General features: G+C 38.2%; 99 protein-coding genes, 5 long non-coding RNA genes, 6 other non-coding genes and 12 pseudogenes across 172 annotated transcripts in view; 69 read left to right on the top strand and 53 right to left on the bottom strand.

Annotated features, from left to right (window-relative positions):
* The window catches only part of LOC111796847 (putative inactive heme oxygenase 2, chloroplastic), a 7108-nt gene extending 202 nt beyond the window's left edge, over positions 1 to 6906 (top strand). Inside the window, exons 1-6 of one of the 6 annotated variants that reach the window (XR_002815432.2) lie at positions 1 to 511; positions 2816 to 3039; positions 3427 to 3534; positions 3638 to 3756; positions 5513 to 5723; positions 6542 to 6906. The exon at positions 1 to 511 is cut by the window's left edge and continues 185 nt beyond it. Coding sequence is in view for 2 of the 6 variants with exons in the window: in XM_023679631.2 (XP_023535399.2) it covers positions 1 to 511; positions 2816 to 3039; positions 3427 to 3534; positions 3638 to 3730 (936 nt within the window). In the remaining 4 variants the exon portion in view is untranslated. Of the gene's footprint in view, positions 512 to 1252; positions 2038 to 2815; positions 3040 to 3426; positions 3535 to 3637; positions 3757 to 5512; positions 5839 to 5858; positions 6465 to 6541 lie in introns of those variants that run through there. The other 5 variants (XR_002815433.2, XM_023679631.2, XM_023679630.2 and 2 more) reach the window with 5 other exon arrangements.
* Positions 6907 to 9421: 2515 nt separating this feature from the next.
* LOC111796846 (polyadenylate-binding protein RBP47C) lies at positions 9422 to 13042 on the top strand. The gene is made up of 6 exons (XM_023679629.2): positions 9422 to 10039; positions 10964 to 11444; positions 11801 to 11868; positions 11951 to 12081; positions 12216 to 12312; positions 12615 to 13042. Exons 1-6 carry the CDS (start codon positions 9716 to 9718, stop codon positions 12768 to 12770), a joined length of 1257 nt encoding a protein of 418 aa, XP_023535397.1. The 5' UTR covers positions 9422 to 9715; the 3' UTR covers positions 12771 to 13042.
* A 1875-nt stretch (positions 13043 to 14917) lies between these two features.
* On the top strand, positions 14918 to 16056 carry LOC147792127 (uncharacterized). Its single transcript, XR_015421523.1, has 2 exons — positions 14918 to 15461; positions 15878 to 16056. It is a non-coding gene; the product is annotated as an uncharacterized LOC147792127 (long non-coding RNA).
* Positions 16057 to 16077: 21 nt separating this feature from the next.
* LOC111796844 (uncharacterized) lies at positions 16078 to 19682 on the top strand. 4 transcript variants are annotated; one of them, XM_023679623.2, is made up of 12 exons: positions 16078 to 16368; positions 16490 to 16559; positions 16860 to 16961; positions 17050 to 17166; positions 17358 to 17547; positions 17680 to 17834; positions 17921 to 18279; positions 18376 to 18475; positions 18603 to 18662; positions 18763 to 18846; positions 18938 to 19054; positions 19352 to 19682. In XM_023679623.2, the coding sequence occupies exons 2-12, from the start codon at positions 16500 to 16502 to the stop codon at positions 19649 to 19651; spliced, it is 1644 nt and encodes a 547-aa protein (XP_023535391.2). In that variant the 5' UTR covers positions 16078 to 16368; positions 16490 to 16499; the 3' UTR covers positions 19652 to 19682. The 4 variants fall into 4 exon arrangements, with proteins under 4 accessions (XP_023535391.2, XP_086981138.1, XP_086981139.1 ...); XM_087125012.1 differs by having other exon boundaries at positions 17358 to 17834; XM_087125013.1 differs by lacking the exon at positions 16078 to 16368 and having other exon boundaries at positions 16490 to 16600; positions 17358 to 17834.
* A 145-nt stretch (positions 19683 to 19827) lies between these two features.
* On the bottom strand, positions 19828 to 27748 carry LOC111796842 (peptidase uncH). 8 transcript variants are annotated; one of them, XR_015421520.1, is made up of 21 exons: positions 27320 to 27748; positions 26985 to 27169; positions 26726 to 26830; positions 26532 to 26603; positions 26250 to 26397; positions 25844 to 25926; positions 25519 to 25574; positions 24944 to 25080; positions 24754 to 24844; positions 24578 to 24643; positions 24199 to 24421; positions 23810 to 23911; positions 23550 to 23635; positions 23319 to 23441; positions 22689 to 22758; positions 22506 to 22597; positions 22277 to 22381; positions 22065 to 22193; positions 21416 to 21498; positions 20886 to 20977; positions 19828 to 20665 (listed from the first exon to the last, which is right to left on the bottom strand). XR_015421520.1 is itself a non-coding variant. In XM_023679621.2 (19 exons), exons 1-18 carry the CDS (start codon positions 27697 to 27699, stop codon positions 22080 to 22082), a joined length of 2238 nt encoding a protein of 745 aa, XP_023535389.2. In that variant the 5' UTR covers positions 27700 to 27748; the 3' UTR covers positions 19828 to 20977; positions 22065 to 22079. The 8 variants fall into 8 exon arrangements, 4 of the variants coding, with proteins under 4 accessions (XP_023535389.2, XP_023535388.2, XP_023535390.2 ...); XR_015421521.1 differs by having other exon boundaries at positions 19828 to 19859; XR_002815430.2 differs by lacking the exon at positions 21416 to 21498.
* A 1220-nt stretch (positions 27749 to 28968) lies between these two features.
* Positions 28969 to 37565, bottom strand: LOC111797161 (peptidase uncH). Its single transcript, XM_023680091.2, is given in 22 exon segments — positions 28969 to 29151; positions 29154 to 29234; positions 29317 to 29421; positions 29491 to 29582; positions 29679 to 29748; positions 30572 to 30694; positions 30794 to 30879; positions 31291 to 31392; positions 31838 to 32060; positions 32138 to 32203; positions 32302 to 32392; positions 32492 to 32628; positions 32943 to 32998; positions 33325 to 33407; positions 33551 to 33698; positions 33848 to 33919; positions 34074 to 34178; positions 34283 to 34476; positions 34741 to 35144; positions 35856 to 36154; positions 37220 to 37291; positions 37491 to 37565. Coding segments are annotated over 19 exon segments (2070 nt in total). The 5' UTR covers positions 34944 to 35144; positions 35856 to 36154; positions 37220 to 37291; positions 37491 to 37565; the 3' UTR covers positions 28969 to 29118.
* Positions 37566 to 40590: 3025 nt separating this feature from the next.
* On the top strand, positions 40591 to 41840 carry LOC111797327 (MIZU-KUSSEI-like protein (Protein of unknown function, DUF617)). The gene has a single exon (XM_023680306.2). It carries the CDS (start codon positions 40827 to 40829, stop codon positions 41595 to 41597), a length of 771 nt encoding a protein of 256 aa, XP_023536074.2. The 5' UTR covers positions 40591 to 40826; the 3' UTR covers positions 41598 to 41840.
* A 2815-nt stretch (positions 41841 to 44655) lies between these two features.
* On the top strand, positions 44656 to 45416 carry LOC111797571 (transcription factor MYB73). Its single transcript, XM_023680617.2, has one exon. It carries the CDS (start codon positions 44656 to 44658, stop codon positions 45319 to 45321), a length of 666 nt encoding a protein of 221 aa, XP_023536385.2. The 3' UTR covers positions 45322 to 45416.
* A 2072-nt stretch (positions 45417 to 47488) lies between these two features.
* On the bottom strand, positions 47489 to 56449 carry CTC1 (conserved telomere maintenance component 1). Of its 5 annotated transcripts, none has more exons than XM_087125056.1 (18): positions 55244 to 56449; positions 55041 to 55159; positions 54652 to 54726; positions 54488 to 54566; positions 54316 to 54378; positions 54144 to 54221; positions 53841 to 54047; positions 53388 to 53492; positions 53012 to 53281; positions 52225 to 52707; positions 51504 to 52118; positions 51314 to 51405; positions 50330 to 50513; positions 50035 to 50149; positions 49462 to 49793; positions 49147 to 49348; positions 48615 to 48709; positions 47489 to 48131 (listed from the first exon to the last, which is right to left on the bottom strand). In XM_087125056.1, exons 1-16 carry the CDS (start codon positions 56381 to 56383, stop codon positions 49178 to 49180), a joined length of 4128 nt encoding a protein of 1375 aa, XP_086981182.1. In that variant the 5' UTR covers positions 56384 to 56449; the 3' UTR covers positions 47489 to 48131; positions 48615 to 48709; positions 49147 to 49177. The 5 variants fall into 5 exon arrangements, with proteins under 5 accessions (XP_086981182.1, XP_086981181.1, XP_086981183.1 ...); XM_087125055.1 differs by having other exon boundaries at positions 47489 to 48117; XM_087125057.1 differs by having other exon boundaries at positions 47489 to 48117; positions 48646 to 48709.
* A 371-nt stretch (positions 56450 to 56820) lies between these two features.
* Positions 56821 to 63267, bottom strand: LOC111797175 (uncharacterized). Its single transcript, XM_023680110.2, has 17 exons — positions 63042 to 63267; positions 62652 to 62762; positions 62291 to 62554; positions 62052 to 62149; positions 61757 to 61919; positions 61542 to 61652; positions 60329 to 61294; positions 60085 to 60237; positions 59895 to 59994; positions 59715 to 59809; positions 59211 to 59402; positions 59062 to 59118; positions 58899 to 58970; positions 58640 to 58738; positions 58189 to 58320; positions 57923 to 58096; positions 56821 to 57683 (listed from the first exon to the last, which is right to left on the bottom strand). The coding sequence occupies exons 2-17, from the start codon at positions 62760 to 62762 to the stop codon at positions 57513 to 57515; spliced, it is 2958 nt and encodes a 985-aa protein (XP_023535878.2). The 5' UTR covers positions 63042 to 63267; the 3' UTR covers positions 56821 to 57512.
* Positions 63268 to 63700: 433 nt separating this feature from the next.
* Positions 63701 to 67143, top strand: LOC111797573 (putative disease resistance protein At4g33300). The gene is made up of 5 exons (XM_023680620.2): positions 63701 to 64573; positions 64930 to 65306; positions 65400 to 65755; positions 65844 to 66049; positions 66211 to 67143. The coding sequence occupies exons 1-5, from the start codon at positions 63880 to 63882 to the stop codon at positions 67041 to 67043; spliced, it is 2466 nt and encodes an 821-aa protein (XP_023536388.2). The 5' UTR covers positions 63701 to 63879; the 3' UTR covers positions 67044 to 67143.
* Positions 67144 to 68338: 1195 nt separating this feature from the next.
* Positions 68339 to 72537, bottom strand: LOC111797292 (nucleobase-ascorbate transporter 3). Its single transcript, XM_023680268.2, has 14 exons — positions 72138 to 72537; positions 71599 to 71696; positions 71317 to 71493; positions 70478 to 70578; positions 70311 to 70386; positions 70174 to 70233; positions 69915 to 70099; positions 69714 to 69810; positions 69547 to 69633; positions 69403 to 69461; positions 69217 to 69308; positions 69054 to 69131; positions 68786 to 68946; positions 68339 to 68700 (listed from the first exon to the last, which is right to left on the bottom strand). Exons 1-14 carry the CDS (start codon positions 72292 to 72294, stop codon positions 68482 to 68484), a joined length of 1647 nt encoding a protein of 548 aa, XP_023536036.1. The 5' UTR covers positions 72295 to 72537; the 3' UTR covers positions 68339 to 68481.
* A 2029-nt stretch (positions 72538 to 74566) lies between these two features.
* Positions 74567 to 77299, bottom strand: LOC111797612 (thylakoidal processing peptidase 1, chloroplastic). The gene is made up of 6 exons (XM_023680666.2): positions 76254 to 77299; positions 75682 to 75750; positions 75538 to 75606; positions 75319 to 75405; positions 75161 to 75228; positions 74567 to 74956 (listed from the first exon to the last, which is right to left on the bottom strand). Exons 1-6 carry the CDS (start codon positions 76956 to 76958, stop codon positions 74839 to 74841), a joined length of 1116 nt encoding a protein of 371 aa, XP_023536434.1. The 5' UTR covers positions 76959 to 77299; the 3' UTR covers positions 74567 to 74838.
* Positions 77300 to 78944: 1645 nt separating this feature from the next.
* Positions 78945 to 82962, top strand: LOC111797493 (lysine histidine transporter-like 8). The gene is made up of 5 exons (XM_023680502.2): positions 78945 to 79757; positions 81152 to 81285; positions 81615 to 82042; positions 82137 to 82268; positions 82335 to 82962. Exons 1-5 carry the CDS (start codon positions 79375 to 79377, stop codon positions 82818 to 82820), a joined length of 1563 nt encoding a protein of 520 aa, XP_023536270.1. The 5' UTR covers positions 78945 to 79374; the 3' UTR covers positions 82821 to 82962.
* Positions 82963 to 83014: 52 nt separating this feature from the next.
* Positions 83015 to 85595, bottom strand: LOC111797494 (ent-kaurene oxidase). Its single transcript, XM_023680503.2, has 8 exons — positions 85185 to 85595; positions 84930 to 85090; positions 84688 to 84849; positions 84480 to 84620; positions 84157 to 84411; positions 83918 to 84079; positions 83635 to 83829; positions 83015 to 83557 (listed from the first exon to the last, which is right to left on the bottom strand). Exons 1-8 carry the CDS (start codon positions 85351 to 85353, stop codon positions 83243 to 83245), a joined length of 1560 nt encoding a protein of 519 aa, XP_023536271.2. The 5' UTR covers positions 85354 to 85595; the 3' UTR covers positions 83015 to 83242.
* Positions 85596 to 85882: 287 nt separating this feature from the next.
* On the bottom strand, positions 85883 to 90718 carry LOC111797371 (uncharacterized). The gene has a single exon (XM_087125048.1). It carries the CDS (start codon positions 90602 to 90604, stop codon positions 86117 to 86119), a length of 4488 nt encoding a protein of 1495 aa, XP_086981174.1. The 5' UTR covers positions 90605 to 90718; the 3' UTR covers positions 85883 to 86116.
* Positions 90719 to 91151: 433 nt separating this feature from the next.
* On the top strand, positions 91152 to 94968 carry LOC111797046 (uncharacterized). Its single transcript, XM_087125049.1, has one exon. It carries the CDS (start codon positions 91801 to 91803, stop codon positions 94519 to 94521), a length of 2721 nt encoding a protein of 906 aa, XP_086981175.1. The 5' UTR covers positions 91152 to 91800; the 3' UTR covers positions 94522 to 94968.
* A 691-nt stretch (positions 94969 to 95659) lies between these two features.
* LOC111797048 (B3 domain-containing protein Os01g0723500) lies at positions 95660 to 99297 on the top strand. Its single transcript, XM_087125050.1, has 6 exons — positions 95660 to 95999; positions 96438 to 96840; positions 97073 to 97275; positions 97435 to 97963; positions 98234 to 98400; positions 98519 to 99297. The coding sequence occupies exons 1-6, from the start codon at positions 95907 to 95909 to the stop codon at positions 98846 to 98848; spliced, it is 1725 nt and encodes a 574-aa protein (XP_086981176.1). The 5' UTR covers positions 95660 to 95906; the 3' UTR covers positions 98849 to 99297.
* An 818-nt stretch (positions 99298 to 100115) lies between these two features.
* LOC111796896 (uncharacterized) lies at positions 100116 to 103860 on the bottom strand. The gene is made up of 7 exons (XM_023679692.2): positions 103701 to 103860; positions 102699 to 102768; positions 102501 to 102560; positions 101446 to 101560; positions 101177 to 101292; positions 100865 to 100989; positions 100116 to 100553 (listed from the first exon to the last, which is right to left on the bottom strand). Exons 1-7 carry the CDS (start codon positions 103775 to 103777, stop codon positions 100430 to 100432), a joined length of 687 nt encoding a protein of 228 aa, XP_023535460.2. The 5' UTR covers positions 103778 to 103860; the 3' UTR covers positions 100116 to 100429.
* Positions 103861 to 106364: 2504 nt separating this feature from the next.
* Positions 106365 to 108518, top strand: LOC111796895 (putative transcription factor KAN4). Its single transcript, XM_023679691.2, has 6 exons — positions 106365 to 106922; positions 106995 to 107071; positions 107176 to 107212; positions 107473 to 107596; positions 107777 to 107861; positions 107978 to 108518. Exons 1-6 carry the CDS (start codon positions 106574 to 106576, stop codon positions 108107 to 108109), a joined length of 804 nt encoding a protein of 267 aa, XP_023535459.2. The 5' UTR covers positions 106365 to 106573; the 3' UTR covers positions 108110 to 108518.
* On the top strand, positions 108514 to 110323 carry LOC111796894 (cytochrome P450 CYP82D47). The gene is made up of 2 exons (XM_023679690.2): positions 108514 to 109494; positions 109576 to 110323. Exons 1-2 carry the CDS (start codon positions 108547 to 108549, stop codon positions 110197 to 110199), a joined length of 1572 nt encoding a protein of 523 aa, XP_023535458.1. The 5' UTR covers positions 108514 to 108546; the 3' UTR covers positions 110200 to 110323.
* Positions 110324 to 110500: 177 nt separating this feature from the next.
* On the top strand, positions 110501 to 112889 carry LOC111796889 (strychnine-10-hydroxylase). Its single transcript, XM_023679684.2, has 2 exons — positions 110501 to 111506; positions 112125 to 112889. Exons 1-2 carry the CDS (start codon positions 110511 to 110513, stop codon positions 112746 to 112748), a joined length of 1620 nt encoding a protein of 539 aa, XP_023535452.1. The 5' UTR covers positions 110501 to 110510; the 3' UTR covers positions 112749 to 112889.
* Positions 112890 to 113093: 204 nt separating this feature from the next.
* LOC111796890 (cytochrome P450 CYP82D47) lies at positions 113094 to 115071 on the top strand. Its single transcript, XM_023679685.2, has 2 exons — positions 113094 to 114185; positions 114274 to 115071. Exons 1-2 carry the CDS (start codon positions 113229 to 113231, stop codon positions 114910 to 114912), a joined length of 1596 nt encoding a protein of 531 aa, XP_023535453.1. The 5' UTR covers positions 113094 to 113228; the 3' UTR covers positions 114913 to 115071.
* A 1757-nt stretch (positions 115072 to 116828) lies between these two features.
* On the top strand, positions 116829 to 118771 carry LOC111796892 (cytochrome P450 82A3-like). Its single transcript, XM_023679687.2, has 3 exons — positions 116829 to 117317; positions 117392 to 117889; positions 118042 to 118771. The coding sequence occupies exons 1-3, from the start codon at positions 116862 to 116864 to the stop codon at positions 118672 to 118674; spliced, it is 1587 nt and encodes a 528-aa protein (XP_023535455.1). The 5' UTR covers positions 116829 to 116861; the 3' UTR covers positions 118675 to 118771.
* Positions 118772 to 119665: 894 nt separating this feature from the next.
* On the top strand, positions 119666 to 122166 carry LOC111796891 (strychnine-10-hydroxylase). The gene is made up of 3 exons (XM_023679686.2): positions 119666 to 120271; positions 120700 to 121203; positions 121412 to 122166. The coding sequence occupies exons 1-3, from the start codon at positions 119816 to 119818 to the stop codon at positions 122042 to 122044; spliced, it is 1593 nt and encodes a 530-aa protein (XP_023535454.1). The 5' UTR covers positions 119666 to 119815; the 3' UTR covers positions 122045 to 122166.
* Positions 122167 to 122721: 555 nt separating this feature from the next.
* On the bottom strand, positions 122722 to 125828 carry LOC111796897 (uncharacterized). The gene is made up of 4 exons (XR_002815439.2): positions 124994 to 125828; positions 124826 to 124903; positions 124189 to 124268; positions 122722 to 122985 (listed from the first exon to the last, which is right to left on the bottom strand). It is a non-coding gene; the product is annotated as an uncharacterized LOC111796897 (long non-coding RNA).
* A 1065-nt stretch (positions 125829 to 126893) lies between these two features.
* LOC111796893 (cytochrome P450 CYP82D47-like) lies at positions 126894 to 129552 on the top strand. 2 transcript variants are annotated; one of them, XM_087124689.1, is made up of 3 exons: positions 126894 to 128057; positions 128134 to 128567; positions 129259 to 129552. In XM_087124689.1, the coding sequence occupies exons 1-3, from the start codon at positions 127095 to 127097 to the stop codon at positions 129458 to 129460; spliced, it is 1599 nt and encodes a 532-aa protein (XP_086980815.1). In that variant the 5' UTR covers positions 126894 to 127094; the 3' UTR covers positions 129461 to 129552. The 2 variants fall into 2 exon arrangements, with proteins under 2 accessions (XP_086980815.1, XP_023535456.1); XM_023679688.2 differs by lacking the exon at positions 129259 to 129552 and having other exon boundaries at positions 126963 to 128057; positions 128134 to 129052.
* A 2368-nt stretch (positions 129553 to 131920) lies between these two features.
* LOC111796885 (cytochrome P450 CYP82D47-like) lies at positions 131921 to 133723 on the top strand. Its single transcript, XM_023679680.2, has 2 exons — positions 131921 to 132895; positions 132976 to 133723. The coding sequence occupies exons 1-2, from the start codon at positions 131954 to 131956 to the stop codon at positions 133597 to 133599; spliced, it is 1566 nt and encodes a 521-aa protein (XP_023535448.2). The 5' UTR covers positions 131921 to 131953; the 3' UTR covers positions 133600 to 133723.
* A 1459-nt stretch (positions 133724 to 135182) lies between these two features.
* Positions 135183 to 137064, top strand: LOC111796887 (flavonoid-6-hydroxylase-like). Its single transcript, XM_023679683.2, has 2 exons — positions 135183 to 136289; positions 136361 to 137064. Exons 1-2 carry the CDS (start codon positions 135357 to 135359, stop codon positions 136982 to 136984), a joined length of 1557 nt encoding a protein of 518 aa, XP_023535451.2. The 5' UTR covers positions 135183 to 135356; the 3' UTR covers positions 136985 to 137064.
* A 1025-nt stretch (positions 137065 to 138089) lies between these two features.
* On the top strand, positions 138090 to 139850 carry LOC111796880 (cytochrome P450 CYP82D47). Its single transcript, XM_023679677.2, has 2 exons — positions 138090 to 139034; positions 139125 to 139850. The coding sequence occupies exons 1-2, from the start codon at positions 138090 to 138092 to the stop codon at positions 139746 to 139748; spliced, it is 1569 nt and encodes a 522-aa protein (XP_023535445.2). The 3' UTR covers positions 139749 to 139850.
* A 1290-nt stretch (positions 139851 to 141140) lies between these two features.
* LOC111808362 (uncharacterized) lies at positions 141141 to 142440 on the top strand. Its single transcript, XR_015421326.1, has 3 exons — positions 141141 to 141362; positions 141468 to 141548; positions 141767 to 142440. It is a non-coding gene; the product is annotated as an uncharacterized LOC111808362 (long non-coding RNA).
* A 1942-nt stretch (positions 142441 to 144382) lies between these two features.
* Positions 144383 to 146420, top strand: LOC111796881 (cytochrome P450 CYP82D47). Its single transcript, XM_023679678.2, has 2 exons — positions 144383 to 145517; positions 145614 to 146420. The coding sequence occupies exons 1-2, from the start codon at positions 144558 to 144560 to the stop codon at positions 146235 to 146237; spliced, it is 1584 nt and encodes a 527-aa protein (XP_023535446.1). The 5' UTR covers positions 144383 to 144557; the 3' UTR covers positions 146238 to 146420.
* A 1202-nt stretch (positions 146421 to 147622) lies between these two features.
* LOC147792126 (cytochrome P450 CYP82D47-like) lies at positions 147623 to 149416 on the top strand. The gene is made up of 2 exons (XM_087124590.1): positions 147623 to 148660; positions 148742 to 149416. The coding sequence occupies exons 1-2, from the start codon at positions 147698 to 147700 to the stop codon at positions 149369 to 149371; spliced, it is 1593 nt and encodes a 530-aa protein (XP_086980716.1). The 5' UTR covers positions 147623 to 147697; the 3' UTR covers positions 149372 to 149416.
* Positions 149417 to 152619: 3203 nt separating this feature from the next.
* LOC111796884 (cytochrome P450 CYP82D47-like) lies at positions 152620 to 154348 on the top strand (annotated as a pseudogene). The gene is made up of 2 exons (XR_015421504.1): positions 152620 to 153587; positions 153668 to 154348. The product of XR_015421504.1 is annotated as a cytochrome P450 CYP82D47-like (transcript).
* A 410-nt stretch (positions 154349 to 154758) lies between these two features.
* Positions 154759 to 156423, top strand: LOC111796886 (flavonoid-6-hydroxylase). The gene is made up of 2 exons (XM_023679681.2): positions 154759 to 155647; positions 155719 to 156423. Exons 1-2 carry the CDS (start codon positions 154907 to 154909, stop codon positions 156340 to 156342), a joined length of 1365 nt encoding a protein of 454 aa, XP_023535449.2. The 5' UTR covers positions 154759 to 154906; the 3' UTR covers positions 156343 to 156423.
* A 397-nt stretch (positions 156424 to 156820) lies between these two features.
* On the top strand, positions 156821 to 158713 carry LOC111797370 (cytochrome P450 CYP82D47 pseudogene; annotated as a pseudogene). The gene is made up of 2 exons (XR_015421440.1): positions 156821 to 157999; positions 158081 to 158713. The product of XR_015421440.1 is annotated as a cytochrome P450 CYP82D47 pseudogene (transcript).
* A 1434-nt stretch (positions 158714 to 160147) lies between these two features.
* LOC111797196 (cytochrome P450 CYP82D47) lies at positions 160148 to 161929 on the top strand. The gene is made up of 2 exons (XM_023680143.2): positions 160148 to 161132; positions 161213 to 161929. The coding sequence occupies exons 1-2, from the start codon at positions 160170 to 160172 to the stop codon at positions 161831 to 161833; spliced, it is 1584 nt and encodes a 527-aa protein (XP_023535911.2). The 5' UTR covers positions 160148 to 160169; the 3' UTR covers positions 161834 to 161929.
* Positions 161930 to 164367: 2438 nt separating this feature from the next.
* LOC111797460 (inactive protein kinase SELMODRAFT_444075) lies at positions 164368 to 169337 on the top strand. Of its 5 annotated transcripts, none has more exons than XM_023680459.2 (10): positions 164368 to 164690; positions 165030 to 165368; positions 165474 to 165607; positions 166271 to 166365; positions 166773 to 167032; positions 167147 to 167812; positions 167934 to 168091; positions 168200 to 168276; positions 168460 to 168784; positions 168866 to 169337. In XM_023680459.2, exons 2-10 carry the CDS (start codon positions 165125 to 165127, stop codon positions 169013 to 169015), a joined length of 2109 nt encoding a protein of 702 aa, XP_023536227.2. In that variant the 5' UTR covers positions 164368 to 164690; positions 165030 to 165124; the 3' UTR covers positions 169016 to 169337. The 5 variants fall into 5 exon arrangements, with proteins under 5 accessions (XP_023536227.2, XP_086981116.1, XP_023536225.2 ...); XM_087124990.1 differs by adding an exon at positions 164905 to 164941 and having other exon boundaries at positions 166773 to 167812; XM_023680457.2 differs by adding an exon at positions 164900 to 164941 and having other exon boundaries at positions 166773 to 167812.
* A 232-nt stretch (positions 169338 to 169569) lies between these two features.
* On the bottom strand, positions 169570 to 171248 carry LOC111797487 (protein JINGUBANG pseudogene; annotated as a pseudogene).
* Positions 171249 to 171618: 370 nt separating this feature from the next.
* LOC111796863 (tRNA-processing ribonuclease BN) lies at positions 171619 to 173289 on the top strand. Its single transcript, XM_023679652.2, has 5 exons — positions 171619 to 171818; positions 171906 to 171978; positions 172057 to 172392; positions 172518 to 172858; positions 172949 to 173289. The coding sequence occupies exons 1-5, from the start codon at positions 171738 to 171740 to the stop codon at positions 173165 to 173167; spliced, it is 1050 nt and encodes a 349-aa protein (XP_023535420.2). The 5' UTR covers positions 171619 to 171737; the 3' UTR covers positions 173168 to 173289.
* A 1551-nt stretch (positions 173290 to 174840) lies between these two features.
* Positions 174841 to 179390, top strand: 5PTASE11 (inositol polyphosphate 5-phosphatase 11). Of its 6 annotated transcripts, none has more exons than XM_087124991.1 (7): positions 174841 to 174922; positions 175211 to 177167; positions 177254 to 177330; positions 177401 to 177526; positions 177640 to 177827; positions 178358 to 178495; positions 178575 to 179390. In XM_087124991.1, exons 2-7 carry the CDS (start codon positions 176800 to 176802, stop codon positions 178725 to 178727), a joined length of 1050 nt encoding a protein of 349 aa, XP_086981117.1. In that variant the 5' UTR covers positions 174841 to 174922; positions 175211 to 176799; the 3' UTR covers positions 178728 to 179390. The 6 variants fall into 6 exon arrangements, with proteins under 6 accessions (XP_086981117.1, XP_086981119.1, XP_086981120.1 ...); XM_087124993.1 differs by having other exon boundaries at positions 174859 to 174922; positions 175381 to 177167; XM_087124994.1 differs by having other exon boundaries at positions 174860 to 174922; positions 175843 to 177167.
* LOC111797799 (small nucleolar RNA SNOR75) lies at positions 175059 to 175142 on the top strand. The gene has a single exon (XR_002815623.1). It is a non-coding gene; the product is annotated as a small nucleolar RNA SNOR75 (small nucleolar RNA).
* On the top strand, positions 175385 to 175468 carry LOC111797798 (small nucleolar RNA SNOR75). Its single transcript, XR_002815622.1, has one exon. It is a non-coding gene; the product is annotated as a small nucleolar RNA SNOR75 (small nucleolar RNA).
* A 3-nt stretch (positions 179391 to 179393) lies between the features above and the next one.
* Positions 179394 to 180007, bottom strand: CML41 (calmodulin-like 41). The gene has a single exon (XM_023679651.2). It carries the CDS (start codon positions 179990 to 179992, stop codon positions 179438 to 179440), a length of 555 nt encoding a protein of 184 aa, XP_023535419.2. The 5' UTR covers positions 179993 to 180007; the 3' UTR covers positions 179394 to 179437.
* Positions 180008 to 181526: 1519 nt separating this feature from the next.
* Positions 181527 to 182682, bottom strand: LOC111796858 (putative galacturonosyltransferase-like 1 pseudogene; annotated as a pseudogene).
* A 995-nt stretch (positions 182683 to 183677) lies between these two features.
* On the bottom strand, positions 183678 to 185127 carry LOC111796859 (calcium uniporter protein 5, mitochondrial). Its single transcript, XM_023679646.2, has 2 exons — positions 184479 to 185127; positions 183678 to 184244 (listed from the first exon to the last, which is right to left on the bottom strand). Exons 1-2 carry the CDS (start codon positions 185031 to 185033, stop codon positions 183813 to 183815), a joined length of 987 nt encoding a protein of 328 aa, XP_023535414.1. The 5' UTR covers positions 185034 to 185127; the 3' UTR covers positions 183678 to 183812.
* A 1976-nt stretch (positions 185128 to 187103) lies between these two features.
* On the bottom strand, positions 187104 to 189595 carry LOC111796860 (uncharacterized). Its single transcript, XM_023679648.2, has 6 exons — positions 189136 to 189595; positions 188437 to 188563; positions 187893 to 188032; positions 187742 to 187804; positions 187581 to 187649; positions 187104 to 187498 (listed from the first exon to the last, which is right to left on the bottom strand). Exons 1-6 carry the CDS (start codon positions 189334 to 189336, stop codon positions 187427 to 187429), a joined length of 672 nt encoding a protein of 223 aa, XP_023535416.1. The 5' UTR covers positions 189337 to 189595; the 3' UTR covers positions 187104 to 187426.
* A 1845-nt stretch (positions 189596 to 191440) lies between these two features.
* On the bottom strand, positions 191441 to 193737 carry LOC111796735 (uncharacterized). Of its 3 annotated transcripts, none has more exons than XM_087124995.1 (5): positions 192877 to 193737; positions 192373 to 192514; positions 192141 to 192282; positions 191648 to 191986; positions 191441 to 191533 (listed from the first exon to the last, which is right to left on the bottom strand). In XM_087124995.1, the coding sequence occupies exons 1-4, from the start codon at positions 193256 to 193258 to the stop codon at positions 191672 to 191674; spliced, it is 981 nt and encodes a 326-aa protein (XP_086981121.1). In that variant the 5' UTR covers positions 193259 to 193737; the 3' UTR covers positions 191441 to 191533; positions 191648 to 191671. The 3 variants fall into 3 exon arrangements, with proteins under 3 accessions (XP_086981121.1, XP_023535246.1, XP_086981122.1); XM_023679478.2 differs by having other exon boundaries at positions 191441 to 191986; positions 192877 to 193368; positions 193453 to 193735; XM_087124996.1 differs by having other exon boundaries at positions 191441 to 191986; positions 192877 to 193306; positions 193453 to 193735.
* A 1149-nt stretch (positions 193738 to 194886) lies between these two features.
* Positions 194887 to 198343, bottom strand: LOC111797224 (J domain-containing protein required for chloroplast accumulation response 1). The gene is made up of 8 exons (XM_023680173.2): positions 197559 to 198343; positions 196541 to 197453; positions 196378 to 196459; positions 196221 to 196288; positions 195853 to 195918; positions 195691 to 195768; positions 195415 to 195591; positions 194887 to 195148 (listed from the first exon to the last, which is right to left on the bottom strand). Exons 1-8 carry the CDS (start codon positions 197951 to 197953, stop codon positions 195110 to 195112), a joined length of 1818 nt encoding a protein of 605 aa, XP_023535941.1. The 5' UTR covers positions 197954 to 198343; the 3' UTR covers positions 194887 to 195109.
* A 141-nt stretch (positions 198344 to 198484) lies between these two features.
* LOC111797225 (arabinosyltransferase RRA3) lies at positions 198485 to 201088 on the bottom strand. Its single transcript, XM_023680174.2, has 2 exons — positions 200574 to 201088; positions 198485 to 199824 (listed from the first exon to the last, which is right to left on the bottom strand). Exons 1-2 carry the CDS (start codon positions 200739 to 200741, stop codon positions 198709 to 198711), a joined length of 1284 nt encoding a protein of 427 aa, XP_023535942.1. The 5' UTR covers positions 200742 to 201088; the 3' UTR covers positions 198485 to 198708.
* A 323-nt stretch (positions 201089 to 201411) lies between these two features.
* LOC111797475 (putative protein phosphatase 2C 55) lies at positions 201412 to 205814 on the bottom strand. Its single transcript, XM_023680481.2, has 5 exons — positions 205657 to 205814; positions 204158 to 205069; positions 203327 to 203651; positions 202805 to 202954; positions 201412 to 201996 (listed from the first exon to the last, which is right to left on the bottom strand). The coding sequence occupies exons 2-5, from the start codon at positions 204895 to 204897 to the stop codon at positions 201700 to 201702; spliced, it is 1512 nt and encodes a 503-aa protein (XP_023536249.1). The 5' UTR covers positions 204898 to 205069; positions 205657 to 205814; the 3' UTR covers positions 201412 to 201699.
* A 419-nt stretch (positions 205815 to 206233) lies between these two features.
* Positions 206234 to 209012, bottom strand: CYP721A1 (cytochrome P450, family 721, subfamily A, polypeptide 1). The gene is made up of 4 exons (XM_023680098.2): positions 208356 to 209012; positions 208040 to 208284; positions 207565 to 207928; positions 206234 to 206785 (listed from the first exon to the last, which is right to left on the bottom strand). The coding sequence occupies exons 1-4, from the start codon at positions 208848 to 208850 to the stop codon at positions 206366 to 206368; spliced, it is 1524 nt and encodes a 507-aa protein (XP_023535866.1). The 5' UTR covers positions 208851 to 209012; the 3' UTR covers positions 206234 to 206365.
* Positions 209013 to 209237: 225 nt separating this feature from the next.
* LOC111797166 (zinc finger protein GAI-ASSOCIATED FACTOR 1-like) lies at positions 209238 to 211897 on the bottom strand. Its single transcript, XM_023680099.2, has 4 exons — positions 211495 to 211897; positions 210992 to 211388; positions 210710 to 210891; positions 209238 to 210152 (listed from the first exon to the last, which is right to left on the bottom strand). The coding sequence occupies exons 1-4, from the start codon at positions 211622 to 211624 to the stop codon at positions 209422 to 209424; spliced, it is 1440 nt and encodes a 479-aa protein (XP_023535867.1). The 5' UTR covers positions 211625 to 211897; the 3' UTR covers positions 209238 to 209421.
* Positions 211898 to 214769: 2872 nt separating this feature from the next.
* Positions 214770 to 221915, bottom strand: LOC111797121 (alpha-1,6-mannosyl-glycoprotein 2-beta-N-acetylglucosaminyltransferase). 2 transcript variants are annotated; one of them, XM_023680025.2, is made up of 16 exons: positions 221721 to 221915; positions 220847 to 221058; positions 220035 to 220171; positions 219846 to 219956; positions 219641 to 219742; positions 219405 to 219513; positions 219102 to 219302; positions 218738 to 218906; positions 218500 to 218578; positions 218318 to 218411; positions 217483 to 217579; positions 217088 to 217181; positions 216695 to 216767; positions 216010 to 216183; positions 215797 to 215919; positions 214770 to 215433 (listed from the first exon to the last, which is right to left on the bottom strand). In XM_023680025.2, exons 1-16 carry the CDS (start codon positions 221731 to 221733, stop codon positions 215272 to 215274), a joined length of 1950 nt encoding a protein of 649 aa, XP_023535793.1. In that variant the 5' UTR covers positions 221734 to 221915; the 3' UTR covers positions 214770 to 215271. The 2 variants fall into 2 exon arrangements, with proteins under 2 accessions (XP_023535793.1, XP_086981035.1); XM_087124909.1 differs by lacking the exon at positions 221721 to 221915 and having other exon boundaries at positions 220847 to 221077.
* An 809-nt stretch (positions 221916 to 222724) lies between these two features.
* LOC111797234 (COP9 signalosome complex subunit 4) lies at positions 222725 to 229120 on the top strand. Its single transcript, XM_023680185.2, has 14 exons — positions 222725 to 222952; positions 223055 to 223206; positions 223812 to 223915; positions 224012 to 224072; positions 224431 to 224523; positions 224663 to 224763; positions 226139 to 226247; positions 226345 to 226389; positions 226476 to 226544; positions 226628 to 226719; positions 226804 to 226846; positions 228229 to 228288; positions 228415 to 228474; positions 228723 to 229120. The coding sequence occupies exons 1-14, from the start codon at positions 222823 to 222825 to the stop codon at positions 228795 to 228797; spliced, it is 1194 nt and encodes a 397-aa protein (XP_023535953.1). The 5' UTR covers positions 222725 to 222822; the 3' UTR covers positions 228798 to 229120.
* A 956-nt stretch (positions 229121 to 230076) lies between these two features.
* LOC111797624 (uncharacterized) lies at positions 230077 to 234438 on the bottom strand. Its single transcript, XM_023680682.2, has 11 exons — positions 233663 to 234438; positions 233515 to 233569; positions 233283 to 233382; positions 232988 to 233213; positions 232552 to 232602; positions 232235 to 232467; positions 231464 to 232025; positions 231252 to 231366; positions 231115 to 231164; positions 230860 to 231006; positions 230077 to 230685 (listed from the first exon to the last, which is right to left on the bottom strand). Exons 1-11 carry the CDS (start codon positions 234278 to 234280, stop codon positions 230428 to 230430), a joined length of 2415 nt encoding a protein of 804 aa, XP_023536450.1. The 5' UTR covers positions 234281 to 234438; the 3' UTR covers positions 230077 to 230427.
* A 1176-nt stretch (positions 234439 to 235614) lies between these two features.
* Positions 235615 to 239121, bottom strand: LOC111796559 (outer envelope pore protein 24B, chloroplastic). The gene is made up of 3 exons (XM_023679232.2): positions 238890 to 239121; positions 238189 to 238548; positions 235615 to 235843 (listed from the first exon to the last, which is right to left on the bottom strand). The coding sequence occupies exons 1-3, from the start codon at positions 239085 to 239087 to the stop codon at positions 235763 to 235765; spliced, it is 639 nt and encodes a 212-aa protein (XP_023535000.2). The 5' UTR covers positions 239088 to 239121; the 3' UTR covers positions 235615 to 235762.
* A 798-nt stretch (positions 239122 to 239919) lies between these two features.
* LOC147792125 (uncharacterized) lies at positions 239920 to 241697 on the top strand. Its single transcript, XR_015421433.1, has 2 exons — positions 239920 to 240188; positions 241320 to 241697. It is a non-coding gene; the product is annotated as an uncharacterized LOC147792125 (long non-coding RNA).
* LOC111797779 (small nucleolar RNA R16) lies at positions 240559 to 240647 on the top strand. The gene has a single exon (XR_002815605.2). It is a non-coding gene; the product is annotated as a small nucleolar RNA R16 (small nucleolar RNA).
* Positions 240707 to 240789, top strand: LOC111797778 (small nucleolar RNA R16). The gene has a single exon (XR_002815604.1). It is a non-coding gene; the product is annotated as a small nucleolar RNA R16 (small nucleolar RNA).
* A 652-nt stretch (positions 241698 to 242349) lies between the features above and the next one.
* TRNAE-UUC (transfer RNA glutamic acid (anticodon UUC)) lies at positions 242350 to 242421 on the bottom strand. Its single transcript has one exon. It is a non-coding gene; the product is annotated as a tRNA-Glu (tRNA).
* Positions 242422 to 242680: 259 nt separating this feature from the next.
* LOC111797141 (protein LIKE COV 1) lies at positions 242681 to 244430 on the bottom strand. 2 transcript variants are annotated; one of them, XM_023680061.2, is made up of 6 exons: positions 244185 to 244430; positions 243962 to 244014; positions 243776 to 243885; positions 243534 to 243701; positions 243229 to 243453; positions 242681 to 242966 (listed from the first exon to the last, which is right to left on the bottom strand). In XM_023680061.2, the coding sequence occupies exons 1-6, from the start codon at positions 244428 to 244430 to the stop codon at positions 242854 to 242856; spliced, it is 915 nt and encodes a 304-aa protein (XP_023535829.2). In that variant the 3' UTR covers positions 242681 to 242853. The 2 variants fall into 2 exon arrangements, with proteins under 2 accessions (XP_023535829.2, XP_086980883.1); XM_087124757.1 differs by having other exon boundaries at positions 243534 to 243713; positions 244185 to 244343.
* A 182-nt stretch (positions 244431 to 244612) lies between these two features.
* On the bottom strand, positions 244613 to 246723 carry LOC111797140 (glucan endo-1,3-beta-glucosidase 7). Of its 3 annotated transcripts, none has more exons than XR_015421431.1 (4): positions 246393 to 246723; positions 244921 to 246225; positions 244710 to 244837; positions 244613 to 244649 (listed from the first exon to the last, which is right to left on the bottom strand). XR_015421431.1 is itself a non-coding variant. In XM_023680060.2 (3 exons), exons 1-3 carry the CDS (start codon positions 246487 to 246489, stop codon positions 244797 to 244799), a joined length of 1443 nt encoding a protein of 480 aa, XP_023535828.2. In that variant the 5' UTR covers positions 246490 to 246723; the 3' UTR covers positions 244613 to 244796. The 3 variants fall into 3 exon arrangements, 1 of the variants encoding a protein (XP_023535828.2); XR_015421432.1 differs by having other exon boundaries at positions 244613 to 244643; XM_023680060.2 differs by having other exon boundaries at positions 244613 to 244837.
* A 2167-nt stretch (positions 246724 to 248890) lies between these two features.
* On the top strand, positions 248891 to 250449 carry LOC111797248 (putative ribosome biogenesis protein RLP24). The gene is made up of 4 exons (XM_023680203.2): positions 248891 to 249137; positions 249536 to 249651; positions 249790 to 250040; positions 250135 to 250449. Exons 2-4 carry the CDS (start codon positions 249571 to 249573, stop codon positions 250304 to 250306), a joined length of 504 nt encoding a protein of 167 aa, XP_023535971.1. The 5' UTR covers positions 248891 to 249137; positions 249536 to 249570; the 3' UTR covers positions 250307 to 250449.
* A 264-nt stretch (positions 250450 to 250713) lies between these two features.
* Positions 250714 to 255248, bottom strand: LOC111797014 (putative LRR receptor-like serine/threonine-protein kinase At2g16250). Of its 2 annotated transcripts, XM_023679861.2 has the most exons (5): positions 255021 to 255248; positions 252491 to 254658; positions 252003 to 252131; positions 251885 to 251907; positions 250714 to 251741 (listed from the first exon to the last, which is right to left on the bottom strand). In XM_023679861.2, the coding sequence occupies exons 2-5, from the start codon at positions 254419 to 254421 to the stop codon at positions 251164 to 251166; spliced, it is 2661 nt and encodes an 886-aa protein (XP_023535629.2). In that variant the 5' UTR covers positions 254422 to 254658; positions 255021 to 255248; the 3' UTR covers positions 250714 to 251163. The 2 variants fall into 2 exon arrangements, with proteins under 2 accessions (XP_023535629.2, XP_023535628.2); XM_023679860.2 differs by having other exon boundaries at positions 252491 to 255248.
* Positions 255249 to 259487: 4239 nt separating this feature from the next.
* On the top strand, positions 259488 to 260128 carry LOC147792124 (protein RADIALIS-like 1; annotated as a pseudogene). The gene is made up of 2 exons (XR_015421365.1): positions 259488 to 259814; positions 259964 to 260128. The product of XR_015421365.1 is annotated as a protein RADIALIS-like 1 (transcript).
* Positions 260129 to 260353: 225 nt separating this feature from the next.
* On the top strand, positions 260354 to 264701 carry LOC111797607 (uncharacterized). Its single transcript, XM_023680663.2, has 9 exons — positions 260354 to 260500; positions 261358 to 261429; positions 261515 to 261589; positions 262106 to 262189; positions 263149 to 263218; positions 263306 to 263397; positions 263768 to 263809; positions 263916 to 263996; positions 264357 to 264701. The coding sequence occupies exons 1-9, from the start codon at positions 260474 to 260476 to the stop codon at positions 264426 to 264428; spliced, it is 615 nt and encodes a 204-aa protein (XP_023536431.2). The 5' UTR covers positions 260354 to 260473; the 3' UTR covers positions 264429 to 264701.
* Positions 264702 to 264819: 118 nt separating this feature from the next.
* Positions 264820 to 268889, bottom strand: LOC111797606 (sugar transporter ERD6-like 6). Of its 2 annotated transcripts, XM_023680661.2 has the most exons (18): positions 268453 to 268889; positions 268169 to 268231; positions 267992 to 268081; positions 267836 to 267895; positions 267663 to 267728; positions 267517 to 267582; positions 267348 to 267423; positions 267024 to 267088; positions 266845 to 266937; positions 266638 to 266718; positions 266465 to 266549; positions 266238 to 266284; positions 266086 to 266148; positions 265797 to 265856; positions 265645 to 265710; positions 265494 to 265553; positions 265138 to 265252; positions 264820 to 265047 (listed from the first exon to the last, which is right to left on the bottom strand). In XM_023680661.2, the coding sequence occupies exons 1-18, from the start codon at positions 268642 to 268644 to the stop codon at positions 264935 to 264937; spliced, it is 1461 nt and encodes a 486-aa protein (XP_023536429.2). In that variant the 5' UTR covers positions 268645 to 268889; the 3' UTR covers positions 264820 to 264934. The 2 variants fall into 2 exon arrangements, with proteins under 2 accessions (XP_023536429.2, XP_086980736.1); XM_087124610.1 differs by having other exon boundaries at positions 264820 to 265252.
* Positions 268890 to 269322: 433 nt separating this feature from the next.
* LOC111797615 (alkylbase DNA glycosidase-like protein mag2) lies at positions 269323 to 273383 on the top strand. 2 transcript variants are annotated; one of them, XM_087124611.1, is made up of 2 exons: positions 269323 to 270820; positions 271448 to 271909. In XM_087124611.1, exons 1-2 carry the CDS (start codon positions 269712 to 269714, stop codon positions 271488 to 271490), a joined length of 1152 nt encoding a protein of 383 aa, XP_086980737.1. In that variant the 5' UTR covers positions 269323 to 269711; the 3' UTR covers positions 271491 to 271909. The 2 variants fall into 2 exon arrangements, with proteins under 2 accessions (XP_086980737.1, XP_023536439.1); XM_023680671.2 differs by lacking the exon at positions 271448 to 271909 and adding an exon at positions 272827 to 273383 and having other exon boundaries at positions 269324 to 270820.
* Positions 273384 to 274364: 981 nt separating this feature from the next.
* Positions 274365 to 281847, top strand: LOC111797614 (uncharacterized). 3 transcript variants are annotated; one of them, XM_087124750.1, is made up of 5 exons: positions 274365 to 274539; positions 278370 to 278619; positions 278730 to 278994; positions 279462 to 281596; positions 281708 to 281847. In XM_087124750.1, the coding sequence occupies exons 3-4, from the start codon at positions 278959 to 278961 to the stop codon at positions 281514 to 281516; spliced, it is 2091 nt and encodes a 696-aa protein (XP_086980876.1). In that variant the 5' UTR covers positions 274365 to 274539; positions 278370 to 278619; positions 278730 to 278958; the 3' UTR covers positions 281517 to 281596; positions 281708 to 281847. The 3 variants fall into 3 exon arrangements, with proteins under 3 accessions (XP_086980876.1, XP_023536436.2, XP_023536438.2); XM_023680668.2 differs by having other exon boundaries at positions 278721 to 278994; XM_023680670.2 differs by having other exon boundaries at positions 278351 to 278619; positions 278721 to 278994.
* Positions 275752 to 276393, bottom strand: LOC147792123 (protein RADIALIS-like 3 pseudogene; annotated as a pseudogene).
* On the top strand, positions 281816 to 284668 carry LOC111797369 (jacalin-related lectin 3). The gene is made up of 7 exons (XM_023680355.2): positions 281816 to 281969; positions 282043 to 282258; positions 282344 to 282597; positions 282680 to 282881; positions 282963 to 283216; positions 283908 to 284148; positions 284248 to 284668. The coding sequence occupies exons 1-7, from the start codon at positions 281967 to 281969 to the stop codon at positions 284503 to 284505; spliced, it is 1428 nt and encodes a 475-aa protein (XP_023536123.2). The 5' UTR covers positions 281816 to 281966; the 3' UTR covers positions 284506 to 284668.
* Positions 284669 to 284791: 123 nt separating this feature from the next.
* LOC111797309 (uncharacterized) lies at positions 284792 to 292648 on the top strand. Its single transcript, XM_087124782.1, has 13 exons — positions 284792 to 285260; positions 285335 to 285517; positions 285605 to 285858; positions 285975 to 286191; positions 286288 to 286544; positions 286622 to 286826; positions 286988 to 287247; positions 287677 to 287687; positions 287878 to 287942; positions 288641 to 288809; positions 288889 to 290938; positions 291796 to 291991; positions 292161 to 292648. Exons 1-13 carry the CDS (start codon positions 285258 to 285260, stop codon positions 292410 to 292412), a joined length of 4122 nt encoding a protein of 1373 aa, XP_086980908.1. The 5' UTR covers positions 284792 to 285257; the 3' UTR covers positions 292413 to 292648.
* Positions 292649 to 293186: 538 nt separating this feature from the next.
* Positions 293187 to 295817, bottom strand: LOC111797529 (tubby-like F-box protein 5). The gene is made up of 5 exons (XM_023680552.2): positions 295422 to 295817; positions 294762 to 295143; positions 294562 to 294649; positions 294087 to 294219; positions 293187 to 294015 (listed from the first exon to the last, which is right to left on the bottom strand). Exons 2-5 carry the CDS (start codon positions 295119 to 295121, stop codon positions 293373 to 293375), a joined length of 1224 nt encoding a protein of 407 aa, XP_023536320.2. The 5' UTR covers positions 295122 to 295143; positions 295422 to 295817; the 3' UTR covers positions 293187 to 293372.
* Positions 295818 to 301087: 5270 nt separating this feature from the next.
* On the bottom strand, positions 301088 to 304406 carry LOC111797474 (ornithine carbamoyltransferase, chloroplastic). The gene is made up of 5 exons (XM_023680480.2): positions 304067 to 304406; positions 303261 to 303595; positions 302859 to 302990; positions 302486 to 302761; positions 301088 to 301541 (listed from the first exon to the last, which is right to left on the bottom strand). The coding sequence occupies exons 1-5, from the start codon at positions 304275 to 304277 to the stop codon at positions 301359 to 301361; spliced, it is 1137 nt and encodes a 378-aa protein (XP_023536248.2). The 5' UTR covers positions 304278 to 304406; the 3' UTR covers positions 301088 to 301358.
* Positions 304407 to 305583: 1177 nt separating this feature from the next.
* On the top strand, positions 305584 to 307812 carry LOC111796691 (mannan endo-1,4-beta-mannosidase 7). Its single transcript, XM_087124781.1, has 5 exons — positions 305584 to 305969; positions 306054 to 306248; positions 306362 to 306484; positions 307138 to 307331; positions 307419 to 307812. The coding sequence occupies exons 1-5, from the start codon at positions 305664 to 305666 to the stop codon at positions 307810 to 307812; spliced, it is 1212 nt and encodes a 403-aa protein (XP_086980907.1). The 5' UTR covers positions 305584 to 305663.
* A 136-nt stretch (positions 307813 to 307948) lies between these two features.
* Positions 307949 to 312025, bottom strand: LOC111796690 (glucose-1-phosphate adenylyltransferase large subunit 1). Of its 2 annotated transcripts, none has more exons than XM_023679428.2 (14): positions 311286 to 312025; positions 311086 to 311199; positions 310737 to 310910; positions 310529 to 310621; positions 310354 to 310437; positions 310201 to 310256; positions 310022 to 310115; positions 309747 to 309932; positions 309549 to 309629; positions 309244 to 309330; positions 309063 to 309167; positions 308738 to 308844; positions 308527 to 308587; positions 307949 to 308230 (listed from the first exon to the last, which is right to left on the bottom strand). In XM_023679428.2, exons 1-14 carry the CDS (start codon positions 311532 to 311534, stop codon positions 308129 to 308131), a joined length of 1593 nt encoding a protein of 530 aa, XP_023535196.2. In that variant the 5' UTR covers positions 311535 to 312025; the 3' UTR covers positions 307949 to 308128. The 2 variants fall into 2 exon arrangements, with proteins under 2 accessions (XP_023535196.2, XP_023535195.2); XM_023679427.2 differs by having other exon boundaries at positions 311086 to 311208; positions 311286 to 312024.
* A 2693-nt stretch (positions 312026 to 314718) lies between these two features.
* Positions 314719 to 315445, top strand: LOC111796692 (large ribosomal subunit protein bL31c). Its single transcript, XM_023679430.2, has 2 exons — positions 314719 to 314876; positions 314963 to 315445. Exons 1-2 carry the CDS (start codon positions 314805 to 314807, stop codon positions 315290 to 315292), a joined length of 402 nt encoding a protein of 133 aa, XP_023535198.1. The 5' UTR covers positions 314719 to 314804; the 3' UTR covers positions 315293 to 315445.
* A 763-nt stretch (positions 315446 to 316208) lies between these two features.
* Positions 316209 to 320967, top strand: LOC147792122 (inositol-pentakisphosphate 2-kinase-like). Its single transcript, XM_087124837.1, has 8 exons — positions 316209 to 316554; positions 316636 to 316756; positions 317399 to 317597; positions 317839 to 317964; positions 318882 to 318992; positions 319233 to 319280; positions 319755 to 319881; positions 320630 to 320967. Exons 3-8 carry the CDS (start codon positions 317559 to 317561, stop codon positions 320689 to 320691), a joined length of 513 nt encoding a protein of 170 aa, XP_086980963.1. The 5' UTR covers positions 316209 to 316554; positions 316636 to 316756; positions 317399 to 317558; the 3' UTR covers positions 320692 to 320967.
* Positions 320696 to 325014, top strand: LOC111796693 (uncharacterized; annotated as a pseudogene). Its single transcript, XR_015421460.1, has 3 exons — positions 320696 to 320712; positions 320780 to 320889; positions 324629 to 325014. The product of XR_015421460.1 is annotated as an uncharacterized LOC111796693 (transcript).
* A 601-nt stretch (positions 325015 to 325615) lies between these two features.
* Positions 325616 to 327591, top strand: LOC111797368 (AAA-ATPase At3g50940 pseudogene; annotated as a pseudogene).
* Positions 327592 to 328562: 971 nt separating this feature from the next.
* LOC111797393 (bifunctional nuclease 1) lies at positions 328563 to 331917 on the bottom strand. Of its 2 annotated transcripts, none has more exons than XM_023680381.2 (11): positions 331564 to 331917; positions 330941 to 331306; positions 330673 to 330843; positions 330533 to 330582; positions 330372 to 330428; positions 330188 to 330253; positions 330034 to 330108; positions 329744 to 329862; positions 329569 to 329660; positions 328987 to 329042; positions 328563 to 328839 (listed from the first exon to the last, which is right to left on the bottom strand). In XM_023680381.2, the coding sequence occupies exons 2-10, from the start codon at positions 331239 to 331241 to the stop codon at positions 328990 to 328992; spliced, it is 984 nt and encodes a 327-aa protein (XP_023536149.2). In that variant the 5' UTR covers positions 331242 to 331306; positions 331564 to 331917; the 3' UTR covers positions 328563 to 328839; positions 328987 to 328989. The 2 variants fall into 2 exon arrangements, with proteins under 2 accessions (XP_023536149.2, XP_023536150.2); XM_023680382.2 differs by having other exon boundaries at positions 330941 to 331249.
* A 1844-nt stretch (positions 331918 to 333761) lies between these two features.
* On the bottom strand, positions 333762 to 336394 carry LOC111796528 (basic helix-loop-helix (bHLH) DNA-binding superfamily protein). 2 transcript variants are annotated; one of them, XM_023679186.2, is made up of 6 exons: positions 335850 to 336394; positions 335095 to 335740; positions 334678 to 334875; positions 334375 to 334434; positions 334225 to 334284; positions 333762 to 334138 (listed from the first exon to the last, which is right to left on the bottom strand). In XM_023679186.2, the coding sequence occupies exons 1-6, from the start codon at positions 335987 to 335989 to the stop codon at positions 333977 to 333979; spliced, it is 1266 nt and encodes a 421-aa protein (XP_023534954.2). In that variant the 5' UTR covers positions 335990 to 336394; the 3' UTR covers positions 333762 to 333976. The 2 variants fall into 2 exon arrangements, with proteins under 2 accessions (XP_023534954.2, XP_023534953.2); XM_023679185.2 differs by having other exon boundaries at positions 334369 to 334434; positions 335850 to 336390.
* A 5370-nt stretch (positions 336395 to 341764) lies between these two features.
* Positions 341765 to 343551, bottom strand: LOC111797301 (alcohol acyltransferase 9). The gene is made up of 2 exons (XM_023680280.2): positions 342987 to 343551; positions 341765 to 342869 (listed from the first exon to the last, which is right to left on the bottom strand). Exons 1-2 carry the CDS (start codon positions 343434 to 343436, stop codon positions 341985 to 341987), a joined length of 1335 nt encoding a protein of 444 aa, XP_023536048.2. The 5' UTR covers positions 343437 to 343551; the 3' UTR covers positions 341765 to 341984.
* A 1881-nt stretch (positions 343552 to 345432) lies between these two features.
* LOC111797552 (AP-4 complex subunit mu) lies at positions 345433 to 350669 on the bottom strand. The gene is made up of 13 exons (XM_023680595.2): positions 350481 to 350669; positions 350063 to 350157; positions 349225 to 349428; positions 348884 to 349000; positions 348668 to 348796; positions 348052 to 348178; positions 347152 to 347255; positions 346967 to 347071; positions 346798 to 346892; positions 346559 to 346646; positions 346179 to 346239; positions 346024 to 346097; positions 345433 to 345942 (listed from the first exon to the last, which is right to left on the bottom strand). The coding sequence occupies exons 1-13, from the start codon at positions 350536 to 350538 to the stop codon at positions 345844 to 345846; spliced, it is 1356 nt and encodes a 451-aa protein (XP_023536363.2). The 5' UTR covers positions 350539 to 350669; the 3' UTR covers positions 345433 to 345843.
* LOC147792121 (U6atac minor spliceosomal RNA) lies at positions 347341 to 347446 on the bottom strand. Its single transcript, XR_015421565.1, has one exon. It is a non-coding gene; the product is annotated as a U6atac minor spliceosomal RNA (small nuclear RNA).
* A 1811-nt stretch (positions 350670 to 352480) lies between the features above and the next one.
* Positions 352481 to 353883, top strand: LOC111796966 (bZIP transcription factor 44). The gene has a single exon (XM_023679796.2). It carries the CDS (start codon positions 353166 to 353168, stop codon positions 353670 to 353672), a length of 507 nt encoding a protein of 168 aa, XP_023535564.2. The 5' UTR covers positions 352481 to 353165; the 3' UTR covers positions 353673 to 353883.
* Positions 353884 to 354706: 823 nt separating this feature from the next.
* On the bottom strand, positions 354707 to 361555 carry LOC111796964 (GTP-binding protein, HflX). Its single transcript, XM_023679794.2, has 13 exons — positions 361139 to 361555; positions 360298 to 360440; positions 359161 to 359277; positions 358737 to 358851; positions 358409 to 358546; positions 357714 to 357809; positions 357493 to 357606; positions 356683 to 356751; positions 356507 to 356577; positions 356341 to 356434; positions 355604 to 355732; positions 355414 to 355503; positions 354707 to 355035 (listed from the first exon to the last, which is right to left on the bottom strand). Exons 1-13 carry the CDS (start codon positions 361514 to 361516, stop codon positions 354943 to 354945), a joined length of 1647 nt encoding a protein of 548 aa, XP_023535562.2. The 5' UTR covers positions 361517 to 361555; the 3' UTR covers positions 354707 to 354942.
* A 1311-nt stretch (positions 361556 to 362866) lies between these two features.
* Positions 362867 to 368479, top strand: LOC111797312 (beta-galactosidase 5-like). The gene is made up of 19 exons (XM_023680291.2): positions 362867 to 363187; positions 363281 to 363376; positions 363455 to 363567; positions 363727 to 363793; positions 363879 to 363971; positions 364303 to 364446; positions 364544 to 364632; positions 364720 to 364825; positions 364917 to 365004; positions 365642 to 365760; positions 365838 to 366002; positions 366092 to 366267; positions 366636 to 366742; positions 366816 to 366925; positions 367039 to 367149; positions 367235 to 367348; positions 367413 to 367615; positions 367696 to 368017; positions 368097 to 368479. Exons 1-19 carry the CDS (start codon positions 363017 to 363019, stop codon positions 368232 to 368234), a joined length of 2532 nt encoding a protein of 843 aa, XP_023536059.2. The 5' UTR covers positions 362867 to 363016; the 3' UTR covers positions 368235 to 368479.
* A 304-nt stretch (positions 368480 to 368783) lies between these two features.
* LOC111797602 (thioredoxin H1-like) lies at positions 368784 to 369808 on the bottom strand. Its single transcript, XM_087124640.1, has 4 exons — positions 369572 to 369808; positions 369388 to 369481; positions 369193 to 369315; positions 368784 to 369115 (listed from the first exon to the last, which is right to left on the bottom strand). Exons 2-4 carry the CDS (start codon positions 369472 to 369474, stop codon positions 369044 to 369046), a joined length of 282 nt encoding a protein of 93 aa, XP_086980766.1. The 5' UTR covers positions 369475 to 369481; positions 369572 to 369808; the 3' UTR covers positions 368784 to 369043.
* Positions 369809 to 372711: 2903 nt separating this feature from the next.
* LOC111796562 (uncharacterized) lies at positions 372712 to 375890 on the top strand. The gene is made up of 7 exons (XM_023679235.2): positions 372712 to 372960; positions 373642 to 373783; positions 374186 to 374333; positions 374460 to 374535; positions 374689 to 374800; positions 374937 to 375028; positions 375428 to 375890. The coding sequence occupies exons 1-7, from the start codon at positions 372928 to 372930 to the stop codon at positions 375470 to 375472; spliced, it is 648 nt and encodes a 215-aa protein (XP_023535003.2). The 5' UTR covers positions 372712 to 372927; the 3' UTR covers positions 375473 to 375890.
* Positions 375891 to 376476: 586 nt separating this feature from the next.
* Positions 376477 to 380038, top strand: LOC111797687 (putative GTP-binding protein OBGC2). 2 transcript variants are annotated; one of them, XM_023680784.2, is made up of 10 exons: positions 376477 to 376637; positions 376833 to 377308; positions 377535 to 377626; positions 377718 to 377801; positions 377980 to 378057; positions 378294 to 378494; positions 378582 to 378689; positions 378899 to 378973; positions 379105 to 379316; positions 379636 to 380038. In XM_023680784.2, exons 1-10 carry the CDS (start codon positions 376555 to 376557, stop codon positions 379730 to 379732), a joined length of 1506 nt encoding a protein of 501 aa, XP_023536552.2. In that variant the 5' UTR covers positions 376477 to 376554; the 3' UTR covers positions 379733 to 380038. The 2 variants fall into 2 exon arrangements, with proteins under 2 accessions (XP_023536552.2, XP_086980765.1); XM_087124639.1 differs by lacking the exon at positions 377980 to 378057.
* Positions 380039 to 381346: 1308 nt separating this feature from the next.
* LOC111796689 (protein WALLS ARE THIN 1) lies at positions 381347 to 383365 on the bottom strand. The gene is made up of 6 exons (XM_023679426.2): positions 383081 to 383365; positions 382941 to 383003; positions 382704 to 382820; positions 382197 to 382608; positions 381880 to 382031; positions 381347 to 381796 (listed from the first exon to the last, which is right to left on the bottom strand). The coding sequence occupies exons 1-6, from the start codon at positions 383302 to 383304 to the stop codon at positions 381604 to 381606; spliced, it is 1161 nt and encodes a 386-aa protein (XP_023535194.2). The 5' UTR covers positions 383305 to 383365; the 3' UTR covers positions 381347 to 381603.
* A 7074-nt stretch (positions 383366 to 390439) lies between these two features.
* LOC111797367 (agamous-like MADS-box protein AP3) lies at positions 390440 to 392287 on the top strand. Of its 2 annotated transcripts, XM_023680354.2 has the most exons (7): positions 390451 to 390847; positions 390926 to 390992; positions 391065 to 391126; positions 391212 to 391311; positions 391605 to 391646; positions 391733 to 391777; positions 391868 to 392287. In XM_023680354.2, the coding sequence occupies exons 1-7, from the start codon at positions 390660 to 390662 to the stop codon at positions 392087 to 392089; spliced, it is 726 nt and encodes a 241-aa protein (XP_023536122.2). In that variant the 5' UTR covers positions 390451 to 390659; the 3' UTR covers positions 392090 to 392287. The 2 variants fall into 2 exon arrangements, with proteins under 2 accessions (XP_086981006.1, XP_023536122.2); XM_087124880.1 differs by having other exon boundaries at positions 390440 to 390847; positions 390926 to 391126.
* Positions 392288 to 393742: 1455 nt separating this feature from the next.
* LOC111796489 (putative TPR repeat-containing protein At1g05150 pseudogene) lies at positions 393743 to 396719 on the bottom strand (annotated as a pseudogene).
* Positions 396720 to 399652: 2933 nt separating this feature from the next.
* Positions 399653 to 401372, top strand: LOC111797365 (aldehyde oxidase GLOX pseudogene; annotated as a pseudogene).
* A 2655-nt stretch (positions 401373 to 404027) lies between these two features.
* Positions 404028 to 406422, top strand: LOC111797318 (uncharacterized; annotated as a pseudogene). The gene is made up of 2 exons (XR_015421393.1): positions 404028 to 404466; positions 406284 to 406422. The product of XR_015421393.1 is annotated as an uncharacterized LOC111797318 (transcript).
* LOC147792120 (uncharacterized) lies at positions 404824 to 406414 on the bottom strand. Of its 2 annotated transcripts, none has more exons than XR_015421394.1 (3): positions 406274 to 406414; positions 405918 to 406151; positions 404824 to 405654 (listed from the first exon to the last, which is right to left on the bottom strand). It is a non-coding gene; the product is annotated as an uncharacterized LOC147792120 (long non-coding RNA). The 2 variants fall into 2 exon arrangements; XR_015421395.1 differs by lacking the exon at positions 406274 to 406414 and having other exon boundaries at positions 404824 to 405309; positions 405468 to 405654; positions 405918 to 406176.
* LOC111797320 (uncharacterized) lies at positions 406302 to 407794 on the top strand. The gene is made up of 3 exons (XM_023680298.2): positions 406302 to 406483; positions 406788 to 406853; positions 407424 to 407794. Exons 1-3 carry the CDS (start codon positions 406436 to 406438, stop codon positions 407469 to 407471), a joined length of 162 nt encoding a protein of 53 aa, XP_023536066.1. The 5' UTR covers positions 406302 to 406435; the 3' UTR covers positions 407472 to 407794.
* A 100-nt stretch (positions 407795 to 407894) lies between these two features.
* On the bottom strand, positions 407895 to 412636 carry LOC111797317 (auxin response factor 5). 3 transcript variants are annotated; one of them, XM_023680295.2, is made up of 14 exons: positions 412386 to 412636; positions 412000 to 412174; positions 411807 to 411919; positions 411624 to 411722; positions 411473 to 411529; positions 411244 to 411396; positions 411084 to 411168; positions 410920 to 411010; positions 410675 to 410839; positions 410482 to 410604; positions 410185 to 410396; positions 408924 to 410113; positions 408563 to 408753; positions 407895 to 408412 (listed from the first exon to the last, which is right to left on the bottom strand). In XM_023680295.2, exons 2-14 carry the CDS (start codon positions 412109 to 412111, stop codon positions 408271 to 408273), a joined length of 2733 nt encoding a protein of 910 aa, XP_023536063.2. In that variant the 5' UTR covers positions 412112 to 412174; positions 412386 to 412636; the 3' UTR covers positions 407895 to 408270. The 3 variants fall into 3 exon arrangements, with proteins under 3 accessions (XP_023536063.2, XP_086980796.1, XP_023536064.2); XM_087124670.1 differs by having other exon boundaries at positions 412000 to 412635; XM_023680296.2 differs by having other exon boundaries at positions 408924 to 410110; positions 412000 to 412635.
* Positions 412637 to 414891: 2255 nt separating this feature from the next.
* LOC111796686 (DNA-directed RNA polymerase I subunit rpa43) lies at positions 414892 to 417678 on the top strand. 4 transcript variants are annotated; one of them, XR_002815395.2, is made up of 8 exons: positions 414892 to 415084; positions 415586 to 415737; positions 415838 to 415947; positions 416060 to 416145; positions 416341 to 416445; positions 416527 to 416677; positions 416880 to 416950; positions 417338 to 417678. XR_002815395.2 is itself a non-coding variant. In XM_087124580.1 (7 exons), exons 1-6 carry the CDS (start codon positions 414975 to 414977, stop codon positions 416633 to 416635), a joined length of 672 nt encoding a protein of 223 aa, XP_086980706.1. In that variant the 5' UTR covers positions 414892 to 414974; the 3' UTR covers positions 416636 to 416677; positions 417338 to 417678. The 4 variants fall into 4 exon arrangements, 3 of the variants coding, with proteins under 3 accessions (XP_086980706.1, XP_023535184.2, XP_086980705.1); XM_087124580.1 differs by lacking the exon at positions 416880 to 416950; XM_023679416.2 differs by having other exon boundaries at positions 416880 to 417678.
* Positions 417679 to 422135: 4457 nt separating this feature from the next.
* LOC111797187 (SAUR-like auxin-responsive protein family) lies at positions 422136 to 423138 on the top strand. The gene has a single exon (XM_023680130.2). The coding sequence runs from the start codon at positions 422211 to 422213 to the stop codon at positions 422661 to 422663; it is 453 nt and encodes a 150-aa protein (XP_023535898.1). The 5' UTR covers positions 422136 to 422210; the 3' UTR covers positions 422664 to 423138.
* Positions 423139 to 428647: 5509 nt separating this feature from the next.
* Positions 428648 to 434453, top strand: LOC111797185 (filament-like plant protein 4). 2 transcript variants are annotated; one of them, XM_023680129.2, is made up of 6 exons: positions 428648 to 428939; positions 430204 to 430305; positions 430520 to 430739; positions 430857 to 433278; positions 433467 to 433524; positions 433785 to 434453. In XM_023680129.2, exons 2-6 carry the CDS (start codon positions 430210 to 430212, stop codon positions 434214 to 434216), a joined length of 3228 nt encoding a protein of 1075 aa, XP_023535897.2. In that variant the 5' UTR covers positions 428648 to 428939; positions 430204 to 430209; the 3' UTR covers positions 434217 to 434453. The 2 variants fall into 2 exon arrangements, with proteins under 2 accessions (XP_023535897.2, XP_023535896.2); XM_023680128.2 differs by lacking the exon at positions 428648 to 428939 and adding an exon at positions 428960 to 430112.
* A 3986-nt stretch (positions 434454 to 438439) lies between these two features.
* Positions 438440 to 439092, bottom strand: LOC111797184 (auxin-responsive protein SAUR50). The gene has a single exon (XM_023680127.2). It carries the CDS (start codon positions 438961 to 438963, stop codon positions 438649 to 438651), a length of 315 nt encoding a protein of 104 aa, XP_023535895.1. The 5' UTR covers positions 438964 to 439092; the 3' UTR covers positions 438440 to 438648.
* A 4946-nt stretch (positions 439093 to 444038) lies between these two features.
* LQY1 (DnaJ/Hsp40 cysteine-rich domain superfamily protein) lies at positions 444039 to 446203 on the bottom strand. The gene is made up of 5 exons (XM_023680126.2): positions 445915 to 446203; positions 445724 to 445807; positions 445581 to 445632; positions 444412 to 444568; positions 444039 to 444286 (listed from the first exon to the last, which is right to left on the bottom strand). Exons 1-5 carry the CDS (start codon positions 446071 to 446073, stop codon positions 444265 to 444267), a joined length of 474 nt encoding a protein of 157 aa, XP_023535894.1. The 5' UTR covers positions 446074 to 446203; the 3' UTR covers positions 444039 to 444264.
* Positions 446204 to 447469: 1266 nt separating this feature from the next.
* Positions 447470 to 451278, top strand: LOC111797182 (uncharacterized). Its single transcript, XM_023680124.2, has 7 exons — positions 447470 to 447917; positions 448783 to 448823; positions 448914 to 449012; positions 449097 to 449153; positions 449300 to 449363; positions 449474 to 449683; positions 450483 to 451278. Exons 2-7 carry the CDS (start codon positions 448792 to 448794, stop codon positions 451005 to 451007), a joined length of 987 nt encoding a protein of 328 aa, XP_023535892.2. The 5' UTR covers positions 447470 to 447917; positions 448783 to 448791; the 3' UTR covers positions 451008 to 451278.
* A 3291-nt stretch (positions 451279 to 454569) lies between these two features.
* LOC111796515 (uncharacterized) lies at positions 454570 to 456612 on the top strand. Its single transcript, XM_023679166.2, has 4 exons — positions 454570 to 454790; positions 454864 to 455204; positions 455390 to 455490; positions 455822 to 456612. Exons 1-4 carry the CDS (start codon positions 454653 to 454655, stop codon positions 456472 to 456474), a joined length of 1233 nt encoding a protein of 410 aa, XP_023534934.2. The 5' UTR covers positions 454570 to 454652; the 3' UTR covers positions 456475 to 456612.
* A 2730-nt stretch (positions 456613 to 459342) lies between these two features.
* On the bottom strand, positions 459343 to 460419 carry LOC111797361 (WEB family protein (DUF827)). Its single transcript, XM_023680350.2, has 2 exons — positions 459998 to 460419; positions 459343 to 459864 (listed from the first exon to the last, which is right to left on the bottom strand). The coding sequence occupies exons 1-2, from the start codon at positions 460130 to 460132 to the stop codon at positions 459424 to 459426; spliced, it is 576 nt and encodes a 191-aa protein (XP_023536118.2). The 5' UTR covers positions 460133 to 460419; the 3' UTR covers positions 459343 to 459423.
* A 664-nt stretch (positions 460420 to 461083) lies between these two features.
* HXK3 (hexokinase 3) lies at positions 461084 to 463629 on the top strand. Its single transcript, XM_023680040.2, has 9 exons — positions 461084 to 461563; positions 461632 to 461782; positions 461872 to 462054; positions 462129 to 462203; positions 462283 to 462438; positions 462522 to 462617; positions 462707 to 462837; positions 462906 to 462987; positions 463140 to 463629. Exons 1-9 carry the CDS (start codon positions 461301 to 461303, stop codon positions 463467 to 463469), a joined length of 1467 nt encoding a protein of 488 aa, XP_023535808.2. The 5' UTR covers positions 461084 to 461300; the 3' UTR covers positions 463470 to 463629.
* Positions 463630 to 464101: 472 nt separating this feature from the next.
* LOC111796809 (SNARE-like superfamily protein) lies at positions 464102 to 466324 on the top strand. Its single transcript, XM_023679574.2, has 6 exons — positions 464102 to 464262; positions 464345 to 464443; positions 464546 to 464596; positions 465087 to 465260; positions 465760 to 465819; positions 466063 to 466324. The coding sequence occupies exons 1-6, from the start codon at positions 464260 to 464262 to the stop codon at positions 466102 to 466104; spliced, it is 429 nt and encodes a 142-aa protein (XP_023535342.1). The 5' UTR covers positions 464102 to 464259; the 3' UTR covers positions 466105 to 466324.
* On the bottom strand, positions 466258 to 466947 carry LOC111796810 (cypmaclein). The gene is made up of 3 exons (XM_023679575.2): positions 466816 to 466947; positions 466685 to 466727; positions 466258 to 466597 (listed from the first exon to the last, which is right to left on the bottom strand). Exons 1-3 carry the CDS (start codon positions 466894 to 466896, stop codon positions 466416 to 466418), a joined length of 306 nt encoding a protein of 101 aa, XP_023535343.1. The 5' UTR covers positions 466897 to 466947; the 3' UTR covers positions 466258 to 466415.
* Positions 466948 to 468785: 1838 nt separating this feature from the next.
* On the bottom strand, positions 468786 to 474034 carry LOC111796807 (uncharacterized). Of its 2 annotated transcripts, XM_023679571.2 has the most exons (13): positions 473736 to 474034; positions 473397 to 473487; positions 473084 to 473276; positions 472901 to 472991; positions 472467 to 472502; positions 472242 to 472340; positions 472030 to 472160; positions 471880 to 471928; positions 471680 to 471769; positions 471444 to 471497; positions 470022 to 470087; positions 469251 to 469348; positions 468786 to 469152 (listed from the first exon to the last, which is right to left on the bottom strand). In XM_023679571.2, the coding sequence occupies exons 1-13, from the start codon at positions 473811 to 473813 to the stop codon at positions 469089 to 469091; spliced, it is 1140 nt and encodes a 379-aa protein (XP_023535339.2). In that variant the 5' UTR covers positions 473814 to 474034; the 3' UTR covers positions 468786 to 469088. The 2 variants fall into 2 exon arrangements, with proteins under 2 accessions (XP_023535339.2, XP_086980803.1); XM_087124677.1 differs by lacking the exon at positions 473736 to 474034 and having other exon boundaries at positions 473084 to 473292.
* A 64-nt stretch (positions 474035 to 474098) lies between these two features.
* On the top strand, positions 474099 to 476166 carry LOC111797364 (AP-2 complex subunit sigma-like; annotated as a pseudogene). The gene is made up of 8 exons (XR_015421439.1): positions 474099 to 474151; positions 474272 to 474317; positions 474398 to 474496; positions 474599 to 474649; positions 474819 to 474983; positions 475078 to 475137; positions 475214 to 475279; positions 475365 to 476166. The product of XR_015421439.1 is annotated as an AP-2 complex subunit sigma-like (transcript).
* Positions 476167 to 476426: 260 nt separating this feature from the next.
* On the bottom strand, positions 476427 to 484022 carry LOC111797458 (putative E3 ubiquitin-protein ligase LIN-1). 2 transcript variants are annotated; one of them, XM_023680452.2, is made up of 18 exons: positions 483758 to 484022; positions 483484 to 483590; positions 482230 to 483327; positions 482091 to 482151; positions 481570 to 481953; positions 481345 to 481424; positions 479990 to 481258; positions 479386 to 479530; positions 479049 to 479306; positions 478655 to 478961; positions 478452 to 478576; positions 478247 to 478366; positions 478009 to 478140; positions 477622 to 477744; positions 477414 to 477524; positions 477062 to 477205; positions 476697 to 476957; positions 476427 to 476611 (listed from the first exon to the last, which is right to left on the bottom strand). In XM_023680452.2, exons 3-18 carry the CDS (start codon positions 483168 to 483170, stop codon positions 476591 to 476593), a joined length of 4482 nt encoding a protein of 1493 aa, XP_023536220.2. In that variant the 5' UTR covers positions 483171 to 483327; positions 483484 to 483590; positions 483758 to 484022; the 3' UTR covers positions 476427 to 476590. The 2 variants fall into 2 exon arrangements, with proteins under 2 accessions (XP_023536220.2, XP_086980527.1); XM_087124401.1 differs by lacking the exons at positions 476427 to 476611; positions 476697 to 476957; positions 477062 to 477205; ... (1 more) ...; positions 477622 to 477744; positions 478009 to 478140 and having other exon boundaries at positions 478293 to 478362.
* Positions 484023 to 484583: 561 nt separating this feature from the next.
* LOC111796585 (kinesin-like protein) lies at positions 484584 to 487909 on the top strand. Its single transcript, XM_023679273.2, has 6 exons — positions 484584 to 484959; positions 485111 to 485159; positions 485263 to 485314; positions 486424 to 486578; positions 487006 to 487113; positions 487639 to 487909. The coding sequence occupies exons 1-6, from the start codon at positions 484607 to 484609 to the stop codon at positions 487798 to 487800; spliced, it is 879 nt and encodes a 292-aa protein (XP_023535041.2). The 5' UTR covers positions 484584 to 484606; the 3' UTR covers positions 487801 to 487909.
* Positions 487910 to 489186: 1277 nt separating this feature from the next.
* On the top strand, positions 489187 to 491258 carry LOC111797323 (thaumatin-like protein 1b). Its single transcript, XM_023680302.2, has 3 exons — positions 489187 to 489332; positions 489415 to 490108; positions 490620 to 491258. Exons 1-3 carry the CDS (start codon positions 489275 to 489277, stop codon positions 490795 to 490797), a joined length of 930 nt encoding a protein of 309 aa, XP_023536070.2. The 5' UTR covers positions 489187 to 489274; the 3' UTR covers positions 490798 to 491258.
* A 99-nt stretch (positions 491259 to 491357) lies between these two features.
* On the bottom strand, positions 491358 to 497277 carry LOC111797017 (uncharacterized). Of its 2 annotated transcripts, none has more exons than XM_023679865.2 (2): positions 497008 to 497277; positions 491358 to 495011 (listed from the first exon to the last, which is right to left on the bottom strand). In XM_023679865.2, exon 2 carries the CDS (start codon positions 494927 to 494929, stop codon positions 491816 to 491818), a length of 3114 nt encoding a protein of 1037 aa, XP_023535633.2. In that variant the 5' UTR covers positions 494930 to 495011; positions 497008 to 497277; the 3' UTR covers positions 491358 to 491815. The 2 variants fall into 2 exon arrangements, with proteins under 2 accessions (XP_023535633.2, XP_086980831.1); XM_087124705.1 differs by having other exon boundaries at positions 491358 to 494980.
* A 1241-nt stretch (positions 497278 to 498518) lies between these two features.
* On the bottom strand, positions 498519 to 502088 carry LOC111796906 (receptor protein kinase CLAVATA1). Its single transcript, XM_023679704.2, has 2 exons — positions 499091 to 502088; positions 498519 to 499023 (listed from the first exon to the last, which is right to left on the bottom strand). Exons 1-2 carry the CDS (start codon positions 501651 to 501653, stop codon positions 498671 to 498673), a joined length of 2916 nt encoding a protein of 971 aa, XP_023535472.2. The 5' UTR covers positions 501654 to 502088; the 3' UTR covers positions 498519 to 498670.
* A 1816-nt stretch (positions 502089 to 503904) lies between these two features.
* On the top strand, positions 503905 to 509225 carry LOC111796905 (ABC transporter B family member 13). Its single transcript, XM_023679703.2, has 10 exons — positions 503905 to 504493; positions 504572 to 504626; positions 504737 to 504912; positions 504987 to 505187; positions 505269 to 505528; positions 505722 to 506035; positions 506115 to 506338; positions 506418 to 507201; positions 507312 to 507553; positions 507829 to 509225. The coding sequence occupies exons 1-10, from the start codon at positions 504221 to 504223 to the stop codon at positions 509050 to 509052; spliced, it is 3753 nt and encodes a 1250-aa protein (XP_023535471.2). The 5' UTR covers positions 503905 to 504220; the 3' UTR covers positions 509053 to 509225.
* A 1047-nt stretch (positions 509226 to 510272) lies between these two features.
* LOC111796907 (vacuolar protein sorting-associated protein 35B) lies at positions 510273 to 518972 on the top strand. Of its 2 annotated transcripts, none has more exons than XM_023679706.2 (22): positions 510273 to 510626; positions 510708 to 510826; positions 510935 to 511058; positions 511284 to 511469; positions 511867 to 511954; positions 512153 to 512209; positions 512287 to 512376; positions 512500 to 512622; positions 513313 to 513387; positions 513458 to 513517; positions 513849 to 513965; positions 514180 to 514419; positions 514495 to 514560; positions 514848 to 514937; positions 515289 to 515378; positions 515665 to 515751; positions 516281 to 516349; positions 516967 to 517047; positions 517257 to 517364; positions 517450 to 517553; positions 517658 to 517771; positions 518575 to 518972. In XM_023679706.2, exons 2-22 carry the CDS (start codon positions 510772 to 510774, stop codon positions 518783 to 518785), a joined length of 2235 nt encoding a protein of 744 aa, XP_023535474.2. In that variant the 5' UTR covers positions 510273 to 510626; positions 510708 to 510771; the 3' UTR covers positions 518786 to 518972. The 2 variants fall into 2 exon arrangements, with proteins under 2 accessions (XP_023535474.2, XP_023535473.2); XM_023679705.2 differs by having other exon boundaries at positions 510274 to 510626; positions 510730 to 510826.
* A 1349-nt stretch (positions 518973 to 520321) lies between these two features.
* Positions 520322 to 524979, top strand: LOC111796908 (protein FREE1). The gene is made up of 10 exons (XM_023679707.2): positions 520322 to 521406; positions 521772 to 521858; positions 521952 to 522083; positions 523138 to 523269; positions 523367 to 523432; positions 523521 to 523631; positions 523932 to 524024; positions 524156 to 524186; positions 524347 to 524417; positions 524675 to 524979. The coding sequence occupies exons 1-10, from the start codon at positions 520438 to 520440 to the stop codon at positions 524750 to 524752; spliced, it is 1770 nt and encodes a 589-aa protein (XP_023535475.1). The 5' UTR covers positions 520322 to 520437; the 3' UTR covers positions 524753 to 524979.
* Positions 524980 to 526216: 1237 nt separating this feature from the next.
* ATSBT5.2 (Subtilisin-like serine endopeptidase family protein) lies at positions 526217 to 529557 on the bottom strand. Its single transcript, XM_023679702.2, has 9 exons — positions 529223 to 529557; positions 528873 to 529135; positions 528666 to 528777; positions 528036 to 528552; positions 527869 to 527969; positions 527524 to 527769; positions 527313 to 527427; positions 526996 to 527206; positions 526217 to 526915 (listed from the first exon to the last, which is right to left on the bottom strand). Exons 1-9 carry the CDS (start codon positions 529399 to 529401, stop codon positions 526335 to 526337), a joined length of 2325 nt encoding a protein of 774 aa, XP_023535470.2. The 5' UTR covers positions 529402 to 529557; the 3' UTR covers positions 526217 to 526334.
* Between the last annotated feature and the right edge of the window lie 1830 nt (positions 529558 to 531387).

The following is a 531387-nucleotide window of genomic DNA, read 5'->3' as shown; positions in this document are numbered from 1 at the left end:
CCAACTTATGCTTCTGTTTCTTCCTCCTTCTTAGGTTCTTCGAGACCTTTGAGGAGTTGTACAAGTGTAGTGACTCGGACGATGAAGTTCAGAAATGGAGGTGCTCTGAGGTTGTGCTGCTCGGATTCAAATCATTCTGCTCCTCTGCCTTCCACGACTGCGACAAGCACGGGCTCTGCTCCGCCGGTTCTGAAGAAGAAAAAGAGATACAGGAGAGAGTATCCTGGAGAGAGCAAAGGCATTACTGAGGAGTTAAGGTTCGTCGCCATGAGGCTTCATAATGTTAGTGGTAAAAAGTTATCTGGTGACGCTGTGGATTCATCCAGCGAAGTTGAAGTAGAGGAGAAAGACGACGGAAATTTGGTGTTGAGTGACGATGATAATGATGAGGACGGGGATGGTACACAGACTTGGCAACCGAGCTTGGAAGGGTTCCTTAAATATTTGGTCGATAGTAAGCTCGTCTTCAGCACTGTGGAGCTAATCGTTGATGAATCCAGCGACGTTGCTTGTAAGATTCCTCCCAGCATTTTCTCTTCCAGATTGTTTATATTTCGTATAACCAAGACAAGAGGATGCATGATAATGTTGCCGACTAATATAGGTTTCTGTGACTGTAGAGATTTGTGTTGTCGGGACTTAGATAAATGGTTACACTAGGTTATTAGGATTTCGTGTGTAGAAGTTGGTACTATTTTTGTTCTGTTTTAAAATTTCGGGTTCTGAGTTAAGTTCTTATTTATAGATTTTTAGATACTCACTGCTCCTTAGCCTCTGGTTGCTTGTTATTCCTTTTGAATCTTTTCAGTATCTTCTGATGCTGGCTGCAGGATATCTCTCTGATGCTCCCTAGATAACTTTCAGGGTCTTGGTTCTTTGTTAAGGCCATAATTTAGTGGAGACATTCCTCTGTGGTTCTTCGACACCTTTTGATGGAAAGAAACCATCGACTTTTTCAAGATACTTAGATGCCAATATTTCTTTTTGTAAATTTTAGAGATATCGCTATCGGTCTAAAATTTGTGCATTAAGCTAGGAGTTTGTTACTTTTCAACTTTCCTCATTGATCTGACGGCATTCTTCTAATCCCCACTCTGCATTGGGTTGGTTCTCGTTCACCAATGTTTCCTTCAATATTTTCCTTATCGAGATACATTTCTAAAATTCTTATTTTATTATTCGTCCTTGTTACGAGTTCTCACCAAAGTATCAACGATAATAGATAAGCTTATCTGTGATTTCTTCTGAGAAGGTTCTCGAGGGGATGGGGGTATGCGTAACATGAATTGGGAGACTACTCAGCTTCCTAAATTGACGGGTGGTCTTGGAATTGGAAATTTTCAGCACCAAAATTTAGCTCTATTGGCCAAATGGATTTGGCGTGTTCTTAATGAAAATAATGCTTATGGTGGAAACTTATTGATGCTATGTACCATGCGACTGCAATTGGGAACAGGTGGCCTCGATCCATTCTATATGGTTCTTGTAAGTCCTTTCCAAGATTTATTTGTCAAACAGTGGACTTAATTGCTGGTCGTGTTCAACATTGTCTTAGAGATGGAAGCTCTACCTTTTTCTCGAAGGACTCTTGGTTAAGTTGTGGAATTTTTTTACTGTTTTCCTGTGCTTGTACCGGCTTACTTCTAATCCTGATGCTAATGTGGCAGATGTGTCGGTTCCGGCAACTGATACATAGAACTTGCGCCTTCATCGTAATCTTAATGATTTGGAAACAATTGAGTGGACTCATCTTTCACACCTCTTGTCTTCAGTTAGATTACAGACTTTTTCATGACACTTGGACTTGTCCTCTTCTTAGAGGTTACTGTTAAATCTCTTATGGAAGATCTGGTCGGTATTGTTGATTCACTTTTAAGGGACCTTTATGCAGTGACTTGAAAGGATACTTATCCTAAGAAAATCAAAATATTCTCTCGGGAGCTTAGTCTTGGAGTTAATAATACGGCTGATCGATTACAACAACGAATGCCTTATATCAACCTATCTCCTTCCTGGTGCATCACATGCAAATCTAATGTTGAGTACCAAGCCATTTATTTATACATTCTCCATTTGCTTCCCTGTTTTGGTTTAGTATTTTGGAAGCTGTTGGTTTGTCTTTACCGTTATCCAATAACATCTTTTATCTCCTTGCATCTATCTTGGTGGGCCATCCTTTTCGTGGTTCTTAGAAGGTCCTTTGGCTTGCCCACAGTTCTCTTTTGGTCTTTTTGAGGTGGAAGGAATGATCGTATTTTTAGGAATTTCTTCTTCTCTTTCGATCATTTTATGGAAATTGTTCTTTCTTATGCTTTCTTTTGGTGCAAACTAAGTACCCTTTTGCTCATTTAGCTTATCTTATTTAATCTCCAATTGGTAGGCCTTTATGTAATTCACCTCTAGGTGTTTGGAGTTTTTGTTGTGTTTCAACGATCTAATGAAATTGTTTCTCTTTTTAAAAAATAGAAGTTATACAAATTTGTGAGTGCACAGATGCTAGGGTTATGGTTTCTACTATAGCTGCTGGACATTTGGTACTTTTATGATTCTCTACGTTATTCGAATGGTTCTCTTGAGAATTAGTAGTAATTGGATGATATGCACTCTTGACTAGTATTTTCGAAAGTAAATCAACTTAGTATGAGTATTAAGTTTTTGATATATTGAAAAATGTACTCAAAAGACATGTACAACCAATAGAACAGATCCTGTTCGAGTGAGGTTAGAACTCACAAGGTCATTTATTGTTAAGTGACAGATGGTGTTCCTTTTGTTTTTATTTGCAAAAGACTGAAATCCAGTATTTTGATTGCAGATAGTTACTTCAGAAAATCAGGGTTGGAACGTTCAGAATGTCTTGAAAAGGATCTAGAATGGTTCAGTGCACAGGGTATTGTGATACCTGATCCGACCAGTTCAGGAATTTCTTATGCTAAGTATCTGGAGGAACTTGCTGAGAGGAGTGCCCCTTTGTTCCTTTCCCATTATTATAATATCAACTTTTCACATATAGCAGGTGGGCAAGTGATAGCGAAACAGGTATATGAAGCCTTCTGATGTTTTTGATTTCACAAGTTGATGCTACTGGGATCTGAGATTAAAAAAAAAAAAAAGAGAAACGTATTGCATAACCTCTTCTCTTAGAACGTATTATACAAAGATGATTAGGTAGCCTCTCCCCATGAAGGAGGTGTCTCTGATGTGATTTTATATTTGAGTCACGAGTTATAAACTAACCATCAGGCGTTGTTAATATCATAAATAGTGTTCGATGACTTGTGGCTTCCTTCATGCATGAGACGCTGCACAAGAAATAATTTTTATCCTAAAAAATATTATAACTTGAGATTTACATATATGCATGGTGTTATTGCCTGTTAGCTGATAAAAAAATTATTATGATTTTTTTTTAATCTTTTTCCAAAGGTTTCTGAGAGACTCCTTGAAGGAAGAAAGCTTGAATTTTATACATGGGAAGAGGATGCAGAAGAATTACTGAAAAACGTTCGTGAGAAGCTTAACATGCTTGGAGAGGTTGATTTCGTAGAATATTCAGTAAAATTCTATTAGTGAATGCTGTTTTTAGCTTCTGCTTTACTATTTGATAACCTATGCTGCTATGTTGGCACTAATGCAGCACTGGTCTCGGGATGAGAAAAATAAATGTTTGAGAGAAGCAGTCAAGTCATTCCGCTTTTTGGGAGAGATAGTTCGACTGATCATCTTATAAATGCTATGACTTTGAAGCTGTTCCCGGTATGCAGTAATATTGTTTATGCTTCTCTCTATTCCTTTGGTTCATTCATAAGTTAATATGCTTTGTCTTACATTCTCAAAGGGCACAAAACTAGAAAACCTAGGGGCCGACAATTTGGTTAAGGCACGCATTTATTCACACTAGAAGAACATATAATAACTTAACATCCTTCAGAAAATACATTAATGTTTGATGTATTTCAAAACATTAATCATTAGTTGTTTTCCAATGTTTTTTTTTTTTTTGGTACTTGTATGATATCCATCTACTTCTCCTTCCTCTTTCCATTGCTGCTGCAAAATATCATCCTTTCTATTCATTGTTCCTCTTCCTCATCATTGCCGACCTGCAGCCATCCTCTATCCATCATTAGATTCATTACCATCGGCTGTTTAGATAGATACCTGCCAACATACAGACACACGCAGAGAAGTACAAAATTTTAGATGGTCGAATATATGAAAAGGGTAATTGAAATAGTGGTTCTTCCTTAATCATTTAGAACTTAGTTCCAGGTAAGTGAAAAGATGTGTATTTTTTATTCTTGAATTTTGTTTTAAACAAGAAAGAGGAAAAATAGTCCAAGGGCTTGGGTAAAGGAAACCCCCTCCCCTCCAAAAATAACATGAATACAGCTTTTGGATAGTTGATAATAGGAGCTAAACTTTAGATTTTGGATGACATGATTTCTATCAAAAAGAAAAGAAAGAGAGGGAGTGGAACACTAGATGTTATTGTGTTGCATGTTGTTTGCTTAGGTGGGGGTTGTTTACTGCATCTATAAGAAAGATATTGATGATTAGTTGGGTAATTGTAAACACCGGAAAATATTGAGAACAGAACTAAATCCTATGGAAAAACTAAGTACAACAGGTCTTTAGGAGACGGTTCCTGTACATCATTTAACATGAAAATTGTTTCATTCTTTTCCGTTGACCTGAGCTGCAGGGTTCCTCTTTGTACGTTGACATTAGTCTACCAGATCTTTTCCAAGTGTTGATAACCAGTACCTAGAAATCTAATGGTAGTAAAGTAGCTCTTTCCAGACAAGTATAGCACGGGAACCAGCATTGTCGTTTTGATGTTCTGTAGCACAGCGTGTATTGCCTTGATAATTTTATGATTGTAGGGAGGTTAGGGTAATTTTATGATGGTAGTGAGGTTAGGGTGTGAGGGGTCCTATTTACATGTTCCATCTTTGTGAAGCTGCCCACTTCTCCGATTAACATGTCTATTAAGATAAAATGCAACTTTCGCTGCAAAGCAGTCTCCACGTATTTTTCATAGCCTTGTGTTTTTATTGTTACTTTCAATTGTATTACTAGGTCCTTTCATCCTTCGTCCTACCTTTAGTGTTCGATGCCTTTCAACACCATTGGTTTAGGTTAGCTGATAGCTTCACTATTTCGTTCGAACTACAACTTGCAATATACTGTCGTCCATTTAACATCAATTTAGATGGTGCTCTAGTTCTTTGTCAAGATTCTTGTCATATCATCTTAATTTTTTAATTCAATAAGCTTTCCTTTGATTAATCTTCAAGTGTTATTAAATTACTGACTATATATGTAACCGTATGGTTATTGTCGAAACAATTAATTGTGTTGTAGAAACTGGTATATGAAGATGAATATGAAAGTTAAACCATTCAATAGTAATCTAGGCACATGGTCTACAATCAGAATTTGAATTCCACAAGATAAGGATGCTTTTATTTGAACACTTCCAATCGATAATGGAGCCTTTTCTCCACAGGTAGGAGTTGACAATGCACAGAAAATGGCTCTCTTATTCAATCAATCAAACTTGCAATGAATCGACAGAGTTGCCCCCATTCAAGGGCTTCGATACTCTGATTGGTAATCAGTGATTTTGGCCAGTGGTGGCTGAAGACATGGAGCCAGTGACCTTCCCCAACTTGAGGAGCTAACTCTATTATTTTCAACATTCCATCAAATGCCATCAGGTACACGTCCCAAGTACTTTTAGAGAACCATTGGATTCATTTGACTTGCCTTTGGTGGGGTTTAAAGCTTTCTGCACCTTTCTTTTTCTCATATATATACACTTTTTTTTTTTAATATTTCAAAACCATCACCAGTAATGCGCACTTGGTCAATTATCACTTTCACTTTGCCTAGTGGCTCAACATCGTTCAAGACAGTGACACTCAGCACAAAATCAAATTGGCACTTTCATTCTTGATATAGTTAAGAATCTATTGAAAATACTAAATATTAGGTTCTATATTTCGTTTATGTTCTGAGTTATTATATTAAATTATTTAGTCTTTAAATTTTAAAAAACTTCAATTACATGTTTGAAATCTATAATGTGCTTCTGCTTAATATTTCTTATTAATTCTATTCATAGAATATTGAGATGACATGTTCATTAACTTATATAGCCATTTGCTTCATATTATATTCTTCGATATAAATAAATCCTTGAATTGAACCATTAGCGTTCAATCGACCTGAAAGGCCATAAAAAGGCACTTCAAAGCTTTAGGAACTCATCTAATTTTAATTGAAGTTTTCTAGAACAATATTATGCACTTTAAAGCATATCAGGGAAAATATATGGCAATTCTTTTGTGGGAAAAAAAAAGAGTAGAAAATACCTTTCATGATCAATATGTTGTGCTTTTGTTTTTTTTCCTTTCTGGTGAGAAATTTTGCCAAAAACATATGTTCGAGAGATATTTTGCTGATATTAATTTGTTTAAGTTATGTTTCGAAACTATTAATAGAACTCCATTCTGATCATATTTAAAAATTGTAGAGGGTGGAAGTTGTTGTATAGCTTGTTGGTATGGTATGGTTATTTGAGGAGATTGGAGAACAGCTCAAAATGCTGTTCTATTTAAGATCCAAAGTCACAGCAAACACAAAGGGAAGAAGAAAAGTAAAAGAAACAGAGCCATTGGAGGGCAAATTTTTCACTGTTGGGCTTGGGAGAGGCATTTGCCGTTAGAAGTGCTTGCTTTTCAGCACACTATTTTTCAATCTAATGAGATCCCCCCACGAATCTCACCCATTTCATTCTCTACCATCATTATAACTCCCACAATATCAAGAATCTTGATCATTCTATTCGCATCTTTTTTTCCCATTCAAATGGATGTGATATTGTACTTACCTTTTTAATTATCTTCGTCTTAAGTTAGCGCCACCTTCTCATTTCTAGGCTGAAGAAGATGAATGTCTTGGTATGGCCTCGATAATCATAGGTATCACAACATGTTTCTATTGAGTTCAAACACAAAAGAGTAAATGTTCTTAATCAATTAAATTATATGTTATATGTTTAGATCGACAAGTTGTCGAATTTTGACTTGTAAGTATAAACAAAATGGAGGAGGAGAAAGGAAGCATTAATGGAGGTAGCAATGGGGGAAGTTTAGTCAAACATGGGTTCGGTAGTAGAAAGAAAGGTTGGTAGTGGGTTTGGCACTTCGGGTTGGTTTCTTTATTCATTCCAAAATAGCAAGGGATTCCATTTGGATGAAACTGAATATTCCTTAGAAATGAGCCATTCCAAAATGAAACTTCCTTTTTCTGCATGGAACATGCAGAATTGGTAATGGAGCAACAACAATTTTTTGCCATTTCACAAGAAATCCCATCTTCTCTCTCCCCCCCTTCACACTTTTTCTCTCTCTACGAGAATCTTTGGGCCACATAATCATTCCCTCCTCTCCCCTAAAATTCCAATTTTAATTTACTTTTTATTTTCCAAATTCAAATTCCATGAATCTAAATTTTTTATTTTCCCATTATTGTTATTGGTATTATTTTGGCTAATTTTAATTCTCGATTACTGTTTTTATTTCGAACCCTTCATTCAATTTCATATTTGATTCTTATTGTAAATTTGATGATGATTCATTTTTCGATTTTATATTTTTTAAAATTAAACATATGAGTTATACTCTCATGCATATATATTTATACGATACCAAAAATATTGTAAGCAAGCATAATATGTAAAACTAAAGATTAAGATTCTGATCAAATAAGTTCTATAAAATAATAAATTAAAAAAGTGTTTAATATCTAACTTAAAAATTAAATGTTGAGCGGTTATAAATAGTTTTAGAGCCGGACACCAAGTGGTGTGTATTGGCCCTCAAGAGGGTGAATTGTAAGATCCTACATAGATTTAGAAGGAACGTAATATTTCTTACAAGAGCGTGAAAAATATTTGCTAGCAATTGATTAAGATTATTATAATTTAATAATTTCAAGAAAATAAGATAGAGTTGTATTTACATTGATAGATTTTTAGTTAGCGAGAAACTGAAATAAGCACTTCCATAAAAAAAAACATAGTATCTCCTTGTACCAAAATCATGCTTATAAATACTCCTCTTTACTCAAAGCTTGGAACCATCCCATACTTACCTTTCTCTTATCTCCCATCCCTTCATATTTCTCTCTCTACACAAATGACTGTAATCAATTCCATCTGTATCGCCTTCCTCATTTTATCTTCCATTTGCAATATATCACACACCCATGGAAGGCTGCTGCCGGTGGAGCATCCCATCGTCGGAAATCTTCACCGCAAAATCGTTGAAACTGCCGGTGTTGCTCCTCTCGGGTCGAGGCCACCGGCATTTCAACACACTACCTCCTCTCCTGGCGACGGCGACGCCGAGGTGCTAGGCGGCGACTTCCGTCCGACCACCCCGGGCCACAGTCCTGGAGTCGGCCACTCTCTTGCACCAGCAAGCCACGTGGAGTCGAAAATCCATTAGAATTTATGATCATTTATATAGTTATATGTTATATTAATCATGATATTCGTAGTGACTTAGTTTAGTTGTATATTCATATTACCAACTGCATGTTCTATTATTATGTATGATTATCTGTTAATTAATGAAGCTTGATTTTATTATTATTTTCTTTTATTTATTTATTTTTTAAGCTATTTCCATAATTAATAAAAATAAATTAGTGTCCTTTGGTAAAGAGACAAAAGTAAGATATTACTTTTTGAAACAAATCATAGTTTTTTTTATATTTAATTTATGAATTTATGAATTTATTTATAGGTAGATTGGAGGAATAAAATTACACTAAAATATGTATTAGTCTAATTATTGACTCTAACTTATCCAAACCAATTATTTTGTTTAAAACTTAAAATGCTAAATTACATTTATTAATGGATTTCTTTTTATACAAAACAAAAATTGCTTAATTATTTAATATTTATTTCTGGGACATACTCGACTTAATACAAATTTAGTAATTTAATATTTTGTGTAATGTATATAATTGTTATATGAATATAGTTTAATTTATATTAATACAAACTTATATTTTAGTTTAATTCATTGAACAAAATTTATATTAATGATCTTAATTTTATATTTTTTTATCAAATAACTTTTATATTATAGAGCTTTAAAAAATTATGAGATAATCTAATAAATTATGGTAGTATTAAGCTTTAATCCAACAAAAAATTGGGTTAATTGTATAAAAAGTTAAAACATGATTAAATTATTTGGAAATAAAAAAAAATAAAAGTAAAAAAATTGAAATTAATTTGATAAATTTATACAAAATTAATTTTTCTAAAATTAAAAATAAATAGAAAAACTTTTTAGTAATTTAAGAGTTGATGGTTACAGGATAATTGGCGGCGGATGGAGGCAAAGGCCGGGGAGAGGAAACTGAAATGAACAGCTGAGATTAAGTGTGTTCCTTAATCGTAGGGTGTATATAGACAGCCCAAAAACCTTCCGGTTGTATTTTCGTCATCCTCATCCTCAGGCTTAGACCCTAATCCAGTCCTCCTCTTTCGGCTTCTTTGGGTTTCCCTTTTTTGCTCTCAGATTCGGATTCTTTTTCCTCTCATTCCATTCAGATTCTTTTACCCTTTTCAGTAAGGGTGTACATTAAAATCTGCTCCATTCTCCTTGTTAAGACGGAGGAAGATAAGATGCAAAGCAACGGTTCTGATTCGCAGCCGCAAGAACCAAATCAGCGCCACCAGCAGCCGCAGTCGTGGATGTCAATGCAGTACCCGCCGCCGGCTATGGTAATGCCGCACCATATGATGACGCCTCCGCATTACATGGCGCCGCCCCTTCCGCCGCCGCCGTATATGCATTATCACCCCCAATATCAGCATCACCATCTCCCTATTCAGCATTCGCAGCCGCTACAGGGATCTGGTGGCGAAAACAAAACGATTTGGGTGGGTGACTTGCATCATTGGATGGACGAGAGTTACCTCCATACCTGCTTTGCTTCCATTGGCGAGGTTCAATTTTCTCTCTTCTTTTTCACTCATCTTTACGTTTATTATCGATTATGATTATTTGCTGATTTTCTGGAATCGTTAAAGTTCTCATATAAATCAATCTTTTCTTATTTTTTTATGAAATGATTCATTCTCTTCCTGAACATAAGGCTAGAAATATTGAATAATTCCCTTTTCCGATTCATCCAAACAGTTGTAAACGTCTACTAGTTTCTAGTTCTGATGATTTTTCTTTTTGGAGGTTTGCGTACTTCATTGTCGTTGTGCAATTTGAACACAGAAGTGCAGAACCAAATGACAATTATAAGTTTGATCAAACATTTGGTTTTTTTTTTTTTTTTGGGAAAAAAAGGTTTCTGCTACTTTTGAGAAAGTGAGAATTTATTGGAGTTTTTTGTTGCGATTGGTTTACATTTTCTGATATTAGTAGGGTAGAGTATAGAATCTGCGTAAAAATGCAGCCGTATATTTTGCAAAAATGTTGTTTTGGCATTTGACAAATTTTAATGAGAGCGAATTGGCAACTGGTAAATGGTAAAGCAACATAGAAGCATGTTATAAAACTTTTTAGTCCTGTCTAGAATGGCTTAATCTTCTAGCCTCTTAAATTTACCACCTGTTGAATATTGTGAAAAGGGTATGAAGAAGTAATGGAAGATCACATTCTCTAGCAATTGACATTGACATTTTGTTTCTGAAGGAGCTTTCTTTTACTGCTTTTTATATTTATTGCTCTGTATTCAGCTATGTACATGGATTTTCTAGCTACTCTATCTCGTTCTTTTCCCTACTTTTTCGAACCAAATAATAAAAACATTATCCTAACTGTTTCCAAACAATCTTTTTTGTTGAAGAATCTTGAATTGTTCTTAGTTTGGCATGATCATGTTGAACATTGATTGTTTTATTTCCTGTATAACGCAGATTTCATCAATCAAGATCATTCGTAATAAGCAAAGTGGTTTGTCTGAGGGGTATGGATTTGTAGAATTTTTTGCTCATGCAACAGCTGAAAAAGCTCTTCAGAACTATGCTGGAGTGCTCATGCCAAGTACAGAGCAGCCTTTCCGCTTGAATTGGGCGACATTTAGCACCGGTGACAAGCGATCAGATAATGATCCTGATCTCTCTATTTTTGTTGGCGACTTAGCTGCGGATGTTACTGATGCTCTGTTGTACGATACATTTTCTAGTAAATTTCCTTCTGTTAAAGCAGCAAAAGTTGTCATTGATGCCAATACTGGTCGTTCCAAGGGTTATGGTTTTGTGCGGTTTGGAGATGACAATGAAAGGTCTCAGGCCATGTCTGAAATGAATGGTGTATATTGTTCGAGCAGACCTATGCGCATTGGTGCAGCAACGCCTAGAAAGTCTTCTGGATATCAGCAACAGAATTCTTCACAAGGTATATTTAAATTGTATGGTTACAATGTAGTGTGCATAGCCTAAAACCACTTCCAAGAGGGATTAGGGTTAGTCTTTGGGGAGGACATGCAATTCTGGAATAAGTAAAGATATGGAAGCTTTCTACTTTTTCCGGGGCGTTTGGTTCAAGACTGGGGGTTATGAATCAAAAAGGATTGTGAAAATGAAAACTATAATGCTAACAAAGAAATATGTGTTGTGTCTTCCTGTCTATCAATCAAAAAGGGTTTGGATTTAATTCTTTGAATGCATGTGTTCTGAGGGTTTACTCATGGTTGTACACTTCCCTACCCCTTTTGGACTGCTTATGCATATGTTGTCCTCTGTTTATTATAGGAGGATATTCAACAAATGGTCCCTTAAGCCAAGGACTCCAATCTGAAGGAGATTCTGCAAATACAACTGTAAGTTGCTTTGTTTACTTTTATCTGCACAGCTAGCAATTCCACCTCGTATTCTTGGGTTTAACCTGAGCTTTCCTTTTAGATATTTGTTGGAGGGCTTGATCCTAATGTCACCGATGAAGATCTGAGGCAACCTTTCTCACAGTATGGTGAGATAGTCTCTGTTAAAATACCAGTTGGTAAAGGATGTGGGTTTGTTCAATTTGCCAATAGGTAAAAAGTTCGTGATCTGGTTTTCCTATCATATAAACCATGAATTAATAGTGTATCTATCTGGTTATTTGTTTTGTCAACTTGTTGATTTTTACTAATTTCTGCCACATATTCTTCTCAATTTTCCTTTGCAGAAATGATGCTGAAGAGGCCTTGCAGAAACTAAATGCAACTGTAATTGGCAAGCAAACTATTCGTCTTTCTTGGGGCCGAAATCCAGCAAATAAGCAGGCAAATTATCCTTTTCTCCTAGTGTGAAAATAATAACAAAAAACTTATGCATTACTCTCTCAATTTCCATGCTTTTCCTGAATGAATAGGAAAACAAATAAAATGAGCTGTTTTAAGAACTTCAATTAAGTATGATCCTTTTATTTGAACCTTGTCTCAGTTATGGAATTGAATTTGGAAACACGTAGCCGGGGAAATGTTTCGTTTACATTCCTTCTTAATTCTTACCATCTGTAGCGGCCGATTTAGGTTGATAAATAGTCTTAACAGCATTTTTTCTTGCATTTGTTGAGGTGTGGCAGTTCAGAGATTTTGGTAACCAGTGGAATGGAGCTTACTACGGGGGGCACATATATGATGGCTATGGATATGGTCTGCCGCCTCACGATCCAAGTATGTATCACGCAGCTTATGGAGCTTACACTGTATACGGAAGCCATCAACAACAAGTAATCTGAACACAGAAAAGCTCATATTAATCCTTGGGCGCTTTTCAAGTAGAACAGCTGAAGTTGCTTCAGCTTCTGGAATTCACTTGGTTTTAGATTTTTTCTTTTTTCCATATTAATCATCCTTCCATCAGCCTAGAGGAACTGAATTTTGATGACCTGAGCTAGTTCTCTCATCTTGTAGGGAATATTATATATTTATTTCATTCAGATTGATAACAAACTTATTTATTAGAATATATATATAATGTTGCAATAGTGCATGCATGTTACATACACAATGTCTCGGTTATACCTATTCTTTGGTCAATCTTTCTGTTCATCTTTTTCAACTAGTTTAAGAGTTTCAGCCTTTCGAAATGCAGGATCGATTATTACTTCAGTAAGATTATGTTCATTTGGTGAGAATTTTGGATGTTTTTTTTGGCATCTGAATCTTATGTTCTCTCTGTTAGAATGGATTTGTGGGTAGGTTGGTATCCTACATTAGGTATGAGTACACTACATATTGACTTTGTTGGACAAAGCAGTACAGCAGTACACTTCTGAATCATCACCTTTTCCTTTAATATTCTTTACTGTTCAATTGCAAGTCTGCAACTTCCTTTCGATCCATGGAGATGATTCAGAAGCATGATTGAAAATTGAGTGTCCTTTGGGGAAAGAAGAAGAAGAAGAAGGGACCCCTCAAATCAAAACCGTGTAAACGGTGTTGCACTGCGATTGGGAATTGTAAAAGAGGCTTTTTAGATGGAAGGTGGGTGTGCCATGTCAATGTCACAGCACCGCCGTTGCCCTACGGCTACGGCAAAAGTGCAGCAGCCTGCTAAGAAAAGCATAAAGGCGTTTTAGCACGGCAGGTCCCCACCCCCCACGGCTGTAATTGGCAGCGCCATAGCACTTTCTTTTACATTGTTATGCTCAGGTTTCAAGATTATAACTGGATTTGTCGCTGATTTACTCAATAAACTCCTCTTCATTATTGCTGCTGCTGCTGCTGCTGACACCGACAAAGGAAGGAGGATGAGGTTGCTCCCTTAGAATTATTTTATTTTCTTTTCTTTTCTATTAGCAAAAGGACAATATATTTTTATTATTTGGGCTAACAAAATTACTTGTCTTCACATTTCTTAATGGGTTCCATTTGTTTTTTTTTTTTTGCTTGTCTTTTTTCATTGAAATGTTGAGAGTTATTTGTAGGGGAAATTTAAATTTTACGTCATTATTTGAGTTATTGAATATTTAGTATTTATTTAGTTGAACTATAGTTTTTTTTAGTTTGGTATTTACTAAATCTTTCATCTTTTTAAAATTTTGAAATTTTTTGTTTAACTGTTCATTGAACAGAGTGTACCAAAATTTTAAATTTTTTATAATTGTGTCAGATAGATTTTTGACATAATTCTTTTTTCTTTAATTAAATATATATTAAAATAGAATTGGATTTTATGTTGAGTTTGCTTTTGTTTGTTTATATTCATTTTTTAAAATTATTAATTGTCTACAGAAATTGCAGATACAGTCAAATTTGTTTTCGAACAAACAAATAAAGAGCAACAAAATTCGAAGTTCCGCGGGAAAACAATAATCGGAATCGTTGAGTGTGCAATTACGCCTCTGATTCGGCTCTCCAACAATAATATTCTTCAATGAATTTGCATTAATTGCAAAAGGATGATCGATCAAGGGACTACAAAATTTGTTAGGTCGTGCATCTGTCATTTTCCTCTTGAATCAGACTTTTCCGCTTTCAAGATTGCTTCAGTTAACACCAATTTCCCGATTGATCGACTCTATGAAGAACAAGCAGGTATAATAATAACCCTCTTTTACTCATCTGCCCTGCAAAATCGTTTGTCTGCCATCGATTATGACACGCCTTAACTCTCCAACTGCAATTTGATTCTAATTATTTTTGTTTGGAATTTAGAACAAGAAGTTGCCAATTGTTGGATGTGTTCGATGGGCCGTCGCGCGAGTGCGCATGAACTGTTTGTCAAAATGCGAATCCGTTTTGGCATTGGAATTGCTGCTGAGTTTACTATTGAAACACTTACTGGCTACTTACTTTCTTCGTTAATTCAAGTACACAACATATTTAAAACCTCTTGAAGAACTCAGCAGCCCGATCCTTTCGGAATTCAAGTAAGCACTAGTCTCATCCCAACTGCCTTTAGAACAGGGTCCCCCAATAATTAAATGGCTCCATACATGGAAAGATTAGTGCTTTATTACTTTTGTTAATCATGGAGCATTAAGATATTTCTGCTTTGATGTCTCTGTCACGTGGATGTGAGTGCCTACTTTGATTTTTTTTTAATTTATTTTACATTTTTCTTTATTTCCCACAAGCCTTTTTTAAGTCGATAAGTGACCATTTCTATCATCAAAGCATCCATTCCATGTGTAAGTGACAAAATAGCCAAATTTGCTTTTCCAAAAAACAGAGATTTCATTATTAAATACGCTACTTTTCCAGCTTGAAGCTTGTTTCTAAAGAAATCAGCTGTGTTTTGACATATGCATTGAGGAGGTTGAAGGGACATCAGACATTTTATGAGCAGTGGGGTTTAGTTTGAACGCATTCATTGGTTGATTTCTTAGAGATAAGAGGCTTCATTTCTGATCAATTATCTTTTCTTGATGGATAAGGAAGAAAGTAGGTGGGGAGCATTTTCGAGCGGCATAAATTGGTGCTAGGTGAATTTCTTTCCCTCTTTTCAAGTCAGGTCTGAAAATGCAAATCTGTTATATTCATATCAAGAACAGAGCAGAAATGGGTTATACATTTCTTGAAATGAAAGGGGGGATTATTATAATAAGCGTTGGTATTAGGTAGTTAATTAAGAACGAATACCAATGTTATTACGTATGATCAAACCAGGCAATTCTAGAGCTCTTCTGCTTTGGATCTTCCGAAAGAAGTAAAAATGTATTAATTAGTTGGCAAGCATGTGACTGTGGCAGTCTTTGCCCTCAAATTCATTCCTTATTAATATTTTATGCAATCGCCTCTCAGTGTGCTTCCAAAGTCACTAACAATCACAACCCACATGGGATTTGATTTATATTTAACCAATGAAATCTTAATTACTCTGGTTGTACTCTGTTTTCAGGATTCATTGTATTCTGAAAGTCCATTCCAAAAAGAAAGTAAAAGAAAAAAAAAAGGGATATAAAGGAGATGGGGTTCGAAAGAGAAGGCACACGTTGTTCCATGATGACGCTGGCATGTTGTGGACCATAGAGCGGGATATGCAAGAGATGCACATAAACTTTCTGCAAAGCCATTCGTTTTACCTTTCACTCAGTGAGTAAATCTCTCTCTTTCTCTCACAGATAAGCTTTTGAAGCGGTGGAAGATATGGTAAATTACTCCCGAGTCGGTAGACCCGGTTGTCTGTGGCTGTCATATACAGTATCTTAAATAGACTTCCATGTCTCCGAGACATCCAGTATCTGCTATTCGGAAAATAAAGTCCCAATTCTTGTTTCTTTGCATTGATCGAGGAATGTCGAAATTGGGAGGTAAATCGTTGGAGTGGTCTTTCGCCAATGAATTTCTTAGACGTCTATGAAAAAATGAGCCTCTTTTCCTCTCAGAAAGGTTTGATCTCCATTTAAGGCACGCTTTGATCCCTTGTTTTGTCTGATTCGATGGAATTGTTTTGTTAGATATTTTGACGTTGAGAAGGAAAATTGAGTAATAAATTTGGTTTGGATTGCAGTTTCGAAGAGATGGATCGCAAAGGGAGGACAAGGGTGCAGTCAATGAGAGCATCTGCGAATCATGAAAAAGTAATCCCAGCCTTAGTTCCAAGTCTTGTGCATAGTTCTAAGTAGGTTGCTGTAGTTTCTCATCTTATTTATTGCATGCTTCGAAAAACGGTTTGTTCTGTTTATGAGCGAAAGCCATGAAAAATATGAAGAAATCTTCTTATCTCTTTTATTCTGCATCTGATGAAGTTCTAAATTTATATGAAGTCTTCTGCTTTCCTTCATACAAATTTTGTCGCCCATCCTCTTACTTCTGGGCTAGAATCACTGGTGCGATACTACTGTAAAAGCTAAAAGGTTGAATTCCGAATTGCCTTGAAGGGAAGCGTGGATATGCCGGCGGCGAACTTGCCTGATGCTGCAAAAGCAACCACGAGCAGACGGGTTGCAAGCAGAGAGAGAAAAGTGGCTTTACAACAAGACGTATGAACGTTTCATCCCGATCAAAATGGCTAATTACTTGTTTTCTTCTTCATAATTTTATATTGGATTTGGCATTCTGAATCATCAGGTTGACAAGCTGAAGAAGAAGCTCAGACATGAAGAAAATGTGGGTCGTGCTTTGAAGAGAGCTTTCACCAGACCTCTGGGAGCTTTACCCCGCCTCCCTCCTTTTCTTCCTCCCAATGTACGTATTTCAAATCCTCAATTCCTTCCTTATTGATAGCTTTGGATTTTCCTTAAACATTGAAAACAATGATATTCATAATTCATGCTAGCAGTCGGGAATATTGTTTTTTTTTAAAAAAAAATTATAAACAGAGGCTTGGTTGGTGAAACGAAGCCAGAATTGTAATGCCAGATCTTTCACGCCTGCAGATGCTAGAACTTCTTGCCGAAGTAGCTGTTCTTGAAGAGGAGGTGGTGCGGCTTGAAGAGCAGGTTGTGCATTTCAGGCAGGACTTATATCAGGAAGCTGTCAACATTTCCTCCTCCAAGAAGAACATGGAGCTTTCCCTCAAAAACAATTCCAAGCAAGTTCAATCCGAACTTTCAGTTCAGAAAACTGGTAATTCTTTGGCAACCATGAACGATAAAGCCAAAACTTTTTTTATGAGTTTGAAGTTATTAAATGAAAAATGTGAATCAGGTTTGGAATTACCTTTTGACCCCTTTTTCCTTTGCCTATTTTCTGTTTCAGATAATGGTCTGGGAAAGGAAAATGAATCGCGTATGAATTCGACAAGTAACCACAAGGTGTCTTCTCTCCAGAAAACCCATACGATAAAGACTCCAGTCAAGAAATCTCAAGCTCGTTACAAATCATCAGCGAAACCAAATTCTCCAAAACTGAATGTGAGTATGAAATTTCCATATTATTCATTTTTGGTATTGTTATAAACACACACACATATATATACATATACTTTTCTCATATTCAGTTCGAAAACCGAGAGACGAGTCCAGAAAATGCTGAAGCGAGACAACTACGTGCTCCAGATAACAAAGTATCTGGCGATGATAGTCCGAACAATATCTCTGAAAATATTTTGAAATGCTTATCGAGCATTCTATTGAGAATGAGCTCAATCAAGAACAGAGGTGCCACTGAAAGTTTACATCTATTCTCAATGCTAACTACGATGCAAACTGAAGAAACGGATCATCAGGACCCTTATAATATATGTTCAGAATTTGGAATGCGAGATATTGGTCCATACAAGAACGTACGTATAGTTGAAGCCAGTTCAATTAATACAAAGCGGACGACAAACTCATTGTTTCTATTCCAAAGATTGAAGTAAGTTTTGCGCTACTGATAATAATATTACATCGCTTCATGCTGTTGTTTTGGAAATTAAATATTAAATCTAGCCTCAATTTTTCTAAATTTCAGACTCCTCTTGGGGAAACTTGCTTCTGTCAACTTGCAACGTCTTACACATCAGGAGAAACTTGCCTTTTGGATCAACGTCTATAACTCCTGCATGATAAATGTATGCCATTTTTCTGGGAATTTTTTGCTTAAGGGACCCTTCTAGTTAGTCATTTCTTTCTTTTTATTTCTTGGCATTCTTTCCTCTGCTTTCTTCAGCACACGCTTATGTGATCGAATTCCTGTAGGCATTTCTACAACTTGGAATACCAGAGAGTCCCGAGATGGTTGCTGGTTTGATGCAGAAGGTACAGATTATTATTGATTATCCTTGTGCTCTACTCTATATAGCTTTGTTGTTTCTTCGTATTTTGGCAAACTAACTCATAATAATAATGCGTCCACCAGGCAACAATTAATGTGAGCGGACACTTGCTAAATGCTATAACCATTGAGCATTTCATTTTGAGACTTCCTTACCATTCGCAATATGTAAGCTGCTGATTTCAATAATGGATTGTGATGTTTAATTTTGAAGTTAAAGTTGGGAAGTTCACAACTTTGTAATTTAATTTGACCACAGGCTTTCTCAAAGAGTGCCAAGTACGATGAGAAGACATTTAGAAGTATTTTTGGGTTGGAGTTATCAGAACCATTGGTTACTTTCGCATTATCATGTGGAAGCTGGTCGTCCCCAGCTGTAAGTTCTTAAACACATCAGCAGATTTCCGATCTTTACACCTACTTTTTATTAAAACCTTTATACCATTTTTTCTTCGCATCAGAAGAAGCCAGTACTGGTTCTGGATTATTACATTACTCTTCAATTATTCTGCAATTCTCTTTCTAAAGATAGTTCCTAATAAATGAAAATCTGTTCATTAATTATCTAGGCAATTATTTTCAAGTTATTCATCCATATTAGATTTAAGAGACCCTGATGTTTTTCCATCCTCTGATTCCACTTTTAATTTTCATGAACTTTTGGTTAATGAAGGTGAGAGTGTACACAGCATCCCAGGTTGAGAACCAGCTAGAATTAGCAAAAAGAGAATATTTACAAGCTGCAGTAGGAATTGCATCAGAGAAGTTTGGAATCCCAAAGCTGCTGGATTGGTATTTGCTGGACTTTGGTAAAGACTTGGACTCCTTGGTTGACTGGGTCTGCCTTCAACTACCAAGTGAATTAGGAAAAGAAGCAATTAAGTTGATAGAGAGGAGACGAAACCAACCTCTTTCTCAGTTTGTTAAAGTAATACCTTATGAATTTAGCTTTAGATACCTTCTCTGCACATAATAATTCATAATCCAGTTGATTTTTCTGTGGATGTTTTCTTTTCCTTTTTTGGCAGCAATGGTTCAGATTTAGTAGTAGCAGTAGTACACCGTATGATAGGTATTATAAAGAATATAGACTTGTACATTGTTTGGTAACAGTACAGGGTGAAAAATTTAAGCACCTCGTGGCTAATGTGAACAACAGATGATTCTTGATCTTGGGTGTACTGAGAATTAATGAAAGAACCAAATTAACTATGAACAGAAGAAGAGAGCATGAGGCTAAGGTGTGTGTGTGATTGATGTTGACTTGTGCCGGATGGCATTGATTTGATGGGTTAAGCATTAAAAAAAGAAGTGCCAACTGTATTTGGCTGTAACGCAAAAAAGGATTTGGTGAAAAGATGGAATGAAGACAATAACATAATATTACTCAATTTAATCAGCCTGCCAACTCAGTGCACAGGTCATCTCTCCACAGTCCAAGAGGAAATCACATGTGGCCTTCTTCAGACTACGACATTATGTTGTTGTCAAGGACTTTACCATAGACGGATGCTTAAACTCCAAACTTCGTGGGGCACAGTTTTACTACTATTCTTATTATTATTTTCCCTACATAGTGCCTTAACCCATTGAACTATGAACTAATTAGAAAAACGGTATCATTTAAAGCAGGAATTCCATACTTTTTTTAAAAAAATGTCATTGTAGCTATTTTCAAGTTCACGTGAAACATAATATCAAAAAAGGTTCAATTGCAACAAAAATGATACATAATTCTATGAAAAAATCATGGAAGGAATCTAAACCAGCCATCCCCCACAAAAGAGATACTGAGTAAACATCCAATCACCAGTTGATTTGCAAAGTGAAAGCTGGAAGATTCTAAGTTTTGGCATGTTGAAAGGAATGGTAGGTGAGTAAGAGGTTTCAAATTTGTCTTAATCTGAAGGAATTTGATTCTAATCAAGAAGAGTGGTCCTTGCAATCTCTTCCACCTAAAACGGGAAAACCTCACCCACCTATATACCTATATTGAAGGGCAACAACAAACTGCTTAGTGTGATCACTACTACACAATACAAATAAAAGTTAAAAGCTTGAGAGTGACCACTCATGTTCTTTCTAACTCCATTTCTTCCCCACCTCTACCACCCGTGAGTTGGTTAAACAACGATGGTTTGAGGAAAGTATTAACAATTTAGACGTCCCATTTGAAACCCCCTTTAGAATTAAACTTGTCTACTAACCTTTTTCGAAAAGGCTCGAATCATCATGATGCCCATCTTGAAATTTTCTTCAGGAGTCTTCTTGTCGTTGTCTTTCCATCTCTTTGAATTTTCTGAAATTATTAGGTTCATAACGATTTAACAAAATGGTAAAATAATTTATGAGTCGAGGACCCAGAGTTTGATTTGGTTGTGTCTTGAGATTTGGTGGGCATCATATCCCTCAGAAATCAAGCTATCAAACGACGACATGTGATTGGTCTGTCGTGAAAAATTACCACCATTCCATTGGAATAACAGGAGAGTGGATGAAAATCTAAGCGACAAACTGAGAAGTGACTTAGTTCATGAAGGTAGTAAAATAAGAACTATCGTTAAGGAAGAAAGCCTAGCAGTAGTGACAAAGAAGAAGAATTATTCCTCTATAATAAGATTACTAACAGATAGTCGAGAGAAAGTAATGCAGATTTTTTTTTTCTGAAGGGCCACATGAAAGGGCCACATGGAGATGAAATTCCCAGCTAAGAACAGCCAACAAAGGAATTAGGTACCTGAAAAGGACTGAAATCGGCCCACAAAATTCCAAGGTTCAGAGTCAGACTTCAGGCTGCGGGCAACAAGGTCCAGTTTGACCCTACTTGACCCAACAAGGCCCAGTTAGCTGAAGCTTGAAGACTTATTTTTAATACTTTACACTAAGGAGCCGTTTGAAGATGGAAGGAATTTGAAGTACTTGAATTTAAAAGACAATTATATGATTGATAATATTTGTTTGAGAGAAATGATATCAATTTTTTAGTATTTTTTATAAATAAAAAACAATAAACAAATAAATAAATGGATGATCACGGTTGAAAAATTAAGATAAATCCAAATTTTCACTTATGGATTGGGCTATATTTAAATAGAGTTTACTTAATATGTAAATGAAATATATAAATGTAGTTAAAAACTCATGATCTTAATAAAGGACATAAAGAAAGCTAGGGAGATGGGGCTCCTGAATAGTTAACGATACTAGGAAGGTGATGTTGTAAAAGCCAGGAAGACCTTTAAAATCATGTAACATACATGTGACATGAAGCTACATGCAGAAATTATAATAGTTCGTCCAAGTGCTGAGTTGAAGTTATTGAAAGAAGATCTCCAAAAACTTATTTCATGTAATTCACGAAGTATAAGGTTCCCAAACATACATACCAGCACATTAGATCCTTAGTCAAAGTTATCGATTTTGATGGGGTTAATATCGTCTGCAACTTGAAAGCGTCCTACTGATCGAGCAAAGAACATCATTTGCTGTTCCAGGGTAAATTTAATATTTTCTGCCTGCATTAAAAACACAAAGTTTAGCATTCTATACCCCAATGCCAAAACTCAGAAGTACCACTCAAAAGTTGCAGTAGCGGGACCTTGCGGAAACCATGTTGTTCTCCTTCATACTCGACTAGAGCAACAGGCAAACCCTTATCCTTCAATGCATGATAAATCTTACGAGCTTGATTAGGTAGTACGACCTGGAAATTCAATACAAAGTGTTTACCCAACAAATAAGTGGCCTTCATTACCATGAAGAGATGCATAATGTTTCATGTTTTACATCATCATTATTAGGAGAAAAAGAAAGATAGATGGGCATACTTTGTCCTCCAATCCCTGGAATAGGATTATAGGGCAAGAAAATTTGTCAACAAAATTGATTGGTGACCTTTCAAAGTAATCTTTTTCGTTCCCTGCAGCCCATTATAATTCGCATCAGAATTCAAACTCTTAAAATGAGAAGGAAATCAAATATGAGATTCCTTATTTGTTTCTTCAACTCACCAACGAGATTGTCAATATAATGAGATTCAAACTTGTGTGTATCTGCTCTCAACAAGCTTAAGTCAGCTATCTATTCAAAGATCATGAGAACTACAATCAGTCAACTGTTGCATGGTTTCTAGTTTCAAAAGTTAGTAAGAAAGACAAATATATACATATGTGTGCGTGTGTTGTGTATTAACAGAAAGCAGAAGGGAGTTATGATCAAAGGGAAAGGGCTATATGAACAAGTAATACATACAATGCTTAGAAAAAAAAAATGTATAACATCAACACCATTAGAGATGATACTGGGTCGTGCACTTAGACAGCCGACTGTAGAAGAAAACGAGCAGTAATCTCCCTTTGTAGACAATAAAATCACCAACAAGCGTTGTAGGCTTGTAGCTGAACTTCAATTTAATACCATGCTTTCATTACTTAGTTTCGGTAATAAGTGATTAAAAGTAAAATTTAAAATCATACCATACCATCGAACATTCATTTTTGTTTCAATGCAAGCAGTATAACAGAACACAGTTTAACAGCAAATAAAATGAGAAAAATTATAACATAAATTTTGGTTTGAGAGCTACGCTTATCACTGTAATTATTCTGAGAGACCAGATTAGCATAAGACAAGACGCTCACCCCATACAAGGAAGCTCCTGCCTTAAAAGTATCTCTAAAAGCAAGAGCAGCTAAGGTGGTATATCCCCCAGCAGAGCCACCAGTGATGCATAATCGTTCTCCATCAACCTTTCCAGAGTCCACCTGGAGAAAACAATATGGTTTGATATTGCTCAAGGTTAGATAGGTGTATCACTAATTAATCATGAAAATATTAGTTCTAGTGAAAGCAAGATCGTAGGAGGGTGCCACCAAAAATCTTGCACAACTGCAGCAGTCATTGACATCAACAATTCCCCATTGCCTCAAAAGCCTTTCTCGGTACTCTCTCCCATAACCTTTATAGCCAAATCATAAATACCTGAGTAAATAACTATGATAACTATGAAAAACATTCCTAAACTAGAGAATCTAAATTGGCAAGTATGAGGCAATTCAGCATTGCAGGGGACATAGAAAGAATTTTTTTGTTCTTTAAATATATTTAAAACTAGTAATGGTTGCAATCATACCAGTGCTACCACCATAATTGACATCAACATAACCCCAGCCTCGACTAGTCCAGTATTGAATGCTAGGATTTAAATTTCCACGTGTTTCAGCAGTTGGTCCTCCTGTAGGGTAATATCTATAAAATATCTACTTTTGCAGAAGGAGCTATGCCATAACTAGAAATAAAAGCCAGTAAGAATCATTCCAACAACACTTCATTTAAGGTAAAGTACGAAACATACTTTTCCTGTCTCTTATGAAATAATGACAAATTTTTAAACAATGTTCCATTAAAATAAACGGCAAATATTCCAACACCCTACTTGATAGGCAAAAAGATTGCAGGATACTGGTTTCAGTTATTTCCCCCAAACTTCGGAAGTTTAATGACAGCGTAGTTGCAACATACCATGGCTTTTCAACAACAACGGAGGCTTTTCATCCTGACTAGCCTGGTAAATAGGATTGGACGGTGGATAAAAGTAGGCATAAGCATTTTGGCCAGGAACTTCAGTAGGAAATTCAATGAACTCAGGAAGGCTGAAATACGACTTAAATTTCAAAATATCCGGAGAAGAAGACCAGATAATAGTGAAACCTTCTACTCCCAAGGTTCTTTCATTTAAGGTCACCTGCATGGGAAAAGTGGCATTGTCAAAGACAGGCAGAAACAATTTCATCCGATGTTTTATAACCAGAAGCTTTTGAAATTTAGCAATGTTGAAAGCAGAAATCAGTGGAAACTACAAAGAAAATGGAAGACAGATAATGGCAGAAAAAAATAAGACCTTGGCAATAGATGGTGGATGAAGTGCCGATGATCCTTCCACATATATACAATGATTTCCCAGAGCCTGCAAACATAAACATGTTTATCTAATATAAGAAAATATTACTAACAAAAAAACATGTCCTCTGTGAAACTGAAAATAAAAAATCTCAAAGTTTAATAGATCAAGTATACAATATTATCAATATCAGTGAAAGGGATATCAAGCAAGGATAGTGAGCTTTGCGCCTCATCCAAAACTCCAAGATATGATTGCCCACGCTGTCTGCAGGATCCAATGCAGGAAAAGCAGTTGAGTGTCTACAAAAATCTGGGAGGCAAAAATGCAGCATGAAGCATAGAAAATAGAAACTTTTTCAATCACCTGTAGCTGCAGAGTATGACGTTTCTCCCAGCACCAATCCTTAAGAATTCGTAAGAGTTTGTGCCAAAAACCCATAAGGGTCGGGAAAACTCGGCGTTTAAAGAGTATACTGGAGCCACCTCATTGTTACCCTCAAACTGTTTCCATGATAAGCAAGAGTTACAAGTGCCATTATTTCAATTGGCAACGTTATATCATAGAACCAGGTAGGTAGTTAAATGTAATGGAGGCCCATATCAAATGATCTGATTATAGAACGGTTGCCTAAGGTGTTTATTTCCGTTATTTTTTGCCTGACCAATTTCAAAATAAATTCGTATGCAATTTCCTTCTACACTTACTGCAATCCATGATTCAATAACCGATAAGCAGAATCTCTAGGAAATTCAATGCAAGTAGTGAAGAGTTCATTTATTAATGCATACGCGATTATTCAACATTAAGCAATCAGAAAAATAAAATAAAAAAGAAACATCTTTTACATACTTGATTTCAAAAACAAATTACAGTATGCATTGTCTAAAGTTCTGCAATGAAAACAAATACAGGTAATAGAAAATAAAAGGAAAACTCACCCATTTAAAAAGATTCCAAAACCCACTCTGTCTATCAGTAATAAAGTATAGTTCTCCTGCACATTCTCAAAATAAATAAATAAATAAACACCATAATAACCCCAAGCATTACGTTCAGCCATGATAGTCAGTTTAAGAAATCCAGTCACAGCCCTATAAAATTGAACCATTCAAGTAGAAGATTAACAGCCCTTCCGAGGCAGGAAAAAATCTATGCAGAAGACAATGGCATCATCAGCCATGCATGGCGTTAATTTGGCCTCACATAGAAGTTTAACACATTGACTACAAGTTCTTTAATAATTTCAAAAGCTAATGTACATACCCTGAGCAGACCACTTCGGTTCAGTGGGAGATTCCACAAGCTTTGGATCACCACCAGCAACACAGACTCGTTTGTAGACCTCTCTGCAAGATGATCAATAGCATCAAGATCACAATCCAGAACTTTAGTTTTAAACCATTTTAGATATAAAAACAATATACGATTCTAAGTGGCAGAGATAACTATCACCTATAAAGTATACAAGCAGATCTGATCTATTTTCAAGCGAAATTTTAATGCATTCTAACATAGATTAGAATTAAAAAACAAAATTAATACGAGAAAGAGAATAAAGAAGCATGATAAAACACCATATATGACGGGAAACAGTAACATTTAACACCTAAAACAAATAGCCGGTTTAGAATAGTAAGATCAACCAACTGGGGAGAATGGTTCAACTAACCCATTCTCAGAAAGGTAGCCAACCCAGAGCTCAGATTTATCCCATGGCATGTTAGGATGACCCCACTCTATCCATGCAATCCGTTCCCCTTTGGGGTCCACTCGTGGGAAGGCATAGAAATCATTTCCTCCAACTAAAACCTTTGGATCTGAAAGTCATGCCCAAAATTAGAACAAATGGCGGTACTAATTATGTGGTCAACAATTCAAATTCCTCAGTAACTAAACGCATTAGGTATGAACTTTCAACAAATTTTGTACACACCAGAGAAAATATGCATACCATTAATATCCTTTCCGTCAAGTTCTACTGACACGATTGTGGTGATTGTATTCAAGCTACTTTGACGTCCATCTACCAAAACAAAATAATTTAAGCATACGACTATACATACAAGTGGTCTAAAAATAAGTTCAACGATAAAGATGTTGATAGCACAAAATCCTGGATTCTTAACACTAAATGAAAAAATGTACCTTCCTGGATGGTAATAAAACGATTAAAACGAGAATCAAACACCCCATCTGCATAACTGACTGATCTTCCACCGTAATCGGGAGTTAGTGCCTGCGGAGGCGAATCTGCTTGTGTGAAACCTTAACTTATCAGTAATTGAAAGTTCCAAGTCCTTCACATTCTTATTTACAGGCAGTGAGCAATCAAGTAGACTAAGTCTACGACATCCACTCCATCAATTAACATATAAAAGTCTAGATTAATCGATTGTTGGTTCACCTGAAATTAAAGATTGCTTGTAAAGTCTTTGGTCCTTGTAATTCGAAAAGACAACGATGTCTCCGGCCACGGTGAATGCACCACCGCCGTATTCCTGCGTCGTGTTCCGAACTGAAAACTCCTTCGGAGTAATATCACTGGGCTCATCCCCTGGATTATTCGACTCCTTAACAAGCACACCTCGCCTAAACCAGTTTAAACGGAATTACACGAAGCGGCATTTCTGAACTTAATTGCAACAAATTGTTTCGAGCTAAATCCGAACTAGAAAACAACCAGCGAACTTAGATTTATTCATTTTAATCGCTATAGTTGGAAGGAATCGATATCGGTACCCGGATTCGGTGGGGCGTGATTCGAGCCAGATAAGGCGCCCATTGCCGTCGACAGCAGTACCACCAAGGCGCTTGGAGGCACCAGTAACAACTTCGGCAGTAATTGGCGACTTCCAGGAGCCGTACGGCGCAGTGATTTTGGCGAGCTGCTCGGCTACTTCTGGGACGTCTTTGTTGGTACTAGATGAAGAAGACATGGATGAAGCCATAGGGTTGTAGCTCCGAAAATGCCTTCCAGCGGAGACTCGGTTGATGAATGCTCTATTTAAGGCGTTAAAATTGGAAATAAGAGAAGACGATGGAGCAAAAAAGCGAACAGGTCCTAATAGAGCACAGACACTCATTGAAACGAGCTCGTCTCCGGCTGCGCATACACGCATGCATAAGGTTTACGCGGGACCTTCGGAAAGATTATTTCAGGAGTCCATCAATTTTCGAAATTTGGGAAATTTAAATTAATAAAAATGCATTTCTCTAAAAAAAAAAATACTTTTAAACTCTCAACTTTTTAAAAAATTAAAAAATACCCTAATTTTGTGTTGAAACAGTTAATTCTTTATTCTAAAAATCTCTTTCAATATTGAGTTTCAACAATATATTTGAATTTTTTTATCCAGTGGGAAGAACTCAAATTGTGATCTCACTTTTTGTTCTCGAAGCTCAACAACAAGATTGAGAATTGAATTAGTTGAAAATTATGAGTTTTTCATTCATTGTCTAAAGAGCAGTAAGCAAATAAGTGAACTAAGATCAGGACATTCATGCCATCAGTTGGCATATAAGAGTGCAGACTGATTAACAATATGTTCACCATCTGAATTTAAGGCTTTTCTAATTATTTTACAAAGGCTCTCATGTTTGAACCATCTTAAACAGAATTGCAGTACGCAGCATTTTAAACTTATAATCACTACAAATTGTTTACCTAAAAACCTGAATTAGGGAACAACAATCAATTTTAACAATTCAATCATAGGATGTAGTCCAAGAGCCAAGGAAAGGACATCCTCATCCGAATAAGAATCGAGGGATCATTGTCAACGACAGCAATACCAGGAAGTCGCTTGGGTGAACCATGGAATGAAAAGTAGTCCAGAGGAACAGGCAAGAATAAAACCCTATCGGAAACCCTGGGGAAAAAGTAAAAGCCAGCCAACAAGATTGGCGGACTCTCTACGATTCAATAGTCTGGGCCGTACCTAGTGGGCCTTGAGACCCATTTACAATTTGTTATCAATATTCCTATGAAATTTGAGTGTGAGATTTTTAATTTGAAACTTTGAAACGTAGAGTGGTGAGATATCAAGGGATGAACTAATTCACAATCGTTAACTAAATGGAAACTTAAGTTTTGTTTTTTCAAAATTACAAAAAAAAAAAATAGTAATTTTAAAAATCTGTGAATTAAAATGTTTATTTAGAAATTTGAATACTATAGTAAAAAGTTGAGGAAACAAACGATTATCTATATTGACGGAATGCAGTTTAAAATGAAGTACCAGTGACCAAAGGACCATTTGATATCGGTTGGAGAAGTGATGGCATGATCAAATCATTTGGGGACATTGAGCACTCAAAACTCACACTGCCATGAAATCGCCTGGGATGTCCTGGCATTAAGCAAGGGTAAAAAGATAATGGCAGCCATATATTTGCAGAAGTTAAAAAGGATGTTTCTGCAGCAACTTGTACTTTTATTTAATAAAGCGCATTACGTAGCACAACACTGAAGTTAAAACCGATCCAGGAGGCTTGTAAGGAAGAGGTGACTATAAGAGTCATATGCACTTTTATTTATACTAACCAAAGTTGTCAAATTCGATTGGACTGATCTATAATCAGCAACTTCAAAGCGTCCGAACAATCGTGCAAAGAACAGCATTTGTTGTTCCAACGTAAATTTTATGTTCTCCGCCTGTGCAAGAGCTCAGATTTAGCGTGTAATTTCCTTGATGAAATAAATATTCCAAACTGACTTCCAAGATGGATAAATGTACCTTGCGAAAGCCGTGTTGTTCTCCTTCGTATTCAATTAAAGCAACAGGCATGCCCTTCTCTTTCAATGCTTCGTAGATCTTACGAGCTTGAATAGGAGGCACAACCTGAACACTATTTGAGTTAGAGAAGGGAAAGCAAAATATTCCAAACTTACTTACTTCTAGTAGGCTTACTTTGTCATCCAATCCCTGGAATAAAATTATTGGACAATAGAATTTTTCCACAAAATTAATTGGCGACCTTTCATAATAATCTCTTTCACCTCCTGCAATCCAGAAAGTTGAATCATCAGACACTAAAATGTAGTTATGGGGTCTAAAGAACTCAAATTCAGATCCTACTCTATGTTTTCCAAACTCACCGACAAGATTATCAATATAATGAGATTCAAATTTGTGCATGTCTGCACTCAACATGCGCAAGTCAGCTATCTGTTCCAAACAACAAAAATAAATGGTTACGTATCAACGATCATCATATTAGACATAGACATCAAATTTTCAACTGTCATGTTTCATTTGAACAAAGAGCTGCTGGTGTAGCCTAATCACTACATTAAGTGCCTTAGGGTCTTGAACTAGAAAAGGATGGTACTTAATATTTAAAAAAGAAGGAAACTATGAGTGGCTGAAAGGAGAATCAATAGCCTGATTTAAAGTAGTCCTTTTTAGTTGCAAAAAGAAAGATGGTCAGCTTCGTAAGCAAAACCTAAACAATGGAAATAGATTGAAAATTAATAGCCGCGCATAATAAAACTTAAGAGCATATAATGCATCCATCGCAATTAGTTTTCAACTTCAGTGAAATGAATGTAATGAATCCATTATATCTTGTCTATGGCTTTTAAAAAGTGATAATTACAAATTATACCGAGTAGGCACAACGATCTAAGGGGCAAGTTTGAAAACCCAAATGTCTTTTAAGTAATAGTTTAAACTACAATGGTCACCTACTTAAGATGTCCCATGGCTGACAAGTGTGCATAAATTGGCTAGGCTAGGACACTAGCAATAGTTTAAAAAAATTGTAAAATTATTCCAATTTAAATACAACGTCATACATAACTATGATCTTTTCTTCTTCATGTCGAGCATTCAAAAGAAAAGGGTATTACATATAGTAAAATGAATCCAGTTCCTTCACAAAGAGATGCACTATTTGTGACACAATAAGAACATCAATTAAAAGCAGCTATGCTTCGAGACAATTTATAATGGTAATGCTTTAGAATCAAGAAAATGATTGAACACTCACACCATACAAGGAAGCTCCTGCCTTGAATGTATCTCTGAAAGCAAGAGCAGCTAGGGTAGTGTATCCCCCAGCAGATTCCCCAGCAATGCATAATCGTTCTGCATCAACTGCTCCTGAATCAACCTACACAAATAAGTAGCCAGTATAATACTTTAAACATGTTATTAAGAATTGATCAGAACCTCCAAAATCCGAAGAAAATAGATGTCGAAAGATAGTCACCAAATATTTTGCACAGCTGCAACAGTCATTGACATCAACAATTCCCCACTTCCTCAAAAGCCTTTCCCGATAGTCCCTCCCGTAACCTTTGGTAAAGAAATAAAACCTCAGGAAACAGTAAGCTTAAATAAAAAAAAGCACCTTCATTCTTCAATAAACCAAACAAGCCACAAGATAGAACATAGGACAAATAGCACCCCAAATTGATGATTAACGCAGATAAAATGAAAACAAGAGGTACGATGCTCACCATATAATTCATAGAAAACAAATGCACAACTGCTTCAAGATTATCTAAATGAAAACTTTAGTGAGACTAACAAACAATCCAAAATCACTTCATATCATGCATGTATAGTAAATAGGCCAAAAGCTGAAAAGTGACATTAAAGACACGTAATTAAGGCATTGCAATGAGAAAATTCTACTATTGTATCAACACTATTAGACTTTATCCATTAAAACTCAAAAAACTTCTGTGAAATGATAATGCATACCAGAGCTTCCTCCATAGTTAACGTTGACAAAAGCCCATCCTCGACTAGTCCAATACTGGATTCTTAGATTTAATATTCCACGTGATTCATCTGTCGGGCCTCCTGTAATAACACATACATAAACTACATAAACAAGGAGATAATAACTATGAAAATTAAAAAGCGCTGGCAACCAAAGTACAAATCTAGGACAGAAAAAGAGAAATCTTATAGGGCATTAGTTATGCTGCTTCTAATTTATACACTCCTTTGTCAAGATATCAATGGCCAATATTTTTCCGCAGAACCTAGAACTAAATACATTTCTTCAGAAATAATTTAAAAAGAAAAACAAAGAAAAAAAAAAGGAACTAATCCAATGTTCTTTGTATTGTTGGAATAATTCTCACACAATTGTTTTGATGATGACTGCATCATCTAGAACGATCCTGAATACATTGTGATATGCACCTATTGAGAAAAGTTCTGTTTTTTTATTATAATGACAAGAACAAATTCACATCATTATTTTGCTAACAAGGTTAAGTTTAGGCTGTACGGAACATACCATGGCTTTCCAGCAACAATGGAGGCTTCTCGTCCTCACAAGAATGGTAAAGGGGATTGAATGGTGGATAAAAATAGGCATAAGCCTTTTCACCAGGCACTTCTGTTGCAAATTCAATTAACCTAGGAGTGCTGAAGTATGACTTATACGTCAAAATATCAGGCGATGATGACCAAATAATGGTGAACTCAACTACTTTCAAGTTTTTCTCTTCTAGAGTAACCTAAACAAGGAAAAACAGTTGACAAGATACGCAAAATCATAGGATAAAAAAGAAAAAAGAAATACTAGCAAGATTACCCTAGCAATTGATGGTGGATGAAAGGCTGACGCTCCCTCCACATAAAAACAATGTTTCCCAATTGTCTGCAAAGGTAAAAGATGCTCCTCGTATAAACTAATGGCATACAACTCACAAGCAAAATGGATTTTCATGAGAACTGAAGAGCTGATTGTGTTAGTACAATATTATCAATATCTGAAAAGGGAATATCAAGCAGAGATGGCGAGCTTTGTGTATCACCCACGAGTCCAAGATATGACCTCCCATGCTGCCTAAATGCAATGGAAAAACATGACCTTGGTGAGAAAAATTATTACTTCATGCGCACAGAACATGAAAAATACAAGGTAGTCACCGAAGTTTTTGGTTACCTATAGCTGCAGAGAATATAGTTTTCTCCTTGATGGCCAGGTAAGAAACCATAAGAGTTTATGCCAAAAACCCATAGTGGACGTGAAAACTCCGCATTCAAAGAATAAACTGGAGACACCTCATTATCTGCCTCGAACTAGTTCCCATAACAAGACAAGGGAAAAAAAAGCTGAGTTACAAAGATCACTATGACCTTATATAATTAATGTGTGTTAGAATCTCGCTTATTAGCAAAATATAATCAACAAAATTATGAATAATTAATTGTCATTATGCTGACACAATGGCACCAAGTTTGTTGAATACGAGTACATAGTAATTCTTGGGTCCTTGTGGCAAGATTGTAGAGAATCATGTTCAAAACGTATTTTAAAGAAACAGAGAATTAGTGGTAAAAAAAAAAAAAAAAAAAGCATATCACTGAAGCAAGAACTAAAAAAGAAAGCCTACCCATTTGTATAGATTCCAGAACCCACTTTTCCTATCGGTAACAAAAAAAAGTTCTCCTGCACGTTCGAATCAGATGAAGTAAGTGTTACCTGTCTCTAAAGATGCAGCAAATTGAGTTTTGTCAATATAGAAAGTTTATAAACAGCAAAGTAGAAAACATGCCCAGTAGAGGCTGATAACGAAATAAACTACATGTAACACCATGATAAACGAGAGAGCATCCTTTTGAAAACAAAAATAGCCAAGCGAGGAGAAGCCCCATCTCAGTGCAATGAAACAAAAAGAACAAATTGATGTTCAGACATTCGTGTTATAACTTTGAGCATGTGATGGAAACTGGGTGATGAAACAGTTCATTAATTGAATGGCATAAAAAAAGCACCCTCAGAGGACCACTTAGGCTCAGTAGGTGACTCCACTAGCTCTGGATCACAACCAGCAACACAGACACGTTTGTTGATTTTGCTGCAGAGTAGAATAAAAAGTAGGTCATGTACAACAGTTGTACCATGACATTGGAATGAAGAAAACTTTCATACTTGAAGCAAAGACGTCAAGAGAGTAAGAAACGAATACTTGTAGGGAGTTACTTACAAACATGAACTCACCCATTCTCAGAAAGGTAACCAACCCAGAGCTCTGATTTATCCCATGGCATGTTAGGGTGATACCATTGGATCCATGCAATCCGTTTCCCTTTGGGATCCACTCGAGGAAAAGCATAAAAGTCACTTCCCTCTACAAGTACCTCCGGATCTGAGAATTATGTTCAAACAAGATGCAAAATTCATGAGCAAAAAACCCACCTCAGAAAACACCTACATTTAAGTGTCCTTTTCTCATAGTAACAAACATAATTAGCAGCTAGCTTTATTTTATATTACACGGTATGGATCCTCTTTTACCTTCTATAGCCTTCTCTTCGAGTCCTATAGATACAATTGTCGTGGTTGGACTTGAGCTGTTATTGCGCCGATCTACCCAGATTGAAGTAAATTTTTAACATATAAATAAATCTTCCAAAAATGGTAAGGAGTAATTCTTATCAAAGGAAAGAACGAAAAGACAGATATGTAATATAATCTATCACACAGGCCCCAATTGTTAACATAAGCACACACTAATACCTACCTTCCCGTACGGCAATATAACGATTGAAACGTAAATCAAATACTCCATCAGCATAACTGACTAACGGTTCACCATAATCTGGAGTGAGAGGTCGAGGAGAAGAGTCTGGCATCAGAGTAAACGCTAACTATGAGAAATAAGAAACTGGAAATTTTCAGTTTTCAAGGTTCCAAAATTCATCAATGAATTTTAAGAAATGGTAACATTACGGCTACTACTGGGGTTAATGGATTGCTTATATAGTCTCTGATCCTCGAAATTGGAGAAGACTATAGTATCCCCAGATATCATGAAAGCACCACCGCCGTACTCCTGTGCAGTGGTCCGAACTGAAAACTCCTTTGGAGTAATATCAATAGGCTCATCACCCAGCTTCTCCGGCTCCTTGACGAGAACTTCACGCCTAAACCAATTTAACACGTCCGATTGAAAATTAATTTTCACTTAAAACTAATTGTCGAGTAACTAGAACAAATAGAACCAGGCCATTGGAATTTGAAAGCGAAGCTGATTTTATAACCAGTTAGAAACACACACACACACACACACACACACACACACAAAAAAAAAAAAAAAAAAAAAAAAAAGGAGGAAGAAGAAGAAGAAGAAACAACGTAAGGTCTTATTAGAAACAAAACATAGGTAAAGCAACAGGCAAAGTTCATACCCAGATTCAGAGGGCCGTGATTCAAGCCAGATAAGGCGACCAGAGTCATCAACAGCAGTACCTCCGATTCGCTTGGAGGCGCCGGACACAACATCAGCGGTGATTGGGGACTTCCATGAGCCATAGGGTGCAGTGATTTTTTCCAGTTGGTCAACTACTTCTGGGACTTCCTTGCTAACTGAAGATGAGACAGAGGAAGCCATTGTCCTTAGCTCTTCAGAGTGAACGCTTATGATTCCCGAGACCGACGATACAGTCAGTATCGGTGCGATGAGGAGCTAGATGAGAGTAGCTACCGACCTCCGTTTCACTTTACCTTAAACATCGTTGTTTGGCGCCTCGATTTTATGGGAAGTTAAAATTTCGGGTCCCTTTTTTTTGTCCTCGAATTACATGCTTCAAAGCTGGAAAAGAAATAGTATTATTCCTACGCAGAAGGTAACAACACTTCCGACTGCGGACTACGAAATCTTTTTTTTTTTTTTATACATTTTTCTAATAAAGGACAATTGTCTTTCTCCCCTCTCTTTCCGAGCTGTCAAAAGTTAATTAAGTGGACACTGGGAAGATTGTTAGCACTATAGTCTGCTTGGAAAATTTTCTCTTTCTGTCTTAATTCTTAACATTATTTAAAAATAGTTTAAAGATCATAAAAAAGAAATAAGATATTATTTGATGATGCATTAAATCATAAAGGGGAGAAATGGGTATTTAATGTTAAAAAATTTCCCCTGGCAACGAAACCACCTCACAGCAGCTACAAAAGAAATTTGGACTTTTATACTGGCAACCAGCCAAATTGGCATGCTTGGCTCAAAACAAGTTTTGCACGTGACCACTTGCCGCCACTTGCCACCACACTAGAGATAAGACCGAAACCAAAACACTTGTATAAAAAATATAGAGTTGTATTTTATGTTTAAAGTAGTAGCAAATTTAGAAGTTAGATTTCAATATAAACAATTGGCCAAAATATGTTTGATAGTATAGTTACAAATCATTAAAAAAGTTCTAATTGCCAACTAAGTTTCAAATTAATTTCAACTACTATTATTTAATTTACATGTTTTATGTTAAAAGATTAGTAAACTAAAACATTTCAGCATGAAACGCACCTGCCAAATCCAAGCAAGGGACTCCCACCTCCGTCGTTGAACTGATAATGATGCATATTAAATAATGAAAATGACATGCAAGCTTAGGAAACTTACCAAACATTGTTGAATTGAATACCCAAAAGCACTTCCGCCGGAAGGATGATTATTGACCAATTGAACAGAAATTAAAATTTGAACACGCAAATCTGCTGGCCTTTAAAGGGTAATCACGTCACGACCCGTAACACATATTATTGGCTTCCCATCTTGGAGCTCAGCACTGATACGGCCAAGTGACTCAAGTCACACACCCCAAGCTGAATGGGGAAACCCATTATCCAAAGCTTAAACAAATATCAAATTTACCAAACAATTTAAGTAAGAGATAAGAGGGCAAGAAACTATAATCCAAACGACATACTCCACACAGTTGACACATCAGCCTTTCAAACTTCTAATCGGAGTTACTAGGGCATTGCGTTTACATTTAAATACAATTGAAGTAAGAAAGAAAAGAGTTCTCAAAACCCACCGGTGTTTACGTTTAATTACCTTAAAAGATAAATAGCCTTTAAAAATTTAATGGATGTCTCCAAGACTTTTCAGTAGGCATATAAGAGATTCTACACTGTCACACATAAATAGGCCTACAAATTGATCAAAGAGGGGGAAAAGAGACGACAAAGAGAAAAAAAATACAGAAAAAGTTAGTTGGGAATGGATAACATGTATCACTACTCGATTGGCAAAGTAATTTCAGTGCCATACTAGAAGCATGCATTGTGCCATTTAATTAACCAAGCAATTTTACACAATACACTTCATTCAGAAGCACCTCTTGTCCATGACTTTTAGAATCTAAAATCACACAGATTTCTTATCACATACCACGCCGAGAGCACCACAATTTTATTAAAGCACGTATAGTTATGACCAATCCTAGTTGGTAAGTGAAAGAGCAGAATTCGGACACCATACATGTATCTCGGCGTTAGTAGAACTGTTCTAATGATCATATAAAATTCAAGAAAAAAACTAAAAAACACATAAAGAAGTTGGCATTTCTGAACTGTTGTACGAAATGTAAGCAATGTAAAGACTGTCTTCAGTTTCCGAAGATAATGATTGACTTCTCATCTTTTCTGATTAGTAGCGCGTATGGTTAAAACAATCAAGGATTTTAGCCTAATACCTCTGTTGCGAATGCATATGATTCAAAAATACCAAGTCAGTCTTATCAGCGAAGATGTCGAAACAATATGAAAATCTTATACTCCGATACTCCTCTGATCTCAAATCATCAGTAAATAAATAATATAAATACCATCAGTTCAAGATATACGACATCGAGTAACAGTAAATTGACGGGAAGAAAACCGTACCACTCGAATGGTGAGTATCACATTGAGTCATGATAGCAACGATGAAATCCTACTCCAAACCCTAGAGAAATGCTGAGAAATAAAAATGGCGCGAACGAGCGTATAAGTAAATCGAAAATCAAAACACAAAGCAGAAGATTCAACACGCAGTCACGCACCATTGCCTCAGAATGCCATAAAACGCGAAGAACCAGACAATAGCAAAACCCTAGTAGAAAAAGAACAGTAGGGCAAAAGAATAGAAACTGAGAAAGTGGAAAAGAACTCTAACCAGGAGACGATGCAACCATGAACGAAGGGTAAACCAGCAAACCGAGCAGGCGGGAATGAATTTATACGTAATATTTTAATATTTATTAAATTTGTTAAATTATTAAATTACTCTAAATTGTAAATGCTGCTCCATAATTACACATTATTGACTAAAAATCAATCGTTTTTATGTTGGACTATTTCTCAGCTTCGATTTTGGATACGCATGAATTTTTAGAGCGAATCGCTTGCGAAATACGCTTCTCAGATTAACTTGTGGGCTTTGAGGCCCATTTTCATTTTATTTCTTCGAAGCCCAATAGTATTACCTCCGGCCCACTGAAATAAATGACCTAAATATCAAATGGAATATTTTGAAAGCTTCATAATAAAAATAAAAAATAATAATAAATAAATAAACATAGAAAATTACCTATAAACCTAGATGTCCACGTGTAGTCGAGATTGTAATCCTCGTCACTTATTTCATTCTCTAATTTCACGAAAATTTTCCATTTATTATTCTTTTAACGGTATATTATTCTTTAAAATATATATATATATATTAAAACTTTTATTTTTCAATAGAATTTTTATTAAAAAAATGTAAAAAAAAAAAAAACAATCTAATAGACCAATATAATTTCCAAGAAGACATATATATTAGAAAATTCAATTTTTAATACAACATGACCTTTAATAATTAAAAAATTGTATTTGGTTGAAATATTAAAATTTGTTTCAAAATTAATTAATTAATTCTTTTAATATAGTAAAAAATATATATGCATATAATTTTAATGTGTTAGAAATATATTTATATTAAGCAAGGTATGATAGGAAATTGGGCGGGATAAAAGACGGGGAATATAATTCCATCTCTGACCCCATTTATCTAACGGGGAATAGATGTTCCTTACTACCTCCCTCATATCTCATCTAAAAGGGAAATTTTAAATATCTTGTAATATTAATAAGTATAAAGTTGCAAGAAAATAATTAAGAAGGTAAATATGAAGGATAAGGAGCCACGTCAACAAAAGAAGAGATGAAAAGTGGAACATAATTTTGGAAATAAAATAATGAGTTGCCTTTTTTATGTAGCCATTTGCGAATGTTCCAATATCTATAGCCTAATCATATGCAACAGAACCCACCCCCATCCCCAATTATCAAATCATAACCCCATTATTTCCCTTCTTTTATTTATTTTATTTTTTATATTATATGCTTTTGAATTTATGATAACTAAGGTTTAAATATCAAATAAGGATTAGGATTATTAAATTAAGTATTAATGTAAACATGTTCTGGAACCTACCACGTTCTCTTAATGGAATTGTAAAAGGAGTACAATAAATTTCAAATCTAAAATAAAAATCCCAACTTTGCTGTCATCTCATCAGTTTCTTCAATTATTGGACTTGTTTGTACTATAGAAATGCATAGCCAAACAAAAAGATTTGTTAGGCATAGCAAATAAACCCATTTGATTCAGTGGTTGGATGGTGTAATTTGTACCCATAAATTTGGTAACTTAATTAGCCTTCAAGAAACTATATATATATTTTGTAATTATTATTATTATTAGGAGATCCGCTTTCAATTTTATCGGACATCTTTAGACATATGGCACCTGGAACATGATACCACGAGCTTTTTCTATCATATTAAACACACATGTCGATAGAATTGGAATATTCATCTTTTTTCTTGTCGAGAATTTATATATTTCTCCCCTATCCTAAACTTCCGACACTAAAATAAATACGTAGAGATTGATTTACACAAACACGTAGGCCCTAACTTGTTAGATTGAAAATTCAGATGAACTTAGTAGATAAAATGAATAGGGTGTTGAGCATTAAAGAAGTTTGGTGGTAGAAGACAAGGATAGGACCTCCACTTAGTTTCACCCAAGTTTCATTATGATCATAGATAGATCACCCAAGTTCGAGTCCATAAACAGTGACAATTGCTCTATGAAGACTCACTGGATTTCCTTAACCAAGCTACTGCCTATGAGTCGTCGGCTCATTCTTGAACAGGAAGCAATGAAAGGCAGAGAAATAGAGAATTACAACGAAAGAGTCAAGAGTCACATCACAAATCTACAATAATTTAACCATAAATTTACTTTACATGAAAACTCCTTTCTCTTGTCTCAGGCACTCAAATAGTCCCTCCAAGTCGACATGGTCAACCCTTATGAAAGCGATTCTAAAACCAAAACCATTCACATTATCATAATAACAATAATATGAAGAAAAAAATAAACCGACCCCAAAATGGAAAATTTTAGTTTGATTCGATTTGGTTTGGGTTCAAATTAGCGAACAGTATATCCAATCCATCGGACTAAATAAAGAAGATTAAGTAAGATGTCAGTGTTGGTGAGTAGACCAACAATTTATTACAAGACCTGGGTTGCACCACAAAGGGGGGGAGAAGGGAGGCCCATTATTATTTATTATAAATATTCTTGTTAGATTTTTGTACATTAATTATAAGGAAAAGATAATTGTAATTCACTTCCAATTTTGTTGAAAAATATTTATTTATTTTTTTTGTTACGTGCCTAAAGTAGCTTTTTTTAGTTTGGGATAAGACTACGATCTGACAGAGGAAAAGGAAGAAAAGGAAGAAAAGGAAGAAAAGGAAGAAAGGAAGAGAAATTTGCATGGGAAAATCGGGAGGTAAGGGTGGGAATATGAGCTGCACCTCAATTATTATCACTATTTTCTTTCCCCCAAAAAGCATAAAAGCAATTCATGATGTTCATTCAAAACCTAATCATCAGAGAAGCACATGCCCAACATTTCCCACTGCCCCCATTTTTCTTCTTTTAATCAATTTACTTTTCCCTTAATAATATATATCCCAAAAAATCCTATCAAACTAATAAATAAATAAATATATTAGTTCGTCTCTTGCTATATATGAAGATTACAAACAACTCTTGCACTCGTGTCAAAGGGCAACCTCTATTGAGTTTATAGGCTACCTCTCCTAGCCGTTTCTCTACAAAGTCGACTTTTTTCTTCTTTCAAATCGTGTCAAGTTTTTAAGTTGTTTGAGTAGGTTGGGTTAGATTAGGTTTGGACCACCTCTTATGCTATCGAGCATTGAATTCCACTCTTTTTTAGTCGCCAAAGTCGGTCAACATCAACCCTTTAGGCGTTATAAAATATATGTATTTTATTACACAAACTCTATCATATCTGTTTAGTTGAGTGAGTCCGTTGTTTGAATTCCCCTTTTTCCCTTTCCCACTCGCAAGATTCCAAATGACACACAGAAGCCCAACCAAAATGACCAACAGCCAACTTCCCCATACCCCAACCGCCCCCTATTTATGCCTTCCCCCATTTCCCCTCTCTTAATAATAAAAAAAACCCCAAATTCAATACAAATAACCCATTTAATTATGCCATCTCTTCACTCCAGCCCATTCATGGACAAGTCTGTCTTCCTCTCCCTCCTCCGCCACACCTCCAAACGCCCCAAATCCTCCTCTTCCGGCGGCGGAGGAGGAGGAGGACTTCTCAAAATGTTCAAGTTGTTCCCGATGTTGAGCTCCGGCTGCAAAATGGTAGCTCTCCTGGGCCGACCCAGAAAGCCCCTTTTGAAAGACCACGCCACGACGGGCACAATCTTCGGGTACCGTAAGGGCAGAGTGAGCTTGGCGATTCAAGAGGACCCTCATTGCCTTCCCATATTCATAATCGAATTGCCGATGCACACGGCGGCGCTGAACAAGGAAATGGCGTCGGACATTCTGAGGATTGCGCTGGAGAGCGAGACGAAGACCCACAAGAAGAAGCTAATGGAGGAATTCGTGTGGGCGGTTTATTGCAACGGAAGGAAAATTGGATACTCCATTAGACGGAAACAAATATCCGATGATGAGCTTCATGTCATGCAGCACTTGAGAGGGGTTTCCATGGGCGCCGGAGTTCTGCCGTCTCCGGCGTCGGAGAAGGATAATTTAGACGGGGAATTGACGTACATGAGGGCCAGATTTGAGAGGGTTGTCGGATCCAAAGATTCGGAAGCTTTGTATATGATCAATCCCGATGGGGCGCCCGGCCCCGAGTTGAGTATTTTCTTCGTCAGATCTCAATAGAATACATTTTTTTTCTTCCCTCTCTATAAATATAAATATTTTTACAGCCATTTCTAAAGAAAGGCTTCATTTTTTTTTCCCCCTTCTCTTGTTGAAGGATCTCTAAGGATCTGTATAATTGGAATTCTTTCCACATGTAAGGGTTTTTCTTTTTCTTTTTCTTTTTCTTTTTCTTTTTCTTTTTTTGGGAAATAAATTTGCTATAAGGGTTATTTCAAATGAATATTACAAATTTGAGTTGAATGTTTGAAGCTCGATGCAACTGAAATCTTCAGCAGTTATATGTATATTCAAATTGGCATCAAACAGAATATTTTATGTTTTTTAATCCTTCCAATCATGATATAATGATGAGATTATTTATACAATACTCATCAGGTTATGAAGTCAATAATTGGTCAAATAATTTTATATGCCTAAATTCCTTTTCAAGTTTCTATATTTATATTTTAATTTTTTTTTAATTCAACGTTAAGATCTTTAAATCTTTATCGATAATATAATATCTTCATCAATTTAATAGGAAATTAATAAAGTTTATAATTTAACAATAAAAAAAAAAAAAATGAAAGGTGAGAAAATGAAGCTATAATTTAAACCTGTATACGTGGCCCCTAAAGTACGTAAAATGGTGTCACCCTTCAATTACTTTGTCTCCCTTCTTGTCCTATTCTCACCCCCACATTTTTTCTTTACTATTCTATTTATTTATTCGGTCCTTTTGTTATTTTTAAAATCTCTGATTAAAAAAAAAATGAAACAAAAATGTTTTTCCTTCCAAAACCAAAATATCAAGCTAGCGTGGACGAATATGGGCCCAAATTTGCATGGCCCATTACAATTGGGCTTCTCGGCTCGTTGGAGCAGCCCGTGCGAGCCCATCTTCATCAAGTAAATGAAACATCGTCTGGAGCCCACAGGAGTGGGACAAATCACCAACTTGGACGCGGTATGATGCGAGCTAGTGGGACCGGCTCGAACAATGGAGGGGAACGCAGTGGGCCCAATGGATCCAACGGCTCAATGATTCCAATCATGGAAAGACATCAAAGTGGTGTACGCACGAAACGGTCCAAGAGTCTACACAGAATAAAAAATTAAACACTGTCTGAGGACAAACAGACCATTCAGCGGATTCGGTCACAGCTGGGTTTGAAAATCGCCGCTCATCCCCGAGTCGGTGAAACCTTCTGTTCTCATCCGTTTGGAGCCAGCTGTATCTGTAACTGCCCAACCGATTCCCGCTAAAGGTTGCTCACAGTCACGCCATAAATATTGCCACCTGGCACCCTCCAATACAATCATGGCTCCCCTTTGTGCATGACGCCAATAGATAAATACTCCCCTAGGTGCGTTACATTTACATTTCATTCGTAGTTTTGGTCGTTGTTTGTCACTCTCTACACCCTTCTACCAAATAAGGGCAGCTCGAATCACGTGAGATTCTTACAGGCTGTAGGAGGGCCCTCTTATCCAGTAACTTATTTATCACAAAATTAAAAATGACGAAAACAAACAAATAGTCGTATTAGCTTTTCACCCCATAGTTTTACATTTAGTCTTTAATTATTTTCTTTAATTTTTAAAAATTTTATTTTTCGATGATTTAAATGAAATAAAAATTTAAAAACATTATGAAACTTGCATGGTTAATAATTTCCCCCTAAACTTATTGATGGCAATGCAATAATCATTAAACCAAATAAATAAAAATTGAAATCAACAAAAATTAAAAGTGCAATTTAATATTTAATTTAATGTAATCTAGATGTGATGTGATATGATATTTTAACGTTGAAAGCAAGGTAAATCTCAGCCGTTGATTAAACATAGTGACGCTCCTTGATTGGCTGCATTGAGCCAAATCAGTCAAAAAGGCACGGACCCACTTTGCCGTTTGAATTTATTTATTTAAAAATTTTGGTTAAACGAGTTTGGCCTCACTGTCATGTGCTTAATTCCTCCACATGAAATGGAACACACTTAATAATAACTTATGATCATAGTCTATTTTATATTTCGCCGATTTCTTGTCCAATAAAGTTAATTAGAAGCTTTAATTAAGGTGCAACATGTTGTTTAATAATCTAATAATTATTCTCCCTTCTACTGCTACTAATATATCTCTACTGCTTATTTATGAGTTTCTTTCTAACATTATTTAATTAATAATTTGTAAGCAAGAAAAAATATTTATTATATTACAACATGTATACATAATAAACTATTAATTGTAATGCAATAATCCAAAATTCTAAAAATAATTGAATCCATGAAACCGGCATTCATGGGACATCCACCTAGTCTTTGACCCATTGTCGTCTACAAGACATAGGTTGCTACATGTACTTTAAATTTCAATTAAAAATTTGTAAACATTAAACCGAAGACATGGATTTAATATTTTATATGTATATAATGACGTGGCAAATATTTGCTTTCTTTTTATTCATTTCACACAAGACCTCTGCTAGATTGTGACGATATGAAGAAATCATGTTGACCCGACCCGTAAAATCTAATATAATTTTATATTATATTTTTAATTATTATATGATGGAAGAGTATAATTCACTCTCTTCTAGACAAACATATAATCATATCATATTTATTTGGTAATAAATGAATTTAATTTGGGAATCTATTATTTAAAATAAGGTTTAGGAGCAAACTTATAATTTAAGTTTGTAGAATTTGATTGAGGAGTAAAGAAAAGGCTATATTCTAAAATTAAAACGCGTCTCCTTTCTATTTATCTCTTTAAATCCTTGATTGAGAAGAATGAATGAAGTGGAGATTAAAGAGGAATCTAGAAAATTAATTTTGTGTTAAAAAAAGAAAAAGAAAAAGAAAAAGAAAAAGAAAAAGAAAAGAAAAAAACCCGAAACAGTGACGGGTCGGGTCAATTTGGTTGCCCGCCCACCAACCTTACAAAAAGCCACTTTCCGAGAAGTAACCTTCTGATTGTTGTTGGTATATAAATCCCCAACACATTGCATTGCTTCTCTCTGTGCTCTCCCTTTGCCATATTTCCGTACTCGTTTTCCTCACTCCGCCGATGGACATTCAAAATTCCTCTTATTCCTCTTCCACCTCCGACTCCTCTTCCTCCGATTCCTCTAAGCCCTCGCCGGTTAACTCCGCCGTCCCTGATAAAATCAAAGGCCCATGGAGCGCCGAAGAGGATCGGGTCCTGACCCGACTCGTCGAGCGCTATGGCCCTAGAAATTGGTCTTTAATTAGTAGATACGTAAAGGGCCGCTCTGGAAAATCCTGCCGGCTCCGTTGGTGTAACCAGCTCTGTCCGGGCGTCGAGCACCACCCTTTCTCCCAGGCGGAGGATGACGCCATCATCGCTGCCCATGCCCGCTACGGCAACCGGTGGGCCACCATTGCTCGCCTCCTCCCTGGGCGAACCGATAATGCCGTAAAAAACCACTGGAATTCCACTCTCAAACGCCGAGTCAGAAACGACAGAAAATCCGCCGGTAATCGCACTTCGGACGTGGGTGGGGGTTCGTTGGTGGGCGTCAATGACGACCCATTGACCGAGCTAACTCTGGCCACTCCGGGAATGGATGCGGGAGGTGACGTGGCGGTGGAGTCCGACAGCAGGAGGGAGAGTATGCCGGCGGGATTCTGGGAAGCGATGAGGGGCGTTGTAGCGAGGGAGGTGAGAGAGTACATGACGACGACGTTTTCGGAAAATCCGGGATTTCATTAAAAATGAAAGGGGCTAATATGTAAATGTGGAATTTATGGATTTAATAATGTTTGGTTAAATTCTAAATTTATTTGAAATTAGAAATGAAGAAAAAGGGGGAGGGATTAGGGATTAGGGATTAGGGATTAGGGATTAGGGATTAGGGAATGGGGATCAAAATTCCCGGCGGCTCTTTTGGAAAAGCCGAGCCGTGTGCTCCACAGCCTGTCATCAACGCAAATGGTCACTATTTATTCTTCGCTCATTAGGCTTAGAATAGGAAAAATCTTTTTTTTTTTTTTTTTTCTTTTTTCTTTTTGAATTTGCAACTTGGTGAAACACAGGTGACCAACCACTAAATGGCACGTGGACATGCACTTGCAAGTGCGCAGTATTGCTTTTTGTGTACTCTCTTTTGGTTGTCATTGGCTCATGCAAACCATGCAAAAATTATGTTGAAATAAAATAAAGCCTTAGCCTTTTTTTTTAAATTTTTTATTATTATTATTTTTATTTTATTTTTTTGTACTTCGATTTTTTAGCCTCGTGGGGATGCAACTTTGTACTTCAAAAAGAAGTTTCAAATTAAATCCATGTTCTTATATGAAGTAGATTAAGATTTTTTTTTTCTTTTTCTACCACTAACAGATATTGTTCTTTTTAGACGGACTTCCCCTCAAGGATTTAAAATGTGTTTATTAGAGAGAAGTTTCCACACTCTTATAATGATGTTTTGTTTCCCTCTCCAATCGATGTGAGATCTCATAATCTAACTCCCTTCGGGGCCTAGCGTTCTCGTTGACACTTGTTCCTCTCTCCAATTGATATGAGATCTCATAATCCACCCATTTCGGGACCTAACATTCTCGTTGGCACTTGTTTCTCTCTCCAATCGATGTGAGATCTCACAATCTACCCCCAATCGGAGCCTAGTGTCCTTGCTAGCACACCGTCTTATGTCCACCTCTTTTGGGACTGAGTGTCCTTGATGGCACACCACTTGGTGTCTGGCTTTGATGCCATACACCCGATTTGGGTCTAACACCTTGTTAGTAGTATAGTAATAACTTTAATTTTCTTTAAATTTGTCTTAGTCATCTTGTACCCAAGATCGCTTTTATTTAGATTATAATTATTCACGTCTATTTGGGTTATCCACCTCTATGATAAAATAATAATAATAATAATATAAAAAAAAGGTAAAATGGGTGCATTTCACCTAATTGTTATTTACTTTCCCCCACAATGGTTGTTTGGTATATTAATTTTGGTTAATATTCCAAGTTAAGTAACTCGTGATGGAAAACAACAATAAAAAAAATAAAGACTTCATAGGCTGTTACTTTTTTTTTTTTTTTATTTTCTTTCTTTTTAGTACTTTAAGATAAAAGACCAAATCAAGAAGGAGAAAGTGAGGGTGATATAAATACATGTTTAAAAAAGATTAGTTAAGGAAGGGGCGGTTGGCATAGGAATAGTGAGGGTGAAAGTGGAAATGGTGGAACAATGATTCCCACTCATATAAAGTAATGCGGCGCCGCTTTATTTGCCTTTTTCTATCTCTTTTTATTACTACCCAATATTAACGAAGTGATGAATAAGCTTGTTTTTGCTTTGTTTGGACCTGCCTCTCTAGGATTTTTCTTTCTTCTTCTTCTTTTTTAAACAAATATTGCGTTTTTACAAAGGAATGGAAAAAGAAAGGGATACATTTTTACCATGCATTAACAATAATTGAACTTTTCTAGTAACCAAGATGTTTGTTAAAAAAAAAAATGAAGGGCAACCATAGAACATTCTTTGACAAGTGTAACATTTATTACGAAAAAACCACATAAGCAATCATTTTCAGGACCTAAGTTAGTTAAAGTAATTTAAATATTCTTTTAGAATATAATTCAAATATTCACATACAGAACGTTAAAAATGTATTTGAGAATGTGGTCTTGGTCTCAACTCCATGTTATGCTTGGTTAGAGAAAACTATATATATATATATATATATATAATTTATTTTAAAAAGTAAAGGAGGAAAAGAAGTTATTTTCCCTCTATCTTCCCAACATTCAAAAGAAAAGGAACAGAATAAGAGACAGAAAATAGAACAAAATCGTGAAGATATATGGTATTAGTTACCTTCTACATAATTTAGGCAGAGGGACAGATTCTAAATAATACTATTTTCACATTTCTAGACCAATTCCATAGTCCAAAGGACATCTTAGACGTTCTTTTATTCCCACCAAAATTGATGGGTTTTCTTCAATTCAAATTTACATATATTTTGACTAATTTACCCTTCAATTTAATTTACATTACATTTAATACTAATTTAATATGTATTTAATTAGGAAAATATACTTTATTTCATCTAAATAAACATAAACTCATACAAACCTCAATTGTGGAGGTAGCTCGCTCCTTGTCCTGTGCAGGCTCATCAACCTCAAATTTTTGTTGGTGGGAGCTCTTATTGTTTCAAACTCAACACAAGGACAGACGATCCGTCCTTTTCAAGACAGTATGGCTGGTCGGTCATCACAGTTCTAAATACAGCGACACTCCAATTATTAATACCCATACATTAATTCAGTATTCTGGTTATGGCCATAGCGATGTTCCTCTCAAAATTGCAGGCATTGCCATTGGCCTAAGAGCAAGGCCTACATGGACTTGACTGCAAGAACAACAAGTGGCCTTCGCTATTTTATTCGCGTGCTGCACTTGACAACTCAAGTGTGTTATTTGAACTCAATTTTGAGCCACTAACTCGGCTAACGGCCGGTCATAGCGGAAATGGCTTACAGGAGCAATTCCCTGCAATATGCAAACTGAAACTCATTATATTTACTGCTCTACATTTTCCAATCCAACCAAAAGAGTGCAGAAGCATATGTAAGGCATTGCACAGACTGATAGGTTATACACATGGTAAAATTACTAAAATATTTTATCTCTAAACTATAAGAACAGAAACTGCTTGGGGCTTCATCTTAAGTGAACTCTAATTCCTAGGCCATTTGAAGTTCATTACTTTTATATCACTTAGAAGTCAGAAAAATATTAAGATCTACAGACTTGGAAACGAAAAGCATGTTTAGTAATATCAAAATATGTAACTTGATAAAATAAAAAATAAAAAAAATGACAATTACGAACAGGGAATGCAATGTCCTAACAACTAATGTATGGTCAAGAACTTATAAAATATGAGGGGATTGATTATTTGGCCATCGGTTAGTTGTTAGTGTTTTACTAATCAGTAGCAAGGAAAAAAACGAACAAGGTCATTAAGTTATAAGATGGACACTGACCGACAGGCACCAAGGTCCTTGGTACCAATACCATGAGGGAATTATTCGGTTTTGCAGAGATGACTCCGCATTCTTCATTTTAAGTATTGGAAATCCTGGAAAAAGCATATTAAGAGAGTACATTATGGTCAGTATTAATGGCCTATGCAGAATAAATAAACCCGTGGTCAGAAAACCCCATCCACAAGAATTTCATGAACAAAATCTTGAAAGAAACAAATATTAGACTAGTGAGCACATAAAGCAGGATGACTGAACAAAATATCGTCTTAACCGACCAACAGATTAGAGTAATAAAAGAAATATCGATCGACAAACGGCTACATATATATGAAATAAAAAGGTACAAGAAATAAAAATATATGTAATGTCTTGTAATGAGACGGAAATAAAATCATATTACAATGTGAAAGGCATTGCATGTAAGGAAATATTTGGAGATAATCATATAGGGAATGAAATAAAGTAAAAAAATGTATGGATATAATGATATGGAAAAAAATGGCGGGGAAAGAATAAAGTCATGCTATACCTGCTGTTCTGGTTGCAGACAAATAAGACCATCAACTGTTCGCCAGTTCAAGGAGAGCATTCCTGGCCTCATTAAGAGCATCATTTGTACAATAAACATCCGTCACCCATATATTTTGTGACTGCATCAACCCTGGTTCCATCATGTATTCCTTTAACAGACTTCCAACAGCATCTGAATCCAACTGATTCCCAATGAGAGTCTACAAAAGTGCAAAACATATTATACAAACACTGGCCAAGTAAAGAAGACGCTTTACCACGTCAAGGCAATTGATAATTTTTGAGTTCATGGAGCAATGGGATATAAACTCACCCAAATGGCACCAAGGCATGAATTCACTAATATGAACTTGAGAAGACTCTCATCTGCACTGCTGAGAGTATCATCCGAAGCAAGAGAAATATCAAGGTCTTGATAAGAATCGAGGATTGACCCGCAACTTCTCACAATAATTCTACCATGGTTCTTCAGAACCCTGCCCAGATGATAGCTTGCAGTGGCGCGGGAGTTACGATTCATCCCAGTCCATTTTAATGTCCAGTCAATGTTCTTAAAAGCTAAATGTGGAAGTGGATCGTGCAGCCGCAACAAGGCTGCTGCTCTTTCACCACTGGTCCAGCAGTTGCATCTGGATGAACCATCATCTGTGCATGAAAATTTCAGCAGATAGAATAATTATTAAAAGAATTAGCAAGATTTCTCCAGAGATAAAAATCAGAATGGAAGGTAAAACTATGTGACCCAAACATTGTTAAATTATACCAATTTCCAATTGCAAAGGTCTGTGAAATATAAGTTTGATCAGTGAATAGCTTCACCAGAATGAGACCTACTAAATTTCAGAGTTGCATGATATTGATATTTCCTATAAGATATGGAACTGACCCAATATGAATCCAGCAAGAGGAATCTTTACAAGAGGTTGCCTTTGAGACATTTCATCTTGCAAATTGACGTGATCAATGTTCTTCTCCAGGACTAGAAAATTGACAGCAACAACCTGTTCAAAGATTAAAAAATTAAAAAAAACTACAATGAAGCTGTGATCATACATTCTTCATAGGATAAGCTGAGACAATGATTTACATAATTGATCTGGAACATTATGATATTAGTGGAAAATGCAAAGAGGCGGTTCTAAAGCAACAAATCTCATGAGAAATAGTGCTGCCGAGCTTACTCTGCAACGGAACTTTGTTAACTCGCAATGGGAGGAGTGAATCAATTCAGAAAATAGTTGCAAAGAAATAGTGTCTGAATATGAGATAGAGTCGGGATTCTTCTCAATAAATGAATGATCAAGTACACTGAAAGAAATGATATCTATGAAAGATAGCGGAGTCAACATCAATCTCCGTAGATCCCTGCAAAACCAAGAATAACTATCACGTTTGAGAAACGGTATTCCAATAACTCAGTAATCAGAAAGAAGAAAAGGACTATATTATGACAAGATGCAAGCAAGATATAGAGATCATAACACAAGTCGAGATAGACAGTATATTGAAAATTGAGAACATGTAGCTACAGAATATTTTTCAATTATTTCAACATCCACACTGCACCCCCTCCGAAAAAAGCTAGAAAGTTGACAAATCACAATGACCAAACAACTAAAGGGTGGAAAAATGGTACGAAAGAGAGAAAGAAACGATAATGCTTTGTGCATCAAGAACTTATAGTAAATTAGTGATGTAGAGAACAAACTCCAAATACAACAACGTTAATGGTCAGTTCAGTAGAAACCCTGATACATCAAGATGTGAAGCAAAGGTGGTTTATGAATCTAGATCGCGACCCTTATAATGCAGTCCTTCAATTTAACCATAATGGTGTATCTGTTAGAAAACAATCTTTTATCATGTAGCAATGGAAGATTTTATCACGTCATACCAGAAGACACTTTTTGATGGCGTAGTCAGAAGATAGACAAAATAAGGGGGATATGGTTCACTTCTCACAAAATACCCACTCCCATTGTTAGAAAGTACCAGAAGTAAAAAAAAAAAAAAAAAAAAAAGGTCAACGAAGAGGACTAACATGCAGGAGATTTATTCATGAACACATGCAGTGTCAGAGGCATTTTCACAGAATGAAGAATAATGTTAACGGGGAGAATTAAGCATCACCAGTGGAGGAACATGAATATAAATTTGTACAATACCCAAGTTCTAGAACTCGATGGAAGGTTGCTCTCACACCAGGTCCAAATCCAACAGGTAAAGCATGATTCTTCAGATAACCAAAAATTTTCACCTAGAAAATCAAAACCCAAAAAACATTTGGCATTGAAGTGTAGATTGTACATAATATAGGAAAACAAAGTGCAGAGAGCATGATACAGCGAGACATACAATTTGGTCCTCCACCAGAAGATGAATACAAGTGCTTTTGGAACGCACAAAGAATCTGCACTGGCTACCTTCTTTAATACTTTGACATTTTAAATCAGAATCAATGCAACTTTGATGAAGATCATGCACTGCAACAACATGACCTTCCGCAGAGGATAAGTTTCCTTCAGGAAACAGACAGTCAGATCCATGGATAACAGAGGCATGCATGTCCGACGATGTCACATCTCTATAGCAGGGAGAAATTTTGCCGATCTCTTCAGGTCTTAAAATTGGTTGGTTTGAATTTTCTTCCTGTTTTTCAAGATCAAACACCAGAATATCTTTTGCATTTGAAGGAATATGAAGATGGATATCCGAAAAGGATCCATTATGCAAATCAATTTGATCTTCTGAAATCACTCCACCATCACAGATGGGAAAGTCATTGAACTGAGTGTCGTTCGATTCAATGCTATGGAGGATATCATTATCAAAAGTGAATGAGATGCTCCATAAATGAGTACTGGAGGTTATAACAAAGTTTTGGCTGTTGACATAATTGCATTCCTCTATGTTGAATAAAGAATGATCTTTATTACGTTTTGTGATGTAGTAATTGCCAATCTGCAGGAACTGAAATGTTGATGAAAGCATATTATTGCCTTTATACTAATAGAAAAGGTAAAGAAAAAGTAATCTGTATGCGAGAAGGTAATAATTGTGCAATGATAATACACACCTGATATTTCAAAAGACTATCAGGTTGAATCTCTAACAAAATCTGTTGAGCACCTACTCTGGAACCATCATTGCTACTTGATTTGCTTTTTGTGTTGTATAAGAAACCTAACATGTATTGGCTACTATGATCTGAACTCCTAACCGTAGCTGCACAAGAAATTCTGTGATGGCTCAAGTTGCAGCATTTCTGTTCCTCATTAGATCCTTTGTAACAAGTGCAACGACCATTAAGCCTACAGCTAGACTCATCAAAGTCACACACCATATCTGGGCCTTCAAGCCTGCCAGATGGATGGCCAATTTTAAGTCTCTTATCAACATATTTCTGATCATTTGCAGTTCCAGTATCTTCCCTCAGCTGCTTCATTGAAGCCTTTGTTGAATATTTTTTATCTCTCTCAGTAAGAAATAAATTCCAAGGATGGAGGACAGCCTCAACGAACATGCTTGGTGTGTTTGGTGCCAAATGTTTGCCTGGAAACTAGGAAGATGCGCATAAAAACATTTACCAAGACAAATTGAGGGATATAACTTTTTAATGGAACAACTAATGCCACAACTAAATCTTCTCTTTTCTTCTGTCCATAGTCTTATTAACATTGTCAACACCATATGAGCTATAAATTATAGAAACAATGATAGAGGAGAAAAGATAAATTTTTTAAAGAAAAACTTTTCAATTGGATATTTGAGAAGTAAAGCAGTGTCCTTCTGAGTGACAGAACAGAAGCCTTAATTAGAAGTATAAAAAAGCCTCAAATGAAAAAAAAGGTATTGGACTCTACCTTTCGTAACATAGGAAACTTGTGTGTTACTTCTAGAAGGTGATAAGTTCCACCTTCGAATATCTCAATATCAGACCCATTTTCAACGCAAGAATATGAGGGAAGGTTTTTGCAGGTTGCATTTCTGTATTGAAAATAAACATAAATTGCTATGCCAAGATCTCTTTCCAACGAGATGCTCTGAAAAAAACTGCGGCATGAGAATGACTGATTGGTCAAATACTTATCCATTTGTGGAATGCCTTCAATGACCACAATATATTTTGTTACCTGAAAGACCAAAATGGACAGAGGTCACTGCAAGAAATCTAAAATCATCATAGGCACAAACGACAATCACCAACCATAAGCAGCTAAAACCGACCACAAAACTTACCTCATATATGCCATTGACATTCCAAGTTGACGGAAGATCAGGTACCGTAGCATCAATACCTCCAGTTGCATCAACCAACTGCAATCTTCCAGAATACGTGGAAATCTGCATAATTACTGCTTAATTAGATAGGCGGAAGTGCATAGTTTCACCAAAACTATATTTAACAACATATTTTGCATTAATGTACATTTCAAAAAAGAAAAACCTATCTGAACGTGGAAAAAATTATCACAATAAGAACATAACACCCAAAAAAAAAAAAAAAAAAAAAAACGGTTACTTTACTGCAGAAACGGAATGAACACTGATATATGCAAAATCAATTTCATATTTGCATACGGAGCCTTCATTTCATCCTAGTTAAGAATCTAAAACCTCGTTTATGACACTGTAGGTACTCAGCTTTGAAATTTACATTTGAGATGAAAAGAATCAAGACAATTTACCAACCTTCAGACTGCCAACCAGAACAAAGCCAATGTCTTCACTACGATAAATTTTCCTAGTTGTCTGATGAGAAGATCTACCTCCACATGATAGAAGTCTGAAGTGATCAAGCTGGTTGTATTCGTACATAATAACTCTTTTGTTTTTCAACATTATCGCCCTCAAACACGTAAAATTACAATAGAAACTTAAAAGAGAGAGAGGTACCACCTGAAACCAAGAAGCAGGAAATCGTATGTGATGTGACCCTAAAGACAAACTAATTCAGACAACGAACAAAGAAAGACACATTGAACCTAAACTTACAGTTTCAAGGCTAATGTTCCACGGTTCACTACCACAGCCACATGAATCATGCTCGTACAGCTTCATCATTGATCCATGCTGCCAGTAGAAACAAAGAATAGCGAATGGTATCAAAGAGTTACAAAGACAAAGAGATCATTCATTCATCATGGAACAAAAATAATTTGCTTACCTGATATCGGGAAATAGATGAAGGTAAATGCGATTTAGCATACATTTGAACCAGTCCTTCTTTCTGATAAACACCTTGCACCAACAAAATGAGCTCACGAGGGAAGTTCGTTTTAACATAAAAGGGCAACAGTCTGGGAGCAAAGTGCGTGAATTCAGTGAAAGAATATTACATGTTTTGATCCCAAAATTTCTTTTTCTGATAAAACACCAGCAAACATTTTCCGGAAAGACGAAATAAGAAGCAATACCCTGAAACAAATCATCCAGTCGAATAAGTCACCTAGATAGAAATCAACGTGCTTCTAGGCTATATAGAACAGAAAGAACTGAATACCATAGTCTAGCCGAAAAAGGTAAGGTGTCGATAAACTTCCCCAGCATAGACCTTGACTGTGAAAGGACGTGACACCTGCAGAAGTTTCACGTATCCAGTGCAAATTTGGTGATCCAAAGGGAATGCGTTGCAAACAAATATTTTAAAGTAGCATTTCCATTGTGAATAAATGAACCTTGGAGGGTGGAAATAATGAGAAGGCAAACCGTGGTTGCAAAATAATCAATATTACGAATAAAAGCAGAGGGTATAAACGAAAAACCAAAGGTAAATAGGACACTAAAAAACCGAATTACAGACATTAATTTCCATGATTCGGCACAAAACGCAATCCGTAACAGATCAGACAAACAGAAATGATGAAGATAAAAATAGATAAAGCTACTCACTTGGTTTCCAATGGAGAAAATTGCTGCACGAAGATGCTAGTTTTGACACAAGCACCAAGTATAAGCAATTTCGACCAAGGAAATTTAGGATTCACAAAGTGGACATTCCGCACAGATATCTACAGAAAAGCAAAAATTGAATAGCATTACGAAAAGCATGCCTGCAACCAATTGCCTTAAATTGAACGTTAGGAATGACTTACAATGGCGCCCGCCCTAAGACTATGAGGTGGAGAAAGGAAATGATCGGTCAACAAAAGCCAGACTCCGTTCTCAAGCTCAAGAAGCATTCCTTGCATATATACTCCATTAATTATACCCGTGTATGATCCACATTCTCCCTTCCCTTTGATGGCATTTGTCTTACATGGAAGCCTTATTCGAGATAACCTAGATAGATGGAGAGAAGAGTTCTCCGTGCTGATATACATCAAACAGGACTCGGCCTTACCGATGGAGACCTTCTTCTTTTTCAAACCCCCAAAAGTTAAGGCTCTTCCCACAAATTTCGTTAGAACAGGGTGCCAAGATGACGCTGAGCCGCAAAGATACACAACCGTCGGTTTGACAAATGAATGAGTATTAAGTACTCGAACTGAATCGTCAGGTAAACTCATCGGCTCCCTAGAAGTACATGACCGACACTCACAGATCATGATTTGAGCCATAAATCCTCGAATATTTTTCAAGCCCGCGGTTGAATCGGACTCCCTGCAGCTCTGCAAATTTCTCAGGCCTACTGTACACGGAACAATAGTAACTGGACCAACTGACTCTAATACACCACAAAGGCAGTGCCGAAGCTTTAACTTATTGTTAGAAGTAGGGTAAGCACCTATATCCAAGAGAACTGGATCGACGTCGGGGCATTGAGGAAGTGCCCTGCCCGGGGAAAGAAAGTCCCATTTTATAATTTCCAAGAAACCGCCGGCTCTTCTCAACGGTATGAAATTCCAAGATAAGACCCGAATTTCATTTCCGATCACTCGAATGTCGATATCAAGTATATCACAGCAAATAGTACCCGAACCATCAGTGAACTGAAAGCAATTGTTGCTGGGACATCGACAGGAAGACTTTAAGTTGGACGGCCCGCAAGCATCGGTAGGAAGATTCAGGGTTCCAATGATGATTGCTGGATGTTTCAGAGAAGCAAGAACTTTAGGGCTAGGATTCGATTCCGCAGGAGATGAGAAGGTTGATGGAACAGGCCTTGGATTTGATTGAAACAATTCTATCGGGAGTGAATTGCAGGAAGAAGATTGATGAATATTGGAAGTTCCAGAGAGAGGAAGACCGCGTTGGATTAGCTCAGCAATGGTTTGAATCGTGACATCCTCCATCTCAAAGGCTGTTCCTCTTCCTTCCGTGCATTCACGATAGGGGAAAGCGGGAGAAGAAGAAAGCGTGGGAACTGGGAATATAGCGGGAAAATATGAAGGGAAGCGCTTTTAAAGGAATTCCAAACAAGACGTCCAATCCTAGGCCGGCCCAGGTCCAGCAAGATCGGTACCTCGGCCCATTTAGGTTCATGTGTACAAGCCCAATGGTGGTCCAAATAAATCTTGAGCCCAACCTAATGTGTTTTCCTTTGAAAAACTAATGATAAAATAAAATAACTTTGCCTGTGCTCAATTTCCATTCAATTCTCTTGATTTTTTTCTAGACATATTGTTAGGATTATTATTATTATTATTTGGGGCTTTATGTATTTTTAAATATATATATATATATATATATATATATATTTTTTTTTTTTTAATTTACAAAAAGAAAAAAGGAACGAACGAAAACTACTGTAAATAGCAGAAATTTCCAAGACTCGTTTGCTTTACAGAATTACAAGAGTGGGGCCAAAAGCCCAAAAAAATCCCAAAACTATTTGGATTAGCAAAGGCACTCACTTAGAGAACACATATTTCACACGGCAAACACTACAAGAAAAGCAAAAGGTTAAGTTGAAGGAAGCATGTTCCCAGGTTTCCAGCCCCATGATTCATTCTTCCATGAACATGATAGATAGAACACTGCAGAATTAACCATGAAAATTTGGGGCTTTCAAGGAAGATACATTCAGCCCATTCTTAGATTCTTGAAGATGAGATGTACTGCACTTACTTCTGTTGGATCATGGCATCGCCAAGTCATTTAGACTGAAACACTTCTTAAAATCTGAGTTAAATTTCAACCCTAGATTTCATGGAAAAGTGATCTGCCCACGTTTGCGGTCCCAAAGGAGCCAGCCTATGCTGAACAAAACCACAGTACAACGTGGTGACTGCAAAGAAATCCGCCACGTTGAAGAGCTGTACCATATAACAATGTGCAGTAAAGGCACCAAGTGTTGACAAATAATCTCCAAACAGAAGGTTCTGCGGCACTAGTAACATCACTGAAACTAATTCCAGAAAATGAAGGCAAAGCACCTGGATTAACCAGCCTTGGAGGAAATATCAGAAAAGATGTTAAAAATTAATCCGTTCTCCCCATAAATGTCTTCCCGAGTCTGGAAGATACGGTTTCAGAGCTGGGGGCAGTTCTCAAGTTTCCGCTATCAGACATGTAGAAGTAGCTATAGTTTATTCTCGTAACCAAATCTGCTAAGTGAGGGAAGTGTCCCACATTTAGATTGAACGACAAGACCTGCATCGAGCATTACGCTAGCATATTAAATATGACCACCTACAATATTTATGTGTATAACGTAAACATATTATCTACTGTATTGATATGTAATAGGGAAGTTCACCATAATCCATCGATTAAAGTTTGGCTTATCAAATAATGGGGTTTTACATAAAGACACCTAGCTTTCTCGTTTTCATCAACTTTTTTAACATTTCAATTGTAAGGGGAGAAAATAAAGGAGGGTATAAACTCACTCTGAGGAGGAAAGCGATGCAATCATCAAATTGTTTCTCAATACGGTCGACCTCCATTTCACACCGAGCCTTAATTGCGGAAACAGCTCCACCACTACTCAAAGTTTGCTGCACTGAGTAAAAATCTAGGGCCAACCCAAGGATAACATTGATTCGGCTAGCAATTAGAGCCCACTGTTTCAAATGAGAGAATTAAAACCATTTCAACGATTAATTATAACGAGGCAGCACAGCACATAAGAAGAAATGTAGAGTAAAATACCGACCAGCTTATCTGGAACCACAAAGCACTGTCTATGAATCGACAGCAAGTATGCCTCATGCACCTCTATAACCCCATCCAAAGATTGTGCAGCTGCCATACCTTCACAGAGTTCTCGCCATGCACTATGATAGACCTGCAAAAAGAACCTTGGTTAAAAATTCACAACCTGGTATCGTTTGATCAATCATAAGGTTTACAACAAACATGTATAATAAGAATGTTAAGCATAGATTTTTTTAATTATTCAGCTTCAATTAGAAAAAAGAAAAAGAAGGATAAATTGAAATATGATTATAAAGTAAATAAATAAATAGAACTGTGGTTCAATGGACAAATTTTTGGTTTGAAATCCCTGAGTGCATCACAGTGCAACGTGCTAAGCTAATGCCCAAAAGATTCCAAGGCTTAAAGGAGTGCCAAATAGGTAATTTCAATCAAGGTGAAATCCTTACTCTGTCCATTACATATTGGTGAAAGGCATCCACAAAATGGAGGAGTTTCTGTTCTACCAGCCAGTGGCGCTTACAATTGTTTACAACAGTGCCTTTGCCCTGAAGAGAGAATAGCCATTAAAGTTAAACACACTTGAAATGTACTCATCATGATTGATCATACAAATTGCGATTGATTTATTTGCACTGTAAGCAAGAAACAACCCCAGAAAAGAAAAATAATGTGGATCAAACATAAAGTAGAAATATAGGAAAGAACCTTCCACATCCAACGCCTAGTTTTGTCGAGAACAAACTTTGCTCGCTTAACCTTTAACAAGAACCCTGTCACCTATATAAATGAAACATACAATTGACAACATAAAGAAACTTGAACAAAAACAAAATTACACGTGGATTAAACAAAAGTTGAGAAGAATGACCTGATTATACTTTTTAATTGCCTCTGTGTTGGCAATAAGTTCAAGTGGCCAAGATACCTGAACAGTCAAATTAAATTTGAACACATTAGATGCAATTCAGAGTAAGAGACGAGGCATAAAAATAAATTGAAAACCCTTTGTGGGAAAACCTTGTATGTAAATTTAAGTGAATCAAGCCCATCCATTCCAAAGCCATGTGCAGAGCTTTTATGTGGGGTCGACGGTGGTTTCACTAAATTAGAATGCTCGTCACCATCCAAAGAATTAGTTTTGACAATTGACACCACCAAAGAATCTGGTGCACTTAGTAGCATACCATCAGAGGAGTTTCTTACAGATTCCTGAAACAACATACAGACTAATCTTCAACTTGCACAACCCTCTGGCATGTACAGTAAACATTACACTCAGAAGAAAAGAACTAAGATTGGGAATTTGGGACTCAACATCGTTAAGAAAAGGGTTTCATTGTTCTGGTCCATAACATACCTCAGAAACGTTAGGTTGCATTTTTGCTATCACTTATCAAAACCATGAGAGACTATTCAGTAAATTTAGATTATGCAAACAAGATGGCCCAATTGGGGGAGTGACACTTTTGGGAAGAATAAATAATGATATACATGGAAAAATAAAGATAAAAAAAACTGCACCTGTAATATAGTATTCAACTCAAAATCATCATCCCACGTTTCTCCCTTGTCCAGTTTATTAAAAATTACAGTAAAAAAATGCTGCAGCAGATCGCCTGAAAACATGTGTTATTACCAACAGAATGCAAACAAACTGACAAGAAGAAATCATGATCGCATAATAGTATGCTTAACAAATACCTGATCCTAATAAATAAATAGCACGTAAGACAGCTAGTTCATCCATCAATCTCCATTCGTTCATCAACTTTGACAAAACACGCTTGCCAATGTAGTCCACCTACAGTACTTATGTTCAATTGATAATATCTAAATATCAACCACAGACAGTATAAATCTTAAGCCCGGTTTAAGAGATTCAAAGATCTACCTGCTGTCTTAGATATACAACAAGGCATTCTTCCATAATGACCATCATAAGTGGCATTGTCCTTGGCACAGTATTTGACATCCAGCTTAGAACCCTTGATGGAAGAGTGCTATTCTTCTGGAAGGGTAAGAGATCTGAAATATGGAGATCATCCTGTGCCAATAATGAAATTAATATTGAAAGAAACCCAAGTTGTAACAGCTACAAGCTCCAGCGCATAATTAAATCACAAAAGGAGAAATACCCGGAACTCGGGGAGAATTGTGGGAAAAGGAAACAATGTCTCGATCAGTTTTGCTTCCTTTTGAAAATGAACGTGTTCGTATTTATCAAACTGGAAACCAAAAGTAAAATCTGTCCCCTTTGTTTCAGAACAGGATGCGTCCTCATCACCAAATATTGCCTTCAATAAACTCTCATCATTTAAAGGGGGCAAGTTGAAACATCTAGACAGGTTCAATCTTTTCCAAACATTTGTGTTATCTTTCAGGATTGTTGTACACACAGTCATAACTGGATTTTCAGGGTGGAACGATTCCAAGGAGCATAAACAATTTTTCATATCAAATGTAATATTCTTTTCTCTTTCACCAATGAGCTTATTCGCATCCTTGTGTCCAGACTTCAAACAGACACTTCTTTTCAGCGCCAATGCATCGACCAATAAACTATACCAATGTTTTTCTTTACATGCTGAATCACCAATGCCATTTGTTACTTCAAATTTGTTTGTGTGGGACTTGAATAAGGAATCCGTCTCAAGTTTATAGTGGTCATGTTTCCAGAAGTATCTAGATATGCGATCACCATCACCAATTAGAGCTGCCAATGACAAACAAAAGATTTCTGACAAGGATAGCCTTGCCAAACTTCCTCCATAATCAGCACTACCATTAAACTCATCACCATATTGTTTTTCTGATGCAGGAGACAATGTTTCATAAACATGACGGATGAGCTGCAAAGACTTTCCAGCAGCAACTATTGACTTAGCTATGTCCTTCATAAACAGGGGACATGCTATAGAGCCTCCAGTGTACTGGTCTTTTCCCTTCAGCAAATGAGATAGAGAAATAGATTCTCTTTCATTTGCTTCCTTTTTAATTGATGAAGAGAGCTCATCTTCCAACTTCAGTGATCTTAAAGAGTAACTCTTCTCCCAAAAATCATGTTCATCAACTGAGACTGCTTCATTAGCATAGAAGAACAACTGCAAAAAACAGAATTTAGACAATTATTTACAAGGCTGAAAAGGAAAACAAAAACCATAAGATTGCCATGCACTTGGTCTCAAAGAACATATGCACCATACACTAACTAAAAAACCTAAGATTGCCATGCAGATGAACCGGCATGGAAAATTCCATAACAGAGAATTTGTACGTCCGAGTGGAGGATGTAGCAATTAAGATACAAAAGTATAAACAAGCATAAAAAGAAATCACGAGAAAGTTTACCTCCTCAAAAGGATCGTCAAGTATTCCTTCAAAAACCCAGGAATCAAGCTCCTCAATATACGGCAATAAACTTCCAACAAATATATGAAGCAGCATTTGGTAAGTTTCTTCCTGTATGAATAAAAAATTCTTAACCCAGACTGTACGAGTAAGAACAAGTTAAAAAATAAAAAATAAAAACTCAAAGTAATGAATTCAACAATAGTTCTCTCAACCTGACCATTTTGTATCAGGCACACTTCATCAAGCTTCTTGTAAAGGCTGTCAAGGACATGAACGGCCAAATCAGCAGTGGTAAGTGCACCACTAGATTCAAAGAATACTTTGGGAATGGCTTTGTGGACTATTTGTAATAAATATTCAGCACCTGAACAAAGACTGATATCAAATAAGTCATCGTTAGGAAGTGCTGATGCAAGTGCATAAAAGATTGGGTGAAGTTGGGTGAAGTAGGGTGAAAGAAAGTATCGCCAAAGAGTGTATGACCAAGAAAAGAAAACGAAGTAAAACCTCGATAAAGAGCCAGCTAAACCCATTAAAGTAGGAGTGGTTCCAGAGCCAGCATCATGAATTTTAATCTCCTCCTTCAATACTGAATCTCGCAGCCTCTGCCCAAAAGAAAAAAATAATAATAATAATTATTCTTAGTTCCATGTCTATACTACGCCAAAATTTAAATCAATAAGGTTTCTAGGTCGAGGAGCGGAGGGAACAATAACAATGACAAATTAACAGCACCGAATACATACCTTCAGCCAACCAGAAACAGATGTAACAAACGCCCTTAAAGTAGGAGGAACGGACTTTGCGGTTGTATTAATTTCTTGTAATACGAGTTGTGTCAACTGAAGACATGTCGCTGCGTACATAAATTGGTTGAGAATGGCAAGAAGGCTAGATCGGGAGAGGTGAGAAACATATATCCCACTTTTAGCACAAAATTTCTTCCCACTACAATCCCAGCTAAAAAGGGAACCGGAGAATCCTTGCAACATTTGCAATACACCACGCACCTACATGAAAAGAAATACGTAGCTAAACTAAAACCCGCGTTTGAAAATCAGTTTACGATAACGTATGCCATTGCTGAATATCGATAAGCCAACACACCAGATCAAGCTCACTCGTCCTCAAGGAGGAAATTGGCGCTGCAAAATGTATGCCATTGCTGAATATGTCACTGATGCTATCGATCAAACTTTTACTCTTCCTTTGTTCCATCTGTCAGAACACGAGTTATAGAAACAGAAAGCACCCAGCGAGCATATCACTCTCAAAGTGCAACAGGATTACAAAATGTGTACAGACAGCTGCTACAATTTCCTCGAAAAGCTTCTAGCATTATCAGGAAGGATGAGGACCAGGCAAGAGCTTTAAACATGAAGAGAATAGTGTTTTTTCCTCAAAGGAGGCATAAAAAATGTAGAAATTCGAACTAAATTTTATAGCAACATCCTCGTGGAGAAAATTCAATACATTCACATCAAAATTAGGGTTTACCTAATTCCATGGGAGTTCGACCTCTAGTGTAATTGGTCGAAACTGGAAACTGGAAACTGCTGTCTGATTCTTCTCTTTCGTATGCTTGCCAGAGACTGTTGGCTCACACTCTCAACGGAGCCTCTACTCAGTGGAGCTTGCTGTGGTGTGATTGAATTTTGGCTCCAAATATTCTTCAAACGCCGCCAAACAGTTTTCATACAGATTTTGCACGGAGTGGAAAAATGGGATCGACGCCTGGAATTGGTCTTTCTGTTGGGCCACTTATGGGCCTCCAAACTTTCAAGCCCACTCATCTTATGGCCCACGAGTGGACTCTTGCCACGTAGACGGAATTTCGACAACTACATTGTAAAAAATAGTGTTTAGATTAAATTAAATTTAATCTCTCATGTTTTGTTTTTTAGTTTTAGAAAATAAAAATGAATAAAAACAGAGACAAATTTGAGAGCAAATTCGTATTAATTTTTTTTTTCTTTCAAATTTGTTCATATAGTTTTCACAAAAAAGTAATATTTAAAAAAAGGGGGAAAAATCGGTCAAGGTCTTCTAAAAAAGTAATATTTTAAAAAATAAAAAACTATATACATATATATATATATATATATATTTCTTTTTCTTTGACTAAAGATGATACGTCCACTCTGATATTGATGGCCGCCATTCTCATTGTCACAATTACAAATTAAGACCCAAAAAATGAACGCAAAACGCTCAAACACAGTAATCGTTGGAAGGATTTCGTAATTTCGATTAATACTGGTCGGAACCGGAGTTTAAATAACGAAGAGCTTCAGTTCCCTCCCCCGCCATAACTTTTTCTCCAAAAGCTGCAACAATGGCGGTTACAGATTTCTTCGTTGGAGAGATAGTCACCGAGCTTCTCAAAATGATGGTACAACTTTCGTCAAAATCATGCCACTGTAAAGCGATGGCAGCTCAGATCGCCAATTCGCTTCAGCAAATTTTGCCGATCATCGAAGAGATTAAGTACTCGGGGGTTGAATTGCCCGCTCATCGCCAATCTCAGTTAGATCGCTTCAGCGAGACTCTCAGGAAAGGCATTGAGATTACCGAGAAGGCTCTTCAATGCAGCCGATTGAACATTTACAGAAACTTGCGGCTTGCGAGGAAGTTGGAGAAGCTCGAAAAGGATATATGTCGCTTCATTAACAGCACCTTGCCGGTGCATATACTGGCCGATGTGCACCACATGAGATTCGAGACCACCGAGCGGTTCGACCGGCTTGAAGGAGTTTGGCTGGAAAGGCGGCTCGAGTCGATGAAGATTAGGGCAGACGGTCCCGTAGAGGGAAGGTGGTGGGCTGAGGAGGCGTTTATGAGGGCTCGGGAGGAGGAAAGGTTTGAGACTAATTCGGTGAATATAGGAATTGGGTTGCGTGTGGGCATGAGAAAATTGAAGGAGCTGGTGATTGGAAGGGACGATTTGACGGCGGTTGGGATTAGTGGACTTGGGGGTTCGGGGAAGACAACTTTAGCCACAGAATTCTGCAATGATCCTGAAGTTCGAAGTGAGTTGCTTTTGTTTTGTTCGCCCTTTTCTCTCGTTTTATGTAAATGTTACTTCGATTTTCGTTTCAATTCCAGTAGTTTATACCATATCTGTTTGGTTTTCTGACTTTCAAAGTGAGATGTTTTTTGTTTTTTCTTGCCCCTTTTTCTCTCCATTTTCGTTTCAAAACTAGTATTTAGAAGTTTCTTGTCAATGAAGTGAATATCCGTTGAGTCTCCCTTGGATACAGTAGATTTAAAAGGGCCGATAGGTACTTCCTTTTGGTGTGAATTTCTGTGGAAAGTGTTGGCTTCTTTTTGTAGGAACTGTCGGATTCTAACTGCTGTTGCCTGTTGCTTGTTGCCACCTTTCCAGGACACTTCAAGGAGAAAATTTTGGTCTTGACGGTGTCACAGTCCCCTGATGTGGAGCAACTGAGGAGAACTATCTGGGGATATGTAATGGGTAGCGACAGTGTCTATTCTTACGATCGGATTGTACATGGGAGGCCTGCAAATTCAGCTCTTTTGGTTCTGGATGATGTGTGGTCAATCTCAGTTCTTGAGAAGCTCATTCCAAACATATCTGCCTGCAAAACTCTAGTGGTTTCACGATTCAAATTCACTGAAGTTCTTAGAGCTACTTATGAAGTAGAGTTATTGAGGGAAAGTGAAGCGATTGCTCTGTTTTGCCATTATGCTTTCGGACAACAGTCAATTCCCCTGGCTGCTAACCATAACTTGGTTAAACAGGTAAGGAACAAAACATTCCTTCGTTCAAGTCATTTGTTGCCAAACAGATTGGTTGTTTTATTTCACTCATTTGTTGGCAAATTTTCTTACAAGGTTGTGAATGAATGCAAATGCCTGCCTCTAGCTCTTAAAGTCATAGGAGCGTCTCTCAGAGAACAGAGTGAGATGTTCTGGAATAATGCAAAGACAAGGTTGTCACGAGGCGAGCCTATTTGCGAGTCCCACGAGAACAAATTGCTTCGAAGAATGGCTATTAGTATGGAACATCTCTCAAGTAAAGTGAGAGAATGTTTCCTCGATTTGGGATGCTTTCCTGAAGACAAAAAGATTCCTCTTGATATTCTCATCAATGTTTGGAAGGAGTTGCATGATCTTGACGATGAAGAAGCTCTTGCTGTCCTTTTCGAGTTGTCTCAGAAGAATCTCCTTACCCTGGTTAAAGATGCACGGTATCGACCTAACTACGTTACGTCACTTATTTAAGTAATCGTTACAGACATCACGACGATATGTCCACTAAATGCTTGATTGGTGCAGCGGTGGTGACATCTACAGCAGTTATTTCGAGATGTATGTCACTCAACACGATGTCTTAAGGGACCTTGCTCTTCATTTCAGTAGCCAGGAGAATGTAAATGACCGCAAGCGATTACTGATGTCAAAAAGTGAAATGCAACTTCCAAAAGAATGGTCAAGGAAATCAGATCAGCCGTTCAATGCTCGACTGGTTTCAATTCACACAGGTAACTCATTGTTTTCTGTCAAAGAAAGATAGACTTGTAAATATAAGCATCCAAAAATATTTTTTAGGCAAAGAAATACAATGTCAAATTTTATGGTTATAAACTTTTTAGGCTGCGTTCTTGAAGTTTAAGCTCATTTTCATTACGCATTCATGCCATAGGTGAGATGAAAGAAATGGATTGGACGCAGATGATATTTCCTGAGGCTGAAGTGCTGATTCTAAATTTCTCTTCGAGTGGATACTTCTTGCCACCGTTTCTTTGCAACATGCCGAAGCTGAGAGCACTAGTTATGCTAAATAACAATGCAACACATGCAACTATCAGCAATTTCTCAGTTTTTTCTAGTTTGATCAACCTGAGAAGCATCTGGCTGGAAAAGGTTTCCATTGCGCAACTATTCGATGCTTGCGCCCCGTTTAAAAATTTGAGGAAGATATCTCTCGTCTTCTGCAAGATTAAGAACAGCTTCGACGAGTCAGCTGCAAACGTATCTCAGATCTTCCCGTTCCTTTTGGAACTCAAAATCGATCACTGCAACGATTTGGTTAAGCTACCTTCAAGCATTTGCGAGATGCAAAGTCTCAAGTGTCTCAGTGTCACCAATTGTCATAGTCTAAGTCAACTGCCTACCAACTTGTGGAAGCTGAAAAATCTACAAATCTTGAGACTTTCTGCTTGCCCACTTCTCACAACTCTACCCCCAGGCATTTGTGGACTTTCTTGTCTAAAGTACATTGACCTCTCTCAATGTGTTAACTTGATCAGCCTTCCTGAAGAAATTGGTAAGCTGGCAAACCTTGACAAAATTGACATGAGAGAATGCTCACTGATCAGGACGCTACCCAGATCAGTTGTGTGCTTGCAATCTCTCTGTCACGTTATCTGTGAGGAAGACGTCTCGTGGCTGTGGGAGGATTTGAAGAGTCATATGCCTAATCTGTACATTCAAGTCGCCGAGAAATGCTTCGACTTAGACTGGCTCAACGATTAATAGTCAGCTTGGTTGCTGATGTTTTTTCTTTTTATGTACATAACCTTTTCTATTCTCAAAAGTAATTAATGATGGAAGCCTTTAGAGTTTGAACGCTTTATGATCCACTCATCAAATCTCTTGGCAAATTCCAGAATTGCTTTATCAGATCCATCCAATGAGCAGAACTTGAAAAATCAAGGTTATGGATGTATTTTAGTCCAAATGAAAGTAGATGTGAACAAGAAAAAGGTGTTCCCTTCATTAGCAGTTGCTAGGAAACTCCAAGTAGACAAATAGAAAAATTGTTTGCTCCATGGCAGCTTCCAGGAAACTCCCAAGTATAAGACTTTTGAAGGTATTACAGATATTGACGAATTGGAGGTGTTATAGGGGTCTTCTTCAACCAGTTTCCATCAGGGAACAAACAGAGCCCCACCCTCATCATTTCGTCATTTCCCACTCACTGGTTTACAGGCAGGGCTGTCCCACGATTTGTCTTCATCTGTTTGTTGTTCTTGGAGAGATAGGAATCTTTGAAACCTCAGAAAGCGACTTAGGACCCTCACCCATCTTTTACTATTTTGGACTGAAAAGGACTCTTACCTGAAAATCAATCCTTTTAGGTAGAGAATCATCTTTTCAAGTTAAAACTTTTTGTAACGGTCTAAATTCACTATTAGTGAGAGGTTTTTACACTCTCGTAGTGGCGAACGTCCTCGCTGACTCCACATCTTACAAGGAATGTTTCGTTCCCCTCCTAATCAATGTAGAATCTCACAATCCTCCAACTATGGTATCTCACAATCCACCCACTTGGGGGTCCAACGTCTTTGTAGCACACCGCTCTACGCCTGATTTAGATATCATTTGTAACGGTCCAACTCCACCGCCCATTACGTGTCGTCGCCAACCTCGCAGTTTTTAAAATGTGTCTGCGAAGGAGGGCATAGCTCATTCCCTCGTTACATTGACTTATTAATTAAAACTGTGGATATGTTAGATTCAAAGGCAGCCCTCTCCCTTTTGTATTTTGTAAGTGGGTCTCTTCCTCTTTGCTTCTCTTCTTATTGACGAACAGATAAAGTCATCCTCAATGATGGGAAGTTTCCTTTCACATTCGCTTCCCCCAAATTGCTTCTTAAAAAAAGAGAAGAAAAAATGGGTTTTTGCTTCATCTCATAATCCCCATTACCCCAAGACTTCTCTGACGCTTTCACATTTCCCTGCAAATTCGAGCCTTTTCCCAAAATACCCACGTTTGAAATTTGTTCATTTCATTGGATTCATGACAAGAAAAAAAGAAGTGGAATCAGTAAGAAAAATCTCTACATGTTGTTTGGAACATATCTGATTTCTCAAATTCACTTCTATCAGATACAGAAAAAGAACCACTGGTTAAGCTGTATAATTCGTTCATCACAGTACTATAAACAAACATGAAGCAAAGTAATCATTTTCAGTGGAATCTGGTTGGTATATACTCGTTTATCCTCAGAGGAAGGCCGTAAAATTCGTCGTTTCTAACATCCCCTTTCTTGTGCTGGAATGGTTTCCACCACGAGACTCCTCGGTCGTTGCTCGATGGCTTTGCATCGAGCGTTTGGTCAAGCAGTGTTCCGATAATTATGGCGACTGTCGGGGCAGATGAGAAAATGGTGTTTAGGATATCATTGAACTGCATAAGAAATGAAGTGTTAGAGGATAGACAACAGTAACAGAACAGAGAGAGTAGTTAGTGAGGGGTCTTTTTTGTGACTGACCCATCCACCCGCTGTTTGAACTGGCCCACTACCGTCTCGTGAACTGCTCGTAACGAAATACTGAGGTATCGAGATGCTGAGGAACAGGGAGAGGCCAATGATGTAAAGGTTTCTCATGGAATTGTTGTTGGTGAATTGCATGAATGAGATCCCTGTAGCAGCTGCAGTTAAGAAATGCACAGAATCAGCAAAATTTCGATCGATACGATGAGAACCGAAAACTGCGGAGATGTGTTTTGTTAAGCAATTACAGAGAGAAAGGACTCACCAACAATGCCGAATAAAACACAGTATATGGCGCCAAATATCGGTAAAGGAATGGATGCAAAGAATGCACCAAACTTTCCTGAAAGATGAGGGAAATATGACGATAAGCGAAGGATAATATGTCGGGACGATTACCGCAATTGATAAAAGAAAATCAAACGAACCAAATATGGAGAAGAAGATCATGAATGCAGTCGATATCTGCACAACCCTCCTGCTTCCTATGTGTGTGAGTCCAAGAAGGCCAACATTTTCACTGCAACATCATAACCAGCCAAGTTAGTAGAAGCATATTCTAATATTTGATTTTCAATGGAGAAGAAAATTTTGTAATGAGAAAAGCTCCTTACACAGATGCAGAGTTACCAGCTATGCAACCGAAAATTCCCTCGACCAACAGGCCAATGCCCTGCACGACACGGAGACTCGATGGATGGCACAAGTTCGTGTAAATAAATATGAGATAGAAAAACCATGGTGTTTTACAATTATACCTGCAAGCCGATACTCCGGTTAAAAATGTATGCTGGAGGTGGTGTAGCGCCTGAAAGCCGTGCTGCTGCAAAAAATGTCCCAGTTGACTGCACTAAAACAGAATTTAAACATCAAAGACTTCGAAAGCTACTCCAGAATTTAGCTTTTGATCGACTTGAAAGTTGACCTCAGCAGACGTAACGAGTGTAGCCCCCATCATGCCGAAGACATGGCTTGCACGAAATATCGGAGTACCCCACTGAAATGGATAAGGGACTCTAATCCTACACATAGCACCAGTAGAGATTGTTTCATTAAAAGAGTAGGAAGACAAGTTCCTAGGACAATATAAACACTACAAAAGCAATTCAATGATACCCGGACATACCAAGGGGCAGATGACATAAGGAACGCGCGATCTGTACGGCAGCTCTGTTTAGTCACCTCCCGGACATGGTTGTAAGCCCCAGCTACAGTGAGAATAGCAGCAAAAGCCCAAACAAGAGTAATGCAGATAAGCAGACCAAACCTCTCAAGTATGACATCAACCCGCGGATGGATACGCCTCAAATACTGAAAAACCGTACACATTGAATGAATTAAAAGAAACAAAGCACTGATACGAAAGTCTAAGAGAATGCAAATACCTGCTGGCCGACGACAAGGAGAATCAACATGGGCAAGCCAATCTCCACACAATTAGCAAGCTGCACATAGAACAAACCGCATATTCATACTTCTCGCTTGATCACTTACATGCATATCAAAGGGTTCGGAACCTTACCATTGGGAAGCCTCTCATAAACAGACCAAGACCAACCACAGTAACCAGAGGGACAATAACTACAGGAGTAAAAAGTCTGACAAAAAAGAGGAAATCCATGATGAGAACAAAAGAATTTCCAGCGTTCCATGATTATCGTTGAAAATAGTCGTTAGAAGAATTAATACCTTGTGAGATGCCCCCATGCCCTACTAAATCCAAGTATAATATTTATTATTGAAGCAACGATCAACGACCCTTGGATGGTACGGACAGTGTAGGTAAATCTCTGTGAAACACATCACATACAAAGGGATTACATTCATAAAATCTAAAACAACTTGATACCACAGAGTATAAGTTAACCCAAAGTCAAAAAAAATTCAACAACAAATAAGACATGGCTTAGATGGAGAATTGATGGCGACCAGTCGTTACCATAAGAAATGGGTTATGATATGAGCTTAAAAGGGGCATCACTTTAGAATTCAAGGGATCCTTTTTCACATAATTCTATCGCCACTCTGTAACAGCTCAAGCCCACCGCTAGCGGATATTGTCCTCTTTGGGCTTTCCCTTCTAGGCTCCCCCTCAAAGTTTTAATACGCATCTGCTAGAGAGAGGTTTCCACACCCTTATAAAGAATGCTTCATTCTCCTCTCCAACATCACTGATGTGGGATCTCATGTGGACGTGCCAAAGCGGACAATATTTGCTAGTGGTGGCTCTCTCTTCGTTAAGTACTATACACAGAATTGTTTGAACAGTGTGAAAGAATCTGAAAGTGCTTTTCGAGAGTAGCACTTCCGAAGAAAACACTCATCCAACCAGCATTCTTCAATGAAAACAATAACTAAGTACTTCTTCCAAAAGGATCCTATGGAAGTTAATCAATCAGGAGTATGCAAGGTTTGGGTTTGACCATAGAAGAGTAGTATGAATTGTTAAGTCATTCTTCAAACCACTGAAGACATGACAGTGGAACAGGTAAACAATGCCACTCAAGAAACAGGTAAACATCATATACCTCATGTTCACTCGAAAAGGTCCTATCAGAGAAATCATTGATGATTGAAAGCACAGGTAAAATGAAAACCAACGACGACCGCATCACTGTCGGAAGTCTTGATCCGAGAGCTGTCTGAAGTAAAGTGTTCAACCCCGCAGTAAAGAGCAAAGTTTGAATCACTCGAGCTTTATCACCCTGTCAACATTTACAACTTATCAGCACTAATCAGATTCGAAACATGACAAAATGGTCTGTAAAGCTTTGGTTTTGACAAAGAATACTAATTCATAGCTCACTCACAGGGGTGCCGCCCATTCTAGGCACGAGGGTAGTGGCAATAAGAACTATAGTCCCAAGCACCACAATATAGTGCTGAAAAGCCAGCAAAATAGCTTCAGCTGCAAAATCCAATCGGTCCAAAGCCCTTTAGAATTGGAAAAAGTAAGAACTACCACATAGATGAGTCGAGAAATTTGGATTAAAGCTGAATAAGATCGGATGAGATTTTAGAACTGAACTCAGAACCTCAGAAGAAAAATAACACAAATCAGAACACTTTAAGCTGAGTAGAAACAAGTGACCAAGGTGAATCGGAATAAAGATCAACAAAAAAGAACCCATATGGAAATAATATTAAAAAAAAAAAAAAAAAAAAAAAAAGGAATAACCAAATCCTGCCTTGAGCTTAATCTGATATTTGATAGAAAAAAAGGAACCCCCAGACATAAAGATTCAAACTTTTTCAGATTTCCAATCAAATTACAAAAAGAAAAGGTTACACAAGAGGAAAAGAACATGACCCATAAACCAATCAAAGAGAGAGAGATAGAGAAACTGACGCCAAGAAGGATTGGAGTGGATGCAGTAGTGCAGCTGTTGAAGTTGCTCTGCCGGAGTCCAAGTGGGTCCTCGAGACAATGCTAAATTCGGCGGCGGTGGGGGCGGAGTCACCGTCGCCGGCGAAGTATGCTGGTGGGTGGTGGCGGATTCCCCCATAAACTAATCTTTCAGCAGCTTCTCTGTTTGGGGTTCTTCACAAGTAGCAAAAAACTGCAACTCTTTTAGCAGATCGCCGACGCTGGGGGGAAACAGAGAGAACAAAACAAAAACAAAACAAAACAAGAAGAAAAGAAGAAGAAGAAGAAGAAGAAGAAGAAGAAAGGAAATTGGAAGGCAAATTTTCTTATTTTAATTAAGTCATTAATTAAACATTATAAAGTCCACTAAGAAAATTAATGAGTAAGGCGTTTTTAGTGATGAGAGCTGATAGAAGAAGGAAGTTCGGGATTACATTAAACTTGTCGTATTTACGTATAAAGCCGTCGGGTTTGCCCTCCATTTTGTATTTATTTACCACTGTACCATCTCCTTTTTTCCCTTATTTTCAAGTTTATTCTTTTTAACTTGTAATCTTGTAGCTAAAATATTAATATTCTTGACAAATTTAAAATTTACAAAATTAATTAATTAATCATTTTATGTCCTCTTTTTGGGCTTAGACATGGCTTTATGACTAGATTACTTCCACAAAAAGCAGATAGGATAATAACGAGGGTAATTAAATTGCAAGTTGGTGAATATTTTAATTTTCTAATACTTGAATTTTATTTTAATTTTTTCAACTTTTCGAAAGATAAATTTTGTTAATAGAATATGATGTAGATGATTTCAAGTATGGTCAATTTTTTACGGAGATGAATTATTTTATTAAAATTAGAAAAGAAGGGTTTGGTGGCACATTTGTAATAGTGTAGAAAAAGTAGGGAGACATGCGGGAATATGGCGTAAAAGATAAGGCGAGGGAGGGTTGGGAGGATTTCAAATTTCGCGCCAGCCACGTGAGGGCCACGCGGGGAGTTACGGGCGATCCGCCATTCCCATAAGATATAAACATGGGAGTGCAATAAATATAAGCAGTGAAGTATTTAATTTTTTTTTTTTAATTTAATTTTTAAAATTGGGTTAATAATTTGAAGGGAAAAAAAAATAGAATAATGGCACCGACCGCAGTGGCCCATCTGGAAATCTGGCGAAATAGGGAGCTTTTTTAGGGAATTAAATATAAGTTTGTGCGTTGAGTCACATGGGTCAGACCACTGAAATCAGAGCTGAGTGGGAATTTGACGTGGCGGAATCCTGTACCTGCCGATCTCTCCATATTAATGTGTATAACGGTAATATCTGCTACAAATTTTGGTTTCATTTGTTTCAATAATTGTACCCGGTTTTGTAATTATTACTGCTCTTTACCATTAATAATGCAATCAATTAAGCTTCGTAAAGACTCATACGGCATGTTTTGGTTTTAATTACTCCCACACTTTTTTCTTTTTCTTTTTCTTTTTTTTTAGTTCTCCAATTCTCGACCCTAGAGAAATCAAGTATTCACAGAGCTTTCAGAATGTGAGTCATTGATGAGTTTGAAAAGTTGACATCTAAACTTGAGATTAGACCGCTAGCTTTTTAGGCTTTTTCTTCCCAAGTTTTCCCTCAATATTTTAAAATTGTAAAACGTGTCTACTAGGGAGAGATCTTCAGACTCTTCTAAGGAATATTTTGTTCTTCCCTTCAACTGATGTAAGATCTCACAATCTCACAATCTACCACCTTGAGGGCCACCGATGTAAGATCTCACAATCTCACAATCTACCACCTTGAGGGCCACCGATGTAAGATCTCACAATCTCACAATCTACCACCTTGAGGGCCACCGATGTAAGATCTCACAATCTCACAATCTACCACCTTGAGGGCCATCGTCCTTGCTAGCACATGCCCTGTGCTTTGACTCTGATACTATTTGTAATAATCCAAGCTAATAAATATTGTATTATTTGAGATTTTACTTTCGAGCTTTCCCTCAATATTTTTAACACGTCTATTACATAAAGATTTACACGTATTTGTGGAATTTCACGTTAGAGGAGACAATAGATGTTGCGTTGATTTGGAAAGAAACCAAATGAATATAATGAAGCTTTGGTTGCTGAAGTGTCCATATTGCTGAACATCCCCATCTCGTGGGCTTTCATAGTTAACCCTATCCTCACCAAAAGCTGCTGCCACGACATTTTTTTTGTTTGAGGAATTCGAGGATTTTAGAGTTTTAAGATAAAGTCTGCCAAAAATAGAAAGAAGAAATGGGCCTTGCTTTGGGTTTTGGGCTCCAATAAAACATATATGAAAACACATTTTCAATACATACACGAATCCATCTACTTCACAATTATATATACAAAGTGGGCAAATGAATCTCAAGGAAACAATATAAATAAACGCTCTCATCTTCATATCAATTCTTTACCCACACCAATGTGGATCTGTCATCAACTGAAATCTAAACACAAAGGCGGCTACGGTTTTCAACCAAAGATAATTTACAGATGAATGTAGTTCCCATCCAAAGTTATAATTTGGCTCTCAGCACTTGGCCAAACAAAAAACAATAGAAGAAAAAAAAAATGGACGGGTAATTTGAGAATCAATATCAAAATGTTATAAAGATTCTATCTCTGCAAAAAGATAGCAGATGGTGAAGCGTCACGAAACTACCACATCTTTCCCTGAATTTTGCTCACTCGCAGTATCAGAAACTTTCGACGGTGGCCAGTATCGGAATACTGATCTACCAACAATGTTTTCGACAGGAAGTGGACCCCTGGAAAAGCCAAATGAACACTTCAGAACCATTTCGATGATTCGTTAACGTTGAACTATTATCTAAAGACTTGGATGCAATATCTAAAAGAAATTCGACAACAGACCCAATGAGAACAAATAAGGAGCTGGCTTGCCAGATTATACGGATAACATGCCCTGTTGAGAAAAGTGTAGCAAATCGAATCCGAGATAGTCAAATTACCAGTTATGAGAATCAAAACTGTTGTTGCGATTGTCTCCCATGACGAAAACATAGCCTTCAGGTACAAGCTGCAAGACAACATATGACATTCAATAATTTGAGTGAACATGCTCTACCAAATATAAATGTGTTTAATCAGCAAGGGTGGGATGTAATACCACTGGATCCATGTTATAAGAAAGTGGCTCCAAGATAAACTTCTCATTTTGAGCAACACCATTTACCAAAAGTTTTCCATCCCGAACCTGTAGCCATAAAACAAAATGAGCATAGGGAGTCGGAAACTTCCATTATAAATTGAGTTATGTTCAACAGGGTCAGTAAGAACGAAGAATCGAGACTCGGTGAAATCATTCAAACTGATGAAAACAGCTAACCTCAACACAATCACCAGCCTTTGCCACAATTCTCTTGATGAATACATCACTTGACTTATAACCAATTTCCTGCAAGTATACCAGAATTTTCAACAAGAGATCATCGACATACATTTCATAAAAATAGAGATCGTAGACGCTTACCTGCAAAATTGGAGGTGCCTTAAATATGACAACATCGGAAACACTCGGCTTTCTGAAAAAATATGACACCTGAAAAGCAAAAGAGGACTGACTAAGTTAACGAAGAAAAAAGTGATCAACAATTTCAAACAAGTTATTTATCATATTACTCTTCCTTCTTCAACAACCATCAAACACTTGCTTCAGTTATCCTCTCTATATGTCATTTGACAACTGAAACGGGAAATTCAAGCCTTTAAGGAAGCAGGGTTTATACAAGAGAGATAAAAGAAAGTAAAGTCCGTCGCATAATGTACACCATCATCCTAAAAACTGTCCAGCAGAACTCCAGCCACATTCCTCCATGGTCACTCAGCATATGACAATTAAAACAAGCTGACCCTTCTAGGCAAATAATGGGTAAAATTCATGGCTCTTGAAACATTTGATAAATGAATCAAATTTTGCGTAGTACTTTGAACATTTCATATCAATTCAAACATATAATTACCAACCAACAGTCATAACGAACATTCTTTTGTAATTCTCCAGATATTTAAAACTAAAATTTCAGTAGAAGAGCATTGTCTGACCTTTTCAGCCAAGATACGATCGCCCACATCAAGGGTGGGATACATTGATGAAGAAGGTATAGACCTTGGCTCAGCCAAGAAGGAGCGGAAAAGCACACTAACAGTAAACGCTGTAGCGATGGCCTTCGCATCCTCCGAACAGTTATTCAAGAAGCGCGATATCCAGCTGCTCTTCTCTAACCGCGGAGGATTGGGGGGCTGGCTAATGCCCTCGTCCATGACGCTGTCAAAAACTCCATAACTTTCTAATTCACCGCTTGCTAAGGCTGGAATCGATTCATTACATGGTAGCCACTTCGACCCCTGTAAAAATGGGATAATCGAAGCGGCTCTAAAGGAAGAAACGCCAAATACGCCCATGGCCATTGGCGAGGAAGCGGAAGTACCTACAGTTGACTTCATAATCGAGATCAAACCTAGAACAATGGGGCTTTTGCAGCTTTCACCAACAATTTCTCCGGCGATAGTGCCAAACGCCGATGCCGAATTCTTAACCCAACATTTCGAATTAGACGGAGGAACGTCGGAGCGGTAATTGCGCACCGAACCGGAAGGGTCAAATTCCGGCTTCTGATTCGAGCCAAAAATTCGAGATCGGAGCCAGCATTCGTGAACGGCGCGACAATTACCGACACGTATTGAGGCAGATGTTGCAAGGTTTTGAGCGACATAACTCGAGAAGGAGACGGTAACCCTGATAGCCATATCTGTAATATAGAAAACCTCAATAAAATTCTAAAGCAGAGAGCCCTCACTGACTAGAAATGTATTAGAACAAAACCCTATAAGCCGACGACCGTCATTCTGTCGGAGAAACAAGTGAGCCAACGACAGAGAGGAAGAATCGACAATAGCCGCTAAGTTGGGAGACAAAATCCAAAGCGATTAGGGGCTTGAAAAAGCAGAAACTAGGTTTTCAGTGAGAAAAAACGGGGAGCTAATCGTCGGCACGGACGGAGGAATTTCTCCCGGCGCTCTCCTTCGGAGAGAGCGCGAAGATTCTACAAAGGGATTGTGTGAGCAGGAAAAAAACACCACGCATTAGCGCGTATGGAGTAATAAAGAAGAAGGTCGTTGATGAATTTGGCCTTCTCTGCAGTCTTTATTTACGATTTTGCCACTCCACATATATTCTCTTTTTTTTTTCCTTGAAATATTTGTTCATTAATGTTTATTTCGCCTCCCGCTTTTAATAGCTCATATTAAACTAATATCAAATTTTTGTATTGAAAATTTGTCAAATTTGTACCGTTAAAAAGAAAATATTGTACAACGGTGGCATGGCAGTAAATATTGATCTAAGGGATGGCCATTTTAGCCTTTTTGATATGAAAATATTTGGTATGGACAACTTTTTTTTACTGATTAAAATATAGCCAGCAGCTCCGAGGCTGGATGCTTCGTGCGAACTTCTTGGACACCCAAAAAAATTGGACAACTCACTTGGTGAAATGACAAAAATGTCCCTCGTTCACACATCTAGCCGTTATTTTCATTTTGTTGGTCAGAAATAAAAGTTTTGGAGCATATAAAGTAAAGATATATTAATTCGAGTCAATCATATAGATAACGTAAATGTTGTTGGCTGTTTGATATCCATAAAGTGACATACCTGCTTACGTCACAATTTATTCTTGGTGGAACAAATTTGTTTGAAGGTCTCTGTCCAAATAATAATAATAATAAATACTAATAATTTATGTGAAGGTCAACCTTTATTTCCCCATCTTTTTAAGTTTAATTTTTCGAATTTTTTGATTTACTTTATTTTATGGATACATTTATTATTGAAAAAGTTTTTACTATATTATTAAATTTTTTAATTTTCGTTTAAAATGAGTGAATTTACTAGTTATAAATTTAAATTTGATATAATGTAATCTAAATTAATAAAAATATCCATAAATTTTATATTTTTTCTTGAAAAATACCTATTAACTTTTAAAAGTTTTAATAATACCTTAAAACTTAAAAAAAAGATTACAAAAGTTTTATTAATATCCTTTCTTAAATAAAATAAAAAAATTATAATACATTTATCATTAGTATTATATTTAAAAAAATACCTATAAAATTTTAGAAGTATCCTTGATACTATACATTTATAAAAAAAGGTTAAAAAAAAATTATTACTGTCAATTTATCAACGAAAAACGTCTAACAACATCTCATTGATTATCTACAAATATTTTAGTGTTACTTTAGAAGGTTAAATGTTTTTTTTTTTAAACGCGGTATCATCGGTAAATATATATTTCAATTTTTTTAAAAAATTTAAACGTATTTTTATTTTTAATTTTTTATTTTAATTAGAAGGTATTAGTGAAACTTTTAAAAATTAAAAAATATAATTAAAAAACTTTTAAAATAAAAGATAATTTTGAAACCATTTTAAAATAGGATATTTTTGAAACAAATGGTTTTCATTTAAAATTAAAATTAATAGTAAAAATTTTTATTTGGTTGAAAGGATATTTTTTAAATATTGTTTTTTAAAGTAGAGAAAGTATAAAGTTGAAATTATTTGTATTAATTTAACGTAAAACATATATAAGCTCATGTTTATATTATATCAAATAAAATGTATCCTAAAAAGTTAGAATGGTGTCTTTGTTATCATTACTTATCTGTGGCGGTGGTGCGTGACAGTGGATGACAGAAATGGCGGGTTCTGTGTCTTGACTCGAAACCCGACTTGGGTCCGCACGCTCATGTCGGGGTCTCACTCAAACTTGACCCTCCCAACTCTCCCCACGTATACTTTCCTTGTCGGGGTCTCACTCAAATGGCGGGTTTTGCTTTCCTTGTCGAATGAGCGTTAATTATGTCGGAGATAGTGAAAGAATCAATGGCCGGCAGCTTATTTCTGGTCCAAAAAGATGAAGCCAATCTTACAAATTTAGGCATCCCTTCATCATCCACTGACCCCAGCTCTTCTTCAATCAACCATTTTGTAATTCCATTTTCATCCACTTTCACTTTCACTTTACTCTCACTTCTGATTCTCTATATCAACGCCCTCAAAATCACTGCCTCCTTCACTTCCACGCGCCTCTGCTTCAGCTGCTGAGCCCCCAACTCAATTACCTACTACCGGAGACTGAAGAAAGCAGCGTTTGCCATGGAGGAGAGGCCGGAGACGGAGCTCATTTCCATTCCGGCGACCCCACGAGTGTCTACGCCGGAGATTCTGACGCCGACCGGACAGCGGTCGCCTAGGCCGCCTTCTAAAGAGGCTAAGTCGTCCACGGCGTGGACTCCGACGTCGTTTATATCGCCGAGGTTTTTGAGCCCCATTGGGACTCCCATGAAAAGGGTGCTGATTAATATGAAGGGTTACTTAGAGGAGGTGGGCCATCTCACCAAGCTTAACCCTCAGGATGCTTGGCTTCCCATTACTGAGTCCCGCAATGGCAACGCTCACTACGCTGCCTTTCATAACCTCAATGCAGGTATCGGCTTCCAGGCTCTCGTGTTGCCCGTAGCCTTTGCCTTCCTCGGCTGGTACCTTCTCTAACCTCATCTTTTGAGCTAATTAATAGAGTCATCACTAGTTGTGCCTTGTGTCAATTTTCAAACGAAAAACACTCTGCTTTGCATTTCGAGAAGAGGTATATACACCGCCACAACATGACTGATTATTGATAATACACAAGATCATCTAATCTTATTATATCAAGAGTTTAGTCTTCCATTTGAGAAGCCTGCTTCTACATGTAGATTTAGAGAACTCTCTGATATTCCATAGTTACCTAAAGTAGGCTTCATTTTAGATGAACTATGTCTTTTTTCTTGCAACATGGTGCTCCTTCCCCCACCACTACAAATAAAGTTGATAGTAAATTTTGCAAGGATAATGGGCTGTGGGGGTGTGAGATCCACTCGTTCGGGGAAGGAGAATGAACCATTTCTTATAAAGATGTGGAAATCTAGCCCTAAAAAGATACGTTTTAAAATCGTGAGGTTGAGAGCGATATGTAATAAGCTAAAACGGACAATATTTGTCAACATGATGCCAGAGCCAAACACCGATCGGTGTGCTAGTGAGGATGTGGGCCCCTAAGGAGGTGGATTGTGAGATCCCACCTCGATTAGAGAGGGGAACAAAACATTCCTTATAAGGTGTGAAACCTTCTCCCTAATAGACGCGTTTTAAAATCTTGAGTAGAAACTCAAAAGAGAAAGCCCAGAAATATATCAGGCAAGTCCAAAGAGGACAATAACGATTAGGGTGAACTTGGAATGTAACGAATAACAACACGGGTGAAAATGGTCCCATAAAAATGGAATGTGAAATCCTGTCAACTTAGTCAAAGCTTTCAATTCACAAAAGTTCTTTTATGCATTCTTAGATTGGAAGAGGGACAACACTTGATGACCTTTCGCTTTTGCTCCCAAAATGCGACACCTTTGTTTTTGGTGGGTCATCTTATCTTTGGATACTTTTTAATGGATTAAGACAGAAATGTATGATCTTTGTTGGGTCCTACTCGAAATATCTCCACTTTTTCTGGTTTACATGATGCCCACCTGCCATAATTTCAGCCTCTAAATCATTATTAGGTCAAACGAAAGCAAAATCAAATTTTTGCAAAGTTTTTATTGTATTACAAAAGTTAAATTACTATTTAAGCCCCGCTATCAATTTCAATCGGGTCTTGGTAATTTTCATAACATATTTTAGGAAGGAAGCTTCAAAACATATGAAGCAATAAATGGTAATTTAACATGTTACATGTCATGGTCCCCAAATCAAATGCTTTCTTGAGTTTCTGGGTGTAGTGAAAGAGAGAGACAGAGATAGAGACAAAGACAAAGACAAAGATTTCAATTTCATAGAAGATCTGACGTAACCATCTCTGACTTGGTTTTATCTGTTTTTTGTGGTAATTTTGTAGGAGCTGGGGAATACTATCACTAACCATAGCCTATTGCTGGCAACTTTATACCCTGTGGATTCTGGTTCAGCTTCACGAAGCAGTGCCAGGCAAAAGGTACAACAGATATGTGGAGCTTGCTGAAGCAGCATTTGGTAAGATCTCCTTGCACTTCACAAATCCAATACCAACTTTTATAGACCTGTATGTCATCTTCTTTAAGAAATTATTAGAGGTTTGTGATCCCACCTCGATTGGAGAGGGGAACGAAGCATTTCTTATAAGAGTGTGGAAACCTCTCCCTTGCATACGTGTTTTAATACTGTGAGACTGACGACGATACGTAATGGGCAAAAGCGAACAAGAGGCAATTTCCATTAGAAACATGTTAAACAGCATCCTTCAATCTCGGAACCGTGCCATCCAATCATCACTGAAGCGTATTCAACACATTGGTTAAAGGATTTTGTTGTATAATTTTCAGGGGAAAGATTGGGTGTATGGCTTGCTGTATTTCCAACTGCCTACTTATCAGCAGGAACTGCAACCGCATTGATCATTGTTGGAGGAGAGACAATGAAGCTCTTTTTCCAAGTAGTGTGTGGGCCGCTGTGTTCATCAAATCCTTTAACAACTGTAGAGTGGTACCTTGTATTTACATCTCTCTGCATTGTTCTTTCTCAATTGCCAAACCTCAATTCAATTGCTGGACTTTCTCTTATTGGAGCTGTGACTGCCATCACTTACTCCACCATGGTTTGGGTCCTCTCTGTTAGCCAGCAAAGGCCTCTCACGATCTCTTACGAACCCCTTTCAATGCCATCGCCTTCTTCTTCTGTTTTCTCTGTCATGAATGCACTTGGAATCATAGCCTTTGCTTTCAGAGGTCATAACTTGGTTTTGGAAATTCAGGTGTGCCTTTTGCATCACTTTCTAAACCCCTTACCGTCAATCGAGTTGCTCTCTTTGGTTGAATCTGAATTATGTTTGTTTTGGTGTCTCTCAGGCAACAATGCCATCAACATTTAAGCACCCTGCTCATGTTCCCATGTGGAGAGGAGCCAAAGTTGCGTATTTTTTCATTGCAGCATGCTTGTTTCCAGTTGCTATTGGTGGATATTGGGCTTATGGAAATCTTGTGAGTATCTATCTTTGTTCATTTCGAGTGAGCTTGGATGGTTAACGATTGACTATTGTTTCGCAGATGCCTTCAGGAGGGATGCTTAATGCTATATATGCATTTCACGGCCATGATATTCCCAGAGGGCTTCTTGCCATCACTTTCCTTCTAGTTGTGTTCAATTGTTTGAGCAGTTTCCAAATTTACTCGATGCCCGTTTTCGACAACTTTGAAGCTAGCTACACAAGTCGTACCAACCGCCCTTGCTCGATCTGGGTCCGTTCTGGTTTCCGTGTCTTCTATGGATTTGTCAACTTCTTCATAGGAGTAGCACTTCCTTTCCTCTCCAGTTTGGCTGGTCTGCTAGGAGGACTCACTCTTCCAGTCACATTTGCTTACCCTTGCTTCATGTGGGTTCTCGTGAAAAAACCTACTAAATTCAGCTTCAATTGGTACTTCCACTGGACATTGGGCTGGCTAGGCATTGCTTTTAGCTTGGCTTTCTCAATCGGAGGAATCTGGAGTTTGGTTACCAGTGGACTAAAGTTGAAGTTCTTCAAACCCAGTTGATCAAAGAATCATCATCAGAGCAGAGCAGCAGTTCTAAACAAATGAGATCTACCTAGAAGTGTGTCATATATCGATATTTTCGTGGATATAGTTAAAAAGTTCGTAAAATTCTCTATCGAAACATGGAAAATCTGGTTTGTTACTTTGTCGATCTATGTTTTATGGTTTCGTTTCTGATATCAAAATCTCAGCAGTTGGAAAATGCATTCGATTACCGGGCAATATGCAACACATCACTCGAGTATCATTCAGCTAAATTTCCAACTTATTACGAGCTAAAACTCTTTATCTGTGCACACCTTCTATTATAAACTGATCTAAAACACTCTAACTTCTCTTCAGCCTCTGATGACGTCCAAAAGAGTCTCATGATAGTTAATTATTCGAGATTCGACAGTCTAAAGACGGCGGAGGACGTTTCATTAGCTGATTCTTGGCTTTACGATTGCGTGCAGCGGTTGGAGCTTGCGAGCAGTGAGGCCAAGAGTGTCCACCTTGTCCTCTTCCCCTTCCCCCAGCTTCCACTCAAACTCTTGAACAAGCCTTCCAATGGATGTGCAAGCTATCAGCATTGCCTTGAGAGCACCTGCGCACACCCTCTTCCCTCCTCCAAAGGCCATGGTTTTGTGCAGATCCATTGGATCATATTTGTCATCCAGAAACCTCTCTGGCTTCCATTCCTCGGGGCTTTCCCAACGATCCTTGTCCATGTTGCAGGCGTAAATATTCACGGCAATCTGCGAACGAAACATCATCACACATTGTCAAATCAAATTACACTGGAGGGTTCATCAAAGGCTCCAGGATGGCTCACCTCACTCCCTGCAGGAACAAAGAACCCGCCTAACTGGGCATCTTCATGCACATATCGCAACGGGACGATCGGTACTGGACTATGCTTTCGAAGAGTTTCATGAAACACAGCAGTCAGATACGGTAGCTTCGACAGGTCATCTTCAGTAAGCTTTTCAGAGCCACAGACATTCTGTATATGCTGATATAGATAGTCCTGCAATGTCAAAAGGTTTCATAGAATGACTTTAAGAATTGGACAGACAAGCAAAACAACAGAAATGGTAGTGTTCTTAGGAAGTTGCCTGTCGTTTAGGATTTTTGGCAAGTTCATACATAGCCCATTCTGTTACAACTAAGGTAGTGTCCGAGGTTTCAATGATTGTCTCCCAAAGCAACATAGCTATCTGATGTTCTGTCAGTGTTTTTGCTTCAGACAACAAGAAGTCAGCATAGCAATTCGTTTCCTGTTAAAGATTCAAGCCAAGACATTAAAGAACTCTCTGCAGCAGAGCAGATTCAGTTCAAGACAACAAAGAACTACCTCCCCTGCAGCAATTCGTTTCTTCTGCTCCTCAATTAGGCTCATCATCGTCACTCGCCTGCGAAAATCCATCTGCCTGATCTTATTCTCCACACTCTTGTTGGGAATCCATTTCAGATATGGGAAGAAATCCCTCCAATCAACCTCGATAGCACCCTCCATCGGATCGATCACGAGAACCCTGAACAGATCTTCCCTTGGCAACGTCGTACTGAGCCCATCGACATATATCGACTCGATATCTTTCCCAACTGTCTGCCAGTGAAATCATGGAAGTTAGATATCTATCCTCCTCTCTAAACAGAAGAACAGAATCAACTCACTTCTTTAAGCGCCAGTCGAAAGAGTTCCGATTCGAATATCTTTCGAAAATTGACAGATTCTGATGGAGAATCCTTCACATGAGCAAACAACTGGCTGGAAATATTGTCTATCATGCTGTCTCTTCTTTGTCTGTGTCTCTTCTGAAAATGAAACAGATCAAACTATTAGATTTAACCCAAATCAAGAGAAGAAGAAGGGAGAGACAACCTGTGCATTAGCTCCCAACACATTGGCCAATATGTACTTCTTGACCATCTTGTGAAAGTCATTGTAATCGCTCATAGCAACCATGCATTTATCAGAAGTCAAGATGGTGAGTGCTTTGCTTAGCTTTCTACTGGACATGGAAGCGTGCCTCGTTACCATAGCCTTAAAAGAATCAAGACAAGAACAGAGCAGAGTTAGAATCAGAAGACAAAAGTTGGCCGGAAAGCAGCCGTAATTCATACCTCTTTGGCGACCTCGGCGGTGTTCAGAACAATCACAGTGGAGGCGCCGGTTCTTATAGAGTAAATCGGACCGTACCTCTCGGCCCACCGTGCAAACGTCTTGTGAGGCTTCTTCTCCTTCAACTGCAGCAAATTCCCCAGCAGCGGAACCCCGGGAATCGCTACAAAACCAAACCACCGTTCCAAAATTCATTAGATCATCAATTTCACATCATTACCACTAAAACCCCTATAATCAGATCGAGAATCAGTTACCCGGCACCGGAGGGAGAAAATTCCGGCGACTCTTTCTCCAATCGGCGACGAAAAAACCCGCAAGTAAGAAAGAGATGACACCCAGAATGGCGGCTGCCGCATACGTCGGAGCCTGAAGGGTGTCAAGGAGATGCTGCAAGGAGCCGAGAGGATCATTAAAAATCGCCATTTTCTGGAAACAGAGAAACTCGCAGTGGCAGTGGCTAAGAGCGAGGAGGGGATTCTTATAAAGGGGAGTGGCAGAGAATCGAGAGACCAATTGATATGGGGAACACAAAAGCTAAGAAAAGAACAGCGGTGGCATTGTGCAGTACGAACATGCAAAGCCAGCAAAAACGCCAACTAAAAGCAAACTCTATGATTCTTAATTATTTTTTCCAATTTCAGAAAAACAGAATTTAAAAATCAAAACTTCGGGTTCCGTTATTTTATTGTTGTTGGGTAGCGCTTTTGCTGTGATTCCTTTTCCGCGTCTGTTTCCATTTGGGAAGGAAGTGATGAACGATGATGATCATCCCTTTGGAATTTGAAATATGTTCATGCACTAAGAGTACAAGCAGGGTATCTGGACATCCCTCGAATGAATGAAATTACTATGTTGGCCCTTTTATCTACAAATTATATTTTGTCTTCTCCACAGTAGTTGCATGGTCTTCTATCATCTTAAATAATTTAATTTAAATCGTGACAAGAATATGTTTATCATGGAACATAAATCATGTATATATATGTTTTGCAATCATTCCAAGCAATACATGAATCCTATTTGAAATTCCAATGGCCTTGATGCACACAGAAAGAGATCGTTACAATTCGTGGGGATCAAGGGTCCATAGAGTTATTAATGACGCTACCAACTAACAAAGAAACAAAACTTGAAAGAATGAAAATAAAAATGTTTAAATAGAGAGGAGAGTCGGATGATCAGCCACTTAGTAGCCTGGGAACATTGGTGGAGGCGGTGATGAGTACACGAAGCCCAAGTTTGGAGGAAGAATGATGTCTTCGACCGGTGCCTCGGGTGTTGGGGTCGCTGGGGGGCTTTCAGACTCGACTGGTGCCTCGGGTGTTGGGGTCGCTGGGGGGCTTTCAGACTCGACTGGTGCCTCGGGTGTTGGGGTCGCTGGGGGGCCTTCAGACTCGACTGGTGCCTCGGGTGTTGGGGTCGCTGGGGGGCCTTCAGACTCGACCGGTGCCTCGGGTGTTGGGGTCGCTGGGGGGCCTTCAGACTCGACCGGTGCCTCGGGTGTTGGGGTCGCTGGGGGGCCTTCAGACTCGACCGGTGCCTCGGGTGTTGGGGTCGCTGGGGGGCCTTCAGACTCGACCGGTGCCTCGGGTGTTGGGGTCGCTGGGGGGCCTTCAGACTCGACCGGTGCCTCGGGTGTTGGGGTCGCTGGGGGGCCTTCAGACTCGACCGGTGCCTCGGGTGTTGGGGCCGCTGGGGGGCCTTCAGACTCGACCGGTGCCTCGGGTGTTGGGGCCGCTGGGGGGCCTTCAGACTCGACTGGTGCTTCGGGTGATGGGGCCGCCGGGGTCTCAGACTCGACTGGTGCTTCGGGTGATGGGGCCGCCGGGGTCTCAGACTCGACTGGTGCCTCGGGTGATGGGGCCGCCGGGGTCTCAGACTCGACTGGTGCCTCGGGTGATGGGGCCGCCGGGGTCTCAGACTCTACTGGTGCCTCGGGTGATGGGGCCGCCGGGGTCTCAGACTCTACTGGTGCCTCGGGTGATGGGGCCGCCGGGGTCTCAGACTCTACTGGTGCCTCGGGTGATGGGGCCGCCGGGGTCTCAGACTCTACTGGTGCCTCGGGTGATGGGGCCGCCGGGGTCTCAGACTCTACTGGTGCCTCGGGTGATGGGGCCGCCGGGGTCTCAGACTCTACTGGTGCCTCGGGTGATGGGGCCGCCGGGGTCTCAGACTCTACTGGTGCCTCGGGTGAAGAGGCCGCCGGGGTCTCAGACTCTACTGGTGCCTCGGGTGAAGAGGCCGCCGGGGTCTCAGACTCTACTGGTGCCTCGGGTGAAGAGGCCGCCGGGGTCTCAGACTCTACTGGTGCCTCGGGTGAAGAGGCCGCCGGGGTCTCAGACTCTACTGGTGCCTCGGGTGAAGAGGCCGCCGGGGTCTCAGACTCTACTGGTGCCTCGGGTGAAGAGGCCGCCGGGGTCTCAGACTCTACTGGTGCCTCGGGTGAAGAGGCCGCCGGGGTCTCAGACTCTACTGGTGCCTCGGGTGAAGAGGCCGCCGGGGTCTCAGACTCTACTGGTGCCTCGGGTGAAGAGGCCGTCGGGGTCTCAGACTCTACTGGTGCCTCGGGTGAAGAGGCCGTCGGGGTCTCAGACTCTACTGGTGCCTCGGGTGAAGAGGCCACTGGAGCTTCGGGTGAAGAGGCCACTGGAGCTTCGGGTGACGAGGCCACTGGAGCTTCGGGTGACGAGGCCACTGGAGCTTCGGGTGACGAGGCCACTGGAGCCTCGGGTGACGAGGCCACTGGAGCCTCGGGTGACGAGGCCACTGGAGCCTCGGGTGACGAGGCCACTGGAGCCTCGGGTGACGAGGCCACTGGAGCCTCGGGTGACGAGGCCACTGGAGCCTCGGGTGACGAGGCCACTGGAGCTTCGGGTGACGAGGCCACTGGAGCTTCGGGTGACGAGGCCACTGGCGCTTCGGGTGACGAGGCCGCCGGGGTCTCAGACTCTACTGGTGCCTCGGGTGAAGAGGCCACTGGAGCTTCGGGTGAAGAGGCCACTGGAGCTTCGGGTGACGAGGCCACTGGCGCTTCGGGTGACGAGGCCACTGGAGCTTCGGGTGACGAGGCCACTGGAGCTTCGGGTGACGAGGCCACTGGAGCTTCGGGTGAAGAGGCCACTGGAGCCTCGGGTGAAGAGGCCACTGGAGCCTCGGGTGAAGAGGCCACTGGAGCCTCGGGTGAAGAGGCCACTGGAGCCTCGGGTGAAGAGGCCACTGGAGCCTCGGGTGAAGAGGCCACTGGAGCCTCGGGTGAAGAGGCCACTGGAGCCTCGGGTGAAGCGGCCACTGGAGCCTCGGGTGAAGCGGCCACTGGAGCCTCGGGTGAAGCGGCCACTGGAGCCTCGGGTGAAGCGGCCACTGGAGCCTCGGGTGAAGCGGCCACTGGAGCTTCAGAGTCGATTGGTGCTTCGGGTGATGGGGCCGCGGGTGCTTCGGGTGATGGGGCCGCGGGTGCTTCGGGTGATGGGGCCGCGGGTGCTTCGGGTGATGGGGCCACCGGTGCTTCGGGTGATGGGGCCACCGGTGCTTCAGGTGATGGGGCAGCCGGGGTTTCAGATTCGACTGTTGCCTCGGGTGATGGGGCAGCCGGGGTTTCAGATTCGACTGTTGCCTCGGGTGATGGGGCAGCCGGGGTTTCAGATTCGACTGTTGCCTCGGGTGATGGGGCCGCCGGGGTTTCAGATTCGACTGTTGCCTCGGGTGATGGGGCCGCCGGGGTTTCAGATTCGATTGTTGCCTCGGGTGATGGGGCCGCCGGGGTTTCAGATTCGACTGTTGCCTCGGGTGATGGGGCCGCCGGGGTTTCAGATTCGACTGTTGCCTCGGGTGATGGGGCAGCCGGGGTTTCAGATTCGACTGTTGCCTCGGGTGATGGGGCCGCCGGGGTTTCAGATTCGACTGTTGCCCCGGGTGATGGGGCAGCCGGGGTTTCAGATTCGACTGTTGCCCCGGGTGATGGGGCAGCCGGGGTTTCAGATTCCACTGTTGCCCCGGGTGATGGGGCAGCCGGGGTTTCAGATTCCACTGTTGCCCCGGGTGATGGGGCAGCCGGGGTTTCAGATTCCACTGTTGCCCCGGGTGATGGGGCAGCCGGGGTTTCAGATTCCACTGTTGCCCCGGGTGATGGGGCAGATTCGACTGTTGCCCCGGGTGATGGGGCCGCCGGGGTGTGAGATTCGACTGTTGCCTCGGGTGATGGGGCCGCCGGGGTGTGAGATTCGACTGTTGCCTCGGGTGATTGGGCCGCCGGGGTGTGAGAGTCGACGGGTGCTTCGGGTGACGAGGCCGATGGTGTGTGAGAGTGAACCGGTGGTTGGGGTGATGAGGCCGATGGTGTGTGAGAGTGAACTGGTGGTTGGGGTGACGAGGGCGTTGGTGGTTGAGAATGTAATGAAGGTGGAGAAAGAGGATGATGAACACGTCCTGGTGTTTGTGGTGTGTGTGGTGAGTGTGACTTCCATGGCCACGGCATCGACGACGGCGATGGCGCTCCTCCGCCGCACATAGCCTTACTGCAATCAACACTCTTGCTGGTCACCGGAGTACAAGCCTCAGCCGCCTTCTGCTTGGGCCTCTCGGGCAAGCAATTTGCAGTATCATCGAACACAACATCCTTTCTACTCTGCGGCACGCACTTCTCCGCCTCGCCATTGAAGAAATTGTGAGAGAAGGTGAATTCAGCCAATTTGGGCAAGTTGCACAAGCCTTCCTCCACAACCCCAGTCAAGGAATTGTTAGAAATATCCAAAATCTCGAGCTTCTTTAGGCCATCGAAGCTCTTGGACAAGATCCCACTAAACATGTTGGCGGAAATATCGAAAACCACGACATTCCCAAGCATCCCAACTTCAGGGGGCAAACAACCAGCGAAATCATTGTTCAACATTACCAACTGGTTCAGTGTGTTCGCCATTTTTCCAATGCAGCTCGGAATGCATCCCGTGAAATGGTTGTAGGCAAACACAATCACCGACGCCGGCGAATCCCCAAAAGTATCGGGAATGTTGGAGGTGAATCTGTTGTTGTTAAGGAAAATGGCATCGAGTGTCTTGTTGAAAAGTTGAGGAGGCAATGGGCCTTCGAAATTATTGAACCTGAGGTCAAGAAATTTCAGATTAGGAATCCTCACAACCACCTCAGGAAAATAGCCAACAAATCGGTTGTTGCTAAGGTCGAGCTCGTGAAGCAGAGTCATCCTCGAGAAGCTCGTTGGGATGATTCCGCAGAATCGGTTGGTGTTGATGTGGAATAAGGCTATGTCAGCAAGCAGACCGAGCTCGACCGGCAGGTAACCAGCAATGTCGGCGTGGTTAAGGTCAATGCCGGCGACGACTTCGACGGTGGAGTCGTCGAGAGCAGTAGCGCAGTAAACTCCAGTGTAGTGGCAGACATCAGCGCCGACCCAATTGGCGGTGGTGTTTAAAGGGTCTGAATAAATAGCCACCTTCCAGGCTTGAAGCGCAACGTATGCGAATCGGAGCCTTGGATTGGCAAAGGTCTCATTGATCTCGACCTTGGGATCGTAATTTTCGGGCAAATCTTCGTTCATATGCAGGGCTAGAAGTTGGCGGCCGGCAATGAAAGAAGCTTCCGCATCAGTAAGCGCCGAAGACAAAATTGAAAATGTTGACAGAAGCACACAGATAAACAAACAACAGCCCAAGCCCTTCATCTTTTACTTTTTTTACTTTTACTCCTCAAACTACTGCTGCCTCCTCGGATAGGCCTACAAAGGAATGTTTTGGAATGGGATGAAGATTAATGGGGACTCCGGCGGGGTTTTATACTGGAGGGGAGTGGGTGGGTTCGGCGGTCCAGATGCTTTTCCGCCGTGCCCAACAGTCATTTTCCGAATATAGCCGATTCCCATTGAAATCCTCCCGAGTTTGTTGAGTTCGTTTTTTGGAGGTCTTTTCAATGATCGGCTCGCCGTGATTTTCTCGGTGTTTATTTCATTTCTTTGTTGGGCCAATGGGCTGCTGTCTCTTTAAGCAGAAGAAGATGCCGAATTTGGCCCATTATGAAAATACTGTTTTAATGTTGGCCCAGGCCCATTCTCTTCAAGCGGCGCAGCCCAAATAGGGCTTCTTTTTGCTTGGGGCCCATTATGACAGTATTTTGAATATTTTAATTTCTTCTAATATTATTAACCCAAAAAAATTTCATTTTTCTTTTTCATTTCATTACTCTGTTTTGTTTTGGGGGCTGCATTTACTTCCAGCTGAGAGAATGTATGAAGAAAGTGGCGGGGTGGTTGGTCGAGTTGCCGACACTGGTTGGAGGAGTTGGTGTCGGATGCTGTTTTATGCAGTTATGTTTCGTCCTATGCCTCAATCCAACAATGTTCTTTTGTTTTTATGCTCCATCTCTCCCATTCTCTTGTCAACTTTCGTTTTTGATGGTTTTGTTCTTGGGATTTTCTTTTTGGGCTTGTCTGTGGACATTGTAGTGGTATGTTCTTCGTAATGCTTCCTAGGTTCTATTAAAGCTATGTGAAAATGGGCATTTGGGATTTTCTGGAATCTTTGGGATTCTCAGTTCAAAAAAGCGAAAGGCATCTTGGGACTTTTGATTTTGATGGCTTTGAATCTGGGTTTTGCATCTTTTTGCAATAGATATCTTATTTTTTTGAATTTTTGAATGAGTTGCTGATGTAGCTCAAGTTTGAAACCAAAACATTTCCAGTCATGGGCCCTTGCCATTTGAATTGAAAACCCAAAAGAGAGAGAAAAGAGAATCAGAGACCCTTCTTTTGTTTTCAGTTTGTTGGGTTTGAATTTCGAATTTGGGAGCTTCTTCTGCTTAAAGCCTGAGTTTCTTGAACTAGAGCTGTACAATTTTTGCTCTCTTTGGCTTTATGTAGAATTCATGCATCTTTCACTATGGAAACCGTTGTCACATTACGCCGCTTTAATCATGGACAAGAAAACCAGAAGGCGACACGGTTCTGGTCTAACGGATAGGCGCAAATCTTCCATTCTCAGGCAGTTGCAAGAAAACAGGCTCAGAGAGGCTCTGGAGGAAGCTTCTGAAGATGGGTCTCTCGCAAAATCCAGAGACATTGACTATGAATCGCCAAATCAGGACAGAAATGTTCGACGGTCGAGATCTCTCGCTCGACTTCATGTCGAAAAGGAGTTTCTACGCGCCACTGCACTCGCCGCCGACCGGACCTATTGCACCGGGGATTTGATTCCAAATCTCTTTGATGCCTTCACCAAGTTCCTCACTATGTACCCAGAATTCCAGTCGTCGGAAAAAATCGACCAGTTGAGATCAGAAGAGTACGAGCATCTCTCAGAGTCGTTCTCGAAGGTATGTCTTGATTACTGTGGTTTTGGTTTATTTTCCCATGTTCAAACGCAGCAATTTTGGGAGTCTTCTGCGTTTACTCTCTCTGAAATCACTGCCAATTTGAGCAACCACGCACTTTACAGTGGCGCCGAGAAGGGCACGATTGAACACGATATCAAGACTAGGATTATGGATTATCTGAACACTTCTGAGAATGAATATGGGCTTGTTTTTACAGCCAGTAGGGGATCGGCCTTTAAGCTCTTGTCCGAGTCTTACCCTTTTCATACAAACAAGAAATTGTTGACTATGTTTGATCATGAGAGTCAATCTGTGAGTTGGATGGCTCAGAGTGCTAAACAAAGAGGTGCAAAGGTTTACAGTGCATCGTTTAAATGGCCAACATTGAGACTCAGCTCAAGGGAGCTGAGGAAACAGATTACAAACAAGAGGAAAAGGAAGAGGAAGAAGGATTCTGTTGGTGGCCTTTTTGTGTTTCCTGTTCAATCAAGAGTGACAGGGGCGAAGTATTCTTACCAGTGGATGGCACTTGCCCAGCAGAACAATTGGCATGTATTGCTCGATGCTGGCTCGCTCGGTCCTAAGGACATGGATTCCTTGGGGCTCTCCCTCTTCAGGCCAGATTTTATCATCACGTCATTTTATCGTGTTTTCGGGTCTGATCCAACTGGGTTTGGCTGCCTGTTGATTAAGAAATCTGTTATAGGGAGCTTGCAAAACCAATCTGGGCGGACTGGTACAGGAATGGTGAGGATACTCCCCATTTTTCCGCAGTATATTGGCGATTCTTTTGGTGGTTTGGATGTCTTATCTGGGATTGAAGATGATGCAATCAATGATCAGGAGGATTCCGAAACTGAGAAGCATCAGGAACCACGCATGCCTGCTTTTTCAGGCGTGTTTACGTCGAACCAGGTGAGGGATGTGGTCCAGACTGAAATGGAGCAAGATTATAATAGCTCAGACAGGGATGGGGCAAGTACCATTTTTGAGGAAGCTGAGAGTATCTCAGTTGGCGAGGTTATGAAGAGTCCAATCTTCAGTGATAACGAGTCGCCAGACGATTCATATTGGATTGATTTGGGTCGGAGTCCATTCGGTTCTGATAATTCAGACCATTTGATCAAGCAAAAAACATGGTCGCCCTTACCACCATCTTGGTTTGCTGGAAAGAGGAGCAGTAGCCATCTTTCACCAAAACCAGCATCTAGGTTGATGAAAAGTCCTATGTATGGTGATGATAAGCAGGCGAAGGATTCTTGTGTTGTTAGTGAAATTCGGGAGGATTCAGAAATTGGAGAAGAATCGATTTTGACGAGGTTGAGTTTTGCCTCAAACGGAACCCGACCTGCGAATCAAACATCTGAGTTTCAGGATCTGAAGCTCTCAAATTCCACTACATCAGGAGCCTTCAAAGACCTGAAGGAAAGTGCTATAAGAAGGGAGTCAGAGGGGGAGTTCAGACTCTTGGGTAGGAGGGAAAGGAGTAGATTTTCTGAACTTGGGTTCTTTGGCGTAGAAGAGGGAGATAGCGCGATTAGCACGGATCATCGGGTAACATTTAGCGTAAAATATAATGAAAAGCAAAGGTTACATGAGATGGTCGAGCTTGGAGAAGCATCTAATGCAGCCTTTGGCGATGAGGAATCGACCAGTGATGGAGATTATGACGATGAGCAAGAATGGGGAAGGAGGGAGCCTGAAATGATCTGTCGTCATCTCGATCATACTGATATGTTGGGCCTCAACAAGACTACCCTCCGACTAAGGTATCTCATTAACTGGCTTGTCACTTCGTTGCTTCAACTCCGGTTACCCGGTCGAGATAGTGTAGGGGTTCACCTTGTACAACTGTATGGACCAAAGATCAAATATGAAAGAGGTGCTGCAATTGCTTTCAATGTAAAAGATAGCAATGGAAGAGGGCTAATACATCCGGAAGTTGTACAAAAACTGGCTGAAAATAATGGAATATCTCTTGGAGTTGGCATTCTTAGCCATGTGCAGGCGAAGGACGTTCCGAAGCAGAATTCGGGACAGTGCGAACTCGAAGACATGGCGTTGTGCAAACCCATGGCTAATGGACATAACAAGAAGAAACCATATTTCCGAGTCGAGGTCGTCACAGCTTCCCTTGGATTCCTCACCAACTTTGAAGATGTTTATAAAATGTGGGCTTTCATAGCCAAGTTTCTAAATCCATCATTTCTTGAAAACGAAACTTTGTCTTCCATCCCTGAGAGTTTGGAATCCTATCACAGGAGCCTGTTTTAGAACGTGCTTCTCCATGTTAAACATCAACGCGAAACTGTGAAAGTCTAACGCTGCCTGCTAAGCTGGTGAGAATTCAGTCATACTGACTGAGACGACGAACACACGGCTCGTGCTCGTTGTGGCTGGCTACCTTCAGTGAAACTCGTACCGGTTTGGCTGGCCTCCGCCATTGATTGATCTTCTTATATAGAATATACAAGATTGCAAGCTACGTAGGTTGTTGGTGCTTTGAACTCTCTGCTCACAGCTAATTTACAAACTTATTTGAGATTGTAAATCTTTTGTGCATTTCCTGACAGATATAGAATCTCTAGTCTTTGTTTTTGCGTTGATCTTCTGTTTTGATTGTATTTGTTTGTATAAGGATGTAAACTGGTCGTTACTTAATGGATTTCTCTTCCATTTTCTGATAAAAAAACACTTCCAGATTTGGTATGTTGCATTTGACATTTATTCTAAATGTCTCTGTTTGTCTGTTTGTCTGAAAGGCTTGTGCTTTCCCTTCTTCCATCACAACAGCCAGTACCGACCATCGTGGTCCCATAAATTTTGGTACATTTTTTTGTTGCAGTGATTGTGAGTGCATTATGCTTTTAAGGATTTTATTGATATGATTAAGTTAAGATAAGTGCGATACACACTAAAAAGCCACAACACTCCCATTTGCTCCCGCTTAGAATTGCATAAAGATATGGGAGGTTGATACATTCTCAAATCTGGATTGTATGCCCAACTCTCTGAGGGTTCCATATGGTTAAAAGAGAGTCGATGAACAAGAAAAGAAGATTAAAAAAAAAGGTTAAGCTTCCAGACAATGGTGCTGAGTGGTCGGTGTCGTGCTAGCTAGGCTCTACCCAGATCTAAAGAATTTGTTAATAGAATTAGAAGAAAAATAAAAGAAAAAGAAATTTAAAAAATGATATTTTAGTTAAAAGAAAAATAAGACTAATAAAACCTGTGAGTAATAAACAACAATAAATAAATAAATAAATAAATAAAGCCTAAGTGAAATTAAATTCAAAATTATGAATATATTTAAAAATCCATGTAAACTTAAAAACTTTTGGTAAAAGTATATATTTCTTTTATTTTCTTAAAGAAAAGTCACAGCCAAAATGACCGTACGGTTAACTGACACACTCCACACGTGCGATCGTGGCACCCGCGAACTTGCCAGAATCCCTCGAAACTCAAATCTCTCCAGCAAGCGACCGGAACTTCCATTATTTCTCCATTAATTTTTGGTTCTCCGTAGGGTTTTCAATACCTTTTCTTCTCTTTTACCTCTCAATGTTTTGCTTTGTGGCGAAAATTTCTTCGTTTTCGTTTGTATCAGCAAAATATTTCTCTAATCCCTGTTGCCTGGAGTCTGTTCATGCGGTTTGATGATGGGGACGGAGTCTCGCCGGGAGATGGTGACCGCCAGGCGGCCTTGCTTCTATGCTTTCTATTCCTCCACACTTTCTTCAGAACGACTGGTAATTTCTTCGGATTTCGCCTTCTCCTGATTGTGCTTACTGTCATTATCTATGAAATTAGGTTTATACTAGCATGCATTTGTCAGTTCACATCATGTGTGGCCAGATTGGACTCGTTTCTGAAATTCGTTTCTCTTCTCTCTTTCAGAAAAAAAAAAAAAATCTAATTTAAGAAGCTATAGTTTGCTTTGCCTTCGTTTGTCTCTGTTTTCTGGGGAGGTCTATAGTTCAGTACTTCGAGGAAACTAACATATCTTTGAAATCATTCCACGCGAGTTTCACGTTGTCTTTCCATCATTTAGCTTCTAGATGTTTCTTATGAGGAGTAGCTGCTCTATGCCCATCCGTTTTGCTTCAGGTCAAAGATGAATCTGTAGCGCCATTTGTGTTTTGTGGCATTGTATTGTCTTGTGCTAATTGATTTTCATATTATTGCAGAAACTTCCTTCGAAATTTATCGGATACTTGGAAGAAATCATAGTTCGATCAGTTACATTAATTGGTCCTAGCGGCCAAACTTGGCTTGTTAACTTGATCCAGCAGAATGATGACTTGTTCTTCTGTGACGGATGGCCAACTTTTGCACGAGATCATGCCCTAGATTGCGGTGATTTTTTGGTTTTTAGATATGATGGCGAGTTGCATTTCACTGTGCAAATTTTTGATGAGAGTACATGTGAGAAAGAAGGTGCATTTCATTCTCAATGCAGTCAAGATAACACAGGTCATAAAAGAGACAGGGAGGAGGACAATTCATCCCCACAAACATGCGCGGAAGCTGTGGCGAAGAAAATGAGGAGCATTTTTTATGTTCATTCAGAATGCAGGGAGAACCTAGCGGGTAAGCTGAGTTCTAGTTTTCTGGGCTTTCAGTTAAAGGTAGAGGAAAGTGGATTTCTATGGACATAGTATTTTTCAGCTCTTTGTCTCTCCATAATTAATCTGAAATTTATGTGCAAAAAATACTTGGATAAAATAATTATTTGTAGTTATTTATCAATAGTTGTGCAGAATGTCAGCTACATATTAGCATGTGGTTAGAAATTAATTGGATCATTCCTTCTTGTTTCCAGCCATAAGAACTGTGGAGGTTCATAAAAATGGAACTGGTCAGAATGGGATCAGTAAAGTTGATGACGTAACTACGCAAGATAAAATTCTGGCCTTATCACTATCATTTCAGGATGAGAAGAAAGTTTCCCAGTCCTTTAGCTCCAATTTTCCATATTTTGTGAGAATCATGAAAAGCTTCAACGTTCGTGGTTCATACACATTGGTGAGTCATCCCCCAACAAAAAAAAAAAAAAAAAAAATACAACGTTTGTGGTAACAAAGACAAAAATAATTCATTTTCTTTTATGATGATTGTAAAGCAGCCTGCCTCCATTTAAATGTCAGTTGGTTTAGCTTGATGCTGTCCTCTCCTGTGATGCAGAATATCCCTTATCAATTTTCTATGGCACATCTTCCTAGCTGCAAACTGAAGTTGGTCCTTCACAATTTGAAAGGGGAATCCTGGACAGTGAATTCTGTTCCTACAACAAGAGTGAATACAAGTCATACTCTTTGTGGAGGATGGATGGCCTTTGTGCGTGGGAATGATGTGAACATGGGAGATATATGTGTTTTTGAACTTGTTCGGCACTGTGAATTGCGTGTTCACATTTTCAGGGTTGGAAAGGAAATCTCTGAGGATCAAAGTGGTAAAGGAACTTTGAATAGGCTAGGTGCTGGCCATGCAGTAATTCCTCGTAAAGCACTCAAAGGTTTGCCAAAGAAAATGAATGGCAACTCTCTTAAAGTTCATTCAAAACGCTCCAAAAGGATTGAAATACATGATAAAAAATGTTTGAACTCTTGGCAAGAACCCTTCTGCAATGATGCTAGGAAACATTCTAGTGCAAAAAAGGTATCCACTAAAGTCATGGTTTGTTCTCAATCAAAAAAGCCGTCTAAGCGTTTGGGTAAGGTTTCTCTACATCAGCATGCAGTTGTGTTTTAAATGTATGCAAAATAGGTTTCTCTATAGTCTCCTTTTATGTCACAATACCTATGATCTGTTGTTTCAAAAATGAAGTTTATTGCTTTTCTATTTATCTATGTAGTTTGATTGCAATGGATCAGGGTATCCATTATGCTTTCATATTTTTTTTTTCAAAGCTGGTCTTAATTGGTTATAATATGCAAGAATATGAACAACTTAGTTTTATGGCTCTTGAAATTTTAATGGCTAGTTAATCGGAGAACCAGTGTCAAAGGCGATCTTGTATTACCAGCTAGACTTGGTTTGCGAGCAATGGTAGCACGTGACGAAGAAAGGGCAGCTAAATCATTTGTTTCTGTTTTTCCAAGTTTTGTCAGAATCATGAAAAAGTTCAACACAAGTGGTTCATATACTTTGGTAAGTCAGTTATCATGGATCCAAATATTGTTATGTTGATGTACTCCGTTAAGTTTTAGGTTTTAGATCTAAATACTCGTTGTGAGTGTAGTTCTTTTTGAAACGCTCTATGTTGCAGAAAATTCCGCATCAGTTTTCTTCAGCACATTTCCCTAACAGCAGAACTGAGATTATACTTCATGGTCCAAATGGGGGACGTTGGATTGTGAACTCAGTACCAGACTCAATGGGGCGAATGATGCATACCTTTTGCGGTGGTTGGATGTCGTTTGTTCGTGACAACGGTATCCAGATGGAGGATATCTGTATATTTGAACTTATTGGCAAGTGTGAATTGCTGGTTCATATAACCGGAGTTGGGAAGAAAGGGTTTGACCTCAGCAGTGAAGTCACAACTTGCAGTGAATTAGCTATTGTACCGACGACAAGCAATGATCCATCTCGGTAAGGTTGGTACTCTTGTTCATTTCTTCTATATGGAAAATTTATTTGCCTATATTAGAAATTGCTAGATTTTCCATTGCTATTATATAAGGTTCATCAGTCGTCTTTTTTCCCCTAAATTCTCATCGTGGCCGACTCTGGATCATAACCCGACTCAGAACCGAGCTTTGTAAACTCTAAAACTTTTGCAAGATGGTAGGCCCTAGGTTGGGCTGTGGTTGAACCCATGGCAAGGTATGAGTAGTTCAATCGGATTTGCCCCACTCGTACGTACTTCGCTTGATTTTCTGTCCCTTGTGCTATTTCTTGAAATGAAACTAGTGAATATGTTCTCTTATTTTGATATTCATGTTCAGCTGCATGTCAGTCAGAGGCGCCCTTGTAGGCGGCTCCAAAAGCGAAAGAAATTTCGAGGGGTGTGCAAATGAAAAATAAATTTCAAGTTATTTTCTATTTTGCGATTTTTATATTTCATGAAAGTTATTTATTAGATTACTATATCAATTTGAAAATATTGTTTTTTTTTTTTGTTATGAGTTACATGAACAAATATTACTTTATGATAAATACCCTTCAAAACGCATCTTCAATAAACTTTTGGGTCTCATCGATAGGCATGGGTTGTTGCAAAAAATCATCCAAAGCACCGAGCTTTCACACTTGTGTTTTGGCCTATCTGTTATCCAACCAGGGAAATGGTATCCATATTATCTCATAGGAAGAGGTTTTTGCACTTATGTTTTGTACCCTTCTACAATTGATGTGGGTTCTAACAATCCATACCTTCGGAGTTAGCATCTTCACTAGCACACTGCAAGCCTATCGCTAACAAATATTGTCGGCTTTGGCCCGTTCTGCATCTCACAGTTTGAACATCATGAGAATGTTTCCATTCTCTGCTCTCACATATCTAACAATATTTTGATTTTAATATAAACTTATATCAAAATAATGATGAATTTACGGGATATTATTTTATATGATTTGATACAACATTTCATATTAGTTCAATTTACCAACGTTAAGCATATTGATGTTTTAAACAAATTAGTATGTTAAATATTCTCAACACTTCTCAACCCTCATCTTGAAAATTAAATCATCTCTATTCATATTAAATAGAAATCAGGAAATGAACATAATATCACAAGGCATTTAAATGAAAAAAAAAATTACTTAAATTGATATCTGGACGTAAAATCTGAAGAACTAATCGAGACTAGATGTGAGGCAACCATTGCCTTCAGTAGAAGAATTGAAAAAGGAAAGACTAACCAAACATTATTTTCTACTTTCGTTCCAAATCTGGAGGGGAAAAAGAGTAAGGATTACGTAGTCTCCACAAGCTAACCTTTTAGTTCCATTCAAAATCAACTCTCCTTTTTACCTGAGATTAAACACTACAAAGCTGACAATCTCTAAATCTGAAACTAAACGACACATTATGATTTTGCAATGGCAATAAAATTAGGCGGAAAACTGCGCGCAACAGCAAGCTTAGGTAGACGGGTCCACACCTCCAAAATTCACGTCCACCCTCGATAAATTGGCCCCCTTAGTCGAGTCAACCCAATGTGCCGTACCCTTAAGCAGAGGGTTTCTGACAAGCAGAAAAAAGCTGCCAACTAGTAAAAGCCATAACCATGGAGGTGAAGAGTTCAAATCCCACCACCTTTGGGAAGTGCCAATCCATGCCTCGCCTTAAGTAGCTGGAAGAAACAATTTGCAAGAGTATTATTAAAATTAAGCAATCTCCATATCTGAATTGTGAATTGAACTTAGGAGCTTGAAACCCTGCAAATTGCTGAAAGCCAGCCAATTTGCAAGGGGAAAGATTCAACATCAATTTTGAAAATTAGCATAACAGATTGCGCAAGCAAAAGGCAAATCTCTAAATAGGTAAGCTTGTCGTAAGTTTTGAATCTAGAACTGTATTATTTTACTTGCCTATTGATGCTCGGATAGTTAAAAGCAGGTAAATAAGATGAAATGGAAAATCATTTAATTTTGATGTGCATACCTTGTGATGGATGGCATGGTAGCCACGATCAGTGCACAGATATAAATTATGGGAATTAAAGTCTTGGGCTTGTTTTTCCGAAGCCACATCAAAGACCCTAATGCGGCAAGAGATATACTCAACACCTGAATTGAAGTGGGGGACAGAAATTAGAGAAGCAACAGTCCAGTTGAGGAATTCTTCACTCACATTGCAAGATAAAGAACACAAGAATTTCTTGTAAATAAAATAGGATCATATCGACGGTTGAATGCCTCCTTAAAGTAACCAAATAAAGAATATTTAAAAGTAAAGAAGAAGAAAGATCGAAACCAGATTTGCATTAGATTCAAGGCCCTGCAAAATGTAATCCCAAGTAAACTCCAGTCCCCTGGCGCCGACCCAAAGTGGTGCCAATCTGTGTAAAACAGAATCAGCAAATGCCCAACCTGCAGGCAAAAAGAATAGAGTAACAAGACCATCCGATGATTAAATGTTAGGGGAGATATTAAAAGATGGAAATAAACAAGCAGAAACCGATCTGCAGCCTGCATTTACATTCAAACTAAAAGAACCTTAATTAATTAACTCTATAAACTCACCCAGTCCAACTGCCTGAAATTTATGGTTCTGAGATATGTTCCGATATGTCAACTGGGTCAAAGCAAAGTAAAGTCCGGCGACATCAATAAAACCAATAAGCGCTTTCAACAGTTCCTGAAGTAAAAGAATTCTACCTTGTTAACAATTGCTAAGCTACAGGCACGTGTAAAGACTTTTTAATGAAATTTCCTACAAATAGGAAGGTTTCAGTTGAAAGTATTAGTACATTTGATAAGAGAATCTAATAAAAGAACCATAACATTTAGCTCTGCTATATGACCATTTGATAGAAGAAAGAGGAAAAGAGGAAAAGAGGAAGCAAACAAGGCTAGTTCACCAAATAGTGCCTTGCAACTACATCACAAGTAATCCCTTTTCAATGCAACACTAAGAACAGTTCTGTAATACTATTCTGATTCAAGTTGTAAAATTCTGAATCCAAGGGATGCATTAATCTTTTCATTGCAAACCATTTAATGGCATAGCATTGACTCCTCATGTTCTATACAAACAGGATTTCCATAATCGTGATAGTAAATAACAATTTCCAACAGTCGACTAAATCAACACCAACCAATAAAGCGGAGTGCAATGTGGAGTATGACAATTCAAGTAAATTCGAAAAAAGGAGGGCCAGTATTACATAATGGAAGTTAGGTTTCCCAGTTGAGGAATATACTCGAGCAACCAAATTTTTTCCCCCTAATTCCAAGGTAAATAAATGCATTTAACCTTCCAAGTCGAAGATTTGAACGAACTAAAGGGGACAAAATGCATATCTTGGAGATATGAAAATTTAAATCATTTATGCCTAGTGATGTGGTAGTAGCCATTACCAAAATACGCTGAAAAAGAAATAATAATAATAAAAAAAAAAGATGAAAGCTTCTAATAATTTTATGATCATGCATAGTTAATTTTATAGGAATGAAGGTACATAGTTGAAGAGCATAATTGCAATGATAGGAATAGGCATTACAAATGATTGAATCAAAATGTAACAAAATATATTACTGATATCTTCACCAAGTATAGATGAAAAGATTGTGAATACCTGATATAGGTCAAAGGAGTCATTCTCTGACACGTTCAGAAAGGTTGCAAGGCATACAAGCTGATGAGAATGCAGAAAAAGAAATCAGTTAGATTCCTGAAGAAGTGTCTTTAATAAGACCAATATACCAAAAATATAAGTAAAGAAATTCAAGGTCTCAATCCATTGCGGAGTTTGGCATGTTCAGAAATCATCAACCTTTACTAAGGCAGTTCCAAGATAAACAAATGCCGCTTTAACTGATGTTCCGAGCGTATCATACTCAGACCTGCAAAGCTTGAGTTCTTAGTGAAAATGAAACTGACTTTTAGGTAAATATAAAATATAAAATTATGACAGAATCAGATACTTGCATAAGTATCGTCGATTCCATGAGCAAGATAATATGCAATTGTATCTCAGATTTACTTCATCTAAAAGTCTTTAAAGAATCCAACTGGCCAATATCTTTATTGTTATTATTATCATTACCATTATTACTATATTATTATTTTTTAGGGACAAAAATGGTCGGCTCTATTGAATTCTGAATGAATTAGTAGAAACTAATACAAAAGTAAAAATAAAAATATAAAACTGGCTGGCCTTCCAGCAATTTGCATTGAATTGTGTGAATATCCTAAGAGCTATCATTGAATTCCACGAAACAACATCTCTTTGTGGCATATAATCAAACAACTCTCGAGCTAATGACAACTTTCCTACCCTTGTATATGATGACTGCTGAGATCATGATATTCGAAGTAACAGCATCCACTAACCTCCTAATTAGTCAAAAAATCTGTAGCAATTTCAAGGTTACCTAATCAAAATAAGAGATTTGGCCGTCTGGATCAAATCTCGAAGCATTTCGGTAGTTAACAGACTGCTTTTTAAACTGTTTCTCCAATCTGATTCTAATATCCAATTCCATACGAATAAGAAATAAAAATTTGAACAGCTCAAACAAAATATCAAAAAATCATTTAAAACAAAGCAAAGAGAACGGAATTTCAACAGAAGGAATCACTGCGGCAAAGAGGAGACTCTGATATATAGTTCCATGCGAATTCCGATTCAAACAAAGAAAATAGAGCAGAATATAAAGAGAAGGAATCAGTGTGAACCTAAAGAGGCAGTAATCGGAAGAGGAGATCTAAAAAGTAGAGGAAGATAGGAGAAAAATTAAACGATAGGAGAAGAGAAGACGGAGATCCTTACAATGGCGTTGCAGAGTAGTAGACTGCATGAGGACCGAAAGTGAGAATCGCACAGTTGAAGAAATGAAACACCGTCATCGTTACTCTCTTCCGCAGTTGCTTTGCTCTCGAAGTTTAGCGCGATCCGGCGATGGGCTCCTCAGTCCGAAACACCGCGCCCAAAATGTCTATTATATACATAAATATCGGTAGTAATTTTCTTTTTCTTTTTCTTTTTCTTTTTCTTTTTAAAAAAACATTGATATAAAACCAAACTAAGTTAAAATATTATTCATACAAAAAATGGTCTCTATTAACATTCCTTTTATAAGTCTTATGAAAATGATTTATTGTAAGTACATTAATTAAGCTTAAAATTTGATTAAAAATATATAAAGTAAATATTACATAATATTTAACGAAGTCCAGAAATCTGCGTGGACTCAGAACAGGCTGTTAACAAAAAGTCCACAGATTGTAAGAGAACAAACTGAGGTTGGGCTCCATGATGGCCCAACTACGTGTAATTGAAAAAAATATATACCTACACTAATTTTTGTAGTACGTATGTAAATACGTCGAGGAATTAGGCTTTGGATATCAACATTTTAACATCTATTTCTATTATTAGATTTATAATTAGATTACGTGCTAGGGGTGTGCATTCAACCTAAGAACAACTTAAGAAAGCAACTGGAATAATAAGGATTGGATTGGATAAGGTTGAATTTTTTTTTGGACCCGATCTAGATTAGGTTGAGTTCAAATTTAATGTGCAAAAGCTTGAGTCAACTCGACCCAACTTGATTACCTAATACCAAATCATTCCGCTCTATTTTTTTCTTTCTCCACTAGACCTAAGCCCAACACATTTACATGAAAAATGAATTTCAAATTACAACCACCACTAGCCATCATGATTCATATGACACATTTTCCTTTCTTTCTCGATTCTCAATTTTTTTCTTCTTGTTCGTGTGACATTCATGTTTTATCGAAGGTTCTTTGTAACTCGTCAAGGGCCCGATGCCACCTCCATTCATGTGTTTGACGTGTACCATCACCTTCTCCATGATGAGGTTCAAGTTTTTCATTCGTGGGTTCAACATCGCAGCATTGCCTTCTCCCGTCGATTATCGTCAAATGTTGTTTTGAGTTCAATAGGATATGAAATAGAGAGTTTGAACCTTTAATCTTTTGGTCGACGTATATATTTTATATAAGTCAACCAAGCACAATACTTTACAATGGTGAGATCTCACATTAGTTATAAAAAAAAACTAAACATTTTTTTTATAGATATGAGAAAATTTCGAAAGCATTTTAAAATCTTGAAAAGAAACTAGAAAATAAAAACTCAAAGAAAAAAATATAGGTAGGTTACAACAAGAAAGCATATATTTTAATTGTGTTTGAATTGTGTTGTTGTGGGTTTGTCTGCATGTCCGCGTTTTAATGCAATATCGTGTTTAAACTATGAGTTTATGATCATGTAACGTCGCAGTTGCACAGAAGCCTAAACGGCGTGGGCTTCGGCGATTCTTTTCTGTCGTTAATAGCGATGGATACAAACAACCTCTCTTTGCTTTGGGAGGAGAGCTCCATAATAGAGAGTCTAATAGATGAATAATAATAATAATAATAATAATAATAATAATGTAGGAGGAAGATTGCAAGATAGAAGATGTTGACCGGAGAAAGAATCTAGAGCGCATGAGGCGCTGACCGAGCATATGGAGGGGCAGGTCTTCCAAATCTCAAAAACAAATATATAAATATAAATATAAATCTAAATATAAAATAATAATTAAGATTAATGATAAATCATGAATAAAAAGGTTTGAAATTTGGAGCCGAGAAAGGCGCATAGAGTGTCGAGCCCCTAATACGCTTCTCAAAACACAATTAAAAAAAGAAATTATAAATTATTGAAGAATTTTATAGGATAAAAAATATAAAAATAAATGGTGAAAAAGGGAATAGAGATAGAGACAATGTGAGGTCCTTAGGGTCACGTGAGCCCATGTTGCCGCCGATGAATATGGCGCTATTCAACGTCAACCGGTCGCTTGGGTGGGGCTCAACTCTTCTCGACAGGACAACCCACAGGGAATATTGTGCATTCTGAGTACCTTACGACGCCGTTTCTATGCAAACAGTTTTGTAAATTAAATTGGTTATTTGTTGTGTCATCAGATGAGTCTTATGATCTTTTCCTGAATATATTCTCTGGCGAGAGGAGTTCGCACGTGTACAGCGAGCATTTGGATAGTTCCACTCCACTTCCACACGATTATTCTCCTGGAAATTCTGCAAATCCTGTACTGCAAAGGGTTCTCAATTGTGTTTATTGAGAGTGACTAATTATTATATGTTCTTATTTTTATTTTTATATTACAATTTGAAATTAGACAATCCAACCTGCTATTTTGGTCGGTTGATTAAAATTAATATCATCGTGTGTATTTCAAATTATTCTTTTATGATCATATATTATCTATGATTTTTATTCCTTATATTAACCTCATCCATCAAATTAATTTAATACAATTAAAAAGAAATATTGTATGCTAGATAGCAATTATGGTGAAGGGTATTAACCCTAAGTAGAAAGGGTATTAACCCTATGTGGAAAGGGTATTAACCCTATGTAGAGTGAGACCCAATTAAGTCCTCCGATATTCCATGGAACAGTCCCCTTTTTGTTTTCTCGATTTCCCACCATTCCCTTTCCTCCTTTCTCTCTCCTTATTCATCAGGATAAGAACTCCCTCTTCATTCAAAACCTTTCTTACACTGCCTCTTCTTAAAATCATAACCTACTCATTTCCAATCATTCATTACCCTTTCCCCCCCTCTTCTTTTAGAACTTTGTGATCCCCACCAGCGGCTCCTATGATGAACACGCCACCTTCCTTGCCGGACCTCTCCTTGCAGATCAGCCTTCCAATGTCAACGAAGCCCAACCCACCAAGCTCAACCACCACGCATTCTGGTTGCAGTGCAAAAAGTGATTTGAGCCATAAAAATAATCTGTTCCGCTTAGGGTTTGAAGTGGGAGATATGGGTCTTCTACAGCGTCATCATCAAGCATGTAATGTCCGTTGCCGCCGCGACTTCAAAAGAAGTGTCGGTGATGTTGCGTACGGAGTAAAAAGAAGCCCCCGCGCTCCCAGAATGAGATGGACTACAACTTTACACGCTCATTTTATACACGCCGTCGAGCTTCTTGGTGGCCATGAAAGTAAATACACCAAACCATCATTCACCTTTAATTCTTACAACAAATTGGAGCTTATTTTTATCTCTCTCTCAGGAGCTACACCAAAATCTGTATTGGAGCTTATGAATGTCAAGGATCTAACCCTCGCTCATGTCAAAAGCCATTTGCAGGTTGGTGGGTTTCAATTTCTTCCAATAATCCAATTGGAAATTTAAAAAAAAAAAAGCAAGGGAACTTTAAATCTAAACACATTATTATGGTTTTGTTCGTGCAGATGTACAGAACAGTGAAGAACACTATCAAGGGAACAGGTAATGAATACAACATTTTGATATGGGTTAGGAATCACGACTCTCCACGGTATGATATTTGTTCATTTTGAGCATAAGTTCTAGTGGGTTTGTTTTTGGCTTTCTAAAAAGTCTCAGTGGAGATAGTATTCCTCACTTATACACTCGTGATCTTCCACTAAATTAACCGACTCACTCCCAGTAATCCTCATCAATATGATCATTCAAATTCTTCATATGAATGATTGAGAACTTAAGATGGTGACCTGTGAATGTTGCAGATGATTCTGGAAGGCCTGAGCTTGAACCAGATGCTGTTGTTTTATCTTCTTCTTCTTCATCTTCGTCGTCGGCTTCTGCTCAAAACTCGAACTTTCAATGGCGTCGTCTGCAGAGAATCCAAAGGTGAGATCATCTCTGTGCTCTTTTTCTACCCCCATGGAGTGATTTGATTTTCTGGTTCAAATCTTAAATTTTTTTTTTTATTATTGTAAAACTTTTTCAAAATATTTAAATTTTGTATTTTTAAATGATGAATTAAAAATTTTAATTATCGTATATATTTTATTTTTCTCTTGCTTGCAGAAGTAGTTTGGTAACGTCAATGCACAAGAGTTGTGACAGGACCAAGTCAAACGGCGACGTTTTCGCTAAATCCAGAGGAATTAAGGTAATAAATTTGTTATTAGGCAAAAAAAAAAAAAAAAACAGCCCTAAAATTATTATCTTTAAAATTCGGTGATATTATAAAGGTAATTTGTTTTTTTATTTAAAAAAATAATATAGGTGGAAGGAAGCAACGGAGATTATGAGAAGGCAATTGCCATGCAGCGGATTAATTTAGAGTTCACTCTTGGAAGCCCAAGTTGGCAATTGGATTATGGCGATGCAAATGAGCTTGCTCTTCTCAATTGCTAATTTTCTAATTTTCCAACCAAATAAATAAATAAAAAAAATAAAATCTCGAGTTTAGTCTATTTTATTCTTGCTTTTAGTTATATTACACGACCAACTTTCGTAGTTTTACTTTTAGTTTTCCATCTGCTATGGAGCAGAGTGGCAAATCCCATGATAGTTAGTTTAAAAATCAAAGCCCAAAAAAACACCTATGGACCCATGGGCCCATTGATTAAGTGTAATGGGCTCAGCCCTAAATGGACAAGCATGAATTGGTAGCAATGAAATTTTATTTCATTTAAATGTGTGGTGAAGAAAAGGTTTAAATGTAACGTTCATAGCCTTATTTTCTAATGGGAGGGGGGATCGCCTACACGCGTATCCTTTAAATGGCGACTACGTAGCTTATCATCATCCATCCATCCCTATCCCTCAGGTCGCCGATCTCTGAAATTGATATGGAACTTCCCGGAATATCCATCGGAATCATTCCCCCATATCTCAACACCTTTGTAGCTGCTCTCTTCCTCTTCCTTCTCTCCTCATTCTTTGTTTTCAAGAAGGCTACAGCCCCTAAACGCAGAGAACCCCCTGAAGTAGCCGGTGGATGGCCGATAATCGGCCATCTGCCACTTCTCAAAGCCGATTCCCAACTCCCTCATCAAACCTTGGGAGCCCTGGCTGACAAATATGGACCTGTATTCCGCATCCGAGTGGGTGCCCAACCAACTCTCATTATTAGCAGTTCGGAATTAGCCAGAGAGTGCCACTCCACCCTTGATTCAATCGTCTGCTCCCGCCCCAAAAGTGTGGGAGGAAAGCTGTTGGGCTACAACTACGCGGCTTTTGGGGCCAGGCCGTACGATTCCTTTTATCGCAGTATGCGTAAAATCGTCGTCTCCGAGGTGCTTTCGAATCGTTGTCTGGGCTTACGGAGGGATATTAGAGTGTCAGAGGTGAATAAATCGCTGAAGGAGCTTTACAATCAGTGGACAAAGAGAGAGGAAGGCTCAGACCACATACTCGTTGATATTGAACAATGGATTGGGAATGTTAACTTGAGAGTGGTTCTGATGATGGTTTGTGGGAAGCGGTTCCTTGGCGATTCTGCTGACGATGAGGAGATGAAACGGTGTCGTAAAGTCATGAGAGAGTTCTTGGATTTGATGGGGAAATTTCTGGTGGGAGATAGCATTCCTTTTCTGAGATGGCTGGATTTGGGTGGATATGAAAAGGCCATGAAGATAACTTCAAAGCAATTGGACTCTCTTTTGGAGGAATGGCTTGAAGAACACCGTCGGAAGCGAACCGATCACAATGACTTGATGGATGTGATGCTTTCTAATCTTGAAGGGATGGATCTTGCAGGCTACGACGCCGACACAGTCAACAAAGCCACTTGTTTGGTAATGAAATTCATATATAAAATTCCCACTTCGTATTCCATATGGTTACCATTTCATTTAAGATGATTTGAATCAAAACAGAGCATTATCACTGGGGGGTCCGACACTGTAACGGTGACTTTGGCATGGGCCATCTCGTTGCTGCTGAACAATAGAGAGGCGTTGAGAAAGACCCAAGAAGAGCTGGACATCCATGTCGGAAAGGACCGGCTAGTGGATGAATCGGACATAAGCAAGCTGGTGTATCTCCAAGCCGTGGTGAATGAGACATTAAGGTTGTACCCACCGGGACCGCTGTCGGGTGTTCGAGTGTTCAGTGAGGACTGCACGGTGGGAGGCTACGACGTAGTGGCCGGCACGCACCTCATTACGAATCTTTGGAAGATACAGACGAACCCTCAGGTGTGGGCAGAGCCGTTGGAGTTCAAGCCTGAGAGGTTTGTTAGCGGAGAGAAGCAATTGGATGTGAAGGGGCAGAACTTCGAATTTGCCCCGTTTGGCTTAGGAAGAAGAGCCTGCCCTGGAATGAGCCTTGGGATTCAGATGACGCAGTTGGTGTTGGCTAGCCTGATTCATTCCCTGGAACTTGGAACTGGGTCCGATGAACCAGTGGACATGGCTGCTGGGTTTGGACTCACAATGTACAGAGCTAACCCTCTCCAACTTCTCGTCAAACCGCGTCTCCTTGCTTGTGCTTATACATGAGGAGGATATTATTCCATTGGTACGAGATCTTTTTCAAAAATCAAAAGCAAAACTAGTAGAATTTATGCCGCATAAATTTTATTTTTGTAGAAGTATATCATAAGGGTTGTATTTTTATTCTTCATTGTGGGTCCTAAAAATGATTAAATAACTTATCAGAATTGCCAAACAATTATTAACACAATAAAGTCAATAAATTGGTGTAAAATTAAATCTAATAAAGGCGTTTTTCCTTTGACAAAAATCAAAGAAAATAGAATTGTTTTGTCAAGCATAAGTTGTGGTTGTGTATAGATGACCAATTCAGTGGCATGGAGCTTCCCACTATGACATCCATGGCAGATCAGATTTCCCCATATCTCAACAGCACTGTAGCTGGACTACTCTTCCTCTTGCTTCTCTTCTCATATTTTGTTCTCAAGAAGGCTACATCCCGTAACCGCCGATCACAACCTCCTGAAGTAGCCGGCGGATGGCCCATAATCGGCCATCTACGACTGCTCAGTACTAATTCGCAGCTCCTCCATGAAACGTTAGGAGGAGTGGCCGACAAATATGGCCCAATATTTGGCATCCGAATCGGTGTCCGCCAAGCCCTCGTTATTAGCAGTTGGGAAGTAGCTACAGAGTGCTACACCACCCTCGATTCAATCGTGTCTTCGCGACCCAAAATTATATTACAAAAGAAACTGGGATACAACTTCGCCGGTTTTGGGTTCAGGCCCCACTGCGATTCCTTTTACCGGAACATGCGTAAGATCGTAGCCTCCGAGGCGCTTTCCAACCGCCGTCTGGAGTTACAGAGAGATATTAGAGTTTCTGAGGTGAAAAGATCGGTGAAGGAGGTTTACAATTTATGGGCGAAAACAGGGGAAGCCTCATCAGACTCCTATTTAGTTCTTGATTTGGACGAGTGGATTGGGAATATCGCTTTGAATGTGATTCTGATGATGGTTTGTGGAAAGCGATTCGTTGGCGGTTCTTGCGGCGACGAGAGGGAGATGGAACGATGTCGTAAAGCGATGAGGGGTTTTTTTGATTTGGGGGGGAAGTTTATAGTGGGAGATGCGATTCCTTTTTTGAAATGGCTGGATTTGGGTGGATATCAAAAGGCGACGAACAAAGTATGGAAAGAATTGGACTGTCTTATGGAGGAATGGCTGGAAGAACATCGCCGGAAGAAGAGAGACTGTAGCGACGCCGACGCCGACGGGGAACACGACCTCATGGCTGCGATGCCATCTCTTCTTGAAGGCTTGGACCTTGCTGGATATGATGCTGATACTGTCAACAAAGCTACTTGCTTGGTATGCTCTTTTTTTAGCTTTTATATATTAAAAAGTTCTTAATCTTCACTTCCCTTACTTCTAACTCTACTAAATTGTGACTGCAAGTTGGTTGCAGTGGAGAGTGTTTTAAAACCATGGTGGTAGTAGTAGAGAGTGTTTTAAAATCATGAGGTTGACGACTATACCTAATCTGGCCGTGTGTTAGCGAAGAAACAGGATGAATTGTGAAATTTTGTTGGAGAGGGAACGAAGGGTGTGGAAACCTCTTCAATAAGGAACTGTGTGCCAGCAAAGATGCTGGCTATCTCGCAACCAACGAAGGGTGTGAAAACCCGTCCAGTAACTGGGACGGTGTGCTAGCGAGTTTCTCTAGTAATTGGGACGGTGTGCCAGCGAGTACTTCCTCGTAAGAAGGTAGGTTGTGAGATCCCACATAGGGAGAGGGGAACTAAGGGGTAGAAACCTCTCTGGTAACGAGATGATGTATCAGTGAGGATGCAGACTCTCTCTATAATCGAACCATGCGCCAGTAGGACTTCCCTTCTCCAGGGTGGGATTGTGCTTAAGTTGTTTTAAAACCATGATATGTTTTAGTTTTGAAATTTTTTTTGACTAGTGTCTGAGATGTTATTGCAGACGCTTATTTCTGGGGGAACTGATACGATGGCGGTAACTCTAACATGGGCGATCTCGTTATTACTGAACAACCAAGAGGCATTGAGAAAAGTAGAGGAGGAGCTAGACATCCACGTTGGGAAGGAAAGGGTAGTGGATGAATCAGACATAAGCAAGCTGGTGTATCTCCAAGCCGTAATCAAAGAGACATTAAGGCTGTACCCAGCAGGCCCACTGTCGGGGGCGCGAGAGGTAACCCAGGACTGCACAATTGGAGGCTACAACGTCGCGGCAGGCACGTACCTCATCACAAACATTTGGAAGATACAGAGGGACCCTCGAATTTGGCAAGAGCCTTCGGAGTTCAAGCCTGAGAGGTTTCTAAGCAGCCACAAGCACATGGATGTGAAGGGCCAGCACTTCGAACTGTCTCCCTTTGGGTATGGAAGAAGGGCCTGTCCTGGGCAGGGGATTAGCCTTTTAATGACGCCCTTGGTGCTAGCCAGTTTGATTCATTCATTCCAACTTAGAACTCGTTGTGATGAAGCGGTGGACATGACTGCCAACCTTGGGCTCACCATGCACAGAGTCAACCCTCTTCAAGTTCTCGTCAAGCCACGTCTCCTACCTACTGCTTACGCGTGATCTCAGCAAACTCTGTTTTGGGTTGTCACAATATCTCACGTTCAAAGGTGTGAATAAATATGAAAATATTATTACTCGAAGAAGGTAATACAAGGACAACTGAAATAATGAACGGTTTACTGTGTGTTTGTGTTTTATCAAGCAGAGGGCTCCTATTTAAATAAAAATATAAATAGCTCCTACAAAAAGTCTACTGAAATAAACTATTACTCTGATTTGATAAGGATGAATGGCATAATTTTGACGTGGGTTCGGAGTTATTATGGATATGTTTTAAAATTGTAAAATCTTTCGATGTTTTTAATGAGGTATCCTTGGCACATGTTACAATGGCGGCAGAGTGCTGCAGCATAAATGTCATGTTGTGTGGTAGTGGTCGGAGATGGTGGAAATTTATCCTTCGACACGTTTTAGTATCTTGGATAAGGATTGACAGACTTGCATAGATACATAGGGTTTGGAGTGAGTGACACAATTGACATGCAATTTCCCGAAACAACATCCATGGAAATCATTTCACCGTTCCTCAACATAGTAGGACTCTGCCTCTTGCTTCTCTTCTCTGTTTTTATTTTGAAGAAGCAGGGCAGGGCTTGCAAAGGCAGACACCCTCCTGAGGCAGACGGCGGATGGCCGATTATAGGCCACCTGCGACTGCTGGTAGGTCCAAAGCTCCCCTACGAAACACTGGGAGACATGGCCGACAAATACGGACCAATATTCACCATTCGAGTTGGTGTCCGGAAAGGCCTGGTTATAAGCAATTGGGAAGTGGCAAAAGAGTGCTACACAACTCTTGATTCAGTCGTTTCTTCGCGTCCCAAAAGTGTGGTAGGCGAATTGTTGAGCTACAACTTTGCCGGTTTTGGGTTCAGGCCATATTATGATTCCTTTTACCGCAGCGTGCGCAAAATCATAATCTCCAAACTGCTGTCGAACCGCCGTTTGGCGTTGAACAGAGACGTTAGAGTTTCTGAGGTGAAGAGAGCGATGAAGGAGCTTTACGATTTGTGGATCACAAATAGAGACTTGGTTGTTGATATGGATGAGTGGATTGGGAATATTAATTTGAATGTGAGTTTGATGATGGTTTGCGGGAAGAGATTCGTTGGCGATGATGCGGTTGTGAGACGGTGCCGCAAAGCCATGAGGGAATTCTTTGATTTGGGTGGTCAGTTTATGGTGGGAGATGCCATTCCCTTTCTTAGATGGCTGGATTTGGGCGGCTATGAGAAGGCCATGAAGACAACTTCAAGGGAATTGGACTGTCTTATTACGGAATGGCTGGAAGAACACCGCCGAAAGAGACACTCCTCCACCGCCGCAGCCGCCGATAGTGAACATGACTTCATGGATGTGATGCTTTCGATTCTTGAAGAAGGAACGATGGACCTTGCTGGGTATGATGCTGATACAGTCATCAAAGCCACTTGCATGGTATATTACATAAGACATTCATCGTTCCATTTAGTTTTAACATTTTTTTTTTATGTCGGAGGAGGACTTATTAGAGTGTGTATGACAGACCCTTATTGCCGGGGGAACTGACACCATGACAGTCACTGTGACATGGGCGATCTCATCGTTATTGAACAACCGAGAGATACTAAGAAAGGCACAAGAGGAGCTAGACATGCATGTCGGAAAGGAAAGGGTAGTGGATGAATCAGACATAAGCAAGCTGGTGTATCTCCAAGCCATTGTGAAAGAGACATTTAGGTTGTACCCACCAGGCCCACTGGGGGGTGTGCGAGAGTTCAGCCAGGACTGCACGGTGGGAGGCTATAACGTGGCCGCCGGCACACGCCTCATCACTAACCTTTGGAAGATACAGACGGACCCTCGAGTTTGGGCAGAGCCTTTGGAATTCAAGCCCGAGAGGTTTCTGGGTAGGCAGAAGCAGTTGGATGTGAGTGGCAAGAATTTTGAACTGGGCCCGTTTGGGTATGGAAGAAGGGCTTGTCCTGGGCTGGGCATTGGAGTTCAAATGACGCAGCTGCTGCTGGCAACTCTGATTCATTCATTTGAAATTGGAACTCGTTTTGATGAACCGGTTGACATGGCTGCTGTTAACTCTGGACTCACCGCCCGTAGAGTCAGCTCTCTTAAACTTCTAGTCAAGCCTCGCCTCCTACCCAGTGCTTATGCGGTTGATTCTGCCTAATCAATTTGCTATAATGTTTTCTAAGTCTATTTACAGTGTCTTTATGTTTATCAACTCTGTTATGTTGCGCCGTTTCATGTGGATATTTTTCTTGTCATCTACTCCTTGCAATTCTCAAGTGAAAATGTTTCATAAGGGCGTTTGTAACCTCCTACAAAATGCACATATTTTGGTGGCTACTTTAGAGCAATTATTTATGTATTTTTACTTTTTATTAACTTAATTCTGAGATCATACAACAAACCCACATTATTGCACCTCAATCCTAAAATTTCCAAGGAAGAAGAAGAATATGGACACCGACCATCAGAGAGTCGGACATCGGGCGGTAGATGTCGGCCTCTAAAAGGGTGGATTATGAGACACTACATCAACTCCCTTGTAGAAGCATTTTAAAATTGTACATCAACTCCCTTGTAGAAGTATTTTAAAATTGTGAAACTGACGACTATATGTAAAAGGCTAAAGTAAATAATATTTGTTACCGATAGACATGGGCTATTACACAAAGAATATGGACACGGACTTGGGGATGTGGCATCCATGAACAAGGTGTAATAATTAATAGAAAAAAATATATTAAAAAATTATTATTATTATTCAAGATGGTAAAAAATTAATTTTAAATAGGAGAGTATGAAGGGATAAAAATTGAAAATAAAATGAAAGTAAAGTAGATGAAAATTGATATTCTAACCTTATTTAAATTCAACATTGAAGATTAATTCGTTCGGTGTCAATTGGGCAAATGCGTCCATAATGACTAAGATGATAACTAATATTGAAAATAGGTGTATAGATATAAATTGACGGCATCCTTACATGAATGAGAAAGGTTAGGTACATATGAACATTATACCTAACATATCTACATTTTCTATTTCTAGATTTATTTCCCTCCTCATATTTATAATAAAAGAAAAAAAAAATAAAAAGCTTGAAATAATGTTCGGGCAGCAACACGTTTTTGTTTAATAAATAAAAAAATAGTATTTAAAATGTTTGTTTTAAAATTTATTGTAAGCTGATATACACGAGAGAGAGAGAGAGAGAGAGAGGGAAGAAGAAGATTATGTGGTGGTGGTTGGCTCAACTGAAAATATTGCCCAAATTTTGTTTTTTTTTTGAAAAGGTGGCTCTCCTCTCTCCTCGCCACTAAATTACACTCTTATTTTCATTTAAACGTGAAAAAGAAAATAATAATAAATTTTAAAGATCTTGTGTAGTAAGTATCTTTTGTCACGGTCATGCTTGTCCAAAATTATAAAAATTATTTTTATTTTTTTTTATTGGAAAGAGAACCTACCAAGAACAAAAATAAAATTTTAAAAGAGTACATTTTTTCTAAAAGCTAAAAAATAATATAATTCCAAAGCTTAAACTCAAATAAATAATATAATGATTAAAAAAATTCTAACTCATCTAATAATAAATTATTTGATGAAAATGTTACAATATGATTGAGATTTATTTATTTATTTATTTATTTTTGGAGGTATTCAGAGAATTCTGGAGAATTTATATTTGTAATTATTACCAGAAGCAACCACAATAAATACCTTCTTTATTTGACTTAATAATTAAAAACGATGGGTTAAATTTACACTCTTAATATTTTTCAAACAAAATTAGTAGCACTATTATTAGGTAATTAATTACTCAATAATATTTTAACAATTTACTTGTTAAAAAAGAAACGAAATAAATAAAATGAGTAAATCAACCAACATATTATTGAAAAATTAAATACATTGTAATCAAAAGTCATGAAGATCGGACTCAAAAAACATTAATGAGTATCAGCCTCGCGTTCGTAGCCAAGAACGCAAGTTCATACCTTGTGTTACCTAACTCTTCTTAATATGTGGTTCAAATCAAATTCTCCACGTGCTTGTTCATCCATTATAAAATCTTTTAAGGAATCCTTTAATTTCTAACCTCCAACAATCATGGACTTCCAATTACCCTCCTCCATCACCGTGCTTCTTCATTTGTTTTTCATTACTTCCTGTTATTATCTGTGGCGAAAGTGGCAGCACCACAAAGTGGCAGAGCGCAAGCAGGCGCCTTCACCGCCGGGAGCCTGGCCCATCATCGGCCACCTCCATCTTCTCCACAATGCAAAGCTCCCCCATCATGCTCTTGGAGCCATGGCCGACAAATATGGGCCCATCTTCCGTCTCCAGCTCGGCTCCCGCTCGGCTCTAGTGGTCAGCAGCTGGGAAATGGCCAAGGAAAGCATGTGCGTTAACGACGCCGCCGCCGCCTCCCGCCCTGGTGTCTCCGGCACAAAATATTTCTCTTACGACTTTGCTGCCTTCGGCTTGGCTCCTTACAGTCCTTACTGGCGCGAGATCCGTAAAGTCACTCACATGGAGCTCCTCTCTAATCCACGCGTTCATCAGGTTTTAAATATATTCCTTACTTATAAATTCATGATCAGTCACGCTCGTGGCCCTACTAATATTGTTTCACGCAGGTTAAGAGCCCTATGCTCGCTCAGATCAACACATCGCTGACAGAGCTGCACGAAACATGGGGTGCCCAGAAGGATGAATCGGGGCAGGTTGCTGTAGAAATGAAGCGTTGGTTTGGGGATGTGATAATGAATATGCTTCTTAAGATCATCATAGGAAAACGGTGTGTGGGTCCGAACGCCGAGGGCGGTGAAAAGGAAGCCAAAGATATCCAATTGGCAATTAGGGACTCTTTCCATTTGATGGGTCAAGGGTTGTTGCAAGACTATATTCCACTGATCGGACGGCTGGGATTTAATGGGCAGGTGCCAGTGATGGAGAATATAGCGAAACGATTCGACATGGTTCTAAGCCAATGGCTGGAAGAGCACAAGCGTAGAAGATCAGCTTCTTCTGGTGAAAAAGACAGAGATTTTATGGACGCTCTCATTTCTTTATATAATGGGAAGGAGATTGAAGGTTACTACGATGGTGATATCATTACCAAGGCCACAACCCTGGTGGGTACCTACTAAATTTTAATTTATGATGTATCCTTAGAAATCACGATTCTCTCAAATTGTCCTTTTTTTTTTTTTTTTTTTTTAATTTTGGATTTATTTATAAATTCATGATCTTTCCTTAAATTGATATGATAAATTTGTATATGCAGAATATGATTGCAGGTGGAACTGAAAGCACGACGGTGACTCTAACATGGGCGATGTCGTTGCTACTAAACAATCCACATGTTCTGGAAAAGGCGTGGCAGGAGCTGGACGCGGTGGTCGGGAGAGAGAGGAGGGTGACGGAGGACGACATAAGCAAGCTTGTTTATTTACAAGCCATAATTAAGGAGACGATGCGATTGTACCCTGCAGGGCCTCTGTTGGGGCCTCGTGAGTTCCACAAGGACTGCGTTGTGGGAGGCTACTTTGTTCCCAAAGGCACCCAGTTGATCCCAAACATTTGGAAGATCCAAACCGACCCACGGGTTTGGTGTGAGCCGTTTGAGTTCAAGCCGGAGCGGTTTATGAGGACCCATAAGGATGTGGATTTGAAGGGGAATCATTTTGAGTTGATTCCGTTTGGGAGTGGGCGGAGAGGGTGCCCGGGAGTGGCGTTTGGGCTTCAAATGATGCATTTCACTTTGGCTGGGTTTTTACAGTGCTTTGATGTCAAAAACCCCACTAAGGACCCTATTGATATGTCGGAGAATTTCGGAATGGCCAATGAGAAGGTGCTTCCTCTCCATGTTTTGGTCACCTCACGGTTACCCTCTCATCTTCACGCTTTCAATTCATGAATCAATCATTGTCAACTTTTATTTCCAAGCTAAGCTGAAATCAAATATGTGCTAAACTTAGTTTTCAATATTACAATAAATGTGCATTAGATGGGCATGTTAAAAGCTAAAAGATAAACACAATGCATAATCTATCGCACTAAGAAAATAGAAAAAATTGTTAAGCTAATCGTGTAAACACTAATTGAAGTGATAATGATAGCTAAGCTTAACAGGGACAACGGGGTCCTGGGCTATGTAACAACTCAAGTCGACGGCTAACCGATATTGTCCGCTTTGGCCCCGTGAGCCTCGTAGTTTTAAAACACATCTACTAAGAAAAGATTTCTACACTCTTAAAAGAAAAAAAAAAAAAAAAAAAAGTTTCGTACTTCTTTTCAACTAATATGAGATTTCACAAGCTATAACCTCAAAAAGTTAGGGTTCCATTGTGGGACTCAGAAGGGCTTTAGAGTTGAGTCCATGTAAGCAAAATTATATGTTTGTAAAATTTTGTGGCTGATGTATGGCTCCACCAACCCTACGCTTAGGCCTTAGTGAGCTACCCCATAATAGATGAGTGTGTTATGGTATGGGTGAGTATTGTAAGTCGAATGTTTTAGGCGTCTTTCTTTATAAATGGGTTTCCACGAACAGTTTCAAGTGATATTGGTTATCAATATTGTGACCATTCCATTGAGTCGAAGGTTGCAATATAGGGTTAGACTTCCATAACGTTATGCCCTTCCATTGATCAGCTATCGTTGTCTAACTAACCTATGTAGAAACTCGTTAATTTTCATCCAATCACCCACTAACTAGAGTTAAATCTGTTTAAAGATCAAAATTAAACTCATTAATGGGAGAATCAATAGTCTAAGATATGGTAGGGACGATGTGTGGTCTATGATTGTGAAGTGTGTGTAGCAGATAAAAACCTAATTTTAGAACTCGTGAAACTCATCCATATTCACGCCTAACTCATTACAATATGTATTCACCTCGTGGTTCATTTGTATTTGATAGTGAAGCCACGCCAGATACTCTCCTTCTGTGGTCTATATTTAATTGTCACTGTTGTGGCGGAGCAGCTTAAAACCCCCAAACCTGATTCAACTATGATCATCCTTCCACACCAATTCAATTCCAAACACTAAAAGTAATGGAGTTTCCCCTTCCTTACCTAAACCCATTGTCCATCATTCTTCTCTTCATTATTTCTTCTTGTTATTTGTCACGAAAGTGGGTGAAGAGGGGAGTGTGTGAGCCAAAGAAGGCCCCTTCGCCGCCGGGTGCTTGGCCCATAATTGGCCACCTCCATCTGCTCAACAATGGGAAGCTCCCCCACCATGTTCTTGGAGCCATGGCCGACAAATATGGCCCGATCTTTCACCTGCAGCTCGGCTCTCGCCCTGCTCTGGTCGTCAGCAATTGGGAAATGGCGAAAGAAAGCATGTGCATTAACGACGGCGCCGCTGCATCTCGCCCAGAACTCTCGGTCTCCAGGAACTTCTCTTACCACTTCGCCATGTTTGGGTTGGCTTCTTACAGCTCTTACTGGCGCGATATGCGTAAAATAACCCACTTGCACCTCCTCTCCAACCCATGTGTGGATCAGGTTATAACTCACATATTGTTTGTTTTTAGTTTTGTTTTAAAGTTTTTAAATTGTGTCTATCATGAAAAAGATTCCAAAAGGAATGAATTCTTCAATTTTCTGAAATCATGTGTTATTGTAGTCTAAATCCACTATATTGTCTGCTTTAGCCAGTTTCTTATAGCATCCAGCCTCACAGTTTTAAAATGCTTTTGTTAGGGAGATGTTTCAACACCTTAATGTTTTGTTCTCCTCTCCAACCGATATAGAATCTCACAATCCCACCTCCTTCAAGGTTAATGTCCCTACTGGCACACCGCCTAGTGTCCACCCCTTCGGGACTCAGCCTCCTCACTGGCACATCGTTCGGTGTCTGACTTTGATAAACGTGATCGAGTATGGTAATTGTGGGGTTCTACTAAATTCCGTTGTTTATATTGTGAACACAGGTTAAGAGCATGATGCTTAGTGAGATGGCCACATCAGTTACAGAGTTGCACGCAAGATGGGCTTCTGAGAAGAACCAATTGGGACACATTAAGGTGGAGATGAAGCGTTGGTTTGGCGATGTGACATTGAATATGCTTCTTAAGGTCATCATAGGTAAGCGATGCGTAGGTCCAAACGCCAAGGGAGATGAAAAAGAAGCAATAGATTTGCAAATGGCAATTAGGAAGTCTTTTCATTTGATGGGTGAAGGGATGCTGAGAGACTACATTCCTATTCTTGCAAATCTGGGATTTGATAGACATGGTAAGGCAATGGAGAAAATAGCCATACGAATCGACTCCATTCTTCAGAGTTGGCTCCAAGAACACCGCCGGAATACAGATAAAAACCAGAGTTTGGATACTAAAGATGGAGACTTTATGGATTCTTTGCTTTCGTTATGTCGCTCCAACGAGCTTCCGAGTCACTTCGACCACGATACAATTGTCAAAGCCACAACACTGGTACTCTCTCCTTAAACTAATTATATTATTTGAGAATTGTTGGTAGAGAGTCCTACTAACTGATCGTGTGTTTATAATTAAGGAATAAATCTCTATTGGTACGAAAGTGTTTTAGAAAATCAAAAGCAAAGCTACAAAAAATTTATGCCAAAGTGGACAATAGAATGAGATTGGTGATTTCTAATAGTCCATCCAACGGCCTATGCAGAACATGATTGCAGGTGGAACTGAAAGCAGCTCTGTGACTCTAACATGGGCGCTGTCATTACTGGTAAACAACCCGCGAGCGCTGGAGAAGGCTTATGAAGAGCTTGACCAAGTGGTGGGAAGAGACAGGCGAGTGAAGGAGAGCGACATAACCAAGTTGGTTTATTTACAAGCCGTAGTGAAAGAGACAATGCGACTGTACCCAGCAGGGCCTCTGTTGGGTCCTCGTGAGTTCTACAAGGACTGCTTTGTGGCTGGCTATTTTGTTCCCAAAGGCACCCAATTGATCCCGAACATTTGGAAGATCCAAACCGACCCACGCGTGTGGCCAGACCCATTTGAGTTCAAGCCGGAGAGGTTTTTGACGACCCATTGCGATGTGGATTTGAAAGGGAATAATTTCGAGTTGATTCCGTTTGGGAGTGGGCGAAGAGGGTGCCCCGCAGTTGCGTTTGGGCTTCAAATGGTGCATTTCGCTTTGGCTGGCTTTTTACATTCCTTTACCGTCAAAACCCCGACGCCCCAACCTGTTGATATGGCGGAGAATTTCGGTATGGCCAATGAGAAAGTGGTTCCTCTTGATGTTTTGGTCACCCCGCGTTTACCTTCGCATCTTCACGGCCCAATAATGTAGTCGCTTCCAGGCTTGTATTTTGGGTGTTTATGGGGAAGTTATTTGTTTTATGTCTGTCATGTATGTGTTCCTGTTATGTTTTAATCAAAAGTCTTTGTAATATTATTAATCAAATCATTTCACAGCGACCAACAATTACCAAAAACAGTATGGAACTTCCCAACGCTGCTCTACCTGGAATCTTCATCCTTCTTTATGCTTTCTTCACTATATTTGGCGCTCACCGCAAGAGGCTACCGCCCCAGCCAGGTCCATCTCTAATATAATTTATAATAACCCAAGCGAGAGGCCACCACTATTGTTCTCATTTAGAAAAAGAAAAAAAAAATGTTAAAAAGTAATATCTAACAAATTAAATTATGCTAAAATTGGAAATAATGATTGAGGGTAGAGTATTTGCCTTAGTCATATTTTTAAAATAATTGTTGCCTCTTGCATTTAAAGAGCATCCAATGCAGATATGATGTTGGAATGGAACCAAACAAGTATTAATCTGACCAAAATCAAGTCCTTTAAAGTGCCGGTCGTACTTTTTTTAGCTGTCATCTTATAAAAAATGTAACTCTTGTTTACATTTGTCACGACCCGATTTTCGAGGCTTCGAAGAATCGAACTCGTGACTAAAAGGACGAAATCGAAAACAAACAAAAAGAAAATAAAAGAAAAGAAAAGCAAAGTAAAAGGATACCATTCAATTAAAACAAAAGAGAAAGAAGATTTGTTTCGAAAATATTACAAAGGAAATTGCAAATGTAAAAATGAAATACAAAATTAAAATCAAATATTTCAAATGAAAAATACAATTATGAAGGAAAATACAAAAGATTCTAAATATGAAAACGAACAAAGGACTCTAAAAGACCGACCAAGGACTGACGCTCCGGAACGACACCCCTCTGTGACCGCACAGCTCTCGAACACCTCCCCGTATCGATTGGTACCTGAAAAAAAAGGGGAGAAAGGGGTGAGTATAAAAATATACTCAGTAAGCAGCCTACTTGTAGGCTCTTTTCGCATCCTTATCTTGGTAGGTAACCACGATCTTTCTCGGGTTTCTAAGGAGAGTGATCTAAGCTACAACTCTCCTTTCTGTATCATAAAAGGCTTGCCCATCTTATGCAGTGAAATGATCAGTGTCCTGAGGTGAGGCGCGACCTCATAAGCAAATCTGAGGGGATCGTATGGCTGGATCTGAATACGTGACTCTCTCTTTGAACATCATTCGTGGAGGTTAACTGACGACCCTCACACGGGACCATACATCCACAAAACGGGGTGCGACCCCCTATGTGCCGATCAGCTACTGAGTCATCCTAAGTGGCTCCACGTCCCCCGCTCAGGGACGGGTTTCTACGGCCCAGTAGTCCTGTTCAGAAGACCCCTTAGCTATCACCACTAGGTCTGGGCACCTGTCACACTTCCCTATCCGGATCTGCAAAGCTCAACGATCACCGTACCGGAGCTCTGTCTCGACGGTATGGTATCGGAGGAGAGAGGGAAGTGGAGGTTCTGATGACACTATCTTCACTGCTCAACTCTAACGGGCTACCTACAGTTCCGTGGTGACCTATTATTCTTTCTAGGGTGGAACTTGGTGCCTTAGACTTAGATTCGTGTTTCTCTAGGATTCTCGTGCCTGATGTCACAAACCTATCAGTTTTGGAATTCTGGGTTCTGATTCCACCGGTAATCATTTCGCGGGTCTAATTGCACGGTATTCTAGAGGTCCCCCAATCTAGGGTCTCGTCTAGCCTACTTAGCCATAAGCGTCCTAATCTAAGCTCATAATTTCTTCCTATTCATCAAGAAAGATAATATAAGCAATCATCATACAATAGAGTTTACACGCAGCAGTTCATGCAAAATTATCAAACATGTTCAACGGGAAGATAACGTCCATCTTTACCCGGAGCGCAGATTTCACAAGTTTCCCCAACCTCCTCATGCATACATACATTATCAGAGTCTCAACCAAAACAGATTTAATACACATTTTGTATCTAGCTTTCCATAATCATCTTATATTCGCAGTTTCTATAATAACACGCTAAGTCCGGCTAGCTAATTTCATAGGTGGTAGCATGCATGCTTGTTCCTAGCGGTTCCTACAAGTACTGCTCGTGGAAATCCAAATGGCTACTTACTTGGTCGACGCGTGCCTTCCCGAGTTCGACTTTTCTTGACTGAATGGATTCCAACAATTCTGGAATTTTCTTCACAGGTCCTAATTCACATAATAATAGGGTCAGCATCAAAATCGGGCCGGAAAACAAGCAAACAGAGACCGGACGGGAAGAAAAACGGTGCCTCACGCGCCCCCACGCGCGACGCACGCGCCCTGGAAGGTTACTACGCGCGCGTGCCCTACGCGCTTCTCCCCCGCGCAGGCGCGGGTCAGAGGCGCCGGGTCGGGCGCTTCGCGTGCGGCGCGGGTCGGGCCGGCCGGGTCCGCGCGCCTGACGCGTGCCCGGTGCCGGGTGAGGACGCGCCTCATCAGCCGGTGATCGACACGTGTCGATCACCGGTTCCGCCGCACGCCGACCGACGCGTGGCGGCCTCCACCCTCTCTCCTGCCTTCATTTTTCCAGGTCTCTTTCCTGTTTCGATCTATTTTCTTCCGATTTTTTTATCTCCCAATCCTTAATCCGATTCGTTAAATTTTCTTCACGAAACTTGTAGACCTCATATTCTACTCCTTGGAAAGAATTTTCTTAAACTTTTTCTGATGATCACAGATCTTATTATTTGAGTTCAAATTCGGAGAAAAACACGAGTTCTTACCGAAAATCAAGTTATCTTTAAACTCCGATTCGAATGCCGATCTTGGCCGCCTTCACTCCAGAACCTAACCAGATAGCGCTGTTGAGGGAGAGTCCAAGGATCAACACAAAACGTTGCTAGCACATGAAAATCTTGATGACTTCTCAATGTAGATACTCGTGGACTAACCTGAAGTTCTTGAACGTTTTGTCGAAATAGGAAGGTGCGATTCGTGAGAGCACCTTGCCTCGAGCTATTTGACGGTTTAGATTGGGGACTCGGTTCTCTGGCGTCGGTTCTGATCCGATCTCCTATGGCGATTTGTCATCTCTGTTCTTCCTCTCTCCCAAACCCTAACTTCTTCTCCTTTCTCTATTCTCTCTCTTTTTCTTTTCTTTTCTCTCTTTCTTTCTTCTTCAAGAAGAGTAGGGGCAAAATGACCATTTTGCCCCTATGTTGTTATTCTTATTTTATTTATTTATTCATCTAAAAATTCGGGTATTACAGCATTTTTGGCCCGATTTTGTGGTTATTAGATCTAAGGCTATGTTTGCTTTCATCAACCGAAAACAATTTATTGTTCAGCCACATACACCGCTCATATATGCATGTTTAATCGTAACTTAATTCGCTCGAGGCAACTTGGTCATCTTGACTTGCTCAGACATATTTCTCTGAACCGACCCATGTGCTATTCATCTCATTAGAACATCTAGAGTATGCCTCCATTTAAATTCTCATCTAGGCATTTTTAAGACTCGAGCTTCGACGAAAAATGAAAAATCTAATTACCTTTAAAGTCGAACTCTTAAGATTTTATTGGAAAATTTAGAAACCAAAGTTTGAGAAGAAAAATGGTTAGAAATTAAAAGAATAACTTGAGGAAAATATAAAAGTAAAATGATGGAAAATTATAAATATGATGAAAGTCAACTCGGAGGTGTAAATCGGTCATTCTGCTCTCCCTTCCGCCCCTGAAATTGAGGACAGTGAGAAAAATAAAGGGAAAAAAGAAAAAAAAAAAAGTAAACGAGGGGAAAAGAAAAGAGGGAGAGAAAGACGGTTCTAGAGAGAGAAAGAAAATTCTGGAGAGAGGTGATCGTAGCTCCACAAGAGTTCGATTACCGTCCAGCCTTCTTCACGAAATCTTCATAGAACCTAGAGGAGAACATTCTTGATTCTTAAATCATTTGAAACTGTCAAAAAAAAAAAAAAAAATTATAAATTAATGTTCTTGAATCTAAATTTTAGGATTTCCTTGAGATTGGTGAGATATAATAAGAGTTAGAATCTGAAATTTAAATAGGTTAACTCAATCTGTAAAGAAAGTTGTAGAAGATTCCAATCCAAAACAGAAGTTTCTGCTTTTGTCACACGAGATATGTATTGCTATAGAAGTTTCTGCTTTTGTCACACGAGATATGTATTGCTATAGAAGTTTCTGCTTTTGTCACACGAGATATGTATTGCTGTTTGTTGCTATCTTTAGACTAAGATAATTATCTCGACCATTAAAAATAAATTGTAGAAAAAATATTTACTTAAATATGGATATAAACTCTATAAATCTCGGGAAGAAATGGTGTTAGTCCCAGTTATGTAGAAAGAAATATGAAAATGCAAACAAAATGGAAAAAATAATTGGAAATTGCAGAAGGAAGGAGAACCAAACGGCAGCCGAGACACGTGTCAGGCGGCGAAGGAGACGCGCATCGCCGGAGAAGAGAGGGACACGTGTCAATCATCCAATGGCGGAGTAATTCTATGAAATACTGCGCGACGGGCAGGAATCGAAGGCCGGCGGCCCGCTAACCGAGTCCGCGACCCGAAGACCCGCGTGAAACCCAGGACACCGACCCGGCTTCTCGTTGCCACGCGTCAGCATAAAAGAATTCGGATTTCCAGCGCGTCCTTCCGGTTTCGAACCAAGGACCTCGATCTCGGCTGACCGTGCAGCGGGCGCCACGTGGCAATGCATCAGCGCGCGTCTTCCCTCCCTCCCTCATGCGCGTCCGTACGCGCACGTGGCCGCGCGTGCATATGCGTGAGGTGCTCTTTTCATCCTGTTGGACGTCTGTTTCCCCGATTTTGCCGCCCCTGGAGTGGGTTGCCATCACTGCTTATGTCACGACAATCTAATACATAAAATATGTAAGACATTCAACAAAATTGACTTCTTATCTGTCGGATTTCGTGTCTCATTTGGCTTCGTCATCTTCAAACCAATGCCTACATTTAATATTTACCCATTACAGCCCAATTCCAAATTATCAACATCTTCGTAGCCAAAATGGAATTATCTTGCTTCTCCTCATCGGACGTCTTTGCTGGAATCTTCGCCCTCATCATCTTTCTTTATGCTCTCTCCAAGATATATGGAGGAACATTCGGTGCTCATCGGAAGCGACTGCCACCTGAAGCCGGCGGAGCCTTGCCGCTGATCGGCCACCTCCATCGTCTAGCCGGAAATGAACCAGCACACATAGCATTTGCCAAAATGGCCGATGCCTACGGCCCAATTTTCACCGTTAGATTGGGTGTGTACACAAACTTGATCGTGAGCAATTGGGAAATAGCGAGAGAGTGTTTTAGTACAAACGACAGAATCTTCGCCTCTCGTCCAAAGCTTGTGGCCTCAAAGCTGTTGGGGTATGACTATGCCATGATGGGGTTGAGCCCTTATGGTCCACACTGGCGCCATGTCCGCAAACTAGCCACGCTCGAGCTCTTAACGAACCAACGCCTCGAGCAGCTCCAACACATTCGAGTGTTCGAGGTTCGGAGTTCGATTAAGAAACTATATGAGGTGTGTGTGAAGGGTAGAAGTAATGGATCAAATGAGGGAGTGTTGGTGGAGATGAAGACGTGGTTTGGTGATATAACTCTCAACACAATATTCAGGATAGTGGTTGGCAAGCGATTCTCCACGGCGGTGGAAGGAAGTGGCAATGAAGAATATCGGACGGCGTTGAGGGATTTCTTTGAATGGTTTGGAGTATTTGTTCCCTCGGATTCGTTTCCATTTCTAAAATGGTTGGACTTGGGAGGACATGAGAAGGCCATGAAGAACACGGCCAAGGTGCTTGACGAGGTGTTTGATAAATGGCTTCAAGAGCATCGACAAAACAAGAATGTTAGTGAAGGGAAGATGGAGGAGCCTCATCACTTCATGGATGTCATGCTTTCTAATGTTAAAGATGATGGACAACTCTCTAACTATGATGCTCATACTGTCACCAAGGCTACATGTTTGGTACGCATAATTAGCTTTATATTTCATACATACTTATATGTTTTTTACGTCTCTAAACTAGTCGATGCTTGTGTAGGCTCTTATATTGGCCGGGTCCGACACTACAACAATAACGATGGTATGGGCTCTTTCTTTACTTCTTAATCATCCAGAAGTCATTGAGAGAGCTCAACTTGAATTAGACGAACACGTTGGGAGACAAAGGCAAGTGAGAGAGTCTGATGTAAAGAATTTGTTGTATCTTCAAGCTATTGTGAAGGAAACATTGCGTTTATATCCAGCAGCACCGATCCTAATCCCTCATGAATCCATAGAGGATTGTACGGTTGTTGGTTACCATATCCCAGCAGGAACACGTCTTATCGTGAATGTTCAAAAGCTTCAAAGAGACCCACAAATATGGAAAGATCCGTGTGAATTTCGACCAGAGAGATTTCTAACTGATAATAAAGATTTTGATGTTAGAGGACAGAGTCCCCAGTTAATACCATTTGGAAGTGGTAGAAGAATGTGTCCTGGAATCTCGTTTGCCCTCCAAGTTTTGCATTTAACACTTGCAAATCTGCTTCATGGGTTCGAAATAAGAAGGCCATCTAAAGAGCTCCTCGACATGGAGGAGAGTGCTGGAATGACGAGCATTAGAAAGAATCTACTTGAGGCTGTAATAACTCCTCGCCTTCCTGCTCAAGTTTATGAGTGACTTGGCTCGGTCTTGTATTGGCAAGATTTGACCGTTCATCTGTTTGAATCTAATAAATCTAGTAATATTTTATAAAGAAAAAAAAATATATAATATAATATTTTATCCACATAATATTTTAAAAAAATTAAATTTCAATATTTTAACATAGTCTTTTTAATACATTTACCCAAACAAAACAAATAGAAGCATAGAATGAACGAGACATAAATTTTAGCTAGAAGAGAGAATGGTGTCCGACTCCCTTTAATTGCGTTGTGAAGGAAACATTGCGTTTGTATCCTGCAGTGCATTATTAGTCCCTCATGAATCTATGGTAGATTGTATGGTTTCAGGTTATCATATCCCTGCAAAGACACGTCTTATAGTGAATGTTCAAAAACTGCAAAAAGACCCACTTGTATGGGAGGATCCTTGTGAATTTCGTCCAGAAAGATTTTTGACAAGCAACACAAAGTTTGACATGAGAGGACAAAATCAACAACTAATGCCATTTGGAAGTGGTCGAAGGATGTGTCCGGGAATCTCATTTGCCCTTCAACTTATGCATCTTACTCTTGCAAGCCTACTTCATAAATTTGAAATTGGTAGGCCATCGGAAGAATTACTAAATATGGATGAGGGTTTTGGAATCACCGTTCTTAAAAAAACTCCACTTGAAGTAGTTTTAAGTCCACGCCTACCAATCCAAGTTTATGAATAAGTTTGAAACGAAGTCGAGGAAAATAAATGAAATTATTTGTAAAAGTATTGTATAATGTAATTATTGATGTGACAGGTATGAAGAAAAAAAAAAAAAAAGCTTATTAAGTTCAATAAGATAAAAATTTAGTATAATTATAATATAATTTTTGTTTCTTCCTTATGCTAATATTTCCCATCTATACGCAAACTGTAATGTTCATAGAAAGTATGAGTAAACCATAGGACCATTGTTATCAACACACAAACTTGCAAGTGCCCGAGCTTGTTCTTCTTTGCACACAGTAAAAAACACAATTGAAGTCAAAGTCAACCTTGCCTCAAGCCGGTGAATCTATACCGAATTATGTAAATTTTTGTTCTTTTTGTTTAATTTTCGTTCGTGAGTGTGTTAGTACATTTAATCTTGCTTCCGCTATTAATACAACAATATCTAAAGGGACATGCTTCATAGTTAATATTATAAAGCTTATAAAAAAAAAAAAAAAAAAAAAAAACCCACTTATTTGGAAGGGACCTTGCGAATTTCTTCTAGATAAACTTCTAATAAGCCAAAAGAAATTTGTTGCTAGAGGACAAATTCTACAAATGATATAATTTTGAAATGGTTGAAAGATGTGCCCTTCAATCTCGTTTGGGATGCTTCTCACACTTGCAAACTTGCTAGATCGGTTTGAAATTGAGAGTTTGCTTCTAACGGTAAAAACCAAATACCAGCAAATATTGTCATTTTTGGGCCTTCCCTAAATTTGTTACATGAGTTTGAAAGCGTGAGACCACTTGTAACAACCTAAACCCACCGCCAGCAGATATTGTCCTCTTTGAAAGTTCTAAAACATATCTACTATAGAGAAGTTTCCACATACCACTGCTCGACATGGAAGAGAGTATGAAATTGACTAATCATAGAAAAGCTCCACTCGAAGTTGTTTTAACTTCATGTCTACCTACCCATGTTTCCATGCTTATAAGTAATTTCGCTATCATGTTCGGTAACAATAGTAAATCAGATTTGTTACTATTCATGCTTACTAAAAGCGTACGAACTATCCTATGAACTGAAATTCATGACTAGGTATCCATATTTAGGTCGCTATACTACGTCTCTATTTCATATGTTTGTGATGTTAGTAGTTATATAGGGACGATTAGGGTTCGCCAACTAACCCTTAATTGTGAATATGACTCGATTGTCAGAGGTCAAGATAACTATAGAATTGATATTTTATGACTTATGATTGTACCCTGTGGGTACCACCGGGAAGTTTGCCTGTAGAGGCCCATTGATGTACCTTAGAATTAGTTGTCCTTGAGACTTATGATTACTATTCATGCTTGTGACATTAGCGGTTACATGGAGACGATTAGGGGTTCACCAACTAGCTCCTAATCATAAATCTGACTCGATTGTCAGGAGTCCAAATAACTATAGAATTGATGTATGATTTTTGTGGGGATTATTTGGAAGTTTGTCAGTTAGCTTTCCTTCAGCGAACCTGTTACAAGCGGCAGGGCTCCATAGTTGTACCTTAGAGTTGGTTGAGCCTTAGCATGCATGAACCAATACTGATACAGAGATTACGCCTCGAGGGCCTAGAGCTATGATGATGAAAGAGGCTAGCATAAATGACAAATCAAGAGATCTTAAGTAATCCTAGGATGTAGCCTACGAAAGGCCTATACTTGGGAACAAACCCTAAATTGAGAATAAGACATTGAATGAATGAACTAAGATCAATATTTCGGTGTCATTTGTTTCAATTTAATAAATCTAATAATATTTCATAAAAATATATATATAATGTAATATTTTACCAACCTAACATCGAAAAAAAAATCAAATTTCAATATTACAACGTAGTCTTCAATTTACTTACTCAAACAACAAAAATAAATAGAAGCATAAAAATGAGGGAGACAGATTTTCGTGTTCAACTCTTAGTAGCTTCTTCAAATCTGTACTTGGACTAAGATGAATTTCACTCATTGAATGAACATCTTAAAAATGAGAATAAAGTTTTGTATAATTAAAGTCCCTAACTATATTAGGATGAGTCCAAACTATTGGAGGCTGTTGGAGATAAGGTTGGAATAAAAAATTCTCTTGACCTTATCTTAATTTTTGGTTTGGACTCCACACGTTTTTGGGTGCCAACCAAACCCACAAATTTTGAAATATCCAACGTTGTAGGTTAAAAACACATTTTTTTCAAAAGAAAAAATTAAACTTTATAAATACATCTTCTAATTACTTTTCTCAACTCTTTAAAAATATATGTTTATAGTTTCCAAAGTTCTGTGTTCATATTAATGTAATCAATCTTATTTTTTCTTTTTATTTTACAATTGAAAGCCAATAAAATTAATGAATAAACACACAGTTTCATCTAAAAAGTAAGAAGAGAAATGGCCATCTTCCACACAATCACTTAACCCAATAAATCTTATATAAATCCTTCCCATTCCTACCTTCCTAAACACTAAAGCTCACCCAATGGAACTTACTCACAGCTCAGCTGCAACCTTCGCCCTTCTCCTTTTTCTCTATGCTCTCTTTCGTATTGCATTTCGGAGACCCCGCGCTCATTCTAGAAACAACACACTTCCACCTGAAGCCGGTGGTGCTTTGCCACTGATCGGCCACCTCCATAAACTAGGTGCAACAAAGCCAACTCACTTAACCTTGGCCAAAATGGCCGACGCCTACGGACCTATTTTTACCTTAAGATTGGGCATGAACACAGCCCTTGTCGTCAGCAGTTGGGAAATAGCGCGAGAGTGCTTCACCACAAACGACACAATCTTCGCCTCCCGCCCAAAGGGTTTAGCCTCAGAGCTGCTCGGCTACAACTACACAGTGTTGTCGATTAGCCCCTACGGTCCATACTGGCGCCGTGTCCGCAAAATAGCCACGCTTGAACTCCTCACCAATCACCGCCTCCACCAGCTCCAGCACATTAGAATATCCGAGGTTCGAAGTTCGATCAAGAAACTGTATGAATTAAATAAGCGATCAGGTGGGAGAGTGAGGGTTGAGATGAGGGCGTGGTTTGGGGATGTAAGTTTGAATACAATATTTAGGATGGTGGTGGGAAAGCGATTCAGCACTGTTTTCGAAGGCAGTGGTGCGGAGCAGTACCGAGAGGCGTTCAGGGATCTTTCTGAACTGTTTGGAGCATTTGTTCCTTCAGATTCGTTTCCGTTTCTAAGTTGGTTGGATTTGGGAGGTTATAAGAAAGCCATGAACAAGACCGCCAAGGTGGTTGACCAGATGGTTACTAAATGGATCAAAGAGCATCGAGAGAAGAAAAAGAGTCCGGGTGAAGGTGGAGTGGAGACAAAGGAACAAGACTTCATGGATGTCATGCTTTCAACCGTCGACGATCAAGAGTTCTGTGGTTTTGATGCGGACATGGTCACCAAAGCTACTTGTTTGGTAAGCAATTGTATTCAAAACTCATTCCTTACATGAACGAATTCTTACCAAATAACAAATTAAATTATGATATTGTGTAGATGATGATATTGGGTGCATCCGACACTACAACCGTTACTATGACATGGGCTCTTTCTCTACTCCTCAACAACCAACCAGCACTCAACAAGGCCCAACTTGAATTAGATGAAAAAGTTGGAAGATCAAGACAAGTAAAAGAGTCTGATGTCAAAAATCTACCATATCTCCAAGCCATTGTGAAGGAGACGATGCGTTTGTATCCTGCAGCGCCGTTATTAATCCCTCATGAATCTGCAGAAGATTGTACAATTTCAGGCTATCATATCCCTGCAAGGACACGCCTCATAGTGAATGTTCAAAAACTACAAAAAGACCCACGTGTATGGGAGGCTCCTTGTGAATTTCGTCCGGAAAGATTCTTAACCAGCGACACAAAGTTTGACATGAGAGGGCAAAATCAACAACTAATGCCTTTTGGGTGTGGTCGAAGGATTTGTCCGGGAATCTCATTTGCTCTTCAACTTATGCATCTTACTCTTGCAAACCTACTTCATGAATTTGAAATTGGTAGGCCATCGGAAGAGTTACTCAATATGGATGAGAGTTTTGGAATAACTATTCTTAAAAAAACACCACTTGAAGTTGTTTTAAGTCCACGCTTACCGAACCAAGTTTACGAATAATTTTGAAATGAAGTCGAAAAAAATAAATGAAATTATTTATAAAAGTATTACATGATGTGATTATTGATGTGACATGTATGAAAAATAAGTTGATTAAGTTTAATAAGATGCAAATTTAGTATAATTATAACATAATTTTTTTTTTCTTCCTTGTGCTAATATATCGCATCTATACGCAAACGGTCACGTTATAGAAAGTATGAGTGATGATAGGAAAATTGTTATCAATACGCAAACTTGCCTTGTTCTTCTTTAGATAGGAGCTCATAAACTTTCTGCACACATTAGAAACAAATGAAGTCAAAGTCAACCTTGCCTCGTGAGTAGAAGATTGCACAGATTTTGGCTGCCACACATTTAAAGGAAGAGTGACATCCCAATGTTCAAAAGCTTAAAAAAGACTCACTTTTTTGAAAGACTTCACTTTTTTGAAAGGGACCGTGTGACTACAATATACACAATTTTGAAATGGTCCAAAGATGTGACCTTCAAATAATGCATTTCCCGCTTGCAAACTTTCTATATGGGTTTGAAATCAAGAGGCCACTTGTAACCGCACAAATCGAACCACTAGCAAATATTGTCTTCTTTAGGATTTTCCTAAACTTGCTACATGAGTTTGAAATTGAGAGGTCACTTCTAACAGTCCAAACCCACCGCTAGTAGATATTGTTCTTTTTTTACTTTCTCCCAAAGTTTTAAAACGTATATGTTAGAGAGAAGTTTCCAAACAATATCTCTAAAAAGACATTTTCTGGCTATCTCATCTTTGCAAACATACGTCTAATGGTGAACGCTCAAAAGATGTATGCATTAGAACTTGTCAAAAGATGTGTCATCTCAGCACACTGTTTTCTTTGGACTTTCATACCATTTATAACAACCCAAGTCCATTTTGTCCTCTTAATCCATATTGAGCTTTCCATCAAAGTTTTTTAAACTTTTGTGAGATCCCACATCCATTGGAAAGGAGAACCAAACATTCCTTATAAAGATATAGAAACCTCTTCCTAACAGACGCGTTTTAAAATCGTGAGACTAACAACGATACATAACGAGCTAAAATGGAAAATATCTATTAGCAGTGGGCTTAGACGTTACAAATAGTATCAGAGCCAGACATTGAGCGGCTAGCGAGGACACTAGTCCCCAAAGGGTAGATTGTGAGACCTCATGTCGATTGGAAAGAAGAACAAAACATTTTATACAAAGACGTGAAAATCTCTCCTAGACGCATTTTAAAACCGTGATCGGGTGAAAGCAGATAAAGAGTTTTGTTCCAAAAAGAGAATTTTATTAATATATATATATAAGTGTCATTTAACTTCTCTATCGTTAGACAAAAAAGAAATAAATTTAAATAACTTTTTATGTGGTTGATATTTAAAAACAGAATAAAAAAAAAAAATAGTATTGAATGGTTGTACTAGGCGATGGGTAGGATGTTTGAATGTTTGAAACCTTAAAATATTATAAAATCAATTTGTATGTTTGAAACCTTAAAATATTATAGGAAACAAACTAAGAAATGTATACAAAAATGAATTCTCAGCCGTGGATTTCCAAATCTTATCTCCAAGCTTCTCCATCGTGATCATAGTTCTGCATTCATACAATAATTCACCGCCTTTAGCTCATATATGGACATCCACAATCAATAATATTACAACATTCCTCCATTTAATTTGTTTTTGGAGTCCGGAGTGGCATCGCCTCATATACTCACTCCTCAACTCTCCAAATCCTGACCACCACAAATGGAACACCTTTACGCCCTCGCCGGAATAATCTTCCCCTTTCTTTTCTTTCTCTATGTTCTCTTCACTTCGTCCCGGAGATCTGTCGCTCATCGGAAGAGGATCCCACCGGAGGCCGGTGGCGCTTGGCCGCTCATTGGCCACCTCCATCTGCTCCATGCTGGAGACCCAACTCACATAGCGTTGGCCAAAATGGCAGATGCCTATGGGCCCATGTTTACGTTAAGGTTCGGTTTGAAAAAGGCCTTGGTTGTGAGCAGTTGGGAAATAGCAAAGGAGTTTCTTACTACAAACGACAGAATCTTCGCCTCTCGTCCAAAGCTTGTGGCCTCAAAGCTTCTTGCCTATGATTATGCAATGATGGGGTTCAGCCCATACACTCCACACTGGCGCCAAGTGCGCAAAATAGCCACGCTCGAGCTCCTCACTAACCACCGCCTCGAGCAGCTCCAACACATCAGAGCATTTGAGGTACAGCGTTGGATGAATGAGCTACACAAAATGAGTATTAAAAGCAATGAAAGAGGTGAGAAAGTGGCGGTGGAAATGAAGAAGTGGTTGGCAGACATAACCCTGAATACCATATTCAAGATGGTGATTGGAAAGCGATTCTCCGCCATCCAACATGGTACTGAAAACTTCCCCAAGGCGTTGATAGATTTCTTTGGATTGTTCCATATATTCGTTCCTTCGGATTCGTTTCCGTTTCTGAGTTGGTTGGACTTGGGAGGACATGAGAAGACAATGAAGAAGACAGCCAAAGTAATCGATGAGGCGTTTCATAAATTCCTCCAACAACATCGGGAGAGAAGAAACGACGCCGAAGCGGAGACGGCGGAGAAGGACTTCATGGATGTGATGATTGCTAGAGTTGAAGAAGATGGACAACATTTCAGCTACGATGCTGATACAGTCATTAAAGCTACATGCTTGGTAAGTTCTGTCTTTTCATGTTCTTCTCAAATTTGGTATGGATTAATAACCTTTTGTTCAAATTGGTGTAGAATATGATAGTAGGTGGATTTGACACAACCGCGGTTACCATGACATGGGCTCTTTGTTTACTCCTCAATAATGAAGAAGCGCTCAACAAGGTCCAACTTGAATTAGACGAAAATGTTGGAAGATCAAGACAAGTAGAAGAGTCTGATATAAAAAATCTACCATATCTTCGAGCTATTGTTAAGGAAACTCTACGGTTGTATCCTGCTGTACCATTAATGGCCCCTCATGAATCATCAGAGGATTGCATAGTTGCTGGCTACCACATCTATAAAGGGACACGTCTCATAGTTAATCTTCAAAAGCTCCAAAAAGACCCACGTGTTTGGGAAGAGCCTAGTGAATTTCGTCCAGAAAGATTTCTAACTAGCCAAAAGAACTTTGATGTTAGAGGAGTAAGTCCACAATTCATACCATTTGGAAATGGTCGAAGGATGTGCCCGGCAATCTCCTTTGCTCTTCAAGTAATGCATATCACACTTGCAAACTTTCTACATGGGTTTGAAATTGATAGGCCATCAGAAGAACTCCTCGACATGGAAGAGGGTATGGGATTGACCAGTCTTAGAAAAGCTCCACTTGAAGTTGTCTTAACTCCACGCTTACCTGCCCATATTTATGAGTAATCTCGCAATCGTATTCTGTAATGATATTAAACCGGACATGTTAATGTTTTAATGCTTTATCATATTTCTTTGCCACCGTCCATCTCTAGACCAATAATCAAAATTCCCACTTCACAAACAATCCATTAATGGAATCATCTTTTAATCCCAACTACTAGAATTAGAGACAAACTAATGTTGAATGAATGTTGGGTTGGTTGATACATAGATAGATTGTTTGGCTCATTTATGCTCTTGTTAAACATGAGCTAACACTCTTCTTAGCTAAATGGTTTGACACGTTGCAGCAACATATTATGCTTCTGAAGTTGACAACGTCACTGTGCTTATAGAAATAGATTTTTTGTTTGCTCCATAATGAACCTTTGAAGGTTATTGCATAAGCATAGAAATAATACCAACCGAAAATGCAATGTTAGGTCGACCATACGTTAAGTAAATCAATTCACCAACCAAGCTTCTGAATCCATATAATCTTCTAATCTTTCACTAATATTCATGGGTGTGGCTGAAAGCTCACAATTGAGCATACTGAATTTACTCTTAATATCTTTAGTTATTTCCTTTATGAAATAAAAATCTCATCTTCAACCGGATATACTTACTCATTTATCCAAAGAGATATTATGAATGATATCATCTACGTAAAGGCAGAAATGATGAAAATCACTCTTACCTTCTTTTTTGTACAAATTTTACTTATTCTCACGTATTATGTATCTTTATTCTTGAAAATACCCATGAATCTTGGTGCATAATATATCGGGACATTAACTAAACTAAAATAATGTTGATGTATTATTAATTATTAATATCATAGAAAGATTAGTATCAATAATGATCCATAATGTAAAGTTTTCAAACCAACTCTCATTATTACAATGACATTAGAAAAAAAAGAAGATTGTTGGGCTAAGAACAACCATAAAAGTTTCACATAAAATCAATTGAAAACCAATAATTGTTAAAATTATTGTTGATGTATGAATGCAATTTGATAAGGACCACACTACTTTTGATGGTCCATGTCGATTCAGCCTCTGCTCTAATGTGAATAAATCTGATACAAAACCCTTCCAAACTGCAAACCTCACGCCCACCACAAATGGAACTTACTCACATCATACCTGCAACCTTCGCCCTTCTCCTCTTTCTCTATGCTCTCCTTCGTATAACTTCTCGGAGATCCGCCGCTCATCGCACCAACAACACACTTCCACCTGAACCCGCCGGTCGTTTGCCACTGATCGGCCACCTCCATAAACTAAGTGCAACAGAGCCAACTCACATAACCTTGGCCAAAATGGCCGACGCCTACGGACCTATCTTTACCTTAAAATTGGGAATGAACACAGCGCTTGTCGTGAGCAGTTGGGAAATAGCGCGAGAGTGCTTCACCACAAACGACACAATCTTCGCCTCCCGCTCAAAAGGTTTAGCCTCAGAGCTGCTCGGCTACAACTACACAATGTTGTCGATTAGCCCCTACGGTCCATACTGGCGCCGTGTCCGCAAAATAGTCACGCTTGAACTCCTCACCAATCACCGCCTCCACCAGCTCCAACACATCAGAATATGTGAGGTTCAAAATTCGATGAAGAAACTGTATGAATTAAATAAGGGATCAGGTGGGAAAGTGAGGGTTGAGATGGGGACGTGGTTTGGGGATGTAAGTTTGAATACAATACTTAGGATGGTGGTGGGAAAGCGACTGAGCTCTGTTTTGGAAGGCAGTGGTGCGGAGCAGTACAAAGAGGCGTTGAGGGATGTTTTTGAACTGTTTGGGGCATTTGTTCCTTCAGATTCGTTCCCTTGTCTTGGTTGGTTGGATTTGGGAGGGTATAAGAAGGCCATGAACAAGACCGCCAAGGTGCTTGACCAAATGCTTACTAAATGGATCGAAGAACATCGAGAGAAGAACAAGAATTGGGGTGAAGGTGGAGTGGAAACAGAGGACCAAGACTTCATGGATGTCATGCTTTCTGCTGTCAGCGACCAGGGAGGGTTAGGTGGTTTTGATGCCGACACAGTCACCAAAGCCACTTGTTTCGTAAGCATATATATGTATTTCAATCTTATTCGGATTTTTAAAAGCCTTTCCTTCCATGATTGAATTTTGAGATGGAATAATATTGTATAGGCTATGGTATTCGGCGCATATGACACTACAATGATTACTATGACATGGGCTCTTTCTCTACTCCTCAACAACCAACAAGCACTCAACAAGGCCCAACTTGAATTAGATGAAAAAGTTGGAACATCAAGACGAGTAAAAGAGTCGGATGTCAAAAATCTACCGTATCTCCAAGCCATTTTGAAGGAGACATTGCGTTTATATCCTGCCGTACCGTTACTAATCCCTCATGAATCTGTAGAAGATTGTATAGTTTCAGGCTATCATATCCCTGCAGGGACACGCCTTTTAGTGAATGTTCAAAAACTGCAAAAAAACCCACTTGTATGGGAGGATCCTTGTGAATTTCGTCCAGAAAGGTTCTTAACAAGCGACACAAAGTTTGACATGAGAGGACAAAATATGCAACTAATGCCATTTGGGTCTGGTCGAAGGATGTGTCCTGGAATCTCATTTGCCCTTCAACTTATGCATCTTACTCTTGCAAGCTTACTTCATGAATTTGAAATCGATAGGCCATCTAAAGAGTTACTGAATATGGATGAGGGTTTTGGAATAACAGTTCTAAAAAAAACTCCACTTGAAGTTGTTTTACATCCACGCCTACCAAGCCAAGTCTACGAATAGCTTTGAAATGAAATCTAGGACAATAAATGAAACTACTTGTAAACACGTATTGTATAGTGTGTGATTGCCTGATTGATGCTTGTTCTTGGTTTAGTGCTTCTACATCGATAGCGTGTCTACAAATACTAATTTTCTCTATTCAAGTCTTATTTCATATAAAAATATGGTTAGAGTTGGAATCGGGAGGATATTCCGGAAAACAGAAGTCGAACCGGCTGAAAACAGCACCTCACACGCGCATGGGAAAGTATAAACGCGCACGGCCACGCGCGCGTGGACCCGCAGGGAAGGAAAACGCGCGCTGAAATATTGCCACGTGGCTCCCGCAGAACGGCCAACTGAGGTCGAGGTTGTCGGTTCGGAACCGGAACCGGAAGGACGCGCTGGAAATCCGAATTCTTTCATGCTGACGTGTGGCAACGAGAAGCCGGGTCGGTGTTCCGGGTTGTGAGCGGGTCATCGGGTCGCGGGCTCGGATAGCGAGCCACCGGCCTTCGAATCCTGTCCGATGCGAAGTATTTCTTTGATTTTATTCGCCAATGGACGCTCGACACGTGGCCCTCCTTCTCCGATGAAGTGCAGCCTCCTTACACGTGGCCTTCCTTCGACGAAGTGCAGCCTCCTTCTCCGCCTGACACGTGTCCGTCGTGTAAGAAAAATATATTTTAGTTGAAATAAAAATATATAAAGATATAGTAAAATATATATATATATAAATAGTTTGTCGATCGCTAAATGCTAACTTGGTTAGAGTAAGAAAAATACAAGAAACATTTTTGAAAATTAGTTAAAATAAGAAAAAATATATAAAAATAAGAAAAATAATATTAATATATATATAAATAAATAAATAGTTTAAACGTCACAAAATTATTGAAAATTGGTTAAAGTAAAAAACAATATAAGAAAAGAAAAAATATGAGAAAAAAAATATTAATATATATATATATATATAGTTTAAACGTCATAAAATTATTGAAAATTGGTTAAAAGTAAGAAAAAAAAGTAAGAAAAATATAAGAAAATAAGAAAATATGTAAGAATATATATATATATATATATATATATATATATATATATATATATATAAATATAAATAGTTTAACCGTCATAAAATTATTGAAAATTGGTATATGGTAAACCCAGATTCAAACTTGGCGTGAGTCTACTAGACTGAACAAAGTACCACTCTGTTAAACTCTAATAAAAATTCTTAATATATTTTATATATTTAAGTTTGGTTCGGGTCAACTTTTGCCCACAAACCCGAAAACCGAACCGATTCAGTTCGGGTTCAGAAAAATAAACATGTAATACCCGAATTTTTAGATGAATAGATAAATAAAATAAAAATAATCCTACTCTTGCCCAAGGGGTCTCGTTGTTTGGGCTCCAAGAAGAAAGAGAAAGAGAAAAGAAAAGAAAAAGAGAGAGAGAATGGAGAAAGGAGAAGAAGTTAGGGTTTGGGAGAGAGTAAGAAGAGAGATGACAAATCGCCATTGGAGATCGAATCCAAGGCAAGAAACTTCGAAGCAATACTTCTCTCAGTGCTGGAAAAGGAGTTCGGGTGGTGGAATCCACTCATTCCGGCAAGAAAATCCGAGAACGGACAAAGTAAGGTTCCGAACTTCTTGTTTCGATTTTATCTAGATCTGAGGAGTTTCTTGGGCGTTAGATATGGAGTTTTTGAGGTATGTGACTAAATTAAGATTCACACAGGTTTCCTGAAGTTCCTGGACGGGAATCGGACGAAAATCGGAGTTTAATCGGACTTGGGTAAACGGATCGAAAACAGAAAATGTGAGTTGTTCCATATCTTTGGACGGCCTTAACTCGTCCTGTATTCAAGGAAAAAAAATAAAGGAAAAATATATTGTAGAAGTAGAATATGAGATCTACAACTTTCGTGAAGAAACTTTGTTGATATGGATTACGGATGGAAAGATAAAGAAAATCGGAAGAAAATGGATCGAAAACGCAAAACTCACGGTTTCTGGAAAATTTGGAAAAAAATGCAGGAGAGAGAAGGCATCGCCGCCACGCGTCGGCCGCCGTTCGGAGGAGAGCGGTAGGACCGACGACCGACACGTGGCGACCGCGGGCTGGAGAAACGCATCAGGCGTGCGCAACCGGGTCGGCCCGAGTCCGAACCGGCGCTCCGCACGCGAACCGAACCGCCCGAGACCGCTCCGACCTGTCCGAACCGACCCGTCTCGACCCGCGACTGCACAGAAAGAAGCGCATGGGTACGCGCGCGTAAAATCCGCGCGTAGTACACCCTCCAGAGCGCGTCAGTCGTGCGTGTAGGCGCGTGAGTGACTGTTTTCCCTCCGTTCGACCTCCGTTTGCTTGTTTTTTCGCCTCGATTTCAACTCTGATCCTATTTTTATGTGAATTAGGACCTATCAAGGAAATTCCAGAATTTTTGGAACCTTTTCTAGCAAATAATTCGAGCTTGGGAAGGCACGCGTCAACCAACTAAGTAGCCATTTGGATTTCCACGAACAGTACTTATAGGAACCGCTAGGAACAAGCATGCATGCTACCACCTATGAAATTAGCTAGCCTGACTTAGAAACTGCGAATATAAGATGATTATGGAAAGCTAGATACAAAATGTGTATTAAATCTGTTTTGGTTGAGACTCTGATAATGTATGTATGCATGAGGAGGTTGGGAAACTTGTGAAATCTGCGCTCCGGGTAAAGATGGACGTTATCTTCCCGTTGAGCATGTTTGATAATTTTGCATGAGCTGCTGCGTGTAAACTCTATTGTATGATGGTTGCTTGTATTATCTTTCTTGATGAATAGGAAGAAATTATGAGCTTAGATTAGGATGCTTATGGCTAAATAAGCTAGACGAGACCCTAGATTGGGGGACCTCTAGAATACCGTGCAATTAGACCCACGAAATGATTACCGGCGGAACCAGAACCCAGAATTCCAAACCCGATAGGTTGTGACACCAGGCACGAGAATCCTAGAGAAATACGAATCTAAGTCTAAGCCATCAAGCTCCACCCTAGAAAGAATAATAAGTCACCACGGTAACTGTAGGTAGCCCGCTAGAGTTGAGTAGTGTAGATAGTGTCATCAGAACCTCCACTTCCCTCTCTCCTCCGATACCATACCGTCGAGACAGAGCTCCGGTACAGTGATCGTTGAGCTTTGCAGATCCGGATAGGGAAGTGTGACAGGTGCCCAGACCTAGTGGTGATAGCTAAGGGGTCTTCTGAACAGGACTCCTGGGCCGTAGAACCCGTCCCTGAGCGGGGGACGTGGAGCCACTTAGGATGTCTCAATAGCTGACCGGCACACAGGGGGTTGCACCCCGTTTTGTGGATGTATGGTCCCGTGTGAGGGTCGTCAGTTAACCTCCACGGATGATGTTTAGAGAGAGAGTCACGTATTCAGATCCAGCCATACGATCCCCTCAGATTTGCTTATGAGGTCGTGCCTCACCTCAGGACACTCACTGATCATTTCACTGCATAAGATGGGCAAGCCTTTTATGATATAGAAAAGAGAGTTGTAGCTTAGATTACTCTCCTTAGGAACCCGAGAAAGACTGTGGTTACCTACCAAGCTAAGGATGCGAAAAGAGCCTACAAGTAGGCTGCTTACTGAGTGTATTTTTATACTCACCCCTTTCTACCCCTTTTTTTTTTTTGTACCAGTCGATACGGGGAGGTGTTCGAGAGTTGTGCGGTCACAGAGGGGTGTCGTTCCGGAGCGTCAGTCCCTTGTCGGTCTTTTAGAGTCCTTTGTCCGTTTTCATATTTAGAGTCTTTTGTATTTCATTTTTAAATTTGCAATTTCCTTTGTAATATTTTCGAAACAAATCTTCTTATTCTTTTGTTTTAATTGAATGGTATTTTTATCCTTTTACTTTGCTTTTCTTTTTTTATTTTCTTTTTGTTTGTTTTCGATTTCGTCCTTTTAGTCACGATTTCGATTCTTCGAAGGCTCGAAAATCGGGTCGTGACAAAATCCAACCCTACCCGAAATGCTAATCCAACCCAACTCAACCCTTATAGTTTGGGTTGGGTTGGTCCGGGTTGTCGGGTTGAATGTACACTCCTACTTCTAATTTTCTATCCTTTTTCTTTTATATTCTTTTAAGTTCTTCTTTTATTTCTAATCATTTTTCTCTTCGGCCTCATCTCGGATTTTGGTCTCTAAGACCCTCAATAAAATCTCGAGAGTTTGACTTTAAAAGTAAAATTAGATTTTAAATTTTCCATTGAGACTTGGGTCTTACTTAGATGGATATGTAATCTACAAATATCGTGAAGGAATTGTGTTAATCCGATTTACGTAGAAAGAAATATGGAAATGCAAAAAAAATGGAAAAAGTAATCATATTCTAAAAATCACAGTAGGAAGACGGCGACTCGGACACGTGCCAAGCGTCCATTGGCAACTCTACCTTTATAAAAACCTAGGTCGTAAAGAGTGTGGTCACTTTTGCATTGTTACATGAACAATAATGTTAGCAATTATTGTTATATATATTAATCACAAATTATTACTTTTAATTGATTTTATGGGAAACTTTTATGGTTGTTAATAGCCCCACAATCTTCTTTTTTCTTTTTCTATTGGGTGGCTATTCAAGTTTCCATAAAATCAATTAAAAGTAATAATTTGTGATTAATATATATAACAATAATTGCTAACATTATTGTTGATGTAACAATGCAATAGTGACCACACTACTAGTCAAACTAACTGTCCATTGAGGCTGCCCAAATAACAATAAATCTGATATCCATCCTACAAACTGGACAACCCACGCCCACCACAAATGGAACTTACTCACATCTTACCTGCAACCTTCGCCCTTCTCCTCTTTCTCTATGCGCTCTTTGCTATTACTTCTCGGAGATCCGCTGCTCACCGCACCAACAACACACTTCCACCTGAACCCGCCGGTCGTTTGCCACTGATCGGCCACCTCCATAAACTCAGTGCCACAGAGCCAACTCACATAACCTTGGCCAAAATGGCCGACGCCTACGGACCTATCTTTACCTTAAGATTGGGAGTGAACACAGCCCTTGTCGTGAGCAGTTGGGAAATAGCGCGAGAGTGCTTCACCACAAACGACACAATCTTCGCATCCCGCCCAAAGGGTTTAGCCCCGGAGCTGCTCGGCTACAACAGCGCAATGATGGCGATTAGCCCATACGGTCCATACTGGCGCCATGTGCGCAAAATAGCCACGCTTGAACTCTTGACAAACCATCGACTCGAGCAGCTCCAACACATTAGAATATCCGAGGTTCAAAGTTCGATCAAGAAACTGTATGAGTTATGCGCCGACAGCACAAGTAAAGGGTCCGGTGGGAAAGTGAGGGTTGAGATGGAGACGTGGTTTGGGGATGTAAGTCTGAACACAATATTTAGGATGATGGTGGGAAAGCGATTCAGCACTGATTCTGAAGGCAGTGGTGGGGAGAAGTACCGACAAGCGTTGAGGGATGTTTTTGAACTGTTTGGGGCATTTGTTCCTTCAGATTCGTTCCCTTGTCTTGGTTGGTTGGATTTGGGAGGGTATAAGAAGGCCATGAACAAGACCGCCAAGGTGCTTGACCAAATGCTTACTAAATGGATCGAAGAACATCGAGAGAAGAAGAAGAATTTGGGTGAAGGTGGAGTGGAGACAAAGGAGCAAGACTTCATGGATGTCATGCTTTCTGCTGTCCACGACGACGGAGGGTTATGTGGTTTTGACGCGGATACGGTCACCAAAGCTACTTGTTTGGTAAGCATATATTTACATTTCAATTTTATTCGGATTCAATTCTTATTTTCTCCTTAGTTGAGATGGAATAATAAAATAAATTACGATATTACGTAGGCCATCGTATTGGGTGCATCCGACACTACAATGATTACTATGACGTGGGCTCTTTCTCTACTCCTCAACAACCAACAAGCACTCAAGAAGGCGCAACTTGAATTAGATGAAAAAGTTGGAATATCAAGACACGTCAAAGAGTCTGATGTCAAAAATCTAACATATCTCCAAGCCATTGTGAAGGAGACATTGCGTTTACATCCTGCCGCACCGTTACTAATCCCTCATGAATTTGTAGAAGATTGTACAGTTTCAGGTTATCATATCCCTGCAAGGACACGCCTTTTAGTGAATGTTCAAAAACTGCAAAAGGATCCACTTGTTTGGGAGGATCCTTGTGAATTTCGTCCAGAAAGATTCTTAACCAGCGATACAAAGTTCGACATGAGAGGACAAAATCAGCAACTAATGCCATTTGGAAGTGGTCGAAGAATGTGTCCTGGAATTTCATTTGCCCTTCAATTGATGCATCTTACCCTTGCAAATCTACTTCAGAAATTTGAAATTGAGAGGCCATCCCAAGAATTACTTGACATGGAAGAGGGTTTTGGATCAACTGTTCCAAGAAGAACTCCCCTTGAAGTTGTTTTAAGTCCACGCCTATCGAATCAATTTTATGAATGATTTTGAAATCGGTCTGGTGGACAATTCATGAAACTAGAAGTAAAAGTATAGTATAGTGTGGCTATTGTTGTGATATAAACTTAGTATGATTATAATTAATTACTTTATTTTATGTTTTTGCAGTGAAAAATTACAAAAATCAAATCAATTTGTATGTATGCAGGAGACCCAACTTGTTCTTTCTTTCCACCTATCTTTTTGCCATTTTTGTTATGCATGGAACTCCACCTTTAAGTGCAAAGTAGTGTCCCTCACTAAAATTCAAACCATGACATGACAACAAAGCAAACTTGGTGGGTGGATTTGAAATCGAGAGATCATTACTCGAAATGTAAGAGATCGAGTATGGAATTGAATAATTATAGAAAAGCTCCATTCGAAGTTGTTTAAATTTCATGCCTACCTGCCTATGTTTCCATGTTTATGAGTAATTTCGCTATCATATTTTATAATAGTAGTAAATCGGATTTGCTAATCTATCGTATTTGTCTGTACCCACCACAAATAAAAACAACACATAAATCGAATAACCATTTTCTATCCGTACAGCCGGAATAGGTTCATTCCTCTTAAAAACAATTCTTTCAACACTTGCATAACTTACAGACATATATATACTTTCATATTCAAGACTTTCACATAGCTGAGGAGATCAACAACATTATATCTATGACTAGAACTATCGAATGTCGAAACACCAATCTTGGTATCCACTCAATAAACCAAAGTCAACCCATTATAGGGATCAACATCAACTCTCACGATTAACTAGAAGAGAAGGAATGCCACAAGCCAAACTTTTTGGGGAGAATTTAGAGGTTTGGCTTTTTGCGACGAAAGATGAGAAAGATCTCCCTCTAAACCATACACACGATTTTCATTGAATACGATTTTCTACAAAATTCTATATCCTTCCATAGTCTCAATCATTCAACAGGACAAGGTTGCTTGAAAAATCAAAGAAATCACTATCCAAACAAGAAATAAAAAAAAAACAAACAAACAAATAGGGAAGGGGCCAAGTTAACATTGCTTATTGTACTATAATTCTGGGCGAAATTATGAATGACAACAAATTTTTGGGTACCTAAAATATCTATGAACGATCTTGATTTTATGAAAATTTGTGTGTTGAGGACGGTATCAAAGTATTAATTAAACTTAATACACACCATTTCGTCTGGATATTGCATTTTTTAATTTAAGAAAAGATTAAAGCATTAATTAAAGTTTGAAAGATGAAACATATTTTTGAAGTATGAGTATTAATAAAAAAGAGTTGAAGTTGAAGTTTTTGAAATTTCTAAAAATATGAATACTAATAACAAATAATTTTCATAAAACTAAGATCTTTATTATTCATTTAGGCCCACCAGTGTACGAACACTTCAATCCAATAAATCTGATATAAATCCTTCCCAGACTTACCTTCCAAACTGCAAAAATCACTCCCTCCACAAATGGAACTTACTCGCACCTTACCTACAACCTTCGCCCTTCTCCTTTTTCTCTATGCTCTATTTCGTATTGCAACTCGGAGATCTTCCGCTGCCCATCGCACGAACAAAAGACTCCCACCTGAAGCCGCCGGTGCTTTGCCACTGATCGGCCACCTCCATAAACTAAGTGCAACAGAGCCAACTCACTTAACCTTGGCCAAAATGGCCGACGCCTACGGACCTATTTTTACCTTAAGATTGGGCATGAACACAGCCCTTGTCGTCAGCAGTTGGGAAATAGCGCGAGAGTGCTTCACCACAAACGACAGAATTTTCGCTTCCCGCTCAAAAGCTGTAGCCTCAGAACTACTCGGCTACAACTACGCAGCCTTGGGAATTAGCCCCTATGGTCCATACTGGCGCCATGCGCGCAAACTAGCCACGCTTGAACTCTTGACGAACCACCGCCTCGAGCAGCTCCAACACATTAGAATATCCGAGGTTCAAAGTTCAATCAAGAAATTGTATGAGTTATGCGCCGACAGCACAAGTAATGGGTCCGGTGGGAAAGTGAGGGTTGAGATGGAGACGTGGTTTGGGGATACTACTCTTAATACAATATTTAGGATGGTGGTGGGAAAGCGATTCAGCACTGATTTTGAAGGCAGCGGTGGGGAGCAGTACCGACAAGCGTTGAGGGATCTTTTTGAACTGTTTGGAGCATTTGTTCCTTCAGATTCATTTCCGTGTCTAAGTTGGTTGGATTTGGGAGGGTATAAGAAGGCCATGAACAAGACCGCCAAGGTGCTTGACCAAATGCTTACTAAATGGATCGAAGAACATCGAGAGAAGAACAAGAATTGGGGTGAAGGTGGAGTGGAGACAAAGGAGCAAGACTTCATGGATGTCATGCTTTCTGCTGTCCACGACGACGGAGGGTTATGTGGTATTGATGGCGATACAGTCACCAAAGCTACTTGTTTGGTAAGCATATGTATTTCAACTTTATTCCCAACCCACTCCTTACATGAACCAACTCTTATTGAATAACATGATATTATGTAGACGATGATATTAGGTGGATTTGACACCACCACAATTACTATGACATGGGCTCTTTCTCTACTCCTCAACCACCAACCAGCACTCAACAAGGCCCAACTTGAATTAGATGAAAAAGTTGGAAGATCAAGACAAGTAAAAGAGTCGGATGTCAAAAATCTACCATATCTTCAAGCCATTGTGAAGGAGACGATGCGTTTGTATCCTGCAGCGCCGTTATTAATCCCTCATGAATCTGTAGAAGATTGTATAGTTTCAGGCTATCATATTCCTGCAAGGACACGCCTTTTAGTGAATGTTCAAAAACTGCAAAAAGACCCACGTGTATGGGAGGATCCTTGTGAATTTCGTCCAGAAAGATTCTTAACAAGCCACACAAAGTTTGAAATGAGAGGAAAAAATCATCAACTAATGCCATTTGGAAGTGGTCGAAGAATGTGTCCTGGAATCTCATTTGCCCTTCAACTTATGCATCTTACAATTGCAAATCTACTTCATGAATTTGAAATTGGTAGGCCATCCGAAGAATTACTCGACATGGAAGAGGGTTTTGGGCTAACGGTTGTTAGAAAAACTCCCCTTGAAGTTGTTTTAAGTCCTCGTCTGTCGAGGCAAGTTCAGGATTGTTTTTAAAATTATGTGGAGGACAATAAATAAAAAGGTTGTATATTGTAGTAATTATTGTGGCAATTATTAATATAAATTTAGCGTTAATTAAGGAAAGAAGACAGTTTTAGTACTGTAATCTCAATTATTGTTGAAGTAGTGGACAAATTCCACTAAAATATAATCCTTAAAATTAGATATCATTAGGGGTGTACATTTAATCCACAATCCGGACCAACGCAATTCGAATTATAAGGGTTGGGTTAGATTAGCAATTCGAATTATAAGGGTTGGGTTAGATTAGCATTTTGGGTAGAGTTGGGTTCATTTTTCTAAACCCGAACTGAATCGGTTCGGTTTCGGGTTTGTGGGCAAAACCCTCGAGTTGATCCAAAATATATAATATATATTAAAAACTAGTTTTTATAATGAGTTTGCCAGAGTAGTACTTTGGCTAGTCTAAAAAGACTCACCCCGAGTTCGAATCCATTTAAAAAAAAAATTCTTCTATATATATGTTTCTCTTTCTTTTATATATATATTTATTAAATATGATTTATATATAATTTCAAATGTTAGTTCAATGCATATTATTTTGAATTATTTTACAGAATATAAGTTTAAATGTTTTGACGGTTTTAATATACACTTAAATAGTTGATACAAAATTAATTCTAAATTATAATGTATTTATTTCCTATTTATTGTAACATTATTATATCATAATTTATTTTTATATATATATATATTTCCTAATAGTCTACACTCTCTATTCTCAACGGGTCAAGTATATATCAATTAAAATATATATATATATATATTTGGTTATATACCATATCTTTAAACTAATTATTTTTATTGTTTATTTAATTTCATGATATATTCGTATGTTTTTTTTTTTACTTTAATCAATTTTCAAGAATGGTATTGTTCTTTATTGAATTTGTTTTTTTTTTCTCTTTTGTGAATAATTATGAATTGTGCTGTGTTTGTTTGTGAACGTTTAATATATTTTATTAAAATAATTATAAATTGTGGATAAATAAATAAAGACCCACTTGTATGGGAGGATCCTTATGAATTTCGTCCAGAAAGAATCTTAACAAGTGAAACAAAGTTTGACATGAGAGGACAAAATCAACAACTAATGCCATTTGGAAGTGGTCGAAGAATGTGTCCTAGAATTTCATTTACCCTTCGATTAATGCATCTTTTCCTTGCAAATCTACTTCAAAAATTTAAAATTGGGAGGCCATCAGAAGAGTTACTTGACATGGAAGAGGGTTTTGGATCAAGTGCTCCAAGAAAAACATCACTTGAAGTTTAAGTAAATAGGGTTAGAGTTGAAAACGGGAGGAAATTGGGGAAAACAGAAGTCGAACGGGCTGACAACAGCAGCCTCACGCAGCGCATTCACGCGCCTAGAAAAGTATTATACGCGCAAGGCCACGCGCGAGTACGGACGCGCATGAGTGAAGGAAGACGCGCGCTGAGATATCGCCACGTGGCGCCCGCTGAAACCGTCAACGGAGGTCGAGGTCCTCGGTTCGGAACCGGAAGGACGCGCTGGAAATCCGAATTCTTTTATGCTGACGCGTGGCAACTAGAAGCCGGGTCGGTGTTCCGGGTTGCGGACTCGGATAGCGGGCCACCGGCCTTCGAATCCTGCCAGACGTGAAGTATTTCTTTGATTTTCTTCGCCAATGGACGATCGACACGTGGCGATCCTTCTCCGACGAAGCGCAGCCTCCTTCTCCTCCTGACACGTGTTCCATCGTCGTCTGCGTTCTCCCTTCTCCTGAGATTTACCGGATACGTTATTTTTTTTTTATTTTCTTTGGATTTTCATATTTCTTCCTACTTAACTCGGATCAACATGGTTACTTCACGAGATTTGTAGAGTGTATATCCATCTTCAGGCCGGTCTTTTTCTTATAATTTATTTCTAATTCCCGTGATAATTATCTTAGTCCAAAAATCGCATTAAACATCAATACCTACCTCTTTGATGAACGCTGGAACTCCCATTTTCGATCTGAATTGATAACAATGTCGTTTGTTTTGAGCGTATTCCTGCCTAGATTAACATACTCAAATTTTCAGTTATAACTCTTACTATGCCTCACAGATCGGAAGGAAATCCGAGAATCTATATTCAAGAACTTCACCTTTAGATTTTCCTCATTTTTTTTTGACGGTTTTGGACGATTTAAGAGTCAACAATGTTCTCCTATGTTGTATTAAGATTTCTTGAAGAAGGCTCGGCCGGAACCGGACTCCTCGTGGCCGTAGCAGCAGTTACCTCCCATTCTCTCTCTAGAACTTTCTTCCTCTCTCTCTTTCCTTTTCTATTCTTTTCTTTTTCCCTTTTTTTTCCTTCTTTTCCTTTCCCCCTTTAATTTTCTCTCTTCTTTTAAATGATATGTTACTAACGAGATGGGAGGGTAGAATGACCAAGTTACCCTCGGGGTTATCTTTTATATTTTCCTTTTAAGTTCTTTTATACCTAATCATTTTTCTCTTCACCCTCACGTTGGATTTTGGTCTCTAACACCTTCAATAAAATCTCGAGAATTCGATCTTAAAAGTAAAATTAGATTTTAAACTTTTCATTGAGGCTCGGGTCTTACATGGATAGATATGTAATCTACAAATATCGTGAAGGAACCGTGTTAATCTGATTTACGTAGAAAGAAATATGGAAATGCAAAGAAAATGAAAAAAGTAATCGTATTCTAGAAATCACAGGAGAAAGACGACGACTCGGACACGTGTCAAGCGTCCATTGGCAACTCTACCTTTATAGAAACTTAGCTTGTAAGGAGGTAGAAACCTTAGTTGGCAACACTCTTTCCTTCTTCGTACAAATTTTAGTCACTCTTATATATTATGTATCATTGTTCTTGAAAATACCCATGAATCTTGCTTTAGAATACGTCCCGAAATAACTAAAAATGGTACATTAACTAAACTAACTAATGTTTATGTATTATTAATTATTAATATCATAGAAAAAGACTGAATAGAAAGATTACCATCAATAATGATCCATAATGCAAAGTTTTCAAACCAACTCTCATTATTATAATGACAATAGAAAAAGAAAAAAGAAAATCAATTAAAAGTAATAATCTGTGATTAATATATATAACAATAATTGGTAACATTATTGTTGATGTAACAATCAATAGTGACCACACTACTAGTCAAACTAACTGTCCATTGAGGCTGCCCAAATAACAATAAATCTGATATACATCCTACAAACTGGACAACCCACGCCCACCACAAATGGAACTTACTCACATCTTACCTGCAACCTTCGCCCTTCTCCTCTTTCTCTATGCTCTCTTTGCTATTACATCTCGGAGATCCGCCGCTCACCGCACCAACAACACACTTCCACCTGAACCCGCCGGTGCTTTGCCAGTGATCGGCCACCTCCATAAACTAAGTGCAACAGAGCCAACTCACATAACCTTGGCCAAAATGGCCGACGCCTACGGACCTATCTTTACCTTAAGATTGGGAGTGAACACAGCCCTTGTCGTGAGCAGTTGGGAAATAGCGCGAGAGTGCTTCACCACAAACGACACAATCTTCGCATCCCGCTTTAGCCCCGGAGCTGCTCGGCTACAACAGCGCAATGATGGCGATTAGCCCATACGGTCCATACTGGCGCCATGTGCGCAAAATAGCCACGCTTGAACTCTTGACAAACCATCGACTCGAGCAGCTCCAACACATTAGAATATCCGAGGTTCAAAGTTCAATCAAGAAATTGTATGAGTTATGGGCCGACAGCACAAGTAAAGGGTCCGGTGGGAAAGTGAGGGTTGAGATGGAGACGTGGTTTGGGGATACTACTCTTAATACAATATTCAGGATGGTGGTGGGAAAGCGATTCAGCACTGATTTTGAAGGCAGCGGTGGGGAGCAGTACCGACAAGCGTTGAGGGATGTTTTTGAACTGTTTGGGGCATTTGTTCCTTCAGATTCGTTCCCTTGTCTTGGTTGGTTGGATTTGGGAGGGTATAAGAAGGCCATGAACAAGACCGCCAAGGTGCTTGACCAAATGCTTACTAAATGGATCGAAGAACATCGAGAGAAGAACAAGAATTGGGGTGAACGCGGAGTGGAGACAAGGGAGCAAGACTTCATGGATGTCATGCTTTCTGCTGTCCACGACGACGGAGGGTTATGTGGTTTCGATGCGGATACAGTCACCAAAGCTACTTGTTTGGTAAGCAATTGTATTCAAAACTCATTCCTTACATCAACCAACTCTTACCGAATAACAAATTAAATTATGATATTGTGTAGACGATGATATTGGGTGGATCGGACACTTCAACGATTACTATGACATGGGCTCTTTCTCTGCTCCTCAACAACGAACAAGCACTCAAGAAGGCACAACTTGAATTAGATGAAAAAGTTGGAAGATCAAAACATGTGAAAGAGTGTGATGTCAAAAATCTACCCTATCTCCAAGCCATTGTGAAGGAGACATTGCGTTTGTATCCTCCAGTGCCATTATTAGTCCCTCATGAATCTGTGGTAGATTGTACAGTTTCAGGTTATCGTATCCCGGCAAAGACACGCCTTATAGTGAATGTTCAAAAACTGCAAAAAGACCCACTTGTTTGGGAGGATCCTTATGAATTTCGTCCAGAAAGATTTTTGACAAGCGACACAAAGTTTGACATGATAGGACAAAATCAACAACTAATGCCATTTGGAAGTGGTCGAAGGATATGTCCTGGAATCTCAGTTGCCCTTCAACTTATGCATCTTACTCTTGCGAACCTACTTCATGAATTTGAAATTGGTAGGCCATCGGAAGAAGTACTGAATATGGATGAGGGTTTTGGAATAACCGTTCATAAAAAAACTCCACTTGAAGTTGTCTTGCGTCCACGCCTACCAAGCCAAGTCTACGAATAACTTTGAAATGAAGTCGAGGGTATTAAATAAAACTACTTGTAAACACGTATTATATATATAGGGTGTGATTAAAGTTGTGACATGTATGGAAAATAAGTTGAATAATTATAATAATTCGTATAATTATAATATAGTTAGTTTTGATTTTTTTACAGTAAGAAATTTAAAAAGAAAAAAAAAAAATCAAATCAATGAAAGCTATAAAAATATTACAGTAAAATAAAGCTGTTTGAGGACAAACAAGGAAATCGATCTAGAATAATCCACCGCCTTTATATCATATATGGACATCCACAATCAATAATATCACGACAATAATACAATGCCATTCTTCCACATAATGTCAAGATTCCCAGGAGCCATCGCCTCTTATAGTGCCTTCACTCTCCAAATCCTGCAACTAAAAGCTATAGAGCACCACAAATGGAACACCTTCGCCCCCTCGCCGGAATAATCTTCCCCTTTCTTCTCTTTCTCTATGTTCTCTTCACTTGGTCCCGGAGATCTGCCTCTCATCGGAAGAGGATCCCACCGGAGGCCGGTGGCGCTTGGCCGGTGATTGGCCACCTCCATCTGCTACATGCAGGAGAGCCAACTCACATAACGTTGGCCAAGATGGCAGATGCCTATGGACCCATATTTACGTTTAGGTTCGGTATGAAAAAGGCCTTGATTGTGAGCAGTTGGGAAATAGCAAAGGAGTTTTTCACTACAAACGACCGAATATTCGCCTCTCGTCCAAAGCTTGTGGCCTCAAAGCTTCTTGCCTATGATTATGCGATGATAGGGTTCAGCCCATACACTCCACACTGGCGCCAAGTGCGCAAAATAGCCACGCTCGAGCTCCTCACTAACCACCGCCTCGAGCAGCTCCAACACATCAGAGCATTTGAGGTACAGCGTTGGATGAATGAGCTACACAAAATGAGTATTAAAAGCAATGAAAGAGGTGAGAAAGTGGCGGTGGAAATGAAGAAGTGGTTGGCAGACATAACCCTGAATACCATATTCAAGATGGTGATTGGAAAGCGATTCTCCGCCATCCAACATGGTACTGAAAACTTCCCCAAGGCGTTGATAGATTTCTTTGGATTGTTCCATATATTCGTTCCTTCGGATTCGTTTCCGTTTCTGAGTTGGTTGGACCTGGGAGGACATGAGAAGACAATGAAGAAGACAGCCAAAGTAATCGATGAGGCGTTTCATAAATTCCTCCAACAACATCGGGAGAGAAGAAACGACGCCGAAGCGGAGACGGCGGAGAAGGACTTCATGGATGTGATGATTTCTAGAGTTGAAGAAGATGGACAACATTTCAGCTACGACGCCGATACGGTCATTAAAGCTACAAGCTTGGTAAGTTCTATCTTTTCATGTTCTAATCAAATTTGGTATGGATTAATGACCTTTTGTTCAAATTGGTGTAGAATATGGTATTAGCTGGATTTGACACTACCACGATTACTATCGTCTGGGCTCTTTCTCTGCTCCTCAACAATGAAGGAGTACTCAAGAACGCCCAACTTGAATTAGATGAAAAAGTTGGAAGATCAAGACAAGTAAAAGAGTCTGATGTCAAAAATTTACCATATCTCCGAGCTATTGTCAAGGAAACTCTTCGATTGTATCCTGCTGCACCACTGTTAGTCCCTCACGAATCTATAGAAGATTGCACAGCGGCTGGCTACCACATCTCCAAGGGGACACGCCTCATAGTTAATGTTCAAAAGCTTCAAAAAGACCCACTTGTTTGGGAGGGGCCGTGTGAATTCCGTCCAGAAAGATTTCTAACAAGCCAGAAGGATTTTGATGTTAGAGGACAAAGTCCACAATTCATACCATTTGGAAATGGTCGAAGGATGTGCCCTGCAATCTCGTTTGCCCTTCAAATGATACATCTCACACTTGCAAACTTTCTCCATGGGTTTAAAATTGAGAGATCATCCGATGAACCGCTCGACATGGAAGAGAGTGTAGGATTGACCAGTCTTAGAAAAGCTCCACTCGAAGTTGTTTTAACTCCACGCCTACCTGCCCATATTTATGAGTAATTTCATGCTTAAATTATGTAAAAATACTAGTAAGTCAGTTTGTTAATCTTCTAATGGTTTATTATATATATTTTGTCACTATCCATCCCTAGACAAATAATCCAAATTCTCACTTCTAGAAATCATAAATACAAGCAACCCAACAATTAAAAAGTTAAATGACAGAGATATCTATTATGTCTATGGATTGTTTGGTAAGGTTAGATCTTTGAAAAAAAAGTCATTATCAAAAATTTAAATTAATAATAATATAAGTGTTAGACTATGGAGTCCGCTACTTACTTAATGGCATGTAAATGACATTTATCGGTAGGGTAAATGACATTTATCATATGTAATAAATTGTTATTAAATGGTCATATATAATAAATCATAATAAAGGGCTATATATATAGAGAGAGTAAATGGTTATTAGATATAAGTAAGTAGTTGTGTGATCTAGAGATTGACACGTCAACAAAGAACGGAGGCAAGACAATCTGCGGTCCTTTTATTTTATGATACGCATAACAATCAACAAAATTCCAATCTGAAGGATAAGTCTGCTTCAAAAATCAAAGAAAAATACAAACACGCAGGCGGCCAAGAAATTTCGAAAGTCTCAATTTTAGAGAATGTTCAAAAAATATATACCTAAATATTAAATCCAATATAAATAAATCCTTCAAAACTGTAAAATTCACGCCCACAACAAATGGAACTTACTCACAGCTTACCTGCAACCTTCGCCCTTCTCCTCTTTCTCTATACTCTCTTTCGTATTGCATCTCGGAGATCCTCCGCCGCCCATCGCTCGAACAAAAGACTCCCACCTGAAGCCGCCGGTGCTTTGCCACTGATCGGCCACCTCCATAAACTAAGTGCAACAGAGCCAACTCACTTAACCTTGGCCAAAATGGCTGACGCCTACGGACCTATCTTTACCTTAAGATTGGGCATGAACACAGCCCTTGTCGTCAGCAGTTGGGAAATAGCGCGCGAGTGCTTCACCACAAACGACAGAGTCTTCGCTTCCCGCTCAAAAGTTGTTGCCTCAGAGCTGCTCGGCTACAACTACGCAGCCTTGGGAATTAGCCCCTACGGTCCATACTGGCGCCACGTGCGCAAACTAGCCACGCTTGAACTCTTGACGAACCATCGCCTCGAGCAGCTCCAACGCATTAGAATATGTGAGGTTCAAAATTCGATCAAGAAACTGTATGAGTTATGTGCGGACAGCAGAAATAAGGGGTCAGGTGGGAAAGTGAGGGTTGAGATGAGGACGTGGTTTGAGGATGTAAGTTTGAATACAATATTTAGGATGGTGGTTGGAAAGCGATTCAGCGCTGTTTTCGAAGGCAGTGGTGCGGAGCAGTACAGAGAGGCGTTGAGTGCTTTTTTTGAACTGTTTGCGGCATTTGTTCCTTCAGATTCGTTTCCGTTTCTAAGTTGGTTGGACTTGGGAGGGTATAAGAAGGCCATGAACAAGACCGCCAAGGTGCTTGACCAAATGCTTAGCAAATGGATCGAAGAACATCGAGAGAAGAACAAGAATTGGGGTGAACGTGGAGTGGAGACAAAGGAGCAAGACTTCATGGATGTCATGCTTTCTGCTGTCCACGACGACGAAGGGTTATGTGGTATTGATGGAGATACAGTCACCAAAGCTACTTGTTTGGTAAGCATATGTATTTCAACTTTATTCCCAACCCACTCCTTACATGAACCAACTCTTATTGAATAACATGATATTATGTAGACGATGATATTAGGTGGATTTGACACCACGACAATTACTTTGACATGGGCTCTTTCTCTACTCCTCAACAACCAACAAGCACTCAACAAGGCCCAACTTGAATTAGATGAAAAAGTTGGAAGATCAAGACAAGTAAAAGAGTCTGATGTCAAAAATCTACCATATCTTCAAGCCATTGTGAAGGAGACGATGCGTTTGTATCCTGCAGCGCCGTTATTAATCCCTCATGAATCTGTAGAAGATTGTATAGTTTCAGGTTATCATGTTCCTGCAAGGACACGCCTTTTAGTGAATATTCAAAAACTACAAAAAGACCCACTTATATGGGAGGATCCTTGTGAATTTCGTCCAGAAAGATTCTTAATAAGCCACACAAAATTTGATTTAAGAGGACAAAATCATCAACTAATGCCATTTGGAAGTGGTCGAAGAAAATGTCCTGGAATCTCATTTGCCCTTCAACTTATGCATCTTACCCTCGCAAATCTACTTCATGAATTTGAAATTGGTAGGCCATCTGAAAAATTATTTGACAGGGAAGAAGAGGGTTTTGGGTTGACTGGTGTTAAGAAAACTCCTCTTGAAGTTGTTTTAAGTCCTCGTCTATCGAGTCAAATTCATGATTGTTTTTAAAATTATGTCCGAGGACAATAAATAAAAAGGTGGTATACTGTAGTTGTTATTAATTATTAATATAAATTTAGCGTTAATTAAGGAAAGAAGACAGTTTTAGATTATTGTTGAAGTAGTGGACAAATTCCACTAAAATATAATCCTTTAAATTAACAATTATCTAAGCCTAATAAAGTTATCTTCATATTATAAGCTTTATAAAAGTAAGGATTATATTACTGTAACGATTATATATTATTGGTAAGAAGTTTGTACATTTGCGAAATCACTCCACAAACTTTATGGAAAAACACTAAAGAACAAATAAAAGTAAGTAACATAATTCAACTACATTTCCCTCCCTTTCTAGATCCCAAATTTCCACCTTTTTCGGCCACGGGAGATGGTGGAAAGACGGCTGAACCAACTTGCACATGACGTAAGCCAAAACGACAGGTGGAAAGACCGCTGAACCAACTTGCACATGATATTAGCCAAAACGACTCATGAAGAGACTTAGAGAACCGAAGAATACTTCGAGGGATAGAGGTCTAGACAGGACCAAAAACCAAGAAAACTAGAATAATTAACCATAGGGTGTAGCGTAGGAAGAACGTAAACTTGAGAACAAACCCCCAAATGAGAATAAGACATCGAACAAATGAACTAAAATCAATAAAACTTAATAACGAACTATGAACTACTAGGAAGCTGGTTATTGTGCATATTTTTTATACTCATCCTTGCTACTTTAAAATTTTCAAATAAGGTACAATGGAGCGGTTGAGGTGGAGACGCACACGAGCTAAGAGCTATTGAGTTTTGGGCTAGATCGGTGTCTTGAACCCCCTTTAACATGTTTCTCTTACGAACCCTTGATTTTTGTATTTCGAGATTTTAAGAACTACCTATATCATGTTTTGTGTGTGAGTTGTTGCAATTTGTCATTTTGTAATGTATTTTTTAAACAATGTTGTATTAAATTAAATTTCTTTATGTGGGTACATATTTAAAAAATTTAAATTAAATACGTATTTTTAAATATTCCATGTCAATAATGATCAGCAGCTCGAGATCTCGAAAGGCAGGTCATTATGATCAATTTCTTTATTTTATATATTACCAAACGTTTATTTTATGTATTATTAATTATTAATATCATACTAAAAAACAAAATAGAATGAAAAAGATTACCATCAATAATGATCCATGATGTAAAGTTTTCCAACTAACTCTCATTATTGTAACGACAACAGAAAAAAAAAAAAAAAAAAAAAAGATTGTCGGGCTATTAAACAACCATAAAAAATTTCCCATAAAATAAAATAAAATTAACAATTTGTGATTAATATATATAACAATAATTTGTAACATTATTGTTGATGTAACAATGTAATAGGATCAAAATGACCACACTACTATTAATATCCCATGTCCATTCAGCCACTCCAAACTGGAAAACTCACGCCTATCACAAATGGAACTTACTCACATCTTACCTGCAACCTTCGCCCTTCTCCTATTTCTCTATGCTCTCTTTCGTATAACTTCTCGGAGATCCGCCGCTCATCGCACCAACAACACACTTCCACCGGAAGCCGCCGGTCGTTTGCCAGTGATTGGCCATCTCCATAAACTAAGTGCAACAGAGCCAACTCACATAACCTTGGCCAAAATGGCCGACGCCTACGGACCTATCTTTACCTTAAGATTGGGCATGAACACAACCCTTGTCGTGAGCAGTTGGGAAATAGCGCGAGAGTGCTTCACCACAAACGACAGAGTCTTCGCTTCCCGCTCAAAAGTTGTTGCCTCAGAACTGCTCGGCTACAACTACGCAGCCTTGGGAATTAGCCCCTACGGTCCATACTGGCGCCACGTGCGCAAACTAGCCACAGTTGAACTCTTGACGAACCATCGCCTCGAGCAGCTCCAACACATTAGGATATGTGAGGTTCAAAATTCGATCGAGAAACTGTATGAGTTATGTGCGGACAGCAGAAATAAGGGATCAGGTGGGAAAGTGAGGGTTGAGATGAGGACGTGGTTTGGGGATGTAAGTTTGAATACAATATTTAGGATGGTGGTTGGAAAGCGATTCAGCGCTGTTTTCGAAGGCAATGGTGCGGAGCAGTACAGAGAGGCGTTGAGTGCTTTTTTTGAACTGTTTGCGGCATTTGTTCCTTCAGACTCGTTTTCGTGTCTAAGTTGGTTGGATTTGGGAGGGCATAAGAAGGCCATGAATAAGACGACTAAGGTGCTTGACGAAATGCTTAGTAAATGGATCAAAGAGCATCGAGAGAAGAAGAAGAAGAATTGGGGTGAAGGTGGAGTGGAAACAGAGGAGCAAGACTTCATGGATGTCATGCTTTCTGCTGTCCACGACGACGGAGGGTTATGTGGTTATGATGCGGATACAGTCACCAAAGCTACTTGTTTGGTAAGCATATGTATTCGAACCTCATTCCTTACATGAACTAACTCTTAATGAATAACAAATTTAATTATGATATTCTGTAGTCGATGATGTTGGGTGGATACACTACCATGATTGCTACCACATGGGCTCTTTCCCTACTCCTCAACCATCAAGAAACACTTAAGAAGGCACAACTTGAACTAGATGAAAAAGTTGGTAGATCAAGACAAGTAAAAGAGTCCGACGTTAAAAATCTGATATATCTCGAAGCCATTGTGAAGGAGACATTGCGTTTATATCCTGCAGCGCCGTTTTTAATCCCTCATGAATCTGTAGAAGATTGTACAGTTTCAGGCTATCATATCTCTGCAAAGACACGTCTTTTAGTGAATGTTCAAAAACTGCAGAAAGACCCATTTGTTTGGGAGGATCCTTGTGAATTTCGTCCGGAAAGATTCTTAACAAACGACACAAAGTTTGATATGAAAGGACAAAATATGCAACTAATGCCATTTGGAAGGGGTCGGCGGATGTGTCCTGGAATGTCATTTGCTCTTCAACTTGTGCATCTTACTCTTGCAAGCCTACTTCATGAATTTGAAATTGGTAGGCCATCCGAAGAATTACTCGACATGGAAGAGGGTTTTGGATTTATTATTTTTAGAAAAACTCCGCTTGAAATTGTTTTAAGTCCTCGTCTGTCGAATAAAGTTCATGGTTGATTTTAAAATTAAGTCGAGGACCATAAATAAAAATATTGTATAGTGCTGTTGTTGGTGTGACGATTATTAATATAAGTTTAGTGTTAATCAATAAAATTTACTTTTTGTAAGAAGCAATTTTAGTATTATGATCTCAATTATTGTCAAAGTAGGTGACGAATTCCACTAAAATATAATCCTTTAAATAAATAATTATCTAAGCCTAATAAAGTAGATATCACTCTCCTTTTAACGTTTCTTCATGTTACAAGCTTTATAAAAGTAAGGATTATATTATTGTAACGATTATATATTATTGGTAAGAGTTTGTACCTTTACGAAATCACTCCATAAACTTTATGGAAAAATATTATAAAATAAATAAAAATAAGTAACTATTAAAGATATTTATTATTAAACTATAGTTTTACATATATATTATATTTGATATTTTATTATAGGTAAATATCTAGACATTTACCTTCTTACCATATGTATATTTCCATTTATTATTCTCTCCATATCCTTGTAATTTGTTTAATTATAAATAGGATAATTTTTACACCGTCTCATTCTCAAACATTTACATGTGGTGATATTTAGTACTAAATTAAGACGGTGGAAAGACGGCTGAACCCCGCACCGAGTGGTTTGACCCCAAAAGGACGACTAACGTGTTTGCCTGTTCAAATTTGTTGAGATTTTCGTTGAAATTTGATCGGCTTTATTTTAAATTTTTCTCTCCCACTTTGGATGCATATCTTATAAAATACCAAGTTATTTTCTATTTCATTTAAAAAAAATTAAAAAACAAAAACAAAGTTTAAAAATACTTTTATTTTATTTTATTTTTAGAACATCCTTCAATTTTCAAAAATTCATTAATAACTCTCAAACCTTTTTCAAAACTTAAAAGACATTAATAATGGTTTAAAAATTTAAGAATATTTTTGAAATAAAATTTTGATTCTTCCTAACTAAAATTAATGGTAATATTATTATTATTTTTTTTTGAAAAATTAAGAATATTATTAAAACTTGTGAACATGTAAAGATATTTTGGAAAGAAAGTAGCCAAATACTAAAATAATATTAATGTTCTACTCTGCACAATAAATTGAGAAATTCCATGTTAATCCAATTTCAAAATATTTGAACCCAGCTCACAAAAGGAAGAAAAGTCAACGAGATGCTCTTGGTTAATATTTCATCTTAAAGAAAATAAAAATATTATTTAAAAAAAAAAAATTGTTTATAAAACCTTATCTCTAATTTTGAAAATTGCAACAAAAGGCGTGATGAAAATTTGCTACAATAAAAAATGTTGTCATCTTTAACTTTTTTTTTTTCTTTTTCCCTTTACATTCAATTCATTTTCCCTCCCTCCTCCCAAAATTCACGATGTTAATCAGTTTGAGCTTATGAGAATAATAACAACCATATTTGAACGTTTGATATTTTAGCTAATATCGCGCAAACTTTGTCTATGTCCATTTCTGGGTGGAGAGGCCCATTGAATTGGCTCATTACTGCTTGTCACATGATCCTTCTTTTTACTACTAATAACACAGCCAATGATATCTCCCAAATCCCAATTTTTGTGGACAAGACTTCGTGTCGCTTTTTTTATATATAATATTTTGTGGGGTTTGAACTTTGAAGCTATGAAATGAATCCTTCAATGGACAGCAACGATGGGGCATTGAGTTTCGATTCCCGATAAAGTTCAATGCTTGGGGAACTCTTTAATTCATTTGGCAATTATGGCATGAATTGGTTCCCAAAGTCCAAAGCAAAATGCAGAAAAGAAGAAAAAAAAAAAAAAAAGAAAATTTGGTATGTTTTAATTTTGGATTGAATGAAGAAGCATCGGAGACGGTGAAAAAGAAGGCTGAATCCGCTGGCACCAAAGGCGAAGGCGGTCCCCATGGACCCATTGTCATGGGCTATATGGGCCAACGTCGAAGGCCGACCAGCAGAGCATCTCAGTCTCTCTCGCCTCGCCAGCGGCGCCAGACAAGGCCACATCTTTGACAATTTGCCTCACTTTTCACTCCCTCTTCAAGTTTTCAAATTCACCTCCAAATTTGTCCAACACTTTTCTTTATCCCTTCAACTCTTTTCATATTTTGATTCCATTTCCTTTTTCTCTTTTTCTTTCTCCTTTAATTTCAAATTCATTGACTATTTTAATTATTTTCTCATTTTTATTATTTCAAGCTAATTTATAATATAAAATAAAAGCAGAGAAAATAATAAAATTGTTATAGGTGTATTCGTCAATTTCTACTCTAAACTTTCAATTTTATCAAATTAATTCTCACGTTATAATTTGTTCTAAAGATGGCTAGAAAACATTATAAAACGGTATAAATTCCAAAAAAAAATAAAGTTTTGCACTTACCAAACTTAATTTTGCTTAAAAGTTGATTTTATTAAAATTAGTGAGTTTGTGGATTTAATTAACAAAAATTAATTAACGTGTTACATTTTTGGAGTAATAATTGATGCGGTATATAATTTTAAATCCCTATTTAAAGAGATTCAACGGCTGCAGAGCAGGATCGCCAAAACGTCCAAAAGCCCGCGAGTCAATTTTTTTTACTGTTCTTCGCCAATCGCTACCGCGCACACATCCAAAACTCTTCATCTCTCTCTGTCTCTCTTCTTTCTCTACTGATTAATCAACGGCGGCGATCAATTTTCCGATCAGCTACTCCGTCCTCTGCTTCGCGCTGGCATCTGCAAACAATACGACGCCGTCTCCTCCATAATTCCGCATCAATGCGTTTCCACTCTTTCACTTGATCGCACTGGTTTTGAAGTTAGCCGCGTGGAGCAACTGCAGCCAATTGTTCCAGCACTTTCTCTCACGTAGGTATACACCTTTTTTTTCCATCTCTCTCGTCGTTCTTTTCTCATTCCCGAGATTCTTATGTTTAGTACTCCATTACTTGTTTTCTCATTGCGTTGACGGAATCAAATGATCATATAAACAAATTAATATAGAAATAGTTTGACGGAAGAGTTCATCTAGTGCTTTCGTACATATTTGAGTTTTGAATTGACGACAGAATTGTATTTCAGCACAGATAGAATTTATCAGTGTGGAGTTCATCCGTAATTTAGGTACCAAAATGAGAAAATATCAGAAGTTTCCATTTGATTGATTAATTTTCGCGTAGTGTTGAATTGCCGAATTTGCCCTTACTTGTAGTCGGTTGAGGATCATCGTCACAACCACCGCATGACGTTGCTGTTTGTCGACATATCTAAACACAAATCCATTTTCATACGCTCGTTCGGCTCCTCATGTTCTCAAAAGCCTTCACGTTTAGTAAGGACATTCGGAACTTGGCGTCTGAAATGTTCCCGGGCCAAGTCGAAGCCGCTTTGAAGGAGGCTCCCGGTGCCAAAACGGCGCCGGATAAGGTTATCGTCGCCATCAAGGCTGAGAGAGTGATTTCCAAAACTGCACTGGCTTGGGCTCTTACCCATGTGGTCCGTCCCGGTGACTGTATAACCCTGCTCGCTGTCTTCTCCGTCGAGAAAACTGGTAATTCTGTAATTCCTTGCAATTAGTTTTTATCTTGGTTGAGTACAAAATTGCCGTGTTGGATTGAATTTAAGTTGATTAAGGCATGTGTGATTGTATGTTCAGGCAGAAGGTTCTGGAATTTTCACAGATGGAGTGGGGATTGTGCGAATGCTGTTCAGGAGAATCTGCCGGATCGGGTACATGAGATCTCCGAGTCATGTTCACAGATGGTGCTTCATTTCCACAATCAAGTTGAGGTATTCTGTCTTTTCAAGAAAAACTTTTTTACTGTCATTGACTCTTTGCGCCCTTTAAACGTCGTCGTTTTAAGTACATTTTTCACGCTGTCACTTCTTAGCTAGTTGTCATTGTCTGGGTAGCTAACAAAAAAGAAGAAACTTTTCTGATTTACCTTGCGGCTTTATGATTGTTCCATTGAATTTAGAAGATTCCAGGAGGTGGAAGCGAGTCTGCATTTGTTTTAAGGGAAACACTAATTAGGTTCATGATTGAAGGGCCAGGTTGGAAAGACATGTGTTTTTGGGACCATTGGACCTCTTGAAGAAGACAGTGGGGAGAAAGGTTTCTTTTACCTTTTCCCATTGCTTTGCAGCTTCTTCAATGGGGTTAAATTTTTGTTACTTGTTTTAGTAACGTGGACCAAAGCTTAAAATAAGCCAGTATGTTCCCTTGCTGTCTTACAGAGTTTGGTAATATCACTGAGCTTCGGATCTGTGTAATTGAGCGTCCCTCGATGACTACATTGTATAGGGTAGGATGATGATTATGATGAATTATGATGAATGCCAATAGGAAGACTAATCATCCATCAGTGTTTTATACCAAGCACGCCCGTGTAATAATTGTCCACTAAAACAAGTGATCGTGGTACTTACTATGTGTCCCCCATTGGTTTTCAGGTTAAAGTGAGAGTTAAGGTGGTCACAGGAACACAGGGAGGAGCTGTCGCTGCTGAAGCAAAGTTAAAAGGAGTTAACTGGGTCGTACTAGACAGGTAATTTACCATCAGAATGTACGATGTTCTTATGTTTCTTACTGATTCTATGATTAATAATCTTTTCACTTGAGCGGACCACTTGGTTGTGCTTTGAACATAATTATTTAGAACTTCAGGTAAATCACAAGTTGTCTATGAAAGTTTGTTCTGCAGCTCTTATAAACAGAATTTTTAAACTAATTCTATACTTTTATGCAATATTTGCATTCGTACCCAGTGATCTATTACTTATGGACCTTATCCATATATTTTGGATTGAAACTTCCCATAATATTTATTTATCGCCAGTTATATTCCTAAATGCTGTTACGTCTTTGATTTTTATTTGCTCTACTTTTGTACCGTGGAATGATGATTGTACTAAACAAGTTTCAAATCTAATGCCTGAGTTAATTGTTGACCAGGAAATTGAAGAATGAGGTAAAAAGTTGCCTGGAAGAACTGAGCTGCAATATTGTTACAATGAAAGGGTCTCAACCGAAAGTTCTCAGGCTTAATTTGGAGTGTTGGAGTGAACCTCAAACTCCTTTCTTTTCGGCTAATTCGTCTCCTGTTCGAAAAGGTCAACAAAATAGGATGAAGCAGACAGCTTCACTAGCAAGCAGACCAGAAGAAGAACCTAGTGCCTCATTCAGAAAATCCTCTAAAGAAGGGTCAAAATTGGGTACTGATGCAGTGTCTTCTATTTTCCTTGTGTATGAGCAAAACCCTCTATATGAAGGGAACTTAAAAGGCAATCACTTGCCAATTAATGAGACTAACGATTTAAGCATTTCAGTATCATCATCCAACTCAGTGGAAGAAAAAGTTCTGTCTCTACCTCCAACATCTGTGGCTTCAAATCAAAAATGTGTTTATTGGATTTCTCAGAACCATAACCTTTCTGAGGGAAAAACTCTATCCAAGTCCAAAAGAAGATTCCTTAAATTTGCTTCAACTCCCAAGGTGCCATTCAGTAATCCTTCAAGTCTTGAGAAGAGTGCGACTTTTGAAGATATGAGGCTCAACCAGTCTGAGAGAAAGGATTACATTGCGGACTCAAATATCAGGGATGCTGTCTCTTTGGGCAGAGTATCCTCTGCACCCCCTCCTCTGTGCTCATTATGTCAACACAAAGCGCCGGCTTTTGGAAAACCCCCCAGACAGTTCACTCTCAAAGAGCTTGAGGAAGCTACTGACAGATTTTCGGATTTGAACTTCTTGGCAGAAGGCGGTTTTGGAATTGTTCATAGAGGAATCTTGAGAGATGGTCAAGTTGTAGCTGTGAAGCAGTTGAAATGTGGAGGCTTACAAGCAGATGCTGATTTTTGTCGAGAAGTTCGGGTGTTGAGTTGTGCACAACACAGAAATGTAGTGTTGCTGATTGGGTTCTGTATTGAGGACACCATGAGGTTATTGGTTTATGAGTACATATGCAATGGTTCATTGGATTTCCATTTACATGGTATACTTCTGGGTTGTTTCATGTGCATAATTTTCACTAGTTTATCATGAATACAGGCTATTTGCTATTTCTAATTTATAAGGTTTCAATCATGGAATTTCTAAGTTTCAGTCACTGACAGGGAGTAGAAGCCAGTTAGATTGGCATTCAAGGCAAAAGATAGCAATAGGAGCAGCACGGGGTTTACGTTATCTTCACGAAGATTGCAGAGTTGGGTGTATAGTGCATAGAGATATGCGACCTCACAATATCCTCCTAACTCATGATTTTGAACCCATGGTACCTTCATTTTTTATATCGATTTTATTAAGTCTTGAAGCATTTATTTTCTTTTCCAGAACATCCTATCACCCATTCTGAGATGATCTCACTTTATTATCCCATCAGGTTGCTGATTTCGGGCTGGCAAGGTGGCATTCTAAATGGTCTACCAGTGTTGAGGAGCAAGTCATTGGAACTTCAGGGTATTCACTCCACATCCTGTTTATATGCAAAGTTGCAACTTTTAAGTCTGTTCACTAAACAACACAAGAGTTTGGAAACAAAAAGAAGCCACGAACAATATAATTATCAAGCACACGCTTAAGATTTTTTTTTTTTTTTTTTTTTTTTAATCATTTGATTCATCTAGTTACTTCTGGAACCAGGTATCTAGCACCAGAGTACATCAATGGCGGTATGGTATCACAAAAAGTGGATGTATATGCATTTGGCATGGTTTTATTAGAGTTGATTAGTGGTAAAAGAAGCTGTGAGCTGCACCGTCTAGAGGGAAAACAATTTATATCAGAATGGTTCCACCCCATCTCTGCATTGCAAATTCAACATTTACTAGCTAGTAGTAACCATTTGGTAGATCCATGCTTAGCATCCGAGCAATCCCCCGACTTCTGTTATCAACTGCATTCTATGGTCCGTGCGGCTTCCTTGTGTCTATGTCCAGATCCTGAATCAAGACCCTCAATGTCAAAGGTTTGTTTTCAATTTTTTCAATTTTTGTGGCACGTTTGTTATGGTGGTTGTTTGATGCATCCAAGTCGATTTCGTTTTCAGATTCTTCGAGTGCTAGAAGGAGGAGATCCAGTTGTTCCTCTTGGTTTAGACTTCGATCCAGTCGGCTGCAGAAGTGCACACTTGGATGGTTTGACGTCTCACAAACCAATCGAAGCAAGAAGAAGCCATACTCGTACACTCTCACAATGAAACAACAGTTCAGTTTTGAATAGGAAAGGTCTGAACAAACCTCTTTCACATTTGCTGTCCATTTTTTTCTCCAAATGATCATAGTCATCACCTAAATTAGGTGTTTTACTTGTAAAATATGGAAAATATTTAATCTCTCCTTAGTGTTGTTCGTGTATTTCATGCGTGTAGGCTTAGATCAGCCAAGGGATTGGATCCCAAGATTCCCACTGTATGAATTTGAGTTGTGAATTGTGATTATACATAAGCCTCTAGTTTAGGCTTAATTTGTGAGACCCTCCGACAAAATATAAAAAAATTTGAACTTTGGAATTTGTCAGAAGAGAGGTGAACAAATCTTATCAGAGTGTGGAAACCTTCCTAGTAGAGACGTCTTGTGGAAACCTTCCTAGTAGAGACGTCTTGTGGAAACCTTCCTAGTAGAGACGTCTTGTGGACCGTAGACTCGTTTTAAAGTGAAGCTGATGTTATAAGTTAAGACAAAAACGAGAATATCTAAAAGAAAGTGATGGAGTGGATTTAATGGAACATGTGCTGTTTATGATAAGATGCAATGATACGAAGCGGAGGGTTAGATCCTTTATAAATGTTCCACAATATACAACAGAAGGGGAGAAAGGTGAGTTTGGTGGTACAGAGAACACACGGGGTCAAGCCAAACACACACTTAAAAGAATCACAAAATGTTGAAAGATTTCACTCAGGCTCTCATTCACATTCAAATTCACGACCGTTTGCTTATGCTGGGTTCTCTGGAAGAGGTGAAGCTTCTATCCGATGGCACCGAGTCCGCGTCATTCCCAAACTGCTGCTGCATCATCGCCACCGCATTCCTATCCATCGTCATCTCAGGCACACGCCACACCTTAATGGACTTATCGAGGCTCCCACTGTACACTATCCACTGCTTCTCCCCAGCCTTCGAGGACTCACTGTCCTCCTCCACTGCCAAGCACTTCACCGGCCCAGTGTGTCCCGTCAGCACCGTCAGACATGTGTGGGTTGACCCTTCTCTTCTCCACACGCATATGGTCTTATCGGCGGAGCCACTGAACACCATGCTCTCCACCGCTACCAGGCACAGCACAGTCAGCTTGTGCCCTTTCATAACACCACCGTGTGTCAACTTCTCTTTCCTCTCCCAGAAATTCACCATCCCATCAGATGACCCACAGTACACCACGGATCCGTCCGCCGTCACTGCCAGCGCCGTCACTGCACACTCTTGCTTCAGCAACGACTCCACCAGAGTGTGCTTTGTGGCCTTCCCTTTGGCCTCCCTTTTCCACACCTTCACCGTCCCGTCCGCCGAACCTGTGAACACCAGCCCCTCCACGCTCGCCACCACCGAATTCACCGCATCGTCGTGCACATTCAGTGATTCCAAGCACTTGGAATCTGCAATTCTCCACACCTTCAGTGTTCTGTCCCACGAAGCAGAGTATAAGAGGAGCTTGTCCTCAGTGAGGCTCAAACAAGACACTGCATCAGAGTGCTTGATCCACAGAGCCCTTCTACGCCCTCGTCCCTCCACGTAATTGCTGGGGTTAATGGAGCTTTTGAAAATGTCTTTGAGTGTTGGCAATGTACCAGCTCGTTTGTGGTCACTTGAGTTCTTCTGGGACACCTTCCAGACGCGGATTTTGCCGTCTTGGTGTCCCGTGAAAATCCTCTCACCCGAGATGATAATGGCTTTCACCAACCCACTGCTGGACTTAAATGCAGCGTATTCCTTCAAATTCTTCCAAACTCGGATGTTCTTGCTGTCAGAGCCAGTGTAGAGAAGCTCCCCTGAAGCGGCCAAGGAATAGATGTGGCCCTCCTCACGGGTCAGCGAGCCAATTAAGGCATTTTGTGGGTCGTTGTTTTCCTCCACTTGGGACCATGAAGATTTACCGAACGTAGAGGTCTGGTTCCAGGGCGACATTGTCATTGGAGAGCCTTCACCACTCAAACGACCCTGGTCGTAAAAGGCTTGGCCGCCCACAGAAGCACTGCTGTTTCTCATGGCGAAATCGTCTTCGATTACGGTGGTCGAAATGTTGGGGTCGGAATGTGCCATGTTGCCGCCGAATTTGGATCGTGGAATGCTGTTGTCTTCTCCAAACATCTTGTTTCCCTGACTCTGCTCCGACCTTCTCTCGTTTGTGTGGATTTTATTATACGGATTCCGACATGAGAAGTGAAAATGCGATGTAGAAATAAGTTTTAACCCCAGAAGCCTGATAGCCCAAAAGACCCACACTTAAAATGGGTCTTTTGGGGCTCAAATAATGCGTTGATGATCCAGAGTAAACCCAGGAGAGGATGCTAAAAATGTACAACAAGGGATGGACAGTACTGAGTTTCTCCATTTTTAGCAAATTCAAAATCTGTTAATTTCGTTGATTTGGTCAAGCGAGAACACGTGGCTCAATACCCTGGAGATACCCTACCTACACGCCACGTGGAAACATATATTTTATTAATAAAATAATAAATAAAAACTTATAATCCAAATTTCTGTACAATCGCGGGCCTAAGCTGGATCCCAATATGCTTCACCTGGGCCTTTGGAGGCCCATAACGAGATCGATTTCCGAAACGTTAATCCCAATGCTTTCGGCTAAGGCCGTGGCATCCTCATCGTCTTCGAACTTCCTCGCGAAGACGCCTATGCCCGAAGCATTTTCGCGGGCTTAGGGTTTAAGGACCGCTTGCTCTGCTCTAAAACCCTAAGAATATGCAGTCGCAATCCTTCTCTCGTGGGCTTCCCCCGGCTCTGGTCGGACTACAGGATGGCCGTTCCCGCTTTCGTCAAATGGTGAGTACTTGCTACCAATGTTTGATCTAATGATTTTTCTGTCATCCCGAAGTAACATTGCAGTTTCGCTCTTCATTTCATCTCAAGCAATTGGGAAACCGGTGGAAACAAGGAGAACAGCTTGAATTTTCATCCAAACAGCTTCAATTTGCATCCAAGTGTATGTCTTCAATTATTCTTGATCAGCCTGATAAGAGTTAATACTGAGTGAGAGATTTCTGCTAAAACAATTTTGCAGGGGATGTGTTGAAGAGGAAGAGAGGGGCGTTCATGTGCGTGGCTGATTCTAACGGGAAGCCTCAGTTGGAATCGTCTGGAAAGGAAAATCGTATATTGTATGTTAGTGCATTGAATGGAGCGGAGCCTTGTCGTGGGAAATCTGGCTCTGTCTCATTTCATGGTCTCACTCACCAGTTGGTAGAAGAGGGTAAATTGATGTCAGCTCCTTTTAGAGAAGACAAGGGCTCTCTCCTCTGGGTACTAGCTCCTGCAGTGTTTATCTCATCTTTGATTTTTCCTCAAGTTTTCCTTGGCGATCTAATCGAGGCTTACTTCAAGGAGGAGATTCTCGTAGGTAGTATTGAACCGAGTTCATTTTATATTATGATTACTCGGGTTTCCTTTTGTCTACTGTTTGTTTCATTCCATTGTGTGCGGCATATTGTTATCTAACGCAATACATTTGCATGGTTCAAGCAGAAGTTGTGACTTCATTGGTGTTTGAAGTCCTATTTTACGTTGGAGTTGCTGCGTTCCTGCTCGTGACCGATCGTGTTCAAAAACCATACTTGCAATTCAGCTCGAAGAGGTGGAGTCTCATTACAGGCCTTAGAGGATACTTGACAACAGCTTTCTTCATTGCTGGCTTCAAGGTTGTAGCTCCACTATTTGCCGTCTATGTAACTTGGCCGATGATTGGCCTGCCTGCCCTCGTTGCAGTGTTTCCATTTCTGGTTGGCTGTATCGTTCAGTTGGCATTTGAAACCCATGTTGATAGGCGTGGCTCAGCTGCTTGGCCACTCGTTCCAATCATTTTTGAGGTGCTTCACGTATAGTTAGTTATAAGTAACTCATTCCTCGTTGCTTTCAAAGAGTAAACAAGATCTTTTACAAAACGAATCAACTTGCAGGTTTATAGACTTTACCAGTTGACAAAAGCTTCCCATTGTATGGAGAGGTTGATGTTCCAAATGAGAGGGCTTCCCAACACTCCAGAATTGTTGGAAAAAAGTGGAGCTATTTTTTCTATGATGATAACCTTTCAAGTCTTGGGAGTCATATGCCTCTGGTCGTTAATGACTTTTCTTTTGAGGCTTTTTCCTTCCAGACCTGTGGCAGAGAATTACTAGTGTTGTAGCATTCTGTACATTCTATTTTCAGGGTTAGTTAACTCTTAATTACAATTTATTTTGTTGCAAGGATTTCTAGAACATTTTATCATGATTTGTTCAATGAGCTCCATATTGTCCTACCCCATCAATTGATATTCAAATCTTCAGCTTCCTCCTCAGAAGTTTAAGGAAAAATCAGGACTTGCCATCCTGTTTGATTTGAGTTAATTTTCTTCACTTTTCTGCGTGATCACTTAAGTTCTCACAAGTACGTACATTCCTCTTCTCTACATTGATTTTCTTTGATCTGTTAGGATAGTATCCTTTTACCCTCTTATTATTGTTAAGTTTTAGGCCTGGAGGTGATATCGGAGAGCCAAGACCACCATAGGGAGTTCAATAATAATGGCCACATATTTCATCTCTTCGTAAATAATAAGCGCTTGATACTTGAGCATATCAGCTTCCAATGAGTGTAAGAGTTGGTTTGCTTGAGGTTATCCCAATTGAGTTGTTTTCTACTGGGGAACGAAGTATTTCTTATAAAGGCGTGGAAACCTCTTCCTAGCATATGCGTTTTGAAACTGTGAAGTTGACGACAATACATAACGGCCCGAAGCGGATAATATTTGCTAGCGGTGGGTTGTCTTTTAGTGGAAGAGAGTAGGAGATTAGTCGTGAGTAGATAATAGGTTCTATTCTTTCTATTTTCATCGAACAAGTGGTATGGGTGGATTGTAGGTCCTACTCTTTCTATTTTCATTGAAAACGAGCAATGTCACTTTTCAATGTGATGAGCTTCGACCCTATTTTTCAAATTCGAGAATTTGGGTGTTATCTTTGAACCCTTAAACTTGGTCAAAGTTGTATCAAATTTCAATTTTAATGTTCAATTTTGTCAAATTGTATCACAAATTTAAAAAAAAATATATCAATCTATTATATTTAGAGTTACAATTTTGACCTTGTTCTAAATGTAATTAAAAAATAGTTAATTATAAAACTTATATATAAAATCTCAATAAAATAGAGTTAGAGGTCAATTTTTTATTTAAATTTGTGAATTTTGACTAAATTATTCAATGGTTCATTTATTAAAACGAGACTAAAAAGGAAATTTGGTCGAGGGTAAAAATGTCTAACTCTATGAATTTAGAGTTCAATATAATGATATTGAAAACCTAATATGAAAATCGATACAACCTAATTATTTGTAAATAAAACTTATTTATTTTAGTTCTAAACCACTAATCAAAGTCCTGATATTAAGCTAATTGCGAATAAATTAGGAACAATAAAAGCTTCTTTCATTTTTGGGGTTTTAATTAAATTAATATATGGGCCGAAAGCCTCAAGAAGAAAGAAGCAATAGAGTCTATTGGGCCGAAAGCCTCAAGAAGAAAGAAACAATAGAGTCTATTGGGCCGAAAGCCTCAAGAAGAAAGAAGCAATAGAGTCTATTGGGCCGAAAGCCTCAAGAAGAAAGAAGCAATAGAGTCTATTGGGCCGAAAGCCTCAAGAAGAAAGAAGCAATAGAGTCTATTGGGCCGAAGGCCTCAAGAAGAAAGAAGCAATAGAGTCTATTGGGCCGAAGTTTTTTAGCTAAGCCCACCGAACAGCGCAAGAGGCGGGTCAGTGAGCCCTAGCCGCCAAGCATCTTTCCATTATAAATATCAAAGGAAGTGAACATCAGCAAATCAATCCTTCTCCGATGGAGCATACGCCGCATGGTTTGGTTTCTTTTTATTTTTTGAGAACCGATCTCTCGAGTAGGTGAGATTTCATCTTTGTTTACGTTTCATATTCAATCTTTTTGTTTCCGGATGCATATTTCGAATTGAATCCGATCGTTTTCTTTTCTTTAAAATAATCTTTTTGCAAAGAGTTTTCAACAATGTCGATGTTTTTTTCTCGGTGATGATGAAAAATGATGACGAGTCCGATCTCTAATCCATTCACCCCTGACGACAATTGAGGCATTTGTCTGAGAGAAATCAACCTCTTTTATTTTGTTTTTTCCTGCATTTTTACGATGATTTTTCGTTTCATTTTCAAATAAAGGATCTTGTTTAAGGATGAAAAGCTCTCGCTTCACCGTCTTAACAAATTCTGCGTACGGAACGAAGAAGCCGTCTGGCCGTCTTCTTCATTCAAAACTTGGCCGCCTGTTTGTTTCTTCTCCAAATTCTTTCAATTTCTGCAGTTTATTGACTTCTTATTTTTATATGGAGGTTTTCTCTGTGATGATGAAAAATGATGACGAGTCCGATCTCTAATCCATTCATCCCTGACGACAATTGAGGCATTTGTCTGAGAGAAATTAAACCTCACTTTTCTTCCACATTTCTTTTTTAATTCGATTCTGTCCACTGTTTTATGTTCTTATTACGATTTTGAGAGCTTATTTACGTTTTCGAATACTGTGATTTCGATTTGATTGAATCTGAGACGGTTTATTGTATTTACACAACCATAAGTGCGGCGATGATGAGAAAGCAGACTCTGGTTTATTCGAAACTGAAATTGTTTCTGTGATTATTTCTCAAGCACTTTTGAGCCGTTCCTGTGAGTACCTAGATGAATTTTTAATACAAAGTGTTTATGAACTCACATAATCTTCTAGCATTATTTCCTTGTGAGAAAATTAATGAGCTGCTGCTATGAATTCACTGCCCTTTCCTACATTCAAACAGCGATTGGACACCCCAGAGGTCACGGCGCCGACCAGAGTGCCCTTACACCAAGAAACATATACCTAAATGCTTCTCTGCAAACTAGACGATTCAACAAGATGAAGAAACAATGGGAAGTTTCTCAAGATAATTGGTTAACATTCAGAGGCATTTACTTAGCGAATGTGGCTCATATTAATAACATGGTCCTTGCGACTGCTAATGGGGAACATATTAATTTTCTTTACCAACTGAGTCGAATACCCAAGTAGGAAGCCAAAATGTATTAAAACTATACGCAAGATCGCGAACACGGAAAGGAAAGAGGACCTTAGGGTTGCGGTAATTGATGATAACTTTGCCACTACGTTCTTGGCGGACTACAAAATGGGCCAAAGCGGACTACAAAATGGGCCAAAGCGGACTACAAATGTGCCAAAGCGGACTACAAAATGTGCGAAATGTGCCAAAATGGGCCGAAACGTACTGTAGCGGTCGGATAGGCTCATAGTAATATTGTTAGTGGTGGGTTAGGTTGATGGTTATATTCAAGGGGTTAAAGCGGACTCTTTGGTTGTGGTTAGCAATAATGACTTGGTAACACATAAGAAGATGAGCATTAATGAAAGTATTAATGAATTAAGAGAGTATAAATATAAAAGAATTATGTAAATGGACCAAATAAAAATGTGCTAAAAAAGCATAATGTTTTGAAATTTAATAATAAAATGAAAATTAGATTTATAGATTAAAAAATATAGAATATGGTGTTCAAGTTTGTGTGTAACTTGGATTGCGTTGTCAAATAACTCCAAACCTAACTCTTGGAAGTTGGAAGAACAGGAAGGAACCATAACCATACATTATTTCAGAGATTTTGACTTTTCCCAGTTTCCCCAAATCTTTGTCACCGCCAAAACCTATCTTTCCACATTTATATTTCAATTCCCTGTTTATTCTTCGCCATCTATATATACAATGCGCCATCTCAAAGTTAACACGTACCCTTCCCATTATCAATTCGTTATGCGTCCCTTGAATCATCTCCTCAGATTATGTACAGGAACTAATTCAAAAACGCTGGCGCCGGCGCTCCTCCAGCACCAGGGCGGCGCAGCCCACGAAGGGATAAAAACCGTCGTGGTCGATGAAGACGTGTGCAGCGGCGTTTGCATTTACATTGTTACTTGGAACATGAACGGGCAGGCGCGTTATGGGGATTTGGAAAAGCTGGTCGGAGGAAAAGGCGGCAGCCGGGAATTTGAGCTCGTCATTGTCGGGTTGCAGGAGGTGCCACGGTCGGATGTTTCCCGCCTGTTGCAGTCGGCTTTGGCTGAGTCTCACGTGTAAGATCTTTAATTTTGGGTTGAATAAAAAATGGGTGGCTGAATTTAATTTTAATGTATGTGTGGTTTTTTGTTTTCATTTAAAGGTTGGTAGGAGAAGCAACCATGCAATCTCTGCAACTCTATGTGTTCTGCTCCAAGAACTCTGACTTTTTTATCAAAGGTAATGTCAACGATATTCAAGCCTTTGATTCTTGGGCAACCCTTCTTTAAATTTATATATTTATATGCAGAGGTGAAGGTGGATAAACAATCAATTGGAGGGTGTGGCGGATTGATGAGAAGAAAGAAAGGTGCTGTGGCCATTTTTCTTAATTACAGAGGCATCCGAATGCTTTTCATTTCTTGTCATCTCTCTGGTATGCGTCCAACTTTTATCATTCTATTTGAGCTTGAAAACTCATTCAAAACAAGCCCATTTCCAAGCTATGAGTCTTCTTTGAGTATTAGTGGCATGTTTTGGTATCTGCAGCTCACGCTCACAAGGTAGAGGAGAGGAACTGGGAGTGCAAACACATAACGCACTCGTTATTTTCAAAGAAATGGAACCCTTATGCATTGCCCGTTCAAGTCACCGTTTGGTTGGGGGATCTCAACTACAGAATTGAAGGGATCAGCACACACCCAGCTAGGAATTTGATCCACAAAAATCTTCTTTCGGTAAGTATCTTGCGTTTAATAGCTTAGGAATCACAAAACTCCACAATAATATCAATAGGAATCACAAAACTCCACAATACTATCCTGACTTATGTATTTCTTGCTTATGAACGACCTCATGATCATACTCTTAATTGGCCAATGTGAGACTCTCTCTCAACCATCTTCAATAATCTCTCTCTTCGAACAAGAGCCTTCCTTAAGGCCTATGGAACCCTCGAACAGATCCCCATTGAGCCTTCCTTGAGGCCTATGGAGCCCTTGAACAGTCTCCAATTAATGTAGGTTCGACTCCTTCTCTGGATTCCTTGATTCTTTGTTCGACACTTGAGAATTGTATTATCTATAAACTTTCATGCCTTTACTTTTGGTTTCTCCCAAGTGGCTCGTACTAATAAAGATGTATTACTTATAAACTCATGATCATCTTTTTAATTAGATAACGTGGGACTCTCTTCCAATAATCCTCAACATAATAGACCGTTTTTTGAAAAACTAATTCGTACATTGTGGTGTGGTGTTGCATGCAGCTGCTAAGGAGCAGAGATCAGCTTCTGCAAGAAGCTGAAAGAGGACGCATATTCGATGGCTACTGCGAAGGAACATTGTCGTTCAAACCGACCTACAAATACAACGTCGGAAGTAGCAAATACGACAGCAGTTATAAGGTAAAATGCTGCTAGCGGATATGTTTAGTATCCTTGTTGAGAAAATGCATTTTCTATACACTAAGGGTGTTGATGACAGGTGAGAGTACCATCGTGGACGGACAGGATCTTGTTCAAAGTAGATGAGGAGGAGAAGATTAGTGCAAATCTATGTTCCTATGACTCAATGGATGAGATTTACAGTTCCGACCACAAGCCAGTGAAAGCTCAGCTTTGTCTTCGACCGTCTTAGTACCAGCTGCTCCCCACTCCAACCCACACTGCCTTCTATGTATGTATCCCTTATTCCTAATTTCTTTCATTCCATTCCTCTCTTTTGTATTATATGCATGTGTATGTGTAAGTATGTATGTATTAAACTGATTATAATTGACTATGTATCTAGTTTAGAAAAAAATGCAATTCTCAACCATTCTCCCCTCGAACAAAATATACTATAGAGTCTCCTTCGAAGCCCTTCTCTAAAGCTCTCTAATAGTCACCCTTTAATCGAGGTTTGACTCCTTCTCTAAAGCCCTCAAACAACGTATACTCTTTGTTAGGCACACGAGTCTCACACTTTATTCAACACTTGAGTTGCTAAGTTAAGATCATGACTTTGATGTTATGTTAAGAACCATGAACCTTCACAGTGATAGAATTGTTCACTTTGAGTATAAGCTCTCGTGGTTTAATTTTGGTTTCCCAAAAAACCTCATGTGAGCTCCCACAACAATTGGAAAGAGAGGGCCAGCAATTTGAGAGAGGAGCTAGTGTTAGCGTGGACCCTGGAGGGGTGAATTATTGTGAGATCCTTCATCGATTGGAGATGAGAACGAGTGCTAGTGAGGATGCTGGGTCTTGAAGGGAAGTAGATTATGCAATCCCACGTCAATTAGAGAGATGGACAAAACAAAGAGACAATGAAAAGACAACTTATTGACACAAGATTAGGCCGTTAAGTTAAGTCATCATTCTGAGAAATTCACGATAATCAATTACACCGTCGCCGTCAACATCAAACACTCCGATCATAGCCATGCACTCTTCTATGGATTTAACGTATCCAAGCCGCCCAAACATCTTTTGCAGCCCTGCCGGTCCGATGAATCCACATCCCTTTTCACCTTCAAACATCTCAAAAGCCCTTTTCAGATCCTCTTTCTCTTCCTCCTCCCCACCCTTCACCAGCCGTTCGAAGTCTCCGAGCTCCAGTAACAAGTCACCATCCCAGTCGAACTCTCTTATCAGGCTTCGAGCATCGTCCCGTGTCATGTACTCACCGACCGATGCAAAGTAGGATTGGAGCTCGTCGCCTGAGATTTTGCCATCTCCATCGGCATCGAGGTGGCGGAAGGCAGCTTCGGCGAGCGGGGGCGCAGGCGTGAGGAGGAGTAGTGGTGGAGGAGGAGGGTTAGACCGGGTGGGCTTATGTTTGAAGCGAAGGCGAGGGAAGTTGAGGTTGAAATTGGTGTTGGAAAACCATTTGAAGGGAGTGGAAACGGGTGAAAGGGCCATGTGGTACTTGATGGTGAGGAATAAGTATGAATGAGATGATATAAATATATGTAGAAATTGGATGTGACAAAAGTGTAAAAGTCTTTTGGGAGAGTTATGAAGAAATTGCATCGAAATTTCCTTAGAAATTATCATGTCGATTCAAGCAGTTATTGCAAATTTTCTAGATCAAGGAAAATGCTTGAGCACTCATGGGCTGACCTATAATGGACTAACTATTGGGCCATGACTGCTGATGGATCCTGGGCCCAATGCATTATGGCAGCGAGTCCGGACGTCTTCTGCTTGTCTATCCATAGTCCATCATTCAAAAGCCCACTATTCTAAGTCTTCTCCCATTGCTTGCCCGGCCAAGATCACCGTTAGCAGATATTGTCCGCTTTGATCTATTGTATTGTATATCGCTGTAGGAATCTCACAGTCCACCTCGTTGGGGCCCTCACGGTTAAGTTTTCACACCCATGCTTCTAATCAATCTCCCATTAATGTGGGGATCTCATAATCCACCCACCTTGGGCCCCTATTGCTCGTGCGGGGATCTCACAATCCACCTCTTTGAGGTCCTAGCTCTCAATGTCTAGCTCTGATACCATTTATAAAAGCCTAAACAGTTTTCGGTGTCTAGCTACCCTTATAAGGAATTGCTTATATTTCCTTCTCCAATCAATATGGGGATCTCACAATCCACATTCTTAGAGCTCTAGCTATCAGTGTCTGGCTCTGATAGTATTTGTAATAGTCCAAGCATCCGGTGTCTAGCTACCCTTATAAGGAATGCTTCTATTTCCCTCTTCTAGGGATGTTACAATCCACCTCCTTGGGGCTTGAGCTCTTTATGTCTAGCTTTATACCATTTGTAACAACCCAATCTGTGCCCGATGTTTGACTACCCTTATAAGAAATACTTATATTCCCCTTTCCAATCAACGTGGGGAGCTTACAATCCACATCGCTCGATGTCTAGCTTTACTACTATTTGTAACAACCTAAGCAGCACTGGATGTCTGGCTACTCTTATAAAGAATACTTCTATTCTCCTCCCCAATCTATGTGGGGACTTCACAACCCGCCCTCTTGGGACCTAGCGCCTGATGTCGGGCTCTTATACTATTTGTAACAGTCCAAGTCCACCACTAGTAGGTATTGTCTGTTTTTGCTCGTTACGTATCGTTGTCAATCTCATGGTTCTAAAACCTCTATTAGAGAGGTTTCCACATCGAAATGTTTCGTTCCCATCTCCAACCAATTTAGGATCTCACACATTATCTTCCATTTGATTAGCCAAGAGAAGATTTCTCCCTCAAGAATCGTTAACAAGAACTATTAAAATAAATAAATAAATAATAAATAACAATGTCCGTTTATCCTTTCAAGTGGGGTAGAGTTTATGTGACATTTGCATTAATGGTTGTGGAAAAACAAAAGATCACCTACGACTTAGTATCTATCATTCATATTTCTACCTCTAATTTAAATAAACATAGAGACCCAGCCCCACCCCACCCCACATATCCATCAGATTTTTTTAAATATAAGATTATGAATTTATTACTTCCCCTTTACTTTATACAAAAATCAAAATTTGAATACACTTGAATCAATCTCTCTATGTACAAAAAAAAAAAAAAAAAAATGAAACAATCAATTTCTGGAGCTTAAGAATCAATCGAAAATGGGGTCTGTAACAAATCATATGGAGCCCAAAGGGCGTCCACAGGGCAGGGCCGGTTCGCGTCCAATCGATCCCACGGTTTACCTTTCCCACTCCAGTGCAACAAACTTACTGGACCAGGGTGCAGATTCCTGCAGACCCCTCTGATATTATCGCCGCCCAGCCCGTGCTGGTTCCACCGGTGCTCCACTGGAGTAATCCTCCCGCTGAACACCAACAAAAACGGCGGCAACGACCCCAATTCGTAGATTCTCATCCTCTTTTGCAATTCCATCCAATCCTCGATCTTCGCCGTGTAATCGCCGGCCCGCCACCGGTCCAGATCGATCACCATAACCCCCGTGTTGAAGTAACACGCTTTCCGGTTCGCAAACGTCAAAGACAGAGACGGGTTGGACCAAAACGATGGCGTGAAATAGGTGGTGAAATTGGCGTTGCAGTACTCCGGCGCGGCAAGGACCGAGTCCCCGCTGAGTGGGTGGGCGGCGAGTTTGGCAATGTCGTCGACTAGGATTAGATCCGAGTCAAGGTACACGACCCGGCCGACGCACGTGGGAAGGAGGCTGCCCAAGTAGCTACGTGCGTAGTTCAACGGACAGTCCAACGCGGATCGGATTGACGTGGAGATCAATCGCGATGCCGCCTCCTCGTCGAAAGGGTAGAGTTGGAATTTCAGGTAAGGGAATGAGCGGGAGACGACGGCGCGTAGAGACGACACGTTGGCGGATGCGGAATAGACGAAGTGGAAAATTACGTTTTGGGGACAAGAGCTGTGTTGGAGGACGGAAAGAACGGCGGCCATGGAGCCACGTATATAGGCGGTATCCAACGTCATCGCGACATGGACGGCGCGATCGAAGCAGAGATGTTGTTCGTTCGCGTCGGGGTCCTGGAGGTCGTCGGCAATGGAGGGGCAATCTGGGGAATTGTAAAATTGGGGGGCTTCTCTGAAATTCGCGGCATTGGCGGCCGCGGAGACGGCGAGGAGGAGGAGGGCGACGACAAGCGCGGAGGGCATGGCGGTCCGGCGAAGGGGAAGTCAGGGAATTTAGTAATGGGAAATGGGATTTAAATGAAAGTATATAAGGAGTGAAGAGAGAGACTGAAGGCGGAAATCCGTAGCTGTACAAACTTCAGACCGGAGTTTGACGTTTCAACGCGCTTTTTTTTCCTTTTTAATTGTTAAAAAATAATTTGCATGGGGAATATTTGCCTAATTTAGTCAAAGTCAACAATGTAAAGCTGAGAGATTTTTCACCCTTTTATTATATATATATATATATATATTTTTTTTTTTTATACTTCACATTCTATGATCCAAAGGAGGGCTGATATTCGACTAGTTTTATCTATTTACAATCAATTTTAATTGAATTTTTTATTTCAATATTTTTAAATTTTTAGAATGTTCTTTCGTGAGTTGAAAAATATTTTTTCGAGAAAATAATTTTCTTGAAAAAGTACATACAAAAAAAGTAGTAACGAACCTGTTAACATTTGACTACCTTATTTAAATTAATTTCTAGAAAATTAAAATTAATATTTTGAAATATATTGTAAATTCATGAATGATAATAATGATGAAGATTGATTCTTGACTTAGTTGGTCATGTAATTTATTGCTATCTTGAATTTAAGTTTATCGAAGTTAGCTAGGTAGTTGCATGAAAATTTTAAAATAATAATTGAAGAGACATGCATAAATAAGTTTATTGAATATAAAAAATAAAATGAATGTGTGAAGGAAGTTTCAGTGGGCATAGACAAGGCAGCTTGGTTAGTAGACCACAACAGCGGGTAGACCTTGACTTTGTATGTCCGTACATTTGTCGCCTTGTTCTAATTTCTAAAATTTTCCAACATTCAAACCTTTGGAATAATTTTCTTTGCTTTTCCTTTTTCATGAATTTTATTATTATTATTATTTTGTTTTTAGTTGCTATTGTTACTGTTTGTGCCTAATTCTAACTGTTTTCTCATTGTATTTATATGGCAGTCTTAATCTTCAAACTCTTTAATTCTTAAAAATAATATTATATAAAAAATAAATATAAGTTTCAATATAAAAAAGAGTATAGAAATTTACGCGCTCATTTTCGTTTTCTTTTTCAAATTTGGAAGACAATGTATATCATAATTACCTGAGTATTATGATAAGCCTCCTCTGTGGTTTGGATAGCAAATTCTTCTGAGCTCATTGTAGTTGTCGATGTCGAAGTTATGAGACGCCATGAGTTTCGTCTGCTTGGCTTTAAAACGACGTCGGAAGACGCCTTCGAAAGTGGGCTCTGTGGATGTTGAGAGGAAGAAGCCATAGCCGAGGGTAAAGTAAAGGGATGTCGCGAAGAAGCAAATGGGCTCCATTACGTCCCAGCTTAGCTCCCAGAATGTGAGCCTCATGAAGCCCAATGTCTGGCCCATTACAAGGCCCAATCCGCAAAATAACTCGGCCTGAACTTGGGCCTTGGCCTTTTTGTCAATCGCTGCCTTCTGCTTCTCCATTTCGGATAGTTGTTTGAATCTTGGGTCGTCTGGCGTTGCTATAGATCGAGATATCATCGTTTCCATTGATTTTGCCACCTGCAAACATTTCGAATTTCATTTAAATCAAACAATTTTCACTGAAAAGGTCACCATTTTGTCCCAAATTTTAAACTTCTTCAAACATTTTCCCCTACTCTGCATATTCGTATAGTACTGTTCATCATCATCGTCCTCTTAAATCGGTATTTCCGTAAGGGATGGATTGGGCCAGTTTTCTTTTTAGTTTGTAAATTTTCACCTCGCAACATCTAATCGGAATTTTAATTATACCTGATCGGGGCGGAGGAATACAATGTTCCCAAGGACGATGACGCTGCCGGATTTATCCAACAACTTGGCGAATTCAGCACCATCATCCTTGTTTCCACAATCATCAATACAAATCCGAGTGAACTCAGAGTACGAAATCGAACTCCTCGGGATATCTCTAAGTTTCGCCTTAAGCTTCTCGACCTGTGACAGCCTTATGATTTTCCTGGCATCGTCAATCGAGATTCCACATCCAGAAACAGAGCATTCATTTTCTAACGAAGCCGGAGGTATAAGGCCGTCGAGCCGAATTCGATCTCCAGTAATGTTGCTACCTCCGATCTTCTCTCGAAGCTTATTGCCAACCGACGTAGACAACAACTCCGAGATCGGAGGCGTGGAAGGCGAATGATAGATGGCTCTCCTATGAAGCAACCGCCGGAAAACGGCCTTGACGGCGGAATCCATCGGAGGAGAAAGATAATCGCGGCGGAGGCTGAAACAGAGAGATGGTGAAAACGGATTAGTTCTGTAAGCATCAAGAAAGCGCTTGCAAAGAGGTCTCCGGAACGCCATTGATGGAGAAGAGAGGAAGAGGAAGAGGAAAGAAATTGGGGGAGGGGAAATTGTAACGTAAAATTAGGGCACAGAGTTGGAATGACGAGAGGAAGAGAGAAGAGGAAGGGGTTATATAGGTATAACCATCCAAAGGAAGAGGAAGTGAACGGCAGTGAGTAGCGTGGGTCCCGCCTTGTTATTTGTCCTCAGCTGACGTCAGCACCGAATCAACCTCAAGAGAATCTAAATTAATTATATCAAGATTTTACCAAAAATAAGTTAGTCCAGCAAATGTTAAATTTAAAACCTCAAAATTACCAATTTACCCTCCCGTTTCCATCTTTCTTTTTCAAAAAACCTGAGGGTGTCGTCTATGCACCGAAGCAACCCATGCTGTTTTTTTTTTTTGTTTTGGTTTGGGAATTTGCTATAATAAACTATGGCTACCCTGAAAGGGGATGTTAAGTTGTTAACCATATAGATTCTCTCATCAAAAGTTTTCACTTTTCACAAATAAATATTCATTTCATGATACGAACAAGAGAATTGAAATAGAGACGAGAACAGAGAGAATGAAGGTCATGCCCCATCTCGTGAACATCTCTAGAAGAGAGGTGTCAAAAGCACGAGGGCATAGTACCTAGTGAGCGATGGGTGAAAGAAGGGGTGGGCTAGTGATGTAGCACACAACAAGACATCCTCCCAAAGTTTTGTTATTACTTGCCCCTCACGACTCACGCGACCCTCCCTTAATTTCTCCCCCTTCATGCTTTTTGACCCTTCTTAAACTATTAGCGCACGCCCACGACACGACACATGGAATCAATATTCCTTTAACGTTAAATCTTCTCCTCAAACTCTACTTGGGCTTTGTCTGCATTTTAAATGGGCCCAACCTCTTCCTTCCATAAATATCCAAACTAAAGCAGGCTCGGCCCAAATCTCACATGGGCCCACATTGAACTGTAGTTAGTATTGGGCTAGAAAATCAGGCCCATGACGAAAAGGTGTTGATCCCACAAATCTTCAAAAGCACCGAAATTTTCCACTCACCCAGATTTAGGCGGGAATACGATTTAAAATTCAAAAAATGCCACAAGGATATTTTTCAACCCAACCGTCAAAATTTGTAGCCGTTAATAATTTAATTGAATATATATTTAAATTTATTGTGGAGACTGTGAGTGTGACTAAATAGTGAGAGGTCTGGACTATAGCAGATTGAATTGAATGAAGAGAGATGAGAGTTTGGTATCTGAAAATAGACAGCAAAACGTGAGAGGGCCCCGCTTTGATTCTTAAAGATCTCTTCTTTCTTTCCATACTTTATTTCACGCATTCAATTACACCTTCATAGCTGGCCCCCTCTTCCCCTCTCTATTTCTTTTCCTCTCCTCCATCAATTCATTTTCTCCATTTTCATAATATTCTATATGGATTAGAGTTGAACGGATCAATCATTACAAGAGTAGAAACTTATTTCTAGTAGACACGTTTTAAAATCATAAGACTGACGGTGATATATAATATGCTAAAGCGAACCATATCTACTAACAGTAGTCTCGAGCGGTTACAAATGATATCAGAGTCAAACACCGGGCGATTCCGTCCCAATGATGGTAGATTGTAAGATCCCACATCAGTTAGAGAGAGAAACGAGCCTGCCATAGGAGGGTGGATTGTGAGATTTTACATCACCCACATCAATTAGAGAGGGGAACGAGCCCCCACCAAAGGAGGGATTATGACCTACATTGGTAAGAGAGGGGAACAATCTCCTTAGAAGAGTGTAGATACCTTCGGAGAATGAATCATTCTTTGTAAGAGTATAAAAACCTCTCCCAGTAGACTCAACGGAATTTTAAGATCATAAATCTGAGAGAGAGCAAACAATATCTACTCATAATAACTTTTTTGAATATGAATCTATAATCTTTATCAAAAGTTACAAAAACACAACAGATGAACATAATCATGTGGGTTTTACAGCATTTGTAAAGATTAATATGCAACATAACAGAAGCCAAGAATAAAGACTGCGGTTAGACATTGATTCATTGGTATAATCGAGATGTCAAGAAACAAAGATAAAGCATTAAAAGAATATACACATTCATTTCAAGATACCCGGTCTCCCAAGTCAGCATTCAATCCATCGAGGCTTAGGAAAATGAAGTCTGCAAGGACTTCTTAGTTTTCGTAGGTCTGTTTGCCAGTCATACATACATTATATAATTACTATATTCATCTACCATAATTACACTAACAAAAGGGTAACGATACCTCGATAACAAGCCAAGATACTTATATTACAGAGAACCATTAATGCAGCGGGGAAGTGGGAATTTCGGGTACTGCTGTTTCTTGAGTTAGAAATGGTGGAATAAGCTTGGTGTTACAGCCTTTACTCATCATTTGCAGATGGTTTTGAGTCTCTTTGCAGCGTGGACAAACCCGACAATCACCTGTAACTCGTCGATTTGCTGCACAAGCATTGTGAACAAACGAACATGTTATGGGACGTACTACGCAACAATTAACGGTTAGACCAAGAAAATTAAGTACCTGTGACATGAAATGCCTTTGAACAACATCCACCAGCTGCTCTTTTGATGGGTTAGGAAAAGCATCCACCTAGAACACATGGAATTCTCTCAATCATGGTGGTAGAAACATGCAGCTTAACCAAACCATCACACACTTATACCAAAGTAGCGGTAACTTACAAGATTGAAGTGTCGCCAATATCTCCATAGGGCAGACATCTCAAGTTTACCAAGGTCAACTTTCTGTACAGGTAACATCATTAATCAAAACCCAACTTAAATTACAAGCGTAGTATCATTTCATTCAAAAAATGATCAGTTTCTTAAGTACCATGGACCCACGAGGGGTGGAAATAGATCCTTTGGACTGTGATTCATAAGAGAAGGATCGGCCGATGGTTTTGTGTGACGATCCCGATGATTTGTGCGTCCGATGTCTTGGTCTATGGGACTTTAGAGTGTCATCAGATGCTGGGAAATCAGAATACCAAAAGCATTATGAAAAAAGTAAAGCATGGGGAGGGGCCAGAAGAGAAGGAATCAAAGACACAACAAGGTTTCAAATAAAGTAAAAGGTGAATGAGCAAAGAATCCTAAGTACCAACCTCAAACCACTATTCCTAGAACGCATATCATTCCACAACAACTACAGAGGACCAATGAAACAATTACCCAAAACAAGCAAGCGTTTTAATTATGAATACCCTAATCAGAATCAAACAAAAGTGGAGACAATAAGCTTTTTTTGGGGCCTTTTTACTATGTTTAATTGATGCCAGCTTACAATATTCACTAATCTAATCCATTTGAAGAATCGACAATCAATTGTTGTGTATTCAATCAGTGAACAAGAATAGGAAAGATTCTGAAGTTACCCATATCGGATCCATTCCAGTGTACGTTTTCAAATTCGAAATCATCATCGTCCTCGTTGCCAGTCGGAGCTCCGATTACACTGAGGGCATTTCTCTGTAGCTTAACTTCAATGCCGTTCGTGAGAACCTGAGGATTTTTTAATTTCGAAATTAAACGCTAAATCTAGAATGTACCCAAAATCTAGTGACCTGCAGATTTCAAAAGAACAATCCCACTGTTCTAACATCAATGCGACAGCTGGATAAACATGGAAACAAACTTCAAAATTCTTAGGAAGAATATCTGAAGGAAACAGAACAATAATCTGGGGAGATTCGTGAAATTATGAAATCGAAATTCAATAAAAAAAAATCCAATATTGCAATAAATGGATTTTACATTGTTAATGAAAACCCCATCTCCAATCACCAGATCCATAGGTCAAATTGAACATGCAATTCATAGCTCAAAGCCCAAAATCAAAGCATAAAACCGATTCTCTTTCCATAGTAGATTCAAAACTCGTAAATGGATGTAATAAACAGAGTGAACATACAATAATAGCTGGAAACCACAACGACAAAATTGATTAAAAAACCCCGATTAAACAAAATTGTGAATTGGGGAAAACAGCATTGACACTCGAAATTGATTCAATCCAGACTCATTGTGCCCTAGTCTCACTTACACAAACAGGTCAATTAAACAAAGTGACATACCAGCCAATGCCATCCGCCCAAACCAACAGCCTTTTTAACAACGCCTTGAAGTCCGACGAGCACCGATTTGGTGCGGTTGTTACCAGTGACGACAACTTTCGTATGACGAGGGAGAACAGAAAGCTCCTCTTCACTACTATCGCCACTGGTCTGCAACTGCGAGAAGCCGCCATTGACGGAGCTCTCCACTGCTTCAAGCATTCCCGAATCCTTCGGCAATCAATTCGAGAAAACAGGGGAAAATTCAATAGAAACAGAGCTTGGAAATTAGACGATGCAGAAAGATCAAGGAGTTTCGAGCATGTTTTCGGGAATTTCAGCAGCAAAAGACAGCGAAATCGCAGAGAAATTTGGGAATTTTCGTCGACAACAAACACATAGCAGAGTAAGAGAGAGATAGAGTAGAGAGAGAATGTGTGCTTTATTGGAGAGAGAGAAATGAGAGTGACTTGAATTGTTCATTGGTGTGTATTGCTACGAATCCCAACGTCTTTAAAGCAACTAATTACAAGCCGCCACGTGTAATCAGATCACTCTCTCCAATTCTTTCCCAAAAATCATCTTTACTATTATTCTCCTTCTTCCTCCCGCCTTTCAAATAAATATCTCCCAACCCCTAGAAATTACATTAATTACAATAAATCAATCACTAATAATTAATTAATTAATTTAATAATATATTTATATAACGAAAAAGAAAAAGAAATTTCTCTCGTGATTTTTCTTGCTTTGTATGAAAGAGGAAAATGTATGGTAATTACGTTTGTTGTAAAAAAACTCGACAGGAGGACAGAAAACCGCTAGCGGTTTTGTTTTTTTAATACCAGAAATGTGGCAGGCAAGGTGACAGGATGGTGAAATGACGAGAATACCCCTGAACGATATTTCAATGTCTGTGGACATGGACACAGAGGCAAAGAGAATCGGAAGTTGATTTTATATTTATTTTTTTAGGGTTTGTTAATTATTATATTGTTATTTTATTAAGAAATAAAATTAGGGGAATGGGACATGAGTCAACCCAAATGAGTGCCTCAAATTACGTTGGAACCCACAGTGACAGCGTTTTGTACTGTCCTTACCACACCCTGTCCTTTCAATCACTGTTTCTTCTTACCCTTTTCTTTTTCCTTCAAATTCAATGTTTTGGAATTAATTTATTACTATATAAAGTTCAACTTTAAAATTTTAATTTGTCTGAATTCAATCTTCAAATTAATATTTACTATTAGTTTAAACAAATCATTAGAACAAATTTTTAACTTTATAAAAAATATAGTTACTGAATTTAAATAATGAAAAAGTGTTATTTTATACTTTATTTAAAAAGTCATGTACCAAAATAGAATATATCTAAAATAGTTAGACCCAAATGCTATTTTATTTATTTATTTTTTTTCTTTCTTTAGGTATACGTATGGGTGGAAGGAGGGTGGCGTGTCGTATTGAAATTGTGAGTCACGGGATTACGTTAAATTGGTTGGCGAGCATACGTGGAAGAGGACAGGAGGATTTAGTCCGTTGGATCATTTCCCGCCAGGATAAGGAATGATGAGCCGTTGATTGGTGAGACGACGGTGGATTGGATGGGAAAATGATAATCATAGCTTTTATCTAGAGAAAAAAAAAAATAATAATAAATAAATACATAAATAAACAAAACTGTACCCTGTAACGCATAAAGCCGACGAAAGCTGTAGAGCTTGTGTCGTCCTCCTGTCATCCACTTCCCTCACATCGCATTCCGAATTGTCAATTTCAACACCTTTTTTCTTTTCTTCCAAATTTTCAACATTTCATCTTTAATCCTTATATACGCATAAACTAAATATGTGACTAAAAGGAGCATAATTCAACCTACATAATATATAAATATACATACATACATATATATATTTCTACTTCTTTATTGAAGTTGAGGAAGAATTGTCGACATTTTTAGTCAAATTTAACATTCAATATTATTAATGAGCTTTATTAAAAAAAAAAATATTAATACACAAGGAACCTTTTAAGCAATAGCAAGAAATTGAAAAAACACTTAAATATCATGAATTTAGCCTAATTTTTTTATTGCTTTATTGGTTAATTTTTATGAATTATTTGTTGGGTTTCAAGCAGGAGGAATTGCGACGGCTACGAAATCATTGGGCCTTCCCGGGAACTTGGGCCCACATTTCTATTGGGCTAAATTTTGCAAGGAGACTTAAGGCCTAATGAGTCCGAATATTCGAATTCGACCCTGGAATTCTGCGACTCGTAACCTTAAATCTTACGGAAACTACTAACGTTATAAATGTTGGAGTAAGAGAAACATACCATTGTTCTTATGCTCTGCCACCGAAGCGTGTTCTGAAGGTTGAAAAATAGTTACAGGAAGCCAACATGTTTTTGTCGTCTGTAAATACAAATTACAATTAAGAATTCTAAACAAAGGAGAATTTAAACTACTCAGCATCAGATCATCAGAACCATTTTATCACACTGATTTCTAAGATTAGTTAGAGATAACCTTTTTTTTTTTTCTATGAACATGTCAAGATCTAGTCTCCAAAGCTCCGGTGAGCAACTCCGATCGCTGACCTTCTACTCTTAATTTCATACCATCGCACTCTTGATATCTGAAGCAATTGACTAAGTGATCGTTAACAATTCCGGTAACCTGCATGAAGGAATAAACCACAGTTGGCCCAACACAACGAAAGCCTCTTCTTAGCAAATCCTTGCTCATGAACTCTGCTTTCGGCGTCTTTACCGGTACTTGACGGGCATATCGAAATCTGTTTGTTATAGGCTTCTTGTTGACAAAGCTCCAACAATAGTTGCTGAAGGTACCAAATTCCTGTTGAATCTGTGGAGAAGTCAAAAGGCAATGGAAACGTAGAGATTCAGCTTTCAACCGCTTGAAAGGGATGGAAGTTGAGACAACCAAACGCCTGTTCTTGTGGGTTGGCTTTGGCTTAACAAAAAATAGGAAGTGCTAAAGCTTAACCAAAACTCAATACCTTGAGTACTTGATTAGCGTTCTCCACGATTGCACGAAGCTTTGGTTCAGATAGGAGCTGGATGCCATTTTCTTTTAGTGTCGTAAACTCATTCTGTGTGAACTTAGCGATGGTAGATGGGTCAAAATCATTAAAAACTTTCCTGCAAAGAAGAGAGAAATGGAAGACAATTTAGAACAATGTTCTTTTAGGGACTGATTTGTATTCAAGTTTTGGGAAAAAATGAAGAGACCTAAATATATCTCTCTTGCAAAGAATCAAGGGCCAAGTAAGCTCTGCTAAGGCTTGTGATAATACAAGTAACTCAAACAGCTTCCTGTCGTCATGAACTGGGACTCCCCATTCTTCGTCATGGAAAGCGATGTAAAGTGGGTCTACAACAAGAAACCATCACAATACATTACAGGATAACCAGAGATTCATAATCCATGTGAATGTAACTGATTTTTAAAAATAGTTAAATTCACATATAATAATGAATTGTAATGTTCAAATAACATAGTAAGTAAAATCCTTCATGCAACAATAAAATATGAAGAGGTTAAATATTTGATTGCATTACAATACAATAATCAAAATATTTCAATGCAAGTAGAAAATGAGTATTGAACTAAGATAAACTCTATTATTATGTCGAATTGAAATTGTGCGATTGTCTTCTGTCCATCTCATATCCATTGTTTCCTCGATTCAAATAAGCAATAGTCAATAATAAGCAGAGTTTGAGCTTGCTTACCAGAATAAGGCGTTATCCAACCACAGCGTTTCCCCGGAACCGAGAGACTAGGCGTCGTTGAGGTTACGTTTGGATCACCTCCGGCAGCAACAGCCTTCACAGGCTTCACATCGCAGGGCTTCACTTTCGGATTCAACAATTTGGTCGAATAGCTGCTTAATAAAGAATCGGATGAGCAGGAGCTCCCGATGGAGCTATTGTCTCGAATAACCGATTCAGGAATCGCCGGAAGCGCCTTGTTCTGCTTCTCTGAGTTCTTCAAAGTCTCCTGTTTACATTTCGGCTTCTCAGGCGCCCTATCTCTGTTCCCGCCGGGTCCAAGAATTTCTCGGGACTCCAAAACAGGTTTAGCGTGCGAATGGAGCTTCGTAGCCACAGACATTGCTCGTGAAAGATATCCGTCAACGAAAATCCCTTCCAGAATCGAATTCTGTGTGGAACAAAACAAAGAAAGCTCGGCAACGAACGTCGAATTTTCCAGAGACAACACAACTGTACGATTTGAAGGCGAGACAAGACGAAAATGAAGAGATTATTGATACTGCAAATGCAAAAGAGCTTTAGAGAAAGCCTTACGGTTTGGGAGTGAAGAGCAGAAAGGCGTCGTGGCGAGAGAGAGAGCAGTGACTCCGTGGGCAGAGAACGACGAAGAAACGGGTCGATAGCTGAGAGGATGTTTAAGCGGAGGAAGGATTGTTTGGATTTGTACGGGAAACCTACAACAGCCGGTGACAATGCACGCGTGGCTATGGAACTTTACCTGTTTATCTTCAAGTAGGAGGACTCCATGGCTATGCCATTTTTTCTTCCGTACTCATTAAATTTGTTGAAAGTGTAGGAATTACCTTGTGTGTAAATTTTTTGTTAATATTTTAAATAAAAGGGCTAAAATAGTCATACTTAAACTCTTTTGAAATTACCCATCAAAATTCTTCCAAATAGAAATCAAAATGGGTATTTAAACCTATAATTTACCATGCATTCCTCCCTCTTAAAATATTTAAGTTTTTAATTTTATTCTAATAAATTCTTAAACTTTTAAGACATAAAAAAAAGGATGGATTCATTATAAATTTAAATTTTAAAAATGTAAAAGGTGACTTGCAAACATGTAGAAGGGTATAAATGGAATTGGGGGGGGGGTGTATTTGAGGAAGAAGTAGAAACACAGGGGCGGGAAGGGGGATGGCTTAGGCAAAGCGTCACAGTCGGTTGGTGATGTGGGTAAAAGGACTTTCTTACCCTTCATAAAAAGAATCCAAAGAACTCCCTCACCCCTTACCAGACAAACACAAAAAGAACTGCCCTTTTGGGAAGAAAACACAATAAAATAAATAAATAGATAGATAAATAAATAAAAGGCACAAAAAGAACAACAATAGTGGGTAACCAACGGCTACCTCACCCGCCTCCACTCAAAATCATCTACGAACTTTTTTTTTTATTTAATGGGCTTCCTTTGTGGGCTTTCAGCCCATTTCATCCCTTATTCATGGGCTCCAACCCCCAGGCCCATCTATTCATGGCCCAAATTCAGAAACGTGAATTAGTTTTTGTTTCACGGGAAATTGGAAGGCCTATTTTGGAACAAACCACTAAAAGTAGCCACACGTGAGATCAACGTGCCACACCAATCCACCATATTTCCAATTTTGCCCCTGCATATTGATTCACGCTCACCTTTACCCTCTTTATTTCTCTAATTAATTAGTGAGGGTGTGACTTCCCCTCTAACGTCCAAACCCACTACAAGCAGATATTGTTTGCTTTGGCCCATTACTTATTACCGTCAGCCTTTCGATTTTAAGACATCTACTAGGGAGACATTTTCACATCCAAGGAATGTTTTGTTCCACTCTCTAACCAATGTGAGATTTCACAATCCATCTTTTTTGGGAGCCAGCGTCTTCGCTGGCTAACTCCTCGGTGTCTGGCTTTGATACCATTTGTAACATGTATTTTAAAATTGTAAAACTGACAACGAAACGTAACGAGCTAAAACGACAAATATCTCAAAACAATCTTCAAACGATTGTGATCATAAAATAATAAAAAAAACATTATTTCAAGAAAAAAAATATTTAAATTATTTTTCTTTATTAAAGGACATTTGGATTTTGTACGTAAACAAATGCAAATGACACTTTAAAAAGCATAGAGACATCTCTTTGTGTGCACCTCATTGTCTTCCATTCTGCGAAAATCACAGTTCCCATAATGCCGCGATTATATATCATTGTCCACTCAGCGTATTGAAATGAGTCCAAGCCTCCTACATGAATCCATAGAACAACATTGAGCTATTAAACACACATGAAAGGCACACCCAATCAATACCTCAAATCGTTAACGCATTCTATTCTCTACCTAACGGTTAAAAGTTCGAAACTCCACCCGAACATATTGTAGAACTCAAAAAGAAAATCAGAAATCCCGACTCTTTAAAACGCTCAAATCATCAGCTTCTGTCAAAAGACAAGCTAGTAGAACTGTTTGACCATATCATAGAATTCATGTTTGGTTGTAACTTTTGAATACCTGTAGTATTTCAAAAACTTTTGCTGCAATATACTTTTGATCTGATGAAGCACCCTTCTGTTGTAGCTTATCAGGGTGAAGGTACAGCAAAGCCTTCTGATAAGATCTCTTGACTGCATGTCCATCGATTATATCAACCAGAGGAACAGCCTTCCATCCGCTCTTAGGCCAAAGAACCTTGCACACAACAAAGAACAGTTTATAGAAATTGAAGAAACGTCGAGCGTCGACCTCAAGAACGAACAACAAACAGAGTTAATAAGATGACAGTCTCACATATTGCAAAGTTGACAGCAGCGAACGTATATTCCCTTCCTTCCCGTTCGACCAATGTCGTATTTTAGTATCGATAGCCTGCATCGTGACAAGTTCTTATCAGCTTACTTCCCCACCTGCTGCAATAAACATAATACATGTACTTAATGTGAGATGCATTACTTGTAATCCTTCACGACCATTGTCTGTTACTCTGGAATCATCATAGTCTTGTGGTAATTCTTTTACCTGTCATAAACCAACCAAATCAGCTCGTTAGATTGTTGGCCATTAATTGGTACAAAGCATTCATACTTGATGCATAAGTTTATATATAACTGATGCAATTTGCTAGCAGATATTGTTCACTTTAACCCATTATGTATCGCCACCAGCCTTACGGTTTTAAAACGCGTCTACTAGGGAGAGGTTTCCACACCTTTATAAGGAATGCTACATTCCCCTCTCCAACTGATGTGGGATCTCACAATACTAGATAAAATTGATTTAAAGAGTAAACTGAAAATTCATTTTTGCAAGGATGAACATACCGAGAAATGCTCTTGGAAGGGCTCCTCCACGTCCGGAGTCGTAGACTTTGCGACACCGGGAACATGAACTGACATCAAGAAGTAATGTATTATGCAATGGATCATCGAGTCTTTGTTAGAAACTATGAAGTACACAGCACACAGATGCATGACTAACCAGTGTTTGGTGCTGGACTTCTGTAGCTAGCAGCTTTTTTAGCAGAGTGATCATCCACTGATTGCTTGGAAACATCATCTCCCTACAAAGATTGAAAACTGAGGTCCATCAAAAATATTTTTGACTTGCAAATTCTTATCTTCAATGGTGCAAAAGAGAGTACCTTGATGGAAGCATCTGTATTCTTATTCAGCTTGGGTTTCTCATCCTTCCTTATTTTATTGACAGTTGCTTCTGTTTGAGCTTTTGAAGCACTTTCCTGTTTCCTTGTAGAGCTATCATTTGCTAAATCGACTACGTCTCGGGGTTTCGACGCAGGTTCTTGGTCGAAAATCTTAACGAACTCCGAAATTTTCCCCCCAGCTTTCTTTCTGCCAATGTTATGCCCAGATTCCATGTCTGCACTTAGGAAACTAGGTGTCTTCATTTTTGAATTTCTCAGTGAAGTTTGTCTGCTCAAGTTTTCTGAAGGAGCGGCTGAAATTGTTTCCTCAAAACTTCCACCAGCCTTTCTTTGATCAACACCAGCTATGTCAGGCAGTAAACCCGTCCCCTTTTCGTCATCGACGTTTGTAGTTTCGTGAAAGACGAGAGGAAAATCGATGTGCTGTATAGTTGATGTTGGGGAATGCATCTCATTTTTAGTCTTCACTACCCTATCGGTCGAGCTCGAGCTTCTTCGGATCATAGTCTTTGGTCTTGATCTCGATCCGTTCCCTCCTCTCAGTGGCATCATCAGAGGCACCCCTTTGCTTGCCCATTTGTAAATGGAGAAATGGAACTGAAATTGACCACTACCATTAGAATCCTCTAAACTATCTACTCCTTTCGTTGATCTGTTTCCACTCATAGCATTACTATCAGACTTTCTAAAGGATGATGCTTCCTCACTGCCACGTTCTTGGAATTCAGAAGACAAAAGACCAGAACGATGGCTTGATGTGCTTGAAGAAAATCTGGAAAGAGTGAACCTAGGAGAATTTGTATGGCTTCCATTCAAGCCACCGTCCTTGTTTCTTGATGGGTTCGATCCAAACGCTGGTAAATCACTCCCTTTGGCCAATCTTGAGGGTAGGCTGCCACAAATCAAAGAGCCATACATTAACGCTTAGAAAATTAGCCATCAATATAATCTTGGAATGAAACCCATTTATGAAATCAAGAAACGGAAGAAGAAGAACCTTAATTGTGCAGGGAGGGAAGAACTGCCGAAGGGCTCTACCGGCGGCGGAAGAGGTCTAGCAGGACTTAGAATCCCCGAACCAGGAATCGAAGAGAATAGGTCACGCTCATGACGGCGAGGAGAAGAACTCACCGATTCATCGGCTTGGAAGATATCGTCGTAAAAATCATTGCTCGGAAATCGCCGCCCGTGGACACCTTCTTCCCCGAACACCGGTTTCTCATTCAAACCAGACCAGCGACTACTCCGGCCCGACGGTGCTTCATCATCGCGGCGTTTCAATACGAAGGAATCCACCGTCTCGGAGAAGCTGTACCGTGTTTCATGAACGGACGACCGCCTCCTCGGAGGGCCACCGAACACGCCGTGAAAATCAACATCGTCCGATTCCATTTTCTTCCCTTTAACCGAGCCCCATCTAACAGATTCCTAGCTTCAGCAGCTTCAATTTCAAATAACAAATGGCGGGAACGGCGAACCCGCGAGTTTTTTCCACGGGTTAACTCAGTTTCTCTCGAAACAGTAGCAGAGGAAGTTGAAGGGAAATGGAACAACGATTTAGCGGAGGAGCTTAGTGAAAACGAAAAGACAGAAGAAGACGGAAGTGGGGCTGCGGAAAGAGCCATCTGGGATTCAGAACCACACAAGCTGTTGGAGAAGATTTGATTTTGTGGATAAGAGAAAAACTCAAAAACCAAACGAAGAAAGGTCATTAGGCTGCGCACAGCATCTGCAGCAGCCAAACAATATTCTCTTGGTGACCATTAACCAGAAATTCTTGTGATGTTCATTGATCCGAAAGTCCCTACAGACACAGTCAAAAGTTAGGAAAGACAAGCAGCTGTCATCACAGTTGAGATTGTCATCACATTACATGAGCAGCAGCCTTTTAAAAACACATGAAATAACAAGAATGTCGACCCATATGTAATGACATTTTCCTATTGCAGAAGAAAAGTCTCTCAATTTGAGCTTTATCGTTACAGATGACAAATGTTCTTTCCATAAATACATCGACAAAAAACTCGGAAAAGGAAATAACAGAGAATGTTTTGTAGTCATGGGATGATGATCAGATGACTCCTCCTTGTAGCAGCTGCTGCATTGTATCAAGCAATGGTGGTAAAGCTTGTTGGAAGAGCATTTCATCATTCAGAACCATCTGGAAAATGATCCAGAGCATTTTGCTTACCGTCGACGTAGAATTCGACGACTGCTTTCATTCTAGCATACTTGTCAGGATGATAATTTATATGAACAATAACGGGTTTCAGCTGTCTCAGATTCAGGTTCTTTCGAACAGTCTTGAAAAGTACCTTGCTGTTCATAAAGAGATACATGTCCATGGTTCTCTTGGAGGCATGAAGACCATCACGACCGGGACGAGACGGATAAAAGAGTTCCTCGTTGAAAACGGCTTGGTCCCATGCCTTTTCTTGAGAAAGCCGAGCAGCAACACGGTCCAAAAGCTCCAATGAAGGGAGTGTAGGCCTAATGAAGAAGAAACCAGAGTTGTAAACCCATATTCTCATAGTGTGCGCATATCTAGCCCAACCCATGGCAGGTTCATCAAATACATCGTTATATCCATAAGCTGTTATATTGTTGTGACCATCACTCATCGACTCCACGTCCGAATCGCGGTAAAGATGATCGAAAGGGTTCTGCAAGTAGACGATATCAACGTCTGAGAGTAGAACACTGTATCCCAGTTGCAAGAACTCCCTAAGAACGTGAAACTTCAATGCAGAGACTTGATGGTTGCCTCCTTGCTTTCCCACCGAGTCGATGCTCGTGTCTGGATCTCTCTTGTAGACAGGAACATCATGGGATATGCAGAACTCTTCGGTTTGGTCGTCCAGAGCCACGACCAAATAATTGTGTATACCGACATTTTGGATGCTGGTAAACCAAATCTCCAACATAGATTTAACATTAGAATTTGCAAGCGTCACAATCAGCTCCTTCTGAATAGCAACTTTCTCCAGGAGCTTTGCCAGTCGAGGATTCACGGATTCATCAGGGATTACAGTGGGATTTGTTCTAAGACCTTTGACACTATCAAATGGACCAGCCTTGTGATTTTCGCCAAGCGCCAAATATTGCTTCTGAGCATGATCTTTTAATTGTTCCACAATCTTCAGCTCCCTCGTAAGATCCTTGATACGCTTCTCCAACACGGAGTTCTTCCCTAATATTGAAACCACGTCGGCTTTAAGGTTCTTGAACCGGTCCGAAGATTCGCACGGGGAAGAAGACTGAACCTGTAAAAGAAGAAAAAGTTGGGAAGTACAAAAAGTTTCCTTCATGATCCCTAAAAGACTAAAGATTCCATCAAATATTCAATGCAGTCAATCTTTCAACTGCTAAGCAAGTTTAAGATAATAAACCAAATGGTGCCTCCAACAAACTTCCAAAGCCACTTCAAATTGGGTTAGGACTCCACACACACTCAAGGCTCAATCAACTCGAAATTGAAACAAAACTGAGTTTAAATTTATTTTTACCCAACACTTATCTCGGTGAGTGAATTTTAAAATTACCTTTTAATGTCACCATATTGAAACGTTTACATGACCAAGAACAAAATATTCATCGTCTTCACATTTTGAGCCGTCCCGTATTTTGAAACTTTTAAACAAATGACAGACTTCAAGGGTATTTTTTATAATTCATAATATCTTCCAAAAAGTAAAGACTCGAGAGAAATACACAAACCCAGCCATGACAACACACATAACTAAAAAGTAAACTCCGCCACCAGACCAACTGATCCAACCACAAGAATGCGCATACTACCCAGAAATCTTAATTTCACTAAACTAGATTAGAAGTTTGAAGGTTAAAATTAAATCACTCGCCCCAATGTAAAAAAAAAAATGAATTATAATTCTTCTCTTATTGATATGAAGTTTCGGATTCACGTCGCAATCAGAAACAATAAATGAGGATTTAAATCGGTATAAAATTCAGAATCGCACAGAAGCCGGAACTAGGGCAACAAGCATCGAACCTGTAACTCCGATTTCCCGAGTCGACGGTTTTGGAGGGGTAGATCAGAGCGGAGAAGTCCATGGGGATAGAAGAAAGCAAAAAGACAGCCAAGAAGAACTCCGATTGCGATGGCGATGACGACTCGAGACACGCGAGCTGAATGAGCTTTATCTTTACGACCGGCCATAGAGAAATCAGGCGTAGTACGGCGTGAGTGAAGCAGCAGAGTAGAGAGTTGAATGGATTGCTGTGGATTTTTATAGAAATGGAAGGGAGAGCTACGAATCCATATATATATATAGAAATGGGGTTGTTTCCGTTTACCGTGTGGCGCCGGAGATTTTGGTCATTGGAATTGGGATGAGAGAGGGAGAGGAGGCGCAGGAAGGGAGAGGAAATGGGAAAGAGATGGGCGTAGAGGAGGGAAAGAAGAAGATCCAATGTTGATGATGTTCATCATTTTGCAGTTGCTTTCCTTTCGTCGTTGGTTTAGTTGCTTTGCCTAACTTCGCCCTCCACGGCTCCACCTAATTTTGAATACTAAAAAGTCAATATTCCTCCCAAGCTAATTTACTCTAAATGGGTAATTTATCATCTAAACGACTAATTTATGTTCAAATTGTTCGAATTGAATTGAATTCGTCAACTTCACCAACTGCACTCCAAAGATTAAATGTTCTATTAACACTACTAATTTAATCTCTAACATCCTAACATTGCCACCAATACCAAAATTCATGACAAGAAAACTCGCTCGCTTTTATTACAAAACGATCTAACGTGTTAGAGAGGTACCTCGTAGAAGATTGTTAATTTGGGAGAAAAAAGCGATAAATTGGGGGAAACCAGGGAGGAAAAACACAACAAAATAAACCCTTAACTTTGGTATTGTTCAATTACGCATCCGATGAGCACAAAAGGTTTCAGATGGAAGTAGAAAACAGAGAAACAACCGCCCAGACTTGGGGAGGCTCATACCTCTGATTTTTCACTTACAAACGAGGTCATTCGCTCTACAACATGTAAAGAGTTGAGATAGTTCAATTAAATGTGCTTAGATGCAATAAGCATTGTTAATGGTTATGCTACAAAGATTATATACAGAAGCGTGCAGATGCAAGTGTTGGAGATGACATTCAGGGCACTCACTTATCATTAGAGCGCGTAACATATGACACGACGACTGTGATGTCGTCAAGCTTGCCTCCGTAATAGCGAAATCCAGCATCTTGAGCAGCAGTGGAGAAAGGCGTTTGTCTGTCTTTATCTAGAGCTCGTTGGCGTGCAAGAGCAGCTATCTTCTGGGCAGTCACCTGAGTGCCTAAGCCTGCTTTCATGGCATGAACCACCACTGCAGTGATCTCGTTGTTGTACAAGTTATCAAAGAGTCCATCGGTGCCAGCAATTATGACATCTCCAGGAGCAACAGGGACTGTGAAAACCTGAATCAGTTTCAATACTCACATCATTATCAAGTTAAAGTTGTTGATGAAGAGTAAAAAAACTACTCTCGTTTTTAAGGTTTGCCAACTCTGCTCACTCTATTTCTAAAAATGTAAACAAAATCGTTCGGTGTCCTAACATTGAAGTATGAACTAAGGGGAAAACAAAAGCAAAGGATTCCAAGCAAGCAAATGAATAAAGAAGAAACATAGTATTACTTGGAAGAAAAAGATGTAGAAAAGCAGAGCGGGGTAAGACATAATATGCTTCTTTCCCCAACTCGTACCAAGACATGAGGGATATTACTTCCCAGGTTATAAGTACATAGTTAAAACAAATAACAAAAAACTAATTGAGATTTAAGCAGTTAGGGGAACAAGGCCACGTGGGAAAGATACCATAAAGATACCATTCCCACCTATATCAAATTCTTCTCAAAATAACAACCATATGCCAAGCAGTGTCAAGACTTGCATCATAAACGGTGGGGCTTTTCTAATTCATGATATTATTTTGATAATATAGTCTTCAAACTATATCAGTTTATGTTAAAGTAAACCATACGTGAGGAAGTCACAAAGCTGTATAATCTGTGAGGTTATTCACATATTTATGTAGGTATCTGCCATGCACTACCTTCCATATTATTATCTCGAATGGTAGATTGATATAAGGGAAGAGAGCAATTAATCTGACATTAATGCATCAGTACATATGTTAACTAACTCACTAAAAACATGACCAATTTCCTAAATCAGAAGAAGAAAGATAACTACAGATGGCAAGGAAGCTGATGAGCATACTAACCTGACCAGAGCTAGGCAAATCTCCATTGTTTCCACTCTCCAATTGAAAGGTGAAATTAAAATCATGCTGCTGCACGGGAGATCTAAAGACAGTGCATCCGTCTCTAACCACCATAAATCCACTGTCTCCTAAGTTGATTGCATGGAGACCCTGCAGTGAGGCCTTACATTATTACCTATGGTGCAGTAATAAAATAAAAGAACTGCGGGGCATCCTTGCAAGACAAAATATGAGCAAGTAATTGTACAGATAGCTAAAATTATTGACAGATACTATTATATTATATATGAGAAGTGTTAAGCTCCACCTCACTACTCTAGGGGAAAATTTTACAGGTCTAGAAGACATCAATGACTTTTACTCTTGTTATGAATTCCACCCAAAAGTTCAGACTAGGATGACTTAGGCTTTAATTCCAAATAAATAGAAACTTCCCAAAATTATTTTGGTCAAGTAATTGCATCAAATCAAGAATCTAGAGATTCAAAACAGGGAATTTGGTCTCAATAAGAATCAACATACTTGTTCTGTAAGCGCTATGATACAAGCAGTGGAGGAACCTTTGGCTTTTGTTTTTGAGTGAGCCTTCTCCAAGACTCTAGCTGGATCTATTGAGCCCTTGGGTTCTTCCTGAACTGCACTAACTGAATTAGACATAAGTTCTCGGGAATACTGTCCAGCATCAACACCAAGATCTGCCCAGCCACCCACACCATCAGCCACCCCAATGGCTTGTTCATCTACACAGATAAAGTGAGCATCCTCTCCTCCAGTATCTTCTTTATCAGGATGGGGTAGATAGCATGATCCAGAAACCAGTTTCAATGATTTGCCCATCGAGATATTCCTGTGGAGAACATAGTAGGAAATTTAGAAATAAAGAACCCTTGGCATCCAAACTGCAAATCGTCACTATGAAAAAGGGAAGGGGGCCTCAGCATACTGTGTCGGCAGTACTGACCAAGTACAAGAATTCCATAATGAAATCCGAAAACAATAAAATACATTTATATAATTCATAAAACCAAGGGATTCATTTTAACCAGAATAACTAAAAATGTCGATTAAGCAGAACAAGTTACCGTTATTCACAATTTATCCTCACTCAATAGTTGGACCAATAAGAATGGAATGACCAAATAACTAAATGAATATGACACATCTCCAAACTATTCAAGTCCATGGGGGGGGGGGGTCTCATTGCAGTCCCTGAGCGCAAGAACAAGTTCATTTGATGACAGCATTCATATAAAGTCAATAGTGTAAGTTAAAACCAAAGTCGTGATGCAATCTAAACTAAGCACTTAAATTATAATATTTTCATTTTAAATTAAGGGATCAAGTAGAACATACTGTTCAGATGAATCAGTAGAGTTGGCAGGTTGTTCCTCCCGCACAGAATTATCAAATGACACATTGGGGGCAGAACCAGATGAAAACTGAGAAGTTGATGAAGTATGAAGATCACCGACTCCCGACATAGTATGTAGGTAACTACTGCAAAACCTCTTTGCAACGTCATAAGTGAAGTATCCATATATCACATTGTTGCTAGGCTGCTCTTGATTTTTCAAACTCATGCTGGCTTTCCGACATCTATTAACACTTCTATTGTTAAAACAAATACTAGGACTGATCGCTGAAGAAGACGAGGGTGCATTTCTAAAACTTGAATTACCAAAAGAACATTCACCAAGTGTAGCTCTAGAACCACAAGCAGCCATTGGTTTGTCTTGACACTTGCGGTGAGATGAAAATTGATTGGATTCAGCAACGGCACAATCAATGTGATACCTACAAGTCTGAAATGCAGGGCCTGAAACAGAAGGAACAGAAAATGTGCGAGAAATTGCTCCAAGAGCTGAGATATTCTTCCTGCGATTGACTAGCTCTGAACTAGCACCCGAAATAGTGCCAGGTCTTAAGAGAGCATGCAACTCTGTAAGTGAGGAATAAGGAACCGAGTGAAATAGACTAGAATTGCCACACAGCAGTTTCTGATGCCCAAAAAGCAGCTCCAATGAACCTTTAAATCCGCCTTCCCACCCTAGAATTTGAACCGATGCTCGTAGTTTTGACATATAAGATGGCATATTAGCCCCTTAAACAGACGGGCCTCCCTTTGATTCTTCTCCAGCACAGAATAAAACCACTACAACTTTTTATGAGAAAAAGTACCATTCCTCCCAGCACATCTAATTTCAGAGTACTCGATGCATATTACTTCACGTGATCAGTATGTCGAAATGTTCAAGAAAATTAGCCCTGCCCGGTCAAAAGTTCACCAAATGAGTAAAGAAATGAACAAGTTTATTTCGAACTTTTTTTTTTTTTTTTTTTTCAATTAGAACAACGCGTGAGAATGGGCGTTCAAACTTCTGGCGTCATACATGCTACGCTCAGATTCTAAAATCACCATCACCCAATCGCGTGAGTATAGAATTTGATAGCATATGCCAAGTAAAAGGAATTTTCCGAATGAACACAACAGTAGAACTATTGAAACATTTAAACACCACTTAAATAACTTTCCTTCTCCTTAAGAAAATATTCATAGACGACCCACGAACTACAAGATGAAACGCACAAGACCAACCCATAAATAGCGTAAACACACTTGTCATTAACAATATAACGAAGATAGACCATAACGCACGTATTCAAAAATGAAAACCCAATAATAGATACAAATTCAACGACAATACGGGAAAAAGGAGACAATAAAATGACAATTACGGAACCTCGCTCTACCAGATCAATCACATACAAACTAAATCGAAACCTATTTCTAGCAACCTGGACCGCTTACACCATCTATAAAGCTTCCGTAGGTCAGAATTAAAGAAACGAACCTTTCAAATTAGTTACGAGCTCGGCCCGTGTAGAACCTCCCCGTGGAACAGAATTGATAGAAGGGAGTGAGATGAAATCCACAAAATTCTATGGATGCAGACGCCAGGTAAAAACCCTAAGGCGCGAATTGATTCGAAATTGCTATTTATTATTGACCGGCATTGACGCTGCAGTAGAGAGGAAAGCAGGTTATTTACGAAAATATCACGGCTCTCATCCATTGGTTTCGATTCTCGGTGAGGGTATTTTGGTAAATTTACAAGGCAATCCCAAGGTCGTCTTTTGCTAGTTATTAGTGGTCAAGGCGTCTGGTGGCTTAGTAAACGACCATCAGACAGTGGCTAATTTTCAGGTAAACGTCTTTTCAGAAAATCAGTTGGGGCAACAAAAAAAAAAAAAAAAATGCCCCTTATCTTTATTCTATTACAAGACTAAGAGAAATCCCTATTTAAAAAATTATAATTTTGATTAATTAAAAAAAATGTTCTCACTCCCTCCCTCGTCCCCCGTCTAAATAGGGAATCATCTCCCCCTTCGAGTCAGGTCCCCACAGACCTCAACTCCAGATAAAGTGGATGTCTCTTGAAATGAGATTATACATTAACTTGAACTTATTACTACCAACATTGAGACTGTTCTCGTTGGACATTTTACAAAACAGTTCACAAAGCTCCACCGTTTACTTCATATTTAGACTAACAGCAAGTTTCAGTTACATAAGCTCCTAAGAAGGAGGTGAGCACCAAACTGAGGCTGTAAGGTTACAAAAAGCAAAGGGGCATGAGTGTAGGTTGGAGAAACAGCAACAGAGAATCGTTGAATTATCATGGCCAGGGCGACTTTGGCCTCAATCAACGCCATGTTTTGGCCTACACAAATCCTGGGACCCAACGAAAATGGCAGAAAGGAAGCCAAGTGTTTCCGAGGCTCACCAAATCTCAAAGGGTTGAAGCTGTTTGCATCCTCTCCCCAAATCTCTTTCTCATGGTGGACAGCAGCCAACGCCAAGAACAGCTCTGTGCCACCAGGAATGTCCAAGCTTCCTAGTGTCACCTGTTTCGCTGCCTGCCTCGTCATCATCACTGCTGGAGGATAAAGTCGAAGTGCTTCGTTAATTATCATGCCTACCTGCCATAAGAGATGCATGATATCGAATGAGTACGAGCATAGAAAATGGATGCCATTTCAGTTCAAACCCACATCCATAAAACATTAACACAACCAACCAAATATATGTTTCGATCATATTTTAGTCCCTGTGAATTCGTATTGTTCGACTTCACTTGCGTACTTCCAAAACAGAATTCTGCGAGTTATCAACACCACCATGTACAGTGTAACAGCCCAAACTCACCGCTAGCAAATATTGTCTATTTTGACATGTTATATATCACCATCAGTTTCAAGGCTTTAAAACGAGTATTGTTAAGGAGAGGTTTCCACGCTCTTATAATAAATGCTTCGTTCCCCTCTCCAACCAATGTGGGATCTCATAATCCACCCCCTTGGGGGTCAACGTCTTCGTTGACACACCGCTCGGTATTTGCCTCATATAACATTTGTAACAGTCCAAGCCCACGGCTAGCAAATATTGTCATCTTTGAGCTTTCTCTTTCGGGTTTTTCCAGGTTTTTAAAACGCGTTTGTCAAGGAGAGGTAAAACCTTGAGGGAAAGCCTAAAATAGAAAATCCAAAGAGGACCATGTCTATTAGCGGTGGGCTTGGACTGTTACATACCGTGTGCAAACCACCTGAAAGTATTTCAAATTCCATCTTGCTAGTTGATAATTTTTCGGACAGAACAACAGTGACTATGCACAAAACTTGCCAATAAAGGATATCTGTAACTACTGCAAGGTGACATTTATCCAAAGAATATATATATCATTACGTGTAAATTGACTTACAAGCTTAAGTTGGCTCAAATTCTCGGGCGCAGGAGGTGTTTTATGGGCGCAGACGTTGAGAACTTCTTGTCTGGCCTTATCTTGCCACTCTGGATGCTTTGCTAGTAGCAGAAGAGCCCAAGTTAAAAGATGAGAAGTTGTTTCCATTCCCGCGAAATAGAATGTCTTACATTCATCAATGATTTCCTCCACTCCAAGTCTCTCTTCTTCCCCATTCTGGTTCTTGTAAGATGACATTAACAAGCTGAGTAGATTAGTTGAGTTTTCCCTTCCTTTGCTGTTTGCCTCAATCAGCTCTTTTATGGATTCACGAGTTTCTTTCTCCAGGCTCCACCTTTCTCTGTTCTTCTTCGTCGGCAAAAATCTACATTTCAAGTTTTCAATTCAAACGAACACTAGTAGATTTGTAACATTGGACAATATGAAAATGTACACAGAAAATCAGGGAAAGCAAAACTAAGAATTGAAAATAGACCTGAAGCCAGGAATATAAACACTTCTGACTGCTTGGGAGAAGAGATGTGTTTGCTGTTCCTGCAAACTGAAGATGCGCTTGCCTTCTTCAAAGTTACTTCCAAATGCGGTTCTTGAAATTACGTCGGCTGAGAGGCGGCGAAATTCTTTGTGAACGTCCAATTCAATCTCCTCCATTCCGCCCTTCATCTCTTCCCATTTCTCCAGAACATTCGACACACTAGCAACTATTTCGGGTACCCACCCCTGTGCAATTTAAAACTATACTATCAACACACACCAGCCAACATAGAAATTATGTAAAGGAAGTTTTATACCTTTATGCGCTCGATGTTGAAAGCCTGATTCGCGATTCTCCGACGCGCGACCCATTTTTCCCCCTCCAGTCCTAGCAGTCCCTCTCCAAAAAGCAACTTCGCCTGCGGGTTGAACTGGATCCTTCGAAAACACCCGTGCGTATTCACAAGCACTTCCTTAATTAGATCCGGGTCGGAAATGGCCAGTCTCGGTTTCGACCCGAACCAGTACAGAAACGTCTTTCCGTACTCACCGGACCACCGGAAGTAAAAAGGGAGAGCGCGACTGAGTATATCGTGGTGAAACGGAATCGGCTTAGATTGTGCCTCCGCGAACAGACGGCGGATATCGGTGGAGTTGCCGATGATCGGACGGTAGGGAGGGCCGTTTATGCCCTGCTTTCGGAAGTGGATTTGAATCCTCCATGGAAGCCAGAAAGTGGAGTAGAGAAATTTCAGGAGGATTGTAAGAAGAAGAGCAACAACAACAACAAGGGAAACAGCACAGAGAACCATTTGGAAATTGAAAAGCCGCTGCTAGCGAAGTACAGGAGAGGAAGGTCTGTGGTCGTTCTTCTTTGTTCCATCCATTGTAGCACCGCGAAAGTCAATGGCAGATGAGAAATTACTTGAAGCCGTGACCTCAGCCCACATTGCTCCAAAATTTGGAGCATCTCTCGATCATTGGTTCAGACTATTTTTTTGCACAACATTTTACACTAAGCCAAAGAGTTCTTGGCTTCTACACGTTGACCTCAAATAGTAATTATAATTAACATCTTAGGGGCATGAGCGTTTACATAATAAATATATATTTATTGTTTTTTTTTTTATGTCAGGTTACATTGTTTTATTCCTCGATAAATTACTAAATTGTCTTGTTTTATAAACAAGCTCGGTATATAGTAGCTATCAATTTAAATTTAAATTTAAATTATAAATTTAGTGGCTTGCAAATTAAATATAATTTAAGAACATCTACAGACAGTGGCAGTTCGACGGGCGGAACGGCAACCACCGTGGAGTTGAACGGAGCTATGAGGCGAAGTCGGAGGAGGACCACACGAGCAGCAGCTCCAGCCAGCAATCAATATTTTCCATCTTGTTCATCTCGATCCCAAGCGTCGGCGGTGGAGCTTTCGTCGTAGGCACACCCACCGTTCATGGAAGCGATCAAAGCTGAAAATCTACTAGTAGAGGCCCCGCCGCCGTCTATGCCAAGCCCAAGAAGATCCCTCGTCATGGGCTGACTTCCAAACGAGCAAAATGGACCACCCGCCATCATCAAACCAGAACCAGCCGGTCCAGAGGGAAGTTCAAGCCATAACCCAGCCGTTAACGAAGCGCCATTGCGATGATCTCGGTTCACATTAGCAGTGGCAGACCTATCATGAACTGAAGAAGTAGTAGTAGCCATCCCAATGCCACGGAACAACGACGGATTAGACGCGGTTGCCCCCATTTCCGCTGCCTTCTGTAGCAAAGCGGTGGCGGACATGGCCGCCGGTTGAGTTGAACACGTGTACTGCAGACGGTCTTGGTCAGGTCGGGGAAAGAGGGAGGATGATCCTTTGGTGGAAAGATAGAGAGGTGTGGAGAGAGAGAGCGAGGTGGGATTCACGGTGGAAACAGAAGGGCGAGTAGAGGGGCAATCGTAAGACACAATCGAGGTGGGTAAATTGGAAACTGCAACGGTCGGGGATGATGCAGAGGGAGCAAAAACAGTACTATTTCCAAACAAATCGTTTGAGCTACTATTGACAGCCGCAGCTGAAGGCGTTGATATGGATGAAACTCTTATCTGAGTATCAGCTAGCTCTGTAAACCAAACCAACAAATCTGTCAAATCTCTGTAAGAATAATCCGTGGAGGTACCGTGAGAACAGAAAAGAGAAAAAACAGAACAAATGAATCAAAAACAGGGAACAGAATTCGGGAGTGAAGAACAGAATTCGGTAGTTGCTTTCAGTGAATGATGAACAGCTTGAACTGAAAAAGAAAGGCACTTTTGGAAGTAAAGGGGAAGAGAATAATGGCGACTTTTTTTTTTTCCGATAAGCCATCATTCTGCCTTTCCACTATCCTCGATCTTTGAGCTTCACTGTCATCCATGCAAGAATTGCCCGTGAACGAGCAGTACTACCGAATCCTTGGGGGAAAAACAAACAAAATAAAAGAGAGAGGACTTGCAAACAACAATGGATCGAGAAAGGTTCCATTTGACACGATTAGCCTCTTAATTATACACATTATTGAGCATATGGACGCACAAGTCAAGGAATGTGTAGTTCTTAGAAAAGAAAATCAATCAAAACTTTACATCGGATATTAAGGATTTGGAGCATTTCGCCATTATTGATGATTAAGTGTATTACCTGAGCTGTGAATTGACAACGCCGGAGATACCACAGTGGTTGTCGGAGTGAGCGGTGGCTGGGGAGGCGAAACCGTGTCCGATTCCTTCGCTTTAGAGTATGGAACTGCTAGGGTTTGAGCACGAGCACTTTCCTCCGCTAATACATCGCAAAAGGCTCGATGCGTAATGAAACTATCCCTCCTTCAAGAAATCGAAACAGAAATTCAGTGAAAATGATAAACAGAGAAGCGATGATTTCTAGGCATCCATTAAACAGAGAAAAGAAACACGAAAATCGAACCTAGAAAATAAAGTGCCACAATCGCATTTGTACTCTCGAGTTCCGCAAGTTTTCATATGCGCTTTCCAATCGGATTTTACCGCGTATTTCTTCGAGCATCTCTCGCACTTCCATTTCTTCTCGCCGTGTTTTCTGCAGAAGTGCTTCTTTATTCCGGTAAGATCGCCGAGTGCTCTCGCCGAATTGTGGTGGACGCAGGTAGGTTCCGGACAGACATAGACGCGCTTACGCACCTCATTGTCAGTCCGTTGCCGAAGCTTCCAGGGAAGGTTGTGGCCTCGCCGGTGAAGCTGCAGGTTCTGATCCCGCTGGAAGCCTTTGTTGCATATCTCGCACACAAACCGGTTCGTCGCCAGCAAACTCTCCGCCGACAAAGCAATCACCTCCGCCGTCGGGTCTGAAAAACAGAAACAATCGAATCTGGGAGCCAAGATTGATTGAAATCACAGAAATATCGAACAATCAAAACATCGCGGCTGGATTGGCGCTTTTAATTCCCTTACCTGGCATTCCGGGAAGGTTCCGTTTCTTCTTCGGCAGGGCTACCGCCGTCACTGGTTCGATATAACGTGAAGAAGATAAAGAAGCATCTCCGGAAACCGCAACCGGCGAACAATTTTCCATATCAACCATTCGGCAAATAAGCTCAACGAGAAGATAGTTTTAGGATTTAAGCTTTACTGAAAACTCAGCACACAATAACTCATTATAAGAACACTGCGCTCCATCCAATGATTAGCAACTCGGATTCTAAGCCTTCTGAACTTGTGATTGTATGTTGGGAAAACTGAACCTAAATTTAAGGACATGATTGTCTTTTCACATTTCTGGTTTTTAAAAAATTTGAAAAAAAAATTAAAAACAGCCGAAATTTTGAAGAAAAAGAAATGGTTGAGGAGTGGGAGAGAGGGAGAAGTGGAAAATCAGATTAAAAAGAAATAATCTAAGCGGCGCCAGTTAACCATGGTTAGGGAAGGAAGGACTTGTGTGTGTGTGAGTGTGATTACCATGGTTAAGGGGATGGAAATCTATCCATCCACGTGTCGTAATCTACTAGGTGATAACATTTGTCGGGGAAACTCGGACCAATTTTTCGATTGAATTAAAAGTATGGTGGTCGAAGAGTGGTGGCAATAGTGTAAATAACATGAAGCTGGAGGGCATTTAGGGAGACGTACGGATACAGTACGAGTGACAGAAAATGTAAATGGGGAGCTTGGGCTTACTACAAGGCATTATCCTACACGTGCTTCTTACAAAGCGTTGGGACCACGGTGTTACAGTGGGGACGATCGCAGCGGAACGTCGAGATCATCACTCGAAAGCAAATCACAGGAGCGGTTCCATTTTGAAGGTCGTGCTTTCGGTTGTAGGGTATATGGTTGCTTAAAAGGGTAATGTTTTGTCCTTTTGTGTCTGAGGACTCCGATATCTACGGACGGGGTACCGTAGACATTTCAAAATTTTATTTTTAGTCTTTACCAGTTATGCCCTTGGGTAGAGCTCATTTCTAATGTTTACGAGCCATTATGCGACACTCACTTTTAGCATCGAGTGAGTCAGCCAACCTGAAATCACAATGTCGACGACTGAGTATGTTCGAGCCTATGGCCCAAAAACGGAGTAGATAAGTTTTTGAAATAGTGTTTGAAAACAATGTTAAAAGAAAGTTTGAAGCGAGAAAGACAACACAATGGCTTAAATAACATATCACTCCAAGTAAGAAGAATTAATGACTAGTCACATCCCCAATAATGAGACATTTTAGATCTACCAAACGTAAACACGACTATACCAAACATTATACATTTAGGAAACACAAAAAAATAACTACATGAAAGTGATAAAAGAAAGTAGTAAACCGGCAAACCTATTATTTTGTATTAATATCCTAATATATGTTGTAAATTGGAAAAATCAGTCTCAAGTTCCTACTTATCCAATGTAATCGAGAAAAAGTTTGTTTTATATTCGGAAGATAGGAAAATTATTAGATGACTAAATTTAATATTAATTTTGTATGTAATAGAAGAATCTAACCAAGTATCCAATGTGGAATTTATCATTTTCATGTGTGAAAATCATTTGTTTTACATTCGATAAAATTTAACTTATCGGTTATTTTATTATGATATGATGGCCGTTTATATTTGAAAAATAATAATGTTATAATAACAATTTATTCAGGAAAGTGTACCATATGGTACACTGACATTAAAGTTTAGAATTTTTTACTAAAAAATCAACATATCGACCAAAACTTAACCCTTTTTTACTTAGATAGGGACATTTCCCAATATAATAAGTCCATTTAATTATTCTGAAAGGATTTTCCATGTCTCATCTAAACTCAAAGACCCTTTCTTAAATTCATTCAATTACATGTTAATACAATCGACCTATAATAGTGTAGTTTTATCCCTAATAGATTTACACCAAAATAGAATATCTAAATTATATAAATAAATAAAATCAATATATAGACCACAATTGCAAAATTTACGCTTAGATTCATGAAAGAGTTATACTCAATATTTTACCTACAAAATTCAACAGTTGGGAGAGGCATTAATTTCGAGGATAAGAGGGACCCAGTTCAACATTTACTAGATAAAAGTAAACAGCTATCAAGGATGAAGATCACAATTTAAAAAGGCAAGAGGGGCAAAAGATGCAAAAGTAATCACCATATATTTGATTTGCGAATTGGATATCTGTGATAGCCGTGAGTTCCAACTAAAAAAGCTTTCATCTTTCCTTTCTCTTTTGCCTTTTTTCCTTCTTTTCCTCATGTCATTATGGTGTTAATATAATGCATATTACAGAGTCCAAAGCTGCTGCCAATTCGATGCAAAGGTCAATGTAGTGATTATAATCAACTAGTTTCTAGGGGCGGGGACAAATGATTCATGGAAGAGAAAAAAGTCAATCTACGGAGTATTTACTTTTATCACATCTCCATTCCCATGGGCAATATTTCATATAATTGCTATGGCCCATGTAACAGTGAGACTGATAAATTACTAACGTTGATTATATAGTATTTTTTTTTAAGTTTTGTACCGTTGCTCTTTAGTCGAGAAATGTGAAATCTTAGTCATTTCCCATTGGCAAAAAGCCTGTTAATTGGCAACAGGAATTATATGGTACCCATGTGGCGTGTACAATAAATGAGAATCTACCCATTTGTCCAACCAGGTCAGGACCACTATCTACAGGTTTGAACCATAGACAAAACCATCCAACATGGTTATTGAACTCTACTTGGAAGGGGGAGGCAAGGCCTTGTAGTTAGGGTTTTGTTGACGATGATTTCATGTTAACGAGGCCGACTACGGATTTAAAGAGTGAAGAGGAGGTTGAGTGGATAATCTTATAGCCTATGATTCAATCTGAGAATATGGTTGCTAAATCTCCCTCAGTGATTTCTAACCACACAGTATATATCACCATCACCCTCACCTTGGGACTTAGCCCCCAAATGGATCCAATTTTCCTCCCTTTTCTTTTTCAATCTGAAAGCCAGTTATTGGGGCAGGTTAGTCTATGGCTCCTACATGTATAAGTTAGTGGTTTTCATCCTGGTGCTAGGTCCAAACAAATTAGCTTCGTGTGTATTTTATTTCTTGGTAACATAACTCGACTTGGGTAACATGTGGTTGTCACTTAATTCAACCTGTTGGTAGCTAACAGGATTCTTAATGTCAACACAATAAGTAATCTAAGTTCGGAGTGAAACAAATGAAGGCACAGAGACTAAATATTGACAAAACTAGAGTATGGAAAACTGGAAAAGTATTATTTAACCTTTTATTTAATAAGGGAAAAAAGGGTCGTATACTGAAACTCAAGCATAGCATCACAAACTCAACCAGTGTGTCTAAGCAAAGGAGAACTTAAAGTAGGTCTACGACTACTGGAGCTAGAAAGGTACAATGATAACAGGGCGGGAAAAAAAGACTATAGCTTCATCATGACGCGCGATCGTGCAGGTTACTACTGCCTGAATCTAATATTTTATACGCATGTTTTTTGCACAAGGATGTTCAATATCGACTGGTTGCTTGAGAAAGAAATAACACTGTAGACATGGTACAATAACCGAGAAAGTTACCTCGCTTCAAAAAGGGCTTCCGAAAGGGAATATTCAAGTCGGATCCAAATGTGTCAAAGATCTCGCATCTCCGAGTATTTGACTGTCCTCAACTGAGGACTCCCAAACCTGCTCCACTTTGACTGGGGAATCTACAATTTCCACCGTATTTTAGCAGGCAGTCGTTTTATGACCGACATAAGTTGTAAACTTCACCCCGCATAACATCAATTGGCATGTGATCATGAGTGTATCGCTCAGGTCCTTGATAGACTCCAGTCTTCTCCAAAAGAGCAACCCCCTCGTCCCTACCATATCTTGATGCATAGAGCTTCAGATATTCAATGTCCTAATTGGCATCCAAAACAGATTTCATTAGCAATTCCAAAGTACATAAAAATGAGTACGCTATCCATATCCAGGAAAATTTTTATTTGCCAAAATAAACGAACTGAGAGAGACTATTCTTGTCATTTTTATCTAAGTAGAAATTTGCAACCCGAATTTCGAGCAATACCATACATTGCTGTGATACAGGATTAATTGTTTGGGCATAACACAAAACACCAAAGGATCTTTACTCACTTTTGTATTATGCATGGTCGGCTGCGTACACAGTTTAATATTTTTATATACTATAATAATCCGTATCCAAAATGTTAGGTTTTAACTCGTAGGGTCAAATATAGCATCCAGTAAGAATTAAAATCACCTGCAAACCACTAAGAAGACGCTCAAGTCTTAAGGAAGCAACTGGCTCATGTGAAGATGAGAAAACCTCCCCAGGGTAGAAAAGCACTCCATCTCCAGGAGGAAGGCCTCGTCTAAATCTTATCTACTCGAGTATGATAGAGACTTGTTAGGAAAGCATGTGACATACAACGTTCAGCATTAGAGCTTCTGCAGCTATGCAAGTATAGCTTACCTCTGCACTCGGAACTGTTGCCTTCTCATAACAGTTTGCACCCCAATAAAGAAATCCTGTCCCGCCTTCTTTCCATACACGCCACATCACAGCACGATGCTGTGTACCTCGCATCCCGAGGTGCCAATTTGGATGGGGATCAGCTGGCCCCATACACACATATGTCCACCATTCCTGCCAGAAAGGTGATTATATCCTCAGCAGAGAACTATGCAAAAGGACTTAAACCTTTAGACCACAAGAGGATAGCAACCATTTAAAAGGACTAAAATAGAATATTCATTGATGATTGAATCACGGATGCTCTAAAGAACGAAAATAAAGATTTCATCCATCGAAAATATTTAAAACCTTTATTTCTAATCAGTCACCAACTCTAGTTCACCCACTGTTATCACCAGGAGTAATGAAACAACTCAAAACAGAAGTCGAAGCAGCAATTTAATGACTAAACATCAGTAGCAAAAACCTAGAGATAGAAAGAGAGAGTGAGGAAGTCACAGCCTCATAACAGAATAATTCATATTTACGAGGTGTTCATGCAAACAGAAACAAAATACAAAGCCATGAACGCATTTAACTGAAAATACACTACTAAACGTGTGATAAACCATAAACATATAATTTCATAGAAATCAATTCTGGGAAATACATTTTAGGGACCTAAAATTCCATAAATTATTACCTCACCATTCTCTGGTTGTAATTCAGCAATTATATCCTTGACCAGATCCTCTCGATTGCCAAGCACCCATTCACTGGATAACAAAAATAAATTACACATATTCTTTAATGCTAAGCAATTTAGTGTAGATAGTGGAAAAATGATCCCAAGACTGGAGGAAGACCGTCAGATTTAGATAGGGCAGCAAGATATAATTTTATGTGGGTGTGTGTAGTTCTTAACATCGTCCGAATACCTTAAAATATTCTGACCAACCTACAAGAACCTGGCCTGTGAAATATATTATATTCATCGCCCATTCCACTCAATATTGCTACAAGACACACGAATTATATCTGCCCCATCCTTCTATTCTTGTTTATCGAACTCCTCTACTTGCAATTAGAGTATTACCTTGTGCAATAAATTTGAGTATGTGGGCGCAAGAAACTCGGAACCTTCACAAATGCTTCAAACGTAGTGGGTGCAAGAGGCGCATCATTGGGTCCTGCATAAAGCAACAATCACAAATTATATTTGTGATTAGTTACTACCGGATTCTTGTAGAAAAAATCTGATTAGTTTCTACTGTATTCACATGAAAAAACTCTGGATCAAATCCTCAAGTGCAAAAACTCTAATAACAACGAGGTTGATGTCTGAATAATGTTCATGAAAACTACAATACCATCTTTGTGTCATGCAAATTATTAATCTAGCAGGGAAATTTGTGTAATCACTTCGAGTAATGTAATCTGAGTTTGCAATAGAATGAATAGACCAAATATATGTAAGAGCATGTCTCATACCACAGTAGTATGTTGTCAATACACGAGCATCAGGAGCATAAGCACGAATCTCACTAGACATACTGCGAACAGAATCATAATGTTCCATATTCAATGGCTGCCATAGAAAGTTTGAAGTGGTAAGCTTTATGAAAGAATCACAGAAAAATGAGATTACATCAGAAGAAATCATTTAAAATAATAATTTTGATCACTAAACTACAGATATTGAAATTCAATTCCCATCATAACAAATTTAAACACTGGTTTGTTTCAAATTCAACATCTATCTTTATAGTTAGTTTACAAATACAATATACTTGCAAAGTCTACCGAGTTAAAAAATATTTTTGGTCCCTGAACTTTTATCAAAATTACAATTTATCCTAAAACTTTAGTCTGTAAAAATCTAGTCTTTATACTTTAAATTTTGTAGCAATTTAATCTTTATCATGAAAAGTCTATCAAAATTAATTGTCCATTTTTCTTATGGAGCGACTAGTCTTTGTAGCTTATGACTACATTTGGTCCCAGTCAATTTATTGATCTACAAATTAAGATATCACACTAAATCTTACCAATATTTTTCATGATAGACCCAACTCTTATAAATTGAAGTATAAGGACTAAATTGTAAAGTTCAAAAAATAAATTGTTAGAAAATTGAGAGTACAAGGACTAAATTGTTAGAAATTAAAATTTCGGGACTAATTTGCCACCTCCATGAAAGTTTGGAAACCAAAAATGTTTTTTAAACAAATTGTTACAACTAAAAAATGAATATTATTGCCAACATACTACAGTAGTATATAGAATGGGTACGAGTTGAATTTGGGTGTCTGCACAACATAAATACCTCATCCCACAGATAAAAATAAGCTTTCTTCCAGTGTGCCTTTGTCCTCAATATCTCAACTTCTCTTTGCAAGTAATCTTTTGCCGCATCACCACTGTGGCACATCAACAAGTTGTTGGAAGTTCATCAGTATCATCTCAAACATGCCTGACATAATTGAATGGAGGAAACTGAGAATTTACCTCGAGACTGCTCTATATGGTACAGCATAAGCTGATAGTCGTGGGTCTGAAAAATATTCATCTGACTTCGGATGATCAGCTATATGAATGAAAGAGTAAACTAACATCAGATAGAGAAAGCAACAAAAAGCAATATTCCACCAGAAAAATTAGAACAATAAGAACAGCCTGTCACGTATTATTGCACTGCAATAACATAGAATAAAATTACAGTTCCTAGTTTGTTTCATCATGGTACCTGGCCAGGGGCAAGTGTATGTCAAAACACGCATGCCATCACCCCATCTGCAGAAATAAGGACTGATTCTATATTGAAGAAGCCATTTAAAATGTTCATCCAATGCCTCAAACCACTCATCAGTACCATGTTCAACACCAAAACGATCTTCAATTACAGTATCAGATACCTAACTAGTAGTTAAGGCTTAAACGCAAAAGTTTTCAGGCATGCATTATTCTAAATGTCTTCATCCCTCATTGCATGAAAGTTAAAAATCTATTTCATATATTAGGACCATGTGATGCCTAAATATATATTTTAAAAACTAAAAACTTGATTGTTCTCCAAACATTAATAACTTATCCTTTATATACAAGGATACACCAATTACGGCAGGAAGTGAAGGAGTCGCCGGTATTGTGAAGTCCCAAACTGTCAACATTATCTTTACACGTACTGAAAGGTTTGAAAAGGCATCTTCATCCATCACATCAATTGAACCATTCTCAGAATAAAATTCAGAAAATGATGGAGATTGAGTAACTCTTTTTAAAGAAGCAGTTGCAGATTTCACTCTTTCAACCTGAACAGACAACGTTTCATACAAGCAGCTTAAATGCTAGAAAATGTCACACGAGATACATTATTGTTATAAGCAAGCTAGAATGGTAGATTCACAACCTACCACTTCATCCAATGGCTTTTCATCAACATTTTCCATAATATCAAGACAGCTCTTAAGTTCCTTAAATATTTGATGCTTCTCAGCTCTGCCTAGGTACTGTGTTGAAGATCTGATGCAGTTTAGAGTATTTACCAATAAGTCAAACGTAACAATAATATATTAGCCACCAGAAAAAAGAGTTACTCAATAAGGAAATTTTGAAACATGTTTTAAGCTGTAGAAGTGAATAGACTCACTCTGCATCCGTCTTTATAGCAGTAACGATGATTTCTCCCTCATATTGACCTGGGGGTTGCATATTTGGGACATCAATGGAAACCCAAACTGCTGTAGTTTCTCTGCAACATTATAAAATATTATTTCAGATTTGGACAAAATTGACCCAGCATTCCTTACAAAACATAATGTAAGATCCCAATTCAACACATTAGTCGTCATTACCCTGGGAGAAGGTTTATTTGACTAACTGGAAGATCAAGTGGGACAAGGGCATCTGGAACACCTAATATGGGCACCACACGCCTTAACCTCAATGATTGTCCAACAACTAGCCTGCACACAACCACCTCTGAACGTTTATAAGGGGAAGAACACACAAGACTGTATGAATAATTGTTTAGTGACACTAACCGATCGCCAGATGTGGAACATAAATCACCAGAAAAAACTTGCACAATTCCAGCCACACCAGAACCACCCCAAGATATTTTTGGACGCATAGCAATTTGAACACTTTCCCTCTCATTTCTAGCTGCCAGAAGATTTATCTGCAAAGATAAAACTAAATTTAAAATTCCTTCCAAAGAGCATACAAATATTTAAACACATGGAATGCCACATCTGAAGGCCAAATCATCACAGTAATTAGTTTTCAGAATTACCAGTTTTCAAATCCGATCATTTGACATGAAATAAGCAAAGAAAGGTATTTCTAGTTTCTCTATATTATGGTTACATGGAAACACGTGAATGCTAGCATTAAATTCAATTACTAGTTTCTGTTTTATTAGTTGGATTAATTAAGACATTATTCCTTGAATTAAGCATGGTCACTATAAGTTTGTTTACCACCGAGTCAGTCAATAAACAAATAGGCTGTAGGAATCAGAATGGAACCAGTTTCCGAAAAGACTAGCTCTCCTGCCAATTGAGTTCCAGTAACTCGTACCTTCTTGAGGTGGCACTGCCCTAAGCTCCCCCCCACACACTCACAAATTAAAAACCCATTATGAATCAATAAATCCAATCTCCTGGTTTCCATTAAAGGCTTCCAATCAATGAGGTTTTATGTTCTAGGGGAAAATGGCGCATGCAAGATACAAGAAAAGTACAATAGATCTTTTGGGGGATACTAATTATATATCTTTCATACTTGTAATTTAAGCACAGAAATAAAATCAATACCAGGAAGAAGATACTAATTATATATCACTCATACTTACAGGTTCTAAACGCCTAGGCATTTCCTGAGGTCCAACATTTGCTGTGCTTAGCATGCACCACACATCAACTAGATCTGCTGTAGGAACTTCGGTGGGATCAATAGATCTTTTGGGGAGAGTTGATGTGTTTAAGCTGCCATCACTCCATCCATAAGCAGTTCCTCCTCCTGCAACGCCCTCAACTGGGGGCATAAGAATGCCCTGAGGATTCCCTGCAAGAGGTATGAACATTCATGGTGTCAAACAATCAAAATATAAGGTGACAATCGAGCATTATCGCAAAAATTAAACTCTGAGAGGCATCAGAAATCCTTCATCAAGATTTGACACAGTAAAAATCCAGATAACTTGGGAGTAACTACAGTTTGACTGCTTTATAGTTTATATGTAGAAGAAAATGACCACTTTAATAGACAAACATCAAGAACTACTTCCTGACAAAATAGAAAGTCTAACAAGCAAATTTCCAATAACTCGACGATGCTGTTCGTATGCTTAATAAATCTACAATAAGCTGGTAGTAAAGTTAACATACACCACTATATGAGGCTATACGCTGGAGTAGATAAACCGCCTTAAAAATGCAATTGATTAAGAGCATGAGCTCGGGAATATATATCCTAGTAAGCAGAAACAAATACATGACAGCCTAAACTCGCGGCAAAGAAATCAATACTCTATCCTTCCTTATCAATACCAATGGTCGACATCCTAATCCTAATTTTCATCTCTTTTTCCGCCATTCTCTTACTTCAATTATTGTCGAAATCGACGCGGATCGTAAATGAGGAAATGAATCCATTAAAGCGCAGGATTAAGGAAACCGCCATAGATCATATTCAAGACCGAAGTAAATACAATGGCTATTACTGACCGGTGTTATCCATTTCCAGAGACGCCTGTGGTACAGAGCTCGCAAATTGTAGAGATTGTAAACCGTTTCCAGTTCAGTTTCAGATTATGAAGAGGAAAATCGTCTGACAGAGAAGATCGAGCTCCAAGAACACAGACGGATGGCCTTGCCAATTATGGGAAGGAAAGACGAAGAAGCGGGTAACTTAACTGGTACATCAAACTCCGCCTTATGCCTATACCTTCATTTCCTCGCGACCCAAATCGGCGAGGAATTGTCCGCACAAAATCGATTTTGTACGAATTTTCACTTTCGAAGATTGCCTTTTCTTAAAAAATTTACAAATTCAGTTGTGAGATGTGAGACGTAACATATATGTAGGAGTGTTTGTTTATGTACGTAATTTTCTATTGATGGAATGGTTTTCACAATAATTCTATTTTATATAGCCACAAATTAAATATCTGAGATCCAAAATTTTCAATATTGTCGAATTAAATTTTTTATATCATATGAATCGTGCTTTTATAAATTATATTTTTTAAAATTATTGAATAATTTTTTCTTAAAATATATTATATAATTTAACTTCGAAATATACCATTTTGAAACAAAAACAATATGTATTTAAAAAAGCAAAAATAATATATATTTAAAAAGTTTTTTTAAAAGTAATAAATATTTTAAGAGTATTGAGAATCAAAATGAATAAAGTTGGATGGATGAGACAAAAAAATTAATTTTTATTTTAAGTAAGAATGTAATATATAATTCGGAAAGTCGGTCGAAAAGAAAATCGTCGATGTCGATCGAAGAATCGTTCCAATAAAAAAATTACGAAATTATGAAATTACGAAATAGCCATTACATCTACGTGTCGCTCTCCAATTAGTGGATGATCAAGCTGTTCCTCCCTCTTGCTGTAGGGAATACTTCCGATCTAGAATCGGAAAATAGAAGAAGTTCCCTCCATTGCAGGGCGCGGGATTGAGCTGTGGCGGAGAGGGTTTTTCCGTGACCTAGGGTTTTTCCGTGACCTAGGGTTTTTCCGTGACCTAGGGTTTCCACTTTCGTAGCCGAAGGGAAGCCGGGGCTTGATCACAGAAGGTGTCAGTGAATTGCCATGGAGAGCGCCTTTGCGAGCGCCTCTGCTATCTCAGACCAGAGGCAGAAGATCGAACAGTATAAGAACATTCTGTATAATGTTTTGTCGTCAAACGATTCAGTCCAAGCCAAGAAGTTTATCGATCACAGTTAGCTGCCTTTTTTTAATACGTTGAAGTTTTCTCCCAACTTGTTCATCTTCAATTTAGTACGAAGTTAGGGCTAATCATCTGACGACTCTTGATATGCAGCACTATCTGACGAAGTTCCGCTTGTGGTTTCGCGGCAGCTCTTGCAAACTCTTGCGCAAGAGTTGGGGAAATTGGAGGGTGAGACTCAGAAAGATATCGCCCATTACATCCTCGCACAGATTCAGCCGCGCGTTGTCTCTTTCGAGGAGCAGGTTTGGTTCTGGCGTTATTCTTTCATAATCCGTAGGAATGATGTTTCTCAATTAGGTAATGATAACCAATAACCAATGTCACTTCTGACTGAATTGAGACGGGAGCCTGGCCTTGCCATCCGTCTAATTACACATCTAAATGGAGTATATACTTCTGTTATGTTACCTTTGATTCCCAGTAAGAAATAGGTCCATGAGTGTTTTTGGGTTTATATTGGAATTGAGTGTGTAAAAATGGAGAGGTATCGTAGCTTTCGGATTCATGTTCAAAGCATAGTCAGTGCACATCCAGTATGCTAGAGTACATTTAATGTTGAGTGTGCAGAAGATTATGTAATGTATAGTAAGTCTCTTGGCAGCGTCCTTCATACAAGGACATAAAAATCAGTAAGAGGTATATTTTGAGTGTGTTGTTATCTTGAAATGATCAATATCAATTATTCATAGTAAATATGATTTTTATTTTAATATCAGTTCCTCTGTTCTCTTCTCACAATGTTCTGAGTGTGGCTAGGGGCTTCAGTTTTAACTACTTATGTTGTTCATGGATCTCGACTTGCATGGTCCGTAGAGGAAGGAAATAATTTGTCTCCCGTGAGCTGCAGGTGTTGATTATTCGAGAGAAGCTTGCTGAATTGTATGAATCAGAGCAGCAATGGTCAAAAGCTGCTCAGATGCTCAGTGGCATCGATCTAGACTCTGGAATGAGGTATAATACCCATTTTCCTTTCAACCTCTTCCGTGAAAGTACAATTATATAAATTTTGGACTCTTACTGTAGTTACCTTTTTATGGTCTTTGTCAGAGTGATCGACGAGTCATACAGATTGTCAAAATGTGTTCAAATTGCTCGTTTATACCTTGAGGTACAGTATAATTCTGTAGTTTTAATTTAATTCCTACAACGGTATTTATAACAAAGGGCTATATTTTAGTAGTGGCAATTTGCTATGAGGTCATGTAAAAGCATTACGTTGAGCTCTGTATGATGGAGGAAAGTGGTTTCAGATTGCATTGTATGCATGATAAAATCCTTAAACCGGTGCCCTAGACCAACTTGGTCATCTTGACTATGCATGATATAATATAATCATACAGCAATTTTTAATTGCATTGGAGGCGCTTGACAAGAATTAATTGTTTAATGTTTATACTTACGCGGGCAATGAAGTTTATTTAGTCTTTGGTACTTGAGCACTCAGTCATGCTCAATTTCTTCAACAGGATGATGATGCTGTTAATGCTGAGGCTTTTATCAATAAAGCATCATTCTTGGTTAGCAATAGTCAGCACGAAGTCCTTAATTTACAATACAAGGTTAGGAAAGCTTTCGGTTGTTGATGACAATAACTTAAGGATGGCCATATGGTTTTTCTTCTGTCTTTTAATCCTGACAATAACTTAAGGATGGCCATATGGTTTTTCTTCTGTCTTTTAATCCCCACCGTTGTCGCAGGTTTGCTATGCTAGGATCTTAGACTTGAAAAGGAAGTTCTTGGAAGCAGCACTGCGTTATTATGATATATCTCAAATTGAAAAGAGACAAATAGGAGATGAGTATGTAAAGTTGAACATTCTTTTCATAGAATAGAAGTGGTTTCTAGCTTTGTCAAGCAACCGTTGTTCGAGTGATATACTTGTTTTAGGACACTGACCTTAAAGCATTTGCACGCCTTTGAAAGTTCCTTTATTTTTACAGGTCTTCCAGTTCGTATGCATCAAATTTCCAGCATTCTTGACATTCTTTTTTGCACTTTTCATTTACTGCAGGAATTGCTCAACTTTAAATAATAAGCATATACATTTCTGTCTCATTTCGTAAATAATTACAAAATAGGAAATTGGCTAGTTTTGACATGAAGACATTTGTTTTATTGTACAATATTCATGTCTTGATATGACTCATAGATTTTCGTTTTTTCCCCGTTCCTTTCAAGTTTATAGTTGAACTGCAAAATTAAGCTGACACTGATATAATTATAATATGCAATAGCAGTGAGTGTCGACCAATTTTGTGGGCCTTTTCAGTCTGAAATTTTCATAAATGTATTATGCAAATAGTCTTTTGTTGATTTTCCTTTAATATTTCACCCTTCTAAGCCTTATGCCTTCAACTATTTTCTACAATTATATTATGAAGATCTCTCTTGAGTTTAATTTCTCTGGCTTCATAGTGTCTAGGCGGATCTATAAGCTCAAAATTTTAGAGACTTGCACATGCATGGACGAAAGCTAGTTCTTTTTTTTTTTTTTTTTTAATATCAATTCTGCAAAATTATTTTACTCAATCTACTAAACAATTCTGTGCCTTCATTGGAAAAGGAAGTTTTGTTCCCACATACTTTTAATATATATTGGTTTTTGGTCAAGGAGATCGTTGTTTCATGATTAGGGCAGTATTTGGTGGCAGACTTGTTGTTTCGCTATCTTGTGGGTAGTCTGGAGTGAGAGAAACAGTAGAATTTTTAGAGGGATGGAGCAATCTTTTGACGAGGTTTGGGAGGAAGTGAGGTTTAGTGCCTCATTATGGGCATCTGTTTGTTGGACTTTTTGTAACTATTAACTTAGCATCATTCTTTTGGATTTGATCTCGTTTTTGTAGGTAGTTGAGGGCTCTTTGTTGCTTTTTGTATGTCCTTGAAAGCTTGGTTACTAACCACCAAAAAAGAAAAAGAAAAGAGAAAAAAGAACTGAGTTCCAACACAATCCTATGATTTGTATACTACAGTTGAATTTAGAAAACTTAATGTTTTTTAAATGGAAAATATAAATTCATTCATGGCGTTGTTTTTTTTTTTTTTTTTTTTTCTTTGAAGGAAATCATGGTGTGTTTAAAAGATATTGCTTAGTTAATACTTTCCTTCGGCCTTTCTTGTTTTAGTATAGTCATTATAAAGGCGGATGTTAGTTACTTTATCTGTTTTTTTCTCAGAGAAATCAACGAAGAAGCATTGGAACAAGCTTTATCTGCTGCAGTGACATGCACAATATTGGCTGCTGCTGGTCCACAGCGATCCCGAGTTCTTGCCACATTATACAAAGTAAAAATCTTCTTTAAAAAAATGGAACTTATATATCATTTTGGAGGGGAGTGATTTTTTTAATATGCACTTTCTAAGCATTGACCTTTTGGTTTAGGATGAGCGTTGCTCAAAGTTAAAAATCTATCCAATACTGCAAAAGGTTCCCTTTCTCTCTCTCCCTCTCTCTCTCTACGTTCAAGACTGTTCAGTTCAATGACATTAATCAGGGTAAAATTTAACTATTAGGTTTACTTGGAGAGAATTTTGAGAAAGCCTGAAATTGATGCATTTGCTGAAGAGCTAAAGCCTCACCAGGTTATTGTTTTTGCTCTTTACCTCTTTCTTGATTCTGCATTGAATCATTTTTTAAGAAATTTTCCTTTACATTACTTCAACAGCAAGCCCTTCTGCCAGATAATTTTACTGTGTTGGATCGTGCTATGATTGAGCATAATCTTCTCAGTGCAAGCAAACTCTACACAAATATAAGGTTAAATATGTGTAGTTTGTCATCTCGTTCTCCTTTATTCCTTTTTTCTCGTTTTACTATTGTTTTTGGTTATTCCTGTCGCAGCTTCGAAGAGTTAGGCACTTTGTTGGGTATTCCTCCTCATAAGGTGTGTGCCATTTTATTGTTCTTAATACTTCGGCAGAACTTCGTCTACTTTTTGCTAATGATTTTAGATTCGCTTCTTACAGTATGTTTAAATTAAGACATGCAATTAGTTTCTTGTTGTCTGTTTGGGTAAAAATGATCCTTAAATTACTGATTTTTTAACATAAACGGGGAGAGAGAATGGATCCTATCACATTAACCTGCCGAACCTCTCTATTAATTAGAAACGAAAGAAAGAAAGAGAAAAAATATTACTCTTTTAAAAGGTCCCAGCTAACCATGTTTAAGAGAATAAGGAAAACTCTTTTAAACGGGAAGGTCTTAGCTTTAGCTTTGTATCATGGCTCTTGTTCGTGTGTATTTCTAGTTCTTTTTATAAGTGTAGTCCCTTTATAATTAGCTGCAATTGAAACTTGTGAACGTGTAGTAGTGTACTGTTCTTTACTTGTCTTGATTTTACTTTTCACCGAATCAATAAAATTGTTGTTAATATAAAGTTACTTTCCCTGGCCTGAAATTTGCTAGAAAATATTCATTATTCAAAACAAGTTTTAATTTGAAAATTAAGTTGATATGCGTGCAAATTATCCCTGCCGATAAAAGAAATTCCAATGATCTGGATCTGGACTCCAACTACCTTCCAGTGTGATCTTCTACTCGAACATCAGTGACTAACACAAAGAAGTAGGTTATCAATATCATATAGGCCTCAGGAAATTACAATCCTCCCTCTTGCTTTTTCATTAATAATTACTAAATAAGAGATACTGGGGTTGTGCCCTTGATGGTACCTCTATTTGCAACCAAATTTCTTTGCATTCAAAGCCATACGAAGGACCAATCAACCATATCATATGACTTTACCCCCCTCATCAACTACCTCGTTTCAAGGATAGGTCTCAAAATGTTGTTTACCCCCTCTAGAGGCAGGCCAGGTTGGCTCTCCAAAATAGTTACATGTAGGACCTTGATCTTTTAGGTCTATCCACAAATTCTAGCAAGGATTTTATAAATATTGGCAGTGTCGGTGGAACTAATAGGTCTAGAATATATCTGGCGTGAAAGCTGAAGATTTTCTGGGAATCAGGCATGTACAAGTTTCATTAACACAATTTGCTTACCTTTTCTTTCATGATAAAGCTTCGTAAATTATTCGGCAGTATGGCTGTTTGCGTCTGGAGTTTTTTCACATAAAAAGCTGCTAACAACTTAAAAATCTCACCCTTCCGGAAGTCTTTCCAACAATTGGGATACCTTAACAGATTCAAGCTAAAGAGCTCACAAAAATGAACTTATTTGATATCTTCTACTTCTGGCTTGCAAGCAGATACTCAATTTGCTTATCAAGTTCATTTTGCTTGCTAAATTTGACTTTGTTTTTAGGCTGAGAAGATAGCATCCAGAATGATCTATGAGGACAGAATGCGGGGATCAATTGACCAGGTTTTTATCTTCGCTTCTCGATTCCCCCCAAATGAAAGAATTATTGGAAAAAAAATGGATTATCTATTTTAATTAGCTTTCAGAACTGTTTGCACATATTATATTTAGCTATGAAACTGCTATCAGGTTGAAGCTATTATCCATTTCGAGGACGATATTGAAGAGCTGCAGCAATGGGATCAACAGGTATTTTCTCTGGATTTCATTTCTATTTATTTGTTGCTCGTTTCAAAATTTGAAAGAGTAAAGCAGGTTCACTTAAATTGCGCGGCACATGTTATGGAAAATTTTAGATATCTGCATTTATGACAATGACTAAATGTTTTTTAAAAATTAAAAGAGAGAAGAGAGAAGGAAGGAAAAATGTCTAATTATTATTTTCATTTTTGGTCTTGATGTACCGTGTAATTATTTGTTTTGTTTGGTCTGTGTAGATTGTTGGTCTTTGTCAAGCGCTGAACGATATCTTTGATAGCATGGCAAATAAAGGGGTCTCCCTTCCCGTCTGACCAATGTGCTGTTACCGATTCCCAATCCAGTGATTTTGTATTATCTTAGAAACCTTCATCTTGTTACCATAATTTTGAGGCTACTTTAGTTTTTTTTATTGTTTCTTTTTCTTTTTTGAAGAGTTTGAAAATTGTTATTCTTTTTAGCAGCGAGGGTTATTTGTCTGTCATCGGTGAAAAAAAAAAAGAAAAGAAAGAGAGAGCGAGAGAGAGGGATACGAAGAGTTACGAAGCCAATGTATCAAAATATTTAACTTCTCCTCACTAAGAAAAGGAAACAGGAAAAGATGAAATGAAGCACTGTTTATGGCTTTGGAGGGTCATACCACACTGCAAACCAAATCTGCCAGGTAAGTCCAAAGGATCGTTTATTTGCGAAAAGAACCAATTCGAAATTGATTTTACCAAGTTTTAATGTAAGGACAATTTTGAATCTTTTATATATGGATCTTCCAATTTAAATTTGTACATGTCTTGATACGGTGGCTGCTGGCCTCCCCCGTTTTACCAAACCTAACGGATTTGATTGAAGTAATGCTATTAGTAATAGCTCCTCGCAAGAAAACAAATGGTGGCTTGTAAATTTAAGGAAACGAACTTATGAGTATCTTGGTTGTTGTCATCCATACAAATGTCCACATGAGTGGGAGAGGTAAACAAAATATCATAAAGGTTTTGAAATAAAGGTTTTGAAATCTCTCCTTTGTTCGGGGTATGAAAATCTATTTCATAGTTCACTTATTTTTTAAATCATGACGTTAATGGAAATGTGTAATGGGCGGGCCAAAATAATAATATTAAGGTAGGCTTGATGGGCCGGCCAAAATAGATAATATCCTGCCCAAAATAGATAATATCAAGGTGGCTTGAATCGTAACAAATAGTCACATTTTAAAATAAAAAATAGTTAAATGTGAAGTTAAAATCAATATGTAATAAAATCCTTCGAATTGCATCATATTAGTCGATTATATTTATATTGACAATTTCAAAAAACTACTCATACTATGATCATAGTATGATGGCAGTCGGGCAAGTATGCCCCCATCGTCTAGTGGTTCAGGACATCTCTCTTTCAAGGAGGCAGGGATTCGGACTTCCCCTGGGGGTAGGGTACTACGAAAGGAAGTTGATCATGGATTATCAATAAGCTTGGAATTGATTCTTCCCGGGTCGATGCCCGACCGGTTAATGGGGACTGGGGACGGACTATAAATTCGTTGGCAATATGTCTATGCTGGTTCAAATCCAGAGCAAAATAGAAAATAAGGGAGCAAAATAGAAAATAGGGGATTATTAATGTAAGTAGAAAAATCTCATATTACAGGAATTTAAGTTAGGAAATCCACTTTATTCATAAAATTTATACTCTAAAAAAAAAAGTTTAGACCACGACAATCCGCAATCTAGAACAAATTATAACTTATCAAAATTGTGAGCTAAATGGTCCCTTATTGGTTTCCTGTGTGGCCTTACAAAGGCCTTAATTACTAGCAGATATGTGGGCAATTAACTCGGAATTTAAAGGCAAAGTGCCCACCCAACGAAACGTTGAACGGAACGGACTTCAAACACAACTAACGTAAACAAAGGCATTGAACTCGGATCCAAAGGCAAATATGTCGGGTCCTTATATTAGAAATCTCCCTTCAGTCTTTATTGGCTTCTTCATGTGTGTCTTCTCCAACTTGAATGACGCGAATGCAGAACTCATTTGGCTGGACTCCTCACCAAAAGTGCATGGTTTGCGTTGCAATTGCAAGGACGATTGCCTTAATATATCAAACAATGAACTGCCTGGTTTAGCTTCGTTCTGTGCACTTGGTCTCACTTGGGAGTAACTAAACTTGGCTGAAGAAATCCTTGTAGGTTTATTTTCATTCTGGCCCTGCAAAGCCAAGTTATTGATGTTATTAGTCAGCCCACTATCAACCAAGGAACACTTGATCGGTTTGGATTGAACTGATCTATGAGGAGGTGAAGTCATCTCTTGCCTCTCAATCATCCAAAAGTAAACATGAATATATATGGTCCAGCATCAATATTTTTAACGAGAGCTGACCTGATCAGAAGTTTCTTCCATCGTTGGAATTGCACTCTTGCTATTGCTATCATCTCGACCGAAAATGAAAGAACGACTGTTGATTGATGAAACGTGCTTACGGGATGAAGAAAGAGATAAATTTGAACTTCGACCTAAGAAAGATGACTGCATAATTTATGTTAGCTTTATAGAAGATGTTATCTTTTTACAATAGAACCAACGGATTGAATAGGCTAATGCATTTCTGAATTCAGAGATTATGCACACAGATACCTTGGATGTTATGTTCTTGCCTACACCAGTTAGTGGAGGGTCCAAAAACGCTGCATAAATAGAGACAATGCATAAGGATTAAGCAAGATAAAGGATGCTAGATTCAGAGGGGATGATGAATGTGCTGCAGATCTTACATTGTGCTTTGGGTCTCTTCTTTACATCGGATACAACATTCAGCTTCTTAATAAGACCAAAAACTTCTCTAGTGCTCTCATCCTCAGCAGGCGACAGAAATGTGGATTTTTCCTCCTGTTTCAGACCAATCGTTAGATCATCCTGTGAGCAATATGGTTGAACGATTAAAAGATAAAAATCTTAGTTCATCAAAGAACAGCTTGAATCTCACAGCTTTATAAAGTACACGTTCTCTTTCTATCCTCCTTTCTGTTTCCTCGTCGTCGGACATGTACTGATCATCATTATCTGTATACATTTGAGGAAGCATTTGCTTTACTTTTCGAATGTTCATTCGAGCAACATTCAACGGAAGTAAATCTTCTGCGGCTGCTTCACAAAATTCAAAATCATCATTTTCTCCTTCATTATTTACATCATCCAGCAAAGCTGGTGTAGTAAATTTTGATCCATATTTCAATTTCTGCAAAAGATCTTCTGTTCCAGCAGCATCTTCCTGTTCAAGCCACTTCTGATGGAGTTCGTTGCGTTTTTCATTGTCTAATGGATTTTCTTCGTATGCAGTTGCTATCATATCTTGAAGCTCTTCTGAATCAGTGTACTCGTCTTCATCTTCATCTTGAAAGCGCATATCATGGTCACTGTCATCTTCTTCCTCAGCTTCATCATCAACAAAAGCTTTAACAGGATCCCCGCTTGCCAATGAAGGCAAGTTTGACAAACCATGTGGATGTGGATTTACATTCTCCTTATCATTATCCTCCTCATCAGAACTGCAAAAGCAAAGTACTTGAGAAGTTAAGTTATATGATCAAACAGCCAGCGATGTGAAGCAACTAAAATTAAGATTTCTTGAAACCAATATCAAACAATTAGCAGTGGCCCAGCTTGATATTCTCGGTGTTTAACATTGAGAGAGTAGGAAAGGAAGTCATGAACATATCAAATGAGTACACGTAATAAAATTTCCAAAAATTCTTACTCCTCATCAAGGGCTGCAGAATCGAGCCTTAAATTCATTGCCAATACGGATGGTGTGAAATTTTCTTGCAAATGACTTCTGGATGTCTCGTTCAACTCATCATCAAGAGGTGCAGATTCATGCTTTAAATTCATAGCCAATACAGATGGCGTAAAATTTTCTTGCAGAGGATTTTTGGACATCTCATTTGATACATCGTCTCCATTGCTTGTTTGGGAATCAGAAAAGAGTTCCTAGAACATGATAGACATAGTAATTATGCTGAAAAAATATAGAGATAAAACAATAGATTATCAGAACTCATTGAATGAAAATACCTGAGTGTCATTAATAGGAGTCCAAAATGCTTCTGTGACGTCGTCGGTAGCCTGTAATTCATAAAGACAACAACTGCATCAAGTCAGCAACACAATTGAAATTCTAATTTCAAAACACTTGAAACTTGACAATCATTGAAGCAAAAAAAATAAATTTGTTATTTGGGTCAAATTGTCAGGTAGTAAGAAAATTTCGTGTCAGTTAACTTCCTTCAAGTCTTAGTTACTAGAATGACTCAACCAGAACTAGCCAATACTTCCACCAAGAAAATTGTTACTCCTAAGCATGTGATAAAACTCCATTTCGAAATGACGGCAAGCTACAAAAACAATTGCCCTTGTTATCACAAGATCATTTTGTACATTTGCCACATTTTAATTATAAACTAATTTAAACCTATTAATGGCACGGCAAGGAGAGGTGGATGCATCTAACCTTTTCCCTCTCGAAGGGCATGTTTGTCCCATTACTCCTTTCATCTATACACATTGAACCTTTTCGGTTCCCCAAATCAGCAGGATGCTGATCCATATCCTCGCATTCTCTTTCTACAGAATCCGCCCTCCCTTCTACAGACAACCTATGCTTGATCACGACCTCTGTGCACAGATAATTGTCATCGTCGTCGCAGTCTAGAATGGCATTCTCAATATTGATAGATCTGCGTAAATAAATATTGTATAAGTTCATAGTCTAGGTACAAATGTATGACTAAGAATAGGATGCCCACTTCCTAGAGAGCTCAAGCTTCCTTTGTCGGATCTTCTCCAACACTGAGGATATCGGTTTCCGAACAAGTGGCATGGGCTTGAATGCTGCCCCTCTGGTATCTAACAAGAAGGAAAAATAAACTTGAGAATGTAGACGGGGAAGTGTGGCTTAGGCTTGGAGCTTAATTTTGAAGATCGATCGTCTTTAAGAAGAATTAGGACACGATTGTGAGAATCAGTAATACAATTTACCTCGCAAGAGTCTCTGAGACTCGGCGCGGAGTTGTTCAACGTATTCTCTTCTCTCCTGAAAAATATAAGCAATGAAATAAGTAAATACCGAGAAATTGGGGAAATATCCACATGTTATCGCATTTAAGGACATCGGAGGTCCTCATACCTTCTCAAGAGTCCTTTTGGAGACCGCAGTCTCGTTGAAATCTTCAGGCTCTCCACTGCTCTTGAGCCTTTTGTTCTTTGATTTCCTCCTCTTTGCTTCTCTCTCGTCCTCGAATGAATCCAAACTTGGCCGTTTCTTCACCAGTTCATCTACCAGGGAATCGCCACTTTCCTCTCCTATCCTCGGACTTTGATATTCATCTATTTCATCAATACCAGCGACGGCATCAAATTCCAAGCCCTTCTCGGCTCCAGAATCATTTTCCTGATCATCCAGACCAAGACTAGGTTCCAAGTTGCCACCATCGTCCAAATCCCTCGATCCAGATCCCGATTGTCGAAGCTCATCGGAATCATCCAGATCTTGGCCGTTAAATTTATCAGAATCATCGGCATCAGTTTCCGCCGCACTCAATTCACGCATCTTAAGGCTATCATCGAACCGATCATCGATCCTCGAAAATTCCCCCAACACTCCACTCGAAAATTGATCATCGACCCTCGGCAACTCCTCCGATAGAACACTAGCCTTCTTCAACCGCTTCAGCTTCCTCCCCGAAACGAGAGGGGAATCGACCGCGGGAGACGAAAGTAACTGGAAATCGTCGTCGCTCTCCATCCTGTACTATCGATTGGGAAACAAAAATCCAAGACGAAGGACTGACCTGAGAACAGTGGATGAAAAATCGGGAGCCGCTAAGAGAAGGGTGTAGTGGCGGCAAAGCGAATTCGAAAAAATTGTGAAGACATAAAGGCTAAGGCACCCTTTTATTTTTTAATGAGATGCCAAACGAAGTCGAGCGAGCCCGCCAAAATTACCTGTTCCGACTCCACAGAATCTATTCATGATCTGTCGGTAATAAATGTAGAAAGACGAAGCTCGGCCCGGCCCAGTCGTTTTTTTTTCTTTTTTATATTTTTTTTATTCTCAATTATTGACTCTTACATTACTCTTTATTTTATTTTCATCCTATCTTCCTTCCTCTTCAGATCAGATCGGTGTTATTTACTAATGGATACATTTTTTTTTTATTATATTAATATTTTAAAATATTTATTTGTGGTTGTATTTTCATATTTTTTAGATAATTTATTATATATATATATATATATATATATATATATATATATATATATATATATATATATATATATATATATAAAAGAAGAAAAAAAAAAAGTAATTTAGTGTTCATTAATTTTGCTTAAAACCAATGAAATTATTAATTAAATTATTCAGAAACCATGTGGCAGGTTAAATTTCTTATTTCTTTATAATCAAAATTGTTATTTTATTTCCTCCACTGAGTTCTGTAACTGGCATGTGACACTTTTTATAATGAGTTTATTTTCTTCCAATTTTAATAATTAGTGCATGCATATTATTTGCCTTAGAAGTTAAGTTTGATTCCAATCTCAATTTCAGAAGTCTTTATGTGAAATTTCATTAGATTACATAATCTAATTGCCTATAAGATGACTACACAACGACAAATCATTACCGGAACAGAGGTTAATCTAGATAATTATATTAAAATCGTCAATTCGAGAACAGTTTGATAAACAATACGTCAATTATCTTTCTAATTAAAATATTTATTTATTAGGTAAAAAAAATTGACCATATTCATCAAAGTCTACGTTTGTATAAGATTTAAGTATAGATCTAACTTACTCGTTAATTCAAACAATATTTACGTTCAATAATTTGTCTCAAAATATCTGTCAGCAGACTCAGCACCAACACTGTTGAATTCTTGGAACTGTTCTGTTCATTCCAGCAAAATCACTGCAGTATCTCCTGCACTATTGGATCTTGAAAATGAACAGCAGAGAGTAAGTTTTTACTATGTTCTTTATTCAAGCTGCTGCTAATCCTTGTAAATTTCATTCCCTCAAATGATATGAGCAGTTAAAAGATGAGAGCATGAGCAAAATGAATGTGGCAGTCACTTCAAAAGAACAGCTTCTTATGATTATTGAGGTGTACTTAAAATTTGAGTGCACAGAACATTTTCAGATTCAATCATCAATGTATGTAGAAAACTCCATGCTCACTATAAATCACAACAGGAATTTAAAGGGAACATTGATTTAAGAATTACACTTCGAAGTTCCATGTCGACTCTGCAGTTACTTTTGGCCTTTTGGATTCATCTGCCATGTTGACCGATGCTACAATCTGCATAACAAAAGATGGGTTAAAAAGAACTGACGACAAAGTCTGTATTATCAATATCCTTTCATTTCAAAACAGTGAAAAGCTTTTGAATTGAGTAGAAGCATCTAAGGTTGCTACCGCACTCAGTTTGCTGGATAAATAATCAACTACCATGGTAGAGAACTGATTCAGGTGCTAGCAACTACATTTTTATCCCATTGCCTCCAAGGATAAACAATCTAGTCATGAACTGATAAAACCAGTTCCACTGAAACTACACAGCCCTTTCCAAGATAGCTAATGCCAGAACCTCAGCCTGGAACAACCACTTCAAGCCTGCAGGTATTTTGCCTTCTTCTCAATTGCACCGTGTCAGTACATTGCCAACGCTTAAAGCGTGTGAACTACTCTCTGGAAACACTTTCACCAATCATTTCCCAAGATATATATATTGGCACTGGTTAGAGAGGGGAACGACATTCCTTAATAAGGGTATGGAAACCTCTCTCTGATAGACACGTTTTAAAACCTTGAGGGGAAGCCCAGAAGGAAAGTCCAAAGAGGACAATACTGGCTGGTGGTGAGCTTGGGCTGTTACAAATGGTATTAGAGCCAAGTTTTGGGCGTTGTGCTGGCGCGGACACTGGTTGTTAAGGGTGTGAAAACATCTCCCTAGTAGATGCATTTTAAAACCTTGGGAGAAAGTCCGAAAAGGACAATATATGCTAGCTTGGACTGTTTACATATATATTGGTGTTTAAAACTACCTAATACTCTTGAAAAATATTTATGGTAAAAGAAAGCATTTCATCTCAATACATAACAACAAATTGCATCATGAAACTCGACCCCGACTATTAGTGTATTGACTACTTCAAAACAAAATAACAGTTAACAATTTTGGAAATGCAGAGCCTAACTCAAAGACTGTGACTATCCTGTTTGTTTGTTTTTATATCCTGCAGTTGTGCATGGCCCAGGCTAATAAATATGTCTTGAATTTCCTCAAACCTCTCACGTGGGAGAGGGAGATTTTTCAAAGATAAGATGATAAAACCTCCAAATAATACTCACCACAGACCAAACAAAAATGTATTTTCAAAAAACCATGTCATGAAACATCAGATTATCAGAGGCTAAGTGAGTAGAAAATCAAGTAATTCCTACTTAAAACCCCATGTCCCATTTATATGTTGAAACCAGGATGAGGAAACAATCCAAGGGGTTCGTTTTCTTTTAAAGGTCCAATGAAATAGCTAACCATATATTTAAAGTTCAGACTAATTACTATTTGAAGGAATAATTCAAGATTCTCATAGAACTCCCTGGTCGTCAATCTCTTGCAAGGAAGTCTCCCTCCCATTCTCTTAAGAACCATAGTATCAGGCCTACTCCCACCAATCCATAGGGAGATTCTGAGCACCCCAACATTGGCACTACGAGAATCATCCTCTGGGGCCCTCTACTTCCATTATTGGGTATACATCATCCTCTGGGGCTCTCTACTTTCATTATTGGGTATACTGAACAATGGATGTTTGTGTTTTACACTCTGAGCTCAATGAAAAAAATTCATGGGATATAAAAAATTCATGGATTGTATATCCCATGGGAACTTCCAAGCCAGACATTCTTTCAAATAAGTGCTTAGTCTAGTGTAACAGTCCAAGTCCACCGCCAGCAAATACTGTCTGCTTTGGCCTGTTACGCATCATCATCAGCCTCACAATTTTAAAATGCATATGCTAGGGAGAGGTTTTCACACTCTTATAAAGAATGTTTTGTTCCCCTCTCCATACAATGTGGGATCTCACAATCCACCCTTTTTCGGGGCCCAACGTCTTCGCTGGCACTCGTTCCCTTCTCCAATTGATGTGGGATTTCACAATCCATCTCATTCGGGGCTTAATGTCCTCGTTGGCACACCGCTCGGTCCCTAGCTTTGATACCATTTGTAACAACTCAAGCCCACCGCTAGTAAAAATTGTCCGTTTTAGCTTGTTATGTATCACCGTCAACCTCACAGTTTTAAGACGCGTCTGCTAGGGAGAGGTTTCCACACCCTTATAAAAAATGTTTTGTTCCCCTCTCCAATCGACGTGAGATCTCACGATTAGACAGCTAGAGTTCAATTTCATTTTAACACTACAGAAGATGTGCATTTCACGTGTATGGTCAGATAGAATTACATTATACCAAAGTCCACAATAGTGGTTTATCCATAGGAAACTTTCCTGTGCAGAAAAAGTACTTGAAACATCATACGAGGTTCCTCCTTTTTGGAGAGTAATCATATCCAGAGATTTTAATTTGCGCAATTAACGAGCATTCAAAAACTATAGAAATATAATCACAAAATTACATACCTTGAAATTTCCGCTTGACTTCAAATTCCTTGTCCATTCTAATCCCAGTGCTTTGTTTGTAGTCTGGTACGTAGCCTTTAATACATCGTCGTCGTAAACCTTCCTTGAAATGGAGAAGTCCCACGAATTCTTTGCAACATCGTACGAAGGTTCAAAAGTGGTTGCATGTTTGTGCACGTAGGTGTACTTCAATTTACAATTTCCAGAGCCAAGAGCGTGACTAGCAGAGAACTTGTTAGCCGAATCAAGGACTAGGTTCCCGTCGAGAACTGTTCTATTATCAGCCCAACTATGGATGTAAGTCAAATTCAAAGGCTTCTCCGCTACCTTGACAGTATTCATAAACTGAAACCGAAGATCCTGTAAAATAGCATGCAATAACGAATCGAGTTAGCACGATATTGAATTTGATGATGCGAAGGGGGAAAATGAATCCTAGAGAAACCTAACTCAGGCTTCCAGCAAAAAAAGAGATTAATTCAGCAGTACAATGAATCAATTTCAGGTCCAGCCTAAAAGAATTATATACAATTTCCGCGAGCTCCAGTGCCAAATTTATAGTAGATTAAACCAAACGGTTCAGACTGATAGGTAAGATTGACAATAGCAAATTCCCACTCCTACCGAGATGTTTCGATTCGTGAAATTCTCATAGCCATCAAACAGCCATGAGAATCTAAAAAATGGAACAGTCGAAGCACCTTTTCGGGAACATTGTAGTCGACTATGAAGAAGCCTGGTTTCTCGACGGCAAGGGAAAGACCGTTTAAACTAGGGCCGTTGATGATTGTGGCGTCGGTGATGGATGCTCGGAGCTTGACATCGCCGGCGTTAACAGCCAAAGTTGAGGCGGCGCCGCTTTTGTCTGCGTCGTACTTGGTCTTCAGAGTTGCCTTCATTGTTAGAAGGAAAGGAGATAAGCAAGATATCCAGATGATGCAAAACAAAGTTTTCGTTTTTTCCCATTTTAAAGCTGCTGCCTAACTTGCCCTTGTCCAATCAAAACACGGAAAATAAAAGCATTTGGGTTGCCACTTTTTTTCTAATAATTATATTTATTTTATAAATATTTTAAACAGTGTTTTTCATGATTCTTTGGAAATTTTTTCATAATTTAATAATTTCGTTTTTTCATTTTTTGCTTTTGAAAAATACTTGCAATCCTTATTTCTATTTCTATTGCTTTATTACATATTTTTTAAACTAAGTTTTCAAAAAATAAAAGTCAAATTTTGAAATTTTATTTTGTTTCAAATAATATATTTCAACTATTTCAAAAAACACATTTTAAATTTAAAAAATTTTTAAAAAATACCTCGAACATTTTTTAAATTCTCATTAATACATTATATATTTTTTATAACTTAAAAAAAAAACTATTTTTACCATTAGAATTGATTTTTTGGGATATTCACCCACTTTCAAAAATAATATTAAAAAGTTCAGAGATAATTCATAAAGTGTCCATAATCCATTTAAGTTTAAAAAAATTATGTTTTTTTATAAATGTTAAAATGTTAGATATTTTTTTAACCTAGTATTAAGGTAATAATTCTTTTATTAGTGTGAGTAAGATATTTTTTAAGTTTTTATTGAAATTCTAAAATTATTATTCAATTTTTTAAAATTTTTAAACAAATAAAAAATTTAGATGCATTTTTATTAATTTAGTCTATTAAATCATAAGAATAAAAATATGAAAAAAAAAAATCGGTTTAATTTATTGGTCAGTCGAAAAAAAGGGAAGTATTATGAATGAGAGGAAAATTGGAAAGCGCAGATGGCTCGCACGCCGAACTCCAAACCCTAATGCCCGTGAATGCTATAAATACCAATACCAGTGTCCAGGCTCTGTCCACCGCGTTCGCCGTCTACACTGAATTCCCATTTCAATTTCTTCGTCTCTTCACATACTCGTTTGGTTGCCTTCATCCCACTGAGTTTTGAAATCTTGAACCCTAATTTTCAGTATCTCAACGTCGGATACCCGATCTGATAGGGTTTGAGCCAAACTTCTTTCTACTCATTTCTAATTCTGCTCTTTTCAAAATTCGATATGTTTGCGTTCAATTTCTTCAAGTTTGTTTCGATTTCGATTTCGATTGTAGATTAAGATCGAACTATTGCTTTTCTGCTACATGATTTAGCTAAATGCATCTGTTCACCTTCGCCTTGACATCGTTTAGAAATATCAAGGGGATAATACAGGTGCTAATATCGATAGGTTGGCTTACCAGCTCATTTCATCTTTTTGATTATTGTCTTGGAGTCAAATGGACCTACCGAAATATCGGCAACAATGATTATCCATTATTTGCCCCATTTCTTTATTTCATTTTGCTTTAATTTTGTGAATATTCTGCTCGTTACAATGGCATATGATGAATAATTCATTTACGCTTATTGATATACTGATATTCTGTGCTGACACAAAACTCCGCTTATTATCTGATGCCATTAAAGCTTTCTATCTTTCGTTGTTTTTCTTTGTTTTGTTGGAGATTTATTTCTTTTAAAGGCAGGCAAATGATGTAGACAAATTCTTATCCTACACACTGAAGTAAATGTAGACTATAACTCCGCTTATTATCTGATGCCTTGCCATTTTTTAGAATAAAACTTGATTCATTTGATTGCTCAATGATTTTAAAACTTAGATTCATTTGATTGCTCAATGATTTTAAAACTTAGATTCAATTGATTGCTCAATGATTTTTCTTGTTTTTTCGCTTAGTAATTATAGTATTTGTTCTCGGTTTCACTTATTGCGATTTCGTTTTAGTATAATGTCAGTTTAGTTAGGCGTCAGTCAGCATTTTAATTTCATTCTCATCCATATGTGAATTGCACCACCAATGAAGAGAAATAGCAGACGGGCGGTCTGAATTGATGCCGTGTTGATTGTCTGCAACGCCCATCTTCATGGGTTCCCGAGGTGTAATCAATCTTAAAGCTGTTTGAGAAATTGCTCTGTTTCCATATGATTTTGCTATGATGAAGTTTTGCCAAAAATATGTCTGGACATATGATATTGTCATGATTAGTTTGGTGCATTCTTCTGAGCCTATGTTTTGTTTTTAACTACACATTCTCTCTGGATTTTTCATGGTTTGATTTATTGAGTCGTTCAGTGTATCCGACGAATTCAGTTCAAGTTTTAGAGACATCAGCAGGTTCCGCTGCCGGAAAATCTCTTGCTACAAAAGTCGCGTCACCGCATTTGTTCAGTCGGGTTGCCAATTCAGGCAGATTTTGGTGGAAATGATTGGAAGTCCAATTTAGACATCAGAATTTGTAGATTGGAAGTCCAATTTATATTTCCCCTGCTGGTGGCTTCCCGAGATCGTTGCAGCTGCTTCTATCCATTCCGATGACGAACGCCGATCAGTTGGAAATTATACGTTTCAATTGAATTTTGTTTTAAAATTGTTGATGTACAATTTTCAGTGTATTACTTCTGAATTGTATCATTTTACATTAAATATCAATCAAAACAATTACGTTTAATATATACTTTTTGTTCTAAATCCTATTTACATATTTGAATTCGAATGAAAGTTAATACCGTTGACACAAAATTCCAAATATTTTTATGAGAAATCTTTGGTTGAGTAAACGCTAAAATTTGAATAATTTCCTTTCAAAAAGAGTGTCAAAACTGCGGATACTAAAACAAGTTCTATACTAATAGAAATGGAAATACGAACAGATGCCCAAATTTTTGGTTCAAATAAAATATTATCAAGTTCTTAAAATCAAGTGTCTCAAGTTCTTGTTTACCAGTCAGCGTTTTTTTCTTCATTCTTAATTCTTGCCCCCATCCCCTTGCGATATTAGTTTCAGTTCATCACAATTTATTCAAATTTTTAAGTGATTGGCACAGTTTACATAATATGATGTTTCTACTGAATAATATCATCATTATATTTATTAAAAGTGATGAACATTTTCACTCGATCCAGTCTCGTTCCTAACAACAGTGAAGAACCCAACCACATGTTAACAGGCATGGTGTCGTCATCGTTTTAGCCAATCTGGAGTTCCTGTAGAACAATGTTTGCGGAGAGGGTGTCTTGTTGAGGACGAGGAGGAAGACCAAGACAAAAAGTGAGAGAAGAAGCAGGACGGATGTGGAAAAAGAAAAAAAGAAAAAAAGAAAAATTCCGTTGCCGGGAATCGAACCCGGGTCTCCTGGGTGAAAGCCAGATATCCTAACCGCTGGACGACAACGGATTTTAATATTTTGCTGACAAGATTATTAATTAACTCATAAAATAAATAAAAAAATAAGTAAACATCAATTAAAAAATTACACCTTTTGACAAATATTGCGATTTAATCTTAAATTCTAATAAACGTTAAATTTTTGTTTGAAAAGTAAAACTATGAGTTTTCTTTATATCCAAACTTATGAATTTTATTATCTCTTTAACTTGCTTTTCACCAATATTAGTAGATAAATTGTTACCGATGGATTGGGGTATTACATAAATTTAACAAAAATGAAAACACTAATTTACTATTATGATCTAAATAGATGAAGTTGAAAGTTTGAACAACATTCCATTGTTTTCTATCTAATCAGACTTGAGAAAGAATCTTGGAGAACTAGAAACATATTTGAAGATAACAAAATTTCCATGTCACGGCACACTGTGATCATCATCATGCCATACTTTTGGTTTTGCAAAGTTTTTCGATTCCACCTGTTGGAATTGCTCTTGCATCCACTGTAGTCAGTATTTGAGGCACTGACATCCCTCCTGAGATCACAATTTCTGCACCCAAAACGGGAACGTCAAACTCCATCTTCATAACCTCTCTACAACCTCTCTTAACGTTCGAGTTTAAATATTCATTAAGGTTTAGTATCCATTTGGATCGACTTTCTAAGTACTTTAAAAGATCTTCTTCACCTAAAAGCACTTAGAAACTCGATCGGACCAAGCTTTTAACCCATATGGTTTGTTCTATGATATCATTGAACAGTGTAATCTCAAGAGAAGAGAAGAGAAGAGAAGAGAAGAGAAGAGAGCATACCAATTCCCTCTCGGACAGACAGATTAGGCCTGAGGATGTCCGTGGAACTCATGAGAAATATGTCTCCAAGATAGAGATGATTAGTGGGCACATAAACACAATACAGTTCTTCCTCTTCCATTCTGCTCTGAAGAACAACGGCAGAAGTGATGAATCCAAAAGCATACTCTCCACCGCGGGGATGCCTGATAATTGCTACTTCCTTGAAGGCATTTGAGGTTTGATCTGAGGCCGCCAATTATCAGATAGATAATCAGTCAAATACCAAAATAAATGCTATTCTTTTCAATGCTTTTGCTTCCTACCTGGTGATATTGCAGTACTAATTTGCTTCGAGGCCGTGTAAATATAGCTTACGAGTGGCATTTTCTTAATGAACCATTCACCAAGAGTAAGAACAGAAGCTCCCAGCCAAGATGACATGAAAATACCAACAAGAAAGATGAATGTAATGGAGGTAATAAACCCAAGCCCTGCAGAAATTTCTACTCAAAATCAACTCCGGAAAATCTCTTCGAAATTTGTTGTTGTTCTGCTCTTAACTTACCAAAAACATTGATCCCTAAGTGAGAATATATTGGAGAGAAGAAACCATCAACAAAACGAATGAAGCCCCACGTGATGTAGAATGTAATAGCAATTGGCATAAGAATTACACTGCAAACAAAGCCCCTTAATACGCTAAGGAGAAAGAAAAAGATGCATTAATCTTGAAGAACAGCAGAAGAGTTACCATCCTGTCATGAACTTCTTGGAAGCCCAGCTGCGAATGACTTTAGCAATGGCCTAAAATATCGATGAATCGAAGCCTTAGTTCGATAATGGCGTCGACTCACAGCATCTAACACTCTCATGGATTTCAAGCATTACAGAGTAAGAAATCAATCGAAAGAACAAATACATTTAACGTTTAGGTTAATCAATCGAAGAATCAAGATGGAGAAGCGAAAACGGACCTCGCCGCCGGAGTGATGATTAGATAAAGCGACAGCCGGAACGGAGGAAGATTTGGAGGCTCCATTTTCAGAAACTGTAGCGACTGCGACGGGGATCAAGAGCCCTAGATCTCTCTCCCTCTCTCTTGTACTCATTTCTCTGTTCCTTTTTCTCTCTCTCCACTTCGATTTTGGAGTCATATTTTTGGTTTTTTTTTTTTTTTTTTTTTTCTTTTTACATCCAATTTCTCTCCCCGCGAACAACATTAACGAACTATTCGGAACGTTCAACTGATTTTCGTTTCAATTTTCAGAACTATCTATTGAATTGAATATCAAGTCCATGGTTTCAATTACGCATAATTGAATTGAATAGTCTAATTAATAATTAAGAGCCAAAAACACCGATTTAACTACGCATAATTATGATTTACAACGGCACGCATCCATAGCTTGAAGACGATAATATATATATATATATATATATATATATATATATATATATATATATATATATATATATATATATATATATATATATATATAAATTCAAAACCATCAGGAAGTATACATATTAATGGAGATGGAAACTCGAATATGGATCTTCGTGATTTCCATTGAGCTGCCTTCTCATCACGTGCGCCCTCCTCCAGGATAATTGCAGCCATTGTAGCCTACATTAACAAACAGAGACTAATGTTAATGGTGAATTTAGATTCGATTAGGGTTATTGAGTGAAATGAAATGGGGCTCTCACTTGGGTTGTTGGAAGAAAGTGTGGCGGACTGTGAGAAGTCACACGTTGATGGATCCCCGCCGGCGGTTTGGAAGAACAGGTTCATGGCGTAGGCGGCGTGTGAGGCCAAGGTGTTTGGCTCGAAACACGCGCCGGCGGGTTGAATGGCGCTGCAATCCAGCCCTCCTCCGCAGGCGTAGTCCAAATTGGCCTGAAGTTGGTCGTCTGATACGCCGCCCTTCGGCACGCACCATGATCCTCCTCCTCCTGCCTTGGGCTTTGGGCTTGCTGGTGCTTTCGTTGATGGATTTGCTGGGGCCGATGGAATCGGAGTGCTCTGCCCATTTTTCGAAAGACCAACGTCGTACGCCATTGTAAGATCAGGCTTGAACAATCCGAAAGCTCTCTCAGAACCAGGCCCAGGCTTCAAATCTTCGTCGTACAGTGCAAACAGATACGTATCAACTGATTTCCCCGGCATCAATGGCGTTCCGACCATGGAACGAAGGTGCGCAATCAGATTCCCGTTGAATGCCTTGGCGTTTTCCAGACTTGGGCCCACCTCGTCGCCGTCTCCTTTGTACGGCCAACCGGTCTCCGCCACCACAATCTCTACGTTCTTGAAACCCATTGAGTTCAATGCAGATCTTATGGCGTCCACCTGAGCGTCGAACATGTTCATGTACTTGATATTGGTGTTCGTGTCGATCCGGCCGGCGTTGGGCTCAAAAAGACAGAAGGCCAAAGTATCCGGTCGTGGATCGCTCTGGTAAGCAAAGTATGGATATGGGTTAATGGTGAATGGCGATCCAGTGGCGTTGTTGAACTCCAATAGCCCCTTTAACACGCTCATATAGTCTGGGTGGAAGAGCCCGGACGACGGCGGCTCCGATTGGCGAAGCACTGCCATGGAATGGACAGTGGAAATCTTAATATCATTCCCCAGAGACATCGAATCGAGCGCGTTTTGAAGATTCTGAATCGCCGGCACGAGCTGGTTCATTAAATTTTGATCGTTGGATGTTATCACCTCGTTGCCTACGGTGATGAGAATGATTTTGCTCGCCGGATAGAAGGGGGCAACATTAGCGTTAACCCAATTTTTAGCGAAATTCGGGTCGGACGCTAGGGCTGGAATGTCACCGTTCGCAGCGCCTATCACAATTCCGATCCCTGTGTTTGCTAAGGCTTTGATGATGGCCGGATCAGCGCCATAGAGTCTAACTTTCTCGATCGAAGTAGATTGAAGTAGCTTAGCCGTCGACGACGGCGGAGGAAGGTTATCGGCGACTTGACCGTAGTTGATTCCGATGAACGATTGCGAATCTGCAAAACAGAGCATGTTCAATTAAAAATTCGAAAGCCGGAACAGTTCTTTCGATTCGTGTTAATGAACAGATTTTCCATCTCCTTTCTGTTGAATGAAAAATTTAAGCGATCAAAGTGGATAAAAGATTCACAGATAACGACAAGTTAAGAAACCAGAAACTTACAGGCGATGTCAGTGACTAGCAGAAAGGTAAAGAAGAAGAAGAAGACAGTAGAGCGAAGAAGAGTGGAAACCATGGCTGTTGAGTTCAAAGCAGACATGTTGGAGATGGGTTGCAGAGGAACGAGAGATTAAATAGATGACTGAGCAGGGAAGAGGAAGACGACAAGGGTAATATTGTAAAATGAATATTCAGTGGGCCCCCTATCTTTTTCAAAAGCGGGCTGCCCGACAAGTGCCGTGAATGATCTCCGCCGTTAAGAGAATTGGAAGTGGAAGATGGCGGAGTCGTGGAGGTGTTTGCGCCGGTAACGTGGATATGTTAATAAAGCTACTGTATGTGCATTTTTCGAAATGACCTAAGTACCCCTCTTTCTTGACCGTTGCCCAACTTCCGTTGGCAATTGAATTCTGTGAGCGGAAAATAAAATAACCATCTTTTTATATTAAATCATATAATAAAACAATATATTAAATCATATAAAAATCTTGACACTTTTACTTAGCTATTAAGAAATATTACCGATCTAATTAGGCAAACGTGACCCACAGGCCCCATTTTTGCAACGTACAAAGGTGCTTTGAGCAGCGGGAGAGCAAAGCATTTGGATGAAAGCGCGCGGTTGGATAAAGCTTGGATTCTTGATGACTTGTTAAATAATGGTGACTACTTTATGATGAAAGTTATGGAGGGCGAGCTTTACGATGGTGGGATTGATTGGTGACGAAGCAACTTCAATCTGCTCCATAGACTTTGAATCTCAGCCGTCTCCTCTCAGCCGTCTCCTCTCAGCCGTCTCCTCTCAGCCTTACTCGTGGAATGTAACACCCACTTTTGAATATCTTTATGTACGCTACGTCTGCCCTCTAACCTAAACCTTAATTCGTCGTTCGTAAGGGTTTTGCATTCTTTCTAAAAGGATGAGAAACATTATTTTGAAGTATTTGCTTCTCTGTTCCATTATCACGATCAAGTAAGCTATGTGATTGCGTTCGGTTGTTTATGTCTGTATAGCTTGTTACGTCTTTGCCCGTTACGTATCGCCGTTGGTCTTACTGTTTTAAAACGAGTCTACTCTGATAGTGTCTTGCACTGATGACTGACTCTGGTACCATTAGTAACAGCTCAAGTCCACCCCTAGCAGATATTACCCACTTTAACTCGTTACATATAGCCGTCAGCCTCACAATTTTGAAACACGTCTACTAGAAGAGGTTTCCACACTCTTGTAAGGAATATTTCGTTTTTTTCTACAACTGCTCCCAAGACACCCTTATAGAGAAGAATTCGTTTCTCTCTTTAACGGACGTGGGGTCTCACAAGAAGTATGAACATTCAACACTCCTATAACTTGGTCCGCTATAATTCTGTTGTGGGCTGATCATGTTCTCTGAAGCCTCATGCAAGTTCACAAGCATCCTCAAAGACTCCTCCAAATCCATGTCTCCCTTCAACAGTTCATGCCAAAATCAAGACCCTTAGAGCGAGTTCTTAGAATCTGGTTCAATTTCGATATCTCCTTAATAGAAAGAAGATGTGAGATGGTTGGAAAGTATATCTTGGATGAAAATCTTACCTTAACTAATTTAGAAAACGATGGTAGGTTTATAATCAAATAATACTCCCTCCATTGAGGTGACGCCTATTGGAGAAGTCTAGAGCAAAGCTATGAAAGCTTATGTTCAAAGTGGACAATACCATTGTAGAGACTCGTGTTCATCTAATAGTATCCACTTAGTTTGTGGTTCCTATCTATGCTGCCTCTTCCATTGATTTTCCCGATCTCAATGGACCTTAGGGATTTGCTCTCTTTCATTTCTTTTGGGATCTTAGGGATTTTCTGAGGTTTATAGGATTCTAGAGTTTTGCTCCAAGTATGGCCGTGTTTGATTCGGTTTCCTTTTCTCTTCGTTTTTTTCTTTTATCATATTATGATTCTGTATGCGTAGTATTTGTTTCTGGTATGATTGATTGATCTGTTGTCATTACTTCGACGATGTATTTACATTTGCTGGATTTCGAATTCACGAGAATGAGAATTTCTCCTGATTCATTCGCATTTTGCTAAACCTTCTCTTTTATTTATTCTTTCAATCACTAATGGGCATAACTTTAACACTTCGAAGATTCTATTGAATCACAAGACATTTGCCTAATGAAAAGATTATTGTGTTAACAGAATCTATTAAGAGATTCCAACCAAAAAGTATAAATTTAATGCAAATACCCAAACTAGGATGTTTACTGGCATTTGCATTTTGTTATTGTACTATTGTGCAGCTTCACTAATGTGGTTCCGTTCTATTTCAGACCACTTTCAGCATTGGTTGATCTCTTGTATGAAGGCAGGGGCTCCCTTCTGTAATGCCATATTTTTTGTAATAAATAAAATATATTTTCCTTTCCCTTTGATTTTTTTATTATTTCTGTTTCAATCTTTCTTTCCGTATAATAAATAAAATAGAAGTAATAAAGAAAAACGATGGCAAAAAACGGGAAAAAAAAAAGGCTTGACTTGCTGTTTAAAACCCTATTTCACTTCAGCTACCCCCTCCCCCCATTACCCGCCACTGCACCCCGCCTGACGCTCGGGGTTCCTGCTCGACACAGTCTCAGCGGCTACCGCCGCACGCTGCACTCTCGGCTGCTGTCAGCCTTCCCTCGAAATTGCCGTCGGTGGTTCAGCACCAATCCCTCGCCGTTGGTGCGATCGCATCGCCGCCACTCATTTGCCAGTTCCCCCCCAAGGTTATATATTTTGTTTCGCTTGGTTATGTTCGCTTTTTCTCTTCACCCACGGAGAAGAAAGTCGAGAACCTTTCTTTTCTTGTTGATTTCTTCTTCAACCAATGTTCACCTAGATTTCAAATTCCTTAGATTTGAAATTAAAACAAGAATGTATACCTTAGATTTCAAATTCCTTGTTTTTTTTTTTGTCATCCAAACTCTGGGGGTTCCAAGGAGTGGTAAATTTGCGTTTAAAGTTATAATCCAAGTAAGCCGAGCGTTTTCGCAGGGGGTGGGAGTATGTTAAATTTCTGAACTATTTAGCTTTTTAGAGAGATTGTTTCTCCGTTTCAGTCGATCTTCTGAATATATAAGTTGCAGTTCATTTGATTTTCTCTTGCCCGTCCTTTTGTGTGCAGGAAATTTATAGGCTTGTTATTTGATCAAGAAAAGAATGAGGTTAGAGAAGTGTTGGTTCTGTTCCTCCACTATATATCCAGGACATGGTATTCAGTTTGTTCGTAATGATGCGAAGGTAAGATTTAACCAACCTTTTGTGATTTGTTGTTTGTGATGCATATTAGGCTGTTGAAGTTGATAATTGTTCTTGTTAAACTAGTGATGATGGACAGGGAGCCCTATGTTTCTACTTCCTAATCTGATTTTTCTGCAGATTTTTAGATTTTGTCGGTCAAAATGCCACAAGAACTTTAAGATGAAGAGAAATCCCCGCAAAGTAAAATGGACCAAGGCCTATAGAAGGTTGCATGGAAAGGATATGACACAGGACTCAACTTTTGAGTTTGAGAGGAAGCGCAATAGGCCGGAGAGATATGACAGGAATCTCACGGAAGAGACATTGAGGGCTATTAAGAAGATTGATAAAGTCAGAGCAGAAAGGGAGTCGAGGCACATTGCACGCAGGTTTTAAATTTCTTCCATTGCCATTTGTTGTGTGCCTATATATTTTGTGAATACTGCTTCTTGTGGTGTAACTCGGGATCGTTCGCGTTGGCAGAATGCAAGGAAAGAAAGCAAAGGAACTCAGAGAGGCAAAGAAGGAATTGGATCAGAGCATCAGTTTGGTCAAAGCTCCTCTTGCTCTCAAGGAGGATCCTTCCCTCACCCTTCCAAAGATCAAACTCAATGTGGAACCATCACAAGCAGAGCAAAATCATATGGAAGAATGAGTTTGTTACTCTTATATCACTATATCTAATATTTACGTCGTAATTACTTTTTCACATATCTCGAACTGCTACAATTCTTATGCAGTGGTAGATTGTCATTGTTTGTTCTATAGAATTTCATTTTGAGAATGTTTCTTTAATCATTTCTTGCTTCTTTTTTTGTCTTGCTTCTTTCGTACATTTTGTTGAAAAGGGTATTTGGAGATTAGATCATAGGTGGTTGAGGACTAACACGAGTATAGGTCAACCTCACCCTGCAAACCATACTGTACTTCAATGTTTTAAAACGTGTTTGCTAGCCTAAAGTCCACCCACTGATTCATGTGTGACCCAAGAAGTTTGAAGAAAAAAAGTATAAATTTGTGAACTAATTGGGGGTAAAATAATTAAATATTAAAATTCAGATAAACAATAAAAACTAAAACTTTTTATATACCTTACTATTAGAGGTGGCTTCATGTGAAAAATATGTTCTTACAAATACATCTCAATCGATAGACCATGACACTTCACATCTACGGTTCCAATCACCTATATGTACACAAGACGAACATCTCAACCTGGCAGTTGTGTTCTATTGGCATAAACTAACACATGTAACTCAAGAAGTTCAATAGGCATTTAAGAATTTATTAAAAAAAAAAAAAAGGAGAACTCGAGCTTTCGCATTCTCAACCAAAGAGGTTTCTCTTGGAGCAGCAGCATTCTCCTCTAGGAATGATTGCCAATGTTATCTTCAATCTGATGCGCAGCAATTAAGTTAAATACGATCCGAGAATAAGAGCCTGTTCTCGACTCGGCACTGATACGCAAGTTACAGTAGTCTTGATCGGGAACTTGAAACTTAGTGCAAATGTTCAATCTTGCCTCTCGACGTCTCCAAACTCCTCTGGTTCGGGGACAATTTCATTGGATATCCTTTTATTTGAAGATGAGAAATCATATCCACAGCTGCCATGGGAGCTTAATCTTCCTGGTTGTTTAGAGCCACTGCCGTTTTCTCTATTTACATCTGATGAGCTGCGCCTCCAGCTACCATGAAAAGCAGAACTCCAGGATCTTCTTGATGAAGTTGTGCGCAGCCTGCCGGAGCTAGAGAGTTCTTCCCTGACTACTTTCAAAGGATTTTCCAATGCCTTAAGGATGTATCTCATGAGGGGTCGTCTAGATGGTTTGGGGTTCAGGCACGACTTGGCAATGATCGCCATCGCCCATACCTCTTCCAATAGATCGTCGTCTATCATCAACGATGGATCGACTATCTGTGTTACGAGCTCCTTATCATGGATACTTATGTTAGATAAGGTGTGTTCCAACCACTCCTTTGTTGTAGCATCTTCTTCTGCTTTGCTGATACTAAGTTTTCCCGTCACAAGTTCTAACAATACTTTACCAAAACAGTGAACGTCCTGCGAACAGGATGCTGGTGAGGAGCCTGTATGCACAACAAATTGGTAAGTCATACGAATAAGTTATATCAAACAGCCTCTATCCCACCAAATTAGGCCATCAAAAGTCCTTGGCTATTTGGTATGAACGTATGCTTAAAAGAAGAGGGATCTTAGAAGGAATACGCACCAGAAGAGCATTGTTCGGAGCTTCTGCACAAGAGAATCAAGAAGATGCCGTTAGAATTTTGATTAAATAACAAAGAAACAAATATAATTGAGAAAATACTGTGGCTTAAGATACGCACTGTGGCTTTCTCCGCAATCTCGTGAAGGCATTTTGGTGCTGATCCCCATCTACAACACAGGCCTCACTCAAGCTTCCAAGACGCACTTCGAATTTGTCATCAAGGAGGATACTGCTTGCTTGAATATCTCTTCAGCATTTAGGAAAAGCAAAGTCAATAGCCAGAATCTATTACTAGTAAATATTGTCCTTTTTAGACTTTGGACTTTCCCTTTCGAGCTTCCTCTCAAAGTTTTCAAAATGCGTATGCTAGAGAAGGGTTTTCACACTCTTATAAGGAGTGTTTTCGTTCTCCTCTCTAACCGACGTGGGATCTAACACGTATAGTGCTTCTCTTAAATGAAAAGCACCTTTTGTACTATTTTTAAAGGTGACGCTCTTGAGATAATTGGCCAAAATGTCTAATAAGAAGCTGATATTTTACAAGCAGATGCCTCCACTTAAAATTTGAATATTATGACACCAAAAAGAAAACTTGTTGATTGATACCTGTGGACGAGAGGAGGGCTACATTCATGATGCAGGTAAGACAGGGCCTCGGCAGCTCCTATTGCTATTTTCAATCTGATAATCCAATCCAGGGACTGAACATTGTCATCTTCTGAACTGGAAACACTCTGCAAGCAATTACCCAAGTCCCCATTTGGCATACACTTGTACACCAAAAGCTTCTCATCCTCGCGCTCAAAGCAGTGCCCCAAGAATGGAACGAATCTCATATGCGACACTTTGCTGAAAAAGTCTAGTTCCACAGAGTACCTTTCATTCTTCAAATACTGCATATTTACCTTTTTAATCACTACAGGAAGGCCACCCTCCAGGAACCCCTTGTAAAGATCTCCAGACTGACCCTGTTTTATAAGATTGTCTTTGCAGAAATTCCCAGTACCGTGGAGCAACTGCTCATAAGTAAATGAATCTCCCAGACCAGCAAAGTAGACTGGATCCTTTGGAAGTGAAGGGCCGTGTCCATCTGGGACAGGGCCTACATTTGCTTTTCCTCTTTTATTTAATTTCCCTTCACCAGAAAATTTCAAGAGAACTACGAGGATAATCACAAACATAACAACAAAGCCCAATCCACCAAATAGTCCCACCATTATGAACTTCAAGCGATTGTTTTCATCATGACGAAGGTCTAGTTTGTCTGAATTTCCCTTTCCAAAACCTTCAAAAGTTAAGGTTCTCTCAGAGTAGAAGAGGCTACAAGCCTCAAAATCTCTTTGATCTGGCTCCATATCCAGGCAGTTTCCACTGAGGATAGCATTATGACTCTTGTTGAGTACAACACCCTGGAAATAATTCCCAGATAAATCGATTGATCCATGCAATTCCAGCGGTAGATTTAGATGACCATACAGAAAATTATTTGAAAAGTTGAACACAGCCATACTGTTTGGAACAAAACTTGGCAAGCTACCCGTAAAGTTGTTGTTGGATGCGTCAAAAAACCTCAATTTGGGGTGAGATAGCAAGCCATGATGCAGACGACCATCAAGTTTATTACCTCTCAAAACCAAAATTTCCAACTGAGAAAGGCTTCGAAACAAATCATCTGGCAAAGGACCCTCCAAGCCATTGTCTCCAATATACATCTTTTCCAAATTCCTTAGCCCCCTCAAATTCACAGGTAGTGCACCGGTCAGTGAATTCTTGCCGAGATCAAGCAGCAGTAGTTCTGAAAGGTTACCTAATTCACTTGGTACAGAGGACGTTAAACTATTGTCCGAAAGATCCAACAATTGCAGTTTAGTAAGAGTGCCTAAACTGGGTGGGATAGGTCCACTTAAAAAATTCGAGGCAAGTTCAAGGCGTATAAGATTGTGAAGAGATGAAAGAATGGGAGGTATTGAGCCAGTAAGCAAATTTCTCGAGAGATCAAGAACAGATAGCTGAGATAACTGTCCTATTGCCGAAGGCATAGAACCAGTAAGACTATTACCAGATAAATAAAGATCAGTGAGCTTACTTAAATCGCCAATAGAGGTAGGTATTGGGCCAACGATCGAAGAAGAGCGCAGATCAAGCACTTGGAGAGCAACGAGCGACTGACCAAACCAGTCCGGAATGGAGCCAGGAAGCAAAAAACCAGACGCATTGAACGAAACCAAGGAGGTAAAATTAGCGAGCGCATCGACGGCGAAACGAGGGCTGAGCTGCCCACTCTGAGTTCGCCGCAGACCTGACACAGTGATCCCAACAACTCGACCGGCTTTGCACTTAATTCCAATCCAAGCGGAACAGGGATTGGCTTTTATTGGCCAATCTTTGCCTCTTAGCCCTAACGATGATCGGAGATCGAGTAACGCCGTCCACTCCATACTGGAGTTCAACGATTCCCCCTGACCTAAACCGCACTGAATTAATAACAACAACAAAGCTACAACTAGCAGATACCGCCGGTGAGCTTGAACTTCCATCGCCGCCTGATAATGTGGAAACAAACAAAACTGACCGTGGATTTCGAAGTTACATTTGCAACTCCATCGTCTTCAACGAGCCACAACCACCACAAGAGATCAAAGTTGAGCAACTTCCAGTAAAACCTCGAATCAACAGAGTTCGCCAATTTAACGCTCAATTAAATCTCACCGCTAATCACGAGCGATGATTCTACCTCTTATTCTGAACCACCATAAATGCCATCCCAGAGTCACCTACAGATAATAATGCAACAATAATATACTTCACTTCCGCTAGGTGTATTCTATTCAGATTCACAACTCTACTCGTAAATCTTGCCCAATAAACACACGCACACAGACGGAGAGAGAGAGAGAAAGAGGAAGCACAGGCTCCGATTATCAATATAGCTTTGAGATTAAAGAACAGGTAGTTGATTTCAGCTGATTATGTGATCTTCACCCCCAAAAACTTTCTGGAAAAGATTTTTCAGAGTCATAAAGGAAAAGGATTCATTATCTCTTCGCAACAGACTGAGCACACAGTAAGTCTAATAAAGATGGCCAGAACGCCATTGTTAAACAATTGAAGAAGCTCCAATCAATTCAAACCTCACCTTTAAACTTTACTTGATTTCCCCTTTTCCAGAAGTGGACGGAAAGAAACTCCGCGAAGGAAGAATCCAAACAGACTGTGGACACCATTGGATCATCTTCATAGCATTTACCAACTGTAATTTACTTTTGTTGCGTCAGAAATTATTCATGGAAATATCAAATTAATACGCAAACTCTTCAAGAACTGACAATTCTTCATTATTCTTTTTGTTTTTGTATAATAGACGAGGGAGAAAACAGCTGTTATTTTAATTTTATATCAAAATAGCTCCCTGGATTATACATAATCTTTAATTACGTTTACCATATTAATCATAATCTCTTTCACATATACTATAATATGGCTCAATCATTGATCTAAATCTCCACAAATAATTAATTGATTTAAGGATTAAATAAATTAAATTAAAAATATTTAAGAGTGAATTTAAAATTATAATTATAACGTGTATTAAATGTTTTCTTTTTTTCTGAAGAATAACTGTTTAAATTATTGGTAGGGTTTATCCAATTAATTACATTGAAGACATTAATGTTAGTTGACTAACAAACTTTTTATAATAAAAAATTGCTATAATTGGAGGGACATTAATGACGAAGGTTAAAATGTCTTTTTAATCAAATCGACACTATTTTTTAAATTTTAGGATTAAAATGTTTTTTTTTTTTTTTTTTTTTTTTTTTTGAAATGACTCGATTAGCTCACGCTCAGTCAATTACCCTACCACCTACAACTTGGAGTCAAGCGAGTCGACATTCCTACGTGTAATGTATTGTCTTGTTGTAATTGTCTCAATCATCATGTGTGTCCAACATGACCTACTCTTACAAAAATACGATGTCTGCAGATTTCTAATACTACGATAATATAAAAAATTAAAATAAAAAATTTCATCCCATTTTCGTTTGTTTTGTTTGAAGTTTAAATGAAATAATATATAATTTAAAGATAATTGAAATGAAAATTTTCATACTATGATATGATAATATATGATAGAGAAACACCTCACTATAGATGTGAATGAATAATCTTTTTAAAAATAATTGAAATGAAAACTTAACGGTTGGGTAGAAATTAATATACAACTTTGATATTTAAATTAATGAAATATATTAAATATGTATACATAGTATTCAAGTGGTCCGCAATTGTCGCACCCAATCAAACGAAAAAATAAAAAGCACAATTGACTTGATCATTCGATTCCATGCAGAGTCTAAGTGACATGTGAGCAATACCTAATTTTTATTTTTATCCACAAAGACATCGACGTGGACGTCAACGTTGAATCATTGTATTCAAAAAGCATCTAAATTTACTTTTTTTCTCCTCAACAGGTTGCTACAAAGCAACTTCGTCGTTTGGCCCTTTTGGCGTTGGACGTTATATCTTTGTTGAAATGGAGCCCAACGTTTTTATCAAAAAGAAAAAGCAAATAATAATAATATTCAAAGATAATAGAAATAATATAATTATTAAAAAAAATAAAAGAAAAGGGGAATATCTCAATCCATAGTCTACCTTCGAAGAGAAAATTGCTTGATTTTTTTTTTTTTTTTTTTACATTTGTTAATTTTATAATTCATGTGGACTCAATTATATAAATATTCTCAAATTTTATATTTTGTTTTTATTAATATCTATAATTAATGTTAGTTCCACATTTATTTAATAATTATTTAAATTGCCACTCTGGGCCTGTGCGGGGACATTTGTTACCATAATTGTTGGGCTTGATGTAAATTGAAGCCCGGCCCAATTTATCCTCTCAATGATGATGCGAGTATGGAATAAGCTCTTACTTTTTTTTTTTTTTTTTTTTTATTTGTTGTTTGATTAAATATTTGTTTTAGTTTTATTTATTTATTTTTATCTATTGTTAAATATGAAATTGAAAATTTTAATATAGAATTAAGGTTTGGAGGACTTTTATTTTTTATTTGCAAATTAAGAGGCTATATGATACAAATGTAATATTTAACATCCAATTTCACCTTATATTATTCCTTCTTGACTATTTTCTCACAAGTAAAACAAATGTTTAGTCAAATAACTAGTTAGTGGGTATCGAATTTTTTTCAAAAGTAAATTCATTGGCCATAGTTTTATTGATTTATTCTACATAATTAAAAAAAAAAAACAAATTTATTACTAAAAACATTAAAGCTTCAAAATTTGTCATAATTAGACAAGTTGAATCAGAATCACGTTTGGTTTGCGATAAACGATAAAGATTCGCATTTCACATTCATATATGAAACGACGGGTGACGGCTCTTCGTCAAATTGCAGTCAAATCCATCACAGGGAAGCCATTGAACCTGAGCGGCGAAAGAAAGTGAATAGAAGAAGGAAGATTAGAGTAACTAACGGCGTCAGAACAAAGGTGGATGTGATCTGAAACTGAATCTGTCGGCCAAAAAGTCCGTGATTATTCGGCCGCATCGGAATCAAGCACGGACACAGGCGGCGGCCCCGCCATTGGCAGTCCCAACTTGCACCGGAAATCGGTATTGAAAGTGACGGAAAAAAGGCGATGAGCAGAGATATAGATTCTTGTTTCAAGATTGGACGTTGGCGATGAGGATTCTGAACAAGGAATTTTGTTGAAGCACAAGGGATTCATTCATTCATTAAAAATAATAATAATCTTAATAAATCAAAACACATATATTTATATAACATTATACCAACTTATTTATTAAAAATTTAAATTTTAATAGTATAATATAGTATTTAATAATTAAAATATTCTATATTGTTCAAAATTTAAATATTATAGATTCTTTTAAAATATAATCATATTCAGTTGAGTGGGAATTTGAGTGAAGACAAAAACAGGGAATATAATCTCGTCCCTACCCCATTTATATGACGGTGAAAAAATGTTCTCCACTCCTTCATTCCCAGTCTAAATGAGGAATTCTCCCCTCGTTCAGAGTGAATCTCACGCAAATAAAATAACGTTGAAAAAATGAAGATATTACCACTAAAATGATTTAAATTGCATCTCATTTAGATGGTTCTCAATTATTATATTTTGACTATAAATACAAACCCCACAATATACTGTTTCAGAACTACCAAATATAAGTATGTAACTGAAAATTTAAAATTTAAAATTCTATATCTTATATTTATATTTAATTTGCAACACATTATGTCGGATAAGATACCACACCATATAATATCAATGGAATATTTAAACAATTTGTTATGTCACCAAATATTAATTATATATTTGGAATTTCCTCAAGTGGACATAAAAAATTTAAGACTCACCTTTTTTGACGATAAAACATGTTGGGAAGGAATGGAATAATTAAACTTGCACTAATTTAATGGCTTAAAATATTTTGGGTCATCTAAGAAAAGAAATAAGATTTGTTTTCCCCGTGGAAGGAACCAAAATACTCCTGAAAATGGTGTATTCACGCATATACCCACCCACTTAGATAGCAAATTGCATAGATTAGGATAACATTATCTTCCTAATTAATATCCATCCAAAATGGCATATGTTCCTTATGTTTTTTCTATGACGCAAATGCCACAAGATTGACTCCTTCGTTTCTTTTGTTATTCTCATCTCATCTTCATTTGATACAATATGCCCACTCAACCGCAAAAAAGCAACCCGATATTTATATTTAGTCGTTGAATAAGACGACGATGTAAAAGTTTTAAATATGTTTAATATGTTACTATGATGTATAATGTGAGATCCCACGTTACTTAGATAATAGAACAAAACATTTTTTAGAAGTGTGTAAAAATATCTCCGTAAATGAGAATTTAAAGATGACAATATCAGTTAGCGGTGGACTTGAACGGTTACAAATGGTATTAGAGCCAGACAACGGGCGGTGTCGCAGCAATAAGGTAGAGAAATGAAACCTCTCTTGATGAGGGAAGCATATTAGTTAAATTTATTTTTGTTTAAAACTTTATTTTATTAAAATGATTGAGTTTATGAAAATATTTCATATTAATTTTTTTAATGATTTAAAGTAAAATTTGAAGATGGTGTTGGACCAAATGGCGCGGAGAGGAGTCCGGCCAACGTGGAGCAACGTGGAAAGCGAGGCAAAGTCACGGTGACTGGAGTCTGACTGTACAGTGTACGGAGCCGATAAACCCAACGGCTAAATTGTGTTGCTTAATTAAACCAGAAGTCCAGAATACAGCAAGCAGAAGGCACGGAGCCCCAAGTTCATACCAAATTTGACTGCTCCGTAATGGACAACTGGCAGTTCCCACATTTGCAGGACATAAAATTATAACTATGGTCATAAACTTTTAATATTTTCTCTATATGTTAATATTAAAAATTAATTAATTAATTAATTTTGTTTTTCTAAAGAATCTGAGTATCTGACCGTGTTTCCGGTGGAAAGCAACAGGTAAAAGGTAAGCAAGGTCGAACCCACTTGGACCCATTGGCCCACATTGGGTCCATGTTTTTCTAGTATTTATACGTCAGAATTGGCCGCCAAATCACCAAGCACTGATCTGAAATTAATAGATATGGCGATGGGGTCTGGTTCGAATTGGACGGCGCAGCAGAACAAAGCGTTCGAGAATGCTTTAGCCATCTACGACAAAAACACGCCGGGGCGGTGGCACATCCTCGCCAAAGCCGTCGGCTCGAAGACGGCGGAGGAAGTGAAACGCCACTACGACAGGCTCGTTGAAGATGTCAACAGGATCGAGACTGGCCAAATTCCTTTCCCTAATTACAGAAAACCCGGACCCGCAGGCCGAGGATTTCGCTTTGTTGACGACGAATAACGGTAATTAAGGACGATTATAAATTTATTTATATTCTAATATATTATAAAAATAAATTAATATAATATATATATATATATATATATATATATATATATATATATATATATATATATACATATAAAACAAGAATTTCTTGTGATAAATGCAGGATGAGGAGCCTACGCTTGCATTGAAATATGAAGGCTAAATGTAGCTAGTTTTCGTCACCCATCTTTATTGTAATTCCTAGTTTTTTTTTATCTGTAGTCCCAATTTGTTATATAATGAATAAATACTCTATTAATAAGAGTTATTATTATAAATTATTTATTAAGTTAATTGAACAAATAGATATTTTAAAGTTAATTTTTAATTATCTAAAAACCAATGTAATCTATTATTGTTATTTTGAGTTTAAAAAATCGTTAATTTAATTGAACCTATATAATTTAAAATTGAAAGTATTTTAAGCACGTGAAATTGAATTTGGGCCGGGATTGGGAAAAGCCCATTTTGTATTGAAGCCCATCTAATAAAAGCCCAAACGAATTGGTTCAAGTTTAGAGACCCGAAAGAGTGGAATATAAAGTCTCGTCCCGCCGATAGAAGGTAGTGGAGGGATTACGCTATTCGTCAGTTGCGAGTTTCAACTTTCAACTGATTGGCGAAGCGGGGAGTCATGGAAGCTAATTCATCTTCGTTTAAGGTACGGACAGTTTTTCACTATTTCCTGCTAGCACGGTTGCCCGTTAAGGTCAAGGAACTCTTTTTCAAATGGTTTGTTCGTTTTTACGGCTGTGCATTTGACAAGATTCTTCGAGTCTCTTTAATGGAATCGATATGTCGATTGCGGACACTGATATATAGCAGATATTTACTACCTTTCAGAAGAAATTACGTTTGTTGCTTGCAGATATTTGATTATTTTCTAGTGCTCCATGTTGAGCTGAGTTTTCTTGTTTTGTTTTGTTTTGATTTTGAAATTTGCAATGACTTCCACTATGAAAAACTGTGGAACACTACTGAGGCTTGCAATGGTCGACCAATGCGTTTAGTAGAAAATGCAGATAGTCGTTTGCTTAGTATTTATCTAGATACCGATTACAATTGTTGAAGACAAAAGAATGTTGCAATTGCATAATCCAGACTGAAGGAAGTTTTTATTTGAGTATTGTGAATGTCAATTGTCAGTGCCGATCTATCGGATTGGAAATGTTGCGGATATTTTTATAAATATCACAGAGTTCCTAAAAGTTTTTAAGAACTGTTCGTAGTAATAACAATTATTTAGCACTTAATCGTCGATAGTACTTATATTCATATTATTGTTAATTTCCACTACTTATTGATGATCTTTTCCACATTTCATTGAGGTCTCCATCGGATTGTGGAGAAAAAAAGTTTTTCCGCGATGTCTAATTTTTTGGTCAATAAAAATGTCAATATGTTGATTAAAATTTTACTCCATTTTAAAATATAACCTTAGCATTACAGTCTTAAACAACTTTGAGAATCATATCAACTTTAAAAAAAAACGCTCTTAACGAATGTGCTGTTTGGCAGATAATTTTGGGATCATCTTCAGTGGCGCGTAGGAAAATATTATCTGAGATGGGTTATGAATTCGCCATTATGGTATTGTCTACCTACATATACTTACATGACCTGACAACTCTCTCTTCTCAGAATGTTTACCTTTTCTCTCTCTCTCATAATGAAGTCTGCAGATATTGATGAGAAAGCCATACGCAAAGAAAAGCCGGAAGAGTTGGTTGTGGCTCTTGCAGAGGCAAAGGTTAGGTATCATCTTGTGATTCATTTTTGCTCCACCATATTCTGCAACTGGAATATTAATGCGTATGTTATTGGTTCCCTTTTGTAAATCGCTTGTGCTATATGAGCACTGTCGCCAAAAGATAATCTTGGATTTATGATTGTCTTTGGTTCCATGCTATCATGACAGGCTAGGATTTAGAAGCTTCTGTTAGCTACATAATATTTCTAAAACCATCCTAGAGTGGATACAGTGATTTGCATACTTTGGATATTGTGCTTCGACGGCGAAGAGCGAATAAATTATGTAAACGCAAGATCTGTCTAACTCTTCAAGCTAAGTTCGTGGATTCCAAACTCTAATGAGCCAGGAAAAATGTGGTCACGTTCATCTCTTTTGCATCTATTTATGTTTTTTTCGTTTCCCTTTTAAAATCTCTATCTATAACCTTTTGAAATCTCCATCTATAACTTAAATTAGCATGTGATTATTTTTGTGCAAGCATCTTGTATTAATTAGGTATGAGATTCATCTCAGGCTGAGGCCATCATATCCAACTTACAAAAGAATCATACACATGAAGAAGAAGCAGATCCCACAATTTTGATTGCTGCTGACACAGTATGTTTTCCTATGTTAGTGTTAGTCGTTATTCTCTCTGTTAAACAATATGATGCATGGTGGCTTGGAGTTAATCTTTTCCAGTGTGCAATTTTTCGTTGCTCTTTGAAGTCTTAGCTGACTTGACTGTTTCATGTCAAAGGTTCTTCCACTATCTTTCACAATTTTAGTACGGGGTTTGGTTGTGGTAGTAGGTGGCTTTGGCTTATTTCTTAGATGATGGATATTTATTGTCAGGCAGAAGCCATCTTAGGAAGACTCTCCATCAATGATTTTACGGACACACAGCCATATAGACAATTTTTTATTAAATCAAGTCCTTTGACATCCGTCTGTTTTTATATATTTTTTACATGTTTTCTTAATTTTCAACTTGATCCATATAGATAATTTTTTTGTGCGATGTCCATTGCACGCCTTTATCTACTTGACTCAGTAAAGATAATAAGAGTTTTGTTGCCTTCTAAATTGTCATGTTGAATTGTCTTCGTATTTTCAAAATTGACATCAGAACTGTAGACATTTCTAATGTTTTTATTATTTGCATCTCTAAAACTTTTGTTTAAAGATAATAATAAAAAGTTGATTAGTATGATTTTCACATCTGACATTCTTTCTTTCTTTCTTCAATCATGCAGCCGATAATGGCAAGTTGATGCTTAATGGTCTTTCCTCAGTCTGTTCCCTTAACCAATAACCAGATTAAATATATGGCCAATCCCATGTGAAAGACCTCCCGCCACATATTGTGCCCCTGTTGTACTCATTCATCTTGAGATAGAAGTTTATGGAACAGTTCTCTTGTTATATATGTGTATTCTTAGAACCGTTGCATATTGTATCCTCAAAACAGAAATGGTCTTATCGTGATAACTTGTTCCATTACGACCCTTTCTTGTTCTGTTTGCAAAGTTCCTCTTAGACATACTTTCTTACTTCTATTGGTAATTGATGTGGAGGTGGTGATCTATGAAGGTGTCATCAGAGAAAAACCAGCCGGCAAGGAGGAAGCACGACAATTTATGAAAGGTTTGTTCACATAATACTAATAGTACTGCATTTCTATGTTTTTACTATTTCTTGAATGTTTTGGTTCGATTAAAAATTATTTTGCAGATTATTCAGGAGGGCATGCAGCGACACTTGGATCTGTATTTGTTACAAATCTTAAAACAGGATTTAGGAAAGGAGAATGGGATCGTGTAGAGGTATAGATATACATGTTCTTTTATTGATGATAGTATTTTAATGAAAAGACACTCGCGTTATGGAGACTGTTACCTTCTAATTGATTCAACAAAACAAATGGAATGATATCCTACTTTCATAGACCTACTATAAACTTCTTCAATCAAACAACTTGTCTTGGTATGTGCTCTGCTGTGGGACCAGCCAAATAGATGCTAGATACTGTTATTTTGCATCGAGGGAAGGAGCTTCCTGTTCTGCTTATCCAATATTGATTTTCTAATTCCTAGCATTTGGTAGATGACTTCTAGAAGATTTTGGTTCTGTTTTACAATTTCTCATGTTTTTTTGTTTTCTTATGCTATCCGATATTGACGAGTGCTCTTACAGATCTTCTTCCACGAAATACCTGATGAAGTCATCGACAAGCTGGTAGAGATTTCACTTTCACTGGTTGTTGGTTGTGTTTTCTTTAGGAAAAAGAAATGTTGTATCTTTTGTCATCTATCTTGTTTTTCCTTTTTTCTATACGTTTCAGGTCGAGGAGGGGAATGTGCTCAATGTTGCCGGAGGGCTGATTATCGAGCATCCTTTGATCTTACCCTATGTGAAAAAAGTGGTTAGCTTCCCTTCTTCCTTTCCTTTTCCCATCATTTTCCTTTTCCTTTCCTTTTCCCATCATTTTCCTTTTCCTTTCCTTTTCCCATCATTTTCCTTTTCCTTTCCTTTTCCATTTTACTTTTTAAACATGAATTTTAGTTTTTAAATTTTGTTTTTTCAACATAAGTTTTTTTTATCACATGGGTAAACGTGTGTTGCACGCAAGTTTCCTCGGTCTATAAATCCTGAAGATTAAGACTCTTTTTAACTGAGGAGATAGAGTTTTACATATGGCCAACAAATCGGTTGGGACAATCCACAAATATGCCTATCCTTCTTGATTTCTTGTAGATACCTTACGGGCTTTGGATCTCTGCAGGTCGGGACGACAGATAGTGTGATGGGCCTTCCCAAGGCTCTGACTGAGAAACTCTTGAAGGAAGCCATTTAGGTGCTATGGACAATATCGCATTTGACCCTTATTTTGAATAAATTATTCTGGCATCCGTTGGACTTGGGTAACAATCAGCTTTTATTTGTATTAGCATTGTTATTCTGGTTGTAGGGACGTTCATTTCCACACACAAAAGCTAATTGGTCGTACAAGTAATATGTGATATAATGCCATTAAAAGTGTACACACGTTGCACTTGTGGCAAAAAGAAGCAGTCACACTTATGGCAAAAAGAAGCAGTCATGAATGGAACACATTAGTTGAATTGAATTTTTTCGTTACGCAATTTTTAGTCCTCCACCTTCAATTCTATCTTTTGATCCTCTACGATGAGTCATGATTAGCCTTATATAAATAGTTATAAACATCTATGAAGATGAAGATGATATTAAGGCAACTGCCATTTTTATATATAGAGGGGAAAATACATAAAAGTTAGAGCTGCATAAATAGGCCTTCTTTCCAACAGGCGGGTACCAAGAGAAACAGAAAAAACAACCCTCTTATCTGAAGGAGAACTGAATTTCTTCCAGTGTTCTTCCTTTGGTTTCGGGGACCCAGAGTATAATGAATGTCAATGTGAAAGCACTCACCAACATGTAGATGGCGAACGTTCCTGCAACCAATAGCGCAGCAGCAACGACATGAAATTTGGATGTATAATGCGATTCAAATATTGAGAGAGACATAGAGAGAGGGAGAAAACCTCCATTGCTCCATTCCAAGAGCAAGTTTGCAGTCATTGTGACCAACCAAGCAATGAACCAGTTAGCTAGCGTTGCTATGCTTCCAGCGAGACCCTTGATATTAATGGGAAGAATCTGCAGCAGTTTTTTTTTCCCTTAGACAACTAGAAGCATAATTCCGACCAGCTATGCAAATCAGAATGTTCGCAACCAAATACAGGTAAAAGTTGTTCTTTCTTAGACTAGGACACAAGCAACAGTTCGATTTGCACTCTACTCACTATGATTATCAAATTTCATACGGGTCGAAAGAAAGAAGCAGGCAGCATATAAGCCTACATTACTTGCAATTTTACATGGATGGAAGTGAAGATACCTCAGACATTATAACCCATGGAATAGCCCCAAGACCCAGAGAGAAGAAAGCCACCAAGGCCTGAAGAAAAGAAATAGGCAGATGAACATTTCTATGGGAAAATTACTTCAGAAATCAAATTGTATTTAGTGCTGCTTAGAAATAAACATACCACAACTCCAACAACTGATAGAATGCTCAGAATACCATATAAATTGGACGTCTCGGGGGTATGATCCTGATTTTACATCACAGGGAAGACGTGTTAGAGAAGGTAATCAACAATCTCAAAATTATAAAATATAGCCCCTCAAGAACTCTTACCTTCAAAAAGAAGACTACGGAAACAACTAAAAGGCTAAACGTCATTCCAGCTGTGGACACCTGAACAAAAAAGAAAAAAAAAAAAAATCAATTTCCATTTTGTAGCAGCTCAAGCCTACCGTTAGCAGATATTGTCTTCTTTAGTTTTTCCCCCTTAAAGGTAAACATGTGTGTTAGGGAGAGGTTTCCACACTCTTATAAAAAATGTTCGTTCAACCGACGTGGACTTCACAAATAATAACTTGAGAACTACATTAAGAGAGGGAAAAAAAAAAAAAAAAAAACTTACGATAAGAAGAATTCGACGGCCTGCTCTGTCAACCAACCATGTCGTCATTGCAGTGGCAATAACCTAAAAAGGCATGAAATTCCATGTCAATGCCAAATTGGCAACAATGCATGGATATAATCATTTGTATCAGGCAATCCTTAAAGCTGAACCTGGACTGCTCCGATCCCACATGTGGCAGCATTACTTGATTTAACGCCTGTTTCATACAAATATAAATTGAATACTACATATCAATGAAGTGTGAGAAATTAATGTGATTCAGGTTTAGGGTTTAAAGCAGCAACAAACAGATTAAAGAACAAATGATCTCTTCCACACTGCTTAAATAAACGACGACGACAACGACCACGGAGTACTAAACGAATTTCTTCCTTACCAGCAGCTGCAAATATGGTACTTGAATAGAACAAAACTGCATTAATTCCAGTAAGCTGCTGCAACATTAGTAACCCAATACCAATCTGCAATTTGGATGATAGCAAAGATCAATTAGACTGTCAAGTTGGAAAACTGAAAGAAAACTTGCAGTCAATGGTAGAGTAGCTATACCATCAAAGGAAGCCAGTATCTTCTCCGCTTGAGGTCTGCAAACCGGATTGTTGTTCTTTTGCCTGTGGATGCTACGGACCTCTGCACCGTATGCATCATCAAAGAGAGATGAGAGGATTGGACAAACTATTCATGTCTGTCTTGCATAGAGTTTTTGAGGAATGAGGACAATAATTAATAACTAACTCGCAAATTATGCTGATTTACCTTGATTTCATTCACTTCAATAGAGATATCAGCATCAAATCCACGAAGAACTTGCAAGGATGTTTCAAATTCTTCCGTCATACCCATTTTCGCCTGGACTCAGTTTGATAAAAAAAAACGCATAAACAGGGTGATGTAAGCCTAAAAAAATCACAACGAAATCGATTTGAGAAACTCACCAGCCACCGAGGAGATTCTGGGATAAAAAACAATCCAGGTATCAGAATTGTACAAGGCAAAATTCCTGTGAAACACAAGAATTCTTAGAAAGGAATCTTTATCATAACTAAGCCAATAAACTTTAGAATGCATTTCATAATCAGTTGCCAAGGAAGGCCTGGAATTGTTACGCAACAGCTCAAGCCCACCGGCTGTAGATATGAAATGTTTCCACACCCTTATAAGAAATGTTTCGTTTTCTTCTATAACCGATGTGGGATCTTACATCTTAGGTGCACATTTATCCCATTTACCAATAGAAGCATGTCTCTCAAGAGAATTACCCAGAACTGCGAGCAGTCGCCACGGCACGAAAAGTCCAAGAACATAAGCGAGCATTATTCCAATGGTGACAGAGAGCTAGCAACAAGAAACCACAGTATTAACTTGGAAAAGCATGATGACATCAGAAAATAATGGTGAAATCAAAAGAAATCAATAGTTCTAACCAACCTGGTTAACTGAACCAAGGCCCCCTCTCAAGTTTTGAGGAGCTATCTCAGCAATATAAACGGGTACCTACAATCATACAAAAATGTTGTAATCTCAAGATTCTGTAAGAGGTAAAATTTTAACAAAATAGATACTCAATGTCTAACCGTATATGAGATTATTCCCACACCAAAACCTTCCAACAACCTCCCCATGTAGAGGAAAGAGGAATCCTACAAAGCATTAAGTTAGTAGGAAGAGTGAGAATTGAGACTTATTGTATTGCCATTTACTCTAAATCCATTTATAAGTAATACATCAGGATGATCATCCAACTTACTTTTGCAAATGATATAGCAAGCCAACCTATAATATTTGGAATGGCTGCAATCATCAAAGACTGAAATAAAGCAAGACAAATGAATCATGGAAACCAATAGAAACTAAAACAAGATATAGTGAGCTAAATGGAAAATGATTCATGAAGGAAACTTACTCCTTTTCGACCAATGTATTCGGCTATCTGACCACTGGATATGGCGCCAACCATAGCGCCAACATTGGATAAAGAACCGAATATAGAGTACTGAACCAAAAATCAGATATTAAAAAGCCAATGTGATGATGTTCGAATGGTGTTGGAAAAAGAAAGGAATGCATTATGAATCCTCACCTCCGGGACTGTGAGCCGTAGATCCTTCATTATCGAAGATTGGGTGGGAGATGAATATCCACACTACACCAAGTGATGCAAAATTATATTAAAATTTAATCCGCCAGTAGCTGTGAGATCAGAAACGCATTCTTGGCAACAGATCAAATCAAACACCAGAATAATCAGATTAACTCAATCAATTCTCAACCAGAAAATTCTCTCCTATATATATATATATATATATATATTTTTTTTTTTGGCACGATAAAATAAAATATAGAAGATCGAGAAATGATGATTACGGTAAAACCAAACTGGATTGGACCAAGGGCGACTATCAATACGCAGGCAAGAACTGAAACAGAGCTATCACGAATGGCCTGCGATGAGCCCATCATACTCGATTGCCTCGATCCCATACGATACCAACTTCCGGTGTGCAGGAAGGGCTTCCTGAGATCCCTCCCTTCCTCATTCTCGTCCCTGAAACTCATCTCTTCCCGCTCTGTTCCGAAATCAACAACGATCTATTACGTCACTTTCCGATTACCAATAAGAACAAGAGATTGGAATAAAAATAGGTTCCGTAATCAAATGCCAATCTGTTTGCCTGATTGGCAAAGAAAGAAACGCACGCCAATCTGTTAATTGCCAATGAAAGAAACGCACGTTATTTCTCGTTGGTACAGGAAAATGAATGACAGAACAGAGATGAGAGAGGGCGGGAGAGATCAGTGTCTCGTTGTCGGCTAAATTTATATACTTCCACCATGGTGGGACGTCCCGCAGTTTTCTCGGTTAAGTGTTCCATTGACTCGACTGGGGGCCCAATAACGCGATCCAGGCTTCTTCTTCTTTAACTACGGGACAGCCCAAGAAACCCGAGCCCATGGGCCGACTGTACGTTACGCGCCAACAAAGGTCCCATTGACTCGATTGGGGCCCAATAACGTGATCCAGCCTTCTTCTTCTTTAAATACGGGCCAGCCCAAGAAACCCGAACCCATGGGCCGACTGTACGTCACGCGCCAACAAAGGTCCCATTTACTCGATTGGGGCCCAATAACGCGATCCAGGCTTCTTCTTCTTTAAATACGGGCCAGCCTAAGAAACCTGAGCCCATGGGCCGACTGTACGTCACACGCCAACAGAGGAGCGTGAAGAAGCGGAGAGTTGATTTCCCAGTCTGGAGGGGAAATCGAAAGCCAGTTGGGTTAGAGAACTGAGGAGCGAGCGGCCAGAGGCAGAGATAGAGAAGAGAAAGAGACTGAAAGAAGAACGTCACCGGGATTTCATTCTCCTCAGTCGCTGGTTATACCATTCACAATCCACTTGTCTATTCTTTAACCTAATTTAAAATCCCTAATCTGTTCAATTTCACATTTACTTTTCAATTTCTTTCTGTAAGCCTCAATAATCCACTTCTTGTTCTTTCACCTGGGGCATCGAGTTTTGCCCTTCTTCCGATTCTCCACCGCCGCTGATCTTGGTTTTGTACAGTGTTTTCTTCCAACTGACTTGTCTGGGTGAAAGGAGATAGTGCAGATTGAACCCTTTACATATGGGAGAGCACACGCAAGTGCAGGTTCAGACTCAGACCCAAAGCCAATCTCAAGCGCAATCGCAGGCTCAGAACACGTTTCATGAATCCTCCAACTCCACAACCACTATCGCCCAAGCTACTGTGGCATTAAGCGAGGTGATGAATGCGCCATCGCAAACCTCTTCTCCGCCATCCAAAATGCCCTTGCGTCCGCGGAAGATCCGGAAGCTCTCGCCTGATGAATCGGATCCAAATTCCTCTCAGGTTGTTGCCATTCCGGATGGGCCGAAACCTATAGCCACCAGCAAATCTAACAAGAGCAAGACGGCCCAACAACGCGCCGCATTCGCGTCTGCCCCGGTAATGCTTGCCCGATCACTTTCCTGTGAAGGCGAGGTGGAAGTCGCGCTTCGGCATCTCCGGAATGCCGATCCGCTCCTTGCACCTTTGATCGACCTTCATCAACGTCCTACCTTCGACAGTTTTCAAACCCCATTCCTTGCCCTTACTAGAAGTATCCTTTATCAGCAGCTGGCTTACAAAGCTGGCACCTCAATCTACACTCGTTTCATCGCTCTCTGTGGCGGCGAGGCTGGCGTTCTTCCTGAAACTGTACTTGCCTTGAGCCCTCAACAGCTCAGGCAAATTGGAATTTCGGGTCGTAAATCTAGTTACCTTCATGATCTTGCGAGGAAGTATCAAAATGGGATTCTTTCAGACCCCGCAATTGTAAATATGGATGATAAATCGCTTTTCACGATGCTTACAATGGTCAATGGAATTGGGTCTTGGTCTGTTCATATGTTCATGATTTTCTCGCTGCACAGACCAGACGTGCTTCCTATCAATGATCTTAATGTTCGCAAAGGTGTTCAACTTCTCTACAATCTTGAAGAGTTGCCTCGACCATCGCAGATGGATCACTTATGCGAGAAGTGGAGGCCGTATCGATCGGTTGGGTCGTGGTATATGTGGAGGTTTGCTGAGGCAAAGGGGGCTTCTTCAAGCGCAGCAGCAATAGCTGCTGGTGCTAGTTTACAACTGCAGCAACAAGAGCACCAGCCGGAGCACCAGCATCAACAGCAGCCGCAGCTTCTTGACCCACTTAATAGCATTCTCAATCTTGGGTAAAACCTTTATGGCTTTGTTATCTTCTCTTGTTTATATTTTTCCACGTATTGCATGTAGTTTAAGTTGAAAAATCTCATCTTCCTCTATCGATGTAGAAACTAAAATAGTTTTTCTTTTTTGTGTTGGAGCTTCCCTTATTTTCAGTCCCAAATTGTGTTTCTTGCATCCATTATTTATCAAATGCGGCATACCATACTTATACATGGTGTTTAGAGAAGTTTTTTTTTTTCTTCTTTTAATTGCATCTAGCTTCTAACGAAAGATGTCTGAATATCTAAATTGACGATACTTATTTGCATGTTTCTTGTGATATATGAAAGTAAGCTTTGCGTGGTATATTTCGACCTTTTTTCTGGGATCTTTATGCTTCTTTTTCTTGTCTGTACTCTTTTAACTCTATAACGTGCTTCCAATTATGTGCATTGTTTTCTCAGATATTAATTTTTCTTGCAATCCTTTTACTTTTGAAATAAGCAGAAAGTTTCATCGATATAATGAAATATACAAAGCCACAACCTATGTGCTTTATTAAATACTTGTTCCCTTTATTGTTTCGATGCTTAGTGAAAATGAGCACCATCCATGCTTGTTAGCCACATTATTTTCGTCTTTGGTTTCTGCAGGCTTCTTATGGTAGGGGAACATAGCATAGGCCAATATCATTGAAACAAAGCCACATGCAAAATTTGATAATATAGGAGCAGATTTCTGCATTTGTGGAATATTTATTCAAGTCAGTCATCTGTAGTGAAAAGTAGTTCTTCAGAATATTAGAAAGGTATATCATGTTCGAAGTTTAAGATGGTAACTTGAGTATACCTTGGGTGTAGTAGGATCATTGATCTTCTTGGAGTGGTCAAGGAATGTGGAAGATGAATATGGAAGTGAGGATCACTCTTAAGGGGCTTCGATTATTCATATCCTCTTCCTCCTCTTCTTCTCCTCTTCTTTGGTGCTTTCACGTGGTGAATGCATACTGTTTTTCTCCCCCTTATGCCGTTTTTGTTTCTTTTTCTTTATTTTCTTGGAAGTCTTGAAAGTTTGTAGTCTGAACTTGATAGATTGACAGACACGTGTTTGGAATTTGTCCTTGTTTTGATTTGCTAATACTAGAAGTCTAGAACTCTCAGATTTCGATTTTATATTCAATTTTTTATGAAGCCATAGCTTACCACTATCAGTGATTTGAAAAGCGCAAAAAAGCTCTCCTAGGTGCGCTTTTCAGAAAAGACAAAGGTGAGGTGCTCCTATGAAGCACACTTGAGGCCCCGTCTCTGTGCTTGAAGAAACTTTTTTTTTTTTTAATTTCTAATTTTTTAGGAAGAGATTCAGAAGTGTTCTTAAAAAGTTCGTTTTTCACCAGATTCTTTTATAAAAGTTCTAATTTCTTAAACTTCTCATTATCCTATTAGTTGTAAACCTATATTTTCCATTTATCAAAAAGTTATTTGCATTTTTGTATTTGAGTGCTCCCAAAAAAGCCATCGTTTTTTTTTATCTGCACGCTTTGCAGAAGTCCTAGAAGAGAGTACTGTTTTTTAGTGTGCCGCTCTTTGAAAAACACTTACCACTTATGTTGATTCTATAGTTGAGGTTTGGAGAAGATGCAATTTCTCTGTTGGATCCAGAAAATTTAATTTGTATCCCTAAGGTTTATGGTCATGAACACAAATCTTGCTTGTTAATTCTTTTTTTTTTTTTTAATAATTGAAAACGATGAGGCAGCAAGATAGGCCCCTTTTCTGGAATAAAGAGAGAACAAACTGTGGAACACTTGACAAAAACTTATTGTTGCTGCCCCAGGATCATCTTAGGCATCTGTTCTGTCTTGGCCGTTGGTTCTTGAATGATTGCTCTCTCGTCTCTTTTCCTATGTTTTGGATCATTGGGAAACAGTAACAAACTTTTCTCCGTTCTTTAATTGGTGTATCGTTCAATTCCTTTATTTGCTACTCTTCATGTGATTCGTGTTGCTCATGTGGATAATGTTATTTATGTTTAGGGCCTGTGCTTGGGGGCAGTGACTCGGATCGAAAAGAGTACATCTTTGCAGATAGCCCAATCAGTTCATCCACTGAATGATAAGTATGCCAATTATGTGGGAGTAGAAGACTCAGCAATGAATATTTGGCTCCTTGAGGTTGGATACTCTAGACTTCAATATTAAATAATGAAATGACATGTGCTAGTTTCCTTTTCTAGGTAGGTTGATGTCACTTTTAAGGCCGTCAACATGTATCATGTGGCAAGGGATATTGATAGAATGTTCCTCTTGAATGTCTGTGCTTTCAATGTGATTTAGCGCGAGTTTGACTTCGAGAAACCCGCTTGTTCACTTGCGCATATTCAACGACACAACAATCTGTAATGACTTTATGATCCATCTTTTACCCTTTTCTCTACTTCAATTTTTCTGAAACATTGATCTTAGTTTGTACATAGAAAATAATCATTTATGCGGATAATCGATGGCTGGCTGTGACGTTTGCTATTCGGACTCGTAATCCTATCTCATCTTGCCTCATCTATTCAACATGGGAGAAAATGCATTATTGCTCAGTAGCCTCATTCATCTTTTTTACCTTTGAAAATACGGCTGGTGTTTTTAGTAAGGGGTAGCATCGTAGAATTTACCTTTGAGAACTTGATTTATAGGGACTATGAAGCATGGATTCTGATGATTTTAGCTGGAGAAACGCTGCAGTTGGGTTTGTAAACTTGTCACTTCGAATCAAATGGCTTTGAATATCTGAAAGTGACAAGATTTGGGCCGACTACTTGTTGAAATGAACTTTGGAACCAATCAAAGTTGAATGAAAGAAATTACATTGGTTTGAAGTTTCTCAATGTAACCAAGCGAATTGAATGCACTCTTGCTTTTAATCTATTTTTTCTGAATTTCATTTGCACCATTTATTAATTGGTTACATATTTAATAACCATACATATGATTAATTTTTCTTTCTTTTTCAATTCAATTCAATGTGATTGATGGAATATGTTAGAAGTTATTGAAGTATGTTCAGATTGACTTATATATGTAATACTAGTCAATACACATAATTATAAACAATTTATTTTTATGAGATGCATATTGGTACTATGTTTAAAAAACATATGAAAATTTAAAAGTAACATTAATACCATTTATCTTTATAACAAAAAATAAAGAATTTTATCATTTACTTTTATAACAAAAAATAAAATATTTTTACCATTAATATATAAACGAAAATTCTTACCATCAATAATTAAAAGAGTATTATTGAAAGTCAGTGGTGACAGGTGATTTTTTTTTTAATTTTTTTAATTTTTTTTATTTTTAGTTTAAAGGTATTTTAAAGATAAATTGCAAATTAAAAAATATTTTTGTTAATTTAGTTTTTTTTTTTTTTTTTTTTTTAAATTTATGTCCAACGGTTAATAATATATATATTTAAAAAGAAAAAACAAATAATCAGATTATTTGGATCGTTGCGGAGTCCGTACCCAGATCCCATTTTACGGACATTCCCGCGTTATTTATTTCTCAAAAGGCGGACTCAAATTTCAATATCTCCCTTAACCGGAAACTTATGTGATTGCTCTCTCCGGGAACATCTTTCCAAGTCTTTGTTCGCGCGGTTCTTAATTCAGATCGAATGTTCAACTCATTATGAAATCGAATCAGCTATCTCTATCTTGTAATTCCTACTGTTACCACAGCGTTGCAAAGGTCAGTATTCAGTAACACTTCATCTAATAGATGAATCGCCCATCTCTGATTCCTTCATGTTCTTTTGTCTATCGCATTATACATTTTATATCTGCTCTACTGTTGAGTTGGTACTCTGCGCGGCCTAATTGAAGGCTGATATTAGGCGATTCTTTTTTGATGTGCCTTTTTTTTTTTCTTCTGATTTTGTTGAACAAATGCCCCTTTTGTTATGTGTTCTCACCTGGCAAGGAGCTTGGTGAGGGCGTCTATTAGATAAAAATGAGTTTCATCTCAAACTAATTGGCAACAAGAGGAATCCCATGTATTTTATCTATTGAGTTAGAACCCAATTTTTTTTTTAGCGGAATACCTGTGTGGGCTTCATGAGCTCTAATACCATATTAGATAAATACAAGGTTCCACCTCGAAACCAATCGGTAATGAGAGTAGTAATCCATGTAACTTATAAAGATTGCAATACCTGAACATCTTTCCAACGTGGGATCCTTAATATACTAGTTACTTTTTTTTTATTGAACTGATCCTGACTATTTGACTCTACTGTGTTCTTATTTTACTGCTTTTAAATTAAGGGTAAGATGGGAGCGCTAGAGATGATAATCATGGATTCCAGATTATGAGATCATGTGCATTTGAGATTGGATATCATGTGGGTTGCGTAGAAAGTTGAATATACGAATGGATAATGGAAAAATGTTAGAAAATTACGCAGTCACAGACTCACAAGATAGATCTGCATTGGACCCAGGAGAGTGCCCGCCATTTTAGTCAAGTGGCAGCCGCTAGAAAAAGAAGGGTTGCATTTGAGGGATACGTGGATAAGTTGTGAACCTTCAAAGTCTATTCTGGATCGTTATTTACGATAAATTCTGCCTTAAGATTTGCAATATCCCGTACAGGCAGGGCTACTCATGGACCATTAACGTACTCGTTCCTAATCATACTGCCCACGGTATTAGTATTTCAAACCACGTCTCCCTTTGTAACTTGGATTTGAGGTAATTTTCAGATTCTTTGCTTGATCTACTTCAAAGGATATTGAAGTTTTAAGTGCGTGGTTATATAGATTGTTGAATTGAAAAGTTAGTCGTCGGCGAATACATTTCTCCTCAAGCGGTCTTGGATTTTATCACGCATGAATAAGCTTCGTAGCTAACCGACTTCGTGAACATTTTACTACACATCAAACGATTTTTAACAACGGGCCGGTTATAGAATCGTCTCAATATATTTCTCCAGGAATTGTAGGACACAAGTTTCTTGTTTAGGACATTTATTCTAATGTACCAGTAGAAAGGAGAAGATTACTGAGGATAGGCTTCAGGCTTGGAATGATTTCGGAGAGGAAATATCAGCAAGTAGGATATTACCTCTTCTGGTCAGCATACCCTCTGCCATTACAACCGACGTTCTTGTAGAGGGGTATTTGGACTTGACCAGCTTCTATTTTCTTGACATCTCGCACGAGTAGCTCATAGAGTCTTCTTGCTTCCTCGGCTGTTTTCCCACCACCAACAGCCCTCGCTACTTTCTCAAAACGGTCTGGTGTGTCCTGGTCATAGTAGGCTAATGCCTCCTCAAATTTCTTGTTTTCTTTTTTTGTCCAGGATGAGTAATACCCACGTGCCGCCGACGTGACAGAGCTTGATGCCATTACTTTCAGTTAGGCTGGCACTGAAAAAGGGGAATGGAAGTTGGGATATGACAGAGAAGCTTGGGGAAAAGTATGTCTGAGTAAGCAGGGGAGGAAGAAGTTGGGGATGGTAAGAGCATGATGTTCCTTTGCTCCTTATATACTGGAGGTGGAGTGTTTGTGTAGTGGGATCGGTGCAAGTTGACGAATATATATTTAAGGCTAAAAGATATGATTCGTTTTGTTGAGCAGACGCTAGAAAGAGTGTCGAGGGGACTGGCTGTAGTGAAATCCTTTAAAAAGTCTCTCTTTTTTTTTTCATTTAAATATCATCAGCAAGTAGAATTTTCTCGAGAATTTACAGCCTGGTGGAGGATTAGATCCAATTCTTAGCCTATCTCTTGACACATAGATGCGCCCATGACAAAAGTTTCAACCCACCTTTGAACGTGTAAAAAAAGCTAGTGAAACATACCTTTCCTATTTATGGTTGGTTCTTTCTTTCTTTTTCTTATTCAGCTGCATGCTATAATATACCATACATATTCCATCTCCAGTATGATTATTCCTTCTCTCTCGGAAATAGATACTCAACTACTACAAATGACTTTAGCTACAGTTTCATGGACATGACAAGTGCTTTGATGCAAAAGATCCATCTTTCTGTGCGCATACTGGCACAAATTTAAATATGTTTTAGTGCCTAAACATCTATCCTTTCTTTTATTACGATCTCCAAAATTTTTAAATTCTGATTTTATTCTTCCAATTCATATTCATTTTCATTTTGATCTTTCATTTTTAAAATTTTAGTTAAAGTTCTTCAGTTTTCTATAAAATTTTAGTTAAAGTTTTAAAAGTCTGAGAATCAAAATAAAAGTTAAATAAAATTGAAAAAAAACTAAAATATTTGAAAGTTTGGATCCCACTCCCACTTATTGTTGAACTTTTAAAAAAATTAAATTGTGAGTGATGTTTCATGTTTGATTTTATGCATCAAAACTCACTATATCGATGGATTTGTGAATTTGAGAACCATACTACCTGAGTACCATTTGTGAGTTTCGTGACTCAAATTCATCGTTTGCCTTTATTAGTAAAATCATCTTTGAGTTTTGAGGTTCCTGGTTGTGCGTTCGAAATTAGCATCCATGCCTCCCTGTATTTTACGAAGGTTGGTCTTGTTGAATCCGGTTTGGAGGGTTGCAGCTATATCATATTTTGAACAGCATGGTTGAAAAGCCGAAGATCTTAGGCAGCCTACCACTCGAATTGAATCTGGAGATCTGACCAACTGTTGGTTGCTTTTAGAAGAAGCCTGAATGTGTGGAACTTTCTGTTGGTTCTTTCTTTTGATGTTGGAAGGGTGGTCTTGTAATAAATAAAGTTTTCATTTCTATTCAGTGGATTATGCTGCAAGGATCAGCACACAACGTACTGTAACATACTTAACTTTTCTTTCAGAAAATTTCTATGGGGTTTGTGTTCAGCCCGAGAATTTTGGAAAATCATCTCCGTATAGCCCCATAGGGAATGTAGATCCCAAAATAACAGTCTCCTAAATATGTAGTTAGGTTCTAAGCGAGTTGGATGAATTTTGACGTGTGGCCATTGTTATTCGATCAAAGCCTTCGAAGGAAAAAGAAGCCTTTGGCGACTAAATATATTCCGAAAATTCTGTGCAATAACTAAATCTCTGTACAAGCCCTACAGAGAATCTAGATTCCAAAATAGCAGTCTTTTAAATATGGTTGTTAGGTTCTACAGAAACTTGGATGAAATCTAAATTGCTGCATTGTATTTGATCAATGCCTTCGAAGGGAAACGAGGAATTTGTTGACAATTTAGTATTGACTTAGGAACCGAATTTTCATTCCCACCAATTAGGCTAAAGTCATGGGTCTCTTATATCAGAGTTGCAGCAAATGCTGTGGTTCCAAATAAATATTGAAGTCACTAAACGTTGATGGAAAAATCCAGCTGCTTCGGGGTACTATCTGTATAACTTAGTTATACACTAGTTATTGGTGATGATTATCTCAATCGTCATCATCGCAGTTAGGGGATACCTTCTTGTTCTATTATTGTGTTTATAACATTCACTTTGGCTGGCTTACTGCGTATGATTTCTATTTTCTGGAAAATTCTTTGTAATCAATCCAATGTGAGTAACAGAGGAAATCCTCAACATTAGAGCTGTATGTGAAGCGCAAGGCAATGCCAAGGGGCACTCTCGAGGTATGCTGGAGAGATGGCTTCAAATTCAAGCCATGCTCAGATGAGCCTGACAGATGCGCAAACCAAGGCCTTAATGATGGCTTCAAGTTGAACTTAAACAACTTCCTCAGCTTAACCCAGAGTATGAACCGTGGGTGTTAGTGATGCAAAGCAACTATTGCGTTTGCCCCACGATTCAGTGACAGACAGCAGAAATGACAACAAAGGTAATTGGATTTCAAACTAGCAAAGGGTGTCATGAAAATTGAAAATGGTCGATTGTTTGAAAACTATGAAAAGTTTTGGTGACAAGTTTGCTCTCTTTTAGGATTCTCAGAAAATTTTGCCCGGTTTCAATAAAGACAGAGATACCACACCAGAATGTCATATACCTCAGGGTTGGATGAGGGAGTACCCTGATAATGGTTCGTGCAGAAATAATCTGGGCCTCACATGACGGGCAGAACTGCGGTTGGATGTACCCGATCGTCAAAGCATCTTGATAAGCCTATCTGTCCTCAGGGTTTTCTCCTGACATTTGGGCTCCCTTCAATTTAACTACACAAATGGGTCAATCTATGGACCCATTCATCAATTATCAGGTTTTCTCAAAGTTTCAATTGTGTCTTCATGTATCAATTTGTAGGAACCTAATTACTATAAAGTCATTAATGTAATATCACTCCATTTTAAGAAGAAAAAACATTTATGTAACCTTTTATATGTATATATATATATAATTTAACCATATTTAATAGCATAATTCATGCTCAAGGTTGACTCTGTTATCATGTGAAGGAAAAAATGAACAATCTAGTAATTCATTATTATTTTTTGGATTTTTCAATATAAAATAATCTAGTATTCACATTGAGATCTGATCCACTGCATTATCAGATCTTCAAAGAAAGAAGTTCCTTGATTGATTTTCCTTTCTTTAGAAATAGTAATAAATGAGAAGAAAAGGATTGGTGGAGAGATCATGTTCTTGGCTGTAAATAAAATAATAAACAATTTGTTGTGTTTATTACATCGACCATTTTAATTGAACAAAACCATTTGGTTTCAGCTTGAGTATGAAAGCTGGGTGGACGTGGAGGAGGAGGAGGAGCAAGAGGCAGAGGGATCAGAGATGGAGAAGATGCAGCTTTTGGAGAAGCCACACCCGCACCCGCTGTGCTTCATTGAAGAAAGAACAGACAGCCGAGAAGACATGTTCTGCTGTGTCTGCAAAAAAGAACTGTTTCCACCAGCTTTCATTTGCTCCCTCTGCAAATTCTACATTAATCAATCCTGCATCCACCTCCCTCCTCAAATCCTCTCCCGCTTCCATCCCCACCATCCCCTTTCCCTCACTGAAACCAATTCCGACCATTGCCATTGCTGCTGGCAGATGCCACGCGATTGCTTCTACATCTGCACCCATTGCCAATTCATAGTTGACATCAAATGCATTCTCGCTGATACAAAACGTCCTGGCTTGAACTTGTTAGGCAAACATTTCAGCCATTCACATCCCTTGATCCTCCACAGCCAGATCACTACCAGCAAGCTGGTTGCTTGCCATATTTGTGGACTGCTGCTTGTCCCTGGCCCAACTTACTTTTGCTCAAAATGTAGTATCGGCTTTCACAAAGCCTGCGCCGAGCTGCCGCAAGAGATATTGGAACCCGACCGCCACCGTCACCCACTCTTCCTTTATCCCCATGCCCCGCTTCAACCTTTCTGCAATACCTGCAAAAGTCAATGCTCGCGGTTCGTTTACAGCTGTGTTGAGTGTGATTTCAATCTCCATGTAATGTGTCTAGCATCTTCACATCACAAGCACGACTTCATCAGATTTCGGACTATAATTAACTTCAGATGCCTGCTATGTGGTTGGCCGGGACATGGTTTTCCATGGTTTTGTAGCATCTGCCATCTTTTGGCTCATGAGAATTGCGCTGAATTGCCCCCATCTCTCTTGGTTGTTGGACACGACTGTCCTCTCACTTTCACATACTCTCACCCTTTTGAGGATCACAGTAAGTTAGCTTGTGAAATCTGCAGAAAGAAGGTTGAACCACAGTTCGCAGCATACAGCTGCTCCGAATGCAGCTATGTCGTTCATTTGGATTGTGCTGGGAAGTACATGCGGGGACAGACTAAAAGGGACAGTCTAAAAATCAATCCTTTAGGGGATGAAGCGCCAGCATCGAATAATTCTTCAAAGAAAACGTTTGAAGAAGTGGGTTCGGTTGAGATTCTGCATTCAAATTGTGAACAGGACTTAATCCTCTGCAAAGAAGAGGGTGACATTGATAAACAATGCCGCAGATGTATGCAACGCTTCTCGGTCGCTAAACCATCATACTCTTACAGTTGTGTTAAGTGTGGTTTCTTTCTTCACAAAGACTGCGCTGATTTGCCAGTTACAAAGAGGCACCCGCTCCATAAACATCCTTTAACTCTCATCACTACCCAAGATGTGGCATTCCAGTGCCATGCTTGCCTGCAGTTCTGCCATGGTCATGCCTACCACTGTGAAGAATGTCTGTACACGCTCGACATTCGCTGTGTTCTGATCGAAACCAGGAAACTCAAGCATCCGAGCCACCAGCATTTGCTGTCTCTTGCACAAAACCACGAGGATAAAATATGTAGTGGTTGTGGCGAGAGCAACCAGGCGGTGTTCGAATGTGACGATGGCTGCAACAACTTCTCCTTGGACTACAGATGCGCAACTCTTCCACAGAAAGCAAGATGCCGATTCGATGGTGGTTTGATGGATCTGAGTTTCTCCGTGGGAGATAAAACAGGGGAATATTACTGTGATGTATGCGAAGAAGAGAGGAACCCAAAGGTGTGTTTTTATTACTGCAAGACGTGCCGTTTAGCTGCCCACCCTGAATGCATCCTTGGGGAGTATCCATGGCTCAAGTATGGATCATATGAAACTCACAAGCATTTGTTGAGTCTTGTGGCAGAGGGGAAGAGGGATTACTCTGATTGTGAGCACTGTGGGAAACCTTGTGCCGGTAACTTGGCCTATGAATGTCGCCGCTGCAAGTTCAACGTCCACGCTATTGGGCGCTGTTACCACGACCAGATAATCAAACGAAAACTAAGTTTCAAGCTCAAGTGATCAATTTTATCTCTGTGTCAGCATTATTCTTTATTATCTTTCCCACAATTGCAGCTCTTGCTTCCGACTTGAAAGTTACGGTAAGTTAATTTGTAACAATTTAATCGCTAATTAAAAGTCATTTAATAGTTTTTTTTATCTAGTTAAATTAATAGTTCTGTAATGACCTATGGAATTCTTCCATTTCTTAGCCAAGAAAGAAGAACAGGAAGAAAGGAATCGAACCCCGGAAAGTAGAAACATTGAAATTTGTTTGATGGATAGGTAATGTGGGGCCTCTAGCTTCTCTCTGTCCCGTCCAAACCCATCTTTGCACTCCTTCTGTACTGTGTTCGTTGACATTTATTACCAATCCAAGTTAATAATCCCAAATCCTCTCTCGCTCGAAGTTCTTCTTTCTTATCCTTCTCGCAATCCTGAATTTTGCAGTGCCTCGCTACTCTACAGAGGATGGTAAGTATTAACTTTTAGCTAAGCTGACGAAAAGATTGCAAACAATTTATGATTTGCCATTTTCTTGCTGTAGAAAGACGAAGAGGGCTCCCCGGATACGACGGTGAAGATTGAAATTCTTGGATGCAAGGGAGGTGGTGGACCTTGGGATGATGGGGCTTATTCCACCATCAGACGGCTTCTAATTTATCACGGACAGTGGATCTGTTCTCTTCATGTTGAGTATGATAAGAATGGCCATTCAATTTGGGGTTCCAAGCATGGCGGGAACGAAGGTTCCTCTTCTGAGGTACTTCCAAGCCCTAGTTTGAATCGTCATTGCCTGAATAATTGTCTCATTCTGTTGATTTTGCTCGAACCGTTGATGATTGCAGGTTATGTTAGATTGCCCATATGAGTATCTAATTTCAATTAGTGGTTACTTCGGCTATATAGGCCATTTGGGAATTGCAGCAGATGTGATTCGTTCCTTGACTCTCCAAACAAATAGAAAAACTTATGGACCATTTGGTATGGAAGAGGGAACCAAATTTTCATTCCCAATTATGGGGGCCAAGATTGTTGGTTTACATGGCAGATGTGGTTGGTTCCTCGATGCAATTGGACTCTACATACAGCCAATTCCAAGGTACGTACATACGATCGTCTACTTGTATGCTGCAAACATATAAACAGAAATGAATTAATTTCATTTTGATTCTGCTATGCAGCATCCAACTCAAGAACTACAGCCTGGGACCTTTTGGAGGCAAAGGTGGGCATCCATGGGAGTACGTTTTTCGGTCGATCAGACGGTTTGTAGTTAATCATGAACAATGGATCCACTCCATTCAATTTGAGTATGAGGATAAGAATGGAAAGTTGGTATGGTCCAAGAAGCATGGTGACAGAGATGGAAGTTCCAAATCAGAGGTTATACCCCAAAATCCTCTGATGAATTACTCTGCCCATAACCTGTTTGTTGAAATTCCTAACTTGGGCATTTGTTTCTAGGTGGTGCTAGAATCTCCAGATGAGCATTTTGTTTCTATTCATGGCTACTACAGCCACATACGTGCTATGGGAGATCCTTCCACTGTGATTCGATCGCTGACATTTGCAACTAATCGAAGAACTTATGGGCCGTTTGGAGCTGAAGATGGAACCAGATTTTCATTTCCAATTATGGGGACAAATATAGTTGGTGTCAATGGCAGATCTGGTTGGTACCTTGATGCGATCGGACTCTACTTAGGAACAACTCAAAAGTAGGCAGCCCATCTTTATTCTTTTCATTTTCTGAATATCGTCTTCTATTTCTATGATATAAACATACATGATATGCTTACTTTTTTGCTCGTTGTCATTTCATCCTGTTGTGTGTGTCGTTTTTCAAACTAATAGAAGAATTTATAGGTCGTTTGTCGCTTTTCACCCACATATATATATAGATAATGCGAGTAGTCTCCCACACGATAAGATCTTTAATGAATTAAATTCTCAGACATGGTCACGTGGGATTATATACAGTTAGAAAACTTAAAATAATGCAGGGTGTGGTTTTTCAAACATGCCAAAGATGGATCTCATGATTTGTTTCTTTTCTACCTTTTAATCTCATTCTTTTCAAATATGACAAATTAGTTTAGTAGTATATTTGAATTATGGTTCATTACTGAAGTTAATTATGTTAGAAATTACGACCCTCCATAATGGTATGATATTATCCACTTTGAGCATAAACTCTCGTGGCTTTGCTTTTGGCTTCCCCAAAAGGCCTCATACCAATGGAGATGTATTACTTACTTATAAACCCATGATCAACTTCTTAATTAGCGATGTCGGACTCCTCTTCCAACAATCCTCTTCCTCTTGTTGAATTTTTTTTTAATATTAAATATATTGTAGTCAACAAAGTAAAATTAGTGTGTAATGGTAAGAAGTTATTGTCCTATGCAGAACGAAGGCTGAGATGGAGCCTGCAGCTTCACCAGCACCCGAAATTCAAGAGGTGCCCTCTAAGCTGAGACAATATGGTGGTGAAGGTGGGGGTGGTTGGGAAGATATGTTTCGGTCAATGAGACGGCTTGTGGTTCGTCATGGATTGTGGATTGACTCCATTCAGTTTGAATATGAAGATGATAATGGAAACATAGTGTGGTCTAGGAAGCATGGTGGAGATGGAGGATCCCCATCAGAGGTTAACCCAAATCCTCCTTTCTATTCAGTCCTCTCTCCATAATTTGCTAATCCTTACCGAAACTTTCAGTGAAGTCATAGTGTTCAAATGGAATTGCAGGTTGTTTTGGGATTTCCAGGGGAGCATCTTGTATCCATTCATGGCTACTACAGTGATCTTCGTAGTTGGGGACTTGGAATCACTGTGATTCGATCCTTAACTCTGGAAACCAATAAGAAGACCTATGGGCCATTCGGAGTTGAAGATGGTTCCAAATTTTCATATCCAACTGTTGGGTCGAAGGTCGTGGGCTTCCACGGCAGATCTGGTTGGTATCTTGATGCAATTGGACTCTACGTAGTGTCGATTCAAGAGTAGGTCATAACCTGAGCCTCCTCGAGCAATTTCTCAGGCCGTTGGCCTAAGTGCGGTACTTCTAGCTTCACATGGTATCGTATTATGTCTTTTCGTTAAATAATTAACATAAATTCATGTAAAAAAAATTGTATTTGCAAAAGCGTGAAGCCAAATAATTATTTCATAGAGATGTTGATGGAAAATGGCAGGAATGGAGAAGTGTCTGTTCCGACCGTCTCTTTTAATCCTCATTTTAAAATTCTTCATTTATTTTTACATGGACCATAGAAAAAATCAACAAACCGAAATAAGAAATATGTATAAATATAATATATTTAATGTATAATAATTTTATGCATTTATATATAATGGGGTGCGGTTGAGATGGAAAATATAATCCTTTAATCCCTCTGCATTCTCGGTTTAAATGGGGATTCTACACCGAGGTGCTACAGACTAAATGCACATTTTGTAATTTACAAGTCCATTTGACTCTAGCTGCCATGGGGCTTAAAAAAAAAAAATCCTCTGGCGAACTGTTGAGCAATGTATGAGTTTTTTATTTGGTGTCTTGCCGGTCAACTCTTATATAATAGGAACAGAGGCCTCAATCCCGGAACAAGTCTCATTTGTCTACCTTTCCAGCTCCTTAATATTATATTATATATTCGCCGGCAGATGCCATTTTACATACTATCCCCATTGATATCCACAATGTTCTTCTTTTTCGTTCAAGATCTTAGCCCTTTGCCATCACAATTCTACAGAGCCTTATGGTATGTATAAATTTCATTTGGAAGGTGATGATGAAGCTGCAGTCAATTTCTGATTCCACTTTTTCTTACTGCAGGAAGACGAAGGTTCCTGGAATCCGGCGGCGTCTAACACTTGGGACGACGGGGTTTATTCCACGATCAGACGGATAGTAGTTTATGAGAGAGAGTGGATCTGTTCAATTCAGATTGAGTATGATCAGAATGGAGAATCATTTTGGTCGCCCAAACATGGTGAAGACGAAGGTTCCAAATCGGAGGTCAGTCAGAGCAAAGCTCTAGATTATTAAATTACCATTACCTGAATCAGTTTAACTCAAAATCTTCTTTGAACCAATGGATTGTAGGTTGTTATAGATTATCCGGATGAGTACTTAATTTCGATTTATGGATACTATGGCTCCATACAAAATTCGGGAATAGACGTCACGGTGATTCGATCATTGACTTTGGAAACCAACATTAGAAGTTATGGACCCTTTGGAGTTGAAGAAGGGAACAAATTTTCATTTCCAGTAACTGGATCGAAGATTGTTGGGTTCCATGGAAAATCTGGTCGGTACCTCAATGCAATTGGAGTTCATGTCCAAACAATTCAAAAGTATGTTTGTCATATCTTGATATGATCGGAAGGGCATAACATTTTTGCTTGATATAATAATTAAATGAAACAATAATACAATGTATTATTGAAATATATCTTAACATAACATGTAGAATTGGGCTCCAGCCTGAGTCTCAGCCGAAGCACTTGAACTTGGGACAATATGGAGGCAAAGGTGGAGATCCTTGGGAGGAGACTTTTCAAACAATCAGACGGCTTGTAATTTATCATGGACTTTGGATCGACTCAATTCAAATGGAATATGAGGATGAGAATCAAAATTTAATGTGGTCCGAGAAGCATGGTGGTGATGGAGGTTTCCGATCAGAGGTTAGCCCAAAACTTTCATCAAGTTTTTCTTTCTAGCTATAGCTTCGTGTGTGGATGTTTACAAACAAAAATGTTAATAACTGGAATGGAAAACAGGTTGTTCTGGAATTGGATGAGCATCTTGTTTTGGTTAATGGCTACTACAGTGACTTGCATAAGTGGGGAATTGCTGCCACTGTGATTCGATCATTGACTCTAAAAACCAATAAAAGAACTTACGGGCCATTTGGGATTGAAGATGGAACCAAATTTTCATTCCCATTTACAGGGCTAAAGATTGTTGGCATTCATGGAAGATCAAGCTCGTGTCTGGATGCAATTGGGCTGTCCGTACATACAACTCAAACCCAAATGTGCGCTTAGCATAGCTTAGCTATTTTTTTATGATACCATTGAGGAGTTATGATATGTAATTTCCTGTGTCATGCAGAAAAGGGCTGGGGGCTGAGAAATTTAGCCTAGGAGAATGTGGAGGTGAAGGTGGAGAGCCTTGGGAGGTGGGTTTTAGGAGAATCAGGCAATTGGTGATTAGTCATGGACAGTGGATCGACTCCATTCAAATGGAATATGAAGATGAGAATGGGGAGTTGGTCTGGTCCGAGAAGCATGGTGGAGATGGAGGTTCCGAGTCAGAGGTTAGCCCAAATCCCTCGCAAGTTCTTGTGTGTTTTTCCTGTTGACTTGTTTGTTCCTAATCACTGGCTTGTTTGTTCATAATTACTGGTTTGTTTGTTCTTAATTACTGGCTTGCTGTTTCTAAATTAGAAGAAATATTGTGATGGAAATGGAAGTGCAGGTTGTTCTAGATTTTCCAGATGAGGAGCTTGTGACTATCCATGGGTACTATGACGATCTACAGTACTGGGGATTGGATGCCACCGTGATTCGATCCCTGACTCTGGAGACCAACAGAAGAACTTATGGGCCATTTGGGGTTGAAAATGGAACCAAGTTTTCATTCCCAACTGTTGGAGTAAAGATCGTCGGCGTTCATGGCAGATCTGGTGTGTATCTCGATGCCATTGGCCTTCTCGCCCTTTCAATTCAAGACTACTAGTCACTCCTACGCTCTTTCTACTTCTGTTCACCATGATGTTGTATTTGTATGTTCTCATACGATTATGTAGCTAATTAACTCTTTTTTTTTCTTTTTTTCCCGAGTAGAGTATGTTATTATTAAATAAAAAATGGAATTTCGTATGGATTTTTGTTTGGTTTGAAATTATTCTTTTTTTTTTCCCTTAAGTTTTGAAGTCGTTTGAGTGTATATTATTATTTTTAATTCTAACACGATACATGTCTGAAAATTTAAGCTTATGACTTTATTTTAGTTAAATTAATATAAATTATATCTATGTTGGTGGAACATTAGCTCAAATAAATATATAAATATAATTTTAAAAAAAATTAGTTTTTTTTTTTTTTTTTTTTTTTTACATGCAAAATTGTTGATTGAGCAAATGGTTTCTTCACTAACAAGAAAAGTATATTATATGGTAAAAAAAAAAAAAAAAAGTATATTATACTTTTCTTGTTATATAAGAAATTATTTGTTCATCTAATTGAAACCACTTCACTTCCTTTCGTTCTTACTATGGTCCGGACAAGGTTTGTCATACGGATTGAAGAGCGATCCACCTTCTTCTCAACTCATTGCAGAATAAGTGACGAATGTATACAATGCAGATGCAATCGACCCAACTGAGCATCTAGTTGACGTGGATTCCAAGGTGAAGGCTACCTTGGTGGAGGTATACCCTAAACCTTAAATCCTTGTATAATAAATAAAACTAATGTTGAAAGTTTATTGGGTAGGGCCTCAAAATGATCTCCAGTGAGAAGGACGTAAGAAGAATTTTGCTAGAAATTGAGGTTGCTATTCAAAGACACTAGAGATGATGGTATTTTAGATCATGACGTGATGATATGAAAAACTATTTCACAATTTAATCCGTTACGATCGCTTCAGGAGAAGGTTTACACAGATATAAGGAATTGTTCTCTTTTCCAATCGATTTGGGATCTCACCCTTTAGGTCCAAACGAAACGTAGGATCTCAAAATTCATCCCCTTGGATACCCAACGTCCTTATTGGCACATCGTTTAGTTCATCTCCCGTAAATATTGTCTGTTTTGGCTCGTTATGCATCTTCGTCGGCTTCACGATTCTAGAATGTGTCTACTAGGAAGAAGTTTCCACATGGTTATAAGGAATGTTTCGTTCCTCTCTTCAACCGGTGTAAGATCCCACGACTGAACCATCTGAGTGAATAAACGATTCGACTAAGATTCATGAAATTATATTTTTAAGCCAGGAAACACTCAACCTAGTCGAAAAAGCATAAGAAAACTTGATCGGAATGAACTAGGTTCAAACCGAACTCTTCCACATTCCATCCACTTAAAACATTGTTTATCAATCTTTTTATTCCTTTAAAACTTGAAATACCACCATGATTACTCATCTTCACATTTCTTCACTCTGATTATCAGCATCACATTCCTAACCCAAAACCATCAAGATTCTTATGGCAAAGTATGCGCACATCTCCGTACTTTCGCTCCCGATCTCACTCTTGTCTTCATCCTCAGTCCCCCAATTTTCCATCAATTTGTCGGTATCTCAATCGATTCTGCAACTAATTTGTTTCATGTCGGGAAGCTCTGATTACTAGCTTTGATCTTGCTCTTGTTTAGTTTATGTACAGTGGAAGAAAAAGGAGGAGAGCGCTATGGATTTTGACCTTCTGAACAATCCCCATCCGCACCCTTTGTTCTTCATCGAAGAGGGGAAGAATGATGAAGTGGTTTTCTGCACCAGATGCCGTCGAATATTGCGTCCGCCGGCGTTCAGCTGCTCCGATTCAGTCTGTAACTTCCATATCCATCAATCTTGCATCGTCCTTCCTCCGAAAATCCACAACCACTTCCACCCCCAACATCGTCTTTCTCGAACCACCAACAACCACATCTGTAATGCCTGTTGGCAAATGCCGTCGGGCGATGTTTATCTGTGTCGCAGCTGCGGGTTTCAGATTGACGTCAAATGCGCCATCGCCGACACCAAAGCCAGCGGTGTACGGCAGACGTCCGATAACGAGTTTCGACATTTCAGCCATCCCCATACGTTAACCCTTCAGCGAGAACAAAACATAGCAACCAATGAAATTGTTTGTGTTGTCTGTGGATTGCTTATAAAATCAGGTTCTTCTTATTACTTTTGCTCTATTTGTGACGCCCATTTTCATCAACAATGTGCCGAGCTGCCGCGCGAGATGCTAAACTCTGATTTTCACGAGCACCCTTTATTTCTTCTTGCCGATGTTAGCCATACCCAAACCATCTGTAATAGTTGCAAAAATGACTGCGGAGAGTTCATCTATAACTGTTCCCCATGCAAATTCAACCTTCATGTCGCTTGCTTACAATCTTTCAATCATAAACACACCTTCACCAAATTTAGGAATCAGATACAGTTTGTTTGTCGAGCATGTGGTGAGAAAGGAAATGGATTCTCATGGTATTGCACCATTTGCCATCTTTCGGTTCATAAAGAATGTGCTGAATTGCCGTTAACTTTGAGGACATTTGGACACCGCCTTCATGATCTTAGCCTCACCTATTTTCGTGATGGGATTGATTATGTAGGCAAAAAGATCGGTTGTAAGATCTGTGGGGAAGAAATAAAGACCAATTATGCTGCATATGGTTGCTACAAATGTAAGTACTTTGTCCATTTGGATTGTGCTCGAAGGCAACGCGTTGACTCTAACTTCACTGTGGATGATCTTGATTCTTCCGATGATGAAAACGCCAAGATTGAGATTTCCGGCTCTGAGATTCAACATTTCATTCATCATCATCGTTTAGCCTTTGCCACTGAGGAGCAACTCAGGCAGGACAGAGTTTGTGATGGGTGTATGAAGCGCCTTTCAGGTCCATCTTACGGCTGCGAGGAGTGTGGTTTCTTTGCCCACAAAGAATGTCTTGAATTGCCTAGAAAGAAAAGGAACTTCCTCCACCAACATAGGCTGAATCTCATCTCAATCCCAAATTTCGTCTTCCAATGCAAAGCTTGTCTCAAACATTTCAATGGCTTCGCCTACCACTGCAAAACATGTCTCTCCACATTTGACACCCGATGCGCCTCGATCAAGATCCCATTTGAACACCCTGGTCACCTACACCCCTTATCTCTTGACCGCACAAACGACGACCACATATGTGACGGTTGTAAGGAGGGGGTGAAGAACAAGATGGCGTTTCGATGTGTCGACTGCAACTTCCATTTGGATGCAGGATGTGCGACACTCCCACTTGGAGTAAGATACAGATTTGATCCACATCCTTTAGACCTGACATTTGTTGAGGACGAAGAAGAAGAGTATTGCTGTGATATCTGTGAGGAAGAAAGAGAGCGGGGGCCGTGGTTCTATAGCTGCCAAAAGTGCAGTTTTGCTGCACATTTGGACTGTGCTGTTGGCATGTTTCCTTTCGTGAAGTTAAAGAAGCATGAAGGTCATAAGCACACGCTGAAACTTGGGATGAAAGGGAAGGAAGAGGATTGTGTGGCTTGTGGTGAATCATGTGCTGAGGAGTTGGCCTATGAATGCATTTCCAATTGCAAGTTCAAGGTGCACGCCATTGGGCTGTGTTACCACAGGCAGGTAGTGCAGGGGAGCCTGGCTTTCACCAACCGTTCTTTTTCCTCTCGTGGAATTGGACTCCACCAACACACTATTCAAAAGTAAGTATGCCCAATGATGCACTTTTAACTCTCTTTTGTGATCTGTCTTGTGCTTGGTTTGTTAATTTGCTTCCAAGTTCTTTATTTTATGACAAAGAGAGGGTATATAGATATATTACCAGCTGCTTTTATCCATTGAACCCTACTTGGCTTTGTTGAGGATTGTTGGGAGGGAGTCCCACATTGGCTAATTAAGGAGTTGATCGTAGGTTTACAAGTAAGTACATCTCTATTGGTATGAGGCATCTTGAAAAAACTAAAAACAAAGCCATGAGAGCATATACTCAAAGTGGACAATATCATACCACCGTGGAGGTCCGTGATTCCTAATATTGTATCAGAGTCATATGCCCTTGACTTAGTCATGTTAATAGAATCCTCAAATGTCAAACAAAGAAGTTGTGAGTCTCGAAGGTGTAGTCAAAAGTGACTCAAGGGTCGAACAAAGGGTATACTTTGTTCAAGGGTTCCAGGGAAGGAGTCGAGCCTCGATTAAGGGGAAGCTGTTCGAGGGCTACATAAGTCTCAGGGGAGGCTCTATAGTGTACTTTGTTTGGGGGAGGATTGTTGAGGATTGTTGGGAGGGAATCCCACATTGACTAATTAAGGGGTTAATCATGGGTTTATAAGTAACGAATACATCTCTATTGGTATGATGCCTTTTGGGGAAACCAAAAGCAAAGCCACGAGAGCTTATGCTCAAAGTGGACAATAATATCATACCATTGTGGTGGTCCCTAATTCCTAGAACCTCTTTAAGTAGTTAGAATGTATGAATATAGGGACCAAAATGTTACAGATCCAAGTGTTTTGAACTTAGATTTTGTGAAACTGAAAATCATTTGGTCATTTGATAGCGGGCGCATTCATTTAACGTTTGGGCCGTATGGAGGTCGAGGTGGAAGTGCTTGGTCAGAAAAAGTTTTCACAAAGATCAGAGCAGTCGCTATTAATCATCAAGAATTGATCTACTCCATTCAAATTCAGTATGAGAAGGATGGGAAGTTGACATGGTCGACAATGCACGGCACAGATGGCGGTTCAAGATCTGAGGTTACCCTCAAAACTTCTTATGAATGTCCTGTTGTTAAACTTGTTTGCCTCAATCAGATTGAGATTCTAAGTAACTTGTGGGAAATTATGGGTCTGTCTTCTTTTATCAATGTTCTTCCAATACTTAAAAGATTGGATCCGGTTGAAACTAAGTGATGTGTAATTGCAGGTTGTTTTTGATCATCCAGATGAACATCTTGTCTCAATTCGTGGCTATTATAGTGACTTAAGCAAATGGGGAATTGCACTCGTTGTTATCCGATCACTGACATTGGAAACAAATAAAGAAAGTCATGGGCCGTTTGGTGTTGAAGATGGAACCAAATTTTGGTTCCCAACGGGAATAAAGCTCGTTGGCCTCCATGGTAGGTCTGGTTCGTTTCTTGATGCCATAGGACCCTACACCATTTCGAAAGAGTAGGCTTATCCTTTTAAGGCAATTTATGATGCTAAATACATTCTACTCTTCACAAAAATTCTGGATCTTTGTTCATATTTTATTTGTACAACTTGTAGTCAAAATGTACAGGCGGGTATGTAATTGTAACAGCTCAAGCTTACGTAGATATTGTACTCTTTGAGCTTTTTCTTCCTGGACTTCCCCTCAAGGCTTTGGAACGTGTTAGTGCTAGTAGATATTTTACCTTTTGGACTTTCTCTTCCAGGCTTCCCCTCAAGTTTTTAGAACCCATGAGTGCCGGTAGATATTATTTTCTTTGGGTTTTCCCTTTCAGGGTTCCCCTCAAGGTTCAAGGTTTTAGAATGCGTCCTCTAAGGATGGGTTCACCTCAAGGTTTTAGAATGCATCCTCTAAGGATGGGTTCACCTCAAGGTTTTAGAATGCGTCCTCTAAGGATTTCCTCTCCCGTTGATGTGGAATCTCACAATTCACCTCCCTTGGGGACACTCGTCCACTAAGAATTCCCTCTCCAGCCGATGTGGAATCTCACCATTCACCTCCCTTGGGGACACTCCAACATATGTGGAATCTCACAATTCATCTCCCTTGGGGACCCAGCATCCTTGCTGGCACACCTCTCGATGTTTGGCTCTGATACCATTTGTAATGGCTCAAGCCACCACCAGTAGATATTGTCCTCTTTGGACTTTTCTTCCAGACTTCTCCCTCTAAAAATTAATCTCGGATCCAAGGAAAAATATTAGACAGTCAAAAATATGAACTTGAAAACTGGGGTATTTGAAGTGTTGCTTGAAACCTGCTGTATTCGGCGGATTGGATAATAAAGATTTTGGAGAATAATTTACTACCCACAATTTCATCACAGATTGTTGCCTGATTATTGAATACAATGTCTAAACGAAGCTTCTTTCCAGAATAATATATACAGCTGGAAAATATTGGAGCAAGTTGAGCAATGGTTCATTCACAGGCCGGCTTGGTGTCAAAGCTACTAAGGCAAATTGCAAAGGCATGGAAAGCTGAGAGAGGATACCGATAATCCATCGTAAAAATATCCTTCCCAATCTTACCAAACTGCAAAATCACTCGCTCCTGTTCAGCTGCAGACACATTTTCACTTGTCTCCACAGCAGCAACCAGCTGAAAGTTTTTCACTGAGGCTACCGTGACGCGCCCTTTGAAATTGAGGCACCAGCACTGAAGCTGTTCGTGCCATCTCGGAGCTTTGTTCTTCAATACCAATGGAGCCATTGATTCTTGAGGCTTCGGAGACTCGATTATCGGCTTCTTACCTTCGCAAATCGATGTCGATGAATGATGCTCATTGATACAGTCTTTAAACTCCGTGGGAGTTGGGGCAGTGCCACCCTCCTCCACGGCTGCAACAGGTATTGAATGCATGGTGCACCTCATTCGTCTCGGGCCTCTCGTGCGGAGGACGTTCAGCTCGTAAGCTACGGCAGCGACTGTATAGTTCGTCGGAGTTTTACTTGGAGAAACCTGTTTCAAATGGATTCTTCGCTTTGATCTACTGGTTCGCAGTTTTGGGTCATGTGGAGGCTGACTGTCATAAATTGAAAACTTGGTCCCCAGAAAATTTGACCTGTTCCATCATCAACTCTCAGTTCATTTATGAAAAACAAAGCAACCCCCTCGAATGTAATTGTTGCTTACCTCAACTTTCCAATGTAATTGTTGCTTGCTCGAGAGAAGTCGTCTGGAACTAATGATACAATGAACTCTGTACTCATGGCTCGTCGAAATCTTTTTGCAGTAAGCAAGAGTTTACTTAGATTACCCGACAGGGCTGTAAATGAAACAAAAAAGATCTGATTAGATGTGTAAAATAATGAATCAAAGACTCCCTATGATAACAAACATTGGTCTCTTTGAACCATTATATGAAGAACTGATTTCAGCTACAGAACTTTCTTCACATTTTTCACTTTATTGAGAAAAAGGGAGAAGTTGTTGCATATTTTAAAACTTCACACGCTTTGATACGATGCTTCACAATGAAAAAGAAAGATAGCTTTATTCTGTACCATAGATGAATTTCACCAAAAGGACCCGTAATCCAGAATCTTAGTTGAAAAGGACAATCATAGAGAGGCAACATAATTGATAGAAGAAGAAAAAAGAGAGATACCAGGGCTTAGCCCGAGATAAAGTCGAAACGTTGACGTTGCCCTTTCTCTCTTGATGAAGCACTGGATCGGAGTGTCTCTTGGTCCCGGCTGATCAGTTAAAGTCAAATTCAAAGAAGAAGAAGAGACTAGAACTTAAAGCCTCGGTCGATAAGGAACTCAAAAACTGGCTTGAAAATAGCAGAGGATGAATTGAAAATACCTGCTTCAGAGAAATTGGGAAAGTGATCCACCCACACTGTTCGGGAGTCCTTACGACTTCCTTTGTAATCATCCGCCATGACCTGCAAACTGAAGCACAGGCAACAACATCCCGGCGGGAAGGCCAAGAGGTTTCACTCGCTTCCACTCGTTGAATTATGTCTAGAAGAAGCTCCGGAGGTAAACTCGCCCAACGGCTCTGTTCGATCGGAACCGGAAAAGATGAAGAAGAAGGCTGCTCCGGGACAATATGCGACTTCCCGAGATGACGCATTTGAACTCCCTCCCTCACTTTTCTCGAAGAATTCTCACTGCCTTCTCGTATTTCACTCTGCTCACGAACTATGCCTCTCAGAGGCATCGTGATAGCAGTATTCAATTCACTAAACACAAATTAAAAACTCCAATTCAACAAACTCAACGGAAAATAGCAACAAACACGCACCATACATTCAAATCATCAATCCTAAATCAGTCGGTTCATTGAAATAACAGATTCAACACGTAAAACAAACCGAAATACTCATCAAACGATGCGAAAGTAGAAACTGAAAATTCCAATCGCGTTCCTCACATTCCCGGTGCATTTAGACGAAACCGAACAATCATTCAATGAAGAAACAAAAAGACAGACAGATGAAGACAAGGAGGAGGCACATACCGCAAAAATGAGAACAGCAGTGGAGAAAACCACGAGAGAAACAAATATACAAGAGAATCTGCAATACTCGGAGGATTTTGATGGATCGAATTAAAGAAATTATAGCAACTAGCCTTTTCCTTCCACCTTGAATTGCCCTTTTAACTCGAAAAGGCAGCAATGTCTCGGAAGTTTCAAACGTCCTTTGAAGGAAGAGAGAGAGAGAGAGAGAAGCTAAAAGATAAAAAGTTAGAAAAATTCTTTAAGACTCTCTGTTATTCCACAACAGTAGGTCGTCTCCTCCTCCATCATCACCCTTATCCACCGCCGCTACCGTCGCCGCCTCAACCTCCGTCACGGCGAGAGCCAGAGCCAGAGCCACAAACACGGCTCTTCGATTTTCATCCCTGAGAATCTCAATTCTTCATCGTCATCTTAATAAACGTTTTTCTAACAACCCGTTTCTCAATTCTCATCCGCTGACTCAATGACAGTCGTGTTCCGTATGTTAGTTGCTGATGTGGATGCTTTTATTGGCTAGTTGTGATAAGGTCCATGTTTGGTTGTGGTGGTCTCTCTGTAGGAAGTGCGATGCACGTTCTTGGGTAATTGCATAGAGCAATGGTCCGTCCTCATGTGAACTCTCATTATTATAATAATTTATCCTCAAACATATTTTTGAAATCCTCAAAATTAGATTTTTTTTTTATTTGTTTAATATTTTAGAAATTTAACAATCTAATAAAACGTTATACTACCAATTTTATCTGATTTTAATTCTCTTTTTTTGGGGAAGAATCCAAAACGAGATTTCGAAACAAGTTTTATAATTAAAAATGGTGGGAAATGTGCAATGCAGGCTAAAGGGAAGGATGTCGAAGCTCCGCCGGACACGTTTGTAGAGTACTTATTGAGCAGCTTTTGCCTACACTCTCACTTCCCATGTCTAATAAATTTTTAAAATTTTAATTTTACTTTAATAATTATTTATCTAATTTAATATTTATTCCAACTCAGGTCTCTCCTAAATACAAATTTAAAGTTTTCTTAGTTACATTTATTTTATCAATTGATTTTTTTTTTAATTTTATATATTTTTAAAGTTAATAATGTTTATAATTTAAATTGGTATAATTTCACTTTAAAAGTGGGGGAGAGATATATAGATTAGGGGTAGGTAACGAATGGAATCGAGGCTCTCATTATTTCTGCTTCTCTTTTTTTGCATCTCCGTGGATGGTGCCATTGTTGGACCACGTGCGGGTGGACTTATGCACTCCACATCCAACATCTACTTCACACGTGTCCCAATATCACCTTATTTTATTATTCTTATGTAACAAATTATATCCTCCCATTTTATTGTAAAATATATTTTATAGTTGTCATAGTTCAATAATTAGTGTCACACTCGTTCGTTTGTAATATAATAGTCTTAAATAGCATACTTCTTTAAGTGGTTGTGGTACATCTCACGTTAGGGTTCTTAATATACGTAAAGAAAACGTGTCTAACGAGTTATTTATTGATATTTAAATAATTGTGTTTATTATGTGGACATTTTTCTTTTATTGTATCTCAAAGAGACGGTAACTTTCATTGATTTTTTTTTAATATTGCAAGTGAGTATTAATATATTGTTTTGGTTGAGAAAAATTCAAATTATTTTTTAAAGATATAACAAATAGCTTCCCACTTTTTTAAAAGAATAAAAAAAAATGCATCTCTGTGGCATGTTGCTTTTGTGAGCATAATGAAAAGTATTAAACTTTAAAAAATACTTAACTGTTAAAGGCATGATTATATATATATAATTGTATGGTGAACGAAAAAATATATTTTTTTTTTAAGTTAACAATAAATTCATAATTTTTTATTCAAATTCAATCAAATCCAAATAAATTTAAAGTTAATTCAAATTATATAAATTAAAATTTGAATTGAATATATTGTGTATTTCGAGTTCTCGAATGACTAGAGATAAGAAAACAATAATATTTTAAGTGATTTTCTGTTCTTGAATTATATATTTGAAAAAAAGTAGCGAAATAAATATATTTTCAAAATTAAAAGTTTAAAAATAAGTAAAAATAAGAAAGATGAAGGAAGTTGAGTTGTGAATTGGTAAGGGAGAAAAGAGACAAAGTGAGTGAAGTGTGGCAGAGAGAGTCACAATTGCACGTGCAGGCCACTGCCTAGGTTTCAACCACCATACATGTGGAAAACCACGTCAGATTACAGTACTAATATTATTGTTATTTTATTACTCGTTATTATTAATAATGATGATGTGGTTGACAGATGTTCATTTGTTATCGCACTGGGATTGAGCTGGCTCGTCCAGTGCACGCCAGCTAGATTTTATCAGAATCCCCGAGCTCCTCAACCCCTCTGGTGATTTTTTTTTTTTTTTTTTTTTTTTTTTTTTTTTTTACTAATAGGTTTGGGTCTGTTTTTTTCTTTTTCCAATTTCGTTCGTAATTTTTTAAAAGTTATATTATTTTAGTTAATGCTAAAATTGACGTATAATAGAATGGCCTTAAAATACATTTAATCAGCTAAGTCCCAATTATCTCTTAATTGAAATGAAAGAGTTGGTCAAATCCCTCCTCACAAGAGCAAAAAAACAATCAACTTCACACAATTAATTCATAGTGGATTGTTATCACAGAAAAAATATATCTTTTTGAAGTTATGCTAACAACTTAGCCTCTTTCATTGACAACTATACTCCATTATGATTGAATAGTTTATGTAATATCACGTTGTTTCCTTCTTCCAGAACTATTTCCATACATCAACACGAGTTCTTTCATCATAAAATCTGCATTAAAAAAAAAAAAAAACACCCAAATATATTGTAATAGCCCAAGGTCACGCCTCCCAATTTTTTATTTTAAAATGTGTCTATTAGGGAGAAGTTTCCACACCATTTATAAGGAATTTTTTATTCTCCTCTCCAATCTTTTTGGAGTCCCGGCATCCTCGCTGGCACACCGTCTGGTTTCTGGCTCTGATACTATCTATAACAGTCCAAAACCGTGTCTATTAGGAAGAAGTTTCCACACCATTTATAAAGAATTTTTCATTCTCCTTTCCAATCTTTTTGGGGTTCCACCATTATCGCTGGCACACCGTCTGGTTTCTGGCTCTGATACTATTTGTAACAGCCCAAGACCACCGTTAGCAGATATTATCCGATTTAGTTCGTTACGTATCGTCGTCAGTCTGTCGGTTTTAAAACGCGTTTATTAGGGAGAGGTTTACACACTCTTATAAAAAAATATTTAATTCTTCTCTCCAACCGATGTGGGATCTCATAAGTACGCTTAACCATGAAGTTTCTACGACTGAGCCGCTGGAAAGAAATGTGTATTTCATTTAGATGTGATCTCGGTTCATTTATGTATTTCTTCTTTACTCGAGAGTTGGAATTTATCTATATAAGAATTTGGGAGGTAGTAATAATTGAATTGGTATGACTAAGTACCAAGATGAGATGAAAGAGGATAGCGGATAGAGAAGAATAGAAAAAAAGGAGTGAACAACTTAGAAAGAAGGCTGAGGAAAAGAAGCCATTTTTCAGGTGGAGGGTTTGGTGGGTGTCTGCGTGGTGTGTGGGGGTTTGGACAAACACATAATTCCAAACGAAAGGAAGAAAATAAAGAAGATATGCAATCAGATCTAGGAGGAGTTTTTGAGGATAATATTCATAATAGCAAAATAGCAAGTAGCAAAGGCAAAGGGGGCATTGGTTGGATTTGGAAGTAGGGATGGGGAAGGCCTCAGCAGCCAACATGGAAGCGCCCATTTTCCTTGTGTCCTCTCCTTTTTGATTTGACATTATTTTTCCCTCCCACCTTCCCTTCCCATTTGGATAACCCTATTTCTGGCCACCCTCTCCTTCTCGCCCCTCTTTACATTATTCCCGGTCTCTATCTCTCTTTTCAACTCATACTTTATATGCATGTCGGAGAAGAGAGCGAAACACCCTCTATAAAGGTGTGAAAACCTTTTTCTATCAGATGCGTTTTAAAACTTTGAGGGAAAGTTCAAAAAAAAGCCTAAAGAGGACAGTCGATTGATGATTGATTTCATCCTTACTTACTGGCCTACTTTATTTAAGATTTGATAAGGGAATGGTTGTTATTATGTTGTCTTCTATGTTGAGTCAATACAACAGCGAAAAATTTTCAGGTAGAAATTTGTATAGGGCATGCCTCTATACATGTTAAAAGCTTTAGATCTTGACTTTAAAGGAGAGGAGCTTATTTTCTTTGGAAGATTTCCCGAGAAGGGTTAATAAAAGTAACTATTTAAATATTTTTTATAAAAAAAAAATAGCTTAGAAATATATATTTTTTTTAATGTAATATTGAAATACAATAATTAGATGATGATGCTTAAATTTTCATTAATTAGGTAGGTAGAAATTAGTCCATACATGAATTGACCTTAATGAATGAAGTAATGAGCCCTACTATAATCAAATCAATGATGGTCTATTTAGATTATCAATTCAAATGATTTGATTAAATCAAGATTATATATTATGATTAATGAAATAAAGCTATAACGATTTTTTGAAAAAGAAAAATTAGAAAAATCAAGACAGCTAATGTCGTCATGGATCAAAACCTATAAAAATGGAAATAGGTTTTTTTTTCTTAAAGGAAATGTATTAATTGAAATAGATTGCATCATTTTTTTTAGTATGATTGCCTCAAATTCATGTTGTCTTCATAATTTGGAGATTGTGATTTAAATGGAAAATTATTATTTGATATTTATGATATAATAATAATCTAATACCCGAATTGAAGCTAATGATTGAACTTTTTTTTTTTTTTCAAGTTTCAAATTTTGGATTAAATTATCATATGCATGTTATTTAAAATATTTTTAATGATTTATAATAATTAAATTATTATTTATTAAAATTTATAGATCATAAACTAAAATGATGGTTGAAGGTAATATACATATATGTATATATATACATATATATATATATATCACAGTGTAAAGTATGCAAATTGCGAGAAAAAGCAAAGAAGGTAAGTTTGTTGGGAAGGTAGCGAAACGGGGGGCAGGCTTTCCGCTATCTTGTCGGGCGGTACTTTTTATTTGTGACAGTTTTTGCCCAACCAGGTTCTCTTGCCCTTTTGCAACCTTCAACTTGAGCTTCCATTTTCTTCGTCTATGATTTGAATTGGGCTGGGCCCATTATTTCTACTTTCAGTTTCCTTGGCCCACCCATTCTAGATTTCCTTCATCCCTTTGTCGTCTTTCACCCTTAGATTGCCATTTCAATTATTTAATATATATTCCTGTCACGCCTCACAAATCAAACATCATTTAAACATAACTTTTAAATAAAATAACCTGAATCTAAGTATAATTCATGAAATATATTTTTCAATTCAATTTTCTTTCAGACGTATATTAAAATATTTATTCGTTTTTTCTTCCCCAAAATTTGGGCCTTCGGGCCCGTCCAACGTCCGGACTGCCTTATAACAGTCATGGGCTCGGCCCTACAAATTGGGCTAAAAGACCCATGTGGGTAGCAGCCAGTCCCTCTAACTGTTATCAGAACGACCGCTGCTGTCAAGAAAGCTATTACCGTAAGTAACTCTTTCCGTTCATCCTGACATAATATAAACAGTATCTAAGTTGACTACAAATTAGCACAACAAAATGTTGACATAATATAAAACATATGAGTTACATTTTCTTGGGTCATGAACGTTTCAACTAAACAAGAAATGCCGAAAGGAGGTCGAGGCTCGTGACAAATTCTAGCTCCGAAAGTTAATCCGTACTGCAAAAAGTCGGTTCCAGGGAGCGTGCAAGAAATAGAAGACAGTACAAAAAAAAGCACAGACTCATAGGCCAACTTTGGCATACTATTATTGAAACATGAATTGGCATATCCCAGTATTGGGTGCTACACAATCACAAGCCAAGAACATGAAGCATTATAGCATTCTGTGCGTGCATTCGATTCTCAGCTTGTGGAAAGACAATGGAGTTGGGAGCCTCAATTACCTCATCTGTTACCTCTACGCCTCTTTCGGCTGGTAGGCAATGCATGAAGTAAGCCTTTGAACCTGCTAAGTTCATGAGCTCTTCGTTAACCTACAACGATAATGCAAAGAATGTCATTGCAGCTCTGTTAAGGTTATATACCACATGCAACCAAAATATCAAAAATAAAAATGGAAGAACCATCGAGTGCCGCTCTCCAACGTTCGTGTCAAACGATTGTTCTGCATATGGACCCAAAATGTCACGGAGAACACCACAATTTCAGTATACCCTCATATACGAGGGAAAAAAAGAACCATGACACGAGAAATTATCTCAAATATTTTTGAAACCTAAGGTCCCCCTGGCCTCGGTTGTTCTACCATTACAGTTCATCGGAGATTTTTTCATAGAATTTCGAGTCCACTAACGTAGAGGGTGGACAATCTGGAGTAATCCTCTATGGGGTGTTTGATGGGAAGGTTTGAGTTTAGTTGGGTAGGTGGCCAGTGAGTCTACTGTGCAACAAACTTCAGATATTAAAACTTTATTTAACCTAAACATTTAAGCTGAGCTCAGAGTAGATTTTCGTTAGCCACCGTCATGAAATCACTTTTCACGCAGCTAGAAAAAGGGTATGGTACATCCCTTCCAGACCCACAATTGTCTTCATGAAATTAACTTGTGCAGGCCATGTTGCACCAACTACAGTTTTTCATCACCACGAGTATTACTGTCAATCCAAGTTATAGCTAACAAAGATGCAATAGGAGAGGCGAAAAGGTGGGCTAGTAATTAGCCAAGCGGTATTCACACTCAAAGAAAAAGGACAGACAAGAAGCATCTTTTTTATAAAAACAAAAAAAAACAAAAACAAAAACAAATTCCACCCCAAATAATGGCATAAAAGATAAAAACCAGATAATTTAGTATCGATTCCGACCATCATTGCATGTCCATCTTTATTAACAATTTTCTTTTTTATTATCATCTTCATTGACAAAATTAATTAGCTTGAAGTGCATTCATTAGAAAGAAAATGCTCCAACAAGTACCTGGAAACCTTGAAACGCTTGACGTCGATATTCAGCCTCCTCTTTCTGTCCCATGCTGGCCCAGACATCCGAGTACACAACGTCAGCACCTTTCACTGCTTCCTTGGGATCATTGGTAATCTCAATCTTGCTAACTCCAGCTTGCCGGGCTTTTTCAACCGTATGCTTATCAGGCTCAAAACCTTTAGGACAGGCACAAACAAAGTGGAAGGGTATAACTGATGCCAACAACAACCACGAGTGCACCATGTTATTTCCATCTCCAACATACACAACCTAAATTTTCATTATCATCTGCTCAATTCATTTGAAAAATATAATTGAAGTACATTTTATAACAATTATAACGAAACATAACCAGTAAAACCCAAACCTTAGTTCCTTCTAACTTGCCAATGTGTTCAATCATAGTGAGCGCATCAGCCATTACTTGACAAGGATGGTTGTAATCCGACAGGCCATTAATTACAGGCACGGTGGCATATTTAGCTAAATCAAGAATATCCTGCAACAAAATGGTAGTTTGACGACCCGTAGAGAGACATCTGGATTACTAATAGCAACGGAATAATGAAACATAAGAAATCACTAAGCTGTTCCAACAGTAAAATTATTTAGAGACAAACCAATAGGCCCTAAAACTCAACCACCCTTATTTTTGCTTCATTAAAATTGTGACAAAACACCGATTTTGTCGAGGCAAAATTTACTCTGCGTACACCAATCGCAGATATCGTCACTTGAAATTAAGAAGGTAATAAACTGGCCATGATACCTGATGACCAAAAACTCGGGCCATGATGACATCATTATAGCGAGACAAAACACGAGCAATATCCCTAGTTTCCTCTCTTTTTCCCATTTGGATGGTGTCGGGCCCTAAATATATAGCATGGCCTCCTAGCAAGAAGAAGCCAGTCTCAAATGAGACTCTGGTTCTCATGGATGGTTTTGCAAAGATCATAGCCATTGTCTTCCCTTTAAAGGGGAGAAATGTCCTATCACCAGATTTTAGTCGCGCCTTAACTTCAACTGCACGGTCTAAGATCTTCAACAGGGTGGATTTATCAAAATCACTAAGGTGAAGGAAATCCTTCTTCTCGGCTTTCACTGGGATAAACAATAATGCAACAGAGAACAAACGTCAGACAATTAAAAGCATACAACCGTCCATTCATAGAATAGCATGCATTTTCAAAAACTTGAATCCCTCAAGGAAAAGTTGAAAGTAGAAAACACTATAATCTGTTCTCTAGCCACTGAGAGAGCCGATCTTGCACATCGCCGATGCAAGCGGCAGAGATAAATTGGTTTAGGAGAGGTTTGATTATGTATTGCGTTTATACAGAGCACCATTCAAACAGATACCAGCCGCACAAAGAGGCGTATGCACCGTCTGATAATAATACCTATAACTTATCAAACTTCACGAACCACATAAGAACAGTGACAGATGATCATCACTCACAGACAACAACCGTAACAATTAAGCAGGAAATGCAAACACCTTAGTTGAAATGAAATTTATAGAAGAAAAAAAAAATCGCAAACAACGAAGCCTTAACGAAAATAGACATGCACCTTGCGATACAACGGAAGGAGGGTAAGTCGCAGAGCTCTGGCAAGAAATTGAAGGAAAACCAGCAGGAAACCTAGGCGGGTAAGCCACAGAGAAACCTGAAAGCTCGCCGAAAAACTTTACCGATCGGCGAAGAGACCTAGCGGAGTAGAAGTGAGTAGGAAGTGAGTTTTTATCTGATCGAAGGGCGGAATGAGAGCAAATCGCCGCCATTGCTTTTGGTGGGAATGGCGGAATACCGGCAGAATCTGTTCCAAGAGTGCGAGCAATATAACTATACGAACCAGGCGATGCCGATTCAGTCCTAAAAACAATTTTGACTTTTGAGCACGGCGGATGTGAGTAACAATACTAATATTTATTATTGACATATAAAATTAAAAGAATATAACTTTGATTTTACCACAATTCTTTTAAAATCTTTTTTCTTTTTTCTTAAAGCCATTTGTTCAAATATCACTTTCACTGTTTGAAATTAAATTCTTCACTTCAAAAAAAAAAAAAAAAAAAAACTAAATGGGCCTTTTTTCTGGCTCTCTAGCTCTTGGGCCCATTGTTGTATTTAGGGTTTCATAATTACCGGTCACCGCACTTTAAGAACCATCGCTTGCCTTATCTAATAGCCAACTTTTAATTGATACAAATTAATTCGGTTTATTAATTAGCAATCATGGACCTTCCCGGGTGATATGATATTGTATGCTTTTAGTATAATCTCTCGTGATCACACTCTAGATTTTTCTAAAAAAAACCCATACCAAATATTGTGTTCCTTATTTAAAAATGTAGGATATACTTCTTAATTAGTCAATGTGAGACTACTTTTTTTCAATAATCTTCAATAATTTCTCGATTTAACTCAACCCCACTTTAAACCTACTTTTCATCCAAAAGAGCGTAATTTATCCCTTTTAGAATGGTATTGGACTCTAAATTTTATAATTGAGACATTGTCTATTATGTAAAATTGGGTTTATGTAGAAAATCATCTTTGGCATTTGTTTAGAAGGTTTTCTATTAATTGGTTCCCACATTCTCTTTTAGCACAATCCCTCCCAGCCACAAATGTCAATTTGCCACGTGTGAGGCTGTGTTTTATCTGAAATCAATATTTTTTTAATTACAAAATATTTATTTTGAAAAAACAAAAGAAAAAAACTTACCATATTACATTATAATTAAAATAAACTTACTTCAACTATTAAACCTTATTTTTAAAAATAAAAACAATTTCAATGTAGTTGATTAACCATTAACAATATAAAAAAAATATAAAAAAAATTGAATTTTCATACACCTAATCCTCTCATATTTCCCATCTAAAACTATAATACCGGAAAATGGAAAGAAAAAAAACAATATATTAAATAGGTTAATCTCTTAATGGATAAAACAAATATTTGTTTTTAATTTATTTCCCAATATTCATAAACGACAATTCATAAAGGAATCCAACATGATCTCTCACTTAAGGATACAACACAACCACAATATTAATGATAATTACTAATAAATAAACAACGACGTTCGAAGTTAATCCGCAACACTTAGTCTTGGAGTTACGTTTTACAGTTCAACAAACTTGGTTTTACAGAGATAATGCTTTGGAGTTACGTTTTCGTTGTTCTTCTGCCGCTTGTGCTTCGAGCAGAAGCAGATGATGGGTTTGTGACGACCAAAGGGCATCAGCTTATTCTGAATGGAAGCCCATTTTACGCCAATGGGTTCAATGCCTACTGGTTAATGTCCTTCGCCTCGGACCCATCACTGAGACCCAAAGTGTCCTTAGCTTATCAACAAGCCGTCAATCATAGCCTCGCCATTGGAAGAACGATGGCCTTCAACGATGGCGGAAGTAACCCTCTGCAGATCTCTCCTGGGCAATACAATGAGAAGATGTTTCAGGTCCTTTCATTGCTTTGATTTTACTTTGTTTTTTTTTTTTTTTTTTTTTCCCCTCTTTTGCTAAATGGCTGATGCTTTTGTTAGGGGTTGGATTTTGTGGTAGCGGAGGCAAGAAAATATGGGATTAAATTGATCTTGAGTTTGGTGAACAACTTCGCAAATTTGGGAGGGAGAAAACAGTATGTGGAGTGGGCCAGAAATCAGGGACAGTCCATTTCATCCGAGGATGATTTCTACACTAACTCTGTTGTGAAAGGATTCTACAAGAACCATGTTAAGGTAAAGTCACAACCCATAATCACTCATTTATGCAACAAGAAGTGTGTATGAATCTATGGATGTAAGTTTATAAATATTGATACTTTTGTTTGAGCAATGCACATTGTATATAGACCGTTTTGACAAGAATCAACACCATAACTGGAGTGGCTTACAAGGATGATTCAACTATAATGGCTTGGGAACTCATGAATGAACCTAGGTGCCTTTCAGATCGTTCCGGAAATACCGTCCAGGTTCTTACTAAATATTACTTTTTTTTTTTTTTAAGTCTCTATCTCGACCTCCTATTTCAATTCACATTTATTTTTGGGAGATTCCTCACGAAAAATTGGGGAGACACAAAAAAAATGTTTCTCTGTTTTTTTAAAAAATATTATGTTGATTTCAAATAATTTTTTAACCAAAATTTTTTATTATAAAAGGTAAAACAGCTAACAAAAATATAATATATTTTTAAAAATTCAAATTTCAATTCTACAATTAGTTTTTTCACCGCTTTAAATAAAAAAAAAAAAAAAATATATATATATATATATATATATATATATATATATATATATATATATAAAGTGAGACGGGCAGGGGAAGAAACCTTTAACGAACGGAGAGAAATCTCTCTTCAATCCCTCCCTCCTTGTTTAAATGGAAATTCTCAATCCCGAGAAATGGACATTTACTTTCTTCAATACTTTTCTATCTTAATTTCAACCTTAAATATTTTCATTTGTTCCCAAACCAATTTTAATCTTGATTTGGGCCAAAGACGACGTCTCATTACAATTAAAATTATGTTAATGCAAAAAGTTGCACCTGATTATACATTTATTATACCTACTAAGCTGACATAGCCCAATTTAAAAAGTTGTATGTATGAAATGATGGGCAGGCATGGATTAAAGAAATGGCCGCATACTTGAAATCAATTGATGGGAAACACCTCTTAGAAGTTGGTTTGGAAGGATTCTACAACCAAGCAAGGTATCAAGGGAATCCTAACTTCCAAGTGGGAACCGATTTCATTGCAAACAATCAGATACCCGAAATCGACTTTGCCACAGTCCACTCGTATCCTGACGAATGGTAAGAACAAAACCCTTCTCCCATTTGCTACTTTTCTGAGATCTTCAATCCATTATTAGCGGAAATGAACGTGGTGATTTGATGAAGGTTATCTGGTTCAAGTTTTGAGGATCAGCTCTCATTCCTGAACACTTGGCTCAATGAACACACCCAAGATGCACAGAACGTTCTCCACAAGCCAGTTCTCTTTGCTGAGTTTGGAAAGTCTAAAAAGGACGGTGGCGCTGATAAAAGGGATCGACTTTACCATGCTATTTACTCAGCTGTGTATTCATCCGCTAAGGGCGGCGGAGCAGCTACGGGTGCAGTGTTCTGGCAACTTCTACTTGAAGGGATGGGTTCTTATGGGGATGGGTATGAAGTGGTATTTAGTGAGGACCCCTCCACTGCTAATTTGATATCTCAGGAGTCTGCAAAGATGATCAAAATAAGGAAGAAGCATGCCAACCTTCGAAACATAAGACACAGGGGGAGGCCTTAAAGGGAGGCAGCCACAGTTCTGGAAATTGAACAAAAATGGGGCTAAGAATAAACAACTCCCTCACAGAGAAAGGATTTCTCATCCAAAAACTAATGCTAAATCGCTTTGAATATTGTAGTCTCTAATAATATATGGATTGAAATAAAAAGTTGTTCTCTTACTCAGGAATGTGTTGCCTTTCAACTTTTTACATATAAGAAAAGAAGCTAACATTTTACATGAAGCTAAGTCATGCGCCAATTACTCGTTGCCGAGCATTGTCGGTTGAAAGCCTCGAGCAGTTGCTTCCTTTCAACTCTCAGCTTTCTCTTCGGATTTAAATGATGGTTCCATCTTTTATTGTCGCATTCTTCAAGGTGACTGTGATACCGGACCTTATATAAAACCCTTCTTCTGGTCTATCTGCTTCTTGAACGCCCTGAAAAGTTAACAACCACACACTAGTTAGGTACTATGACCAAATAACATCACGGGTTTATGTGGTTTAGATAGAGTTTGCAAATTCTTAGAAAGTGTTAATTTTCCCCTTCCTACCGAATTGCATGAACTCATGTTCTATAAACCTTCACATATGAAACCACCCAGGTTATGAAACCCAAGAACCAAACCTAACCTTTTATTGGTTATTTCTTTGTACAAATACAAACATGGATGAAACAAAACTTATTAAATTGTGAACCAAATATCCCTTAAGAACACAAAAATCATACTTACATCAGTATTAGCAATAACTACATTTTTTCCGATCTTGGCATTCTTGTCAATTATGCAATTCCTGCGGAAAAGATGAATGAAAATCAGAAACAGACCAAACCCATAAACAAATAATGTTTATGGTAAACAGTCGGATGATAAAGTAACGGTTATATTTAACTAATAAGAGATTGCAGATAGCTTTTGCTCTGTATTGGTAGCTGAATATTACCTGATTTTGGTGTTCTCTCCAATGCCGATTGGGATCTTTCCTTCGGCAAGCAGAGATGCGATTTCAGATTCAGTCTGGTAGTAGTCCGCACCCATCATCATAGTATCCTAGAACGCAAAACCAACAAATCCAAATTTGATTATCTTTTTTCAGGCTAAGATGCTACATATCAGCATGGCAGAATCTCTTGCAATAATAGTAAGAATTTAATCTGTGGAAAAAAAAGATTGCAGCATCTATAACCATCTTCTGCCATTGCATTCTTCTTGTACGTTCCTACAGTACCGAAAGGGAGGGGAAAATTCAAAAGAAAACCCTGGCTCACCTTAAGCTCCACACCGTACTCCAATCGAGAGCGCACACCGACAATAGAGTGTTCAACGCTACACTCTCGGAGGAAGCAACCATGAGATATTATTGCATCTACAATCTGCAAAAGCAACTTCGTTTAAGATACAAGAATCAAACGGATGATGCAGAGAGCAAACTCGAGTTTGATGTCTTACCCTGCTTTTTTCAACTTTAGAAGGGGGCAAGAATCTAGGGGATGTATAAAATGGAGTCTTCGGATCATAGAACTCAAACTTTGGGGGCTGCATGAAAGACACTAAAGCCATCAGCTTAATGACACTTGATCATGTGTTGTTTCTGATGCGGGGGAGGGCGTTGCTTGAAAAATTCACAGGCCAGTTAAGGTACTTATCTTCTATATAAATATTTAACTCAGATAACTAAATAAGCAAGAAAGCTGGAGATGATTCTTGGTCCCATTACAAAGGAACAGAAAGGAGACAATTGATGGGAAACATACCTGCTCCGTTAGTGCTAAGTTGGCATCAAAAAATGACTTCACGGTTCCAATGTCCTCCCAGTAGTCATTGAATAGATATGCCTACAACAATATGGATGCATTGGGAAACTTAGTTCTATTATCGTCGAAAGTCTTCCTATTCTGAATTCAAGCATAAGGAAAAAATGAAAGATTAAAATTTCTCAAAAGGGATCTCACTTGAACTTTGTAGTCTTTAACAGCCGATGGAATAATTTCTGAGCCGAAGTCGTTGCATGAAGGATAAGTCCATGTCAAAAGCTTTAATAGAAGATCAGTTCTGAATACGTAGACTCCCATTGATGCAATATAAGGATTTTTTCTAGCATCTTGGTCTGAAAGTCCTAGAACTGTAGTGTCAACTTGCTGCAATACATTATATAATGGATAGAAAACAAGATCAGACAAAGATATTGCTAATTACAAACCAAACAAATTGCATCAATGTTACCAACCATTGCTTCCAGGTCAGATCCCTTTGGTTTCTCAGCAAAATGTAAAATACGCCCTGTGTCGTCTATTTTCATGAGACCGTAATCTGATGCTCGGCTGCAAAATAACAAAGCATTAATGAAAATCTAAATTTTTAAAGAACACTTTATCCATGGAAATAACGATGAAAAAAGATGCCTACCTGTCATCCATGGGTATGCATGAAACTGTAATATCTGCATTTGTGTCAATATGTCTCTGCAAGTACGAAGTCATCAGAAATCCTCATTGAATCAAGAACAAATGAGCACAACAATACAAATACAAGTACAAACTAGTTAGCTTCACGTTATACCTGCACAAAATCCATGTAGTCCATCCGGTAAAGGTGATCGCCAGACAAAATTAGAGTGTGCTCTACATTTTTGGTCTTAGCATCCTGCAGAAACCCAATGGATAAAACGTTCATTATACATAAAAAAAATTTGACTGAAAATTCCAATCATGCTCAGGAGATTTTAGGCACCCACCTCAAATAACCATATAAATTGCCTGACAGCATCGGCAGTTCCTTGGAACCATTTTTTTCCAGTTTCACCCGAAGTTTGAGTGGCAGCTAGAACCTGTTTCTCAAACATTAATCCAGAGAATGAGCATAACAAAGCTTCCGGGTTCATCTAATCAAAACAATTGCAAAGCAGGGGCAGATTGTAAAAATGGGAAGTACAGGCATCATACCTCCACGAATCCATCGCCAAAATTCACTCCATTACCAAAATTGTAAATACGAGCAAGGTGACGATTTAGAGAAAACGAATTAAACTGCGTTAGGACGAATATCTTTTCGATGCCGCTATTAATGCAATTACTCATGGGCACGTCGATCAATCTATAACAACCTCCAATTGGAACCTGCAAGTAAAAACTATTTGCTTAAATTCATGCACCAATTTGTTCTCCTGGGTTGGATCAATAGCTTCTATTATCAAGTATCTACTACAACCATCTAAATACATCTCCCCAATGAAAAACGCTCTCCAAGTTTGTGAAATTATTCTTATATAAGCAATTTGGTAGAGGTGGTTACCGCTGGTTTGGCGCGCTGGCTGGTAAGAGGAAACAAGCGAGTTCCGGCACCTCCACCCAGTATGATTGAAGCAATCTTTTTCGGATCAGCTCTAGGAGTCTCAAATATAGGAGCCTGTAAAGTCTGGGGTAAAATTTGGAGTCAAAAGTTCCGATAAAAGTTCATGTACTTTTGAATATCAAAGTACTAAATCCACTTACCGTTGTTTCCTCACTAACTTCTGACATGAGAACAGAATGAGCAACTCCCGCTGTAAGCTTTCTAGCCCTGCTATGGGAAGAAGAATTAGAATTCTTCCGCGAGTAAGCATTCATCTGTATCTGTTTGCACTTTCCGCTTCTCTCAATACTCTCTCCCCAGAACCCGGAGCATTGCACCTTCCTACCACACTGTCTGCTGGCTCTAAATGGCATCGTATTGGCCTTCAAGGTCACACCAAACGAATCCATTGTCAAATCAACTACAGATCAAGAGAAAAATCTGATCTCCGAGTAGCTTGCCCGAATATGTTAAGGCGACCACAGTGCAGAAGAAGCTCAGAAAGATCTCCGATCCTTTCCAACGCAATCGTCGAGACCAGAGCACGCGCAAAAGCCTAGATCAGAGGGAAACCAAAGCTCTGAGAAGGAGATTGAAGTACAACGCAGGAAAAAGGATCAAACGCTGGAGGAGCCCTGTCTGTAAAGAGAGTGTTGTAAGAGAAATGTAGAGGGAACAGCTTCGAATGAACAGAGTAAAGAAGAAAGGCGGGAATAGATCAAAGATCGAAGGATGAAGATCCTAGTGAGGAATGTGAAAACTCTGAACTAGCGTCGTTAAATTTGGTTTTGAGCCGCCAGAGGATCGTCGGGCGATCTTGGCTTTCAATAATGGAGAGTGCAGAGAGAGGGCGCCTTGGGACTTTGACACGGCGGGAATACGGCTATTGCAATTGGGACCTACTCGTCAGCTCTCGCTTGGCCTCTTGTAGTGATTTGTTTATAACAAATAAAGAAAATAAAAATAAAAATAAAAAGATATTTATATGCACCTAATACTTTTTTTTAAATCAAACAACTACAAATTGGCGTTCTGCTTGACTCCAATGTGACGACAGATTCCATTAACCTTCGAGATTTGTTGTTCTTTGTTTTATTATTCGATTAATATAATTTCGGGAAATTAAAACGAGTATATATATATTATTATTTTATTATTTCAACATTTAAAAATGACCCGAATATTGTTAAACCATTTAAAATCCTAATTTTTAAAACATTTATGAAAAATAAAATGTACTATAAAGATCTAAAGTTGGTAATCTTTATTTATTTATCCATTTTAAATAAAATTATAGGAATAGCAAAAAATAATAATTTACAATCGAGATGCTCGACTAATTGTTTATGTGGGTTTTGGCGTTTAATATTTTTCTTTTTTCAATGTTTAATTTTAAAAAGGAATAATATTTATGTTTGGTTATTTTAGGGTTGTATTATAATTCTTTTTATATTTTTATAGGATTCGGTTAGGTGGATTTTAGTCGAAACGTAAGTACATTTTCAAATAATGTGTTTGTTCTAATTTAATTAAATTTTCTATTAATTTGATTACTTATTTAAATTCATAATCATATGGAAAGAAATTAACAATTTAAAATTAAAACACTCATCCAACTCATCAATAGAAAAATGATTTTATTCATTGAACTTCTAACCCGGTAATCTGAACCGTGCCGTGTACGGCCCACAGTCACGTCATTTACTGATTTTATAAATAAAATAAAATAAAATCAGAAAACCTAAAATAATATAAGTTGGTGGCCACATATTTCCAGCCAAATGGACGGTTAACATCCATCACAAAATTTAAGTATTAGGAGATCACGTGATCATTAAATCGGATTCTGCATCGTCTTAAGACCCACCGGGGAATACACGACAGTTCCATGATTAACACCTAAAAGCAGTTATTGAGACCTTTTCTTAACCACCATTTTTTTACTGCCTTTAACCTCTGTTACTAACTTTCATTTGTAAAAATATCTTTTAAGTTTCGAGGAAAAAGTATACTTTAAAAACTAGTTTCAAGAGTGTGGTTAATAATTTTAAATTAAAAAGTTAAAAAAAAATTAAACTTTCACAACAAAATATTAATATCTTTAATTTCCCTTTGTTCAAATGTTTTATTATTATCTCTTTTCACATTTTTTAAAAATAAAAAAATACTATCAACAAAATTGTTATTATTATGTTTAAAAAATATTGGTTAATAAGAGTATAGTACACCAAATTTTAAATTAAAAAAATTAAAATGTTATTTGAATAATTTTTAAGGTAATAAATATAAAATACATTCAATAATTATTAGATTACAAGAAACCACTTTCAGCAATATCCATCTAAATAATAATTAAACTAAAATTTTAGATATAGGTAAGTACATTCAAATATTGATATATTGTCAATCGAACATTAATATAACTATTATTCAAATTTAACCACTAATCATTGATATATACGTTGATATTAAAATTTTAATTTTGCAAACATACTAACATTAATATTAATAGGGGAGGCTTATTGCAATGCTCAACAAATTACCTCAAAGGTTTTTAGGTGTTCTTACAATAAATCTCAAAGTTCATAAATATTTAAAAGTTAAATGGTGTTTTTGTAATAAATTATATAGTTCAGTGGCGTTCGTGCAATTTTGCCAATTATGAACAATAAAAGACGGCACGAATACTTGTTATTTGGCCATTTGCAATATTTATATATTTTTTAATTATTATTATACATTTTCAAGAAAAGTGGGGGAAATAATAAAATAAACGAGATGGAGGATGATCATGCTCACAAGTATCATTAAATATTATATTTCAATAAATTTAAACTGTTCTTCCTAAATTAAAAAATATATATAAAAACATTAAAAGGAACAGAAACAAAGAATAAGTTTTATTTTTCTCTAAACTATCCCTATATGCATACACGCATCTGCGTAGCTGTATGAATTGGCGACACGTGTAATACAAATCTCTCTCTGATCATGATGTGAAGGTTGCTGCATTTCTGACCTTACACTTGGCATTCTACTATGTAGATCGTTGAATAGGTCTGCGGGGAAATTAACAAATCGGGCGAATATCATTGTCGTTTCAGTGTATGCAAGTCGTGCTTAATTAGGCTCCATGATCCGACAAGTCGCATCGATAAAGACATGGCATAAATGTGATTGAAACAATTGATTCGAAAGTTGGTTTATTGTTCAAGTCATACATAACAAAATTAGTATTTAATTTAGAATTTTCTATTGTACTAACTTTGATTAGTCAAAGAATAAATAATCTAGAACACATGCGGATAAATAGATTGTTATTCGATATATTATTAAAAAATATATTATAAAGCAAATTAGTTCAACCGGAGAAATTCAAATTTAATTGAATTTAATAGGATAACTATTTGATTTGTATTTTTAAAATTTATGAATTTATACATTATATTTATTATTCATTTTTTAAGTTATACTATACTATAGGTAAACATCCTATTTACCACCACTTTTCTTCAACCCTACCAAATTATAATTTACACGTGGGCCCGAGAAGCAGGCCTCCATCGGGAAGGCCCATTTCAAGGCCCAAAAGAGAAGGACGAGCGAGTGGCCATGCGACTATGCCTTGAAGAAGAACTCATCTTCTTCTTATCCTCACTTCATCGCACTCAAACGCAGCAATGGCGCTGAGCCTAACAAATTCCTTTCTTCAACGCCCAATTTCCCCGGTCGTCGCACCGCCGAAGAAAAAGGTACTTTCCCCTTATTCCCACTCCTAAATGTTACGACAGCGGGGACTGTACATTTATTTTTCCCTAAATTTCGGCGCAATTTCCAGGAATTTGGAGCGAGAAGTCACCGGGCGGTGGTGACCTGCCGGAAAAAGGATCTGCACCCCCAATTTCACGAGGATGCTAAGGTTTATTGCAATGGAGAGCTGGTGATGACGACGGGTGGGACCCAGAAAGAGTATTCAGTGGATGTGTGGTCGGGAAATCACCCTTTCTATTTGGGCAGCCGCTCTGCCCTGCTCGTCGACGCCGATCAGGTCGAGAAATTCCGCAAGAAATTCGGAGAGCTGTCGCAGTTGATGGAGATTCCTGTCCTTAAAGGAGAAATCGTTCTTCCCACGAAACGAAAATCCGGCGGCAAAGGGAAGAAAAAATAGAAGAGTGCGGAGAGTTCAGTTGGCCTGGTAATCTTTTTAAATTCGACTACATAATACGATTTTGGGGTTTTCTCTTGTATTTCATGTATGTAATTTAGAACAATCGAAACTAATTTGTCTGAATCGAACATTTGTTTCTGTTTGTCGCTTGCATTGCGTCGCTGTTTGCTGAGAATGATCGATGCCGATGAACAGTTCGATGGAACTCAATTGGTTAATCATAAAACATTAATTAAAATAGAATAAAATTATGCTTTAAAATTTACAATTATTTTATTTAGTTAACTTTCTTTTATAGGAAAAAAAGTATATGTCTATTAGGCTGACACATACACATACGTACTTTGGTTAATAGTTCTTTTAATTAGTCCTTAATCGTTTAGCGTTTCAAATTTCTTTTAATGTGTTCAAATCTATCAATTGGATAATTTTGTAAATAATTGTATATCAAATTATTGTTTTGTTAACATAATGATTTTATGCGACTCATAATTTCATTATTTGAATTTTATATTATTTTTTTAATAAAAATCATAATTATTTTTATTAGCATAATTTTGAATAATACTTATTTGAGACATAAGGATTATATTCAACAATTTTTTAGTTTATTTATTAATGTAAATAGATTTCAACATTTAATTTATGGGCCAATAATACATGCATTAACCAATTCTCCTATTACCAATAATAATTCGTTAGCTTTCTATTAAAGATTTTAAAAATTATTTTAAGAGAGTTTTAATTTATTGTTCAATATATTAAAGATAAAATGCCGAATTTTTAAAAATGAATGAAAGTTGAAAATTTTGTGAAAGATTAATGCGGAATTGATAATTATTAGGTAATTTAATAACCTTTAAAAAAAAAAAAAAAAAAAAAAAAAAAAACACGAGATATAAAACAGAGAATGCGCGGGCCAGCGGAAGAACAAATGGACGCGGGTTCTGAAAAATCCTTCGCATTCCACGTTTCTTTCATTCCGTGAGCGAGTCTTCGAGATTTCTCGCAGAGAGAAATTTTGATGCTCGAGTCTTCAGAATAAATGATTTCACTCTCTTCGAAGTCCGAACTCGTCCGTAAGGCGATATCATCCTTAGCGTAAAGCTCTCTCTCCTGGCGAAGGTCTTTGCCTGAAGTTGAACACTGAAGTTCATTTCTACAAATGCTGAGCGGCTGATCGGCGTTCTCTTCTCAGTTGTTTGGTTCCATTGAAGCGGACCTTGATTCTACTCAAAGCAATCTGCCAAAAGTCCGCTCAGGTGCATGGAGCTCTCAAACTCTCTTCCTCTTCTGTTCTATTCAATTCTCTTGAATTTAACTCTCGACTGTTTGAATTTTAGACTGCGAGGGAATCTGCCGGATGGAAATCGTACTAGTGCAGGAGTATGATGCTGATTGGACTTACAGATGCGAAGAAGCTGTCAATCTTGTCCTCGCTTATCTGGATCATCTCCTCTTTTTGTATGTCTACCTTGACTCCTATTTTTCAATTCTCTTTCTCTCGGAAGTTTAGTGAAAAAATCTCCTGAACACTTTTCATCGATTTTCTATCTTATTTTAAGGTGTGATTAGCAATATTTTATTTCTAGTTTTTTCTTTCGTTCATGAGATCGTTTAGTGAAAGAATCTCCTGAACACTTTTCATCGGTTTTCTATCTCATTTTTAAAGCGTGATTAGCAATATTTTATTTCTAGTTTCTTTTTTCTTTCATGAGATCGTTTAGTGAAAGAATCTCCTGAACACCTTTCATCGATTTTCTATCTTATTTTAAGGTGTGATTAGCAATATTTTATTTCTAGTTTTTTCTTTCGTTCATGAGATCGTTTAGTGAAAGAATCTCCTGAACACTTTTCATCGGTTTTCTATCTCATTTTAAAGTGTGATTAGCAATATTTTATTTCTAGTTTTTTTTTTCTTTCATGAGATTGTTTTGTACTCTGTTAAACTGTTTTATCGTCGGTAAGTTTTGAGAAATTGATGAATTGTTTTCTGCATTCCAGTAAGACAGTGAATTATCGATGCAACTTTCTTTTCGTTTGAAATTGGATTTTCTTCAACCTACTCGTGGCCGCCGCTGATCTCTGTGCTATTTCTGTTCGTAGTTTGAGAATGTTATAGGGATACAAATGGCTTCAAGAAATGGATCCCACTGCGTGAGCGTTTCGAACCTAATGGCTTTGTCCGCGCATAGGCGTCTTCTGTGGAGAGATGTAGTCGTGCACGGATTGTGATGCTGCGTGTCGAATCTACGTGCAGCATGTAATGATTCTGTTATTGAATTCCAACCAAGTTGATGCTGAGGTACGTTTCTATATTCATTTCATGCTAGTCTTGCTTGAACCACATCATATTTGTGAACAGTAATTGTGATAAGTGAAGCGATAACTTAGCAAATATACACTTGTTGAGTTAATGATAGTTCATGTGAACCTACAAAAGTGATAGCCCAAGAATGATTGAATCTTCATCATAGAACAATTGAAGTCTTTCTAAGAAAACAAAATCAATAATTCTGATGGTATATTCTTACCGACATTGGTAGGTCCATGTCCTTGTATCGAGAGAATTCTTAAAGGCTATTGAGAAGAGTGTCTTGGTCAGTGCAGGCGAGTCAATGTGCATCGTGACTCTTTCCTCCTCCAATCTGACCATTCTATTTTTTCTGAAGGTAGAGTTTCTTTGAGCTGTCTTTAGCTATTATCCTTCTGCTGATATTAAACACATTTAAGGATTATCATATAATGCATACAGGCTTCTAACTTTTTTGTTGCACAGTAAATGTACTCATTATCAATAAATTCTCTAGCTTACTGCTGAATCAACTAAATGTTCAGAGCCATAATATCTATTGACTGTTTTGAGTGTTTCATGGTGTTGGAGGTTTGCTCATTTTTTTCTTGCCATGGACTACCCCGATGTATGAAATATATACTTCTATTAGTAGGAAGCTTGTTCTGAAGTCTAACTGGTTTTTTGGTATCTGATAAACACCTTGGGAGCAAGGAAGTAAGTTTCATAACTTTCACGGTGTTGTTCATTCAGAGATAAGTTAGAATGAAAAAAAAAAAAAAAAAAAAAAAAATGAACAACATGAATAAAAAGTCACAAAATAGAAAAGAGAATATGAGAAGAGGTAGGAGAATTTTCTATTACCTTTGAATGTGATTTACAATTAAAATTGCAGATTTGTAATTGAAAGGGCAACCATGATCCAACTGTCAAGAACTAACGATCATCTCATATGGAAGAAAAACATTTTTCTTCTTTTAATTTATTTTTATATTTTAAAGAAACCATTTTATTAAAGAATCTTTTTTCTCAAGATTGTTCTTGTTATAACTGTTTCAACATCGTTTATTGATGAGTACTTATCTGGAAGTCTTTACTTACGATCTAAAAGGCTCCATTCTATTAAATAGAGTATTACAAGCATACACTTCTTTGTTTTTAGGTGGCGAAAGTGAATTTTGCATATCTGTTGAATAATGATTTTCATCTGCCTCAACTCCCCTCCCCTCTCGTTCTTTTTATCCACTTGAAAGTGAAATCCCTTTCTAATACATGTTTTCATCTTTTCCAAATCAGCTGAAATATGGATGTCTTCCAGCTTCAAGATTCATAACCAAAAGGAATTTCATTAAGCAAAATGTGACTCGTTTTAGGATGCATCAAGCATTGAAGTTGCAGAATGGCGAGGTAATTTGCTCCTCTTTTTATTTTAATGGTATTTAATTCGATCGTCCTTGTGATTCCCATCAATTATTTTTCTGTATTACTTAATGTTATTCTCAGTGTCAGATCCCAATTCTACACTTTCAGTGTTTGATATTATTTTTCTGTATTAGGCTTTTTGTTGCTTTGCTTCGATGTAATTAATTGACTACTCTTATGAACCTTTTTAAGTTGTAACTTGATTGCATCCAATTTATGCATCAGATATCAGAGTTAAGGTATATGCCCACTGCAATTCATTTTGACTACAAGGTATATGCCTACTACAATTCATTTCTGTGGTTCATTATTAATCCATTGTCTACTAGTACTACAAAGTTTTAGGTGAATTTCGTAGACCTGTATCTAAAACCTTTTAAGAAGTAGGAAGAATACTATGATCAAGAGAACAAAATAGTTCGCAACTAAACGGATGTTTGTGACATTGCTAGAGGCAGAAAATTGTTGCAGGCTCTAAGGGTTTTGAATGTACAACACAACAAGGGTACATGCGAAAGTTGTGGCTGTACTTCTTTTCTGTTAAGCATGAATTGGACATTTATTTATTTTACTAGAGATTCATTGTTTGTGTTCTAATTATTTGGTTGTTATCATTTTTTTTTGCGCGTCATATTCTTCACTGATCTTCAATTTAACCATCTGCTCGTTGAGTTTTTGTCCAGAAGCTCCTCAAGTAGTTGTTTTGTCCTGCATCCCTCATTATACCTATTTGATGCTCATATGCAGATCTGGATGCTTTATTTCGCAGATTTAGTCCGCTGTTTTATTGTCCACTGCGGAAGCATGATCTTCATGTCAAACAAAGGGATCGATGGAGTTCATACGTGGCATATATCTACTGGCAACATTTGGGGTATGTTTCATCTATCGATTTTTTTTCAATAAAAAGTTAATGATTTAATTTCTAATTAATGTACGTTAGAATCCACTATCGATTCTTTTGCGAAAAAATAAAGAAGGAAAATTTCACTCTTTTGAAATTCTTAAATATGTAGTATATATTTTTGTCAGACGTGGAAAATTCCACTAGTGCAGGAGAGAAAGGGACAAAACGAAATGGTTTTATTACTAAGGATCTGAATGGATCACACATTGATTAGAATTATCTGTTTTATTACTTGTTGTGGTGAATTTCTGAGAATGCTGTTAATTTTGTCTTGAACTGTTTTGGCTTGATTTTATTGTTTATTATTTCCATGCCATGGAGTATTTTAAATCGGGACTAAAATGTTCTTTTGAATGAACACATGAGGTTTTCCCAAAACGCAATTGATTTGTTTGCTTCGAATGTTTGTTCTAAATCTCACAGTACGACCCTGTACGCAATCTTTTATTAATTTCTTTCTTGCATATTTTTTTCCTCGCTTATCCGGTTCACTTTGCACTCAATTTCTTTCATCATCATTATTGTTGTTATAATAGTTTCAATTATTTTACTATAATAGTTAAAAACCTTAAAACGGTCTGTTATTTGTTTTTATACGTATAAAAAGTAATTTCTTTTATGAAAGCATTTGTTTTCATTTGCTTTCTAGGTGTTCTATTCTTTTTTTTGTGGTTTTGATATATATGGTTCGCTCATGTGACAATGTAACAAATAGTCAAGGTAGCAATGGTTTCATCATTTGCCGATGAACTGATGATTCAAACGCCAAGGCCATAGACTGAAGATTACTCCTTTCAGGTTACATCTCCAAAACCTAGATTTGAGAGTTTTATGTTTGTAAATTGAACTTGTATTTGGCCGACAGAAGCGAGAAAAGGTTCTGAGAGGGCGTGCTTCTGAAACTGTAAGCAGAAATGCCTCTGAAACTGGAAGGAAGTCTTCAAATGACACTGGAGGAATGATCTTAGACTCATCGTAAGTTCTCAGTATCCATCTCTATCCTAAATTCAACGAAATTTATTTTCTCACAATTACTATTTTCTAGTTTTTTTTCTTAAGAAAAAACTATGTCAAATCTAAAATAGAGATGAACTAGATTATAAATTATAAATTAATAAAAGAAAATATGGTTTATGAATTAAATTTATTAAAGAGTATGATCTAGATTATTTACTTCAAATTTTTTAAAAGGAGATTAGAAAAAAAAAATAGTTTGCTTAAATATATCCTGGGGTGCTAGAACCACCTTTTTTTTCTTTAAATAATTTATAATGAAAAAAAAAAAAAAAAAAACCCTCGTGACCTTTTGGTTTTCTGTTTTCTGTTTTCTTTTACCTATTAGTTCCTTTGTTTTGTTGTCTCCTATTTGAAGAAATTTAAAATCAATAAAGCTTTGAAAATTAAGAAATAGTTTTAAAAAACAAGCACAATTTTTTTAAAAAAAATTATAAATCAAATAGTTATTAGATGGGCTTCATTTTTTGGTAATCAATCATATTAGAAATTTTGGCAACATTTGATAATCTTGTAGTTTCAATTTTTTTTTAAAATTGAGTTTATAAACACCTATTAGTTTTTAGTGTTTTAAAACTATGGTAAAAAATTATGAGAAACAAACCTTATTTTCAATGGTGTTCCATAATCCCAACTTTTACCGAAAAGATGTATTTATATTCTTACCTACCGGAGTTATTATTAGTATTATTTTTTAATTCTTAACCCAATTTTAGAAAACCAAAAATATGTTCTAACTTTTTTAGTATTCCAAATTTGAAATTCAAAGTAATGTTTTTAAAAATTAAAATAAAATGGTTTCAAAATTTAAAATAGGTGGAAAGAAAAATAAAAAAATTATAGAGATCGAAGAAAAATGATAGAAAGATAGGGATGAACTCATTTCACTTTTTTTCTTTTAAACTTCACATGCAATATTGAATAGTTATTAGATGGGCTTTGGTGATCAATCATTTGAAATTTTGTCTCCATATAACTTTTTACCGATAAGATGTAATATTCTTACTTACCGGAGTTTTCTTTTTACTTTTTTTGAATTCTTAACCCAATTTTAAAAAACCAAAGATATGTTTTAGGTTTTTTGGTTTTCTAAATCTGAAATTCAAAGCGATACTTTAAAAAATTAAAATCAAATAGTTTCAAATTTTAAATAGGTGGAATTAAAGATAAAAAAATATTTGAGATCGAAGAAAAATGATAGTAAGAAAGGGACAACTCATTCCACATTTTTCTACTAAACTTCACGTGCAATTTTGTGAGTATTTTTCAAAACAATAATCAAATACATGTTAAAATACAAACTTGCCTTTAAATTTTTTTAAAGAAAATGTTAAATAGAATAATGTCTAATTAAACATATAATTAGAAGTTTAGTCCTATTACATTTCGAATATGACAAGTTTAGATAAAAACTTCAAAATATTTAAAAAGAGGGAAAGGGAGTTATCTGAAGTTTTACCCCTAACTGCAGTTGGGTTTGGCAAACTAATATACAATTAATGAAATTATAACTACCGTGTGAAAGATAAATTCGCTTTTTTTTCTTTTAGATTTATCAAAAAAAAAAAAATTATCTGCTTATTAAATAAAAAATTAATGAATGCAAATTAATAAATGAATAAATAAAAGCATACCGCATAATTAAGAAACTAAAAACAAGAGGCTAGTTAGAGATAAGCATGCGGCAAGCATAATAGACGTTCTTTTTAAATATAAATAAAATTTTAAAATAGACCATGCTATAAAATAGTAAATTACCATTTCAAAGATAAATTCACATTTATTTTATAGATTTCTCTAATAAAAATTAATAGTGAAATTTATTTATTTATTAAATAAAAAAATAAAAATTTAATGAATGAATAAATAAAATACCACTGCATAATTAAGAAGCTAAGAACAAGGAGCCAGTTAGTGATAAGCATGCAGAAAGAATAATAGACGTTATTTACTTTTTAAATATAAATAACATTTTAAAATAAACTATATTGGAAAATAGCAAATTGCCATGTCAAAGATAGATTCGCATTCTTCGTATAAATTTCTCAAATAAAAACTAATAGTGAAATTTATTTACTTATTATTAAATAAAAAATGAATGAATGAATATAAAGCATAAAGAAACTAAGAATAATAAGCTAGAACATGTAGCAAGAATAATAAAAGTTATTTACTTTTTAAATATAAATAAAATTTTAAAATAGTCCATATTAGAAAATAGAAAATTACCATGGAAAAGATAAATTCACATTTATTTTATACATTTCTCAAATAAAAACTAATAGTGAAATTTATTTACTTATTAAATAAAAAAATTAATGAATGAAAACTAATGAAGGAATATAAAGCATAATGCATAATTAAGAAACTAAGAACAAGAAGCTAGCTAGAGATAAACATGTAGCCAAAATAATAGACGTTATTTACTTTTTAAGTGTAAATAAAATTTTAAAATAGACAATATTAGAAAATAGCAAATTATCATGTCAAAGATAAATTTGCGTTTATTTTATAGATTTCTCAAATAAAAATTAATAGTGAAATTTATTTACTTATTAAACAAAAAATTAATGAACGAAAACTAATAAATGAATAAATAAAAGCATACTGGATCATCGAGAAACTAAGAACAAGAAGCTAGTTAGAGATAAAGCATGCAGCAAGAATAATATAGTTAGAGATAAAGCATGCAACAAGAATAATAGATGTTATATACTTTTTAAATATAAATAAAATTTCAAAATAGACTGTATTAGAAAATAGCAAATTACCATGTCAAAGATAAACTCGCATATATTTTATAGATTTCTCAAATAAAATCTAATAGTGAAATTTATTTACCTTATTAAATAAAAATTAATGAATGAATAAACAAAAGCATACTACATCATTAAGAGACTAAGGACAAGAAGCTAGCTAGAGATAAGCATGCTGCAAGAATAATAGACGTTATTTACTTTTTAAATATAAATAAAATTTTAAAATAGACCGTATTAGAAAATAGCGAATCACCATGTCAAAGATAAATTTGCATTTATTTTATAGATTTCTCAAACAAAAATCTAATAATGAAATTTATTTACTTATTAAATAAAAAATTAATGAATGAATAAGGAAAAGCAATCTGCATAATTAAGAAACTAAGAACAAGAAGCTAGTCAGAGATGAGCATGCAGCAAGAATAATAGACGTCATTTACTTTTAAAATATAAATAAAATTTTAAAATAGACCATATTAGAAAATAGAAAGTAAAGCTTTTAGTGAGATAAGGCGTCAAATCATTGTTTCCATGAAAGAAAGTTTTAATATTGGATATACGTTGTACTTACCAGACGGCTCAAGTTGTTCCTCCATTTGAATTACTTCACCAATAAGTAGGAGGGTATTGCTGCAGCAGCAATAAATGCCCGGTGGGATACATAAAACATTTTTCATGTCACCGAATTTAGTTCTCGACCAAACTTTATGTCGGCCTTCCTGCACAGAAAAATGAATTGTAAACCATACGAAAGTACTCTACTCTGCCACGTTTGTCAGTAGAATCACTCGTACACTTTTCCCAAAACCATGTCAAAGGTTTTCCACCGCTTTTTTTTCGTTTTCTTTATGTGTATATAATAATATTGAATTACCATTAGGGCCTGATCTCTTTAAGTACTTCAAAACCTGACACATATTCGTTGTTGAAGAAAACTGTAGTGTCAGTGGAACTGCCACGTTGGAAGTGCAAGCAGCAGGTGATGAAATCGATATCCCACCAAAAAACACGATCACTGTCATCGGCGAAGATGATCCTGTGAAGGTCATCAAGAAGGTGAGAAAGTTCAGAAAATATGCTGCAATTTTGAGTGTAGGGCCTGCAAAAGAGGAGAAGAAAGATGGGAAGAAGGAGAGCAAAGATGCCATAAGTCATCTCCCAAAGACATGTCGCAAGTGCGATGTCTGATGTGTTATCACCAAAGATGCTTATAGTTACAGCTCCACTATGTGTTTAGGAAATTAGATATGGGTTTAATTTATGGGTAATTTCTTATCTATCTACATTGGCAATCTTCTACTACTTCAACGTTCAAAACTACTCTTCACTCTCAATTACAATCCGCGGTAAAAACAATTTCTTAAAGTGTGATCTATGCTTACTAAGATAACTACTTACCTTTTGACTTAGTGTGTCTCGTCAACCCTTAAACCCCTATTAAGCTTTAGACAAATAGGGAGATGTAAAATGGGATAGAATAGGTTTTTCCTAGATTATTGAAGATTGAAGTGTTGTTCTATTACTATTTGACTAAAATTTTCAACTCAACTATCAATGATTAATGGACTCCCAAAATAAATGGTTACCGTGCATGACCCGCCAATATTAACAATTTGTCATGATGAATTTTTATATTCATCAAACTATTGATGATAAAGATGTTTAATATGCTTTAATAATACTTTTCGAGGAAGAACAAAGCTTTAATACTAAAACAGAGGTATTGAAAGAGAACTTTAATAATGTATAAACGAAATCGGTGCAGGTATTGATTTAAAATGTAACATTTTTGACCCAACTATCTACCGTATAATAATAATCTTAATCCTTGATTTTAGTTTTTCAAGCACGATGTGAGGCCATCCCTCTACCCACATCGTCAGATATATGGGCTCTCCAAATAAATGGGCTTGGATAGTTCCACGTAAACCACTAGTAACCAACTCAATCAAAAGGGCTGGTTGCAAAAGGCCGATACCATAACCTTGAGCAAAAAGTCACTCCATGTACTTCTAAATTTTGAGTGGGTTTTGGTTTCTTCGCGAAGAACCACGATGGTAATGCGCATGAGCGGACAGATGTTAGGCAGTTCGAGCTAAGCTTTCACAAGAAACACAAGGATATGGCATTAAGATTCTACCTTCCACATTTTCTGCGAGAAGCAAATGCCATTAGAGATGAAAAAAAAAGGTCGTGAAGCTCCATACAACAGATTATAGTGGCACTGATTACTGGGGTCCAATCGACCTCAATCACCCAGCGACATTTGACACAATAGCCATGAACCCTGAAACTAAGAAGGCATTGATCGAAGATCGCAATAAGTTCAATGAGAGGAAAGAGTCCTACAGAAGAGTATGAAAGGCTTGGAAACGTGGTTATTTGTTGTATGGACCACCAAGCACAGGGAAATCAAGCTTAGTTGCGGCCATTGCTAACTATCTGAAGCTTAAGATTTATGATATGGATCTGAGGGAAGTCCAATACAATTCAGATTTAAGCAGATTATTGATTGGCACAGAGAGCCGTTCAATATTAGTAATTGAGGACATTGATTGTTCTGTTGAGCTTCAAGATAGGAGTTCAGATTCAGAAAATCAAACCAAATATGCAGATGATGAAAAGGTAGGTCCCTGACCTGAAGGAAACTAAATATTTTGTATCCAAAGCTACATGACATATCGAGGAAGCTACTTATCAAATTGTTTGTTGCAATAAGATTACTCAGTATGGGTTATTGAACTTCATTGATGGCCTATGGTCGAGCTGTGGAGATGAGCGGATAGTGGTATTGACAATGAACCACCTGGACCGGTTGGATCCCGCGTTGTTGAGACGCGAGCAGATGGATCTGCACCTACATATGTCTTACTGCGACTTCAGTGGTTTCAGATAACTAACCTATTAATTCAGCAACATTCCGTCTTTGGATAAAATGAAGAGCTTTTGAATAAAGTTGAGGCAATGAAGAGTGACAACGTTACAAGGAACTCGACTGCCAGACCTCAGAATAGAGTTGCTGCTACTGTTACCCCCCTTAAAATCAACTAGAAATTTTTTTACCTAGGATTTTCATTCTCACATTTCGAATTAAGAGTCTAAGACTCCGTCCATCTCTGCTTTCGTATTTCTCATTTACGGATGTTTCTCTCTTGTCATTCCAACTTCCAAGCAATAGACCGACCTGAATTATTTTTATCGTACAGATGCAATCAGAGTTTGTGCATGATATTCCCCTGCTCCTGTAAAATGCCACACGCATCTCGGAAATCGATTTTTCTGTACTATTTTAGATCATGAATTGAGGTTTCGCAAGTTTTTCTCTAAAATTTACGCCGATCACTTAGCGTATTAAACAAAGAAAGATACTATAAGAGGCTACATTTGTCAACTAGACAAATATAGTTCATAAGAGAGAGCACCTGTGGCCTAGATATACCTTTGGCTCATTCGAATTCTCCGTCCTTTTCTACCGCTTCGGACAATCGAAGTTCTTCACTCCTAGTTTTTGTTCTCCCGTTCCAATCATTGGAAAACATCTCCACATAATCCATTACAGATCAACCAGTTTTGATCTGTATCAAACCTTCTTTTCTCTCGTTTTGCTCTTCTAAGTTATAGTATTCTAAAGTACAGTAGCAGTACTAGTCAAGCGATAATCCGATTGAAATCCGGAAAGCAGGATTTCTTATTTTGATGATATATCATTGCCATAATTTCTCAAGTTCAAGGAACAAGAAAGTTCGATTATCAGAATTAACGAGACAACACGTAATACTACGATAGACTTCGCGGAAACACAATGTTCAAAATCAATAACATAAACATAATCGGAACCTAAATCTACTCAGACTCGCAGAGATTTATACGCAGTTACAGTAGAAGAACGGAAAAATAGATTCATACTTACCTCGGAAGAGAAGCCGAGCAGTTCCAAGTTGATTTGAAAGAAAATTGTCGTCCGATCAAAATCATACCGATAGACTTCGCGGAAACACAATGTTCAAAATCAATAACATAAACATAATCGGAACCTAAATCTACTCAGACTCGCAGAGATTTATACGCAGTTACAGTAGAAGAACGGAAAAATAGATTCATACTTACCTCGGAAGAGAAGCCGAGCAGTTCCAAGTTGATTTGAAAGAAAATTGTCGTCCGATCAAAATCATACGTCCCGATAAACAAGAATCATCAACTGTATATCGTACGCTTCAAGAAATAACCATCGCAAAAAGCATGGTACAGACCTTACATGTAGAGACAGCGAGGCCGAAAACTTCATGCCGGATCGCATTTTGCATTTTGGAGGGAATAAGACTAGTTCTATTTTTCGCTCCAATCGTGCAGATTAACAATTTTCATTATTTATACTCGGGGGACCTAAGCACACAGTTCTTGCCGGTCCTCCGCGATGTGGGATTCCATCTCTTCCAAATTTACCCTTCTCGTTACTTATTATTACGAATATCATATTTTAATCTAATTTTTATTTCAGCGGTCCCTTTAATATGTAGCTTCTAGAATCAAGCTTTCAACATTAATAGACACTCCCTTTTTAGTTCATTTTAAAGCACAATAATCTCAACTTCAATAATAACTAAGCAAATTAATAATTTAAATGCATTTCAAGTTGCAAATAAATAATTAGTTATTATAAGTAACACATTTACAGCGTGTGTCCATTACAAATTAATTACTCCAGATTAAATAATGAATTTATTTCTTAAATAGTTTTTTTTTTTTTTTTAATTTTATAATTTCTCCACTCTATAATTGTTTAACTAACAAAAATCATATTTTAAAGGTCTAAATTTAGGCGAGCTACTAGAATGAAAACGGGACTCTTGGCTATCAAATTATGTAAGCAGTGACTAACATATAAATAAGCAATTCATGATTGTGAAGCATCAAAGGATTTGGTTATATCATGCATTTCACAAAGAACACATCTGACGACCTGAAACCACCAAGTTCTTCTATCTACAAACACACACATATATATATAGATATCTATACGTATATTCACAGAGTTTGCTAAATACATAACGCAAGTAGAAAGAGGCGAGAGGCAATGTAATTTACCCACGCAAACCAACCTCGGCCCCGAGCAATTACGTTCTATGTACATGTATTCTTTCTCCAGGAGTAACTGAAGAAACATAGAGTATTTTTCAGTCTACATCCTCTTGATTCAACCAAAAAAGTGTGATAGAAATATTGAATATAGAGAATGAATGATTCAACCAAAAAAGTGTGATAGAAATATTGAATATAGAGAATGAAGGAGTTTGTCTACCTCTTACGCCAAATTCCTCCTAGCCCTCAGAAGATTGAGCTTGTCCCTCCATTGAGCTGAAATACAGACCAACAATGAGAACCAAATGTATATTGTACAGCTCACACGCTGAATATAATCTCACATCAATGGCAAAATGGGGCTTGTTTTTGTCCTAAAATTGCACTTGTCTAAGCAAATGGATACCTATGATGATTTTTTAGAACTATCTAAAACAGAACGACAATTACTAGAATAAATAAGCTTGTATCGCTGGAAAAGCCAAAGGATCAACGGGTCAAGTTTGGATAACATCATTTTTCGATTGGGTATAGCTTCGACTATTCCTCAAGCCCGCCAATTAGTTGCCTCTCTCGACCCTCCCTTTCTCATATCATTTTGTTTGTGTTTGGAAAAGTACAACCCACAAGGTCATCCCACATATTAAGCAATTAACTATTCTCGGTCTTTCGACCTTCGCATGAACACCAACACGTTCAACGACTCTATGGTAAAACATTACTAAAGAATGGAAGCTTCAGTTCTAAATCAAAGAAGTAAAATTCATTTAGAACGATCATAAATGAACAACAGAATAGGTACCAGCATCTCTGTAGCGCTCTTCAACAGCAGCAATCAGCATATTCCTGATAAGATTGAACTCTTTGGCTTCAGCACAAGGCTGACCATTAGGCCTGAAAACAAAAGAATTCAATTAAATCCCATTTTCTCTTGTCAAATGAACCAGGAGTCTCAAATTGTCAAAATATTTTATTACCTATCCACTTCGGTGAATAATAAGCCATCCGTAGCAGGGGCCTGGGATGGCAGCTTCCCAGTTTCAACAACTCTCATGCCATCACTGTAAGCAAGATACTTGTTCACTTGAATTGGGACCTGCATCAATTGCAAGATGCCTAATATTTGAAAAACATCTAAATATTTCAGCAACTCAATGCCACATACTAACTGAAATATTTCGACAATTCTTTCAGCCACGCATAGAGGCACTTGACCCGAGTCGCTACTCTCAACCAAGAAAAGTAAGCATGAAACAGTTTCAGTTACCTTGCATCGGACTGCAATGTTTATTGCATCTGAAGGTCGGAGATCGAAGCTGATGCAGTCAGTCTCACAACCAATCTGAAACGCACAAAAACTCAATCTCTTAAACTTATCTAAGAAAGGAGTACAGAATCCAAAGGGAGAAACTTATACATGCCTTTGAGAGATATAACTGAGCAAAATATGCCTCGTGCACTCTCTTCGTAACCCTTACGAGTTTGACCTGCATCAATAAATAAAATATTCGCGACTAAAATTACAAACAGTCCACATCCAACATCCCACTTAAGCTTTAAACTCAAAGACAAGGTGGAAAAAGAGAAAGATGAATCAAAGCATACTTCATAACCCATCTTTTCAATCATCTCTTTCACCACTTGATACATCGTTGGTCTGGCCTGGAACCAAATAATAATAACTGTTAGAAATTCATTTCCAAAGGCAGATAATTCGACTTCCAAAATGTTATATCCAATCTCAAGAGAAAACAATGCAAACATACAATTGGAACGTTTCGCATAGCAGCCATAAGCAGCACGCTTGGCATTTCCACTGCAAAAGATGAAATGTTGGCAAAAAAGTTCGAATTCGTTCAAAAACACTAAGAGCGTGCGTTAGACAGTATAATCGAACGATACGTACACACGATTATGGGAAGAAGAAGACCAGTCCCATCTTCCATCTTCAACACAATTGCAGGATGTGGAGCATAATCCGGCAGATGCCCACCGTGAGGGTTGTTGTGAACACACCTTAAGTGCCTACCATCCCTCATTTTAATCACGAATTCATCGGCACCACTTTTCACCTCAACTATTCAGCACAAACAAACCAAAGGCCATTTCAATTAGGTAATAGCACCATAAAACCAAAACGAATCATGATGAATTAGGCCATCAGCTCAGCATACCAGCCTCAATCACGCTCGATTCAACGTATTCTTCATCCTTCCCGTTGAAGTTCTCTGCTGTACTTCCATTGTCGTCTGATGATGAATTGAAGCTGCAACACAATGTCTTGCATTTTCTAGCACAGCCTTGCTGAGAAATACCTGGTAACTTGGCACGCAAACCGTTGGTCCCAGCAAAACCCCATAATTCACCTCTTCGAAACCTAAAAGCCATTAAAGAACGATTGATTGGCAGAGAACAGAATCCTGCTTGCTTGGCGCGAATAGTTGGGCAAACAACCGGTCCTTGCAAAGACCCCATCTCGCGTCCTTCAGTTCACCCAAATGTGAATGATCAGATAAAACTAATGTGCAAAATCCCCAATCCTGACCAAAAATACAGAAACAGAAATTGGCGATTCGAACGCATATAATTGGTGAACGCTACAGAAAGGAAACTGAACTTTGAAGTGAAGAAATTCGAGCAAAGAAAATTAAAACAGTCTCAGCCATCAGTTCGAATGAATTACAGTCGGATTCAACGTTTTCCATTACCTATCAGAGTCTATCGTTATCGTCGGTGGGAAATAAAGCGAGTCTTGATCATCAGTCTTGACACTGAGAAGTGTTTGAAGATCCGTTACCTTTTATACGAAAAGTAGGCCGTATCACGTCAAAAATTCGTAACAGAGGTCTCCGATTAGTACGCTACAAACGGCGATCACAGCTCGATCCGGTAAAACAATTCCCGCATCCCGGAATTCTAGATTGAAAAATCTAAATTTCAAGAACGGAATCGATGGCTAAATTTAAGTTAACAAATTACCAACGACACAGATCGAAGAAGGAAATTGACAGATAATTGAAAGAACAAACTCGGAAGAACAAAACTGACAAGGTGAACGGATAAGGAGGAAATGCAAACGGGGAAGAAGATAAATGGATTCTTCAATGGAGGAGTGTGAATGAAGACTTTAGAGCTCATAGCACCCGCCATTGCATAATGATTCATTCACTCATAGGTAGTCTAAATTACCATTATGCCCCTGGAAGCATCGAGGAAGAAAAAGACGAATTTATATAATGATTGATTCTTATATTCTTTCGGGAACAATAATTTACATCTTTAAATAATAATTTTATAGTTTAAATATTATTTTTGTTCTCCTTTTTTCAATTTTTTAAACGCCCATTTTAAATTTCATTTATTTCTCTTGAATTTTAAAATTCATTTTAAATTGCCATTACAACCCTTAAGCATTTTGTTTTATCCTCAAGTTTTTATAAAGTATTTTTAATTAAGATTCTATAAGACGAGGATCCAAATAAATTACAGTACTGTTGGAGGGTGTTTATGACCTTTTCGGATGAGAGCAAGGCAATGGACAAAATTGGGTGTGTTGTCTACCGTCGACGGCGGCTGGCCAGATCAAAGGGTTGGATCAGCGCCACGTGTATTACAACCGTCCTGAAACGTTCTTGGATAAGGCTACCCCGCAGACTAAAAATATCAATTTTCTCTTCCACTTCTCCTAAAAATATCTTTTCCCAAAGACTTCGGCGGTGACAGCTCAAGTGGACGTGATATTAATAATCGACTTTCTCATCTCTTTTATTGTACATTATTTTTTCTAATAACATATATTAGTCAAGCAAAAATTAATTAATTGTAATTTTGTAATAAAAAATTAATTAAAATTGAAATTAAGCTTAACAAGTCTCCCAAAACAGCTAATCAAATATCCACTTTTAAATTACAAGTCTGGAAGTTCTTGATATACATGCATATTCCAATTATATATAGAGAGGGAGTAAAATATTTGCAAATTAGACTTTATAAAAACGTTAATCCACATGCGGAGAGAACACTGAATGTGCTAATAATCATCCATTTATCATCATTATTTTAAATAGAATATTCACTTTTTTTTTTTTTTTTTGGTTGTTTATAATTATTGATCCTTTTTTCAAAATTATTATTACTTTTTATGTTACTGATATAATCATAATTAATTATTTTAGAAAATTTAAAATTTCCAAATGTACAATATTATATATGTACTAATAGATACATAAAAAACAATTCATGTTATTTATCATCTTATTATATGCAATTCATGTTATTTATCATCTTATTATATGCACATATAATTTTAATTAAAAAACATTACATAACAAAATTCAAACTAATGAAAGTAATAATTATTCTCACCCTCCAACATTTTAGTGCTCTCTAAAAGGTTAGCTTATTTGATGAAGCAATCTTCGACTTTCTTGGTTGAATTGTGCTTGGATGCACTTGTATTCCACACACTAGTAATGAGATTCTAACCGCTCCTGTTCAAGGTTCCGTGGCACTACAATGGCATGACATTGAAAGAGTGACTAGAACCTGTTGTTGACTAGCTCGCGAGTCGCATCCTAGGTCGGCATAGCGTAGCATCAATAGCATGTATTTTTTTTATTCCTCTACTGACTTTTTCTAGATCTCATTCCTGTCGAACTGGTTGTCGATATCAATCGAATTTGTACTAACGGAAGAACACAAGATCTCTTTTTTCTCCAAGAAAAAAAAAACCTGTCTGTTGTCTTTCCTTAGAATCTAATTCCGACTCTAAGTGATTCCTTATTCAATTTGTCAATTTTCTTCTTCATTCAATATATGAAAGTTTATTCTCTCGGTTGAGTTAATATATATGAAAGTAATAATGTTTTCCTTCAATGTTTTAAAATGCATCCTACTCGCAAATCTTTTCCCTCTCCAACTGAGATCAGATCTGAAGATGGATTTTTATTACTAATATATAAATCTAAGTAAAATAAAAGTAATGTGGCACAAAACTAATTAAAGGGTAATAGGATAATTAAGAGATAGCAAAATAAGGATGTGAAGTTTGATCCAAGGGATCATTAACAATACATGAAATGATTAATATTAATGGATCAAACTTGGTCCATTTCTGTATCTCTCCATCGATTTAAACAGACTGACCAAATTTGCTCCATTAATTCACAGAGCCCCAGTTTTTCTTAAACTCATCCGAGAATAAATATATTTTAATTATATTTATCAAGAGTTCCTCCATTAAACCCCGTCGGCGGCCAAATTCCGCCGCCGTCGCCGGTCACGTAAGACAAGCACCCCAATGGAACCAAGCACAGCCCTCTACTTCTGAGATCTCGATTTGGCCGCTCTTCATTTCCGTCCTCCACCGAACTCTATAAATATAATAATACAAAAATTAAATCCAGAGAGAAGAAAACCAAAATTCTTTATTATTTTTATTATTATTAATTATTTTTACCCGATATGTCGGCTTTGTGATTTTGTTGGAGGAGGGCTTCATGTATGGAACGCTCAACGTCTGCAATTTTAAAGGGTTAGTTTGTATGAAACGACACCGGTTCAAACGGGAAGAGAAAGAGAATAAAGGGGAAAAAGGAAGTACCTCGACCTGATTTTGAAGGAATTTTATGTATCCAATGGCCTCCATTAACACGGATGCTGTGTCTGTCTGCAACACATCAGCAGCATTACACGTCATTCTAAAACCTACGTTTTTACAAGAACAACAAACAAACAAAACAGTGCCCAATCCTAGAAAGAGCTACCTAGAACTCTATGAAGTATCTAGGATTGTTCATTCAAAAATCCCAGTGGGTCAAATCATTCATAATTTATTACATCAATTAATTAACCATTGAAATTTATTTAAAATATTATTAAATAAACGTTATATTATGTGTTAAATAATTACCTTGCCAAAGGGTGCGACCAATTGTTGGAGGGCTGCAATTCTATCACCCAATTTTTCTTTTCTAACCTTAAATGGAGGGCAAGAAGCGCGTGAGTCCAATCGCGATTTCTTAAGAGGAGGAGATTGTTGATTCAGGCTGGGCTCCATGGAGTTACAAGGTCGTTTAGGTTCGGTTGCTTCAGTGCTGAAGGGTTTTCTCTTTAAGAATCCAAAAAGAAAAAGAAAAAAGTGGAGCGAAGACAAATCAGCGTTTAAGGGATGGAAAAGAAAAGAAAAGGAAAGTAAAAGTCGTTGATTCAGGCAGATGCATTTACAATTACAAATGTATAAAGCTGAAAATACCTTCCATACTGCATTCTCTAATGCAAAAGATCAAACTTTTGAAAAAAATGGGTAAAAAAAAAAAAAAAAACTCACTTTATTTGGAATGCATGGGAGGCTCGCCGGCGGAGGATGCATCTGATCTTGAAAATCGGAAAGCGTTTGTTTAAAAGAACCAAAACTATCCGGCGAGTGGCTGAAATTGGCGGCGGAGAGCAACATATCGGCCGGGGTTTGTAAGTTCAAATCTAAGGAATTTGAGAACGCCGGCGCCGGAGATGAGAGGTTCCAATTAGAGACATTGATACTAGGGTATATTTGAGGGAAATGGGGTCTATTTGGTTTGGTAGGATCACCACCGTTGATTTGACAGCCGGATGAAATAAGGGTTTTGATCAAGAGCTTGTTGGTGAGGTCATTAAGATCCGAATCATTGTTGCTATTATTCTTTACTTGATTTGTAGAAGGAAAATGATGGAAATCTTGATTTGTAGATGAAGGGTTGTTCAAGATTTGTGTGAATTTGGGGAAAGATGAGATTTCGTCTTTGATTTTTCCAGCTTGTGGGTCGTGTAGAGATTGAGTGAAAAAGGTCCCTGTATTCACGGCGCCACTCCACTGAAACCCCAAATCTTGAAGCATTGAAGAACTGTTTGTATTTTTCTGCCCACAATCCGATCTACTTGGACACGAAGTGAATCCATTGAATATTCTTGGGTTGTAGTTGCAACTATTATTATTCCTGTCACAACACAACAGCAACAAACAAAAAACTTGGAAACCCTAATCAACCTCAAATATCTCAATTATTGCTGTTTTAAAAGCATATAATAAATCAAAAGTAAACTTACGGGGATACGTTTGGAGTCCAGCCATGGCTGCTTCCAAGGCCTAAACACGATGAAACGACCGGCAAAGAGGAAGACGAGGAAGAAGAAGAAGGAACAAGGAGCTGTTCTTGAAGCTGATGGAGATTAGCCGCAGAATCCATATACACAACCACTGAAGTTGATAGGTAATAAATATATAATATCTATATCTATATATATATATATATATATATAAACAATTTAAAAAAAAAAAAAAAGAAAAAGAAAAAAGGGAGCTTGAAAATCCCAAGAAGAGAAGAAGATGATGAGCAATCAAGACTAAAAACGAGTAGCAGCTGAAGGAAGGGCGGCCCCCTAGTAGTATAGCTTTGTTCTAAGCGTTAAGAATCTGAAGGCATAGCCAAATTCCCAGGCAACACAAACCAACACATCATATTTTGCTTTTACCCAAACTTTTCCCCTTTTTTTATTATTAATATTTGGCTTACTAAAGTAGCCTTGAAAAGAAAGAAAGAAAGAGAGAGAGAGAGAGCGTGGGGTTGTTCATCCCCATACCCCTCTCAGTAACTTTAATTATTTTATTATATTTCTTTAAATTAGGGCTTATTTATTTATTTTTTTTTCCGAATTATCTGCAATTACAGGAACATGATTACTTCCTCTCCCATCTGATTAAGAAACCCAGCTGCCTTCCATCGCAAGGCTTGAGAAGGGATAATATATATAAATATATGTTTTTGTGTATTTAATGATATAATTGTGGAGCTTTGAAGTTGAAGATTGGGAATTATGGGGACATAATTTTATTATCCACAAAGGCCTCATGTTATGTTCTGTAAGAGTGTCCCATGGTCATCATTGTTAGTAGCATGCATTAAAAGTAGTTCTCTCCCAGCAACCCTCATGCCACGTCAAAGTCTAGCCTTGAACGCCGAAATAAATATCAAATTTTGTCAGACTGCAATTTTATGATAAAAATTATTATTAAAAAAAAAAAAAAAAACCATATTCTTCGCCTTTTAATTTAAGTAATTAAATTTTATCCTTCTAATTCTATTAATTTCAAAATTAGCTTTGGATTGATTTATATAATTCTTTTTTTTTTTCCCTCTTTTTCCATTTTCTTCGAAAATTAAAATCAAAGAAAGAAGACCTGAGATCTCACATTTGCTCGAGGTGGAACTATAGTGCATAAATCTCTCCCTCACTTCAAGATATGCGTTTTCAAACCTTGAATGAAAGTTTGAAAGAGAAAGCTTAAAGATAACCATATATGTTAGAGGTCGACTTAAAATGTTACAAATGGTATAGAGCAAAACATCAGGCAGTGTGTCAGAGAAGACGTAGAGGGAGATTGTGAGATACCACGTGGTTTTGAGAAGTCCAAAAAAGGTAATGCCACGCTTATTACGAATGAATGGGTGTGTGTATATATATATTTATTATTATTATTATTATTATTTTTTTTTTTGAGATAATAAGAAAATGAGAGAATTAATTTGATCTAAAATAAATTGTGTGGGTTGAATGACACAGCAACTTTTGAAGGCAATTTTGACTAACGCATTTATTAGAATTTTCTGATTTAAACTTATCAGCAAAAAGTGGAAGCTTTATAATGGTAACTTCCTGCTCCCCACCAACGTCTATCTTCACTTCTCTCGAGAAATAACCATATTCTATGAACAATCAACTCCAAACATTAATAAAGTTTAATTAATAAGCAGACATTAATAAAGTTTATATAGAGCGACACCAAATTTATGCTGTTTTGGTCCGCGTGGAGGCATGAGGGGCCATGGAGCTAAAACCCTTTGGGTTCGAAGCCTTGATGATGATGCCATAGAAAATATTGAATTTTGTCACACCCATATACCACCTAAATGGCAAGCACCATATTTATTACTGTCTAACCTATTTATTCAACAAAATAACCCACATATTCTCGATCTTTAAAAAGAATAAAAATCAAAATCGAGCAAAGTTGAAGAAATGGCCTGAAATTTTCATTTCACAAATTTAAATCGAGTCAATTATTTGAAATATAGACATGAAATAAATCGAACTTCATGTATTTCAATTTACCATATGATTTCTGTAATTGTAGATAAGATATTTTAAGAATATGTCGTATCCCTTGGATATTTTAAGAAAAATATATTTATTATAGGTATATTTATAAAATTTACTTTAATTTGAAGTAATTTTAAACGATAAAGTATATTTTGATTATTACAAATACACTTTTTGCAAAAATGAGAGATTACTGTACAAGTGGCTTTGGAAGTTTGAAGCGTTCGCTCCTCTCTGTCTTAGCCTTTCTTGAACTTACTCTCCCCTCACTTTGAAGAAATGAGAAATATGTATTCGGAAAGAGCCAATAACATTCTTTCTCAGGATCTGGAAATATCTGCGTAGACGGCCACATTAAAATTACCTTCTGGGGAGGTCCGTTTGATATCCAAAAATTGACCTGATTTTGTTTGTTGAATATTAATATGAATCAAAATCCCGGTCCAATATTTGTTCTCGAAAGTCTTCGTTTCTGGGCGCAGATAGCCTCCATCCGCAAAGAGATCTAAGACCTTTTTTTGAACGGACCTCGCCCAGCGAGAAAGGCCCCGACCCTGCCGACTTGCATGTGTTAAGCATGCCGCCAGTGACTCTCCTGTATAGGTTCTTCTCATGCAGCTCCTACACCTATTTATTCTTTCACTCTAAACTCGGATAGGAAAAGAGTTTCGATTGATTCTTCTTTTCTTACAGTTCAATCAGGTGAAGGAGAATTTATAAAGAAAGGTTCAGGTTCATGATTTGATGGAAAATCTTCTAATAACATAATTGTAATTAGTAGAAGCACTTTTGGTTGCAATGAAATGTCAACAAATATGTTTATTTAAAGATTTTACAATGTAAAATATAAATGAATTATATAAAATATATATATATATATATATATATATATTTTTTTTTTAAAGTTTTGCGTGTTTCCTGTTTAGTTCAACTCCTCGAATCACTTTAGATGATAAAAACATTTTTAAAAAAAATGAAATGGGAATTAATAATTAAAAGGCAATAAAATTAAGTTATATGATTCAGGTTAAAGAAAAAGAGGTATAATAATTCGACAAGGCCCACTAAGGATCACATCAAACTAAAATGTGAGATGAGAGTAAGCCCTAAATTCAATAAATAGTATTTTTTTATATATTTGACTATTTATTTCTTTTTAATTTATTTTTAAACCTTTTCTTCTTTTTATATTGATCTTCTTACCTTTTTTGCCCCTTTACTTATCTTAGCAGCAACTTCTCATGTTATACTAAAAATTAATTAATTAATATAATTAAAAAAAAAAAAAAAACATTCATTCCCACTAAAGCTGCCTGTTTTTCGATATATATATATATATATATGTATATATTCATGTATGTAAGTCGCATTAAAAACCTTCCTATCCTTTAACCCCACTTTTCCGATCTGGTGTCCTGGAAAGATTCCTCTCCCTAAAATATAATTATAATAATCTGTTTTCAACATTAAATAATTATTAATTATGTATTTAATTGGGGTTATGCTTATTGTGAAGGGTTTTCAAAGTGGTAACTTTTCTCTCTTTACTTATTCATCTTTTAGCTTCTTTGTATGAGAAATTACACCAACAGTAACCCTTAGTACCACCAAGCTTTTAGATGTCTCTTCTTTCTGGCAGGAAGATGCTTTTTATAAGTGTGTGAGCGTGCAGGACATAAAATGTCCTATTAGTTTTTAGTCCATTTAATAATGATTCGGTTCTTGAAAATTAAACTTGTTTTAGGTTACTACCAGAAATTAATTCTAGAAGGGTTCTTTTTAGAAAGAATGTTTGAAATTTGGGTAAGAATTTAAAAGATACTTTTCCAAAGTTGAGATCTAAATAAGAAAGGAATTCGTGGTAAATAATGAGTTTAGTTTAAAATAATTGAAAAATAAATAATTGTTAACTCGTTGACAACGCTACCTAAATAATAATATTCCACTTTGAATATAATAAAAATTAAAGATCTGATTTTTTTTTTTTTTTTTTTTTTTTTAAGTCTTTTTGTGGCACAGCCCTTAAAAGAAGGGTTTAACTTTAAAGTAGGGAGATGTAAAGGTGGGTTTTTGAGAAGAAGACAAAACATTGGAACAGGAGAATATTTGCTTTCTAAAATTTAGGGCAAAAATCTTATAAATGCTCCGCGGCCATACTCTCCCCCCTCCCCCCTTCTTTTTACTCTATTTTATACATTAAAAAAATGTTGGATAATAGACCCTCTTAATGGTATAATATTGTTTATAGTATGTTGGGAAGAAGTTTTTTACAAGCTTATAAAAAATGTTTCATTCTCCTCTTCCATGGATGTAAAATCTTACAATCCACTCTTTTTGGGGCCTCGTGTCCTGGTACTCATTTCCATATCTAATCGATATGAGACCCCTCAATCCACCTCTTTTTGGGACCTAGCATCCTTGTTGGCATACCACCTCATGTCCACATTCTTTCAGGGTTCAACTTCTTCACTGGTACATTGCTCGGTATCTAACTTTAATACCATTCGTAATGACTCAAGCCCACCGCCTGCAAATATTATCCTCTTTGAACTTTTCATTTTGGACTTCTCTTCAAAATTTTTAAAACGTGCCTGCTAGGGAGAGATTTTTACATTTTTATAAAAAAATGTGCAAATATTATCCTTTTTGAACTTTTCCTTTTGGATTTCCCTTCAAAGTTTTCAAAACGCGTCTGCTAGGGAGAGATTTTTACATTTTTATAAAAAATATGTAAATATTATCCTGTTTGAACTTTTCCTTTTGGACTTCCCTTCAAAGTTTTCAAAACGCGCCTGCTAGGGAGAGATTTTTACATTTTTATAAAAAATGTTTCGTTTTCCTCCTCAACCGATGTGGGATCTCACGTTGAGCATGAGCTCCCATAACTTTGCTTTTGGTTTGGACCAAAAGATCTCGTACGAGTGAACATATATTTTTTACTTATAAATCCATTGCCATCTACTTAAATAGTCAACCTGGGATTCCTACCCGCCATCCTCGACCCAAAGAACCTTGTTTATTAGTATATTATATATTTTCTTTTTAGCTATATAAAATATCTCACTCATATGTATTTTTTATTTATTTATTTTTTTCATATAGTTTGTCATCTTTTCTTAATTCATATATTTTGTAACAGATTATGATTCATATTAACGTATCGAAAACAATGCACGGATATTTTATTTTCACAAAAAGAAAATAGGAAAATTGGTAATTTAATTTTTATTTATTGATAGTAATTATTCAAAGAAACATAGGGATGTTGGGAATGTTTCAGTGTCTTTTCTTAACCAAGTATGGTACAGACATTGTTTTTTTTTTTTCTTCTTATTTTCCAAGTTCTAAAAAAGAAAAGAAAAAAAAGAAAAGCTTTACCGATTAATGGCAGAAGAGTTGAAAGAAAACGGTGGTTCCTTAAAAACAAATCTGGAATGGTGCGGTACACCACAGCAAACACAAACAGAGAATAAAGGGGCATCTATGAACAGTAGTTTTGTCTTTTTTTCCATTCTCATTTATTTATAAACAAACATTACATTAAATTATAATGTTCCCCCCTTTTTCCATTTATATACTATACAAGTTGACCTTCGTAATTTTTTTGGTTTATTCATTTGTCTGTTTTTCCTAAATAGAAATTATTACCTCTAATTCTCTTCTCCATCTTATCTTTATGTGCTTATAAAATATAAGGTGGCTTAATTTTGCTAATTTTTGCTTTAAATATAAGACTGTTGATTTTAAATAAAATAACTATTTTTTTTCTTTTCCGGAAAAAAATATCTATCTCTCAAGATTCTCTCCCAAGTGGCTTATTTTTCATTTGGAGTTAAATATTTGTGTAGGTTAAGGACTCCATATGGGGAAAAAATTACAATGAGATTCTTACTTTCTTGAACAACTGATAATTGGACGTGGTAAAAAGAACAACTCAATAATTTTACCGCGGTAATTATTGCCGTACAAACTGTTAAGGTCACTCCTGAAAATGCGGCAAACATTTTGGGCCTATTGGGAAGGTCAGACCAGCACTGTAAGGCCCATTTGTATCATATTTGGGCCGAGGATGTGGGCCTGCTTTCAAACGTTCGTTTCTCCATCGGAAAAGTACTCACCGGTCATGTAATACTCAAACTTCTCAACCACATTCACCGGAACCGACACGAGCACTCTCACGGCCTTAACATCTCCGATCACCGGCAGAAACAGGCAGAAGACATCGCTGGACAAAGGGCTCATTACAAGAGGCTTCCCAAGCCCAAAATCCAAGTCCTGTAATCCCAATTTCGACCAGTCCGATATAACTAAACTGGCCGACAAGTCGGCTTGGAGGCTTTTGTCCTCCAGCTGAAAGATCGTCGACTTGATGTAATCGTCATCGATGATCGATTTCGCGTTCTGCACCAAGCGAACGACGCCGTTTAAGTCTTCTGCGACGGTCAATTCGTTAACAGAAGATTCAGCGCATCCAAGAACAAAGGCGTTTCCGTAATAGCCTTTAGGGATTTTGGGGACAAGTTTGTTACGGATATTTACAGGGAAAAGGAGCTTGACGTGGAGCGAAGGAGGGAGGTCGAGCGAACGAATCCAAGAGCGCCACGTGTGCGAAGCAAGTGTTTCGAATGTGGTGCAGTTGAACGACGGTTTGAGGCGGAGGATTTGAGAAGTGGTGAAGATCGAGGAAGAAGGGACCAACGGCTGAGATTGGAGGGACTTAGTGATGTCGACGTCCCAGTTGGCGCGTGGGGTTTTGGTATACTGAGGGTGAGCGCAGTGGATTCTGGTGGGGTCTCGGTGAGATAACACGTGGCGGCTGTGGAACGGTGGGGTTAGTGGAGGGGAGAGATTTGATTGGGAAGTTATGTGGGCCCAGGCATGCAGAAATTGAGACGTTCCGATGCCGTCACATAAACAGTGATGGATTGCCGTGCTTAGAATCATACCTCCACACCGGAGATATGTAACCTGAAAATTTTTAATTTTTAAATATTACGTTTTGTAATTTTTTTTATCGAGCAAAATATAACAATTTATTAGAACAATAACTGAAAATAATATTAAAAATTAAGAAAGAAAAATAACCTGAAGAAGGAGAGGAGGGAGTTGGGCGAAATTTAGGGCATCCACCTTAGGCTTATACAAAAGGGTTGACCAAGAGGCGTCTGGATTGGAAGTAAACGAGAGAAAATGGTGAGAGTGGACGTCCAAGAAGGCTTCAGCAAACAAAGCGCCCTCTCCATTGCAATCAACTTGAAGCTTGTGAAGGTGTTGGGGACAAGTCCTGAGCCGCCCAGCCAGAGGATAGTAATCCACTAGAACTCTCGAAAGACCCCATTTCAACCATTCTGCTTCCATCGATCCTCTGAAGACCAAAACACACTTTATGGAAAATCTCAGGAATGCTTGATCGTCCACGTCGGAAAGTGGAAGAATGTGCTTCGGAGTTTCGGTGATTGGTTTGATCAAAACGGGGTCGTTTCGATACTCGCACTTTGGGAGTTGCTCACGTTTTATTACGAGGCCCTCTGCCATTGAGATCCTGGTTTTGTTTTGGAAGACAAGAAATGGGGATGTCGAGGGCTTTTATGGTGTTGGGTGGCAAAAGTAGTAATGTTAATTCATATTTTTCACCTCTCTTATGGTTTCAACTTCCCTCAAATTTTAGGTTATTATTATTATTCTTTTGAAGAAAGATCGCATTTTTATGGTCACAATGTGTTGATTTGCTTCCTATGTTTGAATACTAAAATTTTAAACTATAAAAGTACATTTTCCGTGTACAAGGTTTTATTTTTGTTTTTCAAAAATTGATTCTTTTTTTTTTTTTAATAAAGGTGATTTGGTATCTATTTCTTCATCCTTTAGATAAACTTTCAAATCCATTAACCAAATTATAAATAAATAACATATAATTTTTAAAAAATTATATTATTATTAGCATCTCTTTTTAGTGTTTAGAATTTTTATTTTTTAAATTTAAATTCGTTTAAGAAGTAGATTATGAAACAAAACCAAAATATTGCTAAACAAACTTAGTATTTTTTGAATAAAAATTAAAACTCAATAATTATCCATAATTTCATTACTTTTTAATTTTTTTAAAAAGCATCTCTATAGTAAATTCTAAATCGTAATTAAGTATAAAAGTTGTGGCTATGAGTCAAAAGAAAGTAACTTTTTTTTTTTTTGGAATTAGATTTTTTCGTATCAATGTTAATTGACTCGCACTTTAACTTTTGTGTAGTGGTCCACACCAAGTGAAATCGTTCCTTAGTCGACTAAGGAATGAAAATAAAATCTTGTCATAAGGACTTAGCATGATTAGATTAGATGCCTTGTCTAATTATTATAGCCAGGAACATTTGTTTTTGGCCACAAGTTATGACAAGCTTCTCTCAACCCGTAACTTGTTCATAAAATTAAATGGCACTAATAAACACAATAAAACAGATCAGGGAAATCCCCAATGATTTCCACAGTGCCCAAGTATGGTATTTTTTTTTTTATATAGAAATGACTATAATTACAAGATAATGTTAATTTATATTTATTACTTCTTTATTGTACGTGCTAAATTTGTTATTTTTTTTCTTTTTCATTTCAATCAAATAGTTATTTTTTTCCCCTTCTTTTACCCGTGATTTAGAAAATAGTACAATTTTTTACACGAAGATCTACTACAACTCATCTATCCACGTGGAACAAGGTGAGAACCAATAAATTGGACCCCTACAATGCCCACATAAAATGGAACTTTATAGCCACGGTCTTGATACCCCTACAATAATCAAACCAAATTAGAGCCGTCGTCTTCGTCATTCGAAGTCCGTTGGTTACCATCAATGTCTAATTTTAGCAAGCTAAATTATTCGCCTTCTTTATCCAAAGCTACGAACCTACGAAGCCAAGGCCAGCTTGGCCAATGAAATGAAATCTTATACTCAGCCAACAACAAAATTTCTTGATTTGAAAGGTTTATTCACGGTCAGAAAATGCTCATCTTTCTATAGAAATGAACGAATTCATTGTATTTGACTTGAAATATACCACATATCATAGATTAACGCTGGACCTCCAATCGACTTTTTCAGGAACAATCAACAACTTTTTGGTGATTGAAATGATGAGACTCCCATTTTTGGCTATCCATACCAAACAATGCAAATATCTTATCGTATCCGTAGGAAATGAATGTGAAAACCATATAAAAATTTAAGGCTATGAAAACAATTCTCCGCTATACCTTGCGATTTGCATATGCATCTTATCTCTAATCGACATTTATTTAGAGTGAATTGACCTGTTCAAAGAAAGAAAAGAAGATAAAACCAGGGGCTCTATTCATCATTCAATACTCTTCTATGCATACGATTAACCACATGTTATGTTTATACGCTAACAGAAAGGTATTACTCATCAAGTCCCTTCCTGCTAATATATTTCATTCAACAATTGAATTTGTCCATTCTAAAAAAAACTCCACTTGCGGACCCAAATATTTGTATAAATCCTACAAATAGACTATGAATTGAAGAAAGAATCAGTATAAATGTTGAAACTCATTACTTTAGATTCTAATACTTAATCATCATTAAATTCAAAAGTTCAAACTAAGAACATCGAAGTAAATTTCAGAGCACTGACCTGTCCAACTACTAGAATCTGGGCCATCCGGCTGAACGTATAAATAGCCCATAAGCCGTAGTTTCCTAATTATTTTAGAATGCAGTTCGACAAATCGACGACTTTAAGCTTTCCACTATGGACATTGTCGACCACAATTATCCTGACAGATGCACTTGTAGGGTGGATACCCATACGCAATACTTCACAAAAGGATAGAAATAATTCCGCATATGCAAGTGTTTATTTAGATTACCGATGGTACAGCTCAAAATAATAAAAAAGAGAGTCAAGATGAGGTAGTTTACATTCACATTCACAACCGAGCGACGTACGAATTTGCTTGCGTCACATATCTTACCCACCTATATGGATTATAGGTGTTAGACTTCTTTGCAATCTGCAAGTACTTAACCTGCGCGTAAAAAAAGGGAAGATGTAAGCACCAAAAGAGATGATCATATGGAGAAGACTTGATTCTGTTCAGATAACATGCCTGAAGCCTTGAAACATTGTACATGGGAATTGTGAACGTCATACTAACAGGTCCAGCTTCTTTCACGATGTTTCCTGCCATTAAAAATATATATTAAATGCATATATTTACTTCCCAAGAAAAATATCTGATTCGTTGATGTACAACATATTTACCATGTGATTCTTGTGAAAATGTGAGCCTTGCACGCAGAGTATGTTCAGATCCACCAACAATCTGCCATGTAACGCCTATTAGTAACAATAATTTTAATGCAGACATCTAATATGATAAGAGAACAAGGGACTGGCATCTTGTTATGCCCCAATAGTTAACGAGAAAAACGACAGGAGTGGCAAAAAGGGAAAAAGCAGGGAACTTACAAAGTATTAGTAGATCAATGTATAAATTGACAATTCATTTATTAAAAATGGAAGTAAAGATACAAAAGAATATGCTCAGAATAACTTGCCACAGGCTCTCTAAAATTATTGACATTATTTTTTTTTTTCTTAAAACTCGTTTAAGAGAGAAAAAGTTAAGGGAAATTTCTTGCCTTCTTCAAACCCCATTCAAGCCTCTTGTTCGCTTCTTTAAAATCAGTTGTATTTCCAACTGCTCCGGGTTCCAACTCGAAGCTGACTCTGGAAAGGTCATAAATATAAGAGAAATTTAGAAGAATGATAAAAGTCGCAGAGATTAGTCAACTGAACTCCAAGAAATGAGTTCAACCCACAACAAAAAAATGATAGTCATTTACGAACGAACTTTTTATATGCTGCACACTACACATACCTTGTTGTGAAAGTTGGCAGTGGCATCTGAATATTTATTGTGTTTGCTGTGATGTTGGAGGCAAATTCAGCACGAACTTTAAGAATTACTTCAGCCTGAAAGAAATCAGTAATTTTCAATAACAAAAATCATGAAAAATGTTAAAACACAGGAGGGAAATCATTTCAACCTTAAGAGACCCTGCTTCTTCAATTAAGGCATTAATACGAAACGGAGGCTTGAATTCCTGAGTCATTCGGTAATTCATGACAGGAAATTCACCTTCTGGTGGTACCTTTAAAAATTCAATCAAGAAAGAGTCTCAATTCACAAGTAAGCTAAAGCAAATAACTTGTGTATCTTTTTTTTACTAACCAAGACCAAAGTTCTGTCAATGTCAAAATTATCAAGATGCACAGATTCATGAAAATTACAATCATCAAGGATAACTGTTCCTCCACCAGATGAACTGCTATAATCTGTCACCATGGGTTGAAGCAGGATGAGTCCCAAAAAATGTTAGGTTGAGAAAAATAGTAAGCACTCAAAAAAAAAAAAAAAAAAAAAAAAAACTAAATAGATAAAAACTTTATCCATATGTGTTCACGGGGAAAAGCTGTTCCCGCCCCTGTCAGGGGAGACTTCAACCATCTCCCCTCTAATTGAACAAATAGAAAAAAAAAAAAAAAAAGCTTTTATCAACTTACATTGCTATTTCTAGAGAAAAAAAGCATAAGACTTTGGTGCAAATAGATGTCATTCACTTGGAATATCAATAACAAAAAACAGCCCCAAATTGAAATATGGAGATGGCAATATATATAACGCCTATAGTCATCCATAATATATCTTTGCAGCAGATAGAAGAAAACGACAAGAGGGCAAGAAAGATTAAAAATACATACAAAACCATATACAAGTATAAGAGAGCAAATAATAATAATAATAACCCATAGAACATGATAGGATTTGCCTTTAAATATTGACAAACAAGAGGGTATATAACTTTCGCAATCAGACAACATAATGGAAAATAAAAATTCAACCCTTAGAGCTTCCTAGCTCTAATATATATTCCACGTGACTTCTCTACTTACAACTTACAACTTACAACTGCCCCCATCCCCCCCCCCCCCCCCCCCCCCCCTCCCAACCCATCCACACACACACAAAGCAACGAATGAAGGTAACTCAAGACTCGAAGTTCGTACCCTCTTAAATCACTTCTCGAATATACATTATTAATCAATTCCCTAACAGAATACAGAACCTTACCATATATTGACTTTCCACCTCTTCCAATGCTCAAATCCTCATTAAGAGCAAGACGGATTTCTGGGTTACCCGTAAGATAGCTCTTCATTTGAATGGTACCATCAATCTCTGAAGTAAGTATATAACCCTGTAGTCAACAAATGATAATTCATTATGAAAATTCCGATGCAAAAAACATACAAATATTTAGCATGAACCATTACAACACATTGTTAGATAAGTTCACTTATTCTATTGAGGTGCACAGAAAAGCTTTTCAATCAGAGGCCACCAGGGACGTACACAGATAGAATTGTGCAGGGTGCATCTTTTTATTCACCCAAAATTTTTGAGAAGGTAATGAACAGTTAAGAAAAAAAAAAGGGAGTGTCCATCCATTGTTCGTGAGTTAGAAAACCACATGAAAAATCTCCTTTCTTATTCCAATTGCAGCAGTCAAAACTAGGCAGGCAGCGAATGCTACTGTATAAAAAGTAAATTTAAAATAGACCAGTCAACAACTCTGCGTTATATGTATGTTAAAAACATCAATATGAATTTTCTGATAAGTTTAACTGAGTTGAAGATAACAAAGAAGAATATCGGAAGATGTAAAGAAATAACAAGAAATACTCACACTTGAGCTGAATGTGATACTGATCTTCTCGATTATGTCAACAAAAATTTCCTCTCTTTTTCTACCTCCAGGCTCATTTGCAACCACAGACTTGGTGACAGCTGTACCTGGCATCCGCTTGCTCCCTTGCTTCAAAGAGACGAGTAGAGAAAGTCCACTGAAGAAATATTTAAGGCATAAAACTTGAGAAAGATTGTCACATAGTATAGGAAATACCACAAAAATGGAAGCCGGACCAAGGGGAGGCAGGCGTGCAGAATCAACCACAAGTGGCTCGTTAAATACATATGACTTCAGAACCTCAGTTGAAGTTGTTTGTACATAACCAAAATCCTAATACCAAATGAAAACCATATAACAAGATGCACATGTTTAAAATTTAGTATGTTACTCTCAAATATCATATTTTCTAAACAGATACACTAGGGCCACGAGGCATTTAAAAGAAAAGCTTAACCACTAGCAAGCAAAAAATAAATGATTTGCAACACAGAAATGTAGAGCAAACAAGAAGTTAATTTGTTAAATCCTGCAACGGGATAGGGTAACAAACTTACAATAACTTCATCCAGCAACTCATACACCAGAACAAAGTTTTTCCGGAGAGAATCTTCATTGAGAACCCCAAGGTAATCTTTGATCACACGTGCAATTCTTTGAAGAAGTTCAAGAACAAGAGAAGGCGATGCATTAATCCTTGCTGTAGCAACAAATAACAGTCCTACAACCTTCACGTGAAAGTAGTTTACACCATCCAAAGTCTGCCGCCAAAAAGAAATGTAAATATTTAAAATATATGATAGAAATTGTATAATCAAAATATTTCATCAAGAAGAGAAGTCAATATCTACATCAAGAAGCATACAATCCAATATCTCTAATGCATAAAACTTTCATGTTTATTTATAACGAATGTTTCAGTATACATTATACTCAATGTCCAATTACGAGACAAAAAATCCAAGCCCTGCACAAGCTGGTGAAATCCAGGTAATAGATGCAAAAAGATATCATTGATTCAATAATGGCTATAGACAGTAGGCAATGGTTATTAATTCACTGCAAATTAAGAAAATCACAAAACTTAATGGTTTGTAACAGCCATTTCCGCATACATTGCACTCAATGTCCAATCCGGAAGACACAGTAAATAACCTACAACAAAGCAGGTGCAATGCAGGGAACAGATGCACGAATATATCATAGATATCATGATAGCTACGATGCAGAAGGCAGGGAACACTCCAGTCTATTGACGAAATCATAAACATAAGTCTAACAACTGTCTTTGATTTGAATCTGCATTTCCAAATTCTAACACTCCAGCGAGTATGCAGCAGACTAAATGCCAGTAGACTACCACGCAGTCAACACAAAAAAAAAAAAAAAACCTACAAAGACAGGTGGCGCGTCTCCTTCTCCGTCTTCTTTCCAGAATTTCACTTTTCGAAAAAAGATCTCAGCACTTCCTTTCGGTACTTCGCCACGATCTACATGCATTTAACAATAACCACGGCAAATTTACGAAATCTTATTCATTCACAGTATTAAATAGTAGACGCATATTATACTGATAAGCTGACATAGCACTAATTTCTGATTAGTACGCCAGTTCAAACAACACAAATAGATTACAAGCCTTTAGTCTTTCATGGAACATAACACCGTTTTGATTCAGAATAGAAACGCGAAAGAAAACAGTAAGAAAATCGAAACGAGAACCGATGATATTCAATGAACGGTAGGAGAAAACTTCAAAACTTCAAAACTTTAAAACACAACAGATCTGGAAAAAAAAAAAAAAAAAACTTACAATCTCGGAATACAATATTGTCGCCTCTCTGCGAGAGCACGAAGAACTGCGAAATCATGGCCAATTACTCAGCAAACGTGTCGAGGATGTAAAAAATCAGTATCGTCCCCGATTCGCAGAGACAACGGGCGCGAAGAAACTCAAACCGAATGAGAGGCTCCTTGATCACTCCCGCGGTAAGAAAGCAGCCACGAACCTACTTGCTGTTTGCCACGTCAGCAGATGTCAGAATAAAATCACGTGACCAACCAAACAAAATTGGGGCGACAACTCAAAACCTTTCCCAGCCCATTATACCATAGTGAGCCCGTGAACTGAAGCACTTGAGACAACTACAAGCCCACAAACTAAAGCATTGGAGAATTTTGCAGATTGGTCCTTTTAAATAGGGTGAATTGGAAAACGGCAAGAACTTGGTTGAACATCTTGGTGCTGCTTTCTTCAATTATAAGTTTCCCGTTTGTTGCTTTATAAGAATGGCTATAAGAGTTCTTTTTAAACCGAATTCCATCATAAAATTAAAAATATATTTCTTTCGGAGATATATATGATTTAAAATTGGTTGTTGGAAGTACGAATGTCAACAGCTTTTAGACCAAAAACCAAACCGAAACGGAATAAACGGTTGCCAAAAATAAAATTAAGGAATGTGATTCTGAGGCCTACTTGCAAAGCAAATTTAGGATTCCCTGCAACATATTTTGTAAGCATATAATTTAAGAAAAGAAAAAGAAGAGAGAAAAAAGTTGTCCATATCTCTCTAATGCTACAAACAAAAATCTGGGAAAAGAAAAATATAGTGAAATGGACGACAGTCAAACACCGGCTTTTGCAAAAGCACGACCTGAGAGCACATTCTTGAAAACACCTTGGTGGATTATTTTGCCTCCTTTTCAAAGGGACTGTTCGTTTTGACCCACATGCCTTAATTTTACATCCCTCGCATATAGCCTCTACCACCATGCATGAATTTTATTAGTTGGAGAGGAGAATGAAACATTTTTTATAAGGTACGAGAAACTCTCTCTAGCAGACGCTTTATAAAACTATGAAGCTAATGGCGAGACATAACGTGCCAAAATGGATAATATTTGCTAGCAGTGAGCATTAGTTGTTACAAGTGATATTGGAACCAGTCACTTGATAATACGAGGTATTGGTTGGAATAGAGCCAGAACCACTTTATAGCAGACGTGTTTTAAAACTTTGAAGGAAAACCCTTTTAAGAGAAAGCTCAAAGCGGACGATATCTATTAGCAGTAGGGTTAGGCTGTTACACATGGTACCAGAACCAGACCCTCTGTGTGGTGAGGACACTGGATCCCAAAAAGTGGATTTTGAACGGGCATAGTCCATCTCACATTTGAAAAGGCATAGTTTTTTCTGAACTTGGAGTGGTAATAATAAGAAGTGTCTGTGTCGCTCTCAATCCCTTTCATGGTGGCCCTGAAATTCCACCGCAGAACAACACCCTTGCGACGATCACAAACCAAACATTTTGATTGGTTCTTCCAAAACCATCCTTCCAGAAGAGAAGGAATCTGTTTTGAGAATCCCACTTCACTCACTTTCCTCTTAAACCAAATCAAAGGCCTCGATTTCCTGAATTCAAAGCCTCATAAAGCTGGGAAATAAACTTTTATAAAGAGGAAGGGGGTGGCCTATGCATGCAGATTTGTCCACTTCTTTAGGGCACTGGAGACTCATTAAGGTTGCCTCCTCTGCGCCTTTGCCTTGTCCTCTTGCACTATCTTTTTAGCTTTTTGTATACAGCAACGGCACATTTCTTACCCACAGCATGCTGACTACACATAGTGGGGAATACTAACACTTTTGAGACGACAGCCTTTTGCACTGTTTCAAAATCAAACCTTGCAACCACCGCCTAAACTTTCAGCATCCCAGTGCAATAATTGAGCAAGAGTTGGTGTTTTTTGAAAAGCTATATTGAATGTCTTCAAAACCCTTTATTTGTTTATTTCGTTCCACTTGAGAATTGTGCCTAAATCAAGAAAGTCCAAAGGGAATTGGAGGGTTGTGAATAATCCATCTGCACCGCACACGCCCAATCACCGTCCTCCCCCTCTCCCTCCCCCATCTTCACTTGATTCCCATTCCGATGCCCCTCTTACACTTTCCCCTTTTCTTTTCCACCCTTCATTTTTCATTTTCCTTCTCTTTCTACCCCTCATTTTTCTATATATTGCCTCCTCGCAACTTTCGAATTCCCTTCCCTCCGACCTCTCTCCCTCTCCTCCGGCGGATTCTTCTTTCTTTTCTCTTCCCTCACATCCAATTTGTTTCCTTCATATAGATGCTGGAAATCTTATCGTTAACGCTTCAGATTGATGTCTCCAGTTCTCAGTGAAATCCTCCGCTCCGGTTTCATCATAACCTCTTCTCTCCGCCGTCGTACCCATTTAGTTCAGTCTTTCTCCGTCGTATTCCTCCACTGGTTCTACGTCTTCTCATGAACCATTTCCCCTCACTCCCATTCTAGTGTATTTTTAGTTTGATCTCTTCTTATATACTCCCAAAACATCAAAATCAAACCCCCCCCCCCCCCCCCTGAATTTAGCTTCTGGGTCTATCAATCAAGTGTAAATATAGAAATCTCTCTCTATATATATTTATATATAAACATAATAGTGATTTAAGTGTTGTTGTCGCTGTTTTGTTTTTGTTATGGACTGTTGTAGTGGGAATTCTTCAGGTTCATTATCTCAGATTGCGGTTCAGAACCAGAGCTCTGGCTCTGAAGAAGAGCTGAGGCAATTGCTGGACCAAAGGAAAAGAAAACGAATGCAATCGAATCGGGAATCGGCGAGGAGATCGAGGATGCGCAAACAGCAGCACTTGGACGGGCTGATGGCGCAACTGAGTCAGCTTAGGGAAAACAAAAACCAAATCGTTTCAAGAATTAATCTCGCAACCCAACTCTTTCTCAACGTTGAGGCACAAAATTCTGTTTTGAGAGCTCAGATTGTGGAACTTACCCATAGCTTAGAGTCGCTAAACCAGATCCTGTCTCACATCAACAACAACAACAACAACCACCACCAAGAAGAACAACAACATAATTTTCTTCAAAACTTTTATGATTTTGATCAAACCCCATTGTTCATCAACTCCTTTTTCCTCACCCAACAGCCCATTGTGGCTTCTGCTGATCATCACGTGCTTCACTACTGATCCACTTTCGCCATTGATTTAAGGAAGCCTCTAGTTTAAATCTTAATCTAATATCTTCTATGCTTTGTGTTCATGGATTGGAATCAGATCAGATCGGTCAATCGTCGGGAATTTTGAAGTGAAACACATTTATATTAAATAAATTCTAGTTTCATATAATATAATCTTTTCTATCATTACTTAATGAAATATTTTCTCTTTTTTTCATCTACTTTTCATTGTCGCAAGAAAAATATGATTATTTTATATTTCCTTGTTTAAGATAAAAGACGATAGATTGAAACTTAAATGTATTTCGGCAAGCCACTTTATTCGTAAATGCTCTTCTTACAACCATTGTTTATAAAACTATAAAAGACAATAAAAGGACTAAAATAATAAGATAAAGATGGGCCTAGTTTTAAGGGATGAGTAAAGAGAAGCAGAAAGTTAAAACTAGAGGGCCAAAATGCAAATGATCAGGCATCGATGATGGGCGCTCAGCGATGTGTTCGCGGTGAGCTAACGTGCATTAATCCCCATTTATGGATGAGATATGCTGAGCTATACAGTGACTTCAATATTCACTGAATCCAAAATTTTACCCAATCCCCAGAAGGTCTCTATACATAAATGTTCCCAAGTAAGGTGCAGATTCGGGTCCTGCGTACGGCAGATCACCGACCCAATCGATTATTTAACCAATGGCTTCAGGCATACGACTCCTGATAATGATGCGTCGCCCAAAGATATGTACCAACCAAAAAAGAATAAAAACTCAAACCCAATAACCAATAATTTTTAGTGTATGGCTGCTTCTTTCCACAATCCCATTTGGCTTGGCCTCTCATCTGGGATAGAACTATGGCCACTGCTTGCTTGGCCTCGCTATTTAGAATCTGTTTCCTAACAAAATTTACCGCCTCGGTACAGGTTCAAGCTCAAGATGGTCTCTAGAGTTTCCTTTTAGTAAATGAACGAAATACCCTCTGGTTTAGTACTACTACTCTCGCTCGAATACCAATTACGTCGTCGGGTGAGTTCAGAAAGGCAAATAGCAGAAGAAGGCATTCCACGCCCATTGAACTTCTTCACACATCAAAATATTAACAATTTAGGACATCTAATATTTACAATCTCATGGTAGGGGATCCATGTTTTTACACGATTAGGGCAAACAGGAGTTGCTTTCCGTGTCGTCTGAACAAAGCATCAGATATATATTTTTCCATGGGAAACTGAATAAAAATAGATAGTAGAAGTAGAAATGATAAAATATGGCAAGCTGAGGTCAGGATATACATAGCTGTCTCATTGGTGTAAGCAGCCTTGAGAACCTGAGGGGAACGTATGCCTGGACCAGTGTTCCGTTCTCCGTGTATTCCTGCCAGCATAAGAAGACAATGGAAGTTACTCAAGATGCAAAAAAGTGGTGGCCATGCGCCCAACAAAGAGATCAAAATAAATCCGAAGGTGGGGTCATCGTACATCACTATTTTTCATCTTTTGCCAGAAAATATTTACTATTTTGTTTAGAGCAGTCTGTTAGTGTAATAATAGAAAGTCAAGACAGCTAGGAGTAATGCACATTGATTGTGAATTTCCGGTCAGTTTTTATATTGGAAGTAAATATGGCGTTTTTTTTTAATTATACCGACAAAATGCATCAACCAAATGCACTCCCAAGGTATTTAAAAATAACCAAAAATGTGTATAATAAGAAAACAAAATGAAAATCGAAAAGGATCCTACGTGTACTTACAGTTTTCTCTACCACTCCAACCTGATGCACAGTGCTCAGGAGCTCACCTCGATCAAATGGGATCAAGGCTTCTACCCAAACCATCGAGTCCTGCCCATTCAAAACAATCATTCGTGATCTTGTCTTCATCTCTGCTGCTAACAAAGAATAGAGAAAAACTACTTTTTTCAAGAATGCAAAGTTAATACACCTTCAATTTTCCCTGAACTGCATTACAGAATTCGTCCAAGCCATCACCACTCAGGGCAGATACACAAACAACGTCTCCTCTCTTCTCTGCTTCCAGTCTAATATGTTGAGGATCACTAACCTTGTCAACCTGCCGTTGGAAATTTTGAAGTCAGCGATGCATATTGGAATTTGAGAAGGAAGAATTCGTCAATAGAATTACCAATAAGGATCCCTCACAGAAGCTACAGATTTTTCTTCAAAGTTATAAACCAAACTTCAAAACAGCAAATGAAGGGATATACAATTGGCAATACAAATTAATAATAATAATAAGAAAAGAAGGATAAATACAAAACTCTTTAGACACCAACACCAAAGAGGGGTATTCGACCTAGCTAAAGACCAAACATCCCCCAAGACTTCTATTGTCCTCCAATGATCCCCATCTTTCTCTCAAGCCAAATATTTCACAACAAGACTAAAAATAGCTACACAATTGAGCTACGAGAAAAACAGAAGCCCATTTGAAAATCCATTTTTAGTAGAACATATGAAAGAGTGCCATAAAAACGAAGAACTCCTGTTTGTTGTACCATCTACTCTCTGAAGAATAAAGAGATTCCAGTAAAGCAGACCAATACAAGCTAGGTCAATGACAAAAGGGCAAAGACATCTATTATAAGCTAAGATAAGTATCTAACTTTTTCCCATTGTTGGTGAAACGTTGTATTACCGTAAGAACTTTTTCCCGTTTACCTTGTTCCAAACCATCAACTTCGGAATTGATGACACATCCAATTCTGAAAGAACTTTATCCACAGCTTCTATCTGTTGCTCAGCCAGCGGATGGCTGAAATTGATAAAATATTGAATCAGAAAATAGGTTAGGGTAATCAGAAGCATCAATAGATTAACCAATCACCTGATGTCCACCACGTGAACCAGCAATGATGATTCTGATATCTCCTCTAGTGTTGCTCTGAATGCAGCAACCTGTACGACTTAACCAAGGATAATAATAAACTACCAGAAGATTCCGAATGATATGACAGATGAGGTGTGACTATATGATGCTTATCGTGTGGCTGCAAATCTCACCAGCATAGTTGGTAGCTTTTGGATGAAACCAACAGTATCAGTGAGTAGAAACTCGTTCCCATTCTTCATCTGGAGAGTGTGAAACAAGCATCTTAAGTTAACAAAATAAATTAAAAAATAGTTCTGTTTCAATGTAGAGAATTCTGCTGCCTGATTACGAGGACAGGAAAAAAACAAGGATATAGTTATGTAAGATCGAATATATTTCAATGTAGATGATGGGTGGCTTTCGGAAAATAGTTCCCTACTCTCCTTCGCTTTAGTGTTTATGTTGGGAGAATGCCTAATCATCCCTTGCATAAACTTCCTAGGTAAATGCAATATTTCTTATCACCAAAAAAATGGCAATCAATCAAATCATTTACAGAGTGGCACTCAAACTACCACAGCAAACTACAACAGCAAACTACAACAGTTGTATCGCATATCTCTTCAAACTTCAATAGCAGCTAACACCGCCCCCTTCTTATCACCAAAAAAATGGCAATCAATCAAATCATTTACAGAGTGGCACTCAAACTACCACAGCAAACTACAACAGTTGTATCGCATATCTCTTCAAACTTCAATAGCAGCTAACACCGCCCCCTTCTTATCACCAAAAAAATGGCAATCAATCAAATCATTTACAGAGTGGCACTCAAACTACCACAGCAAACTACAACAGTATCGCATATCTCTTCAAACTTCAATAGCAGCTAACACCGCCCGCCACCGCCCCCCCCCCCCCCATCCCACTAACAGCATTGCTCTACCAACAGGGACACATGAACATGATAACGCTGCAAGATTAAGTCTAGCTGAAATTACCTGAACCCTTCTTGTAGTTGGATCAAGGGTTGCAAACAATCGATCCTCTGCAAGGACTTCAGCTCCAGTCAACTGATTCAAGAGCGTACTCTTTCCAGCATTTGTATATCCAACCTAAAACATCATCATCCAAGACCTCTAAAATGTTGGCAGCAAGAGCTACCTTCACTTGCACAAAATTTGGAAGTAAAGAAAGTTCATGTTCATGTGAATTCACTTACCAAAGAAACTACCGGGACAGGTACAGAAAAGCGCCGGCTTCTGTACTGTTTTCGATGCATCCTAACAGACTCTAATTCCTTCCGGAGAACACCAATCTAGCAGTGATGTGTATTTACATTCAAACTTATTTTCAACAAACAAGCCAAAGAATAGCCTATTGAACGTAGCATATCATACATAACCAGATATCCTTAGCACAAGAAAGTTGGCTGGAACATATATATGCCCTTGGTGAAAATTTAAGAATTATAGACTAGAAACGGAAAACTCTAAATATTGCGAAATTAGGAATCTAAAAAAAGTGGGTGTCGTCCATCTGTTTTCCCCATAGGCTCCAAATTACTAAAGTGTATGAAGGGGGAATCATTTGAGGGGGCCAGTTATGTGTTTATGTGGGGCCCCATAGGTTTTGCTAGTTACATGAGGACCCTTGGGGGTGAAGGTCTAGAGGGGAGCGTTGTTTTGTAGTCTTATAGTTGTAATTTTCTGGACCTTCTCTTGAGAGAGGCAGGAGAGGTGCAAAGCTCTCGAAACTTCCCTCAGCTGTACAGTGCTGATAAATGAAATTGTTGATTGAAGCCTATCAGTTCCCTTTTCAGCCTTGACTCTCAAGTAAGATTCTTGATGTGATAAAAATGAAAATAGCAGAAGCAAATACTTATTATACAAAGATTCAGTAAGAAAGATCGCTTACTTGCGTTCGTAAGATACGCTTATCCACTTCAATTTGCTTCTCACCCATACCTTTCACCTGCCCTCCTGCTTGACGCTCAAGGTGAGTCCACATCTTTGTAAGTCGTGGTAACTGGTATTCCATTTGTGCCAATGCCACCTAAAGAGAAAGTTTACATGATTTAACAAAAAGATTCTTCTGTATAAACTAAATCCCTCAGAATATAAGAATGTTAAAAATACGTTGCAACCTCCCCCCCCCCCCCCCCCCCCCCCCCCACAATGAGAAAAAAGAAGACATCAATTGAAGATAACTAAACAAAAATCATTCAAAAGTGCATGAACATTGCCTGTAGAGATGCCTCATGAGTTGCTGCTCTCTGATTGAAGATATCCAGGATTAGGGCAGTACGATCACAAACTCTAACATCTCCACCAAATGATTTTTCCAAGTTTCTCAGTTGCCTAAGAGAAGAGACTATAAGTTCTATGACAAGGAAAAAAGGTTCGCTTCTCTTGAACAAGATGATAGTGTAACAGAAAACAGTGCGAAGCCTCCAAACAATTAGCAAAATAGCAACCTCTAATCACAACTCAAACAAGAAATGAACTGGCTACAGAGACTACTTTTAAGGAAACTTATTGGAAAAGAAACCATGATAAAATAAAATTAATGTCAATGATGCACTGTTTCCTCACTCATGAGAAATGATAACATCCATTAACAGAATCATTTAAATAAAATAAAATAATTATAAAAAAAAACAAACTTACCCAGCTGAAAGCTCATCATCAAATATGACAGTCTCTATACCTAATGCATGAATTGCACTCTTGATTTCTGCAACTTTGCCAGATCCTATGTAAGTCCTTGGGTTTGGAGAAGCTAGTCTGGATATCATGACAATGAAGAATCAAGAAACCTAAATAATTTTTTAATCTCAAAAATAAGGGGAGAAGTAACACTCAGAGAGCTAAATAATGAAATATTCTTAGAGTGAGAATAAAAAGATATAGCATTTGACGCTCGTGGACCAGATTCTTAAAAAGAAACATTAGGCTCTGTTTAGTCACATTTCATTTCGTAACTTTTTGAGATTAAAAACCAAGCTTGTATTCACCTCATTTATTTGTTTTGATTTTCACCTTCTCAAAACATTTTTGGATCTAAAACCAAAATTAAAATTTTCACAACTTTTTGATATTGGCTAGATTTTTTTTTCTAAAAAAGAAAAAAGTTTTCTTGGAAGTGTATATATATCACAAAACACACAAATTAAGAGTACAAGCCCATTTGTAGAAAAAAAACTAAGAAAATAATTGTTATCAAACCCAAACGAGCACTATGTAACAACTACCCTGAAGTATGCTGAAAAGAACAGAAAACAGAAAAAAAAAAGAAAAAAAAAAGTAATTGAAATTGCTAGGAGGTTCAAATATGGCCCACATCAAAGCCATTTGACATTCTTGCACATTAAAAGAGTACTAAATCGAGAGAATATCATATAACATCTACCACCATTTGAAAATATATTAATATCAATATCAAGAAATCCATATTTCAAAAAGTTTGTTGCCACCATTGAAGTTGTTTTCCATTAGAAAACCTAGTAAATGATCTGATCATAAATATGCCAAGCCAACACTTGGATTGATTACAGAATACTATTATTATTACTATTGGACAAGAGATAGAGGCTTTCATTGAGAGCAGAAGAACAGCCTAACATCCAGGCTGATTAGAGACATTTCAGCCAGAACTGATGAATTAACAGAATAAAGACATCAAATTGAGAAGGAAAGTGAAAATATGACAATCCTATTGCACATATGACCCAAAATCAATCAGATGCCAACCAAAGGAATACATTTATCTACAGAAAGGCACACGGAAGTGTCCACATAACTCACTTTTGATATGTTGAACCAACGACCTTTAGTCCAGCAGTGTCAGCTAACTGTGCCAGTTCTTTCAGAGATTCGTCTATGCTAAAAAGTTGGCCAACATCTCCTTTCCGCTCTAAGCCAACGAGGTAGGCTTGTTCTTCAAAAATCTGAATTAATAAATAAGTCAACTTCTTCATTTCCATTTTTTGAAAAGAAAAAAAATGGACGGATGAGATCCATAAATCCATGTTTTTAATTAAAAGAAACCCGCGAGCGTTGATATGAGTATCATCCCCAAATTTCTTCAACCAAACATTTTATCGGATTTGTTTTGATCACATATCCTAACTGTACCATGCTGTAACCCCTATGTGGCTCAGAACTAGAAGATATTTTTACCCAACCTATGGGAATTCGCCCCTTAATTCGACAGCGTGTGTTTTCTAAAGTTCAAAGAACCCAGTCCAAAAAATTAAGTAACGTGTTGAATTTCAACGCAACCTTTCATAATTTCCAATTGATGTTTAACATTCTCTCTTTTGTCTCCGCGGCCTCGCGTCTGATATCCTTACTCGCGGGTGTCGTTGTTCATTGCGCCAAATGAAATTTTGTAAATGCTCCATTCCACTAAAGTACAGAATAATTCATGAATTCAATCTCTTACAGTTTAGTTAAAACATCCAACCCTCAAAAGTACGAAGCCTCCTACTCTACGTTCTAAATCATGTGTGCAGTCGGAAGAAGAATCGTTGATGGAAGAAAGACATCGAAATAAGGGGCGTAACTATATTGGTATCTTAATTGATTCTAAATTCCGAAGACAGTAATGTTCAAAGGGTGAAAAGGAAAGCTCCAAGAAACATACCTCCCTTCCATTTCGCAGCTTAAACCTACTCTCGAGGCTATCCCCGTCTTCTTGTGCCTTCTTTTTAACCCTACTCGATAACTGCGATTTAGGCTCTGGTTCAGAGCTGGAGACGCCATGGATGAGCTCATCAGCATCTTTGGTTCCTTCTACTTCCTGAATAGGCTTGACAAAAGAACCATGGAAAGGGAGATTATCGGAGGACACGACGAGAGGCTCTTGTTGAAAAGTACTACAAAGGGTTCTGATAGAATTCCTCGAATCCTTTCTTGAGGCGAAGGGGAAAAGTGCGCGATTCTGGTTCGAAGAAGTACATGATGAGCATTGTTCTGGGATTGAAGGGCGGGGAAAAAAACTGACGAGGGAGGCGCTCGTCATCGATAAGATATGTTCCCGGGCTTCTGAAAAATTAATATAGTCCGTGTGACTGTAATAAAAATAAAAAATAAAAAAAAGTTTAAATACATCGAAATAAAAAAATAAAAAATAATAATAATAAACTATTTAGCTTTTGCAAAGAAAGACCGAATCAACCTCCAATGAGTTGCGTAACTAAGTTCAATTTTATTATTTTTAAGTCAATTTTTTTTCTTAGGTTTGGGCCTATTGGGCTTTTGCCATGGTATGTAATTTGGGCCATATTTATGAACTTCGATTTTTCACTCCGTTATCTTAACTATTCCAATAAACTTTCAATGTGTCACAAAATCAAATACGTATTAAATCATCGATTAACTCACAAGATTAACTTTAATTCTCTCACTTGTAATCTTGAAAATTAGTGGAAGAGGTATGATAAAATTAATATTAATTGAAATTTCATTAATTCCAACACATATATTAACAACCGATAAACATTTTATTTTTCCAGCAAATTCATTAAAAAAAATGTTAATTAATGTTATGAAACTATTCCATGAGTTAAAAAAAAAAAAAGTGAAATCATGCATGATTATCTTTAAAAAGAAGAAAAATACCCATCTAATAATTTTTTTTTATAAGTATTTCAATTTTATGATCATATATTTGAATTTTGTTTATTTAATATTAAAATAGATAATTAAAATAAAATTACAATAAAAAAAAAAAGACCATTAATCAATATTATTAATATTTTGGTATAAAAAAATACAAATATTTTTGGTTAAGGTTAACAAAATAATTAATGATTAGATAATTAAAAAATAAATAAAAGAACTGCCCGACGTAAACGGAACGGAAATCTAGCGAGGGTCGGTAATTCCCAATGCGCCAACTCCAAGTTCCCAACGGCAACACACATGGACATGAAAAACAAAGAGAAACAAACGGCGTAAGAACGGCGTCGACCGTACATTTCTTGTTTGCAGTCCAAGCAAGCAATTAGCTCTCAAAACACGAACTAATGTCGAAGAAACTCATTGAATTCTGGCTTCGATTCCACGCCGTTTCAAATTCTATAATCCTGCGTCTAAATTTTAGCAACGCACATGGCCACCAGCCCATAATTATTTGGTTTGGTTCAAATTATTATTTTTAAAATAAAGTTTGATCCCACTAATTAGGCTTTGGAATCATTATCGTTAATTACAAATCATTTCATTTCATATGCTTAAAATGCAAAAATTAAAATTTATATATGTGATCATCCCATTTTTGAATGTGATATGCAAAGTCAATCACCATACGACATGTGAAATATAATAATAATACTTTTTTAAACTAACTTGATTTCATATTGAAGAAGCTCATATTTATAAACCAACTGATAATGCTACTGCTCATAATTATCATTTAAACATAACATACCCGTACCTTTTGTGAGTCTGATCATTTGGTGGAACGTTCACTTCAGGCTTACAGCTTGCTGCTCTCTCGGTTGAAGAGTAAATCAAATCCATGGAAGCTCTCTCGGTTTACAGCTTGCTGCTCTTCATTTTCATGGCCGCATTGGCTGGCTTTCGATCCATACATTGCAGCGTGGCTTATGACAAGAAGGCCATTCTCATCAATGGCCAAAGGCGGATTCTCATTTCCGGCTCCATTCACTACACAAGAAGCACACCTGAAGTACGTATCTCTTGCATTCTTGAATTCATTGTGCAATCGTTTAAGAGTGTGACTCACAGTTGCTACTCTGTTTCTACGATTTGGCTCTGGTAGATGTGGGAGGATCTCATTCAGAAGGCGAAGGACGGGGGATTGGATGTAATCGATACCTACGTCTTCTGGAATGTTCACGAACCTTCTCCTGGCAATGTACTATCTCAGAACTCATTTATTCACCCGAACTTTGGTTAGTTTTGAGATTAATTTGTTCGCTATCACTTGTTTCAGTATGATTTCGAGGGGAGGTACGATCTGGTACGTTTCATAAAGACGGTACAGAGAGTGGGCCTTCATGTTCATCTCCGCATAGGACCTTATGTTTGTGCAGAGTGGAATTTTGGGTACACAAAAACTTCCCCCATTGATTTTTACTGCCAGTTTTTGAAGTAAATTCTTGAAATCAGATGCAGCTTTGTTATTTCTCTTCGTGGTAAATGACTCTGACATAGTGTTTATTATTGATTATATTTGACTATTTTCGTTTATGTTTTATTGTACAGTGGATTTCCCGTTTGGTTAAAATATGTACCTGGAATCAGCTTTAGAACTGATAATGAGCCTTTCAAGGTTAGTTTTCTCCATTTATTATTACCTGATTCTTTCAACTACTGAAGTTTACAGTCAGTAGTTTTTCTGGTTTATTGCTCTCCAGATGGCAATGCAAGGGTTCACCCAGAAAATTGTACTAATGATGAAGAACGAAAAGCTATTTGCCTCACAAGGTGGCCCCATTATCCTTTCACAGGTAAAGGTTTAGAAGCTTATGTGATATCTCCATATGGCAACGTTACAATCAATGCTATGGATACTGTTCATAAGTGAGAAACAAAACTATGAGCGAGATCCTACGTCAGTAGGAGATGGTAGAAACCACCCCTTAATAGACGTGTTTTAAAACTGTGAGGTTGATGACAATATTTAACGGACCAAAGCTGACAATTCAACCTAAATTTTCAAAATAAAAAATGTGGTTTTCAAAAACATGTTTTGTTAGTAGAATTTGGTTAAGAATTTGAATCTTTCTACTTTCATAAACAAAATAACTTAAAATTTTCATTTCAATTTTGTTTTGTTAGATTGAAAACGAGTATGGGCCGGAAGGTAGAGCGCTTGGAGCTGATGGTCATGCATACATTAATTGGGCGGCAAAGATGGCTGTTGGACTGAACACAGGAGTGCCTTGGGTGATGTGCAAGGAAGATGATGCTCCTGATCCTGTGGCAAGCCATCTTTTTTTGTTTACTGGCGCAGAAATATATCAATCTTTAAACATCAATGGAAATTTCTGGTTATAAATTCTCCATTTTTTGGTCACAGATAAATTCATGCAATGGTTTTTATTGTGATTACTTCTCCCCTAATAAGCCTTACAAGCCTACATTATGGACTGAGGCATGGAGTGGCTGGTACACATCTTACTTATCAATCCTCTGTATATTCAATCTACCAATGGAATTATTACTCTGATCATTCTATCCTCCCTGTAATGGAAGGTTTACAGAGTTTGGTGGCCCAGTTTATGGTAGACCTGTCCAAGATTTGGCATTTGCAGTTGCTCGCTTCATACAAAAGGGTGGTTCATTTTTTAACTATTACATGGTTTGTTAGCTTGCTTCACTCACTTCGATGTTTTTATGAACTTGATATGCCTGACATAAAACTGAATCCACTTTGTTTTGATTAATGAAAGTATCATGGTGGAACCAACTTTGGACGCACTGCTGGAGGCCCATTCATTACAGCTAGTTATGACTACGATGCTCCACTCGATGAATATGGTGAGAAGGCTCAACATATCTATCTCATCACAAACCATATTAGTCCTCTTTAGAACTTTTCTTTCAAGCTTCCCTTTAAGATTTTTAAAATGCGTATGCTAAGGAGAGGTTTCCACACACTTATATAAGGTGTTTCGTTCTCCTCCCCAATCGATGTGGGATCTCACTATCCACCCCCTTTGGGGCCCAACTTCCTAACTGTCATTTGTTTTCTTCTCCAATCGATGTGGGCCCCCCAATCCACTTCTCTTCGGGCCCAATGTCCTTGCTGGTACACCGCCTTGTGTCTACTCCCTTTAGGGCTCAACCTCCTTACTAGCACATTGTCCAGTGTCTAGCTCTATTATCATTTGTAACAGCACAAGCCCACCACTAACCGATATTGTCTTTTTTGGGCTTTCCATTTCGGGCTTCCTCTCAAGATTTTTAAAATTCGTCTTCTAGAGAGAGGTTTCTACACTTTTATAAAGAATGCTTCATTCTCCTCCCCAACCGATGTGGGATTCACATATATAATCATTCCGTCTCCGACACTTCAAATATATTGCTCGGAATTATCCCTGAAAGAAAATGATCTGCAGTTCTATTTCTGTTACTGACAGGCAAAGCTAACTACTTAATTACTATTTACTTTTAGGCATGATCAGGCAACCAAAATATGGGCATCTGAAGAACCTCCATAGGGCCATTAAGTTATGTGAACATGCTTTAGTTACTTCAGATCCTACAGTTACCTCACTAGGATCCTATCAGCAGGTTGGCCTTTGTTTATTCAATGACTTCCTTCTCAAAATTGTGATGATGTTTCTTAGCTCAACTAAGTAATTCCCCAGGCTCACGTTTTCTCTTCGGGACCTGGAAGTTGTGCTGCTTTTCTTGCAAATTACCATTCAAGTTCTGCAGCTACAGTAGTGTTCAACAACATGCATCACATTTTGCCTCCTTGGTCAATAAGCATCCTTCCCGATTGTAAGCGTGTTGTGTTCAATACTGCAAAGGTATATAATCAATCTTGAAATTTAGGACATGTTTTCTTGTGCATTTTATTCTCCTATGTTTTAATTCAGATTGTTCTGTGCTCATCAAGATTGGAGTTCATATTGCACGAACCCAAATGTTGCCAACAATTTCCAAGTTGTCATGGGAAACTTATAATGAAGATACATCTTCCCTAGGAGAGAGTTCAAGAATGACTGTTGCCGGCCTCTTGGAGCAGATAAATGTCACTAGAGATGCCAGTGACTATCTTTGGTACATGACAAGGTGAGCCTGGAATTATATGGTATCTTCAGCTAGCTGGTTTCTAGTACTATATAAAAGCTTGCTTATCGACATAGATCGAATAAAAACTTGATCCAAAAATTTCAATTTGTAACTGGACTATTGTAACGGCCGAAGCCCACCGTTAGCACATATTGTCCTCTTTGTGCTTTTACTTTTGAGCTTCTTTTTAAAGATTTTAAACCACGTCTGCTAGGGAGAGGTTTTCACACACTTAGAAAGAATATTTCGTTCTCCTCCCCAACTGAGGTGGGATCTCACAATTATACACCATATTGCACAACCCTGTTGTCCTAATTAGAAAACACATATAGAACACTCATTGACAATAAATTTGCATTGTATTCTAGTGTTGGCATCAGTTCATCAGAAGCATTTGTTGGAGGACAGAAGCCCACTTTAACTGTGCGATCAGCTGGCCATGCTCTCCATGTTTTTATCAATGGACAGTTCTCAGGTATGCCTTCAATCCCTTAGATTTCATCTTCAACGTGATGATCGAATTTATGTCATTAGTACATAAATTACAGGCTCGGCTTATGGAAGTAGGGAACGTCGAGAATTTACATTTACTGGCCCTATCAACTTACATGCTGGGATGAACAAAATTGCTCTACTCAGCGTCACAGTCGGCTTACCGGTTGACTCCTTCCCCATATATCCACTTTTAAGCTTTAAACCAATCATATAAGCAGAAAGTACAACTTGACTTTGCCATAACTATATTATTGCTGATTTGCATTCTGTTGTTAGAATGTTGGGATGCATTTTGAGACATGGCAAACGGGTATCCTCGGTCCGATTTCGATAAGTGGGCTTAATGAGGGAAAGAAGGATTTGACATGGCAGAAATGGAGTTACCAGGTAAAATGACTCACATATGAATCAATGGGGATGGGCAGGGTTCCCCTTTCGATTGATTCAGTCTAATATCCTTGACTGGCAACAGGTAGGCTTACAAGGAGAGGCAATGAATTTGGTCTCTCCAACCGAAGCTGCGTCTGTGGATTGGATAAAAGGTTCTCTTGCTTCACAAGCTCAGCGACCATTGACTTGGTACAAGGTAAAATCCAAACTGAATTAGTGACTCAAATGAGGAAGTTTTATAATTTAGTTGGAAGTTGCAGGCTAATTTCAATGCGCCAGGAGGGAATGAGCCATTGGCTTTGAACTTGAGAAGCATGGGCAAGGGCCAAGCATGGATTAATGGACAGAGTATTGGAAGATATTGGATGGCTTATGCAAAGGGTGGCTGCAGTAGGTGTAGTTATGCTGGGACATACAGACCTTCCAAATGCGAACATGGTTGTGGGCAGCCAACCCAACGATGGTAACACTAAATAGCAGAATCAAATTCTATTCTTCATACGGTTATAGCTGATTCCTTTCATTTCTTATATGTTCATCCAGGTATCACATTCCTCGATCCTGGTTAAAACCAACCAATAATGTATTGGTGTTGTTTGAAGAACTTGGTGGAGATGCGTCCAAAATATCACTTTTGAGGAGGTCTGTGACTGGTGTTTGTGGTGAGGCAGTTGAACACCATGTGAGAAATGAAAGTTACATCATTGAAAGCAACGAGGAACCAGATTCGTTTCACCTGCAATGTAATCCAGGGCAGATCATATCAGCCATAAAATTTGCAAGTTTTGGAACTCCTTCTGGAACTTGCGGAAGTTACCAAAAGGGAACTTGCCATGCACCAGATTCTCATGCCATATTAGAGAAGGTCCGTTCATAGCTTCTATCATATATAGTTTTGAAGGATACTTTAAGACTAACACTCATAATTTGAAATATTTCTACAGAAATGCATCGGGCAGGAGAGTTGTTTGGTGTCGGCAACCAGAGACAACTTTGGCGTAGACCCATGTCCTAATGAATTGAAACAGTTATTAGTTGAGGTCGACTGTGCCATAGCCGATATCAAAGGACGCGGTTCGTGAGAAAAGTTCAACAGCCAGCATCCTTGCTCCTCACCAGCATGCTGTTCTATGTTGTGAAGCCAAGGTGATTTAACTTACTGATTGAAGATTAGTTTCATTGATCATATGTTGCATTGCATATTAATTTATATATGATAGGCATGTGTAAGTTATTACCATTAGAGGAACTCATAAGCCCTGTAAATGGGAAGGTTCGAGCTCATTACATTGTTTTCTTGAAAGATCATGATAGCCATTTGCCCCAAAAGCCCTTGGCCTTTTATTAATTAGATGGGATGAGTTTAAGTTATAAAGAGTGTATTAGTCGTTCAGATTAGTTCATTTGGATGAATTCCCCCTTAAGAGTCTCCCCTCATTTCAACCATCTGTGGTCACAGCCCATGCCCACTGCTAATAGATATTGTTCTTTTTTGTCTTTTCTTTTTGAACTTCCCCCTTAAGGTTTTAAAATGTTAAAATGTGTATGTTAGGAAAATGTTTCAAATGTTTTGTTCCCCTCTCCAACCGATATGAGATCTCACAATCTACACCCTCATTCGGGACTCAATGTCCTCACTGGCACATCGCCCAGTGTCCACCTCCTTTGAGATTCAACGCCCTCACTGGCACACCACCTGGTGTCTGGTTCTGATACTATTTGTAACGGCTCAAACTCACCGCCAGCAGATATTGCTCTTTTTGAGCTTTCCCTTCGGAACGATCAATGTATTTAAAGTTGTGCTGACCAAAAGCATCAATTTATTACCAACTGGGGAAAGGTGGCACCTTTCTCTTCAAATGAAATCCAAAGAACAGATGATGGTATCTCCTCAACATAGACTTCCCATTAGGCATGCTGTAAAACAATCTTCTGCAATGCATATTTTCTTGCACCGACAAACCTGGCCACCACCTTCCCATTCTTCAAGAACATGAAACAAGGGAAAATCTCTGCAGGGCAGGGCTTGAATCAACTTACATTCAATTTATCAACATCGACCTTCAAGAATATAACATTACTCATCTTCTTAGCCAACTCTGCAAAAACTGGAGCGATGGCACGGCAGGGACCGCACCATGCGGCAGTGAAGTCCACGACAATCTGTAGAATTGAAATTGTTTAAGAAGAGGAAGAACACATGAAGAAACTAATAGATTTAGAATCAAGCAGTACCAGTTTATTGGATTGTTTTCCTTTGAGGAGCTGCTGCTTCCATGATCCAACGGTATGGCACGTAATCACTCCGCTGTTTTCCGCCATGTTCTATCTTAAAACACAAAATCAAAGAGAATTTTAAATTGAAACTGCTCGTCTCTGTAAGTTGGTCGTCCAACGAGAGAACTGAACAAATACAAACCTAAATGGCTCAATTTAAAGCGGTAGAAGTAAAAGAAGACATGGAAATGAACGAGCAATAGGGAAGCCTCATTTGCGGTGCATATGGAATCGAACCATTGGGAAAGCATCGAGAGCTCCTACAACAAAATTCTTGAAACGCCCGACGACGGAAGTGCGTTCGACAGACCAAACACAACTAAGATGAAAGCAAAAAGGAGAAGAAGCATCAAAGATTCAGATTTTGCGGTTTTACTTCGCACCGCGGTGCGAAACGATGTAAGCATATCATTCGCACCATCCGATCTCTAGGCATTCACACGTAGCCCAAAGTTGTTGGGCCTCCAAATATGTATTATGGGCTTGGTATGGGCTTATCAACGAATACTGGGCCTAGATGAGCCCAATGAAAATGGTACCGATGGAAATTGGGAGTAAATATTTTTAGTTTCTGGGGGAGTTTGATTTTTGTGAGGCAGAGAGCTCAACACACAGGCTCTCGACAAGCAAGCAAACAATTTGCTTTGGTTTATCTAAACACTTGGGAACACTGGCAGTGCTTCAATGGCGCTTCCTCAGCTCATTCCTTCCTCTTCCTCTTCGTCTCTGTCCCATAATCCCATTTTAAATCCCAACACAATTTCTTCTACCTTAACCCTTAGCCCTAGATTCTTCTCTTCTGCTGCCGCCTTTCGCCACCGCTGCCACAAGCCCAATACGCTCAAGTGTTCTGCTTCATCTTTCCCGGAAAAACATCACACCGGCTCTCCCAAATCCGGCGATCACGTTGAGCTTCCGCTATTTCCCCTTCCTCTCGTTCTTTTCCCCGGCGCTATTCTTCCTCTGCAGATCTTCGAGTTTCGCTACCGGATGATGATGCACACTCTGCTTCAGACTGATCTTCGCTTTGGAGTAATTTACACCGATGCAGTTTCTGGTACAACGGATGTTGGATGCGTTGGTGAGGTCGTCAAACACGAGCGACTCGTTGACGACCGATTCTTCCTTATCTGTAAGGGCCAAGAGCGGTTTCGAGTCACCAATCTTGTTCGGACGAAACCTTATCTCGTCGCCGAAGTTACATGGCTCGAGGACCGGCCGTCCGACCGTGGAGAAGAGGATTTGGATGCGTTGGCGAACGAGGTAGAGTCATACATGAAGGACGTGATTCGATTGTCGAACCGGTTGAGTGGTAAGCCGGAGAAAGAGGTTCAGGATTTGAGAAGGAATTTATTCCCAACTCCTTTCTCGTTCTTCGTCGGAAGCACGTTTGAAGGTGCGCCTAGAGAGCAGCAGGCGTTGCTCGAATTGGAGGATACGGCGGCGAGGCTGAAACGGGAGAAAGAGACATTGAAAAACACTCTTAATTACTTGACCGCCGCTTCTGCTGTTAAAGATGTGTTCCCGTCTAACAGTTAGAATGCAAGTCTGAGAACTATCTATGGAGATTGGAGAGTGATTAAGCTAGATTGTTGAAGCACAAGGAAGCAAATTGGAGGTAATGCTTAATTTTTGCTTGCCTTTACCCGTATTTTATACGAGGGACGGATGATATTAAAGCTGTAAATTTTGATATATAATTGAATTCGCTTCATCTGGTATACCAATGTTTACATACTCGATATAGAAATTGCACATGATCTTAAGGGTTTAGGTGAATTATTTGAAGAAAGTTCACGAAGAACTTGAATTTGGAATGTGCTTTCTGCTTGGATTAGACTATTATCTATGGAGGTCGTTCAGGAAAGGGATGAGTGGATGGTGAGGATCTTTGATCATCTGGCTTCACCATGCCTTCCTTGAAAGCCCCAAAGGTTGGACCATATCATTTTCTTGATGGTTGGGACGATACAGCTATCTGGTTTATAATCATGTGGTCTGCTCTGTTCATTTTTGGTCATGCCCAAATAAGCAGCTTCAAGCAAGAACATATTATGAACTCAGAGTTGATTATTTATAATGTTTCCTTTTCTAATTTCCTCACTGTTTGGATGTGCATTTTGCTTGGTCTACTGCTTTGCTTGAGTTCTTCATGCTGGAAATTTCAGATTTTATGCTCGTAAAACTGTTTACTTGTGTTAAAGATCCTGCATAGTGAGCCATCCAAATGCACTTAGATGTGAATCTTGATGAATTTTATGAGTCAACCGATGGACCTGGACCCTGTAAATGAGCTCACCTGAGCAAGTCAGGTATCAATTCTTCTGGGACACTCTTGCCTCTCCCTGTTTTCAAGTTTTTTCCTTCAGTTGAGCAGTGGCCTTGTCCAATTCTCCCTCTTTCTTGCTGCAGTTTAAGCTTATTATTTGAATTCAATGGTATATGGCGTTTCTCTCTTCAAGTATAACAATTAAAATTGAGCAAATATGCTGATTTTATATGTGATGCAGCTTTAATAATAAAGGAGCATAAAGGGTCATCAACTGGTTTTTCCCGTATTGTATTACTGAAAGGCCGACGAACTTTGGATTTGATAGTATCGGAGAGTTAAATTACCTGGGCTTGGCCCGTTAAATTGATGGGCCTGGTCCATCCCCAATTCTGCAGATCTTGGTCCAATTGGGATTTTGAAGACTAAATTATTTATATACGGGATATTTACATGCTTCAATATACTATTGAAGTAGAAAATCGTTAAAATATTAGGCAAAAATTGAAATTGGGACCTGTTATTCCATTTCAACGATCTAGATTATTACCCAAATGTTTCAAGCCCAATTTTCATATGTGACTGTAAAATTAGTTAGGACAAAAATATGTGACTATAGAAGAATGTTTTTTATTTTTTCACATATAACATTATCGAAGTAAGAATTAAAAACTTTACAACTTATTAACAAGATTGCTTACGTTTTTTTGTGTTTAAATTTATTTGAGTTCAATATTTAGTATTCATAAATTAATTTTATTGGTTGAGATAAATAGATTCTTTATGTATTTGGATTATTAAGTTATTTTCTAAAAGAATGATAAATAATCTCTACTTGGTATTTTAAAAAATAATTTGTAAACGTTTTGGGTGAAACGAAAGTTAATTGGTTGAGGTAAAAATAAAATTTTAAAAAATGGTCGACGCTGTAACGTCTGTCGTCTATCTTATCCGGAAGTTTTTGCCGGGGCGCGTGAACAAAACTCGCGGTTAAAAAAACTGAATATAGGGCTGCAAAAAATTCCGATACGGAGTCGGATCATTTTCATTTTCGTAGCGCGGAAGTCCAAGACGAAGGGGGCCGATTAGAGAGATCGAAGTCCATGGAAAATCTTCCTCCTCTTCGCAACGGCGACTCACAAATCGTGGTCCTCTCCTCCTCCACCGCTCTGTTAACATAGCCTTTCAATCACTCAACTGCTCCATTTCTCGCCGGCGTACGGGTAATCATGGACGTCGATCCTCCTCTCTACGACCTCATCGTGAGTTCGTTTTCCTCTCAATTTCTGATACAGAACTCATCGAACTTCATTGCTTATTCTCTTCAGATTAGTGAAGCACTTGCTCATTTTTGGGCTGTTTCATCGCCATTGCTCTGTTACTTTGTTTCTTGGTCAATTTGTGAAGTTTTAGTTGGACCCTTGACTTTCTTTCACTTGCTATCACAAATACATTTTTCTAACGGTATTGCTCTATCACTTCAAACGAGGACTAGTGAAACAATTGAAATTGCAGTTCGTTGTTCACTTCTATTCTTGTTAATATTTATTTGCTTGTTTAAAGAAACTAGTGTCTGGCATCGGATATCGGACAATCATTTTCTGTTTGCGTTAGTGTCCGACGCTTTAGTAATCTACTGGTTACTTGTTTATGTGGTGACGAGTATGCAATTGGATAGACATTTCATGAATTGCTATTGAGCTCAGATGGCACAAGGTTGTTTGCTTCTAAGTGAGAAATTTCCTTGTCTGGTTCCCTTTGGATGTAGAATAATATTTAATTTCTAAGTTCATTTTTTCTTGTGCGATCACCCTCTGAAACTTTGTTATAAGTGAATAAGAAATTGATATTTGTTACCACAATGGTTCTGACCAGTTTGATTATTGTTAATCTTATTTACTTGTTGTGCATTCTAAGAACATTTTTCTCACATTTTATGACAGGCTATCAATGATGGTGATATTCAGAACATTGTTCTATCGTACCTTGTTCATAACTGTTATAAAGAAACTGCAGAGTCGTTCGCTAATTGTACTGGGCTTAAGCAGCACACGGATTATCTTGTTCACATGGAAAAAAGAAAAAGTTGGTGAAATTTTCCTCTCTTGCTATTTGGGAATTCTGACTGTTTCTTGCTGCACAAATATAAATTTACATCTGAATGATATTGATTTGGTCGTTTCCTGTTTATAGATATACTCTTCTGGTATAACTCCTGATGACTTATCTTAGAAATCTCTTGTAAGGAACGATGTTCTATTTCCACTGTCTTAAGTGGCCTTGAGTTTAGAAATAAATTCACTGCAATGCAACTCAGCTTGGATACTGATTTCCCTCAAACAATCTTAATGATATGCATTTAAAATTTATAATCTTTGAGCTTAGCGTAACTTCAAATTTGTTTGTTGAACACTAAATCTGATTTTATATTTCCTCAAAATTTGATCTAAAACTTTTGAATCCGATGGTAACTTTTTGTGTTTTCAGGAATTTATGATTTTGCAGTAGAAGGGAATGCACTTAAAGCCATTGAGTTAACAGAAGAGTTAGCACAGGGTTTACTTGAGAATAATGAGGACCTGCATTTTGATCTTTTAAGCCTTCATTTTGTTGAACTTGTATGCTCTAGGAAATGGTGAGCCCCCCGCCATCATTTACGTATCTTATCTTAACCTCATTACCCATTTCCTGATTCTTGATGGGGCATTCTGTATAACAGGTTATAATGTTTTATCCTCATTCTTGTTTGTTTACATGACAGCACAATGGCCCTGGAATTTGCTCAGGTCAAGCTTGCCCCTTTTGGGAAGTTACATAAATATGTGGAAAAACTTGAAGTGCGTAGCTGTATCCTGACTTAGGATATCCTCTTATCTTTTCTGGCATTTCATTTTATCTTTTTTTCCCCATCATTTCTTTGTTCAGCAGGCTGAACCAGCTTACGTAAACATGTAGAAAAGCTTGAAATACTAATCATTGTGCCATTGTAGGATTTTATGGCCCTCCTTGCTTATGAAGAACCAGAGAAATCTCCAATATTTCATCTTCTTAGCGTGGATTATCGGCAAAGAGTAGCAGAAAGTCTAAATCGAGCAATTCTTGGTTTGTTCCAACTTTCATTTCGTGGCTTTATTTGACATTTTCCATAATGCTACAAGGGAGGTGCAATACAGATTTTAAATCTAATCTCCTATATTGTGTGTTCTACTCTGTATTCCTGTGTCTGGGTCGATATTAGCGCATGGAAATTTGCCGAGCTATACAGCAATGGAAAGGCTGATCAAGCAGGCGACTGTAGTTAGACACTCCTTAAGCCAAGAGTTAGGCACGGTAATCTGCACGTTGTAAATTTATGTTCTGGTTTGTGTATGCATGTATGTGCGTGTGTGCATGTCTTAACATGTGTGTATTTATTATCAATTGTTTCAATGTGCCATCTGTTTCAGTAATGTGCAACAGATGGTCCGGTTGACTATATTGATTTGGTTTATTTGTAGTATGCTTTTCACTGATGCTAATTGTGCCAGACAAGTAATTTTAATCAAGGATCATGTCTTTTTCCTGAACAATTAATGCTTTCGAATTATTTCTGAAATTTAGACTTGGTTCTCTTAAGGTTATTAGCTTCTTGTTTCGATTACTAGATGTTTTATAAATGATTATTACTCAACAGAATTCCATGTTAAGACTTAAGAGACATGTGGATAACTAATCTTTCTGGATTTGCAGGATGGGCTTCAATCATTTTCTTTGAGGGATTTTCTGAAGAGCTAATTCAAAGAGTTCGTTCTGGCTCACAGCAACGAGATGCATCCAGCTTCTGATCTTGTTGCCACCCACAGCTGTGGTATGGAAGTTTGGTCTTCTCTTTGTATGCTTTAGGTGCCGTGTAGGCCGTAAACTGAGTCATCCAGGTCCCCTGAGCAAAAGCTTCCTTTCACTTTGGTGACCTAGTTGTTCTAATGCCTTGTATTGTGATTGTACATGCTGTCTCTAATTTTGCTGCTTGGTTTTTTCTTTTGTTTTGTTTTTTTTCCCAAAATTTATGTGTATCGAGATATTGGCTCAGTCATAGTCCGGTTTGTCCGGTTTGGGCACGGAGGAACATGGGAGAAGCTTTAATTTGTTGTCATAAGATACGCTTAGACCCTCGTTGGGACTTCAAGAATATGACTTACTTTTTTATCGAATACTTTACAGATTCAAAGAAGAATCGTCTTATGGAAAGTATGTGAAATTGATTGTCAAGGGGTGAGTTTTAACTTAGGTGTTAATATGTCTAAGGGTGGAATTAATTTTCAAGAATAGTTAAAATTATTAATCACGATAATTATGAATTATTAATCACAATAATTATGCACAAATTATCTCATGGATGATTAGAGTATTAATCCTAATCATGATAATTATGCTTTACGATTAATTGGAGAACTTTGCAGAAGATTAATTGTGAGAATGCTTTAAGATCTCCTTCTCTTCTTTATCCGAATTTAAATTTTCTCCTTCTCTTCTTTATCCGAAGTTAAATTTTGTCACAAAATAAATGAGGATTCATTTTGTCCTTCGTCCTAAATTAGTAAATTAATCTGAATTTTTGGTTTATTTAAAATACGTTATTATTCTCTCTCAGTCTTTCTAGGTCACCTTTGGTTCAAAATCGAGTAGAAATTGGGCTTAGATATTTGGGCTCAAATAAAGTTATTGGGCCTTTTTCATAAACATGGAAAATTGAAGCAACCAGAATGTCAAGTGTCCAGTTACGTCATGGGCTCATTGGCGGCAAGCTCCCTAACTTGTTCGTGATTCTGCAGAAGATCCCAACTCCCAACTCTGAAACATTTCCGTTTTTCGGGATAATGTTGTCAATTGTTTCTCCTCCGTCGTCTCCCTCGTTTGTTCTTCATGACATGAGCTTCTCCTTTAGCGTCTTCCCAAAGAGGTGTGGTTCTACTCTCTGTTAACCTCAATTTCTGCTCAATGAATTTTCTTCGCGTGAGCTCTTGTCATATTTCTGTTCTTCAATTGTAGTGGCAGCGTTTAGTTCTTTGTACACATACACGACATCTGCTTTACCATTTCTTATACAAGCTTCTACGTTTGTTTGACAATAACTCATTAATTTTGTTATCCATAGGCGTTACCGAAACAGAAGTTTGTCTGGGTATTTGAGCTACAGCTCAATTAAGTGCAAATTAGCTAGGGTGGTGGACTCTTCCGCTAACCCAGCTACGTTAACAAAAGAACCTCATAAGTATTTTGATCAGGCTATCATAACAGTTCGTTCAGGAGATGGAGGACATGGTACAGTTCTTAGTATGCCCAACCAACAAACAGGCAAGTCCCAAGGAAAACATGGGAAGGAGAAGGAGAAGGCGAAGAAGAAAAGTTTGTATAAAAGGGACTTTGATGGGTCTCTAATTCTTCCCATGGGTGGCCGTGGTGGAGATGTGGTAATTTATGCCGATGAGGGGAAAGACTCACTGCTGGAATTCCACACCAAGAGCCGGTATAATGCAAAACGTGGTGGCAATGTTGATGCAATGGGCGTTTTGACCTCCCAATTGCACAATGGATTTGCTGCCCCAACTCTGCGCATTCCTGTTCCTATAGGTCTGTATAATGTATTGATTTGGGTACAAACTTGCTAATCAATCTAAATTGAGATGGGATGGATTGAATGAGTTCTTGAAATACTTAGGATCTTATTTTTCACTTACTTCTTCTGCGAGCTTCATGATTGGGTCTAGTTAAGAAATCTATTACACTTTCAACCTTGCCACTGTTATCTTACTCTGCCTGCTGGTGTAATGATCATACATGGGTTTTTATGCTGTAGGTACTGTTATAAAACGTAAAAGAGGGAAATTGTTGGCTGATCTGGTCCACCCAGGTGATGAGATTCTTGTTGCTAGAGGAGGACAAGGAGGGGTATGAGTATGATGAACGTTTCTTCTTTGTTTACTTTTTACTAAACCGAGATTAATTTTTTTACAAAAGGTTTAGTATAATTTTTTTGCAGATAAGCCTGATAGATACGCCAGAGAGTAGAAGGAGAAAGTTGATGTCTCTGACCTCCAATGTGATGAGAGATGAAAGTGATAAGGTGAAGGTTATGAACATTTATATTTGTATTAATTCATGTGAGCTATCAATGAATTCCTTCCTTGAGATAGAAACAAGAATTTCGCATGAGAATTAGTTAAAAGGTGCAATGATATTTCCAATTGCAAACTGCTCTTCATAGGTTTGACACTTATTAATCAGAAATACTTTATTTTTAGGTTCTGGTATTTGGTCAACCTGGGGAAGAGGTCAGCTTGGAGTTGATTCTTCGGGTAGTTGCCGATGTCGGTCTGGTTGTGAGTACATCCAGTTTATTTTATTTTACCCCTATTTTCTATCTTTCTGCAGGTCACATACCTCTGTAATTTCTCCAGTAAATACATCACAACTCTTACCCTTTATCTTCAATGGCTACTATCAGAAATGAAAGGGCGGTTCGAACCATTTGTGGAGTTCTGAGTCATGATTTTGAACTACTTGTTACAATTGTTTTTATCTAACTACAAACGTTTTTCTGCTTTTGTTGTTATAGGGACTTCCCAATGCTGGAAAATCAACACTTCTGGCAGCCATTACTCTTGCAAAACCCGATATTGCAGACTATCCTTTCACTACTTTAATTCCAAACCTTGGACGCCTTGGTGGGGATCCCAGTTTAGGAGCAGGAATGTATCAATCTGAAGCCACTTTAGCAGATTTACCAGGTCTTATAGAAGGTGCTCATTTGGGTAAGGTATTGCATAATGTTTTTTTTTTTTTTTTTTTTTTCTCTTAAATTTTGTTTGGAAGCTTTGATTTTCCAATCTATTATGTTCTTTAGGGTCTTGGACGTAACTTCCTGAGACATCTGAGAAGGACCCGGCTGTTGGTTCATGTCGTCGATGCAGCTGCTGAGAGCCCTGTCAATGACTATAGGACTGTGAGAGAAGTAAGCTTTCATCTTTGTTTTGTTTTGAAAATTGCCCTGCTGTCCTGCTGTCCTTCTGTCCGTGTTCTTATCGATACTTTTTGGTTCATTCCTCGGTCTCCTCATGATCGTAACATCTTATTGTATATTCTCCTATTGTTATCAATTAGTGTTGTTGGTTGGTTAATCATATTGAATTAGAATCATGTATTTCTTTGTGAGTTATACAGGAATTGCGGATGTACAATCCTAATTACCTTGAAAGGCCGTATGTTGTGGTGCTAAATAAGATTGACCTTCCTGAGGTTTGTGCTTTCATGATCTTCTTCACTTTTACTTTGTCCATGAAAAAAAAAAAGAATAGAAAAATTACTGCTGTTTCTATTGGAAATTAACTTTCAAAGCAACACTGTAAATGTTAAATTACCCTTTTCAGGCCAGGGACAGGCTTCCATCCATAACTGAGAAAATATTGAGAATTGGAAGGGATGATCTTTATCCTGTGCAAGTGGGGTCTGAAAACAGTGTAGAATCGTCACTTCCAGAAGGCGATCTTGCAACTCCTTCGGAAATTCCAGTTGCAGGTCATCAGGATAGAGAGATTGAAGACTATCCCCGCCCTCTTTCTGTCGTAGGCGTCAGTGTTCTGTAAGTTCTACTCTTAACTTGTCTAGACTTTGTTTCTTTGGCTTTGAAACTTTAATATAAGATATTGTGAATGAATCCCTGTTCTGAGTTTTAAGGACAGTGGTTGAAACTTAAAACTAAAATGCTAAAACGTCATGTTCGGTCTCATGTCGTTCATAGCTAGCTTAAAACGTTAGCTTATGAGTAGGAGACAGTGTTGGTTTTGTGCAACATTTTCATTCTTCCCCCTCACCCTCGATCTGTCCTGAAAAATTAACATTTTTGTTCTCAATATTTACCATTCAAATCTTCATTATCCTCTCCAATGTACCATTTGCAGGAAAGGTATTAATATAAGTTTAATGTTGAAAGAGATTCGAGCAGCGTTGAGGAAGTGCAGAGATTCCGATGGAGTGTCGATGAATTCGGGTGGTTAACTAAAGTCAGATACCATTTACCCTCCCTCGTAATACACTCAATTTCTTGGTGCTCAGTGAGAATGATGCAATCGATTTCGCTTGGGATGTTATCATTTTTGAAGGCAGCTGCTTGTGGATCTATGATGTGCTTCAGCCCTCGGTAAGCTTTTTATGTGTATATATATATATTTCCAAGACTCAATTTACTGTGTTGATGAGAAATTTCATTTTATGGTTCAATTCGGGTAGCTATTAGGGAAGATTATGTGTATTATTCTTATTATTATTTGCCATTCAGATCCACTTTATCTTGATATTTCAGCATATCCACTCTCTCTATAGCTTTGAATTGGAGTGCTTTTGCATGAGTCTCTTTTTACATGTACTTGGCTTGCTTTTTTCAACAAATTAAAGTGGTTTTTGATGCATTGTTTGCAATTATTCAAAAAGTGACTCCCCAAACATCCAAATCCTTGTCTCCACAAATACTTTCTAAAAAAGATACCAACTTTGAATTAGTATAAGCCTTCTATGATAGCCCTTTCAAACATCCTATCTACTTAACTGTGTACTCAGTAAGCTGTTATGATATTACTATGGTAGTTGAGACATGGTCGTGGATTGTTGGGAGAGGAATACCACGTTGACTAATTAAGGGGCTAATAAGACCTTTTGGAGAAACAAAAAAAAAAAAAATAATAAAGTTATGAGAACTTATGCTTAATGTAGACAATATCATACTATTGGGAAGGTCTGTACCTTAGCCTATTGCTAGCAGATATTATTCTTTTTGGACTTCCCTTCAAAGTTTTTAAAACGTGTTTGTTAGGGAGAAATTTTCACACCCTGTAAAGAATGCTTTCCATACCCTTGTAAAAAATGTTTCGTTCTTCTCCCCAACCAGCATTCTCGCTGTCCCTCGTTATTCTCTCCAATCAATGTGGGATCTTCTTTCCCATAGATCCTAGGTTGGGAGAAAGACCATATCTCGTGCATCCTAATCTTCTAAGTCTAGTCGTATATTGTTCTAAATTGAGAGTTGGTGGTGTATCGTTTTCTCATACAATACATGCTTAATAATGTGGTATCTTTGGTAAGAAAGAAAGGAGTTAGGTAATACTATAGTGTTATTGAGGTTTGATATCCTTGTTCCACCAACTCTCTCGTCCAATCTAGTGTCATGAAATGATGGCCTGACCCCAACTTGCATTACAAAGTTACTTTAATTCCTCCCTCTCTGGCTATTATATTATATCATTAATCTAAACCCCATGCTTTCAATATCTTTTCAAACAACAACATTTCCACTAGAGAGACAGCAACAATTCAGGAGAGCACGGCCGGTTCTTTTTCTTCTCCTTTTTCCCTTTTCCCCAAAAACCTATAAAGCCGATCAAAAGTATACCTTCCTACACATGGAAAAGTGAAATTTTGGCTAAAAAGAAGATCCATTCACAAAAGGGAATACACACCCATCTACCATCGCTACTTATTGTGTTGCTTAAAAGATATACCACTCATTATTAAACTAATCACCTTCATTATATCATGTTCTAAATTGTCGGCCACGACGTCGTTTTGAGTTTTGTAAATCAAAAACATAAACTAAGATATTAGGAACAGGAAACGAAGAACAGCAAATATTAGCTCAAAGTGACATTGATGAAGACAAAGTTCATCCCTTTTACTTTTCCCCCAAACCCATCTCTAATTAACAAAAGCCATTGAGAAAAATAATAGTTTAAAAAAAAAAAAAAAAAAAAAAAAAAAAAAAAAAAAGTCAACAAAAGATGGGCAAAAGAAAAGAAAGATGAAAATCTTAGTACACACACAAGCTTGGTTTTTAAGACTGTGGGAAACATGGAGTTGGAACATTGAGGTGGGTGAAGTCAAACGGTGTCGTTTGTTGAGTGGATGAGAAGTGGCTGAGTCATGGAGGGCTTGATGTGGGCGGGGGCTCTGCTGTTACTGTGGTCTGAAGCGGAGAGTATGGCTGCCTTCTCAAGTGCAAATTTTCTCTCTTCGCTTTTGCCCCATAGGACGAAGTATAAGCCGGTGATGATCAGCACTGCCCCGATGATCCTGTTCATCACGCTCACATTATTAACAATCATTTTCATCCTTCTTTACTTTTTCATAAAGTAACTGAAAAAAAGGAGACCTACCCTCCCAAGAAGAACTCTTCACCCAACGCGAAGGAAGCCATGACAGCGACTACAAGTGTCTGAACTGGTTGATAAACAGCCACGAACACCGGGCCACCTCTTTGAATGCACCATATCTGCACCGCGAAAGCAATTCCCGAAGCTACCACTCCCTATATATTTAACCCATCAAATTAAATTAGTCAATATTGTCCACTTTGACCATAAGCTCTCATAACATTATTTTTTATTTTTCTCGAAAGGGCCTTGTCATAAAGAAGATTATTTCTTATTTATAAACACATGATTAATCTCTTAATTAGCCGAATCCCACTTACTGCATAGAGAACGCTGAAAATTTCGCCACCGGAGTGAAAAAGCCAAGCCTGAGAATCTCTCTCAGCAATGGCAGCGATGAAGACAAATTGGATGATCCCAAAGAAACATGTATAAGAAGTGACAGAGAGACGAGCAGGGTATTTTTTCAAAACAGGGGCTTGCAAAACAAGCCATCCAGACCAGGACAAGCAATGGCCGATCAAGAAGATGCAGCCCAGGGTCCAGCTTTTGCCGTTTGCGTCCCCAAGTGAAGCAAAAATGGGTGAGATAGTGGCTGCTTGCAGCGAAGCACCAGGGCTGTATATGGTTGGACCTTTGTAGAGAGTGATCACTGTGGCCCCAGCAACACAGCATATTGTTCCCATCACTTTCGCTATACCATCTTTCCTGTTTAGTCGCACTTGTTCTATCCTGCAATCGTACAAACAACTCCAAAAATCAATTCAATTTTTTCCACGTCTTAGTGTTAAAAAAAAAAATTGTGTATACATAAAAAGATGTCTTGCCGGAGCAATGCTGCCATGAGAAATGTAATGGCCGGAACCGAGTTTTGTATAGCCGATGCAAACGTCGGCGACGTGTGCTCCAAACCTAGCAAGTAGAACCCTTGGTTGGCGGTGATTCTATTAGACACAAAATTAAAAATTAAAATAAAGTATAGAAATAAATAAATAAATATATATATATATATATATATATATATATATATATATTGTTTTAGTTGGTTTATAGTGGGGGCATACCCAACGAGGGCAAGAAGGAAGAATTGAAGGAGGAAATTGAGAGAAATGGGAGGGCGTTCCTTCCTGAAAAGAACATGAAATAATGAGTTGGTGTAGGAAAGCATAAAGAGGATAATGAGAAGGAAAGAAAAGGAGTATACTTTTCGAGGAAATATGCGAAGGGAAGGAGGAGGAGAAAGGCAATGATGTTCCTGTAAACAAGGAACACAAGTTTACTAATGCCCATATTAAGGGCAGCCCTTGAGACAACGTGGAAGCCAGCGTAGCCAAATTGCAAGGCCAGCATGGCGGCATGGAGTTGAAGCTTCTCGGGAATGGAGCACCACATTGTGCTCCCAGAAGCTGAGCTCCCAATATCGGCCATTTCAGAGAATCTATTGAGAGATTAAGAGAAGCAAGAAGATGGGGTTTGTGAAGAGAGTGGAGGGAGGGTTTGGAGATATAAATACAGAAATGGAAGGAATGGAATGGAATGGAATGGAGGAAGGGCCCAGAGAAGACCTAAAAAGACGTAGTGTCAACTGTTGGTAGCTTTCAAATGTTTTAAACTTGTCTCCCACATTCGTCTCTCCCCCACTCTCCTTCTCTTAACCTGACAAGACAACCTCATTCAATTACACACATCACCATGGAGAGAGAGAGAGAGGAAAAAAAAAAGCTTATGGAATAATGATCCACAATTTTAACTTTAATCATTTCATCATAAATATATAAATATATATATTTCATATATGATCTCACCTGGAGTAGAACGAAGCATTTTTTATATGGGTGTGAAAATCTTTCCTTAATAAACGTATTTTAAAAACTTAAGATGACGATATCTAATAGCGGTGAATTTAGGTTGTTACAATATATTTTTCATATATTTAAATATCTTTGAAAAAAGGATCATATACTATTGATAATTGAAATATATACTGCAGATTCATTTTAAGTTAGTTGTAAGATGTTATTGATATACTAATGTTATTATGACACTTGAGTAAAAAAAGAGTATATGAATGAACTAAACTACATTCGAATCCGATTGATATTGAATTATAGACGTGGAGTCTTATAAAATGAAGTGAAGGTTAATATAGTTGTTGGGTTACTAATATTTTATAATAGACCCTTGTGATTATAAAAAAAAAATATAGAAAAATGATTTATCCCTTTCATACGATGAATTTTTAGGTGAAATTAAAAGTGGGATCTTTTTGGAGGTATAATAAATTTAAATTAAAAGCAACATATTTATTTATTTTTTTATTATAAAGTTCTTCCTTTTGGAAGATAAGTTTCCAAATTTTAGATTAAACTATGGCCAATAATATGAAAAGATTAATGGTACAAAAATATAATAGTTTAATATTTTAAATAAATAAAATAATATAAAAACTGGAAGAGAGAGGTGCGCCGAATATGATTGAATTATGAAAAGGAAAAAGAGCTTCTGTTTTGGCAGCATGCGACTAATGATGAAATTAACACCGAGGAGAGGAGAGGAGAGGAGAGGAGAGGAGGTGAGCCGCCATCGATGGATATCGCGCACGACCCCAACCCAGAGGAATCCCACATCGGATTTTAACACTTTTGTATTAAACAATGAATTGAATCAAAGACAGTGTTTTCGCTTATTCTGTCCACAACCAAGAGGAATCCCACATCGGAAATCAGAAGCACTGTCGGCTAGGCTGTTCTTGCACACCTGCTGCAGTGTATAAAACTCCTCTCAAAGCTTCCACCTTTGAGTATACAGTCTTTTTTTTTTTTTTTTTCTCTTCTTACTTTATTGTGATGCAATAGTTTAATGTTTCCGTTGAAAGGGTAACCCCAGAGGGGGTTTTTAAAAAGGAAAAGAAAAGGGTTTGGAGTTCCATTTCTGGATCGTGGGGTTTAATTCTGATGCCACTCTCTAAGCTTTAACAGACATAATGCCCCCCTGAATCGAACCGCCATCATTCCAAGTTTTCAAAGGCGAATCTCCACTCTATTGTTTATGTGATGGGGTTGTGGAAGAAGAATATATTTAGGGTTGGAAGTGTGAGAGCCACGCTTTGTAATTATGACGTATTATAGTGCCAAAGCCTGGTTTTTGGTGGTCTTTTTGGGGCAGTGAACAACAATAAACTGCCTCTGAATCTGACTCCGCCTGCGCTTCGACCACCACTCCCACCTCCTCTCTTCATTGCATTCCTCCTCTCTGAAACCCTTCCTCCCCCTCCAACTTCAACCAAAATTTCTTCTACTTTCTATACAAATTCATCACTAATTATCTTTATTGGTACGAGGCTTTTGGAGAAGTCAAAAGTAAAGTCACGAGAGTTTATGCTCGACATGGGCAATATCATATTATTGTGAAAAGCAAAGTCACAAGAGTTTAGGTTCGACATGGACAATATCATACCATTGTGAAGTTCGTGATTCCTAATATGGTATCAGAGTCATGTTGTCAGTCTCGAAGGTGTAGTCAAGAAGTGACTGAAGTGTTGAACAAAAAGTGTGCTTTGTTGTTTGAGGGCTCTAGAGAAGGAGACAGTCTCTATTTAGGGGAGACTGTTCGAAGTATTTCATAGGTATTAGGAGAGACCCGAAAGAAATGAAATCTCCCTCCCTCGTTTGTCTGGTAAGTTTTACCCTAATGGTAATTAATATTGTCTCAAAATATCCCAATTAATATGAGTTTATTATTTTTGTAAAGGTTTTAGGTCATGGGATGGCAACATGGCACATGTGAAGTGCACGTGGCATATTGACCTTATAGGGGTCGTCTTCTTGCTTTCCACTGCCAGTTAGGCCACACAAGATTTAGTTGTACAGAAAATTGGATCTTCCGGTCAGCGTTTTGGTGTTTCATCATAATCCTATTCAACTTTAGAAAAAGGGGTTCCTATTGGTAATTAATCAACCAAAAAATCAACATTTATAAAAAGCAATATCTGGGCCTTTATGTTTACCCTTTCAAATTTCTACTTTTACCATCATTTTACTTGAAAAAAAAAAAAAAAAAAAAAAAAAAACTTACTGTGGAACTATATTCATGTTCAACCAGACAAGCACCCATAATGACAAAGCCTTGTAATAACTAAAATATTTATCACTGGAGATGAAGAAGAGCTTTCGGTGGGTGATGAATTATTTCTCAAAAGAGGTGAATTTTTGTTGGTTGGTTGGTTGGAGGTAATGAATCCAGTGCTCAAATCACTCTCTCTCTTGCTCATTATGAGTGGGTTCAGCTTAGCTAGCTCCTAAATTAATAAAAATGTAATAAAAATGCCACTTTTTGTGTTACAATTTTTGAACAACGTGTCCACAAAAAATAAAAATTAAATTAAAAAACACACAAACATATATTCTGGTAGGACGTTAACAATTATTCAAGTTGGGAACTAAATTAGGACATGGTTTATTTTTATACTGAATCGTCTGCTTCAAGGCTTGAGGGAATGTCCAAAACTTACCATACAAAATGAGTTGCGAAGACAAGGCTGTTGGGATATCACAAAATGCTGCTTGCTTTGTTGTGTCGCATTCAAAGCTATCTCTCTCGTCATCGAACAGCTCAGAGGTTTCTACATTTCGTTCCCCTCTCCCGACGTGGGATCTCACAATTCGCCTCTCTTGGAGGCCAACGTCTTCACTAGCATACCTCTCGGTGCTTCGTTCTTCTCTCCAATCGATATGAGATCTCACAATCAACCCCTTTTTGAGACTAGCATCTTCGCAGTTAACCACTAGCAGATATTATCAACTTTGAACAATCAGCTTCCAGTAGGTTAATGGTCAAACTTCTCGGCCACAGATTAATTGAACTTTGTGAATGAATTAACAAAGCTTCCCTTGTGTCTGTTCCTTTTTCATCCCCAAGCAAAAAAAAGCAAAAAGGGAAGAAATCTCTATCATTGGCTTGAGATATCTCATTTAGCTTGATATTTTGTAAAGAGGTAGCTAGTCAAAATCCAGCATAGAAGGGGAAAGAATCTTAAGTAATAATAATAAGCAACAAGGATAATATTGTAAAAGCTTAGAAGTGAGTTCTTGAATGCTTTGTATCTTTGTTTCTAGATTGTATTCCACTGTATTACTATACTTGCTGCCATTAATAAAAGCTTCCACTGTGGACCTCCACACATTGTGGCACCACTTAAATCATTGTGTTCATCTTTTCTGCTTTTCATTCTGTTTTTTGAGCTCCTAATTTCTTAATTAAATTGAGAGAAATTTTAGGGTTTTGACCCATTTGACTTAGCTAATATTAAAATATCAAGTAAAAAAAAAAAAAAAAAAAAAAAAAAAAAAAAAAAAAAACACTAATTTTGGTCAATTCAATGGTGGAATTGAGACAGAGAGTGATATACTGTTGAGCAAGCTTCCAAGGTGAGAAGATTTACCAGATTCCCTAGAAAGATCTTTAACTTCTACTTATAGAACTCATAAAATCTTGAATTATCCAGAAGCCCATGTTGTTGCTTATTTGTTTGGCTCGATCTTTGAAGCCTTCATTTGGTTGGCTGTTTTTGAGTTTTCACTCGTTTGCTGATAGACCCAGGTGGGCGTTTTTTATAGCTTTTGTTTGGAAGATGTGGAATATAAAGTTATTCCACCCACAAAAAATATACACTTTTTCTACACGATCGATCCCGAGGGACCTTTAAAGATTTCTTTTAAGTTCAAAAATGTGTGTTGTGGGCTTTGCTTTTTATTGGCAACACTATGATTAGATAGGTTCGTGTAATTACACGATGGTTTGCGTGGGCGACGCTCTATAATAATGAAGCTTATAAAGATTGAGCGTTGTGTGTGAGCATGCTTAGCTTTGTTTCCTTCCTTTTGACTTGTTCAACTCTTTCCTTTTCATTACGCTAATCACTCTCATCAATTTTGTCTATTTAGCTTCCCATCTGCTTACGTAATTAATTAAGCCATTGTTTTTTAATTCATGAATAATGCGATGATTTCACGTCGGTTGGAGAGGATAACGAAATAATTCTTATAAGTAACCGACCAAAGCGAATAATATCTATTAGAGGTGAGCTTGAATTGTTATATTTGTCGATATGTGACGAGCCAAAGTGACAAAATCTAGCCCAATTGATAGAGTTATTAGGGATAATTCATTTTGTAATTTGGACGTATATAAATAAAATACATTGAAATGAATAATAATTTGAGGCAGAATGATATGTGTATAGTTGATTTGATGTTGTCTAGTTTATGATCAATTATGGTGCTCTCAAATATCAAAGTTGAGTTTTTTGCTTTTTTGATGTCTTGTGTTCCCTCTAAATTTCACCATCCTAACCAAAGCCATCAAATTTGTTGCATGCCGATACTGAGTGTTGGAGGTCACGTACTGGGCCAGACCAATATGACACCACCATTTGTTGAATAATTAATGCACCATGAATATAAATATGAAATAAATTATATAAAGAAAATGCATAGATGATTCGAGTGAATAAACAAAGACCATATTTGAATGAGAGTGATCCTGAGAATAAGATGATTAAAAGAATGTTTAAAGGAGACGATAGTTAGTGCTTATACCAGTAACATGAACCTTCCTTCTCGATGAGTCAATCCTAAGATCTTTGTAATTAAATATGTTTCACTTGAAACAACCAGGAATATTTGATTAAATTGTACCAATTCTAGTTTATTTTATTTGGAATGAATATTAAAGAACTAGTATCTACTAAATAATTAAATGCTCAATAATTCCACGTGCTAAAGGAAGAGAAGAAGAAAAACATAAAAGGGGAAAGGAAAAAGAAAAAAGAAAAGAATTTTTAAAAAAGAAGTAAGAAAAAAAGCCTAAAAGAACATGCTAAGAGAAGGATTCTTTTCTTTGCGATTATTTCTGAGAAAATAAGAAAAGGAGGTTGGAGACAAAATCCTTAAAAGTAAATTTTGCACGACATGTTTTAGGTACAGATTTAATTTTGTGCATGACTTTAAATATATATATATATATATATATATATATGTCAAATCTCAAGGTATTTATAGAAATTTTATTTTTTTTAATTATGTTATTGGAAATATAAATATGATATGATAATTGTGATTGATGGTTTTAACATTATTAAGAGCAAATAATGAATATAAAATGTACTTTTAGACATGATTCGTGTGGAAATCTCCTGCGATACTGGACCTCGGGCCCATGAATGGGCTTTTCATAAGGTATTATAGAAGCCCATTTCTCATACTCTCAGCCCAAATGAGGCCCAAATTTATAACTTCAACGATCTTGCAGACGCATGCATGTTGTATTGAGCTGTTTGGTGGGAGATGAGGCGGAGGGTTTGGCTAACTTTCTGTCCCTGGGATTTGGACACGAGTTTGTCTTGTCATACAAGACAACGAGAAAATCACAAGCTTTTGTCTTGTGGGTTCTCGCATGGAAAGTCGAGTATGAGGAGATTAAGGAAAACAAAAAAGGGTATTGAAAAGTGAGTTGAGGGTTGCTTGAGCCGCCATGGGACAGGTTTATGAGTTTTAATTTCTGCTGTGCGTGGAATTTATGAAGCTTGGTACTACGATCTTGTGGATTAGACGTGGTAGACGTTCTTTCTTTTTAATTAATTAATTAATTAATTTATTTATTTATTTATGTGAAGTGACATTTATTTCGGAGTCCAACAACGTTAAATGCTTGCGTTGTTCTACTACACTCTTGCTTGGGGAAAGGACCAGCTAAGCTTATTAGTTACCTGAGAGACTATTTTGCTAAAGTTTTGTTTTTTAGTCACGGACTTTAATGAAGCAGATCCAATTCCGGAGGACATTGAATGCTGGTTGTATTAGATAAAATAATTAATGACATGTGAATAATTGAAATGCAATTTTTAAATTTGTATTGTATTTCCTGTTTATTTGATACATTGAACCTATTCGATATTTTTATACTATGAATTAAATTTATAAATTTTATGTCTTTCAGATTCTTTTTAAAGTTATTGCAACACATCTAAACATCCTCCTTGGGAGACACATGTCTCTCTCAAGGATGCCTCTGTATTTGGTGTCGGGAGAAGTAGTCTCTCCCACGAAGAACGACCACCATAAAAGGGTTACACCACTCTCGATGGTAATTGAGAATGAACGTACTATTGGGAAAGGACTCTGTAACAGCAGCCGTCAAAGTCAGCAAATATTGTCATTTTTCTAGCTGGCTCTGATACCACTTGTAATACCATTTGTAACAGCAAAAAAAAATTATCGTTAGTAGCAGATATTGTTTTCTTCCTCTACTTTTTTTTATGGGATAATTTCAATCGAGATCTATCCTCAACTAAAGAAATGTTGAACAATGTTATTGGTAGGGGTAAGACAAAATTGTGTTATAACAAGATGTGGTAGATGAAAGTAGGCGTAGATTGAGGAATTAAGTAAAGTAAGTTTGATATGAATATTATGGATGGTTGGGTTGGATGAAATAGGAATAAAGGAAGAGGAAGGGCGGTGAATTGAGAGGACGGAAAGTGTTGGTCCCCACTTGGTGCAGAGTTATGGAGGAAAAGCAGAACAAAGACATTACGAGGTTTATTGTAAAACCTGCAAGTGCTTTCACCAAATTAGGCCCAAACTTTCCATTTCCGGCAATGCCTTCATAATTTACTTTCCATCTCCCCTTCTTCTCCTCCTCCTCCTCCATTCCTCCCTCTTCCACAAATCAAACCAAAACAAAACCCTCGAAGAATTAGAACAAGAATCGAAAGGCCTCCTCCGATGGCGCGAGGGAAGATCCAGATCAAGCGAATCGAAAACCCTACGAACAGGCAGGTCACCTACTCCAAGCGACGCAACGGCCTCTTCAAAAAGGCCAACGAGCTCACCGTCCTCTGCGATGCCAAAGTCTCCATCATCATGTTTTCCAGCACTGGAAAACTCCACGAGTATATCAGCCCTTCCACCTCGTAACTAACCTCTCCTCCTCCTTCTCTCAAACCCTAAATCCCTCCTTTATTCTTTCAATTCATTTCCCTTCCTTCCAGGACCAAGGAGCTTTTCGATCAGTACCAGAAGACTCTAGGCGTTGATCTATGGATCTCTCACTACCAGGTCTCCCACTCCCCCCCTTCTTTTCTTCTCTCATCACTCTTCTATATACCCTATCAATTCGGCCATGTGCAGAGAATGCAAGAGAATCTGAAGAAGCTCAAAGACGTGAATCGTAGCCTTCGCAGGCAGATTATGTATACATCCATCCAGATCTCCATTTTTAATTTCTTCCTTTTTTCTTTTTAATGACTTTAAATACATTTATAAATACATTTACAGGCAAAGGATGGGGGAATGCATGAATGATCTGAGTTTTGAGGAACTGCGCTGTCTTGAGCAAGATATGGATAATGCCGTCAGGATCATCCGTGAACGCAAGGTTCCACAAATCCATTACTTTCATTTTAATAATATATTAATAACCTCGATTCTATTCCAACTATGTTTCTAACCTCAAATCACTAGTTTGTCTTGGGACTTGGGATTCTTTTTAAATAATATATTAATGCTTGATTCATTAATAAATTACCCTTATTTTGTCCTCATTCTTAATGTTATTTTTGTCGCATTTAAGAAAACACTTCAATCTAGTTTAAAATCAAATATTAGTTCATATTTGCATGTTTTGTATGTATACATTGACCAATGTGAATTTGAAACATGGTTGAACAGTACCGGGTGATATCAAACCAGATTGAAACGCACAAGAAGAAGGTAATTCAACTCGTGTAATTTATTCATTTTTGGAATGTTTAGAAAAACACTTGATGATAATGATAGTGCTTGTTTTGAAACTGCAGTTGAAGAGCGTAGGAGAAATACACAAGAGTCTTCTTCAGGAGTTTGTAAGTGTGATTAATGTAGTTGGAATTGGAAGAAAATGGAAATGGTTGAAAGTTTGATAAATGTTTGGGAATGGCAAATATTTGGTACAGGATATTGCAACAGAGGAAGATCCACATTATGGGCTGGTGGACAATGGAGGTGTCGGAGTCGGAGTAGGAGTAGGCGGAGGAGATTATGAGTCAGTTATGGGGTACCACCCAGGCGGTGCCCATCCTCGCATATTCGCCTTGCGCCTCCAGCCCAACCACCCCAATATTCACCTTCAACACCCTCCCCCTCCAGATCTCACTACCTATCCACTCCTTGAGTAGTCAAGTTTTTCTTTTTTTTTTTTCTTCTTTTTTGCCCCATAATTTGGTGAACCTATTAGGGTCTTCCACTATATTGACTGCTAAAACCCATAAAAACAACTCATATCTACATGTTTTTTTTCCCCTTTTTAATCTGTTCACTGAAGAAAGGAGATTATGAATGGTTTTTATATCATGGGACTTCTTTTTTCTGTCTAAGTTTGTGATGAGTAATGAGATCGCAGGGTTAAATGGAGACACACAGCACACTGTCTCTCTTACTTCCGCCATCCAAGGTATTAAATTTCTCAACTTTTCTAACCCTAAACTCATTCATGTTTTTTTTTTTTTTAATGTTGGTATGATCCATGTAAACTTGTCACAAATTGATTTCATTCATGTCTTAAATTTTTAATATTGTTAATATTGTTGGTGTAGAAAGATATTGAATGTAGAAATGGGAAAGAATTTGAGAGGTGAGGATCCAATGAACCCTCTAAAAATTTGGTTTTAATATTGTTATTTCATGTCGCAACTAAAATGTTTTATGATTAAATGGTAAAATTTAGACATTTTAGCATTTTGCAACTAGATTAAAACATACATTTTTTTTTAGTAAGACGATGAAATTTTGAATTTGTCAACCCATGGAGAGTTTTTCATCATTAATCACCCAAATCTTACTAAATTTGCAGATAAAACAAATGCATGCTCAAAAGAATTATAATTATAATTAGGGATGGAAATTATTGTTGAAATACATATGTAAAATAAGGAAATAATGATCATGAGCTAGGTCATTAAATGACCGTCATGTCTGGTATATAACACCAGAAGCCTTGTTGCGAAACTCACTCCCCAACAACTGCAAAAGGAGGCGTCGCTGCCTCCCTTCTCACCTTACCTTTCACTCCCTACTCCGTGGCGCTGAAACTGTTAGAAGGAAAGCAAAATATGTCTATTTTGGTTCGGTTTAGGACCGTTCAGAACCGAACCGTGGGTGCCCCTGATCCAAGTATTCTTCAATTTTCTTAACTCGACTCGCTATGGGGAAGAAGAAGTCTTTGGAGAAGAAGAAATCCACAACTTTCTAATTACTCGCTCCTGACTCATCCGATCCCAATTACGATGGAACTGCCGCCACCGACCGTGCTTTTGTTCGTACCGACAATCACTCTTATACTCTCTCTGTCTTCGATGATGGCCCTGTCGACGCCTCCGGTTCTGCCTGCTTTGATGAACCACCTAACTCAATATTTGCCGATGCTCCAGACGACTACGTTGATGAGGAGAATGGAGGTTTCGAGCCTTCTGTAGGGTCTCATGGGGAAGTTCGTGGAACAGCGCCTTTAGCCGAAAATGTTAGGAAGGAGATTTTAGAGCTAGGGTTTCCTGATGATGGTTACAATTATTTGAGGACGCAGATAGTGATGTTGATAAGCCAAGAACTCGTCGGCTTTTGGATGATGAGTTTTAATAGCTATGCATTCATTCCAATTCTGTAGATTTCTGATACTCATACATTTGTGTTTATAATTGACTGCAGCTATTAAGCCCGGTGTAGCTGAAGAAGGCGAATCTTGAGGAGAAACTCAAAAGGAAAAAAAAAGAAAAAAAAAAAAATAATATCGACTAGCAGTGAGCTTAGACCGTTACAAACGGTGACTCCGTGGGTAGAAGAAAAATATTTCTTTGGAGGGCTCCTCCTTGCCCATTGAACAAAACCCAAGTCGTATAATACAGTGGAATCTACGATCATCACTTTCCATCACAGAATAAGCAGATAGGGTGCGATAGACAAATAAAATATATGAGAGCTTATTATACAAAGGGCAAAACGCCCACTGCACACACTCCAAGCTATATAATTGACTCCCAACACCTAATCTAAGCTAAGAATCGTCATGAGATTGCATTGTAAAGCAGAAACATTTGTCTTTAACTGCTTCACCCTCACTCCCATACTCTTTAAATCTGTATGCTTCTTGCTTGCATGAAGGGGGCACCTTCCCCTCGCTATAGCACTGATTACACAAGCTAAAATGTGATTTCATCTCCTTGAATCGAGAACCGATGATAGGATAGCGGCAAACCGAGCATACGTGATTTCCATGACGATTTCTGTCCCCTGTTTCTAGCTTTAACATGGTGGACATGTTACCAAAACCCCGGTCTGGGTCATCAAACATGACGAGAAACTCTGTGAAAGACACGATAGAATTGTCTGTGTGGCCATGGACTTCCACAATTTCGCTCGATCCTTCGATAGGAACATATATAGCCCTCAACAATTTGATATACTTAACTGCATCAAGTTTTCTAATCTGAGTACCGCCCTCGTTAACATGTCGCCATACAAGGGCGTCGTATGCCACCCGCTTTCTCTTTTCAGGGGGGCCATTGCAAATGGGAGCAAGAACGGCAAAAAACAGCCCCAAGTCCACCCTTCCTGAGCCTGACTCATCCAACACAGAGAGTATCCTCTCGTTTACGCCTTTGACAGCTCCTTGGAACGTCTCTGGCTTCAAGAAAGTCAATAATCTACGAAGAATTTCTTCCAACTTAGGCTTGCGTATGGACTTCTCAGGCACACCACTACCCGAATACGACACTGGCACATCATGTTCACTGATTTCCTTCTTTATAAGCTCCACATCACAACGATTCATTCTGGTAATCTTCTGAAAATTCCTAATTACAAGAGCGTTCGACAACTCCGGTCTCGAAACAGTCTTCTCTCCAATCGTCATAAACTTTGAGGCTTCCACAACTACAAAAGACCCCTCTCCATTTGCACCGCCATTAGCTTTCAACTTCTTTTTCTGCAGCTTCTTCAAATGCAATATTGCATCATGTAACTCCACCCTGTTTGTCATTTTCAAGGCTTCCTTTAAGGCTTTCTTACCGTCCTCTGTTTCACCAGCACCCAACAAGGACACAGCTTTGTTGAGCTGCGCCCGCCAATGGTTAGGCCACACAGCTAAAACTCTTGTATACATTTCTGAAGCTCTCTGGAACCTACCCAAGTCCATGTAAAGCCCACCCAAATTATACAAAGCATCTACATGATCAGGTTTCAAGTCAATTGCCTTCTGAAACACCTCAATCGCTCTCTCATCTTCCCCCATTGCATGCAAAGCCGAAGCCAAATCACAGTGCGCATCAGCATAATCCGACTTCATGAATATGGCCTCTTCCAAGGCCTTTACGGCGGCCCTATATTCTCCTACTCCAAATAAAGCACTCCCCAAAAGCTTCAACGCTCTAAAATGTGTGGGACACAGAATTGCAGCTTCTCTATAGTATTCACAAGCACTTAACACCATACCTTCACCTTCAAGTGCAATTCCAAGGTTCACATAAATCTGTGGAAGCAAATATCCCCACTGATTTCCGCCGGCCTCCGCCGCTTCCACTGCCAACAGAAACTCTTCCTTGGCCTCCTTATACTTTCCAAGAACATAGAAGCAATTCCCAGCTCTAAAATGCGGCTTCACGTCGGTAGGTAGCAGTTCACAAGCCCGGTTGAAGCTAACCAGAGCCTCCTTAAACAGCTGGTGCTCATACAAAACTCTACCAATTACCATATGCCCATCAAAAGCCTCATCTCTGGATCGCGCTCGATCTGCTCGAGTTCTCAACGCCTCTAATTCCTTGAGAAAGGAAGCATAGTCATGGCCGGACTCTTCCCAGAAAACCCTCTTCTCTGAAAGCTCCGAAGACGGCCCTAATTCTCTGGACCAGCCTGCATCAGAGTGGGCATCCAAATTGTCCGCCTTCAATTTCCCATCCTTAGCCTGCTTGGCCTTCAATCTTTTGATTAAAATCTCCAAATCATCGACGATCTTCCAACTATCATCAAACACAATGCCATGATTCGGCGACAATGCCCACGCTGCAGTTATCTGCTTCTTCTGGGACTCCAAAGCACGCTCGTCGGCAATTGAAGAAGAGGAAGCCTCTGAAGTCACCAAAATTCCCTTATTATTAATATCCAATTCAAGCGCGTCGAAGTCACGGTCCACATCTCCAGCGCCATCATCATAAGTCCTCAACAACCCCTCAAAAGTTAAACCCTCATCGCCCTGAATAAAATTCCCGTACGTCCGAAACACCTCGTCAAGAATCGCATTGATCTGTTCATCGCTGAATTTGACCCTAGGGTTAACAGCCACGACAAGCGCAGCCATTTCGTCCCTATTGAGACCCCCATCATGGTTAGCGTCGAATTTCTGAAATATCCTGCTCACCTTCTCCGATCTGCTCCCTCTCGTCGACATGGTTAAAGAAAAAAAATCTAACAAGGATCAGAGGAAAACAAAAAGACAAAATGGGATTACGGAATTAGAAAGGCAGATAAATGAATGAAGAATCCATAAGGGTTTTAATTTTAGATAAGAACAGGGGATGAATTAATTCTGTGTTCTTGTTTGTTTCATCGGATCTGGAAAGCGAAACGAGAGAGGAGGAGCTTCGAGCTGTCTTCTTCCTTCCCCATCTTTACCTCTATTTTTTCGTCCCCCTTCCTTCTAAATTGCTAATATTTCAGTGAATAAATGGATTCTAATCTTCGTTATGGGTAATATCAAAATTTGAAGGTTTATCATTTTGAAACGCCACGAATTCGAGTTTAGAAAAAATGTTGGAATGAAATAAGTGATTTTTCCATTTATTTATTGTTCTAATGATGATCATATAATGTGATGTAACCTATAAAGTGTTTCGTAATTTACTTCAATCTTGGTCAACTTTATAGGTTACGACTGCGGCCCAATCACAGAAAAAGCGGCCCAATGGAGTTATTTCGTCTTCGAGTGGAGGCCGACACAACGCCACCGTCTCCCCTCCGACCGTGGCGTTTCGGGTCGTCGCTATTAGGCCAAACTCCGTCTAATCCCGGCAATTTGTCCACCGGAACAACAAATTTTATCAGTGTGGATAAGAATAGTAAGGAAAGAATGGGAGTTTGGAGCGAGAATGAGTAAGAGGCCCCTCGCCGGACCGCCGTACAGTATTGGCGTACCATACAAGCAAAATTAATTCACCCTAGATGGTGGACTTGCATCTCTATCTTTGATTTGAAATAAAATATATATCTAAGATTGGAATTATCCACCATATACATGATTAATTTTAATATATATATATATATATATTTAACGTTCCTAATACAATATATAAAATTATACTTTATCCATATCTCAAACATATATTATAGAAAGATCTTGAAGCTTATCAATTATGAAATAACACATGCACATGTAATATTAATATTATTTCCAAGTAAGTTTAATTGCAGTTAACTTACCTTTCTTTATTTAAAGTTATGGCATTTATCATCTGTTACTATTTATTTCATCTAAATCATTTATGGTCTATTAATTATTTTGAATTATTCCACTTATTTTTTAATCTTTAAAAATAAAATCAATATTAATTAATTTTTTAGGATTTAATTTGATTCATAAACTAAAATTTTGAACCTTTCACCTAATATTAATAGTAATTAATAGGTTAAATTGAAGCTTTCAGTGTTTTTGTACTTACAAAAAAAAATGTATTTTCATTTTTGTATAATAATTTTTAATAAAATTAAATTTTACATTTAATATACTGTTAGTTTGACGGGGTTAGATAGATGTGTGAAAGACTTTTTAGGACATTTTAGAGTTGTAATTAAATATGTTTTAAGTAAAATCAGAGGGTCAAAACATTAATTAGATAGCTGAAAAGGAAGGTTAAGAATTAAATGAGAAACAAAAGGAGAAAATCCACAAGTTTTTCCTTTTTAAGCCACTTTTTAAAATTAAATAAAACAGATGCAAATTTTAAAGGATGATGGTAATACAGATCATATTATTTGAAAAATAATATTTTTATTATTCGCAATGAATTTGATGGAAAACTATAATGCTTCGAGTCCATTTAAAAATTTAGAAAAAATTAAATTTGATTATTGTCGATCGTATCAATTTTAAAATTTTAAGTTCGTCAAATTAGATAATAAACTTTAATCAATTATTGATTCAATTTTAGTAAATTTATCCACAAATTTTATCTACAAAACTAACATAGAAATCTTCCCATACTCATTAATTTTAATGAAATAAAGATTTGTCATTAACCGTTACTTTTTGAAATTAAATAACCAGAAGGAATGTTTGAAGGATAATTGTCCCATACAACTCATATTCTTTGAAAATAACATGTTATTTATTCACACCATTGGCATTGTCCATGAATTCGCTGGAAAACTAAAATGCTTATCTAATTTTGGTTGTGAGTCCATTCATTTAAAGAAAAAAAAATCAAAATGATCATAAATTTTGATAATAAATTAGAATTATGCTAATTCACTTACAATTTTTAATTAAGAAAGTGTAGAAATTTTAATCAACTCAATACTTTTAATAAAATTAAGTTTTGTAAAAAAGAAAAACATTTTATCGATAAATAAATTAATTATTAAATAACTTTATCAAAATTTATAAATTAAAAAAAAAAAAAAAAATCAGCTATGATTTCTATCTAAATTTTTATCAATTTTATATCGTATAATTTTTTATAGTTCATTAAATACATAAAAGAAAACTTTTGAAAGACTACAAATATTTCTTGAAATTTAAGAGTATTATGGTAATATTTATTTAAATTTAGGGTCAAATTTGATAAAATTAAAAGTATAAATTGGGTTAAAATTGTTTTTTTTTTCCAAAAAAAAAATGTCTACCATTATATCCATTAAAACGATGTTTTTTTTTGGTATATGATGATCTTTTGTTCTCTAGAAAAATAAATTAAAATCAAAACCCAAGAAAGTAAAAGAAAATTTTAATTTAAAAATTTGATAATTATTTAATTCAATTAAATCGAATTAGTGGAAGAAAAATAGGGAAAAAAATAATTAGAATAAGTAATTTGAAAAATGAAATAGTAGTAGATATATAAATAATAAGCTAACAAATAATTTATCGTTGAACTAATTTCTATTTAGAATTCTATAACATAAGAAGCCGCTAGACATTCACAAGTAAGGATTCTAAAACAAACTAAATAGAAATTATGTGGAAGTCGTTGACTCAAGACTCCAGGAAGACTTTGTGACCGATAAAAATAACTAATGTCTTGATTTTCAGACAAGTCATCCTAGTCCTATCACTAAGGTTAATTAGTAATAATTCTTTAAAAAATATATATTTATCTTATGAATATTTAAATATATGTTTAATAGACCCATTAAAAGAAACTGAAAAAAAAATTAATCGATTTGGAAACTGAAAAATATTAAATAAAGAGGACTAGAAAATTTGATTAACGGGAGTTTAATTTTCAAATCTGATGTAAATAATATTATAAGATAGAGTGGGTATAATAAAACAATTAATGACGGAAGAATGAGCATAATGATTGGGTGAACACCTTAAAAGCACAAAGAAACACTTAACGCAAATGGTTTTGGTGAATTCTAGTATTCCACGCGTTTTGTTATAAGTGGGAGGCGAAGTGTAAGCCTCTCTCCTGGAAACATGTGTATATATAGGTAAACCCTATGGCCTTAAAGCCATGCACTCGACACCAGCTAGAAATATGGATACTCCTTCACTCATTTTAGCACTATTTTTTGCCCAAATACTTCTCTTCTCCGCTCAGCCTCTCACGGAGGAGGGTCGAGGGAGCTGGCAGCTGCTGCAGAAAAACGTGGGCATATCGTCCATGCACACGCAGTTGCTTTCAAACGACCGCGTCGTCATTTTCGACCGCACCGACTTTGGTGCATCCAATTTGTCTTTGCCCCAAGGAAAATGCCTAAGAGACCCTACAGGCAAAATAAAAGAGGACTGTACGGCCCATTCTATTGAGTACGATGTCATCACCAACACATTCCGACCACTCATGGTACAAACCGACGTTTGGTGTTCCTCCGGCGCCGTAATCCCCAATGGCACTCTCGTCCAAACTGGCGGCGACGGTAAAGGCGAACGGCAGATCAGAATGTTGAGCCCCTGTCCCACTTGCGATTGGGAAGAGCGTCCGGGACTATCGGCCCGCCGGTGGTATGCCACTAACCATATTCTACCCGACGGCGGACAAATCATCATCGGCGGCCAGAAACAGTTCAATTACGAATTCTATCCAAAAAGAACAGCAACTGAAACCGTGTTCGATCTTCCTTTCTTGGCGGAGACAAGTGATCCCAAAATCGAAAACAATTTATACCCATATGTATTTCTGCAACCGGATGGAAATTTGTTCATATTTGCCAACAATCGAGCCATTCTATTCGATTACACCAAAAACAGAGTCGTCAAAACATTTCCGACGATTCCCGGCGGCGATCCGAGATGCTACCCTAGTACCGGCTCCGCCGTGATGCTTCCCTTAAATTTGGATACTGAATCCATCGAAGTTGAGGTATTGGTGTGTGGGGGAGCTCCAAAAGGTGCTTTGAAGAAGGCCAAACGCAATAATTTTGTAGCGGCGTTGAACACTTGCGCCAGAATTAAGATTACTGACCCGGATCCGCAGTGGGTCATGGAAACAATGCCGCATCCTTGGGTGATGCCTGATATGTTGTTGCTTCCAAACGGCCAGGTTTTGCTTATTAACGGAGCCTCTGCCGGCACCGCCGGTTGGGAATACGGTCGGGAACCGGTTTTGAACCCTGTTCTGTACCGCCCGAGTATACCGTTGGGTAGGAGATTCACATTCCAAAAGGCGACCACCATTCCCCGAATGTACCACTCGACGGCGATATTACTCCGCGACGGTCGTGTTCTCGTCGGCGGCAGTAATCCGCACGCGCTTTACGAATTCACCGGTGTACTTTTCCCGACAGAGTTAAGCTTAGAAGCATTCTCCCCTTGGTATTTAGACCCCTTATTTTCATATGTACGACCCTCAATCCAAAACCTAGTTTCTCCCACAAATCTCCTCCGTGGGCAAGCATTGAAGGTGCCTTTCGGAGTCCCCGGAAAAGTTGATCGGACAAGGGTGTCGGTGACGATTCTGTCGCCGGCGTTCAACACTCATTCGTTCTCCATGAATCAGAGGCTGTTGGTTCTCTCCGGCAGGAACTTCAGACGTGGAGGGAATATGACATATGAAGTTGAGGTTACAATTCCGGAATCAGGTAACGTTGCACCGCCGGGATATTACATATTATACCTTGTTCATCGCGATATTCCAAGCGAGGGAATTTGGGTGCACATTCAGTGACTCAAACTTGTCCTCAATTTCGGGATTTCTCTGTTTGGATTTAATATTTAATATTTAATTTTCGTTATTGTTTTAAGTCTCTCTACCGTTGGAGAAAATTGAAAGAAAAAAAAAACTATAAATAAGAACTGATTATTGTGTGTCCCTATTTGGTTACAATGGTAAAATAGGAATGACGATTATTTCTATTACATCATTATTATAAACTATATATTAATTCAGTTAGATTACAGAGAGAGTGATTTCATTATAGGGTATGATTCTCGTACATCATCTCATATTCATGTAAGGAATGACCTTGCATGTGGGTTCATATCACATACAACATGACCCTAGTAGAATTTGACATGTACAAAGAGTAACTCATATGTGTTATCGTATCTAGTAGAGCATGATTCTAGTACAATCACATCATATGGATGCAAGGAGTGACTTTGCACGTAAACTCATATTATTAGGATACAATCGTAATAGAATCACGTCGTATACATGTAAAGAGTCACCTCTCATGCGAGCACTAGTACCGCTCTTATCAAATGACAAATGCTAATAGCTTGTAAACATAGAAGGGTTAAGATATTGTGGTGATGTGTAACAACCCAGATCCACCGCTGATAGATATTGTCATTTTTTGGCTTTCCCCAAGGCTTTAAAACGCGTCTGCTAGGGGAAGGTTTCCACACTCTTATAAAGGGTGATTTGTTCTCCTCCCCAATCAATACAGAACATCACGTTATGAAACAGTCAACAAAAGTGGGAAGAAAGACAAAGAAAATGAATTGTATGAAAAAAAAAAAGAAAAAAAAAAAACCATAACTAATATATGGAATAAAAAATGTGATCAAAGTGCTCTCCTCTCAATTAAACTATCATTATTCATTAATTTGGTACGTGGATTTTGGGGTAGAGTTGGATAATGTTTGTCGTGAAGGAAGTGCTGAAACAGTTGGCATATGTTTTGCATTTTTTACAAATAGGAAGAGATAACTGGGCCAGGCCCATCAATATTCTTTGGACATTCAATTCTATTTGGGTTGATAAGAGATAATTGGGCCAAGCCCATCAGAGTTCTTCGCACATTCTATTTTATTTTGGTTGGCAAGGATAATTGGGCCATATTTGGGTTAGGATAATTGGGCCATATTTGGGTTTGGTAAGAGAAAATTGGGTCAGGCCTATCAATGTTTTTTTGGACATTATATTCTATGGGTTGATAAAAAAATAATAGAGCCAGGCTCATAATGTTATTTGGACTTTCTATTCTATTTGGGTTGGTAAGAGATAACTGGGCCACGCCCATTAATGTTTTTATGGACATTATATTCTATTTCAGTCGGCAGGAGATAACTGGGCCAGGCCCATCAATGTTCTTTGGACATTCTATCCATTTAGGTTGGTAAGATATAAATTGGGTCAAGCCCATCAATTTAATTTGGACATTCTATTCTATTTGGGTTGGTAAGAGATAACTGGGCCAGGCCCATTAATGTTCTTTGACATACTATTCTATTTGGGTTGGTAAAAGATAACTGGGCCAGGCCTATCATTCTTTGGACATTCTATTATATTTCGGTTGGCAAGAGATAACTGGGCCAGGCCCATCAATATTTTTTTAACCCATTAATACTTTTTTTGGACATTCTATTCTATTTCGATTGGTAACAGATAACTGGGCCAGGCCCATCAATGTTCTCTGGACTTTCTATTGTATCTGGGTTGGTCAGAGATAACTGGGTTAGGCCATCAATGTTGTTGGGACTTTCTATTCTATTTGGGTTGGGAGGAGATAACTAGGCCAGCTCATTAATGTTTTTTTTGGACATTATATTCTATTTCAGTTGTCAGGAGATAACTGGGCCAGGCCCATCAATGTTCTTTGACATTTTATCCTATTTGGGTTGGTAAGATATAAATTGGGTCAAGCCCATCAATTTAATTTGGACATTCTATTCTATTTGGGTTGGTAAGAGATAACTGGGCCAGGCTTGTTTTTTTGGACATTATATTCTATTTCAGTTGGCAGGAGATAACTGGGCCAGGCCCATCAATGTTCTTTGGACATTTTATCCTATATTTGGGTTGGTAAGATATAAATTGGGTCAAGCCCATCAATTTAATTTGGACATTTTATTCTATTTGGGTTGGTAAGAGATAACTGGGCCAGACACATTAATGTTATTTGGACATACTATTCTATTTGGGTTGGTACAAGATAACTGGGCCAGGCCCATCATTCTTTGGACATTCTATTATATTTCGGTTGGCAAGAGATAACTGGGCCAGGCCCATCAATATTTTTTTTGGACATTCTATTTTATTTCGATTGGTAACAGATAACTGGGCCAGGCCCATTAATTTTCTATGGACTTTTTATTGTATTTGGAATGTTGTTGGGACTTTCTATTCTATTTGGGTGGACTTTTTATTGTATTTGAAATGTTGTTGGGACTTTCTATTCTATTTGGTTGGTAAGAGATAACCGGGCCAGGCCCAAAAATGTTCTTTTAACATTATTTATTTGGGTTGGCAAGAGATAACTGGGCCAGGCCCATCAATGTTTTTTTCATTCTATTTATATATTTGGGTTGGTAAGAGATTTACTGGGCCAGGCCTATCAAGGTTAATAGGCTTCGTTGTAATTGAAAATTCCTAATTCTCAGATATATTTTACAAATTCATTGTGTATATGTGATGTGAGAATATATTTAAAAGGCTGGAAATTGAGAAAACGCGGCGTTTAATAAACTGAAAGAAAAACGGTGGCCATTACCTTCTTCCGCAGTCCCCAATCATTTTTGATCGCAGGGGTTCAGGCGAAGAGGAAGAAGCAGCGATGTTGAAGTTCCTGTCTAAAGTGAAGGTCGAATTAAGATCCACGCTTAGCATCTTGCATGGAGTTCTTAGCGCAGTGTAATGCTCGCAAGGCCAAGGAGTCGAACCCCGCTTGCCAATTGATCGTCAAGCGCCGAACCGATGCCCACCCGCCCCAGATCGCCGTCACTTTTGTCAACGGAGTTGAAGAGGCTTTTGACGCTACATCTACTCCTGCTCAAACAATCAGGAATACGATTCTTGAAAAGGGCCAACTCCTTGAGACCGAGCAAATGTTCCGAGAAGCTGGGGAAACTTGGCCAGTTATCATTCCCGATGAAGAGCTCAATCAACCCGCTCCCAGTATCAAGGTTCGTCTTCTTCTCCTCCCTTTATGTGAGCGTTTCTCGGTCCTCTTTTGGTTGAGTTTTCATTTTGGGCACTACATGTGGCATTTTGTCGAACAACATATGCACACGAAGAGCTTCACGAACTTCCTTCTTTTGGAGTGGAATTTTTGCAACTGTGAAATTTGTATTTGCAATCTTACTTCGTTGTTCTCGTATATATACATTCTCTTCATATACTTTGTTGTCATTGCATCTCAAGCTAATGTAAGAGTACCCAGTGCTTCTATCTTATTTAGCAAGAATTATAGTTTGAAATTGACTGGTAGGGGTTTGTTACGCCGTGCTCGTGCTTTCACAAATATTGCCTGCATTTACTAGGATATTGGTTTAAACGATCTGTTACCAATAGTGTGTATCCAAAGATCTTAGAAAGTTTCGAGAACATTGATAAGGACAGGAAACACTATTCTCAAAGCCAACCATACTCCCCTTTCATTCATTGTTATGGTAGTATGGTAAACATGGCAATGGACACAAGCCAGTGACCATTCTACCATCTCTAGCAAAGCATATAACAGCTTCGTTCAGAAAATAGTCGTAGAAACGTTAAAACACCTCATCTCATATGGTTCGCAGTTCACAGTTTTCATAGATTTCAATACAGCCACCAACCATCCAAGCTATTAACTAATGTAGGGAGCATCAAGCATTCGTATCAAACTCGCGTCTCATCTTATTCTAACCATCTTCTCATCGAACACAGCATTTCGGTCAGACATCATGTCTAGCATAATCTTAACGATTGAGACTATCTAAGGCTCACACTCGATGATTCACATTGAAGAACGAAGACTCTATTACTGCCTGAAAAATGATACCTCGTAGTTAGCTGATTCCCGCTTCCTTAGTTAATTAAGTTCATAAATCATCTCAGTGCAAGAGCTTCTTTACAGATAAGTCTGCAGAGATATCACACACTTCAATCAGATTCCTATGTTTCCACCAAATAAAGAAATGCATACTTCGAAGTGCCGTGTTCCGACACCCTAAAGTGGCGCCTGTAGTGGCAAAACGAGTCGGACGGTGCATCATTCCATTTGGACGAACAAATCACTTGCGTGTTCCAATCGAAGAACACCAATTTGCTTGAAAATTACTTGAAAATTATAAATCAAGAAAAGTAGTCGCGATTCAAACAGCTGGCCACATCTAGAAAAACAAAATGGAGAAAAACATATTGAATCGTAATGACCGTGAGATATCTTCCTACCGAGCAAAGAATGAGCCACCAGGATTCAATTAACAATAAAGAGAGCTCAGATGAAGAAAACTTGCGAACAATTGAATTTGAACTTCAACTGAGCAACACATTTCAGGTATGTGAAGTGATAAGGAATCAAAGAACAATACAATATGATACAAATTATAAAAAGAAAGGGAAGGAAGGAGTTAGAGTAGTCTGAGGCGTAAACCTGACGCCGATAAACGAGAGTATCATCATCTCTGGAGAAATGCTAGGCTGAGTGCACTATCAACGACTTGAGTCGATGGCTTTTTCATCGGAGATCAGACGACTCGACGGAGGAGTTTCACTGATCCACCGGCGAGTCTGGTTTCTTCCATTATTCTTTTCGTTTTCAATTACCGGTAAACCAGAGACGATGCACGTCGTGGCATCGCGTAACGCCTTTGGATTCTGCGTGTCACTGTAACGAGGGAAAGAAACGGTGACATAAAATGTAAAATAATGTAATTTGGTATTAGAATAATAATTATAATTAAATTTACAATTTTAGCCTGGGTACGGAGGCCATTTAACCAAAATTACCCTCCATTAGTTTGAGTTCCATATTTGATCGGTGACTCGGATCGAAGATTCGAGAGCAAATTAGGGTTCTACGATCCAGGCGGGAAAGGCGAACTCATTGGCGCTAGAAGGAGACAAGTCCAAGCATTTCTCTGTCGCGACTGATATCATAATTTGCATCTAATGGCACTTCCTCCTGGCCCTTACTCCGGCACCAGCACCCTCGCTCTGGTATTTACTGTTTCTTTTACCATTAATCATTTGCAGTGATTTTATTTAGCTCGATCCCTGTGATGTCCCGTATCCACTTTGTTCTTTTCAAGCTGGTTAGAATAGGATTTCAATGCATCTAGATTTTTTCGTTCCGAATTCTCCACGAGGTGGTAATTGATGAGAATGGATGGATCTGCGATTCAAAAAAATTTATTTTCTTTCTCGTATTTCTTCATTATGTTGTTTTTATATCCTTTGTTGGGAATGAGATGGATCGGTTCATTTGAGATTCTGAATCTTTTTTGGGAATTGATTTCTACAGGTAGCCCGTGCATCAGCATTCACCTTTGGTTTGGTTTACGGAAACATTAAGCTCAAGGTTCTGAAGGTAAATTGGAATCAACTTCTGTTCCAACCGTTGTTGTTATCGTAAATTTATTGAAATGGTTATTTTTATAGTTGATTGTATGGCGCCTCTGCTAAATCAACTCCATATTTATTAATAATGACTATTTTCACTCCTTAATGGACATGAACTCAACATTTAAACTAGATATCATGTAACCTGTTTCTCTAATGGTTTCAACTTGTTTTCTTTTGGAGACAAGATTTCTTCACTGCCTTATTTTCATGGGCATTTCTAATTAAGGAAGAAGTCTCGTTGGAAACTTAAAGTTCAAATCTTGTACCTGTTTATTGGCTCAACTGCGACCCAAAAGTTTTCTGAAAGAAAATTGGCTGTATGTGTCCATAGGCATTTAGCTGTAAGACATTTTTGTTGATGAGTTTCTTCTGGTTACGTCATCTTCAATTCCATGCCGTATAATTTGTTTTTTTTACAGCATGTAAGCACATGAAACACAGACCGTCTTATATATCTTGATCAGTTAATTGTATAGAATATGAATTTGATTGTCTAATAACGTGTCTTTTGGCTATATTTTTGTGCATTTGCCAGGCAAAGGCCAAGTCACGCGCGAAAGCTGAAGCCAAGGCCCATCATTGATGAACACTTTTCCTGATGTAGCTTATAGCGATGGAAGAGATGGAAATTACCGCATAGGGAGAGACTCCGATCATTGGTTGGAGAATGTGATTTTTGGCTTGATAATTAATTAGATTCAGTTTTTTTTTTCTTTTTTCTTTTCCTTCACTGCTGAAACAAAAGAAAAGTTCTCTGTTTAAACGGGGTTGGTATTGCTGCAAATACTCTATGGTGTATGCTTAGTTTTTCAGTTCCGATTGGCAATTCTGCCTGTGAGAAGAATGTTCTTGAAATAAAGGTGACACCATACTGATAAATAAGACTCGTTTGAAATTTCTTTTCTAGCACAGTACCACCTCTAACCTCACTTTTGAGTTGAAGCTTTATGATTGGTATTGATCTCTATCTTGTGGTTCAGTTTATAGAGTCGTGTTGTAAGAAATATGAGCAAAAACTCTAGAATATATTATCTTACTGTAAAATCTCTAGACAACGGAAATATGCAAATGAAAGACAGGCAACAAAGATAAGGCTCCATCATGAACCTCGCATACCCAGATGGATGGTTCGTGGGTATACCTTCAGAAGGCGCAGCATGGCTAACTTGTTGAAGTTTTTTCTTTTGTTCTACTGAATTCAGAAAGAGTACAATTTTGCAGGAACTGAATCTACTTCAACTACAGCTCCCAGCAATCAAGACGAAAGCTTCATGCTAACACTCGGCCTTCTTCGAGCTTGTGACAGTAATTATACTAAACTCGATTCTCGCCTACCGAAGAAGAAGAATCGGCCTTCATGACTGGTTAAGGAAAACTGAGTCTTAACCTCGGCCACCTTCTGGCATGGAGCAATTGATGCCTTGCATCATAGCACTGTTGAGAAGCTTCATTCCCTCTTCGCTCATTTGCTTAACTTCTGAAGGCGACAAGATTCTGATGCACCGTACACAGCTCACAAATTCCCTGCAGACATCATCCCAGGGAATCCAGCAAAAGATTACAACTATAATACTAAGATGACTTGTTGAATTCAGGAGCTGCTATTTCTCAACTCTTCAGGCTAAAGATATTTAAACAAACAAGAATCGGACTTATAGCGAGAAGAAAACTTACTCCCATGGATCATCGCCAATAAGCAAGACGTCATTCTCATAATCGACATAAACCAGTTTCCATCCTGAGCCTCTCGGGTCATTAAGCAACCCTTCAAGTCCAAACATGCATTCGATAGCGGAGCACAGTTCGTCGTAGTTCTTAAAACTAGTGACATCAATAGACCTCCCAACAGATCCTGCCTTCTGGACCTGTCATTTTGAGAGTAGGGAAACAAGAGCACAGTAACAATTTTGAGATCAATTCTCATTGTGACAGCATAAATAAGACAGCCTTGTTCATGGTAATGTAAATGCAATCCCATCAGACTAAGAACATCATGCCAGTTACCATAACTAGTAGAAAAACCACAGATACCTACCTTGGTGTAAGTTCTCATGGGCGGTACGACTTGATTCCAGGAGCCGTTATGCAGAAGACTGCCCTCATCAAAATCCACATTGCAAGAGGAAGTACCACCTGAATTATCATGGAAGTCTTGCCTGGAGAAAGCCTGAGAATCTCCAAGACTAGCAGCAGAGGTAATCTGAGACTGAACATCTTGGCTTGAGCTGAAGTTTCCAACCAAGCAATCTGAAGGATGTGGGAAGTCAGCATCTTTCAATGCGCAATAATCATCAAGAATAGTACTCGAAACAGCAGGATCAACCAAAGTATTTCCACCATTACTGATTTCAAGGTTAGAACAGCTATATATCCCACTTTGGTTGTTGCTCTCGTCTGAAACGGCTCTCAATACATTTGCATTACCCATACAATTCAGGTTAGAAGAGAATCTTATATTATTAAGAGGATCCCACATGTCTTGCCCAGTTGAGGGTAAGGGAAAATTAAGAGCCTCAGGGAAGACTGTTGAGGATTCTTGCAATGCCAAAATGGAAAGGTTCCCGGGTGATCTCATTACTCCAGGAAGAGGCAGACAGGATGGGTTAATCAAACATCCATCACCATCAAGCGTAAATTCAGGCTGAGGCATGTCAATTGGTTGTGGGTGTTGGATTAGTGATTCAAGCTGAGGCTGCAACGGCCATGACTGCATGGGGATCTGATTCTGGTTCATAAATGAAAGCTGGTTCACAAGGGTCTGCATATTCACTTCTTTAGCAGTGAGTTTCTCCCCCACACAATCTCCGACCGGGGGCAATGTATTGGACTGATTGGTTGAAACATCATCAGCTCCAGTTGGAGATTCACTTTCAGTAGCCGCTGAAGTGTGCACTTTTCCTGGTAAACTTTCTTTTGGTGATGAATTTGGGTTTATGGGATCAGGATTTTGATTCCCGGGAGATGCAGTTTCTGTCGGAATAGGCTGCTTCATTTTAGAATTGGTTTCTGGCTGCATGTCCTTCATGTCCTGTATCTTCACTAAATTGTTAGCTGAATCCTGGTGTAAGGTGGCTCCGTGAAGGCTAACGAGTTGAGGCCTCAGTAGCATCTTCATCAGTGGTTCAGAGCATAGATTTGGCGCAGCATATGAAAGATCTCCACGTATATTTTCAGGAACACGAAGCATTGGTCTCTTCACCAGACTTTCCCAATCAGTTTCTCCTGCTAAAGTGAAACATTCCCATTTTTATGGTCTTTTAGAGTACACTGAAAGTCACAGAAAGGGATAATCTTACCCAAAAATCCGCCGTGTAATGGACGTTTAAGAGCCGAAGTCAGAGAAGGAAAAATGAAGAGACTTTCTGGAGTTTCTATTTCCCATGAACTAACCCTGTTTTGCTTGTCGCAGCACCCTGGCTCATCCCATTCCACTTGAAGATTTCGCCACTTGGAACCTGGCCACCTAAGTGGATCTAAATCGCTAATCCCAACAATTGTACCCATATATCTGCGCAACAAATAGCTTTAGAATCCAATTATATGAACATCCCAGATCATTTATTGGGACAAAATCAAACCCGTCATAAGCTCACCGGCGTTTTCCCGACTCCTCTGTTTCAAACATCATCCCGAACCTCATACCCGCAGAAAGCTGAGTTCCGAATACACATTTCCGATATTTGGCTAAGGGAATAACAAACTCTGAAGGACATGCCCTGTGGGGAAAAAGAAACACATGTAAAGTTGGAAAAATCTAAACTTGAGGCTCTTGAAAGTTAATGGAACCTGGGATTGTAAAAGATTGTGAATGGACTGCGATTAGCAGCAGCATGAGCTGCAGCAGCAAGAACTCCTATATGCATACTGTCGGCGGATAGTACCGATGATGGCAATGTTGTTTGTTGCCGGTTAGCACGCCTCACTCCAATCAGCAACTGGGACTTTTCATCCCTACATGATTGTCACATTAGACAAATTATTCAAACTTCATAGCATTGACACACAAAAAAGTGGCAAAAACGCTACCTTACCTTATGAAAAGAACAGAATCGCCTGCTCTAAGCCTCTTTGCTCCCACAAATAGACTCCACCCAGTTGTGAGAAGGTGTCGCTTCGGCTGCCCTATAAAAAACAAGGCATACCCCCATCAGGAAAACAACTTAAGGGGTAGATTATCATATCCAACCATACTCACCGCGATAGATGTGGCGAAAAGTCCAGGTATTGTCATGCAAGTCTCGAACAACGAGCTCCTGAGTTGGTGGTTGCATTGTGTAATCCTGTTTCACAAGATCAACCATAGAGGCTATGAATGGTAACAGCAGAGAAGAAATGACATGAACTTGCAACCTTACCAATGGCGGAAAAAGCTTTTCAGCAGCCCTGCGTGGCACTGAGAACCCACCATGTGTGCTGGTATCACTGGCAGTCAATGTTTTGCAGAAGAATTCATTTGGGTGTTTACTCGGCCGTAGTCCAAAGTCCGGAACAAGGAAGACATCTTTTTCCTGATCCATGGCCAAATTTGAACGTGAAAAGAGATGCTATTATGAACTGTTCACAAATTCAAAGCTATTGGCTTACAGAGTTCACCGGTTGAAGGCTCATTTGAGCGTAGATTTCATCTGAATCTTTATCAGCCTAAAACATTAATGAAGAGAAAAGCAGAGGATTCTTCAGAACAAATATTTTCCATTTGGATGATCCAAATTCCAATATGAACGAAAGCACGTACATGTAAGGTAACACTTTGAACTTGGCACATCAACTGAGAGGGAAGATTAGGATAATTTGGAATCTGTGAGGTTGCTGTTCTCTTGGTAGAAACCGCCACCTGTTCGCAAAAAAGAATAATAATAATAATAAAACCATCAAGAAACCCCCTTTCCTGTATTATCATCAATGCAACAATTGGCACCTGTTCACTATGTCCCTGAGGAAAGTAATAAACAAGACTCCCCACATGGGGCAAGGAAACAAGCGGACCAGCACACGCGTGCCAGAGCTCGGAGTTAATAGCCTTCCGGGCCCCTGAAATCCAAAGAAACGCACATTTAAGCAATACCCATTTGAAAAAAAAAAAAAAACATATTGCCAGAATTGAAACAAACCTGTTTGATCTTGCATTTGTTTCAGCAACTTCATCTCGTCGAGAAGGTTAGTCTGAGGGGTGTTATTAACCAAACCCATTGGTGTCTTGAGCTTGTCTTCCACAGAGCTCATGGCGTGTCCTTCTCTTGATCACGAGGCAATTTCAGGTCCTCATCCAAGAAAGGTCGAGGAGGACTAAGAGAGTGATACCATGAGTCAAAAAGGGAAGAAGGGCATGAGAATCCAAGACGAATGAACAAAAACTGGAAATGAAAGGGATCTGATAGCATCAAAAGCAGGGGAATCGAAGAAGCATATGATGAAGTGGGTGTGGTTGTCTTTACGTTGAATAGACACCGAGCTTTGGATCAACCACTTCCCTCCACCCTTCCTACTCACACCTCACCTTAAGCCTTGCTGCTTCCGGCATTTCCCTTTCGGAATCTCTATCTCTCTCTCTCCTCTCAAAACTGGAAAGAATGTGCATGCTCTTATCCTGCGCTCGCATCCGTATAACCCCATTTCTTTGCAGCTTTAAACTGTTATAGAGAACCAAAATTAAAGGGTGTCAACAGAAAGTAGGAAAAATAATAGTAAACAATTGGAGGAAAAGCAGAGAAAGGCTATGAGAACACGAAAACAGTACACAAAGAAGGACTATGAGTGAGAGAGAGAGAGAGAGAGAGAGAGAGAGATTGTCTTTTCGGAGAAGAGCGAGAATGGGATTGGTGGAAAGGAAGAGTGTCAACCGGCGCATTTTAGCACCGATTATTTCAAATAGCCATTGGATTTTCGTCTTCCTCCATTCTCCCTTTTCTTTTTTTATTACATTAATTATTATTCTTGTAAGATAATATAAATATATTTTCATTTCGTTGTTATTTCTGTAAAAGAAAAAAATACTTCACTTTTTACTTTTAAATTGGTTAAACTAGTATAAAGTTTTACTTTTTGGATCAATTTTCATATAAATAACTTTTAAATTGTAAGAAACTCAATATTATTGATTGATTTATTAACATTTTTAAAAAATAAATATGTTTTTATTACGTCACAAAGTTAATTTTGACCGTCTATACAAAAATTAGGAGATAAATGAGGGTAAATGTGTAATTTAACCTTATTATAAAGAATAAAGGGAATGAGAACGGCGGGTTTGATTTGGCGGTGGGTTGCGGCAATAATATCAAGTTTGCGCTCATCGCGCGTGCGATTCGCGGCAAATTAACAGGAGGTGTAGGAAGGGGGTGGGGTATGTGAATGTTTTATTCCCTTGCTGCCTTTTACCCATTATGGGACGCCTCTTATTCTTTTATTTCTATACTCAATCATTTTTTACTTAATTAATTTTAAATACATTCAAATTTTCTTCGCCCCAATTATAATGTTAGAACGTAATAAAAGAAAATAATCTTTTATATTCATGAATAATGATGAGCTAAATCCACTTGCAACTTACACCAAAATGGGATGAGGATTTACTTTATGGGTATATAATATGGTCAAAGGCTAATGAATTGAATAAATAAAGGAAATGGGTTCGAGTTTGGCATGCACATAAGTAATCAATATTTCTGCTAAATTTTTCTTCTTCTAGTTTCTAAAAGAACCAACATATATCTACAAAGATTACGAAATATAAATAAAATAATAATTCTGGTATGTATATTTTTTTTTAACGCTTACTTTTCATAGACAAATAAGTAATAATGTTACCACACTCTTGTATTATATTGTTTGCACTCTTAAGACAAATAGTACAAAGTAATAATTTCTTAAATTTCATATTTTTAAGCATTTGAATAAATAAATAAATAAATAAATCTTGTACTCCACACAATTTATTTCTAAAAATAAAAGGAGTCTTAATTAAATGTCCACCTACTTTGGTTGGGTAACTTGTAATATTTATTTATGTTTACACAACATAATTAGATTAGAAGCAATAATTAAGAAATTTACATCGAAATTTTACAAAGAAGTCCAACATTATCTTATACTCACAACTTGACATTATAATATTAAACAAAGCAACTAGCATATGTTAAAAAAATGAAATAAAAATCGTTATTTCCAAAACGGCGTCGAGGGCACGTGATTGTCATGCACGGAACCCTCCCCTGTTTTATTTATTTATTTATTATTTAATATAAATTACGGTAAACAAGGTGAGGCTCACGCGTGGGCCCCATTGAACATTGTCAGACTCATTCGATCCCATCTTCCACGTAAAGTTCACTTTTTTGACTGTCTCCCAAAATAAATAAATAAATAATTATTTTGCAGGAAACGAAAAATCTGCATCATCAACCAACCAATTAAGTGAAGAATACCTTGGAGTGTTCCAAATATATATATAATGTATTTATTTATTTATTTCTATTTATGTAAACAAAAATAAAAAGAATTAATTAATGAGGAATTCCTCCTTATATATACGGCTAATAAATGAATGGGATTATTATTAGTAATTGGGATTAGAAATAGAATGATTTTTTAAATAAAAATAAAATAATAATATAATATAATATAATATAATGGGAGAGAGAGACAGAGAAAGGGGTCCAGAAGCAGAGAAGAGGAAAGGAGGCGTGGTATGAGGGGAACATGAAGCAGTGAAATGTGTAGGGTTTCCAGGGGACAATCTCCTCTCTTTTTTGCTCATCAAAACACACCTCCATTTTGTCTCTAACCCTCCCCTTTCCTTTTTATTTATTATTATTTTTTTTTTTAATTAAAATACATTTATTTATTTATTTATTTATTTATTTACCGCTGGGCCGCCCTTCAAGGCCTTCATCTATATTCCTCCTCTCTATTTTGGGCCGGTTTCCTAACCCACCCTCAAGCCCATTAATTCCGGCCCTTTATGTTCTTATTTAGGCCCAATTTTGTTATTTTGTTATTTTTATTTTTTATTTTTACCTTCTCGCGCGCTCTTTCTTCTCCGGCGCTGCGGATTCTTCCTCTACTCCTTGTTGCGGTCGTCGTTTCAATGGAAGGGCTCAAGGTGTCGGATGCCGATTTGGTTATATATCTTCACCCAGCCAAAAGTAACAAGGTTTCGCAAGCGATTCTTCGCGAGCTCGGCGCTATGCTTCTAAAGTAACTCGAACTTCTTTTACGCTTTCAACAATTCTCGTCTCTAATTGCCTGCAATCACAATCTTTTCCAGTTACTGATACTGTTGCTTTGTTGATGTATTTATTTTTTTTCTTTGTGCATCTTGATTGGGGATGCTATCTTTTAATGGCAGAATTTGACTAGTACAACCTTCAATTTCGCCGCAATTTAACTTAGTTTTTTCCTGCATTTTTATCAACTGCCGTTTTTTTCTTTGCTGGCTTGCTATTCTGTATTGAAGAAAGAAACACCTGGTTGTGCTGTTGTTTGTGAACTCAGAATGTAAGTTTTTGTGACTTCCATGATTAGGGAATAGAGATGTTCTTCATTTAATTTGGACACAAAGGCGCAAAAGTTGGACTTCTAGTGATTGTCATTGCTGCTTCTTTTGCTTCATTCAATCAGCATTCAATTTCATTTATGTGGTACATATATGTGAACTTGTATTGAACTGACTTTGTTTAAACTGTACTCCGCGTGTAGATTTGATGAAAAATTTGAGGGCGTGCTACTGGCTTATGAGGCCAAAATTATTGATAAAAGTGCGAAGATTCTATCTGGAGTGCACCCTTACTTTGCCGTGACAATAAAGGCAAAGCTATTACTTTTCTCTCCAAAACCAAACATGCTTTTAGGTTGGTTTTCTATGATTCTCACGGTATTGCCATTAGGAAAAACAACACATCTAGAGTTTAAGTTGTCCATGCTTTTCTGATAGTTTGGTTATCACTTCAGAGGGAAAGGTGGTGAAGCTTAAGCAAGAATCAATCCATGTTATTGTCTTGGGTTTTGCTTCTGCTGTAATAACCGATGAAGACATTCGCAGCGAATTCAAGCATATAACAGTATGTTTTGTGCATTGTACTTGAGAATTCATACCTTTCCCTTTGTTGTACATATGAGAAGGAAGTTCTTGATATCCTGTTCTGATTGTATTATGCATTGATTTTGACATAGAGACATGGAGAAGAAATGCTTGTCAGTAGAGCTAACAAGCACCATGTAATAAAGGTTGGGACAATGATACGGTTTTTGGTGAAGAGGTTAGATTTTTTTTCCCTTTAATCACGTTTATTCTGTATCATTGAAGTGGAAAGTTATTCTTGGAGTTTTCATTCAATTAATTGGGGCCGGAACATCAACCTCATATTTATTGATGTTTCCTGATTCTTGTTGTTCTGCTTCAGTGATCTTAATATCTTGATGTTATAAGAAGTGACTTAATTCATCCTTTACAGTTTTGATGAGGGAATACTGCACATCTCTGGATCTCTTGTTCCATCTCACACAGGGAGCATTCATCGGTTGGAGAAGAACTCAGTTGAAGGCTTAGCAACTAATAAGTGAGATAATACTACATTCTGTGAGGTTTAAGCTATAATCCCCAAATCTATTATTTTAATTTTTTTCGCCAAATTCTGTAGGAGCAAAAGGAAGATGAGAGAAGACGAGGCCACGGATATAAATGCACTTATCTTGAACGATGACCATCAGTCAAAAACGAAGAAGCAAAAAACTACCAGATTATCTTGAAGAATGCTAATTCTCATATAACATAGATCGTCTACATATCAGGTAACTTTTCCAACTCCCTCAGTAGGATGGCTAATTTCTTGCTGTCACTCAATTCATGCCTAAAATCTTCATTACCCAAAAAATTTGCTTGAAAGTAAACTTGAATTCAATTGTTTTCCTAGTGTAAGAAATGCTTGGGAGAAGCACCTTGCGCTTGGGAATATCACCTCAACTTTGATAATGACTTAACTTTATATATCAGGGTGTGGACAAATGCAGCTACCCATTTTTGCAACTGTTAAGAAGAGATAGCCCAAATGCATATATTATGAGGTTAGGGCCAATATACATGGTTAGTGAATTATGCTTTACAGCCCAATCTGGAAGGTGATGACAGATATCAGCATCCTAGACTTCACTGAATATTGTCTGAGATTTGGACATTATATTTCTAATTTCATTCAAAATCACTTGCCTAAACACAAGACCACACCATTGTTTTATCCATGATTGAGATATTGTCTGCTTTAGTCGGTTATGTATTGTCGTCAGTCTCATGATTTTTAAAACGCGTCTACTAGGGTGAGATTTCTACACTCTTATAAAGAATAATTTGTTTTACTCTCTAACAGATGTGAGATATGATTTGCTGTTTGCAAGTACATTCCATTTGCATCCATTATATCTCTAACCTCCATCATGGGTTCCATTTTTTTTTAGAAGCTGCAAATAATTTATCATTTATAAGGTATGGGGTGTTCTGTCCAAAACAACGGGCCGCAGAATGATTCGTAATAGAAGAGAGCTGATTGTTACTCACATTTTTGAAGTTGAAGGTTGTAATCTTTGTACTCCTCGTGTTCTGGGGATAGGAAAGCCCCGGTTTTTTAAATAGGTGAACCGGGTCTACACGATCTAACTCCCATGTGAATATGTGATCCATGGTTTTTTGTTTAATCAGATAAGTCCAAACGCAGCAATATGACAGTTTTATTGTTGTCTTTGGGCGACAATGGCGGATTTGTAACATGGTATGAACTATGAAGTGGGAAGTACAAAACCGTTCAATCCAATCAAAACTAGAGTTTAAAAAAATGGTGTCTTTTTGTGTTTGCCTCGTTTCATGATAAATTTGACCGTCTGTTAACTTGGAATCTGTGTTCGGTTTAGCTCTCAGAATTTGACCATCTTCTCTGTTCTGACATCTCCCTCTCTCTCTTTCTTCGTGTCAAGTAGGGATTTTGAAGATCTTCAAAAGATATGATTAAATTTCAATTTCAGATATGATTATGAAAAAACATCATCTCTTTGTCAGAACACAACTCTTGCACGTTCTCGGACTTCATTTCTTTCTCTTGTTTGGAACCTGCAAACTGAGCTTGCCAAATCAAAGCCCTCTGCCATTCATCTTCGAATATTAAATCACTTCTTCATTCAATGCTCATAACACAAGTAGTAATAAAATTAATCTCAAACGACTTTGAAAGCTTAATGATTGAAAGGGGCCTTAGAAGACCAAGTCTTATTCAAAGATATTCTAAGGGTCGGCTCTGGAAATCTAATGGTTGGTGAATTTGAATGCGATGTTCAACTGACTGGCTTGCTGGCATCTATTTGGGTCTCTAATTATGAGGTTGAATAAGCTCCAACGACCCAAATCTAATCTAAAGGGCAGCCTTACTAATCATTATCAATCATTTGGCGCCCTTTCAAAAGCTCCAATGATTTGTTTGCAGAAATAATCATGGATTTTGACCTCCTTCATCCAGAAAAACCCAGATGAAGTTATGTAATTTGACAATCTTGTTAATAAAAACTCCATAAAGAAGGCGATAATTTAGATTGATTATGGTTTAAAGGAGCCAAGTTCGATGTTTGATTCAGAAGACAAATGGCAGAAAGGGAGAGAGCGGCGGGGCAGCAAAAAGAGATGGCAGATGAGGAGTTATGCTATAACAGCTAGCAATGCGGCTACATAACGTGCTACATATTGTTTTTAATTCCAACTTTGGGTGTTTAAATTTCATGGTTGCTGGTTGTCGTATTATGTGGAAGAACAAGTCTTTTAGATTTGAGTAGAGACACACACACACACTGAGGATGATGGATGATTGAAAGAAATGGGGCGGCGGAGGATTCTGGAAGGCTTTGAAATAGGGAAGCATGCATGGATGTTATGGGCGGTCTGTGCAAGTACGGATTCCTTGGAAATGACCAATTCGCAATTTGGCGGATGAGGTGACAGATAAACGTATTTTTATTTTCATCGAATGCTTTGTATCTATAGTGGTGTGGATAAACAGATGATTCCATGAAGGGTTTATGATATAAAATGAGGAGAATAATGGAAGATAAATAAAGGGTAATCTAATGGCACCGCCCAAATGATGGGGCGGGGGGAGGGGTGGTCTGAAAAGCAGAGGGTAAAGGGTTTAGGAGGGTAGGTGGGTGGGCGTATGGGTGTATGGGGGGAGGGGGGAGGGGCGTGCGTTGACATGATTATATGGGAAAAAACTAAAAGGAAGGCAGCAATGAGTTTAGAGTTTTAATGGTTAAACACCACATTAAAGGAAAAAAGGGAGTTGGTGTTGGTGATGTATGCGTTAGAGGGTTCATAAAAGTGGATTCTTTGTTGGAACAACAAAAGAAAGAAATATTATGTACGTCTCAGTGCTACTCTATCTGTACTGTTTTCTAGCTTTTGGCTGCATGGTGGTGCCTTTTCGACGTGGCCTTTTTGTTTATTTACACTCTTCTACGCTCTCTTTTTCTTCCTTCAAAGCTAACATTTTCAACCTCCAATATAGATATCATCCAACTTTCCACTCAAAACCTTTGCCATTTGACTCAGCATAAACAATATTTTTTTTTTTTTTTTTTTTTTTTGTTCCACTTTTGTCATTTTTGCTACTTATATCTATGATCTTCCTCTGAATTATCCAACATGAGACTACTTCTTTTGATAATTTTCAACAAAATTGCTCGTAGATTTGCTAAGTAGCTTGTCATGTTTGGTTAGTGTCGTGTAGAAGATGGAGCAAAGCGTGGAAAGTAGAATGCGTGGTGGGCAGTCGAATATGGAAATAAAACGAGAAAGCTATGTAAAATAAGAAACATATTTACAATGCAATAACTACGTAATTATGAGTCAAATAAACTATGAATTCTGAGGCAGTTAACCAACTGCTGAAGTTGTTTATGTACGGCAGGCACCCAAATTAGGTAAAAATTAAAAATTAAAAATAATATACAATAAAAGAAAAGACCCCCACGTAAATGGAAGCAGAACGACGGAGTTTTGATATATTTATTTAAAGAAATAGTTTTGTGCCAACTCAGCTACGGGAATATTAGAGTGTGAAAGTATTAATTAATTGGAATTAATAAGTAATTTAGCGTCCGGATATTTATTAAGAAAATTAATTTATTTAATTATGGATATGGGTAGTGGATGAAAAAAGGTTGATGAGATTCCTTTACGACAACAACCAAATGTACTCTCTTCTCCAACTTCCAACAAAAGCTTGTAACTACGTACAACCAAACGACGTGTCGGATTATATTTTTTAAACAAAAGTAGCAGTAAAATAGAAATAAAGTTTCTATGTTTTTTTATTTTATTTTATTTTTTGTTTGGTAATAATTTAGTCACGGTCGAATAAATCTTAAAGTACACAACACATGATGACGTAATATTTTGTACCTTAATCCCATCAAATTCTCTTAAATTTCTCTTTTCTTTTTTTTTTCTTTTTTTTTTCTTTTTTTTTTCTTTTAATAGCCCAAACCCATTACAACATATAAAAATTTGTAAATGAAATGTTTTCATACTCTTAAAAGATATGTTTCGTTTCACTCTTGAATCAATATAAAATCTCATATTAAATGAATTATTTGAAGAATTGATTCCCGAAATAATTAAAAGAATTGAAAGTAAATTACAAAACATGAGATTATTAATATTGGATGCGAGAAATGTGGGTTAGGGTGGGAGCTCAATAATTAAAACATTACTATTCCTTAAATGTTGCAAATATTCTCGAAAATCTTCATCTCAGCATCAATGTCTTAATAAAAACAGAGATAAAGATCACAAAATTTGTTATATATGAATTTTCATATAACTCCAACGGAACAACTTTGAAAATAATAATATTGAGAGTAGAAAATAATGGTTTTTTTTTTTGGATTCTTGAAAATCTTAGCGGGTGGGATTTAATTTATATGCTTTTATTTAATGGGGGATGAACCGGGGGAATGGCTTGGGTTACTGAACATGGGTGTGGGGCCATTGCCCTTTGCAAGGACTTCTGGACCTGTATTGACCTTGTTATTTTCAAAAGCTATATGTGGGGGAGAAAAGTGGAAATTGTTGAAATGGATGGGGGCAAAATGGGGATTAAGGAAGAAAAGTTTTGGTTTGAAAAGGACAGAGGAGATGGGGCATAGGCGCACATGGGGATTGTCAGAAATTAGGAGAATGCTAAATTATTTATTCCCTTTTTGACCAATAAAATATTTCTATTTTGTTTATTTGGAAAAAAAATTTAAAAGAGGGCATCTTCCATGGACTCGAACCCAAGCGAAACCCAACCACTTTAGTATGAATGAACGAACCAAACAATCTCCAGTTCTATAAGCAATTCAAAACAAGTAGTGAATGTAAGAGAATGGGGAGCCATCAAATTTCACATTGGAGTCTTATAATTCTTATAATAATTTAGTTACTTAAATAAGAAAAAAACACGTGGAAAATATAGAAGCAGACATAGATGGTGTAACAATTTGTTAGAAAGAATGGAAGATAAGAACAAACAACTTTATTTGGACGTGATTTAATTAGAGTTTTGGGGGGGGAAGGAGAAGAGAAGGAGGGATGAAAATAGAGTGAGCATGTGGTGGTGGGTTTGAATTGGCACTTCACTTGGTGCGCCAAAAGCAAAAGATATAATGCACGGACATTGCACAAACTGTCACTTTGCATTGCCCTTTCTTGGTCTTGTTTTGTTGTCTCCGTCCCAAACGAGCTGTCAATTTCGAGTTCAAAGGATATTCAAAATAAAATTCAATCCTTTCTTTTTATTCACCAATCATATTATACAACCTTTTTATTTACAAATTATATCAACCAGTTAACAAGAACATCATGAATTTATAAAGGTTTATGATTTCTAATGTAGTATGAGTCATGTTCTTAATTTAGTCCCGTCAATATATTGACGTATGAAGATGGAAAATTAGTATATAAATTATTTATTTATTTGAAAATGCCTAAAATTGGGATTGAAATTAAGAGATTAAGTTGAAATTAAAGTTGGGTGTTTTTTTGGAAGTAATTTGATTTGATGGAATTATTTATTTACGGAATATGGACGAGGAGGAGTTGTAACGTAACTCAAAAAATACGCAGTCAGTACGAATAAAAAAGTAATAAATAGATGTGTGGTGTGGTAAATATAGAAGAAAACGAGGGGCATTTTGGACAGGAAAGTGTCTATAAAATCCTCCGCCATCACCCACGCAAAAACTCCCCAACTTCCAAACACACCTTCCAAATCTCACATTCAATTTCCATTTTTCTCCCTTTCAAAACATGTCGGCCGGAGTCGGAAAATGCAGCAAAATCCGCCACATTGTCAGGCTCAGGCAAATGCTCCGACGGTGGCGCAACAAGGCCCGAATGTCTGCTAACCGCATCCCTTCTGACGTACCCGCCGGACATGTGGCTGTCTGCGTTGGAACCAGCTGCCGGCGGTTCGTCGTCCGAGCCACTTACTTGAACCACCCGGTTTTCAAGAAGCTTCTGGTCCAAGCCGAAGAGGAGTACGGGTTCACCAACCAAGGCCCGTTGGCGATCCCTTGCGACGAGTCGGTTTTCGAGGAAGTCATCCGGTTCATCTCCAGATCCGATTCGCCCAACTCGGGGCGGTTCGTGAAATTAGACGAATTTCAAACTTACTGCCATATCGGAATCAGAACCGGCCTCGATTTGTGGCCGGAATCTCGGCCTTTGCTTCATGGGTTAGCCGAGAAATCCATCTGGTAATCAATTTTTGTAAAACCGTCGGAGTCAAAGCGAACAAGAAGAAGAAGAAGAAGAAGAAGAACAAGATCCAGATTTGAGTGGGTTTTGAGGAACCCGAGATGGGTCGTAATTTTAATTAAATCTAATGTGGGGGTCCTTTTTTATTTATTGGTTTTTTAGTCCCCACATCCCTGTTGCCACATATATATGAACAGGGCAAGAGGAGGATTATTGTGAGGGAGTTTTTGTAACCCCCCGGAGAATGCTTGTGGAGATGGCAAAAGTGGTGGAGGTATCATTTCACCGTGTCGTCCCGAGCTCGAATCGGAGTCGGGGCGAAACTGAGGAGGACTGAGGAAGGAGGAAGAAGAAGAATGCCTCAGCTGTGCTTCTGTGTAAATTAATTGATTGAATGGGAAATTTGATGAACCAATTTGAAATGCGAGTATGTTAATTTGTTTTGAAAAGGAAAACAAAAATTGATACGGTTGTAACATGTGGCGAGCTGCTCTGTTTCATCATCTCAACTCCTAAAGAAACTCCCATCTTTTTTATTATTTATTTCTTGTTTTTATTACATGTCATGTCCTTCTTCTCTCCTATTATAGTCCATGTCTAAGTTTATCACACACAGACACTGCTCCTACTCTACTTCCATCGACCCAGTGTTGTTCTTCGAGTTTGACTCTAATACCATTTTCTTATAAATGATGCTCTCATACCATGCTAAAAATGACAAAATTTGATATTTAAGAGTATCAAGATCATTACTCTCCTATCATCTTAAAAATGATGCCCTCATAAGATGTTAAGAATGAGAAATAGAATTAGATCGATACAATCAAAAGTTTCAATGGGATCTAAAGTCCAATTTTCTAATGTGTTTAGATAAAATACAAGCTAGAAATAAGAAAAATATAAACTAATTAAATATTGAGAATAAAATAAAATATATTACTAATCTCTCCTGTTATATACGGTAGGCGGTTGTTATTTCTCTCTTACTTGCTTATATAACGTCTCTTTCGAAAATCTCTCTCTGCCCTTATTTTCTAAAACTTTCTCTTAAAATCGAGGCCAGAGGCTCGAGCATACGTCACTTGGCCGTGGGCGATACAAGAACGAATTGGCTTAGCTCACTTGTCATTGGAAAGTGAGTGCCGCACAATCGCAAGTTCGCTGTCATTAAAAGTGCGATTGTAACAAGTGGTATCAACGAAAGAATATTAAATGATTAGGAATATGTAAGATATATTTCATAATTAATTATTATAATATATTCTTTAAATATTATATGTACCAATCCAAACTTTTTGAATTTTTTTCTTTCGAATTTTCCTTCAAAGTTTTAAAGTGCATATGTTGAGGAGAAGTTTTTACACTTTTATAAGAAACCTTTTGTTTTTCTTTCCAGGTGGGATCTGAGTATAAAATTAAAGATAATTAAAATATAAATTACGGTGGTTAATTGGTTGGCAGAAGGGCGTAGCGTAGTAATTATGGTAGTAACAACTAAGGAGCGCAATTTAAGGTACCTACATAATTAATAATACCAAAACAAAACAAAAGAAGAGGCAGTTAATTATTATTATTATTAGGAATGTTCGTAACAGGGCCTCCTATTCTTATGGGCCGTGCGAATCGGAAATCCCCAAGCCCATATGTCACACAACGGATGAGACCCTAATCCATGTTGGGCTGTGCCTTTTTGTTTTAATTTTTGAATTCAATGTCTCGAAGAAGAAACATGATAGAGAATTAACTGAAGGAGAATATAAGTAGAGCAATTCCGGAGTTGAAAGCGTGGGCCAATGGAAAGGTAAAAAGAAAAAAGGATGAATGATTGGGAGAAAGACAATAATAAGACAGCCTTAATCACGCTGCTGGTTGTTGGAGACACCCATATTTATGTTCTGGAACAGATCAAAATTCACTCATTTTCTCCACAATTCTCTCCCCCCATCGCCTTTATTCATCTCTCAAAATACGTGTTTTCCTTGTCCTCTTTGAATTACCCATCTAATCTTCAAAATTGAAAGGGAGTATAGATTGCATGGCCTTTCCTTCCCTTCCCTTCCCTTCCCTTCCTTTCCCAATACTGCAGCTTCTAAAGCAGTGGGAACAAAACGACAGTAATAATAATGGCAGGCTTCTGTTTGTGTAATGAGCGAAAGAAAAACTTAGCCATTTTTTGTTGTACACAGAGACAGAGACGAAGGTTTTGTGTTGTTATGGGAGGAGATGCAAACAAAACTTAGGTGTGGACCAGTCAGTGCTTTTCCACAAAATATCGCCCATTTTCTTTTCCTCATTTTTATTAAACAAAACCCTAATCCCTAAACCTTGGAAGAGGAAGAAGAAGAAGAAGAAGAAGAAGAAGAAGAAGAAGAAGGCCCCAGATGGATGAGTTGTATTTATAATCCTATTTAAATTATGGCCAGCCCACTTCACTCTACTTTTCCTCTTTCTCTAATCCCCAACCCTTTCTTTTTTTTTTTTTTTTTTACATTTCAAATCAAGTTATGAACACCAAATTAGCTAATTTAAAAAATGATCATTGGTTTATAAGCGAGGAGGATTTTTAGGGGAGCGGACAGTGTTTATGTTTTTTTTTAAGGTAATAATGTGAAAAGAAAAGGGAAAAAGAAAAAAAGGCAGAGAGGGATGAGATGGGCGTTGAAGTATGAAAAAGTGGAATTTTAATTAAAGAAGTTGAAATTTACAGACGAAAACAAATAGAATCCAATGAGACATAATATAAAAACAAAACAAAAAAAATCGCCATTTAATTTTAGACATTGCATTCAAACAGGATTTGTTTGTGTGGGAAAAGTAAAAAGAATTGTGGGATTCAAGCTGTCTCAAGTAAACGCGTGGGTCCCACCAACCCTATAATTTCATTGCCTCATTTTTTTTTTTTTTGATATTTTAATTAACAAAGCATTCTTTGGTCTCAAGTCACAAGCTTATTATATATTATATCCTTTATTTTTCTAAACTCAAATTCTCTCCAATCATTATTTAATTAAAAAAAAAAACCCTTTTATATTTTCCATGTTTATCGCCAAATATTTAAATAGATTAATTGAACCCATAAGAAAAAGAAAAAAAAAGGCCATCCGATTGAGTGTAGAATTGAACAAAATAGGTAGAAACAAAGATGTGATGGGAAAATATATATATTTAAGACATTTAAATTTGATGAGAAGTCACATTAGAGAGATATAAAAGGACACAACAACGCTATCAACAATAAATAAAAACTATAATAATAAATTCAATATATATATATATATATATATATATATATACCTTTTCATACCATATCATATAATATATATTTATTTTAAATTTTATATTGTATATGTACCCAACTTATATCGCATATTACCAAAATAATTAATTTAATTTCTTTGCTTTCTTCTTTACTATAGTGATGTCATATTTATAATTTAATGACGCAATAAAAGTTGGATTAAAATTAAAGGAGGAAGGACACGTGTCGAGCGAGTATTGGGTAGGGTAGCAATAAAAGGGCGAGTATTTTAGTAGGTGGGAGGCGGAGTGAATTAGTGTTGATAAAAAGCCACTTAGGAAGCATACATAATTAATATCCCGTGTTTAACCCTTTTGGAATTGCCAAAAAGAAATCCTTCAGTTGGCCTTTTGCGTAATTTCACAGCTATACGTATCATAAGCATTATTTGTATAGTGACTAGTTTAGACGAGACATTAGTGTTTGTAATTATACCTCCCCCAACAACTACACATAATGGAAGTTGATAATTATTTATGTAATTACATAAGCTAAGCTACGTTGAAAGGGACAAACATGGAATAAATGTAGCCAAATAGAATGAAGTAGGAGAAGATGAATAAATAATGTGTGCATTCTTTTATTCTTATAATCTATACGACATTAACATTGGGGTTGGTGAGGTTGTTGATAATGTGTGTATTAATTAAGTTAATTAATCCTCTATTATTGAGGTAATGGTGGTTAGCTTGTTGCTTCATTTGGGGTACTATAGTATTGGATTTTGACGTGCATCCAAACACACCCTTAATCCTTGCTTTTCTCAAGGATTATTTTTTATTTTATTTTATTTTATTTTATTTTATTTTATTTGTTTTGTGCGGTTACTTCATTTTCTACATTAATTCTCAAAGCGGTGCGTTTTGGAGTGTGGAGTGCCGACGCTGTCAACTTCGATTAATAAAAGCAAATACAAAGGCATCCCGGGGTTCACTAAACGTAAACGAAACGTGGTCGCTTTCGGTGACACGTGTAAAAGCTCCAGTTATTTTTTGGAAGGAAAAAAAAAATAGAAAAGGAAGGAAAAGTGGGAGAAGTGAAACGTGTGGGTAAGTGGGGACCACCGTGTCCACTTTCTCATTTCATCGGATGCGCTGCTGCTGCTGCTGCTGCTGCTTCTCCTGCTTCTGCTCCACTATAATAAGAACGCAAATGCGAATGAGGAGGGCGTTTGTTTGATGGGGGTGTGGACCCCATCCACGCTCCATTGGGCCCCACTTTCGTTTCCCATGCAGTGAGTTCCACCTTAATTAACCTACGCCCTCTCTCTCTACCTTCTTCTTTTTCAATTTTATCTTCCCCTGCTTCCGTTTCCATTATAACGCTTTTGCACCTCCCTATCACCGCCCTTCATCTATTAATAGGCATATAAATGAAGTGAGTGGGTAGGAAAGGAATAATCATGTTGTCCAAATGGTGCAGGTGGTGTCTCCAGTGTCCAGGCCTTTAAATCTCCACTCTGTTAACATACAGTCCCATGCAGGTTTTGACATTATTATTATTAATATTCTGGGAAAATTAAACAACCCATGAAAACGGCACCGTATTTGTATGTTTCAACCAGTATAGAATAATTTAGAAAATTTGATGGAATTGATCCACCCTGAAAATAAATGGGATGTTTGAGCAAATTGAGTAAAAAGAAATTGGGTTTTATTTTTTACCTCGTAGCCGAAAACGACAAGAAATTACTCTTCTTGGATACCCTTTCCATTTTCAACGCAATCCAGTTTTTACTCTGTCTTTCTCTCTGTAATTTTATTTTATTTTATTTTATTTTATTTTCTCAATGGATGTGACCATTCAATTCAATGGATTGATTAGAGTGTTTATTTAATCAACCACCCCTTAAATAAGAAAACAATTTTATTTTCTAACCCCGGGAGTGGTCCTCATGCTAATACACAATTACATATATATATATATATATGTATATATATATAGAGAGAGAGAGAGAGAGAAAAAAGATGGCGTCAGCATTTTTGGGTTCATTAATTTTTATAGTTCAAGGAATTGCTCCTACTTTCATTTTCTCATTAATTTCGAAGACAGAGACCGAATACGTATTTCCTCAAGTTAATCAATATAAAAATTAATCGTTAATCAAACCTAGTTTAGGATTATACACAAGATCAGAGAGCATAAATTGGATGGTATGGTGGGGCAGGCAGGGTAGCGGGTTTGACTCGGGGGAAAATGGTCGGCTGTGATGGTGGGTGTAGAGTGAAAGCGGCGTAGAGGAGTGTAGCCGAAAGACGGCAAAATAACAAAGAAATGAGCTGTTGTTGTAGAGAGGGGGAGGGGAGGGAGTGACGGTGGTCCATAGTGGCAGCGTAATGTAAGTAAATACTAACAAATCCAACTTTGTTAACCATCGGATACAGCTCAGCGGTAGCTTCCTCAGCAAAAGAGGCAGCAAAAGAGGCGCGGGAACTGGGAGGGGCTTATCCGTCATTATTCCTTTATTCCATGGTCAAATTTGTCTAATCTCTCCCGTCCCCCTCCTCCCTCTTTTCTATTCTTTTTCGTCTGTCTTATTAACAATATTAAATTTTATAATTCTTCTATAAATCATTTTAATTTCAATATAAGTTTTAAAAAATAAATTAAAAAAAAGGACAAGGTTTTTGGAGCTTTTACAACGTTCTGGCTTTTTTAGTGGACATACCGACTCCGAATATTTTCATTTTCATCTCTCTCCCTCTCTCTCTCTCTCTCTCTCTCTCTCTCTCTCTCTCACCCACCCACCCTCCACCTCCCGCTCCCGCTCCACTTCCGCCGTCGCGGTCGCTGTTGCCGCCGTCACTTTTCCTTCGCAGCCGGTTCCTGCGATTAACGATTCCTCGCTTTGGATCTTCATTGCCGCAATTTCAACTCCTTCGCTGTCTTTACTTTCACGCTCTCACTATTCCTTCTCTTAACCGAGTGTTCCTTTTTTTTTTTCTATCTGATACGTCTTCTTTCAAGCTGCATTTCTATCAGTAAGTCGACTTCCAGTTCTTTTGTGTTTTCTTTCCCCCTACTGATTTCTTCTCGAGCTTTTGCCTGTGTTTGTTTCCGGTTTCGAATTCGGATGACAGGAGCGTCTGTTTTTTGACTATGAATGTTCTGTTCGCGCAATCGCGATGTTTATCATTTCGGTCTTTTTTTTCCCCTTCTTTCTCGAATTTGATTCTGATTCTTAATTGTTTCTTCGATGGAAATATCTTCTTCTGTCGGTAATTGCTTCCACTTTTTCTTCAAATTGAATTTGGTTCAACTGCGGAGGGATTTTGATTTCAACCTGGAATCCTGATAACCGTCTTTTTTATGGTGTGGTATCAGTGCATTTTACGCCGTGTTTATTGGTTGGATATTTTAAATCAGCACTATTAGTCTTTAACTAGTTTGGACCATTTTCTAATTCATTTGGATCTCGCTTTGCCTGAGAACACTGTTGATTCTATCTTGTGTTGGTAAATTATGTTTAGTCTTATCTTTTATTCTTTTTAATAAAAGAATTCTCAATTAACTCCAACAGACGCCAATTGTCTTCTGGAGTCATTGATCTTCGTCTAGCAATGGTTCTCTGCTTAGATCTCGATGGTTCATTTACTAAACAGACAGTGAAGACATCGTTAACATGCATGCCTATCTGAATCATTTGTAGTCATTGAGCTTATTTCTGAATCATTCCACTGAATTTATCCGGTAAAATTATGGTTTAGCTTTCGGGAGATGAGTGGGGGAGTTTCTAACTGCCATCCTTTAAACTTCTTCCCCTTCTGGTGTTTCTGTGTAGCTACTTTTTATCCTGGTGTTGTTTGTCTCTCATAAATAGCATTTACACAGCGTTTGGACGTGGTCTGTTTTGTTGCTAAAAATGTGGGCTTAAAGAAATGAATTTCCATTTTTGGAACCTTATACTTTCATCATCAGTACCTGCAAAAAGTTGCGCAGTTACTTCCCTTAATCTGTGCCCACTTCCCTTATTTAAACTAGTTCATTTGTGCTCTCGATTATCTGGAATCTATGATGTATTTTTCTTAAAAAATTCTTTAGCATGAATACGCCATCGATACAATGTGTCATATAAAGTATTAAGTACCACTTCAGAAAAATCAGAACCAAGTAATTCCTCTGGCAGCAGCCACTATGTGATGATGCCATTAGGAGTATGGGACTAATTTTGACGGAATCTTGGTTTAGAGTCTCAGAGTATTCTTTTCTTTCCCTTTTATAACTCGTTAATTTTCCTTTATGCAGCCTGGAATGGAACGACGAAGTTGGCCCTGGAAGAAAAAATCATCTGAGAAGACATCTGAGAAGGCTAATGCTTCAGAGTCGGCTGGAAGTCAGGGTGATCAGGTAAAATTAGTAAAAACTAATCCCTCCAAACTCACCCCACCCCAATTTTACCGCTTACTGTGGCTGTTCAGTAGTACTGTTCTTACAACAATTCTCTTTGTTTCCCACAGTACTTTTAGATGATGGTGATGGGATTTAAATTTTTAAATAGTATTTTACTTTTACTAAACTTGAACCAATTTTCTTAACGTATTTCCTTTCCTTCCTCGTTCAGGATGGTTGCAAAAAACCAAGTTATGTACAAATCTCTGTTGAGTCGTACTCTCATCTTACCGGTTTGGAGGATCAAGTAAAAACTCGCGACGAACAAATCCAGGCACTGGAGGATGAGATTAAAGAGCTCAGCGAGAAACTGTCGGCTGCACACTCAGAGATGACTACTAAGGACAACCTGGTGAAACAGCATGCTAAAGTTGCTGAAGAAGCTGTCTCAGGTATTATATATCTTTAGTTGATATATTGTGAGAGAAACTTTTTATTGTAAAATTAAGGTGATTGGAATTTTCTGCTTATTCTGTGTGCTTCGTTACGAACCAATGCCTTCACTGCAGGTTGGGAGAAAGCTGAGGCAGAAGCTCTGGCATTGAAAAATCACTTAGAGACAGTGACACTTTCCAAGCTCACCGCTGAAGATCGAGCGTCACATTTGGATGGTGCTCTGAAGGAATGCATGAGGCAGATAAGAAATCTGAAAGAAGAACATGAACATACATTGCAAGAAGTTATTTTCACCAAGACTAAGCAGTGGGACAAAATTAAACTTGAGTTGGAGTCAAAAATGGAAGACTTGGATCAAGAACTTCTTAGGTCTGCTGCTGAAAATGCTGCACTTTCAAGGTCATTACAAGAACGTTCCAACATGCTGATTCAAATAAGTGAAGAAAAGTTACAAGCTGAGGCCGAGATTGAGTTGCTGAAGGGCAACATTGAATCGTGCGAAAGAGAAATAAATTCACTTAAATACGAATTACACATAGTTTCCAAGGAGCTAGAAATCCGTAATGAAGAAAAGAATATGAGTATGAGGTCTGCTGAAGCAGCCAACAAGCAGCAGATGGAGGGTGTTAAGAAAATAACAAAACTAGAAGCAGAGTGTCAAAGATTACGTGGTCTTGTGCGGAAGAAATTGCCTGGTCCTGCTGCACTTGCTCAAATGAAGCTAGAGGTTGAAAGTTTAGGCAGGGAATATGGAGACACCCGAGTGCGGAAGTCACCTAGTAGGCCTCCAACTCCACATATGTTATCTGTGCCTGATTTTTCCCTTGATAATGCACTGAAATTCCAGAAGGAGAACGAGTTCCTCACAGAACGAATGTTTGCCATGGAGGAGGAAACAAAGATGCTTAAAGAGGCTTTGGCAAAGCGTAATAGTGAATTGCAGACTTCTAGGAGTATGTGTGCCAAGACAGCTAGTAAACTTCAAAACTTGGAGGCACAACTCCAAAATAGTAATCACCAAAGAAGCTCCCCAAAATCTGTTGTTCAGTATAATGCCGATGGCTTTTCATGCCAAAACACAAGTCATCCTCCCAGCGTGACCTCTATGTCTGAAGATGGAAATGAGGATGGACAGAGCTGTGCAGATTCTCTATCCACAGCGGCAATCTCTGACATTTCCCAATTTAGGGAGAAGAGAAATGAGAAAATAAGTAAAACCGAAAGTGGAAGTCACTTGGAGCTCATGGATGACTTTCTAGAAATGGAGAAATTGGCATGCCAATCAAATGAGTCAAACAAAGCCATCCTTGCTTCAGATAATTCAAACAATAAGGCGTCTGAAGTTGTACACCAGGAGTCCAATGATATCCAGACGGAACAGCATCTGGATTCAAGTCCATCTACAGATGTTGTATCTTCTACTGTTGATTCGTCAACGGAGAGTGCTGATTCTGATGGATTGCCTTTGATGAAACTCCGATCAAGAATATCTATGATTTTTGAGTCTATTTCAAAGGATGCAGATACTGGAAAAATTTTGGAGGATATCAAATGCATTGTGCAAGATGCTCATGATGCACTTCAGCAACCCACTATCAGTTATTTGAGATGTGTTTCTGAAGTGCAATGCCCTGATACGACATGTGATAGGCAAGCCAATCCTGATGATGCTGGTTTAGGAGTAGAAAGAGAAATTGCTTTATCCCAGCCTGCTGCACACAATCAGCCTATGAACCAAGAGCTGGAAGCTGCCATCTCTCAAATTCATGAATTTGTGCTGTTCCTTGGGAAAGAAGCTTCCAGAGTTCATGATACAGTCTCTCCAGATGGGCATGGACTGGGTCAAAAAATTGAGGAATTTTCTGCCACCTTTAGTAAAATGGTGCATGGGAACACAAGTTTGGTGGACTTTGTTATTATTCTTTCTCATGTTTTATCTGAAACCAGTGAGCTCAGATTTAGTTTCATTGGATGCAAGGATACTGATGGCGATACCAATAGTCCTGATTGCATAGACAAGGTAGCTTTACCAGAGCACAAGGTTGTACAAGACGACTTACTGGACGAAAGATATACAAACGGTTGTTCTCATGTTTCTAGTCCAACTTCTGATCTCGAAGTTCCTTGTGATGGAAATCTAGTCTCCAGCTATGAATCAAATTCCAGATTACCCAAACTCTCATCAAAGGACATAGAAGAGCTAAAATTATCCAAGGAGAACCTGGCAAAGGACTTGGCAAGATCTAGAGAGGATCTTGAGGCAACAAAACGTAAACTGCAGGAAACAGAGCAGCTGTTAGCAGAATGTAGATCACAGTTGGTTTTTTCTCAAAAGTCAAACAGCTTGTCAGAAACGCAGCTGAAATGTATGGCAGAGTCATACAGGTCGCTTGAAGCGCGTGCGGAGGATTTGGAAACTGAATTAAATTTTTTGCGAGCTAAATCTGAAGCTTTGGACAATGATCTTCACGATGAGAAGAGGAATCATCACGAAGCTTTGTTCAAGTGCCAGGAGCTGCAAGAGCAACTACAGAGGTTAGTCTTGTACTTTTCTCTGTTGCATGAACAGCATAAGGCCGCCTATATGTACATGCCAAACGTCTATAAGACTGTCCTAAATTTCAATATCCAATTTCCCATTTCATGCCTGATTTTATAGGTCTTTATCTGTCTTCATTTTAGTTGTCTCCAAGTCATTTTTCATCTCCTGTCTCATGTTGCAGGAATGAGGTTTGCGCTATTTGTTCTTCAGCAATTGATGGTCATCCCCAGAAGAGCCAGGTGAAGTTGAATACTCTTTCCTATTTTTAAATTGCTTTGACTCCCAGAAACGCTCTAGAATTACCATCATAACATTTTCAGGAATGAGAGTGAACAAAAGCAGTAACTTGTTCCCCATTTTTCTTTTCTGGAAACACTAATGCAATATTTTGCTGTGTTCCCCTGTTCATTCTTGATTGTAGTTTACAAATATCGTTCAAGAGTAGCAATAATTTGTTGGACTTTCTATATTGAACTTGGTGATTATTTTGTTACATTAGGAGATGGAGTTGAGTGCTGCTGCAGAGAAGTTGGCAGAATGTCAAGAAACAATTTTTCTTCTTGGCAAGCAGTTGAACTCTCTGCGACCCCAACCAGATTTTGGTGGATCTCCATTCAGCGAGAGAAGTCAAAGAGGCGAAGAGTTTACCGAGAACGAACCATCTAAAAGTGGCACCAACCTGCTGGACATTGATCGGTCTGAAATGGATACCGCCACTTCTGCAATGACGCCCGTAGTCGGTGCAGAGTCCCCTTGTAGTGCTTCTGACGACGATGGAGGAAGCTCCTTGAGATCGCCTATGAATTTTAAACATTCGAAACACACGCCAACCAAGTCAAGCTCCTCTTCCTCCTCAGCTCCCACTCCAGAGAAACAGACTCGAGGATTTAGTAGATTCTTCTCCGCGAAAGGAAAGAACAACAGCCATTAGGGGCATGCAATTGTGTTGCATGATAATGTGATTCTGTTTAAAATATTTCATTCAATAATATAAAATAGATAAAAAAAAAAACCAAACATAGACATCTAAGATCTTTAGATGGGAGTCAGTTTTGGGAGCTCTATGTCATTAAAGTTAGCACATAAATGATGCTTTCAAATCTCTCTCCTGGCTGCTGTACCTAATGCTGTACATTATATTCACATCTGTTCAATTTTTCTTCTTTTCTTTTTGTGTTTCTCGCCCTTACGGTCTTGAGTGTGGTCTTTCTGGAGTGGAACACATATAATGCGAAGATGTTCTATTAGGCTTAGCTTTCCTCCACACTCATCTTACCTCTTGATGAAGTAAAACAACGGCTGTGCTTTGTTGTTGCAGCAACAGTTCTTGGGCGGGATTTGGGCTGGACTTTAGAATGATCGATTGGAAAGGGTATGTTATTGCAGGGATAAGCATAGGCCGTATTGATGAGTTGAAATGGGGGCTCCATGTGGGGTAATTTGTTCACATGCAACTCAGTTCAACTCAATCAATGACAGCTAAAACTGTTGGTTCTTAGTTCAACCGTGCTGTACAAAACAGGACACTGTATGATACAGTTCTCTCTTAATTGAAAGTCTTTGACTTTATTATCACGTAGCTGAGATTGAGAAAGGGTGAAATGAAGCAACATCACTCCATTAATTGTTATCACATAAATTTCTATCTTCTTCCATAAGAATACTTCCCATTTTTAACAAGTTATGCACGGACTAGATTAGAACTCGTTTCAACCGGCTCCTAAAATGTGGCTCCATCTAAGTCCATAAATGACATTTACAACCAACAAGATCTCTCAACATAACTCAACTAACTAACTCAAATGACTCCTACTTGTTGGGACAAAAGAAGAAAACATTAATACCGGACTGGACTCGATTCATTCTCTTCTAGTTTAGCTCATCATTTGGATTGGATAGACTTATCCAAAACACACTAGGTTATGACCAAATTCCTCCCCTTTTACAATCAATTGCTCGTTAATTCCACACTAATGCAAGCTAAGCTAATCATTGATGGATGGATATGAAATGGTGTAACATGTGACAAAGATGTCGGTTGAATATGCATAATAGAGAAATTAGTTTCAAAATTTTGCATACATTTATGAATTGTTTGAAATGGATCGGGTAATGAAATAGACTATTAGAGAGCGACCCATGTATTATTTTCTTTTTCTTCAACCATGATCCTTGGAATCGCTACTAATTGTTTTGTGTACGAACGAGTTGAAGAGCACTTTTTGAAGTGCATTATTTCATTACATCTGTGTTTGGGATGAAGAGACAGCGCAGTAAATATCAAGCAAACCCCCCCAGCTAATTAATAATGCCTCTTCAAAATCTCATATTATAATGTTTCCCAAACAAATATCATTATTTTTTATTCCCCTAAATTCAAGCAAATATTCATCAATTTTTTAAGTAAAATACAATTTTGCCCTTTTATTATTATTATTATTATCATAACATGCAGTCCAAGATCCCTCCACAATTTTCGAAGAGATTTTATTTATTATAATATCATTCACATTACTTAATCTACCTTGAACCCACGTGCGAACTATTCAATATTTTTCGATTTAAACCACGAAACTGAGGGAAGAAGAAAAAAAAAAAAAAAAAAAACATAAGGTCTGAAATCCTGCAAGGGAGACCCCTACAACCCACCCAACTTTCCGACATGTTTGAAACCCGACCCAACCCATATGAGTACAATACAAGTGCCATGAATTTCCCCCAAAGTAATATGGTTTTGTTTTTATGTGCCCAAAGTTATAATATTTATATTTTTATGTATATATTCTCTCCTTCTAAAAGTTGGATTAGAAGACAACATGTTTTTGTTGAATTTAAATTTAGACCCATAAATTAAAAAAAAAAAAAATTAATTAATAAATCCTAAAGTGACGTGGGAGCTACTTGATTTGATGCAATCACGAGCGTTGGTCTGTTGCTGATGATAATCCCAAATGTTTTTTTTTTTTAAAAAAAAATTTTACAAATTTATTTATTTAATAGATAAAAAGAAAATGTATATTCTATGTTTGTTCAGTGAACTATATATTAATGATTAAAGGTTCATATACTCATAATCTTAACCACTCCCTCATTTCCACGTCTCTAAAATCTTCTTCTTTTTCTCAAGTTTAATAAATTTATTATTATTATTATTTTTGCCCATCCTTTGATTTTTCTCAAAAGAAATGCATTCATTAATTATTCAATATAACATCGATTAATTACTTAATTTATTGCATATTTGGCATGCTTCTAAAATCTATTAGAATATTAAATGATTATTGAGAGCGGTAATGATGTGTTGGAGACCTGTACTGAATATTGAAACCCGAAAATTATCACATCTTATTTATGCTTTAATTTTTATTCCATACTCGAAAGAATTTCTATTGAAAAGGCAGATTTGAAACATTTACGAAATATTAAGGGTAATATTATAAATTCTAACGGAAGAAAGGTATTTTCGTTACAAATTATAAAATTTATAATTTTTTTATTTAAGTCAACGCGTTTTAGAATTAGAATGTGATTAAAATTTGATGGCATGCAAAATATAATATATTAGTTGTCACATGAATGCTTGCTTATATATATATATAGATGAAATTATAAATTTGAAAAATGGGAGATTAGCATATTTAGGAGAGAGAATGTTAGGAAGAGGACAATCCAATCTTGGTTCAACGTGGAAGTAACAGTGAAAAAGATTGGAAAGGACCATCAAACAAAAACAAAACATATATATATAACATTCTTATCCTATCCCAAATGTATTCATTTTAGTCTATGTTAAAATTTGGTCGCAATTTAAAAACATTTTAAAACTAGACGATACATAATTAGACACTATGTAAATACAACTTTAAAGTAAATAAAGAGTTTTAAAATACATTGATGATATATCATATTCTAAAGTATCATTCACCCAAAATTTGTAATCATTTGAAACTAAAATGAATCTTGATTCTAATTTGAACAACATTTTCTTCGCATCTTCTTTAAACATTCCATACAAGGACCATATTTTAATATTTCTTTGTCTTTTTTCTTCCTATATTGTTTGAATTAAATTAAATATTATTTTCCTTCTAGACAATCGGATTGATTGGATGTGAAAATGACATAAAATATGGGATTATAAGAAATAATAATAATTGTCGGTGTAAATGAAAACGTAAATTTTCAATTATATAAATGAATATATACATAGAGATAGTTAATTAGTTGGTTAAAAAAAAAAAAAAAACAATCCTCAATATTCTAAAAATAGGGTAAATTAAATCTGAGCTTTAAACATGAATGTATAAATAGGGTAAATTAAATAGGGTAAGAAAGGTGCGTAATTGGTAAATAATTTTTGGAACGGTAATTTGTATAAAGAAAAAAAGGGCAACTTTTGTAGAAGTACCCTAAAAGTCATTCCATGTTTTAACCGGTGAAGGCCCATGTCCCTACGCCTACTATTTCCGACTCCATCCCTCCGTGTATCCCACGCGCCCCACATCTTACTTCCTCCCCCATCTTCATTCCTAACCGTCCGATCCTCTCTTATTTTATTTTGTTTTTACTTTGGCTCGTGGCTTGTGGTCCCCACTCACATGGCTTCCTGGAATCCGGAGGATTTTTTTTCCTCTGCGGACTCCTCAGTCTGCACTTCCAAAGTTGTCCCCTCTTTCAAATTTAACCCCTCATCTTTCCTTATTTACAAATCACCCCTATAATAATACGATATTATCCGCTTTAAATATAAAATCCTACGGTCTTATTCTTAATTCTTAATTAGCTAATGTGAGACTATTTTTCTTAATACTATTCCGTAGACACCTTTTCTAATAAAGAAATAAAGATATAGGGTTTAATAATCGTTATTATTACTTTAATGATCATTTTTTTTTTGTTATATATATAAAATATAATTAGGGAAAGGAAAGCGTCGGGCGGTGACAGAACATTCCATGGCGTTTGGCGAGGGGTAAGGGATTGGATTCCTTTGTTGTTTGTACAACAGTTTTAACGGCAAAAACGGTTGAGTTAATCGAGATAATCACAAACGTCGAGGAAATTGGAAATTAAAGGAAAAGGCAGACAAAACCCTTAAAATCAGCCACTAAATTTGTGGTTTAAAACAGAGAAAGAAAAGCAATTACAATTTCATTTCCCCCAAAACTAATTACAATTAATTTCAAACTCATCCCACATTTTCTGGCATTCAAATTCTCCATCAACTGTTAAAAATAAGAAACAAGAAGAGGTTATATGGCAGAGAAGCAGTGCTGCAGCTTCATCATTTTGGCCAGAACAAAAAGGAAACTAAGCCTATTATATATATATATATATATATAGAATGATAAGACAGTAATAGTTCATCTAAGCGTGGAAGTTAGGGACTGAAAGGAGTGTTCGTCGCAGGGAATGGTGAGGCCCATGTCATGATCGAACCCAAATTCGTCAGCGGCTTGTTGGAGCAAGATTTGAAACTGAGGATGATTCAGAAATGTGATGGGGACGATATATCTGCTTCGATTTTCACCCACGTACACCACGAAGTGTCCTTTGGGGACGTCCAAAGGGAGCCCTGCTAAGTCGTCGTAGTGGTGGTGCTGCTTTCTCCCCATGCTGGAGCAGCGCTTGATCATCTGCTTCAGCACCGCCGTCTGTGGCATTTTGGTAATGCCCATCTGTTTGTTGTTGTGAGAAAACAGGGGATTGTGGAAAGTGGAGAGCGGGTTGAGGAGGGATTTTGAGGGGGGATTTTGAGGGGGTATTTATTGTGGGAGAGAAATAGAGAGAGACAGGGCCGAGGGGTATTGGTTTGTGACAGAGCACGGGTGTTTTGGGAGAAGTGAATGACATGTATGCACCCAAAACGGCCCACCCCCTCTCATTTTTGCTACTCACTTGGCCCCTCCTTTTTTTTTTTTTTTTTTTTTTTTTTTTTTTTTTTCCTTTTCTTTTCTCCTTCTCTATTCTTAATTATAAAATCTCCCTCTCCATTCTCTCCATTTCAATACCGTCTCATATCCGTGTGGAAGATGCACTTTAAAATCGTGAAGTTGACGATTATACGTAACGAGCTAAAACGGATAATATTTGCTAGTAGTGGATCTGGATTGTTACTAATAGTATCGGAGGCAGACACCAAATGGTGAAAACCGTAAGGTTGACGACGATACGTAATGGGTCAAAGCGGACAATATTTACTAGTGGTGGGTTTGAGTTGTTACAAATGACATCAGAGTCAGATATCAGGCGGTTTGTCAACGAGAATGCTGGACCTCCAAGGAGGGTAAATTGTAAGATCCTACATTGGTTGGAGAAGGGAAACGAAACACCATTTATAAATATGTAGAAACTTCTACCTAGTAGCCACGTTTTAAAATTGTAAGACTGATGGCGATATGTAACGGGCTGAAGGGATCAATATCTACTAGCTGTGGGCTTAGGTTGTTACAAATAGCATTAGAGTCAGACACTAGGCAATGTGGCAGCGAGGAGGATGCTAGGCCCTCAAGAAGGATGGATTGTGAGATCTCACGTTAGTTAGAGAAGAGGAACGAAACACCCTTTATAAAGTTGCAAAAATCTATTTCTAGTAGACGAATTTTAAAACCGTGAGGCTGACGATGATACATAACGAGTCAAAACAAACAACGAATAGCGTTCTCGTGGTAAAGTAAAGGAAATGGAGGTTGATGAATGAGAACATAAAGGCATGCACTATTGAAGTCAAAGGATGACTGTAGCGCCAGGTGAGTGCTTGGACTGCTCAATCTCAATACCAATGAATCTAATAAGAACAAAACAGAGATACAATACAAGCTTCCCATTATTCCTTAATTATCTCATCTTATCCCTCCACCATCGGTGGCCAAAACAACCACCTTTTTCATATCTTCAACCCTATATTTCAAAGTCTTCTTCAACTTTCAATAATAATAATAAAAGTAAAACTATTTGTTTGTTGTGGAATTAGATAGATATGATTTAGATTGAGACAGTAAGTAGTATTCTTATTGGTATATGTTTAGGGTGTTCCAACAATTTGTTGCACGTTTTGGTTCTAAAGGAGGAGGCCTCATCAATGCCATCTTAACATACCATTTTTGAGTTATTGCCCAAAGTGAAGCAGAGGTCAGTATGTCCATTTGGGCTCAAAACCAAATGTGCCAGCATTATGGGCAAATGAAATGACTGGTGGTTGGTGTTTGAATCAAAAGGGTATGGGTAGTTTAATTGGAGATTGCTTAAAAAGCTTATGCCAATCACTTGGAGGATTGCGGCCTTGGCCAACACTTCAACTTTCAAATGCAAGCCTAACCCCACAAACAAAAAAGCTCTTAGGCCTAATCCTAAACCATATGCCAGAAAGGAGAAGGAAGGGTCATTCATATACTGATCTTGAACCGAAATATGTTTACATAACATATCCACCATTATGAGATATTGTTGTTTTTGTGCTTTCTCTTTTCGACTTCTCTTTAAGGTTTCCGAGCTCCCCTCAAGACTTTTAAAACGCGTTTGTTAGGGAGAGGTTTCCACACTCTTATAACGCGTCTGTTACTGTTTTCCACACCCTTATAAGAGATGCTTTGTTTCACTCTCCAACCGATGTGGGATGTCACAATTCGCTCCCTTTTGGGCGAGTATCTTCGATGGTACACCTTCCCCCAATTTATGGCTTTGATACCATTTGTAACCGCCCAAGTCCACTTCTAACATATATTTTCCTCCTTAGTCTTTCCCTCCAAGGTTTCAAAGCATGTCTATAAATGAGAGGTTTCCACACCTTGAAGGAAATATTTCGTTTTCTTCACCAATTAATGTGGGATCTCACAATCCACTTCTTGGGGGCTAACGTTCCCGCTGACACACGGCCTTGTCTGGCTCTAATACCATTACGGTCTTACAAATGCATGGTGAGGTATTAACAATTTTGTAAAAAATGGTTAGTTCCCTAACAAATATTGATTTTTTTAAAAAATAAATACTATTAAAATTATGATAATTATATATTCAGAACTAAAAAAGGGGAAAAAAAAAAAACATGTGAGTGGGGGGAATACGTTTGGAGAGTACCGTAACTTTAAACTCGCGCCACGCACTTCTAAAACTGTGGTACTGGCTAAACCGGTTATTAACTCGTTCGCTTCCACTTAACCACCACAACACTTCCCCAAGAGCAAATTAAGACTGGGGAGCTTCAGAAGGAACTTCCCGCTCCCCGCCGCATCGCGTCTCTCCTATTCCGGTATATTCCCGCCCCATTTTCAGCGTTTAGTTATTCTAGTCAGTGATACAGTGTTGAGGTTCAGTTATTTCTGCACTCCATTGTTGTTTTCTGTGATTTCTTATGCATTATTCTAAGAGACTTGATTGCATCCGCTGTTCTACGAATGTAACACTCGATTGTTGTTTTCTGTGATTTCTTATGCATTATTCGAAGAGACTTGATTGCATCCGCTGTTCAACGAATGTAAGAGATGAACAGACAGTTTGAATTTAATTTGTCATCTTCATCGTGTTATGTTGTCTGTGCTTCTAGTTTAAGTGTATTCAGACATAGGCCGTTTTTCTTTATTCCATGACGATTATTCCGATTCAAATATTTTGCGCTTCTTTTTTTTTCCCTTACATCGAAGCATTCGTGATTCTAAGAACGCCGAACAGTAGAACCATTTGTTACGAATTGGACGTTTGTTAAGCGCTTAATTCTACGCCATTTTCGCCCTTCAGCCTTAGTTCCATTGCATCGCTTTGTTCTTTCGCTTCGTTTCTATAATCCTTCGGCTTCTTGGAACCCTAGAACGTTTTACAGCACTAAAATGAACTGAATCAAGCTATTAGAGTTCCTGTTAGATCAGGTCATTCGTTAATTAGTGTAATCTTCTGCTATTTAGTTATTTCATTGTTTTCCCGAACTCTTGTTCAAGTTCTATTAATATTGAGCTCTCCGAGGGAATAATTCATTCAAGATCATCTTCTCTCGATTTTTTGTAAAACAAGCAAATCCAAAATTGACGAAAGAATTTCAAAACCACCAGATTGTCCTCGCTTCTTCATCTTTTAATATTTTTCACTTCCATCACTTACTCCTGAACAACTATTTCTGACTAACTTCAATTTTCTAGTTATTGACGTTTCTTTGTCTTCGTTTCACGATAAAATTGAATAGGCATAGATCTGACCTTCAATTTCTTGCTTGAACGTTATCTTCTTTCTAACTTGTTTTCCTTTATTTCTGGCACGGAGCTCATTTTTCGTATTCAATTCTTTTTTTCCTTATCGTTTTTTTAGTGCTCCGTTGTTGTTTCATATTGTTCCTGGTCTTGCTAGTCCTTGACGGATAATGCTTTGAAGATTTAACTATATTGCTTGGAATTTGTTATACTAATTTCTTGTGCTTGTTAGGCAGATTTGTATGATACATTGTTGGCCCCTGCATTTCTAGTTTGAGGCATTGTATTGTTGATTCCTGCCTTTGATAAATCGAAGTCGCCTTCATTATGCATAAAGCTAAAAACATGGCATTTGACATTGTAGGCCTGCTAAAAGTAAAGGCGAACTCTGTTACGCATTGCTTAGGCCAAGTTTGTCTCTTGTTAAGCATTAGCTATTTTGATTGCTTCTTAGTTCTTTTATTTAAGTAAGGAATATATCTCTATTGACATGACATTTTGGGAGAAATCAAAAGTAAAACCACGAGAGTTTATGATCAACGTAAACAATATCATATTATGATAGAGGTTTGTGGTTCCTATTAGATTTTATCAAAATATTTTGCCTCTTTTATTCCCTTACAACCAAGTATGTGTTATTCTATCGTTGTGAGATCTCACATCAGTTTGACAGATTAGAGAGGAGAACATTAAGAAGGAAACAAACATTTCTTATAAAAATGTGGAAGACCCCACGTCGGTTGAAGAAGTTGGAGAGGGAAACGAAGCATTCCTTATAATGAAAGCTTTAAATCTGGAGTCTGATAACGATATATAATGAGCCAAAACGAACAATATCTATTAGCAATGGGGTTGGGTTGTTACAATTATGCACAATATGAAAATAGAAGCTAACTGTTCGACATTTTAGTCTGACAATGATCTAGATCAACTTGGTATTTCATTTAGCTAAATATTCTCTAGTCCTCTGCTTTGAGAATCTGGATCAAAGATAGCTCGGAAGTCCATAAATACTCCGGGGATTGATTAATTTTGGTATCTTCAGCGTGTGCTACTCATATGATACCGGTGTTGAGGTATGTTGGGAGGCATGCTAGAATCTTCCGAAGTGAGAACAGCTGAAATAATGCCTTCTGAATACAGATTCAGTACAACTAATTGCATAGGTGCCTGGATGAGATTGAAAGCACTGATAACCGGCTGTATTTTGCTGCTTTGGATCTCTTTGAGTAACCAAATTTAAGGGAGACATTCATTTCACTTAAAGGGAACCAGAAACGTTTGAGGTGGTTAGAAGAAAGGTGTTGTAAAAGTAAGACTACCTCATGTTAACCGGGATGTTTGACTCTCTTTGTAAAAGTATTTCTGCCCCTGTATGTTTGGCTGAGATATGAATCCACGGAGTTATGTGGATTTTTATTAGCGACTCTCTGAGTTCCAATCGGCTGATATGATTGCAAGATTGATTTGATAATTGAATTGATCAGATTCACCTGCACCTGCACCTGCTGCCATTACTAGCTAGTGATTATCAGATTGAGTTTGATCCCCCATTTCACTGACAGTCAATAGAGGAATGAAGTCATAAACTCGGGATAGTACAGTTATTTCTTCTCTCTTCATACAACGTTGTTTGTATTATTAACCACAGATCTACATTAGAAGAATGCACGCGAACAGTTACCAAAAAGAAGTGCTTGGTGGAAGTTACCAAGCTCTTCGATTCAATGGAACTAACAAGTTTAAAGCCATCAAACTGAAAGCAAAATCAGCGGATGTTGCTGGATTTGGTTCTGCTGGGCTTCAATCATCATCTTTAAATTCTCTGTTCAAAGGGAAATGTAAACACTCGTCAACTTCTTTGATGGTCTGGACGGCTAGATTTTCAGGTGAGTTCCGAGCATCAGAGGAAGAAAAATGAAGCAAAAGATGCGTAAAAGAAAAACATACCTGCGATCTAGGTATCGAGGTTGAATTCCTGAGCCCTGACATGTAGTGCATGTCAATGTGCCAACACCATCACAGTTAATACATCGGGAGACTTCCTTTTCATCTCCACCAAGTTCTACGGTCACATTGCCAGTTCCCATGCAAAATCTGCATCTCTCTGTCGATGAATTATTCATTTCCAAACAAGGCTTTGTAAGTTCATAATACAACCCTCTTGCCATCCACTTGTTTCTAAATATGAATATGCATTTCGACCTAGGAAGAGCTCCTTTCTTGCTTGATAACCACATTTCATATTTTCTTTACTACATTTTAGAGGGTTTAAAGTTGACGTAATTTGGAATTGAAAAGCTCTCATGGAGATGTTTTCTTTACTTATAAATTCATGATCATCCCCTTAATTAATCAAGGTGGGATTCCCTCTCAACAATCCTCCCTTCGAACAAAGTACACCATAGAGCCTCCCTTAAGGCCTATGGAGCCTTTGAACAACCTTCCCTTAATTGAGGTTGACTTCTATCTCTTGAGCCCTTGAACAACCTTCCCTTAATTGAGGCTTGACTTCTATCTCTTGAGCTCTCAAACAAAATACACAATTTGTTCGACACTTGAGTCACTTTTTGACTACATCTTCGAGGCTCACAACTTCTTTGTTCGACATTTGAGGATTCTATTGACATGGCTAAGTTAAGGGCATGATTTTGTTACCATGTTAGGAATCACAATCCTCCACAATGTTTTGATATTGTCCACTTGAGTATAATCTCTCGTGGTTTTACTTTTGGTCTCCCAAAAGTTCTCATATCAATGAAGATGTATTCCTTACTTATAAATCTATGATCGTCCCTTAAATTAACTAATGTAGGACTCCCTCTCAACAACCCTGTATTGAGTATTGAGTAGGTGAGGCTAGCCAACTTGAATAAATTTTATATCAAATGCGACTACTTCACAATTTTGAGTTATACAATCTTATCCTGTTGGTAGCGTTTAAGTTGTACGAAAAGTAACTCTGGTTGCAGGACCAAAGGACATACTATTGGAGAAGGACAAGAACAGGGAGGAGGCACACATGAGAGTTCCCTGGGATACAATTTGGAACGATGGAAACCTACTTCCTAAAATCGTTTCATGAAAAGATGGACTCTTGAGGCAGTGAATTAACTTACGTGCTCCCGAACCAGTGCAGGGAAAGCAGGGCTGAGTATTTTCACGCTTTGCCTACAACATAAACACACGGATTATGAGCTGAAAATGAAAGAAAACCCAGTTTATTAGGCATGGATTTAAAGAACAGGAGAGTAACGCTTACAGCATTATCAATTTGGGTTTCATAGAAGACCGGAATGCCTATTCCAACTGCCAAACTCGCTAGCCCCACTGAAAGTGCCACCACCTGAGACAAAAAGGTACTTCTATCTTCATTTTTACTTCCTTTTCAACCAAGTAAAAGCATGGAATACTATTTGAATGGAAAATCATGAGAGTAGACGAAGAAGGAACCGTATTTTGGTCAAGATCTATAGCTCTGATGCGTGGATATGATGCTGGCGATCGTTGATTTCTGGAGAATGTAAGGGATAGAGAGGCAGAAGAAGTCGGCTTGAGAGGACAATACAGAAATGGGGAGTGGAGGCGAGAAAGCGAAGGTGCTACTGTCATTTCTGAATTCCTTGGATTCGATTGCTTTGCTTCTGAGAGCAGCTCCGAATCAGGGAGATAGAAAGAGGGTCTCAGTTCTAATTCCTGAAGAAATACTTGAGGCTGTGATTTGTTTCAAAGCTACAAAGCTTCACCACGCATTTCAGGATTTGGATATCCCTTATTGGCTGCCTCTGTTCTGCTACAGACCCACCACCATCAACAGCCTGCCAGTTGGAATAATCTGCTATCCAAAAAGAAAAGGAAAAAAAATAAAACTGCTTTGGGCCTTCCTTGCTCTGCCCATATAGCCCCAACGCCTAGTCAGGAATTTCACGGCCCAAGTTCTATAAGCCGAAAATATAGGGGTGGTCCGGACTAGAGAAATGAAGGTGACAACAAAGCAACAACCAACAGAGATATAATTAGAGGCACATGTGGGAGAAAGAGAAGAACTTATTGCCAACTACAGCTTCACAAAACGTGAAATCCAAGTTTTAACACATCCTTCCACAAGGCGAGGCCCCCACACCCACCTGTCTTTTCCTTTTCCAGCTATACTACCTCTCCTCTATTCACTACCCCTTTGTTTCTTTCCACTTTAACTTTCTTATGGGCACAAACACACAATTCTAAAGGTAAATGTCATTTCGTTTCAAGCTCTTTTCTTTACTACAGAATGACATCGAGCCAGCCGACTGGGACAACCATACAGAAGCAATCTCCAACCAACAATGCACTATGTATCTGTTTCTTAAATGAAAGCTTTGAATGCAGGTTTATGGACTAATTGGAAAAGAGAACAAGGGCTGAGGTCGTGTAATGTGGCCCAATTTTCAGAGACCCAGCCAGGCCCTACAAAATCCAACCCTCCTTCTCACGTGCCCTCTTCTCAGCATCGGATCTTGTGAAGTTGGTGAGATTTCTTTCCCTTTTTTTTTTTCTTTCTTTTTTCAAGTCATGGGACATGCAATTTTACCATACCCATCTGGGACTGGGACTTGGAAAGTTGAAGAAGTATTGTCTTTTCCTGGGTCCCCCAATTGTTAATTATTTAAAACGAGAGGGGGTCGGAACTCTGAAGTATTATTTTATTTGGATTCCTTTATTAATATCGATCTTCTCTGGGGACGTTAAGTGATATTATTAAAACATTCTGTGTCTCGCCATCGTGTTATCCATTCATGAGTGCATATACATCTTTAACACTCAATAATTCGCTAAGCTGATTCGCTTCATTTTGCTCGGAGAAGTGATTCCTTCACCCTACAGTCACGCTTGTCGGTCACATTCACAATGTCGGTAAAAACAGTGTTCTGTTTCAGTAATTATTCCTTGCCAATTTACGTACTAAAATCCTAGATTTATTGTAAGGGTTTTCAACAGATGGCAGCTAAAGCTAGAGGAACAAGTAGAAAAGGAAAATGCAAAGAGAGAGCCGTTTGATTCAAATTGGACGGTGATTAAAGGGTGAAGTTTATACCATTAATTGTTCTTTTCTACACACATCCCAAGGCGTCCCTCTATTTTAATACGACTTTTATTTATGGAACTCAAAAACGGGTTTCATTAGCGAAATCTTCACCGAGCCAAATCCACAATTGGCTTAAGGATTTCAAACGCCTCATTTGTCTTCCGGCGCGCTCTCTCTCTCTCTCGCTCGCCTTCGTCTCTCCATTCTCATCTTTTTCTCTACTTCTCCGACGGTCCGCCGAGGCATTTTGGCGGCGCCGATCGCGGATTTGTCTCTCCGTCGTCGATCTCGTACTGTCAGTCGACGATTCTCCTCTATCGGCTGCTTCTGAGCGAACTTTTCCGAGTTTTGATTTTCTTTATATTGGTTGATTCTTTGATTTTGCCTCAAGGTAATAATTATTTGATTCTAATCTCTCTATCGCATTTTCTCTATTGAACCGTAGGATTTATTATGTTTTCCTTCATTTCTGGCATTGAGCTTTATTTAGTCTTCAGATTGCTCGGTTGAGACTTGATATGCTTGATGTTTTGTTTTATTAGGTCTCCCTGGTTATTTTATTCTTGCTTCTTGGTCTTTCTGGTCGTTGATGGATAATGTTTAGAGATTTTACTTTATTGTTGGATACTCTTTTCTTTGTGGTTGTTAGGTAGATGCCCACGACGCTTTGTTGCCCCACAATTTGAAGTTTCGAGCACTGTTCCTATTGTTTCTTGTTTGATCGCCATTGATTAAATTAGGTTGTGACTTCATTGTGCAGAAAGCTAGAGACGCTGCACTTGGTTTGTAAAGGCCTGCTAATGGCGAACCCATACAGCATTTAACGCATTGCATAGGCCGAATTTATCTTCTTATTCTAAGCTTTGTAGATTTTTTTGATTGCTTCTATGATATGAGAAACGTAGTATAAAACTATGTGTGAAGGATGCGCGGCATTATGTCTAGTATTTTTGTGAATTTCTTAATGAGGAAAGTTGTGGCGTTTTCTATCGTTCAATTGCTTTGTGCTATCTTTTGTAACTCTGTTAAGTTATCTGTTTTTTTAGTTTCTATAGAAGCGGAAGAACATGTATCACTTGATCAGTGTGCGACATGCAGCAATTATTTATATGGAATAGAACTCTACAATTTTTTTATTCCTTATTACTCATGATCTTCTATTTGTTGTAAGATTAGACAATTTTCTCTCTTAGCATCATTGAAATCTATCTATGATACTTCTTATTTAACCATAACTGATGTCTAAATGTTTTAAGGTATTCAAGATGATTGGCTCCTTTCTTACCAGAGGACTTGTGTAAGTCAACTTGATAGTAGTTTGCTTGCTTAAGTTAGAAATACAAACTATCCCTATCGTATTAATATATATTTTTCAATCTGTTGACAGAATGATTTTTGGCTATGCTTATCCTGCTTATGAGTGTTATAAAACTGTTGAAATGAACAAACCAGAGATTGAGCAACTTCGTTTTTGGTGCCAATACTGGTATGTGATAGAATTCTTTTGCACCAATTGTCTCCAATACCATCCTAAGCATCGAGGTTGATTGGCTTTCCTTTGGGTTTTCAGGATATTAGTGGCTGTTTTGACAGTTTGTGAGAGGATTGGAGATGCATTCATTTCATGGTAAGGGTTTGATGATGTAGATGGTGTTGTTACGATGCCCCTCTGTTTGTGTAAATTGTTTTGTCTGGGACTCAGTTGTTTCCTTGTAGTTAGCTGCCCTACTTGCGAATTGTTAATGATATTATTATTATTATTCATTTGTGCAGGGTTCCTATGTATAGTGAAGCTAAATTGGCATTCTTTATATATCTCTGGTACCCTAAAACAAAGGTAAGGAATCAGAATCTGGTACTTGGGCCTTTCTCTTTCTTCCCCTCCTTAAAGGTCCACGTTCTTTCTAAAATCACTTATCTTCTCCCTAATAAGTTTTCATTTTCCAGGGAACAACTTATGTGTATGATTCCTTCTTTAGACCATATGTAGCAAAACATGAGACAGATATTGACCGAAATTTGTTGGAACTAAGGACCAGAGCTGGTGATATGGCTATTATTTACTGGCAGAGAGCTGCAAGCTATGCTCAAACAAGAATATTCGAGATTTTGCAGTATGTTGCTGACCAATCAACAGCAAGGCCTCGCCGGTCTCAGGTATTCGTAGAGAAGTTTAGTTGAATCTGAGTTGTCTTAATATTATTCATATTTTTGGTTCTGAAATAGTATTACTTACAATGCTGTTGTCTGTGATATTTACCACTTCTATTTGACCTTATGATTAGAAGTTTCAGTGTGAGATCCCACATCGGTTGGAGAGGGAAACGAAGCATTCCTTATAAGGGTGTGGAAACCTTTTCTTAACAGACACATTTTAAAACGGTGAGGTTGACGGCAATACGTAACGAGCCAAAGTGGATAATATCTGTTAGCGATGGGCTTGAGCTGTTACAAATGGTATCAAAGCTAGACACTGGGTGGTATGCCAGCGAGAACACTGGCCTCCAAGGGGGGTGGGTTGTGAGATCCCATTTCGGTTGGGAGAGGGAACGAAGCATTTCTTATAAGTGTGTGAAAACCTCTTCCTAACATATGCATTTTAAAACCATGAGGTTGACGGCAATACGTAATGGGCCAAAGCGGACAATATCTGCTAGCGGTGGGCTGTGGTTGTTACATTCACCTAGACCTGAGATTTGCAACGTATAAAGATTTCTATCCATCCTATTCTCTCCGGGCCCAGAGTGTGGCATGTGACAAATAACTTTCCAGCAATACCTGCTTTTAACTTGTTTGTTAGTTTTTTTCTTTGGAATCTAGTGAAGAATGCTCTGTAAAGAAAGCAGTAAAGCATTTTCTTCAAGAATCGCTTTCATTGCATGCATATCTGATATTTGTTAGAAAATAGTCTGGCATTTGTGGCGCTTATCTCCCATTTATTTCTCTAAAATTGCAGCAACAGCAAGGGTCAAAGGTTCCACCGGACAATGTTGCACCAAAACACCCGGCAACCACTGCAAATCAAGTGCAAATTGAACCAACATCATCTACATCTCAACAACAAAAAGATGTAGCTGAAGAGGTGGGTGTGTCACAAGTTTCAAAACTAAAAACCACATTTGAAGTTCTTAATACTCAGAAAGTGCCAAAATCGACAACCACAGTCGAAGTTCCTAGTACTTCTAAAGGGTTGAAACCATCAACCTCAGTTGAAGCTCCTCCTAGTACTCCGAAAGGGTTGAAACCATCAACCTCGATTGAAGTTCCTAATACTCAAAAAGCAGTTGCAGCATCTGAACCAGCTCTAGCCAGCAGCAACCTATCTTTACCATCTGAAATGGAGCCAATGGAGATCGAAACAGTGTCACATCCAGTGCACGAGAACGAAATTCCTCCCCTTAAAGAGACTGTAATGGAAGACTCCACAAAAGTAACTCGCGCGAGATTGAGAAAGACCCGTTCAGGTGCTGCTAATAGCTGAAAAGTGGCCCAATGTTTCTAAATCTCAGTTTCCCTCTTGCCCGTACACAGTAGATGGAACAATGATGAGGATTGAGTTGCCAATCCTGGCATTCATGTAAATTTGTTGTTTCTATTTCAATTTTACTTTTTATTTTTTATTTGGACGGTAGCCGATGGGGTCTAGTGGTAGTAGTATATCTTGCGGTTCTTGTCGAAATAATGTGGCATGGCTACAATGTTGGCATTATATACCTTGGCTATCGGTTGGATGAATTTTTGATATTTCTCAATTCAGGTCTCCGTCCGAAGCGCTTTTTGCACAAAAGATGATTTGGATCAATCTTTGCTTAGAAGAGATATCCTTGAGGACGCTCTCTGCCCAACAATTTAACGGGTAAGTTTTCCTTTTTTACTTAATATCTTTTTAATTATTCCTTGATAAGTAGACAAAAAAATAATTAGTGATGTAGAGCTAAAAAGTTCAATGAAAGTAATTCAAAAGTTGTTGGATTTATTCAGGCATAAAACACACACTAAGCGATCGGCCCCACCAATATAAAAAAACAAACAAAATAGTCTCTCTTTTTTGTAATTTTCCAATTCAAACGTAAACTTGAAGAAAACCGAAATATGAAGCTGAATTAATGCATGAAAGTGGAATTTGGGTTCAGCTGTTGCAGGCCCAAAGATGCTTGGACACCTTGTCCTGATCTTCTTGATACTGTCAAAACCACCAAGATTTGCTCAATTTTGATATAACCGCTTTATGGCCTTGTTAGAAGGAACCCCCCCACCGTTTTAGGGTGAATTTGACTGAAAATTAATTATGCACTTTGAAAACACATTTTAATTAGTAAATTAAAAGGTTTATATGTTTTAGTTTGATATATTATATGTATGGAGCAGATTAATGTCTGAAGAAGACACTATACTTTTAGCAGAATATAATCGGTTGGCCAAATCCATTGCTGTTCTCTCGCCACTCCCCACAAAAAAAAAAAAAAAAAAAAAAAAAAAAAAAAAAATCAAATACCCACTTTACTATTATTTTATTTCTCCACAATTCAGAAATGGGTTGGATGAGTTTTTTTTTTTCTTAGATTTGAATTATTTTTTCCTACATTATTTTAATGTTATCAAAATTCAAACCTAAAGTTTGAGAGGTAGAAAATTTTAGGTCTATATAGAATGTGAAATTAATAAATTTGTTTTGGGATAATAAATTCAGCTATTAAATGTGGGTTGGACTTGTAATTATAAACTATATAAATATACAATTCGGAAGCTCGTGTGGATCTTGAAAGGGTTTTTGTTTAATTATTTAATTTTTATTGGCTTTTGTGAAGACATTTAATTTGGTAGGGGAAGCATAGAAGACTGATATGAATGAATTATGATGTGGGTGTGACATCTTTTAATCTGAGGTTTTGACTACGCCTTCTCTTTGTAATAAATTCTACTTTTCAATTATTAATGCTCTTCATTAATATCTTCATTAATACCCTAATACCCTAGTAGTAAATCTTGTCAAAGATGATTGAGAGAAGTAGTCTACATTATTGAGTACGACGCTAATCAGAGCTTATGTTCAAAGGGGACAATATTATACTATTTAGAGAGTCATAGCTTCTGTACGACGCTTTTTCAGGAAACCAAAAGCAAATCAGAGCTTATGTTCAAATGGGACAATATTATACTATTTAGAGAGTCATAGCTTATGTGTGAAATAGCTTATGTGTGAAGTGTCGTGATTGCTTTCAATAGAAGAAGGATCGAATCTTTTAAGGAAATGGTTTTAGAGATGAAAAAGAGGATTATGAAACATGAAAAAGATGATGGCATTGGAGTTAAAATAAAAGGATGGGTGTCCAATTTTCAAGGATTTGTTAATGGTGTATTTGACAAAAAAGTTGGAAAAAGAGATGCATGGAAAATGATTCAGCATCAAAGCGGCACGGAGTTTGAAGAAGCAGAGGAATGAGAGCATATGAAGACTCTGAATAAAACCAAAGAGCATGCCGACAACGTCTGCGCAATATTGCGCTCTTCGTTTCATGCCCTCCCAACCCATCCGGTCCCGACACCCATTTTTTTTCCTTCCATAGAACCTCCCACGTACCCCACTACTCCCCTCCCTCCCTCCTCCACAAATTATTTGAGGGACTTCTACAACATATATAACAACTCCATTATTATATATATGTTCCAGTTGTAGTTGATATCCAAATTGACCCAACAACTTCGATCGTCGGTTTAAGATATATTTCTATTGCTGTTGTGGGTCAGTCTTATGTATAGAAATACTCCAACAGTCAATTAGTCGAAGAGTCCAGAAATACGTAATAAAAAATAAAGTCATTTGACCTAGACATGTCGAGAGTGAGATGCTAAAGATCATCGCTCTTCTTTTTCTTTCATTTTCTTTTTCTATCTACATAGTCCACTCCATTTTTTCTTCTAACGCTGTTTCAACCAAAATTGACTGACTATTAGTGTTGTAGGACAATTGACATAACTAATCTTTCTATACCTGATCAAAGTCAAACTGAGAATAGTTAAATATTTGATGGATTGTTTTTTTTTTTTAAAGAGGAAACAAGAAAACACTTACTTATGTTTGCCTAATTTCCTTTTATGCTTAAAGTTAGACATGAGGTTAAGATGTGTCTTACTACATAACTAAAAATTATGCATTTGTGATTAAAGTGTTTTCTCGATTGGTCTCTTGCACTATAAATCTTCTAATAGCACCAAAATTTAGGGTACACTTTAGCGCGCTACATACAAGTCCATTTAGCTAAATTCATCTTTAAAACAAGTAATGTAACTTGTATTATAGACCGGGTCTATATTCTTATTCATGATCGAGACTATAAATTCAGCGATAATTTGATTTGGGAGCAGCGAGAGCAAAGAGTATTGGTTGGGAGAAGATTAGAATATTGTGATGGGACCATTTGGTGACACTTAAGTTGTGTTGTTTTGTTTGGCCTTATTCACTTCAGCTTTTACTTCGCCTTGGAATCTGGAAACCATCTCCATCCATCCATCCATCCATCCATCCATCCATCCATCCTTCCTTCCTCTTAATTTAAAAACTCACATTAATTAACCTAAATTTGGTATTGCCCATACTCTCTTTCACCCTTTATATATTTATTATATTTTTAATCTCAAACTCATAACAACCCTACTTCCCCCACACACATTAATTTCATTCCACCTCACCCATTAACTAATATTTTAATTTTATATTTTTGTAAATATTCTTTAATGCAAATTTATATTTATATTTTTTTAAAATTTTAATGAATAAAATTAGAAAGTACCCAACATTTTAGATTTAAAAATTGTTTTTTAAAAAGTAAGTGGACCAAGGGTGAATTTAATCATTAAAAAAAAGAAAAAAAGAAAAAAAAGATGGTTAAACGATGGAGGCGCGAAGCAGAGGATAAAATCTAAAAGTGGAATGAGAGAGTAATAAATAATAATAAAAAGAAAAAAACAAAAGAAAGAGAGAAAGAAAAGAGAAGGGTGGGCCCCACAATAGTAATAAATAATAATGACGATACCACCCTCTCTCAACGCCTCCTTCTTACATTTTTTGGATCTCTCCTCTCATCAAACCACAAGACTTGCGCATTCTTTTGTTGCCTTCATTTTCATGGCGCTCTTAACTTCCCACCACAATAAACGCCGAAAAAAGCACAAAAACCCATCCCCGCCGCCGCCGCCTACTCCGCCGCCTCCCTCCGCCCAATCCTCATGGGACCAGATCAAGAGCCTCCTCACCTGCAAACAGGTGCGTCCCAACTTTTATTGTCATTTTAAATTATGTTAATTTTTATAATTTTAATTGATGATGCCCTTGCCAGATCGAGACTTCGAGAGTTCACGAGCCGGTGAAACGCTCGCCGGCGTACTCAAAGTTGGGGTCTTCTTGCAGCTCCATATGTAGCTTTAGAGACGTGGTTCATGGCAATGCCAAAGTGGTTCATAGAGCCGACAACTCTCCCGAAAGCAGCTCCGTCGGACAGGAAACCAGGTTGCTTCATAGAAAACCCCCAAACGGTTCCTCATCACGTTCTTTGACGGCGCCGACACCTGCCAGAACCAAACACGCTGCTTCAGCTTCCTACTCCTCTTCTTCTAGAGGAATCCAATTACGAAAGCTTTCTGGCTGTTATGAATGTCACACCATCGTTGACCCTACTAGGTATTTTCTCCTTTTTCATTTACGATACTCAGTCTTCTATTACAGGTTACCATATTTGATTTTTTATTAAAGTCAAATATCTTCGTTACGATTCATTGAGAGGTATCATAGTCAAATATCTTTTTCCTATTTATTGATTGAATTTTTTCGATTATAAATAGAGAATTTGAAACTTAGAAATTCAGGTACCCAATTCCGAGGAGTTCATTATGTCCTTGTCCTCACTGTGGAGAGGTGTTCCCAAAGCCTGAAAGCTTGGAGCTTCACCAATTAGTTCGCCACGCTGGTATTTTCCCAAATTCTTTCTACTTTTTATGCCTAAAAAAATTATAAATAAATTTTTATTCTTTATTTTGTTCCCACTTTATTGGTCGAGTTAAAAGGGTAATTGAAAATGAGGTTAGATCGCTTTCATGGCCGTGGGATCTTTGCCTTTACTCATCCACCATACCTCTCCAGGTTTCAATGCCCTTTAATGTTCTATTTACAGCTGGGTTTCCATGGAGTGACGTGTCGTCTTTTGATTCGAGTAAAAAACTGCAGGGCCGTTGACCCAACCGACATAGAGATTTGTCAAATAAAATTCATTAATTTTGTTTGTTTATCTGTTCTTATAGTATCCGAGTTGGGTCCTGACGATTCGGGTCGAAACATCGTGGAGATAATTTTCAAGTCAAGCTGGCTGAAAAAGGACCGACCCATTTGCAAGATCCAACGGATATTAAAGGTCCACAATACCCAACGCACCATCCAACGCTTCGAGGACTGCCGTGATGCAGTGAAGACACGTGCGCTCAACAGCACCAAAAAAAACCCGCGCTGTGCGGCTGACGGTAATGAGCTGTTGAGGTTCCATTGTAGTGCCTTGTTGTGCGACCTCGGCTCACGTGGCTCTACCGGCTTATGCGGCTCGATACCCGGCTGCGGTGTCTGCACCGTCATCCGCCACGGATTCCAGTGCAAGCCCGGTGGGGTCCCTGGCGTACAGACTACTGCCAGTAGCGGTAGGGCCCACGATTCGTTCGGATGCAGCGATGGTCGGCGGCGGGCGATGTTGGTGTGCCGTGTCATCGCCGGGAGAGTCAAGCGTATGGCAGAAGATGGGGCAGGAACAACGACGACGGAGGAGGAGAACATGTCGGCGGCAGGGTCATACGACTCCGTTTCACGACACTCCGGGATGTACTCCAATCTGGAGGAGCTCATCATTTTCAATCCAAAGGCTATCCTTCCTTGTTTCGTCGTCATCTACGAAGCCCTCCAAACCTAATTAGGATAGGATCAATATATGCTTTAATTTATGTGTTTTTCTTCTAAGTCTATAGTTTATAATTTTTATTTTTATTATACTTTTTTTGTGTGGACATTAAATGTGAGCAATAATAAAGCTATCTTGACGTTGTATTAATGATAATTTGTGTATATTAACTATGTTATAAATAATTTTATCTACTTAAAGTGAAGTTGCACGTACGGATACGTAACTAGAAAGTTTATCTTTCGGCGGTTTTATTTAATTATTATATAATATATATTTTTTTTTTTCCTAGAAAATGATTGATTTTTATTTTATTTTTATGGGTAAGTAAGTTATGATGGAGTGGAAGGAGAAAAAAATGATATGGGGTCCACGTGGGAGATTCTTTGGAAACATTTGAAGGAAGAAGTGGGCCCTCCGGGTCTTTGCTTTGCCTTTTTGACCCGAAATTTAGACAGCTCTCCATCGTTTCAATTCGCCTACATTACCAAATAAGCATATATATATATATATATGTGTGTGTGTGTGTGTGTGAACGTTGAATTATTGAGCATTGGAAAATGATATTCCATGACATTATTATTTGTTCATTGACACTAATATGCCTACTCCTCGCCTTTGCATTTGCTACCCATTTTTTAAGGACACCCTTTGTTGCCTACTTACATTATATACCTATTATCTCTCAATTATGGCCTTGTTATTGAGAATGTTTAGCTACCTTCCTCACATTGCTCACATGGGTTAGGAATAGAAACCAGTTTCAATATAAAATAATAATAATAAAGGAAAAAGATGTGAGATCTCACAATCCACTCTCTTCAAGATTCCAACATTCTCGCGAGCACTCGTTCCACTTTTTAGATATTGTTCTATTTAAGTTTTCTTTTTTAGCTTCCCACCAACGTTTCTAAAATATATCTGTTAGGGAGAGATTTCCACACCTTTATGAAAAAATGCTTTGTTTTCCTCCCAATTAATGTGGAATCTTACAGAATGAGGGCCCTTAGACCTAATTGAGTCTCGGGTTGAGATTTTAGGTTTGTACACTTGTACGCAATGAATGCAGATGGTATGATGTTCATTCTATCTCGATTTTATGATGGGTGTCATTTTTCCTTTTTTGAATCGGTGTTTTTAAGTCGAGAATTACCGGTAACACATAAATTTAAAATTTGTACAAGTACAAAGCTGGCCTATTGCTATCATACATGGGCCTTGCCGGCCCATGTATAGTTGATGGTCCCTCATTAATTAGATCACCTAACTCAAAAAGCATATTATTAAATAACAAATTATATTACTTTAAAAAGACTTTAAAAATATATTCATATTTTAAATTTGATTAAATAATATGTTCTAATCTGTTACGGATTTCAGCAACATATAAAGAGAAAAAAAAAAAAAAATAGAGCGAGGGTTGTGATGTGATTATTATGGAGTTGCTTTGAAACAAGAAACAAAGTAGAAGACATAATTATAACGTTTTCTACAAATCATTTATTCTAATTTGTCATTTTACAAAAAGGGGTATTTCAGTACACAATTATTGGTTCAAAATCAGTGTTAATTATAGGGCATTTCAGTCCATTGGACCACTTTGACCCTCCCCTAATCCTTTCTTACCCCTTTAAACTAAGTTTAATTAAATTCATAATATCCTTTTGGGCTCCACAAAAGCTTCTCAACACCAAACCATTGCACCCTAACCCTTCTTTTCATCATTCTATGCATCTTTCTGTCTCTTCAATTTTGACTCATTATTGGTTATTATAATTTTAAAGCGTGGCCCGTTATGTCTGAGTCTCACAATCCACTCCCTTAGGTGTCTAACATCTTCGTCTGCTTCGGTCCTCTGCCCACTACGTATCACCTTTTATAAAGAATAGTTTGTTCCCCTCTCCAACTTATATGCGATCTCACAATCCACCTTTTAAGGTTGGAGGCCTAACATTCTCGCAATCTATCCCCTTTAGGAGCTCAACATCCTCGTCGTTCTCCACTAAACCGATATGAGATCTCACAATCTACTACCCTTAAGGGCGGGGGGCTCAGTATCCTCACTGGCACACCGCTCGGTGTCTAGCTTCGATATCATTTGTAATAGCCTAACTCCACCACTAGCAAGAGGCCTAGCATACTCGCTGGCAAATTGTCCGCTTTGACCCGTAAAGTATCGTTGTCAGCCTCACTGTTATGAAATTTCCACACGGCTCGTAAAGAATACTCTCTAATGATGTGGGATCGAACCAGTTTACTATTTGTTTATTAGCGTGAGTTGGAATTCTTCATTGAATCAAACCCATATGAATACTTGTTCTACATTCTGAAATACCATAATTAAGGATGCTAAATGGATTTGTTTAAAAATGGAAATGATTTGAGCACATGGCGTGTGGGCACATAAATTTCAAATATCTATGTTATGTGTACATATATAAACCACCATACCACACTCATTATATCATTTCACACAAATATGCCCCTTATTACTCCTTCTTCCAACTCTCTAAACTTCTCTTCCATGAAGCTCTTTCATCGAATCCGTAAGATTCTCGTTCGCTTCGTGTTCTCGCTCCCGTCTCGCGTGTCGTCGAGACAAAGAACAACCTACGACAAGTTGTATGATCCCCCTAAAACGTCATGCAGCTCCTATTACTCTTCGCACTCCCACTACGATGAGGCCATTGCTGATTGTATCGAGTTCTTCAACAAATCGTCCCAACATCCAAACACTTTGGTATGACATTGATTGAGACACACGAATGGTATCTCAAATAGGTGTTGAAATATGTTATTAATAAGCGTGTTGTGTTCTTTTATTCTTCTTTGCTACTTTTTGGTTCTTGTTCTCTAATTTCATCCAACATTTTAAACAAATTTTCAATGGAAAAAGAAAGAATTCATTATTACATCACCAATCTCGCCGTCAAATTGTTCGGTTACAAAGATTTGCATATTTCATTTTTTCTTGGAAAATATGGCGGAGATGAGAGGGATTAATGTCTTCTTCATCTTGTTCTTCTCCCTTCTAAAAGACGAGAGCCGCTCCAGTTTCTCAACGCCGGTGGGCGGCGGAATGACGAGGTGAGCAACGGCGGCAGGGGGGTTGGCAAAAGTGACATAACGTTTCTTTTGAAACTCCATTGAATCGGTGGCGGCGCCGGCGCCGGCGTCTACAACTTTTACATCTTCAGATTGGTGGAATAATTCTGATTCCTTTAAGAATTGAAGCTCTTTTTTGGTGTTTTCGAGCTCTTCTTGGAGGGATGAAAGACAATGAGCCATCACCATGCTTTCTTCTTTGGCCTTTTCGAGGCTTTGCTTTGTTTCTTCTAATTCAGCTGCAACGTTCCCTAATTTCAATTCGTTTGTGTCTCTTCGCTGATCTCTGCCATGCATCTATATATGCATATTATTAGAACACCGCCCATAACAGTAGATCAAACGATTCAAGATTAAATCTTTTTTAAAAATAAAAAAAAAAAAAAAAACTAAGAATTTGAGGCGTAAAAAGCAAAAAACAGAGGGAGACCTGTTTATGCCTGTTGCTATAGAGTTCTCCGGCCAAAACTTTGTCGCCGAACAACGAAACGGCTTCCTTGACTGAACGAAATGGCTTTCTGGTATCAATCTCTGCCCTTTTGAGTTTGACACCTCCTGTTTCCATGTTGAATGGAACAAACCAAAAAAGAAAGTAAATTTGGGGTTCCTCCGGAAATTTGCGTCAAAAACAGAGGACCAACTTTTAATGTTCTTCCCAACTTCCAAACAGAGAGAGAAAGAAGAGTGAATTGGGGAATGGAAGGAAGAAAAGAGGCAACGAAGAAATATTAGGATATGGCAAAGTAAGGAAAGCTTCGTTTCTTGGCTTCCAAGTTACTTGACTTCTGTTCATTTTTTGAGGTAACCGAGAGTGAGAGATGAACAGTTGAGTATGAATACTCCAAGATTATGTGCTTGTAGTTGAAGGCAGAGCTCCTTTTTAACTTAGTAAGCTACTAGGTGTTACCTTAATCAGCATATACTTAGCACACCCATTAAGCTTGTAATCTATTCCTTTTTTTTGTCGTTGGAGATCTTACTCCGGTGGCAAAAATCTTTCATTAATAGATAAGTATTTTAAAATTATGAGACGGACAACAATAAATAAAGGTCAAAGGAGTTAGTGATGGATTTGTGATGCTATAAATGGTATTAGAGCTAAACACGGGCGATGTGTCAGCGAGGACGCTTGCCTCCAAGGAGGTGGACTATGAGATCCCATATTAGTCGGAGAGGGGTTAGTGGTGAGCTTGAGATATTACAAATGGTAGACACCGAGTCGTGGGTGTTGGCCCCTAAGGGGGGTTGGACCGTAAGATCCCACATTAGTTAATGGTGGGCTTGAGATGTTACAAATGGTATCAGAGTCAAACTCACAATAGAGGTGGACTGTGAGATCTCACATCGGTTGGAGAGGGATTAGTCGTGGGCTTGAAATGCTACAAATGGTATTAGAGACAAGACATCGGACGGTGTGACAATGAGGACGCTAGCCTCCAAGGGGATGGACTATGAGATCCCATGTCCCTTGTCTGAGTTGGAATTGACCAAACCAAGAACAAACCACTTTGTCTTCTCCGTCCCCTCTTCTAATTTCTCTCCATCTGCCCAAAAATCTTGTGTTGACCAAACCCTTTTTTAGGAATTGGGATCCTTCATCAAAGTTCTCATCTTTTTTCATTAAAGTTAACTGTTTCAACTACCCCACCTCAAAGCACCTTCTCCCCGTTCATTGTTGCAACTGTATCGACTCCTTCCCTTCCCTCTCTCCCTGCTTTCTACCGCTTCTTACAATGTCGCTTCCTGCCCTTGGATCTTTCTCTCCGCTAACATCTCCGGCGTTCAGGGGCCGGCCTCGCTTCGTCATGTCCGGCCGATCCAAAGCCCTCTCTGTTGCGCCAATTTTGACCAAGTTTCAGAAGGATTGCGACACCCCTTTGCCGATATTGCGCTACGTGGCCGATGCAATGGCCGACGATATGCGGGCTGGGCTCGCTATCGACGGCGGCAGCGATCTCAAAATGATTCTCAGCCATGTCGACACTCTGCCAACTGGGTATGTTTGAAAGTTCAAACCTTTCGCTTATACTGCGTCGTTTTAACGGATCGTGAATTTGTGAAAAGGAATGAGAAGGGATTGCTTTATGGATTGGATCTCGGCGGCACCAACTTTCGGGTTCTTAGAGTGCAATTGGGCGGCAAAGAAGAACGTGTTATCGCCACTGAATTTGAACAAGTTTCAATCCCTCAACACCTCATGTTTGCCACATCTCAGGTAGAATGATATTAGTGTGTTAAACTGGATTTAATGTTTCAAACATCCTTAATCTCATCGAAGCAATGAACTTCCTTGTTGTTCTGAAGGAGCTCTTCGATTTCATTGCCTCTGGTCTGGCAAAATTTGTAGAGGGAGAAGGCAACAGATTCCACCTCCCTCCTGGAAGAAAAAGGGAGATTGGATTCACATTCTCATTCCCTGTGAACCAAACTTCCATTGATTCTGGCATTTTAATCAAGTGGACTAAGGGTTTTGCTGTCTCTGGAACGGTATTATTTTCCCCATATTTTAGTTTGCCACTGTTGAAACGACATAGCCATTGATTGTTTCGAACTCGTAACAGGCTGGGAAAGATGTCGTTGCTTGTCTAAACGAAGCCATGGAACGACGAGGACTAGATATGCACGTTTCCGCCCTTGTATGTTCTTGCTCCTATAACCATCCTTAGAAAAGGTTTCTACTTTGATGCATCATTGACTGTTCATAATCGAAAACAGGTAAACGACACGGTTGGAACCTTAGCTGGAGCTAGATACTACGACGATGATGTCGTGGCTGCTGTGATTTTAGGGACCGGAACCAACGCTTGTTATATAGAACGAAAGGATGCTATTCCTAAGCTGCAAGGCCAGGCATCCTCTTCAGGGAAAACTGTATGTACCTCTAGTTTAGTAGATTATTTCACCGACCACAACTTAATGTCGTTTTTTTGTTGCCAAAAACTCGTTCGTTTTAGATTATCAACACGGAATGGGGAGCATATTCAAATGGTCTTCCTCTCACTGTTTTTGATAGAGAGATGGATGCTGCCAGTATAAATCCAGGGGAGCAGGTGAATTCTAGTTTATTAATGTTCATACAATGCAGCTTATCCATACAGCAAAGAAATGTTATGTGTTTATGTATTTGCGTGTTGGGAAGATCTTTGAGAAGACAATAGCAGGAATGTATCTGGGCGAAATTGCTCGTAGAGTGCTTTTGGCAATGGCTGAATTCGCCCCTCTTTTCGGCAAATCAATTCCCGAAAAGCTGTTTACGCCGTTCGTCCTCAGGTATCGCCTGCACCTCATCCTTCACTCATATGTCTTCATGACGAACAATGTGTAGCAATTGTATGCAGCACTCCAGATGTATGTGCTATGCATCAAGATGTTTCCAATGACCTTCAAGCCGTTGGATCGATCTTGTACAACGTTTTCGGGGTAAATGTTTTAATCTTTTCATGTCGAATCTTGGTTCTAATATGGAAATAACATCCGAACACGCAGCGATTCACGGAAGGCGAGAAAGAACATGAGAGTTAATGAGCAGATAATGTTCAGTGTTCCTAATCTGATTGGTGCAATGCAAGCAGGTGGAGTCGGATTTAAGTGCAAGAAAAGCTGTGGTAGAGGTGTGCAACACGATTGGTAGGCGGGGCGGGCGATTGGCAGGGGCGGGAATAGTAGGAATCCTGCACAAGATTGAAGACTTTGAAGATGTAAAGCTTGGAAAGAGGAGAGTTGTGGCGATGGATGGAGGATTGTATGAGAATTATCCACAGTACAGAAGGTACCTTAAAGAAGGAGTAGCAGAGCTTCTGGGAACAGAGTTGGCTAAGAATGTGGCCATTGAACATACCAAGGATGGCTCTGGCATTGGGGCTGCTCTTTTGGCTGCTTCAAACTCTATTTATAGAACATGATTTCTAGACGGGAAAACGCTTCGTTTTTTTTTTTTTTTTTTTTTTTTTTTTTTTTTCATTTCTAATTATGATAATAATTGTAACTTCTGTATTTATTTTTGATTGGTTTGAAGCTATGTGATGACATTTTACAATTTATTTGAATTTTTTGTTGTTGTGAGATCCGGCATTGAATGGGGAGGAGAAAAGAAACATTCTTTTTTATAAGCATTGGAAACTTATTTCTAATAGACACGTTTTAATTGATATGAACCGCAATGAGAGGTGATACTGTCAGAGAGGACATGGCTGTAGCAGCTAAACGACGGAGCTACTTGGTTTATCTCCGGCGAGCGATCGAGAGGGCCACCGTCAAATCCAACTGAAACACCAATAAACACCTGATTCAGCTTAAGAAATTCACACCACTACCCTCTTGCTGCAAGAGGCCTCCATTTACCTGATCAAAGAACAGCTCAACATGCTTGAAAATGCTTCCCCATTCTACGACTTCACTGAACCGCGATTCTAAGATGCGACTTTGATAAAGTCCGACCAAAAAAATGGGCCAATGGGTCAATGGGTGTGCTAAAATGGGCCAATGGGTTAATGGGCCTGTAAAAAATTCTGACCCAATAAGGCAAGGGTAATCAACGCAACTTTTTGCACAGAATTCGGCCTCCGACAATCAACGCAACTCTGTGCACCAAAATTCGTCCTCCGATAATCAACGCAACTTTGTGCACCAAAATTCGGCCTCCGACAATCAATTGGAGTTGGATTCGTGGATCTTCCTTCGTCATTTTCAAGAATGGTCTGTCGGCTTTCTCATTTTGGTGATCTTAAAGGTAGTCTCAGATTGTAAGGCTTTGACATTATCATTTGATTTTTTGCAGATCCGATTCATACTTTTGCAAAATAGGCAGGGCAAGACCCGTCTGGCTAAGTATTACGTTCCTCTTGAGGAATCCGAAAAGCACAAGGTCGAGTACGAGGTATTTTTCCAATTCCCTCGTGAATTTTGTTTCTTAATTCTCAGATTCCAATTCTTTCTTTCCAGGCTAAGTTCTAGGTCTTTTCTTTTGATTCAATTGCAGGTTCATCGATTGGTGGTTAATAGAGATCCCAAGTTCACAAATTTCGTTGAGGTGAGAACTTTTTGTTGTGATTTCGTGGGTTTATGTGATGAAATTTTGATCTTAGGCTGTTGCGTCCCAGTATTTGTCGAAATTCGAAGCTCCATTCTATTCAATTGATTTCTGTTGAAGTGGAATGACGCTAATCCCTTAACCAAGTTCTCTGTTGCTTGAGTTCTTCCATTTTAGGTCATCGTTTATTTAATTTCTGGATGTTTTCTATGGAAGTTTCTTTCAAAGAGGGTGATGATGACTAGCTAAGGAAATGGTTGTTGTTTTCTGGTTTACGTAGGCATAGTTGTAGATTAACTTGTGTTGTGATAGAGAGTTCATTCTTCACGATTCTTAGCCGGGATTTGTTTCGTTTCAGTTGACATTTTTCAATTGCCTTCGAGCATGAATCTTATCATTCATTTGTTTACTTTTACTTGTGGGCTGCGTAATGCTTTCATCTCGTTTTTATGTAAGCTCTAGCTCATTGCAATCTTCACCGCTTTTGCAGTTCCGAACACACAAGGTCATCTACAGACGATATGCAGGATTGTTTTTCTCCCTTTGTGTGGACATAACAGACAACGAGTTGGCCTATCTTGAGTGTATTCATTTGTTTGTGGAGATTCTGGATCATTTCTTCAGCAATGTGTGTGAGCTCGATTTGGTTTTTAATTTTCACAAGGTTCGTTCTTCATTTTCTTACTCTTGCTTCCACCATATGGTTTACCAATGTAGGTTCTGTAAATCTGTTTTGAAAGACTGGTCTTGCAACTCTCCTTTCACTTGTATGGATATCATGTGATGTTTGTTTATCTATTCTATTTATCAAGTAATTAGATATACCGGTTGTCGTCAATTTCTTAATTGAAAAACAATTTATCTTTCCCACTACCTGATGCACTTGCTGCATTCTCTGTTTGTGAGGCTCCAATTCAAATTCTTTGTGAACAAATGTTCCATCTTACTTTATTCAGTTTCTTATTTTCAACAATGGCAATCAAATTCCTTGCATATTTTCTCGTTTCCTTTAGTTGATGACGATTCTTGCATATATATTTGCCTCCCTTCTAGTTGTTAGTTGTAAGTTTGAAGATTCGTTATTTCAGATTTGTTAATGTTGTAATTGTTGTGTTGAATCTGCTACCAAATTGATCCCCATTTTTATGCTGAATCTGATGAAGGTCTATCTGATACTTGATGAATTTATTCTTGCTGGAGAACTCCAAGAAACGAGCAAAAAGGTAAAGTATTGTCTGCTTATTCTTAGTAATTGTGATTTTCCCTTTACCTGACTGTCAAAACACCTGCCGATACAATCGTCATAGAGTTGTAGATGTTGTCCATGCCTTGCCATGAAGCCACATCATGAGCTGGAGTATCAGTTTTCAAAGAATATTATGTTCTTAGTAACTTATTCATACGGATTTGATTTGCCTAAAATCTCACGTCTAAATTACTTTTTTCCATCTTCAAAAAACTTTCAGGCGATTATTGAAAGAATGGGGGAACTGGAAAAGCTGGAGTGAAGATAGGACATGTCAAAGAGCTAAGATTGCAATTTGTTTTCCGTGACAGAGTTGATTGTGTTACGATTCCAGTTTTCTTTGTTTCCCCCACAGTATATTTGTCCGTGTGGTCTTTGTTGTGACAGATAGAGTCCCTTGCATCACCTTTGCATAGTTTTTGAACATTTCAGAACATCAACCCTCTATAAATAGTGAAATCTACAGTATTCATTCTTGTTGATATACTTCTAGAATCGAAGTTATTATCTCAATTATTCTTTATTTTGGATATGTGTGATCTGAGATGTAACATCATCATTATAGAACATTGCCTAGGGACACTTGTGCCTGCCACCATGTGTAGTCATGTTAGCATAGCAGGGACAAACATCATAGTTGCCTGAAGTGCCTGGTGGAACGCATTGACAGCGAGCGCAGCAGGTTCCACATGCCCTCTTGCAGATCTTTTGCCTCGACGATAATTGGCATCTCGCATCACAAGCTTCCCCACAATCTGCAATAGATTCAGGTATTGGTCAGGAAGCAAGAAGCATTAACATAACAATGTGGGTGCAGGTGCTCAAATCTCTCTGTCTGTTACCTATCTCGCCAGGAAGAGGGCTATCAACCTGAGTTGTGATAGCCTGAAAGGACACAATACAGTGAGGTAACAAGGCCACAAAGTTGAGAGTATCAGAAATGAACAGAGAAATCAAATGGAAGAAGGATTACCATTTGGGCTGATTCCACAAGGAGCACAAAAGCAAAAGCAATAAGAAGCATAGCAAACACAAGACCTTTAGTTGCTGCCATTAGAAATCTGGATGGGGTATTAGATATGCAAGAGGTGTCTGTTTATAGGGGGTTGTGGAAAGGGAATACAGTGAAGAAATCTAAGAAGTTAGGTAAATATTTTTTGGTTGAGATGGGAATCTAGAATGTGGTAGGTGGGGTCTTGGGTATAATTGGTATGAAATTTGCTTTGAGTAGTAGGCATGAACACGGGTGCAGGTAATTACATTGCATCTTTTCTCATAATGTTCGGGAAACCGTTTGAAGTTGAAATATTGTGTCGTAAGAGAAAGGATCAAGCTGGTTACTCACGTTTGAGCTTTGAAGTCAAGAAATGGTACATTCAAGAGTGTTGAATAATATAAAGTCAAGAAATGGTACATTCAAGAGTGTTGAATAATATAAAGTCAAGAAATGGTACATTCAAGAGTGTTGAATAATATAAAGTCAAGAAATGGTACATTCAAGAGTGTTGAATAATATAAAGTCAAGAAATGGTACATTCAAGAGTGTTGAATAATATAAAGTCAAGAAATGGTACATTCAAGAGTGTTGAATAATATAAAGTCAAGAAATGGTACATTCAAGAGTGTTGAATAATATAAAGTCAAGAAATGGTACATTCAAGAGTGTTGAATAATATAAAGTCAAGAAATGGTACATTCAAGAGTGTTGAATAATATAAAGTCAAGAAATGGTACATTCAAGAGTGTTGAATAATATAGTGTACATGAGTCCGTTTTAAGTTTTTAAGTAAGATCCGCAGAATTTATTATTTTGTTTTGTTGAAAAATTATTTTTGGTGTAGGCCACTCATTCCCCAAAATCTTTCAAATGGTTTTTTTTTTTTTTTTCCTTAAAAATTGGAACGGAAAGGAACTTCCGAGTGAATCCCGACCGTGGATCTGCGTAAGACAAAATCTGAACGGCTAGGGTTTGGGCTTGGGCTTGAATTGGGCCGGTTCAGGCCTCTGAAAGTGAAACCCTAGAAGCTCCTTTCACTGTTATATAAGGATGTGGTGTAGGGGTTTGGAAAGCACAGTCAGACGACATAATTTCTCCATCTCTCTGTAATTTTTCAGTGTGTGTTTTTGGCATTATTAAAATGCAAGTGGGCAAAAAAGCGGCGAACAGATGATGAATCTATAACCATTGAAGGGGAGCTTGCAATTAATTTCTTATTTTAATTCTGCAAGCAATGATCATTCTCATACTTCCATGACTCTGATGTTCAAAGCTTTGCCTTTTCCTTTTTTTCTTTCTTTTCTTTCTTTCTCATCTTCACCATCACCATCGTTGATTGTCATGCATTTTTTTTTTCGTTTTTTTGTTGATCAAAATTCATTTTTTTTTTCCGGTTAAATAGAATCTCGAACAAATTTTCAGGAAGATGATGAATAGCGGTACCATCTTGTAAAGCAGAGTAGATAAGTTGCCAAATTCAAGTTGCCAAATTGCCATTGCTCTGCCTTAAAATGATTGATGATTGAGGCTCCTGCTGCTACACCTCCAAAATCCTAATTGCTTGATTGAGGTTCGACTTTAAAATGAAATAAATGAGTCTATACAAGTTTATTTTATTTATTTATTTTTTTAAAAATTTTAAAGCATACAAGTTTATTTTTTTAATTTATTTTTTAAAAATTTTAAAGTGGTAATGGTAAAAAAGTGGTACAAGAATAAGATGTTGAGAGAAAAGTGGTAAAGAATTAGATTCCTGAAAACAAAAGGTCATGCCAAGCACGCATGCTCTAGGAAAATTGTATACCGTACACTTCGACTGGAAAATACTGGAAAATTTTGAAATGAATGTGCCAAAACATCGATATTAAGAGTACGTACGGACTGGAAAATTTTGAATCGGGTAATTTCATAAAAAAAAGAGGGAATCTCCAGCAAGATTCAATGCGTTATAAAATGCCAAATCATGGTCTTTCATAGGAATGAATGCCCATACCCACTGAGGATCGTCTTTTGTTTCTGGATTCGAATCCTATAACAGTTACTAAGTCTTAAATTTGATAACTCATATGAGTTCTTGATCATCTACCTTTCAGTCATCCTTATAGAGGAAGCACTAACCAGGTATCCCCAAAGAGATGGCAAAATCAATCTAAGACAAAAATTTAGAACTACTCTACTCTACGAACTATACATAAGTGGGCTGTTTTATGGCCGGAATATTGACGTTGACCACAGTTTGCATGACACAATCATTGAAGTTGAGCCTCATTGCAGTACCTCTTGAAGCTCAAAGCCTCATCAGCCAGAAACTCGCTGATACCATCCAATCGAATTGGTAAATTCATGATTGATTAGTGAATGTATATTATTATGCAAACGAAAAACAAAAAAGAGAGACAGAGAGAACTTACAAAATCCGCTCAGCCATTTGCAATGGCTCCCACCTAGGACTCCAAGGATAGTCGGTAATAAGCTGCGACTTGATGGGCGCACCATGGGAGTTGAAATGCTAAACAATATATGGATATAATTAGAAAGAGTGGGCATCTCAACAATGGCATTCCTAGTCATAGCGAACAGAAAAATCCTTGGAAACTAGAGTTACACAAATTGCACCTATCATGTCATTTGATCACTTCAAGACGTGCAACCTTACAAAAATTGGTTTACCAAAGATTCATTATCAACATATTTATGAAAAATGAGAACGAAATCTGCAGTAATTCTGTCAAAACTATAAGGAAGAGTTCCCACGACCACAGGAGACATGTTGATGGAAAACAAACGTACAAGCATATATTTATGGCACTTATCTGTAAGGTACCTTCCTTACTATGCATTCATAATCAGAGAAAAGGATGCCACAAAGGGAAATACAACAGTAACCCAGCCTATCAGGGAGGCTCTAGTGATCTCTCCCCTTTATGATAAACAAAGCACACAAAGTACGTGATATCACAGTACTCGATCCCCTAACCTTTATACACACTTCACCTTCCTAAACGTAATCCCTTGTCCCCACCTTACACGGAAATTCATAAATAACTTGTCAGTGGTGTAATGCCCTTCTTACCCCTCCTTGTATATTGAATAGTAATCGGGGACCTCATACAATCATGCTAACTAGTAAGCAAAGTTGATATGTACGAGAATTTTCAAGATTTAAGACAAAGTTACATTACCTGAGAACTTTGCAGCACCAGAGAAGGCTGCTTCTTCGGAAATTGGCTTGAAATGAGGAAGTGCGCCTGGCATTAACAAGAAATTCCCAAAAACAGAAGGGAAAGAAAATGAAGAAAAGAAAACTTTTCACACATAAAACCATAAATAAAGTTGGAAAAAAATTAATAAAAGATCAAGGATAATAGATGCCACATTGACTCAAATCTAGAATCAGCCATATTGTCGATCAATGATCATGAACTGCATCCTGTACCCTATCTGACCAGACCAATGCACACTATCTTGGTTTAATATAAAACCAAAAGGATTTTTACAGATCAAATTACATTCATCACTGATTGAGTATGGTTTGTGTGTGCGTGTGTGTAACAAACCATTAACAATTTGAAAGAAAGATTTGTGTGAAGTCATGTCCTGGAAATGTCTCAAGAAACTTGATTGAGTATGGTTTGTGTGTGCGTGTGTGTAACAAACCATTAACAATTTGAAAGAAAGATTTGTGTGAAGTCATGTCCTGAATTTGAAAGAAAGATTTGTGTGAAGTCATGTCCTGGAAATGTCTCAAGAAACTTGACACGATGGAGAAACCATTTGAAAGGATAAATAGTTGTAAAATGTCTTGGGTATCATCCAAAATTTTGCAGCCAGCAGGGACAATAACTGACAAAAGCCTCGGCAACATAATCAAACTTGACATTATGAATTTGTCCGAGGTTTCATGTTATGGTTCTGTGTCAAGGTGGTGTATTTTATGCAGACGTCACTTTTCTGTGATGATTTGGAGAGATTTCTCAGTGGTAAGTGTTAGTAAGCCAACTACATGTTGGGATAAGTCAAAGCTTGTCAGCTTCTTGAACAATCGGTGTTCTGCATTATTAACCGGAATATTTGATTAGATAGAAATAGGTGAACCTTCGAGAATGTAGAAAGGTCTTGAGAGGAAGTTTAGAGTGAGTGTCGCTATCTTCAATGCCTCTCTTTGGATGTTCTCTACATAATTTTATTTCTTTTCCTTTTTACCGTTTAGAAAATAATTCACTGTAATGTTTTTGATGTTGAGGGATCTTTAGTTTCAGGATTCTCTCTAACAAAGAAAAACTGAGGGCTATCTTTGTCATCACTGGACTCTGGAATTTTGTACTAGATATTTGGGGGGTGATCGTCTCCAAAGTTAAAATTATTACATCTGAATCTCTACTGGCCAGGGAATAAATCCTAACAACGGAAGATTTTGAGGAGATAGAGAAGCAGTTATTCTGGTCGAGAGTTAAAGAAAGCTATCAAAACCAATCACCAGAGTCAACTAAAAGTTACGTGAACAATATCTTTTTCACAGTAAATAATTGGAAAAATTCCATATAACAACATTCTTGATAGTGATGGGATGCTAAATAAAAAGTATAGTAAAGGTCACTTAATACCAGGAATGTGAACACCCCAGAGGCAGTGATAACTGTAGCCGTTCGACAGAACACCTAAAAAACAAAGAAGTTCATGCCATTACTGAGATGGGATGATCCGGGGCATCCGCGCACATGCACATAAATTAATAGTTCGATAATGACTTTAAAAAGGAGAAGAAGATAGATGGAAATAAATTTTTAGGACTTTAAAAAGGAGAAGAAGATGGATGAAAATAAATTTTTAGGAATCTCACCGGGTCAGCTTCTAAAGGCCTTCCAAAGAAGGAGTCCAACGCCTCTATAAAGCCTCTCCTAACATCAATCAATGAAACTGCCTCCAGAACCTTCATCAGAATGATAGAATTATAAATACTCTATTTTAGGCGATTTCCAGAATCAAGGCCCAGTTAAACAACCCAGAGGGAGCCATCTGACCAACAAAAATGTAACCAACCTGTTTCTCAAGACTCTCTTCTAGGTGAGGAAGATATTCAGCCATGCACCTTGCAGTCAGTTAAAAAGAGAAAAGTGAAATCACTTTCAGCACCCAATCCTGACCGCCACAAAATTAGAAAGGAGATATAAGAGAGAGAGAGCATCCTACATTCCATCTATCCATGAAGGAAGTTTGATATCCTCAATGGATAACAGGGCCTTCAACTCAGATGTAGAAACCAATTTCAGACGAGGTGCAGCAGGAGTAGATGCATATTTTCTCACCACAGGATATAAAACCTACAAACAAATTATGAGAATGGGAAAAATAGAGGAACGGAAAGACCAGAAGTTCAAAGAGAGAGAAAAGTAATAGGAAACCTGCAAAAATATCTTCTGTGGATGCCTCCACGGGCATCCAGGAATCATCTTGTTAATATCAATGTCTACCAGCGGCACAGCAAATTTGACCTCCTCTGGCTATGCTAAAGTTCAAAGGCATATAAGGGACATGTATAAGAATGAAGAGAGAGAAAATGGAGTCCTTAGTATTCATCTATTTACTGATATTCAAGGGAAGTGTAACCATATACTTTAAACTATTACCTTCTCAAAACCTGAACTCAAATGCATTTCAATTCCCTGCACATAGGTATGATTTATTATTTTTGGATTTGGTTAACCAGTGTAAATGAAAGATTCTTAAGGAGAAACCACAGACATCAAGGTCCAGCCGCTTGCCTAGCAATAGGAATACATAGTTATAAGCAAAAAACACATACTGAGGATGGTTAAACTTCTACCCTAAGATTTTTTCAAGCGTGAAAAATCTGGAATAATTATCTGGCCGTGGCAGCAATTGTCTCATTCGGATTCCAAAGATGAAAATAAAAAGTTTTATACACCTCTACCGGCATCCAGTAAGATAATATTATCAAGACACCGAGCCCAGTACCTCACCCCTCAAATTCATAGGTTAATGCAAGTGATCACCAAGTTAGAGTTAACAGTCTATCAAACCTTATAATGAAGAACATTACCTCCCTAGATAACATAGTACAAAGTTCAAACTTCAATCTTTCATCATCAACTCCTTCAACACGTTTCCTTTGGTACGACACATATCGATCCCTTGAAAAAAGTAAAGTTGCCATTAAATTCAAGGTGAGTTATACCCAAGGCATTAGAAAAGAAGGATCAATCACAGGAAAGTCCTGAAAAACCTTAGTTCTTGAAGGAGGCTAGTGAGCCGTGATGGATCTTTGCTGTTCCAGTCACGTAGACAGTTCTGTAATGAATTATGATCTCGTTCTCCTTCATCAACCTTACTTGAGAATGGATGGAAATTTTCATCTTCTGCTCCAAACATAATATCAGGAGCAGAAAATGGTGTTTCAGCATTGTACATGATGTCCCCTACGACATGTAAGAGCTATCAAACAGCTAGGTACGGTGACTCTACAAAGCATTCAATACAGGGAAAGGGAAAAGAATTGAAAGGATATTATGAAAACTACAATGGAAAACAAGTCTTACATCTGACGAATTCAAGGCAGTAAGGTACGATCAGCGTGAACCTATCAATAATTCCAGGGCAGTGTCTACTGCCAGACCACATGGTCTCAATCTGAATATCGAAAGAGTAGGAATAAGTGATTCGTTCTCGTTTCTTATTGCGATAAGATAATGACATCATATTCTATGTTCGTGGTGGAAAAGGGGAGGAAGGAAAGAAAGAACACCCAATATCATTCATTTCCGATCACTTCAGTGAACTAATCCAATTCCAAACCAGTACAAACATTACCATCAATTTCAACATCAATTTTGTTACCACTGAATTTTCCAGGGAGAGATAGGAATCCGAAATGTTACCTTGACGGGGAGAGGAAAGTGGCTGAGCAGGTAATTGATATGAGCAGCAATGAGAGGTGGTACAGTGTCGGAGGACATGGCTGTAGCAGCTAAACGACGGAGTTACTTGGTTTATCTCCGGCGAGCGATCTAGAGAGCCACCGTCAAATCCAACTGAAACACCAATAAACACCTGATTCAGCTTAAGAAATTCACACCACTACCCTCTTGCTGCAAGAGGCCTCGATTTACTGATCAAAGAGCAGCTCAACATGCTTGAAAATGCTTCCCCATTCCACGACTTCACTGAACCGCGATTCTAAGATGCGACTTTGATAAAGTCCGACCAAAAAAATGGGCCAATGGGTCAATGGGTGTGCTAAAATGGGCCAATGGGTTAATGGGCCTGTAAAAGGTTCTGACCCAATAAGGCAAGGGTAATCAACGCAACTTTGTGCACAGAGCCTCCGATAATCAACGCAACTTTGTGCACCAGAATTCGGCCTCCGATAATCAAAATTCGGCCTCCGATAATCAAAATTCGGCCTCCGATAATCAATTGGAGTTGGATTCGTGGATCTTCCTTCGTCATTTTCAAGAATGGTCTGTCGGATTTTTTGGTGATCTTATTAAAGGTAGTCTCAGATTGTAAGGTTTTGACATTATCATTTGATTTTTTGCAGATCCGATTCATACTTTTGCAAAATAGGCAGGGCAAGACCCGTCTGGCTAAGTATTACGTTCCTCTTGAGGAATCGGAAAAGCACAAGGTCGAGTACGAGGTATTTTTCCAATTCCCTCGTGAATTTTGTTTCTTAATTCTCAGATTCCAATTCTTTCTTTCCAGGCTAAGTTCTAGGTCTTTTCTTTTGATTCAATTGCAGGTTCATCGATTGGTGGTGAATAGTGATCCCAATTTTTAAATTTTTGTTGAGGTAGAACTTTTTGTTGTCCCAGTTTTTGGCCGGGATTTGTTTCGTTTCAGTTGACATTTTTCAATATTTTCAAAGTTATTTGTTTACTTTTACTTTTGTGGGCTGGGTAATGCTTTCATCTCGTTTTTTTGTAAGCTCTAACTTATTGCAATCTCCACCACTTTTGCAGTTCCGAACACACAAGGTCATCTACAGACAATATGCAGGATTATTTTTCTCCCTCTGTGTAGACAGAACAGACAACTACCTTGAGAGTGTTCGTCTGTTTGTGGAGATTCTTGATCATTTCTTCAGCCATGTGTGTGAGCTCGTTTTGGTTTTTAATTTTAGCAAGGTTTGTTCTTCATTTTCTTACTCTTGCTTCCACAAATTCCTTGCATATTGTTGTGTTGAATCTGATCCTCATTTTTATGCTGAATCTGATGAAGGTCTATCTGATACTTGATGAATTTATTCTTGCTGGAAAACTCCAAGAAACGAGCAAAAAGGTAAAGTATTGTCTGCTTATCCTTAGTAATTGTTTGCTGTGGCAAAATCTCCGATGGTCTGACACAAAGGTTATAGGCACTACAAAATCAGCTCGAACCAAGCGCCGCAGATATTCGTTTGTATGAAGATCATGTTTATCAGGTGCATTTTTTTTTTTTTTTTTATAGGCGCAACAAAATTTTCTTCATATCTCGTTTTTTATAAATTTTGGAAATTGGTTTTGTAGGTAAAGGTTCAGTCGCTGATAGATATGGAGATGTCACTTCGAACCTCGAAAATAAAACTGCTAGCTGAAATAGATTTGATCCGCCAACTGAAGGTATCTGCACTGGAGACCGAGAATGAGAGTAGATTGAAGAGCGAGCAGTCGGAACTTGAATTTAGGTGCCGAATATGGCAGAGACCAGAGCAATGAGAAGTGGAAGGATGGTGTCGTTGCGATAAGATGCTGAGTGTGGGGAAGATCAGAACTGACTCATTCAAACTGAAAGAGGAAGTTTCCAGGCTCTCTAATTGAATTTTTCTTCTCTATATTTTAAATCAATAATAATAAGAGAACGTACAAAATCTCAACGCTTAGGGTTTGGGCTCCATTTGTGTTGTAGACTTTGTAGACAAAATCTCAACTGTTAAGGTTTTGGGCTCCATTTGTGTGAGACAAAGAGTTGGGCCGGTTCGGGTTTCTGAAAGTGGTTAGGGTTTGGGCTTGGGCTTGAGTTGGGCCGGTCCAGGTTTCTGAAAGTGAAAACCCTAGATGAGGTTCAGGTTTCTGAAAGTGGTTAGGGTTTGGGCTTGGGCTTGAGTTGGGCCGGTCCAGGTTTCTGAAAGTGAAAACCCTAGATGTGCCTCACAATGATTGATGATTGAGGCCGCTGTGCGTAGACTTTCCTGGACTCTGATATATTATAGACTTTCCTGGACTCTGATATATTATAGACTTTCCTGGACTCTGATATATTATAAACCCTAATATATAAATTTTATACTAAACATATTAAAAATACAATTGTACTGCATTTCTCATTTTATTTTTGCTCTCTTTCTGCCAACTACTTTTTCTCCGTTCCATTTTGATCCCAAACTTTGAAGTAATTATTTGTCTTGAAACTTTTTTAAAATAACCATTTTTATCAGTGCATTATTTCATTCAATATTTTCAAAGTTATTTATTTAATTTGTAATCGTTTATATATATATATATATTAACAAAATAAATCATTATTTTTTAAAGTTAAAATACTAAAATTAAAATACTAAAAAAGCTACCTAAATAAATAAATAATAATAATAAAAACAACACATAAATTTTGATTTATTCTCATCAAAGAACATATTATCACCAGATGAATATCAAAGGAATTGGACGTTTACACAAAAGTAACCTAAGAGTTGAAGTTATCTTATACGTTGGTTTTACAGGAGAGATTTGATCATTTTCCTGTTGGTCCGTCGTCATTCCGTCAGACCCCAAACCTGAATTCATGATGAAATAAAGAGTAAGATTACCAACCAAACGAAATTATATTAACGATGAACTAAAGACGAGAAGTTAATAAACCTGTATCTTTCCGCCAGAGGTGCCAACAAAGAGCAATCCTCCATCATCATCTGTAGTTAGGTACGTAATCTTTGTGTGGCTACCACTAGCACTACCTAATTTAACTGAACCAATTTTTGTATATTTTTCTTTCGACAAGACCTCTATAATCATGCCCAATCTCGAGGCTGTAAACAACAAGTCGGTGCTTACAGCCATGTGATGGATGTCAACTCCAGGCGAAAAGGATCCCACCGTTGTCTTGTTCGACAGCGAAAATGTCTTTCACATTCCAAACAAAAACGCAAAAGAAACATTATCACTTCATAATAACCATCACAAGTATTTGATTCAAGGGTTTATTTAATATTGTTGATTTTGAGTACCTTGCCTGCAGTTCCATCCACTGCTGAACCGGCAGCAAACAGCAAGTTCCCGTGTAAGTGTAAGGAGTAGATGTTTTGTTTCCATAACAACTTTCTTACGCCAGCATAGAATGTGCTTGTAGTATGTTTGGTCAAATCCACCTCCTGCCAATTATCAATACAACAATTTTGGTAAACCATATCACTAAAAATTGTCATCTTCTCAACTCCCCAGATTGATAAGATGTTGGGCTTGGTCATTACTGTTTTTTCTCATTGATTGAAATTTAGAATTCCCTCTAATTCACTAAACACGTTACTACTTGTGATAATGAAAGTAACGAAAGCAATAGATTTCTAAGATTAGGGGTACCAGTATACAGTCACCAGAGCAACCGCAATAAAGTTTATCTTCTGATAATGCCAGGGACTTGACGTATTTATTGAAATTTATATGCTTGGGAACTCCAGAGAAGTTGTACACCTGTAATATCCAACCGAACAAGTATATTATCTTATCAAGAGGATTGAACTCTATGGATATTGGTTCTTCCAGCTCTAGTAGCCTGAACCGAAGTTACCTTAACGCCAGTTCCTTGAGAAACAAAGCATGCGACATTGGCGTTGGCTTTCATGTCATAGATTGGCTCCTTCACTTCATGAACTTGAACGCACTGTATTTTTTCACACTTGACGGTCCATACCTGTAAGAGTGGTGTTTTCCGAGAATTAATGGTGGAAGTTTGATCGAAATAAGATTTGCTATCAGATGCAGTGAGAAAAAGGAAGGCCAATATGTCGTTCTCTTAGGGACTAAAATGCAGTAGAAAGAACCGCAGCCATAATCAGATTAGATTGAATCTTGTCCTTTAGAATGTTGATTGATCCGATCACTATTGTTCAAAGAAACCACTGCGTAATTTTTCTTTGGAAGAAAACTCGGCATAACATGATCAAACAAGTTTTACCCGGATTGTTTTGTCTAAGGAACCGCTGTATAATGCGTCGCCCGAAGAGGAAACACACAGGCATGTTACAGCTTTTGTGTGCTTGCGTGCTTCTTGGATCAACTTCAATACTTTATCTCCAGCATCCCAAACCTAAAAGCAGAATATCGTGCAGGTAGTAAGACAATATAGTGATTTTACCCACCATCTGAACTGACACTAAGGTGGCACATACGACCCGTCTTGTTCAGATTTTTACCTTGATGGTTCCGTCCGAGTGACTGCTTAAGACCCGCCCATTCAGATGAACCAGGGACAAAACCTCTCCATTTGAGCTGGAATCTAGTGCACCAATTTCCGTATAACTCCAGAGCTCTGTCTAATGGGCAGACGATTAGTAGTAAGCTATGGATCCACTTTTAGTGTGAACTAAGAACAAAACCATTTCCCCAAACCCGACTTACTGCATCAACGGATGGCACGTTCATCAAGGCTTTCATTATATCATTGACCACCAAAGAGCTTCTCCTGAGCTTTCTCAACGTTTTGTTGATGGATCTTGCATGAAGTCCCAGTTCCTCAAGTGCAGCTTCGTAATCAGTAACCAAGTTAGTTCGATTTCAAAGAAATATACATACTAACGGTCAGAGTTACAAATAAAACCCACCTGGGTCACTAATGAAAGTTTTCAAAACAAGGCATGCTAAAATCTTCTCCTCCAGGCTGTTAGAAGATTGGAGAACGTTTACAAGTTCATCAAGCAAGGACCTGCGAGCAGTCTCTTGTACCCCAGTATCTGGGAGCGTCGAAACCATGTGGCAGAGCCAGGAAACAATGACAAGACAGGACTTTGCCATCTCTAATGATTTACTCTTCAGGCATTCCTTCATAACTTCAAAAATGTACCCTTTTTCATGGTTACAAAGAACAAGTGCTATCCTCTTCTCCCATACGCTGACTGCCTTCTCTTCCTCCTATAGCATGTATATCTATGATTCATAATCGGAGAGACGTACAGTGAAATAAGTTCCATAGAAATTATAAATTTTAAAAATAGAAACCTCTCTCTCTGATAATTCGTAGTCAGGCTTCCTCAGTCCCTCGGCCTTCATCAAAGCATTGTAAGGCTGATCAAATCCTGCAAGTTTGAGCAACCACGCTTTTGTGTAGGACTTCCCCGAGGAAGTCAATCGCCCAGATAGATATAATGAAGCATCTACAGCTGCAATTTGAGAATTATAGTTGTCCTTTCTTCGAAAGGCTTCAAACAGTGCATCTATAGATTCTTCTCGATAAATGCTCATTCTTCGTGGTTCAGTCTGACACAAGGAAGATTGTCTATTAGTTTCCATGTGAAAATGATTTTCGCATGCAAGCTGTTAAGGGATCTAGTCAAACCAGGAGATCCAGCTGGAGAAGAAGAGAAGCAATGCCCGGCTGTTGCTCAATTGGAGCCATTTGAAGATATGTAAGAAGTGTATGCATCGTACTGAATGCTCCTTCATCTTTAATTGTCTGCAAAATTTGATTGCATTTTGTCCGTCTGTAATTCCCCAACAATGATCAGAAATTGAAATTGAGTTATGATGCGGAATTAACTAGAGGCAGTTATTAGATAAACATGGGATTGCGATACATGACAAATACCAGACAGGCCATGCGAATAATTTGACTCAGGTTTTGGGAGTTGATAATGCTGCTATTTTAATTAAAGAAAACTAGTTTATGGTGAGTGATAGTATTTATATAACAAGCGTTTAATTTTGACCCAAGCCACAAAATGCAGGAGAAAAAAAAAAACAATTTCAAGATCAGTTGATTTTCAGTAGTTGAAGGCTGCTTAGACCTTGGGCCACTTTGTTATGAAAAACAACAGCTTCATTTTTTATTGTTCATTCATGAAACAAGGAGCCCACCATATAAGCAACTTAACTAGAGAAGTAATATTTAAAACTGATTGCACAACAAGAGAAATTTGTTTTCAAGTGAATTAGTATTATACCTGTGCATCTGAACCAGCTCTGACAGAAAAGCCACACACAGGCCTCTATCGTCATCATTTCCAGCATGAAGGAACTCAAGAACTGGAGCAAGCTCAATCTCCTCTACTATTGAGTCCTTGCAACCTTGGTCGACCCGCATACAACATAAAAGTATGGAAAGTATTGGCCTCCTCACTTCTATCCTACCCAAAAACTTGACTAATGCAGGGATTCCTTCAGCAGAGGTAAACCTCTCAGCATTCCTGGACTGGCTAGTTTCATCCCCTCCCATAAAAATCTGTTCGAGCATTGCGATAGCAGCATTTTTTGGCTCTATTACAAACGGAAGATGATCAAATTCTTCATTTTTCTTCTGGATCATCTGGGCTAGGGAAGGTATAAGGTCATGAGCTGACAACTGAGTAAATGTAGGCCTTAGCAGGCACATAAGAACAGAAGCCTCTGACAACCCACTCGTCAGCAAAGAAGCTAGGCAATCAAAATCAGAATCTAGACTACTAAGGGACTCTCCAACACTTCCATCAGCACAAATAAGCTCCGAAAGAACATAAATCGAGGTTCTGAGGACTTCTCTCTCACGGGAATTTAACAGTACTTCCACAAAGCCATTCACAACAGCCAATTCGGATAAATAAGAATGGACCGCTAAATCACCTTTCGAGTCCTTCCAGAACCCTGCTATAGCGAGCACAGCTGTCTCACATTGTTTCAAGCTTTCGAAATTACAAAGACAAGAGACAAAAGGTTTTAAACTGTTAATGATTTTCTCGACTGTGGCCTGGGATATTACACTGGTCGGCGATGAAGATACTGCTTCTTGCATTAATCTTTTGCCTTTTTGGTTAAGAGACTCGTACGTACTGTTTAGAGGAATGTGAAATGGTCGGCAAGGAGTAGATGCCAGAGAATTCGCCATTTTGAAGGAAGAACTGACAGTACTTACTACTGATGTACCAGTCCAAGAACAATCCTGAGCAAGATCAGGATGCTGTTCCTGCCAAGACGTAATCAGTCTTTTCAAGACATAATTCATTTTAGGCATTACAGTTGAAGACAATGGCTGCCGTGTAATGGGGCAAGTTGTATTTCCTCTTTTCAACCATTCCTGAATCGCTTTTCTTTCATAAGTCTGTCCAGTTTCAAGAGTAACAGGCTCACTGAAAATCTGACCTGTTATGGGGCATACGAAATCTTTAGGGGGTCGTACTATATGTGTCACAATCTCAGACGAACGACTTCTGCTTTCCTCCTCAAGTTTATCGATTAAACTGTAGAAAATTTAAGAAGTTTCAAGGCATTTATATTGTGTGAAAATAACAGCTCCAATTAATGGAAAGTGAAATATTGTAATTACCAATTCTCGAAGTCTTGGCTACTCACGTCGTTATAGACTGCATTGTGCGTTTGTCTATATCTTCTCCTGTGGCGGTCTTTCTTCAAGTCCAAAATGAAGAGAAATTGCAATTAAAAGACATAATTTCCAAGCGCAATTGTGCAAAGAGGGAACATGAAACAGAAATCAGAAATGCATCGAAAATAAGGGTTAAGAACACAAGATTAGTACGAGAGAAACACTCACTTCACCCTCAGACTCTACTGGACTGAAGCTGTGATCGCTTCCTGTAGCTGGTGATCTGGGGACAGAGGTAGCAACACGTTGCCCGCCGAAGCGACTAGATAACAGTCGCAATGCAGAACGAGATTCATTTTTACACTTCTCATTCGCTGTTGGAGATAAGACTTTCGGTGAAGGGATTGAAGGAGATGAAATTGGAGAAAAAATGGTGGGAGAATGTTTGCAACTCCCCATTTTCGACGTCTCCCCTTTAGGTCCTATTTGCTCATCCTCTGACGTCCTTGTGCTACTAGGTGAGAGTAATTTATGTGTCACGGTATCGCTAAGTTCGTAAGAATCGAAAGGTTCATGATCAGAATCGTTCTCAATCTCCTCTAGTGAATCATTCTAGAAAGATAAATCAAAACAGAGCTTATGTTATTACTGAATTACGAGTATAACCGGCAGAGTTCCTTCTGGCGTATATATTTAGACCTTTCTAGCAATTGAAATGATGAGAAATGAAATTTGAACTCAAGACAAACCTGAGCATACCGCCCTGCAAATTTCTCTGAGCTGTTGGCTGGACTGGAAGTCCCCTTTGGCCTATTTGGAACACAAATATTTGGTTAGAAAAATAAAGTAACAAAGTAGAGAGCCATCCTGAGAATTTTGGAACCAAACCTGCTTGCTTCTGTTGCACCATCTTTAGATCTTAGCAAGATGGACGAAAAGCCGGCACTCTTGGGTAAAATAGGTCCAAATTTAATGTAATCGGGAATTGAGCGGCTAACTTCATGAAGAGGAGTCATAGGTGGCTCCGCGATTGGCAACATCGGGGCAACCTTCTTGGTAGAGCTTGAATCAGAATTCATACAGTCCTTGAAGTATTTAGCAAAGAGCCTCGAATTCTCGTCCAAAGATTCTCCATAAAGCTTCTCCAACTTCTGTAATTTCTCCACTTGATCAGGCCTCAGCGAAAATATCAAAGATTCGTTGAAGAATTGATCTACATCAGCTGTGAAGGATAAATCAGAAGAATCAGGAATCACTTCGATCACAAGCCTGTGCCTCTCCTCTGAGTACCACCCAACGATTGAACTCATGTGTGGAAGAAAGAGTTCTTTCCAGAGCTCAGGAGCAAAATCAATGCGTGAAAAGAAGGGATCCACAATAAACATCTCAAGAATATGGAGGGCTGAGTTGTGAACATTTCCTCGCAATTTCCAGAGATAAGAAAGATTTAGGTGAGCCCAAGCAGAAAGGTAGAAATTGGGAACTCCAGCAGTTTTCTCGTTAGAGTTTAACAAGGCACACACTTGAAGCATCTTCTCCGCATGGTCAAGCCGTGCAAACTTAGTTTCTATATTGGATGTGTTGAGAGCCTCCTCAAGGGCTTCAATACCCCAATCCAAATTCGCCAGCACTGCTTGATCGGAGTACCTAACCTCTGTATCTTTGTCATGGCTTCCGTCTTCAGCTGCCAATCTCTCGGCACATTGCTCTTTGTGAAGGTTCCTGTGCTCTTTATTGATCAAGCGACCTCGAGTGAAATCATCAATGGTGGAAACCAATAATCTCACAATGTCCTTCTGGTCCATTGCAAACCTATATTCTCCAGCCATCCTTCGCCACAGTTCTCCCCTCCAGTTCGCTCTTTATTAGTGTAAAAAGCTAAGACGTAAAATCATTGCCTCTAATTGCCTTTTCTTCAGTTGCTGAAGATCTATCCGGTGGATAAGCTTACAAACACATTTCAATTCGCAATCGCCATTTCTTTATCTACCAACAATCAAATCAGACGATCAACACCTTGTTACAGTCTACGACGGATATTAGGACAGAATTCTAGTAAACGATGACAGAACAGATGTATCACTGCTAAAGATTACACAAGGTGAAAATATCAACGAAAATTGGTTTCAGAAACAATCGTACATGTGAAGCAATGAACTGAGCTCCAATCAAAGTTGATCCTGGACTTTTCTTCAGCGAAGTAACTTCATTCTGTTGTAAGAATCACTAAGCAAACTACACACGAAGAACTAGAGAGGGAGACACGAAGAACTAGAGAGGGAGAGTGATTGCGACGAATTAGGACATAGTTAGACTAAAACAATGACAGAGCAATATCATCGAACGGTTGCATAGAGGGAAAACATCAACAAAATTCAGTTTCAGAACAAGCATTCGGGAGAAGCAGTGAACTGACCTACGATGGAAATCGAAGTTGATCCAGGACTTGTCTTCATCGAAGCAACTTCGTTGCCGTGAGCATCACTCGCCAAATGATTGATGGGCGGCAGCTGGATGGGGGAAGATTTAGCTGCCGGCCTCGGTTCTGAGAGAGATAATCAAACCGAAGACTTGCAATCATTTCTTAATTAATAGCTATCGCTTTTAGCATGAGAATTAAAAATTAATAAGGAATTGGAACCGTCGTTTAGCGATTATGAAAAGGGAATGCATCATCGCCGTTTAGGTTCAAGAAGGATTGGAACTATCTAAGCCACATCCTATTTCCAACTTTTATTAACTGTCTTCAAATTTTCCAAATGACCAAAACGCCCAGCTTTTGGCGCGAAATTTACCGACCCTACAGTTGTGGACCCGTAACTGATTTTGTTTCTGTTTTTAGTTTTAAATTTTTAAGGCAAAAAAAATTGTTTTTTCATAATTTTTTTTTAAAAAAAATCAAAATTTGACGAGGTTTGGTAATAATACCAAAGCCAAGATAATGCTAATTGTTTGGTTTACGTTGACTTTTTCAGTTCAATTGTTGACTTTATTATGATAAAATTTTATAATATTAATGATAATAAACAGGTCTTGCAGCTCAAATCTTCCTACCGATTGTAATTAAAAAAATAAGTAACGGTCTTTAAAAAATTAATAATAAATAAATGATAAATAAACGAAGAATAAATATGTAAATCAACTAGATGAATCTGGGCCAATGAATCTGGGCCGATGAATCTGGGCCAATGAATCTGGGCCAAACCCGCCTTCATCCATTTATGGTGCCGGTAAAACCAGCGCCGCGCACTGAAGCGCGTCAACCATGGGTCATATGGTTCGGGCTCTCCGGCACTGGCCGATGTTGCAGAATCACTGTTTCGGTTGCACCGTACATCATTTTCTCTCATCTCCGCCGTGGGTGGCCAAAAGAATCGACTCTCGTCGACTAACTTTAGCTACCGTTCATTCTGCTCGTCGCGAAGTCCAATATGGATCGAAAGGTCTCAGATTATCCAAAGCTCAAGCTCCGGCCGAATTCCAAGAAGATGAGAGCGTTGATGAGGACTTGGATGTTAGAAAGAGCCGGAACCAGCTTAAACGGGAAGCTCGACGAGCCGTCCAATGGGGCATGGATCTCGCGGCCTTCTCCACTCCTCAAATTAAACGCATCCTTAGGTAAACATATCCTCTCATAACATTATCCGGCGACTTCTTATTCTTGTATAATGTTTATCACTGATAATCTTCGGGAGATGGTAAATGGAGTTTGAGTTTCCAAGTTTAGTGAGACTAATGCGAGATTTCTTTTACTTGTCCGGGGTGATAGAGTGGCGTCCCTCGAGAAAGATGTCTTCGATGCAATAATGCTTGTGAAGGTGATTCTTCTAGTGCTTGAATTTTGTGGTTAGTCGTATCCTTTGGCAGTATGGCAACGCATGAACTTTTTATGTAGCTAAGGTGTTTGATTTTTTGACGCAGAGGCTTGGGCGTGATGTCAGAGAAGGAAAACGAAGGCAGTTTAGTTACATTGGTAAGCTGATATTTGATATTTCTTTCTTTGTAAAATGTGCATTTCGGCCATTCGTGTTAGTAGTTAGAACTGATAAAAATCACGACTCTCCACAATTGTATAATATTATCCACTTTGAGCCTAAGCTTTCATCGTTTTGCTTTTTGTTTTCCAAAAAGCCTCGTACCAATAGAGATAGTGTTCCTTATTTATAACTCATGATCTTCCTCTTAATTAGCTAACGTGAGACTACTTCTTTCAATAATCCTCAACAATCCTCCCATCGAACAAAGTAGACCATAAAACCTCTTCTTAGGCTCGTAGACCCCTTGATCAGTCTCCCCTTAATCGAGGTTCGACTCCTTTCTCTAGCGCCCTCGAACAAAATACACCCTTTGTTCGACACTTGAGTCACTTTTGACTACACCTTCGAGGCTCACAACTTCTTTGTTCGACATTTGAGGATTCTATTGACATGGCTAAGTTAGGGCATGACTATGATATCATGTTAGAAATCACGACTCTCCACAATAGTATGATATTGTTCACTTTGAGCATAAGTTCTCATGGCTTTGCTTTTTGTTTCCTAAAAGGTCTCATACCAATGGAGATAGTGTTTCTTACTTATAAACCCATAATCTTTCTCTTAATTAGCCAATGTGGGACCACTTCTTTCGATATTCTAATGTAAGAATATTAAACTTGGATCACCATGACGTGATGGTTTATCAAGAACAATTGAAGAAGAAATATAAACTTGCTGTCTATGTGATCCTTGATAAACGTATGAGACCGAGATCCTGTAAAATGTAAGGCACAAAATCGCACTTTAAGAGAACAGTCTTCTCAAATTTGAAATGGAGGGCCTTGAAATGACCATAACTCTGGTTAGGGTATTGGGGTCATTGTTCTAAGCAGCACGGACTTGGGACACAAACATGTCATGATGCAGATATGATGATATGTCAATTTCTACAGAAGTAGAACACAAACACGTTGGGGACATGTTTTTTAGAATATATGTGTGTATAATTGATACATTAATACTTCTTTAGCTAAGGAAGTGTAAATTTATTTTTCCAAAGCATTCGTATTCTGTGGCTCTGATAAATTGGCTTAATTTGCTATAGGAAAACTGCTGAGGGATGTTCAACCTGAATTAATGGACAGTTTAATACAGGCCACAAAAGACGGTGACCATAGCATGCTGCAGACATTGTCTGGTTCGGTAGCAGTTGACGATGATGAAGATACAGACTCTGAATATGAGGAGGAGGAAGAAAAGGTATTTTATGTCCTGGTTCTTTTACACATTACCGCTTCTTTTACATACCAAATTGTTATAATTTTTGTAGTTTATTTGTCTTGCTGACCTTTTCTAAGACTATACTACAGCAATGGAACCGAATGAAATGTAAAAACTACACTTAGAAATTAGAGCCAGCGAGTATGGCTACTGTTGCTTTATTAGGATTTAACTTTGATTAATATACAGGAACTTGTCAAAACTGTAAAAAACCCTCTCTCTTTCTTTTCTTCTTTTTTTTTTTTTTTTTTTTTTTTTTTTTTTTTTTTTGTGATGAGTAAAAACCTATGTTTCTGGACTCAATTGAAGTGATGGGGCATTATGTTCATAAATGTCATTTTATACCATGTTCATTTTAATTTTAGAAGTTTTTCTTCCCCTTTCCCTCCATATCTTTCTTAATTAGGGTCCGCATGTGGACATTGCTACAAGATGGCTTGATGGGTTAGTCAGTAAGGACAAGAACGTTACAAATGAAATTTATTCGCTACAAACTGTTGAATTTGACCGTCAGGTACTTGACTTACTACATCCCTACTTTTTTTCTCTTCTTTTCTTTTCATGTCAATGGTGTGCCACCCTTACCCATTTTTGTAACGTTCTAAGTTGTTTAAGATGTTGTGTGTGTGTGTGTGAGAGAGAGATAATAAACATTAAGAGAAAATGTCAAAAAGAGGTGAAAACCCCTATCCAAGGGAAATTAACAGGAAAAAAAAAAAAAAAAACACTTCCACTGGACTATAATTGTAGAAAAGCTATAGCTCTGAAAATATGAAGAAAATGTACACTAAGTGAGAGCCAAAAAAAAGGATCGAACCATGGAAGAAAAATAAAAGTTATTTAAGATAGTTGCAAACAAAAGAGGGCCTTTGTATGCTTCTAGCTGAAAAAGTTATAATCAGGCCTGCCTTGTCAACTATCAATTACCCAAGAACAATAGGACAAAGATTTTCGGAACAATTACAACTTGAAGCTTTTATTAGCTAAGTTAGATATTCTATTCCCATGCGATTCTGACTAGCATGAAAATCATCAACAGGAGCTGCGGAGACTTGTCCGAAAAGTGCACATGGTTGAAGAACGCAAGGCGGCAACTGAAGAGAATGAGGATGAAGTCAATGTGGCAATAACAACCGCTAGAAAGCCCCTTGCTCGTTTTCTTTGTAGAATGGCGAAACAACTGCCCCCTTATGAACTCTAGTAAAAATTTATTTGTGCACTATATTAACTTCGCATTCTTTCTTATGCACACATATTTGTTTTTTATAACCTTGCAGACTGTTAATTCTCACTTCCAACACATTTTTTTCTTTTCCTTCTCACCTTCTTTCAACTCTGCTTGATCAAGTTGTTGAGTGCTAACTAGGCTCTTAGAGACTGTTTACCAGGCTATGTCTAATATGCATCTCGAGGTCTTTCTTGATCCTTTTCCTGTCCATGTCCAGCACTCTTCTCTGTAGGAATGCCTTTTAATAGTGGGGGAATTTATTATAGAGCCCAGATCTGAAAGGGAGGGTTAGAAAAGATGGAAGCATAAATGAAGTTGCTAGGAAAGCAACAACAGCTAGCTTACATTTAGGGATGGTCATGATATTGTTCGTACAAAATTGGGGTCTTGAGGCCTTTTCTGCATCAACTTCTGCCTTAAAAATTGTAATTTCTGGTCTATGATGGAAGATTAGTATTGAATGACGCCATTCCTCTTTAATGGTTGGAGGTGAGTGACGTAGGCCCCCACATCAATACCTCCAACCAAGACCTTCGGTTGATGTGGGTTTGAACACTGAGAAAGGAAGGGGCGTTGAGAGTTGGAATGTTCCCCGGTAGTTGGTCGGTTTGAGACCATTGATTTGCTTAAGGAATCAAATTTGATTTCGGAAATGGGAAGTTGTATCCAACTTGAAATATTGTCAGCTTTGGTAAACAAACTGAAGAACCAAATGGGAAAAAGGCTCAGTTGGCAGCTACGTGGAACCATAGTCAGCGACCCCACGTTTCTTGCAATAAAAACGTGGCCCAATCAAACCACTAACCAAAGATCACCTTTTCTCTGTGGTTTTTCTAAGCGTATGGTTCTTTTTAATGTACTGATTAATCTTAATTACCTATTTAAATATTAGATTTTTTTTTTTCTTTTTAATTTTAGCATGGTCTACAAAATATGGATTTGTGATATTTGATAATTACAAGTTGACTTTGATATAATTTTATATGTCGTCTATCAAATTATTGGCTAAATCATGCCAACTTATCTGAATTTATTAAATCAAGTGTCATGTCTAGTAGTCTATTAAATTATATGTATTAGAGAGAAATTTTAATATATATATATATATTTAGTGGAAGAAATGTTGAGTATGAATTAGATAAATACCCAAATTTTATATATTGATAGCATAATTTGAAATTCTTAAAAGCAAGAAATCATTTGGTTAATTTTTTATTTAAATAAATAAATAAATAAAATATTGACCATGGGCCCAGGCCCACTAAGCATGAGGCTAGAATGGTCCGTTTACCTTCCGTTGGTGTCTATAAATACGCCATTCATCCATTCCTTAGAGAGCTCACTCTTAATCTCTCTGTTTCTCATCCCCGACGAAACTAAACAATTCTCTTCAACTTCTTTCTCATCTTCTCGTCTCTTCATTTGACTCTTGCGTTCTAACCCTTTAATGGGAACACAAATTTGGTTCATATTATATCTTCTGACCATCCAAATTTCAATATCAGGTAGCTTTACATTTTCAGGTTCTTTTGAAATCCATATTTAGTGTTCATGTTCTGAATCTTATGTTTAAGTATGAAATTGCAGGAGTATTATCCACCACTTTCAGCATAGTAAATAAATGTGAGTACACAGTTTGGCCGGGAATTCTCTCCAACGCCGGAGTTCCACCACTTCCCGCCACCGGCTTCGTCCTCGCTGCTGGCGACTCCAAAACAATCTCTGCTCCGGGGTCATGGGGGGGCCGATTCTGGGGCCGGACCCACTGTTCACAAGACTCCAATGGAAAATTCTCTTGCCTCACTGGTGACTGCGGCTCCGACAAGGTTGAGTGCGGCGGGAACGGCGCGAAGCCGCCAGCTACTCTGGCGGAGTTCACCCTGGATGGCGCTGGCGGCCTTGACTTCTTCGATGTGAGTTTGGTCGATGGTTACAATATTCCTATGCTGGTTGTCCCGCAGGGCGGCACCGGCGAGAAATGTGTAAGCACGGGGTGCGTTGTGGATTTGAACGGCGCGTGTCCTCAAGAGCTCAAGGTTTTCAGCGTGGACGGCGGAGAGAACGTCGCGTGTAAAAGCGCGTGTGAAGCTTTCAACGAACCGCAGTACTGTTGCAGTGGCGAGTACGCGACACCCGATACTTGCAAACCCTCTGCGTACTCGCAGGTGTTCAAAAGCGCGTGTCCACGCGCTTACAGCTACGCTTACGACGACAAAACCAGCACGTTTACATGTGCCGACGCCGATTATATCATCACATTCTGCCCTTCACCCAACACAAGGTAAATTTACAAAATTCTCCCTTTTGACTTTATACCTCGCCTTCTTTTTCGTTCCAACGTTAGAGGGCATTTTCGTACATTAGAAGTTTTCATAATTTCCAGTCAGCGGGAATCACGTGCTTAATACTTATGCCATATAGGATTTGGAAGGGTATTTTAGTAATTTAATCCTTCATCGACCGACTCTTTAGCCGACATGTTTCCAGGCGGGACGTGGGGCGGCGGCGACGCCGTCGAATCAACGATTGAGTTTTTGTTGATCGTGCCGCGGAATAATAGAGATTTTTCAGGTGGAGTCCGTTTTTTTAGCTCAACGGCTTAAATAACGTAACACGAGGTGTTGTAATTTGGCACGATTTTCTAGCTGTATGCAATTACGCAACGGTCAAATAATCTGCCTAACGGTCCACTGACAATCTGACACGTTTCACTTGATTAACACTATTGCTTTTTTTATTTTTTATCTGAATGTATCAGTCACCGACAAATTTCATTTCTTTTGTGAGTGCAGTCAGAAATCAACGGAAGGTCACAACACAAGCACGCCGGCAATTAATGGCGGCAACGACACTATGGTTTACGAAGGGGCTGGATATGATCTAAGCGGCGCGTCGAGAACAACGCTCCGCGGTATACTGGGGGTAGCCATTGCCACGGTGTCCATTCTTCAATCTCGGCAGCTCTTTTGACCCGACCCGCTTTCTTTCGTAGTTGGTTTGTAGTAGTAAGAGGCCCATTACCTTTTTAAAGAAGAGTTCGGCCCATTTTTGCCTGGAGAGCATCGTGTCACATGTGGAGCCCACAGCGTGTTTCATTCATTAGAAAATGCATGATGGGCCAAGTGGGGGTAAGCCGGGGGCCAGGTGATGCAGACGCGTGTCACAATTGAAAAGCTAACCAATCCGCCGTCTGATAGGCGTAAGCTGAAAGAGAAGACTAGGGATTTAAATATTTAAGAATTCTTTCCAAGGATTTTACGATACGTCAATTCTTTCTAATAAGATGGATGAATTCATTTGTTGGTATTGGGGGAAGAACTCAATATTGTTATGATTAAACTGTTTAATTAATATGTTTATGTCACAATCTAATATTGCTGTAAAAACGATATTGATGATTCCAAATGGGTCATATCACTAAGTTATTTTAATATCGAGTTGATTATATTTATTATATGGTTAAGTGGTTTAGGCTTTTAGAATACGAACAATTGTTAAATAACACAAAATCAAATATGTTGGAATAAAAATAAAATAACTCTACCTTTAGATAAAATGGTAAAGACCCTAATGCTAAAATTCTGTGATATGTATGGAATATAGAATACACGACTACACGTACCAAAGCCGCCTTCTTTTCTTTTTTTTCTTTTTTGCAATGGCCTTCCTATGAAAAAACACCATAAAGATAATAATAATAAGGAACAAAAAGAAAAGGAAAATATATGAGAACCCTAAGAAAGGAAACAAAGAAAAAAAAAAAACCCTAGATTTCCCTCAACAATTAACTCGCGAATCATATAACAGCACAATTTACCCAGCTTTATTTAGTCATGAATGAAACCACCCCCCACCACCACCACCACCATGGCGAAGGGGTTCAGCCTCCTCGGATGAATCATTCTCTGGCAGTGATCATCAGTATACTTCTGTGAATTAACGAAAGGGTCCAACTCCAAAAGTGAGAAAAAGTTGATGAGCGGAAGGATTACTGTTTCCATGGAGGCTGGTGATGTTTATAGCTTAGCATATACCCTTCCCACCCACCATCAGGGCAATCTGGTTCTTTCCTTTTCGCACCAACTCCAGAACTTGAGGGTGGTTGTCTCAACTGCTCTTCCACAGTTCGGAAATGGCCTGGGAGTAGAAACTGCTTTAAACCCCCAGAATCACTTAATCCAGAATTCAAATCAAATTTAGGACGCGAATGAGCTAAACCGTTGGGAGTCAGCTGTGGATCCGTCATGCCCATGACAAACGGTGGGTGAGAGTAAGAGGAAGGCGGAACAGCTGACATAGGGCCGCCCATAATTTGAGGCATAACAGCAGCTCCTCTTGAATCAACCATGTAAGGAATTGAACCGCTAGGTTCGTACATGGTTGAGAATGAAATGGTTGGCGGCCCTGGAGTCAATCCATTGTATCCAATAAAAGGAGTCTGGTGGTAAGAAGCAACAGAGCTCATTCCTAGTATATCGCCTGTTCTTGTCAAAGTAGCACCCATTCCAGCAGGCTCAACACTTCTGCCGTTTGGCAACGGTGAAGCATGAAAAGGAAAATCTTTTCTATTAACTGCCACCCTTTTACCCATAATGGAAATAACAGAAGCATCCGAATTTGGGCGTCCATAAGCACTTGCATTTTGACAATACTTACCAGGGCCTTGATCAGGAGCATCACCTTGAACACATGGCCTATCATTCAAATCAATATTCCTTACCAAAGGTTGCATCGATGACGAAGAACAGGCAGGAGAAGCACTGTAGCTATTCTGGATGTTAACGAGTCCCTCCATTCTCAAATCTGATGATGGAGCATCAACATCATCGCCTACGCAGTTAAGGTCCAGCTTTAGTCCCCCAGATCTTCGTTGTCCACTTTCAACTAAAAACTCTCCAGATTGAGGGAAAGATGATCCCAGGTTTTGTTTCCTCGTTTCTTCTCCAGTCTCAGCCACATTCAAATCAATGTCAAGAAAATCCTGTCTCTGCTTTGAACTATCAGAATTTCCCCCACTAGAAAGTGTTCTATCACTATCAGGAACTTTACGTGGGGAAGCAGGCCGGAAAGCACTAGTGGCTGCAGAGCCTCTCCATCCAAGCACCCCTTCAAACTGCAAAGGTGTTAGAGGCAATCCAGATGAAGCAGCTGGTCTAGAAACAGAGGTAACAGATACCGGTAAAGATACTGGAGTTGCTAACTGCTCGGCATCATCATTAAATACATCTTGATTTAGATCAAATTCACAAAATCCTTTTTCTGTACTCGCATCTACCCCTCGAGCTGCTTCACTGACCAAGGAGGATTCCCTTTCATTTAAATTTTCTGGTTGAGTATCTAAATTATCTGGATGGGTTAAGCATGTCTCCGCATCAGAATATGATTCAGCAACATTACTTTTTGCAGACTGGACCTCCCCTGCTTGGAGGTCAGCCGGAAGGTCCTGTTTGTCAGCCATGGTGTCTAGTTTTCCCAACTGCCTGATTCCACCATCAGAAACTTTATCAGAAGAAGAGCTGCAGGATGGCTCTCGATAATCCACCACTTCTCTTTCTACTTCTTGAGCTACTTGCCGAGCAACCTCCAGAGCATCAACTATACCATACTCAAGTTCCATATCTGACCTATTATTAATAATATTTGAAGTTCTGGGATTTGATTTCTGTTTCGAAAATTCAAAATTAATCATTCCACCGTCATCTTCCTTTCTCCTACATTGTCTGCCTCCATTGACTTGACCAAAGTTTTCCATCCTCAAAAAAGAAGCCCCACGATCCTCAAGTTTTCCTATTAGACTCCCATTCATAGACAAACCCCTCAGAGTATTTCGATAGCACTCAGCATCTAGGCCTGCAGATTTGAACACAGGCATGCTAGCATAATTTGTCTTTCTATCAGATATCCCACTTCCTGAATCTAATGTGGAAACTTTCTCACTATCTAGACTAGAACTGCATTGACGGACACCAGCATTGGCAAGATCATCATTATCTTGTTGAGCTGGAGCTTCTTCAGCAGGCTCTTCACCATTTGCAACATCAAAACCTTCCAAAACAGTTCCGGGAACCTGCAAGGAGGAATGTGAACAATTATCTGATTTCTCTATCACACATGACCTACCAGAAGAGCCATCAATCTTGTTCACTTGGTTTTCAAGCTCCGGCAACTCATTCAACTTCTTTGAACCATCCAACTGTTCATTACCACAGCCTTCCCTTGCAGCTGGAAAGCTACAAGCCACACTAGCTGAACTTCCTCCTCCAACAGAACATAGAGATGTTTCATCCTTCTTCAAAGCATCCTCACCAGCAGAGTTTGTTGTTAAATCTGGAGATATATCTTTCACAACTGAATTTCCAGAAACTGAATGAGACTCGATCTCGTTTCTTGGAGATTGAACCTTGTTTCTTGGAGATTGAACTTTTGAATCTTCAACCTTATCTGAGTGAAGAGCATCAGAGTTTCCGGGGGACAATATCTTGTCCCTGACAGGTTCTGTTGCTTGTTTTCCATCATTGGATAATTCTCTTGAAACAGATGCACCTGAAGCAGATGACGTTCCTGCTCCAGGAGCAAGATTTGAATCTTCATCAAAACGTACACCACGATTTTCTGCATCATGGAGTAAATCTTTATCATTTATCTCCTGCATCCACCTGTCGAGAAGTACACTCAATTCATTCCCAAACCTAGATTTTCCATTGTCAGTAGTTTCATGCAGGCCCTTAACAGTAAACAAAATTCCAGAAGAAATAGATTTCTCAGCAGTTATATGTAGCTTTTTAAGTGCTTGCAACAGAACAATGATAGATTCTTCCACGGTGCTATCATTTGAATCGTTACTAAATTTTTGAGCATCCTTAAGCCATCTTTGAATGAAGCTCAGTCCATCTAATTGGATAAAAAGATCGAGACAATCTTTATTCTCCGTAGCTGCAATAGCACCTGCAACAGCAGCCCAGTGCCTGGTTGCATCGCTGACATTCTTAACAAAACAATCCTTCTCCTTTTGCATAACATTGATCAACTCCTCAACTCTGCATGGGGCTGTAAGCCCATTTTTTATTTCAGTCAAGGTGAAGAAGTCTTCAAGTGTCATCATGCTTCATACACCATCCTTGAGAGCATGAAAAGTGAAAGCCTTTTCATCCATCTAGCAGACGAACAGATCAAATTATAAAACGCTGCAAATAAAGAAAAAATGTGTCAATCAAGAGAGATTCCTAAAACTAGGGAAAATATGCATGCAAAATTAAAACTGATATAGTTGCACATTTGTCATCAAATGATTTATGAAGTGACAGTTACCTAAGAAGCACAAACACATTAGTTTTGTTAATGTATTCGAGTCCGACATCTGACCCTAGGACATTCTAACACTTGTTGGACATGTATCAGACACTTTTAGTGCAATAATAGCCATCAGTTGTACAAAGTCAAAGTAGGTCCAAAACTTGTAGTACATGCATCGAATACTTGTTAAGTATACTAAATAGATGCATATGTGACCAAAGTAATATTTGATAGTGAAATACATCAACAAAATTTTTAAACATGTAAATGCATAAACTTGTTCACTTTGAATTTCCTTCATGTATGAAACTGATATATTTTTTTAATTAGAAAAAATGATATATATATATATGTGTGTGTGTGTGTGTGTCTTTTCCATGTTCATGCCCTAGATTTTAAAAATGACGTGTTGTTGTGCCAGTGTCTTTTCCGTATGTGTGTCTTGAACCCGTGTCCGTGATTAGATAGTTACAAATGTTACACCATGCACAAAGAAGCAGCAAAAAATGGTTACATGTTATCACACGAGAAAAGTGTGTGAAAAGATGGGGGTGGGAGGCAGGGCAACGTTCAAATAGGCATGTCAACTAAATATAGTATTGTTCTACACAACAAAAATACAATATCCCAATTATAAAAGGCCTGAAATGAAGCCTTGACTATGACACGAGAAACCAACCCAATAAGTTAAAATATGTTATGTTTACACCTGAGATAAAGTACACTGAGAAAAGTGTTTGAAGCCATGTATGGCAAACATAAGTAAGCTCAAAAAGAGCATGGCAGATATAATCATCAATCATACCAAAAAATATATACACAGGCAGGCAGTTCACAGAAGACTTGACATGAAATTTGGTAACATAACAAAACTGAACATCCATAGCCAAAAATCTAAATAAAAATAATCGCATCTCAATCCTGTAGCTATGCTAATCAGTTATAGTTTAAAATTAATCAAGAAACAAACATATAAATCAACTGTAAGAATTAAACATAAATAGTGTCTTTAATTGAACTTGCACCAAAAAACCCTTGATGTTAGAACTTCCAGAGCATTCAGCAAATAACAAGTATGGCATAATCAAACAGGCAACGTCCATATCGATTAGAGACCCTGAGAGATGTGCGCAGAAACTACAACAGAAGGACAATATTTGATCTATATCACTCTGAAAACACATTGGCTAATGGACTTCGATTATAAGAGTAACGGTGAGAAAGCCCATTTGACTATTGTAGGAATTTTCAACATATTCACCAAAATATGGATGATGACGAGCAAGAACTTCGTCCATGTTCAACTTTCCAAAAGGAAAAATTAAACACGATGTGCCATTGAATAACGATTGGAAAACAGCCCACCACTGTTATGGTGAGTCCAACAGCCGATTACCTACAAATTTAGAGCAGTTCCCAGTGCTACAACCAAGGGCAGAAGCTACTTTAAAAGATCCGCTAAGGAGGGAAAATAATAATCGATATTCGCTAAATCATGGTTTTAGCTATTGAAATTGCAAGATCATCCAGCTACCAATATAACCCAATGGTTAAGACGACAATAATTCTTAATAACAGCCAGAGCCAAGTAAGCAGCTCGTCCGTATCCCCAGAAAAAGCCAAAGGAGATATAAAAACAAGCACCACCTACGGAAGTATCTCCGAATCAGATGATAGGTTAGAACACAGAGAAAATGGAAATTATCAAACGAGGTCGCCCTGCTTTACGGCCTTTAAACGAAGAACCGGCATGGAGGAAAATGAAATGCAAATTTCAATGGGTGATTGTGAAAATCAATGCGCAGACATGTAGTATGATATAAAATGAAAAAGGAATTAAGAATGAGCAAATAAAAATGCAAGGAGGCAACAGTATGAGTGTCTTGCCTTGACAACAGAGCGGTAAACCCTAGCTTCAGATTCGACCGGAAACAGAAGCTCCAAACACTCGTCCTTCTCCGAAATTCTCTCTCTGGTTGATGAATGAGGAATTTCTCTCTCTAGAACTTCCCTTTCTTTCTTTCTTTCTCTTTTCCGTTTTCACAAAACCCTCGTTTTGTCGTCTGTGAAACCTTCCCCCACATCGAGCGAGAGAGATAGAGAGAGATAGAGAGAGAGAGAGAGAGAATAAACGAAAGCGTTGCTCTTCTCTCTCCTTTGCCTCGAATCGTGATTTCTACATTTTCTTTTTTTCCTAAGCGATGGGATGGCGGCACGTGGGACTCGTGCGAGTCTTTTGCGACATGTAGTTCCGGTTCAAATTGGGATCCATAAATGAACCGAAATGGTCCGGATGAGCCCGAACAAATCCAGAAACTGTCACTTTCTGGCATACGGAATGGAATGCCTTTTTGTAGGCAGTTTTAAATTAATTCTTAATTTGGAAGGAAATCCAAATTCTCACCAAAATTAAAAATGTCTTCTATTTTCCCAAAAACTCCCTTTCTTTTTTGTAATAAATAATGCAGTATGTATGTTGGGAAAGCTGGACTTTTAGACCAATAATTATAAAATAAACTTAAATTAATTAGAAGTTTATTTTTAGTTGAATTTATATCCTTTTTCTTCCTCCGTGGGTTACTTCATCCTGCCTTTAACTATACCTGTAAATGCTTTCATACTGGTGTTGTATGGCTGTGGTCACCTCGTACCGTGAGATGTTTAGTCAAGTCCAATAACAAGTAAAACCCTTATTTTGTTGTCTCCCTTGGGTTATCTTTTCGCTCCCCCTTGTATAGATTGGAGAAGAGTCCGACCAATCTAAGGAGATTACCATTATGTAAATGTGACATTAAAGTAAATAGAAGATCTTAAAATAAAGTATCATAACTCTAAATTATCACATATTCCCTCTAAATTATCACCTATCCAAAATCAGTACCTATGTAAGAACAAAAGAACGCTAATTTTTTTTAAAATGTGGCATGAATTGCATCATCTTAAGATAATTTTGAACTATTTATTCACAAGTTGCTGATCTTCATATCAAGTTGAGCTCATATTAACATAGCTAATCTAATGAAGAAAAAAAAAAAACAAACCAAATTAGAATTTAAATTTAAATTATAAATATATTAAAGGTTAAATTATACAACACACCTAACACACCTAATTTTGATTTTGAGTAATTTTTAACTATACTCTTGAACAAAGTCTAATGCAAAACAAAGAAAAATCCTAATCTTCGACACTTCTGCTTGCCCCCACGCGATTGATGACAAAATTAGAAGGTATAACAATAAACTTCGGAATTAGACCAAAATAAAAAGGCAGATTAATGAGGTAGTAGTTAGTAACTATCAAGCCTCCCGTTTCTGACCTACTCTTGGATCCAACCTTTAGTTGCGAGGATTACATCATCAAGAGCAACATTATTAACTACATCTTTCTCCATCATGAACATCAAGATATCAAAACCCAGACATTAATATTAACATTTGAAGTAAAAATTAATGTTGACAGCCACTAATCAACAATCTAGATAACACTAAAGCACACCATTAATCACCTCATTACACTAATTAATTACACATACAAGGGTTGATTGATATTAGAGGTTGATGAGAACAGGGACAGACCTTGGGGGATTTGAGAGCATGTGAACAACCTCCCTCATGGTTGGCCTTGCAGAGCTGTCTTCTTCCACGCACATCATGGCTATTTTGAAGAGGTGGATTACGTCTTGGAGAGGGTATTCGGCGAGGCGAGAGTCCACCACGGCTAATACTGAGGCAGCATCGGACGGTTGAGAGAGTTCTGATGAGGTTTTGAGGACCCACCTCACTATGTCCACGCCTTCTCCAAAATCCCCCACTGGCTTCCTCCCGGCTATCAGCTCCAGCAGCACCACACCGAAGCTGTACACATCGCTCTTCTCGTCCACTTTCAGTGTGTACGCGTATTCTGTTATATGGGCGTCAGTGATTAATCTTAATTTAATTAGAATTTTACAGATAAGGATGAACCAGACCTGGAGCAATGTAGCCGTATGAGCCGGCAATGGAGGACATACACTCGGAGGCGCCGCCATTCTGGAAGAACTTGGCGAGCCCAAAGTCAGAGACATGAGCTTCAAAGAGCTTATCCAGCAGTATATTATTGGACTTCACGTCCCTGTGGATGATCAGCGGCGTACAATCGTGGTGCAAGTAACAGAGCCCCTTGGCGGCTTCCATCGCGATCTTGTACCGCAAGTCCCAATGCAAATGCCCGCCCTTCACTCCATGCAGCCTCTGATCCAAGCTCCCATTCGGCATGTACTCGTATAGAAGCAGATTCGTGTCTCTGTTCGACACGTAACCCAAAAGCCTGACGATGTTCCGGTGCTTGATTCGCCCTAGAGTCTGAATTTCAGCAGAGAAACCGTGGTCGTTCCGGCCGCTTCCTAACAACAGTTTAATAGCTACGATGGAGCCGTCTGGCATTGATCCACGGTAGACGACGCCAGCGCCGCCTTTGCCGATGATATTCTCCTCCTTCAAACACTCGAGGACGTCCTCCGCTTTAAAATTGAGGCGTTGGAACGCTGTGAGTTTCCATGCCTTTGATTTCTGAATCCTCTTTCTCTTTCTGAGATAAACTGCGACGAATACGCATAATAGAACGGTGAATATCGCGACGATTGAAATGATTAGCTTAACAGATTTCGAATTCTTGTGTAGAGATCCGCAAGATCCGTGGCTGGGGAAGCAGAGGTTAGGGTTTCCGGCGAAGGCGCTGCCGTTGAATACCGAAAACTGACCGCCTGTGGGGATTCTACCGAAAAAGTTATTGTATGACAAATCAAGAACTGTAAGACTCATCATCGACCGAATCTCGTCAGGAATTTGGCCCGACACTTGATTTCTTGACAAATTGAGGACGCTCAAGATTTTCAGCTTCGACAATCCCCTGGGAATTTGGCCGACGAGATTATTTTCACTGAGATCGATTGACGTTAAAGACGAGCACTGAACAACTGAATGCGGAATTTCGCCGCTAATATCGTTAAAGCTGATGTTAATCCTCAGCAACTTGTTCAATTCAAATATTTCCACGGGCAAATGCCCAGTGAATTGGTTATATTCCAGAGAAACAACCTGCAAGTTTTCTAAATTCTTAATAGCGGCGGGGATTTCCCCGGTAATATGGTTGTTACTGAGCTGCAGAGTTCCAAGAAACTCGCCAGACATTTGCGACGGAAGAGCGCCAGAGAAGTAATTATTACTGATATCAAGTAGCTCCAACGCCGGGAAGTTGAAGAACCCTGCCGGAACCGTTCCGTTGAAGAAATTTCCCGCAATTCTTATTTTCGTAAGTGAATCACATCGGCCTAATTTCTCGGGGATGGGCCCATAGAAGTAATTATCCAACAGAATCAAAGTCTTCAACCTACCATTACATAAATCCGGAGGAATGAGTCCAGTTAGATGATTTGTCGCTACGTCGAGTAGAAAAAGTTTTCCGTTACGCCCTAGATTCTCGGGGAGCTCCAGCGTGAAGTTGTTACTCCACAACTGAAGCACTTCAAGATGTGGAAAATCACCTATGAAACCAGGGATTGGACCGTGAAGCTTGTTGTTGAACAAATTGATCAGCGTGAGGTTCTGCAGTACCACGAAACTCGACGGTATCTCTCCGGTGAGTTCGTTCAGTGAGAGGTCCAGTGACTTGAGGCTAATCAGACCGGAAAGTTCAGGGGGAATCCGACCGGTTATATTGTTTACTTGTAGAAATAGACTATGAAGGTGCTTCAAATTCCCCATACTCGGAGGAATCTCACCGGAGAGGTTACAGTTGGCTAAATCGAGAAGCTCAAGAGAACTCAACGATCCGAACTCGGCCGGAATCCCGCCGTCGTAATGGTTAAAATATCCGGCGTAAAGATACCTAAGATTCTTCAGCCGCGCCAAACTCGCTGGAATATTTCCGGTAAGCGCATTTCCCCGCACGCTTAAGAACTCCAACGTCTGCATCTCCGAGTAAACAGAAGGAATCTGACCAGTGAAGTAACATCCACCAAGGTCAAGATGCTTAAGTTTCTTCAGTTTGACAAACTCCACCGGGAGCGGGCCGGAGAAATTGTTGTTATAGACATCAAAAACCTCGAGTTCGGTCATTCCAAGCGTGATTTCAGCCGGCAACTTATCATGAAATGCGTTGTTAGATAGGTTAAGAATCTTAAGCGATGTGAGTTTTGCCATTTCGAGAGGAAGTCCTCCGGTGAGATTGTCACTCACTAAGGTCAAGTTCTCAATCTTCTCCAACATCCCAATCTCTGGCGGAATCGGGCCGAATAAACGAAAATTCGAGACGTTAAGCGCAACAACTCTGTGATCGCCGTCACACGTAACGCCGGAGAAATCGCAATGAGCAGACGGGGACGACGACGGCTCCCAATCATCAAGCGCCGACCTCCCGGGTCCGATCATGGCGCTCTTCATCTTCAACAGCGCTTCCATATCGCGATTGGCGAAACAAAAACTGGCAGAGAACAGAAGTAAAACGAGGATAAACAAGTGGGAAAGAACAGGATGGAGCGATTTTTTCCTCATCCCCACTGCGTTTCTTGTTCTTCGATGAAACACAGTGAAGAGGGAAAATGGGGAATATGGCGTCAAATTAAGCAAAAACTGGAAGCTGTATAATAGGCGGTGGCGGTAAAATGGAAACAGGTGAAGAATAAAGAAACCCGAAACATCTACTTCGAATAGGAGGCTGCGTGCTAGAGAGTAGAGTAGGGATCAGGTGAGGCCGTCTCATCCAAGGCTCTGCGACTGCTACCTCCGAGCACATCTGGACCCTACATCATTATTCATGTACGAGGCATTAGATTAGACAGCGACCGACGGATGGATGGATGCTCTTGCTTTCCACCTGCCTCTTATAAATCTATTAAGGTATTTCTTATTTTCCAATTATATAATTTGCATGGTGTTTACTCATTTAGTTTTGAACATAATCTTAATTAATAGATTAATTATAATTTAATTAAAATGGGTAGATATAGACAGGGCAGTGGGCAGTGGGCAGTGGGCAGTGGGCAGGGGGCAGGGGGAAGGGGCAGTGCTCGGAATGAAACACCAATGAAGATGATGGGCTTTTGTAGGGATTGTTGGGGGCCCAATCAAAGCCTGGTTTTGTCTTTTTCCCAACAGACACTTTTTTTTATTTTATTTTTATTTTTTTTTTCCCTCTCTTCTCTGACTCTCAGTTTCGTCATTCAGCACAAAGTCCACTCTTCTACTTCTAACCCTTTCTCTGGTCTTCTGCTGCTTCTGGTGCTGTAGGCCCACTTCTCCCTTCTTCCACCTCCTTTGGGCCCCTTTCCATTTATCCTCTGCACCCCGTCTCACCCTAACTCTCCCTGCTCCCCTTTCTTCCACAACCTTTTTTTCTCTTTTTTTTTTGTTGGGAAAATGTTGTTTTGATGACCACTAGGAGTTGGAAGAACATATTCCAATTCTCACCATTAGTGGCGAAGGATTGAAACTTTACACTTTATGAAATGAATGGGAATCAAAGGGTGTGATTTTGCGAATAAATGCTCTACTGCTTTTGTCTAAAACAATCCTTTTTGGTGTATATTTGTGTCATTGGCTATTCAAAAACTACATAAAAATAAATACCTTCCCACCAAACCAAACCTTTGACATTCCATACATTGAGTTGTGTACTTCTATATTCTGTAATTTATCTGTAACCCTTTTAATTTTCTTTTTTACACTCGTGCATTTTGCTTATAAGAATATACAAAAAGTTGGGTTTTTTGATTGGTTAATTAATTTATGTTTCTTATATTAATACATCCTTTTATGGAAAGCCAAACAATATGCTTTTGCTTTTATTCATTATTATTCATTCATGGGTGGAAACCAAAGAAAATTCTCCAAATTATTATTCATTCATGGCTTCTTTTCGTGTGTAAATAACTTTATTAAAAATAAAATAAAATATTAAAAAGGTTTGAACTTCAAATATTTTTAGAAAAATTAGATCAAGATTAAAGTCTCTATTAAGTTGGTTTATTTTATTTTGTTTAATGAAATTTTCACGTAATTTTACCGAGACCCGTGTTGTCTCGTGATGATGGCCTGACGGAGGGGCAGAAGAAAAGAAGAAAATGGAATTGAATAAATGTATAATTCGTTTTGTTGCATTGGGAAATATTACGAGGGATTGACGGATTGATTTATGATTACGACATGACGACTTGAACAGGCCGCTGAGTTTCAATCATGTTTGGGCCATCCAAGCCCATTTTGTCTTCATAATTGGGCCGTGGGCTTCATTTCTTAGTAAACGAATCCCCATAATGCCCTTTTCATATGTTCAAGACAATTTGATCAAACATGACGGATTTGAGTTCACATTTTTACAACATTTGAACAAACTTCACATTGTTTTAATAGCACCAATCTTTTACCTTTTTCAAAACAATAATCATTATTAGCTGCATTTTTTGGTGGCAAAAAATGCATGATTTTTTAGGTAGCAAGTATTACAAATAATAATAATAATCATAATTATTTATCAAAATTAAATATCAATTTCTATTATTTAATTAAATATCAATACTATTTTATAGTATTAGATTAAATAGCCATAAAATTTAAAATAAATAGAGTAAAGCGGTAGCATACTAAATTTTATTTACAAATTTGCAATTAAACTACTAAATCTATGCATGTGAAAGTTTTAAGAGTTGAGGACACAAACATTTAGCGTCAACAAAGAGCATTTTGTGTTGACCCGCTCGCTTGCTGCCTCTGCCATTATGATGGGTTAAAAGCTTCACTCCTTCCATATGATCCAACATGTTCATATTTTGGCGGATCAGAACTGGCATGCCCATTTAATGGTATTCACAAGCTGGTTTTTCCTCCAAACTCCCAAACCGGGTCACAATCATAATCTAATTTATCTTTCCGATTCACCACAAATTTGGGAATGGAGTTGTTGCCTTAGTTGAGTCGCCGCATTGTTCGTTAGCTCACTGATTATGGTCTTTACATTTATGAACACTCTCCACCACCAGCAACTCCATATCTGGAATCAGGTTTTTTTTCTTTTCGTTACATTTGAAAGCCCTGAAAATTAGTTTCTTAGTCTTTTGGGAGAGATGGAGATTGGGTCCAATGGGGGATCAGACCAAGACCCACCTCCCAAAATGGAGGAACAAGAAGAGAAACCAAGCAAGAAGATAAGTGTTTCCTTTTTTGGTATGTTTGCTGCTGCTGATGCAATTGATTGTTTGTTGATGCTGTTTGGAAGCTTAGGAGCGTTTGTTCATGGGGCTGCTCTTCCTGTTTTCTTTGTTCTGTTTGGTCGGATCATCGATTCTTTGGGGCATTTTTCCAGACATCCCCATACACTGTCTTCTCGTATTGCTGAAGTACATTGCACCTTCCAATTCTCCAAAACTCTCTTCATTTGTTCATATTTGTTAAAACTCTTCTTTTTGCATTGGCAGAATGCTTTGTTCTTGATCTATCTTGGCCTCATTGTGTTGGCATCAGCATGGATAGGTGATTCAGAATTCCATATCGTTGTTGATTAGAACATGTCTGGAAAAGGGTTGTTGAGATCAAATTACTGAAAAGATTGAATTTACTGGAATCCTTAACTTTGTTTGTAGGTGTGGCTTTCTGGATGCAAACGGGAGAGAGGCAGGCGGCAAGGTTGAGAATGAAGTATCTCAACTCAATTTTGAAGAAAGATATACACTTTTTCGACACGAAGGCCAAAGATTGCAACATAATCTTCCATATCTCAAGTGATATGGTTCTGGTTCAAGATGCCATAGGCGACAAGGTGAACTTTTGTACTTCGGATTGTTTGAGGTTTATTGTTCCAAGTATTGAGTGTCATCCATTTTCTTGTTGCAGATAGGCCATGCTTTGCGTTATTTCTCCCAATTCGTAGTTGGATTTGGCATTGGATTTACATCAGTTTGGAAACTGACGCTTCTGACTTTGGCCATTGTTCCATTGGTAGCCATTGCAGGAGGTGCATACACAATCATCATGTCCACTCTATCTGAAAAAGGTGAAGCTGCCTATGCTCAAGCTGGAAAGACGGCTGAAGAGGTAAACAAACAATTTTCTTATTTCACAGAGCTTTTTGCTTGGAAACCCCTTTTGCAAAGCTTTTTTCTGCCTTTTCCTCAGGTTATTGCACAGATTCGAACAGTGTACGCATATGTAGGAGAAAGTAAAGCCGTGGAGAAATATTCCGAGTCGCTTCAAAATGCATTGAAACATGGGAAGAGGAGTGGCTTTGCTAAAGGAATTGGCGTGGGGTTTACATATAGTCTTCTGTTTTGTGCCTGGGCTTTGCTCCTCTGGTATGCCAGCCTACTCGTCCTCCGCCACGAAACAAATGGAGGGAAAGCTTTTACGACGATCATCAATGTCATCTTCAGTGGATTGTAAGTCCATCTTATCTTGAGGAAGATTTTATGAACATATATAAAACATTAAATTATGCTAAACTAGTTCTTGTGTATACCAATAGTTTAATGTGGTAACAAAGCAGAAGATTTTGGAGTGGGAGGTGTTGTGTTCCTCTTCATGTTTTGATAGCCCAACTTCGATTCCCTAATCATGTCTCTTATCTTTCAGTGCGCTCGGTCAAGCTATGCCGAATCTCGCTGCCATCGCAAAAGGTCGGGTGGCTGCAGCCAACATCTTTAGCATGATTGACTCAGGTTATGAATCGTGGTCGAGGTCGGATAATGAAGTAGCATTGTCAAATGTAGCAGGGAAGATTGAGTTTTCTGAGGTTTCCTTTGCTTATCCCTCCCGACCCCAACTGATTTTTGAGGAGTTAAGCTTCTCAATAAGTGCTGGAAAGACAGTTGCAGTTGTTGGCCCCAGTGGCTCAGGAAAGAGTACCATTGTTTCCATGGTTCAGCGTTTCTACGAACCGTCTTCAGGTTGGTTGAGTCATGAAATATCCTTGGTAGTTCTATGGTCTTGTGTCGGCTCACCGACTGATTATTTGAAGTTTATTAGGTAAGATACTATTGGATGGATATGATCTTAGGTCTCTTGATTTGAAATGGTTGAGAAGGCAAATGGGGTTGGTTAGTCAAGAGCCTGCCTTGTTTAGTACCACAATAGCTGCCAATATTCTTTTTGGTCAAGAACATGCAGCCATGGATGAGATCATTGCAGCTGCTCAAGCTGCTAATGCTCATTCCTTCATTCAAGAACTACCAGATGGTTACTCAACTCCGGTTCGTGTCCTCTAATCTTAATACTCGTTTGAAATTCATTTAATTTGAGAACGACTTACTTCCGGGAGTCGACGTGTAGGTCGGAGAGGGAGGGACGCAGCTTTCAGGTGGGCAAAAGCAGAGGATTGCCCTTGCAAGGGCAGTTTTACGAAATCCAAAAATATTACTTCTAGATGAGGCAACTAGTGCTCTTGATGCAGAATCAGAACTCATTGTTCAGCAGGCACTGGACAGAATCATGTCGAATCGAACGACGATCATCGTTGCACATCGACTTTCCACAATTCAAGATGCCGATACCATCACTGTCCTGAAAAACGGTCAAATTGTTGAGAGTGGAAATCATTCAGAATTGATGTCAAACAATGGTGAGTATGCAGCTCTAGTAAGCTTGCAAGTATCAGACCAAGTGAATGATTGTAGCATAATATCTCCATCTAGGAGTTCCGGGCGTTCTAGTTTTCGAGAATCTTTTAGCTTTCATAACAGTATACAAGATTCCAAGTCATTCAGAGAGACTGAGCTACAATCAGCAAACAAAGATTCAAAAACTTCGAATTCTCCTCCGTCGATATGGGAGCTACTGAAGTTAAACGCACCCGAGTGGCCTTATGCAGTACTAGGATCGATCGGGGCAATTCTTGCAGGCATTCAAGCTCCTTTGTTTGCACTTGGCATAACCCATGTCCTATCTGCATTTTATTCTCCTCATCATTCTCAAATCAAAGAAGAGGTCCGACATGTCGCCTATGTGTTTGTTGGAGTTTCTATTCTCACCATTCCTATATATCTGTTGCAACACTACTTCTATACCTTAATGGGAGAGAGACTAACCGCTCGTGTTCGTTTGCTGTTATTCTCAGGTTTCTTCGTGTTCTTAAACGATATCGCTCGGGATTTTATAGTCACCGATGTTTACGAATTGATTCCTTTTCATCCATTTTGTCTGATGTTTGCCATCAATCAATTGCAGCTATCCTTTCCAACGAAGTTGGTTGGTTTGATTTAGATGAGAACAACACTGGATCCTTGACATCAATCTTGGCATCCGATGCAACGTTAGTAAGAAGTGCTCTGGCTGACCGTATATCGACGATCGTGCAGAATCTAGCGCTCACTGTGGCTGCATTTGTTATTGCCTTTATATTCAGTTGGCGCCTTGCAGCTGTTGTTGCTGCTTCTTTGCCCCTTCTTATTGGAGCTTCAATAACTGAGGTAACTTTTAAAGTTCACCACTAATAACTAGCTGTCTGAGTAACGTCTCAACTCACTGCTAGCATATATTGTCTTCTTTGGGCTTTTCCTTTCGGGCTTCCCCTCAAGGTTTTTAAAACGCGTCTACTAGGGAGAGGTTTCCACACCCTTATAAAAAATGTTACATTTTTCGCCCCAACCGATGTGGGATCTCACCGTCTGTTTTCTGCCAAAGTTGATCCATTTCACATCATATTCTTGCCCCTGAATGATGATTTCTTTCAATGAATCTGCAGCAACTATTTCTCAAGGGCTTCGGAGGAGATTATAGTCGAGCGTATAACCGTGCAACAGCTGTAGCACGCGAAGCCATCGCCAATATACGCACGGTTGCAGCATTTGGTGCTGAAGAAAAGATCTCAAGTCAATTTGCCTTTGAATTAAACAAACCCAATAAGCAGGCCCTTGTGAGAGGCCATATTGCTGGCTTTGGCTATGGCATATCCCAGTTCTTTGCATTCTGTTCCTATGCACTTGGCCTTTGGTATGCATCAACTCTTATCAAACACAAACACTCAAACTTTGGGGACATCATGAAATCTTTCATGGTTTTGATAATCACATCATTAGCAATAGCAGAAACTCTGGCTCTTACACCTGATATTGTAAAAGGCTCTCAAGCATTAGGATCAGTCTTCAATATTCTCCATCGGAGAACCGCCATAGATTCTGACAATCGATCCGCCGAGATGGTAACTAACATCAGGGGCGACATTGAATTCAGAAACGTGAGTTTTAAGTACCCTGCAAGACCAGATATCACAATCTTTGAGGATTTGAATCTAAGGGTATCTGCAGGCAAGAGTCTAGCTGTTGTCGGTCGAAGTGGGTCAGGAAAGAGCACGGTGATAGCATTGGTGATGAGATTCTACAACCCCATGTCGGGAACTATCTCTATCGATGGGCGTGACATTACAAGCTTAAACTTGAGATCATTAAGGATGAAAATTGGGTTGGTTCAACAAGAACCAGCTTTGTTTTCCACAACAGTACATGAGAACATCAAGTATGGGAATCAGGAGGCATCAGAAATTGAAGTAATGAAAGCAGCTAAGGCAGCTAACGCTCATGGCTTCATCAGCCGAATGCCGAATGGCTATGCAACGCACGTTGGCGACCGAGGAGTGCAGCTCTCTGGAGGGCAGAAGCAGAGGGTGGCAATTGCTAGAGCAATACTGAAAGAGCCTTCCATTCTTCTGTTGGATGAAGCAACAAGTGCATTGGATGCAGCCTCTGAGAAGCAGGTGCAGGAGGCTCTTGACAGGCTAATGGAAGGCCGGACAACAATTCTCGTCGCCCACCGGCTTACAACCATCCGCAATGCCAACAGAATCGCCGTGCTCAAGAGTGGCAGAGTGGTTGAGATTGGCAGCCATGATAGCTTACTGAAGAACCCCAACAGTATCTATAAACAGTTGGTGAACTTACAGCAGGAAACGAGTGTGCAATCGCTTGAGTAGTTGGTTTAGCTGTTGCATACGAAATCATCTCCCACGAGCCTGAGATAGCAAAACAGATGGAAAGAGAGAAAACATCTGCACCATGGGTGTGTTTTGTGCTGTAATCTTGTTCTCTCTCACCTACTTGAGTAAATTCTATATTTTGAAGTGAATGCATGAAACTCTTAACATTATATAGCTTCCATTCCAATTCTTATGAACAACATTAACTTTCTTGCTCTCGATTTTTTCGATTCTTCCTCTCGATTTTGAGAGAAGCATAAGCATTTTGTAACCGTCCAAGTCCACCGCTAGCAAATATTGTCCGTTTTGGCCTATTACGAATTGTTGTCGACGTCATAATTTTTATTAAAACGCGTCGTCTAGAGAGAGGTTTCTGCACCATGCATGTTTTGTTCCACTCTCCAATGGATGTGAAATCTCACAATTCACCCTCTTGGGAGCCTACGTCCTTGCTGGCATACTACTTCATTCCACAACCGATGTGGGATCTCACAATCCACCCCCCTTGGGGTCTAGTGTCCTCGTTGACACACCGCTCAATGCTTGACTCTGATACCATTTCTAATAGCCCAAGCTCACCACCACTCATAGATATTGTTTGCTCTGACCCGTTATGTATCACCATATGTGAGATCCATGTCACTCGGAAAGGACAACGAAACATACCTTATAAAGGTGTGATAACCTCTTTTTAGACGATACGTTTTAAAAAATCGTGAGGCTAAAGGCAATACAAGCCAAAGCAGACAATATCGACTAACAGTGAGCTTGTCTATTTCGACTTTTTATTTCTCAAATTTATATTAGCAATCAATATTTAATTTTAACAAATTATTTTCGTATAAAGTTTTACTTTTTTTAATTATAAATTTTAAATAACAAGAAATTGGAAAGGATTACAAAATATATTAGAAAAACATGAAACAATAAATAGATACCAAACTTAATATATAAATATATATATATATAGTTCCAAAGAGGGAGCAGAACTTGGTATTTGGGTAGCGGTTGTAAGGGCTTGGGTGTGTACAAATGGGCTTCGTCCTTATGCATGCAGCGGTGTGGTGTGGTGGGCAACAGCTTGGCGCTATGCGTTTAGCCGTCTGCTTGATTTGGTTCATAATTTTTAAAATTGTAAATGGAAGCCACCAATAATGTTTTACCATTTCATTAAAAAAATAGCTCATTGCTATAATGATGAATGGATGTTTGGGATGTGGGAATAAAGAAATGAAAGCCTCATCAGTCATCGGTCATCAGCCACGCTTTGGCGCCAAATTAGGCAGCCGTACAATCGACCCATCTCAACGACTCCCGGTAATTTAAGGCAACTTTGGGGCCAACTCGCATTAGCTGTCAAAATCATTTTGCTCGCCTCAGAAAGGGGAAGGGCTCAGTCGCCGGCGAGGCTCTGCTGTCTTTCAGCTTTCGATCATCTCCGATAGAGAGAGAGAGAGAGAGAGAGAGAGAGAGTGGATATGTTATCGGTTGCAATTGAAGACGAAGAGAAATGGCTGGCGGAAGGAATCGCTGGAATTCAACACAATGCCTTCTACATGCATCAAGCCGTGGTATCTCCAATCTTTACACTAACTCTTTTTCTTGAATTTCAAAGGTTCAATTCTATTGGACAATCCCTAATCTCTCCGTAGTTATTGACGTTTATCGTCTCAGGACGCGAACAATCTCAGAGAAGCCCTCAAATACTCGGCTCTGATGCTTTCGGAGCTTCGAACTTCGAAGCTTTCACCACATAGATATTACGAACTCTGTAATTCCCCTTTTCTAATGACTAATCATTTGTGTATCGACTGGATCGATTCTTTGAAAGGTGATTTGATTTTTTTCTCTTCTTTTTTTGCTGTGTACATCGTCTTAGATATGCGAGCCTTTGACGAATTGAGGATGTTGGAGATATTTTTTAAGGACGAAAGTAGGCATGGCGTAACGGTCGTCGATCTGTATGAACTCGTGCAACACGCCGGGAATATATTGCCCAGACTGTGAGTGAAAATTGGCTAACGTCCTAAGGCGTCAAACTTAAGCTAATTAGTTATGCATTCTCGTCTTCCTTTATCTTTTGATGGCTGGCTCATTCTATGGCGGAAGAGCCATCTCTATAATGCTGATTCTGTGACGACTGGCTTATTCTGGATAGGAATAGTTTTGCCATGCCCCGTCAACCTCAGTGGATTTTTCATTTTTTATCTTTCTTTTTCTGCATCTAGGTACCTCCTTTGTACGGTTGGCTCAGTCTACATGAAATCTAAGGAGGTCCCGGCGAAGGAGATCCTCAAAGATCTCGTGGAAATGTGTCGTGGAGTTCAACATCCATTACGTGGTCTCTTTCTTAGAAACTATCTAGCACAAGTCAGTAGGGACATATTGCTAGATATTAATTCTGAGTGCGAAGGGTAAGATGATAACTTAATTCGCCTGTTTACCTTTTCTCTTTTAAGGCAGATTTGCATTCTAGAATCCGATTACTTTACTTAAGTTTTCTTGTAATTCTTGTCATTAAAAGTTTGTGACTGAGAACAGCAACAGCTACAAATGTACTTGATAGAAACTAGTTTTTCAATTGTGGATGCGTATTTTTAAAACTTTGAGCTATTACTCCACCTTTTATTCGAATGAATGAATGGACAATCATAATTACTGTGATTGTAAATAAGTAAGCTTATTCTGGAAGATACTATGATTTGTTTATTTCATTGGAAGAAAACATTTCAATTGTCCAGAATGTGATTTTAGTTTATATTGCAAATATGAAATCTGAAAATAATCCAATGTAATTTTGGCTTCCTGCAGCGATGCTGACACTGTCATGGAGGCCGTAGAATTTGTGCTACAAAATTTTACTGAAATGAATAAACTTTGGGTGCGAATTCAGCTTCAGGTTTGTGGAACATTTGAACTTTTATTCGTCTTGTTTGTGTTTGTATGTGCATGACACCAAAGTGCTTGCATGCCATGGAGGTAAAATGATCCATGAGGGCACGATTTTTGGCCATGCAGGTGTTATGGTGTGTGCAAATCATTCCTACACTTTGGCGATCCTGAGTTGAGGCCTTCAATTGCACTTTTTCATCTGCAGGGACCTGCTCGGTTGAGAGAGAAGCAGGAAAAAGAGAGAAGTGAACTTCGTGATCTCGTAATAATTCTGAATATTGTGAGAACTCTGCATACATTACTTCAAGAGATTATCCTTTCTCTTATATTCTGTTCCAGGTTGGAAAGAATCTCCATGTTCTCAGTCAGATAGAGGGTGTGGACCTTGAAATGTACAAGCAGACTGTTCTTCCTAGAGTCTTGGAGCAGGTCTCTAATTTTGTAGTCGACATTGATCTGTCTATTTCTTCCAAGCTTTTCCTGACATAAAAAAGAAAAAGGGTAAATTACAGTACGTCCTGATGACCTGCATTCTTCTTGTTGCATGAACAGGTGGTCAACTGCAAAGATGAGTTATCTCAGTACTATCTGATGGATTGTATTATTCAGGTGTTTCCAGATGAATACCATTTACAGACGCTTGAGACATTGTTGGGTGTTTGCCCGCAGCTTCAGGTGAATAACTTACCTCAGTTTCTGTAAGATTTAATTTATTCTTACTATTATCAACATATTTCTAATGGCTTTTACAACTTGTTGCCATTGATAGGTTATAATATTCGATTTGTGATACAAAAAAGTGGTTGCTTGATGTAGTTGGGCATTTCCCATGTAAATATAATTTTTCCATCATCTCCTTTAGAATTTTTCAAAATAATTAGGGAGTTTCATGACCCCATTTGGGTAATCTGGGTCCCCTAAAGGTTATTTCTTGGTTTATTGGTTAAAGATTATAGTTAATGTTTATTATATCTTACAAAAGAGAAGACCAGTTCATTCTATAATGATACTTTCTTTGTAATCTGATCTAAGTTTTGTGGAAGACTAGTTTTTCTGCTGTCGTTTGGGGTTTCTAGATTGGGAGAAATAACATTATTTTAGGGAGAGGTAGAGATTGAGTGAGGAAGTCTGGGGGGCTAGGTTTAATGCCTCGTTATGAGCATCAGTTAATAGACCCTTTTGCTGGATTGGAGCCCCTTTTTGTAGTTACTTTTAGGCTCCCTTTGCTTTATTTTGGGCTCGTTTTTTTTTTTTTTTTTTTTTGTCGGGCTCTTTTTCTTATGCCCTTGTATTCCTTTCCTCTTTCTTTAATTTTCTCATCAATAAAAGTTCTGTTTCTTACCCAAAAAAAAAATTCATTTATAGGCAACTGTTGACATCAGGATGGTTCTTTCTCAATTAATGGATAGACTATCAAACTATGCTGTTTCCAATGCAGATGTAAGTAATCAATTGTGATGTCTCTTTGTTCTTCTTCTTCCACATTTTTCTGAATTTTGACATATTTCAGGTAATACCTGAATTTCTGCATGTAGAAGCCTTTGCTAAGTTGAGCAATGCTATTGGGAAGGTAAGATTGCTTTCTTGTGAGTTAACTTCAACCATAAGAAGATGGATTTAATTATATTATATAAATCTCAACGATAATCTAAATACCAAAATTGTAAAAATAGCTCAAAACAGTCAAACAGTCATCAGTTTGGTCCAACTCTTAACAAGCTTGCTACTGAGAGTAGGTTTCTCTCTCCCTCTAAAGATAAGATACAATATTACAATTATCATCTGAAGTTTTTGATGCAAGCTTCTGTTTATTTTCAACATGTCTCGTGCATATGCTCTTTATGTTGGAACTGCAAAAGTTTCTCAGCATGAGAATTGACCAGATATAATATTTTTAACAGGTAATAGAAGCACAGGTTGACATGCCTATTGTTGGAGCTATAACATTGTATGTCTCTCTTCTGTCATTTACGCTTCGTGTTCATCCGGATCGGCTTGATTATGTGGACCAAATATTGGTAATCTCCTTTCCTCTCTTCAATGCTGTAATGACCTTAAATAACTTTTTTTTAGACGGTAGACACACTCTTAGGTGACAAGCCTTTTGTGTGCTGTATGCCATGAGGCTATTTGGCTACTGTGCTTTTCATGTAGGAATCCTAATTCTGGCATTTTATAAGACACGTCCCTATCTTCACTTCAATTGTTTTGTTGCTTTTGAACTTCTGAAAGGGAGCATGCGTTAAAAAACTCTCCAGCCAACCAAAGCTTGAAGATACCAGAGCAACAAAACAAATAGTTGTGCTTCTCAGTGCTCCATTAGAGAAATATAATGATATTGTGACAGCTCTTACACTCTCAAATTATCCTCGTGTCATGGACCACCTGGACAATGCCACAAACAAAGTTATGGCCATGGTCATTATTCAAAGTATAATGAAAAATAACTCTTGCATTTCTACTGCTGATAAGGTTTGATTCGCTTCTTTGTATTCTATGATATCAACCTTTCCACTTGTGGATTATATTTATCATATTCTATGACAGGTTGACGTGTTGTTTGAACTAATAAAAGGGCTTATCAAGGACTTGGAAGAAGTTACTGGCGATGAGGTAAATACAAACTTTTTTCCAACGTGCAACTTTTGATTACTATAATCATTTTGTTTTCCTTCTTTCTATAGATGAATGCACTTGTGACTTTTATTGTAATTCCATTATTCGATACTCTTATTGCATCTCCCCCCTCTCTCATACCGGGGCACATGATATCTACATGTGCTATCTGTCTATTGCCTATTGTTTTCTTGCATTATTCTGGAAAAGAGCATACTGATGGGTCAAAAATGGAAATAAAAAGTCCCAGCTAATTGCTTTTCTTGTCTTTATTCTGATAATAGCTTGACGAAGAGGATTTCAAGGAAGAGCAAAATTCTGTTGCCCGCCTCCTACACATGCTACATAACGATGACCCAGTGGAAATGTTAGAGGTAAAATTGTTATTTACATTTTTGCTACTGCTAGTACTAAATAAGACTTCTTGAGAATAAGATAATTACAGTAGCATGCATCATCCGACTATGTTTTCATTATTTATCTCTTACCTTTGAGAATTTAAAATGAACTGTCGTATGCAAATCAATCTTGCAATATTTTTTATGGCCACTCAGTAATTTGGTTTAATTTATTAACACAATTTTTTTTTTCTAAAGGCACATTTTTAGTCTCAGAAATCATAAACCTTTATCTTCTATTCAATATTTCTTTATGTTTGAGAATTCTCAAAATTTTTACTTGGGCCCATGCTAACCTTGTTAATGAGTTCATCTCTTGAATCTCAGATTATCTGTGCCGTGAAGAAGCACATATTGTGTGGAGGACCAAATCGCCTGCCTTTCACTGTTCCTCCCCTGATATTTTCTGCCCTCAATGTATGTTTGTCCTGTTTGATGTGCAAGACAGCTGTGTGTCATGTTTATTCCTGGTGGTTGAAGAATTCTCGTGTAGGAGAATTGACTTTCAAATCTTGGTCAATTATAACCTATAATTTGCTCATGTTTCGAGTCTTGGATTTTGTTGGATTTATCTTTCCTGGACCTTTTTCCTTGTATTCTTAACTAATAATGTTTTTGCCCATTCTTGAATCTCATTTGAAGTTATTTTATTTACCAGCTTCATTATGAAGTACATGTACATAATTTTCTCCCATGTTTGCAGTTAATTAGACGGTTACAAAATCAAAATGGGGATGTGGTAGAAGAAATGCATGATACGCCAAAGAAAATATTTCAGATTTTAAATCAGGTAATTGAGATCCACTGGTTTACATAGGGGGGATGCCGATATCTCTCCTAAGGCTTTAAGTAGTGTTATACTACAAGTCCTCTAATGTTAGATTGTGCAACACTGCATCTCAATATCAAACCAGATAATAGTTAATCTGTCTAACCTCCTTTAATTTATAAATTATATTTCTGGCTCGTAGACCTACACACACTTTGACTCAATCCAGACAATCTAAAAATTCAATGAGATTGGTAAAGCTTGGTCAATATATATAGCCAGAGAAGTTCAGTCTACTAAGCTATGTATAGAATGTTAACAAAATACCTTTGTTGTTATATCTGTGCTGGTTAAAATTGAAATGTTTGTATTTATAACCGGAGGGTTAGTGGTTGTGTGGTCTTCATCTGAGTGAAATCCGTTCGATAAGTCAATTTTAACTGTCAAGATCCAATGGAGTTATATTTTATTATTTTCTCAATCATTTCCTAGTATTTATAAACTCGGCTGCTTCAGAAATAACTTGTGGTACTTCCCTTTTTGGCTCCAGCTTATCGAGGCGCTTTCCTCTGTTCCAGCTCCTGAATTGGCACTAAGGTTATACCTGGAATGTGCTGAGGTACGAAAATCAATGATTTGAAATAGAGATCTCTCTCAATACAGTATTGTGAAATAATGTAAACAACCCTAGATATTGTTTGATCATTTTTAGAATGAGAATCAATTTAAAGTCAAGGTAGAAAATGCAACAATATTAAAAGAGAGAAAATACCGTTAAAGGATCGAAATAGTAGAGGCCTGAGGACAAGGGAATAAGGAACGTCACATTCTTCTTATTTTGGGTTGAGAAATCACTAATCTAATGAAGAAAACATCTATGATAGGAATGAGGACGACATTTTTTATTTTTATGTTTCCAATCCTAATTAGCGAATGGGCCTCAGAAACTGTTCTCTTGATAAGCAAAATTTCGTCCATGGTGGGACATTATGCTTTATTGCCGAAATAGAAAGAAAGAATTCTGCAACAATTTTTTTTTTTTGGTTCCTGCTTTACACCATACTAGTCTGTAGTTAGTTGTTTACATAGATATACAACCCCAAATCACATCATTCTAGTGGTATACTAGACCAAATCATATCATTCTGATGATCTGAATCACCATATCTAAGGATCTTATCTCTGTAGATGTTAGAGTTTTCTTCTAACTTCTATTCATTCTCCTCTATTATTCAGGCAGCTAATGACTGTGACCTTGAACCTGTTGCGTACGAATTCTTTACTCAAGCATTTATAATCTATGAGGAAGATATTTCGGTAAATATCAATGTCTTTTTTATAATACAGACTCCGCAGCACAAGAGCTGTTTTTCTGATCTGGCTTTACATACAAGTTCTCTTTACTTCCACTTCAGTACTCGTAAAAAAATGCAGTTTGTTTGATTTCTTCCCCTTTTGAAAGTAAAGATTTGATGCAGTTTGCTTCATTTTCTTTCCGTCTGTTGCATAATTGACTTTGAATCTAGGATTCTAAGGCTCAAGTGACTGCAATACACCTTATTATTGGGACTCTGCAGAGGATGAATGTGTTTGGCATTGAGAACAGAGATACTTTGACACACAAAGCTACTGGGGTAAATATACATTTACATTACTCAATCTCGTGCCTTTACAAATGTCATGGTCTATATCCTGAAGTGTTCTTCTGTCTTTTGCCAGTATTCTGCGAAGCTTCTAAAGAAACCAGATCAGTGTAGGGCTGTTTATGCATGCTCGCATCTCTTTTGGGTTGATGATCCAGAAGGCATTAAGGATGGAGAGAGGTTATTCCCTTATGCTTGCTTGACCGTTTTACTTTTGGCATGTTTGACTTTTAGGTTGCTTAGTTGTCTTGGAAGAAATAATCAGATTTCCCCCCCGTAAACAGAGTTCTTCTTTGCCTAAAACGTGCCCTACGAATTGCAAATGCTGCTCAACAGATGGCTACTGTTACACGGGGCAGCAGTGGACCCGTCACACTTTTTGTTGAAATACTGAACAAGTTAGTATCTGAAATTTTACCTCCTTTTTATAGTTAAGGACAAAACATAATATGTCAAACACAATTCTTTCCCTTGACTAGAATACTAACGGCTGCTCTTATCCATCATTTATACTATCTTACCTTTTAAAAGAACTCTTTCAATAATACCACTAGTTGACCCATATCCAAATGATTGAATAGTGCCTCAAAACTGACCGTTGAAATTAAATGAGCATTTAAGAATTAAATTTGATTACCGAAGTTGTAAATTCTTTTGTATACAAATATACAGAATTTTAAATTTAAATGACAACTCGAGAGCTTATTTTGTTTATACAAAGAGTTCTCTAATTCCTTTTGATTTTTTTAAATCAAACTATTTGTAAAGTTGTTTATAATTTCCTTGACCAGTTCCTTATTCTTCCTTTTCCGACGTTCTTTCCTATCCAAAAATGTTTGATGATGATTCACTAGCGTACATAGTGGTTTTAAGTTCTCATTCAAGGGATAACATGCTACGGGGGAATCTGTTCCTTAGAAAAATCAGATATGCTCATTCATATTCTGTATAGACACTACTCTGGGCAATACCTGGCAGTGAATTGAAGTATAATGCTTCTGTCTTTTGTCAGACATACAGAATTCCAGTAACTATGTAATTTTATGTTTAGTGACATGTGTTATAACCAAATTGTGAGATATAGTTTTGTTTTAAAAATGCGCTAACCGTTACAAAAAAGGAACAATTTTGATATGAACAGTATGGTTACTTTCTAATGGACAAATACTTGTATTTGAATATGTATGCTTATGCGGTTCAGGTACCTCTACTATTTCGAGAAAGGAAACCAGCAGATTACAACCGCTGCAATTCAAGGGTTGATTGAATTAATAACAACTGAATTGCAGAGCGACCCCCCGAGCGCCAGTCCTTCTTCAGATGCATTCTTTACCAGCACACTTCGCTACATTCAGTTCCAGAAACAGAAAGGTGGTGTGATGGGTGAAAGATATGATTCCATCAAGGTTTGATTTAATCACCAAAAATGTTTGAAATCTTTGATTGCCGTCTTAAAGCTATTTGTTCTGGGTTTCGGTCTGCTTATATAGCTTTTAGTATTGAAGGAAATTCTGTGTTTGTTATTCTATACGCAGCCCCTTGTATATTTAATCTTTTTTGTTTCTAACGTAGTTGGAAGGGTAAGGGGAGTTTGTCTCATTTGTGACTTAAGAGTGCGAAATATCAGTCCCCCCCCAACAAAATATGCCTGATGTTCATCACTTGCGTGAGCTTGTTTTTGAATCCTTTAGTTCCTAAGCTTTTAAAAAACCTCTTAATCTCTTAATCTAAACTTTTAAGTTTGTATTGAGAAGTCTAACTTTTTATTTTTATGTTGTATAGATTCTCGACAAATATAAATTTTATGTTTAATAAACTATAAATTTTTATTTTTATTCTTTATCTATTAGTGAAGTAAAATTTGAAGTCTTTAAATATGATTGTCGGTATGAACTATTGAGGGACTGTTGAGTGTGTTCGATATTTGTTTTATTAAAATTTTAAAAGTTTATTATTTTAGTATCTAAATTCTTAAATCCTTTGCAATAATCCTCATTTATAAATTTTAAAAATTAGTCATTTATTATTATTGTTAAAATTATTTAATTTGATGATATCAAATGCCCATGTTTAGTTTGATAGGGTCACCGAAAGCACCACTAAGACCCCTAATTTCGATGTTTTTAATAATAAATTGTAAAATCGATTAATCTTTGGAGAAAAAAGCTAAATTTTTTGGCTGTTAGCTAAGCTTGAGCTGAGAATAATTATTAAAACACTTAAGCTCGACAACTTTCAGGTCAAAATCTATTTTTTCTATAAAATTTAATAATTTAATTCCACTTTTCTAATGTATATTTTAAATGATTTTAATTAATTAAAGCAAGTTAATATATAAAATACATCTTTTTTATATTGAAATTTATATTAATTTGAATTTAGTTCTTCAACCTGTGGATTAGATTAGAGATTTGAACATTTTAGATTTAGTCAATATATACAATATCTTAATTGGTTAGATACACATTTAGCCACAGTATTATAAATTATAATTGTATATATTATATGCATATGAAATAGTTACTATTATTGCTATTATAAACTAGTAATTAACTATATATTGTCTTTAACATCACGCAAACAACAATTAAATCTTTTTTTAAAAAAAGTCCTCTGTAAATTTAAGAAAAAATACCCACACTTATTATTAAAAATAAATCCTGTTGCAACAATATCATTTTTAAAAATTAACATTCGGTTGAAAATGGAATTTAAAAAAGAAAGGTAAGAAGTGAATATTTTGGAGACTTTGAGTAATACATTGTACAATTGGTCAATTATATAAATTAGAATTATTTATTTAGAAGGACTTATAAATTTATTAATTTACTCGAAGCACACATGACGTGGCTTAGGGCAAAAGACCGCGAATGTTTCGGAATCCTTCCTTGAAAAGAGAAAAATAATAAAACCCATTAAAATAAAAAAGAAAATTACTAATATATTAAAGTTCTGGGAGTAGTCTTACCGGTAAGGGCGAAAAGAAATTTCGAGAACCTGATCAGCGCAGAATCCAAATCTCTCATTCGGAGCTTCATCGGAACTTTTCTCATCGGCACCGACGATGCAGAACGGAGATTACGGTACAGCTCCGTATTTCCAATACCAAAATTTTCAAAACCTTACCCTTAATCCTAGCCCTAATCCAGTTCCGATTCCCCCCGATCGCAACCAGAGCGCTTATGCCTCGGCGCCGCCCTTCTCCACCAATTATGGTGCCTCCGATTACCCTGGCTATGCCCCTTATTATCCCCCCTATTCCCAGAATCCCGATCCCCTCCCTGCCTCTCCGACTGCGCCTCTTTTCAACTCTCCCTCATCCAATTCTAGTCCCCAGACATTCAATCCCACTCCTCAATCACCCGCTTTCCCTCCATTTGAGTCTCATGTGCCTTATCAACCTCCTTCTCAGTCGCAATCGTATCACTCAACCTACGATCAGCATCAGGCGGCTCCCAATTGTGCTCCCCCTCCACCGTCCTCAATTCCCATGAATCAGAGCTCTAATTCTACCCCTACTGCTAATTCTCCGTTCTCATCCATGTATTCGGCTCCCTTTGGCTCTTTGGCACCCCCGTCGTATGAAAATCCATATGAAAGTTCGGTTAAATTTGATCAGGGAGGCGGATATGCTGATGATAGATATGGAGGTTACGGTCGAAGTCGGTCTGATTTTGGTTCGGAGTTGTACGGAAAGCGGCCGGAGGACGCGGCACCGCGCTTCGACTCTGGCTATGATGACGGTTATGGCGATGGAGTCTATGCTTACCAAGGTGGCAAAGTTGAGCCTTATGGTGCTCGTGGTACGGCTTCTAAGTCTTCGACGTGGTCTGCCGCGACGCCTGCTTTTGACGATTATGGGAGGCCGATAAATATTCCTCCGAAAAAAGATCCTCCGGCGAGTTCACTGAAAGTAGTTAGGGCGATCCCTAAGGTGGAAGCTCAAGAAGACGTCAAAAATTGGGTGCAGAAGTTCCGGGTGAAGCTCTTGGCTGAAAGTGGAGGTCAGAGCACCATGGATGTACTTTGTCAGGTATTTCATGCTGTCACAGGACAATTTTGTTGTTGTAGATATTGTCATTTATTTAATTGTCTCGTATTGTGCCTGGTCTGTAGTGGCATGTTTTTTCTCTCCTTAAGGGACAGGCTCTTTAGGCAAACTGCGGAAGATAGGTGTACATGGAATCACGAAGGCGGCTGGTTTTTATTAAAAAAAAAAAAAAAAAAAAAAAAGGAGAAAAACCCCCATGAAAATTGTCCTTGTTCTTCTGTTACCTTCTCATCGTTTTTTGTTATCACTTTATATTTTCTTTGCTCCAACATAGTTTAATTGTCATTAAGTTATTTTAGCACAACAATAGGACTTGGTTATTTACTCTCTTTTGTAATCATTTCCAGGTTGGTCTAGATGGCATTCGTATGCTTGATCCGAATTCTAGTCGAACGTTAAGGATATATCCTCTTGAGACCATCACTAGATGTGAAGTAAGTGGGGATGCTAGATTATTTATGGTTTCCTTGGAATTCTCTACCATGGACTTATTATATGGTTTGTTATCTTTTATTTATGTTTGTAAGGTGTATGATTCTTCTACCCTGGCTTTCTGGTCCAAGAGCTCTGTGGATATTGAGCCACGGCGTATTAGATTACAGTCAAACAAGTACACCACCAACACGCTTCTGGACACGGTGACTGCTGCAACTGTACAGGTTATAATCCCTACCTGTTTTCCTTGGTCTTTAACTTAAGAAAATGATTTGAAGTTTATTTAGTGTTTTTTAACCCTCTTGTTATTTCAAGATAAACATTTAACCATTTGCATTAGAAGCATTCTCTTTAGATCTCCTACCCCTGCTAATCTATGCATTTGTGATTTCAAGACATTTTTGAGCTGTAAGGAATTGCCTTAGCCATACCCCTTTGGTGTATAAGTGTATTTGCGAATAGTTATCACTTATCATGGTATGATGGATGAGTGTTCTAGTTTATCTTTTAGATCCTTTCATTCTGTGGCTATAAAAAGTCTCAAGGCAACCTTCTGTTTAATACCAGTACAGTGTGCACATATCATAGATACACACCGATCAGTCTGTATAACAGCCCAAGCCCACTGCTAGCGAATATTGTCTTCTTTGTGCTTTCCCTTTCGGGCTTCCCCTCAAGGTTTTTAAAACACGTCTACTAGGGAGAAGTTCCTACACCCTTATAAAGAATGTTTCGTTCTCCTCCCCAACCGATGTGGGATCTCACAATCTACTCCTCTTTAGGGCCTAGCATCCTCGTTGGCACTCGTTCCCTTCTCTAATCGATGTGGGACTTCCAATCCACCTCCCTTCTAGGCCCAGCGTTCTTGCTAGCACACCGCCTTGTGTCCACCCCCTTTCGGGGTTCAGCCTCTTCGCTGGCACATCGCGCGGTGTCTGGCTCTGATACTAAATGTAACAACCCAAGCTCACTGTTAGCAGATATTTTCCTCTTTGAACTTTCTCTTTTAGTCATCCCCTTAAGGTTTTCAAAACGTGTTTGCTAGGGAGAGTTTTCCACACTCTTATAAAAAATGTTTTGTTCTCCTCCCCCAAACAAGGTATGATCTCAGTCTGAGTCTTAGATTCTTGATGCACAATAATGTTGACTTCTTTTCATTGAGATTGGGTACTTTTACTGTCTGTTATTAGCTAGTTATTCTAGATATTAGTAGTTGTAACTTGATATGATTCTTTTATTTATTTATTTATTATTTTTTTTTTAAAAAAAAAAATACAGTTTAAGGAAATGGGTGGAAGAAGTAGGCCTTCTGAATCTTTTAAGGCGCCTGAGCAGCCTACAGAGAAGAAGAAAGGGTTGGTTGATTGGGTGAACCTGATAAAGCCAGGCAACGAGGAGAAAGATCATTGGGTATCTTGACAGAGTTGTCATTAATTATCAGCTTGTTGATTTTAAGATTGTCTGAGGGTATATGCATTTACATTGCCTTTTCTGTTTCCGTTTCTAGGTACCTGATGAAGCAGTCACGAAGTGTACAGCCTGTGGGTCGGACTTTGGGGCTTTTGTCCGAAGGGTAAACTTTTTTTTCTAATAATTATAGAATATGGTTCATTAAACTGCCTTTTTTTAAATGGATCTCAGTGTTTCAACTTTTTTCTCAGCATCACTGCAGAAATTGTGGAGACATCTTCTGTGATAAATGTACGCAAGGTAGAACAGCTCTGACTGCTGAGGAGAATGCTCCTCAAGTTCGAGTTTGTGACAGATGCATGGTACGTTATGCATAACTTTGATTTATTTGGTATTATTATTATTATTATTATTAAGAAAAACTTGTATAGAAATTTGTTGATTTTTAATACCATATATCCATTAAATATGTTTCTAAGAAAAACTTCTGTTGAATTTATTTTTTCCCTCCTTGACAACTAAAACGTTATTATTATTCTTCCCGCCCGGGCTTATTGGGAAGTGTGGATGATGCGGGTTTATGTATTGGATTAGCTGGTGATCAATTAGCAAGCAGGCATTAGTGTGTTGGCTCTTAACATGTCTTTTCTTCTTGTTTTCAGGCGGAAGTGACTCAGAGGCTCGCTAATGCCAAGGATCTGACTAGTAATCCTGTAGGGTTGCATAGCCATGAGGATCTTGCCAAAAAACTTAAGGTATTGCTTATTGAGCATTGTGATTTCTGTAGTTGAACGCCCTTTCCTAGAGATATTCATCAATAAAAGAAAAAAATTATATCTTTTTTATTGCATCAATCTAATTTTAATTTACTTTTGTGTTGTCGTAGGATGAAATGGAGAGAAACCGTAGGTCATCAGGTAATTTGTTGTTCGGGAATCAATAATTTAAATACGCTGCTAGCTAGATGCTCCTCTATTAACATTTGGGGTTGTTATTGTTTTAAGTGTTTTTTTTTTTTTTTTTCTTATATAGGAGAATAAGCACTAATGTTATTGTCACTTCCATGAAATGCCACAGGATCCAAGTCTGATGGATCTGGGAAACGTATGAAGGAAGTTGCATGTCCTACTTGTACTGTGCACTTACAGGTTTGATATCTTCTTTTTTTGGTTTACGCTTATAAATTGATTTATTTAGAGTGCTTAGAAAAGTGTTTTGTTAAGGAGTTAGTTATAGTTAGGGGATTCCAAATAATGTTGTATTCAAGTGTGGTGGAGATTGTGATTGCCATGAAATCTTGATCAACCCACGTTCCCTTTAAGGCTTGAAGAAAATTAGTTGATGTGGAGCATGTTATGGAGTAGTGCAGTAATGATAAATTTATGTGTATACGAACCCATTACAGGTGCAGGTTCCAAGCTCAGGTTCCGAGACCATTGAGTGTGGGGTTTGCCAGCATCCATTCCTTGTCAGCGCTCACTGACCTCCACCGTTCGTTTAGGGATGTGGTTTGGGGTAGAGTGGCTTCTTCATTATCATATTTTCCTAATAATTGGGCTTCTCTCTGTCTCTCTCTCTGAAGGCCTTGAGCCTCTATAATTTGATGTCAGTTGTGATTCCATACTATTGTTTTGTAAATGGAGTTTGTCTTTGTGAAACACACGGCTATTTTATATTATGTACAAAGTAAGTTTAGGCCCTTCTTTCCAATTCTTAGCTCATCTTCCTTTTAACACTACTATTTGTATCCAATCCATCAATGCTGTGGTACTTTTATTTTGGTCGCATAATCCTTCATTCTTGTCCATAATTATGTGATTGATTAATTATGATTATCAATTTTTAGTATATGTTGAATATATATATTTAAATGAAATGGGGTGGGGATGGGGCAAGGTGGAGATATGATAATGAAAATATAATCAGACTTAGGGAAGAAATGTTCTACCCTCACTCCCTCATTCATCGTTAATTGTAAATTATAGTTTATATAAAGTGATTGGTTGAACGGGTTCGAAATCTTTTTTATTTTATTAATTAAATTATATTTTGAGTTTAAATTTAGAATTTGAAATTGTTTTAAAAATATATTTTACTTTAAATAAAGAACAAAAATTGGTGTAAAAGTATGAACAATTATATTGAAAATTTAGTATTTATTTCTCCTTTTGAAATAGCTTACCTAATGAACTTTTATTTTCTATAATTTAACCTCTTTTCTTCCATCCCATTTTTCCCGCTGTTTTCTCAACTTCCTTGTTCTACGGAGCGCAGAGCTTTCTTTGTGGATCTCAAAGAACGGTAGGGAGGAAGTTTAAATATGAAGATTGCCGACGAAACGGATGAGGAGAACGACGAGATTATGATGAATGAGAACGACGAGATTATGATGAATGAGAACGACGAAATCCTCATCCCAAACGTCAGAGTTAAATCTTATGAAACGTCACTGAATCCTGTATTAGGCACATCGAGTTCGCAAATTTAATCGTCCTGGTAAATTCTTCTTTTTCCTCTCCGAATTTAGAGGTAGGAATTGCGAGAAAGTTTAGTTTCAATTTTTCCTAATTTTTCCCCTGTTTGATAAACAAGTGAAGAAAACTTTGAAAATCTGAAGAGAATAGAAGCTCGGAAAAGAACAGAATCGATACGGACATGGCTATTAGATTACAGGATCATCAACAGTCTAAACATGATGTTATACAGGGGCTGATACTCTTAGGATATTTGTTACTGAGTCCATTTGCTTGAATCTTCCATCTATAGTCCACAGTCCCCGTAGCCAAAAAATGGGAGTCTTAAATACAGTCTTGTTCATGATCATTTTATCACTCACTCAACTCCATCGGACAATCTTAGTATTTATTCCTATTCACGGTTCCTTCAACCATCAATTTTGATTATTATTAGTTTTCTTCTAAAGATGAAGGCCGTTCAAGCAAGCAAGTTAGACATCTAAAACATCATCAACTTCGTTTATTCAGAAGGCAACATAGTTCAGACTGAAACAGATGACTTTGAGTACTACACGACAACTTTCGAGCTGGTTAATTGCAATTAGTTCTCTAATCTTCTGACTTACTACTCTCACTGGTTACGACAAATGGACTCCGGACTCGATGTTTTCCATTGCTCCAAGTTATTGAACCAAAGGCTTCTTTCTTCAGTGTGGACACAGTTGAGGTGAACACCACTTTGTAACTCTGCTTCTGATTGTTCTTTGAAAATTCCAATTTCTCTGGAATCACCTTGACATCTACTTCCCCAGGTGCGTCCACACTGACTTTGTAAACTGTTGCACCATCACCACCAACATTTGTAACTGTTCTCACTATTTTCTTGCTTTCGCTGCCTTTCAATTCGGACACTGCTATTGTTGGGTAGTTCATGTTGGATATGTAGTCTGCATTAGAATCCTTGGGGCAATCAAACCCATCAGGAACAGTATTTGAGATGCTCTTTATGGTGGACCGGTTATAGCCTCGGCCACAAAGGTAGATTAAGTAGTCAGTTGTACTAGTTTCATAGACTAGTCCTGGTTTTAATGCTCCGGTGGTTGATATCTCTCCTGCCCCATAATCATAAGGTGTAGCTACTGATCCCGTATCCAAAGTCATCGGCGATTCCAAGTTATTCGTTTGGATTGCTGTGAAGTTTTCGTGAGAAAATTGCTCATCAGTAAACATGTTCAGTTCAACAAAAAATTTAGTGAGGTCAATTCCTTGCCTGTTGTCATGATGGCCGACTTGATTGCTGAGGGACTCCATGTGGGGTTTTTAGATTTTACCATGGCCACTACGCCGGAGACATGCGGGCAGGACATTGAAGTTCCTGAGATCACATTGAAGAGCGGCGAATTTTCTGGTTGTGGAGTAGAATTTGTGTCATTTCCAAGCCAGGCTGCAAGAATGTTCACTCCTGGTGCTGATATGTCCGGCTGCATCACAGTTAAATCTAAAATTTAGATTGAAATTTTGTTGATGAAGGGCAAATATATAATCTTTCCCCTCATCCTTCCTTCTTCCCTTTGATGCCTGCCTTACCTTGATCATGTTTAATACTGCGGGATTGGGCCCTCTGGATGAAAAGTATGCTATAGCGGGCGCTGGCTTATAGTTTATTACGGTCAAGGTGGGCAGGATTGTAGCAACTGGGTTCCTTCAGAAAGTATCAAACTCGGTTAGGCCATTGAAGACCACGAAGTTCAAGTTTTGTATCCAGGATGATTAAACAGAGGATGGTTTGAGCTTTTACCTGCTTGAGTGAACATAGGCAAGGACCTCATCGCCATCCTTTGAGCTAATAGCGGTGATGGGAGAAGTAAATTTCTCTGCCACTAGCTTTGTTTGGTCATCAATCAGAACTACCCCGACCCCTCCAAGGCTCTCCACTGTTTCAGCCTGACCTTGCCAATAGGAACCGCCTCCTTCCTCACTGCTCTCACAAATAACTATCTTCCCCTTCACAAGAGCTTCGTCCATGGAGCCTTCAGAACAAATCCTAAACAGAGACACAACAGCCAGAGGACTCATCAGAGAGCTTAATGAGGAATCTTATTAGCCAGCAGCAGCATCATATAATGTCTCATCTCTTACATACCTCGCACTGTCTTCACTGCTACTCGATTTGTTGGCCGATTTGCCATGTATCAGTGGGTATACAGGAGAGTTTTCAAGAGCAGAGAAATTTATACCTTCTCCCTGAATTATATTTCATTGGGTCAGTTTATTTGAGATAACTTAACGCGGTGAAGGAATTTAAATTACCTTGATCACTTTTTTGTTGCCCAGCACAACATCAGACTCAAAATCCCTATCAATGGTGGAGGCAGCCACTGTTAGAATCCACGGCGCGTCGTTCACCACAGATCCCGGAGTGGGGCCGTCGTTTCCAGCAGAGCAGACAACTGTAATCCCCTTCTCAACTGCATGAAAGGCTCCGATGGCAATGGGGTCGGTCGTCAATTCCGGTTTGTAGTAGTAGGGCGCACCGAGAGATAAGGATAATGCATCGACCCCATCGTTAATGGCATCATCAAACGCTGCCAGGATTGACGATCCATGACAACCATCAGCCATACAGACTCTATACATGGCGATCCTTGAGCCGGGGGAGCCGCCCTTGGCCGTCCCGGCTGCGAGGCCATAGTAGGATGCATTAGCCACGGCACTGCCGGCCGCTGTTGAAGCCACGTGGGTTCCATGTCCAGCTCCGTCTCGAGGTGAGTGGAACCTTATCCCGTCGCTCTCAGAACTTTCGTAAAATCTTGCTCCAATGATTTTTCTGACCCGACAAAACATGTCAAACACACACACACGATAGTTCCATGATTTTTGATTCACTAACAGCTTCCATCTTTAAATTTTAAATAGTTATGGATTTTTAGCAACACTTACCTGTTACAGTTGGAGGAAGTGAAGTCATCGCCAGCCATGCACGTGCCTTTCCACCTCGACGGTATCGGAGGCATACCCTCGTCTCTAAAACTCTCGGATTCCGGCCAGATACCTAAATTTTCCGGCGAGTTGTTAGAACCGTGGCAACTTGTTATACGGTGCAGTGCAGAGAATTAATGGTTGATATATTGTCACATATTTAGTTACCGGTGTCCAAGATGCCGATAATGGTATCGGACGGCTGAGAGGAAGAGGTCGGGGGATCTGCCTTGGGAGCGCTGTCGATTTTGACGCTTGTCTGACTGACCAAGAAATCCCATGAATGAGTTGTGTGGAGCTTCAGTATTGGATCTGGGAAGACCGAAATAACTCCAGGCCTTTGTCTCATGGCATGGGCTTCCTGCTCTGACAGACGAGCTGCGAATCCTGTGAAACCATGTTTATAAGTCCGTACCACTGCGTTTCCATTCCTACGTACCACACAAGAAACAGGGCATAATATGTGTGAGATTTTGAATTTGCTTTTTCAAGAAATTGGGATGTTTATTAAGCTTTACCGCCTGTTGACAGAGGTAAGAAGGCGAAGGAAGTCAGTCCTGGACGCGGATCCCATGTAGACGATATAAACGCCATTGTTCCCAGCTGCAGCAGCAGCAGCAGCTATTTTAGCATTTTCAGAATGAAGCAAGAAGATGACACAAACCAAAAGGAAGAGCCAAGAAGAAATGGTTTGCATGGCGGGTTGGCTTCTGTTTTGAAATGGGTAATTAGTTCCTTGGATTTCAAAGCTGTTCTGCTCGCTGAGTGCTAATTTATATGTTCTTGCAGATGGAAACTGGTGGTCGAGAAGAATGGAAAGTCATGATGAGTTGGTGGGTTTCACTGATGAGAGCACGCGCACTGCCGAAATGTCGAGCTTTTTTCCTATCCACACGTAGTGCGCCATGGTTAAAATGGTGGCGGACTGATGACAGTGGCGATGGTGGAGATTTGGCGATCACAGGTAAGATTTTTCCTTTTTTTTATATGCATATTAGAATGGATGAATGAAGGGCATAGAGGATGCTTGTTATTATTTTGGTAACAAATTATAGAACCCAATCAAGTTCATTGCCGTCTTAATTTTGTTGGGTCACTTGAAAATCAAGATTGTGAAGAATTTTGATGGCTTGTTTTAGGGATTCATGCCGAATTGATGTTCGTAAATGACGGTGGAGGTTGAGTGTTGTTATAAACTCATACAAATATATATATATATCTATTTGATATATTTTAAAATGTTACCCTTGTCGGAACCCGTCGTTCATGTGTTGATCATCAGCACACGATAAAACATAAAACGATAAGTCTATTACACACCACAATGGGTTATTTAAATATAAAACTCTTCACCTTCCTTATCTTCCCAGTTTCCACCATGATATGCATACTTATCGAATAGAATCGTTTTTTTTTTTTCGTTAAGTTTAGTAAATTTAATGTTTTGAAATATTAAATAATAATTTTGATGATGAGGTGTGATAGAAGAAGAGAGTTTTGGATTTGGATTTGGTACGCCACTACAACCCATTCACGTACTTCATTATTTTTTTTTTATTTTTTTTTTGGCTAATATTGTTAATTCTCCACTTTCAATATCCAACATTTCTTCTAACTTCTTTGATTTTTTTTTTTTGGCTAATATTGTTAATTCTCCACTTTCAATATCCAACATTTCTTCTAACTTCTTTGCCACAGTTAAATGATGGACTGATCGGATCGGGCAATGATTGTGTACACCAATTTCTTGTTTGTGCTCTGCAATATTGGACTCTTAACCTCTTTAGTTTTTTTTTAGTAAGTTGTCAATGAACTACTGTCTAAATAGCCCCTTAAGAAATGCAAATCAAACCGTCTAAATTTAAACAAAGACTTCATGGCCTTTCAGGTTTAGGGACAAATAAGAGGAGAAGAAAGTGAGTAACCTCATAAAAAGATTTGGTAAAGGCGACAAAGACACTCACTAGAAGCCATTTTTGTGAGTGTTCTAACCTGAAGATTCCCAACCTAAACCTTCTTCCCTTCTTTCACGATTGGAATAATAAATAAACATTTTTCGTATCCCAAAAACTAGCCTCTTAAAACTACCAAAATGAGCATGACAACAAATAGCATGACGCATGGAAGAAGAGAGAATTAGCAGTCAGACCCAGACGCTATGTAAGTAATGTATATTATCCTATCCTAACCAGCGAGCACTTGAACCATTGGAAGAACAAAATTATGATATTTCCACACAGTAGCTAAAAGAGATTTGTTTTTCTTCTTCTTCTTCTTCAAGTATATAACTGTAGCTGTACATAAATATGACTCGCTTAAAGGACCTCTTTTTTCTTCCATTTTGTTGAGGAAACCGCACAAATGACAAAATTGTTTGGTTAGAAAGTACTATGATAGCTATGGATAAATTCCCTAGAGCTAACATCACAACTATTTATCATCTATTTACATCGTTTCTTATTCAAAAATGAACCCACTTACGTATATCTGACTAGAGAAATAGTGGCAGATAAATAAAGAAAGGGTGAGGAGCAAATAACAAACAAATAATAGAGAAATAAAGAAAGGATAACTAAACTCATACCAATTTTAAATCTACCTTTAACAAGAGGTAGCCTCCAAACGTAAGTCCCACCAAAGTTGTTTCTTCTTTCCAAGAGCAAATAGATTGCATTGTATCAAT

Source organism: Cucurbita pepo, chromosome 6, assembly GCF_057944985.1.
Source record: "Cucurbita pepo subsp. pepo isolate OVF chromosome 6, ASM5794498v1, whole genome shotgun sequence".
NCBI classification, from domain to species: Eukaryota; Viridiplantae; Streptophyta; class Magnoliopsida; order Cucurbitales; family Cucurbitaceae; genus Cucurbita; species Cucurbita pepo.
Note: the sequence above shows the minus strand (reverse complement) of the source record. Positions and strands in the feature narration are given on the sequence as shown.

Coding starts and splice junctions, on each gene's coding strand:
- LOC111796885 (XM_023679680.2), top strand. CDS start 131,954: ATGGAACTTACTCACAGCTCAGCTGCAACCTTCGCCCTTCTCCTTTTT. Junction 132,896..132,975: donor TCACCAAAGCTACTTGTTTG/GTAAGCAATTGT, acceptor GATATTGTGTAG/ATGATGATATTGGGTGCATC.
- LOC111797196 (XM_023680143.2), top strand. CDS start 160,170: ATGGAACTTACTCACATCTTACCTGCAACCTTCGCCCTTCTCCTATTT. Junction 161,133..161,212: donor TCACCAAAGCTACTTGTTTG/GTAAGCATATGT, acceptor GATATTCTGTAG/TCGATGATGTTGGGTGGATA.
- ATSBT5.2 (XM_023679702.2), bottom strand. CDS start 529,401: ATGCAAACCATTTCTTCTTGGCTCTTCCTTTTGGTTTGTGTCATCTTC. Junction 529,136..529,222: donor CTTACCTCTGTCAACAGGCG/GTAAAGCTTAAT, acceptor TGTGGTACGTAG/GAATGGAAACGCAGTGGTAC. Junction 527,207..527,312: donor CAGTATTAAACATGATCAAG/GTAAGGCAGGCA, acceptor ACTGTGATGCAG/CCGGACATATCAGCACCAGG.
- LOC111796842 (XM_023679621.2), bottom strand. CDS start 27,699: ATGCGTGTATGCGCAGCCGGAGACGAGCTCGTTTCAATGAGTGTCTGT. Junction 26,604..26,725: donor TTTTATTACCATCCAGGAAG/GTACATTTTTTC, acceptor TTGTTTTGGTAG/ATGGACGTCAAAGTAGCTTG. Junction 23,442..23,549: donor GCAGTTGTGCAAGATTTTTG/GTGGCACCCTCC, acceptor TGTTTTCTCCAG/GTGGACTCTGGAAAGGTTGA.
- LOC111796559 (XM_023679232.2), bottom strand. CDS start 239,087: ATGAAGGCAACTCTGAAGACCAAGTACGACGCAGACAAAAGCGGCGCC. Junction 238,549..238,889: donor ACTACAATGTTCCCGAAAAG/GTGCTTCGACTG, acceptor GCTATTTTACAG/GATCTTCGGTTTCAGTTTAT. Junction 235,844..238,188: donor AGTCAAGCGGAAATTTCAAG/GTATGTAATTTT, acceptor TTTGTTATGCAG/ATTGTAGCATCGGTCAACAT.
- LOC147792122 (XM_087124837.1), top strand. CDS start 317,559: ATGATTCTGTTATTGAATTCCAACCAAGTTGATGCTGAG. Junction 319,281..319,754: donor CAATTCATTTTGACTACAAG/GTATATGCCTAC, acceptor GCTCATATGCAG/ATCTGGATGCTTTATTTCGC. Junction 319,882..320,629: donor ATCTACTGGCAACATTTGGG/GTATGTTTCATC, acceptor TGTAACAAATAG/TCAAGGTAGCAATGGTTTCA.
- LOC111797573 (XM_023680620.2), top strand. CDS start 63,880: ATGGCGGTTACAGATTTCTTCGTTGGAGAGATAGTCACCGAGCTTCTC. Junction 64,574..64,929: donor CAATGATCCTGAAGTTCGAA/GTGAGTTGCTTT, acceptor CCACCTTTCCAG/GACACTTCAAGGAGAAAATT. Junction 66,050..66,210: donor ACTGGTTTCAATTCACACAG/GTAACTCATTGT, acceptor TTCATGCCATAG/GTGAGATGAAAGAAATGGAT.
- LOC111797184 (XM_023680127.2), bottom strand. CDS start 438,963: ATGGGCATTACCAAAATGCCACAGACGGCGGTGCTGAAGCAGATGATC.
- LOC111796905 (XM_023679703.2), top strand. CDS start 504,221: ATGGAGATTGGGTCCAATGGGGGATCAGACCAAGACCCACCTCCCAAA. Junction 504,913..504,986: donor AAGATGCCATAGGCGACAAG/GTGAACTTTTGT, acceptor TTCTTGTTGCAG/ATAGGCCATGCTTTGCGTTA. Junction 505,188..505,268: donor CTGGAAAGACGGCTGAAGAG/GTAAACAAACAA, acceptor CCTTTTCCTCAG/GTTATTGCACAGATTCGAAC.
- LOC111796691 (XM_087124781.1), top strand. CDS start 305,664: ATGCTTTGGAGTTACGTTTTCGTTGTTCTTCTGCCGCTTGTGCTTCGA. Junction 306,249..306,361: donor TCTACAAGAACCATGTTAAG/GTAAAGTCACAA, acceptor CATTGTATATAG/ACCGTTTTGACAAGAATCAA. Junction 306,485..307,137: donor GTTCCGGAAATACCGTCCAG/GTTCTTACTAAA, acceptor AATGATGGGCAG/GCATGGATTAAAGAAATGGC.
- LOC111796528 (XM_023679185.2), bottom strand. CDS start 335,989: ATGGATTCTGCGGCTAATCTCCATCAGCTTCAAGAACAGCTCCTTGTT. Junction 334,435..334,677: donor TGGTCGCACCCTTTGGCAAG/GTAATTATTTAA, acceptor GATGTGTTGCAG/ACAGACACAGCATCCGTGTT. Junction 334,285..334,368: donor TCCTTCAAAATCAGGTCGAG/GTACTTCCTTTT, acceptor TTAAAATTGCAG/ACGTTGAGCGTTCCATACAT.
- LOC111797121 (XM_087124909.1), bottom strand. CDS start 221,077: ATGTTCATACCTCTTGCAGGGAATCCTCAGGGCATTCTTATGCCCCCA. Junction 218,907..219,101: donor CACTTCCTGCCGTAATTGGT/GTATCCTTGTAT, acceptor ACTACTAGTTAG/GTATCTGATACTGTAATTGA. Junction 217,182..217,482: donor ATTGACAACATACTACTGTG/GTATGAGACATG, acceptor TGCTTTATGCAG/GACCCAATGATGCGCCTCTT.
- LOC111796908 (XM_023679707.2), top strand. CDS start 520,438: ATGCAGAACGGAGATTACGGTACAGCTCCGTATTTCCAATACCAAAAT. Junction 523,632..523,931: donor GAGTTTGTGACAGATGCATG/GTACGTTATGCA, acceptor TCTTGTTTTCAG/GCGGAAGTGACTCAGAGGCT. Junction 524,025..524,155: donor ATCTTGCCAAAAAACTTAAG/GTATTGCTTATT, acceptor GTGTTGTCGTAG/GATGAAATGGAGAGAAACCG.
- LOC111797361 (XM_023680350.2), bottom strand. CDS start 460,132: ATGGAAACAGGAGGTGTCAAACTCAAAAGGGCAGAGATTGATACCAGA. Junction 459,865..459,997: donor ATAGCAACAGGCATAAACAG/GTCTCCCTCTGT, acceptor ATGCATATATAG/ATGCATGGCAGAGATCAGCG.
- LOC111796887 (XM_023679683.2), top strand. CDS start 135,357: ATGGAACACCTTTACGCCCTCGCCGGAATAATCTTCCCCTTTCTTTTC. Junction 136,290..136,360: donor TCATTAAAGCTACATGCTTG/GTAAGTTCTGTC, acceptor AAATTGGTGTAG/AATATGATAGTAGGTGGATT.
- LOC111797393 (XM_023680381.2), bottom strand. CDS start 331,241: ATGGGGTCTTTGCAAGGACCGGTTGTTTGCCCAACTATTCGCGCCAAG. Junction 330,429..330,532: donor CTATGCGAAACGTTCCAATT/GTATGTTTGCAT, acceptor ATTTGGTTCCAG/GCCAGACCAACGATGTATCA. Junction 329,661..329,743: donor TTATTCACCGAAGTGGATAG/GTAATAAAATAT, acceptor TTTTGTTTTCAG/GCCTAATGGTCAGCCTTGTG.
- LOC111797371 (XM_087125048.1), bottom strand. CDS start 90,604: ATGAAGGGCTTGGGCTGTTGTTTGTTTATCTGTGTGCTTCTGTCAACA.
- LOC111796562 (XM_023679235.2), top strand. CDS start 372,928: ATGGACGTCGATCCTCCTCTCTACGACCTCATC. Junction 372,961..373,641: donor CTCCTCTCTACGACCTCATC/GTGAGTTCGTTT, acceptor ATTTTATGACAG/GCTATCAATGATGGTGATAT. Junction 375,029..375,427: donor TAAGCCAAGAGTTAGGCACG/GTAATCTGCACG, acceptor CTGGATTTGCAG/GATGGGCTTCAATCATTTTC.
- LOC111797615 (XM_087124611.1), top strand. CDS start 269,712: ATGGGAGAGCACACGCAAGTGCAGGTTCAGACTCAGACCCAAAGCCAA. Junction 270,821..271,447: donor AATAGCATTCTCAATCTTGG/GTAAAACCTTTA, acceptor TGGTTTCTGCAG/GCTTCTTATGGTAGGGGAAC.
- LOC111796809 (XM_023679574.2), top strand. Junction 464,597..465,086: donor AGTTCACAAATTTCGTTGAG/GTGAGAACTTTT, acceptor CCGCTTTTGCAG/TTCCGAACACACAAGGTCAT. Junction 465,820..466,062: donor TCCAAGAAACGAGCAAAAAG/GTAAAGTATTGT, acceptor AAAAACTTTCAG/GCGATTATTGAAAGAATGGG.
- LOC111796686 (XM_087124580.1), top strand. CDS start 414,975: ATGGAAGGGCTCAAGGTGTCGGATGCCGATTTGGTTATATATCTTCAC. Junction 415,085..415,585: donor CTCGGCGCTATGCTTCTAAA/GTAACTCGAACT, acceptor CTCCGCGTGTAG/ATTTGATGAAAAATTTGAGG. Junction 415,738..415,837: donor AAAACCAAACATGCTTTTAG/GTTGGTTTTCTA, acceptor TTATCACTTCAG/AGGGAAAGGTGGTGAAGCTT.
- LOC111797187 (XM_023680130.2), top strand. CDS start 422,211: ATGTCGGCCGGAGTCGGAAAATGCAGCAAAATCCGCCACATTGTCAGG.
- LOC111797301 (XM_023680280.2), bottom strand. CDS start 343,436: ATGGCAGAGGGCCTCGTAATAAAACGTGAGCAACTCCCAAAGTGCGAG. Junction 342,870..342,986: donor TCCCTCCTCTCCTTCTTCAG/GTTATTTTTCTT, acceptor AAAAATTTTCAG/GTTACATATCTCCGGTGTGG.
- LOC111796891 (XM_023679686.2), top strand. CDS start 119,816: ATGGAGTTTCCCCTTCCTTACCTAAACCCATTGTCCATCATTCTTCTC. Junction 120,272..120,699: donor CCAACCCATGTGTGGATCAG/GTTATAACTCAC, acceptor TTGTGAACACAG/GTTAAGAGCATGATGCTTAG. Junction 121,204..121,411: donor TTGTCAAAGCCACAACACTG/GTACTCTCTCCT, acceptor CGGCCTATGCAG/AACATGATTGCAGGTGGAAC.
- LOC111797614 (XM_087124750.1), top strand. CDS start 278,959: ATGGGTCAATCTATGGACCCATTCATCAATTATCAG. Junction 278,995..279,461: donor ACCCATTCATCAATTATCAG/GTTTTCTCAAAG, acceptor ATTTGGTTTCAG/CTTGAGTATGAAAGCTGGGT.
- LOC111797225 (XM_023680174.2), bottom strand. CDS start 200,741: ATGGCCGGTCGTAAAGATAAAGCTCATTCAGCTCGCGTGTCTCGAGTC. Junction 199,825..200,573: donor TCGGGAAATCGGAGTTACAG/GTTCGATGCTTG, acceptor CTTCTTTTACAG/GTTCAGTCTTCTTCCCCGTG.
- LOC111797323 (XM_023680302.2), top strand. CDS start 489,275: ATGGGAACACAAATTTGGTTCATATTATATCTTCTGACCATCCAAATT. Junction 489,333..489,414: donor CATCCAAATTTCAATATCAG/GTAGCTTTACAT, acceptor ATGAAATTGCAG/GAGTATTATCCACCACTTTC. Junction 490,109..490,619: donor TGCCCTTCACCCAACACAAG/GTAAATTTACAA, acceptor TTGTGAGTGCAG/TCAGAAATCAACGGAAGGTC.
- LOC111796893 (XM_087124689.1), top strand. CDS start 127,095: ATGGAATTATCTTGCTTCTCCTCATCGGACGTCTTTGCTGGAATCTTC. Junction 128,058..128,133: donor TCACCAAGGCTACATGTTTG/GTACGCATAATT, acceptor ATGCTTGTGTAG/GCTCTTATATTGGCCGGGTC. Junction 128,568..129,258: donor TTTGGAAGTGGTAGAAGAAT/GTGTCCTGGAAT, acceptor GCCATTTGGAAG/TGGTCGAAGGATGTGTCCGG.
- LOC111797624 (XM_023680682.2), bottom strand. CDS start 234,280: ATGGAGAGCGACGACGATTTCCAGTTACTTTCGTCTCCCGCGGTCGAT. Junction 233,214..233,282: donor AAGCTTGAGCTCTCTAGGAA/GTGGGCATCCTA, acceptor TTATTTACGCAG/ATCTATCAATATTGAGAATG. Junction 232,026..232,234: donor TCTGCAGCCCTTGATGAGGA/GTAAGAATTTTT, acceptor TTGCTTTTGCAG/TTCTGATGAGGAGGATAATG.
- LOC111796906 (XM_023679704.2), bottom strand. CDS start 501,653: ATGAGGAAAAAATCGCTCCATCCTGTTCTTTCCCACTTGTTTATCCTC. Junction 499,024..499,090: donor ATACGGCTACATTGCTCCAG/GTCTGGTTCATC, acceptor CCCATATAACAG/AATACGCGTACACACTGAAA.
- LOC111797312 (XM_023680291.2), top strand. CDS start 363,017: ATGGAAGCTCTCTCGGTTTACAGCTTGCTGCTCTTCATTTTCATGGCC. Junction 364,826..364,916: donor CATTTTTTAACTATTACATG/GTTTGTTAGCTT, acceptor GATTAATGAAAG/TATCATGGTGGAACCAACTT. Junction 367,616..367,695: donor GGGCAGCCAACCCAACGATG/GTAACACTAAAT, acceptor ATGTTCATCCAG/GTATCACATTCCTCGATCCT.
- LOC111796890 (XM_023679685.2), top strand. CDS start 113,229: ATGCAATTTCCCGAAACAACATCCATGGAAATCATTTCACCGTTCCTC. Junction 114,186..114,273: donor TCATCAAAGCCACTTGCATG/GTATATTACATA, acceptor TGTGTATGACAG/ACCCTTATTGCCGGGGGAAC.
- LOC111796846 (XM_023679629.2), top strand. CDS start 9,716: ATGCAAAGCAACGGTTCTGATTCGCAGCCGCAAGAACCAAATCAGCGC. Junction 11,445..11,800: donor GCAACAGAATTCTTCACAAG/GTATATTTAAAT, acceptor TGTTTATTATAG/GAGGATATTCAACAAATGGT. Junction 12,082..12,215: donor TTTGTTCAATTTGCCAATAG/GTAAAAAGTTCG, acceptor TTTCCTTTGCAG/AAATGATGCTGAAGAGGCCT.
- LOC111797529 (XM_023680552.2), bottom strand. CDS start 295,121: ATGCCTCTGAGAGGCATAGTTCGTGAGCAGAGTGAAATACGAGAAGGC. Junction 294,650..294,761: donor TCCCAATTTCTCTGAAGCAG/GTATTTTCAATT, acceptor TTAACTGATCAG/CCGGGACCAAGAGACACTCC. Junction 294,016..294,086: donor AATTACATTGGAAAGTTGAG/GTAAGCAACAAT, acceptor ATGATGGAACAG/GTCAAATTTTCTGGGGACCA.
- LOC111797327 (XM_023680306.2), top strand. CDS start 40,827: ATGCCTTCCCCCATTTCCCCTCTCTTAATAATAAAAAAAACCCCAAAT.
- LOC111796892 (XM_023679687.2), top strand. CDS start 116,862: ATGGACTTCCAATTACCCTCCTCCATCACCGTGCTTCTTCATTTGTTT. Junction 117,318..117,391: donor CTAATCCACGCGTTCATCAG/GTTTTAAATATA, acceptor TGTTTCACGCAG/GTTAAGAGCCCTATGCTCGC. Junction 117,890..118,041: donor TTACCAAGGCCACAACCCTG/GTGGGTACCTAC, acceptor TTGTATATGCAG/AATATGATTGCAGGTGGAAC.
- LOC111796689 (XM_023679426.2), bottom strand. CDS start 383,304: ATGGCCGATATTGGGAGCTCAGCTTCTGGGAGCACAATGTGGTGCTCC. Junction 382,032..382,196: donor TTTTCAGCGTTCTCTATGCA/GTAAGTGGGATT, acceptor TTAAATATATAG/GGAGTGGTAGCTTCGGGAAT. Junction 381,797..381,879: donor GAAGAGTTCTTCTTGGGAGG/GTAGGTCTCCTT, acceptor CGTGATGAACAG/GATCATCGGGGCAGTGCTGA.
- LOC111797175 (XM_023680110.2), bottom strand. CDS start 62,762: ATGGAACAAAGGAAGAGTAAAAGTTTGATCGATAGCATCAGTGACATA. Junction 59,995..60,084: donor TTGTATATCTAAGACAGCAG/GTAGATCTTTGA, acceptor TAAGTACTGTAG/GTGGACTACATTGGCAAGCG. Junction 58,971..59,061: donor CAATTAAAAAGTATAATCAG/GTCATTCTTCTC, acceptor TCATTTATATAG/GTGACAGGGTTCTTGTTAAA.
- LOC111797309 (XM_087124782.1), top strand. Junction 286,545..286,621: donor CATACAACTCAAACCCAAAT/GTGCGCTTAGCA, acceptor TGTGTCATGCAG/AAAAGGGCTGGGGGCTGAGA. Junction 288,810..288,888: donor AATTTTCCATCAATTTGTCG/GTATCTCAATCG, acceptor GCTCTTGTTTAG/TTTATGTACAGTGGAAGAAA.
- LOC111797048 (XM_087125050.1), top strand. CDS start 95,907: ATGATGGGGACGGAGTCTCGCCGGGAGATGGTGACCGCCAGGCGGCCT. Junction 96,000..96,437: donor CACTTTCTTCAGAACGACTG/GTAATTTCTTCG, acceptor ATATTATTGCAG/AAACTTCCTTCGAAATTTAT. Junction 97,276..97,434: donor TTCGTGGTTCATACACATTG/GTGAGTCATCCC, acceptor CCTGTGATGCAG/AATATCCCTTATCAATTTTC.
- LOC111796881 (XM_023679678.2), top strand. CDS start 144,558: ATGGAACTTACTCACATCTTACCTGCAACCTTCGCCCTTCTCCTCTTT. Junction 145,518..145,613: donor TCACCAAAGCTACTTGTTTG/GTAAGCATATAT, acceptor GATATTACGTAG/GCCATCGTATTGGGTGCATC.
- LOC111797317 (XM_023680295.2), bottom strand. CDS start 412,111: ATGAGCTCTGTGGAAGACAAGCTCAAGACACCAATGGGTTTGGTTAAT. Junction 410,114..410,184: donor ATTACACGGCGGATTTTTGG/GTAAGATTATCC, acceptor GTTTCACTTTAG/CAGGAGAAACTGATTGGGAA. Junction 408,413..408,562: donor ATTGGCGATGATCCATGGGA/GTAAGTTTTCTT, acceptor TGATGTCTGCAG/GGAATTTGTGAGCTGTGTAC.
- LOC111797166 (XM_023680099.2), bottom strand. CDS start 211,624: ATGGTTGATATGGAAAATTGTTCGCCGGTTGCGGTTTCCGGAGATGCT. Junction 210,892..210,991: donor TGTGGCACTTTATTTTCTAG/GTTCGATTTTCG, acceptor GATTTCTTGAAG/GAGGGATAGTTTCATTACGC. Junction 210,153..210,709: donor GTTGTCAATTCACAGCTCAG/GTAATACACTTA, acceptor TTTGGTTTACAG/AGCTAGCTGATACTCAGATA.
- 5PTASE11 (XM_087124991.1), top strand. CDS start 176,800: ATGCGCCATCTCAAAGTTAACACGTACCCTTCCCATTATCAATTCGTT. Junction 177,828..178,357: donor TCCACAAAAATCTTCTTTCG/GTAAGTATCTTG, acceptor TGTTGCATGCAG/CTGCTAAGGAGCAGAGATCA. Junction 178,496..178,574: donor AATACGACAGCAGTTATAAG/GTAAAATGCTGC, acceptor TGTTGATGACAG/GTGAGAGTACCATCGTGGAC.
- LOC111797687 (XM_023680784.2), top strand. CDS start 376,555: ATGTTGTCAATTGTTTCTCCTCCGTCGTCTCCCTCGTTTGTTCTTCAT. Junction 376,638..376,832: donor TTTAGCGTCTTCCCAAAGAG/GTGTGGTTCTAC, acceptor TGTTATCCATAG/GCGTTACCGAAACAGAAGTT. Junction 379,317..379,635: donor GTCGTAGGCGTCAGTGTTCT/GTAAGTTCTACT, acceptor TACCATTTGCAG/GAAAGGTATTAATATAAGTT.
- CML41 (XM_023679651.2), bottom strand. CDS start 179,992: ATGGCCCTTTCACCCGTTTCCACTCCCTTCAAATGGTTTTCCAACACC.
- LOC111797460 (XM_023680458.2), top strand. CDS start 165,125: ATGTTCTCAAAAGCCTTCACGTTTAGTAAGGACATTCGGAACTTGGCG. Junction 165,608..166,270: donor ATTTCCACAATCAAGTTGAG/GTATTCTGTCTT, acceptor ATTGGTTTTCAG/GTTAAAGTGAGAGTTAAGGT. Junction 168,277..168,459: donor CAAGTCATTGGAACTTCAGG/GTATTCACTCCA, acceptor TTCTGGAACCAG/GTATCTAGCACCAGAGTACA.
- LOC111797602 (XM_087124640.1), bottom strand. CDS start 369,474: ATGGCGGAAAACAGCGGAGTGATTACGTGCCATACCGTTGGATCATGG. Junction 369,316..369,387: donor GAAAACAATCCAATAAACTG/GTACTGCTTGAT, acceptor TCAATTCTACAG/ATTGTCGTGGACTTCACTGC. Junction 369,116..369,192: donor TCGATGTTGATAAATTGAAT/GTAAGTTGATTC, acceptor GGTGGTGGCCAG/GTTTGTCGGTGCAAGAAAAT.
- CYP721A1 (XM_023680098.2), bottom strand. CDS start 208,850: ATGGTTCTCTGTGCTGTTTCCCTTGTTGTTGTTGTTGCTCTTCTTCTT. Junction 208,285..208,355: donor TCAACATCGAGCGCATAAAG/GTATAAAACTTC, acceptor TAAATTGCACAG/GGGTGGGTACCCGAAATAGT. Junction 207,929..208,039: donor GTTTATATTCCTGGCTTCAG/GTCTATTTTCAA, acceptor CTTGAAATGTAG/ATTTTTGCCGACGAAGAAGA.
- LOC111796810 (XM_023679575.2), bottom strand. CDS start 466,896: ATGGCAGCAACTAAAGGTCTTGTGTTTGCTATGCTTCTTATTGCTTTT. Junction 466,728..466,815: donor TTGTGGAATCAGCCCAAATG/GTAATCCTTCTT, acceptor GTGTCCTTTCAG/GCTATCACAACTCAGGTTGA. Junction 466,598..466,684: donor CCCTCTTCCTGGCGAGATAG/GTAACAGACAGA, acceptor AATCTATTGCAG/ATTGTGGGGAAGCTTGTGAT.
- LOC111797369 (XM_023680355.2), top strand. Junction 282,598..282,679: donor TACATACAGCCAATTCCAAG/GTACGTACATAC, acceptor TCTGCTATGCAG/CATCCAACTCAAGAACTACA. Junction 283,217..283,907: donor TACTTAGGAACAACTCAAAA/GTAGGCAGCCCA, acceptor TGTCCTATGCAG/AACGAAGGCTGAGATGGAGC.
- LOC111796844 (XM_087125012.1), top strand. CDS start 16,500: ATGGATCGCAAAGGGAGGACAAGGGTGCAGTCAATGAGAGCATCTGCG. Junction 17,167..17,357: donor CTCCTTTTCTTCCTCCCAAT/GTACGTATTTCA, acceptor TCACGCCTGCAG/ATGCTAGAACTTCTTGCCGA. Junction 17,835..17,920: donor CAAATTCTCCAAAACTGAAT/GTGAGTATGAAA, acceptor TCTCATATTCAG/TTCGAAAACCGAGAGACGAG.
- LOC111797292 (XM_023680268.2), bottom strand. CDS start 72,294: ATGGGGGAATCCGCCACCACCCACCAGCATACTTCGCCGGCGACGGTG. Junction 70,387..70,477: donor GCATGGGGGCATCTCACAAG/GTATTAATTCTT, acceptor CTTTTTTGTCAG/ACTTTTTACTCCTGTAGTTA. Junction 70,100..70,173: donor TCCTTGTCGTCGGCCAGCAG/GTATTTGCATTC, acceptor ACGGTTTTTCAG/TATTTGAGGCGTATCCATCC.
- LOC111797185 (XM_023680128.2), top strand. Junction 433,279..433,466: donor CTGCAAGAGCAACTACAGAG/GTTAGTCTTGTA, acceptor CTCATGTTGCAG/GAATGAGGTTTGCGCTATTT. Junction 433,525..433,784: donor GTCATCCCCAGAAGAGCCAG/GTGAAGTTGAAT, acceptor TTGTTACATTAG/GAGATGGAGTTGAGTGCTGC.
- LOC111796515 (XM_023679166.2), top strand. CDS start 454,653: ATGGCGCTCTTAACTTCCCACCACAATAAACGCCGAAAAAAGCACAAA. Junction 455,205..455,389: donor ACCATCGTTGACCCTACTAG/GTATTTTCTCCT, acceptor TTAGAAATTCAG/GTACCCAATTCCGAGGAGTT. Junction 455,491..455,821: donor CCAATTAGTTCGCCACGCTG/GTATTTTCCCAA, acceptor CTGTTCTTATAG/TATCCGAGTTGGGTCCTGAC.
- LQY1 (XM_023680126.2), bottom strand. CDS start 446,073: ATGACAGTAGCACCTTCGCTTTCTCGCCTCCACTCCCCATTTCTGTAT. Junction 445,633..445,723: donor AAACCCAAATTGATAATGCT/GTAAGCGTTACT, acceptor TTTATGTTGTAG/GCAAAGCGTGAAAATACTCA. Junction 444,287..444,411: donor CCTCGATACCTAGATCGCAG/GTATGTTTTTCT, acceptor CCCTTTGAACAG/AGAATTTAAAGATGATGATT.
- LOC111796859 (XM_023679646.2), bottom strand. CDS start 185,033: ATGGCGTTCCGGAGACCTCTTTGCAAGCGCTTTCTTGATGCTTACAGA. Junction 184,245..184,478: donor TATTCCTCCGCCCCGATCAG/GTATAATTAAAA, acceptor AAATGTTTGCAG/GTGGCAAAATCAATGGAAAC.
- LOC111797571 (XM_023680617.2), top strand. CDS start 44,656: ATGGACATTCAAAATTCCTCTTATTCCTCTTCCACCTCCGACTCCTCT.
- LOC111797612 (XM_023680666.2), bottom strand. CDS start 76,958: ATGGCTATCAGGGTTACCGTCTCCTTCTCGAGTTATGTCGCTCAAAAC. Junction 75,406..75,537: donor AGGCTGGTGATTGTGTTGAG/GTTAGCTGTTTT, acceptor TTATGGCTACAG/GTTCGGGATGGAAAACTTTT. Junction 74,957..75,160: donor AGTTTTGATTCTCATAACTG/GTAATTTGACTA, acceptor TGGCTTTTCCAG/GGGTCCACTTCCTGTCGAAA.
- LOC111797552 (XM_023680595.2), bottom strand. CDS start 350,538: ATGATTTCGCAGTTCTTCGTGCTCTCGCAGAGAGGCGACAATATTGTA. Junction 348,797..348,883: donor GTCCGGCTTCCATTTTTGTG/GTATTTCCTATA, acceptor GTCTCTTTGAAG/CAAGGGAGCAAGCGGATGCC. Junction 347,072..347,151: donor TTGACAGAACTTTGGTCTTG/GTTAGTAAAAAA, acceptor GAATTTTTAAAG/GTACCACCAGAAGGTGAATT.
- CTC1 (XM_087125056.1), bottom strand. CDS start 56,383: ATGGAGGATGTCACGATTCAAACCATTGCTGAGCTAATCCAACGCGGT. Junction 53,282..53,387: donor ATGTCAATGGCATATATGAG/GTAAGTTTTGTG, acceptor TTGGTCTTTCAG/GTAACAAAATATATTGTGGT. Junction 50,150..50,329: donor TAACAAAGTTCCGTTGCAGA/GTAAGCTCGGCA, acceptor ATCTTTGAACAG/GTTGTTGCTGTCAATTTTCT.
- LOC111797248 (XM_023680203.2), top strand. CDS start 249,571: ATGAGGTTAGAGAAGTGTTGGTTCTGTTCCTCCACTATATATCCAGGA. Junction 249,652..249,789: donor TTGTTCGTAATGATGCGAAG/GTAAGATTTAAC, acceptor ATTTTTCTGCAG/ATTTTTAGATTTTGTCGGTC. Junction 250,041..250,134: donor TCGAGGCACATTGCACGCAG/GTTTTAAATTTC, acceptor TCGCGTTGGCAG/AATGCAAGGAAAGAAAGCAA.
- LOC111797493 (XM_023680502.2), top strand. CDS start 79,375: ATGGAGGAGAGGCCGGAGACGGAGCTCATTTCCATTCCGGCGACCCCA. Junction 79,758..81,151: donor GCCTTTGCCTTCCTCGGCTG/GTACCTTCTCTA, acceptor GTAATTTTGTAG/GAGCTGGGGAATACTATCAC. Junction 81,286..81,614: donor GCTTGCTGAAGCAGCATTTG/GTAAGATCTCCT, acceptor TATAATTTTCAG/GGGAAAGATTGGGTGTATGG.
- LOC111797320 (XM_023680298.2), top strand. CDS start 406,436: ATGGCACTTCCTCCTGGCCCTTACTCCGGCACCAGCACCCTCGCTCTG. Junction 406,484..406,787: donor GCACCAGCACCCTCGCTCTG/GTATTTACTGTT, acceptor TGATTTCTACAG/GTAGCCCGTGCATCAGCATT. Junction 406,854..407,423: donor TTAAGCTCAAGGTTCTGAAG/GTAAATTGGAAT, acceptor TGCATTTGCCAG/GCAAAGGCCAAGTCACGCGC.
- LOC111797607 (XM_023680663.2), top strand. CDS start 260,474: ATGGAAGCTAATTCATCTTCGTTTAAG. Junction 261,590..262,105: donor TGGCTCTTGCAGAGGCAAAG/GTTAGGTATCAT, acceptor GATTCATCTCAG/GCTGAGGCCATCATATCCAA. Junction 263,398..263,767: donor GAGAATGGGATCGTGTAGAG/GTATAGATATAC, acceptor GTGCTCTTACAG/ATCTTCTTCCACGAAATACC.
- LOC111796692 (XM_023679430.2), top strand. CDS start 314,805: ATGGCGCTGAGCCTAACAAATTCCTTTCTTCAACGCCCAATTTCCCCG. Junction 314,877..314,962: donor TCGCACCGCCGAAGAAAAAG/GTACTTTCCCCT, acceptor CGCAATTTCCAG/GAATTTGGAGCGAGAAGTCA.
- LOC111797458 (XM_023680452.2), bottom strand. CDS start 483,170: ATGGCTGGAGAATATAGGTTTGCAATGGACCAGAAGGACATTGTGAGA. Junction 481,954..482,090: donor TTGCAGGGCGGTATGCTCAG/GTTTGTCTTGAG, acceptor TTATCTTTCTAG/AATGATTCACTAGAGGAGAT. Junction 476,958..477,061: donor TGGATGGAACTGCAGGCAAG/GTACTCAAAATC, acceptor GGAATGTGAAAG/ACATTTTCGCTGTCGAACAA.
- LOC111796889 (XM_023679684.2), top strand. CDS start 110,511: ATGGAGCTTCCCACTATGACATCCATGGCAGATCAGATTTCCCCATAT. Junction 111,507..112,124: donor TCAACAAAGCTACTTGCTTG/GTATGCTCTTTT, acceptor ATGTTATTGCAG/ACGCTTATTTCTGGGGGAAC.
- LOC111796894 (XM_023679690.2), top strand. CDS start 108,547: ATGGAACTTCCCGGAATATCCATCGGAATCATTCCCCCATATCTCAAC. Junction 109,495..109,575: donor TCAACAAAGCCACTTGTTTG/GTAATGAAATTC, acceptor GAATCAAAACAG/AGCATTATCACTGGGGGGTC.
- LOC111796807 (XM_023679571.2), bottom strand. CDS start 473,813: ATGTCCTCCGACACTGTACCACCTCTCATTGCTGCTCATATCAATTAC. Junction 471,498..471,679: donor GGCCTTTAGAAGCTGACCCG/GTGAGATTCCTA, acceptor TTTGTTTTTTAG/GTGTTCTGTCGAACGGCTAC. Junction 469,349..470,021: donor TGGTGCTGCAAAGTTCTCAG/GTAATGTAACTT, acceptor TATATTGTTTAG/CATTTCAACTCCCATGGTGC.
- LOC111797475 (XM_023680481.2), bottom strand. CDS start 204,897: ATGCCATCTTATATGTCAAAACTACGAGCATCGGTTCAAATTCTAGGG. Junction 202,955..203,326: donor TCATAGCGCTTACAGAACAA/GTATGTTGATTC, acceptor GCCTCACTGCAG/GGTCTCCATGCAATCAACTT. Junction 201,997..202,804: donor ATTTGCCTAGCTCTGGTCAG/GTTAGTATGCTC, acceptor AAACTGATTCAG/GTTTTCACAGTCCCTGTTGC.
- LOC111797182 (XM_023680124.2), top strand. CDS start 448,792: ATGATTGGCTCCTTTCTTACCAGAGGACTTGT. Junction 448,824..448,913: donor TTTCTTACCAGAGGACTTGT/GTAAGTCAACTT, acceptor ATCTGTTGACAG/AATGATTTTTGGCTATGCTT. Junction 449,684..450,482: donor CAAGGCCTCGCCGGTCTCAG/GTATTCGTAGAG, acceptor CTAAAATTGCAG/CAACAGCAAGGGTCAAAGGT.
- HXK3 (XM_023680040.2), top strand. CDS start 461,301: ATGTCGCTTCCTGCCCTTGGATCTTTCTCTCCGCTAACATCTCCGGCG. Junction 462,055..462,128: donor GTTTTGCTGTCTCTGGAACG/GTATTATTTTCC, acceptor AACTCGTAACAG/GCTGGGAAAGATGTCGTTGC. Junction 462,618..462,706: donor GTATAAATCCAGGGGAGCAG/GTGAATTCTAGT, acceptor CGTGTTGGGAAG/ATCTTTGAGAAGACAATAGC.
- LOC111796907 (XM_023679705.2), top strand. CDS start 510,534: ATGTTATCGGTTGCAATTGAAGACGAAGAGAAATGGCTGGCGGAAGGA. Junction 510,827..510,934: donor ACATAGATATTACGAACTCT/GTAATTCCCCTT, acceptor ACATCGTCTTAG/ATATGCGAGCCTTTGACGAA. Junction 514,420..514,494: donor GCATTTCTACTGCTGATAAG/GTTTGATTCGCT, acceptor ATTCTATGACAG/GTTGACGTGTTGTTTGAACT.
- LOC111796690 (XM_023679427.2), bottom strand. CDS start 311,534: ATGGATTCGTTTGGTGTGACCTTGAAGGCCAATACGATGCCATTTAGA. Junction 310,622..310,736: donor TTGGCGATGGATTCGTGGAG/GTATGATGCCTG, acceptor TTTGAGAAACAG/GTTCTAGCTGCCACTCAAAC. Junction 310,116..310,200: donor TGCATACCCATGGATGACAG/GTAGGCATCTTT, acceptor GTTATTTTGCAG/CCGAGCATCAGATTACGGTC.
- LOC111796585 (XM_023679273.2), top strand. CDS start 484,607: ATGGGTCATATGGTTCGGGCTCTCCGGCACTGGCCGATGTTGCAGAAT. Junction 485,160..485,262: donor ATGCAATAATGCTTGTGAAG/GTGATTCTTCTA, acceptor TTTTTGACGCAG/AGGCTTGGGCGTGATGTCAG. Junction 487,114..487,638: donor CTGTTGAATTTGACCGTCAG/GTACTTGACTTA, acceptor AATCATCAACAG/GAGCTGCGGAGACTTGTCCG.
- LOC111797494 (XM_023680503.2), bottom strand. CDS start 85,353: ATGGCGATTTTTAATGATCCTCTCGGCTCCTTGCAGCATCTCCTTGAC. Junction 84,080..84,156: donor AACGAATTGCTGCAGGGGAG/GTAGTTCTTTGT, acceptor AATCTTTAACAG/GAAACGAATTGCTATGCTGA. Junction 83,830..83,917: donor CCAAAAATCCTAAACGACAG/GCAACTTCCTAA, acceptor TTGACATTGCAG/GACTATCTATATCAGCATAT.
- LOC111797014 (XM_023679860.2), bottom strand. CDS start 254,421: ATGGAAGTTCAAGCTCACCGGCGGTATCTGCTAGTTGTAGCTTTGTTG. Junction 252,132..252,490: donor AGCCCTCCTCTCGTCCACAG/GTATCAATCAAC, acceptor TAAATGCTGAAG/AGATATTCAAGCAAGCAGTA. Junction 251,742..251,884: donor CTCCGAACAATGCTCTTCTG/GTGCGTATTCCT, acceptor TTGTGCATACAG/GCTCCTCACCAGCATCCTGT.
- LOC111797141 (XM_023680061.2), bottom strand. CDS start 244,430: ATGTTGTTCGCGGGGAGAGAAATTGGATGTAAAAAGAAAAAAAAAAAA. Junction 244,015..244,184: donor ATCATCACTCCGGCGGCGAG/GTCCGTTTTCGC, acceptor TCGATATTTTAG/GCCATTGCTAAAGTCATTCG. Junction 242,967..243,228: donor GTCTGTCCGAGAGGGAATTG/GTATGCTCTCTT, acceptor TTTTGGGTGCAG/AAATTGTGATCTCAGGAGGG.
- LOC147792126 (XM_087124590.1), top strand. CDS start 147,698: ATGGAACTTACTCGCACCTTACCTACAACCTTCGCCCTTCTCCTTTTT. Junction 148,661..148,741: donor TCACCAAAGCTACTTGTTTG/GTAAGCATATGT, acceptor GATATTATGTAG/ACGATGATATTAGGTGGATT.
- LOC111796880 (XM_023679677.2), top strand. CDS start 138,090: ATGGAACTTACTCACATCATACCTGCAACCTTCGCCCTTCTCCTCTTT. Junction 139,035..139,124: donor TCACCAAAGCCACTTGTTTC/GTAAGCATATAT, acceptor AATATTGTATAG/GCTATGGTATTCGGCGCATA.
- LOC111796735 (XM_087124995.1), bottom strand. CDS start 193,258: ATGTCTGTGGCTACGAAGCTCCATTCGCACGCTAAACCTGTTTTGGAG. Junction 192,283..192,372: donor TGCAAGAGAGATATATTTAG/GTCTCTTCATTT, acceptor TCTTCTTTGCAG/GAAAGTTTTTAATGATTTTG. Junction 191,987..192,140: donor ACGCTAATCAAGTACTCAAG/GTATTGAGTTTT, acceptor ACTTCTCCACAG/ATTCAACAGGAATTTGGTAC.
- LOC111796860 (XM_023679648.2), bottom strand. CDS start 189,336: ATGCTTGAAGCAGTGGAGAGCTCCGTCAATGGCGGCTTCTCGCAGTTG. Junction 187,650..187,741: donor ATTGGCGACACTTCAATCTT/GTAAGTTACCGC, acceptor CATGTGTTCTAG/GTGGATGCTTTTCCTAACCC. Junction 187,499..187,580: donor AAAGGCATTTCATGTCACAG/GTACTTAATTTT, acceptor ATGCTTGTGCAG/CAAATCGACGAGTTACAGGT.
- LOC111796863 (XM_023679652.2), top strand. CDS start 171,738: ATGCAGTCGCAATCCTTCTCTCGTGGGCTTCCCCCGGCTCTGGTCGGA. Junction 171,819..171,905: donor GTTCCCGCTTTCGTCAAATG/GTGAGTACTTGC, acceptor TTTCATCTCAAG/CAATTGGGAAACCGGTGGAA. Junction 172,393..172,517: donor CAAGGAGGAGATTCTCGTAG/GTAGTATTGAAC, acceptor TGGTTCAAGCAG/AAGTTGTGACTTCATTGGTG.
- LOC111797474 (XM_023680480.2), bottom strand. CDS start 304,277: ATGGCGGCGATTTGCTCTCATTCCGCCCTTCGATCAGATAAAAACTCA. Junction 303,596..304,066: donor TCCTTCCGTTGTATCGCAAG/GTGCATGTCTAT, acceptor TGTTTATCCCAG/TGAAAGCCGAGAAGAAGGAT. Junction 301,542..302,485: donor AAGCGTTTCAAGGTTTCCAG/GTACTTGTTGGA, acceptor TTATCGTTGTAG/GTTAACGAAGAGCTCATGAA.
- LOC111797224 (XM_023680173.2), bottom strand. CDS start 197,953: ATGGAATCGGACGATGTTGATTTTCACGGCGTGTTCGGTGGCCCTCCG. Junction 196,460..196,540: donor ATACAGATGCTTCCATCAAG/GTACTCTCTTTT, acceptor CAATCTTTGTAG/GGAGATGATGTTTCCAAGCA. Junction 195,592..195,690: donor TGCTGTCAACTTTGCAATAT/GTGAGACTGTCA, acceptor GTTGTGTGCAAG/GTTCTTTGGCCTAAGAGCGG.
- LOC111796886 (XM_023679681.2), top strand. CDS start 154,907: ATGGCAGATGCCTATGGACCCATATTTACGTTTAGGTTCGGTATGAAA. Junction 155,648..155,718: donor TCATTAAAGCTACAAGCTTG/GTAAGTTCTATC, acceptor AAATTGGTGTAG/AATATGGTATTAGCTGGATT.
- LOC111797140 (XM_023680060.2), bottom strand. CDS start 246,489: ATGTCTGCTTTGAACTCAACAGCCATGGTTTCCACTCTTCTTCGCTCT. Junction 246,226..246,392: donor GCTAGTCACTGACATCGCCT/GTAAGTTTCTGG, acceptor TCTGTTTTGCAG/ATTCGCAATCGTTCATCGGA. Junction 244,838..244,920: donor ACTTTCTTCCAACAACCCAA/GTGAGAGCCCCA, acceptor TTGTTAATGTAG/GCTACAATGGCTGCAATTAT.
- LOC111796966 (XM_023679796.2), top strand. CDS start 353,166: ATGGACTGTTGTAGTGGGAATTCTTCAGGTTCATTATCTCAGATTGCG.
- LOC111797606 (XM_087124610.1), bottom strand. CDS start 268,644: ATGAGTTTCAGGGACGAGAATGAGGAAGGGAGGGATCTCAGGAAGCCC. Junction 266,149..266,237: donor GTGGGATCGGAGCAGTCCAG/GTTCAGCTTTAA, acceptor ATGCCTTTTTAG/GTTATTGCCACTGCAATGAC. Junction 265,857..266,085: donor GCCGTCGAATTCTTCTTATC/GTAAGTTTTTTT, acceptor TTTTTTGTTCAG/GTGTCCACAGCTGGAATGAC.
- LOC111797046 (XM_087125049.1), top strand. CDS start 91,801: ATGCATCTTTCACTATGGAAACCGTTGTCACATTACGCCGCTTTAATC.
- LOC111797234 (XM_023680185.2), top strand. CDS start 222,823: ATGGAGAGCGCCTTTGCGAGCGCCTCTGCTATCTCAGACCAGAGGCAG. Junction 222,953..223,054: donor CAAGAAGTTTATCGATCACA/GTTAGCTGCCTT, acceptor CTTGATATGCAG/CACTATCTGACGAAGTTCCG. Junction 226,390..226,475: donor TCTATCCAATACTGCAAAAG/GTTCCCTTTCTC, acceptor TTTAACTATTAG/GTTTACTTGGAGAGAATTTT.
- LOC111797017 (XM_023679865.2), bottom strand. CDS start 494,929: ATGATGACACTTGAAGACTTCTTCACCTTGACTGAAATAAAAAATGGG.
- LOC111796964 (XM_023679794.2), bottom strand. CDS start 361,516: ATGACGAGCGCCTCCCTCGTCAGTTTTTTTCCCCGCCCTTCAATCCCA. Junction 359,278..360,297: donor GTTGGTTCAACATATCAAAA/GTGAGTTATGTG, acceptor CATGATATCCAG/ACTAGCTTCTCCAAACCCAA. Junction 356,752..357,492: donor CAACTACAAGAAGGGTTCAG/GTAATTTCAGCT, acceptor CACACTCTCCAG/ATGAAGAATGGGAACGAGTT.
- LOC111796895 (XM_023679691.2), top strand. CDS start 106,574: ATGATGAACACGCCACCTTCCTTGCCGGACCTCTCCTTGCAGATCAGC. Junction 107,213..107,472: donor GAACACTATCAAGGGAACAG/GTAATGAATACA, acceptor TGAATGTTGCAG/ATGATTCTGGAAGGCCTGAG. Junction 107,862..107,977: donor CTAAATCCAGAGGAATTAAG/GTAATAAATTTG, acceptor AAAATAATATAG/GTGGAAGGAAGCAACGGAGA.
- LOC111796896 (XM_023679692.2), bottom strand. CDS start 103,777: ATGACGGTGTTTCATTTCTTCAACTGTGCGATTCTCACTTTCGGTCCT. Junction 100,990..101,176: donor TTGAATCTAATGCAAATCTG/GTTTCGATCTTT, acceptor ACTTCAATTCAG/GTGTTGAGTATATCTCTTGC. Junction 100,554..100,864: donor ACCATGCCATCCATCACAAG/GTATGCACATCA, acceptor TGTTTCTTCCAG/CTACTTAAGGCGAGGCATGG.
- LOC111797367 (XM_087124880.1), top strand. CDS start 390,660: ATGGCGCGAGGGAAGATCCAGATCAAGCGAATCGAAAACCCTACGAAC. Junction 391,312..391,604: donor GGATCATCCGTGAACGCAAG/GTTCCACAAATC, acceptor ATGGTTGAACAG/TACCGGGTGATATCAAACCA. Junction 391,778..391,867: donor AGAGTCTTCTTCAGGAGTTT/GTAAGTGTGATT, acceptor TATTTGGTACAG/GATATTGCAACAGAGGAAGA.